General features: G+C 46.0%; 2 protein-coding genes across 2 annotated transcripts; one reads left to right on the forward strand and one right to left on the reverse strand.

The window, feature by feature from the left end:
• Positions 1-186,409: 186,409 nt before the first annotated feature.
• On the reverse strand, positions 186,410-448,845 carry CCDC66 (coiled-coil domain containing 66). Its single transcript, XM_086939128.1, has 19 exons — positions 448,704-448,845; positions 406,772-406,836; positions 393,091-393,116; positions 385,427-385,952; positions 377,438-377,597; positions 364,999-365,102; positions 356,406-356,533; positions 338,051-338,203; positions 331,248-331,379; positions 315,950-316,152; positions 313,448-313,532; positions 275,193-275,354; positions 274,404-274,548; positions 251,126-251,272; positions 243,546-244,027; positions 234,895-234,932; positions 223,498-223,778; positions 202,363-202,490; positions 186,410-186,890 (listed from the first exon to the last, which is right to left on the reverse strand). The coding sequence occupies exons 1-19, from the start codon at positions 448,712-448,714 to the stop codon at positions 186,834-186,836; spliced, it is 3,033 nt and encodes a 1,010-aa protein (XP_086795254.1). The 5' UTR covers positions 448,715-448,845; the 3' UTR covers positions 186,410-186,833.
• A 9,577-nt stretch (positions 448,846-458,422) lies between these two features.
• Positions 458,423-461,390, forward strand: LOC147692886 (uncharacterized). Its single transcript, XM_086939129.1, has 2 exons — positions 458,423-458,578; positions 459,083-461,390. Exon 2 carries the CDS (start codon positions 459,096-459,098, stop codon positions 460,908-460,910), a length of 1,815 nt encoding a protein of 604 aa, XP_086795255.1. The 5' UTR covers positions 458,423-458,578; positions 459,083-459,095; the 3' UTR covers positions 460,911-461,390.
• Positions 461,391-576,716: the final 115,326 nt, after the last annotated feature.

Below are 576,716 nucleotides of genomic sequence, written 5' to 3' on the forward strand. Positions count from 1 at the left end.
CCGCAGGCAGACTGTCCAGCAGACGAGCATGGAAGGGGATTATGCCTCAGAGACGCGGCGTAGCTCACCTTCGAGGGGCCTGGCGGGCCGTTAAGTGCCCCGCAGACGAGTCGGGGCCCAAGCGCAATGCGCGCGAAACTGTAACCGAGTCCGCTTGCCTGCGGGCCTGCAGGATCTCCAATACGGGGCCACTCAGTGCACTCCCCCCTCTAAGAAGGGGGGCGCGGGATGTCACAGGAAGCCTCACCGCACTGCTAGCCAGGCGCTTCTCTCTGCCGGATCTTTGCGGGGGTCACCGGGTCTCAGCTCCCCCCGTGGCAGCACGTACAGGCACGCACGGCGGCCAGGTATTTAGGCAAGTCCGCCGCCTCAGGCCTGGTCAGCAGACGTTGTCGCACTGCCGGAGCTCCGTGGGTCTTCCTCCGATTTCGCCGGCGGCTTCGCCGGTCGCTGCAGCAGTGACCCCAGAACAGGTCCCCACCCCGTAAGTCCGGCGGTGGCCGTTGTTTATAGGATATTTTATCAGGATATGTCGGGTGTTGGCACGGAGCTCAGCACACACGCGTCTTACATCGACGCTGGCAAGCTCTGCCCCCCGATTCTACACCCTGTTACGGATATGTTCCTCACACCAGCAGCTATCAAGGCCATACCAGCCAAGGATCTTGAAAAAATACTGGCCTCCAGAATAGGATCCACTATTCCTTAGAGACAATCCACCTCCAGACTCGGGGATCATCGTGGCGGCTAAAAACACACAAGCAGTAGCTTGCTCCTCAACCTTGTCTCTCGATAAGGAAAACAGAGCACAGGACTCCTGGGGAAGAAAGGTTTGTGGTACTTCGGTCTCCATGCTGAATGTTTCCAGCGCTTCAGCCCTATTGGGGTGCTATGATAGAGCTTTGTGGGATTCAATAGAAAAATTTAAGGACAAACTTCCCAAGTGGGATCGGATAGATTCGAGGAGGTGTTGCAAGAAGGAGGTTTGGTAGCTAATCAAATCATCTGAAAGAAACATTTTAGTTATAGATTCTTCACCATAGAATTACCCCCAGGCGTCAGACTGGATCCGGAAAGTTTTTTACTAGCAGTACCTCTGCGTGCCGGAAGGTGGCATTGGTCGGCTCGGCGGCGTCGGGGTGACTTCGCGGTAGCTACTTAGACACCGCCCTAGCCCACTGACGTCAGTTTTTTCTTTTTCCGTGCCAGCCAGCGCAGATCCAGGAAGAGCGGTACCTCCAGTCAGTATTTGACTGAACTTTTTTGTCGAAGTCTTTCTGAGTCTACGACTCCTGGTACACGTAGGGATGCCCGACTACAAGGCTTACCGATCCTGTTCCTGTCTGATGGCGGTTACGGATCCGTACAGTGCGTGCCTCTATTGCATGGAGCGCGACCACGACCCCAAGTCGTGCTCCGATTGCCGTTCTGTGGCGCCGAAGGCTTTGCGGGAGTGGTCCCGAAAGCTTCTTGAGCGTTGGCAGTCAGCTCCGCGCCGTTCGAGTTCTCGGTCAAGCGGGAGGTCGAGGGACCGGTCCCGGAGCAATCACCATTTGTCCAAGTCATCGAAGTCTTTGCACTCGGGGTCAAGTAAGTCAAAGCACAAGAAGAAGTTGAAGAAGCATCATCGCTCTTCGACTTTTCCTCGTCGGTCGGCCTGACGAGAGATGCGGGTGGTGCCCCTCCCGCGGCTTCGCGTGCGGAGCCCAAAGAGCCAACTCAGTTTCCCTCCCTTTCCGGGACCCAAAGAGACACGCGCCCAGCTTTGCACTTTCTACGAGGCGATGCATACCATCTTTGGGCGGACCGAACCCGCCGGCGTGCCTTTGGGCACCACGGACTCGGTTGGGGGGGCCTAGGCCGTCTCCGCTGATGGCTCCGGCACCGCAGGCCCCCTTTAAATCCGGATCGGCGCTGGTTGACCTTATTACGCCTCCACCGGCATCACTACTGCATTCGACGCCGGTCGCCCTCCTGGCCGGCGTCGACCCCGGCCTCCATCCTGATGTGGACCCAAATCCGGACCAGCAATTGGCCGACTCCGGCGCTGAGAGGGGTTTTTGTGCCCCTGTTCACTCCTGGGGTTCCTTTTTGACTAGATTGGCACCCAGAGGAAGAGGAGGAGGACTGGGAGGGGTCAGGTAACCCTCTGACTTACCGGCCGGATAGTGAAAAGGACTGGAAAGAGGAACTGGGGGATACCAGTGGTCTGGACACCTCCCCTGACCTTGGCATGTTGTCTCCTCCTACCGTGGCTAAGGAGGCACAAGCGTCATACGCAGTGGTGTTGCGTAGGGCTGCTGAGGTTCTCAACCTCTAACTCCCTGGCAGTCAGGACTAACTGCCTGTTAGATTTGGGGGTCTCTAGTTGGCAGGTACCTTTGACCAAATGGGGGGACCCTTGCGTCTAGTCAGGGTAAGAGACTACACTCCCAAAATAACCCCTGCTCATCCCCTTGGTAGCTTGGCACGAGCAGGCAGGCTTATCTCAGAGGCAGTATGTAATGCATTTGTGAACACATACAGTAATACAGTGACAACACTACAGATGGACACCACAGGTTGTATTGTAAAAATTATAAAAATAAGGATTTTTATATAGACATAAAACAAGACCAAACGACAAAAATCCACAATACTGTCCTCAAAAATAGACTTTAAATGTCAGCATTTAGGTCAGTTCTCTCAAGTTGTAAATTCAACACTTTACTCTCAATGTACCTTGAATGCGTAACGCAAAGAAAACAAAAAGGGTCGCAGGGAAGGTGATGCGTCGGTTTCTTACACTCAGGGGAGTGGATGCGTTGGTTCCTTACGGCTGCGCGGGGGAGTTGATGCTCGCTTCCTTACTGTGTGGGGAGGTGATGCTTCGGTTTCTTTCTGCTCTCCGGTGCGATGCAACAAGATGGCACTTCGATGCAGTACTCTACTCCTGTGCGATGTGACAAAATTATGTCTTGGTTATTATGCGACAATGTTGATGCGATGCCTGCCCGACCGCCGTGCGGCGTCTGAATGGTCTTTGGAGCCGCTAGCTCTTCGGAGCCCCTGCTTCCGTTTAATGAGGCCCTTACCGACGTCCTTTTGGCCAACTGGTTCAGGCCCAACACGGGGGCTGCTGTGGATAGGATGATTGCCGACTCCACCGCCCAGCTCTGGGCGACCCCACTTTACTCTCATAACACCCCACCCCTGAGAGCTTGGTGGTGCAAGCCTCTACTTCCAAGATCTCATTCCGTACCGCTCCACCGGATACATGTGCCAAATAAGACTGCCTCACTTCTTGGTTATGCAGTAATGGATACTTTACCCGAGCTATGTTGCATGACTTCCTTGGTCAATTCGCACTACGCAATACCACCTCCCTGGGAGGTGTTTTACTGGGGCTCATTCATAAAGTGAGGAATCTGAAGGAGGATGTATCCATCAGAAGAAAATGTTACTTCCCTTCAGTAACGATATTTCTCTCGTATAGGATTTCCATTTAGTCACAAGCGCTGAATAGTCCCGCTCATCTGCGGGGACCCCAGAGCAGTTCTTCAATATATCTTCTTAAGTGTAGAGTTTTGTCTTTCTTCCGGAAGGCCTTAAAGAGATTATGTAGCCTATGCACCTAGGCTTCAATGGCCACATTCTTCATCATGTATTTGAGGATAATTTGAGATGATTTGCCCACAGCATAAATTTATCTCACAAACCCTTTTTATGATAGAAATGAAGGAGAGCAGGACAGAGTAGCCTCATAGACTGTCATATGCCTAAAAAAGAGATGGTGCCTTTAAGTACCCAGATACCATCAGTATCCCATCAGGCACAGCAGGTAGCAGTTGCTTCAGTTCAGCCAATGTTTGGCTTTTATCTTCAATATGTTTTACGTGAAGCTTTTGCTCTTTCCCTGGCTTTTTCTGACAGAAAGGAGAGGCTTTTTCACTGAAAAATGCAGTCTCTTTTTGACAAATGCCCAGTCTATGGGAGGAAAAAGGCCAAGACAGACCCTCATGAGGTGTGTATACTCTGCCTCCCAGAAGTTCATGTTTCTTGCCATCACTGCAGAAACATTTCAAGTCGCACCCTGAGAAACGGAGAGAAGATTGTTCTTCATGGTACCAAGGAGTGAAGAAAACGAAAGACCCAGTCAGGGCAAGGAGAGCGTCCGAGCTCTACCAGGGCTCCGTCATATGTCTCTGGTGAGCGTGCCCGGAAGAAAACGGCACAAAAATGCCATCAGTCCCGGTCTGGACCTCGAGGAGAGGTGCAGCACCGACCTGTTTGCCGTCCATCCATGGTTCGACCTCGCGCAAGCGCTGCAGATCAATGTCGGGCCATGAGTTTCAATGTTGAGAACTACTCCGTCGACCCGCAGGCCTTGCTCGACGTCGAGGATTCCATCATCTACGAGGCAATCAACACAGTTGATGTTGAGATCCAAGATGACTTTGAGGCACTGTTGGCGATCTCTGTCTATAAGCAGCTCAACGTCAATGTCAATTGACGTTGAACTATTTCGATGTCATCTAGGCCACGGGGGGCAAGAAAAAAGAGACTACACATCTACGCCTCTCCTTAATCAGAGTACTCTAGAGGAAATTCCCTTCTTCAGGGATCCAACCATCAAAACAACCACCAGCTCCATCTTGTCCTACTCCGCCACCTCCATCGCCTCCTCCACCACGGCCTCCTAATCCACCTTCTCCACCAGCGACCGGTCACTCCAAGACCTAGATCTCAAATCAGGTCGCACCATCATTCTAGACGCCATTGTTACAGCCCAAGGCGCTTCTACATCTTCTAGGCAGCACTGCCGCCATCATCATCATTCACTATCTTGGTCAAGACATCATACCAACATATTCTCCACTTCTACCGGAAGATACTCCCCAACACTTTCAGACTCGCCACTGCCACGTATATCATAGATGGATGATGTCACCACATTTCAAGAGGTCCTTGTAAGGGGAGCAATGAAACTTAACATCCCTATGTTGACACACCAACGACATCAGCCGTTTTTGAGACTCTAAACACAGGTCAGCATCAAGACCTTTGTTGCCTTTAGTACCAGGTCTTCTTGAACCTGCTATGGACCTCTTCCTAACACCAGCCTCTGTTAAGCTAGCACCATCCAGGCTTCAAAAGAAATACCGCCTTCTAGAGCATGATCCTCCTTTCCTCTGAACAGATCCTACACCAGACTCAGTGATTGTGGCGAGGCAAAGAAACATGCCACTGCTCCCACTTCTACAGTACCTCCTGATAAGGCGAGTCTGAAGTTAGACTCTGTGGTTCAAAAAGTGTGCGGTACAGCAGCATCCACCATTAAAGCAGCCAGCACTATTGCTGTTCTAGGCAGATACGACGGCACTGTGGGAATCCATGAACCAGTTTTAAGAAAATCTCCCTAGGCATAAGAAGGAAGACTTCATGGAAATCCCGAATGAAGGATTACTCTTCTCAAATCAGGTGATTAGTGCTGCTGCTGACTTCCCTTTTAGCAGCTCTTGAGTACTGCCACTGTGTCGCGCTTCGTGGGCACTTTTTGCTCCACCTTACATCCCTCAAGCCAGAACTGCAGCAAAGAGTTTTAAACCTGCGTTTCTTTGGTTACATTCTATTTATAAGCCATGCCAATGATGAGATGGCATGGATGAAGTCGGGAGTGGAAACTCCAAAGGCATCCGGCTTAGAGAGACCCAGGAAAGAGAAAATCTTTCCAACCTACCAATGCCTCCTCTATTCCCTGAGGGTTCCAAACTCTCACAGTAACAAGGCAGACAGCAAAGTGGTGCACAACAGCAGCACCAAGGTCCTTATTAATCCTAGCAATGAAAGCAATCTAGAGGGATATCTCCCCAGCAGCTTGCTCAAGGGGTCAAGCAACCATCCAGGTAAAAACCCTGAAGCATTATTACCACCCCCCCCCCCCCTCTTCTGTTACCCACTCCAGTAGGGGGAAGCATCCAACATTACCTGATAGAGTGGCAAAACATAACACAAGATGCCTGGGTACTGAATATTGTTTGCAATGGATATTGTCTGAAGTTCATCAGCCCTCCACCGTGCATACCTCAAAAACTATCCAGTTTCTAAATCCCACTGTTACAAGCGGAGGTCAACATCCTCTTACAAAAGCTAGCGGTGGAAGTTGTTCCTCACCAACAACGAGGTACAGGCATTTATTCCAGGTACTTTCTCGACATGAAGAAAGACAAAAACGAATTCAGACCAATTCTTGACCTCAAAACAGCCAACAAGTGAATTCAGCGGAAAAAAAATGTGGATGCTGGCATTACACCAAATGTATCCCAATTACACCAAGGGGACTGGCTGTGTTCCATCAAGACGCATACGTTCATATAGCAATCACCAGAAAGTATTGAATCCTTTTGAGGTTTGTAGGGGGACAGGACCATTATCAGTACCAAGTACTTCCATTTGAAGTCCGCACCCAGGACACTCTACAAGAGTATGGCAGTAATAGCTGCCCATCTCCAGAGACAAAAATATTTGTCTACCCACACCTAGACCTTTGGCTAATCAAGGTGTCCAAGTCTCAGGAAGCTAAGCTTCATTACGATTGGACTTGCGATATCCTACAAAGGTTAGGGTTAAGGTCAACAACGAGTCGACCTCTGTTCCAGTTCAAACCTTACACTATTTGGGAGCCTCCATCGACAGACTGGCAAAAGTGTGCTCACCTGAGGAGAACCGCTTATCGGTCCTTCAGAAGTGTCAGGCTCTCACAAAAGCCTGTCATCCAACGGTGATAACAGTAGCCTCCCACCTCAGCTTGATGGCCTCCTGCATCTTTCTCACACCGAATGCCCGTCTCCAGAGGTTACCTCTACAGGAATGTCTCGAGGACCAGTGGGGACAACTATCCTTCATGCGATACTGTCCCTCAAATGATGGTGTTTTCCAACCAAAATCCTTCAGGGTACCCCATTTCATCAGGAGATTCCTCCTCAAACCATAGTCACAGATGCCTAACTACTGGGTTGGGGAGCCCACATAGAACACCTCCACATCCAGGGCAATTGGTTGCAGAGAGACTCAACATACCACTTCAATTTCCTGGAACTGTGCGCAGTCCACCTGGCGCTGAAGGCGTTTCATTTGTCGTTTAGATCCCACTCCCTGCTTGTTCAGACTGACAATATGACAGCCACAAGTAGGGAGGAAACTGGTCTGCGCCCTTGTCACATGAGGCCCAGACAATCTCAAAATGGCTTTTGGCCAGTGACCTTACAATCACGGCAACTCACCTTCCAGGTTTCCAAAATGCTGAAGCGGATTCCCTCACCAGACTCCTGCAAGAAAACCACGAGTGGGACTTAAATGACGTCGTCGTCCAAGACATCTTCCAATGGTATGGAACTCCGGCCATCAACTTGTTTGCCACTGCAGAAAACAGCAAATGCCTAAGCTTCACATTGAGGTTCTTTCAGCCAGGGACTCTAGGGAATGCTCTATGGATCAACTGGTAAAGAACATTTCTCTACATTTTTCTGCCGAGTCCCCTTATCCCGACTGTCCTCATCAAGTGCCCCAATCCACAATCAAGATGATCCCCATAGCTCCAGAGTGGCCACCAAATGGTGGTTCACGGACCTCCTTCATCGGTATGTCCACATGTAAAGCAGCCATGCAGACCAGACCTATTGATGAAATTTGGAGGTCAGACGGTACACCCCAATCTATCCTCTTTGAATTTGGCAGCATGGCTCCTGAGCTAGTGCAGTACAAACATTTGAATCTGCCACAAGACTGCATGGAGATACTCAAAGAGGCTAGGTGGCTTTTCGCATGTTCCACATATGCCTTTAAAAGGAAGATATTTTGCATATGGTGTTCATTTAAGAATGAGGATCCTACCACTTGCCAAGATGTCATTCTTCCATACTTGCTCTATTTGGAAAAATCTGGCTTGCAATTCCCTTTTATAAAGGTCACCTGGTAGCTCTTACTGCCTACAGAAAATGGCCTTCACAAACCTATTATTTCAGAATCCCCGTCATCAAGGATTTCCTGAAAAGTTTGAGGAAAGTTTTTCCTCCCATCAGGTGTCCTTCCCCTCCATGGGAGCTTAATGTAGTTGTTTCACCCCTTATACAGGACCCCTTCGAGCCCATACACAAGGCATCTCTACAACACTTGTCTTGGAAAACTGCTTGCCTTGTGGCGGTAACGTCTGCTCGCATGGTTAGCGAGATCCAAGCACGCTGCTCTCATTACCCATACATTGTATTTCATTCTAGCAAAGTGGTTATGAGAACTCACCCCAAGTTTCTTCCTAAGGTTGTTTCAGACTTCCATGTCAAATAGACAATCTCATTACCAACATTCTTTCATAATCCCTCTATTCCAACGGAAAGAACTCTCCATTCCCTGGATGTGAGAATTCTATCTAGACAAGACACTACACTTCCGCATCTTGGACCAATTATTTACCAACTGCAGTCTGGTCCGTACAGGCTTAACCACTTCACGATGGATAGTGTCTTGTAATTTATTGTGTTATCAAAAGGCTAACAAAACTCTTCTAAACCTAAAGCACACACAACTGTGGGGAAGTGGCTACTGCTGCTTTACGTCGCCATATGCCTTTTCCAGAAATCTGTAAAGCAGCTACCTGGACCTTTGTCAGACATGACCCGGTTCGGTGCAGCCATTATATAGTTAGACATCTCGTAATGACTGAACTCCACTATATTCCTTAAAATGTCTGACTGCATTTACAAAGCCTGGAGAATCAACTCCAGGGTGTGTAAGGGTGTCCTGTTCATGTAGGGGACACCTTTACGCTTATACCCAAGCACCCTGCCTTCTTGACTGAAGAGCCTAACATAGGGGTGACTTATAGCTTTTAAGTGCAGTGACCTCAGATATAAGGAAACTTGTATCTGTTGTGAGTGGTGCAAGAACCTTCTCACTGAGGCTGCAATGGCAGGTCTGTAGTCAGAGTTTAACTGGACCCCCATTACTGGTACAATACATGCTGCAGCACATGGGAGACCCCTGGTGTACCTGTGCCCTGGGTACTTCAGTACCATATACTAGGAACCTATAAGGGTATACCAGTAGCCAATTGTGGAGGTACCAAAGTACTTTCCAGAGCCAATCTATGGGAGAGAGCACAAATGCTGGGGTCCTGATTAGCAGGAACCCAGAAAACTACGTAAAAAACATACTGGCACTAGGCAAAAAGTGGGGGTAACCATGAAAGCAGATTCTACTTTCCTACAGTAGGGCAGTAGGGGTCCCTAGATGGCTGACAATCCCGGGAACAAAAACCCAGTTGCCGCCATCTGTCACCAAACAACCAGTTTTTGCAAAGGGGGCTCCTGCGTTTTGGTCCTCGGCCCAGTGGCCATCTTGGAAACCTACTAAACCCAGGCATTTCTGAAAAATAGACAGCCAGGCGGGGGGTCATGGTGGGTGTAGATTGCGTGGATCCCCCAACATTTGTATTACCCAGAATACTCTGCAAACCTCAAATTTAGCTTAAAAAATCTAATTTTCCTTCCATTTCGGTGTTGGAGCACAGCACTGGGTCAAATTTCCTACCACCCAGCATTCCCCCCAGTCTCCAAAGTAAAATGGTACCTTCTCTTGTGTGGGTGGGACAAGTACCTGTGACATAGAAGGGCCAAAAATGTGTACGGTGTGTTAAGTGCAACTTTTTCTTTCTACATTTTTATGCTAACTCTTCATTGGGCACCCACACTACTGAGGTATCATTTTTATCGGGAGAAGGAGAGGAACTCTTGATTGTGGGAAATTTGGGCCGGTGCGGTGATCCAGTGTGTTTTTTTAAGCTAAATGTGAGGTTTGCAGGGGATCTGGGTTAAAAAACAGAGGGGGTGTAGATTGCGTGGATCCCCCAACATTTGTATTACCCAGAATACTCTGCAAACCTCAAATTTAGCTTAAAAAATCTAATTTTCCTTCCATTTCGGTGTTGGAGCACAGCACTGGGTCAAATTTCCTACCACCCAGCATTCCCCCCAGTCTCCAAAGTAAAATGGTACCTTCTCTTGTGTGGGTGGGACAAGTACCTGTGACATAGAAGGGCCAAAAATGTGTACGGTGTGTTAAGTGCAACTTTTTCTTTCTACATTTTTATGCTAACTCTTCATTGGGCACCCACACTACTGAGGTATCATTTTTATCGGGAGAAGGAGAGGAACTCTTGATTGTGGGAAATTTGGGCCGGTGCGGTGATCCAGTGTGTTTTTTTAAGCTAAATGTGAGGTTTGCAGGGGATCTGGGTTAAAAAACAGAGGGGGCTCCACGCAAGCCACACATCTTTGGACTCCCCCTGGTGTCTAGTTTTCAGTAATGTCTGGGTTTGGTAGGTATCCCTAGTTGGCTGCCGAGCCTGGAACCAAAAATGCAGTTGACTGCCTTGCAAAACCAGGTTGTTTTGTGATAGATAATTGTGATGTCTCGACAATATGTTTTGGGCCCTTCCTGTCACGGTCACTTGGCCCAACCAGACAAGTGAGGTACCATTTTTATTGGGAGACGTGGGAGAACACTGGGTGGTAGGAAATACGTGTTGGCCTGGTGATCCCACAACTTTCCCACACATAAATGTGAGGAAAATGTGTTGTTGTTTTTAGCTCAATTTAAGGTTTGCAGTGATCTCTGGTTAAGAGAACGTTGGGGTATTCACGCAACCCACACCTCCCTGGACTCCCCTGGGTGTCTAGTTTTCCAAAATGTCTTGGTTTGGTAGACTTCCCTAGATGGCCACCAAGCCTGAGACGAAAATCACAGGTTCCCCCCATGCAAAATCAGGTTGTTTTGCAAGATAATGTTGATGTCTCCACCGTACATTTTGGGCCATTTCCTGTCATGAGCACTAGGCCTACCCACACAAGTGAGGTACTATGTTCATGGGAGACTTGGGGTTATGCTTGGTGGGGGAAGCTTGTGGTTCACCACAGATTCCAGAACTTCTCATCAAGGAAATATGAGGAAATATTTTTTGGTTTTTTTTTTTACAATGTTTGAGGTTTGCAAGAGATTCTGGGTAGCAGAACCTGGTTAGAGCTACAAAGTCACCCCATCCTTGATTCCCCTGGGTGTCTATTTTTCAAAATTGTATAGGTTTGCTAGGTTTCCCTAGGTGCTGGCTGAGCTAGGGCCCAGAACCCTCACCTAGGCATATTGCAAAAAAAAAAAAAAGGCCAGGTGTCAGTGGAAAAAATGTGATGTGTCCACATTGCATTTTGGGCAGGTTCCTGTCACGAGCACTAGGCCTCCCCCCACATGTGAGATACCATTTTTATTGGGAGACTTAGGGGAACACTTAATAGTAGAACAATTGTTATTACAAATTGTCTTTCTATGCATTTCTGCCTCCAAATGTAAGTAGGGTGACCAACTGTCCGAAATTTCACGGACAGTCCGTAATTTCAGTCATCTATTTGTTAATGTTTCTTTAACGGATGCCATTCGTCCGTAATTTCACCAGCTGTTGTGTGACAGCCAATCAAGTGCCTTTCTTCGCCAACCGTTGCTCCAATGTTTGCTGAGTAGAAAAAATAAAGCGATCTAGGATTGGCTTGAAAACCACCAGCCAATCCTAGAGCTCGCTGGTACACTGCAGGAGTGCAGGGCCAATGAGAACCTCTTTTGGATACCCAGCCATGGGAGCCTTTCCCTTTTAAAAAATGTTGGGACCTGTATTCGACCCCTGACCTGTAGGCTCCTGTGTGCTGCTACTGCCAGTTTGCCAGGAAGAAGACCCGGACCGAAATCACCAGTCTACCGCGGACCGCCATTACACAGGAAACATCACTGCATTCCGATTTGGTGATCGGTAAGTTCAAACACTTGTTTGAATTAATACATGTTCTATAAACTCAGAATACAAAGCGCAAAAACGGATACAAACTGTGTGTTGACTTTTATCGTGATCATATTTTGATTTGCCTTCAGTGGTACTGTTTATGCAAACATTTTTTTAAATGTGGTATTGGCGTATGTACATTTTTCCCCCAGAAAAAGCATCCACACATTTTCTCAATTTTTTACCAGTAAAATGATAATGGAGTTTAAAAGCACACCCTGCTCTCGATTAATTTAATGTGCTTAGTGTTAACGCTGGGGTCTGAATAAACCCTTTCAGTGGTGACACTTGCGCATGGAAAGTTCCGCCATGAAAGTGTTGGTATCTTGCTGCACCTGTTTGCTGGCATAGATAAAGCAAACTGATAAGGTAGGGCTGATTAGGTGGGTAGGTTCATTTTATACGCTATTATGTTTTGCTGTTGACTTGGCTAGAAGGCATTTAATGTGATGCAATAGTCTAGTCTGTAAATCAGTGTGTCAAGCATTAGAGCAATTTGTTGCAGGTGCAAAAAGAGCAGAATTCCTCAAAGGACACTTGGGTAATACTAAGCATTTTTTTTCACACTTTTGGAGTCAATGGTAGCACCTGGGTCATGGACATCTTGCAAAGGCACTTGTTAGCCTGTGGATTGAGACTAGTTGAATAACAGAGTGAAACGGTTATCTAAAAGAGACACGTTAGTGATAGATTCCTTACTTTAGAATATCCCCAGGCGTCAGACTGGATCTGGAATTTTTTTGCGTAGCAGTACCCTTGCGTGTCGGTAGGCGTCGTCTGCGGCTCCTTGTCCGTCGTAGGCGCCGTGATGACGTCGTCGGAGTACTTAGACGCCGCCTCCACGTGCTGACGTCAGTTCTTCTTTTTTCCGCGCCAGCAGCGCAGATCCGGAAAAAGGGGTACCTAAGTCACTTTTTGACTAACTCTTTTTGATCTTTTGATCACCCTTTTCGAGTCTTCGACTCCGATCGGTGCCGATAGGGAAATGCCTGGGTTCAAACCCTGTGAAGATTGCGATCGACTGATGTCGGTCACGGATCCACACCGTCAGTGTCTCCACTGTCTCGGTATCGACCACGACGACAAGGCCTGCCTCGACTGCCGGGCCCTTACTTCAAAAGCTAGACGGGAGCGGTCATGTAAGCAACTCAAACTCCGGCAGTCGGCCCGTGCCGAGAGAGGTCCCGGTTCGGACGGAGGTCGAGGGACCGGTCGCGGGAGCGGAGCCGTCATAGCTCCAGGAGTCGACATCACTCCTCTGGGTCGAAGTCGTCAGGTAAGCACAAGAAGTCGAAGAGACGTCATCGCTCTTCGACTCCCCCCGACGCTCACGCGATGCGGCCGGGGGTTCAGGTGGCACCGCCCACGCGGCTCCGTTGGAGTCGCAGGCGTCGCGTCCGGCTTCATACCCTCCGGTCCCTGGGCTTAACTCGACGCCGGGGGGGGATTGAGCGGTTCCTCATGGCCATGAGGTCCCTTTCTCCCCCGACGGGTTCTGCGGCCCCTTCCGGCCCAGCGGTCCCGTCTGGGGGTCCTAGCGCGTCGGGGGCTTCGGCCCCGACACCGTCGGGTGCTTCGGCTCCGACGCCGCCTTCGGGCCCGGCGCAGCAGGGCCCCGCTGGATCCGGTTCCGGATCCTGGTCGTCGCCGGCGCCATCCTTTACTGAACCTGAGTACCAGATGATGGGTGATGAGGATTGGGAGGGGTCTGAGGACCCTCTGACATGTGAGTGCCAGTCTTATGAGGACTGGGCAGGTGAACTTGGGGAAGCCAGTGGGTTAGACACTTCACCTGACACTGGCTTTGTCTCCCCTCCTAGCATGGCTACGGAGGAGGGGGCAACCTATAGCGTGGTGTTGATGAGGGCAGCCAAGGCCTTGGGCCTTGTGCTCCCCGTAGCGCCCGTGAGGACTAACCTCCTCACTGAGATCCTTAAGCCGCAGTCATGCTCAGCCAAGCCTCTGCTGACGTTTAACAAAGCCTTAACTGACGTTCTTTTAGGCACTTGGTCCAAGCCCGCTACGGGTTCGCCCGTAGATAGGAACATGGCCAGACGCCACCGCCCGGCCCCGGGTGACCCATGTTTCCTGTCCACCCACCCCACCCCTGAGAGCCTGGTCATCCAGGCCTCCAATTCCCAAACCGCATTCCCGTCGGCTCCGCCAGACAGGGAATCCAAGAGGTATGAGCAGGATGGCAAAAAGATCTTCTCATCCCTTAGTCTGGGACTACGGTCTTCCAACACTGCATGCCTCTTGGGCCGCTACACCCACTCTCTGTGGGATACGGTTGCGGAAGTGCTGCCAGAGTGTCCGTTGGAGGTACGGGCCAAACTCGGCCAAGCCCTTGTGGAAGGTCAGGATGCAGCCAGATAGTCTATCCGGTGTGGACTGGACACCACCGACTCACTGGGTAAAGCGATGGCAACGACGGTGGCGGTAAGACGCCAAGCCTGGTTGAGGTCCGCCAACTTCTCGGCTAATGTCCAGAACACACTTATGGACATGCCGTTCGATGGCCGTCACCTCTTTGGCGACACGGCAGACCATGCGCTGGAGCGTTTTAAGGACTGCCTTTCACTCCTTTCGTGGCCACGGAAGGGGTGCGCCCACACGTGCTGCCAGCCACGCTCCGCAGGGTAATACCCAACGCGGTGGCGGCCGTGGACACCGCCGTGGCGGCGGTAGGGGACAACAGCGAGGTCAGTCCACACCTTCCCCCGCAGCATCCGCCTCAAAACCCTCCTAGTCCGTGCTTTCAGGCCCATGTGACGCCAGTGGGTGGCAGGGTTTGCCATCACCACTCCCACTGGCGCAGTCACGTCGGACAGGTGGGTGCTGCAGATCGTCCGAAGGGGCTACTCCCTCCCCTTCGAGGCGACTCCTCCAGCCATGCCACCGCAGAACCACCGTGTATCGGGGGATCATTTGCGACTTCTGCAGGTGGAAGTTACGGCCCTCTTGGCCAAGGGGGCCATCGAGCGCGTTCCTGGGCCAGAAGTAGGGTGTGGTTTCTACTCCCACTACTTTCTGGTACCCAAGAAGGGCAAAGGGGGCCTACGCCCTATCTTGGACCTAAGGAACGTCAACGGCTTCCTCCGGAAGGAGAAGTTCAAAAGACTGACGCTGGCTCAGGTCCTACCTGTCCTGGACCCAGGAGACTAGATGGTAGCGTTGGACTTGCAGGACGCTTATTTCCACATCCCCGTCCTGCCGGCCCACCGGCGCTAGCTGCGGTTCACGGTTGGCCAAGAGCACTTTCAGTATACCGTGCTCCCCTTCGGCCTTACCAGCGCCCCACGGGTGTTCACGAAGGTGATGGCGGTGGTCGCAGCTCATCTGCGCAGGCTAGGGGTTTCAGTCTTCCCCTACCTCGACGACTGGTTGTTGAAGGCGGGCTCGGCCCAGACAGTCATCAGCCACCTCCAGACTACGGCAGATCTCCTCACCAGCTGGGGTTCTCCATCAATGTGCCAAAGTCACACCTGTGCCCCTCTCAGAAGCTCCTCTTCATCGGAGCTGTTCTAGACTCAGCGCAGTTTCGGGTTTATCCGCCCGAACAGCGGGTCCGGGATATTCAGGCTCTCATTCCACTCTTTCGGCCTTTATACCGGATCTCGGTCAGGTTGACGCTGCGGCTTCTGGGGCTGATGGCCTCCTGCATCCTTCTGGTGCATCACGCCAGGTGGCGGATGCGGGCTCTGCAGTGGGACCTGAAGTTTCAGTGGGCCCGGCATCAGGGTAACCTGTCCGACCATGTCCTGATCTCAGAGGGCACTGCGAGACAGCTGCAGTGGTGGCTCACGGACCTCGATTGGGTCAGCGGCAGATCCTTCTCCCTTCCCCAACCGGAGCACATAGTCGTGACGGACGCGTCCCTCCAGGGCTGGGGAGGCCACATGGGAGAGGCGGAGATCAGAGGCCTCTGGTCTCCGGCGGAGTCCCGACTCCATATCAACCTTTTGGAGCTGCGAGCGATTCGTCTAGCACTGAAGGCATTCCTCCCCTCTGTCCGAGGGAGTGTAGTGCAGGTGTTCACTGACAACACCACCGCCATGTGGTACTGCAACAAAGAGGGCGGGTGGGGTTGTGGACCCTCTGCCAGGAGGCTCTGCGCCTCTGGCAATGGCTGGAACATCAGGGCATGACCCTGGTGGTTCAACACCTGGCAGGTTCTCTGAACGCCAGGGCGGACAAACTCAGCCGCCGGTGCATGATGGATCACGAATGGCGTCTGAACTCGGACGTGGCGCAAGGTCTCTTTCTGCAGTGGGGAGAGCCTTGGTTAGATCTATTCGCCACCGAAAAGAACGCGTAATGTCATCAGTTCTGCGCGTTGGAATTTCCAAGGCGGCACTCGCTCGGAGACGCTTTTCGTCGCGAGTGGCGTTGCGGTCTGTTGTATGCCTTTCCGCCTATACCACTTCTGCCCAGATTGCTGAAGAAGATCAAGCGCGACCGGCCCAAGTCATCCTTGTGGCTCCGGACAGGGCACGAAGATACTGGTATCCCGAGCTACTCAGCATGTCTGTCGTTCCCCCGATTTGTCTGCCTCTTCAGGAGGAGCTTATGTCGCAGCAGCAGGGGACGGTCCTCCACCCGCACCTGTCCAGTCTCCACTTACATGCGTGGAGATTGAGCGGCGGCAGTTGACGCCATTTGACTTTCCTTCTGAAGTTTGTAATGAGATTCTGGCAGCCAGGCGTCCCTCCACAAAATCGGTATACGCCTGCAGGTGGAACACATTTGTGGCATGGTGCACAGCAAAGGCTGTGGATCCCCTTTCTGCCCCTCTTTCAGAGGTTTTCTTCTATCTTCTCTCTCTTGCCCAGCAGGGCTCTGCTCTGGGCACTATCAAGGGCTACCTCTCTGCCATTTCCGCCTTCTTAAGGCTACCTGATAAACCATCTTTGTTCAAGTCCCCTATTGTAAATCGATTCTTAAAAGGCATCACACACACATTTCCACCTGTTCCGTTTGTGATGCCTCTTCAGGAGGACCTTCTGTCGCAGCAGCAGGGGACGGTCCTCCATCCGAACCTGTCCAGTCTCCACCTCCATGCTTGGAGATTGAGCGGCGACAGTTGAGGCTATTTGACTTGCCTCCTGAAGTCTGTAACATCATTCTGGCAGCCAGGCGTCCCTCCACAAAGTAGGTATACGCCTGTAGGTGGAACAGATTTGTGGCATGGTGCACAGCAAAGGCTGTGGATCCTCTCTCTGCCCCTCTTTCTGAGGTTCTTCTCTTCCTTTTTTCTCTTGCCCAGCAGGGCTCTGCTCTGGGCACTATCAAGGGTTATCTTTCTGCCCGTTTCAGCCTTCTTGAGGCTGCCTGATCAACCATCTTTGTTCAAGTCCCCTATTGTAAATCGATTCCTAAAAGGCATCACACACACATTTCCACCTGTTCCGTTTGTGATGCCTCAGTGGGACTTGAACCTTGTACTTACATTTCTGATGTGCGCTCCCTTTGAGCCACTTCACAACTGTCCTCTCCGCCTTCTTACACTGAAGACTGTTTTGCTGGTTGCCATCACCTCTGCCAGGAGAGTGAGTGAGCTCCAGGCCCTCTCTTGTACTCCTCCTTTCCTTTTTGTCCATCCGGACAAGGTTGTGTTGCGCACTAAGCCATCTTTCCTGCCCAAGGCTGTCACAGCCTTTCACATCGGGCAGTCCATCACTTTGCCAACCTTCTTCCCGCCACCGCACCCCTCTAAAGAGGAAGAGCGGCTCCACCGTCTGGACCCAAAACGTGCGCTCTCATTCTACTTGGATCGCACACGCCAGTTCCGGGTGGATGACCAACTCTTTGTTGGTTACGTGGGCGCGAATAAGGGAAAGGCGGTACACAAGAGGATCATCTCCCGATGGATCATCTTGTGTATCCAAGCATGCTATTCCTTGGCTAGAAAGGAGCCCCCTGTTGGATTGCGGGCTCACTCCGCCCGAGCCACTGCGACAACTACTGCCCTGGGCCGGGGAGTGCCCTTGCAGGACATTTGCCAGGCAGCTACGTGGGCCTCGCTGCACACGTTTGCAAGACACTATTGCCTGGACAGTGAAGTCCGGAGGGATGGCTTCTTTGGCCGTACCGTCCTCCAGGACTTTCTGGTGCGATTACTGGTTCGCAGACCCACCACCGGGGTTGGTATTGCTGGGGTATCTATTCTAAGGTAAGGAATCTAGCACTAACGTGTCTCTTTCAGATGCATAAGTTACTACATGTGTAACGATATATCTGTAAGAGACATTAGTTGGTGATAGAGTCCTTACCGACCCACCCATCCTCCCCGTTCTGCGAACCTATATCTAGGGTTAAGGTCATCCCCTTTCAGGGCCCTAGTTTCAATGGCACCAGTGTTGGTTTTTAACACTGCTCAGCGCATCTGAAAGAGACACGTTAGTGATAGATTCCTTACCTTAGAATATCCCCAGGCGTCAGACTGGATCCGGAAATTTTTGCGTAGCAATACCCCTGCGCGCTGGTAGGCGTCGTCTGCGGTTCCGCGTCCGTCGTCGGCGTCGTGAGCGCCGGGATGACGTCATCGGAGTATATAGACGGCGCCCATGCGCGCTGACGTCAGTTCTTCTTTTTTCCGCGCCAGCTAGCGCAGATCCGGAAGAAGCTCTACCCCCAGTCACTTTTTGACTGAAAACTTTTTTGATCTTTTTGATCCTCTATCTAGTCGATTCTCGACTATCGGTGCCAGGGATGCCCGGGTTCAAGCCTTGCTCGAAGTGCGGCCGACTCATGTCGGTCACGGACCCCCATCGCCGGTGCCTGAAGTGCTTAGGCCTCGACCACGACGATCGAACCTGCTCCGACTGCCGGGCCCTGACGTCGAAGGCTAGGCGGGAGCGGTCCCGCAAGCGTCTCGAGCTGAGGCAGTCGGCCCCGCGCCGCTCCAGGTCCCGGTCCCGGTCCCACGGGAGGTCGAGGGACAGGTCGCGAGGTCGGAGTCATCGACGTTCCGGGAGTGGACAACGATCGTCTGGTTCCAAGTCCTCAGGTAAGAGGCATGAGAGGTCGGAGCGACACCATCGGTCCTCCGACCCGCCCCGTCGCTCGCTCGATGCGACCGGGGATTCGGGCGACACCGCCCACGCGGCTCCGCGGGAGTCGCAAGCGTCGCCGCCTGCCCCACACCTTCGGGTCCCTGGGCACGGCGCGTCGCAGGAGGAGGTCGAGAGGTACCTCATGGCCATGAGGGCCCTCCCTCCTCAGTCGGTTCCCGTGGCGCCTTCGGGCCGATCGGCTCCGTCTGGAGGTCCTTCCGGGTCGGGCGCTTCGGCCCCGACGACGTCGGGTGCTTCGGCCCCGGCGCCGCTGGCGACTTCGGTCCCGGCGCCGCGCGACCTCACTGGATCCGGCTCCGGATCCGGGACCTCGCCGGTCGACCCTACGACCTCGCCGGCGACGTCCCTTCAGGTGTCGTCCCCGGCAGCCGACGTGGTTGCCGACCCCAATGCTTCCTACGGTCCTGCTCAGGTGTCGGAGGGGCGCCGCTGGGCGCCGATTCCGTCGGCCTTCGGAGAATTCTATCTCCACGAGGAGGCCCTGGCTGTTAATCCTGGTCTCCAGGAGCCGGGTGACGAGGAGCAATGGGAGGGGTCCGAGGACCCTCTGGCACGTGATTGCCAGTCTCATCAGGACTGGACATATGAGCTTGGGGAGGCCAGTGGTATTGACACCTCGCCAGACACTGGATTTACGTCGCCCCCGACTGTGGCTTCGGAGGCGGGTTCTGCTTACAGTGTAGTGTTGACGAAGGCAGCTAAGGCCCTACACCTTGAGCTCCCCGTCGCGGCCGTGAGGACTAATCTCCTCACTGAGGTACTCAAACAGCAGTCCGGCTCCGCGGAGCCCCTTCTGCCGTTTAATGAGGCCTTGTGTGACGTTCTGCTGGGCACTTGGTCCAAGCCCGCCACAGGTCCCCCTGTGGATAGGAACGTGGCCAGACGCTACCGCCCGGCACCGGGCGACCCTTGCTTTTTGTCCACCCACCCCACCCCCGAGAGCCTGGTCATCCAGGCCTCCAACTCCCAGACCGCATTCCCGTCGGCCCCGCCCGACAGGGAATCCAAGAGATATGAGCAGTTCGGGAAGAAGGTCTTCTCGTCTGTGAGCCTCGGGCTCCGGTCAGTGAACACCAACTGTCTCTTGGGCCGCTACACCCACACTCTGTGGGACACGGTTGCGGAGGTGCTGCCACAATGCCCTGAGGAGGTCAGGGCTAAACTCAGCCAAACCCTTGCGGACGGCCGAGATGCGGCACGCTTTTCCATCCGGTGTGGGCTGGATACCACGGACTCACTGGGCAGGGCGATGGCAACGACGGTGGCGGTTCGACGCCACGCCTGGTTGAGGTCCGCCAATTTCTCGGCCGATGTCCAGGCCACTCTCCTGGACATGCCGTTTGATGGCCGTCGCCTCTTCGGCGACAAGGCAGACCATGCGCTGGAACGTTTTAAGGACTCCAGGGCCACGGCCAAGTCCTTGGGCCTTACGGCCCCGCGCCAGCAATCGGGTGCCTTTCGCTCCTTTCGTGGCCACGGAAGGGGCGCCCCACCACGGACCGTCAGCCACGCGCCGCAGAATGTTCAGCAACGCGGTGGCGGACGTGGGAACCGCCGTGGCGGTGGTCGGGGCCAGCGGCGAGGCCAGTCCACACCTCCCTCAGCAGCCCCCGCCTCAAAACCTTCCTAGTCCGAGCTTTCAGGCCCATGTGACGCCTGTGGGAGGCAGGGTTCGCCATCACCTCTCCCACTGGCATACAGTCACTTCGGACAGGTGGGTGCTGCAAATTGTCCGAAGGGGTTTCTCCCTCCCCTTCGAGTCTTCCCCTCCATCCATGCCACCTCAATACCACCGTGTGTCGGGGGATCACTTGCAACTTCTGCAAGAGGAGGTTTCGGCCCTCTTGGCCAAGAGGGCCATCGAGCGCGTTCCTGGGCCAGAAGTAGGACATGGCTGTTATTCCCACTACTTTCTGGTACCCAAGAAGGGCAAAGGGGGCCTACGCCCTATCTTGGATCTACGGAACGTCAACGGCTTCCTCCGGACGGAGAAGTTCAAGATGCTCACTTTGGCTCAGGTCCTGGCTGCCCTGGACCCGGGAGACTGGATGGTAGCGTTGGACTTGCAGGACGCCTATTTCCACATCCCCGTCCTGCCGGCCCACCGGCGTTACCTACGGTTCACGGTAGGCCAAGAGCACTTTCAGTTTACCGTGCTCCCCTTCGGCCTTACCAGCGCCCCACGGGTGTTCACGAAGGTGATGGCGGTGGTCGCAGCCCATCTGCGCAGGCAAGGGGTATCAGTCTTCCCCTACCTCGACGACTGGTTGTTGAAGGCGGGCTCGCCCCAGACAGTCGTCAGCCACCTCCAGACTACGGCCGACCTCCTGCACTTGCTGGGGTTCTCCATCAATGTGCCGAAGTCACACCTGTGTCCCTCTCAGAAGCTCCTCTTCATCGGAGCGATTCTCGACTCGGCGCAGTTTCGGGTTTACCCACCCGAGCAGCGGGTTCGGGATATTCAGGCTCTGATTCCTATCTTCGGGCCGTTATCCCGGGTCTCGGTCAGGTTGACGCTGCGGCTTCTGGGACTGATGGCCTCCTGCATCCTTCTGGTGCGTCACGCCAGGTGGCGGATGCGGGCTCTGCAGTGGGACCTGAAGTTTCAGTGGGCCCAGCATCAGGGCAACCTGTCCGATCATGTCCTGATCTCGGAGGGCACTGCGAAGCAACTGCAGTGGTGGCTCACGGACCGCGACTGGGTCAGTGGCAGACCCCTCTCTCTACCCCAGCCGGAGCACGTAGTTGTGACGGACGCGTCCCTCCAGGGCTGGGGAGGCCACATGGGAGAGGCGGAGATCAGAGGCCTCTGGTCTCCGGCGGAGTCCCGGCTCCACATCAACCTTCTGGAGCTGCGGGCGATTCGTCTTGCACTGAAGGCATTCCTCCCCTCTGTCAGGGGCAGCGTGGTGCAAGTGTTCACCGACAACTCCACCGCCATGTGGTACTGCAACAAACAGGGCGGTGTGGGGTCGTGGACCCTTTGCCAGGAGGCTCTGCGCCTCTGGCAGTGGCTGGAACATCAGGGCGTGACTCTGGTGGTTCAACACCTGGCAGGTTCTCTGAATGCCAGGGCGGACGAACTCAGCCGCAGGTGCATGATGGATCACGAATGGCGTCTGAACTCGGACGTGGCGCAAGGTCTCTTTCGACAGTGGGGAGAGCCTTGGTTAGATCTATTCGCCACAGAAGAGAACGCGCAATGTCAGCAGTTCTGCGCGTTGGAGTTTCCAAGGCGGCACTCGCTCGGAGACGCTTTTCGTCGCGAGTGGAGCTGCGGCCTGTTGTACGCCTTTCCGCCTATACCACTTCTGCCCAGAGTGCTGAAGAAGATCAGGCGCGACCGGGCCCAAGTTATCCTTGTGGCTCCGGACTGGGCTCGAAGATACTGGTATCCCGAGCTACTCAGCATGTCAGTCGATCCCCCGATTCGTCTGCCTCTTCGGGAGGACCTTCTGTCGCAGCAGCAGGGGACGGTCCTGCACCCGAACCTGTCCAGTCTCCACCTACAAGCTTGGAGATTGAGCGGCGGCAGTTGAGGCCATTTGACTTGCCTCCCGAAGTCTGTGACATCATTCTGGCAGCCAGGCGTCCCTCCACAAAGTCGGTATACGCCTGCCGGTGGAATAGATTTGTGGCATGGTGCGCAGCAAAGGCTGTGGATCCCCTCTCTGCACCCCTTTCGGAAGTGCTGCTCTTTCTTCTTTCCCTTGCCCAGCAGGGCTCTGCTCTGGGCACTCTTAAAGGGTACCTTTCTGCTCTTTCAGCCTTCTTGAGGCTACCAGATCAGCCTTCTTTGTTCAAGTCCCCTATAGTGAGTAGATTTCTGAAGGGCATCACGCACATGTTCCCTCCTGTTCCCTTCGTGATGCCCCAGTGGGACTTGAATCTTGTTCTCACCTATCTGATGTGTGCTCCCTTTGAGCCACTTCATAACTGTCCTCTTCGTCTCCTTACGCTGAAGACGGCCTTCCTGGTTGCCATCACCTCTGCCAGGAGGGTGAGTGAGCTCCAGGCTCTTTCTTCTTCTCCGCCTTTCCTGTCTGTTCATCCTGATAAGGTGGTGTTGCGTACCCGACCTTCCTTTCTGCCCAAGGTTGTCACGGCCTTCCACATCGGGCAGTCCATCACCTTGCCCACCTTCTTTCCGCCTCCGCATCCCTCGAAAGAGGAGGAGAGGCTCCACCGTCTGGATCCAAAACGTGCGCTCTCTTACTACCTAGACCGCACTCGCCAATTCCGAATGGATGACCAACTCTTCGTTGGTTACGTGGGCGCGAGGAAGGGAAAGGCTGTACACAAGAGGACCATCTCCAGGTGGATCATCTTGTGCATCCAAGCATGCTACTCCATGGCGAGGAAGGAGCCCCCGGCTGGATTGCGGGCTCACTCCACACGGGCCACGGCAACGACAACTGCCCTGGGCCGCGGTGTCCCCCTGCAGGACATCTGTCAGGCAGCCACGTGGGCCTCGCTGCACACGTTCGCAAGACACTACTGCCTGGACAGTCAAGTCCGGAGGGATGGCTTCTTTGGCCGTTCCGTCCTCCAGGACTTTCTGGTGTGATATTGGTTCGCAGACCCACCACCGGGGTTGGTATTGCTGGGGTATCTATTCTAAGGTAAGGAATCTATCACTAACGTGTCTCTTTCAGATGCACAAGTTACTACTTGTGTAACGATATATCTGTAAGAGACATTAGTTAGTGATAGATTCCTTACCGCCCTCCCATCCTCCCCGTTCTGCGAACCGATATTTAGGGTTAAGGTCATCCCCTTTCAGGGCCCTAGTTTCAATGGCACCAGTGTTAGTTCTATCATGGCTCTGCGTATCTGGCGCGGAAAAGCTGTGTTATCAGAACTGACGTCAGCGCGCATGGGCGCCGTCTATATACTCCGATGACGTCATCCCGGCGCTCACGATGCCGACGACGGACGCGGAACCGCAGACGACGCCTACCAGCGCGCAGGGGTATTGCTACGCAAAAATTTCCGGATCCAGTCTGACGCCTGGGGATATTCTAAGGTAAGGAATCTATCACTAACTAATGTCTCTTACAGATATATCGTTACACAAGTAGTAACTTGTGCTTCTGGCGCGGAAAAGCTGTGGCTAAGAACTGACGTCAGCACGCGGAGGCGGCGTCTAAGTACTCCGACGACGTCATCACGGCGCCGACGACGGATGCGGAGCCGCAGACGACGCCTACCGACGCGCATGGGTACTGCTACGCAAAAGATTTCCGGATCAAGTCTGACGCCTGGGGATATTCTAAGGTAAGGAATCTATCACTAACTAATGTCTCTTACAGATATATCGTTACACAAGTAGTAACTTGTGCATCAGGTCTTAGTTGCGATATCTGTCCTAGGGGCATTGCAGTCTTAATGGCTGAGCAGAAAATCCCAGTTGTAGTTATCTGTGTATTGGAAGCTTTAACATGAAGTCAGTTTTGGTGCATCCAGATTTACATTCTCCGGCGACAATCCAGAACTTACCAAAGATCACCTAGGCTTTGACATGAGTGTCATAGGCATAAATGTGTTAACCCATGTTGAATCGTTCAAGTGTGTTTTCAAACAGTGTCATGTCGCTATCACAGATGATGGGGAACAAATGATCACTTTGGGACACCATAGGTCAACTAATTGAATATGGATTTGTATGAGGTGAGTTAAAGCTATAATGGTAGCTCACACCCAGTTTAATAAAGTTCCAGTAGTGCGCAGATCAGACAGTTAGGAAGTGTACATGTTTATTTGTGAACACTGCTAAATAAAAATTATGTAGTCGTAGTGTTGTAATGAGAGGCTCTTGACATTGTTGATAATAGTCTGACAGTATATCAGCCATTCTTATCTATGGTAAATATGTGCATTAGTAGTGCATATAGCAGTGTCCAATGGGAACGTTCAGATAATTTTTAGTAGTGCAGCAACCAGCCAAAATGTGTTTCGTCCCCTTAGGATTTGTTTCAAGGGACAGGTATTGAAGATGGTATGAGCTGAAGCGAATTGATCCTCAAGTCTAAAATAGGTTTGAGACAGGAGATCAGTCTCTCCTACCTACTATAGGCCCATGTGAGCTTCACACGAGTGAAATGTTTAGCTTTGGCGATGCCCACTTAGTCTATAACATTGCTTTTGTATAGTTTCTGCCATTTCTTACTCCCTCAATGCAAGTTCGAGCAGAATTGAGAGATTGTAAATGGTGTCACTTACAGGGTGAGCGTCTTTAAAATGTTTACGAGTTGGGTTATGTGTCTATGTACATAATTTGACAAGTATGACTTTCAAAAGGTAGAGGAGGATAAAGAAGTTGCTCGGTTTTATGAATGGAATGTGTACTGTACACACTTCTTCCTCTGTGCTCATTTCCATAGATATTTGTGCACATCTTTCAAATGTTAAAACTGGAAAATCTGTTGCATGATACAGTTGTATGGCGTCAAATTAATAATGTGTCCTCCCACCATTAGGAAATGAGGTCCCTGGTGTACCTGTATCCGCACTAAGTCACAAAAACAAAAAGAAATTGCACATGCCCAGGATTAGACAATGTATGCAGTACTCTGGCAGGTTTCATAAATAGAGGAGGCAGGGTTCAAGAAAGAATATTTTAAGATACTGGCACAATTAAGGTGAAAACATAAAATGTCCCTGTAGGCAAGTCTGCCTCTGACTTCTTATCCCTCATTTGTTTAAGTTTGTTTAAACATATCAGTTTTACAAATGCTGTGAGTCTCCTATGCCTCCGTCTTCGGTGACCAGATCAGCCTAAAAACGTCTGACTCTCCGGTCACAGAATTATGTTTAGGTCTAATCAAGTTACGTGATAGTAGCATGCACAAGTTGTCACCTCAACTAAAAACAACTCCACATACGGAGTGCCTAAAGTAAGGCAACTCAGCACTCTAGTCAGCGCAATGTAATGAGTTCAATATAGCATAGCGGTATCAAACTCATTACATTGTGCTCACTAGAGTGCTAAGTTGCATTACTTTAGGCACTCAATATGTGGAGTTATTTTTGGTTGAGGTGACACGTTGAACGTTGTTGGTGATGTTTAATTTTATTTTGTATTTACTTAGGTTGAGTTACAATACGATAGGTTGAGATCATTTTTATTTTCATATGCTGTCTTACTATATCCTTCCTTGTACAATTCCAGGTCACATCTTAAGGATTTTGGGGGGCCACTCTTCACAACACTTTTGAATTTATTATCAATTTCAGCTCTTTGATGCCCTACTTGCTGAGGTCACTGAAACGGGCAGGCTGGTACAAATTGTAAATGAGTTTACAGCTACTGTTCAGGCCAGGATAGTGATGTGTGTTTTCAATATTATTATTCATCAGCCGGTCAATAATGTTACATCTGAACATGCCAGTTGCAACCCAGCTTTACACTGTGTCCTGAATGCCTTAATGTATTTGCCGTAAACCCAACATACATACTCCTGTGGTGAGGTACACTACAACTGGATGTTATTTTTGGATTGCTAAGCTTTCAGAAAGTTGCATTTTTGGATCTCAAAGATGTATTGTGAGAAAGCATGCTCTTCCTATGCATAGTACGGAGTCTTGCCCTGAACTTTTCTTACTTATATCTAAGGATGTTTTTTCTTCCTGATGCTTGTCGATCTCACCTTAACTGCTGTGATTCCCTTCAAACTTTAGTGCATAGCATCACACAATATTTTTTATTGTGTGTGAGAAGTTGGCCTGATATATAATGTTCACTATTCTAGTGAGCACTTTGTATCAGTCCAAACAACCCTTATTGATGATTGGTTGTAAGTCAACCTTATAGACCAGCTATCCTAGTAGCATGGATACGAGCAGTCTTCGGGCTAAACTCTAGAGGGCGTGTTAAGCCAGCTGTTATACCATCACATATACCCCTTGAACACCAAGTGAAAGGACACCACACAAGTGTTATGAAAATAAACAGTGTATTTATTTAGATCACAACAGCCCTGTACTCTTTCTGAGGACAGGGTACTAAGCACACAACAAAACTCTTACGAAACAAATGCCCGAGGGGCACGAAAAACCATATACTCTAAAAGTGGAATGCGAAATTACTAGCAGGTAAGTACTAATCTCATAGGGTTTGGAATCGCTAGGACTGGACTACTGAACCTTCAGATTACTAGCAGGAGGCCTAGGGGACTCGGGTGCAGAGTGTGCACTCTCACGCGGGATGCGGGACAAAGTCTATGGAGGCTAGAAAATGCAAAGTTAAGGATATCGGACAAATCCGACTAGTTAGGCTGAAAACGAAAAAGGATCTGGACCCTTGGATAGTGAGGCTATGCTGGGGCACCGAAATGCCGAAGTTACCTAGCCCAGGGGCTGCGGCTGCATAGGTCTGAAAAGACGTCGGGAATCCTCGTTGCAGTCTATGGAGCCTGAAAGAAGTTGTTGCTGGCAGGCGACCAGTGAAGATTGTTCGGTGGATCCAAGCCTGGATCGAAGATGGAAGACACCTGTAAGCAGAGGGGACCAAGTTCTGAATCACTAGCCAGTGATTAGATGGGCACCAGGATGGCACCGGATGGAGTCACCTCGACCAGGTGAGTGGGCGACGCTGGGCTCTGCAGTCTCACGGACCAGGAGGCGTTGTCGGCGACCAGGATGGAGGTGCGAGCTGTCCCACGATGGTTGCTGCTGTCGACGTCGCTGGACCCAGGATTGGGGCAACAAGTCTTGGCAAATTCAAACGCACGCGGTGTACCTAAAATGGCGTCTGGAGTGGACCAGGAGGGTCCGGGGTGCTCCTCTTTTAGAAGGGAGCAAGGGCCAATCTGGAGCAACCAGACCAGCGGTGGTGTTGTCGTCGGTCGTCGTCGGGAAGGCCACAAGCCAGCGGGCTAGTAGCCAGACAACGCGGTGAGCAGCAAAAAGCAGAAGGGCCCCACACAGATCTCGTGGATGCTGGGGGGCTGGGCTTCGGTGCTGGAGCTGCTCAGGGTCGGGGCTTCTCGGACCCCAAAGCACTCACCAGAGGATCCCTCGGCAGTCGTGCTGGATAGAAGTCGTGCAGTTCTGATGATGGCCGGTCCCTCGAGATCTCGTCGCAACTACGGTTCTCAGCTTAGCTGTAGAGGTAGGTAGAGGTCAGAGGTGCCAGGGAAGCCGGGTCTCGTCGTGCTGGTCGGTCGGATTCCGGAGGAAGGACGTGCAGCAAACCGCAGTGTTCTTAGATGGTGCCTGCGGATGCAGGGTGACTACTCCTTAGTCACAAGGGAGAAATCTTGAGAAGAAGTCGAGAGTTCCTTTCGTAGAAAGTAGTTTCAGGATTCAAAGATGATCTAATTTGGAAGGGTACGCGACTAGGTCCTGCCCTAGGGGTGGGACCAGGAAGGGGGGTGGTTACACCCCTCTCCCATGCCGGACTTTCCCCAGCTCAGGGGCTGGTGTGCCCCTGGAACTGGTTCTAGCCGGCAGATGCATAGTGAGCACCGGGGTGCCACTTGCAGTCACCTTCCTCTAAAGCCCTGCCTACCCAGGATACACAAAACCCTGTCTGGGATGGTGCTAGCACCGCCCCTGCCAGGAAACCCTTTGTCCAAGCTCCCCTCGCTGGAAGGACTCCCAGCTGCAGGGGGTCAGACTTGTGTCTGTGGTGGCAGCATCCATTTTGTGATGCTGAGGCTCGAGTTAACTTTAACCGGGGTTCACAGTTACATACATGTCGTGTCCCTCTAGAAGGGTGGAATGCTAACCCTGTTTCCAGAATTGGCGAGGGGTTAGTATTCCAATTCGTATGACACCTTACTCGGCATGTTTTGATAAAGCGATACCAAAGATAGCATTTAACCGGGAGGATTATAATGCATTTAAGAGTATATGGTATGCGTTATCATGGAACAGCTATTAGGACTTGGTTCCGCAAGCTGCAAACGGGCTCAGCTCGTGCCAGAGCACCATCTCACACGATTCCAAGCACTCTGCCTTCAGGATTGTCAAGGCCTGCCATAGGAGTGACTGATAGGAATCTGTGTGTCCATTTTAGGGTTAGATATAGGTATACTATATCTAAAGCAAAGGGTGATTACACCACCTTGCCCCAGCTGTCGTGCAGCCAGTTGTGTCAGATTTAGATGGCCAGCCAGGGGTGGCATAATACATGCTGCAGCCCCTGGTAGGCCCTGGGTACACCTATGCCCTGAGTTACAGGGTCTGATAAGGTGGCCCAGTACCAATTGGATAATGCACCTAAGGTACACGTGTCAATTTAGTGAGAGAACAGCAAGGCTGTGGGTCCGATTGGCAGGCCCACAGCCAGAGAAGTCGTAAACCAGTGAAGCAAAAAGCAAAAATCTGGGGTGATCATAGGATTGCAGACCCTACTCTCCTACATTGTGGACTTGATGTACACATGGGGCTGCAGTCTGTTTTTCCATTCGCTCAATCTATTTCATGCCATTTACTAAATCTGGTCCACAAAAGGTGTTGCAATGAGCAGGAGATGGGAGATAAATGGAGCCTGCAAGGTGGAAGTTTGTGGGGTGTTTTGGGAGGAGGGGGGTTGGCAAGTAATGAAAAGTGCAGTAGTACTTTGGCCTCAGGCACTCAGCAGTGCACACAAGCAAGTGCAGAAAGGGCTGCTGGCCTCAAAACAGTGAGGACCTATTTTATACTAGGGACTTATGGGTAGGTTTATTACCCCTACCCTATAATCTACTAGGGATTTATAGGGTAGGTCATGCCAAATGTAAGTGCACCCTTTTATATAGTTTATTCTAATGCAGGCCTTATTATATGCTGGGGACTTAGATTTAGGTTTAATACCCCAACCCTATAATTTACTAGGGATATAATTTCAAACACTAGCACCAAAACTAATATTACCAGTCTCAAAACTCTGTTATTTCTGTGGTCAAATTTCGCTTGGTGTGCTGTACTACTTTTTAACTTAATATAAACTTATTTTGACTTGTACTTATGTTTGTTGTCTATTTTCTTACATACAGCCTAAGTTGTAGTGTTGATAAAACTTGCCCATTGTTCCGAATTTTTGTCCTGAATTTTGACCCTCCGTCCTGAATTTTTATTTTTTTTGTAAAATTTTTATTTTGCATAGTACAAAGGAACAGTAAACATAATGTACCACAGCGGGCGCACAGATGGTCCCACACAGTGGGAAAAACAGTAGATCAGGACGAGGCAATAATATAGGGCGAGAAAAGAAGCAAACTCTAGGCTCAAACATTCGCAGGGTAGAGGCAGTCTTATACGTAGCTCCATAGCTGGAAGTCTCTGCTAATCAAGCTGGGAATAGGCCAAGAGTCACAAAAAAGGGCCTCGTCCATGAAGCATAGGCGCCCCGACTGCAGACCAAAGGAAACACAAACATAACTTCCCACGTCCCACCCTCTCCCCCCCGTGACGGTGCCACACTCATTCCCCATTCATCCGTCACGCATACTTAAAGCTGAAAAAGGTGTAAAGTCCTCAACGATGCTGGGCATACTGCCGAGGGCAAACCAATAGAAAGAAAGGACACCAAGGGACCCCATATGTGTTTAAAGTTTTTGTAATTGCCGAGGAAGATGTCCGCCATTCTCTCAAGACTCAGGAGCCTCCACAGTCTCGCGTGCCAGAGTGAAATCGCCGGTGCCTCCTTCCGCTTCCAAGCTTAAGCCAGCGTGAGCTTGGCAGCGCCTAAACAAAGCCATAGAATCTTCTTGTCCGCGCGTGTCTGGTGCTCAAGGCCGGGGTCCCTCAGGCCCAGGAGTATGAATGCCAAAGAGTTGTCAATAGGATACCGCAAAATATCTTTAATATGTGAGAGAATCTCATCCCAGAAGGGTTTGATGATTGGGCAGTCCCACCAAATGTGGCGGAAATCCCCCAGAAGGCCACAGCCCCTCCAACACTTATCCGAGACAGCCGGGTAGATACGATGAAGCCGGGCCGGGACCATATACCACTGTGTGAGAGTTTTTAAATGCGCCTCCCTCAGGAGGATCGAATGATTAAATTGAATCAGGTCCCTCCATAGAGCCGACCATTCACCATCGGTGATGTCCCTCCCCACCATCTCCTCCCATTGTTCCATGTAACGCGGTCTAGGAGAAAGGGCGGATTGGAGCAGCAGTTGGTATAGGAAGGAGATGGCTCCCTTCATAGTGGATGTTTTCAGCAGGAAGGCCTCAAATTTAGAGGGAGGCCTCGTGGCTGCCTCCCGCACTCCCGGCGACGTGGCCCAATGAAGCAGTTGCAAATGCCTGTATTTATCAGTTTGCGGCACCTGATAGTCCCGCAGGCAATTCTCGAAGGTCAAGGGGTCAGAGCCGTGAAACAGATGGAGCAGCGCACGGCATCCTCCCTCCCTCCAAGCATCAAAGGGGCTCTCAGTGAGAGCCGGCGGGAACGCCGGTTTGAAATGCAATGGGGTGAACGGAGATGGAAAGGTCGTCCACCGCTCATCACCTACCAAAGTGTCCCACACTTTCAGTGTAGTCCCCGTGGGTGTACTGATGTACGCATTCACCGGGCGATCTCGCTTCGGCTTCCAGGCCAGATCCCAAATGGACCGACCAGCCACGCTTCGGTCCATATGTAGCCAGTGTTTCTCGGAGAGTTGTTGCGACCACTCCACCATGACTCTGAGTTGGGCAGCCTTATAATAGAGGTGTAGATCCGGGAGGCCGCCCCCCCCCATCAGACCGTAGCCGTCGTAGGAGTGCAAACGAGAGACGCGCCCGACCACCCTGCCAGACAAAGTTCAGGATCAACGTTTTGAGTTGGCCAAAGAAGGAAGTACCCAGTGGAATCGGTAGGGCCTGAAATAGATACAAGTATTTGGGGAGAAGGACCATCTTAATGGCATGCACCCTACCGAGCCAGGACAGGAATTTGGGCTTCCACTTCTCCAATTCGGCCAGCAGGGGTGGAAAGTTGGCCGCGAACAACCCACCCACCGTGGGGGTCAGATGGACTCCTAAGTATAGAATCGAGCCCGAAGCCCAAGCTAGTGGTGTTGATGCCCTCGCCTGAGCGACTTCGGCCTGTGATAAGGTTAAGTTCAGAACATAAGACTTGCCATAATTAACCTTGAAGCCAGCCACCCTTTCAAAGTCTAGCAGAATATCTCGAACGCAGGGAAGAGAGCTAGCGGGATCAGCCACCGAAAGCAGGACGTCGTCCGCAAAGAGAGAGATTTTGTGTTGCTCCCCTGTGAACGGTATACCCTTCACCCCTTCATGTTCCCTCACTGCCATTGCCAATGGCTCAATGCTGAGCGCGAATAGCAAGGGGGAGAGGGGGCACCCTTGTCTGGTGCCTCGCGAGTGTTGAAAAAAGGCCGACAGGTGGCCGTTCACCGCCACTCTCGAGCGCGGGCTACAGAAGTTCGCCTTCACCATGGTGATGAACCTATCGGAGAACCCAAATGCTTGCAATGTGTGGAATAGAAAGCCCCAGTCCACACGGTCGAAGGCCTTCTCCGCATCTAGGCCCACCAGCACCGCTGGAATGCGGAACCTGTCTGCCTTCTCAATAAGGTGAACCACCCAACGGGTATTGTCGTGCGTCAGGCGGCCTTTGATAAAACCGGACTGGTCCGGGTGTACAATCGCCGGAAGCAGGTCCTGGAGACGGCTTGCCAGAATCGCCGAATACAGCTTCGCATCAATATTAAGTAAGGCTATGGGACGGAACGAAGCACATTGCTCCGGGTCCTTCCCCGGTTTCGGCAGGACCGTAATCACTGCCTCTGCCAGGGTCCCTGCGTTCGCACCGGATGTAGCCATGTCATTAAAGAGGGCAACCAGAAAGTCTCACACCTCAGTCGCATAGGTCTTGTAAAAGACCGCAGTGTACCCGTCCGGGCTGGGGGCTTTATGTAATTTTAGATTTTTGATGGCGGAGAGAACTTCCTCCCGTGAGATCGGCGCTTCCAACAGGTCGTTCCACGCGCTAGAGACCTGCGGGAGCGGCAAGCGCCGCAGGAACGCCCGCTGTGACGCAGCATCCAGCGCGTCGCCCGCGTACAAATCGGCGTAGAAGCGGCCAAAGATGTCCGCCTTCGCCCCGTCGCGATGGTGGAGCACTCCCGCGGAATCCCTGATCCCTCCTATGTATTCTCGTTCCCTTTTATCCCGTAACTGTCGGGCTAAATGTCTGCCAATCTTATTGCCACTAGAGTATGAGTGCCTCCCTAGTCGAAGAAGAGTAAGCTCGGCTCTGTTGGCATAGTGTGCCTTCAGCTTACGCCTAACCGCCGTCAACGGGCGGAGGGTCACTCTCGAGGGGTTAAGTTTGTGAGCCCTCTCGAGCTCGAGCACCTCAGCTTCCAGTGCTTCACGTTCCTTCCTACGCAGGGTGTTTAGCTGCGAATTGAGGCCCAGGCACGTCCCTCTTATCGTCGCATTAAAGGCATCCCACGTATTCGTCAAAGAAGTATCCGACGGGGGATTGAGATCGAAAAATTCACGGATGGCCAGACGCAAGGCTTGGTTGGACACCTCGTCCCTAACCACCGACGCCGGAAAGTACCACTTTCGATTCGCGGTGTCAGGCGGCGACCAGCGAAGAGTAAGCACCAAGAGACTGTGGTCCGACACCGAGATCGGAAGAATGGCGGCATCCAGAATGTTCCCTCTGAGGGATTGACTAAGGAAGATGTGATCCAAGCGAGAATAGGAGTGATGCACGTGTGAGAAGAATGTGTAGTCTTTCGTGGTAGGGTGAAAAAATCGCCATCCATCTACTAGACCCAACTCCCCCACCCCTTGCTGTGTGGAATCAGAAAAGACCCCTGTATCCGCTCTGCGCCCCCCCGAGCTGTCCAAATCCCTGTCCCACACCAAATTGAAATCCCCCAGCAGGAACAGGAGCCCCTCCGCAAAGTCCCCCACCTTTACCAACAGGTCCTGCAGATACTTGTTCTGGCCCGCATTGGGCAAATACACCACTACAAACGTGCACAATCGACCCTGTATGTGCCCTTTAACCATCAGCCAACGGCCTTCCCTGTCGTGGCGAACCTCCACTGGCTGAAAGTGCAACGCCGCCCTGAAGAGGAGCGCCACCCCCCTGTGTTTCGTGACAGCAGAGGACCTGTAAATAATGGGGTACGCCCTATGGCAGAGCCTCAACTCATCCTTCCGCGCCAAGTGTGTTTCTTGCAATCCAACTACATCAAGGTGGTGGTCCGTTACATACTTCAGAACCCTCTGCCACTTCTGTGGCGAATTCATGCCCTTAACATTCCACGTTCCTATGCTAAGCGGCATAGCGAATATAAATCCCAGAAACTGCTCTCAGCAAGCCAAGCGCCCCCAACCCCGCATCCAGCCCAGCCCACAAGCAACAGATGAGCAGTAGCCTCCAGAACAGCCGCAGCATGACATCTCCAACAGTGAAGTACACACTCAGCAGCAGACACACAACAAACATCCCCTTTGGCCCACCGTCACGGGTCCCCCCCCCAACATCCCAAACACCACAACTCCCAACCCCGCCCCAAATGATATGCAATCAAAAAACGGGTCAAAAACAAGAACAAAAGTGCAGAAACAATACTCATCATGTCTAGAAGGCCGAAGTCCGTAGGAAGCCTCTCGTACAAGAAGCAGGCCGGGGGGACTAACACACTATCCTCCAAGGCCATAGTCGAGGGTGTCTCCTCCAAGAGTACTTTCATACCCCCCAACCAGAAGGCCCGGGCCCCTCCGGCGCCGATCCACCAATTCCATGAGGTCACGCCGCTCCAGAGCTGTGCTGCGTGTCGGCCAACGTGGCCGACGCCACTGATGCAACTGCTTCCCCCCGTTCCTGCTGGCTGGCAGAGAGATCCGGCCGCTGTCGGGTAGGCGATTCGCCAACCCTTTGCCAGGAAGATGAACGGCGGCGCCTCCGGGACGGAGAAGCAGTCGCGGCCTGCGAAGGCGGCACATCCTCCAGGCCTAGGAGCTCTTTTGCGGCTTGAAGCGTGCGGATTTGAGCAAGACGATTCTGCCACCTGAAAATGATCCTAAAAGGGTGCCCCCAAGAGTAGGCGATGCCTCTCTCCCTCAGGAATGCAGTCACCGGGCGAAACTCCCGCCGCTTTTGCAAAGTAGAGGCCGCCAAGTCCTGGTATAGCTGAGGTCGATGATCCCGGAACTGCAGCGATGTGAGAGATCTGGCCTTGCGTAGAATCCGTTCCTTAAGCTGGAAATCATGGACGCACACTAGGGTGTCGGGGGGGGGGGGACCCCCCCCCGCGCCGGGGCAGACCAACCCTGTGCACTCTGTCCATCTGGATCTCCTTCGTGTCTTCTTCATCCAATATGTGAAGGAACAGGTCTTGAACATATCCCCGCAGGTCCCCAGCCTCACCGTCCCATGGCACCGCCCGTATTCGGATGTTGTTTCTACGGGAGCGGTTTTCCAGGTCCTTTGTGTGCAACTGCAAATCTAGGTTTTGCTCAGTGAGGCGAATGATGTCCTGCTGTAGCAGGTGGACGTCGGTGGCCACACTCAGATCTCGATCTTCCAAGGTTGCCACCCTCTCGCCTAGGCCATCCACGTCTCTCCGCACCTCCCGCAAGTCGGAGGCCAGCTGCGCTCTAAGTTCGGAGATGTCCTCCTTAATGGAGGCAAAGAGTTCGGTCATGAAGGCTTTCGTCGCCGGAGCCTCATCATCCGACTGCTTCGCCGACCCACTAGCTCCAGGGGAAGCCGGCTGCTGGGATGATTTCAGGGCATTATCCTTCCCCTGGCCCCGTTTGCGTTGCACAGTAGACATGGCGGCTCACCGTGCTCCGGCCCAGCGCCACGTGGCGGGTCGAGTCGTTCAGTCCAAACGCACTTCAGTTCACGCTCCGTAGTCTCCAGCTGCGCCCAGCCTCACGTGCACAGCAGTACGATCCGTGGGCCCCACCGGTGATCAGGCAGGACAAAGTCCAGGTGCAGACGTCTGCCCCCAAGCACCCTCCAGGCCTCCGTGCGATACAAGCTGCGCCGGAATCCGTTGGCCAGCTCTGCACCCCTACTCCACAGCAGACACGGCGGCTCACAGTGCTCCGGCCCAGCGCCACGCGGTCAAGTAGAATGGCGGGCCGAGTCGTTCAGTCCAAACGCACTCCAGCTCACGCTCCGTAGTCTCCAGCTGCGCCCAGCCCCACGTGCACAGCAGTACGATCCGTGGGCCCCACCGGTGTTCAGGCAGGACAAAGTCCAGGTGCAGGCGTCTGCCCCCAAGCACCCTCCAGGCCTCCGTGTGCTACAAGCTGCGCCGGGATCCGTTGGCTAGCACTGCACCCCTACTCCACAGTAGACATGGCGGCTCACAGTGCTACGGCCCAGCGCCACGTGGCCAGGTATAATGGCGGGCCGCGCCGTTCAGGTCAAACGCGCACCAGTTCTCGCTCGCTCTGTAGTCTCCAGCTGCACCCAGCCCCACACGTACAGCAGTACGATCCGTGGGCCCCACCGGAGGTCAGGCAGGACAAAGTCCAGGTGCGGATCACAGCGACCCTCCACCTTCCACCAGCTCCGACCTCTTCAGACGAGCTTCAGGGCCCCGCCCACTACTCGTGCCGGGCGCCGATGTCAGGAGAGCCCGGGGTCTCGTAAGCCGCGGAGTGCGCTCGATCTCAGGAGCAATCTCGGGGCTGCACCGCTCCAGCGACCACACCAGGGCCGACCGCTCTGTCAGACGGACTTCCCCACCGCTTTTGAGGTGGGTGCGCTCCCTCAGATTCATGCTATTAGAAGCTTTGTCGGATCACCGCCGGAGCGGCACGAAAAGGCGTCCTACTCTGCCGTCATCTTGGCCACGCCTCCGTCCTGAATTTTTGTCCTGAATTTTGATCCTTGGTCCTGAATTTTTACACTCTCCGACCTGAATTCACACCCATGCCAGTTGGTCACACTAAAATGTAAGACTGTGTGTAAAAAAGAAGTCATTTCGAAAAATGCCCTCTAATTCACATACAGGCTATCCTTCGATACGCTAATTTCACCTTACTTGGTGACTTTAATCTCCATGTGGAAGACATACTTGATCCAATAAGCACTAATTTTCTGAACACACTGTCTCCTGGTGGATTAAAGCCTTTGATTTCTTGGCCTACGCATAAAGCGGGTCATACCCTTGACCTTATATGCTCCAATCATGTTGGTCTTACAACAGATGTTCCTTATCCTGTGATCTGGTCCGATCATTATTTTGTCCCTTTCTCGATTTTGCTACCCCATCAAGTAAGACCTCAAGTTTTAGCTAAAACTATGGGATGTAACTGGAGCAAGATTAGTCCAGAAAGCTTAAGAGTGCAATTGGCTTCGCAGATCCCCAGCGAGGCGACCGATTTAGACTCCAGGCTGATTAATTTTAATGGCTGGATCACTTCGGCTATAGATTCAATTGCTCCAATCAGGCCGATTAAAACATATCGTTCTGTCCCTTCCTCGCCATGGTATTCAGACGAACTTCGAAAATGTAAGTCTGCTTGTAAATCTCTGGAGCGACAGTGGAGACTTTCATATTCCATGGAAATTAAACTGGAATATAAATCTGCCTTGAAAAATTACAGGAAAAGGATTTTAGAACACAAAAGAGCTTAACCACATCGATGCTAGTGTTATTTTCCCCCTGTGCTGACCTCTTGGTTTTCCCATTGTTCATGACGAGCTCAGCTCGTCATGAGTGTATGGAGGTGTACACCATGACGAGCTGAGCTCGTCATGAGCGTCCAAGGAGTTATTTAGAGGAGAAAATCAATAATGCCCATGGCTCTGCCAGGGAAATTTTTAATACCGTCAGATCCTTTACAAATCCCTCTGCCCTCACACGTCAGTCACAGGTATCTCAATCACTTTGTAATCGTCTGTCAGACATTTTTGAGGAGAAAATAGCCACTATCTACGATTCTTTCCCCCATAAAAATCTTAACCAATACAGCGGATAACCCCATAGCCCTTTCACAACCCCGTCCTGTTCCTTCTCAGAGTTCGATAAGATTTCCCTTGATCGATCTCTTGCTGAACTCTCTAGTTGTAGATCTGGCTCGCCAATAGACCCCTGGCCGGCCAAACAGTACAAAGCCCTTGCTTGCCCCAATACTCAATCCAGCTCTGAATAGTATTTGGAATGATTCCTTGAGTACCGGCGTCTTTCCGGACTCGTGGAAACACGCGCGCATTATTTCTATTCTGAAAAAGGCTGACGCTGATTCTAATGAGCCAGCCAATTACAGGCCCATTTCTCTGCTACCAGCACCTGCGAAGGTACTAGAAAAACTGGTACAACAGCAGTTAGCAAATTTTCTGGAAACTCAAGGTTTACGCCATAATTCACAGCATGGATTTAGACAGGGCCACAGTACAGAATCAGCATTGATTGAGATGGCGGACACGGTTCGATGGAAATTAGATACAGGGGCGAGGGCGGTGTTGGTGCTGCTGGATTTATCAGCAGCATTCGACACCGTCTCTCACCCTGTTCTCCTCAGCCGTCTCCACTCGATAGGTATCCAAGGCCATGCCTTGAAATGGGTGTCATCTTTCTTGTCCAATCGCACCCAGGCAGTGTTTACCCCCCTTTCACCTCAGATAGTCGCCCGCTCAAATGGGGAGTCCCTCAGGGCTCTTCCCTGAGTCCCCTTCTTTTTAATGTTTATTTTACCCCTTTGGCCGAGCTGATCGCCCAGTTGGGAATCAAAGCGACATCATACGCGGATGACAGCCAACTGCTCTTTTCATATGAAGACATCTCAGACACCACATTTGATCCATTAAAGATTGTCTGCGTAAAGTTGCATGTTGGATGGATAACAACTGTCTACGATTGAACGCGGGAAAGACGGAGGTTCTTTTTTTCCACCAATCATCCCCGCTGGACTCCAACTTGTGGTGGCCACATGATTTAAGCTCACCCCCCACCCCCAAAGAATCTGTAAAGAATCTCGGAGTCAGATGGGACTCTGCTCTCTCTTTTCACAATGAAGTTCAAACAGTTTCTGACGCCTGTTTCTCCAAAATAAGGATGGTAAAAAAACTCATTAACTTCCTACCCAGCAATACAAGGAGAACAATAGTCCAAACATTAATCACATCGCACTTGGATTATGCCAATGGCCCGTATGTTGGACTTGCCGTAGGCCTCTGCCATCGGCTTCAAATTGTACAAAATGCTGCAGTCCGATTAGTATGCGGGATTTCTCTCATAGAACATATTTCCCCCCATCGCCGCTCTCTCCATTGGCTACCTACACAGAAACGGGCTGAATTCAAGGCACTTTTACTGGCCCATAGGGCAATTAAAGGGAAGGGCTCGGCATATCTTTCCTCCTGCCTTCGCCCATACAAAAATATCAGATCTCTGCGATCAGGCTCCAAAAATCTCCTCACTATCCCGAGATATAAAAAGACGCGATCAAGAGGTAAAACCTTCCAAATCTGTGCCGCATCCCATTGGAATGAACTCCCGCAGTCAATTCAATCAATTCAGGAGTAACTCCCCTTCCGTAAGGCCTTGAAAACCCACCTCTTTTGCTAAATCCTTATGGAGTAAGAATCATCTTGTCTGCTGGAGCGCCGGTACACCCCGTTGGGGTAGCTGCGCGCTATAAAAGTGACACAAATAAACAAATAAATAAATAAATGACCCACAAATTCTGAGATATGCAAATAACCACTGCTTCTAAACTCCATATTGTGTTCCCTTTTAAAAAAAATATGTTTTATGCATGGAACAGAAGTGATACATAACTAATAAACAGCCAGCAACAGAAATACAATGTAAGCAACAAAAATATACCAAAAGGAGGTTTACACCATACAAAGCGGCATGAAAAAGAAGGAAAGCGAAACAAAAAAAAGATGTATAAAGGAATACAATTAATGTTGAGCCAGAATCGGCAAAAAAAAACAAGAAAATGGATAACAGCTGAGCCCTCCATGAGGAGAATAACAGAGGATCTGAAGGGATCCAATCCTTACTAATACAGGCACACAGGACAGCCAGACAAATAAAAAGAAAGGCAGCAATTGCCTCCGGACTGGTTTGCACATTAGAATCAGTACCTACCAACACCAACTCTCCCAAAATACATATCGGCAAACCCAGTATTTACACCAAAAACTGTTGAATAGACGTTAAAAGAACAATCAGCTTGGGGCAGAAGAACATATGCTGCGCATCAACAGCGATGCAGCCACATCTGCTACAGCTGGCTCCAACTCCTGTACACCATTTAGAAATTTTCCTGGGAGAGTAATATAAATCATACAAAACCATATAATGTTGTGCCCGCATCCTGCCTGAAATCAAAACCTCATTAGCCAGAATGATAGAGGGATTAATGTCGATTGTCACTACATATAAATTTATTCTCCATTTATCTTGGCATTGCTCTAAATCATCTGACAAGATCTGTATCAGATTCAAATTAAAAAAAACAATCGGCATTCCTTTTCCAATCCCATCTATTAACAGAAATATCCTAAACCGGGAATTATTTTGCCCCAGCGTATCATAATAACTACGAATTTTTAAAATCCTTCTTTTGCTCACCAAATGTAACTTGTATCTCTGTAAAAGACAGAGGTTGAAGATCTTGAAACAAATCCCCTAAACGGCAAATACCTAACTGGCGCCATTTCCTGGTTGTTGAATCTTGGAAAATGATAGGCAGAATACCGGCTGCTTCAAACGGAGTATATCCATTTATATGCGGTAACCCTAGATGCCGCTTAATTTGTCTCCAAATTGAATAAGCAGCCATTAGAACATTAAACGTAGTTTTTTTAAATAGCTTGGTTCCACAACTTTCAGGAAACAGCTGTTAGCTTCTTCTCCAATCCCGAATTTGTATATTGAGGGGTTGTGGCATGGTAATAATTTTGCTTTTTCACCTACCACCAGAGGGGAAATACATTGCAGGACAGCTGCCCAATAATAGAATAAAAAATAAGGTATACCCCAACCCCCCTAGCTCTAGGGAGAACCATTTTTTAAAGGCCCTTCTATGTCTTTTATACCCCCAGAGAAATCTAGAGACAATATTTTCCAGCCTTTTAAAGCAAGTTAGGGGGAATTCTAATGGGACGGATCTAAATAAATAAAGAAATTTGGGGAGAACCAGCATTTTTAATACATTAGTTCTTCCATATAATAAGTGGAGATGGTTAAGACGCTCTAAAGTAGAGTTGACTATCTAAAACTGGATTGATGTTGATTTCAGGAATTTTATTAACTGGTGAGGTGATTTTAATCCCAAGATATATTGCCTCGGATACAACTGTTATGCCCCTCGGGGGATCACCCACACATAAAGAATCTGTGTCTTATTTATGTTTAGCTTGTACCCAGAGAATTGACCGAACTGTCCAGCCAAATCTTCAGTAGTTGATAGAGCTAGCGAAGGTCAGTGGTTATTACGACAATATCGTCTGCGTAGGCAAGAGCTCTAAACTCGACATCGCATATGCTTACTGGTTTAATAAATATGGATTCATTTAATTTTGCCCATAAAAAATCGATGTATAACGCAAATAATAAAGGTGAAGTAGGGTGGCCTTGCCTAGTTCCATGTAGAATCCGAAAGGATTCAGACTCTCTTTCTGCTAAACGAATTGATGCCATGGGGCATTGATATAGCGTTCTAATTGCCTGGAGAATTTCAGGCCCGACCCCCTTCAAGCATAACACCTCCCATGGGTAGGGCCAGGCAACCCTGTCGAATACCTTCTCGGCATCCAACAGGGTAACGCCTATAGGAGTTTTTGTTGCCTCGGCCCAATCCATCAAAGCAATGACTCGCCTCACATGGTCAGTTGTATCACGGCCAGGGATAAATCTGTGTTGTAAATGTGATACCAGGGAGGAAATCATCGAAGAGAGTCGAGTAGCTAAGATTTTAGAGTAAACTTTGCTATCAGCATTATTTAATGAAATCGGCCTGTACGAGGATGGTGAAAGGGAAGATTTATCCTTTTTAGGAACATAGTTATTATTGATCTCTGCCAGGAGATCAGTGGTGAACCTCTTTGTGTGGTCACACAAAGTTTCAACAGTTGTTCCTTCAAGATTGAAAAGAATGTTTGAAAGAATTCCAACGGGATCCCATCAGGACCGACCGCATTACCTGGCGCTAGAGATAATATTGCAGACTCAAGTTCCTCTGCTGTAAAGTCAGCCTCTAAAACTTCGCTCTGGGTAATAGTGAGCTTAGGGAACTCATGATCCCCCAGGAACTCGTCAAGTTTATCTACCGTATCAGGGGAATCTTCATTTAAATATAGATGGCTATAAAACTCTTTAAATGTTCCCAAAATTTTTACCGGATCAGTATGTATTAGACAATGTGCATCTTGTATGGCTTCTACTTTTCTAGCCACTTCCTTCTGCCTTAACCGTTTGGCTAGTAATCGGCCCGAGTTTTCTCCCACCTCATACATATCAGCATGATGAATTGCTATTTGAGCAGCTAGAAACGGAGCCGAGCCGGCGCTGCGTCCCAATTCAGATCCCAGGCGGGGACAAAACCATCCGGGAACCCGGGGCAGTGGCGGAACCAGTGATATCCACTGCGGCGCCACCAAGGCCGGCGCCTGGTCCAGAGCCGGCAGCACAGGACCTCTTGGCGCCATAGCCGGAGCCAACGGCGCAGGATCCTGCTGCTCCGGAGCTGGATCCGCAGGAGGAGTCGATGGACCAGCAGGATCCTGACACTGGACCGCGGGCCCGAAGGCACACCGGCGGGAGTCCGAGGCCTAAACAGGTGGTCCATGGCAGCAAGGAATTCTTGCATTTGTGAAGGAGTCGCCGACGGACCCGGGTAGGCCGCGGGACTCTCAGGCCCTTAAGGAGCAGCAGCAGCGGAGCCCCTATCCTCCTCAACCGCATCCAAGGACCGACGGGAGGATGTCGGAGAGCGAAAACGCTTCTTCAACTTCTTTTTGTGTCGTCTCTTGACCGAATCCGAGGGTGAAGACTTGGATCCCAAGGAGCGGTGATGAAGGCTCCGCGAGCAGTCACGGGAACGACCCCTGGACCTCGAACGGCGCGGGGACGAGTGCCGAACTTCAAGCAACTCCGCTCCCTCGAGGCCTTCGGGCCATTGCCCTACAGTCCAGACAGGACCGGGAGTCATGGTCGCGCTCCAGGCAGTAGAGACAGACGTCATGAGGGTCTGCCATCGACATTTTGTGACGGCTGGTCCCACAGGACTTAAAACCAGGAATCCCTACTCGCACCAGAGAAACAAACACGAGACAAACGCCTCAAAAAAGATAGCCAAAAAAGGACTGAGGTACGCGCTCTATTGGGATCTGCGCTTACAGGCACCGAAAAGGAAAGAACTGACAACGCGCATGGGTGGGGCCTAAGAAGTCTCCGTGATGTCATCTCGGCGCATACGATGCCAACGACAGGCGCGGAGTGGCACGATGCAACATACTGACGCGCAGGGGTACTGCTAGCAAACTGTCTGGATCCAGTCTGAAGCATGGGGATATTTTAAGGTAAGGAATCTATCACTAACGTGTCACTTTCAGATTTGGCAAGTGTGGAAGCCCTGTTTTGTGCCATATGTTTACAAATTTGGACTAATAAGTAATGTAGTTGATTAATTAAAAGCAAGTTAGACAAATAATGACATACTTGTTATTTTTCCTCCATAAGGGGGAAGAGTAATATAAATATTTAATATGAAAAATTAGTCTTGACAGGTACAAATAAAGTTTGAACACTTTCTACACTGAGCTATATGCATTTTTGATGTATTAAAGAAGTGAGTGACATAGGTTCTGCAATCGTACAAGCCTGGTCGTATTCACCTTTGTTTTTCAAAATATTAATTACATAAGATAATTTTAGTGCTCAGAAAGAGCAGAAATATATGTTGAGCCTAAAGGAAACAGGTTTGAAGAAAGTAGGCCACTTTTTCAACATGGACCAAACACTCCAGCTGATGCACATCTTTAAAGGAGAGGAGGGAGACAGAGGCATCTATGGCCTCGCTCTCCTGTTAAACACAACTTCTTTCAAACAGTTGTGCTGGAATACTTTTCAGAGTGGTAGTGCTGCCATCAATGTTACATCACTAAACTCATGTAAAATGTGAAACATTTGAGTGTCACACAAAGACCAAGTGTAGAAAATGAGCCACGTTTATTCAGCTATAGTGGTATGGGTCTGGTATATAGCTGGCGGTGTGGTTAGGATCAAACTGTCACACATAAATTATAGAAGCATGGTGCGGTAGCACAGGGATATTTATAGACGGCACCTTATCCATTGAAATGGTCACTTATTTGTACAGGCATTTCACTAATAAAGCTATATAGCGCACAAATTAGAATGTGTGGAATTGATCTGCAGCAAATATTTGTTATTTGCGCAACACCAATGATTTGATTACTTCTTATTCTATTAAAATAAGTGTTTCTATCACAGTTGGAATTAAATAAAAAACTGACTGTTGTGTTCATTCATGACTGCTAATACATTTTAAACATTTGTACAGTGCATTTGTATGTATTTACATTTTGTTGTGTGTTCGAAAAAAAATTACAGCCTTTCCTTTACACCAGCAAGATTGTCAAGTGTTTCACTTTTCAAAATCCTTTCTGCAGTCGAAAAATAAATGCCAAGCTACAAGTTCAAAGAATAAACATCAGTTTGTCAGTACAAGCCTAAAATTTTACTTCTGTCTTTAAACGTACAGAAAACTTGACAGGATAAAACTAAGATTTACCGACTTGGTCATTGCTCATTCACCTTCAGAACGCAAGCATGGTTGTTGCAGTGTGCTACTGAATCGTCTTACTGTCCAGCGCCTATGGTATGCTAGTAAAGAACGCAAGACTTCGGAGATGCAAGCAGAGACTATGTTGGCTCTCTTGGAATTTGTCTTGTGGTTTCTCCTGGGGGTTGAGCCAGTACTTAGAGGCCCTCTAGGGGTTGTAGTTGTACATAAGCAAGCCTCAAACGATAGGAATTGGCCTGCGGACTACGACCCACATAAACCTCATGTACGGCCATGAGCAAACCGCCACGGCCTCTGACCAAATAAGGCTCGTAACATAATCGTGAAGATAGTCTTTCTCTGGGGAGGTGCTATTAACGAGACAATAAGAAATACTTTGCCAAAAAAGATCACCGCAAGTTAAATAATTTGAATACTTTATTAGACTCTGCATTGGATATTACACACAGTAACTCTGGAAGAATATTATAAAGAAACTCATTACGCAAGGCTTTTGAATCCCGCTGAAACCACCTCATTAAAGCTACGACCAGAGCAGCCAACTCCGGAGCCCGGGGTTACGAGTTCGATCCCCGACGGTAGCTCCGTTCAGCACCATGTGACAGGGCAATAGCTCACTTAGGGGCCGATTCCGATTAGGGAGAAACCGCTCCGAATAGCCGTTTGGAGCGTTTTTCGTGTACGAAACGTACCCTGCAACGTCCCCCCGTATGTACGACGAAGTAAGATTCGTACCAGGAGCTGTACTCCGTACGAGTTGTACAGAGACCTTACGACTCTAATCTCTGTATGATTGTCCCTCGGAACCCACTGTACGTGACATCTGTATGGTTCGAGGCTGGTTTTTACGACCCAGCAAGTACGATACGTGTCGGGTACGCACCGTACGACCCTTTTACTACGGGAGCTGAAAACAGCCGTAAAAGCAGAGTTCACCCCGAAACAGGTACGGAAAGGCCCCCCCGGGTACAGTGCGTACACCATGATCGCGGGGGTACGGTGCGTGCCCCTGTGATCATGGGGTGTACGAGCTGTACCCCATGTACGATAGGTGTACCCATGGGTGTACGGCTCGTACACCCATCGTACATGGGGTACGGCTCGTATACCCCATGATCGCAGGGGTACGCACCGTACCCCTGCGAGCATGGGGTGTACGCACCATACGGTGTGTATGTGTTTGTGTGCTTTTCCGTACGACTCGCCCTTACCTGACATGGACCGTATGACTCACATCCTCATACCCCGGTCCGGATCGTACTCGTCTGGTCGTACAGCATGTGTACGAGTCGCACGGCATATGTACGAGTCGTACGGTTCACGGTTTCAGCCTTGCAATACGTACGGATCACGATGATTCAGACGGAATACGGATCGTACTACGCGACTCTGACGGGCGGGTACGATTCGTACGGAGAAGGCTCCGGATACAAATCGTACGGACTTTATTTTTCCCAAATCGGAATTGACCCCTTAATCTCCCTGACGGCCCCCAGTGCTTGTGTACCCTTGGGGGGGGGGGGGGGGGGGGGGGATCAATAACTACTGGTAATAAGTATTACATAACAGTCATGCATTAAAATCTAACAAACTGTACTTAATATATAATATAAAGCAATTAATAGTATAATTCTATACAATTATCATTGGTTTCCAAAACAAATGGCAATTAGATGTATTATGAATAACACCCAACAAAGTCGAATCAGCTCCCTTTTTGGTAAATGTTATCCATGACCACCATGCAGGTACTGATAATAAAGAAACATCTTTCCAATCTGTAATAATGGATTTGAAAGAAGCAAATATTAAGAAGTTAAAGAGCTTATCTAAATCTGACACTTTTGTTGAGAGTAATATCGATTTACAAATTAACAAATTATATGAGGTTTATCTGATCAATGAAATATTTTTATAATAACATCCCAAACCTCATTCCAAAACTTAAAGACAATATTACGTTCAAAAAGCATATGTTTAAATGAACCTGGAGCCAAATTCCAGTGCCAACAAGTGGGAGAGTTTAGTAGTTTTGCCTTTAACATTTTTAATGGAATCCATAAACTATTAAATAATATGAAAGAATTATTTTAATATAAGGACACTGGTAACCATCCAGGAGATACTGTTCATCCAAATTTTCTTCCACAAGTCTTGAGAAAAAGAGAGATTGAGTTCATTATTCCAAAAAGAGGAGATACAATGAATGTTATCAGAATTATTCAATTTTTTATAATACATTAACACAGCACAAGATGAAGAAGCAGTTGCCTGAATATGTTTCTAAATCAGATACATTTTCCTTCGGAAAATTGCTAGGAAATTAATCAAGGACAGAATTACATAAAAAATCATATTTAGGAATATCTGGGAAACTTCTGTTGTATTTCTTCAAAAGATAAAAAAAAATTATTATGATATATATCTTTTAAGTAAAAGATACCCCCCATTTATCCAAGACTGCGGAAATTGTAAGCTTCGATTAAGCTTTACAATAGGACTATACCATAAGGATATATTTAAGGTGTAAAAAATAGGTGTTTGAAAGAGAGAATCTACATCCTGTAATATTAATTTTATAGAGTTCAGTACTGCAGATCTTCGTAATACAGAATTAGAAGCAGACATAGAAAGTAAAGTAAGTAATAGAAATGGTGACATCAAACTTTTTTCAATGTTAAGCCATGAGGGAGCATTATTAAAATCTGTGTTGGTGAACCAAAAAGCAAACCAAAATCACCATTACATTTCGCAATTTTCACTTTTTTGTAACTTATACAAGGTGCTTTATTATTCTTAATAAATTTGGAGATTAGCATGTCTAAAGATTCATAAAACTTGAGTGGAAGTTCAGTAGGTATCATGGGTAATAGAGAAAATATTTTTGGACCGATAATCATCTTAAAAGAAGCAACTTTCCCCCAACAAGATAAATGTAAAACAGACGACCACTTATGAATTTTGTCTTTAATATATTACGAATATTACTCATAGTTCAAAGTAACCAATTGTTTAATGGTATGAGACAATAGCATCCCAAGATATTTGAGTTTTTCTTTTGCCATATTATTTCATTGTTTGGAAGCATATCAGCGGTACAATGCATATTTAAGGGGGAAAAAGTCTGTTTAAAGTGTAACCTGAAATTTGAGAATATCGCTGAACCCTCTTTAATAGGGGTGGAATAGAAGACTCAGGATTATTAATATATAATAATACATCGTAAGCTGAAGTCTTTATAGTAACCTCATTAATATTAACACCGTTTATTTCTGTGATGTCTGATGGAAAGGGGTAAAGGTTCAATAGAGAGGAGAAAAAGTAAGGGTGATAAGGGACAACCTTGGTGGGCGCCTCTGAAAAAAAGAATGGAAAGGGAAGACCACTCGGTCCCCCCGAACGTATGGATGGGTGCCCCGATCCCCCCGGGAAAGATTTTGGGCAGGGGGCGTGGTTCGGCTGGTATGCCTAAAGCGGCGTAGCCGGAGCACGCCCTTCCCGCCCAGAAGGGGTTGTCCTAGACACCCGCCCGGAAGACCGCGCCCAGTGGGCGTACCTGAGGAGGGTCCCCGCCCTCCCGCAGACGGATAAATAGAGCGGGAATCCAAAGAAGCGTCCTCTTGTTCCAGTGCTCTGAAGGCTGCACCACTCGTTGCTCGTGAGCCCTCGACGGAACAAGCAGCAATTTTGAGAACTTGTAATCTTGTTGTTTCTCTTTCAGTACCAGGAGTGTGAAGGATCTGGGACCTCGTCGATCGACTAGAGCGGAGTAAACGAAGCTATGGCCGGCAAAAAAGCGGGAAAGAGCTCCGAGCTGGAGAAGGTACTGCGCACCTTGTCGAACCGAATGGCGATCATGGACCGAAAACTGGGTAAAGTAGATTCGATCGGTCGAGGTTTGGCCGAGGTTAAAAAGCAGTTAGCGGCCCAGAGCAACCCCTCGGGCCGTCCTAAGAAGGTGATATGCCCGGCCTTGCCGGGAGTCGGCCCTGAGGGTAGGGGGAAGCGTATTAAGAAGAGGGCGGTTTCCGGGGAGGACCCGGTTCCTGAGGTGCCCCCATCACACCGGCGGGCAGCCCGGTACCGAGTCCAGATATAGGTTTACCAATCCCTGTTGTAATTACCCCGGTTAATGATGATCAGATGCCCCCAGAACTGTCTCTTCAGTTAGCGGCAGTGTTGCCCTGGCTTAAAAAGAAAGCAAGGGGGGCAGTGGCTGCGGGGGATCCGGCCGAGGAAGCTAGATTAATAATCGAGCAGTTGCGGCAGTTGAGAGAAGCCGGGACGGCGAATGTTCCTTCTATTTCCCCACAGGTGGCGCCAGGAGTAGCTACGGTTGGCCGTGAAAAGACAGCAGACACGGCGGTTGAACCCGGTAAGAACCCATTGCCAATGGTGGGGGAAAGTTCAGTGCCTTCAAGGCGCGAGAGGGTGGCACAACACATCCCAGCGGCCACGAAGGAAATGATATGGGGGGACAAGTATGTTAATATGTTTTCATTATTGACCGACCATCGTGAGATGGAATACGCAAAGACCCAGAAAGATTTATGGCACCCCAGCGTATGGCGGGCCAAGATGGCGGAATTTAGGGTCGACGAGACCGTAGCGAACTGGGTGAAGGCCTTCTCTATATTTACAGCAGTAATGGGGGAACGTAAGCCTGAAGTGTTGCCCGAGCTATCCTGTTACCAGAATAGGATCATGGATTTTTATAACATGTACGGGGGGAATGAGTGGAAAGGATATGACATGCAATTCCGAAAGTCTAAAGAGTTTGATGTAACTTTGACATGGGATTGCCTCGACACGGTATCGTGGCACAGGCAGCTCTTGCCTGGATCAGCAGGTACGTCCTCGCCGGGCGGGAGCGGGCCTGGGACAGTTCAGCAAAGGCCAGCGCAGCCCTTTCAAGCAAACGCCGGTGGGGAATCACAGCCCAAGACCGGCGGAAATGGGGGCAAGCGCGGGGTTTGTTGGGGTTTCAACAGAGGTAACTCTAACAGACCCCAGTGTAGGTTCCGGCATGCTTGTGCGGGCTGTGGGAACTCCTCACACTCGGAGAGTAGCTGTAGATCCAAGAACTGAGGTTCGGGAGGAAAGGGGGGGTCCAAGCAAGAGTGAGGTGATGCTTGGAAAACAATCGTCTTCACCCGTCGACATCATGGCTTTGACTCCCTGGTTGAACAAATACCCTGATCATGTATCCGCCGGGATTTTGAGGAATGGTTTCCTATATGGCTTCAACATCCCGGCGGGAAATTTTCGGGGGACCCCCTTTTGTAAAAATCAGCAATCCGTCCAACACAACCCAGCAGTGGCAGCCAGGAAAATTACCAAAGAAGTCAGCTTGGGGCGGGTGGCAGGACCTTTCCCATGCCCGCCGGTGGCGGACTTTGTGTGTTCACCTCTAGGAGTGGTCCCGAAGAAAGACCCAGGGGAGTATAGGCTCATTCACAATCTGTCGGCCCCGAGGGGCGCTTCGGTGAATGAAGCCATTGATCCGGATGTCTGTTCAGTTCGGTACGCATCGTTCGACGATGCCGTTGCCCTACTGAATCACCTGGGCCCCGGTGCTCTGATGGCGAAATCGGACATCGAATCGCCATTCAGGTTGCTCCCGGTACACCCGCGGGACCAGTGCTTGCTAGGATTTACGTTCCAAGGAAAGTATTACATGCATGCCCATGGTTTGCTCAATTTCTTGTGCTTATTTTGAGATGTTCAGCAGCTTTTTAGAATGGGCATTCACCAAGGCCACAGGGCATAGACAAGTGATGCACTATTTAGATGACTTCCTGTTCTTGGGGCCGGCCGGCAATGCGAAATGTGCACAGGCACTGCAGGACTTCTGCATTCTCATGCAGGAGTTTGGAGTCCCATTGGCACCAGGTAAGACGGTGGGGCCATCTACTTCACTGGAGTTTCTGGGAATTGAGCTCGATTCAGTGGAGGGATGCTTCCGTTTGCCAATGGAGAAGGTGGCCAAGTTCAGGGCTTCCTTAACACAATGCCTGGGCAAAGAAAAAGTGACCCTGCACCAGTTACAACAAACAGTGGGTCAGCTTAACTTTTCCTTGAGAGAAATACAGATGGCTCGCCCATTCTCACGCTCCATTGCACAAGCTATGGTCGGCCTCAAGGAGGAACACCACCGCACGAGACTGTCGGCAGAGGTTCGCCAGGATATGCGCATTTGGTTGGCATTTCTGGCGGACTTCAACGGTCGAGTAGTGTGGAACAAACCCCCAGCATCGTCGGACGAACTGGGTTTGTGGACCGATTCAGCCGGGAGCGTGGGATTTGGCGCCATCTTTGGTAACCGATGGTCGGCGCAAGTATGCCGACGTGGTGGCACTCCAGTGGCCTAACGGGTAACATTGGGTTCTTGGAGCTATTTCCCATTTGGGTGGCTCTGTTGGCATGGCCAGACGATTTTAGGGACCGCTCAGTAGTGTTTTGGTCGGACAAAATGACTGTGGTTGAGTGCATTAATCAGCAAGCAGCCCGCTGCAAGTGGATCTTGAGACTGTTGAAAGAGATTGTGTTACGTTGCATGAGATTGAATGTACAGTTCAGGGCAAAACATGTGCCGGGTGTACTGAATAATGCAGCTGATGCACTCTCTCGTTCATACATGCAGGCTTTCAGGGGCTATCTACCCACAGCGGACCTAGTAGCGGCACCGTTCCCCGAAGCACTATGGCTGAACGGTGCCCCGGATTACAAGACTTCGTGGCAGCCAGCTTAGCGCCCAGGACGAGGAAGGCTTATGAGGGAGCGTTTTGTTCTTACTGCGCCTTTTTAGGCCCGGCAGGGAGACATAGCTGGGGGCAGGAGGAATCCTTCCTGGGGTTCTTAGTAGCGCTGCACAGAGAAGGCCGATCAGCCGCAACTGCCAACAGACATAGGGCGGCCATATCATTCATGGCACAGCTCCACGGCATAAGGGACCCAACGGGTTCCTTTTTAGTCAGAAAGGCGCTTTGCGGCTGGCAACGCCTGGAGGGTCGCAGACAGGATACGAGGCGCCCGATTGGTTTAGAGAGATTGTCTCGGCTTTTAGCAAAGCTGGATGAGACATGCTCCTCCCCTTCCGAAGCAGTTCTGTTCCGGGCAGCTTTCGCCTTGGCATTTCATGGGGCCATGCGGATAAGCGAACTCATGGCGAGGAACAAGAAAGATATGGAGGGAGGCCTATGCAGGGATCACGTGCAAATACGGGGTGATTCGATGCTAATCTCGATAGCCAGGTCCAAGACAGACCAGGAAGCTATGGGGGATAGTGTGGTTGTGCAGCGCGCTCGAGGGTGCCCCACTTGTCCGATAAAGTGTTAAGAGGAATACTTGGCACAGAGGCCGGCGACATGGGGAGGGAGCCTGCTTAGGCACAAGGATGGCACCCCTCTGACGAGATTTCAGTTTCAGAGGGTGCTAGCACTTACAATCGCTGCGGCGGGCATGGACCCGTGCGATTTTGGGACCCACTCCTTCAGAATAGGGGCCGCTACTGAGGCTACGGCCCGGGGTCTGGGTGCGGAAGAAGTGAAACAGCTAGGCCGTTGGTCCTCGAATACTTCAAGAGGTATGTGCGATTGCACATGTTGTAAAAGACTGATGAAATGCACTCACGCTTGTTGTCTTTTGTTTGGATTACAGTTTCGCAAGCCTGTGACGCGGGGCGGAATTTGGAGTCAACCCATCACCAGGAGACCAGCGGTCGAGGATCACCGACTGGAGAGCAAGTGGTATGGGTCGTGGGCCACTCATACGTGAGGCGCGCCGGGGACGTATTCATGGCAGGTGACGCGACTCACGCATCTGGGAATACAGGTTTAGAGTGACCTTCCATGGGAAGGGAGGCCTCTGTTTTGACCACTTTCAATCGTTTGTGGAAGGTCTCTTAGGGCGGCAAAGGTCACCGCCATCTATAGTCATAGTATACTTGGGGGCAATGACTTGGTAAGACTGGGAAGACGAGTGTTAGTGGAACACCTTTTGTCGGCAGTCAGCTGGTTGGCTAAGAGGCTCCCGGGGTGTACAATCGCCTGGTCCCACATGATCCCCAGGAAAGTTTGGCGGGGGGTTTCTCTGTGTCAGCGTTGAACCACTCGGTAAAGAGGGTCAACAATAAAATCGGGAAACTGTTTCGCTCTGCGCATCTGCATAGCATTCCCCATGGGTGTATTCGGGGTGATCACTTTTATTTGAATGATGGGGTTCACCTGTCCAGGGCGGGGAATGATTTACTCATAGGAGACTTCATAGCATGGCTAAGGGGTTTGAGGAGGCATGACCTTTAGGAGGTGTGGGGGGCCGGATAGTCGGTCAACTATCCGGCCTGTGGCGGTAAGGTCATGATCGGTGAGCAGTAATTTCAAGGTCCCTAGGGGGGGCGCCACCTAGAATGGATGGGAGCGCCCGGGGGGAGGCGGCCATTGGCCCCTCCCACGGGTAGGCGGCACCCACTACGGATGGGTCGCCTAGGGGGAGACGGCTATAGGCCCCTCCCAGGGGGGAGACGGCTAGATGCCCCTCCTACGAATTTCCCAGGCGCCGGATATCCGCTCCGGCGGAAGAGTGTGTGGGAAGGGGGGGAGTCCACGCTGTCCTTCTTACAGATACCTCACACGGGGACTCGGACTACCTTTAAGATGGCGTCGAGTGAGAGGGGGCCCCCACGACAAGGGAAGTTACAGTTGGCAACGAGGGTAAAGTCCTCTGCGCATGCGCCACTCACACCGTGAGGGCGGGAGTTTGGTAGTAGGGATCTGACACCGGTTAAGACCTTGCCGTTGGCCCTTAATGCTAGGATGTATAATTTTAATTTAGAATGTATGCATTTTCAGGATGCTAGACTCGGCTAGGAAACCTTTGTATTAGAGATCTGTTAAGGTTAGCCAAAGAACATGTCTTCATCAAAATGTAACGAAAGTAAAACTGTACATAATTCATGAAACGTTTTAATTTAATGTTTTACATTTTGTTTCATATTTTAATAAATACGGCCGGGGGGGTAACTCCCCCCCGCCTTCCAAAAGCTCAAACCAGTGTCTGTCTCCTCCCCTTGGGGAATTGGTGTTGGGAGGGGGTGGCAAGCATCCTGGACATATGGAAAGGGAAGACCACTCGGTCCCCCCGAACGTATGGATGGGTGCCCCGATCCCCCCGGGAAACCATTTTGGGCGGGGGGCGTGGTTCGGCTGGTATACCCAAAGCGGCGTAGCCGGAGCACGCCCTTCCCGCCCAGAAGGGGTTGTCCTAGACACCCGCCCGGAAGACCGCGCCCAGTGGGCGTACCTGAGGTGGGTCCCCGCCCTCCCGCAGACTGATAAATAGAGCGGGAATCCAAAGAAGCGTCCTCTTGTTCCAGTGCTCTGAAGGCTGCACCACTCGTTGCTCGTGAGCCCTCGACGGAACAAGCGGCAATTTTGACCCACCCACCAGCCCCTCTTGCAATGTTTGTTTGAATAAAGTAATTGTTGATGATGTCCGATTGTATTAAAGAGATGCAGTCACGTTGTTTCAGCATTTATGCATGCCTTGGATTGAATAAATGTGTATAGGCCTTTTTTCCTTTGTAGAAAAGTAAAGGAATGTATCAAGTAATAAAATTGTCTTGTGCTTTAGGACTTTTTTCCCTTGGAAGAAATGAAAAGTTGATGAATCATCAAGCTGTTTCAGATTAGGCGAATTTTTCTTCCCTTAGTAGGTAAAACAACTGTCGTATTTATTTTTTGGTCGGGCGGTAAGGTCATGATCGGTGAGCAGTAATTTCAAGGTCCCTAGGGGGGGCGCCACCCAGAATGGATGGGAGCGCCCGGGGGGAGGCGGCCATTGGCCCCTCCCACGGGTAGGCGGCACCCACTACGGATGGGTCGCCTAGGGGGAGACGGCCATAGGCCCCTCCCAGGGGGGAGATGGCTAGATGCCCCTCCTACGAATTTCCCGGGGGGCGGATATCCGCTCCGGCGGAAGAGAGTGTGGGGTAGGGGGGGAGTCCACGCTGTCCTTCTTACAGATACCTCACACGGGGACTCGGACGACCTTTAAGATGGCGTTGAGTGAGAGGGGGCCCCCACGACAAGGGAAGTTACAGTTGGCAACGAGGGTAAAGTCCTCTGCGCATGCGCCACTCACACCGTGAGGGCGGGAGTTTGGTAATAGGGATCTGACACCGGTTAAGACCTTGCCGTTGGCCCTTAATGCTAGGATGTACAATTTTAATTTAGAATGTATGCATTTTCAGGATGACGGCTAGGAAACCTTTGTATTAGAGATCTGTTAAGGTTAGCCAAAGAACATGTCTTCATCAAAATGTAACGGAAGTAAAATTGTACATAATTCATGAAACGTTTTAATTTAATGTTTTAAATTTTGTTTCATATTTTCATAAATACGGCCGGGGGGGGGTAACTCCCCCCCGCCTTCCAAAAGCTCAAACCAGTGTCTGTCTCCTCCCCTTGGGGAATTGGTGTTGGGAGGGGGTGGCGGGCATCCCGGCCATATTATTAGTTGACCAATAATAAAGTCCAGCAGATCCACCAGAACAAAGGGGTTCAATCATACGTTTAAAGAGTTTGCCAAAATTAAAAGCAGATAAAATACTAAATACATACAGCCAATGTTCTTTGTCAAACGCTTTTTCAGCATCTAAAGCCAGGAAAGCAGCAGGAAGGGGTAAAGATGACACAGCTTCAATTGCATTAAATAATAACCTAGTATTGTTCACGGAATGTCTATTTTTGATGAAACCAGTTGGATCAATGTGAACAATTGTGTCAAGCACAGCAGTCAATCTGGTCACAAGAATTTTCACAAATTTTACAGTCTTGTTTAATTAAGGAAATAGGGCAGCAGTTCGATACAATAGTGGGATCTTTATTAGGTTTTGGAAGAACTATAATCAAAGCTTCATTAAAGTATCCTGCGGTAGAACCTGATTAACTAAAGGGAGTAAATAATTTAAGTAAATGAGGCATGAGATAAGGAGAAGGTTCTTTATAAAATTCAGCAGGTAAACCATCTGGCCCTGGTGATTTACCGGAAACAAGCATCCTGGGACCGGTTTTGGATTCATAATCCTCATCAGCCAGGCTATCCTGAATCCAGTGGCCAAGTGAGTAAGGGACTCACGTCTGAGCATACCCTGCCAACTTAGGGGGAACAAAGCGAAACAAAAGGGGATGATGGACGGAGCGTTTGAGCAAAAATCAAACACTCACCCTCAGTCAACTGATCTGGGTTTAATCCATCACCATTCTTTAGCTCACTCAGCCACCCCAGTTCAGACATGGCCATATGCAAATCAGTCTGACCCTGTGCCTCATGGGAACAGTCCAGCCCGAACTGCCAATGCCATGTCTACCCTGGACCAGAAACAAGCATCCTTATGGCTCCGTCCATAATCCCCTTTTGTTTCGCTTTGTTCGCCCTAAGTTGGCAGGGTATGCTCAGACGTGAGTCCCTTGCTCACTTGGCCACTGGATTCAAGATAGCCTGGCTGATGAGGATTATGAATCCGAAACCGGTCCCAGGATGCTTGTTTCCGGTCCAGGGAAGATATGGCTTGGCAGTTCGGGCTGGACTGTTCCCATGAGGCACAGGGTCAGACTGATTTGCATATGGCCACGTCTGAACTGGGGTGGCTGAGTGAGCTAAAGAATTGTTTTTATTCCGCTGTGCCTGTACTTGTTTTCTTGCCTAAACTTGTTTTTCCTTCCGGTACCCAGTTCTCACGCGGCCCCCGCCCGTTTTTCCCGCTGCTGCGGCCCTGCTGCCCCGTCCACCTGCAATCCCATTCGCCACCCTGCTCCCGCCTCCCAGCTGCTCCTCCCTCCCACATCCCCTCATATGGAAGCCACCCAGCGGTGAAAGGATGGACCTAGGACCCTGCTCACAGGCAGGCCGCTCCCCACGCTGCTGCACGGCTCTGCCTGCATTGTTTTTGCCTAATCTTGTATTTTTCCCCTGTGCTTAACTTGCTTTCTTGCCCAGACTTGTTTTTTTCCCCTGTGCCTGTACTTGCTTTCTTGCCCAGACTTGTTTTTATTCCCCTGTGCCTGTACTTGGTTTCTTGCCCAGACTTGTTTTTATTCCCCTGTGCCTGTACTTGGTTTCTTGCCCAGACTTGTTTTTATTCCCCTGTGCCTGTACTTGGTTTCTTGCCCAGACTTTCCTTCCTGTGCACAGTTCTCCCGCGGCCCCCACCCGTTTTTCCCGCCACTGCGTCCCTGCAGCCCCACCCACCTGCAATCCCATTCGCCTCCCGCCTCCCAACTGCTCCTCCCTCCCACATCCCCTCATATGGAAGCCGCTCAGCGGGGGCGCAGCTGGCACGTCACTGGCGCACCTAAGGCAAGCCCGTCCGCGCACGTCCGTGCCGGGACCACACCGGGACCACGCCCAGCACCAGAACCCCTGTTCCCCGCGCCCCCCACCGCACCCGACCCAGACTCAGCTACGACGCCGACTCCCTCCACGCTCTCAACACCGGCCGAGACCAACGCTGCAACCAGGCCACCCCGAAACACGCCCACTGACCCTTCTCCTGCCGCAGCTGCAGATTCACCTGCGACAGAACCATCAAATCACTAAGAACCAGACCCAACCACCTCCGCTGCATACTCCTCAACACCCGCTCCGCACGCAAACACGCCATCGAGCTCTGGAACCTGCTCGACACCACCGGCCCGAACGTAGCCTTCCTGACCGAGACGTGGTGAAACGACTCCTCTGCACCAGACATCGACGTAGACATCCCAGATGGATACAAGATCACCCGCAGGGACCGCGCCAACGGCATCGGAGGAGGAATAGCCATCGTCCACAAGTCCACCCTCAAGGTCACCACCCACGCAGACGACTCCCTCAACAACGCCGAACACCTGCACTTCCGGATCCACACCGACCCCAACACCACCCTCCGAGGAACTCTCATCTACAGACCCCCCGGACCCCGGGCCCGCTTCAGCGACTCCATCGCCGACCTCGCCAGCACCCCCGCACTCGCCTCCACAGACTACATCCTCCTCGGGGACCTGAACTTCCACCTCGAGAACGACAACGACTCAAACTCCTCCACGCTGATCGACAACCTCGCCAACCTCGGCCTCAGACAACTCGTCACCGCGCCCACCCACACCGCCGGCCACATGCTGGACGCCATCTTCTCCACAAGCACCCACGTCACCTGCGACCACACAACCGAACTCCACTGGACCGACCACCGCTGCATTCACTTCACCTTCAAAAAAACAACCATGCACCATCGCACCCAACAGCTGTCTCGCCGCTGCTGGAGCAAAGTCACCGAAGATCAGCTGATCACCACCCTCTCTAAGAACCCACCCACCAACCCCACCAACCCAGACGCCGCACCCCGCAACCTCAGACAGTGGATCAACTACTGATCCAACACCCTCGCCCCACTGAAGAAACCCTCCAACAACCACGCCAGCAAGAGAGCCACCTGGTTCACCGACGAGCTCCTGGCCTCCAAGCCCACACGCCGGAAACTGGAGAAGAAATGGCTCCACGAACGCACACCAGACAACCACGCAGCCCTCAAGGACGCCACCCGCAGACACCACCACCTCATCAGATCAGCCAAGAGATCCTCCTTCAAAGACCGCCTGGATAACAACGCACACGACAGCAAAGACCTCTTCCGCATTGTAAAAGAACTCTCCAACCCCAGCGCCAACACCAACTACATCCCGCCCTCACAGGAACTGTGCGACTCACTGGCCGTCTTCTTCCTCCGCAAGATCGCCGACATCCACGAAAGCTTCAACACCACGACCGACCCGACCACGCCAGACTCCACCCCTCTCCCGAACACCAACAGCACCAACTGCCTGACCTCCTGGTCCAACGTCAGCGACGTCCCACACCACATATTTAACAAGGCAGACGCAGCCATCGCACCCCAACTACGGAAGATCATCAACATCTCCTTTGAAACAGCGACATTCCCGGAAAGCTGGAAGCACGCCGAAATCAACGCCCTCCTCAAAAAGCCCAAGGCGGACCTCATGAACTTCCGGTCCATCTCCCTGCTCCCGGCAAAGGTCATCAAGAAAATCGTCAACATGCAACTGACCCGCCACCTCGAAGACAAAAACATCCTGGACCCGTCCCAATCCGGTTTCAGACGAAACCACAGCACCGAGACAGCCCTCTTCACCGCCACAGACGACATCAGGCGCCGCTTAGACAACAGCAAAACATCTGTCCTCATCCTCCTGGACCTCTCGGCCGCCTTCGACACGGTCTGCCATCGCACTCTAAAAACACACCTCCAAGAAGCTGGTATCCAAGAGAAGGCCCTCGACTGGACCACATCCATCCTCTCCGACATATCCCAGAGTGTCCGCCTCCCACCTTTCTGATCCAAAGCCACCAACATCATCTGCGGTGTCCCCCAGGGCTCCTCCCTCAGCCCGAGGCTGTTCAACATCTACATGGCCCCCCTCACACAAGTGGCCCGCCACCACAACCTCGACATAATCTCCTACGCTGACGACACTCAGCTCATCCTTTCCCTCACCAAGGACCAACGCACCGCCAAAACCAACATTCACGACGGAATGAAGGCCATCGCCGATTGGATGAGAAGCAGCCGTCTGAAACTGAACTCGGATAAGACGGAGGTCCTCATCCTTTGCCCAACCCTTCAGCCTGGGACGATTCCTGCTGGCCAACCACTCTGGGGACAGCACCGACACCCACCGACCACGCACACAATCTTGGATTCATCCTCGACTCATCCCTCTCCATGTCCAAACAGGTCAACGCCGTCTCCTCCTCCTGCTACAACACCCTCCGCAGGATCTACAAGTGGATCCCGACAGAAACAAGAAGAACGGTGACACAGGCCCTCGTCAGCAGCCGGCTGGACTATGGCAACGCACTCTATGCCGGAATCCCAGCCAAACACCTACGAATACTACAGCGCATCCAAAATGCCTCCGCCCGACTGATCATCAACGTCCCCCGCCGCAGCCACATCACCCCCCACCTGAGAAACCTACACTAGCTCCCCGTCGACGAAAGGATCACCTTCAAACTCCTCACCCACGCACACAAAGCACTCCACAACGCCGAACCAGCCTACCTGAACAGCAGACTCCGCTTCCACACCCTTCGCCGCCAGCTCCGCTCCACCAGCCTCGCCCTCGCCGCCGTCTCCCGCATCCAACAAACAACCTCAGGCAGCAGATCCTTCTCCTACCTCGCTGCCAAGGCCTGGAACACCCTTCCTACCCACCTACAGCAGACCGAAGACCTACTTGCCTTCAAAAGACTCCTCAAGACCTTGCTCTTCGAACAGTAGCGAAGCTTCCACCCCACCCCCTCCTCCCCTCAGCACCTTGAGGCCCTCACGGGTAAATAGCGTGCTCTACAAATAGATTGATTGATTAAATGAGCAACATTTGTTATGACGGTGTAACACATGAATTGTTTCATTATTTGTATTGTAGATACCCCCGAAGAAGGGTTAATCCCGAAATGCATTGAGTGATTTTTAAATAAGACGTGACATTGGATTTGAATGGATAAAATGAATTTAAGTAATTAAACTAAAGGGTTGAAGAGTAAATTGGATAAAAAATGAATAAGTTGAAGATTAGAAAAGGATTCGATTGATTGGCCAAGGTGGAGGCCAGGCATCCTTAGCGTTGTGGCGGCCGTTGTGGAGATTAAGCAAGCTATTGACCAGAGTTGCAGAGTGGGACACCATGATTGGAATAGGCACCAAGGCGAAAATTATCAGGTCCCTAGAATTTTGAGCCCAAGACCCGCCGAGGCGGGGAGTTGAACCCTGGTCCCGGGCCAGACCTCTGCATCAGGGTCTGCCGCTCTAATCATTGAGCCACGCATCTCACTTCTCTTTGATGCTCTCAGCAAGAATTACCGTCCTCCGCTGAGATTACACACACCGATTAAGAAGAATAAAGCATGTTGCATTCAAAGGGAACTGAACAAATATGGATTTAATGACTACTTACACAGGAGGTGGTTTCTCCGGTCACAGAGGAGCTACGTTTACGCAGAGGAGAGCACAGAGGATATTATATTCATGGACATGAACTGATTAAATGAAGTAACATTTTTTGCATACTTTTAAGGGTTAATGTTCATGTTGCTTTAGTAAAATTCACGTTGATATTGTGGGTCGACTCTATTTGCAAAAAGAGGTTTTGAGGAGTTTGTAATATCACAAGAAGCGCAGCATGGGGCATTCTGGGATAGGTAGTATGTGTTTAAAATACGCTATGCAGAGTGGGTTTTTAACACTGAAAGTCCGTCGTCTAGTAGAATCTTTGCAATTAATACAAGTGACACACCACCTGGCTGCAGTAGGGAAGGAGTAACTCAAAGGTTAAATAGCTTACCAGAGGACTACCACATTCCTTTAAAGAAGAAAATTGTGGCCACTAACCCTTCTCCTTCTTATATTGCACCTTCTTCACCCATTCATGAAGAATTGCTTATTACACCTACGCATTCCTCTACACCAACATCGCCTGACCCACAGGATACAGGGGATGGGGATATAGATGACTATGCACCACAGGATGCACTACAGGATTCTGATCCATGGGATGATCATAATGGCCCTCAAGTTAATGACCCTGACTTATATCCATCCAGGCCTTCGACTCCAGATGATAACATTGGGTACATTGAGCTCCTTAATAGGGCTGCACAATATCATGGATTAGAGCTTCATAGGGAGAGTTTAGAGGAGGATTTTTTTGTTGGAAACACTGGGTTCATCTCAAAGGGCTACGCAAACTTTACCAATGTTTAAGGCGATGCTCAAACACACTGAGGATATCTTTAAAGACCCTGTAGGAGCTAGGATTATCACTCCCAGGGTAGAGATCAAATACAAAGCTGCACCTAATCACCCTGTGTAGATCAAAGGCCAGTTACCCTTAGAGACTCTAGTTGTTTCCAATGCTTGTAACAGAGCTAACTCTCAAACCACAGGGGATGACCCTCCTGATAAGGAATCCAAATTATTAGATGCTTCGGGGAAAAAGGATAGCCTTACAAGCGGCTAATAATTAGCGCATTGTCAATGCCCCAGCATTGTTGGCAAGGTAGTATAGAGCTCATGATGATGAAATCGAAAAGCTCATTTATTTATTTGAAGAATTTAATATAGCTCTGGCTGGACCCGGAGGTATCAGAGCGCTTTACATAAGGTTAGCATTGTTACATCGTTAGATCAGTTACAAGAACGAATCATTACATAGAGAAAAACTGTGTTACATAATTACATCAGTTATTAGAGCAATTTAATAACATAAAGCAAGTCCTATGGTGCGAAGAGAGAAGTGGGGGAATAGGAAGAGAGTAGGAATGCAGATCAGAACTGGTCAAATGGCCATGGAGGATAGTACTTCAGGGTAACACCAAAAAGTCAGAGTAAGCGAGTCGACAAACTGGTAAGGGTCCAAAAGATCAACCATATCCAGAGCCGTATTCCTTCACTGTGTTGGGTCGCATTAGAAAAGTGATGGGTCAGGAGGAGGGGGTGAATGGATGCAACACAGTGACCATACAAAGAAAGGGGGATCGATTTAAGGCGATGGTCAGACTGGAGAGTACAAGGTGCTGACCGGTGGCAGAAGCCGATCTTAGAATCTGTAGAGACCGCAAGATGGAAGATCCAGGCCATGTTCCGCAATAACTTTGCAACAAAATGGCAGGAAAGTGGGTAAACAAAAATCCGGTTGAAAAGCCAAAACAAGGAAACCTACCCCAGGAGCAGGGCTGAAAGGGGAAGGCAGCCACCAGAATTGGCGGGGGAAGGCTGTAGGTCGCCGATCATTCTCGGGTCATTGTAGTCAGGGGGAAGTCAGCGCGGGTGCCCAGACAGCGGCCCCGGAAGAAGGCAGCAGCTGCTGGGTCAGGAGGGTGCGCTAACTCAGTAGATAAAAGGGAAAACAAGCTTGGTGGTACAGGCAAACAACAATTGCTGCATTCTCGTTGCTGCTTTGTCGAGGGAAAAGAATCGTGTGTCCCTGCCGCAGTCCAAGAGAGGGGAAGCTGGACCCCAGGCAGCCCCGGCTCAGGTCTGGAGGGCCAGCGACGGCCAGAGAAGTGCTCCCCAGTCATCTCCCCAGAAGCCACCATGGCAGCTTTACCAGGCATCATCGGTGATGAATAGTGTGAGAAGTTGGCCTGATATGCAGTGCTCACTATTCTAGTGATCACTATGTATCAGTCAAAACAACCCTTATTGATGATTGGTTGTAAGTCAACCGATAGACCAGCTACCCTAGTAGCATGGACAAGAGCAGTCTTTAGGCTAGACTCTAGAGGGCGTGTTAAGCCAGCTGTTATACCATCACATATACCCCTTGAACACCAGTGAAAGGACACCACACAAGTTGTTATGAAAATAAAGTGTATTTATTGAGAACACAACAACCCTGGACTCTTTATGAGGACAGGGTGCTAAGCACAATACAAAGCTCTTAAGAAAATACGCAAAGTTGCACAATTTACACAAATGCCCGAGGGGCACGAAAAACCATATACTCTAAAAGTGGAATGCGAAATTACTAGCAGGTAAGTACTACGCTAATAGGCTTTGGGATCGCTAGGACTTGACTACTGAACCTTCAGATTACTAGCAGGAGGCCTAGGGAGATCGGGTGCAGAGTGTGCACTCTCACGCGGGATGCGGAACAAAGTCTATGGTTGCTAGGAATTACAAAGTTAGTGTTATCGGACGAAACCGACTAGTTAGGCTGAAAACGAAAAAGGATCTGGACCCTTGGATAGTGAGGCTATGCTGGGGCACTGAAATGCCGAAGTTACCTAGCCCAGGGGCTGCGGCTGCATAGGTCTGGAAAGACGTCGGGAATCCTCGTTGCAGTCTATGGAGCCTGAAAGAAGAAGTTGCTGGCAGGCGACCAGTGAAGAGATTCGGACGGATCCAAGCCTGGATCGAAGATGGAAGACACCTGTATGCAGAGGGGACCAAGTTCTGAATCACTAGCCAGTGATTAGATGGGCACCAGGATAGCACCGGATGGAGTCACCTCGACCAGGTGAGTGGGCGACGCTGGACTCTGCAGTCTCACGGACCAGGAGGCGTTGTCGGCAACCAAGATGGAGGTGCGAGCTGTCCCACGATGGTATCTGCTGTCGGCGTCGCTGGACCCAGGATTGGGGCAACAAGTCTTGGCAAATGCAAGCCTACGCGGTGGACTCAAAATGGCGTCTGGAGTGGACCAGGAGGGTCCGGGGTGCTCCTCTTTTGGAGGGGAGCTAGGGCCAGTCTGGAGCAACCAGACCAGCAGTGTTGATGTCGTCGTTCGTCGTCGGGAAGGCCACAAGCCAGCGGGCTAGTAGCCAGACAACGCGGTGAGCAGCAAACAGGCAGAAGGGCCCCACGCAGATCTCGTGGAGGCTGGGAGGCTGAACTTCGGTGCTGGAGCTGCTCAGGGTTGGGGCTTCTCGGACCCCAAAGCACTCACTCGAGGATCCCTCGGCGGTCGTGCTGGGCAAGCGTCGTGCAGTCCTGAAGATGGCCGGTCCCTCGAGGTCTCGTCACACCCACGAATCTCAGCTGGGCTGATGATGCAGGTTGAGGTCAGAGGTGCCAGGGAAGCCGGTTCTAGTCGAGCTGGGCAGTCTTGAGCCGGAGGAGAGACTTACAGCAGACCGCGATGCTTGGATGGTGCCTGCGGATGCAGGGTGACTACTCCTTAGTCACAAGGGAGAAATCTTGAGAAGAAGTCGAGAGTTCCTTTCGTAGAAAGTAGTTTCAGGATTCAAAGATGATCTAATTTGGAAGGGGGCCCGCTCCTATCTTTATACTAGGAAAAGGGGCTGGCACGCAACTAGGTCCTGCCCATGGGTGGGACCAGGAAGGGGGGTGGTTACACCCCTCTCCCATGCCGGACTTTCCCCAGCTCAGGGGCTGGTGTGCCCCTGGAACTGGTTCTAGCCGGCCTATGCATAGTGAGCACCGGGGTGCCACTTGCAGTCACCTTCCTCTAAAGCCCTGCCTACCCAGGATACACAAAACCCTGTCTGGGATGGTGCTAGCACCGCCCCTGACAGGAAACCCTTTGTCCAACCTCTCCTCGCTGGAAGGACTCCCAGCAGCAGGAGGTCAGACTTGTGTCTGTGGTGGCAGCATCCATTTTGTGATGCTGAGGCTTGAGTTAACTTTAACCGGGGTTCACAGTTACATGCATGTCGTGCCCCTCTAGAAGGGTGGAATGCTAACCCCGTCGCCAGAATTGGCGAGGGGTTAGTATTCCAATTCGTATGACACCTTACTCGACATGTTTTGATAAAGCGATACCAGAGTTAGCATATAACCGGGAGGATTATAATGCACTTAAGAGTATATGGTACGCGATATCATGGAACAGCTATTAGGACTTTGTTCCGCAAGCTGCAAACGGGCTCAGCTCATGCCAGAGCACCATCTCACATGATTCCAAGCACTCTGCCTTCAGGATTGTCAAGGCCTGCCATAGGAGAGCCTATGTGTCCATTTTAGGGTTAGATATAGGTATACTATATCTAAAGCAAAGGGTGATTACACCACTTTGCCCCAGCTGTCGTGCAGCCAGTTGTGTCAGATTTAGATGGCCAGCCAGGGGTGGCATAATACATGCTGCAGCCCCTGGTAGGCCCTGGGTACACCTATGCCCTGAGTTACAGGGTCTGATAAGGTGGCCCAGTATCAATTGGTTATGTACCTAAGGTACAGGGAATCCATTTTACAGAGAGAGCAGTAGGCCTGGGGCCCTGAATAGCAGGGTCCCAGGTCAACTAAGTCGGAAAACCAGCAAAACACCAGCCAAAAAAGTTGGGGGCAACCATAGTCAGGTATCCACCTTCCTACAAATAGGATCCACCATCGGTATACCCTCGGAGTTCTTCGGACGGCGAGGGGAAAAAGAAGACGAGGTGGGGAGACAAGTTAAACAGTGCCTAAGACCAGAGGGTAGGTGACGGCTGATGGGGGATCCTCCGCCAATCTCCTCTATAGCTACCTAGTCAGTTCCTCCGGGCATCGGCCATGTTGCTGGGGCTCCGCTGTCGGTAAGTTTTCATGATCCTCAAATGTTGATGAAGTCAGGGTCTGAATTATACAATTCCCTCAATAGACTTCTAGAGGGCAAAAGTCCATAGATCCCCGAGGGTCAAGAAGTTCAAGGGGGGATGATAGGAGGGGAAAGAGCCAAAAATGCAATCCCTGGCCTGGGAGCTCCCGCCTGGAGCTCCTCACCTGTCGGCCATCTTGTCTTCTTTTGAATTCCTTCCGGATGAGCATAAGACTAAATCCAGTGACCTTATTCAAGAAGGCAAATTAATAACTAATACCTCTATAAGGTGTGCTTTAGATCAGGCATATACAGCAGCTTGGGCATTAAACACTAGTGTATTACTCTGTATGCATGCTTGGCTAAGGATTTCCGGGTTCAAGCCTGAGGCACAAGCCTCTATTCTTTTTTTTGTTGTTTGTTTTTATGTTTGTTTTTTTTATTTTTCATCAACATCAGAGTTACAAATTCATAAGACATTGCCATAGAAACAAAAGTAACTTACAATTCAGAAAGCATTATCATCAGGTTCAAAACAAATAAAGCGTTTTTTAAAAACACAAAAAGCTATAAACTGGGAAAAGTGAATCATAAGAAAGGAAAAATTCATCTCAAGAACAATGGAAAACCATCATCAAGAAATATCATACAATCTTAATTTTAATTACATTAAACTTTTCCCCCATATCATCTTATATCTCACCCAGCCTCCGTTTCCATTCAGTTATTGGGGCCCATATCCTCCGTCCAGCTTCTTTTTTTTTTTCCCTCCCCCTTTTTTCATATAGGGCCATTCCTAAAATATATATGGCCAATACCCGAGAGATCCATTGCTGTAACGTTGGGGGGTGGGGATCTTTCCAGAGTGTGGCTATGCATAGTCTACTGAGGGTCATAGCTAAATACAGAAACTCATGGTGTAGAACTTCTACACCCTCCCTCACTACACCCAAAATCATAACTTCATCAGTCAGAATTAAATGAATCCCTAGAGAATCAGCAAAAAAAAATTCCAAAGATTTTTTATACACATCTAGAGAGGGGCATGATGCAAACATATGAATTGTGTCTGCTTGCGTGGATTGGCATCTTGGACAGATGCCGCCGCTTGTTCCCCCCATTGCGCTATTCTATGAGGAGTGTAGTAAAGTTCAAACATAGTCTTATATTGTTGAGATTGTAAATTTGCCACTCTTAGCACGGAATTTGACAGTTTTAATGACTTCTCTGCCTCGTTTCCAGTTAGACCTAATTTGCCTCTCCACTTCTCATACATTCTACCGCAATCATCCTCTTTATATTTACAAATGTCCCCATATAGTTGTGAGATAGAGGATGCCCCTTCATCCCTTACACATTCTAGCAGCTCAACTCTTTGAAAGTTCATGCCCCCCCCTGTTTCTTTAGCAAAACTGACCTTACTTGTAAATACTTTAAAAAGTCTCTACGCCCTAAATTATATAAATGTTGTGCCTGCTCAAGAGATCAGTCCGGCTGCCCCTACAAGATCCCCAATAGTCTTAACCCCTAGTGCATCCCAGCCCCTCATAACTGGGTCATGAAATACCCCCGGCAGCGAGGGATTCCCATACAGAGGGGTATAATAATTCATTCTCCCTAGTTTTAATTTTCTCCTTATCCCAGACCAGACTAACCTTGCGGCCACCAGAGTCTTTTACCTTACTTTTTTGTAATAGCTCCTCTCCTCATATGTGAGTAACCATTGATTGGAATCTTTCACTACAAGTTCGTATACGTCTGGGACACCATCTCTGCCTCTCCATTTATCTGTGACACTCCCCCCAGCAGACCTCTGATGTATTGCAAGACCGTTGCCCAATAATATGCCTTAAAGTCCGGTACCGCCAGCCCACCTCTCTCTCTTGGGAGCGACAAACATTTTTGACTGCGGCGTGTTTTGCACTTAGCCCAAATAAACCTATTTGTCACCTTCTCTTGATCCCTGAACCAGCTATTGTTAAAAATTAGCGGTATGGTCCTAAATAAATATAGCACCTTTGGCATAAACACCATTTTAATAACATTGCAACGACCAATTGTTGTTAGGTGTAGGTTGTTCAGCTTGTCAAAATCAGCTTTAGCCTTATCTATAATGGGGCTTAAGTTCTTTGACACCACTTTAGAAAGGTCTGAGGTTATACGAACCCCCAGATATACTGCTGTCTCTACTACTCTTGGATCGACTAAAGATATTTTCTGATTTATTACCACTTGGGTCTTATTTGCATTTAATTTATACCCAGACAATCTTCCAAATGCAGCCGCTTCCTGTTCTATTTCTCTTAGAGCTGACACTGGGTCGCTTGATGTTATAGCCAGGTCATCCGCATATCCTAGGATTTTAGTTTCATGCCTGTTCAATGCTATGGGCAAGATGCTTCTGTTCTGCTCTATCCTCCTAATGAACGAGTCTATATATAGAGCGAAGATTAGTGGGGAGCAGGGGCACCCCTGCCTAGTTCCTCGTCCAATATCTATTATATCACTCAGCTCCCCCATAATTCTAACCCTTATTCTTGGATTGTGGTAGAAGGCCTTCAGAGCCCCCACACAACCCTCCCCCAGATTCAGCTTCCCCAGCGCAGCCCAGAGAAATCCCCACGAGACCCTATCAAACGCCTTCTCAGCTTCTAAAAAAATCAGCGCCATAGGGTCTCGTGAGGATGCAGTGCCATCGAATAGCGTAAGCACTCTTCTAACATGCTCCGCTTTTCCTCTCCCAGGGATAAACCCGTGCTGCCATGGAGAGACGATCTTCCCGATTACAGCTCCTAGCCTATTTGCCAACATCTTTGAATAAATTTTCACATCACTGTTCATTAAACTTATCGGCCTATAGGACCCAGGATTGGTTGGGGGCTTATCCTTTTTCAGAAAGACTATCATAGTTGCCTCTCCCCATGACTCCGGGGGTATCGCACCCTCCTGTATATTTACAACCATCTCATATAGTTCTTCTTCTATCTCGGCTAAAAATGTTTTATAAAATTCTAAGGGTATAGAGTCTGGGCCTACCGCTTTACCTGACGGTAAGTCATAGATTGCCCTCTGCATTTCTGTTTTATTAAATGCTATCTCCAAGATCCCCCTATCCTCTGTCGTTAGCTTCTCTAGCCTGACACTCCCAAGATACCTCTCTATATCCTCGCTAGGCACCATATAGTCTGCTTCATACAACCTCTGATAGTAGTCCCGAAAACTAGCACATATACTCTCGGGTGTTGTTGCAGCGCTACTGTTCTCCACCCTAATCTCAGAAATATCCCCCTTAGTAGCAGCCTGCCTAGTTCGAACAGCTAGCATACGACCTATCTGCTCACTATACTCATATTGGTCCTTTCTCCACGCCAGATACTTCCCTGCTGCCTTAGACGCAAATAGCTCCCCAACCGCTGCTTTAGCCATAGCAAGTTCATATGTTATTCTGACAATATCCTGATTCGCCCCAATTGCGCTACTAAGTTCATGTTCTAATCTAGCGACTGCCCTTATCCTCGTTCCTACTTCCTCCCTCTCTGCCTTATTGCGCCTAATCGAATACCTAATTGTCTCCCCCTTTATACCTGCTTTCAGCGTATCCCACACTACTGCAGGGGGGGCTGAGCCTTTATTTATTTCAAAAAAAATTCTCATCCATTCTTTCATTAGGGCAATATACTCCGGATCCAGTAACAGGGCTCTCTCAAATGTCCAATTTGTCACCTTATTTTGTTGGGCAAAAATTGATATATTTAAGATAAGCGGGTTATGGTCGGACATTACCCGGGGGAGTATACTAATCTTTGCAATAGAAGCTACTGCTGATGATACCAGAAAATAATCTAGCCTAGCTAAAGCCTTATGAGGGGCAGGGTAATATGTGCTACCACTCCCTATGTTATTTTGCAGCTCCCACATATCTACTAAACCGTTATCACACATCAATTGAATCAATGCCCTGTGGCTTCTCTTCTTCCGACCGGAGAATTTCCCTGGATCGTTCTTCCACAAACTATTCAGGCCATTGATATTTAAGTCCCCACAAACTACTAATGGCAGAGGCCAGTTGGCTATTTGTACGTTAACAGATTCAATAACTTACGGGTCGTCTACAGTGGGAGCATACAATGAACATAGTGAGAAGTTAAAGCCCTGCACCTGACACTCCACTAAAACCCATCGGCCGTAGCAATCTGATTTTTGCTTGTTTACAACCACACATCCATGCCTTGCTAAGATCGCCACCTCTCGTGTTCTTGTTCCTTGCGTCGTATATGATACTAATTGATATCCCAGCTGTTCTAAAAACCCCTTTTGAGAAGCCTCTATATGTGTTAGCTCTTCGTTTTTTACTATCATTTAGTCCACAAACATTCAAGGAGACCAGCCGTATAGGCATTTGTGTTTCAATTTCGTTCTCCCCCATTCTACTTTTGTTACACTGACTTCTCTAGTTTCTTCTATATCCTGATGTGATGACATTTTTTCCCCCTTTTTCTTCCCGGCCCTCCCTTATCCCCCCCTGTCCCCCCCTGTCCCCCCCTCCCCGCCACCTGACCCCCTCCCTCCCCCCCGCCTACTGAGGCAAGCAGACCTAAAGTCTCTGTGATGGTGTTTGACTATCAGCCTCCCAATGCCTTACATCCTTTTACTTATGCTTTTACTTATGCTTCTGGTGTATTATACCATTGTGCTATCAAGTATTCATCTTTACCCCCACCGTGTCCACCATACCCCACAAATACACGCATGAGTAGCATGTCTATATGCAGCCATTATATTTTCAAACTTCCGACCCCGGAAAGAAACATATTGTGGTATTTGCTGGGCCACTTGCTCTTAGTGTATCGATGCACGCCTTTGCTTGTACTTCAGAGGTGAAGACTCTGACCGTAGATTTATATATAATCTTCAGCCTGGCTGGGTTCATAAGATATGCCTGCAATCCCATTTGATGGCATGGTTCCAAAAGTTCTCTCAGTCTCCATCGCCTTTCTACTGTCGTATGACAGTAGTCCGGAGTTGTAAAAAAGGATTGATTGTCAAATGATCGTTTTGCGTTAGGTCTAGCTTTGGCGTAGATTTCTTCCCTTAATAGAAAGTTCCCGAATAATACCAATATAGCTCGTGGCCTCTGTGGTTTCTGGGTTCCTCCCTGGGCTAGGGTTGCATTTTTTTTCATAGTCATTGGAAATCTATGCACTCGTTGGATTTCCTTATCCCACTCCCAGTGACTCAGCTCTGGGAATGCCCCCTTCAATAACTTCAGTACTTAAGCTCTCACATCGTCCCCTTCCTCTATGTCCAGGATCCTGAGATTATTTCGCCGCTGGCGATTCTCTAAATCTTCCAATTTCCATTGAATGTCAACCAGTTGCTGCTCATGACCCTTTACTTTTGTCCCATCCTTTACTTGTTGATCTTCCAGGGTGCTCGTACGGTCCTCTAAATGGGATACCCTTGATTTTGTGTCTGCACAGATCTTAGCAATTTTTTTGACTGAGCATTGCAGATTCTTAGTTGCAAGTCGGTTTTTCTTCCCCTCGATCTTTGTTGCTTCTTGCAGTTGCTTTATTGAATCTAGTATCTGCTGCCATGGGGGGGTTTCGACTTCTGGCCCCTCCGTGCCTCCTTGCAGCGTGTGTTCCGGATAGGTACCCCGGGTAGCCGAGTAATCCCACTTTAAGGTAGTTGCATTGTTACCTCCACTGATACGTCGTTGCCCGCTAGATGTTTTTTCCTGTGACTGTGTATCTCTTTGCCGTCAAGCCTCTATTCTTAATCAACCTTTTGATAAAGAATATCTTTTTGGCCCAGCTGTAGATGTATCACTAGAAAAGATGAAAAAAGACACTAAAGTTGCTAAATCCATGGGAGCCTTACAATCGCCTTCTAGCAGGGGTTCCTTTTATAGCTCATTCTATAGGGGCAGCTCCAAAACTGTATCTACAGAGAATCCCTCCTCCTCTTACAAGGGTAACAATCAATTGCCCTCTTCAAGAGGTTATTTTAGAGGAGGATATAGAGGAAACAATACCAAGGGAAGGGGCAGAGGTAATTCAGCACTCACCTCTGCTGCGAACAAGCAGTGACTGATTTCCCATACCACTGATCATTCCACATCTCACCCTTCTAAAGCAATAGGTTCTTTCTCTCTTGCAAAAGGGGGCAATAGAACCAGTCCCTTTACAATACCAAGGAACAGGAGTGTACTTCCTAATTCCCAAAAAGGACGGCTCTCTCAGGCCTCAGAGAACTAAATCTATACATTGTCAGACCACTTTCATATGGTAACACTCCAACAAGTGCTTCCTCTCCTTCAGCAAGGCGACTTTCTGTCCACACTGGATTTAAAGGACACGTACATTCATATTCCAATACACCCTGCGCACTGCAAATACCTCAGGTTTGTGGTAGCAGGCCAACATTATCAATTCAAAGTCCTTCCCTTCTGAGTGACAACCGCTCCCAGGATTTTCACAAAATGTTTGGCAGTAGTTGCAGCACACCTGAGAAAACAACCTGTTCATGTCTTCCCATACTTAGACGACTGGCTCATAAAGGCCAGTTCACACAACGGCGTTCTGCGCCACACACAGAAGACTGTGCAACTCCTTCACCAACTAGGATTTACAGTAAATCTGCCAAACCCATCTCCAACCATCCATGTCTCAAGACTATCTAGGAGAGCTACTATAGACACACATAGAGCTCTAACATACCCAACTGCAGCCAGAATCAGAAATATTCAAAACCTAATGTCTCAGTTCCAGCCACAACACTCCTTACCAGCTCGAGTGTTCATGCAATTACTGGGAATGACGGCGTCCTGCATTTTCATAGTTCCCTATGCAAGACTTCAGATGCGTCCCCTGCAGGAATGCTCAGCACGTCAGTGGAACGAGGCTCCAGGTCAGTTATCAGATCTAGTGTTAGTAGACGGCTGCACCCATCGCTCTCTGCAGTGGTGGAACACACAAAACCTTTTGAAAGGGCGGCCCATTCAGCGACGCGGTTCCACAGATAGTACTAACAGCAGACGCATAACCAACAGGTTGGGGAGCGCATCTCCAAACACACATAATTCAAGCCATGTGGAGTTCCCAATAAAAACAACTTCATATAAATCATTTAGAACTACTAGCGATTTTTCTGGCCTTGAAAGCATTTCAAGTTCAGCTAGTACGCAAGACTGTACTAATTCGTACAGACAACATAATAGCCATGAACTACATTCAAAAACAGGGGGGTGGTACACACTCCTTCCAACTGTCCCATCTAGCACAGGACATCTGGAGATGGGCCTTTCACCACAAAATCTATCTCCTAGCAGAACACCTCCCAGGAGTAGACAATCAGATGGCAGATCTCCTAAGTTGTCAGACACAGCAAATCCACAAATGGGAACTACATCCTCAAGTTCTCCCATTCTTTCAAATGTGGGGCTTCCCAGCCATAGACCTGTTCGCCACACACCTAAACCCAAAATGCCCAAAGTTTGCGTCCAGGTATCCAGACCCATTGTCCAAAGGCAATGCACTATGGATGAACTGGTCAGGGATATTTGCTTACGCTTTTCCGCCACTCCCACTCACTGAACAAGCATCCCTGACACTAACCCTAGTTGGTCCCACATGGACACATAAACCATGGTTCACATCCCTATTGGAACTCTCGGTAGTTCCTCATCAAAAACTACGTTTTACATCCAATCTCCTCACACAGTCATGGAGACATAAGACACCCAGACCCCAGTCAACTCAATCTGGCGATCTGGCACTCGAAGTCCTAGAGTTTTACTATCTTCATCTACCACCAGACTGTATGAATATTATCAAAGAAGCTAGACTTCCTTCCACGAGCCTGCTATGCAGCAAAGTGGAAGCGGTTTATGATGTACTGTAAGAACCACATCAACCAGCTTAATGCTTCTGTACAAAACATTATATGCTATTTGTTACATCGACATTGTTCCAATTTAGCATACATGTCCATACGTTTACATCTAGCTTCTATAGCCACATATCCCCAAAATAGAAAACATCTATCTCTTTTTAGAGCACCTGTCATTAAAGCTTTTATGGAGGGACTCAAAAGAGGCATTCCCCCGAGACGTCCACCTACTCCAGTGTGGAATCTCAACATTGTTCCCACCAGACTAATGGGTCCACCCTTTGAGCCATTGCAAAGATGAGAACTGCAATTCCTCACATAGAAAGTTGCTTTCCTAGTGGCTATTACATCACTCAGAAGAGTGGGTGAACTTCAGTTGTTAACTATAGAAGAACCTTTTTAGGTCGAGGCTACCGTCGCACTGTGTAAGCAGTGGGCGGAGCCGAAGATTTTATGTTGTGTAGTATGGGGGCTTGAACCCGCCCCTCTTCTCCATTGGCTGGCCGTGTAAATGCTGGCCAGCCATTGGAGGAGAGGGGCTTCACTCAGTTCAGGCCCCGTCTTGAGCAGATTCGGGGGCGTTTTTCTCTCTTTTTTTAAGCCCCGCCTCTTTTCTAGTGGTGGGCATTACACCCTCCCTCCAGTCTGACCTAAACACGCCCCTCAATCAAAAAATTATGGGCGTTTCTCCCAGCCATTTGTGAATGACCTCGGAGAAACATGGTGGTGTGGAGTGCTCCTCTCTTGCCTTCCGAGATCGTAAGGCAAGAGAGGAGTGCTCCACACCACCATTTTTCTCTGAGATCATTCACAAATGGCTCGGAGAAATGCCCGTCATTTTGGGGGGGGGGGGGTTAGATCTTAGTTTAGAGCTCTGTTTGCACAAGAGATTCGCGTATGATCGCAGAGAGAATTAAATTAAAGCTAAAAAAATAATATGAAATTCACGTTTTCGGGTGATGATAGAAAATGACTGCCCCTTGCTGGTCGAATCTAAGAATTGTCATTAATCAAACTTGACTCCCGCTACCTAGCAGACACGGCGGGCATCGGCTAACACCCCCCCCCCTTACTTTTCTAACTAGAGTAGTAGTAGTTCAAATATCAAGCGCTCGTTACATGCACGGTCATATTTTCGGTGACCAAATGTAGTAAGTCGTCTAGGAGACAAAGACAGCCCAGTAGAGGGGGCCATCTTTTGTTTCCCAACAGACCGCAGTGATCGTTCCTGATACCGCCTCGCCCTATGCCATGAGTATTCATTTACAAATAAATCAAACATTGCCACAAAATAGGTAAATATGTAAGGGGCATTTATTTGTTCATTGGAAAAAGGAAATGTGCTGCGGCGGACAGGGAAGCATTGCCCGAGATGAACACTGGCGCGTGTGAGTTGTGGCTACTCAGGAGCTGCTCGCCTCCCCCTTCCCTCTGCCCTCCTCCATCGTGCTCTACGGTCCCCCGGGTCCCCACCAGCAGCCATGCTGCCTCGCGGCATCATTGGGTCTGATTAGGACCGGGTTGGGGGGAGGGGCCATCCAGGAGAAGGAATGCTGAGAGATCAGGATAGGGGAGCTGGCGAGGGTGTGTATCTCCTCCTTGTGTGACTTTACATCTTGTACATTTGTAATTTTTTGTGTGTGTATCTTTTATGTAACGCATGTAATCCCAAGTCCTTATGCTTTTCAACTGGTTCTCAGGTGAAGCGCTCCGACACCTTCGGGTACAGTTCGCTCTATATAAAATCGCATTAAATACATTTTAAAAAGTATGCGCCCCGGAGCACCCCTCCAGTTCACAGTCCTCCTAGCCCAGTGCGCAGCAGCACCACCCCGCCGGGACCCATCTGCATTTACAAACAGCCCAGCCGCAGCCATTGTGTGCAGCCCTCTGGGGCAGGGCAGATTAACACAACATCTAGCACAGGGGAGGGGGTCCTTCCCTCACTGTCAAATAAACGCATTGTTGTCTGGGGCGAGTCCATACGACACCCACCTTGAGGGAGGGCCCAATTACAACTTTACATCACAAAATAACTTCCTATTAGCTGGTGCCGAGGCACCGCCGGCAAAAGACTGAATAACAGAGGCTTCGACTGCAGGAAAACACAGGAGGGGATGCACCCGACACCGCCCTACAAAGACATGCAAAGAGAAATACAGCAATATGCGCCCAAAGGAGCCTACGAGGGGCCTGGCTGGACACCACCCGGATTGCATCCACCCAAAGACTGATGGCCCATCTCGCATAGCGCACCGAGGACCTGCTGGTGGGCGCTTTAAGGCGTGGATCCAGCGCTCAGGAAAGTTTGATCAATATCACAAGAGCGATAGAATTCAACACCGAAGGAGAACGGTATCCAACATTCTTATCTGTGGTAGCGGTGTATGTTTTTCTAATGGATTGTGCGGGCCATCAGTTTAGCGTCTGCGTACGTACAACCACCTTCCTTCCGTGTGTAACAAGAAAATAAATTATGCAGCAAAAAGTGGCACATTTCTTCTTGGTACTTCATTATTTTGCAATTTTACACAACGTAATAGTGGGCAAATAATTCAAATCATTAGTTCCAGTTTAAGTACGAAATACAGAAATAAGCAACTGAAAGCTGACCATTTAACCTTTGTGAAGGTCCTTCCACTGTGAGCGAACACGTCATCACGTTTTTAGGAATTTAGTGAGTGCAGAGTGAGTGTGACTGCAGAGTGAGAGTGAGTGCGCAGAGTGTGTGCGCAGAGTGTGTGCGCAGAGTGTGTGCGCAGAGTGTGTGCGCAGAGTGTGAGCGCAGAGTGTGAGCGCAGTGTGTGCACAGAGTGTGAGTGCAGAGTGTGAGTGAGTGCAGAGTGTGAGTGACTGTAGAGTGAGTGCAGAGTGCCTGCAGAGTGACTGTAGAGTGTGAGTGACTGTAGAGTGTGAGTGACTGTAGAGTGAGTGCAGAGTGTGAGTGACTGTAGAGTGAGTGCAGAGTGAGTGCATATTGAGAGTGCGTGTAGACTGAGAGTTAGTGCAGAGTGCGTGCAGAGTGACTGCAGAGTGAGAGTGAGTGCAGAGTGAGAGTGAGTGCAGAGTGTGACTAGAGTCTGAGTGCAGAGTGTGAGTGCAGAGTGTGAGTGCTGGGTGTATGAGTATGCAGGGTAATCAGTGTATGAGTATGCAGTGTAATCAGTGTATGAGTATGCAGGGTAATCAGTTTATGAGTATGCAGGGTGAATGCAGGGTAATCAGTATGGGAGTATGCAGGGTGAATGCAGGGTAATCAGTGTGAGTATGAAGGGTGAATGCAGGGTAATCAGTATGTGAGTATGCAGGGTGAATGCAGGGTAATCAGTATGTGAGTATGCAGGGTGAATGCAGGGTAATCAGTATGTGAGTATGCAGGGTAATCAGTATGTGAGTATGCAGGGTGAATGCAGGGTAATCAGTATGTTAGTATGCAGGGTAATCAGCTTTTCACCAAGCTCACACACATACACCAGCCGTCACTGCATGCTTTCACCAGACACACACACACACCACGAACAATCAGTGCACACTTTCACCAGGCATACACACACCACCAGCTGTCAGTGCACGCTTTTACCAGGCACACACCACCACCCGTCAGTGCACACCAACAGCTATCACTACACACATCAATTGTTAACAAATCCACAATTAACTATTGTAGCAAAAGCAGTATTGCAAACTTTACTTTTAAATATAATTATCTAAAGTTAACCATGCTACTATTGCTACAATTCCAAACCAACCCACAAAATTCCATTACACACTACATACATACACTCCATACCAGTAGTGGGTCTTAGCGCTGGCTTCCATTCCTCCTCCTTTGACCCTCCTCCACCTGAATAACCCTGTCCAGCAACTAAAAACATCCATAATGTGTGTGTGTGTGTGAACCTTGCTTAGCATGCACACAACGTAAATCAGGGCGATCCCATCTTGGTGTTCTTTGCTAGCTTGATATCTTGGTATGTGTGGTAAAGGATTAGCTGGTATCTGAGTATTTGCAAACCATTTTTACTTGCTGATGCACAAGCATGGCAGATCCATTGTCAGTAGCTGTCCTTTGGAAGGTTGTTAGTGTATCCATAGTCCAACCTCCGATGGAAGGTGAGTGGTCCTGTGCTTTATTTGGGTAGTGACTGGTGGAAATTTCACCTAGGGAGGGGTGGAGGGTGAATATACTAGTGACACATCGGACTTCTGTGTGAGGGTGGCTCTGTGTAGGTGGCTCTATGTGAATGACTCTATGTGAATGACTCTGTGGGTGACTCTGTGTGGGTGGCTCTGTATGTGTGTGTGTGTGGGTGGCTTTGTGTGTGTGGCTCTGTGTGGGTGTAAATGCAATAGGTCATGCATTTGCGAGCGATTAAGCTATTGGCATTGTAAATGACAATGCCATTTCTTTAACGACGAAGCTATTGGCAATGTAAATACCAATGCCATTTATTTATGATTTTAAAAAAAAAATGTCTTCAGCAATGCCAATAGCTCTACCTTTAATAATGCCGAGACCATTGCATTGTAAATGCTTGTTTACAAATGCATTAAAACAAAGTAGTTCTGTGGACCAATCCCAAATTCCTTTCTAAAGTCATTTCTGCTTTTCATATCAATCTGTTTAGTTGCCTATGTTCTTCGATCATCCAAATTCAGTAGCAGAACGTGCACTACACACATTAGTTGTGAAAAGAGCATTGCTTTATTACATTGAAAGGACAAAACCTTTCTGCAACACAAATCCGCTTTTTGTCGCGTTTGCTGCACCACACACAGGCAATCCTATATCAAAATCAGGTATTGCAAGGTGGATAGTCAAGTGCATTCAAATATGCTATGCAAAGAATAAACGAACATTAACAGTTCCCTGGGGGCTTCTATAGCATTTCCTAGGAAATATACCCACAGATGATATATGCAAAGCTGCAACATGGTCTACACCTCACACATTCACAAAACATTATTCTGCGGATATATTGTCAGCACAGCAAGCAAGAGTAGGCCAAGCAGTTTTATGTACACTATTTCAGACTAATGCAAAAGCTACAGTTTAGCCAATGTTTTGGGAGACAACTGCTATGTATTCTATGCAAAAGCATATGATCTACAGCTCATATGTCTCGAACGGAAAATTCTACTTACACAGTATGCATCTGCTCTTGGCATATAGAGCTGTAGAGTCATATGCACCGCCTGCCTCCCCGGGTACCTATACCTGGTGCAGTAACATCTTACCTAGATACATGCATTAATGGACATCTCCTTCTTACTACTCTTACTAACTCCATTACCACCCTCTGCGGGAAAACAATCTAACAATGAAGTCAATGCCCATGTGCACCACCACTGAAAGGAAGAGTCACCTACCTCGTGACTGGAAAGACTCCGAAGAAAAACAAAGTGCAAACATACGGACCCAACACTAGATTGCGATCTATGCAAAAGCATATGACTCTACAGCTCTATATGCCAAGAACAGATGCATACTGGGTAAGTAGCATTTTCCTTCTCATTATGCCTGCCCTGCGGGGACGCAAAATTTTGTGAGGCATTCTCAGGTTTACAAGTCTTTGTATTGTATTGTAATTGCATTTATATAGCGCTTACTACCCCGACGAGGCGTCGAAGTGCTTTTTCGGGGAATATTGCGCTACTCCAGAACCCATAAAGGATTAGTGGTGAATTAGTATAGTGAAAATATGAAAGTCATTTGAGTGGTGGATAGGTTAGTCAGTTATTTGGATTGAGAAGGATAGTGGAGGGATAGAAGAGGAAAAAGATTTGCATTTATAAAGTGCTTTCTACCCTTGATGGGGTGTTGAATCTCTTTTTCGGCGAGTATCACGCTACCTCTTATGGTGAAATTGTTTTATTGTATAAATAAAATATTACATGTTATATGTACATATTAATGACAGCTTTTCTAGTAAAAGAAAGATATAAATGTTTCAAGAAAAATGATACCTAATGAAATCAAATGTCTTTAAGTAATTGGTGAGTCAGTGGTCATTGAAGATTAAATCTCCTTAAGAACTATACAGGCTAGCGGGAATATATTGTGATATTAGACCACTCAAAAAGCACCAGTAATTGACGCTCACTCCCCAACTAACATTTAAGAACAAGGTCCAGTTTTAAGCTGACTGGCTAACACTCTGTACACCAAGACACAAAAGTATCCCCTAAAACTGGGACCCAATACAAAGAACGTGCCAAGAGAGACCTAATCTGGATCATGCACACTCAATTATAAAGAGCACGTATGGTGCCATTGTATGCAAAGCCAGGGCATGCCCATTCACCTTATATTTGCACCAAGTGTAAATCTGTGAATGCATTAAAAAACCTATGTGAGAAGTATAGGAACACCCACCGCAAAGCCCAAGTAACGGCTCCCTTGAGCAGAGTAAGGTGAATGAGATTGCTTTTCCTGGCTGCTGTTTCCTGAATGAGATTGAGAATGAGATTGCTTTTCCTGGCTGCTGTTTCCTGGATGTGACACTCTGACGCTATTGAACCCGGTCTGCGTCTCCTGAATCATCTTGCCGCTCTCAGCACGCGGTGTCGTGCTGTTTGTGGGAGTTGGAGCAGAACCGAGGGTTTCTTAAGGACAGGGCTGCGAGCGCACAGGTAGCAGGACTACATCTCCCAAGAGTCCCTGCTAATCACCTGACTGCAAACACCTGGTGACGCTCTCCCTGTTGATCACGCCCACTTCCTCTTATCAAAAGCTCTTGGACACGGATCTATCGTGGATTGCTTTTCCTGGCTGCTGTTTCCTGGATGTGACACTCTGACGCTGTTGAACCCGGTCTGCGTCTCCTGAATCATCTTGCCTCTCTCAGCACTGTAAACCGCAGCTCCTTGCCGGACCCGCTTCGCGGGTCCCGCTTCGCGGTGTCGTGCTGTTTGTGGGAGTTGGAGCAGAACCGAGGGTTTCTTAAGGACAGGGCTGCGAGCGCACAGGTAGCAGGACTACATCTCCCAAGAGTCCCTGCTAATCACCTGAGTGCAAACACCTGGTGACGCTCTCCCTGTTGGACACGCCCACTTCCTCTTAGGCATATAATAACGACTGTACCCCCGCAGCGCGGGAGCGCGCCGGGAGAAGCCCGGGACAAGGGCGGGCCCTCTGAGGCCCTCAGAGGCACGAGAAGGCCAGGCTAGGCCAGTCCTCTAACATTTTACTCATCACATACTGTTTGGCCAGATTACCCGCTTGGTGACTCCCATGCTCTTTTCGAGAAAAGTATTAGAATGTTTGAGATTATTATATAGGTTGTGTGATACAGTTTGTTAGCTCTGGTTTCGTTTTTCAATTATATACTTTCGAGAAAAATTGTCAAGTATTTCAGTTTATGAATAGTACTTTCTATCATATACTTCACCACTCCTACTGATTGAGATGACGACAAAAAAATTAATGTCTGGGAGAATATTAGTAGGAAGATCTTGCTCAAAAACCAGATTGAACCCTCTACGCAATAAGATTAGCCAGGCTACTCATTTGAAAAGCACTTGTCAGCTTTTTAATCTTTGGGAAAGGGGTAAGAATAAAGTTACAGTAGTAGACAACAAGTCGGAGGATATTAAGGATTCTGGAGCTATTCATTTAGAATTGTTACCCAATAGATTGGGAGAGATGCCTGTAGATAGAAAGGTAATTGTGGATAACAATTCAGCCGCAACAAGTGTAGTACCTATACTATCTGAGTGCGGTTTCTCACCTCCTTTATTTTCCACAATGAAAAATAACATTGAATTAGCCCCAGAAGGGGAGGGGCGTGGCTAGCCGAGCAGCGAGATGGCCGCTCTCTGAGTGAGCTCCGCCGGCTACTCCAATTAATCCTCTAGTTATCCTGTTCCTGGAACCTGCAGACCCCCATTCCTCCCGGGTTCAGCTCATTACACCCGGGTGATCCTTCGGCCCGAGTTTGGAGCGCGGAGACGATTCTCCTTAGAAGCGGAGACGGACTGCTTTTTTGCCGGCCGGCGTGCTGGTCCTGACCCTCACCGGAAGTGCCTCTCGCTGGGAGCCGCGGAACACTGTGGGCCGCGCCTGCGGAGGCCCCTGCAGCTTGAGCGGACCTTGCGGAGGAACAACGCTTGCCGCGACACTGCCGAAGGTACCTTACTGTTGAACCCCCGCTGCAGCCGACAACGGTCTAAGCTGGCGAGAGGCTGTGGGGAGCTGGTGGAGACTGACGCGGCTTGGCGGGGACGGCCGCGCCGTGGCGGAGTGATCCTGCGTCCACCTGAGGCGGCGCTGACCTGTGGGGAGCCCGGTGAGGGACGGAGAGGTCGCGCCTGCACCACCTACATAACTGCGGAGGCCGGAGAGGAGGTGAGACGGTGCTGCGGAGGGACGGGGTTAACTTGGTGATCCTACCGCTTCGCAGCCGCGCCCGGACCTCCCGCAGATCTCAAACTCAGCGGAGCGTACCGCCGCACGCACGGTGGAGCGCCTTGCAGCCCTGATCCCCTGGAACCCCCGGACTGTGTTTTTCCTGCCTGGCGAGTGGATTCCCCATTGCGCTGCGGGAGCCCGCCATTTTGGGCCCTGAGGAGGCCCTCGCCGCGCGCGGCAGTTTGATGACCTCACTGGACACCTGCGGCTATCCTTAACGCGGCTGGCCCAACATACCGCGTTCGCATCATCACGCCTGGCGCGCCCTGGAACCACCTGGACAAACACGAGCAGGCTGAGCACTTGCTGGCAGTGACGCAGATAGGTGCTGCCCCATTGAGTGGCCGGTGGATTTCTTCGGACTGCGGAGATGGGGAAAAACGACGCCAAACAATCTAAACTAAGCTTTGACAATAGAAAGCCACCGAAAAACACGGCGATGGAGTCGGATATTGGCGCATCGTCATCGCAAGGTGCTACCCCGGACATAGATTTTGGGGCCCTCATCATGGAGGTGAGAACCAGCTTGAAGAGCATAGATGCCAAGCTTGATAATATGGCTACGCAACTCGAATCCGTGAAGGCAAAGGTGGACACCCACGAGAAGAGACTGGACTGTCTCGAGAATAGGCAGACTGAATGTTGTGAATTCCAGCAACAGGCCAAGCGACACATCACGACGCTGGAGCGGGAAATCAACAATTTGCGCGCCAAGTCGGACGATTTGGAAGCACGCTCCAGAAGATCCAACATCCGCATTACAGGCATTCCGGAGACTACCAACACAGGAAAGATGGAATCGTTTGTATCGAGCCTCCTACATGAACTGTTCGATCCGGATCTGTCCCCGGTTTTCGCGGTGGAGAGAGCGCACAGGTCCCTTGGGAAAAAACCCCCGGTGGGCGCCCCTCCGCGTCCAATTCTGGCTAAACTGCTCAACTACCAGGATAGGGACGTCATTCTACGCTTGGCGAGAGAGAAGGGTAAGATCACACACCAAGGCAATCACATATCCTTCTACCCGGATTTCACCCCCCTGGTGCAAGCGGCCCGTAAAGAATTCCTACCAGCAAAGAAAATTCTACTGCAAGCTGGCGTGCCCTACTCTCTCCTATACCCGGCAAAGTTGAAGGTTCAACACGAAAACACCTCTCACTTCTTCACTGACGCCAAGTCTGCCCTCAAGTTCGCCAAACACGTTTGTGCTGGAGCCAGGAGAAAATCGCCAAGACTTGAGGACGCTTCAGACCAACTCAGTGACAATGACTGAGGACTCTACAACGCTCACCCTGCACGGCTGCAAATTTACTCTTTGCCTCGAAGTTGTGAGACTGGGTCAGCCTTACACACAGGTCTGTTCCTCCCGAACTGACTCCTTGGGGGTAAGTCATTGAGACGCTTTTGTGCGCCAAATTTTGCTGCTGTCACCGCGCCTCCTTTGGGACATTGGTTGCTTGCGGACTTTGTGGACCAAGGGATGGGGGCACTGCTAGAACCCAGGAACCCTAAAGTTTGACTGTAGCCACCCCGCATATACGGGGGTGTTTGCCGAGCGCACCACGCCTCATGGGGTGCCTCCCTTTGTTGTTGATGTTGGGGTATTTCCACGCTATGCGTGCATGTTTCTGGGATATGTCACGACCTAATTGGGGGGTTGCTGAGGGAGGGGGGTGGTGGGGGGGATTTCACAAGTTGCGAGTTTTAGTTCATATCTGGTGCAATGTACTACTACACATGCCTATATATTTGCACGCTGTGTCTGCAGCTATGGTGTCTGGGTGCCCGTCTGACCTCCGGGGGCGGGGATATGTGGTGGGGTTTCGATGCTGTCATGCACTCTAATGGGGGGTATCAGACTTTGGACTTGGAACATTAGAGGCCTTGGGGACTTCAAGAAGGCCCGTTTGCTGCATGGCATGTTGTCCAGACACAATGTTGATATTTGCTTCCTACAAGAAACTCATCTGAACGTGACCCCCTCAGCTCGATTGAAAAATTCCAGATGGGCGCACGTCTATTCTTCCATCTACTCCAATTATGCAAGGGGCGTTGCCATACTCATTCGCAGGGGGTTGGATTGGCTGGAGTACTCCCAGGTGCGGGATGTGGAGGGAAGGTATGTCTTGCTCCATGGGTCTTTACAGGGGCGACCCATTGTCCTGGCTGCAATCTATGGCCCCAATGTGGACGATCCTGACTTTTTCAGAAGTGTTTGGGCGAGGATTGAGTTGCGGAACTGCCAGACGGTTGTGCTGGGGGGGGGATTTCAACATTGTATTGAATGACGACATGGATCGTAGGGGTGTGAGCAGACCGCAGCATACTAGAGCGCGTCAGGCGATCTTTGATGTCATGAATGAGGGACTGCTTTCAGATGTGTGGAGAGCTAGAAATCCGGGAGTCAAAGTGGGGACCTGCTACACCTGTCATAAAGCTGCCTGGTCAAGGCTAGACTTCTGGTTGGTGTCTCCTGAAGTTGCGACATGGGTGTCGAATGTTGATATCATGGCCAGGTCACTGTCAGACCATGCTCCGTGTATGTTGGAATTGCACCCCCCCCCGACACTATACACAAGGCGTTCCAATGGCGCCTTCCCCCACACGTGCTCACAGACCCAGTGTTCGTAGAGGAGATAAGAGAGGACATCGCTAAATATTTTGCTGAGAATGCTGGGTCTGCCACATCTGAGGCTATTGTGTGGGATGCCTTTAAAGCTGTAATCAGAGGTCAATGTATAGCACGAAAAGCAGGGGTCCTACGCACCATCAGGGACACGTTAACTAAACTTGAGGGGGAACTGAAAGACCTTGATGTTGCTTTTAGCTCTGACCCGTCGTTGGAGATTGCTGGCGCTCTAAAAATCAAATTGCTGGCCTTTAGTGAGGAAGCGGAGCGGGAGGTGCGATTTCTAGGGAAACAAGCTGAAGCGCGCAGGTATGGGGAGGGGGATAGGCCGAGCAGGACCCTTGCCAGGCTGATTACTCCTCGCACACAATCGAACTATATCCACACTATTTATGATAAATCCGGACGCTTAGTGATGGGCCAAGAGGCAGTGCTAGGCGCCTTCGCGGACTTCTATGCTACCCTGTACACCTCAAAACAACCCACGGCACCGACATCACTGCGAGAATTTCTTGACTCCATAGCACTCGTATGGTTCAACAACAACCACAGACAGTACATGGACCTCACCGACACAATACAAGATATCGCCCAGGTGATTAAAAGCATGCCGGCCAATAAAGCCCCTGGCCCAGATGGCCTGACCACCTCCTTCTATAAAACCTACGTAGCTGAACTGGCGCCGAGACTACACTCTGTATTTGTCGAGGCTCTCGAATTAAATTCCCTTCCAGACTCCATGCGTGAGGCTCTAATTATCACACTACTCAAGCTGGATAAAGATGAACAACAGCTAGACTCCTACAGGCCCCTATCTCTTATAAACGTGGATGCTAAAATATACGCGAAGGTCATTGCAGATAGATTACAACCGATTTTGCCTATGATAGCGCTTCCAGATCAATCGGGATTCATCCCTGGCCGCGCGACATCACATAATCTCAGAACGATCTTCTCTGTCCTTCACTATTTACACCCATCAGTACAGGCGGCGGTGGTGTTTCTTGATGCCACCAAGGCCTTCGACTCCTTAGAGTGGCCCTACCTCTTCAGTGTCCTAAGGCGGATGGGCTTCAGCCAGAACTTCATGACCCTGATCAAGCTCCTCTACACGGAACCCAGAGCCCGGGTGAGCGTTAATGGTCTCATCTCCAAGCCATTCAGTGTCTCAAGAGGTACTAGGCAGGGTTGTCCTCTGTCCCCGCTCCTCTTTGCGATTGCGATGGAGCCGCTTGCGGCTCGAGTAAGGCAACACCACACCGCCAGGGGCATTGGATTTAGTGCTAGAAGCTTATTGATTTCGCTATACGCGGATGATGTCACCTTGTACGTCCTGAATCCTAAAGATAACCTGAGTCCGCTACTCCGTGAATTTGTAAGATTTGAGGGACTGGCGGGGGTATCCATTAACTGGTCAAAGTCAGTAGCCTTCCCCCTGACGGAGAGCACTGATCGCCCTGCTCCTGACTACCCCCTCAGATGGGAGACGGAAGCTGTCAAGTATTTGGGCATCTGGATCAGCCGAGATGTGCAGGAGTTGTGGTCGCTGAATTTTGGAAGGGCGGTGGACTGGTTGGAAGGGAAGGTCGAGGTCTGGAACAAACTACCGCTGTCCCTGGTCGCGAGAATTGCACTGGCTAAAATGGTGGTTCTCCCCAAATTCTTGTATTTGTTCGTCAACGTACCACTGCCTATGACAGCGCACTTCCACGCTCGGGTCCGCTCACTACTGCTGAAACTGGTGTGGGCTGGCGGTCAAGCCAGGGTCTCCTGGGACCTACTCACGCTTCCGCTCCGACAAGGGGGCCTGGGTGCCCCGGACTTGAAGCTCTATTCCCTCTGTGCGCAAGCTCAGTTCCTGCATTTCTGGGCCTACCCCACCCCCTACCAGCCACATGCGGCGGTGGAACTAGCAGTGGTCGCCCCCTTGCCACTACGAGTGGCACTATACGGAAAAGTTACATGCCCGTCGCGTGAGGTAGACACAGTGGAAATGGTCCGCTGGTCCTGGCGCGAACTTCAGAAAAAAGCCGGTCTCTCCCTGCTTTATGCGCCGGCCGTCCCCCTGAGGGGCAACCCGATGCTGCCTTGTTTGACAGCAAGAGGTGACGTCCTCACTATCCGTGGAAATCGACTTCTCACCTTCGCTGACCTGTATCCAGACGGCACTTTTTTCGAGATGCCCGCTGGTGGGGACGACCAGCCCTACACGTTTGCTGACACGTTACTATATCATTCCCTTAGGGAATCTTGCAAGAAGATAGGACCGTGCTTCCCGGAGGAACCTTGCACACTAGCTGCCCTCCAAAACTTGCTTTCACGACCTTCCCCCAAAAAGCTGGTGTCCAGACTGTATAACTGCATGCAGGAACAGGCCCCGGTGACAGTGGCCACGGCCAAACACGCTTGGGCTGCGGACCTGGAGAACCAGCTGCCGGACGACACATGGGAGTATTGCTGCACGCAACTCACAGCCCTATCCCCAAATTATCGATTGCGGCTTATCCACTTCAAATTCCTACACCGATATTACCGCACTCCGACACTACTACACCGTATGGGTATCCGTGAGGACGCCTCTTGCTGGAAGTGTGGGGGTGAAGGTGCGTCCTTTATTCATGTGGCTTGAAGCTGCCCCAAGCTGAGTACATACTGGTCGGAGGTCTTCACTGCCATCAATCACATCATACATAGGAATGACTCACCGTCCCCACTACTGGGTCTGCTGGGGTATGTTAAAGACACTGAACCCTGCGACAGGAAACTACATGCACTACTCCTTTTATACGCCAAACGACAGGTCGCACTGCACTGGGGCAGACCGGCCCTCCCCTCTTTCGAGAGCTGGATTAGAGATGTGACTTACGGCCACACACAACTGACACACTACTGGGAGACCATGCCCACCGCCTCCAGACCCACTGACATATGGGGCCCGTTTATACAGTGGACTAAAGAACGCACAGGTTCAGACACCCCAGGTACCTCACGCGCTACGAGCGTTTCAGACGACATGGGCTGAAGGTGCGTGCTGCGTAGGTTAATGATTGTAATCCCGTGGACCCGCGCTGCCACGGACAGGCCCTGCCCCGACGCACGCTATGCGTTTGCTGCCCCCACTGACCCCGATTATGCCCCTGGCCCCCCACTCCCACTGGCCCTCCTGTGGCCTATTCATTGCCCCTCCCCCCCCCCCCACACGCCCTTTGGCCTATACGTGCACAGAACAGATGCCATTACTCGCCCGCCCTGACTATGGCTTGCCCTCTATCTGAATGATCTGTGGCAGGCCCACGAGACCCTTTTGTTGACTGAAGTGTTGTATGGCTGCTGTTTCTACGTACTTGCACCTATGTTTGACGTTTTTGGTTTAGCTTGTTGGGGGGTCCTGTTGGGAGAAAAATGGTGCTGATAGACACATCCTTTCCACAGGCCGCTGCAGCGGGTGGTTGACCGCTGCTTACTTAGGGGCGGCTTCATTGATCTTCGCTATCTTTCAATTGTCAGCAGCACTGTGAGAAAAGTAAGACCGTTTACTTGCTGAAGACGCACTGCACACGCTAAAGATTTTATTGTATTTCATGGTTACCTCTGAATGATTAACCCGGCCGGATGACGGCCTCTGATCTGTTTCTCTGAAATTTTTGTATGACCTACCTGATAGCGGCCTGCCTCCGGGTTGTTGGCGTGACGCAGTGTGAATCTTCTTTTTCATTTGTTTACAATAAATGTCTTACAAAAAAAAAAAAAAAAAAAAAGAATTAGCCCCAGAAGTAATTATAAAAACAAGGAAAGACACAGAACAAGATAATTTGTACAAAGGGAAAATTCCACATGATGATGTCGATCACACAGTAAATACATCACTAGTAAGAGATTCTTTCAACAACGGCTTGTCTCCCATGGTCCTAGATAAGGATCTATGTCAAAGATACATAGAGACTGACTTGGTCAAAGACGAAATAGATTTAAAAACACCTGTAACATCAACCCATGCTGGCTTACTGCTCTACAGTAGCACCCCTTCCAAGTCCTCACACACAAATTTCTCTATAAGCCCCAACCTAAATTTGACTGGGATAAATGCACTACAACACCACGGGATAGATAAACCTATCTCTGATTCTCTCCACATATTAGAACACTTACTGTCGTCCATTTTACAATTACTGGAAAAATTTGTGGGGGGCTCCGACTGTGTACTAGATACAGTGACCCAAATCTTGAAAGTTTTATTGGGCACTCGAAGCGAGAAGGATGCAGTCCTAAAGGAGCAGTCCTCCTTAGTACAAGGCGAGGTAGTAATAAAAGATCAGTTACCTATAGCCAATGATGATCCAAAAATAGTAAATGAGGAAGCAAATATAAGTGCTATTCAGCCACCCTCTATTTTAAATTGCCCAACAGGTAATGATTTAGAAATAAAATCCTGTGGGGAACTCCACCCTAAAACCGGGAATGATCTTTTCAAGAGGCAACAGGGAGAAGGAGATAGAGAGGTGGATGCTGCGCTGGAAGAGAATAGTAATAATGGGAAGTTAGAGAAACTAAAAAAGAATGGAAAGAATAAGAGGAAATTAATAAGACGGATAGAAAAAAATAGGCGGAGGAAAATCCTTTTTAGAAAACATCTTAACTCCCCTATATATAATGAGGTACATCAAACTCAGGTGGTAGCTGAAAATGATAATAACCCCGAAAATAAGAACATTGAGGAAAATATCGTTCCTCCACCTGCGGCTACCCCAGTACTAGTAATTTCGTCTCCCCCCCCCCACCTATAACAATTGATACAAATACCCTCTTCCAACCAGCTACTATTAATAGGGATATAATTGGGACAAAAAATTCTATACCTTTGGGACAGGAGCATAATCCTCCCGGCCATGTAGTTCCAATCCTTAATCCCCTAGCAACATCCTTTGCGGGAGTAGTTGCACAAGGTGTCCCGTCAATAGAGATTAAGGAGAAAAGCATTGACACCGTGTGGGTAGAATTTTCTCCCCTTTTTGATGTTGAATGCATTTCGAATAGATCCCTCTTGCTTAAATATTTTCAAGAATCGGCTAACTTGAAATTATTACAATCAGCTGATTTAGACAGGGTACAAATATTAAAATCAGATGTGGGGATGATAACTAGGGTGAAGTTTCACTCTAAGCTAGTAGCTAATCTAATCCTGCAGCGCTCAGAAGATTTACAGAGCAGAGGGATAGATGTAATCCCGGTGTTAGGGCATACTAGACAAAATAATGTCCTTAAATCCCAAATTTGTCAGACGTCTCCTTTTTCTCTGTTGCAAGCAGCAACAGGTAGTATAAATAATGTAGGTGAGCTTACAGAGTTAAAAATATGAAAGTCTAAGGACTTTCGTTTAGTGTCCTATGCTAATCCGCCTTTGTTATCTCGTCAACTAGATACCGGAGATGTTAATGTTCAATGGAATTGGCTTCCTAGAGTTCTTGCAGAAAAATCCCTAAATAAACAATCGCCTAATTCGCATCTTTAGCAAAAAGTTATCTATAATATCCTGGAATGCAGCTGGACTAAAAAACAGTCCGGAAAAAATGGCATTCCTTATGTCCCTGGAAGCAAATATAATATGCTTCCAGGAGACATGGTGCCCCGATAAAGTTCAAGCAGGGAAAGATTATTTTGTATTGGAAGGTAGTGCCACTTTTAATAAGAAAGGACATGCCAGTGGGGGGATAGCTTGCCTTTTATCGAATCGAATAAACTGGAATTATGTACATTATATGGACCCCAGTAACCTCTTTCAAGTAGTAACTTTATTTGGGTCTAGTAACACGAAAGCTGATAAACATTTGGTTCTGATTAATGCTTATATACCACCGGAAGCTGGCTATATTGTAATCTTGAAAAAGGTTTTTTCACATATCCAGAGTATCAGGGAGAAAGATCCAATGACGGCTATAATTTTAGTCGGGGACTTAAATTGCAAGATTTCCAATGCAAGCATTAATTTATTTTGCGATAAATTTAGAGAAGAAACTCTCCACATTCCTCGGGCAGTATTTCCCGAAAATACTAAAACAAATAAACGTGGAAAACAACTGTTAAATGAGTTGGCAGAAATGGATGGGATTATTGCAAATGGGAGACTCCCCTCGGATTCCCCTGCTAATTTTACGCATAAATCCTATCAGGGGGAATCGATTTTAGACTATGTCATAGTGGGGACTCACTCATTCGAGCTGTTGAAGGACCTGAATATTATCGACACACCGCTAAGTGATCATAGAATACTCTCTATTTTGGTGAATGTAAAGCCCTCCAAATGTGATCAGTGGTCTCTGAATAGCGATCAAATAAATTTCGGCACTAAATCAGGAAGGTGTTACTGGAATGCAAGAGCGCAACGAAATTTGGAAGGAATGCTCGACATAGCAATATCTGAGCTCCCTTCCTGGCATGGCTCGGAAATAGAAAATTTCTCTCTGTTCATGAAGGCAGTAATAGCGGGGGCAAAAAAGTCCAATAAGAAAAAGTCCATTAGAATATTCCCAAGCCCTCTGAGACTGCTTAACATAGAAATTAATAAATTAGTAAGGGCCCAATACTTAAATAGATCCGTTATTATAGCACAAAAAATAACTTTGCTAAAACGGAAAAGGAGAAGGCTATCAGTCACAATACGTAAAGAAAAAGAGGATACCATCTGTGTAAAAATGAGAGAAGCCGCAACTAACTGGGAAATGAGGCAGTTTTGGTCCCTTATAGGTGAGGGGTGCGGATTGAGAACAAGACCTTTACCCATCCCTATTGAGGAACAAATATGGAGGGACTTTGTTTCTACCCTTTATGCAAGCAACAACCCTGTGGCCCCACAAGTATGGTCAAAAGAGATGAGTCTGCCTCTAGAGCTATTCTCAGAAAAAGACATAGATTTAGCTATTGGTGAAATGAGGAATTCCGGGGCAATGGGCCCGGACGAATTGCCCATCACCGTATTAAAACAAAACAGGGCTAAATGGAGCAAATTACTTTGTCCAGTATTTAATATTTGTCTACTGAGAGGTAAGGTTTTACCCTCCTGGAAGGGAAGCATCCTGGTGCCATTGTTTAAAAAGGGAGACCGCTTATCCCCTCAGAACTATCGCCAGATTGCATTGTTGGATGCAATCGGCAAAGTTTTTACAAGATGTTTGCTGAAACGAATAAATGACTGGGTGGATTATTCAAACATACTTCCACTCGAGCAGACTGGTTTCAGAAAAAACCATGGCACGATGGACAATCTAACAGCCCTCCAGGTAATAACCGATAAATACATTGGAGCAAGAAAGGGGAGAGTCTATGTGGCATTCATAGATTTTTCCACGGCCTTTGATAAGGTCGATCAACAATTACTGTGGAAAAAGCTATCTGCTCTTGGAATGCCTCATAGACTTTTACTTCTGGTACAAGACTTGCATGACAACACATGGTGTAGAGTGCTATTGGGGGGAGAAAGGGGCTTATCTCAGCTTATTCCATCTGCGAATGGCCTCAAACAGGGCTATTTATTAGCTCCCCTTTTGTTTTCCCTCTATGTTAGTGATCTCCCCCACACTATATCCACATGTGAAGGAATTGCCCCACGCCTGGGAGATACATACATTTCTTGCTTAATGTATGCGGACGACATACTAATCCTAGACCTTACCCCGAAAGGTCTTAACAACCGTCTGCATTCATTATATGTATTCTCCGAAGATCATTTCCTGAAAATAAATATCTCTAAAAGCAAGGTAATGTGCATGGAGGGGCGAAAAAAACTGAAGTTGGAACACATTAGCTGGGAGCTGGGAGGTCAAAAATTAGAGAGAGTAAAATCATATGTATTCTTGGGTAAGGTTGTCAATAGCAACTTGAACAACAAATCCCACATAGATAGTAGTTCTCGTAAGGCAAAATCGCAGGGAAATCGGTTGAGAGCTTTATATAAAACAACCGGTAAAAGACACTTCGGGTATCTGCTGGAGGTCTTCCGGGCAAAAATCCCTTCAACTTTGCTTTACGGCATAGAACTTATTGATTTAGGTGAATGGGGTTTTTTGGACATTATTGAGAGTTCCCTCTTGAGAAACCTAACTTCGGTTAATAATAGTTGCAGTGCAGCAGCCCTTCGATTAGAATTCGGCTTAAGAAGTAGCTGGGCACAGGGTTTGGCAGGAGTTATTCGCTGGGTTACCTGCTTGATCAAAGGAAAGCCAGCCACATTAAGATCCCTTATCACAAAAGAGTTGATGGGCCCCCTAAAAGAGCACTCGTAACTCATAAAGAACTATAGGAAGGCCATTACTCTCTTGGATCTGGAGGAAGCTACTCTTTTAGACCTCTCTATGCAACAACTAAAATTTACATTAAAACAAGCTACATGGAAGTTAAGCTACGAAAGGGATCGCAACTCTATTGTACAGAAGAAGGGGGTTACTCAAGCTGTTAACTCTCTTCTGTTTAGACAAATACAACCTTATGCCTCTTGGAATATACCTCACGGTCTGCGCCGCTTTTGGCTGCTTCTTAGGCAGGATCTTCTTCCACTGAATAAGTTGTTGGCCAAATGGTATGGTATATCCAATATATGTAATTTCTGTAATAACTCAGTCCAAGACTCAATACATGTTCTGTTAGTTTGTCCAGCACTAATGGTTCACCGCCGCTTGTGGGTGAAACCTGTATGTATACAATTTGGTATTTTATCGGCAAGATCTCTTATTGATGCTATTTTCTGTCCCCCAAATGAAATTTTCTGTAATAGAATTTTTAATTTTTTTAAATGTTTTTTAGAATTGTATTAGATGAGTTGCATGATAATTTGTATAAGCCAGATCACACGTGGTTTCATTTTTATATTACTTGTCTGTTGCTTTGTTATATGTGGATCTCTGAGGAGTTCCAAATCATATTTAAATAAAATTGAAATTGAATTGGAATTGAGTAAGGTGACGTAGCGATTTGCGTTGCTTTACTCAAGATTTATGAGGCCACTCAAAGCCACGCAATGCAGCTCTGCGTGGCTTCATAAATCTGACTCCGAGACATGCGTTACGCATGTACCACTTTGTGTGGTGCAAACATGACACACGGCTCTCATAAATATTCCCCTAAGTGTTAAATGCAATAAGATGCCAGAAAACTATTGCACCGAATTTAGTAAGAGTTGCCAACACTTAATCTGGCTGTTCTGCGCAACACAGCTTCATATTGTTCTGCAAAGGAAAGTCAGCAGCGTCTAGTGAAGAATTTGGCCTGGAAGCACACTCTTCACTACAACTTTCCTTGGTGAAGACAGCAACCCAGGGGTCAGACATGTAAGATATGTACTTTTTTGGGGGTAATGCACACATGCCACAGGTAGGTATATCAGGTGCTAAACCAACTGTCCCCTTCCTTGTGCCTGCTTTCACGTGATGTTAGGATCTGGGGCATAGCCAGATCAATGATTTAGTAAATCTGACTGCGCCAAAATCTAAGGTGTATTGCTGGTCTCCCTGACACATTCTTCTTGCATACATTAACAGGCAATTGCGCAAAGGTTTTGCTTGCAACTGGAGGGTCAACTTCCAGCGTTGCACCAGTGCAAGCCTTTAGTAAATCTGGGTCTTAGTCTTCAATATTACGAGTACACCATCAAACAGGATGGCTATAAAAACACCGTAAAGGGCTTTTGTTTGTTAACACTTAACAGTTAAACATTTGAAACAAAGGTAGCCTTTGATGAATTATTCCACAAAATCCCCAGGAAGGGATTTTTTGAGTAAGGCCACCCACAAATGCAAATTGAGACAACCCATCCAATCTTTCATATGAAAGGTAGAACTAAGCAGTCAGTCCCTAAAAGCGAAACCTTAGTAGTCTATCAAACTGCACTCCTGATTGATTGGGGGAAAATGTCATTCAGGTTTAATATGCAGGTTATGGAGCAGGGTTTCGCAAAAATGAAACCTGCTCAAATGGATACACCGATAATAAGTACTACCAGTAAGTAGATGTAGTAAACTAACGAACATAAACATAAGGGAACTGCTTTGCCCATGTCTGAATTAACAAGTAATTACATAGTATTGTAATAACTTTTGTGTTTTGGAAGAAACTAAGAAGTTGCACGAATAGACTACGTGTGTGTCAGTATTTTGCATGTTGCATCCTGCTTCAAAGTAATACTTAACGCCACTTTTGCATTAAGCTTATGCTAGGTAACATTAATGGGGAATAGTGAAAGGTGGGTGGTAGACAGTGAAGGTTTCATTATCATATAATTAATAAATGTTCATTTTCATTTACTTTAGTGTACTGAACAAAGCCACCATCTTCTTATCTTGTCAAAGGTGGGAGGGAGGAAGTTTCAATGAGTGATTCTGTTCGGTTGCGAGGCAAGCAAGATGTGCTATGCACTGCTGATGACATGAAAGAGTGAAGGCCAGAGTGTCAGACAGCTGCCAACTACTGTACCCAGGCGTGGGACCGGAGATGTATTCTGCGAAGATGTTAAAATATGAAAGGAGAACGTTATAAAATTGTATCTTGTATGGGGAACATGAAAACAAACTGAGATTCAGACCATGGGAACTAATTTTCACAATGAAGTTGTTGAATAAAAGGTAAAATCATGGTGGTATGACAACGCCACCTCCCAAGCCCACCAATCTCTGTGCGAGTTTGATGGTAATTAGCAGCAATTGTGGGATGGACATATCAATTTTAGTGTATAACTGGGGTGCCTTTGTTGGTGGGTTTTAGAGCTTAGGCTGACAGGAGAGAAGTAGGGAGATGCGTCGCTGTCCATCGGTTTTCAGAGAGGCCTAGCTGTTCCTGACCTGTCCCTACCTATCCTTATACCGTTTGTTCCAAGATTCTTTTTCCGGGGAACCCCCATCATCTCCTGGGTTGAGGTGGTGGTTTTCCTACAGACTGATAGGTTTGTATTTAGCCTATATCATTGCAGAATGTAATATTAATGTATTTGTCTCTGAACCTTTTGTCTCTCCGCCTAATATATTTATATGCATTATTTAGATAAACCTATTGTCTCTTCATCTATCCCTCCGTTAGGTATATTATGTTTGGCATAAATATTTGCTGAAACTTTTGTCTCTTACCCGATCCACTCCTTCATTGCAGAATGTCATAGCTTAATGAGTCTGTACCATATATATGATTTCTCCTTTCATTTTATTCGATCTTTGTAATTGTGACCTAATGCAACTGAGCATTGACCTTTATATTTGAGATGAAATTCATTATTAACCTTATTGAGAGTCTGTGATTAATTGACTAAATGGTTGGTAAGCTAGTAATTATCATTGCCATCAACTATTCAACTAATTAGTCCATCAGCCATCGTAGAAGGAAAGTTAATATTAAGGATAAGTTATTTAAACGATGTCCTAATGGAAACCTATAAAAGGAAATAATTGATTGAACGAATAAATTGACCCCAGCGCATCAGGGATACTGGGTGAATGTGTATTGGCCATTGTAGTGTAATGTTATTGAGTATTGATCCCTGATCAATTATTGGTATCGGCGCTAGATCAGTTTCTTGGTAGCAGAGGACGGTTTAATTATTGATTAGTTTGGTAATGATTATTTACTATTGATTGTGTTCTTAACACGAAAAGTTACTGTCATGTTCTATGTTGTCTAGAAGTACAGGTACGGAGATACCTAAGGAATCCCGGGAAATGGAATGTAGCCTTGCAGTAGGCGGAAGAAGAGTGTGGTAGAGAAGCCATACTGCAGAAGTACTTTGTCTGTTGTAATAATACATAAAAGCTACGGAGGGCTGCAGGTGTTATATTACAGAATTTTCGTATGTGTGTGTAGAGTGCCTGAATAGTGAAGGGTCCACTTCTGAAATTCTAGCCTTATTTCCAAGAGAATAGCAAGACTCCTTTTCACACCAAAAAGTCCTCTTGTGAAATCTTGGCTTTATCCCTAGATGAGTAATAGGTCCACCTGGTGCTTGTCTGAAGGGTAAAATAACGCTGGTGTTATTAGAACTCATAGCGAGAAGAAAATCTTTTGAAGAGGGAATACAATCTCTTTATTTAGTGGAACAGACAAGGTAGCATTGCTTTATGTTATTACTAATAGAACTTTATTCAGAAAACCACAGAAAATATTGCCGGAAAATTTTGTAAAAGGAGAGTCAGTAGAAGAAGTAATACTGACGTCAGAAAAGGCAGTGCTGACATTGGTCAGGTAGCAGACGTGTGCTGAGTTGGGATTGGTTGGTTGGTGTGAGCCACGCTGGTATTGGTGAGACCCTGCTTACCTAGCAGTACTCTGATTGGTCAGTTGGTGTGAGTCGTGCTAGCATAGGACGAAAGTTAACCAATAGAAGAAGTGGAATTATGGAAAGGTTGTTTTTGTTGATTCATGATCAGACCCATTAGTGGAGGAAATCAGAAAATGAAGTTGATGAAGAAAATAAAGAATTTCCTCAAAAAGGACAAACCTATTGTGACTAGAGAGGGTATTCCCATTCCACCTCCAAAAACGCCTGCTTCCTTTATGATGTTGAAACGAGGATATCACACATGTATGTGGTTGGAAAATTGGAGAGAGTATACAAAAGGTGATGGTCTTTTAGCTTTTCCGCAACATGGTACATTCAATGTGAGGATATTGCAGAATTTGAGAAATCAAATGAATTCATTAGAAACCAATCCTAGATGAACACAGTACGAAGCATTGGAAGAAAGGGAAGTTGAGGCATTCGAAAGAGAGAAATATAGAGGAGGTTATGGAAGATACTGGAGTTGGAGACATGGTTATCCTTTTGCGAGTAGAGAAGCAAAGCTGGAAAGATGGAAGACAGCTGTGGTAACGGAAGGGTTGTACCCAGTCATAACAGTTGATGAGCAATTTGGAGGTAAATGTAAGGAGAAGAGGAACCATATAGAGAATCCAAGTGTAAGAGGTGATATGAATGATTCTGATGACAATGAATTGATAGAGTTTATCATGAACAAAAGACCCCCTCCCATATAAAGAGAATTTAAGGGTGGTGATACCAAGTGCCTCACAAATGGGAACTCCGTTGACACCACGAGTCTCTGATATAGCAAAAGTAGTGAAGGAAAATGAAGCAAAACTGTTGAATAAGGCCAGATTAGATCAGGTCCAGGAATTGAATCAGTTGAGTTTGAATGCAGAAGCTTTGACGGTACCGGTAACAATTGGTCCTGTAGTTCTGTTGTATGGAGATAGACAGAATTTGACTAAAGTGCATGCCTTAGCTGTACCGGGAAGCAGCATCAGGAGTAGTACAAATGAGGATGGACAGGCAAATACAAATAGCATGTTGTTAGATCTTTCAATTTGTGAGATGATAACCTAGACCCCACAAAGAAGTATACGATTAGACCCAAGGAGAATAGGGTCAAATGTCACTCCAATAGAGAATTCAACAGGTCCTTCACCAGAAGAATTAAATAAAAGAAATATTTGAAAGAAACAGGTTAGTATTAGATTCCTTACCTTAGTATATCCCCAGGCGTCAGACTGGATCCGGAAAATTTTGTGTAGCAGTACCCTTGCGCGTCGGTAGGCGTCGTCTGCGGCTCCGCGTCCGTCATCAGCTGACGTCAGTTCTTTTTTCCGCGACAGCAAGCGCAGGTCCGGAGAAGGTGGTACCCTTTAGTCAATTTTTGACTAACTTTTTGGATCTTTTTGATTTGGTTTCGAGTCGACCGACTCCGACGGTGCCGATAGGGATGCCCAATTTCCAACCCTGCGTCGACTGCAACCGACTCATGTCGGTTACCGACCCTCATCGCCGGTGCCTTCATTGCCTGGGGCCCGACCACGATGATGAGTCGTGCCCCGACTGCCGGGCCTTGACGTCGAAGGCTAGGCGGGAGATGTCCCGCAAGCGCCTCGAGTTCCGGCAGTCGGCCCAAGCCGTTCGTCGAGGTCCCGGTCCGGAAGGAGGTCGAGGGACCAGTCGCGGGGCCAGAGTCGTCATAGCTCCGGAAGTCGACATCATTCCTCGGGCTCCAAGTCCTCAAGTAAGAGATACAAGAAGTCAAAGAGGCGTCATCGCTCTTCTGACTCCCCCCGACGCTCGTGCGACGCTGGCTGGAGGTTCGGGCGACACCGCCCACGCGGCTACGCATTGACCTTTATATTTGAGATGAAATTCATTATTGACCTTATTGAGAGTCTGTGATTAATTGACTAAATGGTTGGTAAGCTAGTAATTATCATTGCCATCAACTATTCAACTAATTAGTCCATCAGCCATCGTAGAAGGAAAGTTAATATTAAGGATAAGTTATTTAAACGATGTCCTAATGGAAACCTATAAAAGGAAATAATTGATTGAACGAATAAATTGACCCCAGCGCATCAGGGATACTGGGTGAATGTGTATTGGCCATTGTAGTGTAATGTTATTGAGTATTGATCCCTGATCAATTATTGGTATCGGCGCTAGATCAGTTTCTTGGTAGCAGAGGACGGTTTAATTATTGATTAGTTTGGTAATGATTATTTACTATTGATTGTGTTCTTAACACGAAAAGTTACTGTCATGTTCTATGTTGTCTAGAAGTACAGGTACGGAGATACCTAAGGAATCCCGGGAAATGGAATGTAGCCTTGCAGTAGGCGGAAGAAGAGTGTGGTAGAGAAGCCATACTGCAGAAGTACTTTGTCTGTTGTAATAATACATAAAAGCTACGGAGGGCTGCAGGTGTTATATTAGAGAATTTTCGTATGTGTGTGTAGAGTGCCTGAATAGTGAAGGGTCCACTTCTGAAATTCTAGCCTTATTTCCAAGAGAATAGCAAGACTCCTTTTCACACCAAAAAGTCCTCTTGTGAAATCTTGGCTTTATCCCTAGATGAGTAATAGGTCCACCTGGTGCTTGTCTGAAGGGTAAAATAACGCTGGTGTTATTAGAACTCATAGCGAGAAGAAAATCTTTTGAAGAGGGAATACAATCTCTTTATTTAGTGGAACAGACAAGGTAGCATTGCTTTATGTTATTACTAATAGAACTTTATTCAGAAAACCACAGAAAATATTGCCGGAAAATTTTGTAAAAGGAGAGTCAGTAGAAGAAGTAATACTGACGTCCGAAAAGGCAGTGCTGACATTGGTCAGGTAGCGGACGTGTGCTGAGTTGGGATTGGTTGGTTGGTGTGAGCCACGCTGGTATTGGTGAGACCCTGCTTACCTAGCAGTACTCTGATTGGTCAGTTGGTGTGAGTCGTGCTAGCATAGGACGAAAGTTAACCGATAGAAGAAGTGGAATTACGGAAAGGTTGTTTTTGTTGATTCATGATCAGACCCATTAGTGGAGGAAATCAGAAAATGAAGTTGATGAAGAAAATAAAGAATTTCCTCAAAAAGGACAAACCTATTGTGACTAGAGAGGGTATTCTCATTCCGCCTCCAAAAACGCCTGCTTCCTTTATGATGTTGAAACGAGGATATCACACATGTATGTGGTTGGACAATTGGAGAGAGTATACAACAGGTGATGGTCTTTTAGCTTTTCCGCAACATGGTACATTCAATGTGAGGATATTGCAGAATTTGAGAAATCAAATGAATTCATTAGAAACCAATCCTAGATTAACACAGTACGAAGCATTGGAAGAAAGGGAAGTTGAGGCATTCGAAAGAGAGAAATATAGAGGAGGTTATGGAAGATACTGGAGTTGGAGACATGGTTATCCTTTTGCGAGTAGAGAAGCAAAGCTGGAAAGATGGAAGACAGCTGTGGTAACGGAAGGGTTGTACCCAGTCATAACAGTTGATGAGCAATTTGGAGGTAAATGTAAGGAGAAGAGGAACCATATAGAGAATCCAAGTGTAAGAGGTGATATGAATGATTCTGATGACAATGAATTGATAGAGTTTATCATGAACAAAAGACCCCCTCCCATATAAAGAGAATTTAAGGGTGGTGATACCAAGTGCCTCACAAATGGGAACTCCGTTGACACCACGAGTCTCTGATATAGCAAAAGTAGTGAAGGAAAATGAAGCAAAACTGTTGAATAAGGCCAGATTAGATCAGGTCCAGGAACTGAATCAGTTGAGTTTGAATGCAGAAGCTTTGACGGTACCGGTAACAATTGGTCCTGTAGTTCTGTTGTATGGAGATAGACAGAATTTGACTAAAGTGCATGCCTTAGCTGTACCGGGAAGCAGCATCAGGAGTAGTACAAATGAGGATGGACAGGCAAATACAAATAGCATGTTGTTAGATCTTTCAATTTGTGAGATGATAACCTAGACCCCACAAAGAAGTATACGATTAGACCCAAGGAGAATAGGGTCAAATGTCACTCCAATAGAGAATTCAACAGGTCCTTCACCAGAAGAATTAAATAAAAGAAATATTTGAAAGAAACCGGTTAGTATTAGATTCCTTACCTTAGTATATCCCCAGGCGTCAGACTGGATCCGGAAAATTTTGTGTAGCAGTACCCTTGCACGTCGGTAGGCGTCGTCTGCGGCTCCGCGTCCGTCATCAGCTGACGTCAGTTCTTTTTTCCGCGACAGCAAGCGCAGGTCCGGAGAAGGTGGTACCCTTTAGTCAATTTTTGACTAACTTTTTGGATCTTTTTGATCTGGTTTCGAGTCGACCGACTCCGACGGTGCCGATAGGGATGCCCAATTTCCAACCCTGCGTCGACTGCAACCGACTCATGTCGGTTACCGACCCTCATCGCCGGTGCCTTCATTGCCTGGGGCCCGACCACGATGATAAGTCGTGCCCCGACTGCCGGGCCTTGACGTCGAAGGCTAGGCGGGAGATGTCCCGCAAGCGCCTCGAGTTCCGGCAGTCGGCCCAAGCCGTTCGTCGAGGTCCCGGTCCGGAAGGAGGTCGAGGGACCAGTCGCGGGGCCAGAGTCGTCATAGCTCCGGAAGTCGACATCATTCCTCGGGCTCCAAGTCCTCAAGTAAGAGATACAAGAAGTCAAAGAGGCGTCATCGCTCTTCTGACTCCCCCCGACGCTCGTGCGACGCTGGCTGGAGGTTCGGGCGACACCGCCCACGCGGCTACGACGGAGCCACGGGTGTCGCAGCCTGCTCTATACCCGCCCGTCCCTAGGCACAACGCGACTCTGGAGGAGATCGAGGCCTTCCTCATGGCCATGAGGTCGCTCGCTCCTCCGTCGGGTTCCGCGGCGCCTTCGGGCCCAGCGGTCCTGGCTGGGTCCCAAGGTTATTCGTGTGGAAAACGGAAGCGTTAGAAGGTGTATGCAGACACGTCGCACCTTTGTGCATTTACCGATGTACCGCGTGTATGGGCTGGAATCCCTGAAACAATAAAAACAGTATTCGCCCGTTTTGAATCATCGTACTGACGTGCCACTATAGATATATCTTGTCCACGCCTCTTGAGAAAGGCCGAAAAAGTAAAACAACCTTTCCCGATGCGTTTAGTTTGAATTGGAACCATCACGGCAAAACGCTCTACATTTTAGAAAAAACTCAGAAATAAATTGTAAACTTGAAGATATCGCTGTTCCGTTTCCCGTGGTATTAGTATCCACTCGAAAAATAATGATGTTCGACAAATTAACTTTGGAATTTTGAAATTTGTCCATCAAATTTTATACCAGTCTAACAACAACTTTACTATTTTTAAAAGACATATGATGGTTAAAGTCCTGATGAAGGCATAGTGTGTATGTCGAAACGCGTCGACAGGAAACCATCTGTTCTTCTTATAATACTTTTTATTGTGACAACATATGTATTAGTACAATGTTATTTTATCAATTTGGATCAATGTATTGATTTTTATTATATGTTTCTATGATATTAAAAATGTATTTTTTCATATTGAATTAGTTGTGTGTTTGCCTTAATCTAGTGTGCCATTTTCCTAATTGTATGCCTGGGATTGTTATCTCACATATATTGTTTGCCCTGTGCCAGGATATTTATCCATAACAGGGGGTCCTTGTTTTGTCAAAAATGGGTCCCCCAGTGGGCCGGGTGCTTCGGCCCGGGCGCCGTCGGGTGCTTCGGCCCGGGCGCCCTCGGCGACTTCAGTCCCGGCACCACAGGGCCCCGCCGGATCCGGGTCATCGCCGGTCGACCTCACGACCTCGCCGGCGCCGACCCCAGGGTGTCTCCCCCGGCGCCATCCCAGGACGACGCTGTCCCTGGTCCTACCCTCGATTCGGGTCCAGCGCGGAGCTGCGCCATATTCTACGCCGCTAGGAGATTTTTACTTCTATGACCCAGCCCCATCCTTTGACCCTGAGTATCAGGAGATGGGTGGCAAGGCGGATTGGGAGGGGTGTGAGGACCCTCTGGCGCGTGAGAGCCAGCCTTATCAGGACTGGGCCGGTGAGCTTGGGGATGCAGTGGTCTGTACACTTCGCCAGACACTGGTTTTGTCTCCCTCCCTACCGTGGCTACAGAGGAGGGGACTGCCTATAGTGTGGTGTTGACGCGGGCGGCCAAGGCCTTATCCCCTGAACTCCTAGTCACGCCGTGAGGACTAATCTCCTCACTGAGGTCCTTAAACCGCAGGTAAGCTTCTCAGAGCCTCTGCTGCCGTTTACTGAGGCCTTATCTGACGTTCTTCTTTGCACTGGGTCCAGGCCCACTACAGGTCTGCCTGTAGATAGGAACGGTGCCAGACGCCACTGTAGGAGAGTAGGGTCTGCAATCCTATGGTCCCCCCAGATTTTTGCTTTTTGCTTCACTGGTTTACGACTTTCCCTGGCTGTGGGCCTGCTAATCGGACCCACAGCCTAGCTGTTCTCTCTCTAAATTGACAACCATGTCCTTTCGGTGCATTTACCAATTGGTATTGGGTCACTCTTGTAAGTCCTTGTACAGTGTACCATAGGTACCCAGGGGGGAATAGTGCACCCAAGGCCTACCAGGGGCTGCAGCATGTATTGTGCCACCCCTGGCTGGCCATCTAAACAGACACAACTGGCTGGTAACACAGCTGGGGCAAGGTGGTGTAATCACCCTTTGCTTTAGATATAGTATACCTATGTCTAACCCTAAAATGGACACATATACTCCTGTAAGTCACTCCTATGGCAGGCCTTATCAATCCTGAAGGCAGAGTGCTTGGAATTATGTGAGATGGTGCTCTAGCATGAGCTGAGCCTATCTGCAGTTTCGGAACCATGTCCTTATAGATGTTCCATGATAACGCTATACCATATACTCAAGTGCATTATAATCCTCACAGTTATTGCTAACTTTGGCATAGCATTAACAAAATATGTCGAGTAAGGTGTCATATGAATTGGAATACTACCCCCTCGCCAGTTCTGGTGATGGGGGTAGCATTCCACCCTTTTAGAGTAACTAGAACCCCGGTTAAAGTTAGCCCGAGCCTCAGCATCACAAAATGGGTGCTGCTGCCACAGACATAAGTCTGACCTCCTGCTGCTGGGAGTCCTTCCAGCAAGGGAGGCCTGGACAAAGGATTTCCTGCCTGGGGAAGTGCTAGCACCACCCCAAGGACTTTAAGTATCCAGATAGGCAGGGCTGAAAGGAATAAGACATGCCTGGGGCACACAAGGTGTCCCTGTGCATACCCTGGTTCAAACCAGTTGCTGGGGCACTCTAGCCCCAGCTCTGGTGCGAAACCGGACAACGGATAGGGGATGTAACCACCCCCCTTCCTGGTCCCACCCATAGGAGGGACCTAGTCACAGTACAGCCCCCTTTAGGAAAATAAAGGTAGGAGCTGGTCCCATTCCAGATTAGATTATCCTGAAGTGAAACTACAAGGAAGAAACTCTGGACTTCGACGTTCTGCTCCACAGAAGACTGAAGAAAATCTCCCTGGTGGCCAACGAGTGACCACCCTGCATCTGCAGGCACCTTCAAGCGTCCTAGCGGTTCACTTTGTCGTCCTTCCTGGTGGAACCAGACTTCAGAGCCCGACGAGACCCGGACTTCCAGACCTCTCCGACCTCAACTCACATCTGCAGCACAGCTGAGATCCGTGGGTGAAACGAGACCCGTGAGACCGGCCATCTTGGAGAAACTGCACTTCGCTTCCAGCACGACTTCAGAGGCATCCTCGAGAAAGTGCTTTGAGGATTGAGAAGCCCCAGCCCCAAGCAGCTCCTGCACAGAAGACCAGCTCTCCAGCATCCAAGAGATCTGCGTGGGGCCCTTTTGCTTGATTGCTGCTTGATGCGTTGTCTGGTCACTTGCCGGCTGGCTAGTGGCCTCCTAGACGACGATCCTTGAAATCCACACTGCTGGTCTGGTTGCTCCAGACTGGCCCTTGCTTCCCTGCAAAGGAGAAGCACCCCGGACCCTCCTGGTCCGCACCAGACGTCATCTCCACTCACTGCGTGGGTTGCCTTTGCCAAGGCCTGTTGACTCCGAATCCGGATCAGACACCGCCGACAGCGAGAGTCAAGCGTCCACTCTTCACCTGATTACGATGCCAGCATCTGGTTCCTTCCTGGTTCCACTCCGGTCACTGGCTAGTGACTTTGAACATTCAGGTAGATTCATCAAAGACCCGTTTTGCGAGTCTTTAATAGCGATTCATAAGGAATCGCTATTACAGACTCGCAAAACGGGATTCATGTAGGAATCGCAAAATAAATTGCGAATCCTACACATTCCTTATTTGCGATTAGCAAATTACTAATCGCAAATAAGGAATAACTCCCCTATCATAGGACTGAATGGGGAGTATTCCTTATTTGCGATTAGCAATTAGCTAATCGCAAATAAGATAGCGATTTCAAGGGTGCCAGGGGTGTCCAAAGGACACCCTGTAGCACCCCTGAAATGCAAATTTACACAGGTGTTGCGCACACACATGTCCAAAGGACATGTGTGTGTGTAATATGCAACAGAAAAATGCACTAAAGTGCTTTTTTCTATTTTTTCGCAATTTACCACGAACTCAGACGTCGTGGTAAATTGCGACCAAATATTGTGAATTTGCAATTTCAAATTGGTTGATGAATTGCATTTAAGTAATCTCTAATAGAGATTCCTTAAATCCAATTCCTCGCAAATATGCGATTTCGTAAATAGCGATTTTCGCTTTTGGGATGATGAATCCCAAATGCAAAAATTGCACTCGCAAAGGGCCGGATTCTCAGAATCTGGCCCTTTGCGAGCGCAATTTAGCTTGATGAATCTACCTGATTGTCCCCTCTGCTTTCAGGTCTCAATCTTCCTTGATCCACCGTTGGATCACTCCGGACATCTCCCTCCTGGTCGCCTGCAGCATCTTTCTTCAAGGCTCCATAGACCTCGACGCGGAAACCCGACACACTTTCACACCTATGCACCCGCAGCCCGTGGGTGAGGTAACGAGAGCATTTCGGTGCTCAAAGGTAGATTTACTCTCCTAGTGTCCAGGTATCCTGTAGTTTTAGTCTCAACCAGTCGGAACTGGCTTTACTCACCTTTTTCGTAACTTGTTGTGCCCATTGACTTTGTTCCGCATCTCGCGTGTGAGTTCACACTCTACACACGCGTCCCGTGGGCCTCCTGCTCCTTACCTACGGTTAGGGTAGTGTAGTCCCAGCGATCCCACAGCCTCTGGGCATCTTCATTTCCTCTATCGATCTCCTTATACCATTTACTTAGTATATGGTTTGTCGTGCCCCTAGGGCACCATTGTAATTTGTGCGACTTAATGTATTTTCTTAAGAGTCTTGTCATGTGCTTAGCACTCTGATGTCATAAAGAGTTCAGAGGTGTTTATTAGTAATAAATATATTGTTTATTTTCATAACAACCTGTGTGGTGTCCTTTCATCTGGTATTCAAGAGGTTATATGTGGTAAAACAGCTGGCTTCACATGCCAAAAGAGTTTAGCCTAAGACTGATTTGTCCATGCTACCATTAGGATAGCTGGTCTATAAGGTTGACTTACAACCAATCACCATAAGGGTTGCTTGGACTGATACAAGGTGATCACTAGAACTAGTGAGCATCATATATCAGGCCAACTTCTCACAGCCACCGCCTGGCTCCGGGCGACCCTTGCTTCCTATCCTCCCACCTCACCCCCGAGAGCCTGGTCATCCAGGCCTCTAATTTCCAGGCCGCAATCCAGACGGCTACCCCCAATCGGGAATCCAAGAGGTACGAACAGTATGGTAAAAAGATGTTCTCCTCAATTAGTTTGGGGTTGCGGTCAGTCAACACCGCGTGCCTCTTGGGCCGTTAAACCCACTCTCTGTGGGACACGGTTGCGGACGTGCTGCCACAATGTCCGGAGGGGGTCCGGACTAAACTCACCCAAGCCCTTGCGGAGGTTCGAGATGCGGCACAGTATTCCATCTGGTGTGGGCTGGATACCACGGACACGCTGGGAAGAGCAATGGCAATGACGGTGGCGATTCGTCGCCACGCCTGGCTGAGGTCCGCCAACTTTTCGGCTAATGTCCAAAACACCCTTATGGACATGCCGTTTGATGGCCGTCGCCTCTTTGGCGACAAGGCAGACAGTGCGCTTGAGCGCTTTAAGGACTCCAGGGCTACGGCCAAGTCCTTGGGCCTCTCGGCCCCGCGCCAGCAAACTGTTGCCTTTCGCTCCTTTCGTGGCCAAGGAAGGGGCGCCGCCACATGTCCTGCCAGCCACGGGTTGCAGAATAACATCCAGCGCGGTGGCGGACGTGGTAACCGCCGTGGCGGCGGTTGGGGACAATGGCGAGGTCAGTCCACACCTACCCCTGCAGCATCCACCTCAAAACCCTCCTACTCCGAGCTTTCAGGCCCATGTGATGCCAGTGGGGGGCAGGTTCGCCATCACCTCCTCCACTGGCGCACTGTCACATCGGACAGGTGGGTGCTGCTAATCGTCCGAAGGGGCTACTCCTTCCCCTTCGAGGCGTCCCCTCCAGCCATGCCACTGCAGTACCACTGCGTGTCGGGGGGATCACTTGATTCTTCTGCAAGAGGAAGTGGCGGCCCTCTTGGCCAAGGGGGCCATTGAGCGCGTTCCTGGGCCAGAAGTAGGGTGTGGTTGCTACTCCCACTACTTTCTGTTTCCCAAGAAGGGCAAAGGGGGCCTACGCCCTATCTTGGACCTACGGAACGTCAACAGCTTCCTCCGGAAGGAGAAGTTCAAGATGCTGACTTTAGCCCAGGTCTTAGCTGCCCTGGACCCGGGAGTATGGATGATAGCGTTGGACTTGTAGGATGCTTATTTTCACATCCCCCTCCTGCCGGCCCACCGGCGTTACCTGCAGTTCCTTGTAGGCCCTGCGCACTTTCAGTTTACCGTGCTCCCCTTCGGACTTACCTGCGCCCCACGGGTGTTCACGAAAGTGATGGCGGTGGTCGCAGCTCATCTGCGCATGTTAGGGGTTTCAGTCTTCCCCTACCTCGACGACTGGTTGCTGAAGGCGGGCTCGCCCCAGACAGTAGTCGGCCACCTCCAGACTACGGCTGACCTCCTACATCTGCTGGGGTTCTCCATCAATGTGCCGAAGTCACACTTGTGTCCCTCTCAGACGCTCCTCTTCATCGGAGCAGTTCTAGACTTGGCTGGTTCGGGATATTAAGGCTCTGATTCCGATCTTTCAGCCGTTATCCCGGGTCTTGGTCAGGTTGACGCTGCGGCTTCTGGGGCTTATGGCCTCCTGCATCCTTCTGGTGCATCACGCCCGATGGCGGATGCGTGCTCTGCAGTGGGACCTGAAGTTTCAGTGGGCCCAGCATCAGGACAACTTGTCCGACCATGTCTTGATCGCGGAGGGCACTGCAGTGGTGGCTCATGGACCACGATTGGGTCAGTGGCAGATCCCTCTTCCTACCCCAACCGGAGCACGTAATTGTGACGGACGTGTCCCTCCAGGGCTGGGGGGGCCACATGGGAGAGGCGGAGATCAGAGGCTTCTGGTCTCTGGCGGAGTTCCAGCTCCACATCAACCTTCTGGAGCTGCAGGCGATCCGGCTTGCACTGAAGGCATTCCTCCCCTCTGTCCGGGGGAGTGTAGTGCAGGTGTTCACGGCCATGTGGTACTGCAACAAACAGGGCGGGGTGGGGTAGTGGACCCTATGCCAGGAGGCTCTGCGCCTCTGGCAGTGGCTGGAACATCAGGGTGTGACCCTGGTGGTTCAACACCTGGCAGGTTCCCTGAACGCCAAGGCGGACAAACTCAGCCGTTGGTGCATCACGAATGGCGTCTGAACTCGGACGTGGCACAAGGCCTATTTCAGCAGTGGGGAGAGCCTTGGTTAGGTCTATAAGGCACAGAAGAGAATGCTGAATGTCATGAGTTCTGCTTGTTGGAATTTCTAAGGCGGCACTCGCTCGGAGGCGCTTTTCATCGTGAGTGGAGCTGCGGTCTGTTGTACGCCTTTCCGCCTATACCACTTCTGCCCAGAGTGCTGAAGAAGATTAAGCGCAACCGGGCCAAAGTCATCCTTGTGGCTCTGGACTGGGCACGAAGATTCTGGTATCCGGAGCTGCTCAGCATGTCTGTTGATCCCCCGATTTGTCTGCCTCTTCAGGAGGACCTTATGTCGCAGCAGCAGGGGACGGTCCTCCACCCGAACCTGTCCAGTCTCCACTTACATGCGTGGAGATTGAGCGGCGGCAGTTGAGGCCATTTGACTTTCACCCTGAAGATTGTAATGTGATTCTGGCAGCCAGGCGTCCCTCCACAAAATCGGTATACGCCTGCAGGTGGAACACATTTGTGGCATGGTGCACAACAAAGGCTGTGGATCCCCTTTCTGCCCCTCTTTCAGAGGTTTTCCTCTATCTTCTCTCTCTTTCCCAGCAGGGCTCTGCTCTGGGCACTATCAACGGATACCTCTCTGCCATTTCCGCCTTCTTAAGGCTACCTCAGCCCACTTTGTTCAAGTACCCAGATGTAAGTAGGTTTTTGAAGGGCATCACTCATATGTTTCCTCCTGTTCCTTTCGTGATGCCTCAGTGGGACTTGAACCTTGTTCTGACCTATCTGATGTGCGCTCCTTTTGAGCCACTTCATAAGTGTCCTCTTCATCTCCTTACTCTTATGACTGCTTTTCTGGTTGCCATCACCTCTGCCTAGAGAGTGAGTGAGCTCCAGGCTCTTTCTTCTAAACCTCCTTTCCTTTCTGTCCATCCGGACAAAGTTGTGTTGCGGACGAGACTCACTTTCCTGCCCAAGGTAGTCACAGCCTTCCACTTCGGGCAGTCAATCACCTTGCCCACCTTCTTTCTGCCTCTGCATCCCTCGAAAGAGGAAGAGAGGCTCCACCGTCTGGACCCAAAATGTGCGCTCTACTTCTATTTGGATCGCACACGCCAGTTCCGGGTGGATGACCAACTCTTTGTTGGTTACGCAGGCGCTAAGAAAGGTCGGGCGGTGCACAAACGGACCATCTCTCGTGGGTCGTGTTGTGCATCAAGGTATGCTACTCTTTGGCTAAAAAGGAGCCTCCAGTTGGGCTGAGGGCCCATTCCACTCGGGCCACGGCGGCTACAACTGCCCTGGTTCGGGGAGTCCCCTTGCAGGACATCTGTCAGGCAGCTACGTGGGCCTCGCTGCACATGTTTGCAAGACACTACTGCCTGGACAGCCAAGTCCGGAGAGATGGCTTATTTGGCTGTTCCATTCTCCAGAACTTTCTCGTGTGATCATTGGTTCGCAGACCCACCACAGGGTTGGTATTGCTGGGGTATCTATTCTAAGATAAGGAATCTAATACTGACTTGTTTCTTTCAGATGCACAAGTTACTTACCTTCGGTAACGATATATCTGTAAGAACCGATATCTAGGGTTAAGGTCATCCTCTTTCAGGGCCCTAGTTTCATGGCACCAGTGTTGGTTTTTATCATGGCTCTGCGTTTCTGGCACTGAAAAGCTATGTATAAGAACTGACGTCAGCGCGCGAGGACGGTGTCTAAGTACTCCGGCGACGTCATACCGGCGCCAATGATGCCGACGACTAACGCGGAGCCGCAGACGACGCCTACCGACGCGCAAGGGTACTGCTACGCAAAATTCTCCGGATCCAGTCTGACGCCTGGGGATATTCTAAGGGAAGGAATCTAATACTAACTACTGTTTCTTATAGATATATCGTTACCGAAGGTAAGTAACTTGTGCGATGAAGCCGAAACCTCAACCACAGAGTATAAAGGTGAGTCAGTTGAAGGTTGATTTAGAAGATATGATTATTGGTACAATAAGTCCAGACAGATTAGGGACCTACCGTGATGAAGAATTGTTGTTTTTGTGTAAAAGTATTACCTGTAGGGCAAAGAATTTACATGAGAAAATATCTGAAGCCACTAGTGAGTATGGAGAAGACATAGAAAAGTCAAAGGCATTACAGAAATCATACAGGTTGGCTTTCACTGACAGGGATTTAGAAAGTTTGAATGTATCTGGAAAAAGGTTGCAGATAAAGGAAATAATGAATATTTTGAAGAATTTGGGAGATGTAGATAACTGGAAAGTTAGGTGAACGAAAAAGAAGCAAGAAGCAGCTAATAAAGGAGCATCTATGTTTCCCATGAAAGAAACAGAACAGGTTGAAAGGGCGTGTCCGATGAGAGAAGTACTAGGTGGTGGATACGTTCATGTTCCGTGGTCAAGACAGGATATATTATTTTTTACGAATGATTTTCCCAGACTGAGAGAGAAACCAGTTGAATGGTACAAACAAGTAGAAGATTTGTGAAGGTCTTGAAGGTTCTACTAAAAGATTTAGATGGCTTGTTTGAGATTGTTGTTCCAGGTGATTTATTGACAGAGTGTAAGATCACTGTTGATTGGCGCAAGGATGAATATCCTAGAGATGCTAAAACAGGTGCTCCATCTGAAGAGGTGATGAAAAAGTACAATCAGGTGATCACGTTTCTGAAAGGGAAAATTTCCCCAAAGGAAACAGATTGTGTTAAGATTGAACGTACTACCCATGAACAAAAGGGTACATGCCTACTATGAATGGTGGTTACAGGTATTTAAACAGTATAGTGGATTTGAAAACATTGGAGATAAAGACATGGGACATTTCTTGTATCGTTTTGTGTTTGGATTAAGACCAGAAATTAGTAATATTATTCAACAGCATTTGATTTGTTGGCAAAGCAAAATGATTGATGAAATTCTGACATACACAAAATATTGTAGTGATGACATAGAATCAAGAGATAAAAAGTTAAGAGAAAATGATGTGGGCTCAGGTGAAAGTGACAGAACAGCAAGAAGCTAATAATAACCCCTTAAATTAATAATCAGGCAAGTGGCCAGTGTCAAAATGGACAGAATTATACTGGAGGTAAAGGAAAGGGAAAAATGAGTAATGAAGAAGCTATGAAGAAATTTCTTTGGAATGCCTACGGAAAGCTTGGACATTGGAGGAATGAATGTAGATCTGCTAAAAGGATTAATGGGTGAAATCAAAATGTTATCCCACAGATACAGAATGAGGTGGGTGTAAATCAGCAGCAGCAGATAGTTACTCAACAGTTCCAGGTGCCACAAGCTCCGATGGCAAATAATGTAAATGCTCAAGTGCAGAGGTACAATGTGAACACTGGATATCACGGAGTAGACCAGCTTGGTAAGAGTCAAGGTGTGATTCCGCAGTATTGGATGCAATGCAATGGAAGTGATTCAGACTCATCTCAATGACGGTGCCTGAGTGGGGGGGAGGGTGCGTACTTGGCTCATCCTTGGCGGTAGATCAGTCAGGTCCATTTGTTTCCAGAAAGGTGGAAGGTAATGATATTACATTCTTAGTGGACACTGGTGCTACCTGTTCTACTGTAAGAGCAGCAGAAATTCCGAACCTACCCCTTTCAGGAGAAACTATCCAAGTTATAGGAGTCTCGAATAAGCATACTAGAACGCCAGTCACAAACCCAATAGAAGTTCATATTGGAAACTTCAAAGACATGCAACGATTTGTGGTCTGTGACTCAAGCCCAGTAAATCTCTTTGGACGGGATTTGCTATGTAAGATGAACTTCACCATCTATTGTACCCCAGATGGTTTTGCATTTCAGACACCAGATGAGGATGTTGAATTCAAGATGATGCTAGCAAAGCAAGGAACAGAAGTGGATGAGCTATTTTCACTTCTCACAGAAGAGAATCGCCTGAAGAATTAAAAAGCGCAGTGAATCCATTTCCATTTTCCATTTTATTTCATTTGTATCGCGCATAAATCACCCGAAGGTCTCAGAGCGCTGGCAGGCAGAGAGGATCCATAGGACCGACTAATCCGGAAAGTAGGAAGACTCAGCTGGCTAGAAGAGCCAGGTTTTTAGTTGTTTTCGGAATTTCATGTGATCATCCAGATGTGTGGGATTTTACAGGGAAAGAAATTGCCCTTATGACAAAAGTAGATCAGATTCAGGTAATAGTGAAGGATGGTGCTGTATATCCGAACACACCTCAGTACAAAATGAGCCCAGAAGTGATTGTAGGAGTTGCTCCAGTAATTGACCAAATGATTGAACAAGGACATTTTTTTTTAACTTTATTTTCATTTTTTCCACAATAAGAAAACAGTACAAAAGAAAAAAAAGACAGCGTCATTAGCACGGTTACATCTCAGTACTATATCTTTGAACCAATTCACTATGTGAGCAGAGGTGTGTTTACATGAATACAATAATAGTATCTCCATCCCAGCAGCAGTCTGGGCTACATCTTTGAATCAGTCATAAATACATGCAATGGAATACCTTACGTAGGTAATTTTTCCAGCAACCGCCCTCAGCAGAGCCTCACAGGTTACAATCATGCAACGGTACGCTGTTTGATATGTAGGGAGGGCTATGTACGTATATCAAGGTGTTAATCGTTAATCGTCCCGTCATTCCCGGCCCTCATCTTCTGTATCCGATGTGACTGTGTAAGTAGATATGTCTGTAGGGGCCCCCATATGTCTTTCAGCCTAGATGATAGTGGTTGTGTCTCAGCGTATATACCAACCTTCTCTTGACAGTACACCATGTAACTTAACCATTCCTTAAATTTGGGAGCCCTTCCCCTCCCCCATCTGCATGCAATTCGTCGTTTAGCCAATAATAACGCAGTGTCAAGGAACTCCTGGTACTCTTAGGTATATCTGACGTGTAACCTAGAAACAGAATGAGTGGATCCCTCTCGACACTCATACCCATCATAGCCTCCAAAGCGGTGTGCGCCTGTTCCCAATATTTCATTATCTGTGGGCACTCCCACGCCAGATGATAAAACCCTGCCCCCGGACATTTGCAGCGATCACAGCAGTCTGTGTCAGATAGCTTAAATCTAAATTTCCTAGCAGGTGTGTAGTATGTTCTATTTAGGAATTAGTAATGTATGATCTTAAATCTACAGCTGGATGTAATGCACCCAGTTATCCCACAACAGTATTCTCACTGATCATCCGTTAGTACCTGTCCTAGATCCTCACTCCATTTCCGTCTGGCCGATCCCAGTACAACTGGGGCGTGATTACGGAGGCTGGTGTACATTCCTGACACCAGGTGTTTGCCATCAGCGCTACTTAATAAGACTGTTATGGTGGCAGGCTTTGAGGTTCTCGGGGATAGTCCGATATAATGGCCTTTATGCCTTCACGCAAACGTATATAATAAAACATGTCCAAGGGACTTGGTGTGGCATTACCGAAGAACTGTTCCTTCGTGCGAAATTCTCCGCTGACGAACAGATCCCCCCAATTAGCCAGCCGTAGTCTTCTGCATAGTCTCTGAAAGCCAACTTCCTGTATCACCGACACCAAGGGGTGATATGTCAGGGGTAGCCGAGGCGCATATAACATAGGGAGTAGTAGTTTGCGTCGTATCCTCTGCCAAGCATCAACTGTGCAGGACACCGTGGTAGGCGGTGTCTATAGAGCCGCAGCAGGTCCATGGACAATCCCGTTCAGGGGTAGGGGCTGAACAATCCAATCATCAACCGCTATTTGCGGCATATACTTTGTCGGACAAACCCAATGGTAGAGGTAGTGCGCCTCTGCCACTATATAATATGCTTTCAGATCAGGGATATCAAAGCCCCCTTTACTATACGGTTTTGCCATAACCGCCCAACTCAGCCTGGGTTGCTTCCCTCCCCAGACCAGTCTTATCAGTTCCGATTTGAGCATTTTGAAAAAAAAAGCTCCAGGATAATGGGGTATAATAAGGAAGAAATATAAGAATCTAGGTAGCACAACCATTTTTATCAATGAAACCCTGCCTGCCATAGAAAGCGACAAAGCAAGCCATCGGGTAACTGTGTCCTTGAGTTTCATCACAGCTGTCCCATAATTATTACGTAAGATTGTGAGAAGTTGGCCTGATATATGATGCTCACTAGTTCTAGTGATCACCTTGTATCAGTCCAAACAACCCTTATGGTTATTGGTTGTAAGTCAACCTTATAGACCAGCTATCCTAATGGTAGCTTGGACAACGCAGTCTTAGGCTAAACTCTTTTGGCATGTGAGGTCATCTGTTTTACCACACATAACCCCTTGAATACCAAATGAAAGGACACCACACAGGTTGTTATGAAAATAAACAATATATATATTACTAACAAACACCTCTGAACTCTTTATGACATCAGAGGGCTAAGCACATAACAATACTCTTCAGAAAAATACAATAAGTCGCACAAATTACAATGGTGCCCTAGGGGCACGGCAAACCATATACTAAGTAAATGGTATAAGTAGAACGATAGAAGAAATGAGGATGCCCAGAGGCTGTAGAATCGCTGGGGCTACACTACCCTAACTTTAGGTAAGGAGCAGGAGGCCCAAGGGACGCGTGTGCAGTGTTAGAACACACACGCGGGTTCCAATGCAAAGTCAATGGGCACAAACAAATTGCGAAATAGGTAAGTAAAGACAGTTCCGACTGGTTGAGACTGAAACTACAGGATACCTGGGCACTAGGAGAGTCAATCTACCTATGAGCACCAAAATGCTCTTGTTACCTTACCCACGGGCTGCGGGTGCATAGGTGTGAAAGTGTGTCGGGTTTCCTCGTTGAAGTCAATGGAGCCTTGGAGAAAAATGCTGCAGGCGACCAGGAGGAAAATGTCCGGAGTGATCCAAGGGCGGATCGAGGAAGATGGAGACCTGAAAGCAGAGGAGACAATGTTCAAAGTCACCAGCCAGTGACTGGAGTGGAACCAGGAAGGAACCAGATGATGTTGTCGCAATCAGGTGAAGAGGTGACGCTTGACTCTGCAGCCACGTGAACCAGGAGGTGTCTTCGATGACCAGGATGGAGGCACGAGCTGTCCCACGCAGGCTCTCGCTGTCGGCGGTGTCTGTTCCAGGATCGGAGTCAACAGGCCTTGGCAAAGGCAACCCACGGGGCAAGTGAAGATGGCGTCTGGTGTGGACCAGGAGGGTCCGGGGTACTTCTCCTTTGGAAGGAAGCGAGGGCCAGTCTGGAGCAACCAGAGCAGCTTTGTAGATTTCAAGGTTCATTGTCTAGGAGGCCACTAACCAGCCGGCCCCACGCAGATCTCGTGGATGCTGGAGGGCTGGTGTTCGGTGCAGGAGCTGCTCGGGCCTCGGGCTCCTCAATCCCCAAAGCACTCACTCGAGGGTGCCTTTAGAGGTCGTGCTTGAAGCGAAGTGCAGTTTGCTTCAAGATGGCCGGTCCCACGTGTCTCGTGGCACCCACGGATCTCAGCTGTGCTGCAGATGTGAGTTGAGGTCGGAGAGGTCTGGAAGTCCCGGTCTCGTCGGGCTCTGAAGTCTGGTTCCACCAGGAAGGACGACAAAGTGAACCGCTAGGACGCTTGATGGTGCCTGCAGATGCAGGGTGGTCACTCCTTGGCCACAAGGGAGATTTTTTCAGTCTTCTGTGAAGCTGAACGTCAAAGTTCAGAGTTTCTTCTTTGTAGAGTTGTTCAGGATAATCCAATTTGGAATGGGACCAGCTCCTACCTTTATTCTGCTAAATGGGGCTGTATTAGTGACTAGGTCCCTCCCATGGGTGGGACCAGGAAGGGGGGTGGTTACACCCCCTATCCTTTGTCCAATTTCGCGCCAGAGCTGGGGCTGGTGTGCCCCAGCAACTGGTTTGAACCGGGGTATGCACAGGGACACCTTGTGTGCCCCAGGCATGTCTCATTCCTTTCAGCCCTGCCTATCTGGATACACAAAGTCCTGTCTGGGGTGGTGCTAGCACCTCCCCAGGCTGGAAATCCTTTGTCCAGGCCTCCGTTGCTGGAAGGACTCCCAGCAGCAGGAGGTCAGACTTGTGTCTGTGGCAGCAGTATCCATTTTGTGATGCTGAGGCTCGGGTTAACTTTAACCGGGGTTACAGTTACATACATGTCTTAATCCTCTATAAGGGAGGAATGCTACCCCTGTCGCCAGAACTGGCGAGGGGGTAGGATTCCAAAGCGTATGACACCTTACACAACATGTTTTGATAATGCTATGCCAAAGTTAGCAATAACCGCAAGGATTATAATGCACTTAAGAGTATATGGTATAGCGTTATCATGGAACAGCTATAAGGACTTGGTTCCGAAAGCTGCAGACAGGCTCAGCTCATGCTAGAGCACCATCTCACATAATTCCAAGCACTCTGCCTTCAGGATTGATAAGGCCTGCCATAGGAGTGACTTATAGGAGTATATGTGACCATTTTGGGGTTAGATATAGGTATACTATACCTAAAGCAAAGGGTGATTACACCACCTTGCCCCAGCTGAGTGATCAGCCAGTTGTGTCAAATAGTAAGGCCAGGCCAGGGGTGGCACAATACGTGCTGCAGCCCCTGGTAGGTCTTGGATGCACCTATGCCCTGGGTACCTAGGGTACACTGTACAGGGGCTCACAAGGTGATCCATGTTCCAATTGGTATGTACCTAGAGTACATGGAGTCCATTTTAACAGAGAGCAGAGGGCTTGGGGTCCTGAATAGCAGGGCCCCAGGTCATCTAAGTCGAAAACCAGCTAAACACTAGGCAAAAAGTTGGGGGTAACCATAGTCAGATATCCACCTTACTGCAAAGATCTCATCCTTATCTCTTGATATCTGAATCCCCAGGTATTTAAGATCGGAGTGACACCATTCAATAGGGTAATCTAGTGGGAATTCAGCCACAGCAGGCGTGAGTAGGAATATGTGTGACTTGCACCAATTTACTGTGACTCCCGACAATCCTCCAAATGCTACAAATTCCCTCAAAAGAGCATTTAGTTTATTCTGTGGGTCTGTGAAGTTTAACGTCACGTCGTCCGCGTATAGCGAGATCGATATCTGTCTTTGTAGACATTTGAATGCACTATCTCTATGCAATTGCCGTATCCTGCAAGCTAAAGGTTCTATTGCAATATCAAAAAGTAGGGGGGAGAGTGGGCACCCCTGACGTGTGCCTCTGGTTATGGATATTGCTCTCGAATGTCTGCCATTCACAAGGATTCTCGCAGTGGGTTCAGTATATAACAACTGGACCCATGCAATATGTACTAGTGGAAATCCCATTTTGTGCTGCACAGTAAAGAGATAACGCCACTCCACAGAGTCGAATGCCTTAGAAGCATCGAGAAAAACCGCAGCTAGTGGGAACTCCTGGGATACGGTCTGTAGAAGAGAGAAAAGAGTGCGAAGATTATGACTAGTTGCTCTGGATGGGACGAATCCCGACTGATCCGGTAACACTATTTGAGTCATCAACAACGACAACCTTGTAGCCAATACCTTGGCAAGAATTTTTAGCGTCGCAGTTGATCAGGGATAGGGGGCAGTAAGAATCACTGTCCCTGGAGTCTTTACCCGGTTTTAGAAAAGAAGTAATCACCACTTCCCTCATGGAGCGCAGTAAGATGCCCACTTCAAAGGATTCTGTAATCACTTCGCGCAGCACCTGAGCCATAATATCTACGTAACATTTGTAGAATTCAGCCGGTAGGACGTCGAGTCCCGGTGCCTTCCCATTGCTTAAGGACATTATCGCTTCCCTAATCTCATCCACCTCCAGTGGAGCACTTAGAAACTGCCTGTGAACGTCGATTAACCATCACAGGGCCAATTCACCTAAGAATCTTTCGAGATCCGTGCTACCATTGCCCCGCGTAGTGTACAAGCTCTTATAGTGCTCAGTTAGTACGTCCATGATGTGTGCAGTGTCTCGACAGGTTTCCCCAGTAGTGTCAGACAGTTCAATTATAGTGTTTGCGCCACGTATAGTCCTTATAATACCAGATAATGTTTTTCCCGGTCGCTCACCTTCCCCGTATTTACAAGCATTCCAATATTTACTACGGAATTTCGATTCACTGCATGCTTCCTCCTCATATTCTGACAGTTTAGTCCTGAACTCGGCTTGCACCTCCGGTCCTCTCCTCTCCGCATTCTATGCTCCAGGTCTTTTAGGTCTGTCTTCAATTTTGGAATAGTACGCTGAATATCACGCAGCACTCCAAACCCTTTTGCTATACACCAGCCACGCACCGTGACCTTAAATGCCTCCCACACTATTTCTACGCTATGAACCGAGTCTTTGTTGCGTGGGAAGAAATCCTGTATATCCGTACGTAGCTCTTCTCTAAATGCTGTGTCAAGCAGAGCAGTAGGCTGCAGCCGCCAGGGCAGTCTAGGGCGGTCAAATCCAGGCACCGTCAATGTAACCAATACAGGGCAGTGATCAGAGTAGGTGTTTTGTCACCGTCACCCCGGCCACCAGCTCCCTTGTTAAAAGGCAATAATCCAACCGTGCCCACGTGCCTGTATAGGATGTGAAGTGTGTGCCCTCCAGTTTTGTCGGATGTTGATGCCTCCAGCTATCGACCAGGGAGCCCTCCTCTATTATGCCCTGTAGGGCTTCCCTAGCTTTTGGGTGATAATGTGCCTGCCCGTCCGCCCTGTCCCGTGCAGGTGTTAGCCCCACATTAAAGTCTCCACCCCAAATTACGTGGGTGGAGCCTATCTCGATGATCTTTCCCCATGGTAGTGTAAAGAATTCCGGAGTGTCCGTGTTGGGAGCATAGCAGTTAACAACGGTAACCATACCATCACCCAGCCTCCCCCACACCATCACATAACGTCTGGCTGCATCGGGCAGGTGTCCCACGGGCGTGAATGGAATTGCTTTTTTGATCAATATTGCAACACTTCTAGTGTATTAGGAGTAGGAGGAGAAATATCTACTACCAGCCCATCTACTGGCAAAGGAGGTGGTCGTCTGCTGAGATATGTGTGTTTCTTGCAATAACACCAAGTGCGCTCTATGCCGATCCAAATACGCCAATACTTGCCTACATTTATGAGCGTCATTAAGCCCCCTGACATTCCAGGATAAAATCGCAAGAGATCTATCAGGCGGCTCGCCCGCGTCCAATAAGTACCATCACCAGGATATAATTCCACCCAGACTGCGGATCATCTGTCTCTGCCCATCCCGCAACATCTTGTACAACGTCCGCTCGGGCATCTTTGCTGTCTTGAACTAACCCAACTAGTCCCCGCTTACCCCAAAACCCTCTCTCAAACCAGCCCTCCACCCACAGCGTCTCCTTCCTGAACCCTGTTAACAAACTAGATGTTTGATTACACAACTGTCTCAACCTTGCCCTCCCTTCCTGTCCCACCCCCCTCCCACTGAAGCAACCCAACTTTGCCAGCACCCGGTCCCCTCCCACCTCCCTCCACCTAGACAATAACCCCCCAACAGTTCTTAGAATCATTGCAGCTAAAACGCTGCCAGTAACGCTTTGGGGGTACTCCCTCCGGGGGCTAACACTAGAGGGTTGCACAGTCACTCCCTCCCTGGACGGGCCCACCACAGTGACGATCTCGCAGGGCGCCTTCCCAGGGAGAGCGAGTTCGGACCATCTTGTACCTTTTCTTCTAATGTCCGTCGCACGTGTCTAGCCAGGTGCAGTTACCTCTTGCGAGAGTCATGTAGTATGTCCAAAACCTCGGTTGTATGTCCAGCTGTACCTTCAGAGTCGAGCGTCTTCATCTCTGGCAGGGGAGGATCTTTGGGAGGTATGCCGCCCTCCTCTTTCACGATTCTCTCTTTTCAGCCCACGGAGATAGTCTTCCACCTGGCCAGGATTGTTGAAAAATGTTTGCTTGCCCTGGTGCGTTACCCGCAGTCTTGCCGGATAGAGCAACGCATAATCTATTTGTGCATCCTTGAGTTTTTTCTTTACCCCAATGAATTTTCTTCGCTCTTCCTGCACCATGGGCGTAAAGTCTGGATAGATCGGAAAAGCATTCCCTTCGTATGTCAGATGTTGCTTGTTCCTTGCTGCTCGCAGCGTCACGATAATTTAACAGCCGGCTATGATGGGCCTGGGGGTTGCGCCTGGCACAGGCCTCGGACCGTGGGACCTGTGCGCCTGTTCGACGATAAATTGGGGGGAAAACGCATCCTCTCCCACCGCCGATTTGAGCATGTTCTCGACATAGGTCTCCATATTACCGGTGTTGGAGGATTCCGGAATACCTAGCACACTTATGTTATTGGGCCTGCTGCGCGCTTCCAAGTCCTCATTGTTGGCCGCTATGGTTCAAAGAATGTTGTCCATTCTTGCCAGCTGAGTTGAATGTCCAGCCGTGACCTCATCATTGTCCGATATTCTCGTTTTGGCTTCATTGAGGCGCTCCTCATGCGCATCCAGTTTGTGCGCTATCGCTCGAGGACATGCGGTCCACCTTGTCCACCACCGTGGCTAATCCTTGTCTCATTTCCTGCAGCAGGTTCCCCATGTCCATAGCCTTCGAGCCAGCCCCTCTGTCCCCTGCCTCCTCACTTGATTTCCCTAAGGTCACTGCCTTAGCATTATCAAAGTTGAGCTTAGGTTGTCTAGTGTCCGGCTTACCTATCTCTCTGTCTGAAGAACTGCGTTATGTTCGATGGATCTATATACTCTTTCTTCCAGGGCAATGTGAAGTGCCAGGATGCACTTCCTGTGAAGTAATGGCAGTCACTCGTGTATCTTCTCCGGCTGTTACACACAACCCTGAAGTGCCTACCGTTATCCGATACTATTCTTGCTGTGCCAGGACTGCGTGATCCTCTATTGCGCGGTTATGCACCCCGTGGCATGGGGAACGTCTCTACTGTCTGTTTGCGCTGATCGTTCCTCTGGATAGTGGATTGACGTCCCTAATGTATCACAGCCCGGCCTCCCCGATACCACTCCGATATTACCCCTGTTGGGGGGGGGGGGGAGTGGTGGAGCAACACCACGTGAATATCTTGTGCACGTCGCTAGGTCAGTCTACAAGCGTGCCTGCCCAGTACCACTAATACCTTTGTTTGCTCCTCTTGTCGGTACTCAGCACTATCAGAACATGTCCCACGTAATTAATTGCTCTTGGTGTGTCTCTCTGTCAGCCATTCGCATCCCACCTCCGCCGTAGGATGTCGTATTGCACTAACGGCCGCTCCAGCAACTCCACATTCCCCAGTCTGTGCAGCCTTTGCGGTATCTAAAATGGCGTCACGCAGTCATGCCGTACTATCGCCTCATGGGCCCGTGTCTCCCAAGCAATCTCTGTTACACACCTTGCTCAGTTATAAGTCATCCGTGCGATGTTGTATGTAGATCTCCGGGTTCTCTCACCACTGTTGCGCCTTCGGAATGCCGCGCTGCGGCGTGGGGCCGCTTCGGTGCCTGTCCGGTCTCAGCAGTGTGGCACCATCTTTAAAATGGAGCCTCCCTACACTGCCCTCTCTTTGTACACCGTCCTCCGCTTTGCTAGTGGTCCTGGCCAGGCACTATATCTGTGGTCCCTGATGCATGCTCCCCTTCCTCTTTGCCAAAGGTTGCACCTTCCTCTCGCCTCCTCCGTGTATTGGGCCACCTGTGAGTTTTCACAAATGTCTGCTCCCCACGCCAAACCGGAGCGGTGCACCAGGTCAGCAATCGCAGTGATTCCCTCGTGGGAGCTCCCCCGCCATTATATCGTGCCCTGGGGTAGTTCAGCTCAGTGAGAGCCCTTCACTGTCACCAATTCGTCAGGGGCTGCGCTGTTCCATTTCGAGCTTCCCGCCCGTGCTGTGTCTTTTAGGCCTGCTCTCGTCGTCACAGCCTCTGTCACAGACCCTAGTGATGCCAGGAAATTCGGTTTTGGTTCAATATACTGATGACCTACTGATGGCATCAAAAACACAAGAGGCATGTGTGACAGACACTATCGCCCCATTTAACCATTCGACAGAGGGAGGACACAAAGTGTCCCCTGCAAAATTGCAATTTTGTAAACAGGAAGTACAGTATCTTGGACACAAAATAGAAAATGGAGTCTGAAAAGTAACTCCAGAAAGAATCTGTGTGATCAAACAGATGAGTCCACCCAAAACTCAAAAATAAGTACTTATATTCTTGGGAATGGTTGGACACTGTTGTCAGTGGATATGTGGTTTCTCACTGATTGCAAAACCTCTGCAGAGGTTGACATGAAAGGATGTGAAAAACCTGTTTAGTTTGGATGATGAAGGTATGGAGGCTTTTATAAAATTGAGAAGCAGTCTTTGTCAAGTACCTGCATTAGGAATGCCAGATTATACAAAGGAATTTGCGTTGTACTGTTGTGAGAGAGATGGATGTGCACTCTTAGTCCTAACTCAGAAACATGGAATGGCACTAAGTTCATTGGCATATTTTTCTGCTACTCTGGATTCAGTGGCTGCAGCGTTGCCAGGATGCTTGAAAGCAGTAGCAGCTACTTGCATGAGTCTGGAACAGAGTGAACCGATTCTGATGGGTTACCCTGTCAAAGTGTACATGCCCCATTCTGTTGAGATTCTTTTCACTTGCACTAGGAACAATACCTCACTTCTAGTCGGGTGACTAAGTACGAAACAGTGATTCTGGGTGCTGAAAATATGAGTGTGGTCAGGTGCACTACGTGAATCCAGCAACTTTACTGCCAAATTCTCGCTGTGAGGAAGTAGGAGAGGAAGCGGACCATGATTGTTTGGATGTGACAGAGTGATGCACCAAACCTAGGCCAGACATAGAGGATAGCCCATTAGAAGAATCAGATTGTGAGATGTTTGTTGATGGATCATGTTTTAGAAATGAAAGAGGTGAATTATGCACTGCCTATGCTGTTTGCACCATAGAAGGAGTTCTTGAAGCATCCTGTCTGAAAGAAGTAAACCCCGCCCAAATAGCTGAGCTGATAGCTTTGATCAGAGCGTGCGAAATTGCCAAAAGTTTGAAAGTAGCAATAGTCACAGACTGCCAATACGGATTTGTAATTGTACATGATTTTGGCTAGCTATGGATGCAAATCGGATTTCCGACTTCCTCAGGTTCTCCTATTAGAAATGGTTTAACTGTAAGAGTACTATTGGATGCTTTACACTTCCCCAAAAGAATTGCAGTAGTCAAATGTGCTGCACATCAATCAGGAGATGATTATGTGACGAAAGGCAACAGATATACAGACAAATTACATATTGTGCATGAAATACAATGGCTTTAACCCTTTCGCTGCTGATGACGAGCTCAGCTCGTCATCACCCACGGGTGTCGTGTGCTGATGACGAGCTGAGCTCGTCATATCTGCACCAAAATAGCAATTTGCAGCACAGCGCAAAAATCCCCGCAGCAGCCATGTGGTTAAAAAGGTCAATTGAAAGAGGAAATACCGAATGCCATCTTATGTACACAACAACATTTGAAGCTTGGGATGAAGTTAGCAGATGCAAGAAGAGGCAAGTGATGAGGAAAATACATTTGGAAAATTACAGGATGTAGAAAGATAGCAGATGCTGAATTATGGGTTCATCAGGAAGAAATACCAGTTTTACCAGATTCTTTACATATCCACATGTCCAGAGTTTACCATGGAAAAACACATATTGGAAGAGATGCAATGATCAGACTCTTCAAGCAGACATGGTATAATCCAAAGTTCAGTGTCATTGCAGAGAGCCTTTGCCAGAGGTGCATTATGTGTCAGCAGCAGAATCCAGGCAGAAAGACAGTTGTCAGTTGGGAACAAATTGTGAGAGCAGGAGGGCCATTTACCTGACTCCAGCTTGATTTTATCGAGCGTTCCCCTTGCAACGGGCCTAAATATGTGCTAGTCATTGTTTCCTTATTCTCTCGCTGGGTGGAAGCCTACCCCACGAGAAGGAATGACAGCCTTGCACTAGCAAAACTACTTTTGGGAGAGCTGATCCCTAGATTTGTAATTCCAGTCACTTTGGAAATAGATAGAGGAACACGTTTTAAGAATGAGATAATTCGGCTGATTTATGCAGCATTTAAGATTGAACAGAAGCTGCATTGTGCCTATCGACCTGAAGCATCTGGAGTGGTTGAGCAAATCAATGGCACTATAAAATCTAGGTTATGGAAAGTGTGTGCATCCACATCACTGAAATGGCCTGATGCTATACCCCTCAAGCTAATGAGTCAGAGAAGCATTCCTGACAAAAAGACTGGATTAAGTCCCCATGAAATTCTCATGGGAAGTGCAATGAGACAGAAATATATACCAGCGAACAAACTGATGAGTATATCTGATGATCTGGCGCTTGACTTTTGCAGAGGATTGGCTGAACTGGTACGTTCTGTGTCTCACCGGGTTGGAGATGATGCCACAACAATAATTCGGACTCAAGCTCATGATCTGAGTCCTGGTGAATGGGTTTACATCAAGAAGCACGCAAGAAAATTGAGTTTAGAACCCATGTGGCACGGACCTTACCAAACCATACTGGTGACAACAACTGCAGTGAAGTGCGCCCGCTTGCCAAATTGGATCCACGCGAGCCACACCAAACAAACCCTAGGTCCACCTGTAAGACTGAAGGAGCCACAATTGGTGAATCAAAATCAGAGACCAATGGCTGAAGTGTTTGAAGCTGATGAATCTAGAGTGACAGATTCAGGCAAACAAACAGATGGTGAACAGCCGAGCACAAGTCTAGTAGAGTGGGTGCAAGATTCTAGGATTCAGGAGACTGCCATTGAGCCAGAAAGAAGTGAGTTCACTGAAGATCCAGGAGAAAGTGAACTTCCAGCTGAATCTGGAACAGGCAAAACTGTATTTGAACCAAAAGGAAGTGAGTTCACAGCTGAAAGAGAAGTTCTTGTTGAAACAGAAGAACCCGGAGAAACTGAAAAAATCAAGAAAAACAGTCAGAAGAAAGGGCAAGCAAAAGAACCTGTGAATCAGATGTAGAAGGTGAAAAGTGGTCAAAGCAAAGAAACCAAGAAAATGTAATAGTTGGCCAAGTGGAGTGAAAAGACTTAAGTGCACTCTTGTGAAGAGAAGGTTAAGAAAAAGACCAGAACAAAGTAATGAGGTTTCAAGTCAAACAGATCAAAAAGAGTCAGGAAAAGAATTAGTACAAAAGACAAGAAGAGTAAGAATTCTGAGTTGAAAATAAAGAGCACCTGAATGGACTTACGTAATTTTGGAAGAAATTGAAAGCTCAGATCCAAGTAAAGAAAAAGACAATTATGACACTGAACAAGTTGATGAAAGCAAACTAAGACCCCCTTGAAATAACTGTAACAAAATAGGGTGCAACCTTGTTGATTGAAAGAAAATGAAATAAAGATTCAAAGCAGACTGAGGAAAAAGAATAAAGGAAGGGGGTAAAGAAGAAAGCCTTGAAGTGTAGGATTACACTACTATTTTTTTTTTTATATTTCTTTTTATTGAAAAAGAAAAACAAAGCAAGGCATCAACAAAGTACAAAAGTGCATAGACTGTACGAGGGCAGTGCGACCTTCAGCAGATATTACAATAAACAACGCATTGATGGGGGAAGGGGGGAGGAGAAGAGAGTGCAGCAGTAACATGAATGCAATCAAGAACAATAAGGGGTCAGGGGGAAAGCGGGACATCAAAGACTGCAGTCGCTGGTGGTACACATATGTCCCCTCTATATCGATTCCAGGGATCCCAAACCTTATGCCATTTTCGGGGGCAACCCCGAGCCAAATATACAGTTTTTTCCCTGAACATGCACCAATCCATGTTTTCCATCCACACCTCAAGAGTAGGAGGCCTCTGGGACCCCCACAACTGTGCAATGTTCCGTTTGGCAATCATGGCCCCTAGAGTCACCCACTGGGTCTGTGCAACATTATGATCTGTGGGCTCCCAAACATTCAACAGGCAGCGCCTGGCCTCTGGCAAGAGAGCCACACCTGTAACCTCCTGTATCACCTTGTGTATCCTACTCCAATAGTCAGTGACTTCCTGACACTCCCAGATGATGTGGAGGAACATCCCCAGCTGTCCACAACCCCGTTGACACAGACCCTCCTCGGAAAAACCCATCCGGACCAAACGGGGACCCGTGACATAGACCCTATGCAATATCTTGAGCTGAACTAATCTGAGTCGTCCCGGAACTGCGACCTCCTTCGGGGAGGAGATCACCAGTCTTCATCATCAAGCTCAAGGCCGTCACGGTTCCACTGATCTCGTAATTGCGACAGAAGGTCCGCCCTGTGGTTAATCAGTTTTTTTATACACCAGGGAGATGGTACTATCTGGCATATGGCCATCCAACACACGGTCCTCCAACGGGGTAGATTCCGGTATTTCCTCCCCTTACGGGAAAACTGGCATAACGGAAGTACTCCATCCCTCCCAGTTCAAACTCAGTCTGCAAGGCCTCGAGCGATTTCACTTGTCCCTTAACCCAGAGGTCTCCCACCCTGGAGATGCCAATGAGATCCCACTTGTCGAACCCCTTAGTGTTCCACAATTTACCAAACCTATCAGAGCTGAAAAGCGGGGTGGCCAAGGTCAAACGATCCTTCCACCCTAACGAACTAGTAGTATCTTGCCAGATCCGTACGGCCGTTCTCGTCGGCCCCGTCAGAGTCTTTACCACAGATTTAGAATATAACGCTCTGTAATAATTGCCGCCGGGAAGTAGCCACCTACCCATGGCGAAACCAGGATTTAACTCAGGGCCATACATACCGTGGTTGATCGCACCCAACTGCGATGCCCAATAATATCTTTTAATGTCGGGGAGAGCAATGCCCCCATCATACCACAGGAGCGTTAACTTGGCAAGCGCAATACGAGGTCTGCCATCCCACAGCAATTTCCTTTGCAGACCCTCAACTACACGAAAATAACTAGCTGGAACAATATCAAGTGTGTTCTGAAGGGCATATGGAAAATGAGGGAGAGACATCATCTTGAAAAGAGCCGCTTGCCCGGGCAGTGACAGCGGGAGCTTCCCCCAGCCCGCAACATCTCACTTCAACCGACTCAAAGGAGGGAGAAGGAACTTTTCATATCGAACCACGGGGTCCATCGAGACATAAATCCCGAGATATTTGAACCCCTCTTGTACTATCTGGAAAGGGGCAGTTACGCGGTAGGATCGGAACATCACCAATAAGAACATAAAGGTAGGATTTCGCCCCGTTGATAACCAAGCCAGAATTTGTACCGAAGGAAGCCAAAATATCACATAGTACTATCAAAGATTTCCTGGGAGAAGTTAAGTAAAGCTAGATGTCGTCTGCATATAATGAGATGCGATCTTCGTACTGCGGAGATCAACGAATACCCCTCATTGAGGGCTCCCAACGGATCCAAGCTGCGAGAGGCTCTAGGGCCAATGTGAACAAACGAGGATTCGGCGGACAACCCTGGCGAGTACCCCGCCCGAGACAAAATGGTGCCGAGACGTGTCCATTAACCACTATCTGGGCGAGAGGGTCCGCATAGAGAAGCCGCACCCAGCTAATGAAATCTGACCTGAAGCCAAATTTAGCCAACACCGCCCATAAATACGGCCATTCCACCGCGTCGAATGCCATAGTGGCATCTAACGACGCCAAAATGGCCGGCTCACGCAGCGTCGCGGCTCTCGCGAGAGCCCCGTGCAGACGCCTAAGGTTCAACGCCGTATTCCTGTGCGGGATAAAACCAGACTGATCCGGATGGATCAGTTCACTAATGACCTTGATCAGTCTATTAGTCAGCAGCTTGGCCAGAATTTTAGGTTCGGCATTTAACAGTGAAATCGGTCGATACAAAGCACACTTATTCCTCGGTTTCCCTTCCTTATGTATTACCACTATCAATGCCAACCGCTGATCGCGGGAGAGGATACTACGATCTCGGGACTCCAGGAACATGTCTCTTAGATACAGAGCAATCTTGTCCGGACGAAGCTTGTAAAGCTCAATCGGGAGACCGTTGGGACCCATCGCTTTGCCTGAGTGTAGGGAACTCATAGCTAACGCTACCTCATCCGTAGTGATTTTACAGTCCATGAGGTCTCGGTCCGGCTCAGAAAGGCTCGGGAGTGCATTATCTCGCCACAGCAAGCAAGAGTCCTCCTCCGGCCTATCCGACACGGAAGAGTGCACAGTGTGGAAATGATCGGCGAAACATGTCACTATCCCTTGCGGGTCAGTGATCAGCACCCCACTCTCCATTTCGATTTTAGGCACCACACGACTAGCTCTATCTTTCCTATTCAACCATGGAATTAATTTGCCCACCTTATCCCCAACATCATAGAGACGCCCCTGCTGTTCCCGACTAAGGGCCTTCGCCCCATCCGTTACCAACTTTCTATATTCTAGCTGCTTCAATGGCAGGACATGCAGTTTAGAGCGGGTCACCTCTTGTTCTAGTCCCAGTTCCAAATCAGCTATCTCCGTCTCTACCCTTACCACATCCTTCTCCTTCTGCTTCTTAACTCCAGTAATTAACGAGAGAGCTTGACCCCTAAGGACAGTCTTGAAAGCCTCCCACAGCGATATCGAGGAAGAAACCGAACCCTCATTCTCCCGGAAATAATGATCCAAAGCCTTTACAAGCTCACTGCGAGTCTTAGGATTTCGAAGATACCAAGGGTTAATAGGGGCTATCCTTCCCCCGGAGCCCGGTGCCAATTCAAACCGAAGCCACAGCGGGGAGTGATCAGAGATACCCCGAGCCATATGCTTGACCTCCGCAACATAGGACCCTTGTGCAGCCGGCACCAAAATATAATCAATTCTGGAGAGACTACCATGTGCGCCCGAATGAAACGTATACTGCAGCTGAGTAGAGTGAAGCAGTCTCCAGCAGTCCACCAGGCCTATTGTGTCAATGAAGTCAGGCAGCCAGCCATGAGCCCCCATGAGATCCCTAGGTGGATGTCTATCCAGCAGGCCGGAAACAACCGCATTAAAATCACCACCCAGAATCAAAAAGCCCCCAGGGAGATCGAGTAGAACCCGTCCTAGGTCAGGGAAGGTTGTAGACTGCAGGCCAGGAAGAACATAACTATACACCAGGGAAAGCGTGCAGCCCTCCCACCATCCCGACACAGCCACATAGCCCCTCTTTCATCAAGGACCGTAGAGTCTACCTCAAGCGAGAGAGAGTTCTTAATAAGGATTCCAACCCCCCGGGACCCGGAAGAGAACCCAGCATGTGCCACAAGACGATATCCCTTCCTGTTCATGGCATGACATGTATTTCCTACCAAGTGGGTCTCCTGAAGTAGAACAACATCAGGGGAATGTAGTTTTAAAAGTTGCAAAACCACCCCATGTTTAATCTTGTCCCCCAACCCGTTAACATTCCAGCTCATCAACCTCAACCCTATACCCCCCATCATAAAAGAGAAAGAAGACCCAACCCCCGCCTGAGTCCAGCACGTCAATGAAAATGTCTTACACTATAGCGCCTTGCGAAAACAGTAACCTGAAGACCAACACCCCCCACCCCTCCAAACAACCCGTTGCAATACCCCCCACCCTGCACCCCTGCTTACGACTATAGAGCCACCCCAACTTGCAGTGTGCCTGTCGCCCCCACTACTGAGCTACAAGAAGGAAAGCTGAGGAGGAGAGAGACCCCCCTCCGATAGCCTTGCAACCCCCCATTCCATCTGCAATTAACCATACATCAAAACTCGAACCACCACAATAGTAAACCCCCTAGTGTCCCCAGAAGCCAGACAGTTGGTGCTCATTCCTGCTCCATAGTTCCTCCCTCCGCTCCGCCAGATTGTCTCTCTGGTTCTTGTTGGGCCGGCAGAGTGTCCCACCAGTCGGCAACCACCTCAGGCCTATCAAAGAAGTGGACCGTTCGTCATACTCGATCCTCAACTTGGCCGGGAAAAGCATGGCGTATTTGAGACCCATATCACAAAGTCTCCTCTTCACCCTCAGAAAACATAGCCTCTGTTTTTGGACCGTCTGTGTGAAATCCAAATAGAAGCTGATTGATGAGTTCTCGAATTTCAAGGGCCCACCCGCTCGAGAGGCCTGGAGGATAGCGTCCCTGTCCCGAAAATTGAATATCCGCGCTATCATAGGCCTCGACGGGGCACCCACTTTCGGTCTGCCGCCTGGGACCCTGTACGCTCGCTCCACAGTAAAGAACTTGCTCAGTCCCTTGGGCGCTACCTGGTTGACGATAAGGTCCTCAACAAAGAGGTCAGCTGCTTGACCTTCCGCCTTTTCCGGAACTCCAATTATACGGACAATATTCCGCGGGGCCCTCTTTTCAAAATCCTCCAGGCGACGGACAACAATGTCATTCGAGGCCTTCAGGTTACGGACCTCGGTCTGCAGGTCGATGACGTCATCTGTTAAACTCGATGTCTTTATATCCAACGATTTGACCTTTTCATTAGTCTTTGTAAGGTTTGTGCGAATCAAATTCACATCGATCGCCACTGTATCCAATTTATGGGCAAGGGTCTCCATTTGCTTCCCGAGGGAAGACTTGATACCATCGATGGCGGCCATCCCGTCCTGTAAAGTTGGTTCAGTTACCAGAGCCGATGAGTCCCTCGCCTCCTCCAGTGACCTACCCGGTCCACTGGGCGACCCCTTAACCTGGGCATATCGGTCCATGACATTGGTTTGAGTATATCAACCCCGTCTGGTGGTTTTGGACTTCTGCTTGTCCCCCTCCGGTTTGCTCGCCATTTCAAGAAAATCCCCGATTGCTGTCCAAATCAAGAGCGGGGGGGAAACAAGTGTCCAGCAAACAGTAGACAAGACCTAACTGATAGGGAAGTCGACCAATGTGACTTATCCACTCAGAGTCCAAAAAGCGAAAGTACAAAATAGCCCTCGGGCAAAGCACGGGAATTAGCCACAAAAAGGATGACTCTCACTCTAGGCCAAAGTCCGATACCTCGTGTGTTGTTCAGTACAGTCAAGCACCAACAGGGGTACGAGCTTTCGCTTCAATGCGGCATCCCCAGCCCGGGATCCGAACCAAGTGCCAAAAACAAAAGTGAAAGTGAAGCCGGACCGGCCGCCTCCGGGATCTTAGGCCGGTGTTGTTCAATTACACCCCGTCCTTGATCCAGCCCAGTGGTCTTGGTTCGCAAAGCTGCTGTGCCTAGTGCCACACTAGAACTACACTTTATCTTATTTAAGGAGTGACATCAAATTAATGACACTTTTAAGAATAACTCAAATTAATTTCAACAAAATTAGAAAATAAATTAAGTATACCCGGGTGTATCAAAAAAGAGAAAATTGGATTTATAGTTCAAAGAACATAGAAATAGGGGTACAGAAACCACAGCAAAGGATTCAAACATACATTGACAACAAAAAACATATACACTGACAATCAAGATATTTTTATATGTCTAATTTATATCAGCCCATCTTCATTGAACAGTGTAGTAGGTCTGTCCTCAACATAGGATTCAGAACTCAAGATATGTCAATTAACAATGACCAAAGAAGAAGAATGGTATAGACGTCTAGGCACTTTGACCCTTCTAACTTCATTACTCAAGCACACAAGGGTGGATTGGGTTGCCCATTATTCTTTGTTATACTTTTAGAAAGTGGGCATTTTATTGCTTTACCATTCTGTACCTCTGCCTGTCTGTAGAATCCACGTCTGGGTGACAGTTGGGCCTTTGTGCATTCACTCTAGACAGCCACACAAAGGGAGCTGAGGTGTGTCTTTCATATCCTGATGGACTATCACCAGGCTGATGGCCTTTCCTAAGCCAGAGTAGTGGGAGTAGTTGTCACTGACACCTGAATATGGCTGTGCCTGTCCTTATACAAAGCTGTCTCCACCACCCTGTAGTGTTTTTGGAGCCAGGTCAGGGAAAGGCAAGGTATTGTGCACTACAAAGACTTTGTTTTAATGTTTGCCTACTTAAAAGGCAGAAAGGGGTATAAGTATTGGACCTCTGACCCTCTCAAATCAGAATACTTCTGAATAAAAGAACATTCTGCTAGGAACAAGAGATAGATGCTGTAGGAGGGACATATACTCTGCATCAGGGGCGGCTGGTGACATTTGAAAGTGGTGAGGCGTAAACTAATTTGCATATTGCACCGCAGCGAGCGAGCCCGAACCACCTTGCATCCATCCATACATCATTCATGACCTGGCTGTTCGAGCAGTAGCGGCCCCCTTCCCCCAAGCGCCTTGAGACCCTTCCGGGTGAGTAGCGCGCTATACAAGTGTCTTGATTGATTGATTGATTGATACATCATTCATGCATCCATCCACCCATCCACCCACCCACCCATCCTGCGTCCATACATCATTCATTCATCCACCCATCCATCCATCATGCATACACCCCTCATGCATGCATCCATGCATCCATCCATACATCATTCATGCATCCACCCATCCATCCACCCATCCTGCATCCATACATCATTCATTCATGCATCCACCCATCATGCATCCACCCATCATCCATGCATCCATCCATACATCATTCATGCATCCACCCATCCATCCATCCACCCACCCATCCTGCATCCATACATCATTCATGCATCCACCCATCCATCCATCATGCATCCACCCATCATCCATGCATCCATCCATACATCATTCATGCATCCACCCATCCATCCACCCACCCACCCACCCACTCAGCATCCATACATCATTCATTCATGCATCCGCCCATCCATCCATCATGCATCCATACATCATTCATGCATCCACCCATCCATCCACCCACCCTGCATCCATACATCATTCATGCATCCACCCATCCATCATGCATCCACCCATCATGCATGCATCCATGCATCATTCATGCATTCACCCATCCATCCATCCTGCATCCATACATCATTCATTCATGCATCCACCCATCATGCATGCATCCATCCATACATCATTCATGCATTCACCCATCATGCATGCATCCATCCATCCATACATCATTCATGAATCCACCCATCCATCCATCCACCCACCCATCCATCCTGCATCCATACATCATTCATGCATGCATCCACCCATCATGCATGCATCCATCCATACATCATTCATGCATCCACCCATCCATCCACCCACCCATCCACCCACCCATCCTGCATCCATACATCATTCATTCAGGCATCCACCCATCCATCCACCCACCCATCTAACCTGCATCCATCATTCATGCATCCATCCATGCACCCATCCACCCACCCATCCAAAGTTCATTCACACTCAGCTGGTATATTATGGTCTCTGGCAGGTTTCCCTTAGACACAGATAAAGCACAAGAGTTGCTACACAAAACAGACACACATAGTCATACATGTGCACACAGTACACACATAACACACAGCACAGGCAGCAGCAATGCACAAACTAGAATATGTATAGTATAGGCAACTGCACTACAAGCTTTCCTCATACAGACACAATAATGTCAAACCCCTGGTTAGTCTTAAACTAACAGCTAACCTGGTTTTGCAAGGAGGACCCCCCCCCCTCCCCCTCCCCCCCCTCCCAGCTCAATTAAACCGACTTGGAAGTACACCGGACAAAGATTTCACCCGTGCCTTTCAGTTTGCACATGGCTTGCGGCAGCAGGCTCACTGACCTACTACAGTATGTGTCTAATACTCTGGTGTGCATAGATACCCCAACGGAGGAATGCAAGGAGCTAATTAAGTATGTGGTGAATCAATGCAAGAATGGAACGAGCATGATAACCCACACTAGGAGTAATTTGAAGCAGAAAGTAAGTGCATTAAATGTAGTCGCTGAATTGCGGTATAATGACCTACATTTTAGTAGAGAAAATAGAAAAAAGTTGAGGAATATCAGCTGTTTAGGGAAAAATCACCAATTTCTCTACTAAAGAGACATCTGACATTTATAACTAAAAGTGAAGAAATGGGCGGAAGGCACAAAGTGAAAGTAAGTAGGCATGTCGTGAGAGAAGTGATGGATGCAGACAGTGACAGCATGGTGTTGTCAGTGAGACGTGCATCTCGTGAGGAGAAGGCACAAAGTGAGGAGGGAAAGATTTGGAGGTAGTACCTGAGAGCAGTGCTTGTAGTAAGAGACTCAAATGTGCTGACAGACTGTTGTTACCCTGAGAAATGGCAGGCTGCAGGCAGACAGTTCCCTCCGGAGAGACGGTGCTCGGGTGCTCACATTAGATGCAGACTGCCGTCGGTGACTCTGGCTACCTAAGGGGGTACGGGGTGAGTAGGGTAGGGTTGCGCTGAGGCTGGGGGGACTCGGGTGGGGGCCGACAGGAGTTTAAAAATAAATAAAAAACTTACCGGTTCCGCGCTGCCTCTGACTGCTCCGGGGTCCGGACTCCCGTTGGCGCCTACAGGAACAGCTGTGTCTCCGTCACTACTACTGGCAACACCTCAGACTTAGCCAATCCGATTGATTTAGGGCAGGGTTACGCTCTGCCCATTAGGAGACCGAGGTGCTCAACCCTCGCTCTCCTAATGGGCATGCGCCAGCAGAACAGACACTAGTGCTCATGCGTGGGCACGGAGGAAAATTCGACCTCCGTCCCCACTCATGCGCACTTGTGCTCAGTGATGTTGTGCTCCTTCCTGCTGCCCCTGGTGACAATCATGTCATTCAACATGATGTCGGACCGCCCACCCCTTCAGACTCTGAAGGGGTGGGCAGTCCGACGTCATGTTGACTGACATGATTGTCAGTTCAACCTCGGTGTCTTTGAACTTGAGTAACCTGAGAGTTACTTAAGTTCAAAGACGCCGAGGGAGCTGCGTGTGCAGGCGGCTTGTGGGGCAACGCCCCAGCGCCCTTAATGGACGCACCGCCACTGCTCTGCATGTTGCTTTGTTGTGCTGGCCTGCTACTTGCTGCTTCTGTCCTGGGAGTGAAAGGACTTGGCTATCTAAATCCTACCTCCAAGGTTCTCCAAGGTCCTGTGTGTGCTTGCCTCCTGTTAAGAAGTCAGGGCCATCAAAGACTTCACCTAGCAGTGCCTGGGGTCTACTGCTGATAATCATCACTTGCCAAGTGGTACCAAATCCAGTTTCTGGGGCCTTGGAAGTGAATCTTGTGAGAAAATCTAAGTATCGACTTGCAGCGCCTGTTTTAGCTGTGTGGCAAAAGAATCTATGCAGCACCTGTAGTGCTGCTGAAGAATCAAAGCATCGCCTGCTTTGTGGCTAAAAGATCGCTGCATCATGAGTCCTGAGCACTGTGTCACTGATGTCCGTGTCACCCTGCTCCGACTCAGACACAGTACTTGCACCATGGCTGTAAAAACAGCCCAGCACCACCATTGATGCAGCGCATCTGGATTTTTGGACGTATCATCCCTCGGTGCCATCACTTCATCGACTTTGGATCGTAGTAAGGAACCAAAGCTATGTGTCCAAAAATCGAGCCATCATATCCCCTCGCAGTAAGGAATCCACGAAACACTTCCCCTGCCTAGCAGTAAGGAACGGTCACTGCATCTCCGCTGGGATTAAGGAATTTAGGCTTTGCTTTTGTTTTCCGGCGCCTCACCCCCTTTGTGACTGTTTTGTCTTCTTTGATTTTGATGCATCTAATGTACTTTGTGCTAAAACAACCGCATCCATAGTTTTTTATGGACTGAATTTACTTAACTTTTTAAAAGTGATACCTTTGCTTGTGTATGTTGTATGTTTGTTCTTTTGGTCTTGTTTTATTAAGATAAATATCGGTTATTTTACAAAACTGGTGTGGACTCATTTTTAGTGTTTTCACTGTGTTACTGTGTTTGTTTGGACAAATGCTTTACACATTACCTCTGGGATAAGCTTGTGCCAAGCTACCAAGGTGTGAGCTGGGTGTTACCTTAGCTGTGTGACTCCCTTACCTTGACTAGAGTCAGGGACCCTACTTGGACAGGGTACAAACCATTGCCAACTAGAGACCCCATTTCTAACAAAATGCTTAATTGTAACCCAATTGGCAAAGACTGTAGCACCCTTGTAAGCCCCTGGTAAATGGTACTCCTAGTGCCTAGGGCATGGGTACTAAAGATGGTCCGTAAGGACTGCAGCATGTTTTATGCCACCCAAAGGGACCCACTCACAAACTGCATGCAGACTGCCATTGCAGGATGCTTGAAATGGTGCAAGCATTTCCGAAAACATGACATTGCCCACTCCCTGTGTGCAATGACCAAGTACACTGCATGTACTATATGTATGTCACCCCTACAGCAGGCCTTAGAGCTCTAAGGCAGGGTGCATTATATTACATATGAGGGCATATCTACATGAGCAGATCTACCCCTGTGCTGTATGGTTCAATTACTAGATGTACAAGTCACCATAAAGCCATTTTAAAGGTATGTATAGGGCACTGGTCATTACAAGTTACCCATCTACATAATGGCTTCACTGAAAATACTGATGCTTGGTATCAAACATTTTGTCTAATTCATACTGATGCTAGAATCAGGTTTATGAAGACATGCACCCAGAGGGCACCTTAGAGGTGTCCCGTGTATCCATACTAGTCACTACGGGGCATATTTGCAAGAACCTCATTAAAATTATCGCTGTTTTAGTGGCAGGAAACTGCCGCTAAAACAGCTATAATGGGCTTGAGAATATGCATTATAGAATGCCAATAGAAGCCAAGATTAGATGTGCAGGCCATCTAACCTGGGCTTCCATTGGAATTCTATAACGCATATTAGCAAGCCAATTATCGCCGTAACTGCGATAATTTTAACAAGGTTCTTACTATTATGCCCCTAGGTTCGTTGGCTGACGGGTATCATCTGGCCTGCCACCACAGACACGTTTCTGATCCTCCTGCAGAGGAGAGCCCGCGTTCTTTGAGGTCAGAAAGAATGCCTGCTCCAGAAGAAGGAGTTCACACCTCCTCCAGCAGGATGGCTAGTGATTAATGGGCTTCAAAGCCTCTGCCACTTTTGATATGCGACCCCGGCAGGTTGGCTACCAGATCTGCTTCAGGAAAGAAGGGTTCCACCATCTTGTTTCTGGTGGTATTAGGAACTCTTGGACAGAGTTAAGCCCACTCCCCACAGAAAGTGGTCATATAGAGGGTGTAGTGACCCAAGGGTTAGTAGCCCATTGGCTACTACTCTTCACTCCCCTTAACATGCCTAAATTGAGTATTTAGGCAGCTCCAGGAACTCAGATTTGTCTATCTGAAAGAAGAAGAAAGACTTAGAAAAGCCAAAGATGTGAGAACTGTGGACCAGCCTCTACCTTGGCGCAAAACCCAGCCTGACTGATTCTCTCTCAGCAGTCACCAACTCTTCCAGAAGCTGAGCACCCTCCTCAAACCCTTGTCAATCTGCCCAGCACTTCCTCAATCCAGCTACATCTTCCTTGAAGTGGAGGAGCCACTTCTCTGCACCAGCAACCACTGACTGCAGCTGCCTGTTGCAGCGTTCTGTCCACCCCTAGGTGCCCCCGAGGGAGCCGTACCCCAGCAAAAGATATTCGTGCTCCTGGAGGTCATCTCCATCTCCCTGCCAAGTATGGAGACGCCAGGACCTCCAGGAGCTGGTCTGCACCAATAACTGAGGTACCGGAGCCAGTTGTAAGCAAAGCATCAAGACAGGCTTGTGTTCAGTAGAAACACCCTTGCCGCCAAAACTTACCTGCAAGTCAAGGTACTCTGAGAGAGGCCAACTCCATACTGAGAGTTGCCCTGCTATGTTTCTTTTACCTCTACTGTAGGTGTACCAAGTCCGTGAGAGCCTCAAACTCACTGATCAGCCAGGCAAAACACCTTTGCACCTAAGCTCCCCAGCCTGGGCTCACGTAAACCCATGTTGACTGTGGGGTCCTGCAACCCTCAAGAGCCAAACTCTCCCCCTTGGGTTCTGCCGGACTGGTCCCCTTGTGGACCCCTTTTCAGCCTTTTCTTACAAGTACTTTTCCCCATTTACTTTAGTGTGAAGCGTGCAAGGCTACCACCAAATTTTGCACTTTTGCACCCAGACACCCCAGGACAGGTACACTTTAGCTGTTGGTGTTGTCTTTGACCTTGGCCCCTACTTACTTTAAGTCCAGAAGAACAGTCCTGTAAGTCATCTGTATTCTCTAAGGCTTCAATTAAGTATACCTTAGCCTCTTTTAGAGGCGTGGGAGCCCCCGGCCCGAACTGCATCCCTACAATGTTTTTAAAAATGCTGCAGGAGACTGGGACGACTTTCTACACCCCCTTTTTATAAACTGTTTAATGGAAAACACAGTGCCGGACAGTTGGAGAGGCACTATAGTGCCCACACCGTCACCCGCTCCCCCCCTGCAACAAAAAACCCTTTACCCATGAATGACACCTCAGACACTTGGTTTATGGGTAAAGAACTGCTGCAGGTTTATTTATCATACAACATAGTACGACATTAGTAGGTCATCTTATGGGTGATCCAGGGCAGACAGCCCCTCACTGCCCCACCCGCCTGTCGAGCCAGTAAGCACGGTGGGTCGTCCCGGAAAGTGCAGCACCTTGTAGATCCGTCTCTTGTACTCCTGCCCCTTTCAGGGCGGAGCGGACTGGCACACCCCTGGTTGGTTCAGGCCACCCAACCGCCCGAAGGACTAACGGGGCGCCGGCGTGGTTTTCAGAACCCCCTACGGTTCACGGTCTTCGGCTCGAGCACCCTTACTGTGCCAGGCAGAGGTACCCTTACTGTATCGGTCTGCCGCAGAGGTACCCTTACTGTACCCATCTGCCTCCAGATCACCCTGTGACTCCGCCTGCAACACAGAAAAACATTAAAACGTTCCAGCCATACGCGCCGCCTGACTAGCTGCTGGGTCAGAGGAAGGGAGGGCTGCAGCACACGCGGGGAGACGACGCGACCCAGGAAGGTGGCCGAGCACCAAGGAGAACAGGAAGCAGAGGACGCGGCAAGGGCGGGCCAGGCCTATTATACCTGGCCTGCCTCCCAGGAAGACCCTCTCCACGCAAGCCGGCATGCAGGTAAGGGGCGTGGCGAGGGGAAGGGGTTCCCTGAGTCCTATCTGCATACGCGCACTAGTGACCGACAAAGGGGGAGGGGCTGGACAAATGGCCACTAAGGGGGCTGCCCTGCTAATGTCCCCCTGCGCGGGACGCGGGCAGCGACATAGTGCCCACACTGTCACCCGCTACCCCCCCTGCAACTAAAAACCCTTAACCCATGAATGACACCGCAGACACTTGGTTTATGGGTAAAGAACTGCTGCAGGTTTATTTATCATACAACATAGTACGACATTAGTGGGTCATCTTACGGGTGATCCAGGGCAGGCAGCCCCTCGCTGCCCCACCCCCCTGTCGAGCCAGTAAGCAAGGTGGGTCGTCCCGGACAGTGCAGCACCTTGCAGATCCGTCTCTTGTACGCCCGCCCCTTTCAGGGCGGAGCGGACTGGCACACCCCCGGTTGGTTCAGGCCCCCCACCTGCTCGAAGGACTAACGGGGCGCCAGCGTGGTTTTCAGAACCCCCTGCGGTTCACGGTCTTCTGCTCGAGCACCCTTACTGTGCTAGGCAGAGGTAGCCTTACTGGGCGCTTTTCCTGACCGCCATTTTGCCAGCCGGACCTTTCGCATTTAATGTTCATCATAGCCCTCGGATAGGCCTCCGGGCGCTATGAGAGCGAAGTATCCCCATGCATTCTACTCGCCTCGCCTGTGCTAGCGCCCAGGAAGGCGTTGAGGCGCTTTTCCTGACCGCCATTTTGCCAGCCGGACCCTCCGCATTTAACGTTCATCATAGCCCTCGGATAGGCCTCCGGGCGCTATGAGAGCGAAGGATCCCCATGTTATTCCTAGGCTCAATGTCCTGTCAGCAGTTCCGCGTAACTTACGTCGCCATGGCCGCACCGTGAGCTCGGTGCTTTACCCTCGTGGACCTACCTAAGGGAACAATGTTGTACCCGCGGCTGACTGCGGAGAGGTAAGACACTTCAAATTGCTCCTGTACAACTCTAATTCCCGACCTCCTGGGCCACTACTCGTCACATAACTACCCTCCTAACATGCTGCACCATATGCAAAACGGTACGCGACCGCCGTCCACCTCTTCCTCCCCCGTGGTCTCCTGCCACAGGGCCCCGTGCGACCTGGATCATGACCAAGGACGGGGCCGGGGGGAGGTTAGAGAAAGGCACATACCTGCTAACGCCGAGATGAGACGACGAGCGACCCGGAGGGATGCAGTACACGCGGGGAGACGACGCGACCCAGGAAGGTGGCCGAGCACCAAGGAGCACAGGAAGCAGAGGACGCGGCAAGGGCGGGCCAGGCCTATTATACCTGGCCTGCCCCCCCAGGAAGACCCTCCCCACGCAAGCCGGCATGCAGGTAAGGGGCGTGGCGAGGGGAAGGGGGTTCCCTGAGTCCTAGCTGCATACGCGCACTAGTGACCGACAAAGGGGGAGGGGCTGGACATATAGCCACTAAGGGGGCTGCCCTGCTAATGTCCCTCTGCGCGGGACAGCGACATTCTTACTCCAATTCACAAAAGGGGACCCTGTGATAACCCAGCTAACTTCCAACTTATTGCCTTACTGGATGTGGAAGGAAAATGCTTCACTAACATTTTAATCCAGGAGCTAGAAGAGTGGTCCCGCACATATTCCCATCACCCAAACAGGCTTTCGGTGAAGACAAGGAAATGGAAGACAACTTGATGATGCTCTCCTCGCTGATTAAAACTGCAAATACCAATAAGTCTCCACCGTTGTACGTGTCCTCGATAGACTTTAAAACTGCTTTTGACAGAGGGAGATTATGTAAGAAGTTGTCAAATTGGGGCATCGTGGAAGGCCTCTTGAGCGCCATTAGAAGTTTATACTTCGAAACATGGGTAAAAGTGAGAGTAACATCTAATAGTCACTACCCATAGAATTAAGACCACCACTGTAGTAAAGCAAGGTTACATTCTTGCACCATTGCTGTTCAATATTTATCTGGCCAACATTAACAAATCATTGGGAGCCGCACATGCAGTATCCCCCCAAGTTTGCAGGCCACCACATACAATGCCTTCGGTATGCAGATGACACTTCATTATGTGATCATACGGCAGTGGGGCTGCAGCGATCACTGGTAACCCTAGCTTGTTACTGTGCAGAGAATAAACTTGAAATTAACTACAGTAAATCGAAAATCATGCCCTGCGGATTGAAAAACAAATGGCCAGCCAAATTACATTTTTGCATAAATAACGTGGTTCTGGAACAAGTGACCAGCTTAAAATATTTGGGCATCAATTGTAACACTTGTGGCTCACATGTTATACATTTAGAGCACCTTAAAGTTTCTGCTCTCTCATTGACAATGAGCTTTAAAAAGCTAGCTTTGACGATGAATGGGCCGGATCTTACTGCCATCTGCAATGTAATCAATGCCAAATACATGCCCACTCTTAGACATAGCACTTTGATCTTTAAGGAACATATTTCATGCTGGCAGGACAAAGCCCAACTGAGGTGTCACAGACGACTTTTTTTTATCTTCCTGATGCCACTTCATCTTGTCGGGTTCATCTGAAATTTGGGCTTTTTAAACAATCAATAATATCTAAGGCTTGATTTCTGCGATATTATGAGAAGCTCAGCACAGCGGCTCCAAGGTCACTCAAGGAAATGGTTTGCCTTGGCATCCATCGCAAAACTCTACCATGTGAACTTTACCTGAGGGATGCAATGGAAGCCCTGGTGACGACTAACATTCCACGCCATAATTTATCCCCCAAACTTTCAGCAACATTACTGTTAAAAACGGCAAGGATAAAATCGAGGGCCACAGATATTCAAGATCTGTCCTGGGAAGCGCACGCTAACCTATATGACTCATAGTATCAAGAACCATGCAAAGCTGCGTATTTAGCTTCCCACATGAAGCTGTCAGTTAAGAAAGAACTATTGAGACTGAGATGTGGTCTAATTAATTTAAAAGCCTATATATTCGAAAGACTAACAGGGTCTCTTGAACAGCAGTGCTATTTATGTAATTTTAATAAAGTAAGCTTAGCCCATCTAAGATGTGTTTGCCCAATTTTGAAAAATCTTAGATATTTTTGACTGATTGTTGTTTCGTAATCTCGGCATAAGGCACTTCAAAACCGCTATCTTTGCATGTTTGAGCTGTATGAGCCCACAGCTAACTGCCCGTTTTGTGAAATTCCTTAAAGAAACAAAAAACTCCTAAGCATTAGTGCCATTAAGATTTTTAAACAGGGGTCACCCTAAACCCTTTTTAGGTCTCGGCTAGTGTAGGCTGCGCACATGCGCAGTCTAGCTGGCGAGATTTAATGACTCTGAGTAGCGAGGTTAAGCCCCGCCCCTCTTCTCCATTGGCTCGCCACCTAAACGGCGGCCAGTCATTGTAGAAGAGGTCTCAGTGACGTTCTCTTTTCGATCTAAGCCCCGTCTTTTTTGGATTGGGGGCGTGCTTTTGACTTTCTTACTACCTAGTGACGTTCTCAGTCAAGATATGAGCTGGAAACCCACATCCCACAACTGCAGTGTGAGAGACATCAGGGTGTGAGAGACCGCATTCTGTGTAAAAAACAGCGGTGAGTGTGAGACAGCATATGTGTGTTCTAGGGAGAGGCAGCAGTGGGAGAGAGACAGCAGTGTGAGAGACATTTTATTTATGTTTTGGTTTTTGAAACAGAAATAAAATGCGTTGTTATTTGCAATGTCAATAGCTCAAACTCGTGTAAATACGCGACATGCAATAGGTCTCGCATTTGCGAGAGATTAAGCTATTGCCATTGTAAATGACAATGCCATTTATTTATCTGTTTTCAAAATCAACACATAAATAAAAATGTTGTCATTTACAATGCCAATAGCTCTAACTTTTGCAAAGGCGAGACTGTTGCATTGTAAATGCTTGTTAGGATTGGTTTGGTCCAGTTAAATCCGTTTTTTAGACGATAATATTGCACTTTGCACTTAAGGGAAGCTGGTCTTTATCAGAAAAACGCAACAGGGCCTTCACATTATTATTCTTTTTTTTCTTCTTTTACTCTGAAGGATTCTGATGTATTACTTTTTTACTGTGTATTTGTATATTATGCTGGTTTTTAATAACTTGAAACAATAAAATGTATCGATCTGTAAGTCCTCCTATGCAGTGAATGTTGCTGCCGCAGGATAACATCACTGCGTTAGAGGTTCATGCCTCAAATCGGACTGCTGTCATTTGTAACTGTCTTTACTGTAAAAATTGATAATGTCTAAATTACTCACCTGATTCTGACAATCTTAGTGTCTAAAGTGATATAAAAAATGTTTTTTTCTAAATTGGTCTGGAGTTTTTTCTAGAGTGTTTGTCTCATTTTTTGACTCTGTGTGTACAACAAATGCTTAACACAACTCTCTGATAAACCTAAACTGCTCGCCCTCACTACCACAAAGAGAGCATTTGGAATTATTAATTTAAGCCTTGTAAACCAGTAAGAGTCATCTGGACTTTCTGCATAGTGTACCTCATTTTGGGGCACTACATAAATAGCCAGCTTCCTACAGATATTACCCTGCACATCACAAAATTCAGATCCTAATCAGTCTGACCCAGGTTTTCATTCATGTTAGCACTGGATTACAGCAATTTTTGAAGTGTTTTGACAATAAGTATAGGCAGGCAAATGAGGAGACACTTTGCCTCTATGCATGCCCCGTATTGTAGACATTCATTGTACCTCCTGCAAACGGATCTCTGCCCTCTTTGAAGTGCAAGTTGGTTGCTGCCTACACAGTGAAAGGCAGACCAGGAGTTTCAAACAGCCGGTGGGCCTTTCAGTAATGTGCTGTGCCCGGTGACCACTGCAAGTTTACTGCTGCACTGGGGGTACCAAATTAACTGTAATAGGGTGCGTTGACAAGTCTACACCTAGAATGCCCAATTAAAAGTACGCCCCCTTTTAGACTGGGAAGTGCATCATTTATATAATACAGACCCAGATGTCTTCTGGAACACGAGAGATGTGACGGCAGGAGTTAAGTTAGGTGGGGTGTTGTCGTTGGTTTTTAAAAGTCATGCAGACAATCTTTAATGATTCTTACTTCCTGAGGCAGCCATTGAGGCCCATATTTATCAATTCTTTGTGTCCCCCTTGCACCATGCAAAACGTAAGTGATATTTACTAAGCCAAACAAGGCCACCTTGCATGACCCTGCGTGGCTTGACAAATCTAGAGTAACGCTAGGCAGCCCAAATCATTGCCTTGCATTACTCTGCGGCAGGGAGGCGTGCCATGGGTGTGTATTCCCACGAATCCACCCATGCAGTCTGACACATTCCAAGATTTAGCAACACTGATAGAGCTGGGAATGCGTCAGGATTGTACGCCTCCCCACTGGGGGTGCGATGAGTAGAAATATCTTTATTTCACTTTGTTGTTTCCTCTTTCTAAGTGTGCTGCATTTCTGCAGCACACTTAGAAAGAGGAAAGTGCCGCTGAGGATTGTTTTTGTGCAGGAAGATGCTCCTTCCTGCACAAAAGCAATCCTGCCGACGACAAGGCACCCTTGCACAATGGTGCCTGCATTGGCGCAAAAATGATTCAGAAAAGGGGGTGGTGATGAACAGAGTGTCTGAATTAAGCAGACCACTCTTACCCAGTCCAAAGATCAGGGCTTGATCCATCACCGTTTTTTAGCTCACTGCACCATCCCAGCTCAGAACCTGGCTACATGCAAATTAGTCTGACCCTGGCCCAGTGCATCATGGGAACAGGGCAGACCAAACTACCAAGCCAATTCTTATACTGGGAAGGAAACAAGCTTCCGGGGACCGGTTTCTGGCATTTCAGCCGTCTTCGGCCCGGCTTGCTTGAATCCTGATGGTGCAATGAGCAAGGGACTCACATCTGAGTATACCCTTCCACGCTCTGTTCATCACCACCCCCTTTTCTGAATCGTTTTTGGCCACTATAGGTGTGGCAGGGTATACTCAGACATGAGTCCCTTTCTCACTGCACCATCAGGATTCAAGCAAGCCGGGCCGAAGAAGGCTGAAATGCCAGAAACCGGTCCCCGGTAGCTTGTCTCCTTTCTGGTGAAGAATTGGCTTGGTAGTTTAGTCTGCCCTATTCCCATGATGCACTGGGCCAGGGACAGACTGATTTGCATATAGCCAGGTTCTGAGCTGGGATGGTGCAGTGAGATAAATAACGGTGATGGATCAAGTCCTGATCTTTGGACTGGGTAAGAGTGGTCTGCTTAATTCAGACACTCTGTTCATCACCACCCCCTTTTCTGAATCGTTTTTGGCCACTATAGGTGTGGCAGGGTATACTCAGACATGAGTCCCTTTCTCACTGCACCATCAGGATTCAAGCAAGCCGGGCCGAAGAAGGCTGAAATGCCAGAAACCGGTCCCCGGTAGCTTGTCTCCTTTCTGGTGAAGAATTGGCTTGGTAGTTTAGTCTGCCCTATTCCCATGATGCACTGGGCCAGGGACAGACTGATTTGCATATAGCCAGGTTCTGAGCTGGGATGGTGCAGTGAGATAAATAACGGTGATGGATCAAGTCCTGATCTTTGGACTGGGTAAGAGTGGTCTGCTTAATTCAGACACTCTGTTCATCACCACCCCCTTTTCTGAATCGTTTTTGGCCACTATAGGTGTGGCAGGGTATACTCAGACATGAGTCCCTTTCTCACTGCACCATCAGGATTCAAGCAAGCCGGGCCGAAGAAGGCTGAAATGCCAGAAACCGGTCCCCGGTAGCTTGTCTCCTTTCTGGTGAAGAATTGGCTTGGTAGTTTAGTCTGCCCTGTTCCCATGAAGCACTGGGCCAGGGACAGACTGATTTGCATATAGCCAGGTTCTGAGCTGGGATGGTGCAGTGAGATAAATAACGGTGATGGATCAAGTCCTGATCTTTGGACTGGGTAAGAGTGGTCTGCTTAATTCAGACACTCTGTTCATCACCACCCTCTTTTCTGAATGCATTGGCGCAAGGCAGCAGCTATGCCGCAGCACAGGCAGAGCAGAAATGTGTCATATAATTTTAAATACGGTGCATTCCTCCCTCTCCTTCCACGTAGTGCAGCAAGGTTGCGTGTTGCGGTGCATGAACTATTGATACATGTGGGCCTGGATGTTCATCAGTATGGGTGTTCAGCAATCAAATTTATTGGTAACTGCTTTTAGGTCTGTAGCAAAAAAAATGGCTTTCAGAGATACCAACGATTTTTAATACCTATTTTGATTAATGTAGTTGTTTCAGAGATGTCCATTGCTTGAATTACAAAATGAATGTCAGTCTGCTTCAACAATTTTTAGACATTTCAAAATGTAGAGTACTGCGCAAGCCAATTTGACAGTGCGATCAATGTAAGTTTTCATGGTGAAGTTGGTATCAATCCAAACACTTAACCCTCATAATAGTAGAGGGCTACTGCCCTTACTAGGAGTTAATTGACACAAGTACAGTGGTGGCAGCATACCCATTTTGAGTTTAGTAGTGTGAACAGGCCTTTATTTCATTGTGTCGGGAGTGGTGCTTGCGGGACCACTCATGCAAAGTTCCTCTGCTGTGTAATTAACTCACTCTAGGCCTTTTAAAAAAACACACACACATACACCTCTGGGGGGTAGTGAGGGGCAGAGAGATAATCAGGTGTGATACTCAGTAACTCCCTTGATCTCTCTTTTGGGTAACTCAAAATTGAAGTCACTCCTGCTGTGGCACTGTCCTTTTGACAAAGAACAGAGGAGAGAGCACTTCAAAGAAGTTGACACCCACCAAAAGTATATCAAAGGACCAGGCACTAAATCACATTTGTTTCTGGATCTGAACTATAAAGGTGAGAGCACGATCTCACAAGATGTTCAACAGCGCAGTGCTACAGCCGGGTTCAAATGGAGAGGGGATCACAAAGACTTCTAATTGCTAGAACCAGTACTAGGGAACCAAAGTCTGCTCCTCTCCTTGCTGGCTGAAGGATCATCAACCCAGAAGTAAAAAGTCAAGACCACTTGTGCTGATCCTAGAACATCAGCCTTTGCCTGCATTTTAAGACCGTGGATCCTTTGAAGAAGAGGCGAGCATCTGGAGGGAGCGAGGACGAGTCGGGATCCTGCCAAGTGGATCCTGGTGAGCAAGGTGTGAGACATGAGGTCCACTTGGGACCACTGCAAGGTGCGGCCATCAGCCCGCTCTTACATAGGCTATGGTTGGCATCTTTGTGAGAGAAGAGATCAACACACCCTCTAGTGGAAGGGGCCACCATGAAGGTAGGGCAGATGGCTATGGGAGAGCAGAGATCGGCAACCCCCCATGAGTCAGGCGGGGGACACTGTGAAGCCTGTGTCTTCGCCCTTGTCTTGGTGAAGTAGGCGACCCCATGTGAGTGGGAGGGCCACTGTGAAGAGAAGACCCTCACCAGTGTGTGAGCCAAAGTCGGCAACTCCAGTGTGCCAGGAGGAAGCCACCATGAAGTCAGGGCTGTCTCCCTAGATCATCATGTGAAGATGGTAATGAAGAACACTTTCTGATTGCTACACAAGTAGAAAGGAGATATCTTCACTGACACAGGCCATCTGAAGACTAAGGAGACCTGACACATCATTGGGGAACAACCACAAGAGGTTGAGAGTCCTCTGCATCGGGAGACCGAAGCCACGAAGAAGTACGCCAATTCTCCTGTATTTGCTGGTTGCCATCAGGTCAGGTAAGACTTTTCTAGGCTGTTGTGCCTGCTGGGGACTTGCACAAACTTAGCACTTAATGCTGCTAACACTGACTTTTAAGACCAAACTTAGACTTTGTTGAATGGGGACTAGTGTGGGCCACATCTGGAAGTCACCTCATTTATCAAATGGGGCATAACCAACCGCACTAAAAGGGAAAGTGTGACGCTGGGATTTTGCCCAGGATGACGCTAGCACACTGACCTTTAGGGGCAGGGGATTATCTAGTGTGTTGTTTCTATGCTTTGAGTATTTTTATTAAAAAAATCCTTGTTTCATAAAAGCAAGCATTTGCCTGGACAATCAGCTTACTGTGGTTACAGTTTGTACTTTGAGTCTTGTGCCTGTGTTTGCTTAAAGCCTAGCTCCCTCTCGAGGAGTAAAATGCCATAACCCCCATGGTCTGATCCAGTAACCCCTGTGTGATAATGTGCATTTTATGTTTTCCCGTGGAGCATCCATTGTTTATTTCATGATGATGTACTATTTTGCCCTGTCCGTTTCCACCATCTTTTCTGCTGTCGCAGAGAGTTCCAAGTGGAATGTATATAGTTGAATTGGAGTGGTGAGCAACAGTTGGCTGAGGTGATCCTCTCTGGCTGGTGTTTCCTTGGATTTAATAAATCTCATTGTATGCACCCACATTGTCTCCTGGATTATTTGGGACTTCAAACTCCACACATTGCTTGCCCCGTGGGCCTCTGAAAGGAGATCTGAAAAATTATTCTTTGCTCTAAATTACTTCATTAAAATCACATTTATTTGGTGGTCATACAAAAATATAATCAAAAAGATATTCAGCATTTTTCATCCTTTTTGGTACATATACAGTCCAATTTAGTTGTCAGCCATTCATTAAAACTTTCTTCCTATTCACACAGCATGTTTCAGGACACAACTGTGTCCCTTCATCAGGATATTACAAAAGTTTGTGGGTCAAACAGAGCTTGCGTGTCATTAGTCCTTTAATTTCATAATACTGTTAGCCATCACGGCTCAGATTAAAACACTCTGCTTAAGGTTCGGGTTAGAAAAGTAACCCAATGTAAAGTGTTCAGGCGGGATTTACTGTCCAACGCAAATCGGGAGTTGTGTTGAATAGGAACGCAGAGTAACACAAAGTTGTGTAATGTGCTGCATTGTATCAAGGGGGCTGTCCCATGCAATCACCCATAGCTTTTAACACAAATCCCCGTCTACAAGAGTTGTAGACGGGGATTTGCACTAAAATCCTACGCCTCCTCGAAGCACGTGCAACGGGGACAAAGGTCTTCATTTCTCTTCATATATTTACAACTTTGCTTGTGTGTTACACCTTAGGAGATATGGTGCTGTTCGGCTGTCTTCCTTTCACACAACATAGCAGCTTTATTTGCTGTCCTGGGTTGCAGGACTACTTGCTAAATCTTGGCCCACGTTTCTTTTGACACTCCTGCTCAGTTATGTAGCGATCTAGTTGCTGCATAACCCTAAAACCTTAGCCCGGAAGTGCCAGCACACATTGTATCACTCTCTGGCCAGGCGTGGCCAAAGAGCTCAAATAAACGGGCAGAGGTCGCTGCGGACTTCCGCCCATCACTGCACCCTTGCATGTCAGTGTGCCTTCTTGCCCCCAACTCTCTATGTGCAGTGGCCTGTGACCACATTACACTGGCGACGAGGTGGGTGAATCCTGTGGTGTGCCCCCGCCCAACAGTGACTTCTTACCATCACCCAAGGTTCCGGTGCCCAACGGAGCAACGGCGACAGAGGTACCATCATAGCAGGCTGGACTGCTGAGTGCCCCTGCGGCCCCCAGGAATCGTGCTGCAGTGCCGGTACGGCGCGTGTACCAGGTGCGTCCCTCCATGCAACAGAGAGGAGGCATTGTTACCCGCCAACGGCCTGCTTGTCCCCTGCAGGAATTGGTCCGCTGCAGGCCACAAGGTCGTCTCAGAGCCAGGGGTGAGTCAAGCCTTGTGTGCGCTCCAGGAAACGCGCACAGGCATACACCTGCCAGTGTAGGCCGCGACTCGCACCAGTACTCACCGCCACCCAAAGAATTGTTGGCACGCACGTGGTGGTGCGTGCCTTGCTCCTGCTTCAAAGCACCTGCCTGCTAAGTAGGAAAGGAGAGGTTACTCCATGAGGCTGTGCAGCGTGTGTCCTTGTGAATAGTGGGATGAACCCTCTGGCACACTAGAGACTGGCATCTGGAGAGACATATCAAGCAGGCACTTGATCTGCCAATCAGAAGGAAAAAAAAAAAAGACGAGAGAGGCACTAAATGGCAAAGGACATTAAGCAAATAACATTCAGAGAATACAGGTCCATTATCACCCCTCTTGGTTCGCGCCCTGTCAGACCCTGCAGCACAGGCGGCCAAACAAAACGTGCCACCAGTGCAACAAGCGGTGCAGCCTGCGTCACAGCACTCACAAATCACTGTGCTGCCCCCGTTCAGTGAGCTGATAGACTCAGCCACCGCATCCCCCAGATGGACTGTCTGGATTGGAAGGCTCAACAACTACTTTACAGCCACACGGGAAACAGACGGCGCAGTCAAGGGGTCGCTGCTGCTACACTTTGCGGGGGAAGAAATATACAAGTTGTTTGATCACCTCCCAATCACTGGGACACCCACCGATTACGAGGCAGCAGTCAGGACGCTGAACGTGCATTTAGATCTTCAACTAAACCCCGTTTACTAACGTTTCAAGCTCTGACAAGCACGTCAGAGAGGGGGAGTTGATGGATGCATTTCACACGCGTCTAAGAGAACTGGCCAGTACATGCACGGACGATGACCAAAACAAGGAAGTAAGAGCCCAAGTCATCCAAGGTTGCCGCAATAAAACCTGCGGACCCTCATTCTGCGACAGCGAGGGATCACTTTGGAAGACATCGTCATCTTGGCACGGTCGCATGACTTATCAGATGCCAGGGCAACTGCGAGGGACGTCGCACCCGCCCAACAAGCGGATAAACCAGTAGAGATCAAGACTGAAAGAGCAGACTCAGTAAGAACACAGAACAGAGGTGGCCGTGGGCGGTGGCCAAACAGAAGTTCACAAGGGTCGTGTTGTGGATACTGCGGAAATGAAAAACATCCACAGGAGGAATGCCCTGCGCAAGGCTGGACGTGCTCTAAGTGTGGCACCCCCAACCACTTTGCGAGTGTGTGTAGAGGAGGACCTCGGAGTCGAGGGCCTCATGAAAAAAGACCACCGTCCAAGGCAGTGAGGCACTTATCGCTGGAGGAGTCGGACAGTTTGAAATTGCCCAAAGCATCAATGTAGCGCAGACAATACCTAGAAGATTCCTCCACGGAAGATGATGGAGAGTGCTACCTCATCTCATTTGCCAGTGATCTGAAACGAAGGAGGCGCCCACAACCCATGTGCGCCATTGAGATTGTAGGATCACCAGTCAGGCCCTGATCGACACAGGGGCATCCGTGAACGTGATGGGGTGTCAGCAGTACAAACGGTTGAATCCAAGACCCATACTGACCCGGTTGCATGTGAAAATGCTGACGTATGGCAGCCAGACGCTGTTACCCCTCAAGGGCAAGGTGACGGTACAGGTCAAATCAGAAGATCACAAGATCACCACAACATTCCACATGGTAGACAGAGAGGAAGTCATATTGGTGGAAAGTCACACGGCTGAAGACCTTGGTCTGGTCACATTCGCCAATGCGGTGAAGATGCTGCAGACCGAAGATATACTAGAGTTGTTCCCACAGCTGTTCAAAAGCCTCAGGTCCATGAGAGGCCACCGGTGAAACTACACATTGATAAGGCAGTAAAGCACAAGTTACTACTTGTGTAACGATATATCTGTAAGAGACATTAGTTAGTGATAGATTCCTTACCTTAGAATATCCCCAGGCGTCAGACTGGATCCGGAAACTTTTGCGTAGCAATACCCCTGCGCGCTGGTAGGCGTCGTCTGCGGCTCCGCGTCCGTCGTCGGCGTCGTGAGCGCCGGGATGACGTCGTCGGAGTACTTAGACGGCGCCCATGCGCGCTGACGTCAGTTCTGATAACACAGCTTTTCCGCGCCAGATACGCAGAGCCATGATAGAACTAACACTGGTGCCATGAAACTAGGGCCCTGAAAGGGGATGACCTTAACCCTAGATATCGGTTCGCAGAATGGGGAGGATGGGTGGGCAGTAAGGAATCTATCACTAACTAATGTCTCTTACAGATATATCGTTACACAAGTAGTAACTTGTGCATCTGAAAGAGACACGTTAGTGATAGATTCCTTACCTTAGAATAGATACCCCAGCAATACCAACCCCGGTGGTGGGTCTGCGAACCAATATCACACCAGAAAGTCCTGGAGGACGGAACGGCCAAAGAAGCCATCCCTCCGGACTTGACTGTCCAGGCAGTAGTGTCTTGCGAACGTGTGCAGCGAGGCCCACGTGGCTGCCTGACAGATGTCCTGCAGGGGGACACCGCGGCCCAGGGCAGTTGTCGTTGCCGTGGCCCGAGTGGAGTGAGCCCGCAATCCAGCCGGGGGCTCCTTCCTCGCCATGGAGTAACATGCTTGAATACACAAGATGATCCACCTAGAGATGGTCCTCTTGTGCACAGCCTTTCCCTTCTTCGCGCCCACGTAACCAACGAAGAGTTGGTCATCCACCCGGAATTGGCGTGTGCGATCTAGGTAGTAGGAGAGCGCACGTTTTGGATCCAGACGGTGGAGCCTCTCCTCCTCTTTCGAGGGGTGCGGAGGCGGAAAGAAGGTGGGCAAAGTGATGGACTGCCCGATGTGGAAGGCCGTGACAACCTTGGGCAGAAAGGAAGGTCGTGTACGTAACACCACCTTATCAGGATGAACAGACAGGAAAGGTGGAGAAGAAGAAAGAGCCTGGAGCTCACTCACCCTCCTGGCAGAGGTGATGGCAACCAGGAAGGCCGTCTTTAGAGTAAGGAGACGAAGAGGGCAGTTATGAAGCGGCTCAAAGGGAGCACACATCAGATAGGTGAGAACCAGATTCAAGTCCCACTGGGGCATCACGAAGGGAACAGGAGGGAACATGTGCGTGATGCCCTTCAGAAATCTACTCACAATAGGGGACTTGAATAAAGAAGGCTGATCTGGTAGCCTCAAGAAGGCTGATAGAGCAGAAAGGTACCCTTTAAGAGTGCCCAGAGCAGAGCCCTGCTGGGCAAGGGAAAGAAGAAAGAGCAGCACTTCCGAAAGGGGTGCAGAGAGAGGATCCACAGCCTTTGCTGTGCACCATGCCACAAATCTGTTCCACCGGCAGGCGTATACCGACTTTGTGGAGGGACGCCTGGCTGCCAGAATGATATCACAGACTTCGGGAGGCAAGTCAAATGGCCTCAACTGCCGCCGCTCAATCTCCAAGCTTGTAGGTGGAGACTGGACAGGTTCGGGTGCAGGACCGTCCCCTGCTGCTGCGACAGAAGGTCCTCCCGAAGAGGCAGACGAATCGGGGGATCGACTGACATGCTGAGTAGCTCGGGATACCAGTATCTTCGTGCCCAGTCCGGAGCCACAAGGACGACTTGGGCCCGGTCGCGCCTGATCTTCTTCAGCACTCTGGGCAGAAGTGGTATAGGCGGAAAGGCGTACAACAGACCTCAGCTCCACTCGCGACGAAAAGCGTCTCCGAGCGAGTGCCGCTTTGGAAACTCCAACGCGCAGAACTGCTGACATTGCGCGTTCTCTTCTGTGGCGAATAGATCTAACCAAGGCTCTCCCCACTGTCGAAAGAGACCTTGCGCCACGTCCGAGTTCAGACGCCATTCGTGATCCATCATGCACCGGCGGCTGAGTTCGTCCGCCCTGGCATTCAGAGAGCCTGCCAGGTGTTGAACCATCAGGGTCACGCCCTGATGTTCCAGCCACTGCCAGAGGCGCAGAGCCTCCTGGCAGAGGGTCCACGACCCCACACCGCCCTGTTTGTTGCAGTACCACATGGCGGTGGTGTTGTCGGTGAACACTTGCACTACGCTCCCCTTGACAGAGGGGAGGAATGCCTTCAGTGCAAGACGAATCGCCCGCAGCTCCAGAAGGTTGATGTGGAGCCGGGACTCCGCCGGAGACCAGAGGCCTCTGATCTCCGCCTCTCCCATGTGGCCTCCCCAGCCCTGGAGGGACGCGTCCGTCACAACTACGTGCTCCGGCTGGGGTAGGGAGAGGGGTCTGCCACTGACCCAGTCGCGGTCCGTGAGCCACCACTGCAGTTGCTTCGCAGTGCCCTCCGAGATCAGGACATGATCGGACAGGTTGCCCTGATGCTGGGCCCACTGAAACTTCAGGTCCCACTGCAGAGCCCGCATCCGCCACCTGGCGTGACGCACCAGAAGGATGCAGGAGGCCATCAGCCCCAGAAGCCGCAGCGTCAACCTGACCGAGACCCGGGATAACTGCCTGAAGACAGGAATCAGAGCCTGAATATCCCGAACCCGCTGTTCGGGTGGGTAAACCCGAAACTGCGCCGAGTCGAGAACCGCTCCGATGAAGAGGAGCTTCTGAGAGGGACACAGGTGTGACTTCGGCACATTGATGGAGAACCCCAGCAAGTGCAGGAGGTCGGCCGTAATCTGGAGGTGGCTGACGACTGACTGGGGCGAGCCCGCCTTCAACAACCAGTCGTCGAGGTAGGGGAAGACTGATATCCCCTGCCTGCGCAGATGGGCTGCGACCACCGCCATCACCTTCGTGAACACCCGTGGGGCGCTGGCAAGGCCGAAGGGGAGCACGGTAAACTGAAAGTGCTCTTGGCCTACCATGAACCGTAGGTAACGCCGGTGGGCCGGCAGGACGGGGATGTGGAAATAGGCGTCCTGCAAGTCCAACGCTACCATCCAGTCTCCTGGGTCCAGGGCAGCCAGGACCTGAGCCAAAGTGAGCATCTTGAACTTCTCCGTCCGGAGGAAGCCGTTGACGTTCCGCAGATCCAAGATAGGGCGTAGGCCCCCTTTGCCCTTCTTGGGTACCAGAAAGTAGTGGGAGTAACAACCACGTCCTACTTCTGGCCCAGGAACGCGCTCGATGGCCCTCTTGGCCAAGAGGGCCGAAACCTCCTCTTGCAGAAGTTGCAAGTGATCCCCCGACACACGGTGGTATTGAGGTGGCATGGATGGAGGGGAAGACTCGAAGGGGAGGGAGAAACCCCTTCGGACAATTTGCAGCACCCACCTGTCCGAAGTGACTGTATGCCAGTGGGAGAGGTGATGGCGAACCCTGCCTCCCACAGGCGTCACATGGGCCTGAAAACTCGGACTAGGAAGGTTTTGAGGCGGCGGCTGCTGAGGGAGGTGTGGACTGGCCTCGCCGCTGGCCCCGACCACCGCCACGGCGGTTCCCACGGCCGCCACCACGTTGCTGAACATTCTGCGGCGCGTGGCTGACGGTCCGTGGTGGGGCGCCCCTTCCGTGGCCACGAAAGGAGCGAAAGGCACCCGATTGCTGGCGTGGGGCCGTAAGGCCCAAGGACTTGGCCGTGGCCCTGGAGTCCTTGAAACGTTCCAGCGCATGGTCTGCCTTGTCGCCGAAGAGGCGACGGCCATCAAACGGCATGTCCAGGAGGGTGGCCTGGACATCGGCCGATAAGTTGGCGGACCTCAACCAGGCGTGGCGTCGAACCGCCACCGTCGTTGCCATCGCCCTGCCCAGTGAGTCCGTGGTATCCAGCCCACACCGGATAGAAAAGCGTGCCGCATCTCGGCCGTCCGCAAGGGTTTGGCTGAGTTTAGCCCTGACCTCCTCAGGGCATTGTGGCAGCACCTCCGCAACCGAGTCCCACAGAGTGTGGGTGTAGCGGCCCAAGAGACAGTTGGTGTTCACAGACCGTAGCCCTAGGCTCACAGACGAGAAGACCTTCTTCCCGAACTGCTCATATCTCTTGGATTCCCTGTCGGGCGGGGCCGACGGGAATGCGGTTTGGGAGTTAGAGGCCTGGATGACCAGGCTCTCGGGGGTGGGATGGGTGGACAAAAAGCATGGGTCGCCCGGTGCCGGGCGGTAGCGTCTGGCCACGTTCCTGTCCACAGGGGGGCCTGTGGCGGGCTTGGACCAAGTGCCCAGCAGAACGTCACACAAGGCAGGAGGGGCTCCGCAGAGCCGGACTGCTGTTTGAGGACCTCAGTGAGGAGATTAGTCCTCACGGCCGCGACGGGGAGCTGAAGGTTTAAGGCCTTAGCTGCCTTCGTCAACACTACGCTGTAAGCAGAACCCGCCTCCGAAGCCACAGTCGGGGGCGACGTAAATCCAGTGTCTGGCGAGGTGTCAATACCACTGGCCTCCCCAAGCTCATATGTCCAGTCCTGATGCGACTGGCAATCACGTGCCAGAGGGTCCTCGGACCCCTCCCATTGCTCCTCGTCACCTGGCTCCTGGAGACCAGGATTAACAGCCAGGGCCTCCTCGTGGAGATAGAAGTCTCCAAAGGCCGACGGAATCGGCGCCCAGCGGCGCCCCTCCGACTCCTGAGTAGGACCGTAGGAAACATTGGGGTCGGCAACCACATCGGCTGCCGGGGACGACACCTGAAGGGACGGCGCCGGCGAGGTCGTAAGGTCGACCGGCGAGGTCCCGGATCCGGAGCCGGATCCAGCGAGGTCGCGCGGCGCCGGGACCGAAGTCGCCAGCGGCGCCGGGCCCGAAGCACCCGACGTCGTCGGGGCCGAAGCGCCCGACCCGGAAGGACCTCCAGACGGAGCCGATCGGCCCGAAGGCGCCACGGGAACCGACTGAGGAGGGAGGGCCCTCATGGCCATGAGGTACCTCTCGACCTCCTCCTGCGACGCGCCGTGCCCAGGGACCCGAAGGTGTGGGGCAGGCGGCGACGCTTGCGACTCCCGCGGAGCCGCGTGGGCGGTGTCGCCCGAGTCCCCGGCCGCATCGAGCGAGCGTCGGGGCGGGTCGGAGGACCGATGGTGTCGTTCCGACCTCTCATGCCTCTTACCTGAGGACTTGGAACCAGACGATCGGTGTCCACTTCCGGAACGTCGATGACTCCGACCTCGCGACCTGTCCCTCGACCTCCCGTGGGACCGGGACCGGGACCTGGAGCGGCGCGGGGCCGAGTGCCTCAGCTCGAGACGCTTGCGGGACCGCTCCCGCCTAGCCTTCGACGTCAGGGCCCGGCAGTCGACGCAGGTTCGATCGTCGTGGTCGAGGCCTAAGCACTTCAGGCACCGGCGATGGGGGTCCGTGACCGACATGAGACGGCCGCACTTCGAACAAGGCTTGAACCCGGGCATCCCTGGCACCGATAGTCGAGACAGTCGACTAAGAGAAGATCAAAAAGGATCAAAAAACTTTTCAGTCAAAAAGTGACTGGGGGTAGAGCTTCTTCCGGATCTGCGCTAGCTGGCGCGGAAAAAAGAAGAACTGACGTCAGCGCGCATGGGCGCCGTCTAAGTACTCCGACGACGTCATCCCGGCGCTCACGACGCCGACGACGGACGCGGAGCCGCAGACAACGCCTACCAGCGCGCAGGGGTATTGCTACGCAAAAGTTTCCGGATCCAGTCTGACGCCTGGGGATATTCTAAGGTAAGGAATCTATCACTAACGTGTCTCTTTCAGATACCAGTTTCATCTTCGAGTGCTCATGGAGCAAGAGTTGCAGAATCTTGAACAGCAAGGAGTCATCGAGAAAGTCACAGGGCCAATGCCATGGGTGTCGCCCATGGTGACAGCTGAAAAACCGAGAAAATTACAAAAAACAATTTGATGGACAGAATGTAGATCAATGTCTTACATTCACCCCAGTACAAGGATCTGGGCCTAAATCCATCGTTTTTTGCACTCCACACCACCCTGGGTCAGATAATGGCTTTATGCAAATCAGCTCTGACCCTGTGCCCCATGGGAACAGTCCAGTCCGAACTACAACAGCCATATCTTTCCCAGACCGGAATCAAGCATCCGAGGACCGGACCGGGTCCCAGGCACTCCACACCACTGGAGTCAAGCTAGCCGGGCTGATGAGAGGTGTTACCTCGAAACCGGTCCGGTCCTCGGATACTTGATTCCGTTCTGGGAAGGACATGGCTTTTGTAGTTCGGACTGGACTGTTCCCATGGGGCACAGGGTCAGAGCTGATTTGCATATCGCCATTGTCTAACCCAGGGTGGTGTGGAGTGCAAAAAGACGATGGATTAGGACCCAGATCTTTTGACTGGGTTGAATGTGTGACATTGATCCTCATTCGGTCCATCACCTGTTGTTTTTGCAATTCCGCTATAAGTGTACTGGGGATGCCCAGACGTGGGTCCCAGGCACTCCACACCACTGGAGTCAAGCTAGCCGGGCTGATGAGAGGTGTTACCTCGAAACCGGTCCGGTCCTCGGATGCTTGATTCCGTTCTGGGAAGGACATGGCTTTTGTAGTTCGGACTGGACTGTTCCCATGGGGCACAGGGTCAGAGCTGATTTGCATATCGCCATTGTCTAACCCAGGGTGGTGTGGAGTGCAAAAAAACGATGGATTAGGACCCAGATCTTTTGACTGGGTTGAATGTGTGACATTGATCCTCATTCGGTCCATCACCTGTTGTTTTTGCAATTCCGCTATAAGTGTACTGGGGATGCCCAGACGTGGGTCCCAGGCACTCCACACCACTGGAGTCAAGCTAGCCGGGCTGATGAGAGGTGTTACCTCGAAACCGGTCCGGTCCTCGGATGCTTGATTCCGTTCTGGGAAGGACATGGCTTTTGTAGTTCGGACTGGACTGTTCTCATGGGGCACAGGGTCAGAGCTGATTTGCATATCGCCATTGTCTAACCCAAGGTGGTGTGGAGTGCAAAAAAACGATGGATTAGGACCCAGATCTTTTGACTGGGTTGAATGTGTGACATTGATCCTCATTCGGTCCATCACCTGTTGTTTTTGCAATTCCGCTATAAGTGTACTGGGGATGCCCAGACGTGGGTCCCAGGCACTCCACACCACTGGAGTCAAGCTAGCCGGGCTGATGAGAGGTGTTACCTCGAAACCGGTCCGGTCCTCGGATGCTTGATTCCGTTCTGGGAAGGACATGGCTTTTGTAGTTCGGACTGGACTGTTCCCATGGGGCACAGGGTCAGAGCTGATTTGCATATCGCCATTGTCTAACCCAGGGTGGTGTGGAGTGCAAAAAAAACGATGGATTAGGACCCAGATCTTTTGACTGGGTTGAATGTGTGACATTGATCCTCATTCGGTCCATCACCTGTTGTTTTTGCAATTCCGCTATAAGTGTACTGGGGATGCCCAGACGTGGGTCCCAGGCACTCCACACCACTGGAGTCAAGCTAGCCGGGCTGATGAGAGGTGTTACCTCGAAACCGGTCCGGTCCTCGGATGCTTGATTCCGTTCTGGGAAGGACATGGCTTTTGTAGTTCGGACTGGACTGTTCCCATGGGGCACAGGGTCAGAGCTGATTTGCATATCGCCATTGTCTAACCCAGGGTGGTGTGGAGTGCAAAAAAACGATGGATTAGGACCCAGATCTTTTGACTGGGTTGAATGTGTGACATTGATCCTCATTCGGTCCATCACCTGTTGTTTTTGCAATTCCGCTATAAGTGTACTGGGGATGCCCAGACGTGGGTCCCAAGCACTCCACACCACTGGAGTCAAGCTAGCCGGGCTGATGAGAGGTGTTACCTCGAAACCGGTCCGGTCCTCGGATGCTTGATTCCGTTCTGGGAAGGACATGGCTTTTGTAGTTCGGACTGGACTGTTCCCATGGGGCACAGGGTCAGAGCTGATTTGCATATCGCCATTGTCTAACCCAGGGTGGTGTGGAGTGCAAAAAAACGATGGATTAGGACCCAGATCTTTTGACTGGGTTGAATGTGTGACATTGATCCTCATTCGGTCCATCAGCTGTTGTTTTTGCAATTCCGCTATAAGTGTACTGGGGATGCCCAGACGTGGGTCCCAGGCACTCCACACCACTGGAGTCAAGCTAGCCGGGCTGACGAGAGGTGTTACCTCGAAACCGGTCCGGTCCTCGGATGCTTGATTCCGTTCTGGGAAGGACATGGCTTTTGTAGTTCGGACTGGACTGTTCCCATGGGGCACAGGGTCAGAGCTGATTTGCATATCGCCATTGTCTAACCCAGGGTGGTGTGGAGTGCAAAAAAACGATGGATTAGGACCCAGATCTTTTGACTGGGTTGAATGTGTGACATTGATCCTCATTCGGTCCATCACCTGTTGTTTTTGCAATTCCGCTATAAGTGTACTGGGGATGCCCAGACGTGGGTCCCAGGCACTCCACACCACTGGAGTCAAGCTAGCCAGGCTGATGAGAGGTGTTACCTCGAAACCGGTCCGGTCCTCGGATGCTTGATTCCGTTCTGGGAAGGACATGGCTTTTGTAGTTCGGACTGGACTGTTCCCATGGGGCACAGGGTCAGAGCTGATTTGCATATCGCCATTGTCTAACCCAGGGTGGTGTGGAGTGCAAAAAAACGATGGATTAGGGCCCAGATCTTTTGACTGGGTTGAATGTGTGACATTGATCCTCATTCGGTCCATCACCTGTTGTTTTTGCAATTCCGCTATAAGTGTACTGGGGATGCCCAGACGTGGGTCCCAGGCACTCCACACCACTGGAGTCAAGCTAGCCAGGCTGATGAGAGGTGTTACCTCGAAACCGGTCCGGTCCTCGGATGCTTGATTCCGTTCTGGGAAGGACATGGCTTTTGTAGTTCGGACTGGACTGTTCCCATGGGGCACAGGGTCAGAGCTGATTTGCATATCGCCATTGTCTAACCCAGGGTGGTGTGGAGTGCAAAAAAACGATGGATTAGGACCCAGATCTTTTGACTGGGTTGAATGTGTGACATTGATCCTCATTCGGTCCATCACCTGTTGTTTTTGCAATTCAGCTGAAAAACCGAAGCAGCCAGGAAAGATCAGACTCTGCATTGACATGCGCATGCCCAACTAGGTGATAAAGTGGGAGAGACACCTACCAACGGTCGATGACATCCTGGCTGGTCTCAACGGGTCCCGATGGTTCTCCAAGCTAGACCTCAACTCCCGATACCACTAGCGGAGGAGAGCTGGTATGTTACGATGTTCTCAACTCACCTGGGATTACGCCGCTACAAAAGGATGAATTTTGGTACCTCATAGGCGGCGGCGATCTTCCAGAACGCAGTCAGATAAATGCTGCCAGGGCTTCAAGGAGTGCTGAACATCAGTGACGATATACTGATACACTGTGCAACCAGAGAGGAACACCATTGTGCCACCCTCCAACGCCTTGCCGATCACGGAGTAACCCTTCACCGGGACAAGTGTCAGTTCTTCCAAAAATCCATCAAGTTCTTTGGCTATGTGTTCAGCCAAGAAGGAGTGAAGGTGGATCCCAGGAAGTCGAAGGCCATACAGCGAGCCCCTGCATCAACCACAGCATCTGAAACCCGGAGCTTCCTGGGCATGGCCACATACTGTGGGCGGTTCATACCGAACTTAGCTACCATAGCTGAACCCCTGCGGGCTCTGACCAAGAAAGATACCATGGGGAAAAGAGGAGGAAGAAGCCTTTCACAAAGTGCAGTCGGCACTCTTAGGGAAGACCACCATGGCCTATTTCGACACCACCCGGCCGACAGAATTAGTAGTGGATGCTAGCCACGTTGGGCTGGGAGCGCTCTTTGCCCAAGAGACTGATCCAGGAAAATGGGCTCCCTGGCGTTCGCAAGTAAGGCCCTCACCCTGACAGAAGCCAGTTACTCCCAAATTGAGCGGGAAGCATTGGCAATTAAGTGGGCCTGCAACCACTTCCACCTGTATGCCAGCGGACATCCCTTCAGGGTCCTGTCAGACCACCAGCTGCTGCTTCCATTGTTCAGGGGCACCGTACCACTCCCTCCACCAAGGATCGAGCGGTGGGCGATAAAATTGCAACATTACCAGATGGAGCTCGTGTTCAGACCCGGAGCCAGGAAACCTGCAAACTTTTTGTCACGACACCCCCCGGACGTAACAGAGGAAATTTCCGAACAAGAACAGCGGACGGAAGAGTATGTTAACATGTTATCCCAATGGGCTTGTCCACGAGCCTTTACCATGGAGGAGATCAAGGCAGAGACCAACACCGATGTGGTGCTCCAGACGGTGATGGAAGCCCTGCAGAAGGGGTCATGGGAAGACTTCCTTCACGGCGTCAACGGATGGAATGAACCGGACTGGGCCCGGCTAGGAAAAGTCTGGAGAGTTCGAGATGAGCTGTGTGCTGCTACAAGTGATGTAGTGCTGAGAGGAGCACGGATTGTCATCCCAGCGAGCCTCCAGGAGCGAGCAACCATCCTAGCACACAAAGGCCATCAGGGAAAAGTGAGGATGAAGTTGAGATTGAGAGAGAAGGTGTGGTTCCCCGGCCTGGAAACAACCGTGGACACGGTAGTCAGAAACTGCCAAGCCTGCCAGCTCACCAGCAGTCCGGAGGCCCCGGCGCCCATGGCAACAGAGGATCCCGCACCATCTCCATGGTCGTGGGTGAGCCTGGATTTTAGGAGCTTCCCAGATGGGTTAGTGACTGATGTCCCGGTCGACAGTTACACAAAGTATCCGATAGTTGAAGTCTTACCGTACACGTCTTTCAGCCATTTGTAGCCAGTGCTGGAGAAGACATTCACTCTTTTTGGACTACCACACGTCATCAAGATGAACAATGGGCCCCCGTTCCAAGGAGGAGAGTTTAAAGACCTGTTAACTCGGCTGAGAGTGAAACACCTTTGCATCACTCCACAATGGCTGCAGGCCAATGGCGAAGCTGAACACTTCATGCAAACTCTAAACAAAGTTCTTCGAATAGTGGTGGCAGATCAGTCCGATCCAGAGGTGGTACTCCAAAGATTCCTACGGGAGTACTGCAGCACCCCACACTGCACGACCCAGAGGTTGCCTTGGTCGCTGATGCTGGTTAGGCCCCGGCGGGATACCATCCTGGCAGCCGACAAATGGATACCCGAACCGTATGACCCGGCGCCCACACAAGCTCGGCGGATGGTGACCAATGAAAAGGCTAGCAGCCGTAGAAGAGCGAAGAACCGCGTCATAGCGCCAGGGTGCACTGTCCTAGTACGAAATCGCCGCAGCAGGGGGAAGTTCAACACAGCTCATGAGCCTGGGCTGTAGACTGTGCTGAAGCTCAATGGAACTGCACTCACGGCAAGGAAAGGAGCAGAGACCATTACCAGGAATATATCATGGTTCAAAAGAGTCCAAGCATCAGACGATGAGGTATCGGATCCCGGAAGGATGGAGGATGGAGAAACCCTGAGCAGGCGTCTCGCCCCGTACCAAGAAGAAGAAGGTCAAGCCGGAATCCACATGGCTCCAACCCAACCTATGGAGGCTGACCAGCAGGCTATCTCAAAGACCCAGGTGTCTGTCAGTCCAATGAGACGTCAAGGCGATCACCATCACAGATACAATTTGAGCCCAAATCCCAGACCGAGCCAAAGACTTACATACTTTGGGGCAGATTTACAAGCCCCTTGAGCCGCTGGTGCGTCACGTTGCATGACACACCGGTGACACAGCCTGCTAAGTGATATTTACAAGAACAGGTAAAGTCACCCTGCGTGACTTAACCTGTGCTTGTAAATATCGCCCCTGTTCACGCAACACTTTGCGTGTTAGGGGCTTGACATGGGTGTTGCTGTGGGTGTTACATGCAACACCCATGTCCACCGATGCATTTCCAGATTTACGAGAAATCGTTAATCTGGAAAAGCGTCAGAATTCTACGCGTGAAACTAGGAGAAATGTTTTAATTTCTCCACGTTTGTTTTCTCTTTCAATGTGGGCAGCATTCTACAGCACACACTGGAAGAGAAAATCACCTCAATTGATTGTTTTTGTGCAGGAAAGTGCACAAAAGCAATCTCCCCACGACGCAGGCACCCTTGCACCATGGTGCAAGGGTGCCTGCCCGGTGCATGGCAGCAGTTGTGCGCCAGCACAGGGGAAGCACAGAGATGTGCAGCAAAATGACGTGTGGTACTGAGCTGCGTCAGTTTCTTGTAGATCTGCCCCTTTGTGTGTTAATTTGCTGCTAAGTTTTTTTTAACACTGACTTGGGATGGGATGTAGCGGTCTAGTTGCTGCATAATCCATAACCTTAAACCCTTGACCCGAAGGGCCCGCACACTTTGTATCACTCTCTGGCCAGGCGTGGCCAGAGAGCTTATATAAACGGGTGGAGGTCGCTCGGGACTTCCGGCCCATCACTGCAACCTTGCGTGTCTGTGTGCCTTCTTGCCCCCAACTCTATGTGCAGTGGCCTGTGTCCACATTACAAGTTACACATTACTCAATATGCAGCTTGTTCATATAACCTTTAACACTCACTGACGTGTTCAGGCCCCAACTGTGATGCTACAGCTCCACCCAGTGGATAAAGTACAAATAGTCCACTGGTATAAACTAGATTACGACGAATTTGTCAATTTATGACTCGAGAGATGTAATAATCTTAGCTTGTTTATTTATTCCTCCCACGCGTAAACGGACTGATTTTAATATTCAGACAGCTTCTTTTCTCCTCAAGATATTTTCTCTATCTCCTCTCGTTATATTCGATTTAACATAACGAACAGTATACCATATTTAATCATTTACATTACAATGTGCATAGTTCCACATACGCTGTGGTGGAAGTATTCTTCATCATTATTTTTAAACGTCCTTAAGTGTTCTGCTCTTCTCATTTTTAACAGGCGGGTTGGGGTTCCTATATTCTCAGATTACATAATACTTAAATTAATATCCACTGTAGAGAACTGGGCTTTTGTTGCAGTTACCCCCTCCCCCTCTCACTTTTTGCCCCCATTTTAGTTACAAGATGCTGATTTTCGACTCTTGCAGTGCACTGAGGCCTGCTAACCCGACCTCAGTGCCAGCGCTCCTGCCCCACAACAAGGTAAAGTACTCCCTAAGGACTGCAGCATATTTTATGCCACCTAAGGAACCCCCATATAAATTCCGCAAAGACTGCAATTGCAGCCTGCGTGACATCGTGCCAACTCTGAGTGAAACATGACATAACACATCCCTGTGTGTCATGCTAAGTCTCTGCATCTAATATATGTAAGTCACCCCTACAGCAGGCCTTTGAGTGTTATATTTTATGTGAGGACAGATTTTCATGAGCAGATATGCCCCTGTGATGTCTAGTTCTATTGCTAGTTATTGCAAGTGAGCAAGGAAGTCATCTTAATTTATGCACTGGGAACTGGTAAAAATGTGTTCCCCAGCTACATAATGGCTTCACTGAAAAATGGTGCCTGGTATCAAACATCTTATATAAATAAGCCCACACTGGGGTGTGGCTTGGCATGTGGCAAAAATGGCTGCTCAATTCTGAGCTCAGCAACACCTGCAGTACAGAGACACGGACAAGAACAACTACCATGTGAATCAAGCTCACGTACAGTCAAAGGAATATTGCGGGACTATGAAGAAGTTAATGAATGTCCCTGAACTTCTTTGGATGGAACGTTTTTCCTGACCTGCTCTTTCCACCTTGGTTGCATCAAAATGGCGGCGTTAGACTGCAATATTGACCATGGGGCTTTTTTGGGGGGGGGATAATCAAGTTTATTGGTATTTTAGAGCACAAATCACCAGCAGTGTAAAAAATTTGCCATGTTGCATCATATTTAAAAAGGGACGCATCTAGGTAGATGCGTCACTTTGTAAACCCATGTGCCACATTATACCTGCGCCAGGTATAATGTATGCAGAGGGGGCATTTTGACGCAAGTAAGCCTCGTAGAAGTGACGCCGTGAAATCTATGAGATTTCACTGCGTCACTTCTAGGGCGCAAATGCGTCAATATCTTACGCCTGCTTCACAGCAGGCATAACACTGACGCAGGCTCATTGAAATGGGACTTGCCCATGTGTAATGACCCATTGCTGGAGTTGCATCACTTTTGTGACCCACTCCAGCAGTGCGTCATTTTTGCGTTCACAGATCCGTCAGAAATACAGACGTATCTGTAACTCCTTGCAACATGATGCGTCATATTGTAAATATGATGCATCCAGCATGTCGCAAGGAAAAGTGACGAATCTCTGTTTTCAAGCAGCTATGCATCACTTTTCATAAATGAGGCCCCCAGTGAGCAGCACTTAGAAGGTGTGACGTCCTTCGTTCCAGTTACGGTCACGCACAAGTTCCCGTAACTACAAGCATTTATTTACTGTGGCACTCTGTACACTGGAGCTCTATTGGTCCTTTCGTACAGCTCCCTAGCTTATCAAAATGGCAGCCCCATTAGCTTTTCCTCAAGAACAACTCTGGTCCTTGCCACCCTGATGTTGTGGCTCCTGCTAATAGACGTGGCCTCGTGCTGGACGCTTTGACGTGTTGGGACCTGTGGCTCCCGGGCACAGCTCGCCACGCACAGCACTGCTGATGTTGGTTCCCTCATATGAGTCTCTGCTCACAGCTTGTGGCGATCAGATATTGGCTAGTCACACTGAGAAATTCCCATCCAGTGGACATGCTCTTGGGGGGCCGACATCTCAAAACCACCGATTCAGCCAGCATTCCCAAATTGGAGTAACCACATACAGTAGCTAAAAGGGCATACTGTGATTGAAGCTGCACAAGTGCATGCAGTGAGACAGGTGAAGTTGCACTCAGTGCATTCTGTGCTTGTAGTGAGTCCAGCTTGCCACTGGAGGCTAGCAACATAACTGCTAGCTCAGTAACTAATCTCACATTAGTGAAGCTGCACACAGTGCATACAGGGTGTGAAGTGGCACATAGTGAGTGAAATTGCATGCATTGAATCGGGGGCCTCATTTATGAAAAGTGACGCATCGCTGCGTGAAAACAGCGATGCGTCACTTTTCACTGCGCACTCCTTACGACATTCCTGATGCATCATATTTAATGTATGACGCATCATGTCGCAAGGAGTTACAGATACGTCAGTATTTCTGACGTATCTGTAAGCGCAAAAGTGACGCATTGCTGGAGTGTGTCAAAAAAGTGACGCAACTCCAGCAATGCGTCCTTTCACATGGGGAAAGCCCCATGTGAATGGGCTTGCGTCAGTCTTACGCCTGCTGTGAGGCAGGAGCAAGATTTGGATGCAACAGCGTCCTAAAAGTGACGCAGTGAAATCTCCTAGATTTCACTGCGTCACTATTACGAGGCTTTTTGCGGGGGAACGCCCCCTCTGCATACATTATACCTGACGCAGGTATAATGTGGCGCAGGGGTTTAAAAAGTGATGCACCTACCTAGATGCAACACTTTTTAAATATGGCGCAACGAGGCGCATTTTTTACACCGCTGGTGCGTCACAAAAAGTGACGCACCGGCGGCGCAAAACTGACGCAAGGCCTTCATAAATAAGGCCCCAGGTCTATATTCAGCCCGAGTTACTGGTGGGAAGCCAGTGTTGGTAATAATAGTTTTTTGAGTCCTCGCTTGAGCGCTCTAGGGGTGTGATGATCAGAGTACAGTTTCACCCACTGTATTGAAGAGATTCTACTATTTTGCAAAATACCACCTGGAGTACTGTGGAGCCACATCTACTTTGCAGGCCTTTTGCAAGCCCTTACTTACTGTCTCCATAGGTCCCAGTTGCGCAAGTGTACAATCTTTGGCGGTCAAACAACTTGATCTTGGTCTGCTCTTGACAAACCAGCTATCCACCCTGCTAGTCTCTATCTCTTAATAAATCAGGTCAGTTTTAGTGGATCAAATGGCGGAAGGCATGAGTAGTAACATGAAAGACAGAGACTCGAAAGCAAATCTGAAGCACTCAAAACAATCTACACCTATCCCAGAATCACCGGTTAAAGGCAGCCCAGACTCTGCCTCTATCTTAGAGGCTATCCTGCCTAAACACAATACCGTACACGATCTAGCTCCGAGCTCCAAAACCAGCACTGACCTCCTTCAAGTTGAGGTGGCAGGGATTTGTAATGATTTCAAAGGGCTGTCAATTCGTATGTCAAATGCCGAAACAAGAATAAGTAAGGTGGAAGACTACACAAATGTCCAAACTAAACACATTCAGAACCTAGAGCGCTCTATTTCATCATTAAGGAGAGACCTTACAGAGCAGAAAGACTGAAATCGGAGAAGTAATTGCCGCATCTTCGGGGTGCCGGAAAGGATTAAAAACTCTGCCCAGTCAGTTGTCGATTTTTTTGATATCCTGGGTCCCAGAAGTCTTCCAATTGTCCTTTAAAAAGGATTTTCAGATCTAAAAGGCCCTCAGGGTCCCAACCTTTAAACCCAAAAACATGGCATATCCAAGAGCCTTGATCTTTAAGCCTCTGTGTCACCAACACACAGATCAACTCTTAGCCCACATGAGGAAGGTTAGGGTGATACAGTGGGGAGACCACAACATTTCTATATCTCAGGAGTATGCCAGAAAAACTGTAATACACCCAAAAGGTGGTCCTTAACCTAAGAAAAAGACTTATGGACAGGGGAATTCCGTATTCTTTCTCAGGTCCCTTGAGATTCCGAAGAACCTTCAGAGGTCATCCAAAAATGTTTAATGAGCCATTATACCTCTCAGCATTCCTGGATAATCATCGGATGGAATCAGACTCTCTACCTGGCACCTCATCTCCTTAACATTGCTCTTGAATAGTGGCATCCTGTCAAATCTCCGATGTTCTAAACTGGAATATATCCTTGAACTGACCACTCTCTCTCTCTGTGTTCTCTTACTCCTCCAAGCTATATAACTACCATAGGTTTAATTCATGTTAAGGGTTTATCTTCCATTCCATGTGGTTATAGCTACATATTGTATCTTACATGTTTTTTTTATTTTTGTAAATGACCGGTTTCTTCAGAGGATTTATCTACCTATCTGGTCCTAGTGTTTGCTCTCAGTTTCTGACTCCATCTCAAAGTGTTTGGTACAATGGTACCCATCCCACATACAATCATGTTCCCACCTTCTTACTCATCACCTAACTTTGTTGATGCCGGAAGGATTGCAGCTGTCTCTCCACAAGTACCTATTCTTCCTTTTTAACAGCGATCACTTAGGCAACCTCTGGTATCCCCAATTCTTGCCTTTAATGCCTCCACCGAGGCAGTTTCCTCTGGCTATAATGGCTGCTTACTGATCGGAATATATGCGCACTGACCAAGTCTCTGCCTACTGTCTATATCACATACGTTGCATGGTTCCTTACTGTATTTTGCAAAATGGCTATGCTGTCTCGCATGGCTGTTTGCCATGACTATTTATCTGTTGCAATCCTCTTGACCTCAACATGCTCTTTAACATGTGGTGTATGGATGTGTAATTCCTCACTTTGAATGACTGTTGGGGGGCATGCTACTGTTTGCTACATACTTGTTTGGTGCTGGAATATCAAACGACGGTACTGCATATGTTGTTTAGACCAGAGTGTGTGGCCTGCCTGAATTAACAGTGCGTGGGGTTGCTCCCTCCACATTAAGTGTAATTATAGCATTTATGTCCATCTCACTCACTGTTTTAATTTACAGGTTTCGTTTGAGGTAATATCTACCTACCTTGGCCTGCTGCTAACTCTGGGCCCGATTCACAGAACTAACTTAAGACAAAATCCTAAACTTACTACTTTTGGTATTCACAGAAGTTAGGATTGTGTCTTAAGACAGACTTAAGATAAAATCCTAACTTCTGTGAATACCAAAAGTAGTACGTTTAGAATTTTGTCTAAAGTTAGTTCTGTGAATCGCGCCCTACGTCACTAACACCATCTCCAAGGAATAAGAACTCTCACACTCATGTTCCTACCTCTATATTCTCCATTCACCCAAATGAGACGATGATACCAAGTGTGCTGTTGTCATTCTAAGAATCTACTCTCTCTGCCCCAAGGAGGACTTAGTTAGGTACTTCCTGTTATGCCCAATGATAGTCTACTATGCCTCAAATAAGATAATTACTACGCTCACAGAGGCTGTTGACACATTTGGTATATGTATCCAGGCCAAGGTCCTGCGATTGGTTTCACCTTATATGCAGTCGATGCTCCGAATTCTATGCTGCATGATGGTCCAGCTGTTATTTCACGTTGTACACCCACTGCAATTCTCTCTGTCTAAACTTGCTCTTTAGTACCTGGGATATTGATGTTAAAAACACCATTTTAGAGGCCTTTGTTGGGGTCATGCTAGCGTTTGGAACATGTCTGAAGTGTTGATGGTATATGTAATGATGTTAAGCATATGCTGTTTAGATCCAGAACATATGGTCTCTCAGTGTTGCCTTTAGGTGGTTGTACCTTTTTACAATCGTGAAATTATAGTGCTATAAATTTGGATATATTGCTCTCAATGTCCTTCTTTTTCCCCGCTGCCTACTTGTTATTCCCCAGCAGAATCCTCTGTACTAGTTGTGGCAGCCCCTGCTGTTGCCCGACCACATTTTTTCCAAAACAATATGGGGCAGATTTACAAGCCCCTTGCGCCACTTTTGCGTCATTTTTAACATGGGGAAAATGACGGAAAAGTGGCGCAAGGGGCTTGTAAATCTGCCCCTATGTCTCTTACAGACACCCCCTGGTGGGAAGGGACCCTACCGTTTGTAAAGGTAAGCCCGGAAAATACGAGAGTCCCCGTGGTTGTCTTCTCTGCCCTGATCCTTCCTTCCCTTCATCCTCCTCCATTTGGCTATCCGACTTGCTCAAGTGCCTGGGTTGAAAGTCGTTTCCCTGAATGCTAAGAGTTTGAATCATCCTGTTAAAAAAGTAAAAATCATAAACTACTATAGAGGGTTTGTCGGGAGACTTAATTCTCCTTCAAGAAACCAAGGGGCATATTAACAAGGGAATTATCTTTGCTTTAAAAGCCAAAAAAGCAGAGATAATCTTTTCGATCTATTTACAAGTGGGTGCTAACATGCCTCCCTATGCATCTCTAATGAGATGCAAAGTGGGTGTCCCTGGGCAGTACAACCTTGCAAATATCGCTGATGTGCACATCGTGATATTTGCACAGCTGCCCCAGCATTTAAGCAGATGTTAGTTTTTGGGAAAAAAAACACTGTTTTCGCCAAAAACTAACGTCTGCTAAAATGCAGACTTACCCATCCCTAACATTGGGGGTGGATTATGCTGATACGACCACAGGGTCGTATCAGCAAGGTTATCGCCGTTTTGCAGGTAACATCGCTGGAAAACCAGTGATGGTCCCTGCAAAACAGCGATTTCCCCGCTATCGCTCGAATGTTTATCGACCTGGAGAAACGCGTTGTTAATAACGCGCTACCTGGGCGATAAATAAAAAAGCACTAAGCTCGCTTTGTGTTATTTATCGGGGTCCCTTGATGATATGCCCCCAAGATAGGCTTCAAAGAGGCTCTGCTAGTGAGTAAATATTAGGTTTTGGACGTGATGTGCTCCAAATCAATCATGAGGAAAAAATATGTGGTTCTCACCCTTATTTCTAGGAGTTTAGGTGTATCCAGAATTACAGCGGAGCATGACACACATGTGAGATGGCTATTTACAAGACTAACCCAAGGTGTTAATGAGCTATATGTTATTAATATATACGCCCCCAATGCAGATGAAATTAACCCCCAAAAAACTAACAGATATCCTGCGTGTGAGGCTCCAAAACAATTGTAGGAAGGGGGGGATCTTAACCTTCCTTTAGACCTTATTCTGGATAGACACTCAGCGTTCAAATTCAGACTTCCCAGGACACACAAACAACCATACCCAGTATCCATACAAGACTTTTGGTAAAATTAAGGTATGATACATTGCCTTACATTACCATTATACATACAGTACTTCAGTTATATATCAGATAACATCTGCTTATTGTTTTGTGATACCAAAGGGGCTGTATTGTATTGTCTTGCGGACAACTTTTAGAGCAGGCTACTGATTCAACGTTCATCTGAACTGTACGAACAGGATAGAGTGATATCATCAAGATCAGAATTCTTAAAATACATTGAGAACGAGGTGAGCTTGGAAAGCGTTGTTGTCAACAGACTAACAATCACACCTTAACAGGAAATTGCATCCACATTTTTGGAGTGTGGCACCCAATACTTTATATGTATGATTTCCCCCTGTGCACTCACTAAATTGTGCACCCTTTACTATCGTCCCTACATCACTTATGATTAACACTACATTTAGGTCGCACTCTCTATGACCGGTCATAACACACATCAGGGGTCCCTATGGTAATGGTCCTTTGGGTTTGAGGCTATAACTACTCAGAGTTTCCTCTCTATAATACGAACATTATTTACATTATAGCCCAGAGGAAGACTGCTGTTACACTTGCAGCAATACACGCGTTGGCAAGAAGAAGCCCTATTATAAGGGCTGAAAGTGGACAAGGTTAATAAAAGAACAGTTGACACAACAACTTCACTATCGGATTATTTGAGTGCTCGGAGATCCCTCTTCAAAAGAAAAAGTAGACAAAGCAGAAGATTGCCGAACTGAGGAGCTTGACTTGCTTGTCTGCTGCACCTGACCTTCGTGGAGCAACTAATTTGTCCTACCGCTGTGCAGACCTCAAGAAACCCAGAGGGTTGCCAGTGCTTCGCAAATTGCAGAAGGAAGTCGCAACACCAATGAAGCAAGTCCTGGTGTACTGACCTGCTGTCAACGGAGTCTACCACACAGTAGCCACCCAAGATGAGGTAGCAGTGCTCCTACAGGTCAGATCCGTCCTCCCACCAAGTATGGGGATGCCAGGACTGACCGAGCCACACAGTACCAATCCCTGGGGTACTGGACTCCTTGCAGAAGCCAAGGCTTGTTGTGCCCAGACCCAACAGCAATGCCAAGGAATGAGGACAACCTGCATGTCGAGGGACTTCAGGGACAGTGAGACCCACATCATGAATGGCCCAGCTGTCTGGTTTGCCCCTCTGCATCAGAAACCAGACAAAGAGTGAGTCTGTGACCGCTGCCACCAGACACCTCTATGCACCTGTGCTCGAAATACCAAGTCCAAGAGAGGTGACGGTGCCAACGGGGTCCCGAGACCACAAAAGTTAAGCCTAGTTCCAGTCACTGCGTGCAGCCTCTTTCTGCAGGCCCCCTCCAACCGCGAGTGACTGCAGCACAGAATCCAGATGCAAAAGACATCACTGCACCCGAGCCCTGTAGCCAAAGGATAAGTGGACTAACGGTGCCCCCAGTGCCTGAGGATCTCAAGGGTCAAGCCTCCCTGTGGGTTCCCCCAGTCCCTGCTTGCAGGCTCTTTGTAACTGGACTTTCCTTCCATTGAAGTGAATGGGACACCCGACGCCGTGAGACACCTCTGCACCCAGACTTCCAGGAGTCTCTAGAGGTGACCTGTTAGCGTGACCTTGGACCCTGCCCAATACCAGCAATAAGACCAGAAGAATAGTCCCGTAAGTAGTTGACAAATACCAAAATGCAATACGTTTTTCATCCATAGGATAACATTGTTGGTCCTGAAAATGCATAAAGATTCATTACTTGAAAAGTACTTACCCGCTTCCAATCAGCTTGGTATCTAAATTTATATAAAAGTATGTATTCTTTTTATAAATTGGTGTCGGATATCTGAGTCTGTGCCTCACTTACTGCCTTTGTGTATGCAATACATACATTTACACTACCCTCTGATATGCCTAACTGCTACTATGCCTAACTGCTCGCCCCTACTACCACAATAAAGAGTATTTGAGGTGTCATTTGTGCCTCTGTAATTCCTTTGGCGTTTGCCTGGACTCTTTACACAGAGTACCTCTTTTTGGTCTGCTACATAAAGAGCCAGCTTACTACATCCACAGTGCAAAACACTCATCCTTGGATTTTATTTTTTCTCAGACATCCAGCAGAAAATCAAGTTATATCACGTTATATTATATTATGTAGATTTGTAGAGGGCACCATCACCTGGGAGGGTAGCCTGACACTGAGAAGGTTTGAGTCTAGTCACATCTAGAACCTAGTGGAACTAATCGAAAAGCCAGGACTTCAGCTTTTTTGCAGTACTCAAGAAGTGAGGAGGAGACTCATATATACTGGCAGGTTGTTCCACACATTAGGAACGAAGTATGAGAAGACTCAACCGCCATCTGTTTTTCAATAAGCTTGGGATTTGTATAAGGAGTCCCGATGAGTTGCGGTGTCTCGAAGGTTTGTTAAAGCAGATGCAGTTGTTGAGGTATACTGGGCCAGTGGTATGTAGTGCCTTGAAAGTGTAAGGAATTTAAATTGTGCTCATTTGTGAACGAGGAACCACTAGAGTTCCTTCAGGTGTGGTATGATGGGAGTGTGGCGTGGAGGTTTGAAAGTGATTCTAGCCACCAAGTTCTGAATGGTCAGCAGCCTTCTGGTGAGTTTTTTTGTTGATCCTGGCATTGAGGGTGTTCCCGCAGTGCAGCCTGCTTGTGACCGAGGCGTGCATTATGGTTTTCCAGGTTCCGATTTGAGGCCACTGGAAAATCTTCCTCAGCATCTTCATGGTTTGGAACCATGAAGCGGTGAAAACATTGACTTGACAGCATTGGCTTGGGCAGCGGTCATGTAGAGTTTACAGTCTATGATAATCTCAAGGTTCTTAGAGTGAGTGGCGAGTGTGGATTTCGATCCTAGCTTTGTTGGCCACCAGGTGGAGTCAAACGGTTTTGTCAGTGTTCAGCTTTAGACAGTTGGTCTTCATCCAGCAGGTGGTTCCAGTCACGCAGGCATCCAATTTGATCCAGGTACTTGTCTGTGAGGGAGAAAATGACTTCTGTGTTGTCGGCATAGGAGAGGATGCGGATATCATGAGAGCAGATGATGCTGACTAGAGGATCATGTACACATTGAAAAGGGTCAGGCTCAGGGAAAATCCTTGCTGAACTCTGCAGAAAAGATTGGAAGAGTCAGAGGTGTACAGCGGCAGGCTGTCCAGTAAGGAAGGAGTAGACCCATAGGAGTGCATGTCCTTGGATTCAGCGGTCATGTATGCGTTGGATGACGAGGGTGGGGCAGGAACCTGCATCAAATACTGCAGAGAGGCCATGCGGGTGACAATCCATGGCAGCGATGAGGGCTGTTCCTGTGCTGTGGTTTCGTATCAAACTGACTGAGTCCCGTAGACGAGTTGGTGATCATTGAGCTAGTCAGTGAGGTGTCTATTGATGATTTTCTGTAGGACCTTGGCCAGGAATGGTGGGAGGTAGGTTGGTCTGTAATTGACAAGCGCTGAAGGATCCGCAGATGTTTGATTTTTCCAACAACGGGATGACAGTTGCATGTTTCCAAACATCTGGGAAGGTCAAGGAAGAGGTGGAGGCAATCAGAATGGGTGTGAGCATAGCGCTGATGGGTTGCAGTCCTCTTGTTAGAAGCCTAGACACACACACCTTGGACTAACCTGGTGAACCGTCCCAGAACGAGTGATGATTGAAGACATTCCATCCACTCTCCTTGGTGTTCTAAAGTGGAAACAGACATACTGCCCGCCAAGAAGCGCACCCAAGGGAATTAATAAAATAATAAACAGCCTGCTGCTGTCCTGCAGTGTATACGGTTTGCTCTGGAGTGCCATCTGGATAAACCTGAGTATCTGAAAGAGACACGTTAGTGATAGATTCCTTACCTTAGAATATCCCCAGCTTTCAGACTGGATCCGGAAACATTTGCGTAGCAATACCCCTGCCCGTCGGTAGGCGTCGTCCGCGGCTCCGTGTCAGTCGTTGGCGTCGTTAGCGCCGGAATGACGTCGGAGTACTTAGACGCCACCCTTGCGCGCTGATGTCAGTTCTTCTTTTTTCCGCGACAGCTAGCGCAGACCCGGAGAAGCTCTACCCCGCAGTCACTTTTTGACTAAACTTTTTTGATCTTTTGATCTGGTTTTTCTAGAGTCGTTCGACTCCTACGGTGCCGGTAGGGATGCCCAGGTTCAAACCCTGCTCCAAGTGTAGCCGAATGATGTCGGTTACCGACCCCATCGCCGGTGCCTTCAGGGTCTAGGCCTCGACCACGACGACTAAACCTGCTCCGACTGCCGGGCCCTGACGTCTAAGGCTAGGCGGGAGCGGTCCCGCAAGCGACTTGAGATCTGGCAGTCGGCCCACGCCGTTCAAGGTCCCGGTCCCACAGGAGGTCGCGGGACCGGTCGCGGGGTCGGAGCCCTCGTAGCACCGAGAGTCGGCATCGGTCTTCGGGATCAAGATCCTCAGGTAAGAGGCATGATGGGTCAGAAAGGCGTCATCGCTCTTCCGACCCACCCGCGACGCAGCAGGTGATTCGGGTGACACCACCCACGCGGCTCCGACTGAGTTGCGAGTGCCATAGCCTGCCCCACACCTTCCGGTCCCTGGGCACAATGCGACACCTGAGGAGGTCGAGCGGTACCTCATGGCCATGAGGTCTCTCCCTCCTCCGCCGGGTTCCGTGGCGCCTTCGGGCCCAGCCCGCTGGGGAGCCTAGCGGGTCGGGAGCTTCTGCTCCGACACCGCCGGGTGCTTCGCCCGACGCCGCCGGCGACATCGGTCCCGGCACCGCAGGCCCCCACTGGATCTGCTTCCGGATCGTCGCCGGTCGACCTCACGACTTCGCCGACGCCGTCCCCTAGAGTGTCACCCCCGGCGCCGCCCATGGGCGACGCCACCCCCGATCCTGCCCTCGATTCAGTTCCGGCGCCGGATCAGCACCGCTGGGCGCCACTCTCTACGTCGTATGGAGATTTTTATTTCCACGAACCGGTCCCATCCTTTGAACCTGAATTTCAGGTGATGGGTGAGGAGGGAGATTGGGAGGGATCTGTGGACCCTCTGGCACAGGAGTGCCAGTCTCAGCAGGACTGGACATGTGAGCTTGGGGATGCCAGTGGACTGGACACTTCTCCAGACACTGGTTTTGTCTTCCCTCCAACCGTGGCTACGGAGGAGGGGGCTGCCTACAGTGTAGTGTTGACGCGGGCGGCCAAGGCCTTGGGCCTGGAGCTCCCCGTCGCGGCAGTGAGGACTAACCTCCTCACTGAGGTCCTTAAACCGCAGGCAAGCTTGGCTGAGCCGCTACTGCCGTTTAATGAGGCCTTCCTTGTGCGACGTTCTTTTGGGCACTTGGTCCAAGCCCGCTAAAGGTCAGCCTGTAGATAGGAACGTGGCCAGACGCTACCGCCCGGCTCCGGGCGACCCTTGCTTATTGTCCACCCACCCCACCCCGAGAGCCTGGTTATCCAGGCCTCTACTTCCCAGACCGCATTCCCGACGGCTCCGCCCGATCGGGAATCCAAGAAGTACGAACAATTCGGTAAGAAGGTGTTCTTGTCCCTGAGTTTGGGACTGCGGTCAGTCAATACCGCATGCCTCTTGGGCTGATACACCCACACTCTGTGGGACACGGTCGCGGACGTGCTTCCACAATGTCCGGAGGAGGCCCGAACTAAACTCGCCCAAGCCCTTGCGGAGGGTCGAGATGCGGCACGCTATTCCATCCGGTGTGGGCTGGATACCACAGACTCACTGGGCAGAGCGATGGCAACGACGGTGGCAGTTCGACGCCACGCCTGGTTGAGGACCGCCAACTTTTTGGATGATGTCCTGGCCACCCTTCTGGACATGCCGTTTGATGGCTGTCGCCTCTTGGCGACAAGGCAGACAATGCCCTTGAGCGTTTTAAGGACTCCAGGGCTTCTGCCAAGTCCTTGGGCCTCTCAGCCACGCGCCAGCAAACGGGTGCCTTTCGCTCTTTTCGTGGCCAAGGAAGGGGCGCTCCCACACGTGCTGCCAGCCACACACCGCAGACTAATACACAGCGCGGTGGCGGCCGTGGAGACCGCCGTGGCGGAGGTCGGGGAAAACGGCGAGGCCATTCCACACCTTCACCTGCAGCATCCGCCTTAAAACCGTCCTAGTCAGTACTTTCATGCCCATGTGACGCCAGTGTGGGGCAGGGTTCGCCATCACCTCTTCCACTGGCGCACTGTCACGTCGGACATGTGGGTGCTGCAAATTGTCCGAAGGGGCTACTCCCTCCCCTTCGAGACGACCCCTCCAGCCATGCCAGCGCAATACCACCGCGTGTCGGGGGATTATTTGCAATTTCTGCAAGAGGAAGTTAAAACCCTCTTGGCCAAGAGGGCCATCGAGCGCGTTCCTGGGCCAGAGGTAGGGTGTGGTTGTTACTCCCACTACCTTCTGGTACCCAAGAAGGGCAAAGGAGGCCTGCGCCCTATCTTGGGCCTACGGAACGCCAACGGCTTCCTCTGGAAGGAGAAGTTCAAAATTCTGACATTGGCTCAGGTCTTAGCTGCCCTGGACCCAGGAGACTGGATGGTATCGTTGGACTTGCAGGATGCATATTTCCACATCCCCGTCCTGCCGGCCCACCGGCGCTACCTGCGGTTCACGGTAGGCCACAAGCACTTTCAGTTTACCGTGATCCCCTTCGGCCCTACCAGCGCCCCACGGGTGTTCACCAAAGTGATGGCGGTGGCCGCAGCTCATCTGTGCAGGTTAGGGGTTTCAGTCTTCCCCTACCTCGACGACTGGTTGTTGAAGGCGGGCTAGGGCCCCAAACAGTTGTCAGCCACCTCCAGACAACGGCGGATCTCCTGCACCAGCTGGGGTTTTCCATCAATGTGCCGAAGTCACAGCTGTGCCCCTCTCAGAAGCTCCTCTTCATCAGAGCAGTCCTCGATATTCAGGCTCTGATTCCAATCATTCAGCCTTTATCCCGGGTCTCGGTCAGGTTGACGCTGCGGCTTCTGGGGCTGATGGCCTCTTGCATCCTTCTGGTGCATCACGCCAGGTGGCGGATGCAGGCTCTGCAGTGGGACCTGAAGTTTCAGTGGGCCCAGCATCAGGGCAACCTGTCTGACCATGTCATGATCTCAGAGGGCACTGCGAGACAGCTGCAGTGGTGGCTCACGGACCGCGATTGGGTCAACAGCAGATCCCTCTCCCTTCCCCAACCGGAGCACGTAGTTGTGACGGACACGTCCCTCCAGGGCTGGGGAGGCCACATGGGAGAGGCGGAGATTAGAGGCCAATGGTCTCCGGCGGAGTCCCGGCTCCATATCAACCTTCTGGAGCAGCGGGCGATTCGTCCCCTCTGTCCGGGGGCGTGTAGTGCAGGTGTTCACGGACAACACCATCGCCATGGGGTACTGCAACAAACAGGGCGGGGTGGGTTCGTGGACCCTATGCCAGGAGGCTCTGCGCCTCTGGCAGTGGCTGGTACATCAGGGCGTGACCCTGGTGGCTCAACACCTGGCAGGTTCTCTGAACGCCAGGGCGGACGAGCTCAGCCGAAGGTGCATGATGGATCTCGAATGGCGTCTGTACTCGGACGTGGCGCAAGGCCTCCTTCTGCAGTGGGGAGAGCCTTGGTTAGATCTATTCACCAACCGAAGAGAATGCGCAATGTCATCAGTTCTGCGCGTTGGAATTTCCAAGGCGGCACTCGCTCAGGGACGCTTTTCGTCATGAGTGGAGTTGCAATCTGTTGTACGCCTATACCACTTCTGCCCAGAGTGTTGAAGAAAATCAAGCGCGACCGAGCCCAAGTCATCCTTGTGGCTCCGGACTGGGCGCGAAGGTACTGGTATCCCGAGCTACTCAGTATGTCAGTCGATCCCCCGGTTCGTCTGCCTCTTCAGGAGGACCTTCTGTCGCAGCAGCAGGGGACGGTCCTCCACCCGAACCTGTCCAGTCTCCACCTCCATGCTTGGAGATTGAGCGGCGACAGTGGAGGCCATTTCACTTGCCTCCTGAAATCTGTAAAGTCATTCTGGCAGCCAGGCGTCCCTCCACAAAGTCCGTATACGCCTGCAGGTGGAACAGATTTGTGGCATGGTGCACAGCAAAGGCTGTGGATCCTCTCAATGCCCCTCTTTCTGAGGTTCTCCTCTTCCTTCTTTCTCATGCCCAGCAGGGCTCTGGTCTGGGCACTATCAAGGGGCTACCTTTCAGCCTTCTTAAGGCTTCCTGATCAGCCTTCTTTGTTCAAGTCCCCCATTGTAAACAGGCATCACTCATATGTTCCCTCCTGTGCCTTTCGTGATGCCCCAGTGGGACTTGAACCTGGTTCTAACTTACTTGATGTGCGCTCCCTTTGAGCCGCTTCATAACTGTCCTCTCCGTTTTCTTACACTTAAGAATGCTTTCCTGGTTGCCATCACTTTTGCCAGGAAAGTGAGTGAGCTCCAGGCTCTTTCCTCTAAACCTCCTTTCCTTTCTGTCCATCCAGACAAGGTCGTGTTGCGGACAAAACCGTTTTTCCTGCCCAAGGTAGTCACAGTCTTTCACATCGGGCAGTCCATCACCTTGCCCACCTTCTTTCCGCCTCTGCATCCCTCGAAAGAGGAAGAGAGCCTCCACCGTCTGGACCCAAAACGTGCGCTCTCTTACTATCTGGATCACACACGCCAGTTCCGGGTGGATGACCAACTCTTTGTTGGTTACGTGGGCGCTAAGAAAGGACGGGTGGTGCACAAACGGACCATCTCTCGGTGGATCGTGTTGTGCATCCAAGCGTGTTACTCCTTGGCTAAGAAGGAACCTCCTGCTGGACCGAGGAGTCCCCTTGCAGGACATTTGTCAGGCAGCTACGTGGGCCTCGCTGCACACGTTCGCAAGACACTACTGCCTGGACAGCCAAGTCCGGAGGGAAGGCTTCTTTGGCCGTTCCGTCCTCCAGGACTTTCTGGTGTGATTATTGGTTCGCAGACCCACCACCGGGGTTGGTATTGCTGGGGTATCTATCCTAAGGTAAGGAATCTATCACTAACGTGTCTCTTTCAAAAGCACAAGTTACTACTTGTGTAACAATATATCTGTAAGAGACATTAGTTAGTGATAGATTCCTTACCGACGCACCCATCCTCCCTGTTCTGCGAACCGATATCTAGGGTTAAGGTCATCCCCTTTTATGGCCCTAGTTTCATGGCACCAGTGTTGGTTCTATCATGGCTCTGCGTATCTGGCGCAGAAAAGCTGTGTATAAGAACTGACGCCAGCGCCCAAGTACTCCTGCGACGTCATTCCAGCGCTAACGACGCCGGACGCGGAGCCGCGGACGACGCCTACCGACGCGGAGGGGTATTGCTAGGCTCTTAGAGGAGACTTTATTGTCAGCCTCAAATAAAGCCCAGGCCTTGTTTAAAATTGTTAAAGATCGGTCACGCCCAGCCTGTGTTACAACAGCTATTCCAGCCTCTCAATTACTATGCGACTCGTTGGCTAAGGCCTTCGAGGATAAGATCGTGACTATTTTGAGTAAATTGAGCCCCCCGGCACCCGTGGTTGCATCACCATCTTTATTAGAGATGGAGGCCGGGAAAGCCCGGTTGTATAGTTTTCCTCTTCCTTCTTTCGTGGAATTCTGTGCTCTAGCGGATGGAGTATCTTCAGGCTCTCCCCTTGATGCGCTTCCGCACAAATTTTGGAAGCTGTTCAGGGATGAGCTCTTTCCTCCCCTCCACGCAATCGCTTGCCAGTCACTTGGCTCTGCCCAGGTCCCGGATAGCTGGAAGCTTGCGGTAGTTTCTCCGCTGCTGAAGAAGGAATCGCTGGACCCCTTGTGTCCAGCAAATTACAGACCTATCTCATCGCTCCCTTTTCCGATCAAAATCTTGGAAAAACTGGTTACAAAACATCTGTCCAGTTTTTTGGAGACTAATGATTGTCTGGATGCGGCGCAGTTTGGTTTTAGACCAGCCCATGGAACTGAATCAGCTCTGGTGACTGTCTTGAATGACCTCCGTTCGCGTGCCGACCAAGGTCGAGCAGCATTTTTAGTGCTGCTCGACATGTCGGCAGCGTTCGACACGGTCAGCCATGCCATCTTGATCAGGAGATTGGAGGAGGCCGGAGTGTCGGGCTTGGCCCTGGACTGGCTGGTCTCATACCTTGCCAACAGACATCAGGTGGTTGCCCTGGCTACCATCAAAAGGGTTGGGCAGGGCGTACCTCAGGGTTCGGCCGTCAGTCCCATTCTTTTTAACTTCTACCTCCGCCCCCTGGTCAAGCTAATTAAATCTTTTGGCATTGCAGTCACCAATTACGCTGATGACACACAACTTATCTTCTCTTTTGAGGGTAAGAATGCAGTGTCACAGGAGACCTTTCATCATTGTATGGTCACAACGGCGGAATGGCTGGGCAACAACTCTTTACAGTTCAACAGCTCTAAAACTGAGGTGCTGCACTGCTCGGCAGACCATATCCTTTGACCTTTACCACAATATTTTTGGCCCACTTCCTTTCAGGGCACGGTAGCGGCGGCAGACTCCGTTCGAAACCTGGGAGTGACGATGGAACCCAATTTACAACTGAATGGTTTCGTAAACACAACAGTGTCCACCTGTATGGTGCTGCTGCGCACCCTGCGGAAGATCCTTCCCCTGCTCCCGGCCCATGCCAGACCAGAAGTAGTGCGTAGTACCATCTTAAGCAGGCTTGATTACTGCAACGCACTGCTTCTGGGGGCACCCGTCACCTTGTTGAGCAAACTGCAGCGGGTGCAGAATTTTGCCGCTAAGTTGGCACTCTCCCGCCAGCGCCTCGACTCTTCTTCAGCAGCTCTCAAGGATCTTCATTGGCTGCCTATTTTCCAACGTATTGAATTTAAAGCTGTGTGTTTGGTGTTTCAGGCTCTTCAAGGTCTGGGACCGATTTCTTTGCAGGAGTTGTTCTCCTGGTACACCCCTACTAGATCTCTTTGCTCCGCCTCAGCCTATCTAGTGGTAGTTCCCAAGATCCGGAGGATACGGATGGGTGGCCGTTATTTTGGCTACACAGCATCCAGGCTATGGAATGCATTGCCATTGTCTCTTAGAAGCTTGGGAGATCTTTCCTCTTTTAAAAAGGGACTAAAAACTCACCTCTTCCCAAGGATACTGTAGTTGGTTGTTAAAGTAATGTTTGTGTTCAGGCATTGAAAGATCACAGCGCCAGGATACCCGTTGAGTGACAGTTGCGCTTTACAAATGTGCCATACATACATACATGCATTGCTACGCAAAGGTTTCAGATCCAGTCTGACGCCTGGGGATATTCTAAGGTAAGGAATCTATCACTAACTAATGTCTCTTACAGATATATCGTTACACAAGTAGTAACTTGTGCGATGAGTCAGTACACGCAGGCCTTGAAAGTTCAATTACTTAACAATGTCTACAAGGTGTAACTTCCAGCTTTCAAGTGAAGTACCAGCTCACTCTGATGTGTAAGACATCTATTAGGCTTCTCTCATACAAGAGCATGCATTGCCTATTTGTAGTCTTCTCACGGTGCTGCTCGGATGCAGTGGCAAACTTGAGTTGCGGCACTGGTGTCCAGGATGCCACTGGAACTGGAGAAGCTCCCCTGGTGAAGTCTGACAAATCAGGATGTGGATCCTTTGTAAGCCGCTGATTGGGAGCTGCACAGAAGGCACAATGGACCGTATTCCAGAGGCATTGATTGCCTAGCAAGGACGCTGTGGACTGGGCGCGGGTTTTATGCCCTTCAGCACCCAAAGTGGCTGCCAAAATCTCAGAGTCTCATGAAGCCACATCAGAAACCCCTCACAACAGGGTACAAGCGCAATGGAATGCTATTCATAGAGCGCTTGCAGAGTGCATGCTGTACATGCACATGGGAGTGCTCATTCACATCATAAACAGATATATAGGGCAGAATGACACCATGGATTGCTCAATTATACCATTCAAATACACTTAAGGCAGTTACTCTAGTGTATTCTGCCTTGTAATTAGTATATACTCAACAGTTTCTTCTAGTCGATTGGTCCCTCCTGGGGGCTCCATCTTGTGTGTGACTGTCGCCACTGGCAACCTCGACCTGTCCAGGCACTGCTCGTGGTGGACTTACTCTGGGACTTAGACACATGCCTGTGAGGGATGAAGGTTGTCATGACACCTCGGGGTAGGTGTGGTGAGGTGGAGGAGTCCGATGAGGGTCCTGAGTAGATATACTTCATGGTGGCAGTGGTTTATTCTGGGGTAATGACAGACCATGTGGTTAGCATTGGTTCTTTGGTTAAGATCTGGAGGCGTTTGGCAAGGTCGGTGAGGTTGCATGCTGAAGTTGCTGTAAATGGTGATGTTTTTGTTGCTAAAGAATTGGAGAGATTGTTGCAGAGGTCCTTTGAGAGAGTGATCGAGCTGGAAGTGGGAAATTGTGAGGGGATATCTTCCCTAAAGGCAAGGATTTCTTTGCTTCGGTTAGTGCAGGCATCGTTGCTGTTCGGCAAAGCAGTGAGATTGGTGGTCCGGATTATTTTGTTGTAGCGCCTTAGGGTGGATTTGAACATGTTCCAGTCTGCATGGTCCTGGCTCATTCTCCATTTGTGTTCCAGTTGTTTGCCGTGGCGTTTCACCGGTCTGAATTCCTCCATGTACCAAAAGGCCTGGGGTGTGGATCCAGTTGTGTCTGCATGGGGGGTAGAGGAGCAGGGAGACTGCACAGGAGGTGATCTAATTGTTGAAGAGTGAGTGAGTGTGAGAGTGAGTGAGTGTGAGAGAGTGTGTGTGTGTGTGTGTGTGTGTGTTTTTGCACAGGGATGGGGATGTTGAACTTGACAGACGTGGTTTGTCAAGGGAACTGGTGTGCGCTCATCGACTCAGATGTTGCTGAAGTTGAGAAAAATAGGGTCCAGGTGGTGTCTGGAAATGTGGGTAGGTCCCTTTACTCTTTGGGGAGGCCCAGTCTTCCAAGATCTTCAACGAGTGCTCTTGAGTTGGGTTGGTGTTCTTCTCCAGGTGGACGTTCAAGTCTCTCCTTAGGGTGTAGCGAGAGAGGGATAGAAAATGCGAAGTCCATATTGGTGAAGTTGATGCGCGGTCCTGGTGGTCTGTAGATGAGGGTGAAGTTGGCTGTGATTTGGAGCTCGACGTGTATGTGGGTGTGGTGCAGCTGATAGTGTTCTTGTGGATGATGGAGATTCCGCCTCCGGGCTTGAGAAGTCTGTCTTGCCAGTCAATCTCGTAGGCAGGGGGGATGACGGTAGCAATGTCAGGTGAAGATTAAGGGTTCAGCCAGGTTTCTGTGGGGAAAAAGTAGGCCAGGGGCATGGGCATGCAGAAGTCCCAGATCTCTCTGATGGGTTTGGTGATTGAGTAGCATATGCATGTGAGTAGGGAGTGTTTTGTGGATGATTTCCGAATTGTGTGACTGTCCAGAGTGGGGTGTTTGGTGCTGTCAGTGCAGTGAGTGTTTGAATGTAAGTGCATGAAAAAGGAGAATGCTCCTCTGTGTTGTGCGTGAGCAGAAGCGTGTGGAGCTGTGGCCTGGGTTGAGGGGTGGAAGGTCACAGCAGGGTAGCAGTGCGAGGATCAGCGTTCTGGTGCTGGGTGCCATCCATGTGAATTGAAAATGACATACTGTTCCTAAAGTAAGCATTGCCAAAGTAAATGGCAAAACCTGGATTTTATCCAAGTGTTCGCTAATAACCGTTTCCTATTTGTATAAAATGTATTTCCGTCTTCACGTAAATCGAAACATAAACACAGTCTATCATTATAAGATTCTGTCTACACTGGCAATGAGGTACAAGTACCATCTTTGTAAAATCAGAAACTTACCTTAGAAACGAATTCATTGTTCTCTGTGGCTGGTTAATATTTGCAGAGAAACCAATTGTTTCGCGTTGAGCTAAACTTGATTTTTCATAGGTCATATTGCTTAATTAACATAACAGATGCCTTTTATTTAAATAAATTAAACCCGCAGTCCTCTATGTTTAACAGCATAAATATTTGTATGAACTCGAAATCCAATCTCAAATGATCCACTTTAACACTTTAGTTGGGCATGTCTCTGGGTTACTCCTCTTAGATTTGCTGTTACAACATTCAAACCAATACAAATGTTTCAATGTAAGGTCAATACATGTTTTCCATAATCACACACTAAAACATAGACAAAGGATATCGACCTAATCCACACTTCAATTTGTTATAGCAAACAATTTCTCACCCTTTTATTAACTCCTTAGAAATAACCATTGGCAAATTACTGACCAAGTGCAAATTGGAGCAACCACACTTCAAAACACAATACCATTTTATTTTTTTACTAAAATGAAATGCATATTAAATACTGTTAAATTAGTTCAGGTAAAAAAAAATCTACAAAACATTGTCACAATAATAAAAATGTAACACAGGTTTATGACACGGTTTCGTTTTCAACATAGCAGCATCCATACAACAAACACGAAACAAATATATAAAAGTATTAAAGCACAATATACACTTTACTTCTCCAAAATGTACTTTTCCAATTCAGAAATAATTGCATACACCACAAGTCGGTATAAATTATGCAGCAGGGTTTCTCTGTAAGCATTTAAATAGAGTTCTTCATCAAGGCTTTCCTTTAAAGTGCTGTATTTGAAATACGATTCATTTGAAGAGCTTGAGTTTTTCCACCACTCGCTAAGGAACCAGTAGCTTTTTGAAATGGACGGATCTCAGTTCACGTCGGGAATCAGGCACGTCTCCAGCTCCTTCTGCTTCTGTAGGAGACCCTAAACAATAAGACTTGTATTAAGTAAATAATCAAGTAAAGAAACGGTAGACATGTCGTTGAATGCCTCAACTGCGACTAGTAACTATAAATGCATTTTGCTGCAACACAAACAATATTTGTAACTCGCTTATTCTGAAGATAAGCTTCTTCTGACAATCAGTAAAATTACACCAAAATAATCCAAGCTAAGTCAAACTGCACATGCACTGAATTTCGGAGGAGGAGTAGGAAGGGAAGCAATGAGTTGTTTTTGTGAAGAGTTTACAAAACCTAAGCAAAGACATGATGATGTAAGTAAAAATGAAAAAAACAATTAAGCTAGAATATAACTAGAACCGACTGCCACTCATTGCGCTGGTAAATGATTAAAATAAGAAAAATAAACAATCATTCTAGAATTCCATGTCCTGAAAGAAAGATTTACCAAGGACTCTAACCAAAAATGTTGAAAATAGTGATTTAAGAGATCTTAATCCTTCCTCTTGCACTTTTCCAACGGAAGGGGGGACCCTCCGTTTCAAGCAGGCCTGGATGGTAACTGCACTTGGCATGAGATGCTGTATTTCTACATGTGAGCAGGGAACGTACAAGCTTGCTCCAGTACAGTGCCCTACACCACTTGTCTCAACTTGGTTATACCTAATTACACGCTGGCATGAAACTGGATTTTGCTCTGTTCTCTCACTTTAACAACGTCCACAAACATTAATGTGGTCTTAATTACCATAGCAAAGTATGGAGTAATCAATTAATTGACTCAACTGTCCAGAACGAATGTATGACAGTATTCCGCCTGCGTTTAGGATGCATTTGTTATGAACGCTGGCTTTAGTACGAACATGTCTTTAAGACGCATTTTTTCAGCACACAAGTCGTTTTAACAACTAGCCTTGGGAGGGGGTGGGGGGTGGTGGATGTTGAATAGTTTAATTTACTATTCCATCTCCAGTCTACACAACAGTAGGGACGGTGTTGGAATTTAAATCCAACACCTTTCCACCAATGTGCCCCCATAAATGCAAGTCGTTATGACTTGCATGCTGAACGAATGCGTGCTTCGTCCAAAAGGACGTTTCCAGTCCTGAACGATGCTGGGAACGATCGAGCGGCTAACATCTAAGGATGTGGCTACAGCATAATTTATACAGACTTTCCTAGCCAATCACTGGAAAAATGATCCAATGACAAGTGGTTGCAAAAAGATGTGCACACTTTACTGCCCAATGTATTTCCAAGAAAACCACAGATGCTGGCTCTCCACAAAAGCATGAAGTCTTTTAGGAGGAGGTAACAAATAAATTACTAGCTGAGAGATACACGCAAAATGAATGAAATATTTTCAACCACTATGGCTGTGGATTTTGTTTATCATGAGCAGGTTCGCCATATGTTTTGGCCACTCACATGTTATGGTCATTGACTCATCAAAAAGCAAGGGGTGTGAGAAATTCTGTTACAGGACTTTCGATCCACTGTCACCCTCCCCGGTCTGCTTTTTTCATTAACTCTTTCACCCATCTTTTTATCTCAATTGAGTCTTTCTCACTGATCTCCTAATATTCCACGTCTTTCACTTACTTGATCTCTCTTCTGTTTCTTTTACACTGGTGCCACCTGTCTCCCACCTCTTACTCTATCGCCCTCACTTGTCTCCACCAGCTGTCTTTTTCTAACCGGTATATCTCCTACTGGTGGATACTCGAAGTTTAGATTTCTCACCTTAGAATATTCCCAGATTTTTGTAGCTCCCGCACATCACTAGGTGGCGTACTGTGCTCTCCGTTGGCTTCACACTATTCCAGAAGTGACAGAGTAGAGTGACGTTAAAGTGCCACTCCTGCGTGCAATCATTTTCCTGTCTTTCCCCTTTCCTCTCTCTCAGACGGAAAGAGCGAACAATTATTAGTAACAGTTTGTTGATCCATAACTTGGGACCTTTTTTAGATTCAAAAAGCCACTCCACAGAATGAGGAGGCAGCATTGAAGTGAGGAATCTGCAGTTAGATAGAGCACACACCAGTAAGAGCATAATTGAATGCAAGTAATTTGTTCTTCTGATGGATATTTCTAATAGCAGATTCTGCATCTTGAGAAATAAACCTTAGCAGTACTCCCCAAAGATGGGCAGTGGGCTCAGATCAAAAAGTCCTGCACAACAGAGCAGGCCAAGTGACATTCTAGCTAGACCTAACGGACTAGGTAATTGTATTTATTGAACATGTTCACAGACACCAAAGTCGCAGCCTGGCAGATGTCTAGAATAGGTACCAGTCTTGCCAGTGCCACTGTAGTGGCCTTGGCGGAATGGCCAGTGCCTTAAGGAACAGCTGAATAAAGTCTTAAAGGGCGTGCACGTGAGAAATGTCTAGACGCACTTCGGATCCCTTGGAGGCATAACAAATGGTCTGGGGGGAAACATGCAAGTCAAAGCCAAATACCTCATCACAAACGGAGACTTAAACAAAAACGGTTAGTCAGGTAAACACAGAAAGGGCGAAACAGAGAAAATAAATAACTTCTCAATGTGCTCATTGCAAGTCTTTACTGGGTTAATGAAAGTACCAACAAAATAAAATAAGAAAATTTGCATTGTACGAGATCAGTGTTACAGTCTTCTCAGAGATCTACGTAGATTGGCTTCGTTGAAGGGCATCCAATCGCAAGGATGACATCAACCACAGTCAGCAAGTCAAATGCATTTAGATGACACTGCTCAAACTCCATGGATGGGGTTGTAGGTTGTGGAGACACGGATGAAGGACCATGACCTGTTGCAGAGACATGAGGTCCTCCTGAAGTGTGAGTGTAACTGAAGAACGAATGCTTAGGCTCAGGGGCATTGGGTATCACACTCTCCTAGTCCATTCCATCCAAGGGCATCTCTTAAAAAGTGCCATTGCAGAAATTCAGCACACAGAACTATTGACGCTGTACGTTCAATGATCTAGCCAGATCACAGACGTCCAGCACCATCTTGAGATGAAGACACCACCTATAGCCTGCAAGACATCGCCTTCTTAGCTCTGGTATTCAGAGACCCACATCAGGTGATTGGCGACCAGATGTTCAGCTGATCCAGCTACCTACAGAGGCACAGTGTCTTCTGGCACAACAGCCAGGATTTCTACTCTGCCATCCTTGTTGCAGTATCACCTGGTGGTTGTGCTGTTTGAGGACTGGCACCAATCCCCCTCTGACGAATGGCAGGAAGGTTTTCACAGACCAGAGACCTGTGCTCTACCTCTCCCAAATGGCTCCCCCCAAACGAGCAAGGATACATCTTTCACCTCAATACATTCAAAGTGGTGGAGGGAGAGTGGCATGTCACAGGTCAGGTTGGTGTCCATCTGCCACCACAGTAAATTCTGCACCATGTCTCTCAAGCTCTGAAAAGAGTTGGAGATGCATTCTAGACACAGGGGGATCAGAGGTTCCACTGCAAGTTCTGCATAGGCCACCTGGCATTCTGGATGAGAAGGATGCACAGGGCTGGGAGACCAAGAGGCCTAACAACCATTCTCACCAAAACCCAGGAGTGATGCTGAAACATCATGACCACATCTTGAATGTATCCAAGTTACTGCGGCGGATGAAAGGCTTGAATGTATCCAAGTTACTGCGGCGGATGAAAGGCACGAACACCATCATGTTAGAAATTGCCACAATGAACGGGAGTCTTTGAGCAGGGATCAGGCTGGAGTTTGGCTTGGTAAAGTAAAACCCTATGATATCAAGACTTCGGTAGAGGTGGGCTATGACTGACAAGGCAAGTCCGTCTTTTGCTGCCAGTCATCAATTTGATGGTATAGGTACTTCCACCTTCAAAGATGGGCAGTAACCAAGGACATCTCTCTTTTGAAGGCTGAAGAGGAGCACAGTAAATTAAAAGTGTTCCTGGCCTGTCTTGAAAACAGGTAACACCTGTGGGACTGCAGGAAAGGTATATGGAAACACACGCCCTGCATGTCCAAAGACGCTATTCAATCTCCTGGTTCTATAGCTGACAAAGTTTGAAACAGAGTAAGCATTCTGAAGCTGTTTTTCTTCAGAAAGATATTCAGCGGGCAAAGGTCCTCAGAAAGAGGTAGTATAGCGAATAGCATCTCTATTACTTCTCCATGTTTGGTGCCCACAAGATGGCACCCTTCGGCAACAGAAGGTTGTGTTCCTGGGTCAGGAGTGCAGAGAGAGATCCTCCAAAAGTCCCCCCGTTGCAGAAAAAGATGAAGGGTTAGGATGTAGCCCCTTTGAACAAGCTGTAAGACCCGCTGTCAGATATGATGGATCCCAGCCAGGTAGGAAATGTCGTATTCTACTTTCTACGGTCAGGCATACGCCTGAGGGAGCAAATTAAAGTAACTTGGTAAACACTGCAGCAGAGGAGGAGGAACAGTTGGAAGATTGTGGTCCCTGCTGATTTGAATGGTTTGTGCCACTGTTCCATCCGCTGCCTCATAACTGTTAGCAATACATGCCAACATTTTAGACGCGGAAAGTGGGAGATTTAAAAAAATAAAAGAATTGGGAGAATGTATTTCGCCCGTTGACTTCTATTGAGGATTATAATGCAGCGCACCATGGTGCAAAAACGGCACAGATGCGTGACGCATCTGTGCCGGAAATGTGGCGCATTGCTGGAGTTGCGTCGCAGAGAAAATGGAAGATGCCCACACCTCATAGAATGAACAATGATTCAAAGAAGCAAGCACGTGTAACTCAATGACACATGTGAAGGTACATTTATTTATACCTACTACTCGTAGTTTTTATATTTTTCAGCAAATTGTTTTTTAAAAAAAGCAGAAAAAAGGTAAACCCACACAATCAACACAGTGATTATACAAATACATACAGTTATAAACAACAACAATTCATGAAAAACGTAAGTACACAGAACGAAAATATTGACACATTTAGTAATTCATGTTTAAACATCAATGCCTGTTTTAAGACCACCAAAGCGAAGTGAAAGGGCAAGAGCTTGCACAATGTTCATTAGCATAGGCACATTTAATGTATTACTGCGCTCTTGCAAAGTGCCGACGCGTTTCAGGTTCGAGCAAAACGTGTTTGAACCCTCATCAGGGCTTTGCGAGTTGTCTGTGTAAAAAAGAAAAATAAAACGATATTGAAAGCCAAGACTCACATGAATCGATTTAATTCATGAGGTTGTGAAAAAGGGGTACCTGTGGTTATCAGGCTCCTATGAACTGATCGATGGACAGGGGGCGGCACCTCAAAGGTTTAATTCTAAAATGAATAGAGCATGTGTTGTTTTAAGCGTTTCATAAAAATACATTCTCATTTTACAACAAAAACGGGGGGGAATTTTGGATGAAAGCCTACCTCTATGTGCACCGTCCGGCGCCTCTTAGAGGGTGGAGATCGAGGTTATATGTCTTTGGGTCCTGTCAGATGAAAACAGAGGCTAGTATTGTCAAATCAACCTCACTGGGACAAGTTTTACATTGTTTTGCAAGCACGACGCAGCTCCAGCAAGGCTAGGGGGTGCCCCATCTAAACAATGCTGCATCAAGACCTACGCCTGCTTCAAGCAGGCGCAGGGTTTTGACGCAGCATTGGCCAGAAAGTGACTGAGTGAAATCTCATAGATTTCACTCAACCACTTTCAGGAGGCGTTCCTGCGCAGGAACGCCTCCCCCCTGCGCAGGAACGCCTCCTTATGGCGCAGGGCTTTACAACGTGACGCATCTCCTAGATGCGTCACGTTGTAAATAGGGCGCATTGTTTGCGCCACAGTTGCGTCAAATAAAGTGACGCAATTGCGGCGCAAGGGCATCATAAATCTGCCCCTGGCAGTTTTGGTCAGCCTGCATTCTTTTTTGAGCAGCCGGATGTGAAGATATTTACGTTATACAGGTTTCAATATAATGAACCACTTCTTGGACAGACATCGGCCTGTACATTACAGATCTCAGACCATTCAGAAGTAAGCTGATGTGGTATGTCAAGATGAACTTGAAGTATTACCTAATCGCTATATACTGAATATATTAAATGTATTTCAGATCCTACATTAAATAACTTGTTGGTAGAGATTATATAGTCTTTTACTTGAGAAGACTTTATTACCTCTTCTAGTCGAGTAGGTTGGTAAATCTGGATTCACTCTAGCATTAATTAACTTCTCCAGGAGAAGCATGCCACATCAACTTTTCGTATTTGAAGCAGAGCTTATAGGTATTACAAGCCTCTTCTAGTTTTATATATTTGCACAGTATTATTAGACAGCTTTGCATTGAAATCTCCCACTATTACTAACCCTGGGCTTTTTTCCCTTTCAGTTATGCGGTATATAAAATAATAACTATGGGTTAGTATGAAATTACTTATTTATTAATGTATTTTAGAGTCTTATGCTATATAAGACTCTACAAAAGCTAGACCCGAAGGCATCAGAGTGTCCTGCCTCGCATTGGATGCCCATGATGGTCGGAGGACAAATTTAAGAGGCTATGGCTGGTGGGGGGATTGGCAGGTGGTCTGGCTCGACCTGTGAATACCTGACCCACGAGGTTTTTGGGGTACTAGGTCCCCAGCCACGCAATAGTTGGGAAGCCTGTGGGCTGTGGTGTTCTGTGACAATCTCCTCCAGGTTAAATTGAGCCCCAGGAACACGATAGTGGACAATTGTTCTCCAAGTACCCCTGGCCTCCTGCCACACTCCTACTCAGACAAACTCGTCAGACTCGGTCAGCAGAGCTGCTTATGGGGAAGAGGCTAACAGTACAGTAGAACATAATCTTGTAAATGAAACTTAGGCGTATTTTACGACACATGAGGAAAAAAAAAAAAAAGAAGACTGCCCCTCGACTATCAACCCTTCATTAAAAGATTGGGTAGTGAACAAAGCTCCACTTTCAGCCCATGCTGAGCAAGCATGTACTTTCTCAAGTGACATATACACTTCGTCCCAACTGATTAGACCAACACCGAGCAGCTGAACCTCAACCAGTCTGGTGATAACGTGGAGAAAAACTAGAAATTGTCAGGGTGGCTGATGCAATGCTCTAAACAAAAAATCTGTGTTTTATATACACTATATATGAGATACTTTCATATAAACTTGTGTGTAATCTCTTTTTGTAGTCACACCAACGTCCTACTTATTAACTAATCCCTTATATCCTGATTTACAACCAATGTTACTGCCATTTGTGTGTGATTTTGGTTTACCATGGTCTTGACTGTAAACTATACACATGGAAACCTCAATCTTTAAAATGAATTTCCTATGGCCACCACATTCAGTTCGCGATTCAGTTTATCATATTGTGCTTCCTTTTGTTTCATTCACCTATTGACAACCCAATTTGGCAAAATGCCAGAGCGATGAGTGGGTTGCTGGAAGGTGCCCTTGCTTTGGGCTGGTTATTTTACTCTCCAGCAACCTCACTCTTCCATTGTTCCCTGTAAGGAAATGTCTCTTTTGATATGGTCATACCCAATGTTTTTGGACGGATGCTGCGTTTTTTTTTACCCCAAGAGTGCACAGATATCCAGGCCTCGTGCCTGTGTCCTTATCTTTAAACAGGTATGTCGAATTGACTCATACTCAATAGGCTAAGCTAACTTACCTGTGGGTTCCTAGTAAACGGTATCCAGGGCATGAAAGTTAGAGAGAGGGTCACCGCCAGGAATTGTAGCACTGGTTGTGCCACCATGGGTGTGACACGGGTAAAACGAGACTCCCAGCCCACCATTACAGGCTGGAAGACCAGTTTGAACTGCTGGACTGACTTTAGTCAGAAATCCCCCCAGTATATGTCCAAGTCACCCCTGTGGCAAGCCTATGTTAGGCCTATTGAGTCATAAGGCAGGGTGCAACACATGCACCTTACATGATCCGATAGTAAAAATGTGAAACTGTCCTTTTTTACTGTGGAAAAGCTTGGTCACCCAATTGGCGAGTACATAGTTACATGCTGACCCCTCAGCTGTGCTAACTCTGAAAGACTGCAACTAAAGTGGGTCAGCACCAGGCATCAAACAAATTGTTACATTACCTCAGACTTGATTCTTGAATTGAAATGTATGTAACAAGTTGTGTCACCGCGGCAAAGTTACCATTTTGTTCGCTTTCGGCCTCCGGGAAGGGTGGGGGGGGATAAAATAGGGGTCTGCTATGGCAGAAAGTCACCTCCTTCCAGCAGGGAGCCACACAGATGTTGTCTCAAAAGGTGAGCTTCAAAGAAGAAGCTAGCTTTGAAGGGCAAATGTGTAACACTTGGGAGAGGGGTGGCACTATTGTGCAGGCAGACAGGATGGCACTTGGGACAGGAGAGGGGCAACCAGTTGCCAAACCAGCTTTCCAGGGGGGTGTAGTCCTCTTGGTAGCCACACCTCTGGGATGAGCTAGGAAGCTCCAGAGCGGGGGTTCTTCCATATTGGAAGCTGGCAGAATGGTGCATACTGGGATGCCTTGATGCCACACTGTAAACGAAAAAACAAGGGAACCCTTCTCACGACGGAACCAGGGTGATTAAGTATTTTAAGGAAAAAACAATGGCTCCTGTGGGGAAGATAATTAATAGTAGAATGAAGGTTCAACCTCCGAGAACCGACGAAAGTGGTTCGCCTGCTGGTGCTTCAAATAAATATAGAAAGAAATTCTACACAGTCAGTGGTAAATGCGAATCACTCGCCTGCGCAGACTACAACAAATGCATCCTCACACTCCAAGCACTGCAACCTAGAGGACAGCCATTGTGCTTCCCTGAATTGCTGAAACTCACAAGCTTCATAGGGAACCCGGCCAGGTTTCCTAGTGAGTATATATTTTTAAAATTCAGCTGCACAAGGTTCTTCACACACAGCACTAATATTCTAGCAATTCGCAAATCAGATGTCCCCAACATTGTAGGTCCTGAAGAGACCCTACATCCATATTAGGGTTGAAACGCCATCGACAATTAAGAAAAGCGAACTACTGTAACTGGCATTCTATCACTATATAGATGTTATGCATTGTAAAAAATGAGAGTGGTCGTTTTTTGGGAACAACAAAAGTTTACTTGAAACCTTTCACATATTGCTTCACAAATTCTAATTCTATGTTTTTGGTTCATAATTTCACTTGGGACACATTACACAACTGTAAATAGTTTCTGTTATTTCATGTAAAATCGCTTTCACTGTGTATCCAAATCTCAATACAGTTATTGAAAATTGAAAAACGTAATCAGTGTTTCTGGCTTGATTTCTATCTGACATCTCACCAAATCCTTGCGTATATATGCAAATTTTTGCTTCCTTCTTCATTCTACTATTAAGTATCTTCCCCACAGGAGCCATTGTTGATGCCACACTGTGCAGGAACTGGTCATCAGGTGGGCGGTAACCTGGTAACCCATTGGCTAGCAACCGCATTCTGCCTGAGGGCATTTTCTGAGCATAAGTAGGGCACCCATGGCACACCAAACTCCGATCTAGACTGGACTAGAAGAAGTACCAAAGAACGAGTGCCTTGCTGCACTGTGGAACTGGCATAGAGAAGCTACACCGCAGTGGATTGCACCTGCTGAACCTGGCAGCTAGCATGGAAGAGGGACTGTGCCTGCTGTGTCCTACTCGAGGAAAGGTTCTTTCCACAGCCCAGCCAAAGCCAAGAGACTCCAAGGGTTTATAAACTGGACTCCTGTTCACAGCACAGGGACACAACAACAAAGAAGCCTGCTGGGGCAAGTTAGATACCCAGAATCTCCAACCCGCCACCAGCCACCTCTGTGCTGCACCACGGAACAGGACCCAACGCACAATGTTGCACCCGAGATCTCTGAACCCGGGACTGTTGTCAGAGTGCAGCTGCAACCTCCAGGGATGAGTTATAGACTCAAGAAGGATTGGCCTGTGACTGAGATACTGAGCGACTAGTAGACTTCTGCCAGCATTGAGTGGACTTCGAGGAGCGTTGACCCTGTGACCAGGACCACCACACCCCCTTTGAGAACCGAGAAGTCGCAGGAAGATCCCCGCAGACAACAATGCATCCACTGCATCCTGTAAGAATCTTCAGCATTCCTCATCCATTGCATCCTTACTGCGTCTATAGAAAAGCCCAGCAAAAGATAAAAGTGCCTGGAACGGACTGGAGACCGCTTCATCTGCTGAGGTAGCTGTTTGAGGACCTTGCTGGACCCCTAAATGGCTCCCCGTTGGAGTTGTGAAACAATATCTATGTATGTATGGGTTGCACTCCTGTTTATGATAGTTCATTGCTTCGGTTTTTTCTTCAAACTTGGTGTCGCGTGCACACAGGTAACGTGCCCAGCCCACTTTGCACGTGTTTAACTGAACAACATTATACTGGGACTACTTTTCGCCCCAAAACCGAAGGCACAGCTTGCTTTGACGATGCCTTTACAGCGTTAGTTTATCCAATTACTTTCTTTTTCTATCCGTTTTAACTCCTTTATGTTGCTTAAATCATACACTGTCACTCTTAAGGGTATTCCACTCCGCCAGCAAGGAAAAGCTATTTCCTAGGTTTCTGATGTTCAAGCTGGGCCCTCCGAACCTCTTAGCAAGAACACGACAAATGCCAATTTCATCAAAGCAGTTTATTTATGCCCAATGCATTTCGGACCCATAATGGCCCTTCGTCAGGGATAACTGAAATTAACAAATATATATGTATTAAAATTCAATCATTAAGTAAACAGTCATATTTTTACATGCCATAACATTGCATTTATGTCTAATCCAGTGATCGAATCTGTACACTGCCGGATCAATAACTTTGTGATAAAAAAGGGTATATTGGGTTTTCTACCAGCACGTTATACACTCTGAATACTGCACTCCATTATTCATTCAGCAGTGCTCTCCTTTACTACCCACAGGTTCAATCCCTCCTTCTTCCCATTCACGTGTGCACAACTTTCTCTGCTAACAGTTCTTTCTCTGCGCCGCGCTTATGAACTTTGTTTGTTTGGCAGGTACGTGATGGACAAAATTAATGCGAACAGAAGGAGCAGTGTGCAATGAAGGAGGATAGATCGGTTACACTCAGCGGGGGTGATTAAGATGACTCAGTAAAGGGAATAAACAGAAAGGTTGGGTTTGAAGGTCGCGTGATTGCCGTGGGGTGGTGAGAGAGGCTAGCAGCAGGCATTGGAATAATGAAGATTTATATGCTGCATGCAAAAGCTTGTCAAAGAAAGGAAAGTTCATAAGCGCGGCGCAGAGAAAGAACTGTTAGCAGAGAAAGTTGTGCACACGTGAATGGGAAGAAGGAGGGATTGAACCTGTGGGTAGTAAAGGAGAGCACTGCTGAATGAATAATGGAGTGCAGTATTCAGAGTGTATAACGTGCTGGTAGAAAACCCAATATACCCTTTTTTATCACAAAGTTATTGATCCGGCAGTGTACAGATTCGATCACTGGATTAGACATAAATGCAATGTTATGGCATGTAAAAATATGACTGTTTACTTAATGATTGAATTTTAATACATATATATTTGTTAATTTCAGTTATCCCTGACGAAGGGCCATTATGGGTCCGAAATGCATTGGGCATAAATAAACTGCTTTGATGAAATTGGCATTTGTCGTGTTCTTGCTAAGAGGTTCGGAGGGCCCAGCTTGAACATCAGAAACCTAGGAAATAGCTTTTCCTTGCTGGCGGAGTGGAATACCCTTAAGAGTGACAGTGTATGATTTAAGCAACATAAAGGAGTTAAAACGGATAGAAAAAGAAAGTAATTGGATAAACTAACGCTGTAAAGGCATCGTCAAAGCAAGCTGTGCCATCGGTTTTGGGGCGAAAAGTAGTCCCAGTATAATGTTGTTCCCCGTTGGAGTTGGGCACTTAAAGTGACTCCAAGTGACCACATCATACCTAGTCCAAACTTTTTATTGAAAAAGTTCCTAAGTGTCCAATTTGTTGAATTTGGCAATAACAATACATAAAAATACAGTCCATTTCTATAAATTGGAGTTGGATTTCTTTAGCGCCTTGTAGATTTATTCTACAATTGTTTTGGTGCTTTTTAAATGCGTTTCACTTGTTTCTTTGTGTAAGATTTGAGTCTCAGAGCCACAGCTACCCAGGGTTAAGCTGAAGATTTGATAAATGAAACCGAAGGGTAATGTAATGTAAAGGGCATTTCTAAAGTGCTTTGTTACTCCTAGGAGTGTCCTGGTGCTCTTCAGCTCCAGTTATAAGTGACTGAGAGAAAATAACACATCCTGCTTAAAAAGCCATATTTTCAGTTTCTTCTGAAACGGGGGGTAGCTGAACTGCACCACAGCTCCAAAGGGAGTTTGTTACATAATGAAGGACCTGCCCCCGTTCTGGACTGCCAAATCCTTGGGATTTTGGTCAGGAAGAGGTTGGCTGAATGCAAATGTCTGGAAGGAGCATAAAAGCAAATCTTTGCTCTAAGGTACCCAGTGCCAGACTGATGAAGAGCCCTGTGAACCAAAAGCAAGATGTTAAAAAGGATCCTCTTGCTAATGGGAAGCCAGTGCCGCTCCCTAAGGTAGGGGGAACACACGAGTTCGGAGTGGCAGGGCGAGAAGAACACAGGCTGCTGCATTTTTGACCACCTGTAACGTACTAATCAAGTAATCAGGCAGGCCCAAATACAGTGCATTGCCATAGTCAAGCCTAGATGTTGAGGCCTGTACTTCCAGTTTCTGAGCAGAAAAAGACAGAAAATGGAGGGACCTACTGCATTAATCGGAGACAAAAAAAGAGAGCTCACTATCAAAGTTAATGCCTAGATTTCTGACAGAGCTAATAATAATAATAATAATAAGCAAGTTTATAAAGCGCATGGTTACACTCACGTGTGTGTCCCCGGCCTGCGGCTAATAAAGACTTGTCTGAAGCAGTACTGTAACCCAGCTTAGAATGTTGTATGTTAGAGGTGCTTTAGAGAGCTGATACATTACCACCACAAACCGGTCTAAAATGAACCTGCCACTATCTGCTCTCGCCTAGTGTGGCTTAGTGGAGGAGGAGCACCCACTGGCCAAAATGACTGGCAGGGCTCATCAGTTCTTACACCCCCCAAAAAAGTAGCTCCTTCTTTCCAGCATTACATTTAAGCTGGTGATTAGTCAGCCATTGAAACACTGCTGACAAACAGGTTCTGATTTATTTCTCCAGGGATCACTTCATCCCTACCCCAGGAAAAGAGTAACTATGTGTCATCCGCATAAGAGATTATTTTTGCTCCCAAAGTCTCTGCCAAGAATGCAAGAGAAGTGAGATATATATTAAATAGTGTAGGGCTCACAGCTGAACCCTTTAGCACTTCCACTTGGAGATTACAGGACCCAGACGAAAACGGTGGACACTAGACATCTTGACCGCTTCCCTCGGGGAACAAAGCCATCCAATCCTATGCATGCCCCGATTCCAATGGAATGGAGACGGGCCAGGAGATTGGAGTGGGGTACAGTGTTAAAAGCTGCTGACAGATAAAGCATAATAAGCACAACCCTGCCCCCAACATCTAAGATACACCTGATGTAATCAACCACCTCCACTAGCGCCGTCTCCGTACTGCAACTTGGGCGGAAACCAGATTGGCTTGGATACAACAGATTATCACTTTCCAAGTAATGGGTCCGCTGATGGTTGAAGTGCTTCTCCGGAACTTTCAAGAGGGCAGAAAGCAGAGAAATATGCCTGTATTTGGATGGATCAACATAGCCTGCATGTGGTTTCATCAGCAGAGGCAAGATTTCAGCATGCTTCCAGGTATGGGGTACTATAGCAGATGGCAGCAAGGCATTCAGGAGATTGCTCGCCAGTGGATTAATGACACATGCCCCTAAAGCCAAAAGGCCTGGTGGGGCATGGATATGAGGGAGAGACAGACTTAAGGCAACAGATTGCTAACAGTGATCCTTCCAAGGAGATCGGACCGAACCTATCCATTGAAAGGGTCAAATAATATATTTTGCAAGATTGCTGGGGATTGGTAAGTGTATTACACAGTAAGGACGCACAGCAACATCATATAATACACCCCATTACCTTACACTCCCTCATTCCATTTATGCTGCTCTACGCATACAATCTTTAGCTGTGTAGATACTTGTCACAGCACTGCTGCACACTGTCACACAGCTTTCCTTTCTCATACCAGCCCACGCAGCACAACAGCAGCTTGATATTGGCAACTCCCTGCTGCAAGGCTAGCTACTACTTGCTTGTACCAACAATCGCTCCTATTTACTGCTTATCACATGTAGTCTCCCTCTCGAGTATAGTACAAACTGATGTCAAGCAGGTAATCGGACGGCTTATTTGCTTTTTTTCCAGTGTATTAAAATGTAAGCACCGGTCATAGAATCAGAACACACATGGTGCAGTTACACTGAACCAACCAGACCAATATTGCCCTCACTACTAGTACTCACAGCAATATTACTCTTTATATGATGAAATTAGACACCCGTATAACAGTCTTGCATGTGAGCATGTGGTATGGGGTTTCAGACATTCTTGTCTACAATGAAAAGATGTCCGCAAGCTTCTTAATGGATTTATTTTTTAATCAGCTTAGGAACCTTCTAACTAGCAGGACCACGGCCGTGATTAGCAGATAATTGCATCTTCCACAGTCGAACAAATGTTGCCCAGATGTAACAGGTTATGTATAAACATGTACATATCATATGAATTAATTTTGAATTACATGAGTAAAAGGAAGCCCCAGAATGAAAGGTTTCTGCATTCATCAGTGTGGAAGGAGGACCAGGCCAGGCTAAACCACGAGCATACTTCAATACATGTGTGGAGATCACAAGCACATTAGTCCCTAAAGCAAACTTAAAACAATCTGTTCCAGTATAATGAAGCTAAATGACACTTCAGCACTAAGACTGGCATATCTATGCAGTGGTGGCACATTAGTACAGGGATCAGTGACATATCAGAGGCCACTGTGGCTCCATCTGCTTACTAGCTACAAACTTCAAGATGTTACAGGAACCACTAATTCCAAACATGGAATGACCTAATTGAAATAGATTCAAAAGCACCCAATAAAAGATGGTGTTGGCCAGATGTGCTTGGTATTCTGGTATTGCAAGCACAACATGTATGCTTAAGCAACAGAGATGGCTATGTTGGCACAGATGCCAAAACTTAAAGGTGGTTGCCATGGCACCTGTTCCAAAGCAGGGCTGAAGAAAAATGCTCGAGGAAGAACAACAAGCTGTTACATGACATGTGATCACGTTAAGCATAACAAAATAAATAAGGAGTGGAAGCCAGTGGAAACATCAGAAATGCACATATTCAGACCTCAACAAACTTGCTGTACATGCTTTGTCCTGTTGCGCCATCTTGCAAATCAGGGATTTCTCAGGACTGTGGAGGAAGAGCTAGGGGTGGTGGGCTACTAGCATTGCTATTTTCGTTACCAGCAGCCCAGGCAGCAAAAGACGAAAAACATTTAAACATGTAAAAAGAATATCACCATACCTGTCTCAGCTCTGACAACCCTTTCAGGATTGCTTGTTGTCTGTCCTTATTTTTCACAACATTGGGATTAAGCAAAGGGTCTCTCACGTGATCAGAGCTAAAAATCTGTCGAGGTTCATGGTCCCCACCTACAATATATGAATCAGACTGCTAAAATGTCCACAATAAAACACTACTTAAATATGTTACAGTTAATATAAAAGGGAAACAGCAATTACAAAACGGTCTGAACCATGCTTGCCATTACAACGAAAGCTTAACAATGAATGCGTTATTACCACACATGCCTTTACCTAGACCTGCCTTTACATATATATGTGTGTGTGTGTGTGTGTGTGTGTGTGTGTGTGTGTGTGTGTGTGTGTGTGTGTGTGTGTGTGTGTGTGTGTGTGTGTGTGTGTGTGTATGTATATATATATATATATATATATATATATATATATATATATATATATATATATATATATATATATATACAGCAACAGCAGTATTTCAGGGCTCCGCATTCCATCGACCCAGAAAGACCACACGAATCCAAACGTAAATAAAGGCACAGGGTTTATTAAAGTTTAGTCCAACAAAATCTGACGCGTTTCGGGCATCCGCCCTTGCTCACAGACAGTCAGTTAGTGCGGCATTCACATTTAAATACCCAGTGCTTCACAGTTTTTTTTTTTTTTGGTGTTTCAATTAGCATTTTTTTCATTAGCATTTTTTTATTTTTTCAAACACTACACCATGTGATCATGGAAAGGAAGGACAAACTCCATTGTGAGCACTACAAAGTCTGTTTTCCAAACATAAATGTTAACAGTTAATCTCTACTACACATTAGATGGTTAAAATCCACAATATGTAAAAAAGAGTTTGTTAAAATCCGTTATTTATAACAATGTATTCAATGGCCAATGAATGCAACAAACCAAATACAATCAGACGCAAATAAAATGATTGCTTATAATGCAAGCAGACTCAAGCAAAGAGAACCTTGTTATCATACATTCAAAAAGAAACTAAGTAGTCTTTTTAAATGAAACCCATACATTGTGCAAACTACGCAATCATGTGCAAATTTGCAAGTAAATATCCTCATAAAGTGCAAATGCAATGTGCAATTTATATTGTCTATATCAACATTATAAAGTGTCAAAGTGCCATTCTGTGCAAAAATTGCATAAATGTAAACAATTGGATAAAATCCAATATGAATGGGTTCTATGTCTCTTTTTGTGTAACAAGGCAATCAAAAACCAAAATGCTCGAAATGCAAAAGAGGCCAACAATGTAATTAAACCGAAAAAGATGGATCAGTAGTAGAAAAACCACTGTAGATAAATTCTGACGTGGTTATAAGTAAGGAAAACAGAAATTGACAAATAGTCCCGTGTGGCTATGTCCTAATAAAGTAAAAAAGTGTACCCCAAAAAATAACAGGTGGAAAAAAGCTTATATGGTAACAACCATGAAGCAATGTGTGATAGGGAAAATGAGAAAGTAAAAAAGTGTGTATATGAAATTCTGTGTAAAAAGATATACCAAAAACAATGATATTACTGACAGATGTTATTATGCATTAAGCAGAAAAATACGCAACAAAGGTTTACAGGAAAACGTGCAAATCTTCTGTATTGTTGAGCCCATTTGGAAATCTGCTGTCTAATTCCAAAATGAACTGGGACTCAAGTCTCCTAAGCATCCTGTCTCTGTCCCCACTCCTCGCAGGTTTGTCTACAGAGGCGATGACAAAGTATGATAGGCATTGTAAATCATTTTTATGATTGCTTTTAAAATGCCTAGCCACCGGATATGATGGGTCGTTGTTTACGATGGCACGGAGATGTTGTAGGATCCTGACATGCACAGGCTGTCGCGTACTGCCGACATATCTAAGTCCACATGTGCATGTTAGGACGTATATGGCAAACTCAGTTTTACAAGTGAACTGGCCCCTGATGTTAATTGGGTCAGCACTAAACGGTGTGTAATACTGAGTAGTGGATTTGCCAAATTTGCACGCCCTGCAGGAAGTGCAACGTTTGAAACCAAAACGAGATTTCATCCACTCTTGTTTCTTCCTAAGTTCAGGAAAATCATGACAGATATGTGATCTTAAGGAAGGGCCCTTCCGAAAGGTCACAGTTGGACCATCAGGCAGTCTAGGTTTTAACACCTGATCTGTTAGCAAGACCGGCCACCTTTGTGACATAATAGATTTTATTAGTCTTGCCTGCCTGCTATTGGCAGTTATGAGTCTTGGTGCTTCAGTACTATCATCAGGGACACTTCCAGATCTAGTGTTGTGCGTTTGGTCTAGCAAAGATTCGCGAGTTCTATAGTTAGCTTTCTGCAAAGCCACTTTAAGAGTAGATTCACGGTAGCCCCTTTGTCTGAATCTCTCCAAGGCTTCTTTAGTGCAGACCTCAAGATCAAATTCTGTGCTACATATTCTTTTGATCCTGAGTAACTCGCCTAGGGGGATATTTTCCACTACATGTCTAGGGTGGGCACTGCTGGCATGAAGAATACTGTTGCCAGCAGTGCTTTTTCTATGCAGTTTAGTTGCTAGGTGTCCGTTATGTACAAAGATTTTAACATCCAAAAACTCAGCCTCACAGTCACTGATAGATTTAGTGAATCTTAGATTCTCCTGGTTGGTATTGAGGCTAGTCACAAAGTCATCAGCACTAGCAATATATATATATATATATATATATATATATATATATATATATATATATATATATATATATATATATATATATATATATTAGAAAACAAAGGAGGCGGCACAATCAGGATATCTTTTTTCAAGCCTTAAGTAAGGCCGTGTAAGGCTGAAACGCGTTGGTGGGGTGAAAGTCTTGAAATAAATAAGGCTTGAAAAAAGATATCCTGATTGTGCCGCCTCCTTTGTTTTCTAAAATTGCTTGGGTCAGGATCCGACCCCTAGGCAGAGCACACACTGCTGAGCGCGTCCAGAGGGCTGAGGGATCACTTTGTATGCATATATATATATATATATATATATATATATATATATATATGGCGAAACTTGTCACTCGGAACACAGGATGCCCGGATATTTAGTAACAAAGAGCCGACCCAAAAGTGCTGGTGAACGGTGATTTATTTCATAAAAGCCAGCGCTGCCGCCATGATGCGTTTCGCCTCCAGGGAGGCTTGATCACATGACTATATATATCTATACAAAGTGCCTTTAGCATTCGAGAGGCACACAACAGTTCACTGCCCTCCGGGCTTCTCACTCAGCATGCCTTTCCACATCACATTGTTTCAGGATGCCCACAAGTCCCAGCAAACCTGTGATTGACATTGCACTGAGCACACGCCTTCTGGGGACTTGATCAAATAAAAGGCCAGTAAAGAAATTGGTGCAATTACGAGTGTTTTTTTCTGCAGCCCATGAGGAAGGGGTGGTTCCCTGAAAAGCGTTGGGCATCCTGAAACTATGTGATGTGGAAAGGCATGCTGAGTGAGAAGCCCGGAGGGCAGAGAACTGTCGTGTGCCTCTCGAAAGCTAAAGGCACTTTGTTTATTTATATCGCTACACGGCGGCCTGGGCGTGGAGAAAGCACCATTGTGTGCTGTGAAAAGGAAGGCTTTCAGCATCACGAGGCTGGTTTCCAAACAATTTGGGATGATTTCAAGCACAGGACTCATTGTGAATAACAGCGTGCCTAACTGCAAACACAGCCTACTGAAGGTATTTGAAGATTAAGCAAAATATATGTGAAAACTCTCGACCTTACTAAAAGAGGATATTAAAATGTGCACCAAATGAAAGGACCACAAGTCCCAGCAAACCTGTGATTGACGTTGCACTGAGCACACGCCTTCTGGGGGACTTGATCAAATAAAAGGCCAGTAAAGAAATTGGTGCAATTACCAGTGTTTTTTCCTGCAGCCCATGAGGAAGGGGGTGGTTCCCTGAAACGCGTTGGGCATCCTGAAACAATGTGATGTAGAAAGGCATGCTGAGTGAGAAGCCTGTAGGGCAGCGAACTGTTGTGTACCTCTCGGCTTCAGGGGCGTTATAGATAGTTGGACATTTCACTTGTACAAAACCATAGAAATTCACCCATTATAGTTAGTTCAGCTAACTGTAACTCCCCCCCCAGCCCCCCCCCACCCCAGCCCCCCCCCGCAATGCACTGCTGATGATGTCACATATTACATCACTCATGACATGGTCAGTGACACCAATCATGACATCACTGATGACATCTCAAATTACATCACTGATGACATCATCCAGTGAATGTGTTTTTGTGAAATTTAAATATGTTTTATATATGTATATGCTGAGGTCGATGGAAGAATAAGTGGGTATACAAGTGTCTAAATGGATGATTTTGTTTGTGTGAAACTGATTGCATAACTGACTGATTAAGTGTATTTTAGTGAATACATGGGCTAGTGAGTAATCTTTAAATGTGTAAATATCTGGATCAGTCTCATTTTGTGTACAAGTGGCAGCATCTGTTGGTGAGTAGCTACATGAGTGTCTATATTTTCGTTATTAGTTGGTTTTTTGAGTTTCAGTATGAGTGTCTGAGTGGTTCGCTGGGGGGTCTTACTTTGTGCATAGATGCATGAATGAGTGAGTCCCTGTTTGTATGTGTTGAAGACAGCATGTGTGCAGGACTGTATGGGTGGATGAGTGTGTATGGGTGTGTTGGTGAGTGAATGACCATCTCAATAGTGTCTTTATGAGTAACTACATATGTTTCAAACTAGTATATGTGAGTATTGGTGTATGTAACTTTGTATATGTGAGAGCGAGAGATTGGAAAAGTACCTATATAAATGAGTATGCGTTTCTATAAGTGATTGTTTAAGAGAGTAAGTATGTGCTAGTTTCTGTAGAAGTAAGTGCAGTGGTGTGTGTATAACTGTATACGCAAGTAAATGGATGTTTGATAATTTCTTTGCATGTGTGACTATGTGTGTGAGTAACTATGTATGAGTGGCGGTGTGTAAGTGTATGTATAGGTGTATGATGAGTGAGTGCATGTCTGAGTGACTGTATAGGGCTTTTGGTGAATGAGTGGATGTGTGTGTAGATCTTGGAATTAGTGACTGGGTATGTTGTAACTGGTATTGGTGTGTCCATTGATTTGAAAATGGTATTTTGTATTTTAGAGTGTGTGTATCAAAGGTTATATTAGGGTGAGAGGAGGTCTGCAACTGCATCACAAGGATGAGGTCATCAGTGATGTCATTTGAGATATCATCAGTGATGTCACGGACCATGTCATGAGTGATGTAATATGTGACGTCATCAGCAGTGCATTGCGGGGGCGTGAGTTATAGTTAGCTGAACTAACAATAACGGGGGAATTTCTAGGGTTTTGTACGAGTGAAATGCCCAACCAACTATAACGCCCTGAAACCTATGTTTTTTTCAGTGAATTTCTAAGGTTCTTTAAATGCTAATTTCTAACTATAACGTACCTGAAACCTATGCTTTTTTCAGTGAATTTCAAAGGTTTTTCAAATGCTTGTTTCTAACTATGCCTACAGAGGTAGGACATGTGAAGGAAGAAGATAAAACACACAGAAAGAAGCAACAGAAATACAGAAAGAAGCAACAGAAGTCCACAAAGACGAAGAAAAGTACAGGAAGAAGCAAGACATGTGCAGAAAGAACCAACAGAGGAGCAGAAAGAGGCATTGTTGCAAAATCATCCTGTGCCCACAACTTTTTCAGTCAGGTACTGGTGGTAACTGACTCTGACTAACCAGGCCTAGAGCCAGTGCTATGCTAAAAGACACTTAGAATACAGTGAAAACACCTACATACACTAGGGAACACTAGGGAACACTATGCCTTGGGGTACCCCTATGATTAGCATGACCTCCTCTGTAAGGCCCTAGTACATAATAGGGCAGGGGATTTAAAACTACCTCTTAGTGGAGTGTTCGCACAGTGGTAAAGGGAGGGGGGGGCCTGAGGTGACGTGTGCAAACAGGCCCTGTGGCCGTTTTAAATTGGAAGATTAAGTTCCCTTGAATCCTGACGGCCCTTAGTGTCCAACTAGCCAACCAGGTACCTCCAGTAAGTGCCACAGAGCTACGTTGCAGAGTGGTGCAAAAAGGGGCGTGGCCTGAATTACCTCTCGGCAACGCAGTGCACTGTTGCTTACTGGAGGTACCTGGTGGGGTTGTTGGCCCCCGGGGAACCTCAGGATTGAAAGGGAATTAATTCCCCAACTTTAAACGCACCACAGGGCTTGTTTGCACACATGGCACCTCAGGCCCCACCCCCTCCCTTCACCACTGTGCAAACGCGTCCTGTGGCGCATATTAAGTTGAGGGATTAAGTCCCCTTCAATCCTGAGGGCCCCTCGGGGCCAAGTAGCCTACCGGGTACCTCCAGTAAGTGCCACAGAGCTACGTTGCAGAGAGGTGTAAATAGGGGCGTGGCCTCTGAACACCTCTCTGCAACGCAGCTCCCTGGCGCATACTGGAGGTACCTGGTGGGCTAGTTGGCCCCCAGGGACCCTCAGTATTCAAGGGGAATTAATTCCCCAACTTACAACGCGCTAGGGTGCGCGTTTGCACAGTGGTGAAGGGAGGTGGCGGGGCATGAGGTGACATGTGCAAACACGCCCTGTGGCGCGTTTTAAGTTGGGGAATTAATTCCTCTTCAATCCTGAGGGTCCCTGGGGGCCAACTAGCCCACCAGGTACCTCCAGTAAGCACCACTGTGCTGCGTTACAGAGAGGTGGGCCAGGCCACGACCCTTTTTACACCACTCTGCAAAGCAGCTCTGTGGTGCTTACTGGAGGTACGTGGTGGGCTAGTTGGACCCCAGGCTCAGGATTGAAGAGGAATTCATTCCCCAACTTAGAAAGCGGCACAGGGCGCGTTTGCAAACAGGTCACCTCAGGCCCCGCCCCCTCCCTTCACCACTATGCAAACGCGCCCCATGGCGCGTTTTAAGTTGGGGGATGAAGTCCCCTTGAATCCTGAGGGTCCCTGGGGTCCAACTAGCCTACCAGGTACCTCCAGTAAGCACCACAAAACTGCATTGTAGAGAGGTGTAAAAAAGGGCGTGGCCTGGACACCTATGACTGCAACGCAGCCCTGTGGCGCTTACTGGAGGTACCTGGTGGGCTAGTTGGCCCCAAGGGACCCCCAGTATTGAAGGGGAATTAATTCCCCAACTTAAAACGAGCCACAGGGTGCGTTTGCAGAGTGTTGCTGGGAGGGGGCGGGGCCTCAGGCACAATTGCTTCTTTTTTTTCTTTTTCTTTTTAAGAAGGGGGCTGTGTGGCCCCCTTCCTTTTCTTTTTATGGGCCCTGGGGACCCTATCCCCCACGGCCTGACCCCTATTTTTTTATTTTTATTTTTGGAGGGGGGCTACGTGGCCCCCCTCCTCTGGCCATTCATGGCCCTGGGGACCCCATCCCCTGGGCCGGCCTTTGCTTGCTTTCTTTTCTAAAAAATAAAAAATGTATTATGGGGAGGGGGCCGCGTGGCCCCCCTCCAGGGCTACTTCTGGCCCGGGAACCCATCCCCCGGGGCCTGGCCACTTCGCTGCGAACAGCGGGGGGAGCCCCAATGCCCCCACGGTCTCTGCCGGTTCCCTGCCTCTTTCAGCAGCCGGCATTGCTTTTCCACATGGGGAGCTGCTGACATGCAGCTCCCCGTGTTGAAAAACAATCTGGTTTCAATTTTGGAAGAGAGAGCAGGCTTCCAGGCTACCCACTGTCAAGCAGGCAGGGAAATCAAATCAAATCAAATCAGGTGTTTGTTAAGCGGGACTACTCACCGGTAAGGGTCTCAAGGCACTGAGGGTGTGGGGTTAGCAGGTTCGGGTCTTTTTGGTGTGGGGGACCACGACGTAGGAGAGCTGGGCTCATCGCAGGGTCCTTTGGGATGCGTGGCAAATGAGTTGGCTGTTCAGGTATGCTGGTCCGGTGTCGTGGAGGGCTTTGTGAGTGTGGGTTAGCATCTTGAAGGGGACTCTAGCTTCGATAGGGATCCAGTGGAGTGTGCGCAGGTGCTGAGAGATGTGGCAGTGGGGCTTGGCAGGTTGAGGACCAGTCTTTCGGCGGCGTTTTGGATGTTCTGTAGCTTGCAGGTGGGGTTTTTGTTTATTCCGCCGTAGTTGAGCCTACTGGTGACCAGGGGGTGAGTGACGGTCTTTCTGTGTTCTAGGGGGATCCATTTGAAGGTCTTACATAGGAGGCGGAGGGTGTGGAAGCAGGATGACGAGTTGATCTGGAGGTCCATTTTGAGCTCGGAGTCCAGGATGATTCCCAGGTTGCGCACGTGGTCCGTGGGGGCGGGTGGGCTTCCGAGAGCGGGTGGCCACCAGGTGTCGTTCCAGGCGTCTGGGTTTGGGCCCATGATGAGTACTTCCGTTTAGTTGTAGGCAGCTGTTTTTCATCCATTTGGCGACAGCTTCCATGCCTTCTCGAAAGTTGTGCCTGGCGGTGTTGGGTTAGATGGATAGGAAGAGGATGAGTTGGGTGTCGTCTGCGTATGACACAATGTTGAGTCCCTAGGTTCCGACGATGGGGGCGAGCGGAGCCATGTAGACGTTGAAGAGCGTAGGGCTGAGGGAGGACCCCTGGGGGACTCCGCAGGTGGTAGGTATAGGGTCTGAGAGAAAAGGGGGAGTCTGACCTGCTGCGTTCTGCCAGAGAGGAAGGAGCGGATCTAGTAGAGGGCCTTGTCTTGGATCCCTGCGTGGTGGAGTCTGCGTATTAGGGTGCGGTGAGAGACTGTGTCGAATGCCGCTGAGAGGTCGAGGAGGATGAGGGCTGCCGTTTCTACTTTGTCTAGTAAGGTACGGATTTCGTCTGTTGCGGCAAGGAGGGCGGTTTCCGTACTGTGTTTTTTTCTGAAGCCGGATTGGGAGGAGTCGAGGATGTTGTGCTCTTCGATGAAGGTGGCGAGTTGGCTGCTGATGGCTATCTCGATGACTTTTGCTGGGAACGGGAGCAGGAAGATGGGTCTGTAGTTTTTGAGGTCAGTGGGGTCCGCCGAGGGTTTCTTCAGGAGGGGGTTGATCTCAGCGTGTTTCCAGTCGTCAGGGAACGAGGCGGTTGCTAGGAAGCGGTTGATGGTGTGGCAGAGCATGGGTGCGATGGTGTCGGCGGCTCTGTTGAAAATGTGGTGGGGGCAGGGGTCCGTTGGGGCCCCGGAGTGGATTGACTTCATCGTCTTCAGTGTGTCTTTGGTGGTGAGGGCCAGCTGTCCATCGCTGGCTTCAGGGTGTCGGGGGTGGTTGGTGAGGGTTCAGCGTGTTGGTTGTCATCGTCGAAGTTGTTGTAGATGCTCTTGATTTTGTGGTGGAAGAAGGTGCGGAGTTTGTCGCAGAGATCTTGCGAGGGAGGGATGTCGGTGGACTCGCTGGTTGGTTGGGCGAACTCTTTGATGATGTTGAAGAGTTCTTTGCTGTTGTGTGCATGAGTGGAGATTCTGTCTTCAATCGCTTTTTTTCTGATGAGTTGGTGGTGGGCGTGCGAGGCGGCTCTGAAGTTGTTGTGGGCTTCTGTGGATTTGGTGTTCCTCCAGGGCTTTTCGAGGCGGCAGCAAGTGCGTCTAGACTCTCTAAGTTCGGTCGTGAACCATCTAGCTTTCTTGGCGTGGGTGTTGTTTTTCTTGAGGGGGGCAATGGTGTTGGCGCTGTCGGAGATCCATCTTTGCCGGGTTCGGGCTGCGGTGTTGGCGTCGTCGTTTTCCGCGATGGTTGGGGTGGAGTTGCTGAGTGATGAGGTTAGCTGGTCGTCGGTGATTCTGGTCCAGTTTCTTCGTGGGAGCAAATGCTGGTGTCTGTGGACGGTGGGTGTTCGTTCTGAAGGTGAAGTGGACGCATCGATGGTCAATCCATGGGAGTTCGGTCGTGTGGCTGAAGGAGATGGAGTTTCCTGTTGTGAAGAGGCGGTCGAGGGTGTGTCCTGATGAGCGCGTGGATTCTGTCACGATCTGGCGGAGTCCAATGTTGTGGAGGTTGTCCAGGAGCGATGTGGTTCTGGGGTCCAGTTGGTTGCCGAGGTGGAAAGGACAAAAGGATTGGTCCTATACAGAGGGAGCTGCCTTTCAGTAGGTCACTCCATGCAGCAGCAATGCTGGCTTCTGCAGGAGATGGGGACCCAGCTGGGACCGTGGGGGCCTTGAGGATCTCCCGCGGACCCTTGCACACTGGAAGCCCAGGGAAATGGAGTTCCCAGGGCCAAAATCGGCCCAGGGAGGGGGGACCATGTGCACCCCCTTCCCGTTTGTATATATTTAGATAAAAGCTGGACCACATGCAATGGGGTCACACGGGGCCAAAATCAGCCAAAAGAGGGGAGCCAAACAGTCCGCTCTCTTTTAAATATATTTAAATTAAGACCGGGTCCAGCGGGATGGAGTTCCCAGGGCCAAAATCGCCCATCCTCTATTGAGTTATGGCTGAGCCCCTGAGGAGGAGGATAAAAATCAGCCCAGGAAGGGGGGCCGTGTGGCCCCCTCCCCCATCAAATTATTGCAGGCCCTGGGGGCTAGGGTCCCAGGGACCAAAATCATCCTGGGAGGGGGGGGGGCTATGTCAGCCTCCCACCCAAATGTGGCCTGGCCATTCACGCACCCACTTACCCACACACAGATACACACAGAAACACACACACACACACTCACTCACAGACCCACTTATACTCAGCCACCCTATCACAGACCAACTCAAACTCAAGACTCACTCACTCACTCACAGACCCACTCAGACACACACACCCACCCACTCCCACTGAGACACTCTTGCGCTCGGTCACACACTCATTTTCAAAGGCTACAATTAGGAAATAAAATTTGAAAAACATTAGAAATTCACTGAAAAAAACCAAAGGTTACAGGTATGTAATAGCTAGGTTCACATTTCACTCATACAAAACCAGAGAAATTCTGCAGTTGCAGTTACCGTAGCTAACTAACTTTTGACCCTGCAATGCACTGCTTTCAACCTCACATATTACATCACTCATGATCTGGTCAGTGACATCACTGATAACATCTCAAATGACAGATTTAGGGTATAGGTTTTTTGGGTGGGAAGGAATTTGTTTAGGGTGGGTATGGGACTATAGTTTGAGAGCTGTTACTGGTAATAAAATACGTATTTTTTTAAATTATATTGCATATAAATACATGTATACATAACAATAAGCATGCATTTTACACACACACACACACACACACACACACACACACACGTAAAAATACACACATACATACTTATATTTGTATGTATATTTATACAAATACATATATTTTTTAAAGCACATACGCTTTTACCAAGCATACCTTTTCAAAGAAAATGTAAATATTTAGCAGATAACTAGAAGGGCATCACACACATACACACACATATATACATTATATATATGAAAAGGCTTTATAGTTACTTTTGTGTTGTAAAGGCAAGCATGGTAAAGGCATGTGCGCTATACAAGTATCAATTTACAAGTATCAATTTACATTTACATGCATGGTTCCATCATTCAACCAATCTAGAAACGTATGCTAACAACAGCATAACATTTAGCAAGGCTCTTGCTCAAATTTCTGGAAAACATGTGACCCCTACCATTAGCAGGCAGTATAGTATGTGGTACACACATGGGATGATATCAGCAAATATTGTTATAATCCCACTTGAAAGGCAGTCCGTTAAAACAGCAGGAAATGTGATGCCACTTAAATCATAAAACAATGCATGCATCTTCTAAGCAATCACATTTTGTGCTAAAGAGGGATCCTTGGTGGTGGGAAAATAGAATAAAAAATGAGCTGGATAAAATATTAAGGTGAAATGCGGAGAAAAAACAATTTCTTGTAAGGAAATACTTTTTTTGTATGGTTGTCTCCTTTTTTGACTTATGCTGTTGATTTTTCCTCTAGAGCGTACGGAAGCCTGCCAACCAGACCTTAGTACCCTGACTCAAAAGTGTAGGTCGACTTGGGTGTACCCAATTGCAATGAGCCAACTTACCTGCAAGTCCCTAGTAAATGGTACACTGGTGCACAGGGTATTTAAGTTAGAGAGGTACACCCCCAAAGCTTGCAGCACTGATTGTGCTACACCTGTGGTTCTCCCAACGAAAACAAGTCCAGCACTGCAGACTGGTAGAGCAGTTGTGCACTGCTAGCCGGACTTTGCCATTGAAAGTAATGGTAAAGCCACCACACCCCCTGGACTTGTGTGTAAGAGGGAAAGAGGGGGGGGGATAAAAAGAAAGATAGGCTTAAAGACACACCTAAAGTAGCCCAGAGGGGGAGGAGTCACGAGCCACATCCCAGTCAAAAGGGAAGGAGTATCAGGGGAAGATGTCGAACCCCCTTAAAGGCAGGGGGATGCTTTGACTAACCAGCCAGGGCACAAAAAAAAGAGGCGATGCAATGAGCACCAAAAAGGCACCAGCTGGTGACAAGTCCAAAGGGTTGGCGAGTGTATGGATTAGATGGGAGATTGCCACCTTAGTGTCCCTGGGTGGAGAGAACAATGAACCTTTGGCCCACTGGCCTGCTATCATGGACAAGTATAGGTAGTGACAACAGTTAATGGAGTGGAGGTGAGGACTATGAGGGATACATGTGCCAGTATAGCCATGGTAAAGGCTTAACAGTTTTCCCCAGACCAGATCCTACCCAAGGAGGTGCACTAGGATGTCAACGCTGACAATGTCACAACGTCACAACCAACGTCTATGGAAGGAGTTACTGGCCCAAAGAAGGTAGCTGTTCCCCCTATGAGCAAATATATCAAGATTCCCCCATGGTCTAGTCTTAATTTCTCATGTGGCGTAGCTCACAAAATGCAACAATTAGCCTTCAAATTAGTACAGGGACAACAATATCTTTTCTTTCGTTAGATATATTTTATTTCTTTTTTTTGTTAGTTTATCAAAATTATTTAAAATATTTTTTTCTTTTTTGGATCTTTTCTTGAGTGTACATCAATTCATGAACATAGGTAATAATCCAATCAATTTTAAAAATACAAAAGTGAGTGACATAATTTTTGCAATCTATCCAAAATGTACTATATATTTTACAAAATAAGTGAAGAAACAACTAATACCCTGTCTAACACACACTGACTCACATACACACCACTCATTCATACATGCCTACAGTCATATAAGCTCCAAAACAATTTCTAAGGTTGAGGTAACACAGATAGTCAATGTGCTTTTTCCACGCCAGGTCTACCCGCGTTTCGGTGGGTTCATACCACCTTCCTCAGGACCAGCTCAGAAATAGTTTTACTCTTCCCTCATCTTGTGTGTGCAGGGTACCTTAAACTAAGTGATGACCAGACGTTATGTGGTCTTTTTCAAGTATGGATAGTGTCTTTTCTTTTAGAGATACATCAGCGACACCGCAAATCTTTCATAGATGCATCAGTTTGGAACTGCTTCTTATCTTTGTTTGCGTGACAGATTCCAACGGTTGCACTGGTAGGGTTCTTCTTTCGATTGTTCCCAATTTCTTAATGAATGCGCCACTTGAGGGCCAATTCTTTTGTCTCAATGCGAGGGAGATGCAGGATGGGACGATTCTGTTCTTGTGGCTCTCTTTCTAATTATCCTTTATAGATCTTGTGGGAGATATAGACTTGGATTTTCTTGTACCTCATCTATAGTCCAGAATGACCATCTTTTCAATACTTCACTTTCAGGATTATCACTGATTGCAATGGTATGCACGACGTACACGGTCCTCCTGCCTGGTCTCAGCTGTTCCCCCTGCCATCACAGTGGAGTGTTTACTGGGCATTGATTCGGAGACTTCTACTTGGGCAGAAGTCGAGAGGAGGACCAATCCATCCATTATGTGCCTCCATGAATGGGTGTGGGTCACCAATAGAGCACATAAGGCCCTAAGAGAGAGTTAAATGATCCTGGAGCCTGAACCCATGGACTAGATCAAGCCAAGAGGAACTTCATAAAGGCTGGCAGCCAATCCTCCAAATGTCCACAGGCCCAAAAAGAACCAAACCCTCAGGGAAAAGGCCTGGTGCCTGAATAAGCGCTGACCCTTGGAAACTTGTAAGATCCTGAAGAACTCCAATGGGCAGGGGGTCCCTCCAGGGAGGCCCTAAGCAATGAACAAAGGACCTGTTCCACTCTGGAAGACCTGAAGCAGTTAGCTGCTAAACAGGTATAAGGAGATACCTTGGTACTCTTAAGGTATACTGAGACAAGGGGCTCCTGTACAGAGACCCAAGTGAACCCAAGCCAGGGGCATTCAGCAGACTAATGACTGCTCAACAGTACAGGGAGTTTCTCCTGGCACACAATATTCCTTTGGCTGGGCACATGTGGCAGACCTACACATGAAGAAATCTGGTCCCAGATGTCTGAGAAGGTCAAGGAGTCTAGTCACACCTGTGTGACCTGCGAAGCCAGTGGCAAAGAAGAAGGCAAGCCAAAGGCTTACCTTCTACCACAACAAGTGGTGAGGACACCCTTCAAGAGGGTGGGAATAGATACTGTTGGTCCCTTAGACTCACCCACAGCGTCAGGTAACAGGTTCATCCTAGTGGTAGAGGCCCATGCCACTAGGTATCCTGATGCCACCCCACTTAGGACAGTCACGGTCCCTGCAGTGACTAGAGTCTCCCTTTGAATCTTCACAAGAGTTGGGCTCTCTAAGGAGGTTAATTCAGATATGGGCATTAATTTCATGTCCCCATATCTGACAGCAATGTGGGAAAAATGTGGTGTGACTTACAAGTTCACCACCCCATATCATCCCCAAGGAACTCGTTTAGTTGAGAGATTTAACAAAACCACAAAAGGCATGATCATGGTTTTGCCTAAAAACCTCAGGAGGACATGGGGCATTTTCCTCCCATGTCTATTGTCTGCACACAGGGTGGTCCCTCAAAAAGAAGTTGGCTTTAGTCCCTTTGAGCTGTCCTGCGAGAGAGGTCCACTCAGCTTGGTTAAGAAAAGAGACCTTCTGAAAGAACTTAAGCAGGACACATTGGCCTATATGCTTGGCCTTCGCTCTAGAATGGCTAAGTACATGAAGGCAAACAACAATCTGGTATGACCAAATGGCATCCATGGTGAAATGAAATACGAAAGAATCCGGGGGTCTAGAGTCACAACAAATCTATGCTCTCTGAGGACTGTATTAATCAATTCTGTCTATATAGTACTAGAATGGATAGTGTAACAGTCCATTTTAAATGTATACATACCAACGCAAAAGACCACTAGCAACGGTAGGTGAGACCCAAGATCCAGATAATGGATTACCATCAAAGTTCTTGTTAGTGATCTAATTTTATCATCTGGCCATCCACAGTACAGGGCTGGAACGTCTCTAGATCATTTGAGACTAATTCCAGTGCCGTCTGGTAGGACTGGGGTCAGACCCACAATCACATGTCGACCATGCGTGGGATCACTAAATGGAAAAAAGTGCAGTGCAGAATGTGAGAGTGTAAGGATGTGATATTAAAAAGAATAGAGGAATTACAATAAGAAAACTTAAATGTCTGTAAGCCTCTTTCTATTAAAAACCAGAACAGTGCAACATCACAGTATAAACAAATGACTGTTAAGGGGCCAACATGTTTGTGCCTGAACGGGGATTCACTCCCTAGGCTTTCATCAGGGCCTCTGTTCTTATATATGATTGCTACTGCAAGTGAAAGTGTGCTCTTAGTTATACACAACAAAACAGTGACACTACAAAGGATATAAATTCTTTTAGTCCTCCATGTCAGCTGGTGTATCAATCACCCTTCTTGATAGGGGAAGACCCCTCACCTCACCTGGACCAAGCTCAGAGTAAGGGAGGCCACGCTCTCTCCGTCGTTGCCCCGAACTGAATCTGAGGTTGGGGGAGGCCTGTGATGTTGCACTGTTCTGGTTCCAGTCCTACCAGACGGCACTGGAATTAGTCTCAAATGATCTAGAGACGTTCCAGCCCTGTACTGTGGATGGCCAGATGATAAAATTAGATCACTAACAAGAACTTTGATGGTAATCCATTATCTGGATCTTGGGTCTCACCTACCGTTGCTAGTGGTCTTTTGCGTTGGTATGTATACATTTAAAATGGACTGTTACACTATCCATTCTAGTACTATATAGACAGAATTGATTAATACAGTCCTCAGAGAGCATAGATTTGTTGCGACTCTAGACCCCCGGGTTCTTTCGTATTTCATTAATGTGCAAGGGGACTTTAACCTGGGCAGGTCTTTAAACTCCCTTAGACCCTCCAATCCCTGTTTTTGTTTTCATCCATGGTGAAATACCAACTAGAACAACTGGTGTGGGTCTTTGAGCCAGGGTCTTACATGGCAAGTTGAAACAGCCCTACCTCATTTTAGAGAAGGGAGAAGTAACCTACTTCGTGGATTTAGGTATTCCCAGGAACTCTCACTAGGTGATCCATGTAAATAGCTCAAGCAGTACCAAGAAAGGACAGTCGTCACCTTGTTAATGGCAATAGATGGGGGCGAGGAAGTGAGTTACTCTCTCCCAGACCTCCTATCTACAAATGAACAAGATGGAACTGTGGAAGGAGAAGTAGTTCTCTCCCCCACATTGACAGACCAGCAACAAAGGGACTGCTATCACTTACTGAAGTAGTTTGCTGGACTGTTTCTCTGACCCCCGGTCGGACAACATAGTGTACCCATGATGTGGATACCGGTGACAGCTTGCCGGTCAAGAGTAAATGTATACATAGACTTACCAGGTCAAAGAGCATCAAGGCTGAGGTTGCCAAGATGTTGGAGCCCGGGGTGATTGAGCTCACCAGTAGTCCATGGACCAACCCACTGGTACTGGTGCCCACAACCAACCCCAAATTGAGAAAACCTGAGGTGAGATTCTCTGTGGACTGCAAGGGCCTCAATGAAGTCACCGAGACAAATGCCCACCCAGTTCTAAGAGCTGATGAGCTCATTGATAAGTTAGGCCAGCTAAGTATCGGAGCCCCTTTGACCGGACATCAGGTTATTGTCAGAATGCCCTCATTCCAGAAGCCACAGAGAGGCCTGCTTTCTCCACACCTGAAGGCCACTTTCAATTCAAAGTGATGCCCTTTGGTTAAAGAATACCCATGCCACCTTCTAGAGGTTAGTTAAGTGTGTCTGTAAGGATTTAAGAGTTTCAGTACAGCCTATCTTGATGATATAGCTCCACCTGGGAAGATCACCTCGTCCACCTCAAGGACATGCTTTAGGCATAGCAGCAGGCAGGCCCGGCAATAAATGCAAGTAAGTGCCAGTCAGGGAAGGGCTCTGCTATGTAACTAGGCTACCAATTCGGTGGAGGCCACATACAACCTCTGCAGCCCAGGATCTTGGCCTGTGAGCCTCCTAAGACCCAGGCGTGAGCCTTCTTAGGCCTGTACTATAGAAGATTTGCGAAGGGTTATGGTACCATAGTGTACCATTGACTGACTTGACCTCCTAGAAGCAGCTCATAAAGGTTATCTGGACTGAGCAGTGTCAGAAGGCTTTTGACACTTCTTAAGGAAGCACTGTGCATAGCACCTGTCTTAGAGGTCCCTGCGAGTTTTTCGGCCAGACAGATGCCTCTGAAGATGGGACAGGTCAGTCTTTGCTATGGTTAGGACCTTGAAGAAGCTAAGACCTTACCAGTTTGGGATTCACTTCAAAGTTCAACCCGATCACAGACCCCCTCAAATGAATAATGCAGATGGGAGGAGAGAACCCCAAGTTGTTAAGTTAGTTCAGTTCACCACAGGGGATGCACTTTTCAGGGAACACAGACCTGGGACTGACCATGCCAATGCGGATGTCCTTTCCACGCTCTTCCACTTAGATGATGTGAATCAACAGAATGAAAGTTAGTTGCTCATCACCTTTCAACTGGGAAGGGGCCATGAAAGGAAATGCCTATTTTTGCATGGTAACCCCTTTCTTTTTCGACTGATGCTTCTCGTTTTGCGACTCAGAGTGCAATGAAGTCTGCTAACCAGATCTCCGTGCCAGTGCCCTGACCCTAAGGTGTGTCAAATTGGTTGTCCCTAATTGAAAGAAGCTAAAAACTTACCTGTAGGTCCCTGGTCGATGATACCCTGTATACACAGGGCATGTATGTTACATGAATCAATGATGGTGCCACCTTGGATGTTCCCCAAGTAAAACAAGTCCCGTATTCTGCCAGTGCAGACTTGTACAGCAGTTCTGCACTGCTTATCAGACTTTGCGATTCAAAGCAATAGCAACGCCTCCACTTCCTCTGAAAATGTGTGTAAGTCATCCCTCTGGCACGCCTTCTGAGTCCTAATGGCAGGGTGCAACATATGACACAGACAGGACATGTACTTTGCATGCCATGACAGTAAAACACACACATTTGCAGTTTTTACTGTGGAAAGACTTGGTTGCCTAATTAGAGAGTACAGGGTTGCAAGTTGACCTTTAAGATGTGCTAATTCCTGAACGGTGCGACCAAAGTTGGCACTCCAAGGTATCCAACAACTCCTTACATTAAGCTCGACTTGCATCTCAAGTTGAAATTATTGCAAGTTGTTGCACTGTGCAGCTTTAGCAAAACTGCCACTTTGTTACCATAAAATTACTGTGCCTTCCTGGGCACCCATGGAGCTTGCTCCAGGACACTGCTTTCTGCCATTTGTGGAGAGACATGCCAATGATTCTCAGGAAGGCGAACAATGAGGGATTGCAGATCAGGAAGTTGTCACCTCCCTTATGTAGAAAGGCACTTGGATGTTACGCCCAAAATGGAGAGGTGTGGTGCAGCGGCCAGAACGGCTGACTCCGGAGCGCGGGACTCGCGGTTCAATCCCCGGCGGCAGCTCAGCTCAGCACCCTGCGACTCTGGGCAATAGCTCACTTAATCTCCTCGGCTGCCCCCAGCACTGCGAGACCGGTAGGGGTAGGGGAGATTAGTTTATGCTTTGCAAATACCGGATACATACATACATAGGCAGGATTCAAAGGTGAAACCGCCATAGAAGAGCCGACGTGTAACATCAGGGGGGGGGGGGCTGCCACATATTTTAGGTAGACTACCTGGCATGGGATGCAGAGAGGAGACACCCGTTGCCAATCCACTTTCCCCTGGTGCCTGTAGGCCTGAAGTAGCCACACTCTGGTGATGGGTTAGGGAGGTCTGAACACCTATAGAGGGGAATCGGCATCTTGGGAGTGGGCAGAATTGTGCATCTTGGGATAGCTAGATGCCACACTCTACAGGAAGTGCTCACCAGGTGGGCGGAAACCTGGTAGCCCATTGCCTACCAATCACATCCTGCCCTGAGGACACTTTCCAAGCATAAAGGGACACCCTGACCTCAGATCCTGACTGGCTTAACCGGCTTAGAAGAATGACTGAGGAAGAACTGCCCTGCTACTCTGAGGGATCAGTAAAGAGAGGCACTGACAAAGACTGCATCTACAGCACTTGGTGGCTAGCGAAGAGAGGGACTGTGCCAGCCATCTCTTCCTCAATGAGACGTGGTCTCCAGAGCCCAATCAAGCCAAGAGAACTCCAAGGGCCAGATGAGTGGCATCCTGTTCGCAGCACAGGGACACAACAGTTAAAGAAGCCTGCTGGGGCAAGTTGGTAGCCCAATGTCCTCAAGTAGCTGCCACTGCGCAGCTCTGGGGCTCAAGACCCAAAGCACAGAGTTGCAAAACAGAGTGCTGTTGGGGATTTGTGGAGACACTGTGACCGCAACAAAGGGCAACTGATAGTCCAGTGGTGACTGGACTTTGGCCAAACTGGAGAAGACTTCAACTATGCAACCAGGACCTCCTAAACATGTTCTTGAATTGAGAAATTCCTGCTGGAAGACCCCAGTTGACCACAACGTACTTACAGTATCCTAGGAGTATCTTCAACATCCTTCATCTCGTGAATCAGGATCAGGACTCATGTACACCATCCTTGGAGCATCTTCAACATCCTCCATCCTGTGCATCAGGACTCCCCCATAGGGATCCATTGTAATGTGGATAAAGTGCCTGGAACTGCTGGAGGGCTGCTTCTTGACTGACTAGCTCCCTGCTGGAGTTGGTCACCCCAAGAACTTCTAACAGAATGCAGTGACACTTACCTACATTTTCCTTGAAAAATGTTTTAATAGTCCAATTCATTGACTTTGCCAAAGCTTGTTTACCGTTGTGTGAAATAGCTTTTTATTTGCTTGTTGAATCTGTATCTCTGGAACCCCCCGTGAATCTTATTCTTTCTAGTATCTAAATTCTAATAAAACGCCCTCTATTTTTATAAATTGATGTCAGAGTTCTTGAGCATCGTGTCCATTACTTCAATTATTTTGGTGCTGTTTAAATGCTTAACACTTGTTCCTGTGTGTAAGCCTTGATGGCTAGTGCCAAAACTACCCAGAGTTGAGCTGAGGGATTTACAGACGAAACCTACTGGACCTAGAGGGGTTGGTAAGTGTATTAAATGGTGAAGTAGCACAACCACACCATATAAAAACACCCCATTTACTCACAGTAATCAAGCATAGCACGGACATCAATCAGGGGATGTGAAGCTATGAAAAGGTACACAATGGTGCAGAAATAAAGGTATGAAATAAGAGCAGAGTGTGCATAAGTGACAGGTGAAGTAGTTGTGTCTGCATTTAGTCTTTGTGGGAGAGCAGTGAAGGACATCCACCGGAGATGTAGAATAGGTGTAGAAATACATAAGAGAAATGAAGAGTGTGCTTTCCAGACTCGGAGAGTAACACATTAGTTTCTAACATTACTGAATGTAAAAAACACTAAATATTCAACACAAAGGCAGTGCAGAGTGTATTTAATCCTCGGTGACTGAATTTATTTCAAAAGAATTTGGTTACAGAGAAATTACTGTACAGCGCACTTTGAAAAAGTATGACCACACATCTACTATTGTCTAAATAGTATATGGAATCCTCAACCACATGCATCGAGTTTACTAAATATTTTATTTTAATGTGGAGGATTTACTACAAACAATACAAGATGTACACTAGACTAAATGGCGATTGAGGTCACTTCTTGACTCTGTTGTGGGACTAAAGATCACATTATTAAACTAAAATAGGACCTGTAAATTCTAGAACAAATTCTACCTTAAAATGTAGTCAAAATATTACCATACCATTCAGTCGTCTGTATTGTGGATCGTGTGTTGAAGGTCTTGACATTGGTGCTTCGGGATCAAGGTAGTATACTTCTTTTGTTCGTACATAGGGTATAAAGTGAGATGAGGGTGGCCTTTCACATTCAGATTCACTGTTTGCTGGAGACAATTCACTGTGTTTCCAATTCCTTCCTTTTCCACCACGGTCCTTGAGCACTGAAGTATTTGATTCATGTAAATGCCTTTGCTGGTGGTGGTACAGTTTGTTTTTGACTGCAGGAACTGGTGGCGATTCAGGTCTGTGTAAAATAAACAATTTCACTACAAATTTATCCAGGGCTAAATTGAACAAAAATGACTGGTATATAAATTAGAGTGCCAAACTTGGAGAGCCATACTGCAGAATCTGCCTTTCTGAATATCCCAAACAAAGGGTGGGGCCACAGAAATGTTTCTTTACATGTTGTCACAGCACAGCAGTTTAAGAGACTTCCGGTTTAGGAGTCACAAAGCTTTGTGTAATGTTATACAGTACACAAATGACCCATAAGCTACCTGAAGGTTTGAGGACTGAGAAGGTAGGGGGACAGGCAATAAACGCTTTGCAGAGGAAACACAAAACCCCTCAGGACCAACACCACCAAAGGTACCTTTCTCTTTTAATGGCTCATACTTCCTTTGAAGATTCCTTACCCGATACTGTACATTGTGAAAGAAAGCTGGCAATTCAATTGCCTGGTTAAGATAGAATTCAGACAACTTTACTTTCAACTTTGTCTTTAGAAAAAAACGGTCTACGAGGAAAATACAGACAAGAACGGCAAAAAAGCAAAAGCTAATCCTACCGAGAACAGTTTTAAGGGCAACATGCTTGGAACTATAAATACATAAAGGCTAGGAAGGTGAAGCCATTATCAATTCCAAGAAATCGAGGTACCACTGAGCACTGTTTTAAATCAGAGTTTGAGAAATGCATATCAAACATAAATACTGAAACACCCTGGGATATAAAAAAAGCTGTACGAAATTAAGATGTTACAGATAACACCAGCTGTAGAATATCTGCTTCCTCAACATAGATATGTATGATGCTTTTCAAACTGATGTCTACTGGCAAGTGTGCCTATCAGAGAGAAGCAAAGACAGAAAGTTGTTGTCATTCTACTACTGTGGTTGTCAGGGACAGCGTGTCCTGTTCTTTGATGCCCTCACACACCCCGAACGATGTCATGCTTCATCATAGGGCTATTGCTCCTCGTCCGTCCGGCGCTGCAATGCCCTACGGGTGCCCTGAAGGGTCACTTTTTTGGAGATCTTTTAGATAAAGCCGTAATGGTGCGTGGGGGTGAGTGGCAGTGGTGTCCTAACGTGGAGTTAAAAAAGTACTGGATGGGGGCTTGGAGAATTTATTTTAAAAAAGGGTCCCTCTGTCATTAGAAAAAAACCAAGAAGGTGGTGCTGCTGTGAGGGATGTAAGGGTGGTCTGTGTAGCTGGGCTTGTAACACACCCCTAGTGGTTATGTTTCTTAGGTCGACATGTTTTGCGCAATTTAACGGTCTCAGAAGGAGATCCCATGCGCTTTTTCAGGACCACAAAAGTCAATAGTGATAGATAGATCAGATACGTGGCCTATAGTGAGTAATCTAGTGCCACTTAGGCAGTAAGGAAGTAGTATTCCAAATTAAGCGGGGAGAAAACCCCATGAGAATCAGCTGTGGGTCCCTCGAGACAGTTTCTCGTAGGAAAGGGAGCCCATACACATACCCAACCTCACGCAGTCTCCGCCGGTCCCTTTTTGGGAGCACGAGTCACTGGACCTTTATGTAGCTCCCTGTGTCCCCCCCTCTTTTTGATTTTGTGTACTGTCAAGTGTGCACAGACTTTTCAGGCCAATATCGAACAACAAGTATCATTTAGAAAATTCCAATAGGTTCCACCAGTTTAACTGGAAAAGCTGGGAAGTACAGATTGTAGTTTATGGTGACCTCTTTTCAAACATTCATTACCAATCGAGCTGACCCTGAATGTTGCAGCAATAGAGTCGCCAATAACTACTCAAAGAAGCTCAAACCCACCTTTGTCAGAAGTATCAGCAAAATACAAGGCTCCATTGTGCGGATTAACCTCAGAAATTGAAATGATGAATTAGTCACATCCAGTACCATGATTCTGGAATGTTCAGAGGAAGCCCTAGCCTGTGCATTTAAGCTGGAGTCAACTGCAGTGCAATAACAATACTTTGTGGAGACAAACTGCAGGTGTCAGGCACCCAGACACACCAACGGGTGCTTCCTGCAATCACAGCTTTTCTGCCACTGCTTCCTGCATTCCCATCAACTTCAGCCTGTCATCTTCTTTTAACATCACCAAAATCTGCACTAGAGAAACTGCCTGAACTTTAATTCATTTACTTGTCGAGAGGCCATAGATATATAATGGTCTCCAACATTACTTGCTCTCCTTTTGGAATAATAAAACATATGGAGTAAAGCCCTATGCTCCATTCCTCTCATAACACTTCTAGGGCTCACTTTATGAGCCTTTCTGAAACCTTCGGTAAAAGCTTCTCAGTGGGACCTTAAACGTGGTCCATACAACATTTTTTTTTAGTATTCTACCAACTGCACTCATTGTCCTCTTTCGCTTAGACGGAGCACTCTCTTTGCTGGTTTTGTCCCAGTCTTTGTATATTTTCCATGCACTACTATATACTGTGTTCTTACAGCACCAGTGACAAGACTTTATACAGGTCCCTTACTATTTCGCAGGATCCCTGTATTAGCTTTTCTGACTTCTGCAAAAAGACTTTTTAGGAATCCTGCAGATAGGCTTCCAACTGTTTATCCTTTACACTTACTGTAATAACTCTTGGCGTCACTCTGAGGAGCTAAAAGTACTTTTCTTTACCTAACATCACATGCTGTAGCCTTATGTTCATCATGTCATTTCCCCCACAGCACAAAAGCAGGGAGATCCGAAATACTCTTGCTAAATATTTTATCTTGCGAAGAACAAAAAGGACAAGGCGCCGCAGCAGCTTCCCCAAGGTAGTGCCTCCCTTTGAATAAGTAGACCGAGCTAACCCTCAATACATTGGTAAAAAAAATGAGCTCTCTGTACGACTATATCAGAATGGTCCATGCCCCCACAACAATCTTCTAGTTTTGGCACTTCACCCGATGACCTTAGACAAAGCAACATTCCCTGACTGACAAAGTTGCAGAGAAAGGATTCCTGCATCTCTGGCTTGATATTGGACCACTCCCTTTTAGGCTAACATTCAATGATGGTATGTGAACCAGTAAAACAGATATTCTTGTTACCCAAAGAGATGGGCATGGGTCAGATACTCAATTATCATGCAGCAGCTTTTTTCATGGGGAAAGAAAAACATTTGGGGTGGTGTCACGCTCAAAGGCTCTGAACGCTACACTTAAAATCAAATTTTAATATGTTCAAGGTGAAGGAATTTAGTGCTGTGAAGATGGAAAAGGGTTCAAGGAGTTTGCAGGACAAGTGACTACTGTGAATGCAAAGTTGTCACAGTTTCACTTCATGATTGTCTGCCAAGAATGGGAAAGCGTAGGCTCTAGCCCATTTCAACTTTCTGGGGAATACCAATTCAGAATTCCTGGCTCCTGAGACGGATACTGCATGTATGAGTATTCTCAGGGTGCAGGGCCTAAGGTGGTTGCTTCAGCAAAACCCACGCATCATCTGTCGAACCAGTGAATCGCCCCTGTCGCGGGATCAGTACCGACGCATCGCTCCTGTTACATGGACCAGAACAGGAGTATCGCCTCTACTGCATGGATCGGCTAAGACGCATCGCCTTCGGAACCACCACTGCACAAGGTCTCAGTAACTTTATCAACGACATCCTCAACAATGAAACTCTGCTTCACAGCTCTTTGCTCACTGGAGCGGACGCATCGCCGCTGCTGCACGGATTAGGACCGGCGCATCACCACCACTGCATGGATCGACACAGATCTATCGCTTTGGCTGCACCCCACATCTTCGACATTGAAGCAGCCAGGATGAAAATACTTTCATTCACTGGGTCTCTAAATTCGGCCAATGCTCCGTCGTGGTCAGACTGAACTTTTGACTTGTTTTCCCAGCCAGATATACCAAGTAAGTATTTATTGCTTCTAAGCACTACTTTACAGTTCCTTCTTTAAAAATTCATATCTCAAGGTCTACTTATTGGAGTTTGGTCATTTTGTCATCGATTTATTTATTAAATTAAGTTCTATTTTTTTAACCTGGTGTGGAATCGTTTTGTGTGGCGTTTTCACAGTTTTACGGTTTGAAGTCTTGCACAAGTCTTGCACAAATACTTTCCACATTGGCTCTAAGGAAAGTCTGACTGCTCTGTGCTAAGCTACCAGAAGGTGAGTGCAGGTTAATTTAGGATTTGCCTGCTAGTTACCGCAATTAGGATTGTTTTTGCTGCTTGACTAGGGCTCATACCCCAGTCAACCTAGTACCCAATTTCTAACAGATACCCATGCACAAAGTTTGCCTTTTTCTTGGGCCTCAAGCCACACTTGGTGAAATAGGTAGGCACCTTTTTTTAACGTAATCTTATTTATTTTCGTGTTTTATAGAGTGCAAACTTAACCCGTTAGGGTATCAGAGCGCTTTACAGAGTCATAGAGTTGTACAAGAGGCATGGAATCACAAGTGTATACCATAAATTGGAAGGGGGCGGGTGCTGGGTACAAAAGGGATACAATGTACAGTTTACATTACAGTTACCGAAGACAAGGCCCCAGGTTTCTTGGTGGGTGAAAGGTCATCAGAGGGAGGCAATAGCCGTGAATTGATCAGGGTCTCTGTGGCGGTTGAAGGAAAAAGTTTAGACGAGGAATTTACCAATAAGGAAGGATTTGGCATCCTTTTTGAAGCGTGCAAGAGAGACAATTCTTTTGATGGCGGGTGGGAGAGAGTTACATATTCTTGGCGCAGTTCCAGCGAAAGCCTGACTGTAAAAAAAAATAAAAAATCCAAAAGCGTGCAGGCTGGAGTAGGAGGTCTCTGGCGGATCGTGAGTTTCGGATTCCTCCGGCTACCACAAGTTTCTGTGGAAGATATGCAGAGGAGTGCCAATTCTGAAGAAACCCAATGCAGACCCTACAATACTCAGCAATTACAGACCCATTTCCCTCCTCCCCTACTTAGGCAAGATTCTGGAAACTTACGTGACCCGCTGTTTGAGCTCTTTCATAGAGCAATCATCGTTTTTAGATCCTCAACAAGCTGGATTTAGACCCCTCCATTCCACCGAGGCGGTCATAGTGGCAGTCATGGACACCCTCAGGAAAGGAGCTGACAAAAACATCGCTCAAGCCCTTGTCCTATTGGATCTCTCTGCGGCATTCGACACGGTCGATCACACCATCTTGATCGACCGTGTCTCCAATGCCGGCATCCAAGGAGTGGCCCTTGACTGGCTCAAATCCTTCCTCCACCAGCGCTCACAGTCCGTCCACCTCTCCACTTTTTCCGCACCCTACACTCCCCTTCACTGTGGTGTCCCACAAGGCTCGGCACTATCCCCTCTTCTTTTTAATTTATATCTCCAACCACTGTTAGCCACCCTCCGCAACTTCCCGGTCACAATTTATAATTATGCCGATGATCTGCAGCTAATTTTCCCTGTCGATTCCCTCCCCTCTTCCCGCACCAACTTCCAGTCCACCATGCTAACCATAGCAGAGTGGATGTATCACAGCCACTTAAAGTTAAACCCCACCAAGACCGAGCTCGTCTTGGTGGGTGGCCCCAATCACCCATGGAATGCCTCCTTCTGGCCTACATCTCTGGGGACGGCACCCACTCCTGTGAGCTCCGTCAAAAGCCTGGGGGTGATCATCTCCCAAGATCTATCAATGAGACCCCACATCAACGCGGTAACTTCTGCCTGCTTCTTCCACCTCAGGCGAATTCGCAAGATCAGCAGGTTTCTTAACAAAGAAGCCCTGACCCAGGTTGTCATTGCGCTCATCACCTCCAGGCTTGACTACGCCAACATCTTGTACGCAGGAATTCCTGCATGTCACCTCCATCGACTTCAGTTGGTGCAGAATCAAGCTGCCCGCCTGATTTTCTGCCAGCCCAAACACCAGCACGTCACCCCCCTACTCCGTAGTCTGCATTGGCTCCCTGTCTCAAAACGCTGCATCTTCAAACTGGCATGTACCACCTTTAGGGCCCTCGAGGACGCAGCTCCTAGGTTCATCTCATCAGCCTTGTCCCGTCATATTCCTGCCAGAGCTCTTCGCTCAGCATCTTTGAATCTCCTTGAGGTCCCCAGATTTAAAAGAAAAAGGCACGGTGGCCTGAGCTTCTCTGTCCTGGCTCCCGCCACCTGGAACTCCCTACCCCTCTCTCTTCGTCTCTGTCCAAAGTACGATAGCTTTCGTACTCTCCTAAAAACTCTGCTCTTTCAAGCGGCATATGACTAATCCCCTTCCTGGATCACCGCAATCTTTATCAAGAGCGCCAAGAAACCGATGGTGATAGTGCGCTGTATAAATAATTTTAATAGAATAATAGTGGGAGTATAAAGCCTTGTGTGTGATGCATGCCAGCTTAAGCTGTATTCTGGCTTCGAGAGGAAGCCAGTTCAGCGCTTTCAGGTGTGGAGAAATGTGATCAAATTTCCTTGTGCCAGTAAGAAGCCTGGCGGCCGCATTGAGGCAGGCTTTTAAAGGTGCCAGGGAGAGCTTGGGTAAACCAGAGAGGGTAGAAAAGCCATATTCCAGTCTAGAGATGACTAGTGCTTGGACTGCCATTTTTAGGTCAGGAGTGTCCACCTGAGCTTCCATAGGTAGCTCAGGTGGAATCTGGCTGATTTGGCCATCGAGTTGATGTGGTCCCGCATGTTCAGGCTGCAATCCAGGGTTATTTCCAGTGATTTAGCCGAGTCCACAATGGTCGGTGGGCAATTTAAGGCTGTGATGGCCTTAATCCATATCTGAATCTCATGGTCTGTTTTAGGAGGGGAAATTAGAAGAAATTCTGTATTCTTTGCATTGAGTTTGAGTTGATTGGAGGAGAGCCATTGGACGGTCAGTTTCAGGGCCTCAACCAGGGAGAGAATCTCCTTGAGAGATGAGAATTTGATGTAGATCGGAGTGTCGTCAGCGTACATATGGCAGGAGATATTTGCAGTGTGTAGGACTTCAGCAAGTGGTTCTAAGTAAAGGATGAAGAGTGTGGGGGACAGCGTTGATCCTTGAGGGACTCCAACCGTGACCAGAGAGGGAGCAGACAGGTTGTCGTTAATTAGGAATCTCTGAGATCGGTTTTGGAGGAAGGATCTAAACCATTCTAGGACAGAGCCATCTAATCCCATCCTGATTTTCAGGCGTTCGAGTAACTTTCCATGGTTGACTGTCGAAGGACGAGGAAAGATCTAGGAGGATTAGGAGACAAGTTTTGCTTTGGTCAAGGGCTTGGAGGGCATCATCAACATTGTGGAGCATGGTGGTTTCAGTGCTGTGTCCCAGTCTGAAACAGGATTGGAAGTCATCGAGTAGGTGGAAGTTGTTGATGTGATGGCTTAGCTGCAGTTGCACACACTTCTCCAGCACTTTAGCTATGAGAGGGATGTTTGAAATAGGTCTGAAGTTGTCAGGGGAGGCAGGATCCTGCGACGGCTTTTTCAGAATGGGGAGGACTTGGCCGACTTTCAGAGAGTCAGGAAACTATCCCAGCCGAAGAGAAGCGTTAATTATTGCAGTCCAGCTAGGAATAATGGATTGGGCGGTGGCAGCTAAGCAGTTAGAGGGGAGCGGGTCATTGAAATGGTTGTTTGGGTTTAAGGTAGATAGGATTTTGGAGACAGAGTCTTCGTCGTAGAGTGTGAAGTCGGTCCAGTGTACTTGATTCTTAGGTGAAGTCTGTTGGGGCGGGGTCGAAGGTGGAGGCAGGTCGGGGGGGAAGGGGGGGGGGGGTAGAGATATGAGGAGGTACTAAGTTAGTTACCTAAGGCTTTGATTTTGTCCGCAAAAAACGAGGAGAATCCTCGGATGATATTAGAGACTTGGGGTTTTCGTTTGATGTTTTGGCCATTTTGTAGGATTGGTGTTTGACCAGTTCAAAGAGTTTGCGGGGTCTGTTCTAGGTGTTCCCCAGTTCCGATCTGAAGAATTCTTTTTTGGAGTGGAGGATGTTCCTGTTGTATGTATTTCAGGCCTGGCGGAGAAGTTTTAGGTTAGCAGCAGAGGCGTGCTGTCTCCAGATTCTTTCGGATTGCCGGAGGGATCTCCTCTCATTGTTGAGGGATCCAGTGAACCAGGGGTTTCTATCTTTGAGTTGGGTTATTTTTAGTTTTAGTGGGGCTAGGTCATCTAGAATGTTCGACATAGTTGCAGAATAGTGATCGTTGAGGTCACTGACCAGTGTGATATGCGAGGGGGATGCGGGGGAGGTCAGATTTGCACCGAGCCTCCAGTTCTTTTTGGTCCAGGTTCTTGGTGTCTCTGACCCAGCATTTGGGAATCACCGGCTGCGGTGCCCTTGTCTTGTGGGTGCCAGGTAGTAGGAAGGCAATGGCGTGATGGTCTGACCAGTCACAGGGGTCTAAAGAGATGAGCTTGACGGTTGCTTCCTTAGAGATTATCCAGTAAAGAGTGGCCCCTTTCGAGTGAGTTGGGAGTGAACAAGATTAGGTCAGGGCTTGATGGGCCAGAAGGTCTTTAACGGCATTGACATGAGGACCCTTCGGATCGTTCCAGTGCTGATTGAAATCACCAAGGAAAATGTCTTTAGCGTTGGAGGAACTCTTTGCTGCGAGAATTTCCATGAGGTGGTCAGTGAAGTAATCATTCATGCCTGGGGGGGGGGGGGTGTAAAGGATGTGCAGGTTGTACAGTTGGGTGGAGTTACTGCAAGTAGAGAGAGCGAGGTATTCACAGGAGTCAGTGGTATCCGCCAGACTTTCCGTGCTAAGAAGATTAGAGCGATAGATGCAGGTGATGCCACCTCCTTTCTTGCTATGTTGTCTGTCCAGCCTTGCAATGTTATAGCTGGGAGGGACTAAGAGGTCTATACATGGGGATGAGGAATCGTTTAGCCATGATTCTGCTAGAATTGCTAAGTCGAAATTCTTGTTCAGGATGAGAGCAGCAACATCGGCGGCGTGTTTTACTACAGATCGGCAGTTAATTAAGAGACCAGTCCGAGAGGTGTCGGAGGGAGTGTCGGGAGCCTGGGCAGACAGGTTTACAGGCGCTAGATTGCTTTTAATCACACTTCTGTTAGGGTAGCTGATCTGCAGAAGTTGATAGCGACATTGCAGATGGGATGTTCGGCAATCACACCTGGTAGGCAAGGGGTAACTGGGGCTGCGTTATAGTCCTGAAGAATGGCAAGGATTTCCTTTCAGTGAGGTCTAGCGGATTTGGTGTGGCAAAGGATGGGTTGTAGGAGAGGACGAGAGCTAGGGTTTCCTCCTCCGGTAGGTGGCAAGGATGCTTACGAGGGCGAAGGTGCCTCAATGATAGAGGTAGTGGCTGTTTGGGGATGATGATGTAAGAAGAAACACCAATAAGGCAAACAGTTTAAGCCCATAATTGGGTGGAAGTCTCATTACCTCCGAGTTTATATATTTTAGAATAGAACTGTACATGCTTTAGATTCTGATTTTGTACTGACTAAACAGAAGTACATATATTTGTTTCTATTGTGTATTCAAAAAAAATTCTCTCCCTTCTTTTGTGTACTCAGATTACATATTATATATATAAAAAATAAATTATGTAAAAAAAGAATTTTATTTTCTTAAAAACCACTCCAGTAACAGCCAGGACATATAATGATCGCTCACTATGTCTCAGGGGGTTAACCATCTCAATGGATCACCATTCCACCACATTTGTAGCAAATAATTTGCAACTGAGTGCAAGTGAAATGACAGACAGCCAAACAGTATGAGAAACTCAAACACCATCATTTTCTAATTTGGACTGGATTATAAAATACTCTTGTAAAATATTTGGCAATGTTGTTCCGTGCAGGGAGGCTCAAGCTTGTGGTTTCCTGAGGAGTGCAACTAAAAGGAAGCGGATTAGCCTGTGTTCTATATTGGGGGTTCGGCTGTCTGAGTCATTTGAAGCCCACCCACTGGTACATTCACCCCTACTCTCGGGCAGGGATACTAGTTTGAACACAGGTGTTTTTTCTGCATTCCATGCTCCTGTGTGGCTTTCCTAGTTGCCCTTCTCATATGCCGCCAACTCTTGAGCTGAAAATGAAGCATCTTGTCGATGAGGATGCATTAGGCCCTCTGGGCTTTTTGCTCTTATTGAGATACTGCTATTAAGATACCTCACCTTTACGTTGCTTTGTTATAAATAGTGGCATCGTACCAACAGAAACAAGTCAACTATTCCTCCTGCAAGCTTGAAAGGAAAAAAAAGGTGACTGTTGTATCCAGCCATTGAAACCTAATTAAAAAGCATAGATCTGGTCTGGTAGCCCTTGTGGAGACATGGCTGTTGTAAAAGTTTACTACTGTGGTCAATATGTACATAATTGAGACCCACAACTAATCTACCTTAAGAAACAAGGTTAAGAGAGATGTGGTTATAATGATACATCACAACACCAGCCTCTCAGCCATTACACATAAACTGAACATGTATCAAGCTGATGGAGTCAAATAAGCGTGAGCAACTATCTCTCATGTGCACTCCCTCTCTATCATTACCATTTACAAGACGTGGATTTATGAGGATGCTTTCTAAATGAGTTCTTCAATCGGACCACCACCCTGCAAACATCGGCACACAAAAGGTTATCAGGATAGACATCTACCTCTAAATTGAAGCAAAGGTGAGAAACAGACCTTTCCTAGAACACAAAGCTCTTAAAGTTGTTAAAAGTTCAAGCAGCATGTGAAGGCACCCCTCACATACAAAGCATGTTTATTTTCTCAAAACCTCAACATATACAGCCTTTAATTCAGTACCCACTTTTGCAGCATCATCGCCAAATCACTGCCATGAATATGGGCAGGAAACATACCATCAATGTCACAAAAAAACCAAAACAGATGTAAGCAAAAGAACGATCTTGCCTGCTTTACTAATCAGTGTTGCAGTTTTAAGGCAAATGCCAGTACAGATAAACTGTGGGTCACCTTGTACAGACGAAAGGTAGATTTCATTGCACTCATGCTCGTTAAAAAAAATAAAAATAAAAAATAAACGAGCAACAAGTTGAAGGAAATCAACAAATTATTGGCTATAGTGTTGGCCACTGTAGAAACACACGTAAACTAGAGCAGCACATTTCATGGTCTTTCCACTGAAGATGGTATACTGAGAAAAATGCATTCTTCAGAATGATTATTGCATATACATAACATATATGAGAATCCATCAAAGATGCATACCTACCTTTTGGCATTGTACTCTCTTTTTGGATTATGTTCATCCTGAAATAAAATGAGTTAAAATTGACTATTTTGGGGTTAAAAGCAGCCTTGCCACATAAAAAACAGATACAGGCAGTAATACTATTTGCTAGTTGCCCTTGCACGTTTATTTTTCACGCTACTGTCCCAATAGCAATGCCATGTTTTAGAGTTTTCTGTTCACAAATTAATTACTTGCACACATAAAGACACTCTTAAATATGCAACCAATATACTTCCATTTTGTCAAAAGTATGTAGCAAACAATATTTTGGTGCTTATGCCTTCCTAAATGCAGTGCATTAGAAATTCCTTCTGCTGTAAAGATTTCAGCGCACAACTTCACATAGTTATCGGTCTGATATGGTAGGCATCACTAAAGGAAAAGGTACCCCTACTATTGAAATTTTAGGTCTGGGGTAAGGGGGAAGCAAAAACCAAAAGAAATATACCCAAGGCCACTCGACCTGTCGCTCAGTCCTCTGTGGGCTGACCGGGAATAATTTAAGACCATAAATGCATGTTGCCGTGGCATATATATATATTTTTTACCATTAACACAAGCAAATGCATACTGCCATACATTGTCGCTGACAAATCAGTTTAAAACATATATATTTACGCTTTCTTGAATATCAAAAGACATTTTCACAAACAAGAAAACACAGTTTGTTTTGTACATTTTCTATAAAAACTTTACACATTTGAACTGCATTACACAAGGTACCTGTATTCACTCCCATATCACAAAGCCACTCCCACATTCATACGCTTAAAGCACACATCCTCTCGCTTATGGCATTCATACCCGTGCTAGCCGCTCCTCACATACACTGTAAGTTACACTGGGAAAGAATCTCCAATTTCTGCAGTCTTAAATTGTTTCCGGTCAGCCCACAAAGCACTTTGAGCGGCCATTGAAGAGATACAGGTCGAATGTGATTGTGTGTATTTGTATAGGGAAACGTCTGCATTCAACAACAGGTTAATAATTTGTTATTTACATAGTGCTTTATGCTGTATGTTTGCAATTTCTGTGCACCTTAAATTACTATTGAAATTTAATAGGGATTCATCAAAATAGGAAGGGTGAAAGGCAAGGTTGGCAAAAGATAGAAATATAAAATAAACCCCCCCCCCCCCCCTATATTATATACACACACACCCACAAATACACACACAAACACTACATATATACAATATATATATATATATATATATATATATATATATATATATATATATATATACATATATATACATATACATATATATACATATACATATACATATATACATATACATACATACATATACATATATATACATATACATATACATATATACATATACATATATACATACATATACATATACATACATATATACATACATATACATATACATACATATATACATACATATACATATACATACATTATATATATATATATACACACACACACACACACACACACATATCTATACTACTATTATAAAGAGAGAACTGTGTCCTGTGAGGCGGGTAAACTCCAGAAGTACACCACCAATCACAACACCCAATACAGAGTTGGAAAGGGGAGGTCCAGGAGATGGACATAGGCTATACATCACAACACCATATACATTAGGGGGGGAAGAACGTTAGGGGTAAAGTAGTCCGGGCGTATGCATACAGTGATAGAACTCGGCTATGTAAACGTGGCGTCATGGGCGTCTGTATACAACGCGGCCAGGAGCGCGGAACCGACACCCGACGGAGGAGTGTGGCTGATGGCGTCAGGACATGTGACCTGCCCAGAGGTATGAGCGGCCAGGAGCGCTGGGAGGAGAAGGTTCTGAGAGGGACCACGGCCAGGGGCACTAAGGCACTTAGGAGCAAGCCGCGGCCCGAAAGTTACAGTTATGCCCGCTAAAGTAAAGTTATGCCGTATTCATGGAGAGTAAAACACGTCAGCCCGCTGTAGGAGAAACCCCTTTAAACAAGACTGTGGGTATTTGTGCACTAGATGCAAAAGGCACCCTCTTCTAGGCGAAAACCAGGCACAGCCACTCTAACCATTATGATACGGGGGAGTGATTCTGATCTCCGGGCTGGAGGGAGGGCCCGAGCGGGGAGACGCAGAGTGCTGGTATCACTACCCACACACGGCTCAAGGCAATAACAGGATTTCAAATAATCCTTTTGCAGCAAAATGGCAGCCGTGGTCAATCCTGATGACACTTAGCTTTGTGCCTTTTAAGGGAAGCCGTCAGTATCTGAGCTTCACAGGCAGACCGTGTCCGGGGTGCGCGATGCTGGTGAATACCTTTCACCTCGCAAAGCCTACCCGGACAACGTCGGGACGGGCTGCTAGTATATATATATATATATATATATATATATATATATATATATATATATATATATATATATATATACACACACACACACACACACACACGCACACACACACACATGCATACACATATATATACATACTCATACATATTCACTGAAAAAACGATAGGTTTCAGGGACGTTATAGTTAGTTGGACATTCCACTCGTACAAAACCATAGAAATTCGTCTGTTATAGTTAGTTCAGCTAACTATTGAAGAATGAGTGGGTGTATAACTGTCTGAGAGGATGATTTAGTAGGTGCATGACTGACTGCATAAGTGAGTGATTAGATGTGTCTTACTGAATGCATGGCTTAGTGACTGATACAGACATTCACACAGTTTAGTTTGTCAGTTGGAGTGCTGTTGCATGGGTTGGTGAGTAGCTAAATGAGTGTCTGTATGGGTTATTGATTGGTTGTCTGAGTATCTGTATGGGTGCCTGAGTGTTTGTGTGGGTGGGTGGGGTATTCGACTTTGTGCATAGATGTGTGTGAGGGTGATTCATTTGGTGTATGGGTTCAATAGTACATCTGTGAAGAGCTGTATGGGTGGATGAGTATGTTTGGGGGTGTTGGTGAGTGTTTAGATCTCTCAGTGGTACATGTGTGAGTAACTACATATGTGAAAGGCAGTATATGTGGGTGTTGGAGTATATAAATGACTATATGTGTGAGTGGCTGTATGGATGAGTGTGTGATTGTATTAGTTATTGTATAAGAGTGTTAGTATATGTTGGAATAAGTGAGGTGGTGTGTGTATAACTATATAGGTGAGTAAATGAGAATGTGATTGATTCTTTGCATGACTGACTAGGTGTGTGAGTAAGTCTATGGATGAGTGGCGGTGTGTGAGTTTCTATATAGGTATGTGAGTGCATATGATAGTGCCATATTGATGGTTGACTGCATGTATGAGTGACTATGTGGGTGAATGAATGGATGTGTGTGTAGACCTAGTAATCAGTGAGTGGGTATGTAGTAACTGGTATTGGTGTGTCTATGGTTTCGAAAATGGTATTCTGTATTTTAGAGTGGGTGTATCAAAGGTTATATTAGGGTATTAGGAGGTGCATCAGATTATCATGTGGATGATGTCATCACAATGTCATTTGAGATGTCAACAGAAATGTCACTGACATAGTCATGAATGATGTAATAATGTGACGTCATCCGCAGTGCATTGTGGGTTCGCAAGTTATAGTTAGCTGAACTAACTATAACGGCCGAATTTCTCTGGTTTTGTACGAGTGAAATCTCCAACTAACTATAACGTCCCTGAAACCTGTGTTTTTTTCAGTAAATTTCCAAGGTATTTTTAAATGCTACTTTCCAAAATAACCTTCCTGAAACCTATGTTTTTTTTTCAGTGAATTTCAAAGGTTTTTTAATTGTTACTTTCTAACTATGCCTACAGAGGTAGGACAAGTGCAGAAAGAGGAAGAAAGGCGCAGAGTAGGTAGCTGCGTTGATGGGGATTAAATCATCGGGATTCGCAGACCCAACACAACTCCTGCCTAAAATGTAACAGATTTACAAGATTTACAGATTTACAGATTTATTGTTTACAAGTCACTCAATAATCAAGGTCCCCACTTTCTCAAACAGAATCTTCTCCATCATGTCCCAACCCGATCTCTTTGTTCCTCTATTCAGAACTTTTTGGCTGTGCCTTGCACTAGAACAGTCACCTGGGGCGACAGGCGTTTCCTGGTTGCCGCCCCTAGACTCTGGAACACCCTTCCTGCACATATCCGAGCAAGTCCCTCCCTGTTCACATTCCGCAAACAGCTAAAGACGTGGTTATTTGACCAATAGCCTTGTATATCTTCTTTACCCCAGTTGCTGATCCATCCCTTAACTAGCGCCGAGACGCCCACGGGTATTCGCCGCGCTCTACAAATGTCAATAAATAAATAAATAAATAAATAAATTTACACCATTCAACAAAAAAAGTGCTTTCTGGACCAAGAGCTACCTTTTTGCCAAATTTGGTGTAATTCCGTTCGGCAGTTCGGGCTGTAGCAATGTCTAAAGTTCCCTATGGAAATGGACATGGAGAAAACTCGTTTTGGAACCCCCCTTTTTTCTCGGCCCACGTTTGATGAAACACCCTGAAACTTTCAACACAGGAGCTTACCTGCCATCCCATTAGTTTTGAAAAATTTGCGAAGATTCGTCAAAAGCGCCAAAGATATTGGCAAAAGAAAAACGTTTTTTTAATAGAAACAAGATACTAACTAGAACTACCTACTGGCGACCGCCAGTGGGTTATCTATATATCTATCTAGCAAGCTGTCTATCTATTTATCTTAAAACTTGTGCTTACCTGTAAAACCTTTACCACGCATATCCCTTTACCATTCATGCCTTTACAAAATTAAAAAAAGAATACTTACAGCAAAAAGCCTACATACAATCTGGAAAAAACATTTTATTTGAAATACATAGTGTGATTAGTATACAATTAAAGAAGAAATGTTTATTTAGTTCTAATTATAAAGCAAAGTACATGAAGCCCCATATGTATGTAACTTCCAAAGGGTGATTTCCTGAAGGGGACAATGGGGCAATAAAGGTATGCATCAAGTATATACAGGTGACACGTTGTTGCCTCACAAAGCCACAGAGTTAAGCATTATAGCCTGAAGACGCAAGCAAAAACTGCTGGTCCTTCTTGAAATATAGAGGAAATTTACAACCATTAATGCCCAATAAAGCATTTACCACTTGTTAACAGCCCGTGGTTCCCTTATATCACATGATACATCCTCATGGTGTAGAGAAAGTACGGGTGAACTACTTCAGTCCACCTGCTCTAGCTTGTTGCTTAGTTTCTACTGCCTGGCAGTGGAATCTGTGCCTAGGTTTCTACTGCCTGGCAGCGGAATCGCTGCCTACGTATATCCCAGATGACCGCTGCACACATTTTTAAGGTCGGTGTTCAGATATTTCCCACTCAACAATCAATGATTCAGCATGGACAAATAAATCACAGAATAGCTCTCTCCCTGTGCAGCCTTTTAACCTACACCCTTACTTCCCGGCTCACTGACCATAATCTGATATAAATATGTACTTTCTGTTTGGCACCGTAGAGGAGCAAAAAAACACACAAAAACAAGTGCTATAATGCCTTAACCGCGGCAGCAATTTCGCCGCGGTGCGGGCGTTCCATTGAGTGCGCGGGGCCACGTCGGCCAAAGGACATGCGCAGCACTACCGAGGTAGTGTTTGTGACGGCCGTTGGCCGACGGGCGCACTTAAAGGGTTAATTGTGTCCCGAACCTGACCTGCCTCTCCCCAAGCGGTACAAAAGGGGGTGGTGATGGACGGAGCATATGAATCAATCAAACACTCACACCCAGTCAAAAGATCTGGGTTTAATCCATCACCGTTCTTTAGCCCAATCTGCCACCCTGGTTCACACATGGCTATATGCAAATCAGTCTGACCCTGTGCCTCATGGGAACAGTCCAGCCCGAACTGCCAAGCCATGTCTTCCCTGGACCGGAAACAAGCTTCCGAGGACCGGTTTCTGGCATTACAGCCGTCTTCAGCCCGGCTTGCTTGAATCCAGTGGCAAAGTGAGCAAGGGACTCACGTCTGAGCATACCCTGCCACACTTATGGCGGCCAAAAGCGGTACAAAAGGGGGTGGTGATGGACGGAGCATCTGAGTCAATCAAACACTCGCACCCAGTCAAAAGATCTGGGTTTAATCCATCACTGTTCTTTAGCCCACTCTGCCACCCCAGTTCAGACATGGCTATATGCAAATCAGTCTGACCCTGTGCCTCATGGGAACAGTCCAGCCCGAACTGCCAAGCCATGTCTTCCCTGGACTGGAAACAAGCTTCAGAGGACCGGTTTCTGGCATTCCAGCCGTCTTCAGCCCGGCTTGCTTGAATCCAGGGGCAAAGTGAGTAAGGGACTCACGTCTGAGCATACCCTGCCACACTTATGGCGGCCAAAAGCGGTAAAAAAGGGGGTGGTGATGGACGGAGCATCTGAATCAATCAAACACTCGCACCCAGTCAAATGATCTGGGTTTAATCCATGCCTCTCCCCAAAGCAGGCATTGTGATGTCATAGCTCCACTGTAATAAACTATTACAGTTGAATTCTGATGTCATTTCTTCATAATCTGTGATAGAGTGTCAGGAGTCGCTGATTAAAAAGAAATTAGAGACATTTTTATTACAGAGTTTGGGGAATACAAACACAAGGAGATGATGGACGGAGGGCTGAAACTTCTCAGACACTCACCCCCAGTCACGGATCTGGGTTGAATCCATCATCGTTCTTTAGCTCACTTCGCCACCCCAGTTCAGACACAGCTATATGCAAATCAGTCTTGACCCTGTGCCTCATGGGAACAGTCCAGCCTGAACTGACAAGCCAGGTCTTCCCTGGACCGGTAACAAGCATCCTGTGACCGGTTTCTGGCGAACAGCCCTCATTAGCCAGGCTAGCTTGAATCCAGTGGCAAAGTGAGCAAGAGACCCATGTCTGGGCATACCCTGCCAAATTAGGCCGAACAAAGCAAACACAAGGCGATGGTGGACGGAGCGTTGAAACTTTTCAGACACTCACCCCTAGTCACAGATCTGGGTTGAATCCATCATCATTCTTTAGCTTACTTTGCCACCTCAGTTCAGACCCAGCTATTTGCAAATGAGTCTTGACCCTGTGCCTCATGGGAACAGCCCAGCCCGTACTGCCAAGCCAGGTCTTCCTTGAACCGGAAACAAGCATCCTGGAACCGGTTTCTGGGTAACTGAACAGCAGTGGCAAAGTGCCCAAAGCATCTAGACCAGCAAAAACGAAGTCCAACCCTCAGTAAAACACAGGAGGCAAAGGCAAACATTACAGGGGAAACCCACGCCAAGGGTATATATATGTAATGAACCCCTTACATAAATGCACTCATCATTGAATCCAAGTCTCTTTTTATTTCCACACTACGTCACAATTCACTATCATCTTTACGCAGATGACATCCAACTGTACTTGAAAATCTCATCCACTCAAGACATCCGATCTCTCAATCCTATTCTCATAATACCCAAAATTGGCTGTCTGGCAACCACCAAACTTAACACTAAAAAAAGGGAATTCCTCCTAATCGCCCCACCCAATCAGATTCACTCTAACAATTGGATGAAGTAATTAACAGCCTTCAATTGCACGCCACAAATCATTGAGTCAGCATGAACACTAGGAATCATCCTGGACAAACCTTAATATGCAGGAGTATATTAGTGCCACCGCTAAAGGAGTAAACCTTCAAATGAGCATACTACGTAAACTTAAAACTTTCTTCCCTCAAAATGACTTCAAGTCATCCTCAGATCATGAGCACCACTCTCTCAGGGCCACCCAGAGCCACAACAGCCCCCTTAAGGGCCTCCCCCTAATCAGCGGCAAGACTCATCATGGGGTCAAAAAGGTTCAATCACATCTCCCCTGATTTGAAATCCCTCAACTGGCTCCCTTATGAAGCAAGAATTCAACTAAAAATTACATGTATGACACACAAAGCTCTCCATTTTAACACCCCAAGTTATCTTGCCAACAAGCTAGAGCTGTGTGGAAGCTCTAGATCCACAAGAAGGGGCAGCACCTTACTGCGAAAGGCACAACATTTTAACAGGAAGAAAACCTAAAACAGAGCTTTCTCTGGCATCGCCACCGGAATCTGGAACACTTTCCCCCCTGAAATAAGACGGACTCCCCCCACTATCTCCTTCAAGAAAAAAAGTCAAACTCCTATTTATTTATTTCTGGTATAGATCATCAGAATTCTGCCTCTTGAGCTTATTGTTCTCCTATCCCGTATGTATTTTTCTATGCTTAAAGATTTTTACGTTATTACCTCATTTACTTGTAAAGCGCTCTGATACCCGCAAGAGTCACGTTCAAGCTATATAAAACTTTTCAAATAAATAAAAATAGTATCAAGTAAAACTATAATTAAAAGACACATGTAAACGGGTTTACTTGGGAGCTTGTGTGTGGTGCGAACATACCTCCAAAGAGATTACTTTATGGTAATCTTTCTCTAAGTTTTACAGTTAACGCCCCATCACTGAATTAACCACTCATTAGATGCAAAGGCAGGAAAGTACAATACATTGTGTCAACTGTTGAGAAGACTGAGCTCAACAATTGTTCAAGTACTTTTGGTCAGACTTTTAGACAATGAACATTATCTGCTTAAGAAATTCTAAGATTTTTTATCAAGATTTTACCTTCGTAACTGGATTATTTTCCTTCTTCTCCTCACGAGGCGAAGGGGAGAACTGTGTTGGAGCAACGTTTTTAGAATTAGAGTTCCTTGAGGTATTTTTTTCAACTAAATTCAGTAGCTCCATTTGTCTCCGTGCTTTATTTTCTTCCCTTTGTTTTTGGTGTCCTCTTGAGTATCTTTCAGAGGCTGGAATATATTGTCTGTCTGCTTTATTCGTGTTCCATTCAGGTTTCTTAGCAAATTTGTGCACCACTTTCTGCTCACTTTCTCTTCTTGCAAACTTCTCATTTGATTCATTGGAAAGGTTTTTATTCTCTTTGCTTGATGTTTTTTTCCTACTCGCATGCAACATGTCCGTTTTCTGTTTTTTGATGCTCCCTTTGGTCTTATTAAATTCTATAGGAATATCTGGGGAGTTTTCTCTGTGTACAACTTCCGGAATGTAACCTTCAGAATGGTCACCAACACCAAATTTGAAATCATCTAAACAGAAAACGAAAACATTTTAACGTATGCAGTTTCACTACAATCATCTAATCCAGAATGCATATCTGCATGGTACTTTTCAGCTGCATACCTTCTCATTATTAGAGGTAGGGCTGAATAAAGTATACAGCTGAAGCTATACCAGCTGGGATAATACAATGGGAGTTACAAAAAAGAGTGGAATTCAAAAAGAGCTATAACAATACTGTATTGAGAGACAGCTAAAATAACACAGTAGCAAAGATGCACCAGCTAATAGGAGCAAATGAAAACTGTTCTGAAAAAGTCAGGCATGCATGCTCAAGGCATCTTCCAGACCAGCAGCCACAGATCCCCAAAATAGTCATACTACATTGTCATGCAAGTTAAAAACCTGCTCTGCAAAACTAACCCCTTAAACAGCAAGGTATTCTGACATTGTTTTTACTTTCTGCCTTCTAGAGGGAATTTGATTTTCATACTTAGGACTGTTTCATATCAACTCAATGCTTTATTTGTATACTTTTTTATAGTGACCCACTTCGGTTGTCTTGCAGTAAAATTAAGTCACATGAAACCTTCCATTGACCTTTGACTGCTTTAAAAATGTTTACATGGGTCAATGCAATCTAGTTTAACTCGAGTTTAAAGTAACGGTTATTTGAGGTAAATTCACCTTGTGCTGTAAATAGTGGGATAGCAGGATGACGGAGGTGTACGGTTTACTGGTGAGTAAACATAGGACAAGGTGAGACTTTATAAATAGTAAAAGAAGTAGGGAGGGGGTCAGCGTTTGACTTGAGAAGTTCACAATCTAGCAGAGCAGGGAAACAAGTTGCATGACACAAAAAAATGTGGCTGGTATACTGTTTAAGGAGAAGATGAGCTCGTGTATAGTTTATTTAAGAAGGACATTTTCTTACATTTTTGATTTTGAGGAAGGAAGTGATGAGTACAATATGTAAGTTAAATTAACTCTTTTGAGAGCATGGCTAGAGAAGCCTCTTAATGAATTGTCCTCATTTTGCAGTTGAGGACATCACATCTTGTGGATTTTTATCTTAGATTGTTCAAGATCTGCTATTGATTGCCGGCTTACAAGTGCCAAATAGAAACATTTTGATCAGTGTTAGTTATGCTATACAGTATGATGTGACAAATATACAAGATAACAGGGGTAGTTAGTGGAGTAGAATCAGTGATCAAGCTTAATGAGTTAACTCAATTAGAGAAGTTGCAGGGCATACAAATGCTGTTGGATGCAATTGTGATTGCGGAAGTCATTTCAAGGCCATTTCCACCAACAAGCTTAGAGAGTGCAATCTCCTTAGTCGCTCCATAAAGGTTATTTAGGAAAAAACATGGTTTAACCTTCCAAAGTTAAAATTTACACCTGGTTGACAGCTTTTATTTTTATTTATTGCTACATACTGGGAGACTAGCAGGATATACCCTGTTCAATGGCCCTCTCAACCAAAGCCACTACTTGCCAGCAGAGCTTCGAGGACTGGGTGCTCCCTTACTTCCCAACAGAGGAGTTCTCTGGTGTCATAAATGTGAATCTTAACGACAGTTGACATCACCTCTGGAAGGAATTCTATAAAGATTGCCTATAGCTCCTATACAAATATATGCATTGACGAACCATGAATTATTGACGCGCTCTCCTCCAGACTCTACTTCGTCGTTAGACATCACTCCTATAAGACCATGATCTTGATAGGGACAGAAGTGGACCCCCTACCGTTCTAGTAGTGTCCTGGACTGGTAGTGCTGGTTTTCCACTACAAAACTAGGGTACTTTCTAATTTCTTCTAAATCAGGCATCCAGATGATTCACCTATCCCACCCAGCTGTTTTAGTCAGCTATCAGAACTAAAATTAAAAGTAGCATCTTCAACTATGGTTCTGCCTTTTTTCCCTTAACAAGAAATGGATGAAGTCTTCTTTTTCCACACCTAAAGAGATGTACAGCCTAGCCACTCTTCACTAGAGAGAAGATTAGTTGTTATCTGGTACCCATAATGAATGCAAGTATCAGCATAAAAGGAAGGATATTAGATGCTCAAAGAGCCAAGCTGCGGGAGGCATAATCCTTGCACCCGCGGCATCAACCTTCATGGAGTTACTGTCTGGGAGAGTTGTAGAAAAAGTGTTGCAGGTTCTGTATTGAAGAGGATGTTTAAAGCAACAGACTCTTATGAGGGAAGGGAGGACAAAAAATGTGGGTCATCTAGACCAGGCTTACTGGGAATATACTTGTAGACTCCTTGGCCCGGAAAGTGCATTTCACATGCAACTATTATGCAGTTGGAGAGAATCATTAAACAAATGAAAGATTTTGGTCAGAATTGTAAACTTCACTTTCGCAAAAGTCACAGTAAACTCCAAGATCTCCAACGCTATCCTAACAACTAAAAGATTAAACCTCCTCCAAAGCAATGCCAAATGGGTAAGTAATTTCCCCATGTGGTAATCTATTTAGGCCTCAGACATACAAGAAGTACAGGTAAATTGTGATATCAGTATAATATGGTGGCAGGGGGTAATCAGCCACTGCATTATCCTACATCAGACCATAGTCCTCATCTTCCATAGTGAAGCCATACAAATATTAAATGAAAATGAAAATGTCTACCAGGCACACAAGCCTTTTGTCCCAGTGGAAGCACTCACAATTGGGTTCATCATCAAAAATTACAATTGATCTTTTACTTTGCCACATGGATGATACTTTCCACTACCGACTCCTGGACCAGTTCCTGAGATGGGTGTTATCGCCATCTGCTTCAAAGTTAGTGTAAAGAAGGGCCCAAGCAAACGGGGGCATCACCATAGCCAGTTTTGTCTTCCCTATGGGCACCGGGCTATGATTATTTCTCCTTCCCACCGCACTGTGTTTTTTGTAGGCACATCTGTATGAAGAGCGTTTTCTGTAAGGTGGAGGAAGAAGTCTCTCGGCAGGGCTTAGGTCAAAATAAACTGGTCACTTGATTGGCCTTCACGTTCATGGAGTCACAAGCTGCAGCATCAAGTTCAGGCACCAGACATCACATATAATTGTTGATGGGATCCAAAATGTACATCTTTTAGCAGTGCAGTCTGCAAGGCTTATAACTAGATGCCCATTTTGGAGACAACAGACTTAGTATGTGTCAAAAGCAGAGTAATGTATCAGTAACCCATCCAGAAATATTTTGGATTGAGTTACACAAATTCACAACAATATGTTAGTTAGTACCAAATATACTACAATAATGTCACATCAGGAGGTGGAATAGCGGCTCGGGTTACTGAGGAAAAAGTATTCGACAACGGATGACTGGAAAGAGCATTTAAAAGGTAAGGAATCAGCTGGGAGATGTATCCATCAGAAGGTGTTATCTCCAGTACCCGATGGCAGAAACACAATACTAACCTCTTCCTTCCACCAATAATATTCTACATTTGCTCAGGGATTGGTGGCCCTTACCCTGCACCCAAGACAAGAAGTTCCAAAAGAACTTTACATCGAGAGTAGCACACAAAGTGCAGACAGGCACTGAATGATGGTTCCCCAAATATGAGACACTGGGATTATGCCAATCAATCAATCAATCAATCAATCAATCAATCAATCAAGGCATTTATAGAGCGCGCTACTTACCCAGAGGGTCTCAAGGCGCTTGGGGGAGGGGGTGGGGTGCCGCTACTGCTCGAACAGCCAGGTCTTGAGCTTCTTCCTGAAGGAGAGGTGGTCTTGGGTCAGGCGGAGGTCGGTAGGGAGGGTGTTCCAGGTCTGGGCGGCCAGGTAGGAGAAGGACCTTCCTCCTGTTGTTGCTCTTCGGATGCGGGGGACGGCGGCGAGGGCGTGGTTGGTCGATCGGAGGTGGCGTTTGGGAGCGTAGAAGTTGAGGCGGTTGTTGAGGTAGCTCGGGCCTTGGTCGTGTAGGGCTTTGTGTGCGTGGGTGAGGAGACGGAAAGTGATTCTCTTGTTGATGGGGAGCCAGTGCAGGTCTCTCAGGTGTCCGGAGATGTGGCTGCGTCGGGGGATGTCGAGGATGAGTCTGGCTGAGGCGTTCTGGATCCACTGGAGTCTCTTCTGGAGCTTGGCGGTGGTTCCGGCGTAGAGGGCGTTGCCGTAGTCTAGTCGGCTGGTGACGAGGGCCTGGGTGACCGTCTTCCTGGTCTCGGTGGGGATCCACCGGAAGATCTTTCGTAGCATGCGCAGGATGTTGAAACAGGACGCCGAGATGGCGTTGACTTGTCTGGTCATGGAGAGGGAGGAGTCCAGGATGAAGCCCAGGTTGCGTGCGTGGTCTGTCTGTTTGGGTGCGGTGCCCAGGGCGGGGGGCCACCAGGAGTCGTCCCAGGCGGAGGGCGAGGAGCCAAGGATGAGGACTTCCGTCTTGTCTGAGTTCAGTTTCAGGCGGCTGGTCGTCATCCACTTGGCTACGTCTTTCATCCCTTTGTGGAGGTTGGTTCTGGCGGCGGCGGGGTCGTTGGTCAGGGAGAGGATCAGCTGGGTGTTGTCGGCGTAGGAGATGATGTTGAGGTTGTGCTGGCGTGCGATGGCCGCAAGGCGGCTAATGTAGACGTTGAAGAGGGTGGGGCTGAGCGAGGAGCCCTGAGGAACGCCGCAGATGACTTCCGTGGCTGCAGATCTGAACGGTGGTAGGCGGACTCTCTGTGTCCTTCCAGCGAGGAAGGAGATGATCCACTCCAGTGCCTTCTCCTGGATTCCGATGTTGCTGAGGCGCTGCACTAGGGTGCGATGGCCGCGGAGAGGTCTAGGAGGATGAGGGCCGCTGTTTCACCGTTGTCCAGCAGGGCTCGGATGTCGTCGGTGGCAGCGATGAGGGCGGTCTCGGTGCTGTGGTTGGCTCGGAAGCCCGACTGTGAGGGGTCGAGGGATCCATTTGTCTCGAGGAAGGCGGCCAGTTGCTTGTTGACGGTCTTCTCGATGACTTTGGCTGGGAACGGGAGGAGCGAGATGGGGCGGTAATTCTTGAGTTCGGTGGGGTCCGCTGTTGGTTTCTTTAGTAGAGCGTTGAGTTCGACGTGCTTCCAGCTCTCAGGGAAGGTGGCGGTGTCGAAGGAGGTGTTGATGATGTCCCGCAGGTGGGGTGCGATGACAGCGTCGGACTTGTTGAAGACGTGGTGGGGGCAGGGGTCGGTCGGAGATCCGGAGTGGATAGAGTTCATTGTGCAGATGGTGTCTTCTATGTTGATCTGGGTCCAGGCGCTGAGGGTGGTGGTGGTGGGGAGCGTTGGTGCGGTCGTGGGGAGCGTTGTTTGTGGGCTGAAGCTGTTGTGTATGTCAACGATCTTGTTGTGGAAGTAGGAGGCGAGGGAGTTGCAGAGGTCTTGCGACAGGGTGATGTCGTTGTTTCCGGCGTTGGGGTTGGAGAGCTCTTTCACGATGTTGAAGAGTTCCTTGCAGTTGTGTGCGTTGTTGTCCAGCCGGTCCTTGAATGCTGTTTTCTTGGTGGCGCGGATCAGTTGATGGTGCTTCCGGGTGGCGAGCTTGAGGGTGGTCATGTTGTCCGGTGTTTGCTCCCTTCTCCAGGCTTTCTCGAGGGCTCGGCAGTTCTTCTTGGAGCTCTTGAGTTCGTCGGTGAACCATGGGGCCTTCTTGCTGCCGGGTCTGCTAGGCGGGGTCCTCAGTGGGGCGAGGTCGTCTGCGCAGTTGCTGATCCACTTCGTGAGGTTGTCGGCGGCCTGGCTGGGGTTCGCTGAGCTGGCGGGGGGTGCTGGCTCAGGGAAGCGGCAAGCTGGTCTGCTGTGATCTTGTTCCAGTTTCTTCGAGCAACCTGTTGCTGGTGGATCGTGGATCTTCTGAAGGTGAAGTGGACGCAGCTGTGGTCCGTCCAGTGGAGTCTGGTGGCGTGGCTGAAGATGATGTCCTTGCTGGATGAGAAGACAGCGTCGAGTGTGTGTCCGGCAAGGTGGGTGGGGGTGGTCACTAGCTGCTTGAGTCCGAGATTGGCGAGGTTGTCAAGCAGGGTGGTGGTGTTGCGGTCGTTGTTGTTCTCCAGGTGGAAGTTGATGTCCCCCAAGAGGATGTAGTCAGCGGAGGGGAGGGCGTGCGGGCAGATGAAGTCGGCGATGTCTTCGCTGAATTGTGTGCGTGGTCCCGGGGGTCGGTAGATGAGGGTGCCTCTGAGGGTGGTTTTGGGGTCCGTGTGGATCTGGAAGTGCAGGTGTTCGGCGGTTTTCAGGGTGTCGTCGGTGTTGGTCGTGATGCGGATGGTGTCCCTGTAGATGATGGCGATGCCTCCTCCAGTCTGGTTGCCGCGGTCTCGTCGGGTGATCTTGTAACCCTCTGGGATGGCGATGGCGATGTCGGGCGCTGAGGAGTCGTTCATCCAGGTTTCCGTGAGGAAGGCGACGTCAGGAGCCTTGGTGTCGAGGAGGTTCCAGAGTTCGATGGTGTGTCTGTGGACGGAGCGGGTGTTGAGTAGGATGCACTTGAGGTGGTTGCTGCTGGTGTTCGGCTTGGCGGGTGCTGGTGCGGGGCAGGTCCGGTTGCAGGAGAACTTGCAGGCGTGACAGCTGAAGGGTCCGTGGGTTCGTCTCGGGGTGGCTCGGTAGCATCCCGGGATTCGGCCGGTGTGGAGTGCGTTGAGGGTGGCGGCGTCGTACGTCCGGCGGGCGGCTGGGGTCTGCGGGGGCCAGGGGTCCTGGCACTGGGTGCGGTCCAGGCGCAGACAGGCGTAGACGGGCTTACCTTTGGCGCGCCTTCGGCGCACCCGCTGCGCGTTACCGCTGGGAGGTACAGAGTAGACAAGATGTAAAATGGACATTGAAGCAATACTTACTTATATTAGCAATTAAATGAGTGCAAGAGTGCCGGGATCCAACGGCCACTGCTCATCGGGGGGGGGGGGGTTGGTGGAAGAGGACTGGAGGGTGCTGCACATGCACATATTTGGAACGCACTCGGTTTTATGCACGTGTGTGAGTTAATGCCCAGAAAGCTCTTTTTTAACAGATCTAGAAGCAGCTTTCTTTCCTTCCATTAGGCGAAAAGGTACACACACAAGGGTAGGAATGGTGAAAGAGCCAAAAGTAAAGAGTTTAAAAGGAAACACGCTAGAACAGTTAAAAATGCAGGCATTCCTTTAAAATTCATACCTGTTTGCACAGCAGTGTCCATCCGCGGTGAAATAACCATTTCCAAATCTTGACTTATTTTACCATATCTTGAGCTGGAACACACTTCAGGATATAAACTCGAGAGACTGCTCTGTGCTCGGGCAGAATTCAGATGAACAGTGTTACCTGAAAAAGAAGGCTGAGTGAGCAACTTACTTGGGAATCAAGGTTTTAAGAAAAGGTTAGCATACATGCCAAAATCAAATAAATATGCAAACCAATCCAAGAAAGTACAGCAGGGAAAGTTAGCACCTGCAATCCATCTGCAAGATGGACAGTTTACTTTATTTTCAGTCATTCTATTTTTATTCGTAAATGGTTTTGGCTGTTCAGGCCATTGCAGAATCCGCCTTTTGTCTTTTAGGAAAGCAGGAGATCACTCAAATCGGAAGAAGAAAGTAAGTGTCCTTTGTAGGTGACAGAGGAGAGGAGAATAGAGGGGCTGTAATGTACTGAGGCATGGAAATAAATGTGCCAATCAGTCATAAATCTGATAATAGTCAACATGGCTTCAGGAAACCTTTAGCAAATATCGGTCGTTGTTTCTTTGCATCAACATTGATCAAAGCAATATCTCAGGCTATGGAAACATTTTTGTAACATCCCAGCAATAAAAGTTACCAGCTTTATATTGCTTGCCATTTGTTCATGCTAAAATGATATAAAAGGTCTTTGTACAGTTATAGACAATACGTTTGCAGTTAATGTTCAAGGTGAACTTTACGGTTGTGGACGTTTAATGTGGATAATGTGCAAATGCCATGTTTACAAGAGCCATTCCAAACTGAAGTGTCTAAATAGTTTACAACAACTAACTCGAGAAATTTGTGGATGAACTTCAAACAGTAGGATTCTGAAAAAGAAAACGGAGGCAACCATTGATCTACTCATGTGCTGTATCGAGTCACGATCTGCACAGCATACAGCACTTTTTTATTTTTAATTTAAAGGTAGCGTGGCTATCTTTTGTGCATGAGCCTGGGAGCAAAATGGATCATGATATGACACAATGTCTTCACAGCACCATTAAAATAAACTGCTGAAGCAGACATCAGGACTGAAAACATCTATATTATTGCTCAAAGACAAGGATGAGAGGATAAAAACTAGATGGAATATTTTCATTTCAAATTTAGAGGGTCAGACTACTAGACTGTAGTCAAACAGTATAATCAGTTAAACAATACTTACAAAGGTATAATATTAAAAAGTGAGAAGCGCCGGAGATGGTGAAGTTGGTATACAAATGTAAAAGAAGACTAGTACAACTATATGTGAGTGTTCCATATTCACTTTCTAGATGAAGGTTGAGAATGTGGTGTAAACAAGATACAGTGTTACTTCTCCGCTTCACTATTGATGCTACTGCCATGATACATACTCATTGTTAACAGTGCAATTAGCCTTCGTTAAAGAGTTTATGGCTCCTGGAAAAGAGATTGGTTTAAAACACTGCACATTTAGATGTGATCCTATCCCTCCATGGTCATTTTCTGCCAACATAAGTTCACATCGGAGTTTTTTGGTAGCATTTTGGTGATATAACTCAAGTTTTCTCTTGGAAATGAAGCAATATCACACAGCCCATCTCAGACGTCTACAATTTGGAGATATTCAAAAAGTATACTTAAAAATCGACATACTTGTAGGCTTGTATGAAAACAAGTCCAAGCAATTTTAGAAAACGTGGATGAGAAAAAAACCTTTGGTTACGGAAAAAGAGTTGTCATCTTTACATTTTTGTTTAAATGGATGACTGGTTGGAAGGGCACAAAAGTGGAAATTTGCTGCATCGCCGATTGTCAAGCACCACAGTGAAAACAGTTTGATCCATGTTTCTTCATTGTGCTTAGCTATGAAAAAGAATATATGGATTATTACAGCACCTGGTGTTACAGTGTTGTTTTTTCCCAGAAACTTGTTAAGACTGAATTCTTGCTTTATGTATCTCAACAACTTAGTACACAGCACCTGGCTGTGTAAGCATGGGGGTGTCTGCTACTATTCAATACTGTTTATATATTATAGTGCCCCTACTCTTTAGGCCTGTAACTGCCTCGGTACAGGCTCAATCAAGAACTTTACTCCTCTCTATCCTAATATAAAACCACTTAGGGTCACTTATTTTAACACCAGATCTATGGTCAAAGACCAGATTTAAATCTTCCAGCAATTTGACTCTGAATCCCAGGGAATTCCATTCTTAATGTAAACTTGGTTAACCCAATTAATCCTCTCCTGATATCTTAGCTTCTCTCCCAGAAGGCTACTATTTACTCCAAACTAATAGACACCCAGGCAAAATAGGGGGGTGGAGGAGAAGCTGTAATTAAGAAACATCTCCGGTTCAATATCTTGCATCATTTACTGTCCCTATGGTCGACACGCCAACATCCCCCCCCCCCCCACATGTGCCTTGGTGTATAGACCCTCGGGCCATATGGGGCACTTTCTTCAATTCCTCGAAGAATCTATGTCTCCCTCAATCATTAACCATGCCAAAATTCGGTTAATAGGGAATATCAACTACTGGGCAAATGAGGAAGCCGGCGGGCAATCTGCACTAGAGATAACATACCTGCCGAGCGGTCGAAACCTTGAAATACATGTGTCCCTGCTTAACCACGACAAAGGTCACTTGTTAGACCAGGTATAGTCCACTAACCTAACTGTGGAAATCACACAGTCACTCCATGTGTATGGTCCGAACACCACTTAATTAAATTCACACTTACTAGCGTGACCCCCCTTGAAACCTCCCCCTTATCCTGGAACCCATTCTAGAAACTTGTCCCGAGTAGATCTCAGCTCCTTTTGTGAATAACTAACCATAACCTCACCTAACTCATATGACAGCACACATTGACAAGAGGAAAAAATTAACAAATGGCTAACAGCAGCCAGCAACATACATGCCAGCTCCGAAAAGCCAAACAAACCAGGCGCCATGATGTGTCTAGATGGTTCACTGAAGATCTAAAAACAGCCAGAACCAAACTCCACCACACATAAATGGCAGAATACCTACTCATCCGACAAGAAGCCTATTCAATACATCTTAAAAAATATTAAAACATTAATAAGTCAAGAAAAATCAACCTTTTTCTCAAACTAAATTTTAAATTCTTTAAATAAGTCAAATGATATTTTCAGCATAGTTTCTGAAACATCCAACCCTGACTATGTAATTATCACTTTCATATCCACTCAGAATTTATGTGACACACATAACTCCGTATTCATCGAGAAGATTAAGATGATAAAGGTAGCATACCTGCCAGCCCCCCTCTAAGGTGACACACACCGAAGACAGAAATCCGATCACATTAGCTGAATTGCCTGCTCTCAGCAAGGATTGCCTCACGCATCTGCTCTCAATAGTCAAGTCGGGATCCCCTATTCAAATCTTCTTCCCTCTAAGTCCTAACAATGGTTTTTACACAGTTCCCTGACTTAGCCATCTCCCTCCTAAACCAGTCCCTTAGTCAAGACACCATCCCTGAAAACTTGTGTGTGTATTGCTTTGATGTTCAAATCGTGGTGGCTAGAGGTGGGCAGGACCTGAGTGAAATTGTGATGTTGAAGGGATAAGTGTCAAGTGGGCCAAAGGCACGCATGCCAACTTCAGTCAGTCCAGTCTTTTATCCCTAGAGCACTTTAAATCCTGGGAAATGTGTGTTCATGCACACATTAAAGTGCACGCTCTTGAGCATGGTTGGCTAACAAGTCATTATGGCTGAAGGCGTCACATATGAAGCCACTAGGCAGCTACAGATATGACTTAAAAAAAAAACACCCATTGAACTCATGATGGAAACACCTCAAAAAAGCTCCACAAAGTTCATGTGTTTTTTCATCCTCGAAGAATCTATGTCTCCCTCAATCATTAACCATGCCAAAATTCGGTTAATAGGGAATATCAACTACTGGGCAAATGAGGAAGCCGGCGGGCAATCTGCACTAGAGATAACATACCTGCCGAGCAGTCGAAACCTTGAAATACATGTGTCCCTGCTTAACCACGACAAAGGTCACTTGTTCGACCAGGTATAGTCCACTAACCTAACTGTGGAAATCACACAGTCACTCCATGTGTATGGTCCGAACACCACTTAATTAAATTCACAATTACTAGCGTGACCCCCCTTGAAACCTCCCCCTTATCCTGGAACCCATTCCAGAAACTTGTCCCGAGTAGATCTCAGCTCTTTTTGTGAATAACTAACCATAACCTCACCTAACTCATATGACAGCACACATTGACAAGAGGAAGAAATTAACAAAGGGTTAACACCAGCCAGCAATATACATGCCAGCTCCGAAAAGCCAAACAAACCAGGCGCCATGATGTGTCTAAATGGTTCACTGAAGATCTAAAAACAGCCAGAACCAAACTCCACCACACATAAATGGCAGAATACCTACTCATCCGACAAGAAGCCTATTCAATACATCTTAAAAAATATTAAAACATTAATAAGTCAAGAAAAATCAACCTTTTTCTCAAACTAAATTTTAAATTCTTTAAATAAGTCAAATGATATTTTCAGCATAGTTTCTGAAACATCCAACCCTGACTGGGTAATTATCACTTTCATATCCACTCAGAATTTATGTGACACATATAACTCCGTATTCATCGAGAAGATTAAGATGATAAAGGTAGCATACCTGCCAGCCCCCCTCTAAGGTGACACACACCGAAGACAGAAATCCGATCACATTAGCTGAATTGCCTGCTCTCACCAAGGATTGCCTCACGCATCTGCTCTCAATAGTCAAGTCAGGATCCCCTATTCAAATTTTTTTCCCTCTAAGTCCTAACAATGGTTTTTACACAGTTCCCTGACTTAGCCATCTCCCTCCTAAACCAGTCCCTTAGTCAAGACACCATCCCTGAAAACTTGTGTGTGTATTGCTTTGATGTTCAAATCGTGGTGGCTAGAGGTGGGCAGGACCTGAGTGAAATTGTGATGTTGAAGGGATAAGTGTCAAGTGGGCCAAAGGCACGCATGCCAATTTCAGTCAGTCCAGTCTTTTATCCCTAGAGCACTTTAAATGCTGGGAAATGTGTGTTCATGCACACATTAAAGTGCACGCTCGAGCATGGTTGGCTAACAAGTCATTATGGCTGAAGGCGTCACATATGAAGACACTTGGCAGCTACAGATATGACTTAAAAAAAAAAACACCCATTGAACTCATGACGGAAACACCTCAAAAAAGCTCCATAAAGTTCATGTGTTTTTTCATCATGTTACTTATGCCATTTTATTGAGACTTAAGCAACATAATACAAACAAACGTCAATATGGGTAACAGAGTGTCCAGCTTAAAATGCAAATGTCAGCACGTGCAGGAGCTAGGCGTTAACACCAGTTGACAATGCCTGTGCTCATTTCACAGAAAACTGGCAATTTCATGAATTTAATCTCCTTTTCATTGCACGGCATCAATGCGAGTGTTGAGATCTAAGAAACATTTGATTTAGGGGAGAAAAATGCTAAAATTCTGATATATATATGAATGTCATACCCTGTTTGGGGGGGGGGGGGGGGGGGGGAGGGGGAGGGGGTGTGAACTTTCCTCTCTATTTTCCCTGACAACTGACCAACGGAGGCTGAAGAACGGAATCTTACCGTTTTATGGGCTGAGTACTTCGGGAGCAACAGGCGGACCGGGACTGCGAGGACCAGCGGGCCTCGCGTGACATCATTGGCCACAGCTGGGGCCTCTTCCCGCAACCTCCTCCCTCTTCTACATAACGCTTCGCGGGAGCCGCTCTAAAGCGTGGACACTTGGTGAACTCTCCTCTCTATTTTCCCTGCAACTGACCAACGGAGGCTGAAGAATGGAATCTTACCGTTTTAGGGGCTGAGTACTTCGAGAGCAACAGGCAGACCGGGACTGCGAGGACCAGCGGGCCTCGCGTGACATCATTGACAGACTGACGGGGATTGACAGACCGGAGCCTGACTAAGCCACGAATTACATCGGACAAAAGGTGCATTCCAGATCTACCCCTTCAAAATTCATGTCTGAAAATAAAAACAGCGAATAGAGTAGAGTGTGAGGAATCGCAGTACGAGACCAGTGGTCTTGCGCTGCGGTTTGTGGTGATTAAAGGAAATTGATTTGATTCACTACTAGAAAGTACATGGTCCTGATGAGAACTCCGCACTAAAGAGAGTTCGAAACGCGTAGACCTTGTTATTTACAGCCATAAGAACATCAAATGATACTCGTATTATGCTACATTCAATGGCTTTGTAAAATTTGTATAAAATTTGTACATGATTTTTTTGTATAAAAGGGTTTTATAAAAGAGTGTTGTGAGTGTGAGTGTGTTTGGAGTATGCCAGACAACGATCCTTAGTGATAGTGTGTATGAATGATATGAAGGGGATGTGGTATAATAGGGAATAACAATTTGTTTGTTCATGTTCTGTTTTTTGAAATGTTTAAAGTTTGAAAAAAATGAATGACAAAAAGATAATTTGGAATGAAGTAAAATAAAAGAAGGATTTATTAAAAAAACAGGTACTGCTCACAAAGTGTTCTATTCGTGTGTGAGAGAGATAAATAGATAGTTTATCAAGAAAGGCAGCATTGGCATTTTTCTTTGTAGTATACATAAGGCAGGGTTTGGCCTTGCTGCTTGGGAACCCATACCCAGTGGTGTTAAGAAGTCTTTAATAGTACAATATAAAAAGATCTGATTCTCATTTAAGTTATATTGGTCTTTTAGATCACCAAAGGACCGTACCCCCACTGGAGTTACCAGGTCCCCTAACTTAGCTATTCCGGCTCTATGCCATTTCTGCAGGTATGAATTTCCAAAGATTAGTGGCAAGTTCGGGATATTTATAATGGGGGTATAATGGTTTAGTCTACCCAATCTAAAAATTCTTTGTATATCAGTGAAGACCCGGTATGCGTTCATTAGAGTTTTAAACCGGACCCGCTTGTAGTAGCCAAAATCAAGCTTTCTCCATAGACATCCCCTGATACTTTCCCTCAGTAGTAATGTGTAGGGATGATTGCGAAAGGTACCGACGGACAGAGCGGGGCCTCAACTTCCCGAGTAGGTTGCCGGGCGAGGTGAGGCCGTCTCCCACACAAAGCTGGGAAAAGAAAAGAAAAATTAGCTCTCCAGGATACATTGGGGCTCCAAGGTCCAGGGAGACTACTACTTTGTAAAGTATCAAATTCCTTCTTTTTTTATCACACTTTATATATCTGCAGTAGCTATTACATCTATTGGTCCTGACGAAAGCCGGAAAGTTGTTCCAAACTGGCTGAAACATGTTGCGCCGCTCTATAGTTATAATTTTTCTATGGGGCGTGGTTTTAATTTTGACACTTAGACAATTTCCATTAAACATATTTTTTGTTTAAGTAGTCAATTTTAGTTTCACTTTGCACTGCACTTTATCATCTTTCCATTCTTTGAACATTATCTTGGCTAGAGTTTCTTCATAGATCTAGATCCGCACCGTCTTTTTGATGGTTGGAGGAGGTATCAGGATCATGTACTAACTCCCACATGATGATACTCCGCCAATAAGGGTGGTCGGATGGGAATTTCTCAGCGAGATACGATTCATTTTGTATAGTTGTTAGTCTCTTTCTCATTAGCCTCTGTATTAACACACACTTTAGACCTAGTTTCCCTCTTTTGTAGTCTGGGAGATGGGAGTCCCATGGGATTCTGGTCTGGAAGTTCATGCAGTAAATCAGTGCAGTATTGTAAGACTGTTGCCCAATAATATAATTTTAAATTTGGTAGTGCCCAGCCCCCTCTGTCTTTTGGTAAAGCGAGTAGTTTAAACGCTCTCCTTGGCTATGAATAGGCCCATATGAATTGAGAGAAAATGTGTTCAAATAAGTGAAGAATGCTATTTTTAAATTCTAAGGGAATGGTTCTAAAAAATAAAGTAGTTTAGGGAAAAAGGTCATTTTTATAACATTACATCGGATTATGCAGATTATCAATTTTCCTAAGGGATTTTTTAATGTCAGTAGCTAACGGAATCATATTTTCTTCTACTATTGAGTCGATGTCAGCAACTATATTAACACCCAGGTATTTAGCTTTTGGAACAACTTGGTTATCTACCCAGTTAATTTTCTCGTTTAAAATGATCTGTGTCTTTGTGCTATTAGGTAAAGTTTACAGGAGTGTGACCCATATACCAAATGGGGACTGGGTAAGGAAGATGCACAAAAAGAACAATGTCCCAACAGGTAATAGTGTATAGTCAATTAATTATGCATGCACACAGCATTGCTGACAAGGAAAGAAGGAGAACACTCTGAATTGACTAAAGATAATTAATCATCTTATATTGTAATACAAGTTCATGGTCGGGTATATACAGTTTCAAGCAGCACTGCATAAAACAAATTTGTTACAACCATAATGTACTTGGTGCTCACAAACGTGTCTGACCCGGCACGCTGATCCTGTAAGGTATGTCTAACACTAGCCCTCCTCCAGGACATACAGCATGACTCCGATTCTTTTAATACCTTCCGTGGCCAAATTTGATCGCCTCGTGCCTGTCTCCCTTTCTACAGAACCCATGCCCGGCTATCGGCGGATCACAGACGGCAGCCCAGCGCATCCTTACCTGTTAGTACTTTCCAACGTTTGTCTGTGGCCAATTAATTCTGGTTTCTCGACCAGTAATGTTACTCATTGTCCCCCTTTTTAATTACAGTGCCCCCATGCAGGCTCCAGACATATCCCCAGATGATCCTCTCTCTGAGCTTACGAACTAAACTCCAGGTGAATGACCACCTGCCCTGTCTACGCCCCCCCCTTCCTCCCACTGCCCCCCTTCCCCCACCCCCCTGAAATCTTTCCTTTACCTTGCAGCACGCCCCTACTCAGACAACCAAGTCCTGATGACGATCCGAACTAATGTGGATCGAAACGCAGTCGACTTAACAGCTTATTAACAGGCAAACTTTTCGAATGTGGCTCAACACCAATTGAAAGAATTTTGTAATCTGTGATATCACCTTGTCACACCACTTGAGCCACTCACTGTACATAACTTGCACCTTGTTCTCAGTGCGCCGTTCATGCTGTTCACTCCTTCACTTGCGTCGCCACTTTCACCTCAGACACGTTTATGAGCACCAAGTACATTATGGTTGTCACAAATTTGTTTTATGCAGTGCTGCTTGATCTGTATATACCAGACCATGAACTTGTATTACAATATAAGATGATTAACTATCTTTATTCAATTCAAAGAGTGTTCTCCTTCTTTCCTTGTCAGCAATGCTGTGTGTATGCGTAATTAATTGACTATACACTATTACCTGTTGGGACATTGTTCTTTTTGTGCATCTTTGTGCTATTAGGGCATACCCAGATAGTTTCCTGAACTCCAGAGCCTCTCGTTCTAAGGTCTTAATGGCAGCTTTGGGGTTGGGGTGACTACAGCAAGATAATCAGCATAGGCCATGATCTTCGTGTCTATGCCGTGTTTGCTTACCGCTGCTATTTCCAGATTAAGTTCAATTTTATTAATAAATGGATTAATAAAAAGGGCAAAGAGGAGTGGAGAACAAGGGCACCCCTGCCTTGACCCAAGTGAGATCTCAACCTGTTCTGTTAGTTGTCTATTGATCACAATTCTGGCTGCGGGGATTTTATATAGAGCTTGGATAGCCTGTATCATCTTAGGTCCAAAGCCAGTCCGCCTCAAAACATCCCAGAGAAATTGCCAGGAGACCCGATGGAAAGTTTTTTCAGCGTTGAGTAGAATTAATGCGATTGGGTCTCCTGTCACCCTGGCTGCATCTAACAAAGTAACTGATAATTGTCTGATGAACATGTTCTGTGATTCCCTTTTTAGGGATAAACCTGTGTTGCCGTCTAGATACCACACCCTCTATGTTTTTGAGTCTGTATTTATAAGAGTTATTGGTCTATAGGAGGCTATTTCAAGCGGCAGTCATCAGCTTTATAATGATTGAGACACTTCTAGCCTTCACTGATTAGAGATTTCGTCTTTTCCGAATATAGACAAGACCATATATCCGAATCCGATACTTCTCTCAAATTTATTTTACGTATGAGAAAATCTCTAATTTGTATGTATTTAAACTGCATATGTTCGGGCAGCTTATGAAGAAGCTTAAGTGTCTCAAAATCTAAAAAACCCGCCGCGCCATAGAAATCCCCTAACGTATGTATGCCAAAATTGGCCCAGGCACTCCCTACTCCATCGCTAAAAATTCCTGGTAGTCCCGGATAATCCCACAACTACAACTTGGAATGAAAGAAAGAAGTCCTACCAATGGTCAAGACTGAATTCCATATTCTAACCACCTCCCTAGCCGTCTTGAACTTGACCCTTTTAAAGTAATTTGTGTCATTTACTCCTGCCAAGAATTGATTAGAGTCCATACCTAACATAAATTGATGAAAATAAAATTGATTATTAGAATGAAAGAGACTACGGAGGCGATCCAAAAAGGTAGCAAAAAAATATAATCTGAAATCTGGAAAATTAAGCCCACCTTTGTTAAGTGGGAGCTTTAAGTAGCAAAATCGATCTTCAAGTTTTTTTATACCCCCAAATGAAACTGCTAAAAATCCGCCCAATAAGATTGAGAGGGATCTTGTGCCATTTTTTTTAAAAGGGCTGACACTTCCTTCAATAGGACATTGTAGTTAAGTGTATTTATTTCCCCTAATTTAGATGAGATTTTCACACCTAAATAAGTAGCAGTCCGACAGATACCATGAACAGGGACCTGAGGTTTGTAATTCATTATAACTTGAGTTTTGTTTAAATTTAATTTATAGCCAGAGATGGCTCCAAAATGATTTGCTTCCTCCATAATCCCTGATATAGCTTCTACCACATCTGTTGAATATACAGCTAAATCATCAGCACATGCTGTGATTTTAAGGATGTTTGGGCCAAATTTAAAAGGAACAATGCGAGATTGCGACTGGAGAGCGTTTATAAAGGGCTCCATGGAAAGCGCAAACGATAAAGGTGACAGGGGACACCCTTGTCGTGTACCTCTTAAAATTAAAAAGTTGGGAGATAACATACCAGCATAGCCAATTTTCGCATTAGGGTGGTCATACAAAGCCTGTATCCACCTCAAGTATTGACCCTTGAAGCCATTTTTAGTCATTACAGCCCAAAGACAATCCCACCCAACTCGGTCAAAAGCTTTTTCAGCATCTACTAATACCATACAGAGTGAAGTGGGATTAGTTGCCGCTACGTCGAATGCTGTTATCGCCATATTTACGTGGGCTGTTGTGTCCCTACCTATCACAAAGCCATGTTGTTGTGAATTAACTAAATTTGGCATAAGAGGAGAAAGCCATATAGCGAGAACTTTAGCATATGCTTTTGCATCTGCATTAATCAGTGAGATAGGTCTATAAGACCCACATTCCATTGCAGGTTTATTCTTTTTTTTAAAAAACATGATCTTAGCGGTCTTCCATGAATTAGGAGCCTTCCCTGTTTCACCAATCAGATTAATAACTGAACAAAGAAGAGGAAGTAGTTCGTCAATGCAGATTTTGTACACTTCTATAGGGAGCATGTCCTCCCCTGCCGCCTTACCTGAGGGAAGAGAAGTGATCACAAGTCTAAGCTCTGTAAATGTGATCTTCTCCTCCAGCTTTTCCATACCTTCTGTATCTATATCTCTATTAATTACCATATTATTACGGATGTACGTTTGTATGCTATCCTCAGTAGGACGATTTTCAGGAGTATACAATTTACTATAATAATTAACAAATTGCTCCAATATTTGTGCAGGTTGAATATATATGACATTATTGGGTCCCCCTGATAGACTTAATTAATGTGCTGACCCTATCATCAGCGACTTTATATGCAAGAATTTTCCCTATTCGGTCTCCACTTTCGTATTGCGACAGTTTATACTTAAAGTTTAATGCTGCTTCTCTCTCTAAAAGAGTTTTTAATAGCAGATCGAAGACCTACTAGTTTAAGTTCTAATTGAGCAGCATTTTGCAAGCTTTGCGCCCCATGTCGGAGGGTTTCCACCAAGTGCTTTTCACGTGACAGAATGTTCGATGTCATAGCTTTGATCTCCTTCCTTCGTTCTGCATTCTGTCACAAAATAAACTGCTGGGCGAATCCCCTTATACTAGCCTTACAGGCATCCTAAACATAAGTGAGTGAGGCAAAATTGATGTTAATTTCTATAAATTCTTTGATGTGTTCCTTAAGTTGAAAAATGAATACTAAATCCACTAATAAGTATCTAGGAAATGAAAATAACCTTGGTTCCTGTACCCTTAAAGTAATATTAAACAGAAGAAGAATCGGGTTGTGGTCTGAAGTGACCCTTGGGCAAATCTCCATAATGCTGGAATCTAAGATCTTATCAGATGCCCATGCCATGTCAATACGTGAGCACAGTTTATGAGGTGCGGAGTAATAAGTATACCCTGCTAGGTTGGGGTATAAGTTTCGCCAAACATCTTTTATATTGTGTAAACGGGCAAGCTCTAGTATAGCGGCTCGTATCTTGCGCATTCGTTGGAAAGCTCCCTGCCTCGTGGTATCCTGCTCATAATTCATTATGCAATTAAAATCACCCATAAGTATCAGTTCACCTTCGCAGTCCAATAATTCAATATTCAGCCAATCAAAAATAAATGGATGGTCAATATTAGGTCCATATACAGCACAAAATACATATTTACAATTTTCCAAATCAATTTGTACGATTGCCCATCTACCCCCTTTATCGGAAGCAGTTTTGATTACTTCTAATCTTAGTTGCCTTTTCTTAAGGATAGCCACCCCTCTAATAGAGGCATTTAGTGTTGAGCAGATCATTACCTCGTAACCCAATTGCCCTAATAGTTTCCTGTCTTTATAACAAATGTGGGTCTCTATTAGTAGCACCACATGGGGGTTATACATTTTAAGTTCCTCATATACTAATCATCTCTTACTCTTACTATTAAGGCCTGTAACATTCCAGGCTAAACATCTGATTTTATACATTTCATAAATCTAAGAATACTGTCATTTTTCTGAATTAACATATGTATTGGCACTCCTCTATATTTATCTTCCACAACTCTTATTCTCATGTTGTCATTTTCAGCGTTTTTATCGTCCTCCCTAACCCTACCACCCATCCCTCCCCTAGCCTACCCCCCACCCATTTGTACCTTAGGGGAAAACCCCCCTCTATTCTCCTGCTGCCGCTGTTGGGGCAGCCTAGCAGAGAGGTAGCCTCAAAATCTCCCACCTCCGTCTATTGAAAACCTGCGAGTGCAAACCAATGAGAAAAATACCTAAATAAGAAATCGGAAGGAGAAACAAGAGAAGAAAAAAAAAGGTGTCTGTAGACTTCCATCAATCAAGAAATGTATTCTGCTCGTAAAGAAAGAGAAAAAACAAAAAACAAGAAAAAAAGAGAAAAAAAAAAAGAAAGCAATAAACCAATGTAAGCAACCTTGTACCGGAAAAGGTCCCTAACAACTTTACAGACAGGTTATTATCCTATCTCATGTCATCTATCCAGAAAACCACATCGCTTAGAGTGATAACACACAAATGCTTTAGCTAAATTTAGAAAGTACTACCTCGGCTTCCTTAACATCAGTAAAATAATATGTATGACCAGCTTTAATTACTTTGAGACGTGCTGGTTCCTGAAGGTACACCTGCTCACCCACAGATCTGAAAGGGTCAATAAGTTGACGCAACTTCCATCGCTTTTACATAGTAGCCTTACTCAGGTCGGATCTAACAAAGAATGTTACATTTTCTGTTGTCACAGTAGAATTAGGTCTTGTTTTTAATAGATACTGCCTGCCTGAGTAAGACATTTCCAAAAAAAATCAAAAAAGGGCGAGGGAATTTACTCTCTTTGTTTCTATTGATCATTGGTAATCTGTGTACTCTTTGAAGTTGTGAATCCCAGACCCAATCTGCTAAGTCTGGAAAAGCCCGCTGGAATAATTTTACTACATATGCACGAGGATCCGATCCCTTGGACCCTTCTGGTATGCCAAAAAGTCTGAGGTTTTGCCTCCTTTGTCTGTTCTCCGTATTGCTTTAAAGGGTCTTAATCTCTACTTCATGCTGGTGAGTTGAGGCCTCGGTACGAGCTGATAATTCCTCAACGCCTACCACCCTTATTGAAGCTCTTCAATTTCTTGTGCAACTCCTCCAAGCTTACTGGTCACCTTTAGTAGACACTTCTGCATTTTATTATTATCCTCCCTAAACTGCAGGAAGTGCTGCTGTACTTCCTGCCGATGTTCTGTTAAAGTTTTCAAGATTAGAGCGAGTGAGGAGGACTCTAAAACAGCTCGAGGCATCGTGTATGCTGTACTAGCCGTGTCTTCTACTACTGGAGTTAAAGATATGGGTAAAGTCGGTGAGCATATTTCAGTTGTTGCTACTGTTGTTGTTGTCTTTGTTATAGTGCTATTAATTTCAAGTTGAGGCTTAGTCACAGCTATAGAGATTGCTTCAGACCTGGCTTGTACGAGAGGGGCTGCAGGCAGAACCGGAGAAGGTGTATTACAGACAGCAGTCTTGTGAGAAACTTTCAGATATTCCCCAGAGACAGAGATACTGGTGGCCGCACATGAGGAAACAAACGAGAAACTATGTTTTGGAATGTGAAATCTGCCAAAAGATGAGTCTCTACTGCGCAGACGCCCCTGTTAATTTCAGATAAACCACTAGCTTGCGTTTACCTGGACCACCGCGGTCCCTTACAGAAGGATGGTAACTATAAATATATAATGGTCACAGTGGATTCATGTTCAAGATTCATTTGGATGTGGCCTCAGCGCTCGGCTGACGCTCAAACTCTTATAAAAGATTTGCGAGTCTTTATCGGCACATACGCAGTCGGCACGCTACATTCTGACCAGGGTCCTGCGTTTAGCTCACAAGCTTACAAAGAGGCCATGGCCAAATTGGGTGTTGCATTGCGGTAATCTAGTCCATTCCATCCTGAGGGAAATTCGATAGTGGAGAGAAAAAACTGGGACATAAAGCAATCCATAACAGCTAGGGTATTAGGTTCGGGTGACGGGTGGGTCAAACATCTCATAAGTGTCCAACGTAGTCTTAACAATATGCCAAGAAGTTCTCTAGGGGGTATCACTCCATATGAAGTCCTTTTTGGAACTAGAATGATAATTTCAAATCTCGATTGGCAGACTTCAGTGGTGGAACAAAAACCCTTTGATATCAAAGACCGATTGGCTGTTTTGCAGGAGTTAAATGAAATAAGAAAGAAACAAAGTAACGTGTTCCTGAAGCCAACAGCCACTGAAGAGAAACCGACCGTCCCAGCAAGACCCGCCTGGACTCCTAAGCTTGGGGATCTAGTCAGAGAGAAGATCGTGGACAAGAAGGAATTTGGGCATTCTTACAGACAACCAGTACCTGTCCTAGCAATCCACGGCTCAAGAACAGTATCACTGCCGCCCTTGCTGGTAAAAAGGAGAACAGGTTTGTGTCCATCGACCTGTTCAAACCACATCATGTGGCCGATCATAAGCAGTAGGCCAAGTGGACCCCAAAGATATAGCAGAAGCCCGAATATGGCTACAATCTAAGAGGTTCAAACTGAAACACTCATCACTTTTGAAGAATCTGCAGTGCGAAATGAAGGACGAAGCAACAAAGCTATGGAACTTGTACCTCTTGAAACCCTAATAACAGTTCTTAAAGAAACACCTGTCTACAATGAAATAGCATGTGACTATACAAATGTAACAAGTGATCAAGTGGTTCCAGCTATTTCAATGAATCTTGATGCAATCCATACAATTGACAGAACTGCCTCTGGCTATTTCATTAACTTTGATACGTTTTCCGAGGATCCCAGCGAACCTGAAACGACGCCAGCGAAAATAACTTTTAAAGAACAAGCAACAGAACTTTTTCATCACCTGGAAAACACTTATCTGGTTTCACCATGGATTGAACTTTGGATTGTGTTGGGTGTACTTTTTCTTCTACTTTGGTTGACTCTGGTAATAACTTTGGGAATGCTGATAAATGGAAGATATGTAAAAAAGGACACAGCAAGTAGGAACATCAACTTACTCCTCAAGCCACACAAATCATCTCATCGTGAACAAAGAGACTTGTCATCAGTGAACATCACAGCCGTTCCTATACCTGGTGGTATAGCTTGGGACAGAACTGAATATGACATTTTTGGTCCGGAGGAGCTGTTGAAGATTCCACACCAGTTCAAGATTTCCTTAAATGACTTTGTTTCATCTAGTACCTTTTCTGATGATTGGGACTTCGAGACTGTTAATAATATGATATCATACATAGAAATGTCCGCAAAGTTTACAAGTCATGAATATTTAGAAGGTTCATCAGATTATGAACAAATGTATTGTTATAATCACTATGGTCATCATTTCTTGTACAAATCTGTACTGATGTATAACCAATGGGAACATTGTCCGACGCCACCAAAGGGTAGCTCAAAAACATTTTATGGCGAATTTCCATACTTTTCAGGTTTTAATGTATCTAATCCAAAATCATTTTACTTTAAAAATGTTAATAGGACAGGAATCAAAAGTATGTTGACAAATACCAAACAAATTTATTCTGCGGCCTTTTATGCTCAGCTGTCTTCGTTAGGTTTCGACTTTTGGAAAGACAACATTGAGACAAAAACTGTCTGGGGCTCAAAGGACTGACTAGTGCAGGGATTGGAAGCCTTATTTAGAGCCTGCACCATCCCAGAGCAAATAATTTTTTTGAATGACACTGTCCAACAGACATCTTGTCTTGGGCTAGCCAAGATCAAAGAATTAAACAAATCATCCATAACTACACCTACACCTTATAGCAGTAACACTTCAGAGGGGGAGGTCGACGTACATACTAATTTGCTTCACAACAGAACAGATCCAGATTGGAAAAAATTGTTAATCTGGCCCACAGACACAAACAACTGTCAAGATAGATTCCTGAATAAAACACAAAAGTTCACATTCACTAGGCCAGATCCAAGATATGTAAAGAGACAGCATCCAGGAATAGTAACAACATACAGTGTAGGAAAACTGTGCCTTGAATAGTTACATAGATCTACACTCAAGGATGTTAAACAACACTTATCTTTACTTAAAGATGGAGCTGATCTAAGGGACCTCTTGCAAGGACCTACTAAACCGCGTCATAAAACGTTTTATATACGCTGGTATCTATGCATTGTATAATGAAGCATGGAAGATTACGCTAGCAGAGACTGCAGAACGAATACCAGAAATTGATCGTATTCATTTAGAGAAAACTCTAGTTGACAATGGGTTAACGACTCTCTCGTCCAGGATATATTTTTGGACAGCATAGTATCCTCTGCCATAGACTTAATGGAACAGGACTTGGTCATGTTGCAACATGGTCAGTCGCAATTACGTTCCATCATGCTATTAGGCGGGACGTTACAAAACTTTCGTTCAGGCTATGTGCCTTGATGTTTAATCAATACTACGTCACTGTTTTCAGAATTCGATCTCACTGAAAAACAGATCAAACTGGCACAGAGGGGAGCAGACTATATGATGCAGAGCATTGAAAAACTGGGAAGATTGCCATTTACAGTCGCTGAAAAGCTCTCAATTGAATGGATAATACACAGAACAATCACTCTGCCTGTTACAATTTTCTATTTTCAGTATTGCTTGAAACATATACCAGCAGGCATATATGAAAGGTTGGGTAAAGAATACATTAAGACATCCTGGGAATTACCATACACACACAGATGTTGGAGTGGGGGAAAGAAGTGTTTCTTAGTGGTAAAAATGGTGAAACCGCACTAAGCAGTTCTCTCCTTTGTCAGGGTATTAATTTACATGGGGCCTGCGATGGTTCCTCTAACAACTTATCCTGCCACCTGCAAGGTTCACCAGCTGCAGTGATTGATCCATTTTTTGGACAACTTTCTAATGGAAGTTACCTCATGTTGAACGATCACAGCTGCTGTGGCATGATGCCAGGATTACCCTATCTCGTAACTGTGTCAGCCAGGGTCACTTGCTGTATGCAAGTATTGTTTCCTAAAACCAAGACAGACCGGGAGTCGCCGTTATGGCCTTCACTGAACATCTCTTCTATAAGAATTGATACTTTAAGCAGAATGAAAGCCATTCTTTTGCAAAAAACTGTGCCACTGACCTCAGCCAAAGAGACCTATGATCTGCAAGTTGCAAGGACTTCTGCAGAGATGCATGCTCTCTTATCTACAAACTGCCCCATACATTTCTCAGAAATGTTAAGTCGTATCTTAAACATTTCTGATACGAGTGGCATTGTACATGTATTTAAGACAGTTTTTCTCGGGACTGTTAGCACCCTTTGAAGCAGTCCTAGGAATATTTCCAAACTTCATGCACTCTGTGTTTAGCGGATTGCCTCTCATTTTGGGACTCGCTGCAGGGATACTATTTTTGCTCCTACTGCTTCGATATTGCAAGCCAATCCAAAAGAGACACCCAGATCACCGTGGAGACAACTCTACTGTCATGAGCTCATCGTCCAAATTTTGGGATTAACTTGTTTAAGAGAATTGAATACCACATGGTTTCTATCATTCAGATCAATTTGGCAAGATTGCATCTTACCTGTTCTACGATGCCTGCTATGCGGAGAAGAATGTGTGTTAGACATCTGTCTATCACTCCCATCAGTCATGCCAACGGATGTTGATACTTTACTTGAACCAGTAACGGCCATGCATTGTGTTGTCCCCAGCGGCTACCAATTCTGATGCCGGTATTCACAGAGATCTCACATATGCAAAATGCTGATGGTGAGGTACGAGAGGAAACAGGCACACAGGTACCTTCCAATTCGAACATTGCTAATGTGACCAACGCTGACAGCGATGCTTCACATCTATGTGCGGTTGATCTTCTTAACGAGGCAATCCAACTTTCACCTACAATGGTAGACTAATTCTTTACAGACTTAGAAGATTTGATGTTTTCTTCAAACAATAACACTGACTTTTTGATTTGGCACACAGTGTTCTGAGAGACAAAGTTCTAATTTTGGGACTCTTTTTTTTTCTAAGATTAACTTTTTCTTTTTCCAAATTTGTATTTTTCATTTTTTGGCACAAAGTAATCTGCTTAAAGTAGAACTATTCATAGAGAACAAGAATTCTTTGAAAACTTCCAGAGACAATATTTGACCTTGTCCACATTCAAACAGTTTATATAATCTGCCATGAAATGGTCTAGACTTTTTTTCTTCTGTATTTAAGAGCTATTTCATAAATGTATTTTTTCATGATTCATTCGGTTAGCATTTTCAAATGTCCAACTATATGCTTTGAATGAAACATTGCTTTAAATGCGTATAGTACAAATGCTCTTTTCGTGTACAACCAGTACCAATGCATTTTTATATATTTTGGGTGGGCTTTTAACACATCATGTTTAGATATGTTTAACGTGTTCAGAACTTAGTAATGTCATACATAAGAAAGTGGAGTGGGTGTTGTGTGGCGTTTTAGGCTTTGATTACATTTTCCAGATACATGCCCTTATATAGGTACAATTCACATTGCCCTTATATAGGCATAGAAATGAAGCCCTTATTTAGGCATAGCCCATGCTACCTAAATACAAGCAATGCTACTTCCATCCGTTCACCAAACGTCACAACGATTTGTTGGAAAACCAGCTTACGCCGTTAGGGAACTTCCCCTTGCTTGAATATTGATTTCTCCAAGAACTCAGTTACTTTACAATAAACAACTATTCCCCAGGTGTTCATTTATGACATTCATATGCCAGACTTTACGTCAAACTATGGCATTCCTAAACACCTTCAAGGTATAAATATACCTTCACTTGCTATAGCAAGATACGGTGGTTCGGAGCAGTTCGAAGACCTACTTGCCCAACGCAGCTCGCTACAGCAAGTGCCGAAGGAAGCCGACTCTCCAGCTGACGCACTGATCAGGAAGCAGCCTTTCTCCTGACGAGAATCCAGCTCCAGTGTTTCCTTCTCCCCTTGCGGGGTGTTGGGAAATCGTGTCCCGAGACAGAGATACCAGACCTCCTTCATTCTAAGGTATGAAGCCGATTAGAAGCTAGAGAAACCTTTGGTAGCTTCTCGGCCAAACTAAACCTATGCAAAAGAGCATACTTACTTCTTCCCTCGTACTAGACCTAGGTTAGGCACATTGGGGTAGGCGTATTTTAGAAGAACCAGTTGAGTATTTTTAGTCTATGTTATTTATGTATGTATGTATTTATTTTTATATGGCTTAGAAACCATACAATGATCTTACAGTATTATTTCATATTACTGTTTACGCTGTATGCATTATACTTTGCAGTCTGCCTAACGATTGTAGCAGTTCACTTCTCTTGCATGAGAAATAAGACTGTTCAATAAACCTTTTTATTGAAAACGCCTGTCTCACTATTTCTCTGCAACTCTGTAGAAACGAAGCATGCACGATTGACTGAGTGAACTAGTTATCTATTGTTTCCGTGACTCTGAGCGATATATTCTTATTCCTGGGAAACAAAGTGGTCATGTTATGCGGTTGTCAGAAACGAATCCCTTCTTGTGTATTCGAGAAAGTTTCTAGTGACCTCTGAGGTAGCTGGCACACACACAATTACGTTTCGTATATTAGATAGAGACCTATTGACATAAGTCCTACGTCAAATCTATAGGCTATATTATTCCAATGCACAAAGCCTATTGGGAATATAGGAACTACACTACACTAGTGAGTGCGAGCAGTCCGAAACCTCTCAGGGAGCTACTGTGGGGGTCTGTAATTCAGAACTCAAACTGTTAAATGGCCACAATAACTTACTGTCCAGCCCGGTCCTAATACAAATACTTTAATATCACAGCACAAGGAAATACTGCATACATTAATAGAGATTCAGATACAGGGATCTACAATCACATCTATGGGGCAGTAGCCCAGTACTACATTCTTTACACCATCTAGAGTAATGCCAAAGACTAGATACAAAAATAAAACAAACAAAAACAAAGCACTTAAGGAGGGTTGAGATTCTCAAACATAGCCATGGGTGTCCCAGGGGTGGGGATGTGGACTGGAGAGGAGTCACTGATTTGGTAGTAAGAATGGTATAGGCCAGTTCCACTTCAGCATTTGCCTAGTAGTTCACTGAACCATGTTGCTTACACCTCCTCTTGATTCTGGCAGGTAGATGAGGTGAGCAATTAGGCTGTGCTCCATGGAAAGGAAATAAAACAGGTCTTCGAACATTGACATTGAAAATACGTATTGTCTACAGTGTAGGGTAGATATGTTGGGAGGAAGGATGCAAAACCTCTCATACTGGAACATCATACTCACTACATTTTTAGTGCTACACAGACTCCCAGTCTGATACCTACTGCGTTGTGGTGTTGGTGCCTCTTTAATTTAAACTGATTTCCATAAGCTGATAAGCTCTAGGAGCACAGGGTATAGAGCAGTAAAAATCAAGGGTACCGGCTTCAACCTGCATCGCCACTGAGCGAGAGGGGATTGTGCTCTAGAAGCATGGGATCATTTGCATGGAGTTTACGGAAAATAGGAGAAAAATAGACAATCAATCGAACTAGATAATAGCACACCACACCGCTGTATTACAAACACACCAGGGCCAAGCTCATCAAATTCTATCTACGTCACAAAGCGTTTACAACTCCAGAGAAAAGTAACTCATTTTTTCAGGGAGCTGATGTTTCCTGTCCAAGAGGCCGCTTACTAAAAGCAGACGTGCAACATATGTTCTGGAACTGCCCTGGTTAAATTGCTTAAGGGCCGCAATAAAAGACCAGCTGAACAAGCTGTCTGGACATAAAAGCTTGCATAGTTTGAAAAAGTGTGTTCTAGTCCTAATCAAACGCTCACAAAATCTCAAAGCCATTGCACACATTAACAATGAGCTTCATAACCGACCAATGGCAAACCGGTCTCCCTCTCCCACAGTGATTTAGCACGCTGCTCAGACACGAGGAAGCCAGATGGCTTAGAAAGCTACCACAGTCAGTGGAATGGGATGAACTACTTATCAGCGTTTAAGCCCAACTCATATAATACACGTTACCCTCGTAGAAGGGTTACAACATGCCCAACATAATTATTGCCTTACTACCACTAGCTGACTACCGTCACAACTTCCAATAATGCAGAGTTGGACTTACCTCTAAAGCATAGGCAAAACTCTGCTTTTACTGCCTGACCACTGGCGAAATCTCTCACAAGCGTAGACTACCTGCCTAACAGGTGACATATAACCTTTCCTTTCAAACAAGCGAAACGTGGTAGTACACTTACCTCCTATGTTGCACATTTAGTACACTTTCTCTGCTGCGCAACTCAAACCTATCTGCAACACACAGACAATCTCTGCCTCCCCATGAGTTAGACAAGGTTTTATTGTTTCATGAGGTTTCATATTGTGAAAGTGACAAAAGGACTACTTGCTGACTGGTCAAAGATATAATTATCATGTAAGTCACAAGACTAATATGCAAGAAAGATCAATAAAAGAAGTGAGAAAAGCATGGGATTTATTGCTCTAGGCACTATCATAGTGGACAGCCTCAAGACTTCCAGTCCATCTATAGCCCAAGGACACAATGGAACAGGGCAACAATAGGTCTCAAGATATTATCAGACATGCCATGAATGAGATTTCAGGCATGTGCACAGTGATGAACTTTGAGCAGCTCAGACCTCCAAACTCAAGTTAGGACTTCCTGCATCTCCATTCACCTTTTCATCTTCTCCTCTATGACAGATGTAAGATGCACTCATCGGCTGGCTTCAATGAGTATTGAACTGCAGACTCCCAGATACTGAACTGCAGGAGAAAAGTAAAACAGGCTGGTAGAGCATGCAACTGGTGGAATAGATGATGCTGCCACTGCACAGAGCCATATGAACAGTGGCACTGTCATGCCACAGGCTCCTCACTAATGTCGCAACAGGCTGAGAGATTCATGGGCGCTGGGCAGAATATCACATCCACAGAAACAATATCCTACAGCCACCGGACATTTAGACGGAGAAGAGGAACATGCCAATACCACGGTGAGTAGCCACTTCTGCATCTCCTCCACCAACTTAACTCTTCTAGATCACAACTACTTTTCAGCGAACATATTTTAGAAAGACAGTGAATAAAATTACACAAATTAAATGATTGATTTGTGCTACATACCACTTAGACTCATCTGCAGGTTTGAAATGTTGTGTCCTTTTTGAGCCAATGTTCTAATTCGCTGCTCCTGTTTTAGCTTTTGTGCTTCCTCCTGAGCACGTTGCATACTCTGATACAACTCCTGTGTCTTAAGAGTCAGAACTTCCTATGAAGAAATTAAAATATCAGAAATATGTTATAGAGTATAACCAAATAGTATTCTACATGTATAAACCAGTAATCCAAAGCCAACAATATACAGAACAGATAAGCAAGTACGAATATGAAAGATTGTGATGCCATTCTAATGGACTCGGCAGAGTAGCACAGTTACATTCTCTAAGGGACACCAGTTTGTAGGAAGATTTTATTTTAATTATTTTTTAAAAAGTCAATTCATAAACATTAGGACCCATAGTATAACCTTGAAAATCTGGAGAGTAAATAATTCTGGCTAAGTAATGCAATAATCCACTACTTTTTAAGTGCCACTAAAAATATGTTTTTATTAATTTTTACGAAATGCCCAAGATTGGCTGGAAGCACAATTCTGTATGTAGACTTATACACTGTACAGGAAGCAAGAAGGAAACAGCCTGTATGTATCACTTTCTGTTACTTTTGTGCAGGCAACTAGCATTATAATAGAACAATGCACTGTAATTCATGCAATAAACTAGTAAGTACCACTGCTGGAGGCTAAGCCGTGTATCATTCTCATAAAGATATCATTCTTGACAAAGACTTTACTATGCATCCCTCAATATAGGACACATCATCAAGTAAGAAGACTATACTAAAAATACATACTTCCTTTTGTTTTTGCTTCAACACATCTTCGTCAAATTGCTTTTGGATCCGTTGTCGCTCCAAAGCCAGTCTCTGTTCCTCCTCTTGTTCTTCGCGAAGTCTCAACTCTTCTTCCATCTGCTTTCTCCTACGTTTCTCCTCGACCTGAGCCGCTATAGCTTTCTGGTTGCAAATATTATCATAACAGAATTAATAAATGCTTAGATTCATGTACAACATGGAGACAAAAATGAAAATAACAGTAGCCCATGGGCCATTAATAACACTCATTGGGAAAGCTAAAATGTCTAGCACTGGCTGCCAACCTTTTGGCTTTACCAATATTTGATTTTACTGCTTTTTGTACAACTTTCTTAGTACCTTGATTTTACGGAGTTTGCAGTGTTACAAGAATATTAACATGTTCATTGAAAAAACAGCTGCCCATAACACATGTCCACAGCACTACCCACAGCATTGCATATAGTACAATCAATGCATACATTGCAGAGAGCTTGGAGTAACAACATTAAGAATCAGGGTCACAGCTTGAGTAAGCAATATAGAACTGGAAACATACGTAGCAGGTGGGCACCTGCCAACAGCAGCAGTCAAGGCTGTTTCAAATCCCTTGTCTGTACCTTAATTCAAATCCCATTCCGCATCTTTGCCTTCATATGATTGAAACGGCCACAGCAGCAATGCCCACGTTGAAATAGCTTCCTAGGCTTTATCAACATATATAGCCAGCTTAATGTGTTGCTCTTCAGCCACAGTCTACTCCAGGACATCTCTGATCCACATTTCCAACCGAGGAGCCCATGTACCATCCAACAAATGGCCACCTTTTTGCTAGGTGGGCAAGTTGCAAAATTTAGGAGGCATTTTCCAGCCTTTACACTTAGCCAACATAACTCAACAAGCATGACTGTTACGTAACTGGGAGCCTAAGACCAGTAATTGCTTCGAGCTGTGGCATCAACCCCCCCCCAATATGGCATGACTTTTCGGCACGTCCAGGCCAATAGTAAGGAGGCCATGTCCTCCCCACATCTGGGACATTTGACCACCCTGGATTTGTAAATATTACTGATGGCATGTGTAGTAACGTACATTCAGTGAAGGTAGCAGAAGAGTACAAGTTTGAATCTACTATTGCATGATACCTGGTGGACCAACGCACAGGCTCTAATCCAATCTTCGTGCGAGAAATGTTTAACTAATTCCATCTCCCATGAATGTTGAGCCATTAGTGATGCCTTTGAGAGTCCCCCCCCAACTGATGACCCCATACTAGAGCAATATCATGCGGCGTCCCTCACCACAAGGAAGGAAGCCTACCCAATACCCGTAATGGCACTTGAGCTGATAGAAAGGTACACCACACCTCTTTCGCACTATTCTCTAGTTTTGCATAGCGCAGGAACTGACCAGCTTGACCTGAAAGGTATCCTGGACTTCTTGGTAATTAATAAAGACCACCCTGGGGTAGAGATCACCAGCCAGTAGGCATCCCATCCACCACTCTATGGACATGTCTGCGTCTATTGTATGAAATGGAGCCATGTCTCAAAGCTGTAGTTCCCGCTCAAAGGGTGCTCTATGGAGGACTTTGGGGACTATCCTCTCCCAGACCGTTGCGGTGTCTCATACCAATTAGGAAAAAGGTTGATCTACCCTCCCCCCACTTTTGAGAAGCTGAGACTGTGGAATTCCTACGGTTGTGCCTCATAGAAGGCGCTTCTCCCAATTGTCTGCATCTGCCAGCCATTTAGCCGCATATTGTAAGTGGGCTACATAGTAATAGTGATGAATGTCAGTTCATGCTAGTTCTACATCTTACATATCTCGCTTTAATATTGGCATAGCCGCTCTTCTGCAGCGACCTGCCCACACCTAAAAAATTAGCAAGCTGTTCAAGCGTTTAAAAACTCCTTGATCTAGGGGGCACAAAGATTTTTGTACTGCAAGAAGCAATGCAGAAGGAAGAACTTCTTGGCTATCGCCACCCTACCCATAATAGAGAAAGGAAGCGTGTTTATTCCAGAACCTGACTGCCCCCGAAGGCCCTCCAGTACCCTCTATTTATTACATTGCGTCTGTCGTGCCAAGGTGTGGGCCACCATAACTCCCAAGTATTGGAAACGGTCTCCCATCGGAAACCAAGCAGCGGCAGATGCTTTCTAGGAACATTCGCCAATCCCCCTCAGGGGAAATAAAAGTGTCCTACTGTGATTGTCATGCAGGCCAAAGACCTCTTCAAAAACCGCCATATGTTGCATCAGAGTCCTTGGGAGACATACACGAGAGACTCATCCATATATAGCAATATGACGTTCACAGTGTCTCCCACTGGAATCTCTCAATCTCTCATTTCTTGCTGTAATAGGACCGATAGGGGCTCCTACGTCAAAGCAAAGAGAAGCGGTGATGGGGAAACCCGATTTTTACAAGATCAGTATGGTCCAGTCCTTCTTCATCCGGGGGGTGCACCTCGTCTTCAGTGTGGGTGACCTCATCCCTGATCTCTTCTCGTAACTCCTTACAACGTCTGACCGCTACATTAGGCAAATATCTCTGGGTTGCTTTTGTGATTTTCACCCCTCCCCCTCCCCAAATTTCGGTACCCCAACACCTCTCCAAACCAGCCTCCTACCCACCCTCCCCCGTGGTCGCTCTGCGCTGGGTTAACAGTGTAAAAGTGTCCGGTGTGTTGCAGGAGGAAGTAGTCATTCGCTAAGGTGTGTTCTCCTGTGTAGTGATAGGGTCTGCCCGGTCCAGTTCGCTCTCGCCTTCCTGCCCCTCATCATCCATATCACGGAGCGCCTGCACCATCACTTCCCATGCAGTCGCCCTTTCCAGAGCCTTCTCGTCATTCAACCTCCAGGCCATCTGGTACCGTAGAGTACTTTCACATGCGGCCCATCTCAGGCATTCCCCATACCATCTTTTATACGTGGGTCCCACTCTGGACTTCCAGTTTCGCGTGATCTCCCGCTTGGCCAGTATAAGCCCCAAATCTATAAATTTACTAGTCGTCTTGTTCCTAGGCGTGTGAGGGAACCAATGAAGGACGCCAACCGCTTTAGTGAACTGGATATCCCTATCTGTCGCGCCATTAAGGGCCCGCCCAACTTCCTGCCAATAATCTCCCAGTGAGGGGCAATCCCACAGCATATGGCCCAAATCCGCCCCAATTGTGTTACATCTGGGGCAAGCAGCGTCGGCCACCCCAAAATACTGTTGGATTTTCCCGGGGGTGAGGTATGCCCTGTGGATGACATAGAAGTGAATTAATTGAAATCTGGCATTTCTCGAGCTCTTCCGTGCCCGCCTTAGCAACTGGCCCCAGGTCGCGTCAGGTATCTCCACTTGAAGGTCCAGCTCCCACTTAGCCTTCAGGGCCGCCAAAGGCTGCAAGGCCTCCCGCTGCATCCTGGAGTACAAGCATGTGACAGCCTTAAAAGTTCCTGCCGCCATCATAGTGTACTGGCAGGCCATCGAGGCGCCCGGTTCCTGCAGCCCTTCCCCCCAGTGGGCTTGCATAGCGCCCGTGACTGCTGCGTGCAGCAAGTAGTCGCCCCTCGGAAGGTCAAATCGCTCCTGCAGGTCCTGGAACGGCAGCAACACCCCATCTTCGTAGAGATCACCCAGCATGTGTATCCCCGCCTCCTCCCATCCTAGCAAGCGCGACCAGTCGCCTCCATGTGGGAGGGCGGTGACCATCCCCAGCGGAATTTCGGGGGCATACATAAGGCGGACACCCGCCCGCTTACGGGCCCGGTCCCAGCATAGCCGGAACGTCTGCTCCTCGACCGTCAGGTCTCCCACCCGGAGCTTCTGGTGTAGCGTAATGTACGCCAGAACGTGCCGCGGGGTGCCTTCCATCCTCGCGTCCTCGGGGCCTCTATATACTCTCGCCACCTCCTGAGTAAAAATCTGCAGCTGCGCGGCTAGGTAATACCCTTCAAAATCCGGCACCGCCATACCTCCTTCATCCTTGGGGCGCAACAGAGTGTCGAGCGCTATGCGCCTCCTTCCCGTGCCCCACAAGAAAGCTATGACCAACGACCTCAGGCGTTTGAAAACAGAGCTCGGGATCCATACCGGGAGTGTCCTAAAATAGTACAAAAGCCTGGGCAGGGCTATCATTTTAAGCAGGGAGATTCTACCAGCCAGGGATAGCGGCAGAGTCGCCCAGAAGTCCATGGACCCCCGCAGGGCATTAATACAGCGAGTGATGTTGCCGTCCAGTAAGTCGGTCGGGGTATGATAAACATAGACCCCCAAATAATGTAGACAACGCGGCTCCCACCGGAGTTCCTGAGCAGTGAGTGGGCACGGTTCTCCCGGCCTCAGGGGGAACAGGCAGGATTTAGGCCAGTTGACCCTCAGGCCCGACAACCGGCCGAACCGTTCCAGTAGCTGCCGCGCCCCCTGGAGCTCGGGGCCCGCATCGGCCAGAAACATCAGCAGGTCATCTGCATACAGGGAGATGAAGTGCGGCCTTCCCCTAAATGATAAACCTGCGTAGTGGCGGCCCAGTCTGGCCTCCGCAGCGAAGGGTTCCATCGCCAATGCGAAGAGGAGCGGGGATAAGGAACAACCCTGCCTAGTGCCACGCCTGATCGGGTATTGTCTCGAGATCAGTGTGCCCACCCGAACCCTCGCTACCGCCTCGGAGTACAGGACCTTGGTCCATTTTATGTATCCGTCCCCCAGCCCGAAGCGGCGCATCACCTCATACAAGTATCCCCATTCAAGGCTGTCATATGCCTTCTCAATATCAATGGAGAGGACAAATGGGGAGACGGCACCCGGCCAGTCCGAACCCATCAGTCTCGTAAGTCTACGAATGTTATGAGTGGTGTTGCGTGTCGGTATGAAACCACACTGGTCACCGTGAACCAGGCTTGTCATGTGTACCAGCAGTCTGTTGGCCAGAATTGTAGTGAGGATCTTGTAGTCCGTCGTAAACATAGACAACGGACGGTACGAGGATAGAGCCGCACCCTCTCTGCCCGGTTTCAAGAGCGGGATCATGAGGGCCTCGCACATGGAGCCCGGGAGTCGACCCCTCGCCTGTGCCTCATTGTACACCTCGCGCAGCCGTGGGGCAAGGAATTCTAGGTATTTACTATAAAATTCGATCGGCAGCCCGTCAAGTCCCGGTGTCTTATTTCTGGCCATCTGTTTTACTGCACAGCCTATTTCTCCAAGAGAGATGGGCCGACCCAGCTCTTCCGCCTCCGAGTCCTCCACCCGTGGTATCTGTAACCCGTCCAAGAACTCTTCAAGCTCCTCCGCCCCTCCCGTTCCACCACTCTCATAGAGCCCCTCATAATAAGCACGAAACTTATTCAGGATCCCGGGTTGAGTGTGGCAGGGCTCCTCCCCTGTCTCCTGGATCCCCATGATCGGCCCTCCCCTCCGAACTGGGTTAGCGAGCCAAGCCAGCATCGACCCCGCCTTATCACCTTCCGCATGCGCCCTCGTCATGTACGCCTTGTGATCGAAACTACGCAGCCGCTCCATCTCTACCGCCAGCCCCTCCCGTGCCCCGCTAAGCTCCTCCTGCAACTCAGGGTGATTCGGGCGCCTCTGCTCTAAGTCCCTCAGCCGTGCCTCAGCCTTATCTAAGTCATCCAACAGAGTTTTCCGAGCCCCAGCCGTGTGCCCAATACAGTGTCCCCGCACCACCACCTTAAACGCATCCCATTCTACCGCCCTCGTGGAGGCCGAGCCACTGTTCTCCTCAAAGTACCTCTCAATGCGCTCACCCAGGGCCTCCCTGAACAACAAGTCATCTAGGGTGTCAGGTTGCAGGCGCCATGTTGGCACGCAGTTAACAGTCACCATCCAGTCCAGAGACATCAACAAAGGGTTGTGGTCCGATAGCGTCCTGGCCAAGTATTCCGCCCCTCCCACCGCGGGGAGCACACACGCCGAACAAAGAAACGCATCCAGCCTCACATGCAGGTCATGTAGGTGCGAGTGAAAGGAGTAGTCCCTAGTGGTGGGGTGCAACGCCCTCCATGCATCCGTGAGGGCCCAGCTCTCCTGCCATTCCAACCTACGCTTGGCGACCCTATGCACTGGGGACGCGCGCAGCGGGGGATGGGACCTATCTAGTAACACATCCTCAACCGAGTTGAAGTCCCCCCCCAAGAGGACCGGCCCTGCCAAATAACCCGCCAATTTGCCCGAGATGGTAGACAAGAAGGCGGGCAGGTCTACATTAGGAGCATACACATTACAGAGAGATATCACCCTGCCTCTCAGCCTCCCCTCCACCGCCACATATCTGCCCTCCGGGTCCACCAATGACTTTGTGACCAGGAAGGGGACCCCCGCCCGTATCCAAATCAGTGTCCCCCTTGCAAAAGCTGAGAATGTCGTGTAAAATAGCTGCCCCCTCCAGCGCCTTTGCAGAGCAGCCCCTTCCTGCTTATTTAGATGGGTCTCCTGCAGGAACGCTATGTGAACCCCCCTACGCTTGAGGTACGCCTGGACTTTATGTCTGCGCGTCATAGACTGCATACCCCGCACATTCCAGGTCACACATTTCAACGCCCCGGTACTAGCCATCCCCCCCTACACAACCGGACCAGACAACAAAGAACAATGTCCTTACAAGTCCCGCGACCACGGGCCCACCCACCCACCCTCTCCAAGCAGGAAGCCGAACCCCCCCAACAACAACTACCCCCCGAGCAACCCCAACTGCTCGCAACTCCCACCCCCCCAGGACAGGCCCCCCTGCAACTGGAAGTACCCCCATCCAAACCAACACTCCCGACCACCCCTCAAGGAAAGGTGGTAATGGTCGCAGTCCCCACTGCGGTGACCTTAGGGGCCAGTAAGGCGTGGCTCGATGCGATAGAACCTCAAAGCAAATCAGCCCCGCGCACTCCACCCCGCAATCCCCACATTACAGCTCCCCAAAACCTCAAGTAATAGCGTTCCACTGCCACGGGCCCAGTGCCCCGGTGTCCAACCAACGAGTTCACTCCACCAGTTCAGTTTAACACGCCTCTAGTATCACCTCCGAAGTCTGCGGTGTCACAATAGGGCCCCGGGCTCCACCAAATTCCGATTGTCCCGTCTCCGAGCCCGTGCCCGGGTCCTCTGATTCCGTGCCCTTCCCGGATTGACTCCTGGCGGCCTTGGATAAGTCCACTACCGCCTGTAGCGCCGCCTGCCTCTCCGCCTCCGTCTGCGACACCGATGGTTTCCCGGTCCTCCTGCGGTTCCTCCTGATCCGTTGGGATTGCCTGACCGGTTGCGCCATCTTAGCCTCCTCCTCCCTGGCCTTAGCACCGTCCGTTCCTGCTTTATAAGTGTCCCACCAGTCCCAAGCGTCCGCGGAGGTCGTGAAGAATAGTGATTGCTCGTCCACCACCACCCTCAGCTTGGCGGGGAACAACAGGGAGTACTTGATGCCTTCCTTGCGGAGCTCCCGCTTGAGGGACAGAAAGTTTGCCCGGAGCCGCTGCGTCTCAAATGTATAGTCCGGGAACATGGTGACTCTGTTGTTGTCCACTTGGAAGGGCCCTGCCTCTCTCGCCCTCTGTAAAAGCCAGTCTCTGTCCCGGTAATGGAGCAACTTGAACACCACTGGGCGAGGAGGAAGGCCCAAGGCGGGCGGGCGCGCTGGAACTCTATGTGCCCGTTCCAGGGAGAAGAAGGGGGACAATCCTTCCGGTGCCACCTCCGTCCGCAGCCAGTTATCAAGGTAGCCCACCATGTCGTCGCCTTCGATTTTTTCCGGCAGGCCCACTAGGCGTACGTTATTGCGCCTGTTCCGGTTTTCCGCATCTTCGGCCCTCCGTTCCAGCACCTTCAAGCGGTCCATCACATCCGTCATCTGGGCCTTCATCGTTGCTTGGCCCGGGGCTAATTCCTTAACCGTGATCTCCACGGACTTCACCCTGTCCTTAAGTTTATCATGGTCGGCCTTCAGGAGGCCCAAGCCCGTCGCCACCTGAGCTATATCTTGTTGTAGGGCGTCCTTTGTGGTGGCGATGGCCTCTAGGATACGATCTTGCATCCGCTGTAATGCCGCTTGGTCTCGCTCCGCTCCCTCCGCAGCCTCAGTATCGGTCGCGCCATCTCCCTTCCCCTTCGTCTTCCCCATCTGGGCCGGCCTGAGCGGTGGCCTCCGAGTATGTTCCTGGTCGTTCTCCGAGCGTCGCCGGGTTTCGCCCTCCGGCAGGGTCCCCGGATCCAAGGTTGTCTCCAAGAAGCAGGAACTCTGAACGACCGTCAGCCCAGCTGGCGCCAGTCGTGCCAGGGGCCCGAAGCTTCCGTCACTGGGTCCCTGCTGCACTATCGTCGCCACTACCAGGGGGCGGTCCCCAGCCACCGCCCTAGGGTGCGCCCAAGGTCCACTCCGGCACCTAGGGAGAGGCGCGATACAATCGCCAGCGCCTCTGATTTGTCAGGGAGCAGTCCTCAGTGGGTCTCCGGGCAGATGTCTCCGTCGTCTCCGAGTCTCATGCCACCGCCGCCATTTTAGGGTCTGCGACTTCTCGCCTGGGTTCAACTTTCAAAGTCGAAATACTGCTGTGGAATGGCTCGGCGTCATCCACCGTGGGCACCGGACCCTCCGCAGTACCTTCCAGTACCGAATGATGTCGATCACCTCGGGGTCCGATCAGATTTTCAGGATATTTACCGGGATCGGGCACGGAGCTCCGAGCTCACGCTGCCTACCTCCTCGGCATCCAAGCCACGCCCCCATGGGGAAACCCGATGGGCGTCTCTCCCCCAACGACCAGTTTTCCATCACCAAAGCACCCACCCGAACCCTGGCCAGCGGTGCCGTGTATAGTAACCTCACCCAGTCACAAAAGGAGGGTCCAAAATTAATTACCTTCAGCACAGCCAGTAAACATACTTATCATAGGCATTTTCTAGGTTGATGGGCACAAGTGCCATTTCCTGCTCATAGTCAGCGACTTCATGCCACACGTGTCAATCTATGTGTATTGAGAGCTGTACTCCGACCCTTGATCTACCTTGATCATGTCCTACATTGCATATCACCCTTCGGAGCCTGGTCGCTAACAACTTGCGGAGCACCTTAATGTCAGAATTGACCATGGTGAGTGGCCTGTACGCTGATGGGTACGCCGCACACCCTCCAGGTTTAAGCAATAGGCATATCTTTCTCTCTTGAATGGAGGGGAGGATGGGGTTAATCTTCCTTCTCACCACCTGGAATGCTTCTAATAACCGCTCCAAGAGGAGTACAGAGTGGGTTTGGTAGAAGTCACTCCCAGTGCCTTTGACCTATTGAGTTCCTTTATGGCCCACCCCGCAGCTCCTTCAGAAGGAGGTCTGTGTCCAGGTATTGCACGCCCTCCACCGCAAGTCTGCTTGCAAAGAAATACATCCACTGCATCCCATTTACTGGGTTCTCTAGCCCTGTACACCACCCTGAGATGTGCCTAATAGGTCTGCAGAATATCCTGTCGTGCCGTAACCATCTGCCCCACCAACCCTCCCCCACCCTGGTCCCGGAGGTGTAAAATAGGCGATGCTTCCTGCTCCTGTGGAAGTGATCAGGCTAGGAGTGTCCTTGGTTTGTCAACCTCCGGGTGTAGGAGTTGCCTATATTGTGTGAGCATGTATTTATCCAATTCTTCTCAAGGAGTGCGACATTTCCGCTGTGTACCTGCCTATCCTCCACCGTGAGCATCTCTCTTAGCGATGCCAGTTGTTCCTCATTTCCAGCTCCAACTGTTTGTGTATGCCACACGTTACCCTTATGCTAGCAGCTTACAATACCGCCTTCATGGCCTCCCGTTTGCTCTGCTAGTTGTGGTATCCCAGTTGTCTTCCATGTAGTCTGTCAGAGCATCTGCCAAAGAGGCACAGAGGCCACCAGGCTTCATATGCATCGTATACATATCTTGTGGCGCTAACAAGGAGCTCCCCCCCAAGAGGGAGCCGCTTTATGCAGTAAGACAGTCTCAGCTGGTGCCCATCCTACGCGGTGGGGCATTGCTGGGGGCAGTGTTGGGAAAAATACATAATTTGTTTTATATACATTTACCTTTTGCTCCCAAAGCACACTGCCCCTCTGCTCCTGGCTCTGCAGTTCCCATGAGCACAGGCCCCCAGTTCACCACGCAATCCGAGTGCTTCTATCATGCTATTACTCCCAGCATGAGAGAAGTGCTGGGAATGGGCGGAGCAGGCCGGTTTCACACTTGAGCACAGACTGGGAGCCCGTGCTTCTGAGCCCTGCAGATATTTCCAAAGAACAGATTGGAGATATTCAAGTGTGCATGTCATAGACAGCCAGCCTAACAGAAATGCGCACATTCAGGGCCCACTACTCCTTCTCCCCCTGCCGTTTTCGGAGACCGTGACCTCAATCCTCAATTGGCCGACCTCCTGGCATGGCAGCGTCACCTTCAGGGAAATGGGAGGTGGCAGCCGGCTGGCGTCCACACACCAGCAGAGGCACTGGCAGACCACCCCCGATCCTCTCACACTGCCATCAGCAACGGGCCCAGAAAGTGGCCCAGGAACTGCGGGCACGCTCCTTCACCTATCCCGGCATCCTTCAGGATTCTGCACGAGGGTCAGGGCTCCAGTATAGTTCCGCACGGCGGATGTCAGACGAGGAAGGCCCCAAATTGCGATTTACCTGGATATGCCGCTCCTGGCATCTGCACACACAGCGTTCTGCCTCTGCTGCCCAGATGTTTCAGCACTACAGGAGGGCAGATTGGGTCCCCCAACAGTGTTTCCATCTGGATCCACTAATATTGCAGCTTATGCAACAGGATTAAGCAGGATATTGACAGGTTCGTGAGGAGCTCCTTAAGGAAGCGCCCTGTCAGCCATCTTGCGTGTTCAAGCCCTGCTTTTTGTACAACTTTATTGTTGGGGGAGCTGCAGAGCCTGCACCAATATAACACTAAATGGCTGAAATCAAAAATATTTGTTGGGTTTCTAAAAGAACACATTGCCATAACAGGCCATGGCTCGGGAGTAACTACTTTCTGTGCTGATATGCCCTTTGCAAAAGACGCTGCAGTAGGGAAAACAAAAATAAGTGAATGACACAACAGACCAGTGAATGACAAGGGGTCGCTCAAAGGTTATATAAGTACGTATATTGTGTACATTCATTATAATCACAAGGTCTTAGCAACTTCAAAACCACAATATAATTGCAGTATCGACCATACTATTCCTCAGGCACTTCTTTAATTAGTGGTGGCTCGAACTGTGTGAGCTTTCTAATGGCTGTGTGTCTGCGAACATGCAAAGAAGCAAAAGTCTACCATATTACATACACTAAAATGTTACATCTTTGCCTTTTTTTTTAGTCTCAGCATTTGAAAGAACGCAAGAAAAAATATTTTTTACACCTCTTTGCCTCACTGAAAGCCAATCGGGTACTGTGAGCACAGATAAAAGGTCATAGGTAAGCCTTTTATCTCTATTGAGCTGATCACTGAAACCGTAAATAAATAACAAAGAAACGTGAACTTTTTGCAACCTAAGAAGAAGGTCTGGAGGGTTTTTTCCCCCATTTCCCTATTACATTAAGAGCTATTTATTTTACGCATTACAAATTGGTTGGACACCAAAGAATTTCTCAGAATCAAATGCTCATTATCGGAGCCAGGAGAGAACAGTGCAAATACAGTTGCCTGGGCATGGCGAGATCTGGTATTTTCTCACAAAGCGACCCAGTGGTTGGAGACCCAGACCACTTGGTTTTCCTGCAGTTCCGATTTCTTTGCATAATAATGCCAGAAATAATATTTTGCATTCTATAAAATGGTACTCAACAGATTGAACAAACAACAAAAAAGCCACTAAGTCTGGCATTGTAAGTGCTTATTTTATTTTTCCTTTATTTAGGTTTTCTTTTTTGCAAAACGTTATTGTTGGGTAAAGTGGCTGGGCCCTCATTAATTGCCACTGTAGTCCCTGGCACTTGAGAAATACTTTGAGTGTAGATATGGTCCTTGTCAAAGGGCAGCATGTCGTCACTTTCAATGAAATTAGCCAATTGTTAAAGTGGGGTGATCCACTGTCCCATGCTTCAATGTTGCAGTGAGAGGAGGATGTGTAAATAATTAAAACCATTATTTTAGTAAAGTCAAACAATTGATGATTTGGTTTTGCATTAGACGAGCAAAGCAAATCTAGTTTGAAATCCTTGCTCTGGCTAGAACTGCACCGACCAATAAAAAAAAAAAAACATCAAAAGCCTCCGCGCATTGTCTTTAAAAAATGCACTTAAGATACTTATAATGCCTAGGATTCGAATTAGAAAAGCTTTTTGTTTCTTTTAAATTAGTCTTAATGAGCAATTAAAGTCAAAATCGTTATAAGGTGATATGAATAAGAGCTGATATGAAAAACAACAACTATGGACTGGGCTTTTAAAATGACTGCAAATGTTTTGTGAGGTGTACAAGTGGCCATGATGTAATACCGAGTATATACATAAATATTCATCCCACTAGCAGGATAGGTTGCACACCCAAACAGCTAATGACTTGCAGGCACAATTTGTGTTTCTCTTGGCCCTTGTCAATATGAGCCTTATAAAAAATTGCATTTTTGGTAACAGTGCAAAAATACATTCATGCTTAGGATATCGAAGGAATGTAGCAATACAGCGAGGTTTGTTTGAATTTTACTGCAACTGCCTGAAGTCCTTAAATTAATGCCCCCAATTTCTTGGCGCTTCCTGCATTCCACCTCAGGGGTCCTGGGTATTAATGGTCCGGCCAAAACCTTCATTAGAGCCTTGATCAGGCCGCTTGATGCCGCCTCCTCTCTCCCCTCCCGCAGATACACACCAATTGGGGAATGTCTCTGCTTGGGGGGCGCTGCAATGTACTCCTCATACTCCACCATTTGTTTGCTGATCTCGCGGAGCTCCAGACCAAGAGGGCGTGTCCCTTGCCGGTATCAGCGAAAAGCCGGCTACACACAAACCACCAATGCGGACCTCAAGAAGATATCAGCGGGACACATGCTCTGGGCTAAAATGAAGGATTTATTTGGCTTAATGTACACGCACTCCTGTAGTCTGTGAAACGCTGTGGTAGACGCGTTTCTGGCCGGAATGGCCGTCATCAGTGCCGGTCCCACAGGCAAGTGAAAATTCGTGGGCTCCAGAGACCACTCCCTTTACAGCAGTCTCTCAACTCCTCCTCCCACAGGTGAGTGTCTTAATTGCGCTGCGCTGCGCTGCGCTGCGCTGCCCAGGAGCACTGCATTGTGGATGTTGCAGTTCACGAGGTCCCGCATACAGGTGTATGGGACACAGACTCAAATTAATGCCCCCAATTTATTGGCGCTTCCTGCATTCCACCTCAGGGGTCCTGGGCATTAATGGTCCGGCCAAAACCTTCATTAGAGCCCTTATCAGGCCGCTTGATGCCGCCTCCTCTCTCCCCTCCCGCAGATACACACCAATTGGGGAATACCTCTGCTTGGAGGGGGCGCCGCGATGTACTCCTCGTACTCCACCATTTCTTTGCTGATCTCGCGGAGCTCCAGACCGAGAGGGCATGCCCCTTGTCGGTATCAGCGAAAAGCCAGCTACGCACAAACCACCAATGCTGACCTCAAGAAGAAATCACCGGGACACATGCTCCGGGCTAAAATGAAGGATTTATTTGGCTTAATGTACACGCACTCCTGTAGTCTGTGAAACGCTGTGGCAGGCGCGTTTCTGGCCGGAATGGCCGTCATCAGTGCCGGTCCCACAGACAAGTGAAAATTCGTGGGCTCCAGAGACCACTCCCTTTACAGCAGTCTCTCGACTCCTCCTCCCACAGGTGAGTGTCTTAATTGTGCTGCGCTGCACTGCCCAGGAGCACTGCATTGTGGATGTTGCAGTTCACAAGGTCCCGCATACAGGTGTATGGGACACAGACTCAAATTACTGCCCCCAATTGCTTGGCGCTTCCTGCATTCCACCTCAGGGGTCCTGGGTATTAATGGTCCGGCCAAAACCTTCATTAGAGCACTCATCAGGCAGCTTGATGCCTCCTCCTCTCTCCCCTCGTGCAGATACACACCAATTGGGGAATACCTCTGCTTGGGGGGGGGCGCAATGTACTCCTCGTACTCCATTTGTTTGCTGATCTCGCGGAGCTCTAGACCGGGAGGGCGTGCCCCTTGCCGGTATCAGCGAAAAGCCGGCTACACACAAACCACCAATGCTGACCTCAAGAAGAAATCACCGGAACACATGCTCCGGGCTACAATGAAGGATTTATTTGGCTTAATGTACACGCACTCCTGTAGTCTGTGAAACACTGTGGCAGACGCGTTTCTGGCCGGAATGGCCGTCATCAGTGCCGGTCCCACAGGCAAGTGAAAATTTGTGGGCTCCAGAGACCACTCCCTTTACAACAGTCTCTCGACTCCTCCTCCCACAGATGAGTGCCTTAATTGCGCTGCACCGCCCAGGAAGCACTGCATTGTGGATGTTGCTGTTCACGAGGTCCCGTATACAGGTGTATGGGACACAGACTCAAATTAATGCCCCCAATTTCTTGGCACTTCCTGCAATCCACCTCAGGGGTCCTGGGTCCTGGGAAATCCACAACATTCTATTTGGAATAACTTTGGCGCCGGTGGAGGAATCTTCACGAATTTCTCCAAGAAAATGGCCTGCTCCGCTCCTTCCCTGAAAGTTTGGGGGTGATTCGTCAAGCGGGGGCCAAGAAAAAAAGGGGGGTCCCAAAAGGTGTTTTCCCCATGCAATTTTCCATAGGGACCTTTAGCCAGGCTACAGCCCGAACGGCTGAACAGAATTACACCAAATTTGGCAGAGAGGTAGAGTTCGGTTTGCAGATTGTGCTTTTTGTTAAATGGTGTAAATCCGTTCAGTAGTTCCTGAGAAAATCAAAAGTAAAATCATAGCGATATCTAGAGACGAAGTACAGCACAGCAATTTATAAATATGACCAGCAGAGTTTTTTACTTCACTTACAGACTGCAATTTAGTGAATTCCGTTCAGGTTTTTTTTTCTCATTTGAGATACAACTTTAACTTGGACACTAGAGAGGTCTAAGTTTGGAGATTGCGGTAGTGTTTCACGTCTTGTCACTGGGTGACACAATGGCAATTGTTGCAAATATAACTATACAACTATATTTCATCACATAATCTCACGATGTCATGGCAGCGTGTGCTATGTTGTAATGACTGACACATTTGTCAACCTTTTTCATTTTGTATTATATCTAATTCTAAAAGTCACTAAACAACTACATGCATGCACAAGCACTGATTTAGAATGTGCGAATACACAATTTGAACTCAGTCACTTGCAGATTCCCTGGGAGCACATTTGTTTGGAGAAAACAAATGGATGTGGATAATGAGTAATGTGAGATTTCATATTATCTTTTACCTAGCCGTGAACAAGTCGCATGTACAAACTTACTGAGGCGTCGAAACATGTGTTGGCTTGGGAACAGTTCACTCACTAAAAGCTTGAAGAGAAATTAAAAGAAGAAGAAAGAATCAACTGATTGATTTGTTGTGTTATATGTGAATAACATCGAAAACTGTCATTTATTGAATTTACGTGTGCTGGGGTATGCGGAGTACTTTCATACAAACCGTTCTGTATTGTTTCATTTCTGTGGGATGCTGCAAAAGAGCATTGTATTACATTTATTTTGATAAAAAATGACCGAAAATGCACAAACGTGCACCTGCACGATAGAGCCGGATTGTTGCAGGGCGTGCTCCATCCTGGTGTGTGAATATATGTTATGCTTCCTACGGTGGGTGTTCGGCACGAAGGATGAACGGATTCCTCACAGAGATACTTATCAGTTTGAGATTGATCAGCACCTAGACAATGTCTAGAGATGCCAGCCAAACCAGGAAACACCATAAAACGGATTACTATCTATCTCACTGACAGACAATGCCTGGTAAGAATGCAGCCATTCACTACAGATCCTCATGCCCTGCACTGCAGTGTCCCACTAGGCTCAACCATTTCACCACAACTCGATCAACTTCTACAGCACCCCCTTTACTAGACCTGATCAAATCTGTCAACCTCACATGGTACAGCTACACAGATGAAAAGCAAATTACCACAAAACTAGAAAACCGTAAATACAAAACCACTTTTAGACTTGATGAGTGCCTCTGTGCATTCGATAAATGGATGATGGGTAGCCATCTTTAAGTCCATGCTGCAAAAAAACATATCATGGCCAGTGGACAACGGAACCACTATCAACTTCCACTAAACATGGCTCAAAGAACTGGAAGCTCCACCAGCGACAGAGTAAAAAAACTTGGAGTGACAATCGACTCAAACCTATCCTTGACCCCACTTCAGTTAGATCGCTAAGATCGCCTTCTACACAATGTAAACAGTACGATGCATTTTCCTGGACCGAGGTTATCGCCAGAAACTACAGACCCTTCTCAGCCTCTTGATAACACGGGTAGATTGCGCAAACTACTTATTCCTTGGTGCGTGCTCCTTCATACTACAAACGCTACAAATGATTAAAAACCACTGCAGCAAGACTACTACTATAACTCCATTCGGGGGAACTTATAAAACCAGTGCTTTAAGCACTGCACTGGCAGCCAATAGCCACACTTTCTGCCTTTAATACACTCTCCATTGTACACAAAGCCACCCAAGGGAACAGTGAAACAGCACGCTCAGTACAGATGACAAAACTTTGAAACTCCTTGACAGCCTAGATATGAAATGTACAGGAATCTAAAATTCAGGAAGGAAGATGAACAAGCATTGAAAATGCAATAGGTCTCGCCTTTGATTAAGTTAAAGCCATTTGCTTTGCTAATGGTATTGTATTCTAGTTTTGCATTATTTAGTGTATATTTGTGATATGTTGTAGTTGTATGTAGTTAGAATTGTTTTGTTAGCTGTGTAGTAGTTTAAAGCATAGCATTTAGTAGGAAAAGAGCAGTGTTTCAGATTTGGGAGGTGAATGAACAGATGAATAGTATGTATGTTCGTATAGTGAGTGGTTACGATAGCATGAAGCATACAAAAGGGGCTAGGGGAGGGCAAATATATGCACATATCACAAATATACACTAAATAATGCAAAGCTAGAATACAATACCATTAGCAAAGCTAATGGCTTTAACTTAATCAAAGGCGAGACCTATTGCATTTTCAATGCTTGTTAATTTTCCTGGCTAACTATTTTGTAACCCGCCCTCCCCCTCCGCTTGGTTCCTCTCCCCCCCAGGAGAGAACAAAGATGCGTGTCAGAAAGTACAGACCATTTTTGCTATACACTATAGTGGAGGGTGGATATTTTCTATACACCAGCTACGAGCATAGTAACGGTTTGTGGCGGCTGATTCGTTAGTGCAGAGGGACAGACATATGCATATGCACCGCCGGGAGAGGAGCAAGCAACCATCTTATGAAAAAACCCACACGCTCACCATTACTACTCCCATACATTACTGTGAAGATGGTCCTGCCTTGGATCCACAAGTGCCAGGAGCAAAATTGTCGAAAAGGAGCAAAGGATGAGTGTGATTTCAAAGGGTTAGGGCAGCTATTCCCAAACTCTTTCAACCTGCGGCTCCCTTAACCTATTGACCAGTGGTTGTGGCTCCCCATTATGCTACTTCTTTGGTGGGCAGGGGGGATGCACGCCCTGCCTCGGGAGTGATTTCATTTTTCTCCCTGAAAATAATTGGGATGAAGTAGATTAAGGTATTGTAATCATAGATGTAATCCAATCCTATTCACAGCGGACCTCCACGCAGTGTCAATGACAATTGACATGACTGATTGGAGGGACACCCTCATGCCCTACCTGTGTGTTCTAGTCTACTTCCCGTGTATCCTTGCCTCTTTTCTGTGTGTTCCTGCCTACTGTATGTGTGTTCCTGCCGACTGTCTGTGTCCTTCTCTCTTTTCTGTGCCCTCATGCCTCCCGACAATATCTTCATGCCTCCTGCCTGTGTCCTCCTGCCACCTGACTGTGTCCTCATGCCTCCTGTCTGTGCCCTCATGCCTTGTGACTATGTCCTCATGCCTCCTGTCTTTGCCCTCATGCCTCCTGACTGTGCGCCCATGCCTGTGTCCTCATGCCTCCAGTATGTGCCCTCATAAATCCTGTCTGTGTCCTCATGCCTCTTGTCTGTGTCCTCATGACTACTAACTGTGTACCCATGCCTCCTGTCGGTGTCCTCACGACTCTGGACTGTGTCCTCATGCCTCCTCTCTGTGCCCTCATACCTCCTGTCTGTGCCCTCATGTCTCCTGACTGTCTCCATGCCTCTGTATTTGCCCTCATGCCTCCTGTCTGTGCACTCACGCCTCCTCTATTTGCCCTCATGCCTCCTGTCTGTGCCCTCATGCTTCCTGACTGTCTCCATGCCTCCTGTATTTGCCCTCATGCCTCCTGTCTGTGCCCTCATGCCTCCTGGCTGTGCCCTCATGCCTCCTGGCTGTGTCCCTATATCTCGTCTGTGCCCTCACGCCTCCTGTATTTGCCCTCATGCCTCCTGTCTTTGCACTCATGCCTCCTGACTGTGTCTCCATGCCTCCTGTATTTGCCCTCATGCCTCCTGTATGTGCCCTCATAAATCCTGTCTGTGTCCTCATGCCTCTTGCCTGTGCCCTCATGGCTACTGTGTACCCATGCCTCCTGTCTTTGTCCTCCTGACTGTGTCCTCATGCCTCATCTCTGTGCCTCATACCTCCTGTCTGTGCCCTCATGTCTCCTGACTGTCTCCTTGCCTCCTGTGTTTGCCCTCATGCCTCCTGTCTGTGCACTCATGCCTCCTGTCTGTGTCTCCATGCCTCCTGTATTTTCCCCTCATGCCTCCTGTCTGTGCCCTCATGCCTCCTGATGGTGTCCTTATATCTCGTTTGTGCCCTCATGCCTCCTGTATTTGCCCTCATGCCTCCTGTATGTGCACTCATGCCTCCTGACGGTGTCCCCATATCTCTTGTCTGTGCCCTCATTCCTCCTGTATTTGCCCTCATGCCTCCTGACGGTGTCCCTATATCTCTTGCCTGTGTCTCCATGCCTCCTGTCTTTGCACTCGTGCCTCCTGTCTGTGCACTCATGCCTCCTGTCTGTACACTCATGCCTCCTGTCTTTGCCCTCATGCCTCCTGTCTGTGCACTCATGCCTCCTGTCTGTGCCCTCATGTCTCCTGTCTTTGTCGTCATGACTCCTGACTGTGTCCTCATACCTCCTCTCTGTGCCCTCATACCTCCTGTATGTGCCCTCATGCCTTCTGACTGTCTCCATGCCTCCTGTATTTGCACTCATGCCTCCTGTGTCACTATGCCTCCTGTCTTTGCCCTCATGCCTCCTGGCTGTGCCTCCTGTATTTGCCCTCATGCCTCCTGTCTGTGCCCTCATGCCTCCTGTCTGTGCACTCGTGCCTCCTGACGGTGTCCCTATATCTCTTGCCTGTGTCTCCATGCCTCCTGTCTTTGTACTCATGCCTCATGTCTGTACACTCATGCCTCCTGTGTCTCCATGCCTCCTGTCTTTGCCCTCATGCCTCCTGTCTGTGCACTCATACCTCCTGACTGTGCCCTCATGCCTCCTGACTGTCTCCATGCCTCCTGCCCGCGCCTTCATGCCTCCTGTCTGTGCCCTCATGCCTCCTCCATTCCACTCTCCTGAGGAGGCTGCGAAGCGCTTTGTATGGAAGGATGGGACGGTACTCTCTCGTAATGCAGAAATGCGAAAGCAGCATTCCAAAAACTGTAAAAAAAAAAAAAAAAAAAGCATATTGCACTGATTAACGATTGGAGAGGTGCACATTTTAAGCTTCATTTAAGTTCGATGGAGACGAAAAGAAGATACCTAAAACAACTGCAGGATATGATGGAGAGCCGGGCATTTAGTATTCAAATTAGGAAACAAAGTGCAACTTCAACCGAGGTAATGAAAAATTAGCTTCCAGACGTCATTCTGATACAGACTCTACATATGATAGTCAAGCCTCTAGTCACTAGAGGCTTGACTACCATATGCAGAGTCTGTATCAGAATGTGTGCAGCATCCTGACCTTCACCCCCGGTATTACCCTTCTTGTCAGTCAGCGGTTCCTAAACTGTGTGCTTGGTGAACATCTTTTCGCGGCGCCCCTGACAAGTTTTGATGGCGCACTGGGGTGCCGCGGCGCACAGTTTGGGAACCACTGGTAGGGACTTAATGCACATGTGAAAATTGTGTGCTTTATTCTCCATGGCCCTCCGTGTACTACTCCGACCTTGTGTGAGCCTAGATCACCACTTTCTCCTCTATAAAGTGACATATGCATTTTCCCTGCTACCCTAGTTTCTGCAGGAGGCTGCTTACCCCCAAATCTGGAACGGTTTCATCCATCGGCAAAAGCCCAGAGTTTCGGAGATAAGGCTGTTCGAAGGCACAGGTGCACCTGTCCGTATTTGCCAGCGATAATCAGGGTATGGTGGTCACATGTCCCCTAAGGGTTCCGGTTACCAGAAGCAGAAACGTTTTAAGGCATGGGTAAAGTAGGACATTTACCAGGCCCCCACATTCCAAGGGGCCCCCTGGGAAAGAACATTTGCACCGTAGCTCAGTTTTGTGTATTTTTGATGCTTAGCTATTAAAGTATATTTCAATATTGTTAGCCAACATTGCTTGAATTATCAAAAAATGGGTAATAAAATTGAAAGTTGTACCATAGAGGCCCCCCTAAAATATTTCTTGCCCAGGGCCCCCCAAATTCTTAAGCTGGCACTGCTTGACTAGCCATTTAAGAGATACTGCCTGATAACATCCGGCATCACCAATGGATCTACAGTATGTACTAAAGCTCACTTACCAGTCTGGACTACTGTAACTATCTCAGACTTCCTGCTCCTTCTGATGCTGGTCTTTCCTGCATCTGTAGCTCGGGTCAACTTACACTTTACACACCATACTCATGTCAATCCCACTCTTGTTCATTTTCGTTGCCTACCTGTCCCACGCCATATAGAAAACCAAGGGGCATATTATCGAGAACGGCGCTAAAATTATCGACACTTTAGAAACAGGAAACTGCCGCTAAAGCGGTGATAATGTGCTTGATAATATGACCTTGAGATTCCAATAGAAGCCCATGTTCTTGTGTGAACCTGGGCTTCTATTGGAATTCTCAAGGGCATTTTATCAAGCCCATTATCGCTGCGCCACTAAAGATGCGATCATTTTAACCCCTTTCTTGATAATATGCCCCTAAATGCCTCTGTCGGGTGCAATGTGATTTTCACTCTACTTGATTACGCTTGTTTTCCCTCTCTCTCTGCTCGTCTTCTCTGTGGTTCCTTCCATTTCTAGATTCTACACATCTGTTCTGGTGGCTGCCTCTTTTCTTACTCTACACCAAAGACACGGATTAGTACATTACAATGCCTTTCAGTGCGCATAATAGTATATTCGGCCCTTCTTGTGCTAAATTACAAAGGTGTGTTACACATGCGGATGCAAAAAAAGCAGGGCCATAGTTTGAAAACCTAACAAGCATTGGAAATGCAATAGGTCTCGCATTAGGAAAGTTTGAGCAATTGGTATTGTAAATGACACTTTTTTTTATTTATGTGTTGGTTTTGAAACTAGCAAAAGTAATAGCTTTGTCAGTTACAATGTCAATAGTTTTAACTTTCGCAAATGTGACACCTATAGCATTTGTAATGCAATGTGTGTTGTCTTTACGTGACTTAGATGTATTGATATTGCAAATAACAATGGCTTTTAATTTTGTAAATAATTAATACTTAAATAAAATTTATTGTAATTTATAAATGGCAATAGCTTAAACGTTTGTAATTAAATTTTGTGAAGATTATGTTCAGTGTATTTTATTGTGACGAAAATCCAAGAACATTGCATTTGCACCTGGTGGTGGATGTGGTGGTGGATGTGGTGGTGGTGGTGGATGTGGTGGTGGATGCGGTGGAAGTGGTGGTGGATGTGGTGGTGGTGGTGGATGTGGTGGTGGTGGTGGATGTGGATGTGGTGGTGGTGGTGGTGGATGTGGATGTGGTGGTGGATGTGGTGGTGGTGGTGGTGGATGTGGCGGTGGTGGATGTGGTGGTGGTGGATTTCATGGTGGATGTGGAGGTGATGGTGGAGGTGATGGTGGATGTGGTGGTGGATGTGATGGTGGATGTGATGGTGGATGTGATGGTGGATGTGATGGTGGATGTGATGGTGGATGCGGTGGTGGATGCGGTGGTGGATGCGGTGGTGGATGCGGTGGTGGATGCGGTGGTGGATGCGGTGGTGGATGCGGTGGTGGATGCGGTGGTGGATGCGGTGGTGGATGCGGTGGATGGGGTGGTGGTTGTAGTGGATGTGGTGGTGGATGAAGTGGTGGTGGGTGTGGTGGTGGTGGTGCATGCGGTGGTGGTGAATGCGGTGGTGGTGGATGTGGTGGTGGTGGATGTGGTGGATGTGGTGGTGGTGGATGTGGCGGTGGTGGTGGTGGTGCATGCGGTGGTGGTGGATGCGGTGGTGGTGGATGTGGTGGTGGTGGATGTGGTGGATGTGGTGGTGGTGGATGTGGCGGTGGATGTCACGGTGGATGTGGAGGTGGATGTCGTGGTGGATGTGGAGGTTATGGTGGAGATTATGATGGATGTGGTGGACAGTGCACACAGTCAGGGCAGCGTGCACCAAAAACAAACACAGCCCATACAAAACCGAAACAGCATGTATCAAATGCAGAGACGGTTCACACAGAACATGAGCACCGTGCACCTAAAGAACACACAGCCTATGCACAACTGAAGCAGCATGAGAGGAGAGGGCATTGGAAGTCGTGGGAGTGGGACATCTGTACGCATATGCCCTCTGCACAGCAACCCCACACAGGACAACGAGACAGTAAAACCGAGGGACTCTGCAGTGGCACCTACGCCTCTTAATCACTTCACGAGTGCTTACCTGAAACTGATTTGGAGGCAGGTTTGGGAGTTTGTTCAACCGCTGTGTAAGAGATGGGTCTGCACTGTAAGAATGTCAGCTGTATCTGACCGTATACGTAATTACACTAATGATTTGGAAAGTAACTTACCAATTTATTTTTGTATTTATTTAATAGCGCAGCGCTAGTACTAGTCCCACTGGAGTGTGTTGGAGCGGTAGCGCTATGCATCAAACACACAGACATAGAGAATGAATCATGCAACCAAACGTGGTTGCCGTGATAAAAAATAAAGCGCCGTCCGTTTTTTTTTTTTTTTAAATACTTTGTCAGGAGGGCAGAAAAGTTATTCACAGTAACATTTGTGATCAGTGGGTTCATATCAGTACATGGTCGTAGCAAAGCCACGTATAAAAAATACCACAGTCTAACGTTTGTGAATAACTCCACATTACGGATATGCAAGAAATAAGAGCAGCTCTTTTGCATAAAGTCTCATTCAACAGTACATCATATCCTATTCCTATGTGCAATCTGCCCAGTTACGATACAGCAATCTGTTCTTACCAATTTTAACTAACAGAAAGAAGAAAAGTTCTGTAATTAGAAAACTAAACTAATGTCATCGTTTCAGTAGAGTGTCGCACCCTTTCACAGTTACTTGTTGTACATTGCACAATGTCAGTACATTTTTAAAGGCATTAGCAATTTCTCACTCCACCCCAACATCAAACCCGGGTTCAATATACAAGTTTGCCCCTTTTAGTCTTCATCTTCCTCCGACTCTAAGTCGTCACTCTCCGGCAAGGGTGTGCATGGTTCCCCCCTGTATTTATTCCACGGCATCCACACTTTATTCAATTTTCGTGGGCAGGCCCGCAGTACGTACACCGCCCTCTCCTTCACCATTAGAAGGTCCATATTCCTAATCCACCCAGACACCGTAGGTAATTCCGGAGCACCCCATTTTTGTGCGATGTCTCTCTTGGCCACTGTTACAGCCAATGTGACCCATAATTGTTCGTATCTGTTCAGGTCAGTAGGGTCCCAAACGTTCAGCAGACATTTACGGGGCTCAGGTATGAGTGATACCTCGAGGGCTTGGGAGACTGTGCGCATAATTTGTCTCCAAACATTTTGGATTAGTGGGCAATCCCACAGTGTGTGGAGTAAAGTTCCCTCCTCCCCGCATCCTCTCAGGCAGAAGGGGTGTGGTGCCCGCTGTATCTTGTGTAGGAGTGTCCTGGTGTAATACGTGCGGTGTAGAATTTTAAGCTGCACCAGCCTGAACCTAGCCGATATACCCACTTCTCTTGGTGATGCAAGCGCCTCGTTCCATTCTGTGTCGTCCATGTCACCCAGTTCCCCAACCCATCTCTCCCTAAGTTTCTGCGTGGGGTCTGGCAGGTTGTTGACCAGTTTTTTGTATGTGAGAGAGGTTGCCTTCTGTTCCATAAAATCCGTCAGTAACCTGTCTTCTAGTGGGGACGATTCCGGGAGTGTGGTGTCAGGTGGAATTGTGTGTAGCAGTGCGTGCCGGATTTGCACATACCTGTACGTCTCAGTGGGCCCTAGACCATACTGCTGTTGTAATTGTGGGAACTCTACCACCGAGCCCTTGTCCCAAAGGTCTCCCACCACAGAAATCCCGATTTGGTCCCATCGCGAGAAACCCCTACTGGACCTCAAGTTCCCTAGTGATTTTGTGTCCCATAACGGCGCCATCATTGTGATCTTTCCCTTCCAACCCAGTCGAACCTGTGCCGTGTGCCAGAGGGTCGCTGTATGTAATGTCGGGCCAATCAATTTCCGAACCTCGGAGTGAGTATACAACACCGAGAGCATGCCGTCCGTTCCTAACTGTGACCAGTCCGCCTTGTAAGCGGGGTCCTCCCGCGGGACGTGGATCCAATGATTGATTATTTTAAGTTGGGACGCCCAGTAATACAATTGAAGATTGGGTAGCGCAATTCCCTCTTCATACCAGCTTTTTACTAATTTGTCCTGTGCTATACGGGCTGGGCCATTATTCCATAGCAGAGCAGACACCAGTGCAGCGACTTGTTGGAAGTAGCGTGGAGCTACCACATAATGGGTGTTCTCCAGCACGTAAAGAAATCTAGGGAGCGCCATCATTTTATATAACGCTGCCCGTCCCAGGGGGGTGAGCGGCAGGGTAGCCCAGTACTTAATGTCAGCACGTAGACGTGCCAGAGGCGGCACCAAGTTTTCGGTGTAGAAGTCCGCCGCATTAGTGGTGACGAAAATACCCAGGTATTTAAATGAGCCGGTCGTTAATTGCAGGGGGCAGTCGTCCCGCAATAATGGCTCCGGGCCTTTGAGGACGAAGATTATAGATTTGGACCAGTTTAAAGTGTAGCCTGATGCCTTCCCGTGCTCGTCGCACAAGGTCAGTAGTGCAGGAATACCCTCATTGGGATTAGTCATGTAGATCAGCATATCGTCTGCATACAGGGAGACTTTGTCCTCCCACCCCTCCTCCCAGACGATGCCTCGAAATAGTGGTGTTGCTCTAAGCAGGATAGCCAGTGGCTCCAGTACTAGCGCGAAGAGTAGGGGCGACAGCGGGCACCCTTGTCTTGTCCCGCGGCCCAGGGGGAAGGTCGGTGAAATGCGACCGTTTGCCACCACCTGCGCCATCGGCGATTTGTATAGTAGCCGTACCCACGCGATGTATTTCGGGCCGAAACCCATATGCGCAAGGACAGCAAACAGGTATTCCCACTCCACCAGATCGAAGGCCATTTTGGCGTCTAGGGATAAGATGACCGCCTGTTCGGAAAGGAGATGTGCACGTGCCATGACTCCATGGACCCTCCGTAGATTAAGTGCTGTGCTTCTATGTGGCATGAATCCCGATTGGTCAGGGTGTATTAGGGTGTGTAGGTGTTTGGTCAGGCGACTCGCCAGGAGTTTCGCCAGGATCTTCGCTTCCACGTTGAGCTATAGTGGCCTATAGTGGCCGTGCGCTGGTCCAAAGGGAGCTCCGCCCTGCTCATACTCTCAACATACATATCCAGCAGGGGTTTGCTCAACAAGGGAGCCGATGCTTTGTACCATTCCACGGGTATCCCATTAGGTCCTAACGCCTTGCCAGACTGCAACGACTGTATTGCCAACTGGATTTCGGTTTCTGTCAAGTCTGTGTCTAGTTCTTGTTGCGCTTCTTGTGAGAGTGTGGGGACTGCAATGTTGTCGAGTGATGCCGATGCCTCCCGTTCAGTAACTCCGAGCCGGTGTGTATATTTCCTGATAATGGCGCGCCAGGGTGCGCACTATTTGCTCAGGGTGTGTCAGCAGCTGGCCCTCCTGTGTATAGAGTCTCTGAATACCTCTGTTGCTACCACCCCGCTTGTCCAACCAAGCCAGCATCTTCCCAGCCTTGTCTCCCACATCGTATATCCTGTGTGCTGTGCTTGCCAAGTGACCCTTCGTGACCGATGTGAGATGGGCCAGGTGTTGCTGTTGTCTGAGATGCAACGTATGTGTAGTGTCAGGGGTAGGGTTTGACATGTGGGCGGTATTTGCAGTGTTAAGTGCCAGTTCTAACTGAGCCAGTTCCTGTCTTGAGTCTCGTTTGTGCCCTGTAATAGCCGCTATGGCTGCGCAGGACTGTTTTGTACGCCTCCCAGAGTATTGAAGGTGAGGAAACCGTCCCTGCATTTTCTACAAAGTAGTGCGATGTGGCCGTTTTAAGCTTCTTCCTGATAGCAGGGACCGTTAAGTAGTTGGGATAAATTGGATAGAGCCTGGCGCGTTTCCTGTCTTTAGACGTAATATGGAGGGACACAGGGGAGTGGTCAGATATACCTCTGGGCAGGATGTCTAGTTTGTCTACTGATCCCAGTCCCACCCCCAAAAAGAAAAAGTAGTCAATGCGCGAGAGACTGTCGTGTGTAGATGAGTAGTGTGTGTATTGAGTCGCTGTGGGGTTCAGGTGTCGCCAGACATCTGTGAGGCCTAGCGCGGACAAGAAACCAGGAAGCGCGGAAGTCCCCCTCTGTCGGTCCCGTATGGGAAAGGTGTCTTGCAAGGGGTCCGTAATGGCATTAAAGTCCCCTCCAATGATCATGTCGCCCTCAGGGAGGTCAAGAAGGAATTGGCCCAGCGCCGTAGAGTGTAGTGCCGGAGGGATGTATACAGACACCACGTTGAGGGGTTTTCCTTCCCACTGGCCAGACAGTGCCGCAAATCGACCCTGATCGTCCGTTTTACGACTTCGAACCATGAAGGAGGAGTTCTTTTTGAGGAGTATCCCAGTGCCCCTGGATCCTGTAGTGAATTCTTCATGTACCGCCATGGCATACCCACGTCTGTCGAGCGCTTTGCACGTTGACCCAGCCAGGTGTGTTTCTTGCAACATCACCAAATCAGGCCCGTGGCGTTTGATGGTTTGGATGACCAGGCCCCTTTTAATTTTATCCCCCAGGCCTCTAACGTTCCACGTGAGCAGTCTTATAGGGGGCACCCCTGTTACTGGCTGGCCGCCCTCAGCGGGTGCATCTCGATCCTGTCGGGCCATTCAGGTATATATCTAGTGGTACTGATGTGTGGAAGTGGATTGTGACATATGTGCAATGACTTGTGCTGGGGCACCATGAGTGTACGGCCTGGAGTAGTACCGTTGCCCACATTGAAGTGACGATGACTGAGAACATTAACCATAACATTACAACTCCCCCCCCCCCCCCGGCCCCCTCCCTGCTCCCCTGCACCACGGACGAACTCCCGCCCGCTTCCCCAACTTTGCAGAGTGCTTTATCCCATCCCTGTTCATCTTACTTGCTCGTGGGGTTGGTGAGACCCCTACAGGCACCGGCCAATGCCCGCCCTACTCAGCTCCATCGGCATCAAGTCCCCAAGGGCTATAAACATGCTGTCCCACCTGCAGTCCATTCAAATCAGCCCTGAACAGGTTGTCCAGAGTCAAGTGGGTCCCTTTCGAGATCTGATTCCAGTTCCGTTGCATCTCCCCCGTTCGCGGGGCTGCCGGACGGATGATCTGTCGGCCCTCTGTTGCGCTGGTGTTGCCTTTCCCTGTGCTGGCGTTGGGGTTGCCCCACTTGCCTCCATCCATCAAGCCATTCTCTAGCTACCTCTGGTGTGTCAAAGAACCACGTTTTTCCTTCAGCCACTATGCGCAATTTGGCGGGGAATAGCATTGAGTATGGTAGGCCCTTGTCTCGCAGTGCCTTCTTCACATCCGTGAACGATTTCCTTCGCCTAGCCACCTCTGCCGTGTAGTCCGGGAAAAAGGCCAAAGTTGAGTTTTGAATCTTTAAAGGTGGAGAGACCCTTGCCGCCTGCAGAATTGCGTCCCTGTCCCTAAAGTTGAACAGTCTGGCCAGTACTGGTCGCGGGGTAGCGCCCGGCTTAGCCGCTCCACCCGGAACTCGGTGTGCCCGTTCTACAGAAAAGAAGTGTGATAGGCCTTTAGGTTTCAGCTGGGTTTTGATTAGGTCCTCAATGTACAGATCCATTGCGGCTTTACCTTCCGACTCCGGCAGGCCCAGGATGCGGACGTTGTTTCTCCGGGAACGCCCTTCCTGATCGTCAAGCTTCTCTTGCAACTGTTTAGTGACTCTCTCCATGCGTTCCATGGCTACTTGCAAGTCTGAGGTGTACTCAATGAGCGACTTCGTAACTACCTCCACTTGGGACACTCTTTCCGCCATTTTCTTGAAGTCTGCTCGGAGCAGAGTCACCTCGGAGGAAATGGAGCCCACTGTCGTCCGGACCTCGGTAAGGGTTTTCATGACGTCCTCTAAGGTCACCTTCGGGGTCCCGCCCGTTTCTGGGGCTGTTCCAGCAGAGTGGCGGCCGCCACTCTGGGAGTGTCCAGACTGGCTGTACGCAAATTTATCCAGCTTCGCTTGGGTCGACGCACTCCTTGTACCCTTGCCCGCCATGTTGTTGCGCTGGTGGGGGGAGTAGAATCACTCGGCCGCCGGGTCAGTCTTGTCTTATGAGGTGCGCGGTATCTCCGGTCGCCAGGCGGGCAATTGTGTGTCCCACTGGAATCAAGGGGTACCGTATATTAGCTACAGGGCCCAGGCGAGTTGCTGCTGGCGTCCGTGACGATCGGCACGCCGGCCTGTAAGGCGGTCTTGTGCGGTTCAGTGCTCTGCCACTCCCTGCCTTCGCGCTCCCTGTAGCGCTGCTAGGCGCTGCGTTGCTGTTGTTTTATACAGGAGGCACCCTGCGGAGTGTGCCTAAGTCCCCCCGCGTAGTGGTGTAGCCTCGTTAGGGTGGGATTGCCTATGCATCAGAACGCCACGTGAGTTGGGCACCACTGTAAAAGTCCTCACACGATGCCTCCCTTTCTATATTGGGATTCAAACTGGCCCCCCGCTGATTCAGGGCGTAATTCGGGTCGGTTGCAGCGTGGGGGGGGGGGGGGGGGGTGGGGGGGGGGGGGGGACGGCAACGCCCCCGGGTCAGAGTGTTCTGCACCGCAGCATGTACGGCGCGTCCGGTCGCCTGACCTTCTCAAGATGGCGCCTCCCGGGGCTTCGAGAGACCTTCGCCGTCACTGGTGATCGTGCTGCCTCCGGACGACACCCGCAGTTAATCTAGGTCCCCACAGTCCTTTCGGGTCATACAGAGGCGGGCGCTGGACAGGCGGCGTGCGCCGGTACCTCTTGTGATAGGGTTCGGTTGTGGTCGGCTGGTCTCACAGCGCCCCGGCCGAGGAGGGCGAGCTTCCGCCCGGGTTCGCTGGCTACTTCAGGCCGGTGCGTCCAAGCAGGCGCAGGCCGTCGCTCGTTGCTGCAGGATGAAGCAGTTCCCGGCGGCTGATCACCACCGGGGTCGGATCTAGCTGTGCCGCTCGGGTCCCCGAGCCGATGTCGCTCCTTCGAGCGGGTGCAGGATCGGATCAGTGTGCGGATTTATGATGCGGGCCGGTTAGCCTGGAGGAGCTCCCGCTTCAAGCTGACGCCATGCTCGGCAGTTGGCCACGCCCCCGCGCCGTCCGTTTTTTAAATATGAATGCGTGCGGCAATATCAACCCTCTGAAGCATATGGCAGGCTGGAAGTGCTTGGCAGCCTATAATAATGAGCATGACTGGAAAAGAAGAAAGTTTACCGACTAGAATGCTCTGAATTTCCAGCGGCTCACAAAGGCAGGTGATTGTCATCACAGCACAGTCCTGCAAAGCTGGCAACTGATCCCTTGTTGTCTTCTGCGGAAAATACGGGCAAGCCTTTTTAAGGTGTGCATGCATGCAATGGCAGGGTGTAATGGAAATAAGCGGCGCCATGCTCAAATACAGCACGGATCCCGTGTTTAACAAGTATGAAAACAAGAATATTGAGAAAAGGAGAGGGGAGGACGGAGAGATGGGAAAAGAACGGAGAGAGAGGGATAGAGAGGAGGCGGCGAGGTAGCGAGACTTGGAAGTGTAGTTAGGACACTAATGGGGGTGGGGCAGTGGGGAGATTAAGTGACAGCAGCCTGGCGGCAGTGAAAGAAGTGTAATTAGGGGGAGGAGAAGTGAGGCCGGGTGTGCTGGAGAAGCAAGACGGAGGGAAGAGAGAGAAGGGGAGGGGGGAGGAGAAATGCGACACGGCGGGCAGGGGAGGGGGCGGAGCGGGGAGAGGGAACAGACTGAGGGAAGGCAGATAAGGGGAGGGGGGAGGAGAAATGCGACACGGCGGGCAGGGGAGGGGGCGGAGCGGGGAGAGGGTGTGAAAGCAGCAGGGGCCTGGAGTGCGGCTGAGGGAACTGATGTGCACGCGCTTTTAAGCTCAATGCGCATGCGCATTGAGCTTAAAAGTCACGGGCACTGCAAGGAATCGCCACGATTCCTTGCAAATTAGTTAAAGAGTGGTTAAGCCCCCATAGTCTCGCAAGCTCGATGCGCATGCGCATCGACAGGCGAGACCTAAAAAGTCTTTCAAATTGCCATTTTATACTTGAAGACCACTGTTTTTCTGTGAATTTCTTAAAACAGTCGAATTTTGACATTCAGATGATAATTCTCAAACCAAGGCATGACTTAAGAATGTGCAAGTACGTAAAATAGCCTGAAGCTTTTTAGCACAGGCGCATTTTGTACAAAGTTATAATCAAGCACGAACAGAATAGGATAGGGATGATTAGAGACTCACATTGTAATCCAGCCCGTCGTGATCAGTAGCACTGTTTGCAATTTGCACCAGGGCACCCCTATGTATACAAAGGCATTGATGATTGGATGAAGAATAACTGGGGTTGCCCTGTTTTGATGGGATGTTTCTATATATTAAAAAGAGTTTGAAGTATTGGCATTGTAAATGACAATGCCTTTTTATTTATCGGCTTTAAAAACTTGCAAAAGGTGCGTAAACACACACTTTGTACTTAGTCGTTGCTTACGAATAGGAAAGCTGGCAGTACTACGACTCTTTTACTGCCATCCTTGCTTCTCGTAACAAAGGACTATAAGTACAAAGTGCGTGTTTATGCACCGCTTGCAGGGTTTCAAAACACATAAATAAAAGGCATTGTTATTTACAAAGCCAATAGTTGAAACTCACGCAAATGCGTGACCTTTTCCATTGCAAATGCTTCTTTTCTGTGCTGGCAAATATTTTTTCCCATGGAGAAAGCACTGCTACAGCATTTTGTTACACTCTGTATATAAAGGCGCTATCAGTGTTCACATGGACAGGCTGAGCGGTATGCTTAATCCAACTTTAGGAGACAAGGTCGTTGGCACCAAGTGTTATTTTCTTTAATGTGTCCGGCGCTTCCATTATTATGAATGTTATGGAGCCAGGGAAGGGTTGTAATGTAGCCCGCATCCCCAATTTTGTGGTATTTCAACTCGAGAGCACTTTATTGATTTAGGGCTCAGACCGGATGCAGGTTAGGGACAAAGATAAGGTTGGCGAACCAGAGCTAAAGCAATCATTGACAAAGCCTATTGGTCTGCCTTTGTCAAGCCTACGGTAAAGACTGGGGGGGGGGGGGGGGGGGGGGGGTCAGTACGGCGCCTGCTCTCTGATCTCCCAGGATGCTAAAGGCAGGAGACTGTGGCCCATCCTCGTAGGGGGAGGGGGTGATTGGGGGTACAGCCTCCTCCCCTGCGGGACAGGCGGTGCGGACTCAGTGCCCTTGACTATCTCTGCCCAGCTCCGGTGCAGTCTTCTGTGCGCTCCTCGCCCCAGGCAGGTGCCTCGCAGCACAAAAGAATAATATTGCATAACACGCCTTGAAGGCGCTCATTTGGACTCTGTGCGCATGGCTGCTTTTACACAATCTCAGAACTGTACTGAAACCTGGTGCACAGGAGCAGTCTGCGCATGCCGTTCATAATAACAACGACAATTTATACAGTGCGCTTTACAACTCAAAGCAGCTCTCAGAGCGTAAATAACTCTTGGGATTACCCAGCTTGTTGCAAACTTCAGAAGGATTAAGCTCGGAGTCGGCCCCGCAGGAGCCCATGTACATTATTGCAGCAGGCCCTATGCTTAAGGCCTGCACTGAGCTGCTGACAAGTGGACACGGGTGACACTAATCACCATGGAGGGTGGTGGAGGGGAGGCTGGGGGTGTCACTAGTAGTTATCCTCAGCCCGGAGAAAACCCCACCTCTCGTCCTTCCTTAAGGGGCCGACATGCCAGCGGCACGGGTCAGCCTGCGCCTAGGGCACGGCCAGAGACTGCTGGCACATCGAGGGAAAGGGCTTCAGCGGGTGTCTCCGTGTGACCTGTCACACACTTCAAAGCTCAGCAAGCAATGTGTGAAGTCACACGCAATGCTAGAACAAGGGAAGACATGAACGGGGCTGTGTTAATGACCGGCAACTGGCCGTGTGTCTCGGGGGGGGGGGGGCGCGCTCTCAAGCCCTTCCACCTAATGACGAGGGAGGTCCGGCACAAGTGAGGGGGCAGCCAGGACTGACCAGGGGTGCCTCACAGGGGCAGTGATAAGGGCTCAGAGGTGGGAGGCGCTCATTGCACCCAAACAATGAGTTTCTTTTCATATCAAACTGGAGGGCAGGGTTGAGATGTTCTCTGTCTGTTGGGCGCCCTGGTCAGTCTTGCTAAAACACTGCAGCCTGGGCAGAAATATAGAAATAAACAGGACGGTGGAGGAGGGAGAAAAACAGAAAGAACAAATTTGAGGGATGTAGGGAGGTTGGAGGTGAGGTGAAGGAAGGGACACGAAGGCGACAAGGGAAAGTAAGGGATGAGCAGAAGAGAAGGATGCAACGAGGAGGAGCGTTAACAACTGAAGAGGCTGAAGGTGGGAGGGAGATACTCTCCCCTGCTACAGTGGCTGCCGGCCGGGGTGGGTGGGGGGAGAGCTGCACTCCCCGTGCCCCCCTACGCTCTCAATGTCTGCTTCACGGCTGTACTGAAGAATGTTCTTATCTGCTTGTTAAATAAACAAGCAGAGAAGAAAACTATACGACAAGCCACAAATCAGGCCACGGTGTCTGGAGGGGCTGTCCGAAAAACGGACAGGGTGGCACCCAGAAACACTCCTTTCCATTGGGAAGCCAGCGTTTATCATAAACACTGACTCTACCCACTCTCTACTCTACCTCAGCATTCAATCTGGCTCGCCTTGCGATGTCTGCCCGCCGGCTCGCTATAAAGGAGTCATGGAGAATATGATAATCGACCAGATCAGTCTCATTGTATCGCTTTCCTTCCAAGAATGTCTAGTACTGGATGCATGGAAAACGGCCCAGGTCATTCCCCTTAAAAAGAAATCCAACATCCACATTTCCCAATTCCAAAATCTTCGCCCCATTCCCCTTCTTCCCTTCTGTGCAAAGATCGTGGCAAAGGTGGTGAATAGACAGCTCATGAGATATCTGGAGGAACAATCTCTCCTGCACCCCACACAATCGTGTTTCAGAGCTGGCTACTCCACGGAGTCAGCCTTACTCTTTTCCACTGAGTGCCTTAGGCAAATTGTGGATGAAGGAGAGACAGCAGCGTTGGTCCTATTAGATCTTAGTGCAGCCTTTGACACCGTGCTGCACTCAACGCTGCTGTCTCGGCTGTCTGATATGGGAGTGGAGGGACGGGCATTAGCCTGGATTAAGTCCTTCTTGGCTGACAGGAGCTTCCAGTTGCATTGCCCCCTTTTCAAATCCTCTCTTAGGAACGCAAGCCACGGGGTTCCACAGGGCTCGAGTTTGAGCCCTACTTTATTTAATATCTATATGGAACCCCTGGCTCGCATAGTTGAAGCATTTGGGGTGGGCATTGTCAGCTATGCTGATGACACCCAACTGATGTTCAAGCTCACCCCTGACCACAGAGAAGATGCCACTAACTTCTCCAACTGTCTATCATCAGTGGCAGCATGGAAGAACAGCAATTGCCTGCGCCTAAATGGCGACAAAACCGAGCTGCTGGTGGTAGGGAAATCCGCTTCAGCATGGTCACACTTGTGGTGGCCTGCGGAACTAGGTATCCCACCTCGTCCTGTGGATTCAGTGTGCAATCTAGGCATTACACTTGACTCAGATCTCTCCTATAAGTCTCAGGTCAGCAAAGTGACAGCCAGGTGCTTCAGCACACTGAAAGTTCTCCGCAAGGTTTTAGACCTCCTCCCCATCGAATCCAGAAAGACCATAGTCCACGCCTTGGTGACCCCCCCCCATCTTGATTATGGGAATGCTCTGCTTCTGGGTTTGAGCAAAAAAGGCCTTCACCAACTCCAGTGTGCTCAAAATGCTGCCGCTCGCCTTGTGCTCAGACTCCCTCGCAGAGCATCTGGGAAAAACGCTCTGGCTAAACTCCACTGGCTCCCTATTAAGGAGCGAATTATATTCAAGTCCCTTTGCTTTGTGCATCGCATTGCCTATGGCAAAGGTCCGAACTACTTGAAAAATCTTTTCACCATACATCGCCCCATCAGGAACCGGAGATCATCCGGAGCGATGATGTTTAAACTCCCCAAAGTCACCAGAGCCAGGATGGGTGGGTGTTCGTTCAGATACCTGGCCTCCAAATGTTGGAACGAACTCCCGCTCGATCTTAGGATGGAACCATCGGAAACTAGGTTCCAGGGGAAACTTAAAACATTCCTTTTTCCCCCGGTATAATCCATTGTCATCCCTCTGCACCTTTTTGGCTCACTCTCGCTCGTTCCTCGGGCAATTTAGCAGTATTTAGCGCGGGGACACACTGTTTTGTGTAGCCAGGCGCTTTAAAAATGGTTTTATTATTATTATTATTACCCAATGGAAAAGGGGGCGGGGCTTACAGTACACTTTTTAGAACAATATCCCTCGCAGAGGCATGGCAGCAGCCTCGCTGCTCCGCCCACGCCTCTGCGAGACCTAAAAATCAGAACAATTCAGACTAGTGACACGAAAACCGAAAAAATCATCGCCGGAACACATTGCTAAAGCGTGATTGAAAGTTGAAGGAACACACAGTTAAATAAATTATGGACAATTGCAACTAATGCAGTTTAGATGATCAAACATTACAGGCATTCCAACAGTTGGACTCGAATGTGGAATGCTGTAAATTGGTTCAGGCTGAATTACAGTTGTACAGATTGGTGACGGCTGGATTACGGTAGACAGACATGGTCTGTCCTTATAAATCATTTCTAGCTTATCTGGCTATTACCTGAAAAGAATAGAACTTATATCGTCATAAAACCACCACTAGTATAATTAAGCCAAACCACACATTACCAAAGTGAACATGTGTAAAGAGATCTTACACATTTGGCCACTATTCTGGTTGATTTTAAGGTAGTTCATACATGCAGGTCCTGGAATTATCCAGAACCATATTCAAAAGTGGACATCCTAAAGTATTTTCCAAATGGAGGATGACTATGATGTAGGTGGATTAGTTTAATCTTTGCTATTTTCTCTTTCTTCAAACTATACCCACAGGACTCACTGTCTGCCGGGAATAACTCCTATATAAAGAACAATAAGAGCTTTTGTGATCTACATAAATGTAACATGGTACCTGCACTGCCAGCCAAAAAGAACGTGCGAGTATATTTTCTTGCACATCACTATGGTCAATCATGAAAACCGCTAGAACACTTCCCACATAAGCCCACAACAAGTACACACCCTTCGATTATAGCACTCCCCTATACTGTAACATGCTGCATGTATGATAATGCAAAAAACACAGTTGATGGACAGAATGCAGAACAATGTCTTACATTCACTCCAGTACATAGATCTGGGCCTAAATCCATCGTTTTTTGCACTCCACACCACCCTAGGTCAGACACTGGCTATAGGCAAATCAGCCTTGACCCTGTTCCTCATGGGAACAGTCCAGCCAGAACTACCAAGCCATGTCTTGCCTAGACCGGAATCAAGCATCAAAGGACCGGTTTCTGACTATCAGCCTTCTTCAGCCTGGATAGCTTGACTCCAGTGATGTGGAGAGCCTGGGACTCACGTCTGAGCATACCCAGCCCACTCGGGGTGAAAATTGCAAAAAACACAGTTGATGGACAGAATGCAGAACAATGTCTTACATTCACCCCAGTACAAAGATCTGGGCCTAAATCCATCGTTTTTTTGCACTCCACACGCCAACATTGCCTTTCCCTCATATCTACTTTGAGTAACATTCTCTGCACTATTGCACTTGCCAACATTATTACACTTGTTCTGGTGTTGTATTGGCTGCGCCTGAACAGAAATCATAATTGAAAGTCCTACTTGGAGGCGCTAGTTGCAATGTTGCACCCACAAAACGTTCTATTAACACATTGGCACTTTATGTTAAACAAATTTTGAATGAATTGAATTGAGGTGTAACTGCTTTTTGACTAACCCGGTCACTGTAACCTCCGATGTTATGGTTAAAGTTAAGGCCGCCTTTTATGAGCACAAGATGAAAACATACATTGCTCATGCTGATCATTCGTGTAAGACTGCCAGCTATTTGCTGATGAAATGCATAGGGGACTGGAAATAATATTGTTTTTCCTGAGGAATGTTGCACTTTACATTTTAAATGTCATCTTGGGGGGTCTTCCTTAGAAGAGTATATGTGTCTAAATTCTCATCAAATGCACTTCTAAGTGAACTGTGTGACTGAGAGTTTGGGGGTGTTAAACTTTGTAATTTAAAAAAAATAATTGTACTAAAACTAGAAACTTGCGCCGTAAGTGGTTGTTGCCCCTTTGTAAACTATTTTTGATTTTGACTTGCAATTGCAGTCGCAATTTGTCTTGGAATAGTTGTTCCAATAATCTAGGAGACGGTAGCCTACCTTTTATGAGCGGTTTAGATTCTGACATGAAGGCTAAAATAGATCTGGGTTTTTGATGAGCCTGATCATGCCAGGCGCCTGTTAATAGTTTTTTACTGGATTTTGTTGCTAAGAACTATGAATGCATGTAATTGTACTTGTGTGATTTTCTTTTTTAGGCGCTCCTCTGCAGTAGGCCCATTTAGCATTGTACTTACATGTTTTTTTTAATGTTTTTAATTAGTCTGTTATACTGTATGTAAGTTTATGTTATGACTATCGATGAAAACAAAGTGATTGATTAAACTTTCTCTTTTGTAGTTCCCAATGTGTGGTTTCCACTTAGAAATCTATTAGCTTTCTCTGGTTCACTATCAGTCTCCCTGATTTTATACAGTCTTACTGAATTTCTATCAGGCTCACTTATACAATCAGTCTACTTTACTTATTCCCAACATCAGGTAAGTAATTACGTCTCTGGGAGACAGATAGGTTTTCCTGATTTTTTTTAACATTGCTTTGTCAACAATATATTTCTTACTGATGTTCTGTTGCAGCACAGACTTCTAGTCAAGTTTCCTTCACAAGTAAAACCACTCAAGATTCTCAACTCTTCACCTAGCTGCCTCAATATCAGCCTGTATCTATGATAGCACAAACTATTTGTTGTATGATGCGCATAATGTTTTCATGAATGTTTTTATACTAGAGGGAGATTGATACAGCATTTCAACCAAGACCTATGCACCATATTGTGAACCCTTTGCTTTTGGTAAATCAGTCTGTCCGAAATACAATAAGAGAATGCATGACGAAATCTCTGCGAAGGATGGTTTGCAGTTTTTATTTCCATGTTCCAATCACATACCCAATGTTGCAATCTTCAGGAAGGAAAACAGTAACTTACATTTAATATGGGAGTTTGAATTACAATAAAAATGGAACATTCGAAACAATGCAATGCCGATGATAAAGGAACAAATGGGTAGGTTTCAGACTAAGGTTCATCAACGATGTTATCATTTATCTAAGGTGAGTGAACATCAATAAGATTAATAAAAAAATAAAATATGCAAACAACATGAATTGTATTTACTCCTATGGTTTAAGTAGATTTCACAAACACTACCTGATGTTCCAATTGTTTTAGTCTTTTTCGGTCTCTTTCCTCAATTTGAACCGGATCCAAGAGAGCAGTCATTGAACGGAGAAAGCTATGGAAAGAAAATAAACTTGTAAACATAGACAAAACTATTTACATAACATGAACAGTAAAAGGGTTGTACACCTCAAAATATTAACACTCAATCTATTGAAGAATCCTTTTTTTACTTTTGTATTTATTTCCTCAACCCAGAGGTCCTTGGCAAAATAAATATCCCATTTAAATCTGTTCAACAGGGCCACCCAGGAGCAGTGATTGTCTCAAAGCATGAACAATGTCATTCTGTCTCACAGGGCACGAGGATTCAGAGTGAAACAGTACTCTACTGGTACATTTCCACAGAGCACGGAATACCTTGGAATAGGTTAGGCTGGTTACCAGAGCCAAGCATGCATAAAGGTGGCTGCTTATTCTGTTCCATAAAAGTAACAGCTTTTAATTTCACACTAACAAGCATACCCACTAATTAGTGCCAATAACCATGCCTTGAAAAGGGAAGCAAAATACACACAATTGATGGACGGAATGCAGAACAAATCAAAACATTCACCCCCAGTCAAGAGATCTGGGCTAAATCCATAATTCTTTTGCTCACCATGCCACCCCAGTTTAGACCTGGCCATATGCAAATCAGCCTTGACCCTGTACCTCATGGGAACAGTCCAGCCCGAACTGCTAAGCCAGGTACTCCCTGGACCGGAAACAAGCATCTTAGGACCGGTTTCGGGGTTTCACCCCTCTTCAGCTAGGATAGCTTGAATCCAGTGGCACAGTGAGCCCAGGACCCACATCTGAGGGTATACAACCTTTACAACGAAACTTTTACCACGCACTACCATTACAACGCAGTCATCACAACGCAAACCATTACAACACATTGCGCTGGGGGGCGCTCTAGGATAGGGAATACGTTTAATTTACTATCCAACACCTTCCCTAGTGTCCACGGGGACTGGAGTTGGAATAGTAAATTAAACTATTCACTATCCAGCACCCCAAAGCGCTATGCGTTGTAAAGGCATGCGTTGTAAAAACCGCGTTGTAAAGGTATGCGTGGTAAAAGTATGCGTTGTAACGTCATACATCCCATCTGAGCATACCTAGCGCGTGTAGAGCGAGGAAGCAAAATACACACACTTGATGGACGGAATGCAGAACAAATCAAACATTTCACCCCCAGTCAAGAGATCTGGCTTAAATCCACAATTATTTTGCTCACCAAAAACGATGGATGTAGGCCGAGATCTCTGTACTGGGGTGAATGTATGACATTGTTCTGCATTCTGTCCATCAACTGTTGTTTTTTGCATTTGTCACCCCGAGTGGGACGGGTGTGCCCAGATGTGGGTCCTGTGCTCTTCATGCCATCCTGCTGAAGAGGGGTGAAACCCCGAAACCGGTCCTAGGATGCTTGTTTCCAGTCCAGGGAGAACCTGGCTTGGCAGTTCGGGCTGGACTGTTCCCATGAGGCACAGGGTCAAGACTGATTTGCATATGGCTGGGTCCAAACTGGAATGGCATGGTGAGCAAAAAAACGATGGATTTAGTCCCAGATCTCTGTACTGGGGTGAATGTATGACACTGTTCTGCATTCTGTCCATCAACTGTTTTTTTTGCATTTGAAAATGGAAGATCAGACTAAATAATAATTTCTAAAGTAAATCGAATTTAAGTAACATTTTAACATGGAAAGGCTAACAGATACTGCAGTTACACAGGTGTCAAGAACATACAATTCTAATGAAAATGCACCTTTCACTTTACATTCTACAGTTCATACTTGAGTTTATTTATGTGAATTTGTTTTCGGTTTGTTTCCGCAGAAATAAAAATCTGCAGAACTTCCTTATTCAAACCAGTTAGGTCGTCACAGAAAACTCTGCTTTTTGCATATCTTAGTCTATTTCTGGTCTTTGCAGTATTGGCATAAAACTAACAAACCAAGCCAGATGCAATCCACAATGCTAATTTAGTAAAGAAACTGAACCTTGCTTAGAATGCTCAGAAGAGGGTGTGGATGTTGTTTTACTCTGTTAGTTCACAGAACTCCTCCTCCAAGTGTTCTGATGAAGACGCTTCTGGAGGATGGACTGATCCCCTAGACTATAGCAAAACTGAACTTATACAAAGAAAATTAAAGACTACATTCTACTCAGCCAGACAAGAACCATTCAATGATTATTAGGTCGCCAGTCATCTACGTAATTTCACTTCAAGTGCAAAGCACAACATAAACAATATATTGGTTCATGTAAGCTAACCTAGAAGTCATACGTTTTAACATCTTTTTACTCCCCTTTTTATGGTTTCTCTGCATTTAGAACCTCTTCCTCATTCAGAAGCTCAACACTATTTTAGCTGAGAATGTAAAACAAATGTAACCACAGAGGTTCCATTGCTGACAGTTATCCCCAGAGGAGGAGATTAGTTATATGTAAGCGCATCGATATAGTGGCATGTACACACCTAGATTTCTGAGTGCCACTTTCAGCAGAATTCTCAAAAGCTTTCTCTTCCTCGGAGTTGAGAAGAGGAATCGGCACTTGTGGCACAGGAATCACAGGCTCATATGCAGGTTCTTGAATTACTGGAATATTTAAAGGTAGTTGCTGATATTTGTCTTTCTTTAAGGAGTCAAAATGCAATGCCCATAGGTCATGTTCCTCAACCTGGGTTATAAAAAAAAATAAAAACAAAAATAAAAATAAAAAAAACAAGGATTAGTAATATAACACGAAACAAGCAATTTGATACATTGGTTCCACAGCAATAACATTTACATAAATCTAACTCTTGGCTCTTCTCATCTTTTTAAAACTGCATTAGGATAGACTTCAGGTTTGAAGCCGTGAAAGATGGACATGCCTTAGTGAAGCTTCCCAGGTTCAGTTGCCTCCATGGAATTTGTGGCTTTCCAAAGAGCCTATCCCAAGGAAAGTTTGTAGAGAAGGTGATTAGCCTCACATTGCTGTTTTTTTGTCGGGTGGCAGAGAGGAGGGGGCCATAAACGACTAATTATAATAATGCTCCCTCCAGACTGATGATGGTTATGCTTGAAGCAAAGCGGTCACACATTTTGTGGTGCTCAGAGGAATCCCAATCTGGCTGGCAAAAATTGCGTAAATGGGTGAAGGACTCCAATGTGACTGGCATGGGAAGCGCAATCAATTGAACAGGGTGTCATGGGCAATGAACAGAAGTCCCTCATGCATGCGAGCATGCCGTAACCTCATGCAAGGTTAATGATGATGGTGAGACGTTCACTAAATTGGGAACGGAAGCTGCTAGCATCTACTGACTAATATATCTGGCAGGGCCCACTCATGTCTTGAGATGAATTATCACCTGCTGTATAAATGTCACTTTCAACAAACAGTTTTTAGGTCTCGCCTCTCAATGCTCTTGCGCATTGAGCGGAGCGAGACAATAGGGGCTTAAACAGAGTTTACCTAGCTGGCGATTTGATGCTGTGCCCGTGCGCTTTTAGGTCAATGCGCAAGCGCATTGACCTAAAATGCACGTGCACAGCATCAAATCGCCAGCCATCTGTTCCCCAGCAGCTCTTCCCGCTCCGCCCCACAAGCTTCCCCCAGCGTGCGCTCTGCCTGAGCCGCACTCCTCCCACACCTTTGAAGTGAAGCTTAGCTTCACTTCAAAGGCCCATGCTGCATAACACTATCTCCCCGCTCCGCCCCCTGCTGCGGCCGTGTCTCATTTCTCCTCCCCATCTTCCCCACAGCAATGCCCTCCGTCTTTCAAACAAACGAGAGAGAGAGCAATGCGTCGAGCTTGCAAATAAATGCTCCTAGCTGCCTTATTTTGCAGACAGGCACTTCATTGCACAATGCACACACTTCTAATTGCGAAGCACACCGAGCTTGGTAGATGCTGGTTGTGTCTGTTTGTATTTCACTGCATTGCGCTTTTGCACACCTGTCTAGAGGACGGTCATGTTTATTTTACATATTTAACGTGCCCTGCATTACTTTGAGTATATAAAACAAGAGCTTTTCAAAATCACTAACATGATTCATGCCGTACATACTATCACTGAAACGGCCACACGAGGGAGTCCTTTGTTTAATTAAGTTGGGGAGGGTATATTTACCAAGTGCAGTAATGTGGCATCGAGCTTGCAAATAAATGCTCCTAGCTGCCTTATTTTGCCGACAGGCACTTCATTGCACAATGCACACACTTCTAATTGCGAAGCACACCGAGCTTGGTAGATGCTGGTCGTGCCTGTTTGTATTTCACTGTATTGCTGGTGATGTGCTCTCTCATCCAAGCAGCAGCACACAATGCTCCAATGCCTGTATACACATTATAAAGTAAATATCCCCCAAGTGTTTATTTATGAATTCCCAAATATTGAATGCATGCATTTTTTTGATTTTGATCACTGCAATAGGTATGATCATAGAGGCCGTGGCTGCCTCCTTTTCGAAGCCCCTCCGCCCTATCCAACAGGGCAGCGCATGCAGTGCTGTTTTTTTCCTCCCTCTTTTGGGGGAATGTTCTGGTAGCGGAAGGCAATGCTCAAATCTGCCGGCAACGCTGCTCTGCTGTTCTTTGTTCGTAGACCTCATTAAACATGCAGTGACACTGGCGGGCTTTTGTACTATTAACAATGCTGTTATTTGTTCTTTCAGTACACCGAAATCCTAGTAGACCTGTATAGTACCATAAGTGGTTATTGCCAATGAACGCAACGTTGTGATATTTTCTTTGATTTTGGAAGTGGCGCTACATTACCCACAGCAAAAAAACGGGATGAACAGGGATGTTTTTTTAGCATCGCCGAAGCTAATGTTTGAGGGGAAGTGTAACTGAGGGCATCCGTACTCTAAATATCTTAAGCTGGTAATATGCATAAAACGCACCTGCCCCCAAGGCAAACAATATCGACAATTTTGAAGGATTATTATTTTTTTGCACGAATGGCATGTTTTGCGTGCTTTTGTTTCACGGAGTCCAGTATGATGCCACTCTATGCATGTGCATGGTTTTTAAAGGATTTTGAGGGTTATTTTTTGTACAGAAAATGTTTAACTTATTCAAATATCAGAAGGCCATTTCTTACAAATTGGAAGTGCGTAGTAAAATGTATGCACGGTTGCCATGATGCAAGCATTTCTCACACATAGCATTGCGCTTTTGCACACCAGTCTAGAGGACTGTCATGTTTATTTTACATATTTAACGTGCCCTGCATTACTTGGAGTATATAAAACAAGAGTTTTTCAAAATCACTAACATGATTCATGCCGTACATACTATCACTGAAACGGCCACACAACAGAGTTCTTTGTTTAATTAAGTTGGGGAGGGTATATTTACCAAGTGCAGTAATGTGGCCTAACGACCAGAGCTGCCATCCAAGTCACGTAAATACAAAACATGTTGCATTCCAAATGCTATAGGTGTCACATTCGCGAAAGTTATAACTATTGGCATTGTAAATGACAAAGCTATCAATTTAGCTATTTTAAAAAACAAAAAAGAAATAAAATATTTTTCATTTACAAGACCAATAGCTCCAACTTTTCTAACGCGAGACCTATTGCATTTCCAATGCTTGTTTCCTTTGCTGATCTACCCGAGTTCTCAAGGGAGGGGAAGACAGTATACAATGGTCACCAATTAGGATTCTGCTGTAGTGTTGTGGTCCGTTGCAAGGACTTTTGGTAGATGTGAACATAATCGTACTTCACATGCATGCATGGACTGAGAGGTTCAATTCTGCCAGAAGTTTTTGTTCTTGGAAAGGGGTGGTTTCTGAGGCTCTAGTGCCTTGGAGGAAGGAACGTCAAATGAGCCAGTTGCTCAGTATTTTCAGCAGTGGGGTAGCTTACCCCTCAATGGAGTTAAAGATTTTGACGTCTAGTACAACATCTAATCCAACCACAAAGGCAGGCATGATAAGGTTTCTCAAATACTTAAGTCTGGACATTAAGCAAAAAATCTATGAAAAATATGCTTTCACAAAGAAAATGGAGGCAATACATGAAATACAATTTGAGACATTAGTAGAGGTAAATTAAGCTGCTCTTCAGGAAGTTTATTAAATACATGCCTCAGCAAGTGACCACAGTGGAACGGGCAGGCTGGTGCTTTAGAAAGGCAAAGGCATGGAAAAATCCTCATAAGGGCACAGACATTTTTGATTTTTTAAGATTTATCTTCCACCTAGCCCAACTGGGCTGGACCTACATGCTCTAGGCATTTTTATTATTGACTGGACCTAGTGGGCCTTTCCGAGAAAGGGGGGGGGGGGGGGGGTCTGGCCCAAAGATATAATTCTACTTCACTCTTATAAAGGTAAAGTGTAGATCTTGAAAAATTGCCATGGAAGCAATATTGGCTATACTTGGTACTATCAGAAAATGACAGAGTTATTGTGACACCAAGATACACATGTGGTTTCCATGGTTTATTTCCTATTTTTGCTCTGTGCAATCAAAAGCATTAATTTGGGAGCTCTGACTGCAGTTAACAATGAGTCTACTACCATTTTCCAGCTAAGGTAATGATCACATTTTGGCAGGATGAGACGCAGGGAGGTTGGGGAATGGACACGTTCACGGACATAATTTTGTGGGTCCTTCAGCGTGCCACTGGGAATGAGGCATGGAGCACGGATAAGGGTTAACGACCTATAAAAAAAAATCAACTCTAATCAAAAACGGTTAAGACATTTTTTTCAACAAAACACACCATAACTCACTGAACAGAAGATTAGCACTGTTTAAACGCCTGTGAGAACTGGTTACTGATATTGAATAAACTAAAGAAACAACCTCATCAGGCATGTATACTCAAACCCGGATGTCTAAGGCGTTCCCACATTAAAAGAAGTGAGCTGGAGGGATCTTGTTAGGAGAGAAATGTCTGATCCTAGGCAAGGTAGGCACTACGAGGGCAATGGGGTTTTGGCGATCAAGCAAAGTCCCACAGTGGCCTGCAGGCCACAGCGTGATATGTGGTTGGAGATACAGGGCTGTTTCCCATTCCAAATAAAGGCATGGATGTTTTTCTGGAGTCGGGGAAAGTCTTCAGCTGGAATAGAAGTCAGGAGGGCTTAAAAACAGATAGATTCTACAAGGCAAAAAATTCATTTTGAGCACATTGATCTGTGCCAACCTCGAGATATGTAATTGATTAAATCTGCGCAGGTCTGCCGCAATAGCCTTACGGAAATGGGGCCAGTTAGCACGAGTCCAGGTCTGGAGGGAATTTGTGACATTAGGCCCCAAGTAGCGAATATAAAGCTTAGCATATTGAAAAGGAAAAATGTCCTGCAAAGCTGGAAAGAGCTGCGATGGTATAGTTAAGTTCGGGCTTGTGATTTGGACATACTGATTTTATAATCTGATGCAAGTTCAAATTCTTGCAGCTGCTTGACGACGGCGGGGAGGGTTGACATAGGGTCAGAGTCAATAAAAGATCATCAGCATAGAGGAGAACTTTATGATTCTGTCCTCCGAAGGGTATGCCCTGTGTCCGGAGACTGGCGCAGGCAGATAGTCAGGGGTTCTACATCCAGAGCAAATAGAAGAGGGGACAAGGGGCAACCCTGGTGAGTACCCCACTGTATCAGGATGGGGGCAGTGGAAGGGCCGTTTATTCGGACAATAGCAATTGGGGCGGTGTAGGAGCCATGATTTTGCTAATCATGACAGGGCACAATACATTTTTTATGAGAACAGCGCGTAAGAAGTCACAGCTGACCCTGTCAAATGCAATACCCACATCCATGGACAGGAGCAGGGCAGGAATGTAATGCATATGGGTCTTTTCTATCAGGCGGGCAAGGCGCCTGGTATTATCAGGGCCTTGTTGATGTTGTATAAAGCCCACCTGATCATGGTTGATCAAACCTGGCAGTAGGGACTCTAGACTGTAGGCCAGCATTTTGGTATATATCTTAGGCAAAATAGTTAATAGGGCTATGGGCCTGTAGGAGAACATTGAGCGGCGCCTTTGCCCAGTTTAAGAATGAATGATATTTCTGCCACTGGCATCGTGGACGTAAGGCCAGTAGAGTGAGTAGAGTGGGTGAAAGAATTAAAAACGCAAGCAGGTGTTCCTTCAAAGATGGAAAGAAAATCTTAAAGAAGGAAATTGGTAGGCTGTCCAGGCCCAGGGTTTTCCCCACCGATTGCCCCCCCAACCGCTTTTTAAAGTTTGGACATCATGAAGGGCGTCTCCAGATTGCGGGCAAGGAAGGCATCTAAAGGCAGCCATCAGCACTCTCGCAGGTAAACCGGTACAGCTAATAGTCTTCATCACCGCTGGCATAGAGTGCACTATAATAGTCATGAAAAGCATCCTGCTTGTCAGCTTTGCTAATTGCGTAACCTGAGTGCGTTGTGAGAAGTTTAGCAATGTTAGAGCGAGTATATTGATGTCGGAGATGACGGACTAGGACGGTGCCAGCCTTGTCCCCTCCACCATAATACCGTTGCTAAAGAGCCAAAAGCAAACGTTCTGCCTAATTAACTCTGTTTGCTTGTAGCTGCCCTCGTAGTACAGCAAGCTGGCGCCCAGTATGCTGCGAAGGTGTCTGCTTATCCATACCCTCTAGGGCACTAATTTCATCTGTTAGCTTAGTCTCAAAGAGGCATGCCTCACGAGAGTGTGCTATTGCTATAGGGTAATAATGCCCCAAATTGCCTTTATTTATTTTGAAAGTTTTATAGAGCGCGAACCAGACCCTTGCGGGTATCAGAGCGCTTTACAGGCAATGAAGAAAAATTATATATCAAAATACAGAACGAGTCGAAACCAATATAAGTGTAAATACTGTGCAAACATACAAAAAACAAATGAGGTAGATCAAATATGAATAACACATTGTGCAAAATAAAACAGAGAGAGGGGTGCGGGCCAAGAGAGCATCTGTGCAAGAGGGTTGTCTGTTTGCATCCATAATAGTCATGGTATCTATAGGTGATGATCATGTGAATTTTTCATGAGAATCCTCTTTACTTCCTTTTTGAACAATGAAGTAGATGTGATAAGTCTGGTTTCAGGGGGTAGTGCGTTCCAGATCCTAGGAGCCATCCCATAGAAGGAGCTTTTATAAGTTTTCGACTTATTAAATCTGTGTGGCTTCAGTAATAAGTTTTCTGCACTCTTTGTGGATCTCTTGCCCCCAGAGATAGTCAATTTCTGAGAGAGATAACTGGGTGTCTTATGGTGAATGGCTTTGTGAGTCATGCAGGCTATTTTTAGGTGAATTCTGGCTTCCCATGGTAGCCAATTCAAAGCTTTTAAGTCCGGGGAAATGTGGGACCTTTTTTTTTTGAGCCCGTGAAGAGTCTAGCTACAGCGTTGATGGTGGCTCTTAGTGGTGCTGTTGTAGCTTTGGGGAGTCCGCAAAGAGAGACACTACCGTATTCGATCCTGGGAATAACTAGAGCTTGCACTGCCGTCTTGAAGTCGTTTTTTGGTAGGAAGGGTTTAAGCTTCCTTAGAATATTAATCTGGAAATGTGCTCCCTTTATTGCGTTGCCAATATGTTTATGCATGTTGAGGTTGCAATCAAGGGTTATACCCAGTGATTTTGCTGAGTCAATGATTGTTGGTTGAACGTTGAATACTGTGAGGTGTTTGAACCAATCCTGGAGCAGGGGTATTTTGGAGGTTGGAGCAATAAGTCGGAATTCTGTTTTGAATGCGTAAAGCTTGAGATGGTTCTCAGCTAGCCATGATTTGGTGTTCAGCAGCGTTTTGTTAAGTATTTTGATGTCTTCTGGAGCATGAATCTTCAGGTAAAGTTGTGTATCGTCTGCGTACATGTGAAATTGGACGTTGGATGCTCCCAACAAGACAGTAAGAGGTTCCATAAATAGATTGAAAAGTGTAGGGGATAGTGCAGACCCATGTGGGACTCCCAGAGTTACTGGTAAGGGTTTGGATAAGGAGTTATTGACGTTGAATTTTTGGGTCCAGTTTTGAAGAAAGGAGGTAAACCAATTGAGTACTGAGCCTGAGAGGCCCATTCTGAGATTCAGGAGGTCAATCAGGTTTTCGTGTTTGACCGTATCGAAGGCTGAGGAGAGGTCTAATAAGATGAGTAGGCATGATCCATTCGGATCGAGTATTTGTAAGGCGTCGTCGATAATGTGAGTCATGGCTGATTCGGTGCTATGTCCTGCTCTAAAGCCAGATTGGTGATTGTCCAGGAGGTCGAAGTGGTCAATGTTTTAGTCAGTTGTTGGAGTACACATATTTCCAAGAGTTTGGCTAGGGTAGGGCTGTTAGAAATAGGGCGATAGTTGTTAAGGTCCATCGGGTCAGCTGTGTTTTTTTTAGGATGGGTGACACTTGACCAATTTTGAGGATGTCAGGGATGCAGCCTTGATGCAGAGAACTATTGATGATCCTAGTCCAGAGCGGTAGGATCAGAGGGGTTAGATCTTTAACTGCGTTAGCGGGGAGAGGATCGGTGGTATGATTGGCCGGCTTGAGGGTGCTAAGAATCTTGCCTAATGCTTCTTCACTGTAGGTAATTAAGGAGGACCAGGCTGCCACCTTTTATAGTTCAATTTTTGGGGATGCTTGTTGTGGCGGAGTTGGAAGAGAGGGAAGGATTTTGGTGTGAGGGCAAGACTAAGCCTGTAAGGTCATTGAGAAGATCTCCCTTGATCTTTTCGGTTTTTAGATGAAAGAAATCACAGAATTTGTCGTACGTGGGTTGGGTGGTAGGTATCTTGTAGTTGTTTAGGTTCATCCTTAGATTGGGATTTGATTAAGTCAAAGAGTTTTTGGGGGCGATTTCTCGCTCGATCTCATTAGTGAGAGAAAAATTCGGCTTTGGTGCGCTTGATCTTTCTTTAATAGTCCTTTCTCTTATTCCTTAGAATTTTAAGGTGCTTAGAAGATGGGACTGATCTCCAAATGCGTTCCATAGTTTTAAGCGCGCGGCTGTCATTGTTCAGCAGGTCGTTGAACCAGGGTTTAGAGTTTTTTGATGAAACTCTTTAGTTGTAAAGGAGCAACCTCGTTGATAACCATAGACATTGAGTTAAGGTAGTGGTTGGTGAGGTCCTGTAAAGAGAAGAGGCCCTCCGGAGGGTGGAGTAATTTATGAGAGTGGATGGGCAAAGTGTTGGGCTTGAGTTTTTTCAATTCTCTTTTCCAAATCTTTGGTTTAGTGGATTGGGCTGCATTGAGTTTCACAGTTTCCTTGATGAAGAAAGTAATGATGTGGTGGTCTGACCAATCACAGGGAAGGATTGAGTCAAGCTGTATGGAGTTGCTTTTGGAAATTATTAAGTCCAAGATTGCACCTTTGTTGTGTGTGGGGCTGTTGCAGATTTGGGTGAGGTCAAGCGCGCCGATGAAGTTTTTGAGACTGTTGACCCATGAATCATTGATGTCGTTCCAATGGAGATTCAAGTCGCCTAGGAAAATTTGAGTGTTTGGACGTCCGGTGGTCGTTGGGACCATGTCCATGAAGTGTTCAGTGAAGCTTGGGTTATCACGAGGTGGATGATATATGATATGTAGGGAGCATACTGGCGTACCATTACTGGTGATGTCAATGCACATGTATTCACAAGAGGAGAATGTGGGGGTTAAGGCTCTATTTACTGATATAGTGCTCCTGTGTATGCATGCTATTCCTCCCCCAGTTTTTTCACTTCTATCAAGTCTGATGATGTCCTAGTTTGGAGGTACCAGAATGTCCAAGAGGGGTGAGGAGGATTCAGTTAGCCACGTCTCTGTTATCACAAGCAAGTCAAGCTCCTGAGAGATGATGAGGTCGGCGACATCTACTGCGTGTCTGGCGGCTGATCTACAGTTCAGGAGGGTGCATTTAAGACGGGGTGTAATGAGGGAAGGGGTGGGATCAAGTGTGAGTGTGATTCTTCTAAGATTATTGTCAATGATTCCTCTATTGTTGTGAGGTGGATCTGTGTGGGTTGGGGGGTAATAGCCCGGATGGCCGTGTGAGTTGCAGCGATGGGGGTGATGAGAGGGGGATTGTAGGAGAGTAGGCAGGAGCGGATATCATTCTCCGAGAATGGGTTGGTGCTACGGATTGGGTGGGAAGGGAGATTAGGGGAAGGAATGGAGTTCCAGGAGTGGCGATTATGCTTGGTGGTGTGTGGAAGGCGAATTGGGGGGTAGCTTGATCTAGACGTGGTGCATTGGTTGTCTAGCAATCATCTTTTTGACAGTGTGGAGATCATCTTTGATTTGAAGGAGTGCAGACATGATCATATCGAAACTGGTATCTGTAGCTATTGTGAGTGGGATAGATGTGTGTGATGGGTCATCCATCGTGGTATCAGGGGCGGATGTGAGTGGAGGGTGTGATTGAGATATGCATGAGTGGGGTTGTGCGGTAACCTGGATGGGCATGTGTAGAGTAATGGGTGGTGGTGTATATGTGGTTGGAGGGACTGTTAATAAGGATAACGTATGTGATAGGGTAGGTTGTTGGTGAATAGAAGTAGTGGGTATAGCTGGGAGCGGAATGAGGGCTGGAGGGGGAGCATGTTCGTGATAGGATTGGGGGGAAGCAGACGCGTGTGCGCGCATTAGATCTGTATGATGGAGGTGGGCTGCATTTGTATGTGCTGGTGCATGAGGCTTAGTGGGTTGGGTGGGATGTGAGGGTGGGGATGTGCGTTGGTTGATAGCGATGGGATGGGGTGTGTTGGAGGAAAGGGTAGTCTGGGAGGTAGGGGCATATGGATCCGAAGCCTGAGTAGGGTGGGGATGAGGGGGGAGGGGGTGATGGAGGGGGATGTTGAGGAGGCGACAGATGTGTTGGCAGAAGGGCTTGGTTGGATAGAGGGGGAGGGTTGGGTTGAAGTAAGGGGATTGGATACATGATTTTTAATGATGGGGAAGATCTTCTTTAGTAAATTTAGATTATGATTCGTGGATTGCATGAGGATAGAGCCATTATTGTAGATTGTAATTGTTGCTGTAGCTTGGAAGAGCTGTGATGGTGCAAAAGTGATTGTTAGACCATGTGGAGATTTTCTAGTGGAGGAGATCGAGAGTAGTGCTAGGAATGCTTTGCGCCATTGGGCTCTGCGTTTGGTTTGGAGGATGATGTCAGTGGTAATGTGACCGTTGTGTAGAGAAAAATAGGGGTCAGCGAAGAGGGTTTCAGGGTGTAGTTTTAAGAAGTTGTGCTTGAAGCGTTTGGAGGCTTTTTGTGAGAGGTGTGGGGGATAAATGATATTGAATGTATGTGTGCCAATGAGTTCAATTTTGCGTGTTAACAAAGTGAGCAGTGTGGGTCGCCAGAGGCTAAGATCAGACTGGGCAGAGGTATGAATGAGTGTGAATCTGTGTCTTTAGAAGTATGTTGTGAGGTGGTGGGGGAGGTGAGGTGGGAGGTCAGGTGACCTGGGAGATTATATTGAGGGTGCTAGGTGAGGATGGTGGTTTAGGTTAGGCAGTGATGGCATGTGATGTAAAGGGGCGAGAGACCGGCCTGAGCTGGGTAGATATGTGAAAAATCAGTCTAAAGCAATGATGGTCGAATCCTTAGTATGACTGTTGCCCGGATATATAGTCCCTTGTTAGTGTCCAGCATTGGTGAGTCCTATTACCCTATTTAGTGTATGTAGAGACTATGGTCCTCTTTCAGTTGCCATAGGGTAGTGGGAACACACCAGCAAGCGGCCATTTTACACTATACAACGGTATACAACTGTTACAACAAAGTTTTTACAACGCACTACCATTACAACGCAGGCATTACCACGCATACCATTACAACGCATTGCGCTGGGGGGCGCTCTAGGATAGGGAATAAGTATAATTTTATATCCAACACCTTCCCTAGTGTCCACGGGGACTGGAGTTGGAATATAAAATTATACTTACCACTATCCAGCACCTCTAAGCGCTATGAGTTGTAACGGTATTCGTTGTAAATACCGCGTTGTAATGGTATGCGTTGTAACGTCATACATCCCTATACAACTATGTTAAGGAGCCAATAACATTTAGATACATGCAGGGCCATTTTGTTCGGAGAAGCCATATGCTTTTTAGGAACAGTACAAGCCGGCCAAAGTCTTGATGACACAGGAAAAGATATAAAAGTAAAATAAAAAGAAAATTAAAAAAGAAAATAAGAAGTCACAAACTGAAGTTCGGGTTTTAAAACGAGAGGCAGCCGAGGAGGAAAAAAAAAAAAAGACACTCGCCTCTGTTATTATAAGTGCCTCCTATGTTGTGGGAGCAGGGCGGTAATGATGATGTGGTTCGTCTCTGGGAGCTACGTGTGAGCGTGAAGCCCATGAAGTCGGCATGGGTGGTGGTGCGAGCGTGCTGACGAAGGTCCAGGGTGGTAGGTAAAGTATTGTATTCAAAATATTCTTTGATCGATTTATTGAAAGTAGCTTTCTCTGCAGGTTCGCACAGTATATTGGGTGGAAGTTTCCATCGGGGCAGGCATCTGAGGCAACTGTTCGGGACGGCCAGATCACCTCAATGTGGGCATGATCAGAAATAGAGATATCAGATATCTGTACTGTTTCCAAATGGCGCAGGAAGAAATGTGTGACAAATATATAGTCAATAAGAAAGTATGATTGATGTACATGCGAGTACAAGCTGTTGTATTAGGCATTAGGGTGGAAGTAGAGGCAAGCATTTACTATACCAGAGTCAGACAGTTCCCTCTTGAGTGGAGCCGACATGGCCCCTACACCCTGAAATTGGGCAGAGGTCTCGTCAAGCGCTGGGTCCCATACCAAGTTAATGTCCCTTCCCAGTATGATGTCACCCCAGGCTAGGCTTAATCGATCCTTAAGATTCCTGCAAAGAAAAGAGGCCTGCGCTTGGTTTGGGGGGCATAGATTAAGGAAAGACAGGGTAGTGAGTCCCTTGTCTATCATCAGCAGCAAAAAACGCCACACCCTGGATCCCTGACCACCCATGTCAATGTTGTTAGAAAACCTTGCCAAAACAGAATGCCCGCTCCCAATGTTTTAGTGTCAATGTATGCTCAATATTGGGATGGGTATTTGGGGTGAGACATGGGATGATAGTCTTCTTTAATGAGATGGGTCTCCTACAGGAAAATTAAGTGCTGGGTTGTTGAAGAAGATAACGCCATACCTACTTGCTCTTATTAGGGAAATTAAGCCCCTTCACATTTAAGGAAATTAGTTTTGTTTTAGGCAGGGTTCCCATGAACTAGGCAATAAGGAAAAGTGAAAGCATTAGAGTCAGGATAAGAAGGGTCTCACAGCGATTACCAGGTTGGGTCAAATAAAACAGTACTCTTCCAATAGAGTTCCCTCCCCTAGGTACCCCAGGGGCACAGCAAGGAAAGCGGATTGATAACCAAGGTAGAACAAACGGGCCAACAATGTGAGGTCCTCCATCCTCGGACCAAGGAGAGTATCCGAAAGTCCGCAGATGTGTCGCCTCAGGGAGAGAAGTGCCTCAATAAAGTGGGTGAGGCCAGACAGATGAGCAATTGACAGAACAAGACACTTCTATCAAAATATTTCAACTACCTATAGAGTACAAATTACTGTAGCCATTAATACATAATCATCCGGCTCAGAGGCCGCGGGCACTGTAAAGGAAAAAAAAGAGCAAATAGAAGAGAACAACATGTGACAGTGCTTCAGTTATTAGGTACAGGTCTGGTAGAACCCAGTTAGGCAGTAATCAATTGTCCGGGCCAGTCTGTTGTGAAGATTCCTGCTTCATATTCTGTAGGTGGGAGAGGATGTCTTCCCTTGCTTCTCTTAGTGCCTTTGCTTAAACCCAAACAACACAACCCCGTCTGCCCGCCGCGTGCAAAGTCGGACACCATCGATCACCATTCCCAGAGGGTGCAGGGTGGGATCCCTGAACCGGGGGACCCTCTGGCCGGTCTAGTAGGAACTTGGCTTCCGTCAATGATCGAACAAGACACTGTTCACAGTTAAGCTGAAGAGCAGGCCAAAAGGGTGGGCTCACTGGTATTTGATGGTTATCTCTAGAAGTTTCTCTGTTATCGGCCTGAATTCCCTGCATTTTTAGGGGTCGCTGGTGAGAAGTCCTGAAAGATCTGCAGTGTGTGGCCACTGAAAAGCAGGTCTTCCTCACTTCCCCAAATAGTGTTCAACAGGTACCCCTTGAAGGTCAGAATGTCTTTCTCCTTTGCACCCCGGGGGAAACCCCAGAATCGGATATTATTTTTGCGGCTGCAATTCTCTAAATCTTCTTGTTTAGCTTGTAGTTCAATCTGCAGGTCTTTCAGAGCAAGAATGTGGTGCATGAGTATTTCTTGGTCTTCCGTGCGGGAGTACAATGTGCGTTCTGAATCATCAAAACGTGTGCCTACATCTGTAAACTGTCTGCGCTGGTCCTGTATACAGCTTTTAAAATCTGCCTTTAAAGAGATAATTTTTTGTTTAATGTCATTAAGGAATTGAGCCATATAATCCGCAGTAATCGGTGGCGTCACGGAGGGCTCTGTAGTCCGAGCGGAAGAGTCCCCTTTGTTGGACATGTTGGTTGGGGAAGACTTGGACCATAAAAGACCACAGAGTGGTCTCTAGGGGGCAGATGTATCAAAATACCTATTAATGATTCTCAAATAGCGATTTTTTGAGAATCGCAAAATTATATGTATGTAAAAATTCGCTATTTTTTAGCGTTTTCTTAGAATTCCTTAATTGCGATTAGCAAATTGCTAATCGCAATTAAGGAATAATTTCCAATTCATTTCTATGGGCCAGGAGGCCCATAGGAAGGAATGGGAAGCTAATCGCAAATTGAGAATAATTTCAAGGGTGCAAGGGTGTCTTAAGGACACCCTGCTGCACCCCTGAAATTTACATGTGTGCGCATATGGCGCACATACATGCCCTAAGGACATGTATGAGCGCCACATGGCACTCTGAAAGCACTCCCAGATTACAGCAGCCCACGGAGCATGGCAGTGTTGAGGTCACTGTGTGGCCATCTGTAGTTGCAATCTGAACACCCCCTTACAGGCCTGTTGGAAACAACTTCACTGATCTAGACAGTCTTCACATATGTAGGTTGTTGCCTTAGAGGCAGTTCGCAGTGTGAGATGGCACAAGGCCCCAGGAGCTCATAAGGCCATGCCGGACTCATACAGGGGATCCCTCAGTTCAGCAGGAGGGAAGAGCGCGAGTGCAAAGGGTCAAAGTAGTGGTAAGCTGAGGCTGAGGAAGTCTATGGAAAACTGTGGCATGAGACCCAATTCCAAATATAAGGGAGCCCAGCAGCAGATATGCTCACTCACGTGCAGATGGGTCAGCGATGATCTCTGAAGTCTAGCAGTGAAGGCAGCCACAGTCTCATGCTCCACTGCCTGCAATCAGGATGCCAGGTGGGGATGGATGGTAGTGGGTGCAGCAGGGGCACAGAGGCCACACACCCAGGCCGTGCCCAGGTACAAAGGTGTGCACGCAGTTGGGGCAGCTGAGAGGCAAAAAGGTGGCATAAGGGCTGGAACGTGGACTTAGGATCGGGTCGGGTGCTTCCTCACCAGTTACTCTGCTCCCTCAGCCCATGTACCACTGGAGATCCCATCTGCCGGCAGGAGCCAGGCTCCAACCCCAGAGCTCGCTATCGCGCAAGGGTCCAGCACCGCAGCAGCTCCCAGGAGAAAATGGTGGGCGCACCCCATCCCCAAAACACATCCAAGTCCAACTGACAAAGTGTGTGTGGTGATGTATGCATGGTTCTTAATATTTTTCCAAATTGTTTTTCTTCATCTGTCCTCAACATGTTCATAATCATTATCACTTACCTCTAAACGTTTCATTTTTTCTTGTATTTTTCTTTTGTTATCTTCTTCTCTCTGTTTATTCAATTCTTCAACCCATTTTTTCTGCTGCTCACGTTTCACAGCACTGAAAGGCTGGTCCAATGGAGCAGCTTCCTAAAATGGCAAGATTTAAATATTTAAACAGTCCAAGCATTAAGAAAAACAGCACCTGTAAAGAGACTGCCAATTATGTTTTTGCTGCATGTACTGATGAATTTTCAATCATGCCTTACAATGCTCAACTGGCTTCTTCTGCACAGCACCCCAATATTTAGTATTTCTTGACAAACCATAAAGTCCACATTTTGCATTTGATATTTTATATTTTTGCACTCTGTATCAAATACAGAAAGTCTGCGAACCATGATCAAATACATTCTGCCTTTTGAGAAGAACATCTTTGAGAAACTAGATATGTGTACTTGGTTTTCACATTCATCCTATAACCGTTCAGGGTATTAATGTTTTTGTGCCTCATTGCAAAAATTTCAAAACAGAAGTACTTTATCTTAGGACATTAAATGTCATCTCGCATTGTCTACACATGTAACGTTACACTCTGCAGGACTTGGGCCTTCCAGTATTTCCCCAATGGCTCTTAGCTCACATGTTTAAGCTTAAAGGACAACTATGTCAACTTTAGTTATGGTATAAGTATTTTTTGGGGATTTAGGTTTTATTTTAGGTTTCATACATTTTTATTAAAGTTGGAAAAAGTAAACATCCAATTCAGAAAACAAACTCACTATCCCATCCAATACACAGAATTATAAGCACAGAAACCTCCGTCCTTTGTGAATTATAGGACATGCAGTATTGCATTTTCCATTGTCCATCACAACCATGATGGGTCGATACCCCGAACCCAGGACACTCAGGAAAAATGTTAGGGTTGATTTTGGGGAGCGGGAGGAAGAGGGTAGGCACCACTTTAGGGAACTAGTTGTGCATCTCATCAACATGATGACATACTCATGCATAGCCCATCCGATTCACAACTAGCCTCATTAAGAAGAACCAGTACCATTGTCAACTGCCTCTGTAAGAATTAAGAAAGCATCTACACAGAATCAGAAACAGGAAAATTTCACCATCATCTTGTTCTTTCTATTTTTTATCATATAGACTATTCGGCAGAGTCAGCAGCATCTACTTGAGAGAATATGTGCCTTTTACCCTCCAAGACCGCCTTCAGTCTTGTACGGAATCTAAGAAGGCTTCGGACCCTAAAGCAATTAATTCCTTCTTTGTATGTTGAAGAGGCTGGTGTGTTGTCATGGTGGACATACTATAATCTGGAAAGCTCAAGATTTATTCACCATCCAACTGGGGTTTCCACTCTAGGACTGCTTCTTTCTCCCTAGGACTTCTCAGCTCCATGATTCTTATCACCACTACTCAATATCTTTGTTGGCAGCCTATACATCCTTCACACTGTCACTCCATGCAAGTCCCTCAGCAAGGGGACCTTATTGTCCAATAGCCTCTGAATAGTCAATGTGATGGACTTATCATCCAGAGATGGTGGTACTCCCAGTAGATGGATATTTGCTGCAGGCGCCGGACCCTCAAGGTGTTCCAGCTGGATGCTGCTTTTCTAGACATATCACAAGCAATAGCAACATTCTTCAAGTTTCTGAAATCCTTCCCTTCAGAGTTTAGACCAACTACAAAAGATTCCAGATCAGCAACCCTGACACACATTCTTCATTGAGACCTCAATGAGGGACAAAAATTAATATTTGGTTTTCAATTGAGGCATAAGAAGCTCTTATGCCTCAGAGGTTGGGTGACCTAAGAGTTTTGGCTACATGGAAAGTGGATGCGGTACAACATTCAGGGAAAGGAAAAAAAAAAGATTTTTTTTGAACAGTAAATTATGGTTTGTGCTGTACAAAACCTTAACATATGTTTTGAGAAATGTGAACTTCACATTAAGAAACGGTTAAAAAGTAGCCACTACAGAAAGCATACTAATGCCCCTTCTAAGCATTTATGGAGGTTTTCAGTTTTAATTCATAACTCTACTTTACCTGTGGTTTTATATGTATAGAGATGTTTCTTTGATGGGCAAATCAAAATCTGGCATCAATTGGCCAAGTATCATATAGGCATTTAAAGTCACATAATGAAACCTGATGCTGGTTAAAACGCCAAAACTCCAGGTTCTTCACTTTATATTTTTAGGAAAAATTAGAAATACACTAAATTGTTCCTGCTGCACATAAAACGTTCCTGGGAATTGAATATTTAAATAACAACATTAAGCTTTATGATTTTAAAGCAGTTACCGCAATCTGACTTCTGTCAAATATATCAGTGGTTTTTCTTTTGCAGTTTAGTGCTAGTTTTTCTTTTCCTATTATAGATACAGGACTACAAGTATGACAAATAAATGGATATGCATGAACTGTATCAACTTTTCACACATGAAATGAAACCATGCAAGATTTCAGAGTAAAGGTCCTTTTCCTCTATTGTTTCGATTATGTAGGTTTGTCTTTTCATACTCGCAGTTCCAAAAGATTGAATATACCACAGCACTATTATTGGGCAGTCAGTGATGCCAAAGCTAGGAAGGGTTTAAGAGCCTGAAAGGGGGTGAATAAACGATATTTCTCAAGGCAAGCAATGCTGGTAGCAGGCGGCCATCAGGTGGCTAGTGCTAGGAGAGTACCGATATTGTGAGAGTCCACAGTGTAGTACATTATTGCTGCTAAGAGCTAGTCCAGTCACTGCTAGATTAAAATAGCTACGAAAGGTCCTTGATTGAGCAAAGCATAAATTCAGACCTTACAAATCTCATAAGGCGTTTCAATCTGCAATTTCCTATAGACCATTGTTTGATGTCAGGAAAACTTGTAATTCTGATAAATCAGATTTGGTTTTCTTTTTTTTCTCAAATGTGTAGAACAGGCTTTTCAGGATTGATTATATCTGGATTACCAAATCACTATTTCCAAGCTTACAATCTGCTGAGATTGGCTTTATTTTTCTACCTAACCATGCCCCTTATTTTGGCTTCTTTAGATATTTCCACAGTTGATCAAAAAACTGGGAGATGGAGATTTAATAAATATCTTTTGTCTGACCCTACCTTCATACCTCAAGTAACTATTTGTATTACCCAATTTTTTTAGTTTAATAATTATTCAGATACGTCCACTAACAATGGTGATGCTTTTAAAACCTTTTTTAGAGCTTTAACTATTAACTTATTTGCTAAAAGGAAAAAGAATTTAAATAATCAATATGTTATCCTTTTGCAAAAAGTAAAAAAAATCAACACAAATACTCCACTTGAAAGCTTCCTCTATATTGCATGATTTAATTTAAGCCAAGTCCGACCTCAACAAAATTGCTATTATTGACACTTGTAATAACCTGCTCAAAGTGAAATCCAAATTTCATGGGGGTCAGAAAAAAGCTGGCAAAATACTTGCCAACTATTCAGAGATTAAAACAGAGTGTAAAGCTATTGGTTCTATTAATCTGATAATACTGAATCGACCTCCAATGCTGATAGGTCTAGGTCCTTTAAAAAATGTTACAAGTCATTATACACTGAAGAAGCCCAACCTTGCAAAGCTGATGTGGGGATTTTGTTTATGGTATTTCCAGAGCACCCTCTTCATCTGATACATTTGTGGATCCAGAGTCTGACATTATGCTTCAGGTGATTATCTGCTGTTAATTCTCTATAGAAACAAAGGCTAAAGGAACTGATGGTTTTTCCATTTAACGTGTTTCTTCAATGTCCTGCTTTTTGCTTCCAAATTATTCAAGTTTTTTGTAATACTTTATTTCAAATTGCAAAGCCAGTGGTTCTTTTTTGGAGGCTTTAATAACTATTAATCCCAAACAAGATAAAGTTCCTAAAATTTGCACAAACTATAGACTCTTTTCATTATTAACTACGATTTTAAGATATACCCAAATCTTGACCTCTGGTTTAGAATCTCTTCCCCTTCATGTTAAATCTGATTTTGTTAAAGGTATATTCCTTCTGAAAATGCAAGAATACTCTTGAATATTATTTGTTTAGAAGGACAATTAAAAACCCCTCTTACAGCATTTACATTAGATGCTGAGATGGCTTTTGACCATTTAAATTGGCAATACAAGTACAAAACTCTTCATTGGTTTGGTTTCAATCCTAAATTAATCTCCTTTCTAAAACGGTTAACTCCCAACCCTGAGCCAGTGTATTTGTTAATTGTTATTTTTCCCCTTACTTTGATTTACATTACAGCACTAGTTAGGGCTATCCATTGTCTCTATTGCTTTTTATTTTATGCTTCGAACCCGTCCTCAAAATAATTTGCTGAAACCAGATGATATCTGGTTTTAAATATAGTTCACAAGAAACTAAGCATTCTGCTTATGCTGATATTTTGATTTACATGTCTAATCCCCTGGTTTCTTTGCACCCCTTTCCACATTTCCACAGGAGGTTTCCTTATATACCAACATTTCAGGTTATAAACATAACTTTACTAAAACTAAAATACGGACATTGAACACTTCATGCTATCAGTATAGGGTTTCTGATACTAACTTTACATGGCGCCCCTCGAAAATCAAATACATGGTTTCTTTAATTTTGGCATTTTTAAATCTAAAATACAAATTTACTTTCCGATTGGTCTCTTCATTTATATTAGTGAGGCAGACTAGATACTATGAAAATAACAATTGTATTTGATTTATATTTTATACACTATTTTTATGCTGCCTTTTAATGTTCTTAAAAACTATTTTAAGCAGATTGATTCTATTTATTTGAATTTGATATGGAATAATAAAACTTCCCATATTGCTTTTTCCAAGGTAATAAGACCTAAAACTGAAAGAGGTGTAAGGTTCCCTGACTTTAAATTATACTACTCATCTTTTAATTAGACAATTGTGTGCATTAACATGATTTTAATGATGCTGTGTTTGAATGATTGTTACTTAATTACTTTCCTTTCAAGGACATTATCTTTATGTACAATTGCTCTTACTTTTGTAATAGATCCTTTTATTTTAAATACTGGAGAGAAAAATGTATTACTCAAACTTATCAATTTTGAAATGACAATAACATTGATATTTTTGACTTCCTGCAGAAAAATGTCAGCAACTAACTCCTTTTTAGCGGACTGTAATCAAATGTATCAATCTTGCCAACATTTAATTTACAAATCCCCTATAAATTAGGATTCCTGCTTACCTTTACCATTTAAATTTGGATTATCTCTTGAATGGATTGCTTCCCACAACCCAGATATACAAAACTATGTTATTCCCTAACTCATCTAGATCAAAGATTATAATGGTACTATTGTGGGGGAGATTTACGTATTTCATTTTCCATTCAGTAATGGGGCAAGATATGGCTAAATTATTCCAAACTTCTCGGGCAGCATATATTACCCAATCACTTTTTTCAAATATACAAGAGCTGTTATTACACCTGTTCATATTTCTAAATTTGACATCTCTTTCTCCCCTTTTTGTTGATCCTGAACTAATCAAGTTCATGACCTCAGCTCAGTGTTCATGGGAACCTGATCACTGTGAAGAATTCACAGAACAGTTTTAAAATAGAATAAATACATTGATGGGGGAAGGAGAGGTCCTGCTCTTGCTTTTTTCCAAGGTAACCTCTCTAAGTGATTCTCAGAGACGGACATGTGTGGTCTCCAGATCATGATGGAGTTCTATAATGCTAAATTACAAGGGGGATAGAGAATAAAAGAAATTAAACCTTGTAAAAGCAGGCAAATTACATCATGCACTGCTGTACATATTTTTCTCTCCTTTCCTCTTCCACATCTTAGTTACTTTCTGCCTTTTCTGGTTCACCAGTGCTGGTGAGTTTACAATTTCTCAAAGAGCAGATTATGTTCAGCTAGTAAAGATCTATAATCAGCAGGCAGGCCTTAGCAGGGCATGAAAGACCCAGAGGAGCAAAGAATTCAAAGCAGGGGCCAAAAGGACAGACATGACGGCAGGGACAGCACACAAAGAGGAGAGAAACCAAATGGATAGATATCAGACAACAAGACTCCGGTGAAGCAAAAAGAGCAACAGGAGGGGCCAAAAGAGCAGACACCAGGAGCCCAAGAGGGCTTAAGAACTACCCCTAGGAACTCCCCACATTTTACTACAGGCAGATTTTGCAAGGTCAAAGATGCAAGGCAGAAAATATGCTGGTTACATTCAGATATATGCTGAATGTGGTGCGAAAATTAAAAAACCTTCAGGTCATGCCTTACTTTCAGACAGCAAATTTCAAATTAGGAGGTAATTACCACAACCTGCAAATTTAAAACCCCATGGCATAAGATTTCACCTGAAGCAAAAATTACCTAAACCATATTCTGGCCACTCATAATGAGGGTATAAGTGGGAAGGTAGCATAGCAGGAAGACAACTAAAGCAACCACAGTTAAGTCCTTTTTGCCTAAACAATGCCAGACTCCGGAACAATCTACACTTTTCTGCACAATCTGGCTAATGGTCAGACATGCAATCTTTGAAACATATACTGAAGGCAAAATCAAATAAGTTAGTTTTTTTCATATGACCAAGGATAAATAAACAAAAAACCTGTAATAAAGAGAAACCAGTTTGTATTCGATTCAACATTACTTAAAATAATTTACATTTGTTCTCTTCACAGAAATCTGGAGACTAGACATGGTAAAATTCATAAAACTAATGGAGATTCTTAAACAATAATCAGAGCATAAATCAGATAAAACACATTTCAAAGGAGAGTTTGCATCTCATCTCACCCCCATGACAAAGGCAGTGCGGATAGCAGCTGGCAAATCAGGAGAGCTGAAACTTGATGGCTTTCCTACTGGACCATTTGAAACCTTGTACATGGTGTCATTACAGCTTAACAAGTTGTTGGTTTCTGCATTTTTAGTAGCTGTAATTTTGATCTGTAAAATAAATTCTTTGCTTATTAACTGGGAAAATCAAGTTATGTTAGGGCTGTTCTGAAAATGCAACTTGGATTAACCTAACTGAGCTGGCATATAAATGGACAGTGCAAGTGGCCATGGAACAAGGATGAAAAATGGGTTATTGAAATACATCACTTCAAAGAAGAATAGGAAAGCTATACAGCCATCAGGATAAATATGGAAATCGGTGTACACATCAGAAATTCTTGTTGTAATGACACTTAACGTTTTGTACTTACTATTGTCAAATATACCCAGTGGAATTGTTCTAAAGCAATTAAAACATGAAAACAGGATTTTGAAATGTTGGACTGCTATACATGTTTTAAAGCTATCTTTCAAAGATTTTAGTTCGTGTGATATAGAATGATAAAGAGAATATTGCAGAAGGTCAATCACTAGGTTAGTAGAAGATCATGTGAAATGAGAAAATAATACTATTTCAAACAGGCTTGTAGGGATGGGAAGCAGAACTGTCTAACCATTAAGAATATATTTATCAATTACACAAAAGATGGGCAAGGAAAATATTCATCACTGTTTTCATCACTGTAGAGGACAAAAGAAAATTAGAACATTTAGTAGTCTGTCAGTGAGGCGGCACCAACTAATCAATATAGAGAAGGAAAACCTCAAGAGTTCTGGACCAAAAGGGAATAAATGAATGTCAACATGTAGGACATCTGCATTTTCTGCGTAGCTTTTGCTGGGCCCTATATTTTTGCTGGCTTTAGAACTCAGTTCAATTCGCCCCTGCTAACCAGTGGCAAAAGGGCCTATGTCATCCCTTTAAATATGGTTCAAGTGGTATATCCTAATTGGTATATTTAACTTGCCTATAAGTCTCTAGAATATGCTACAAGTTGTATCCAGGCCTATACGTTAAATGGTAATAGTAGACTTCAACCCCAATTGTGCCATCCACTACAGTGTAGTCTTTCTGAAGCAGTGAAAAAACAGTGATTCCACCTGTCCTAATAAGCTCTTTTGACAGGATGAAACCAATCTTTTAAATATTAATAAGTTGCCACTATGTAGGCCTTGTAGTCCACAAGGCAGAGTGCGTAGTATTTAAAAGTAAGACATGTAGAAATGTAATGTGAACATGTCCTTACATTGCGGGCGTGGCCAAGGTGGTAAAAAGGGCGGATGCTTGGTACTCAGCTCCGCGCCAGGCCTATTAAGTATTCTGTAAATCACCCCTGAACCTGCCTGACTTTGTGCTCCAGTGACAACCCGAACACAGCACTGCGGGGACGTCCGTTGCATCACCTCCTCAATATGAGATACTGGATTGGGTTCCTGTGACCTGGGTGCCACGACTCTGAAGGTCGTACTCAGCTAGAGGCCGTGGACGCTGGGGGTCACGCGCTCGGAGACTGAAGTGTGCTTTGCGGCCTGCATGGAGAAGCGGGGACAAGGGCGAGTGTGGACCCTGTGTGCTGCTGAGTTCCGTGACGGGACCACCGGGACCGGCTGACAAGAGATGCGGGACGTGGCCTACTCCGTGTGAGGTGCTTCCCGTGCTTGATCTTTCCGACGGACTGCATTTGCCGGATGGCATTTGTCCCGGTGCCGCGGTGAGTTACGCCGAGTGGTCCAGTGTTGCAAGGGTTGCCTGTTCCGGGCTGCGTGGCTCCCCATGAGAACTGGTTGATCCTCCCCTGCTTTCTTGTGATATGCTCCCCGTGGCATTTGTCCAGCAGGAGGATCCTGGATTTCAGATTGTGCCCTCCTCCAATACTGGGGATTGGATACACAAAAAAGTGCTCCTGCTGTGACTGGGCCAGGACCACGCTGCGGTCTGAGGTGCTTCTTCCACAGATGCCAGCCTGCTGTCAGTGGACCCTGGGGCAGTATTACCTGTTTGTGAATCCTCTGTTTGGGAATGGTGGGACGAAGTGGGCCTGAACTTTGAGAGGCACCCAGTTTGGAACTTAACAGAAGGAGGTCCTCTAGAGTGACTTGTACCAAATATAACAGCCCCTTGTCATTTGGAAAGTGATATAATTATTGCCATATAATTGTAACATCACAAATTTCAAATTTATTTATTATGTTTTGGCTCTCAAAGAGGGCCACATAAATATGTACATACAAAGCAACACAATCAATAATAAAAATTCCAAACTTAAACACAAAGTATTCAAGCAAAAATAGGTACACTGCAAACCATCAGTCCCACTAGGCCAGGCCGGCACCGTCTTCCAGAAAATTTAATAAATAGCTAAAAATCCTTTAAAAAAGTTAAAAACATAGGCGCAAAACATTTCGTTAGGTGGGCAATAAAGTGCATGAAGAAAATCTTGTAAAGTGACAATGCTGAGACGTAGACAAATTACTTTAAGCCATCGATTACGCAAGCTACGTAGCATAGGACAAATCAACAGTACATGCATACAGTCCTGGATATTCAAATTACATAAGTTGCACAGCGGTGAAGTGCCATGCCATTTGGACAGCAGCACGTTAAGAGGGATTAAGTCGTAACGTAATAGAAACCAGAACCTACGTATCCCATGTGGTAAGTTCCACAGGGCATACGGTTGGGGCTGTTTCAACCTATAGGATGAGATGAGCAGCTCCACATTCCTTTTACCACTAACTGTTTTTTTTATCAGATAGAAAACAATACTCCCACGAAGCCTCCTTGAGGACCTGCTTTAACTGCGTGGGAGAGTAGGAGAAAAGAGCGCTTTCATCCAGTCTAAGGGTTTTCACAGCCCCTCTAAAATTGCTAACAAGTTTGGAGAACTCCCTAAAATTGCCCAAAAGCTCATTTTTGAGTAAGACTCGCAGGGTTCCCTCTCTTGCTCTGGCCAAACTGGCTACCCACCTTATTAAGGCACATAGCCCCTGAACCCAGGCACTCCTGAGTCCAAAATCCAGCCTACAGGCGGCCAGTGGGCAGGCATTATTAAGAGTCGAGAGGGATCTCAGGAGTTTTCCCTCGACCTTGTGGCAAAAGTCCCAATACTTAATCTCTATTATTTCTATACCATACAAAATGGTAGCGGGGATTTTAGCTCTGAATACTTCCAGAAGGCTAAAAAAATGTCTTTTCCCCGTTGCCAAGTATAGGGACTTTAACCCATTGCCATGGGCAAGAGCTTTGCGGGAGCAATGCTCTATATGAAGATTCTCGCTCATATTGGCCGAGAATATTTTCCCCAAAAAAGTATAACAGGTTACGACCTCCAATCTATGCCCTCCAATGGCCCAACTAAAGTTTGTCGAGCGGCATTTCTTCCTACCAGCAATACACATCACTTTACTTTTATTAGTATTGATTTTCATGGAATGCTCCCCAGCAAAGTCCTGAAGAGCCTGAAGCCGATTTGCCAGACCCACAGGAGTTAAGTCAAGCAATAACACATCATCGGCATACATCAGACAGGCTATTGGCACTCCTCCTAGCATCGGTGCGATCCCCTCACTGTGGGACACAGCATCAGGGAGGTCAGATGTATAAAGGGAGAACAGCAGGGGCGCCAATAGGCAACCCTGTTTCAGGCCATTCTGAGCTGGTATTTTGGCTGAGAGCCCCCTTTCGCCCCCCATTAAGACCCTGCACCAGGTCTCAGTGTGCAGAGCCCGCACTAATTCCAGCAGGGGAGTAGGGACCCCCAGCATCGCCAATTTTCTCCACAGCGTTCTCCGATCTACTTTATCGAACGCTGTGGAGAAATCAATAAAGGCGGCGTAAACAACACCCCCCCTCACCTGGACATATTTATCCGTAATAATCTGAAGGGCGGTCAAGTTGTCCAGAGTGCCATGTTCCCTACGGAAACCAGTCTGTTCCCGTGGCAAGATATTGCGCTCCTCGACCCAATCAGAGAGAGAACTCAAAAGGCATTTTGCAAATACCTTTCCGATGGAGTCGAGGAGCGCAATCATGCGATAATTACTGGGGCTATCCCTTGCCCCCTTTTTAAAGATGGGGACCAGAATGCTTCCTCTCCACGATGCAGGGACACATTTGGACTGATGGCATGCCCTGAACAGGGGGTATAGGATTTTGCTCCAGATTAAAGGGTCTTGTTTAAGGACCGTCATCGGGATCTCATCCGGACCCATGGCCCCAGAGGGTCGCATATTTTTTATAGCTAACTCGATTTCCTTCTCAGAGGGAAAGAAAACCGAGTCATCAGGGTCAGCATACGTGAAATGATCCGCACCTGTGGGCTCATTCCCTGCATATAATTCTCTAATATGGGAGGACCATAGGTCTTCTGGTATAGCTACGGGAGTAGGGGAGTGTCGCGTACCACATCCTTTCCCGATTATTGCCCAGAAATCTTTAATATTGCCATGCGCTGCGGATTCCCTTAGTTTAATCCATACTTCATCCTCCCTATCCCTTTTAATTTTTAGTTTGAGTCTGCTTCTCTTTCTTCTTAACCTAGCGATTTCCTTCCCACGTTCCGGTACCCTTTCAATGTACTGTGCACGGATTAGTTTGTTTACATCCCTATTCAAATTGCGGAGGGTCAAAGGAACTGCCTCTCCTTTTTTTCTAGGGGGGACAGTTTTTTTGACATTCCATATAATCTTTTGCGTGAGTTCCTCAAAACAAGCTATTTCTTTTCCGTGCCACTCTTCTATTTCCCTGAGGGTATCCGTCAATAACTCCTGCACCCCATTAATGGCGGCATTATTCCAGAAGCATCTTCCAGATGTTGGGTGGAGGGTAACCTCCTTGCCGTTAAGCGACCAGGATGCCGTAGTCAAAGGCTTTAACGAAATAGATATTAATAATATGCTATGGTCGCTCAGAGATGTGGGTATGATCTTTAGGTCAAGAATCTGGGGAAACAGACTATAGCTAGCGATAGCATAGTCCAAAATTGATGATCCAAAGGGGGATTTATGGGTGTAATTTGCGGGGACGTCAGATTGAAATCTTCCGTTTAAGATAATGCCATCCCCGATCGCAAGTTCTTTTAACAGGATCTTCCCCCTTTTATTTGTTCTTAAATTTTCAGGAAAAAGCGTCTGGGGGATGCAATATGCTTCCTCCTTAGCCTTATCCCTGAAAAGTTTTAGACTAGCGTTTGAAACTTTACTATTCAAATCCCCAATAAGCAGAATTAGAGGGAAAGGAGGTGAATTTTTTACCTTATCCATATACTGGAGAACCCGCTGCAGTTTATCGTTAAAACATTCCTCAGGCGGAATATACACATTAAAAATTACCATAGAATATTTTACATTGTCATAAAACATATTTTCCAATGTTATTGTGTGAAAAAGTCTACTGGGATCGATGTAATGGGAAAATCTCCATTGAAACTTATTTGATAGTAAACAGGCAAGCCCCCCCCTGGCATGCCCTTTCTTAGAGGGCGCAGCCGGAACTTCCAAAACAAAGAAATCATTTAAAGGCGTCAACCTATCTATGCACCATGTTTCCTGGATACACAGTATATCTGCCTCCAGAGTGGATAAAAAGGTCATTTTCTCCGGGCTGCAATGAAATCCGGCCGCGTTCCAGGAAATTATGTTTAAAGCTGGGTTAAAGGTGTTGAAACAATTTGGGGTTATCCTTATTTTTTTTGGATAATGCGCTATGAAGCCAATTCCACCGGTCGTCATTAAGTGTGGAATTCTCAACAAGTGGGAGAGGCTTCACGTGTGATACTGAGCGTTTTCCCCTGGAAACCCAAATTTTCAGGTCTCTCAGAGGCGAGGTTACCCCATTTTGCTCACCATCCCTCAACCCCAGATTATCAAAAGAATTTGGCTTGCCTGGGGGAGCGATAGGCAGAATATCAATGCCTAAGCGTTGAAAATTTTCAGCCTGTTCGAGTATCAAATTTGTTATAATAGGGGAGAAGAATTTCACCCGAATGCTCAAAACCCGACTACCTCCCAACAGAGTCACCAGATCTATGTCTCTAGACTGAATATGATAGAGACATTCAACCTCGCTAAAACGCTTAAGAAGCCAGGCTCTATTTAGTAAGAGGTCAGTATCAAATAATGGAACAAAATCTAATATACGCACATCCGCAGGTGCCTTAGATATACTTGCTTTAGGCCAGGCCGGAGGGCGCGCATTTACAGAGTCAACTGTTGCCACAAAGGGAGGGGCAAAAGGGTTTAAGGTCCCGGATGGATGAGAGAGTAGTCCTCCTAGTGCACTCCGAGAAGGAGAGCCGGGTAAAGAGTCCTCAATTTGTGGAAAATCCTCTTGGGGAGGCAAGCTGCCTTGCTCATTTTCCTCCTCCCCAGATGTTGATGTGGTTAGGTTCGCATCCATATCCACTTTTAATGAGGTAGATGAGGGTTCCCCATTCCTTGTTTCATTCCCCCTTTCCTCTATACATTTTTGAAAAATGATCCTCCGTTGCTTCTTCTTTCTATATTTTCGAACTGGTTTCCTCTTGCTGGCTTTGGTAGTTATTTGTTTACCGTATTTTCTCTTTTCTCCAGTGACCTCGGAGTTGTCGGCCAGGAGATCTTTTCCGCCATCCGGGGCAAAGATAGGGAATAACTCCTGAGCCGGTTTGAGGCTGGGCAAGACTTTATCCTCCTCCTCTATCTCCAGGACTATATTCTTGACACAGTTAGATGCTGCAGTATGAAGCACCTCCTCATGAGAACCCATAAGGGGCATTTCATTTTTCCTAACTGAATTGCTTCTAGTGGCTTTAAATTTCCCCTCCGGTGCGGATTGTTCAGGCTTGGGGGAGGAGGCCTTAGTTAGGTCCGGCACTTTCTGCAGCAGTAATTTTAAAATTTGGGTAACTGATTCAAGGATACAGTCCGAGCTGCCTACAAATTTCCCTAGAAGCAGCAGAATTGAAGCAAGCAGTTGTTCCAGCGCGATCATAGACTCTGAGATCGGCTTTTCTCGTGCTTCTGCCGTACAAATATTATCCAGGAGATTCAAGTCGGGGCTCTTAGAGGAGTTAAGCAAGTCAGATATTTCATGTCTATTTAGCGACGGAGTGCTACTATACAACATTAACCCTGAAGGGGTGGCACCCCCCTGAGCTTTAAATTGCTCCAGAGATTCCACTTTAGCCGGGCTTACGTAGCGTCCCCATAGTTCCAGATCAATGGATAGTGCAGACAGGTCGTCCCTTGGCCTGTCATTCGTAGATAATTGAGGGAACGATGAAGTATGCATAGGTTCGTTTACAGTCATCAGCTTCCCATCTGTGTGGTCCCGAGTGGGTGACCCCCCTACTATGGTTTGGGAGGCCCCCTGCTGGACTTGAGGAGATCGGGGCTCAGAGGTAGTTGATAAGTGAACTTCCTGTACTTCTATAACTTTAGAATCTGAGTTATGTGAAGTCGCACAATTAAGTTTTTTTGTAACAGGTAGATCCCAAAGTTCGGATAACTGACATTGACCTTTCAAAGGTGGATTGTTTACTGACTTGGTTCTTGTGCGGATTAGAGTGAATTTCCGGCCAGGTTTTTCTCCCACTACCCTTCCAGATCGTAGAGTTTTTGACATTTTCCACAACAGCAAATAGGAATGTAACAACTTAAAACGGATAAAAAAACTGGAGTCAAGTCGGTCCCTGGCAAAACAGGTAGGACCGAGGTGCAGTGTAACTATCACAAGACTTGTGTCAAAAAAAGCCCTCCAACAGAGATGGGCACAGATGCAAATAGAAGCACAAAGCAGTGAAAAAAATGTAAGGGACTGGGCCCAGCCCGGCCTACCTCGGTCACTGAGGGCCCGCCCTTTGCCCGGGCTTAGCCCGGCGTCGCCCGCGCGCGTCCCGCGATGCGAGGACCCCCGCTGCTTAAGAGCGCCTCCGGGCGCGTGCAGGGCGTCGGCGGCTTCCTGCCGCAAGCACTGCTGGGACCTGTAGTCCCCCTCACTCGGCGGCCGTGCCAGATGTCAGGAGGCCAACGGCGGCGGAGAGGGACCGGTCGGAGTGCAGGGAGCCAAGTGCGAAGTGGAGCAGCCCCCGTAAACAGTCTGCAGGGCGAGGCAAGGTTCCAATTAGCAGCGTTCCACCGCTAGTAAATTACGGCGTTTGTCAATATCACCCGCTCTGTCGAGGACCCCCGCTGCTTAAGAGCGCCTCCGGGCGCGTGCAGGGCGTCGGCGGCTTCCTGCCGCAAGCACTGCTGGGACCTGTAGTCCCCCTCACTCGGCGGCCGTGCCAGATGTCAGGAGGCCAACGGCGGCGGAGAGGGACCGGTCGGAGTGCAGGGAGCCAAGTGCGAAGTGGAGCAGCCCCCGTAAACAGTCTGCAGGGCGAGGCAAGGTTCCAATTAGCAGCGTTCCACCGCTAGTAAATTACGGCGTTTGTCAATATCACCCGCTCTGTCGAGGACCCCCGCTGCTTAAGAGCGCCTCCGGGCGCGTGCAGGGCGTCGGCGGCTTCCTGCCGCAAGCACTGCTGGGACCTGTAGTCCCCCTCACTCGGCGGCCGTGCCAGATGTCAGGAGGCCAACGGCGGCGGAGAGGGACCGGTCGGAGTGCAGGGAGCCAAGTGCGAAGTGGAGCAGCCCCCGTAAACAGTCTGCAGGGCGAGGCAAGGTTCCAATTAGCAGCGTTCCACCGCTAGTAAATTACGGCGTTTGTCAATATCATAGCCATATAATTGTAGTAGAGGTCTTCAATAGGAGTGTCACTGCTTCGGAACTCGCCTATCCATATCATAATTTTGTGGACAGGTGCACGCCCGTTATTGATTCGCCTATGGTGATACAGTCCTGGATGGCACCCAGACTGTGACAACCTGGGCCCCCTTGGTGGTAGGTGGTTTTTTACAACAAAATAACATTGTGCTTTTTGGGTCTCATTGCTCTCTGCCCTTCACGGAGTGTTACTAAATTGGGCACTCTACCACTTCTGGAGCTACCTGACTTACTGAGGTAAGAAGAAACCTGTCCTCATACCGTTCATAAGATGGTGAAGACGAGAGCCCCTGTGGCAGCCAGTGGTGCTCAGGAGAGAGAGGAATGTATTAACACTACTACACCTGTGGATATGATGCTGGCAGCCACTTTATCCAACCATTCCCATCGGTTTGATGAATTAGTAACTGCTGTCGTAGATATTAAATCTACTATTGAACCTAAGCAGGACTCCCTATGTATTGACATGGGCCTTCAGCGGGAGGATCACAAAAAACTGAAGGACAGATTTGAGAGCACAGAATCCACGCTGGCTGCCCCGCGTCCTACGTTGACAGACTCAGATAGGCGCCTCAGGGCCATGCAGGAGGAAATAGAGTATCCACGAGTGAGAGTAGAGGACCAACAGGGTAGATCAAGAAAGAATAATGTGTGAATCAAGGGTCTCCCAGAACAGTCAGAGGGCCCAAATAGGGAGCTATATCTGGAGGATTGGTTTGTGAATACAATCCTTCAAGGTTAACAATCCACTTTTTCTGTTGAGAAGGCCCACATGGTGCACGGGAGACCTTCACGACCGGGTGCACCTCCGAGGCTGGTGGTCGCCCACCTCCTTAATTATAGGGACTGGGACCACATACTACAGTTGGAGCGAACCTGGACCGTCAAAAGCGCCCAACTCCACTTTTACCCAGATTACACCCTGGAAATTCAGCTATACAGCTCCTCATTCAGGGAAGTAAAGAGGTGCCTCAGTGAACATATCGTTAAATATGCCTTACAGTTCCCTGCTACTCTTCAGCTAGTGCATGAAGTCACAACTTATTTTTGTGCAACACCATAAGATGCCTTGTCCAGGCTGGAGCATAGAGGTCTTGCATCTTCATCCGGAGGTACAACGGACCCTCCTTCTGTCTCGAAAACACAAAGACAATGAAAGCCACATAATAGACGTCGTCCACAGGGCCCCACTAAAAAACAGGTCACTAAGGAGAGGGCCTGGATGGTAGAAGACGTGTAAAGGCATGTGGCAGTCCCCTCGCCCCCAACCCCAACCTCAGGCTCAGAGACAGAGAACTGGCAAATCGATTCACTGCGTCACAGGTTGCTGCACTGCGAGGTGACAGCCCGACTGTAACCCATCAGATGGCCAAAGACTTACTATTAACTATACCTCTCAGGTTTGACAGGGTTGTACATGAATGAGTGTTACTACGGTAGCTGTGGGATTTGAATATAATAATTACGTTGACTAGAGGGATGTGGGTTGAGGTCATTTTGATACAGTCCTGCAGCAGTTGTAGTTTGCTCCCCCAAGTTTATACAGTACCACTGGTAAAGACAGTCATTTAGGATTATTAGTGTTGCATTACAGTGCCAAAGGCTGCCAAAGGCTGGCCATCCGTTGGTGTACCAGCCTGGGAGTGAGCGCTGAGAATTGTTAGTTATTTTTATGTTATTCACAGTGTGGACTTTTTTTGTTATTATCGTGGAAGTGGTGACGTAATGCATGAGCAGGGGGCTGGGGGGGAGAAACGTGTGGTGGGCTGTGATGATGGATGCCCTCACACACATGCTATTAATACAGTGGGTTCCTCGCTTTGACTATTGACTTGAAATGTACATGGCTTGCCAGGTTACATCAAGTGTTATTGTGTCGACTAGTATCTCTGGAGAAGCAAGATTAAGATTGCACTCCTTCAGGAAACACACCCAACATCAGCAATACTGGAATCTATGTGTAGGCGTTGGAGGGTGGGTGCTAATAGGGACCACATATTCCAGATATGCCAGGGGAGCATTAATCTGGGTGACGCCAGGGGCACGTCTAGACGTTTTACACACTCAAATTTACCCAGATGGCTGTTACGCCGTTCTTGAAGGGTTATTGGATGGTCTCCCACTTTCAATACTATCGCTCTATGCACCCAATGCAAATCAAGCACCCTTTTTGCAATCCTTGACCCGACACTGCTGCGTAATGGATTAGTACCAATTTATTGGGGAGGGGATTTTAACTGCATGCCGGACCTAAAAGATGACCGCTTCTGCCCCCAATACCAGGAGCACTGTTGATATCACTCTCACAACACTTGCAGAGATGGGCCTATAATATCCAGGTACAGGATGCTCGACGCAGACTGAACCCGGAGGCTACGGAATTCTCATATTACTCTGGGCTACATGATCTGCACAGCAGGATTAATCTTATTTATTGCTCATGGGACACCCTTGCCAGAGTGCTGCGGACTGAATATCTCAGAAACTCTCTCTCGGATCACTGCCTTCTACAATTGCAACTAAATTGGGAGAGAAGCAAACCCAAGATACCAACATGGTAACTACTTTTAGAGGCGTTCCTTGACACCCCACTCCGATCTACTCTCTCAGACATTACTTCTTATTTTCAGGAAAACAAGGGCTCTTCTTCAGGAGCCTGGATAAAGTGGGATGCGTTAAAGGCTGTGATTCATGGTTATATGATTAAATCAGTTTATGGCACCAAACAAACCCTTCGCGGGGAACTTGGTACACTGTAGACAGACATACGCCGCTATGAACAGTCACCCCCACAGATCAGTCTGTTGCGGCCCACTAGCACAGGATAGACTAGAATACAAAACTGCTCTGGAGAGATTTGGAGCCCTAGATTATAGGGAATACTTGGATAGGAGACATGCAGAGGGTGAAGAGGCAGCTGGCGTGGTTACTCTGCTCACATTCGACTAGGAACCCGATCTCGGCTATTAGAGTTGGTACAGGGCATATCCTTAATATGCAAGATGCCAATAACACCACTTTTTATCTATATTTGGCCTCCTTATACAAAGCTACACAAGGGGAGGTCTCAGCTGTAGTGCACTCTTTCCTAGATGGAATGACTCTCCCCTGCATTCAACTCTCGCAGCGGGTAAAACTGGAAGCCCCAATCACTGAAATTGAGAAATAAAGCGGATGGCACGGGGAAAGACCGCTGGAGCAGACCGTTGGCCTCTGGAATTTTACTCCACCTACAAAGTGTAACTTGTCCCACACTTGCTCAAAACTTAAACAGAGGTCGATGCAAAAGGAGAGTTGCCTTCTTACCCAAACCTGATAGGGACCTGGTACTCCTAGGATCATATCGCCCCCCCTATCTCTTTTGAACTCAGACTATAAGATTCTCTGGAAGGTATTAGCCAACGGACTGAATTCCGTAGCAGTTTGAATTGAATTCTGGCTTTGTATGGTAGCCAGTTTGATGCTTTCAGGTGAGGGGAGATATGGTCGTATTTTCTGGTTCCAGTAATGAGTCTTGCTGCCGCATTTAGACATGCTTTTAGTGGAGCTGTGGACATTTTTTATAGACCTGCTAGAGTTGTACATCCATATTTGATCCTTGAAATAACTAATGACTGAACTGCCAGTTTGAGGTCCACCGTAGAGATGAGTGGTTTCATTTTTCTAATACAGTTCAGGTGAAACCGGGCACTTTTTGTCATTGACTTGATGTGGGCTTTCATGTCAAGGTTCTTATCAAGCGGGATTCCCAGTGATTTTGCAGATTTGTCTAGTGTAGGGGCGCAGTTTAGTGCTGTGATCAATTTGGTCAATTCCTTAACTTCTGTGGGTTTCTTAGGTGGTGAAATTAACAGGAATTGCGTTTTTTGTGCGTTTAGTTTAAGATGATTGCTAGTTAACCAGTGTAATGACATTCTCAAGGCCTCATTCATTTTCTTTATGTCTTTCAGTGACATTATCTTGATGTAGATCTGAGTGCCAAGATATGCAAGCGTCTCAGAGAATTTCTGTGAGGGGTTCAACATAGAGTTTGAATAGTGAAGGGGATAGTGTAGATAGATTCTTGAGGAATTCCAATCGAATTCGGCCAAGATGGGGAAATCGTCTGGTTGACTAAGAATCTTTGAGTTCTGTTCTGGAGAAAGGATTCAAACCATTTCAGAACAATTCCAGATAGTCCCATCCTGTCTTGAAGCCTGGCTAGCAATTTTTCATGGTTTACCGTGTCAAAGTCAGAGGACGGGTCAAGAAGGACTAGTAGGCATGGTTGATTGTGATCTAGGGCCTTCAGCGCATCATCCACTATGTGTAAGATTGCCGGTTCTGTACTGTGGCCTGATCTGAAACCGGATTGGCAGTCGTCTAGCAGCTTGATATTGGCGATGTGGTTGCTCAGTTGATTTTGTACACATTTCTCGATTCGTTTGGCAAGTATTGGAATATTGGTTACTGGGCGAAAGTTATTCGGCTCTGCTGGGTCCGCTGTAGGTTTTTTGATGATGGGGAGGACTTGACCAGTCTTTAGATATTCAGGAAGGATCCCTTGTGATAGTGACGCATTTATTATCTTTGTCCATACTGGTACGACGATATGATTGATTATTTTCAGGCATTTAGAGGGGAGGGAGTCATTGTAGTGGTTATTAGGTTTGATATCCGATATAGTTTTGTCAATGGTATTCTGGTCATAAAGCTCGAAGGTTGCCCATTGCGCGTTGTTTTTCAATCAATCGTGATCGTTCGTCGTGGTATCAATGTTTTGTGTTGGTGGTGGTCTAGGAAGGTTGTCGGCTGGCAACCTGAGCTCTCTTTCTAGCGTGTTGGCCTTTTCAATGAAGAATGTTGAGAATTCTTCGCAGCTCAATTGAATTTTAGTAGTTTCTTGTGCAGATTTAGCCAATTTGTTTGATTGTTGTTTTAACACCTCAAATAGTTTCCGCGGTCTGCTTTTGGCGCGGTCTAGTTCCGATCTAAAGAATTCCTTCTTGGAATTGAGTACTTTTTTGTTGTACTCGTTTCTGATCTTTCGGAGTGTTTTAAGTTGGGGGGATGATGGGTGCTGTCTCCATTTTCTTTCTGCCAGTCTCAGTTTACGCCTACCTTCATTCAAAGACTCATTAAACCATGGATTTTTATCCTTCTCAGATATTCTTTTTAGTTTTAGTGTCAGGGTGGAGTTGACTAAATTAGTCATTGACTTAATGTATGGCTCAGGGAGTTTGTTAGCGTTCAGTAAGCTGTTAGGTGGATTTAGTTCCTTCTCACATCTTGCTATTAGTAGCTCAATATTAGGGACATTGGTGTTCCGGGTCCATTTTTTCATTTTGACAGGCTGCGTGGTTCTGCTCTTTTTTATTGTGGGTATCAGTAAGGTTATGGCATGGTGATCTGACCAATCACAAGGAACAATTGATTGGACTGTAATGTCTTTACTCCTTGAAATTATCCAAACTAAGGTTGCCCCTTTCGAGCGGGTTGGCTGTTTGCAGGCTTGAGTAAGGTTTAGATCTGTTAGAAAGTCTTTTAGTACCATGATCTGTTTGTCATTATTGTCATCCCAGTGTAAATTGAATTCGCCTAGGAATATGTTATTAGTGTGACCGTTAGAGTTAGCCGTGATGATCTCCTAGGTATTCACAAGATTCGAGAGGGTCGGATTGTATTTGGTTGATTTCCATATCCGATCAGTGAATGCAGGCTATAAGTATTAAAGATGTAAAACCAGAAGTTCCATGAACGGGGAAGAGGATTCTATGAGCCATGTTTCTGTTAGGATTGCTACGTCTATTTTCTGACTAACATCTCATCTCGAGATAGATGCGTTGATTCTTCTCACTGAGGAGTCATCAGATCCCGGGACAGAGGTGTTGATTCTTCTCGCTAAGATAGATGCGTTGATTCTTCTTGCTGAGGTGGTGTCATATCCCTAGATCGAGGCGTTGATTCTTCTCGCTGAGGTGGCGTCGGGGCGGTATTGGCATATGGTGTAGAATTTTCACCTGTCTCAGTATCACTTCCGTCTAATGAGCCTCCTGTTAATGTTGTCCCGTTGACTTTCCTATGTGCAGGAGAATTCCAATCTCGAGATGGATGCGTTGATTCTTCTCGTTGAGGTGGCTTCAAATCCCGAGATAGAGGCGTTGATTCTTCTTGCTGAGGTGATGTCGGGCGGTATCTCGCTGAGGCGGCGTCGGGCGGTATTGGCATATGGTGTAGAATTTTCACCAGTCTCTGTATCATTTCCGTCAAATGAGTCTCCTGCTAATGTTGTGCCTCCTGGTATCATTTTAGAGTGTGGATCTATAGGGTCTCTGATTGTTGCGACGTCTCTGGAGGTATTGTTGGAGGTGAGTAGTGTGGTCCGTTGTTGATTAGAGAGTTTTGAGTTATCTACACACCTTTTTAGCGTTAAAAATAGGTTGTCGAACTTTTCTAGCTTGTTGTTAGATGCTTTTTTAAGTTCAACGCCGTTCTTGTAGATAGTTATGTATAGATCCGCTCTTAGTCTTGGTGATGGGATGATCTTACATTTTGTGCCATGTGGATTGTTGTTAGTGACTTTTACGTTAAGCATCTTCGTAATGATAGTGCGCCATTTAGCGTTTTTCTGGTGAAAAATATCTTTTTTTTTTTTTGTCCTCATAGTGCCACCTTGGTTTTGTTTTTATGATGATATCCAATGGTGTACAAGCAGAGTGCTGTCTCAGATTGTTAATATCTGGCAGGGCTTAACTTGACCAACGATGCTCTACCCTCAGCTCTTCCAACTTCAACCAATTGTAAACATCAAACAAAAAACCAGTGAAAGGTGGAGAATCTTGCCACAATCGTGTCACGCCCCAGATTGAATTTTAGTGGCGTAATCATAGTACCCGGGAAAAAAAAAATGGATACTCAGTGTGCCCAGACCAATAATTGTCAGAACGTTCTTTTATTCAAATTGCCAGCCCTACCCAGATCTAGCTTGGAGACTGCCAATGTAGAAGTAAACCAATCTTCAATTGTGGGGGGCAAATAGTCTTTCAATCTCCTTCATATCTTCCGACTGGCCAACAAGATAGAATAGAAAACTAGCTTCTTCTCCAGACTCTGAACACCATCCAAGATACCAAAGATGACAAGTGGAAGATCAATGACGATGTTCAGGTTCAGGGACGATGACAGAGTTTTACTTACAGCTTCCCAAAATGTGGTCAGAGCGGGACACTCAAAAAACATATGGCAGTCAGAGGCAGCCGCCAAGCCACACTTAGGGCATCCCACCATGCTCCCTGGAGAAGACTTTGAAAGCCTTAGAGGGGAATAGTAGGCTCTATGCATGGAAAAAATTTGATTTCTTCGGAGCCAAGATGGTTTCACAACATCCCACAACATTCCACAAGATGAGGTCCAAAGCTCTTGCAAGTTACTATCCACCATAGAGGAAGACCAAAGCTCATCAGGGAGTGGAAAAACACCATCTCTTACCTCTATGATCAGTTTGTACCATGTTGAGATTTCTTTTTTGGCAGAAGATTTATCGACCAAAAGGGATATTAACTGGCTTTGCCCACCTGAGGGGGAGTTTGTTTCCACGGGTTGGCCTGGAGGTGTATGCATGGGACCAACTAGATATTTGAATGTACTTAAATCTAGCGAAGTTAGGGCCAATGATGTTTCTCAGGTATTCCCATGAAAACAATTCACCCTCCAAAAATAGATCACCCCATACAGCCAACCCAGCATCCTTGATCGGGGCCGCAAGACAGTCATTCAACCAATCTGGGCTTTCTGGGAGATCCCAAAGCGGGGTCCGACTGCCGTAATAGCCTATTTTAATGGCTTTTGTTAACTGGGCCCATATTTTAGCCACCCCCTGCAGAGTCATCAGCTTAATTTTTTCTTTTAAACTTTGGGTCTCCAAATTTGAACAAGAACCCTGATTGGCTGAGACCTTCTCCTGTAAGAAGGGCGGAGTACAGAGGCCCCACCCCATACTAAGATGGGTTTTTTAAGAGCATTGTGGCATGGGACAGTTGAAAAGCCCATGCATAGGTCTGAAAATCTGGGGCTGCAATTCCCCCCTTATCTCTACGCCTCCTAAGCTTCTTCCAAGATATCCTCGCAAGACGCTTACTCCAAATGAAAGAATTAATGCCAGACTGCAGTTTATTGATTAATGTAGGATCAAAGTATAACAGAATTGTGTTAAAAAGAAAAGAAACCTTAGGTAGAACGGACATCTTAATTAAATTAGACATACCCAAAAAAGATAAAGGAAGATGTGCCCATGACTGTAACAATTTACGGCACTCCTTAGCGACAGCGTCAAAATTAATCTGGTTAATATCCTTGACGATGTTAACCCCTAAATACCTCATCTTATTACTGGGGGATATTAAAATATTTGTTGGAATCTGAAGAAAATATCAAGTCATTAATAATTATGCCTTTGTTTAGGTTGAAGTAGGGGTCAGAGATCAGCGTGTCTGCGTGATTTCTAATAAGGTTGTGTTTGAATTTTTTGGTTGCATTCTTGGATAGGTTAGTTGGGTATTTTATGACAAAAGAGTTTGTGCCTGCTGGTTCTAAATTGGTTCCTGCCATAATAAAAAAAAGAAATTAAAAAAAAACTATGTACCTACAGTGGTGATCTCACTTGTATGCCATTCCTGGTCTCTCGCAGCTTGCAGGTCTATTAGTTGTGGTGGTATCCTCTTTACCCCCTAGGTCTTATATTTCCCTTTAAGTGAGTTATACTGAGCCCTTCCAAAATGGCCGCCGTCATAGTAGTTTAGGCTCATCTCATGGCTGTGAGAGCCTTTTCTCTTTCTGTGTCCAGTCCTCTTTCTGTTGCCCTTTCAGTGTAGTTCTCATTTATGGAGGTTGATTTGGGATGTAAAAATGGAGTGATCCCTTTTTTTCTCAAACTGGCTGTGGCATTGGGGAAAGTGAGAAAAGCAGCTGAAGATGGCTGCACTACTTTGATTGTGCCCCCTCATATTACATCTATGTCTGCGGCGGCCGACATTTTAGAGTCAGGCAGCCAGCAACGCGGTGCGATGCCACTTTCCAGGGGAGAGAATTTGTTAAACCCTTGAAAAGTGCATTATTCACTTATTACCGGCAGCGTGATTTCGTCTCATTAGGGCCCAGCTGAGCGTCGATATGCCAGACTCCTGGGGGCATCCCAGCATCGATGTGGAAGGAAAGCGAAATTATCCGAGGAGGTTTACACATCGGCTGATGGACGGCTTGTCCAGCGTTGCCCCACCAACTCACGAACTCCCTGGGGGATACCTGGGGAATATCTGAAATACAGTGTTCTCCACTACTAGGAAAACTCATCACACTAACAGTGTTAAGTGGTGTAAGTGCATCTAATATCATAAGTAAACATTCTAGATGGAAAAAGTGACAGTCTTTGACATAGCCACTGTTTTCACAGTATTATGTATTAATGCAGGCAAGGAAAGAAATGGCTTAGATAATCCTGGCAGTCATTGGGTGTAGTTAACAGTGAAGATGAAAAGTATTCGGCCAACAGCATATGAAAATTATTTATGCATCAATTTATTATTCTTACCTCTAGCTGGGGAGTTGGCTGCACTTTTAAAGAACTCACTTTTTCAGGCCCACTATTAATCCAAAGACCATATTTTGTTTGTTCCAGAGGGTTTTCGTTTAGCTTTTTTTTCAAAGCTAGCTGCTCATCTGTAGGACAAGAAGTAAACAAAGCAATATGAATTTCAAAAATCTAATGACAATTTCAATCAATTTATTCTTTGCAGTTTACAATTACAACATTCAAACAATCACTCTAGCGAGCACTCCTCCAGGACACTTAGATTTAATGGAGCCATCCAATACAGAGGAAATACAGAGGAAAATTCAGTTCTCTTTGCAATCACCACAATAGGCATTTTAAAATGTTGGTTTGTTTAACGAGGTCAGCTGGGGGTTTCAGCTCTGTTGTGACATCATTCCCCAGGTGCCCCCTTTAATACTGTGCAACTCATTTAAGGATGGTTTTGTATCATATATTACCACTTACAGTAGACCCATAAGAACAGGCCGTCCCAAAACATTTATTGGCCTCCTGGGTGTCATCCTTCGTATGACCATGAGGTGGTCACAGATCCCTATTGCAAGACTTACATATACCTGCTGCAAGGAAATAAAGAGAAGGTGACTAGAATGCTGCTATGTTTCCTGCCACGTCCCATAGTCAGAGCAATAGTGGATCTCTGTGCGTAAGGGAACTGGGCATCCTTTCAGTAATCTGGAGTGCCCTGTTGTTGCTAGACCCCACCATTGGTTGACTCAGAGCTCAAAGACAACAATGTCAATTCCCTTAACCCCTTCCATGCGGCCGCGATTCCCCTGGTGTGCTGTAAACAACACGAACAGGGGCGGGCCGTGACGAACCCCAGCCGTCATCAGCACACGAGCACCGTAGTGCATGACGGCTGGGGTTCGTCATCAGCATGGAAGGGGTTAACACACAGAGGCGCGCCCAAGCTCCGGTAGAATTGGCAGGTTTGGTGACGTACACATGTCGTAAAAGTACTTACTTTCTCATTAACTGCAATATTTACGGACAAGGCTCTGTGGGAATGCAGACCCAGCCGAAGTAAGGACAGAGGGTTGGGGCTTCTGCACTAGAAAGTGAAGCCTGGGTTTAAAGTGGACAGGGCCAAGAATCATTATTCTGCCTAATCTGCACCTTTAATAGTTAACATGTAAAGGCTATAAGGAGGGATACGATCTGTTTTGAAGGAGTAAAGACATGAGTGAACCTAGGCATAGACATAGGTGGAAAGAAAAATTAGCCTGTCAAGGCGTCTCCTAATTAGAAATCTTCTATTTGAAGGGAAACTGGCTCCTTCAGAAAATCATCAACAGAAAGACAATGGGCTCGGGTACCCAAGGTGATCCCAGCTATGAGTGGACTCCATCACTCACTAGCAACTATCAAATGACTGAACTTCTATTCAATGGAGTATAAATATCTGACGTTATGTTTTTACATGTACATAAAACATGTAGCACAATCCTTTCAGGGAAATATCTTGAATAAGAGAGCCCCACAGTGCAAACAGCTGTTATTTTCTCACTTGCCTGTCATTCTGGGGCCTACTCCAGGTCTCAAGCAAATGGAAAGTGTGGCCTTTCAAGCACATCTGGTTCAGTGTGCCATCCGTTCTGCAGCAATCTACCACTGTTTGTTATGTAAATGGGTTTTTGTTTCAGCGCAAAACTCTGAGAATCAAATCAAGTGAAGCAGTAGCAAGGTGGATGTGGTAACAGAGAATGAGGAGAGGCTGTGTGCAGGAGGAAAGTGGGGACAGAGGTGTGGGGCATAAAGATTTTACAAACGATATCCCAAGAAAAGAAACGTCACAGACTACAAATGATTAGTAAATGGGCAATCAGATGGATGTAACTTTGGTAGTCGAAGATGCAGTAGTATTCTGCATCTTCACACTATCCAGATCAACAGCAGGCAAATTCTACAGAACTCCCATATGTGTCTATAAGCAGTCTACCTTAAACCAACCAACAAAGGGTTGATGTAGTAAGACGGCTATAGAGGTGAAGAGTGGGTAACAGGCAGTACGTCATGTTGTGTCGGAGGATGAAAAGTATGTTGTTTTCAACTCCTTCAATATGATGGTACAGCTACTACAGAGGACAATAAGCACACTTACATCACAAACATGGTTATAGGAAAAGACTAACACTAAGAATTCTGGTTGCAAGTCAACTATGGCACTTAAATTTCTACTCAAAAACGTTTTCACCATGGTTAGACTAAAGCAGTCATCAAAATTGGAATGAATATTCAAGATAACGCTTACAGAAACCTTGTGGCTGCTAACTGGCTAGGGACCGTAATTGTAAATGCAGAACAGCTGCATTAGATGCACCAATAATACAAGACAAGCCATTGAGCTATAGATGCCTCGAAGTAACTACGGAAGATAGAGAGCTATGTCTAAACATTTAACCGGTTCAGGATCAGACCTAAGTCCTGTTAAAATAGAATCAGTGTCCTCCTTGGATCCAGACAGTGAGTTCTTCCCACCTTTATTGAGAATGTATGACATGTCAGGGTGCACATGTCCTAATTACCGTAAAACATTTTGCAATCTGGTGGGGGGAAATGGTAAACTTCGTTATCCTTGTAAAAAAATTATATACTGTTCTTTGGCTGAGTTTGTAGCTCTTCAACTCTAAAAGGAAATCGGATCGCCACTGGCAAAGTGACAATCATTATCAACCTTATATTGCTAGATTCACTTTATATGAAAAGACACAGGTCCAAGACATACAAAGTTATGTTCAAATTTCATAGGTAGAAACGACTAATAGGATTAGAGCTTTTATTTTGCCAAACAAAACTCATTGGTCTAGAACTGTATACTTAATAAATTTGAAATCAAGGGAAACTTAAAACAGATAAAATTACATAACATTTGACCGGTGTCCTACATGGAGGGAAGGCGAATAAAAAATTAAAGGCAATACAAACAATGATTTAGCACCATTAAAATGACCATTTAAGACCGTCCCAAAAGTCTTTGGAGAGGTATACTCGTCCTGTGCTATTGTGGCCTAGGTAACCTGAAATTTTGCACAACTCAAATCTTTAGTCTGGAAGTGCATTCTCCTCGGACAAAGCGGCGTTTCCTTTACTTTAGCTGACACACTTTTTAGCCTGATTTGCTGGTCTCCACAACCTATTTTTCACACAATGGCCAGCAGAGCTCTCAACTGCCCCAAAAATCCAGACTTTTCTTTGAATTTAGAGACAAGCATTTAGAGCCTGATTTTCCAATGAGATCAACAGGACGACAAATTCCAGAATGAAGAAATAAACCCCCCTGCATGAATAAGCCAACTTACAAATGGAACTGAAAAACATGACTGCTCTGGGCCACGTATTACCAGACCATCTCAGTCACTCACAGTTCAATATCGCTCAGCAAAATGAACACAATTGTGTTGTCATGTCTCAATGAAGGTAAAATGCACTGTTTCCAAAGAGAAATCCATGGAATATACTGGCTGTTTTTTGGTGACTGAGGATACCACGGTTAATCTCATCCCTTTGGCCATCTCCAAGAAGAAGTGGCTTTTACTTTCATCTTGTAGCTGGTTTCTAATTGAATACGTTAAGAATCTCTCCTGCTTTGCTATTGCAGATTGATGGGGTTGATAAAATACAATTCCTTAAACACCATATGTACACTCTGCTTACAGCTTGCAGATTTCTGGTCAGCTATGAATCCTGCCCATGCAAAATCTGTTTTTAGGGCAGCAGTTGTATAACTATTTCATGCCATCATTAATTCCATGACAATGCACAGTTGTAGGCTCCTATTCTGAATGTGACTTGTCCAGAACCAACAATTTTGCACCGTATGCCAGAAAGCTACCTTATTTTGGTTGCAGGACTTTGTCCTCTCAAGGGGACAGGATACAGTCATGATTACCTGGGAAATGGTTTTTGTCTGCAGTCCATTACTGGCTGAATGTCTAATTTTCTGCTTAGGGCGTTATCTATTTTCAACACGATAAGGGAAATCAGTGGATCATGTTTTTAGGATTTGCATTGGTGGAGCTACAAATTACTGTAGGTTTCCAATCTGCCTCCACTGTGAGTCCACCCTGTGTAGTAGCTTCAGTCGATTACGTGCTGGGTGTGGTTTTCAAATTAGGGTGGTATCATAAATTGGATTGTTTGTTGAGGGGGTGAGCTCCTCTCAAGCAATAGCTACAATCCTAGTCAGGGCAAACCACAAAGACACTAAATTAACCTGTTCTTCAACCCCAGGAAGCGTTCCAGTAAAGCAGTCAGGCATACCTTAGAGGAAATGTTTGAAGTGTTTATGCAACACTAATATAGTAATAAAGTGAAAACAACATAAGAAAAATCCCACACTAATTTCAGAAAAAAGTAAAATTCAATACATTATTTGTCATCAAAACGACAAAAATTCAAACAGTAGAAATTGAGTTTTTAATTTTTAAAGTGAAAAACAGCACCTAAAAGATCAAAGAGAAAACCGTGGACATCTAATCACGCAAGACCGGGGCCAAAGTCAAAAGATAAGGCCGAATGCGATGCGATGGAAAGCCGTTTGAAAACACAAAGTGGATTGAGCCCAGTCTCACTTACCTTCAGACTTCGAAGAAAGATATGTCTAAGAAGGTGAAGTTCAGAGGGGCAAGGTAGCCAGTGGTGTCCGAGGAGGAGGCGTTGTCATCAGGGAGTTACTGGACAAAGTCACGGTTAAGATTTCTACGTTCAGACTTATGATCAGATTTAATTATTGGCAGTAAGGATACTCTGTTGTATTGATAACAGAGTATCCTTATAGCCAAGAATGCGGTCCAACCACCAAATGTATATGCCGGTAGATTTTAGGATTAATCACCGCAGAGACTAATCTGTCTCCACCATGATTATTCTCCTCTGATGGACTTGCAGAGTAAAGGTTGTCGGAGGCAGACTTTGGGCTATCTGGGCACCTTTATCAACATTTGCAAGGGTCCACAAGTGGATGGGCACAACTAGGAGGGTCTGGATTCATGGAGGCTAGGTAAAGGTGCTGGTTCAAGATGGTTGCAGCCTTTTCTGTCCCAGAGGTTCTGATTAGGAGGCTAGCCAAGTAGCCCTTAGAGTCACTCTGGTAGACCTGGGGTCAAGCTGACAAGTAGGCCACAAGCAGCAGGGCAGTTCTCAGAGGGCACCTTGCAGGCTGTAGGAAGCAGGGCAGTCCACTGAAGTACAGAGCGGCAACTGGTGCTAGCTTTGAAGGTCGAGACATTTCTTGGGTTCCTCGCCCCACACAAGTGTATAAGAGGTCTGCCTCCCTGCCCTGATCCCGGGTTGTCTGGAGTCACAAAAGGTTAGTGTGAAAATCTTTGTGTGTGAGCTGATCACACATCAAGTGGCTGCCAGTGTCAGATTAGCTCAAGGGGAATTGGTGCATGCAGTGCCATAAGGGAGAATTATACCCACAGTCACTCTCCTGTATACCAAGTCAGATTATGTAGTATTTAGTACTGCGGTGGGGTTAAAAAGTCATGCTTATTGATTTATTTTTATCTCATTAAGCTTTCATCATTTTTTGCAAAAATGCTAAACAAAAAGTTAATGACCGATATTTTCAATAAATTGAATGACTCCAGGTCTGCGAGGGGCTTCTGTATTAGTCGGGGCTACCAAAGAAAATTAGCTGCATACAATAAATGTAAAAGAAGAAACACTGAGGTGTGAGCAATCTCATACTTTCAAACACTATGGTTTATAAGCAAGCTAATTATTTATTAAATGCACACAAAGAGAGAAAACAATACTTTTTATCATCGAGAAGAGACTACGGTCTCATTCGTGTAAAAAGGAAAGCGATGAGTTAAACAAAGATGTAAAGAAGGTAAGGAGGGGTAATGATTCCAAACCGGTCCTATTATCTATGAATGTAAGGGTGTAGGTCAAAAAAGAAGCTACAAAACGTATGATTGTGTCATTCATCCTCAGAAGTTGTATCATTATTGGAATAGTTGGTGTGTTCTCCAGGTAATTTATCTAATGGCAATTCATAGTGGGTTGACTTTTTCCAATTGGAATCAAGTTTCCCCCATATAGGGCTTCGAGGATAGCTATGGCTATACTTGTAGAATGGTTCCTTTGGAACCTCTAGTGTAACTTTCCCATTTCTACCAGATGTGTACTGAGACACTGCCAAGAAACCAAAAGATGATAGGGTTTTTTGGCACAACACTGAGCAGACAGCCTACTTAATGTGCCTGCAGGGCTTAAACTGAATTCATTTAACCCAATATTTCTCTGAGTTACTACTTTTATTTTCAGATGGCACAGCTCACAAAAAAAGAGAGGTAAAGCATGCCTAGTGTTTCCAAGCTGTGGTATCTGATAATAAAAGCATTGACACAAAGAAAGAGCGGATAACATTAATTCACTCTTAGTCTCGTAGTTGTAAATTGGGTTTATTCATCTTATGTAAAAAGGTCAATGGTGCGGTCCCCAGAACTGTGGAGGTAAAATTCCAGGGAAGTTGAAAACCAAATATTTCTTTTATAGGTTCTTGAACCTTATCTCAGCAGTCTTTCAGTGAAAACAACCCAAGATCACTTGTGTTAGATCATCATTTTTCTTGATGGTCCAACAAGGGTTATTGTCTTTAATCCGTGATATACATTAGGTAGCATATGTCCAGAAGACTCTTTGGAGCATCACAAATTTTACTTTGTGACTGACGACTTGGGGAATAATGATTTCCGGATGTTTGTGTAGGCTCTGGACAGTAAGAGATTGAGATGGTGGTGTATCATTCAGCAACCATTTATTTTGTATTATAGAGAGAAGGAAGAATGATTGTTTTGGTCTTGTGAATGAATCGAATCTAGAGACCACATGTCTGCTCTTTCGAACTTATTGATCAGCGTAAAGAATTATCTGTCTCGACTATGAAATATTTTATGCTTGGAAATAGCTACTCAATTTTAGTAATTGGTAGAGCATTGAGTGGCTCAACAGAAAAATGTTGTGTAAGTTGTAAGTTGGAAAATTAACATGGGTTATCCAAAGTACAGGCCTTATGAAAAACAACACCTTAGAAAGTTCATTCTTCTCAAAGAAATCGGGCCTATCAATTTAAAAGGGTCATTTGACCGGTGATATGCCATTTTAGAATTATTTAGTTTCATAATTGTTTTTCTGTAAACCTTTAATATTGCTTCAATTGTGTCATAGAACTGCCGCCCCAAAACAATATTCCATCCTTTGATTGGTGGGAAGGCATACTAGACAAAGCGTTTTGATCACAGACAGAGGAAATCAGCGTCTTTTGAGAACCATTGCATCTCTTGACTAATCAGGAAGGATTAGTAGGTTTATGGTAAACTTAGTTAGTTCCTCTGAATTGCACTGGTAGTCAAGTGTTTGGAAAAAAACGGAGGTGCAGGGATTTTTGTCTTTCCGTGGGAAATTATTGATTCATTTGTCTAGGTCCTTAAAGAACCTGTTTGACGGTTCTGTGGGAGCTATGCTAAACAAGTAGTTTGCAGTGAGTGTGCATTATCTGAATTTAATCTACCAACCCTTGTAACATAATAACATTTAAAGTGAACATGTCTCTAGGTTCTTAGAAAACCTTTTTGGGTCAATTGTACATGGTGTCCAATTGATTCGGCTAGTAAACATTTTGGTTGCCAGGTTAAACTACTTTTGCCAGCCATCTCCTTGGAACATAATACTTTAAGTGGTCCAACCTTGGACTGGTCTTTATTGAGTGAGTATCCGCAGTCTGACATTCTACTCAACTGAGCTCTTCAGAGCAGGAATAGATGACTAAATGTCTTCAGTAAATACAAGGATTTCCTCTCCATATGTAATTGTTTAAACAGTTCAGTTGTTAAATGGAAGGCCAGCAATTTCCTGATGAGTTGATTGGGACTAGTAGTGGTTCGATCTGTGTTTATTTCCTTATCAAAAAGTGTGCCTCTGACGCTGGCTTCTCAAGTGTCCCATCTTAGCTGTGGATTAAGTTCAGGTTTGGTGCTCCTTTTGAGCAATTAATGTGGTTTTCCTTCAGTACAAGCAAGCCACACATGTAGAGATGGACAAGCCACACAAACTGTTACAGAAATGCACTCTTGCATTTGGCCCAGAGCAGAGACTATAAGAGAGAGTGTTAAAGAAACAAAGACATCTACCATAGCCCATAGTCTGACACATTGTTGTCCCCATTGTTTCTTATGGTACAGTTTGCCTTTCCAATAACGCTGGATCCCTACAATGTATTATCTTCAACTTTTAATACTTTTACTCATTAAATCTTTTTACCTAAACTGCTTTCAGGTAATGAATTAACTTAACTGTAATGCTAGTTTGGGAATGTTGAACATGGAATACATACACTTGTTCCTAAATAATGCCTTGCCACGTGTGCCATGCTAACAAGGACAAGCAAGGCATTGTCACAGAACCCAGTTTACCTTATAGTAATGAGACTGTTTTGGCTTTGTGTGTGCTCACTTACAGCTCATATTACGACTATGGCCCCTCTCCCCATAACTTGGCAATCAGGTTTTCTACATTCAGGATACACAAGAGGAAAAAAAACAAATAGTACTAAAACATTTACCGAGTTCCTTTTTCCACTGGGATTTCTTTGCTTCCAATAATGATTTATCGCGCTCTCTTTCACCCAGAGTATTAAATAAATCTCCACCTTGCCATGGGTTCTTGCTAAAAAAAAAACCAAAATGGTTACTCTGTAACTACAGATCATCTAATATAACAAAGCATCTTTATATGTAAAACTGTGCAATACCATGAACAATAATTAAACAGTAAACATTGCATTCTTGGGAATCACTATAAATACTCTGTAGACATTTTCAGCCTTCTCACAGTTCATTCACCAATGCAGTAGTACAGCCTGAGAGCAACATCTGCGATTTAAAAGCTTTTCTAATGAAATCGACTTTGCTTCAATAGTGGGTGAACAATGATATCCCTGAACATCCTCTTGGCTTATATGTCCAGTGCCTATTTTATTATCATTAAACATGCCTCAGCAATACAAATCCAGCAACATTTTCCCAACCTGGGTCATGTACCAGACATGATTAAGCTCTTAGGGACTGATTTAGAGTTTGGCAGGCGAGTTACAAGGTCAGATACATAACCGATATACTGTCAGAGTTACTACAAGGGTATTGTTTGCAATGGCACTTGTAGTAAGGGGGGCAGGTTGTGTGATATAAGCAACATTTGAACAGGACAACCGAATCACCAACCTCAAAATCATGTGTTTAGTCTTTGCTAAAAAAAATCTAGATTTACAGAACACTAAACTATCCCAAATCTAACAAAATGTTTACGCAAAGCCTGCAAAGACATCACTCCAATCTGTGGGCCGAATAAATGTCTGATAAAGCTTCTCTAGCATTTTCCACATGTTCATTGTGAAGCAACCAATTCAAAAGGATCATCTCCCACTCTTAATGAATTGTACAAGTTATTTACAAATCCGCTGCATAGACTAGTCAACATAAAAAAGAGAATGTGATTGCACTTTGTAGGAAAGTGCCCCTTTTTAAATTTTTGCCTCGTATTCGATGGAACTTTGACAGAAGTGGACTGGGTTCCCTGTTAACCAGGTCCCCAGTGCCAGATATCATTATCAAAAATGTTCAATTTATCCCCTAATTGGCAATACCTTTAGCACTTCCTGCAAGTCCCTAGTAAATGGTACTCCTAGTAACCGTGGCAAGGAGGCTAAAGAGGGGCCCTAGGGACTGCAGCACGAATTGTGCCACCCTAAAAGGACCCTTCACCAAGCACATGCAAACTGCCACTGCAGACTGTGTGTCTTGGTGCAGACAAAAGTGAAAGCATGACATGGCATACAGCCTGTGCGCCACGCCAGCAGACAATGCATGCAGTATAGGTAAGTCACCCCTAAAGCAGGCCTAACATCTCTAAGGTTCGGTGAACTACACAAACTGGGTGGACATATCTGCATGTGCTGGTCAGTTCAATTTCTGCCAGTGCAAGTGATCAGGGAATTCAACGTGGGTGAATGGGTTTGAATAGGTGTAAGGAAGTCCTGGCGCTCAGCGTGTTCCTTAGATTAAGATTGTAGCTACAAACGTAAAAGTTCGGTGCATTCAGGTCAGGGGAACAAACCCAACGAAAAACCAGCCCCTGCAAAGGTAGGGAGAGGTATCTGCTGCTCCAAAGTATACAAAAGGAGTCCTGTGCATAGGATAAAACTGGGTGGTACCCTGGTGGGGACCTTAATTAAGCAAGGGTGTCAAATAAGATTAAAAAAAAGATTTGTCGGGCTTGATATCAAGGATTTTAATTATCCGGATGAAGACTTACAACTCCCGCACAGACTCGTGCTTCTACTTACATATACAGAGCATTCAGGTGTATATGAGACATACCAGTCTCCTTACCTACGGATCACACCCACGAACGCCGCCATCCACGATTAACGCTTTTACTGCGTTTCAGCCCTGATGAGTCACAGCCGCTACACGCTGTGACGAAACACGTGTCGGCTTTATTATTTATCACAAACAAATTTCACTTGGATGTACTGACCATTCATTACGCCATTAAAATCCTTGATATCAAATCATACGAATCTTTTTTTGGATCTTATTTGACACCATTGCTTAATTAAGGTCCCCACCAGGGTACCACACAGTTTTATCATGTGCACAGGACTCCTTTTGTATACAACTGATCAGGGAAGCCATTTTAAAATACATGTGCTGGGCACTGGTCAAAAACGAGTTCCACAACTACATGATGGCTTCATGATTTATTATTTCATGCATTTGCATAGGCTACTAACCAACTCTCCCCTAATGCCACTAAATCTAGTAGTTAGGGGAGTTCAGGGCACCAGGTAATCAGATCCGCCCACAGGCTCCTGTTCACAGATTGGAAACTGCTCACCAAGCAGGCCACCACAACCATCATAAACTCAATCGACTTGTGAGCACCGACAAACCCCTACTCCTACCAGGTCTGTAACCTGGGTAGCAAGCAAATTAGCAGTGCCCTTACTAGCATCCTTAACGCATTCATCTACCCGGCCACTGTGCCAGGTGGATGAAAGCACACATTGGTCAAACCGTTCCTGGAAAAACCCTCCACTGACCCCAATGGACTTATTAATTAACAATCTATTTTTCTGCTCCCTTTCCGCGCCAAGGTCCTGGAGAAAGCCATAAACTGCCAGCTCACCAAACACCTGGAAGAAAACCACCTGCTTGACGCCTCCCAATCCAGCTTCCACCCCAACCCCAGCACTGAGACAGCCCTGATCGCTGCAACTTATGACATCAGATGCCTCCTCGACCCAGGGGGAAGACTACAGCCCTGATCCTCCTCGACCTCTCAGCAGCCTTCGACATCTTCTCCCACCACACACTAATCACCGGACTTCACCACATTGGCATCCTTGGATAACACCCTCAAGTGGATCATCTCCTTTCTCGCAAAACGCACACAGAGGATTCACCTATCACCCTTCATCTCCAAGGCAAAGAGTATAATTTGTGGCGACCCCCAAGGTTCCTCCCTCAAACCCACCCTCTTCAACAGCCACATGATGCCACTACCGACATCATCTGTACCCATGGACTCAACATCATCTCATACATGAATGGCACCCAACTCATTCTCTCCCTCACGGAGGACCCCACCACCACTAGATCCAACTTGACCAGTGTCGCCGACTGGATGAGGTCCAACTGCCTAAAACTGAATACAGACAAGACGGAAGTGCTAATTTTTGGAAACACTTCACTCTGGGACGACACCCGGTGGCCCACGGCATTCGGACCGTTGCCGACCCATGAGGACCATGCCCACAACCTTGTCATCCTGGACATCCAACTCACTGTGAAGCGTCAGGTCAGTGCACTGTCCTCTTCCTGCTTCCACATACTCCGAAAGATCTTCAGTTGGATCCTGTTCAACACGAGGAAGGCAGGTCACCCAAGCCCTCGTCTCCAGCCAGTTTGACCTTGGAAATACATTCTATTACAGAACCACCAACCAGCTCTTCAAACGACTCCAGACCATAAAGAACACCACAGCCAGACACATCCTCAACCTTCCTAAATGATCCAGCATCACCCCCCCCCAACTTCAGAAGTCTCCATTGGCCCACGCCCAGAATCTCCCCTGTCTCCCTGTCCAGAAGAGATGCAAGTTCAAGCTGCTGACCCATGCCCCAACATCGGAACCACCTACATCAAACACCGCCTGACCTTCCACCAACCCACCAGACATCTCCCATCTGCTCCCTTCGCCCATGTCCCATGCATTAGTTGCAGTCACAGCGGAGGTCGTTCCTTCGCCTACTTCGACGCCAAGTCCTGGAACGAGATCCCCTTTCGAACATCCTCCTCACTCGCAAACTTCAGGAGGGGGCTACAGAGCTGGCTCGGACTACGCCCCATGTACTTCAGCACCTGGATACCCCAATGGGTGAGAAGCAGCGCTTTACAAATACTGTTTGCTTGATGGGTAGGTGGTGTAAAAGATGATTTTATTTTAATAAAAATGTGTGCTTAACATTATGACAATTTCTGCACTAAAACGAAAACATTGCACTAAACAGAACAGAATTTACCTGTTGTTTGACTCAACTAGGTGTGACTTAGGCGCAGAATTAAATCTTAGAATTTAATGCAGCCACAATGTGTTTTTCAATTATCGGTTCACAGCAAGTAAACAAAACGTGCACTATTTATTGCTTTGCATTATTCATGTTATTATATAAGTTTTATAAAGCGCTAGCTAGACCTGGGGGTATCAGAGCGCTTAACATACACAGCTGCATTACATAGCATGACATAGGGATATATAAAGATATAAGCCAAACATAATTAGGTTTACATTACATAGCAGGACATAAGGCTGCATGGGAATATAAGCAACACTTTAAAATTAGGCATTTAGTGAAGGGTGGGGGGGGGGGGGGAGCTGAAGAGGTTTGAGCTAGTCCAATATTCGCCTATCCATGATGGACAAGTGAGCAGGGGGTCTGCTAGGTTATTAGAATCTAGGTTTGTTGAGTTGGACAGTAAAGTTTTTCTTGAGGAGAATGAGTTTCAGGTCCCTTTTAAAGCATGGGAAGGCAGGGATTGCATCTGAGGTCTGTCAGGAGTGAGTTCCATATCTTGGGTACTTTACCAGAAAAGGATCGGGATGGAGTGGTTTTCTTTTTCAATTTCGGCGGAAAGAGAAGAAGTGAGTTTAAGCTTCTCAGGGATCTAGAAATTCCAGCTTTAACCAGTTTGCTATTTAGGTAGTTGGGGGAATCTGAGTGAAGGGTTTTGTATGTGATGCAGGCCAATTTGTAGATACATCTACCTTCAGCCAGTTGAGGGAGTGGAGGGATGGTGTGATGTGATCAAACCTTTTTACCCCAGTTATGAGTCTAGTTGCCATGTTAAGGACTGACCTTAGTGGGGCAAGGTGAGCTTTTGGCGTCCCTGTAAGGATGACTTTCCCGTAGTCCAGTTTGTATAGGACTAGGGACTGAACAACAGTCTTGAAATCGTCCTGGGGAATAAAAGGTTTAATTTTCTTCAGGTGTTTTCATGCATAAAGCGCACTTTTTGATGTGGTCTATCAATAGGTTCTTGTCCAGGGTAATGGCTAGTGACTTAACAGAGTTGGTTAGGGCTAGGGAGCAGTTTAGGTTATCCATGTTCTTGAGCCAATCTTGGATAGGAAGGTGGTTACTTTTTGTAGCAAACAATATTAATTCTGTTTTGTCCGGGTTCAGCTTTAAGTGGTATGCGTTAGACCAGGATTGGATCTTGGTTAGTGTGACATTGAGGTGTCGTATGTCGCTGGGTGATTTGATTTTGTAGTAGAGTTGAGTGTTGTCTGCATATAGGTGATATTTGACTCCTGCTTGTTTCGGAATGATTATAAGGGGTTCCATGAAGAGATTGAAAAGAGCGGGGGAGAGGATCGAGACTTGAGGGACCCAAAGGGTGACTCGTGTTGGTTTAGAGAGACAGGAGTTGATTTTAATTTGTTGCAAACTGTGCTGGAGGTAGGAAGTTAACCATTTTAGTACAATGTCATTTATGGGAGAGCGGCTCTTCAATGTCTCAAGTAAAGCTGGGTGATTAATTGTGTCGAAAGCCGCAGATAGGTCAATAAGGATGAGGAGACAGGCTTCACCTTCATCTAAGGCTCTGTGGAGATCACCTAAGATATTGAGCAAGGCTCTTTCGGTGCTACACCCTTTACTAAATCCCGATTGAAAGGTGTCAAGGAGGTTGAAATGCCCAATTTGCTTGTTAAGTTGATGGAGAACGTACTTCTCCAAGGTTTTGGCTAGAATGGGAGGATGGAAATAGGTCTGAGGTTGTTGAGGTAGTTAGGGTCGGCCCCTGGTTTTTTGAGTATGGGTGTGATTTGTCCTAGTTGAAGAGAGTCTGGGACACAGCCTGATGTGAGAGAGGAGTTTTTGATTTTAGTCCGGAAAGGGTTAATGATGTGGATGAGTTTTTGTACTATAGTGACTGGGAGAGGTCCATAGTGTGGGAGGTAGGCTTTAAGTTTGCAATTATAATGAAAACCTCATTTTCCGACACAAATTCGAAGTCCGACCAATTTTCATCATTTTTCAGTTGGCAGCGGACCTGGTTCTCCTTGGTATGATTAAGATCTGCTTGTTCACGGGTGAGTATTGTTGGGCAGGTTAAGTTTGAAGGTGTATTGGAGGTTTGGTTGAAGGATTGCTCAATTTTAGTGACTTTGTCTGTGAAGAAGCTGGCAATTTCTTCGCATCGATCCTTGGTCGCTTTAATTTATTGAGGCGTAGCACGGTTCGTTTGCCAATTGACAATATTGAAGAGTTCTCTTGGTCTATTCTTAGCATGTTCAAGTTGGCTGCGGGAGAATGAGGACTTTTCTCTAAAGATGTGCTTTTTATATTCCGACCGAGCCGACCGAAGTAGCGCTAGGTGCCTTGTTGGTGGGTTTTGCCTCCAAGTCCTTTCAGCGAGTCGGAGTTGTCTTTCGGTATTGAGATCCACATTGAACCATGTATTAGATTTGATAGCTCTCAATTGTTTAAGTTCGAGTGGCGCTGCTTGATCTAACACCTCAGTCGTAATTGAGCTAAAGTGAGCTGTGAGGTCATCAGCCGACGTTGTGGTGGACTGGAACTGTAGATGGGCATCGATCTTTGATTCAAGTTCGGAGATAGGGACTTCATTGATGTTCCTGATCCAGTGCTTTGGTTTGTCGGGTCATTTTTAGTTGGTATCTGACTTGGTGAGTCGATATTAAACAAAATGAGGTGGTGGTCAGACCAGTCAATAGGCGAGATTGATCTCAGAGAGATCAGTTTGTTTTTGGTGATGATCGCATCCAGAATTGCTCCTTTGATGCGTGTTGGTTCATTGCAGAGATGTTGGAGGCTTGTTATTTCAAGCAGGTTGGAGAGGTTCTGGACAGTGGTGCCTTCTGTGTTGTTCCAGTGGATATTGAAGTTACCCAAGAACACATCTTTCGTGTCTGTTAGGGAAAAACGAGTTATTAGGTCACTTAGTTCTTCGGCGAAGAGGGCACGCTCCCCAGGATGATGGTAGATGGTGTGTAATTTGATGGGTGTGGTGCCTCTGACTGCAAGTTCGACACCAAGGTACTCCAGAGTCCGGTATACCGCAGATTTTAATGTGGTAATCTGAATACCTTCTTTGTGGCCGATCGCTAGCCCTCCACCTGTTTTGAGCGGTCTGCCCTGCATAATGACATTGTAACCTGGCGGGGAAAGTAGGTCTAGAATGAGGTTAGAATGGTCGTTGAGCCAGGATTCTGTGAGAAATGGGATGTCTATTTCTTCCCGGAGTATAACTTCGGCAATGTCTGTGGCGTGTTGTATTGCTGACCTACAATTGAGGTTTATAGGATTATACCCAGATCAGTTGACTGGGAGTGAGTGTTTGATTTGCTAAAGAGCTCCGTCCATCACCCTTTGGGATCGCTTTGTTCGCCCTAAGTTAGCAGGGTATGCCCAGACGTGGGTCCCTTGCTCACTTTGCCACTGGATTCAAGCTAGCCTGGCCGATGACTGCTGACTAGCCAGAAACCGGTCCCAGGATGCTTGTTTCTGGTCCAGGGAAGACATGGTTTGGCAGTTCGGGCCGGACTGTTCCCATGAGGCACAGGTTCAGACTGATTTGCATATGGCCATGTCTGAACTGGGGTGGTGGAGTGAGCAAAAGAATGATGGTGGATTAAACCCAGATCAGTTGACTGGGGGTGAGTGATTTCCTCAAGCGTTCCGTCCATCATCCCCTTTGGTATCGCTACAATTGAGGAGCATGCAAGATAGAGTGTAGGAAGGTTTAATGTCAGGGTGTGTTGTAAGCATAGAAGTGTATTGTGCCGGGAGTCTGGGCGAGTGGACTATTCTAGGGGTTTTATTTGTGCCCACTATGACTGGGATTGCGGCTGGAGCTGTAATCTGGTTTGTTGCGAGGTGAGAGTCGTTGCTCTCCTCTGTTTCCATTATTGGAAGGGGGCAGAGAGCCCGGTTAGGTCGATGAGCCTGCTCCCCAAAGGATTGGAGGGCCATGGGGGTCAGGTGGGGCCATGGAAGAGGCGAAGGCGAGTAGCTACCCAGAGAGCATGAGCAAGGTGGCTTATACAGGTTGTGCCGATTTAGTTGAAGATGTAGGATGTCGGCCGCTAGAGCATCGATTTTTTTGCTCCATTCTGGTCAGTTGTTGGGTAAGTGAGTTGCAGGAGTTACTAGTCTTCAGAGGGGGCAGTGTATGACTAGGGTCTGTAGAAGGGGAGAGTACTGGGTTCTGGAATTGAACAGTATCATTGGGAGTAGGCGTAGGGATAGGTAGAGCGTGAGGAGTTGGGTCAATGATGTTTCGAGTCTTGCTGCAAGTAGGATGCAAGGGAAGAGAGTGAGCAAAGCTCAGGAGGGGGTCGGAGTCCAGGGGATTGGCAAGGAGATTGGTGGTCGGGATGGATTGGGCCTGTGGTCTTGGGTCAGAAGAAGGAGAGTGAGTAGTGATTTGAGGGAGGTCAGTGTCTGAGGGATTGTCGGTGACGTTGGACCTGTGAATGTTTATGGCAGATGGAGTAGGGTCAGTGTTGGAGTTGGGGATAGGTCGCAAGGGTAGAGTCGGGTTTACTGAGGTCAAGAGGGGAGTGGCTATAGCTAGTTCAGTAGCTGGGAGAATGCCGTTTGTGTCCAATCTGTCTGGTTCTAGATCAGCCTTGCAGTGTTTGTTAGGTATGCGTTTGCTGGTCCTAGTGGGATTAGTGGATGTCATGATGGTGGGTGTTGGTCAGCGGAGTCTGGTAGAGGGGATAGTGAGATTGTAATAGGTGATGGTTGATGTCCATGAGCTGTAGAGTGTGTCAGCAGGGAGGTTGACTGTGTTCTGGGGCATTTGTCAGGTTGGAGGTCCGTGAGTTGGAGAGTGGATCGGCCGGGCATGGTAATGGTCTCGGTCCTGGGATATTAGTCAGGGTGAGAGGTGATAGGGGAGGATGAGCATTGTCATGCTATTCTTGAAGAACTACGGAGGACGCCTTTTGCAACTTCCTGCCAGTAATACTGTAGGCCATTCAGTTATGAGACTTTCATTGTTCTGTATAACTAGATTTGTACTGCCACATCCAATGGCATTTCATCAAAATAGGGGACAATAATATTCATTTAAGGGATAGTGCTAGAATAGAAGCAATAGGTAACGTTGTATAATTCTGTATTCATTTAGCTTTGCACACTTTATGCTGACTGCACATTCCATTGACTTATAATGTGAATATTCCTATAGAAGATAATACATTTTGGAGATGTGCTCCGACTCTAGAGACTGATACCTTGTCAGTTTCTACAATACTTTGAACTTGACTTCCTTTAATTTATTTGCTGAATTTGATTGAACCATATGCTAATCCCTTAGATTTAGTTGCTAAACTTTTGCACTAATTAATTTTGACTTCAGTATTGCACTTTGAAATATTCGAATAAATCTTAATGGTTTTACATTTTACTACTGGCTCCAGAGGATTTATTTCCTTAAAATGCAAATTATTTCAATTGTATTCGAGTGCCATTATGGGTGCGTTCCCTCATATATGCTTGAAGTTCAACACCATCCCCAATCCTGCGAAGGCGCTTTACCTTGACTATCTAATACAATAGCGTCAACTGTGTTTATACGCGGGTCGGTCTGGCCACATTACAGAGGACATGGCAGGCTGATGGGCTGGAGGTTCCCTACCTGGAGTTTTATTATATGCCATCGCAGCTGCAGCATACTGTGCACTGGCTTGACAAGGCCGGGAACTCGAAGAAGAGCTTGATGGAGGGAACCTTTGGAGACCGATCGTTACTGGAACTATTGTTGATGGGGAGGAGGGTACCCCAGACATGCCCCTACATCATAAGTCACGTCACAGAAATTTGTGAGCTGATGGTTAGAAGGGTGTTGCAGCGAGCGCCGTATTCCCCGGACATGCCCCTATGGGTGGTAAAACCATTTGCTAAAATCTCGGCCTCTATGTCCATACATAAATGGCCAGGAAGTGGAAGGGGGGAGGGGGGATGTCTAATGATGGGAGACTTATACGATAATAAACAATGCATTTCACGTGAGCAGGCGGTAGATACCTTCAATATAGGTAGGGGGCAATTTTTACAATACGTGAAAATAGCTCGGGTGGCAAGGGAGCTATGGCCCTATTTTCGGGAGGAGCCCCTGTGGCGAAGGTGCTTCAAGTCATGCTCTATATGTCTCGAGGACGGAGAATCATATCACACCTTTATAGGGCAATACGGGAAGACAAGATGGTCCCAACGCTCCCTGTGCAGGAAAGATGGACGGCAGTAGTAGAGGAACCCATAACGGCCAAAGACTGGATCAAAATACATGAGGGGGTAAAGCAGGTTAGCTCGAACACACGGTTTAAATTGACACAATAGAATTTCGTCCATCAAATATCTCTCACATCCAAAAGACTGAATAGGATATATCCAGACCGTTCGGGGCAATGTCCCAGGTGTGGGGCTGAGGAAGCAGATCTCAAAACACATGTCTTGGGCATGCCCAAATATTGATCCTTACTGGACCGAGGTTCTGACCAGGCTGAGGGAGGCTACGATGTGGGAAATACCCGGGGAGATACATACGGTCCTGTTGGGTCTACTGCCTAGACCTAAAAACAAGAAGCTCAGCAGGAGGTTTGTGCTCCTGGGGCTCATGTTGGCAAAGCGAAGGTAGCCATCTTGTGGCTCAGCCGTGACCTACCAAAGGTGCTGGGGTGGGAGCAGCATATAAATGAATAGGCCACTGCAAAGTTGTTCTGAATGCAGCGGACAAGACAAGAGAAAAAAGTTGAAGATGATTTACAGGCTTGGAGGGCAATGTTGGGAGATCTGCAGAGGGATTGGGTGTCTAGCGGCTCACAATCCCATGCTGCAGAGATTGGCAGGGCAACAGGGCCACACCTACATAGGGGAGGAAGATGCATGATTCTCGACAGGAAAGACGACATACCAAGAGGGGGAACTACGGAGAGCTGCACACAGACATGGAGGGGGGCAGTTTTTTGTTCAATTAAGGTTATTGTTACACCGATGACATCAGCGACAACAGGGTGGTATAGGGAGGGGAGGAACAACGGGTAGCCACTGAATGCTAAAGTTTGTTCAAATGAAACAGTCAATATTGTATGTATATACAATCCGTGCTATATGGTTTGTTATCTTGGCACCTACTTTTCTACCGATTTACTGGTCCTCCTTGGATGGACAGCCTCATAACACACCGATACGATTGTAATGTATATGTTTGATTCAAATGTCAATAAAGATATTTATTTTTTTTAAAGAAAAGAAAAACATCACATGCGTTCCTGAAACCCTTCATCTTTCCACTTAACACACTTTTTCTATGCCCATCTTCAATAAATTGTAGAAAAGGTGTATCCATTCAGGTTTCCAAACGCGACTGTCATTCCTCAGTTAGGGCCTGATTCTGAGTTTGGCAGACATGGTAATCCGTCACAAACATGACAAATTACCCTGTCTGCCAAACCCACAGCGAGTCCACCCATTGTATTTTGAGCTTGGAATACTGTCAGTTCCCCGATGGTGGTACTCCACTGGCACTGCCGTTAGAAAACATACACCACATGACCAGTGGAGTAAGGGACCCCAATGTAAAGACACACCACCTGCCCTATTTAAAGCAGTCAGTTAGATATCTTTTTTTCTGTCAACCATGACAAGAAACAATAAATAGACCCCACACGCTAGGAAATTTCTCCCAGGGTCTGAGAAGCATTAGGTTTTTTCTTGGTTTTTGTTTTTTGGAAACAAAGTCCTGCTTTTGAAGTCTGTTTCTATGGGGGGGAAATGGGTTTGGTTCTCAACCCTCTAAAAGTTGGCGGTCTTCTATTGGTGAAGTTGGAAGGCATAATGTCGGGCACCGGCCTGACAGAGTAAAGACCACCAAATCTAAATCTGTCCATTATTGACTGCAGAAGAAAACAACTCAAAGCTATGATGATCCATTATAATGTGACTCTTCTATGAGTAAAACACTGCACCACTGATTAAATGAATGTGGATAACTATAAATGATAACTTCTTACAAGAGGCATCCTATCCCCCCCCCCCACCCGACAAGGGAGACATCAATCAAGGTGACATGATGGTCCTTAAACCCAGAGGTTCCACAAAATGGAATATTAACAATCCTCAACATTGGTTTCCAACTCTGAAAAGATGCACTAATTAAGTTTAGAAAATGCTCAATATGGGAGTACATCCATTCCATTAACCCAAATCTAAATTGCAACGTTTAACCAGAGAGATCCACACAATACTCTAGTCATAGGGTAGTTACCAAAAACGTCAGCTTAGTGTGTAAAACCAGAGTGACAGCTTCATAAGTATGCAGCTTAAATATAAATTGTTCCAATAAGAAATCAAATGTTAAGATGAACGTGGACAGGAAAAAAAAATCTATTTGGCCAATAAAACTTACAGGTGTCCCCTCTGATTATTCGTATTTGCTGTTTTTTGTTGTTCACATAGCAAGTTCTGGTCCTCCTGTACAGGTGAAGCATTGGAAGCTTTAGTGAGCAATCCATGAACGCTCTCTTCTTTTGACTGGTTAACTGCATTATCATCTAAGCATTCCTGTGCTGGAAATAAAACAGAATACTGGTTGAAACAACATAAACATTCTTAGCATGGTGCTATTCTACATACATTCATAAAATGATTACTATTAATTGTTTTGCATGACTACATAGAACTTTTTAAAATGATAGAGCACCATCAGTCTTCAGGGGAAATCACATCTGAAGTGGAGAATGGGGCGAAGTGTTCTCAACCATTCATATTGTTGGAACAATATTTTTCAAAGGGTGCCAACAGACCGACACAAGTACACATTAGATGGAAAATACTGAACCACTGAACATTATTGTAGGCACGGGTTTGCAATATAGTATATTAATGTTTAGGACTTCAAATTAAGAGACTTCCAATTTAGAGAAGAATGTTATAACATTCAAGGCAAGGATGTGCATATTCCAGGGCAATTCTCCTTTAACTGCAACTCTCAGCAGCAAGAGAATCACAAATCATTGGCGTCCTCCACCCCTACTGCACCACACACCCCTCTAAAAGCACCCAGACATGAAGCGAACACCACAAAACTACAGTACCTATTCTTCAACGCAAGAACAAAAATTCCTTTAGCATCTTTGACCTATCCTCAGAAACAACACTAGACTTTACATTCAATGCGGATGGCTCAGCGAAGATTCTACACCCAGACGCCACAAAGTCAGCTCATCCTAAACAAAAATCATATTGGCAAAATTGGAGGAGGCCTGGCTGTCATTCATCAAAAACAACACTATAAATAAATGAAAACCTCACCAAGGATGGCTGTGAATCCTTGATGTTCAGCTGTCACCCCCACTCCAACTATATTCCTACCTCTTAATATGTAGATCATTGCAGAGCAATGCCCACTTTAAAGATGACTTACTTGACACAGTAATCCACAACCATTTGTCCACCCAAACCTATACATTCTAGGAGATCTCAACCTATGGTTTGACAAGAAGAATCTAACCAAAACCATATCACAACCAACCTTGAAGCCTTCAACCTCCAACAAGTCAATTTCTGGCCCAACTCACTGCGCAGGACACACAAGGTGTCATATGTGCACCCTTAGGATACGCCACAGCTACAGACAACTTTCCCGAACACTGCAGTATTTCTCAGGAGCCCATCATATCCCCATTATTATTCAACACCAAACAAACCCCCTTACCAAATTAGATTAAATCCTACAACCTCGTCTGTTACAACTATTCAGATGACACCCAAATGGTAACAAAATAGATAGCCCAGAGGGCCTGCACAGTTTACAACTGGAGGACTGCCCATGCGCCATAAACACATGGGTGAAGAGAATAACAATATAAAACTCAATACCTCAAAAACAGATTATGACTATGACTTGTGGACACTGGCAAAAGTATTAGCATGCCGCCATAGGGAACTTAAAGCCTCTCCAACAATATCAATAGAAATTAGAAACCTGCCATGGATTTAGACCTATCCTGGGTACTGCATGTTCACAATGTTACAAAGAGGGCCTGCTATAGAACGAAAACACTATGTTGGGTATTCCCATATCTCGCATACCAGTGTAATCTTTAAACTATTCTCAGACTCGTAATCTCCAAGCTTGACTATGGCAACTGCCTACACCTTGGCACATCTGCATTCATCATATGAAAAATACAACACATTCAAAATGCTGCTGAAAGAAGGTTAAATGTTTCAAGGTGCTCTGCATTGTCCACAGAGCCTCCAAAGGGAAAGGACCGCCATACCTACAAGTTACATTAACCCAATACAAACAAAACAGAAGACAGTGTTCCAGGCTTGCACCACTTATCATACCACCATACCGTAAGAAATATGTAGGAGGCACTCCTACAATCCACTAACCTCTGGAACTCACTACCTGTCAACATTAGAAGCATCCAGGAGCATATACACTTTGGAAGACAGTCGAAAACATGGCTATTTCCTAGATAACTGCACCACATACCCAAGAAAACAGTTGAACCATCAAATGTAATCCTTAACTTGCAACTCACGAAGTGAAAACAACTCAACAAGCAAACTGCTTTCAATATGGAGGTAAGCCAGACCTTGAACAAATATCATAAAAATGTTACTAGACCAGCAGGTCTAGTGACTTAAATAATCTACTCAATGATATTTTAATGCTCAACCAATAAATTGGTTTCAAATTTTGTGATCCTAGGCAAATATTTTAATTCACTGAGCCACCCTTATCACATATGCGAGCACCTTCACATAAGCAACTTCAGTATGTCTGCTGTACAAAAACCACTTTTGTTTGATTTATTGGACTAAACTTTAACTCCACGTAGAATACAAATCTAGCCACATATATGATACACGCAACTACTGAATTGCCTCTTCGTTCATGAACCACGTTGTCATTAGATCAGGGCAGGAATGATTCTCAAGTCCTGTTAAAAAATGATCACTTTTTTACAAAATACATGCATGAAGTGGTAGCACACTCGTTTGGAACCAGCAGATTTTCCATTGAAATGGCCACAACATTTCTCACGGACTTGGTTTTACTGATAAAACTATATCCATTTACATGCGTCGGATGGCACCCGGCCGTCCAACGTTACGGTGGGCGTGTGCGGAGGACGGCCAGGAGCCGTTCGATCTGCGTACGTATCAGATTCACTCGCTCTGCGGCGAAATGTCCGTCACGGCGAAGAGGTTAAAGTGTGTAATGTTTGGAAATAGAGTTTCTGCAAATATTTGTCATTTGCATATCACCAAGTAAAGTGTTCTGATTTGTTTTGATCCAATTTAAATCTTTGTTTGCATCACACTTCAGAATTACAATTTTTTCTTTTTTAACTCCGGATATATTTTGAAATACTTGTACAATTCATTTAGAAGCGGTTTAAATGTTGTCGGTTAGAAAAAATAACAGGCAACTCACAACCTTTTGTTTCACAATAATTGTCAGACAGCTCACTTGGCAAAAACATCTAACTGTAATAAGAGGAAGAAAAGTAAACACCATTTTCCAGGATGCAGCAACCATTTGTTAAAATACAAACAGACATTTGACCTCGGTCTTTGAGCCGAAAGCAAATGTGTCAAGTTAAAAACAAGATTTAAAGGTCTCTTTATTGCTCATTCACTTTCTGAATGGACAGAACACCCGTTCCTTATAGCTTAATTCACTTGCCAGACTAGTAGAGTAGGTGCTAAAAATAGCTCGACCTGATAAAATCTGATTGGCGACAGCGAGTGGGCAAGTAGATTTTTCGAGGCCTGATTTTGCTGGTCCCTCTTTTCTCCCTGCTCTTCGCGAAACTAGGTTCACGCACAGCGTTATGTAAATACATTGGCTTCCTTGATTTCAGTTCTCATGGCTGATACCGCTTTCGTTACAGAGGCGGGGCACACTTGGCAGATGTAGCAGCTCTTGCAACATCCCTCACTGCCTTGAAAGAGGCACACAGGAGAGTTACTGTAGGTAGCTGGACATGCGCCTGTTTTTGAAAGACAGGGAGTGCAGCAGCTAAAAGTAATTGGGAGGTAAAAATTTAACATTTGGTCCTCCGAACATCACCATTTTGGGGAATTGCTAAACTTACCCAATAGGACTGTTTTGGGGAATAGCATGCATTTGGATCGATGATGCGTTTCTCCAAAACTTGATAGGAAAACAGCTCCAGGCCTGTGAAATTCGCCACAGCAATCCTGCCAACATCTTGGAAAGGCTCGGTCCTATTTCCTATACATAAGAAGGGTGACCACTCGAACCCGGCTAATTACAGGCTCGTAGCCCTTCTTGATATAGAAGCCAAGGTATATGCCCGCCTACAACTAAGGGACTTGGAAGCCTGGGTGGATAAGAACGGCATTCTCCCGCCCATACAGACTGGCTTCAGGGCCAATAGTTCCACCTTGGATAATATTACAGCGCTCTCCTATCTCTCGAAGCAAGCCAACAAGAGGAACAAGTTGCCCCTGTTTTGTTGTTTTATAGACATTTCCACCGCTTTCGACCGAGTAAATAGAAGTCGGTTATGGGCAAAACTGGAAACTTGAGAGCTCCCTCAAGCCTTGCTTAAAGCCATAAAAGCACTCTACGAGGGGACATGGGTCCAGGTGAAACTAAGTCCAACAATCCCAACAGCAAGAATTGATACCAACTCTGGACTAAAGCAGGGGTGTGTACTGGCCCCCCTACTGTTCAACTTGTATACAGCGGACATGGGGCAAGCCTTGAAAGATGCAAATTTAGTACCTCCAAGACTGGGGAAGCTGGTCCTGGGAACCCTGAAGTATGCAGACGACACAGTGGTAATGGACCACACCAGGGTGGGGCGTCAAAGAGCTTTGATCAGTCTTACAACATACAACAAGGAAAATAGCCTTCAGATCAACGAGAGCAAGACAAAGATTGTAATCTTCGGTAAATACCACCATAAAAAAGGTGCAACATGGTCCTTGGGGGTGCACCGAATTAGAACAGCTTCATCATATAATTACCTGGGGGTTTGGGTGTCAGAGAGAGCCACCGCAGTCAAACATTTAAAGGAGCTAAAACCAAGAATTAACAAAATAATTCTGTCCCTTAGATGTCTAAGCCATCACCTAGCTAGTCCCTCAGTAGAACCGATGTTGACTGTACTTAGGGCAAAACTGATTCCCTCCATAACGTATGGTCACTTAGCCTACCCAGGTGCATTTGAGAAAGTGATCAAAGCGGCCCAGGTGAAAGCGTATAAGCTTGTGCTACAGGCCCCAAAACAGGCAAGGAACAACAGGCTAAGGCTAGAAATAGGCTTGAAACGCCCGGAGCTGGTACTACAGGGGGACCTATTAAAACACTACATCAGAGTACTGAAAGCACCTGAAAACAATCTTAAACATTTTCTAAAAATTATTTTTGGTGAAGTGGGCACCCCATGGCACACCAAGGTGGCACAAGGCATTGACCTATTGAAAATCTAGAGAAACAGCTTGCCCATTCAAGAAATTTCACATTCTGCATGGGCATTAGCCATCAAGCGCCAAGTCCAGACCATCTCGTACGAGCTGGATTGCTCATCACTCCGATATAATCCACTAACTCTGGCCCTGGACAAGTCTTATATTCCTGACTCACTATCAACCCAAGCGAGAAAGAAAATTCTGTATCTGCGCCTCTTGGCCCTTGGGATTGTAGATTTTAACCCAAAATGGGCACGAACGGATTGTGCCATTGCCTGCCGGCTATGCAACTACCGCAGAGAATCTTGGTTACACCTTTTGTGCTGCTGTACAAAGTTGGTCAGCGACCGCCATCGTCTGCTGCGCCGGCCCTACGGGACCTAGGCTATAGAACCTGCAGAGAGACCTCGGACTGGTGCTTTTCGGAAACAACGACCTGTCTACTAGCTAGGGTTGGCAAGTTCATCCATCAAGTCAGAACTGCACTTGACACCTACCAAAAGGCCACCGACCCGAAGGTTCCTGTCATTGAGCCATGAGCTCCATCTAATGCCCTAACCATGCAAGCTGTCAGTCAATTTAGGAGCTATTGCTAAGTAATTGGGATTACTAGACCCAGAAACCAAACCAGGGGCGGATAAGTGGCTAGTGAAGAACTTTCTCATTGACATATGGCATTGAGTTGAGATTAACCTTGCTGAACTTTGATTTAACTTTCTAGACTCCCGAAGGCGTAAAGACAAGGAACAAACAAACCAGTTTTAACGGACATAATGTAGTAAAAACAGCCATTATGTAATCTTAATGTTGTATATAGGGTTTTACAGTGGGAAGGGTATTCTGGGGGGGACGTTTATGCGTTTTTATACTGTAAAGATTTTAAGTAATCGCACAGTCAATAAAGTTTCTATATTAGGCTTACCAAATAGGACTGTTGGGAATAGCATGCATTTGGATCGATGCGTTTCTCCAAAACTTAACAGGAAAACAGCTCCAGGCCTGTGAAATTAGGATTCTACCCGAGCCCTATTCACATTCTTAAAGTACAGGGGACTTGCTTCCATTTTCCATTCCGGTGCACCATTGTCGAGTACTGATCTGTACTAAATTTGCCTCCCTGAATTGCACTAATCACTCACGGTAGGCTGGTTCAGCTCCCCTTGAAATTCATTAGGCTCTATAAACGATCTGCTCCCTCTCATGTCCATGCCAGTACTTTCACTGCATCGACTAACTCATTATTCACCAACCACATAACCGATTAAACATGTAGGAACTTGGGATTGTCACCCCCTTGCTCTGTACACCTAACTTCGAAGTTGTACCCCTACATTTCCAAAGTTCTTTTAAGATTTCTTTTTCCAGATTTATGTCCATCTGGCCAAGAACGGTTCTTTCTTTGGCAAATCACATGTGGGTACTGTACCTTTGTTGCCTCCATTCAATATGCACACGTTACATATTACATGAGTAAGTTGGGTTTGGCTATGAGTTTACTGGAATAAGATATAAAAGTAATTGCTATCCCCCTTCATTCTTTTCAAAATTATCACATTTAACTACCATAACCACCAGGGACGACCATAGCGATATCAGGTGCAGAATGCTCATTTAACCAAGTTTCCGTTAGGAAAAGAGCATCAGGTTTAAGATCAACTATATAAAGTTAAAAACATTAACATTTTCTTTTACAAGAGAGTGACAATTTACGCTAACAAAAGATAAAACTTTGCCTTAGTATGAGTCGAGCATTGCTTTGATGATCATGATGATCAACTTTAGATGAAAGTTTGACCTTGCATTGGTGACAGAGTAGCACACTTTGTAGCGGGTGAAAACTATGCTGGCAATCTTTGGAGGACACAGCATGCCAGCAGCTGAAATGCAGACAACGTATACAAAGTTGTAAAGTTAGAACCAGGATTCTTGGACCAGTTCAAGGGCAGATGGGTATGCCTTTCAAGTGCCCATGGCCACTCATCGCCTCCAATATTAAAGGGCGTGGACCTTGTGTGAGGAGGCACAGAAGGGACACTAGAGCGTAGCCCAAGATGGAGTTCCTAAAATGACACTGACAAAATGGCTGTTAACTGTCCCCTCTGCAAAAGAAGGCGGATCTGGATGCCAGACGTAGCCAACAATGCAAGAAACACCAAAGAAAAACAGGAACCACAAGTAAAATTTTAAAAACAGCCCTAAATGTCCTCAGGTAAAAACACCGATTTTTCTTGGGGAAAAAAATGGAACTTAGTGCAAACGTTTTAAAGTGCAGTGTGTGCCGTTAGCAATAAAATGTCACTATAACTTGGTTTATATCCACAATCTAAAGCCTCCTTCCAGTGGCAAACAAAAAGCTAAATTCTACTGCCATTTTATTGGGAAGACTTGAGTAATATGAGAGCAGCTGCACATTAAATATGCCTAACAAAGCAAAAAGGTTTGACATTTGTATGCCATGCGTATCAGGCCTGAGCACAACACACACATACCATTAAACCTACCGGTTTTACCAATGCTTGCTTTGCCGGCAGTAGTGGGGAGCAAGTGCAGACAAAAGCAACAAAACAAATGGATGCTACGGAAAAAAGGGTTTCTTTTTACAGTATCTATATTTCAGATGTTTGTCAGTGCTTGTTTCCCTGTGCTACTGAGATGGTCAGCAGCTGATTTCAGATGTAAAATAGTACCTCATGCACACCAATGGAGGCAAAAGGATACACCGACAGAGAACAGAACTAAGACTGAATACATTTCTCATGTGGGCTGATCCACGGTGCGGCTGACAATGTCACATGCAGTGGCACAAATTCTGAAGCAAAAAAAGCCAATGTCAGAGGGAGGCTCACTCAATGCTTCTTTCTACAAGGCAAGAACTGAACATAATATGTGGACTATGAGTTGCCAAAGCACCATGTATATCGAACATACTACTTACCTGATGACTGTTCTGTACCATTGTTGGCTTGTTGAGTATCTTTAGTTGCTTGATTAATGGTCTTCAAAATTTGCTGGAATTGCTCCTGAGTCAAACATACTAAACTTTCCCTTAGATCTTCAGCAGATATGTTGGATTTCTTAGCAGCCTTTTGTTTAGAAAACGCTGTTGACTGGGAGGTCTTTTTAACAGAAGAGAGTGACTTTTGCTCACTAGGATTTCTTGTTGGATTATCTTGTTGTATTATTATATCATGGCCACTGTGTATTCGCTGAAGTGGATCACTGTATGGTTTCTTTGAAGCTAAAGATCCAGTGTTTCTTTCACTCTTGGTTTCTGAAAGTCCAGACACAGTTCGCTTTTTTGAAAAAAGCTTTTCATTTGCGACAGACGTGTTCCGTGTTGGGTTAATCAAGTGTCCATTTGGTGTTGCTTTAAGAACTTGTTGATTCTGTGTTGCTTTAAGAATTTGTCCAGTCGGTTTTAGCACAGGGGGTTGCACTTGTAGTCTCTTTTTAAACCCACTCTGTCAAGCAAAAATGTAGAATTATTTATTTATATAAAAGTTGTACATACGGTGAGTCAGGCCTGGGGGGCATCAAATCGCAGAGAGAATAGTTATAAAGTAACAACATATTTATTTAAACATCACATCACGGCATTACTTCAAAGATTATTAAAAAATGAACATTTCTTGACAAACTTTTCAGATGTTTGGAATTAAATGGTCACACATAATCTGGTTAAAATAGATACTCTATACAGAAGCACTTTGATTACCGAAAAATGCCTAGAGAAGCAAGTCACATATGTGAAAATGATGTAGAGCAGGAAGACTTTACTGAATATATGTTAGTTTGCAGGCAGAGAGAACATTCTTAATTTTAGGAGTGCTAACAGAGAACGATTGGTCTAAACTGGACGGTCTTTTTAAGGCAGATTGTTTCAAAAGGATTTTAGAACTTCCAATATAACCCAAATTTCCTAAAATAATCAATTTCTGGACTGGACGGTTAGGGGTTGCTAATGTGAATAGCTGCTTTAGATACACATTGTCTAATAACGTTCCCATTATCTGTGCCCCTCATTGATCCCATTCTATTTATTTTTCATTTGGCTGATTATTGTTGGGGCACAACCTTTTCAATGGTAAATTTATTGCTGGAAAGGGCCTCTTGACTGTTTTTACCACAGGCCCACATGTAATTTTTAAAATCGGTAGGTGGAGCCTAGTGTCTGCATAATTGGCTCAGTAAACTGTATACATTGATCTTGAGTTTCTTATGACACTTAAAATCACAGAACAAGTATGTTTAAGAAACGTTGTGCCCAAGGCATTCACAAGTGCCCTACTCACATTTAACATTACTTTGCCAGGGAACATCCTTTACTTGTAATGATTCACTCAATCTCTGCCTTACTCACATCAGACATTTGAGAATGAAATTGTAGCCTTCGATTCCATTCCCTGTACATTTCTTGTCCGTGCCTCCTCACAGGTATCTTCACAAGACTGAATTAATAATCTATGTGTGCATTATATCAATAGGGATGTCATACCGGATAACTCTGGGACCATGTTTGCAATATATAATTAGGCCTGGTGTGATCAAATACTCTTCCTGCTTCCTTTCTTGCGGACATTCCCTCGGGAGAGTTTCAATCAAAGGTGCTGGGACTGCTTCCTAATGTGCATCAAATCACACTGCTGTTTTTGTGTCTAAAGTATGGTGAAAACTAATCCTCAAAAAGGACATTTTCTTCACGATTTTCGCCATGCCCCAGACACAATGGTGCCACCTGCCACCGTAAATGTCATTACCACAGCAAAAGAATCACAGAATCACAATGGAAGCAAAACGCTATAAAAGGGACTCAAGCACTCATCGATGCGTTCCCATCACTTGTCACTCTCCTAACCCAATGGAGGGTCAAGCAACCAACTACTTTTCATCAACACAAATAACACGATATTTCACAATATGAACCATGGCTCTCTTAAGTTTCTTACCTGGCAATCCTTCAGTCCCTGACAACCAATAATTATACATATTTCTATCTCCCAAAGATATATTATGCAACACATTCCACTCTCATAACTTCTCCTTAAACTCCAGCACCTTTCCATCCTTTTTGGTAACAGCTAACTCCTCTCATTCCTCATCAAGGAAAAGAGAGCTCCAATATTGAAACCTCAGCAAAAATCAGATCTTCGCAATCTCCTGAGACATACTGGTCAGGTTTACATCCGGATTTCAGAATTTACAACTCAACATTGTAGGCCATTGCCACTGTTTAACAGTAAGACCACTGGGCACCCTCTCAATCCACATGAACAGCTCAAGAACTGCCTTCAATTGTTTCTCTTCATGCTATATGCAAACGGCAATACATGAACAGGGATTATAAATCACCACCCTCCCAGTCATACATGGAGCCCCCTTAAACTCTGTTTTTGTTCCAGCAATATTTAGTCTCTTCATGGAACCCCTAGTAGTCCTACAAGCTGAACATCTATTACTCTACACCAGTATTTGGCTGACCCATTACATTTTTGATAAAAAGCACTTAAACACTACCTTGAAAACATTAATTCTTGGTTGTTGATAATCTGTCACACGTCAAATTTTTTTTAGAACAGAGTTTAATCTCACCAGAATACAGTGAAAAACCAACATGCAACAATCAGCTTAACAGATTCTCCTTCAAACTCACAAGATCAAAGTTGTTTATCTTCTGTATCAACATATCACAGTCATTCAAGGGGCACATGGTGTGGTCCCTAATCAGTCTCCTGCACAGGACCTAGCCCTTCATCCCAAAACATAAATTCCAAACAAATGCATAAGCTCTTGTCTCATTGCACAACAATGGGCCAATGTGAACCAATAAAAGCCCTCTCTTCATTTCCTTATGGCCTTCCAAAAAAGGACCCTTCTTATCATACACAAAACCTCAACCATTTTTCTCTCCAGCTCAGGATCTCAGTTGGCACTTCTTTGTTGGATTCATTAACTGAAAGTCTGAATGCATTATCTACAAGTGACACACGCAAACACGTCTAAATACTGGACTGAAAAAGTTACCTTTTGTGTCTGTACTTACTCTATCTGCAGCTTATCTTTGCTTATACTGGAGATCATCAAGGCAATAAAAAAGGCGAAACAAACTTTGCTTGACATTCAAAATAGAAATCAAAATTCCCCTTTTGTCGGTCTTTCTCCTACAACCCTGAATTGTTTGCAAAGGCATTTTGGGTGGTCTTCAGAGGCCTTTGTCCATAAACGAATCCTTCCCTAGCTCTATGAATCTATTACTATTTTCCTAGTAAACAAACTATGTATATTGCTGCCAAGTGTTTGCAACTGGCATGTGGTAAAATGCAATAATGTGTTATCTGTAGATCACTATACTAGGATTGTGGCCATACCAGTGTGCTTAACAAACATAGTAAAATAAGGCATAAGGAGCCAAGAGGAAGCGGGATAAACTCCAACAAAAGGTGTCAAAGTATAAATGTTATTTATACACATGTAAGATTCAGACATTGCCAAATCCAAGCCTTATAAGTTACTAAGGAGTAAAATAGAATGTTGGTGAAGTTACTTGAAAAACTAACAACTCTTGAGGGAATGATAAAGGCCCCATTGGAAAGCGAGGCCTGAAAAGTGAAATTTAACAGTATACATGGCAGAGCAGAACCAGAACAGATTATTTTTTACAAATCATGATCCATAAACAGGAAAGCTATTTTTGTGCTGTAGCGAATTTTATCTGTTATTGAAAACACTCATATTAATAATGTGCACAAGTTTACGTTTAAAATAATACATGCTAAAATTAAAGACATTGTAGTAGGTATCCATACTTAAGTTTATAGGCCTGCATGTAAATAAAGTGCTGAACTAAGTTAGACTAACAGCTGTTGCCATGTTAACTGGAAAATAATGAATTAACACAGAAAGGCCTGTTTAGCACATTGATTCGTTTTTTACGCAAGATGTTTTTCTTCACTTTGCTGCAGATGTTGCAACTCCCAAAGCCTACTGTTAACTAGTGAATTGACACTTGTTTTGTATTAGAGACCTGGTAGTGATGTTCTCATAAGGAGGAGACGATAACGACAATAAGAATGCTTAATGGGAAGAAGTATTGGAACAGAAGAAAACAACTGTCTAGCCTTCCTAGGACAAATGTCTGAAAGTCTATTATACTCTGGTGAGAGTATGGGGAGTGAACTTGTTCCCAAGAGTTTGCTGATATTGTATTGGAGAATGAAGAAGACCTCAGAAAATACATTTGTGCTACAAATACAGCATCTATTATCAGCTCAGATGTATTAATCTCTCATATGTGTTGTCTTATTAATTGGTCTTAGTAAGCACATCTTTTACAAAGGTCTACATGTATATTTCAATGTTTCCTTTCATGTACTGTGACAGGATCCTGTTTTTTACAATGAAGAAATAACGGTTATATTTTACAAAAAGTTAAAATAGCCCCCAACATCTCACTCCACTCATTCATGTTATTTTGAGCTGAGAATACTTTCCAGCTTATAATGCAAAGGCATTGATCTTTTCCTTATCAGAACTCTTTATGAGCTTCTGAATCAACACCTTTCTTCTCTTAATCCAAATTCTATTTAGAATAGGGAGTTTTCTTTATGGAACACGCTTGTTGTTTTAATATTATTTTGACTGATTTTGCCGACCATTCTGTTGTATTTTATAATCGATTTATAGATTATATTAAACTTTTAATGCTGAAATCTAAAGATTAATGTGTAATAAATAAATAGATTAAAACTCAAAAGATTAAAAAAAACATTTAACACACTAACTCTCTTTATTTACTTCACATAAATCTATAACAATAGATGATGATTGCTCCTCATTTCTCTTCGTCAACCATCAAAGGTCCATACGGCCAGTGGCAGTGGTTATTTAATGATTACACTGAAGATTGAGATACAGGAAACTCCGCTCTAACAATTGCATTTCTGAAGTGGGCTACAGTCACAATATCACGTAGGTGGACTCCCATGAAAAAAGTGTATGGGCTGCCCATCTACAGACCGAATGACAAGTACTCTGACAAAATAATATGAAATCCTAGTGCTATTAATACAGGTAGATCCGGACCTACACTTGACCAATCAACCTTGGCCCTCCTACACATCCCCAAAGTGAGTTTGTGAAACCACACTAGCCAAAAGGAGGAGAAAGGGCAACTGGAATTTACGTCAGTCACAACAGACTATGCTATTTTCAAAGCAGGGCCTTAAAAAAGGAATGTCAGTATTACAGGACAGTTTTACAAACACTCTACATCCCACACTTCCAGCCACAGAATCCAAAATAAGAGGATAGCTATGTCTGGTGGACCTTGAAGAAGAGGCTACTGTGCATTAGTCAGTCAGCTCAGGATACGTACTTGCTAATGGACTTCAGATGTAATGATTACTTTTTTCCACAAGTAACAAAAATAGTGAAGATAAAACTGAGAACCAATTACAATACTAGGGGGCATTTGTATCAAATATCGTTATTGCGATTCTCAAAAAGCGATCTTTAGAGAATCACTATTTGAAAATCGCAGAACGGGATGTAATAAAAAAAAAAAAAAAAAAAAAAAAAAAAATCGCAAATATTTTGCGATCCCTTGGCATTCCTTAACTGCGATTCGCAAATTGCAAATTGCAATTAGAGAATACCTTCCCATTCATTCCTATGGGCTAGGAGGCCCATAGGAATGAATGGGAAGACATTTCTCATTTTGTGATTCGCAATTAGAGAATTGCAAATTGAGAATGCAATTTCAAGGGTGCCAGGGTGTCAAAAGGACACCCTGTTGCACCCCTGAAATATGTATGTGTGCACATGTGGTTCACATACATGCCCTAAGGCAATGTATGTGCACCACATAGCACTTTGAAAACTACAAAAAAGTGCATTTTTCAAAGAAATTGCAAAGTCCCACCAACTTGAAGTTGGTGGTAATTTGCGATTCCTTAAGGCCAAATTGCACTTTTTCTGTGCTTCATACATTGCATTTAAGGAATCGCAATTAGCGATTTCTTAAATGCAATCACAAAATAGAGAATCGCAAATTTTGCGATTCTCTAATTTGCGATGCCCTTTTGGGATGATACATCCCAAAAGGCCTTTACACGTTCGCAAACGGGCAGATTCTGAGAATCGGCCCGCTTGCGAATGGGAAAAGGGCTTGATACATATGCCCCTAGAACATTCAAACAGCGAATTAGATTAATATGGTATCTAAAAGTTGTGCCTTTTTTATGTGATTAAAATTAGACTGTTGATTCTTCTCAAACCGCTGTAAATGGAGGACGACTTACTGTGCCTAGTGTATCATGAGAGCTCTACTATCATAAACACAATCTAGGTACGTGGTGCACTTGGATGTTAAGGTCAACTGTTAAAGAGAAGATCAAATCCAATCATACCTCTACTCCTTTCTAGGGTAATCAGAGGGCCCTTTCCTCCCTCAGATTCAGCATTGTCCAATAAGTAGAGAAAATTTCAGTCCTGTAACCAGTTTTCTATATGTAGCATTTATAAAACACTTTGTGGGAAATAAGGGGCAATGCTTTGATCTTCCAATATATCATGCTCCACCAGTTGTCTGTAACCCATCTGGAGATTCTAGGTCAGGAGTTAAGGTATTCTTATAACGTATTTACTACCTACAGTAACATTAGAGACAACAAAAATACCATATTTTCAGATCCTAGGGAAAAGGTCTAAAAGGTAAAATCCACAACACAGGACATTGTTGCACCATTGCACTTACTGCACTCTCTATACTATATTCTAACCACCACATGCCCTCCTCTTCAGGTACTGCTGATAGTGGAGACAAGTACACTTTCATTAACTAGAAGATTCTATGGGAATAGGTGCAATCTGTGACTGCCACCAAGTATCCGTAGGAGGAACAGTAGACTACCCTTCAAGAGTTAGGTATACATGAACATACGCTCACAACAGTGGGTGAAACACTACCCTGTATGCCTGTGCATGTGCACTCTTCGAATAGAAGCACATAATGGAGGAAAATGGGACTCGCAGCCACCATCTGCATTGGGCTCATACAAGGAGATGTGCTTAGGTGAAAATCAGGGATATACTTGCCTTTAAGAATAAGGAAACTTAATTCTCTTTCTGAATAGGCTATTAATGTAGATTTATCGGTGGCTCCACACATGGCCTCTGAAGCCTGAATATCACTAAGGAATACAGGCTCTAATCTAAAGGATGAACAATGAACGACAGCTGATAAACAACCCAACTATCAGCTTAAAACGCAGCTGGAAAGAGGAAAACAAATACATACCAGATATATGGTCCCATAACAGCCTAAAGACTAATTTTCTATTGTAAGGAAACAATAAAGTCAAACTCTTAGCTCAAAATCTTTCTGATGCTTACTCCTCGAGGACCATGGGAGAAAAAACATGTTTGCACTTTAGTAAGGAAAACAATTATCAATGGCTGTATAGTGAACAAATATGTTCACACTCAATGGGTTAAAGAGACATGGCCCAATCATATGAAAAGCTTTGCATGTTTTATGGGTTAAGAACAAAAGATCTACTAGAGCAAAAGTGAAGTTAAAACCCAAACATGGGTAGGACTTACCAACTTCTGGTTCTTTGATTCTTTTGCTAGAAGGATATAAAAGCACTTAGTAAAAATACTGAAAAGTACAACTTTCCTAATAGCAAAACATTCTTAAAGTATCAACTTAAAACATACAACAGAATTCACTCAGATTTTAACAATATTGTAACAAACAATATTTTAACGACTGTTTCAAGAAAAAAAACTATTAAACGGGTAAAGTTTAAATAGCCATTGGACATTTGAACAGCAATACAACCCAGGGCCATTAAAAGAAGGCAGAAAGAACACCCTCATGATACATTACCTTCACACAACCCATTAAAAACTCACCACCCAAACGCAGAAAGCCTTACCGTTTTCAGTAAATATTAACATATAAAAAAAAAACAGAGGAAAAGGATACAAATAAATCCAGCCCTTTCACATAGCACAAGGTGGCCTGCTATGTTCCAACCATTTAAGTCAATGAACTCCTGAGAGAAAATCTTTTAACCTATGGAATCATCCTTCCACTTCAACATCCTAACCTATTTAAACAAGACAACTTTGTCCGCCACCCAATCCGTCAATATAGCTTAAATTTCGGGAACTTTAGTACGGGTTTTCAGGACACTATTAAATACATTTGCAGTGGCACTACCTTGCCCAGCAGGAGTTCACTAATGTTCTAAATGTTATTACCCAAAAATGAGGTGCAGTGTTCCCCCCACCCCAAGTTAATCCCTTACCAAATTTAGCGAGTCAAATAAACTATCCCAGTGTGCCAACTGCTTGGAGTTAGAAAATATGACTTGCAATACCAATACTACTGCCACAATCCCAGCTTGTGAATCACTTTTATAGTCCAATATTTTTCTGTGTGTGTCGAAGGTGTAACTGCATCTTATTCAGGAAATACGGTTACAAATGATATAAAATGAAAAAAATCATAACCGAGTTGTTCATACCATTCAGACAGTATTGTCAGCAAATCCTCTATATTTGATAACCATTTATTAATAGTTGCTGCTTATAAAAAGATATTCCTTATCCACTTGCACAAATTGTGACAGTTTGGAAACCGCTTCACGGACACTATTGGTCTTTTCAAATCAAATTTAAAATCAGTAACAATTTGAAGGAAACCAAAGTGTGCCACAACAAACCTCTCTAATTCTTCATATATCGTCTCTCCTTCTCCACCATTACAATTTACAATTATGAATCTGTACTTTGAACTCCACGTTTACAATATTATAATTTTTCCAGAAATCTATTTGCATAATGTTCTAGGTTCTCTTTTCACGAAGGCTCATGATAAAAGGGTGCTTATCTGCTCAAGAAAACTAAGTGGCAAACCTTTGATTATGCCTTGGAGATTTAAAAAAACAAAATGAAAAAAAGGGATAATCTACTCCAGTAATTTTTCACTAGTGAAAGAGTGATCTATAATGCACAGGCAACTTTAGTAAAGCGACATTTTATAGAAACAGTTTAGTGGTTTTGCTGGACATTATTGATTCCATTTTTTTTAATTCAGAAGTCAGCTAAGCTTTCATCAATACCATTCTTTTGATAAAAATATTATTACTATAACTTCAGAGCTAAGATACTTGGGGCAAAGTGCCAATCACAGATCACATAACACTCTACATCACACTGAAATGTTTGATTAAATATTAAGTTTATTTCCTTAATGATGGTGCTATTTTTAATATAGTACAGCTCGATGAACTACAATTCTAACTAAGGCCATACAACATGTAGGTCAAGGTGCTTGACAAGGATCCTATAACATTATAGTTTTCACTATACCATATTGAAAAATATTTATTACGCCTGGTTCTTAATCCTGTGAGTATTTTAGGAGTTTCACATAAAACCTCAGTTTAAACTATCCCAATATTATGCTTTAGATTTCTATTTCAACAGGTAATTTTCCACCAATATGTTTCTACCCAAGGCAGTGCTACTAATGCATTCTACAAAGGTCAAAACTGAGGTGGCTGCTTAACATAATATTCCAGTAGAATACTGTCAAGAAGCCACCTATTTACATTTAGGAGCCGTGAAAGTGTATCAAATATGGATTATAACATGCCAGTAGATGAAAAACTGCCACAGATAATGCTATCATCTGCCACTCACAGCACCAGAGTCACGGGACACCAAACACTACAAACTAGAGGCATTATGGAAGTTTGTTAAGATGGATGAAATGGCAGACTTGAAAAATTTAGGAGTTCGGTTTTTTAGCCACAGCTGGCAGGTGTAAGTAATCTTTATTGCTTGATTATTAAAACTGTTGCAATACAGTACACAGTAAATACATTAAACATATCTAAAAAGAATTACATAAAACAGACATATAGTGCCATCATTGTTGTCATTTAAAAAAAATCAAGACCCATCTGGAGGAACGTTTTGAAGGGACTCACTTCCTACCCTGTAGATTGAGGTGAGTCGCCCCCAAGACTATTAACGCCTGTTATCTCAACTGGCGGGAGTGTATATAATGAAAGCGTGCCAGTAGAATGCTGCCAATTTTCTAGACAGGCTACCCTCTTCCAATACAATACTGATTCGCGTAAAACCAATTTTTGCAATCAATAAAACTATGAAATGTGGGGGTGCAGCGGATAGCGTACAATATGCCCAAAATAAGATTAAAACTGCATCCGAGCTCAGGGTAATTAAGGGGCATAGGCTGTGATCGATAGAAAGTGCGTGTGCGCAAGAGTCTAGGCATCTAAAAAAACACTTTCCCCGACTGGTGGACCTCCGTGCACTTTATGAGTCATTTAGGGTGGAGGTATTGTTGTTGTACCAAGTGGTAAAGGGTAAAAGAAGACGAAGGCTAAAAAACATGGACCATGATGCCAGGTCGGTAGGGTGCTAGGGGTGTTATTATGAGAGGTTCGAGTGCAACTGGCTTGGTATTTAAATACTTTACCTGGTTTATAAAGCCTACGTACACAGATAGTCAAGGGCTGGAGTTTGGTCTGAAACTAGAGCTGTAAATTATCTAGTCACACCCCTTCCCTTCATCTGCTGGAGCTGTGGCCTCAACCTTTTCCGTGAATTGCTTAAGAAATTATACCAGTGCACAGGTTAACCTAATGTCAGATGGTTCAAAGCAGGCCAACACAGCCTCCCTGCAGGACCTTATGCCTTGGTCTTTCCACATTCTTCATAGCAGTCCCTGCCTGTCCTCCAGAAGGATGAGGCACAAGCAAAGTATGTGAATAATGTCTTCTTGACCCTGGCCGCATAGCCGATAATCCACCTGCGCCTCTCGTCTTTTCCATCCGGTATAATAAATTGGGGTCGGTAAAATCCCCATCCTGGGTTTCATGAACTGTACCTTGGTCTAATCATTATAGAGTTCGCTTAGGTAGCTCTGTGGTTTCAGCCACGCATAGGTATTGAGGGTCATGCAGCTGTGTTTGCGTTAAGACAGGCAGGCCTTATCTTCTAGTAGTGAGAGCAGATGTGTGCTTGCTTTTGCTAGCCTTTTGAACTACTGATGGCTAGTGGTTAGGTCCCAAGCACTCGTTAGACCAAGGGTGCTCAAGGCCTGCAAGAAGTAGAACCTTGCAGGGAAGCTATTATTTGTTTCCAGTCAGACCAAAGGTAATGGTCCAGTGACTCTTCTTTTGCTGACCTGAGTTTTATGACAACACATTCTGAAGGTTGCTTTTCGTGTCAGTGTCTGCTTAAAGCAAAATTCCAGCCTTATCTGGGCTGGAGATCAGTGGGAGAGTAGCTGAAAAATAGATCTGTAGTTCTCAAGTAGCATTTTGTCCAGTATTGCTCTATCCCACCCCTTAAGAACCTCACTTCCATAAACTAAGGTTCCAACCTTTGCTTTGGCCACCTGGAGGATCGGCACAAGTGTAGGAACTTTCATTTTTGTGTAGAGACACCCAAGGATGAAGGTCAATGCACTGCCCTTCTTTATTTTCTTTTAAATTGATCGCTGTATCTCCCATTCTTATAGAAGTAGACTCTGAGGTACTTAGAACTTTTAGTTGACCCTAAATTTTCTTGGTCCAGAAACCACGTTGGTTTTTGTGATGTAGTGCCTTGAAAGACCAGGATCTTAATTTTCTTGTTATAGTTTTTCAAGCCATTCCTAGTCGAGTAGGCTGATGTTCCGACTATAATCTGTGTGTCTTTTGCTTTTCGTCCTAAGTGCGCCGGGTATGCCCAGACGTGGGTCCCGAGCTCACTGTTCCACTGGATGCAAGCTAGCCTGGCTGATAAGGGGTGATGCCCCAAAACCAGTCGCAGGATGCTTGTTTCCGGTCAAGGGAGGACCTGGCTTGGCTGTTAGGTCTGGACTGTTCCCATGAGGTACAGGGTCAAGACTGATTTGCATATGGTTGGATCTAAACTGGGGTGTCATGGTGAGCAAAAAAACAATGGATTTAACCCAGATCTCTTGACTGGGGGTGAATGTTTGATTTGCTCTGCATTCCTTCTATCATCTGTGTGTGTCTTGATTTCTAGTTGAGTAGGCTGAGATTCCACCAAGAAGGCGCTGCAGACTAACTTTGGTTCTCTTAATCAGGACTAGATCATCTGCAAACAGCAGATTTGAGAGCTGAAAGCCCCCCCCCCCCCCCCCCCCGCCCAAGTTTGGGCAGATTCCAATTGACTGCGTTTAATTTGAAAGTCAGATCTGATCAATCAATCAAGTTGTACTTGTGATCCAAGAGGGTATCCAGGCACTTGCTGCAGGTCTCAGTCAAAGAGCCAAATATTTAGCTCTTTCCGGCAGTCAGCGAGTGTGCGATATGAAGGGGAAGGGTGTTTCAGGCTTTGGCGGCAAGATGGAAGCAGTAAAACCCTTCGGTGTGGGAGTGGCGTATGCGAGTGAGGCAAGGTGTGCAGGGCTGAAGTTCCTGGGGGGAGGTGGGGGGGTGGAAGGGCAGGCGGTGGTTCATGCAGACGGAACCTTGGTCGTGGAGGGTTTTGTAGGCATGGGCTAGGAGCTTGAAATGGCATCTCTTCTGGACAGGGAGCCAGTGGAGGTCTTTCAGGTGCTGGGTGATGAGGGTTCTCTTGGGCAGATTGAGAATGAGTCTGGCGGCTGCGTTCTGGATCATCTAGAGTCTTTGCAAGAGTTTGGTGGTGATGCCTGCATAGAGTGCCCTGCCGCAGTCCAGTAGGCTGGTGATGAGGGGCCGAGTTACAGTATTCCCGGTGATTAAGGGGAGCCACTAGAAAAATTTGAGGAGCATGTGGCAATAGTTCCCAGGGACCCCTTTGTTTCCGCCCTTGAACATTGTTGCGAGAATCGGACCACGTCATGAAAGAGGAATGTGATACAGCTGCAAGATGGTGGAGAAAAGCAGTGTTAGTTGTGCAGCCCAGAATGATGGGCCTTCCTTATAAACAGCTTCTGGGATTCCGCAAGGGCTGGCGCCTCTTTTCTGCGGCCCTTTACAATTTATTTCTGGACTAGACTTGCAGTGATAGAGCACCAATATGTTTTGTGATCACTGCTCCAAGGCTGAGTGGACAGGAATTTCCATATACTTAAGACTGGTCCGGCTGTGCAGAATAGTTTAAGTGGTCAAGCAGAAGTGGTATCAGATTGGCTCTGAGGGGAAACATCCTTTAGGATGAAGCCGGATTCTCGCTGAATGAGTCTTTAGCATGCAATCGTTCTACACTCAAGTTGATACAATGACTTGCTTTAGGAGGGGCACAATGGTGGAGTGGTGTTGGAATAAAAGTCCAACACCTTCTCAACTGTTGCGTAGACAGGAGTTGAAATAGTAAATTAAACTATTCCAATATCTAGCATCCTCCTAAGGCAAGTTGTTTAAATGACTTGCGTGCAGAACAAATTAGTGCAAAAGACGCATTCGTGTTAATGACAGAGTTCCTAAGGCACGCGTGAAAACGCAGGCTAAATTCGGTTATACATTCGTCTCTAAGATGTTGGTGGAAGCCACATTTGGAACATTTCTGCCCACTCCATTTACAGTCTACCAAGTGTTTACGCGGTGTCATCCAGTGTCCGTCTTGCGAGCCCCTGATCTCATTCACAGGTAGTGCCCTAAATAGCCACATATTGAAGACACCTGAAATCATGGTATAATTTCTGGGACTCTCAGACCTTCAGCCTGTGGTGATGTCAACCAGCTTGCCAGAGACCCCTGTCCTTAATCTAGCATTTGGGTGGATGTAAACATTTACCAAGATGGTTTTCTTGGTTTGGCCGACGGAAGTTTTGAGTGATAGTCCTACTACTTGTAGCCCTGCAAAATCGCTGTCTTGTTCCTATTACTCAATCGCATTGCTGATGGGTAGGTAAATGGCAATACCATCCTCGCTGCGCCCGTTCTGGTGTTGTTTAATTGCAGGGATGAAGTGATTTGTGTAACCCTCCAAATGGAGAGCCTTCAGTGACCAACTATATAGTAGGAGGACAATTTGAAAATAGTGGGGGTACTGCTGGGTTTCACGGTCTCCCAGCTTGTTTGGCAATCTATTGATGTTCCAGGAGCATACCTTAAGCCCCTGATCTGACTAATCAGTTAAGTTGGTGTTTTGTCAACTTAGATGTTTGATTGAATTTAAAGCTCCTGACAACCAACCACAATTATCTTGCCGCTTCAGGGCCAGAAGCAGGATTATCATAGGGCCTGCTGGTTTTCTGAGTTACAAGGACTGGCGATTTACTTTGGCCATTTCTTAAGACAGAGTAGGATGGTCTAGGTTGAATCGGTGTGGTGACCTCTTTCTTCAAGCTCTCCAGAAATTGTGGATATCCAGGTTTTCTTGATGGAATGATTATAATCCCCCACTGCTTGAAAGTCTCTGAGATTCCGAGGACCTTCTGGGTCAGCTCAGTGGATCTCCAGGTTACTTTGTTTCATTACTCTGGCCAGGATCGATAAGTTAAAAAAGAGGAGATGCCTTGCGATGTGACTCTCAGAGCATGATCGAACGAGCTGGAGGATACTGTCCCGGTTTAAAATGTTAAAGAGCCCCTGAACATGTATTCTGTGTAGAAGAATGTGTAGGTTCTTGCAGATGAAGCTTGCAAATTGTCCTGGGGCCAACAAGTGACTCAGAAGGTGGTAGGTCACACCAGTACAGGGAGGGGAGTACTGCAAGACCTATTGTGGCGAGGGGTGGTGGAGCATGCCAGTTGTGGGATTTCCCCTCGAGTCCAAGGAAAGTGACTGTCGCTCCCTTCCTATTGCAGTGCCTGTTATTTAGAGAAACAAAAAGTCCCCCGACGTGGATGTTTGAGCCTGAAATCGACCTACTAAAGTTAACTCAGTGTGAGGGTTATTTGGGGCTCCAATTTGCCTGTCATGGCTAATCCTGTGGCGTTTTGTGAGGCACTTGCTTGGGGGAGGTTTCGGCGATAATGGTCATTTGAGACAAATATACGAACTCCGGGGTCAAGCTCGGATCAGAGGGAGCCTCTATCAGGGCACTAGTGGGATTTTGCTCTTGGATCAGAGCGGTAAGGGCTGGTCTTTTCCTAGTGTGGAAGATTGGGTAGGCCACCAAGTTATGATTCTGAATTATATTTTTGTAGCAGCCATTTTTAGGTCTCGCCTGTCGATGCGCATGCGCATCGAGCAAGCGAGACTATTGAGAGTTATCCACTCTTTATCCACACTGCAAGGAATCGTGGCGATTCCTTGCAGTGCACGATAAATTTAAGCTCAATGCGCATGCGCATTGAGCTTAAATGCGCGTGCACATGCCCCCAGCCGCCTACTCTCTCTCTCAGCCTTCCCACAACTCCGCCCCCTCACTACTTGATTGCACGGCCGCTAGGCCGTGCCTCCCCTACTCTCCTCCCCCTCCTCCTCTCCTCCCATGCCTGCCTGCCTGCCTCAACTCTCCGCCTCCTGATCTTTTCCTAGCTCCTGATCTTCTCCTGCCGGGGTTCCGATTTCCCTTGTTTAACAAGGAGAGTAACACGCTTCGATTTGCCAATCGTTATAATCCTATGATTTATAAATAACTAACATTTTTGTTTTTGTTTGCAAAAGCGCCATTTAAATTAAAAATAACCTTTCGCATCTCTATTACTCTACATCTACTAGCTATTAAATCAGTATCACGGAAAGGTTGCATAGTCTGGCTTCTGTTTCTATTACCATTGAAGATCACCTCGTTTGTGTCGATGATCCTCGACTACGGATTATACGCAAAGCTCTCTTCTGACCAACTGATGTGAAAACCGTGATCGCATGATCCAAAAGTTGTTATATTTCGGGAAGCAGAACTCAACGTGCTACAAAATCATGTTAAAGAGCAACTACTAAGGTCCATAAAGCCTGGCAACAACAGGACTTGTGACATGTTAGGCTGTAGCATTTTGCATTTATTTATGATATAGCGCGAACTTTACTCTGTGTCAGAGCGCTTCACAATAGGACCCGTTACATTACAAAAGGACGTGCTTAGTTCCAAACGAAAAATTAAATAGGCTGGTAGAAGGCTGTGTTATAACGTAAAGCGCATCATCTTCGGGAGTCTTGGTGTTAAATTGAAAAACAGACGTTACCCAACTCAATGCACTATTGTTTGTCCGACCTCTGAAGGATAAGTGGACCCACTAGGATTCAAGCCTGTCCCCATGAAGCCAAACACATCGCTCTTTGCAAATTTAGAACACATTAGGTCTCTAAAGTATCGTGTGTTTTAGTGTTTAGACGCACTGAAAGGTCTAACTTGCCCTCACTTACATGTGCCTTCGCAACAACAACAGCCACACTCATGCTTATGCGCAGCAGCTCCAGAGAATCCTTTGTTAAAACACTGGTCTCAAAGGCACATGTCTAATGAAGACCTGGAGAGATAAATGGACTCTGCGAGTGGACAGTTTCCGGCCTCACCGTAATGTCTTTACTGTGTCAGTCTCATCGCGCCAGCCATCTGTTCCCCAGCTTGGATCTCCTGGCTACTCCTCCCCTAATTATCCGCACATCAAAGGCTGCTCCCGCCCCCTGCTTCACACAAATGCTACCGAGAGCATTTCCCGCCCGGCCGCTTTTAATTTCATTTCGCAAGCAGTTCCCCCTCCTCCCTCTCCTGACTTTCTCCTGCCTGCCACACCAATCCAAACTGAGGCGCTGCTGCTCCAGTCCCTGTATTACTCCCACTCATCTATGATTAGGAATAAAAGACTGTCGGTTAAAAACAGTTTCAAGATAAAAATGGTTTCCCATTACTTTTGATGAATGTTCTGCATTTCCTTAACCGCCTCCAACTCTCCGACTTTCACATGCACATACCACTGCTTTATAAGCAGGAAATAGAATTCTACAGGAAACAATACTACCGAAGACCATTCGAGGGTGTGAGCTCAATGCCACCGAAGAGTACGTACAATTATTATACTTAAAGTTCAGTCAACTACCCTTGATGCACGGACAACCTTTGAAGAAAGTGAAAAGCATGTACCCTCACCCTCACCCTCACTCACCCTCAACCCCTCACCCTCACTCACCCTCAACCCCTCACCCTCACTCACCCTCACCCTCACTCACCCTCAACCCCTCACCCTCAACCCCTCACCCTCACTCACCCTCACCCTCACTCACCCTCACCCTCACTCACCCTCAACCCCTCACCCTCACTCACCCTCACTCACCCTCACTCACCCTCAACCCCTCACTCACCCTCAACCCCTCACCCTCACTCACTCACCCTCAACCCCTCACCCTCAACCCCTCACCCTCACTCACCCTCACCCTCCCTCACTCACCCTCACCCTCACTCACCCTCACCCTCACTCACCCTCACCCCCTCACCCCCTCACCCTCACTCACCCTCAACCCCTCACCCTCACTCACCCTCACCCACCCTCACCCTCAACCCCTCACCCTCACTCACCCTCAACCCCTAACCCTCAACCCCTCACTCACCCTCACTCTCACTCACCCTCACTCTCACTCACCCTCACTCACCCTCACTCACCCTCACCCTCACTCACCCTCAACCCCTCACCCTCACTCACCCTCAACCCCTCACCCTCACCCCCTCACCCTCAACCCCTCACCCTCACTCACCCTCACTCACCCTCAACCCCTCACTCACCCTCACCCACCCTCACCCTCAACCCCTCACCCTCACTCACCCTCACCCCCTCACCCTCACTCACCCTCAACCCCTCACCCTCACTCACCCTCACCCTCACCTTCACTCACCCTCAACCCCTCACCCTCACTCACCCTCAACGCCTCACCCTCAATCACCCTCAACCCCTCACCCTCACCCACCTTCACTCACCCTCACTCACCCTCACTCACCCTCACTCACCCTCACCCTCAACCCCTCATCCTCACTCACCCTCAACCCCTCACTCACCCTCAACCCCTCACCCTCACTCACCCTCAACCCCTCACTCACCCTCAACCCCTCACCCTCACTCACCCTCACCCTCACTCACTCTCAACCCCTCACCCACCCTCAACCCCTCACCCTCAACCCCTCACCCTCAACCCCTCACCCTCAATCCCTCACCCACACTCACCCACACTCACCCTCACACTCACCCACCCTCACCCTCACTCACACTCACCCACCCTCACACACCCTCACTCACCTTCACCCTCACTCACCCTCAACCCCTCACCCTCACTCACCCCCACTCACCCTCAACCTCAACCCCTCACCCTCCCTCACCCTCACTCACCCTCAACCCCTCACTCACCCTCAACCCCTCACCCTCAATCCCTCACCCTCAATCCCTCACCCTCAATCCCTCACCCTCACCCACACTCACCCACACTCACCCCCACTCACCCCCACTCACCCCCACTCACCCTCACTCACCCTCACTCACACTCACCCACCCTCACTCACCCTCACCCTCACCCACCCTCACTCACCCTCACCCTCACTCACCCTCACCCTCAACCCCTCACCCTCAACCCCTCACCCACCCTCAACCCCTCACCCTCACTCACCCTCAACCCCTCACCCTCAACCCCTCACTCACCCTCACCCTCAACCCCTCAGCCTCACCCTCACTCACCCTCAACCCCTCACCCTCACTCACCCTCAACCTCATGCTAAAGATTTACAAAAAAACCCATAAACAATTCTAAAAGCACTAACTCTAATGCTGCGAGACCTATTGCATTTCTAATGCTTGTTTTCTTTTTTGATCGCTTACGTTTTGGCTACCAGTCTGCTGTTAGATGTTGCTAGCCAGAATCCTGTGGTCCAGTTGAGGAGGCAGGTATGTTCCGGGGTAAGTAACTTTGGTTGACACACTGGTAGTTGCCTTCAGTGGAGCTATATCTGGGAGTCTCATGCTGTGGTTCCACAGCCTTATCTGACATAGTCACATTTAAGTCGTCTCCTTGACCAGCTTGATTTCCATGATCGACTATTGCTTCTTCTTCTTGCGTTTCGTTCTTTGCTCTTTGGTGAATTTCACATGGACCACTTACTTCAGGTCACCCACCAGCGTTGACATCATCTCTAAAAGTGTAGATAGCTTGATGAGAACCAGGGAGTAATTGCATCCCTGGCCAGGTACCTGTGTTGTCACCTGTGCCCTTTTTATCAAGTTGTTTAAGTTTGAGTTTTTTGTCGATTCTTGCTACATACATTGCTAGGATGTTCAAGAGGCTGTCCATTTTGTTGGCTTGGAAGTTCATTGACTTCACTAAGCTCTTCAAGATTTCGAGCGCGGTTGCCCAGAGCAGCTTTTGGGGCCTCTTGGGATTCCTCATTGCCAGTTGTGATGGGGCTGGAATTTTTCAGTGCTTCGTTGACGAACAAGGCCAACATGTTCTCCCATTCTTTTGAGTGGAGATATGATCGATCTTTTACAAGAATTCATAATTCATCCTCGGTGTAGACCGATTGGTTTGAGCCATTTCCTTGTCGTTTTTTTGGACCCTGTGTGTCCCATTTCCTCGGAGAGTGTTGATGCTCCCTTAGGTTGCCTAAGTATAGACGGACTGGTGCCACCGGGTCCTGATTTTTATGCTGAGAGAGTCTCAGTCCCGGGAAGAACCCACCTTTTTTTCCATTTCCTCATTTTTTTTAATTAGATGAGACAGGTCTTCTCCTTCCAGCTACAAGCTGAACAAAGGCTGTGTAGAGTCTCCCACAGTCATAGGTTTGAAGTTGCTCTTCCTGGTAGCTGTCTATGGCCCGTTTGATTTCTCTTGAATCAAGGGGCTGAAGAGAATACTCAAGCTAAGATTAACAGGCTGGTCCTCTCCCCTGCCCCAAGCAACAAGGGCACGCTCGTTGAAGCCGAGGTAGGGGCAGAGCCGTTGTGTGAACTATCACGGTGGGGCTTAGTGGGACTGGCAGCCCCTTGACGTTTGTGTTGTTGGAGAAAATAACTGCCCCTGCATCCTTTAAAAAGTTGTATTTGGTGGGGATTTTTGTCTGGAAGTGGTTTGTGTCCGCCCCTCCTGAAGTGCTAGTTGCAATCACATGCATTATTTAAGCAGGCTGGTGTGCTGTTATTGGTGTTGCTCAAATTATTGGTGAAATCTAGTCTGGTGGAGGTGAATGATCTGTCCTTTTTCTTCTCCTCTTTTGGGTCATAAATGGCACCCGTGATTTGCTGGATCGCATAGCGTAAGCTGTGTCAAGATAGCTAGGCTCCTGGCTGTAGTTGTCTTGCCCCTGTCCACAAATGGAGACCTGTACCACTATAAATACATTTTTAGATGGGCAAATGGATGGGATTGCATGAGGTAACAGGTTACAGGGAAGATGCAAGCTGCACCGGGCTAAATCCGGCCACTTCCGCGCCTGCCCCTAGCAGGCAGTAACCACCTAGGGTCTTTCACATGCCTCCACTATAGGCCGCTTGCTTTCTATGAAGCTCCGATACCAGGTTATGGGTAGGCTGATGGGCTGTTAGACTGGTGCCACTGGATTGTGTCCTTAAGTCATGCTGCCTTTGTCTCCCCCGTTGGATGATAGTTTGGCTTTACGCTTTCTTTCTACTTTCTAAGTGCACTGCCTAACCCCTCCCTTAAGATGTTAGCTTGCAGCATAGGGAGGAGAACACAAGCACAAACAGGCTCTTTTATGATGAGCTATAAGGTGTAAAATACTCACTCAGAACTGCACGGCTCCGGGGGCTTCTTGGAGGTTCTTAGAGCTTTTTCTAGGTTCTTAAGGGCTTGGCGAGACAACTCAGACCCCTACCCCACGTCACGGGTGCCTCATCACACCACAGCACCAGGCTCTAATTACCTCCACCACACACTGCTGGAAGAGCAGAGCCCAAGGACTCCTCGGAGCTCATAGAAGAGCACGGGGCAGGCGGTATGCTAAGGGCCAGGCTCACCTAAAAGGGGCCTCAACACACAGCCCCTAAGAGAGGGAGACAAGCCAGCCCCGCTCCGCAGACTGCTGCCCCAGTGCACACTGTCGGCCAATCGCGGGGGGGTCTCTGTATCCCATTGCGCCTTCTGTGCCTCAGGGAGCCATCCCCACTTCCCCCGTTCCACCCTCCCGAGTCATGGGGTTACGGGGTTTGGGACCACACCCTCGCCTGTAACGAGCCTGCTCCAGCGGCAACTCGCGTTGCACTGCCTCAGGACTTCCAATCAAAAACAAATGCGAATTATACTATTTGGAAATACCTTGCAAAATTGGTATTCTATCTTTTAAACATTTTTCATCAGGATGAATTACTAGTAGTCATGAGATTTAAAATGAAAATCAGAAAAATATGGCTTTGCCTTACCACATGGTGCTACAATTAGCTGGGCTTTGCCATTCAATATTTGAGTTTCAAGCTTTAAACCATCACTGTAAAAGAAAAGAAGAGAGTGCATTCAGTGAGCAAAAGTAAAATATAAACTTTGTTTGGGGAGGTTATTATGAACAATTTTGACAGACAGTTTCTCAGCAGAGTACAGTTCATCTGGAGAAAGAAAATCAGTTTTATTACATGATTGAGTTATGTTATGGTGAGGAAATATAGCAACACATACTGCAACTAAAAGTGGTAATGCATATTGCTGCAAAGATATAAAGTAGAATGGTTATCAAGAGGACAACTAGGAGTAGAAAGAGAGACCAGATAGTCTAAGTTACAAGTGCAATGTCCTAATTTTTGGAAAATAAATTACTGATGTGTTTATATCAAGCAAATCATTTTTAAGAGTGGAAGAAAGCTAATTGCATAACATTTTATTGTAGGTCTTTTGGAAAAAGAAAATATTGAGGAGTTAAAAAACGGAGTCCTTTCTAAATGTCCCAACGTGTACCTTTGAGAAATGTGCACCATTTCTGAGTTTGTCTGCAAACTGTGAGTGCCCCACAGTTTGCAGACACATTTTAATTGGTCCTTCTCATGCATGGGTATGGCATGATCTTAAACATCCGCACATTCCCGGTAAGCACCCTTCTTATAGAACGATGCGATATTATATGCAGGCACGCTTAGTAGTCAGAGCATGAGTTTTCCTAAACGCCAGCGCGATACACGTGTTTTAAACAACGCGATTTAAACTACACGCAACTTCACGATTTTATTTCCTTTTTTTGCAAGCCCACTTTCAAGCACATTGCACGCCCGAACCGAGTATTACCAGTACACCTTCCCGTCACTTTTTTCTATGATTTCGTGCACGTTTTTGGTCCAGTTAAACTCCCTTTCTTTTACAGCTCACCATTGAATTATTGAACAGTTTATACTCTATGTAAAATACAATCACGTTTTCTTCGTTCACAGAATATATCCCCAGATGAAGGCATGATTGGAATGCCGAAATGCATTGGGATCATTTGAGTGTAAAAATGGAATTTGAATGATGGAATACACTTGTGAATATAACAAGGAGTGAAATATATGAATAAATATTCAAACAACTTTCTTGATTAAAGTCTCCTACTTTCTACGAAACCTTTTTGCAAGGACTTTTATGGAACCCGGTGGACATCTCTCAGTATTGAGAGTGCTACCCTCTTCATGATCTTAAACATCTCATCTTTTGGTACCGGAAGAAGCTAACCCAGGTTTGACTTTTTCTTTTTTTTTTTTTATTTGTTGATCACTGGAAACACAGGTAGCATAAGATTCTTTGCTATGAGCTATTTTATTATGGTTCAACCAATGAAAATTGCTGCAGTGGGAGTGTCACTGTTCCTCCTCGTGCATTAGTAGGTAACTAGGTACCATATGTAGGGGGCACCCATGCCACACCAACAAATTCCCGCCAGTATGCAGATGAAACTTTTGCTGTTATGGTTTTCGACGTACTTAGGAGCAGGAAAATTTTAAACAAGAATACTTTACATAGCATTGATGACAAATACATAAAACAAGAAGGATAGGGTGGTATATCTTGTTTAGGCAAAAGAACAGTATTTGTATGGGTTAATCGTGTCAGTGGATTGGTAGAGATTTGCAAAGACACACATTTAAAGGATATGACATAATAGGTACTGAATGATACAGGCATGAAACTTGTAGTTAGTCGTAATTCCTTGTGGCACAACATGTTGATGGGTACTGCCTTACCAAGCAAAATCCTAATTTTACCATGGGTTTTAAGTTAAATGCTTCATAATGGTTTTACCATACAATCTCTCACACCACCTTCTACCCAGCAACCTGCACTGTTTTCACCAATTGAAACAGAATTAGGTAGACAGTAAAGATATCCTCAATCCTTTAGGTGGAAGGACAGTACAGTGGGATTTAGGATTTATTACATGAGGCCACTGAAGATCTGCTGCCCGACAACTGCACCACAGCGCCTTGGGAAGGAGACATAGCACAGACGTAAACAGTGGTCGGTATGTTTCTATTAGAATCAGACAGGATACAGTGAAGCAAAGCATTAGTATTTTTGTCACTAGATTTCTTGTCACATGGGCAGTTATCAATGGTAGCTGAGGAATATTGACCTACCGGAAAACATATTAACAAGCGACTGGAGCCTAACCCAAATATGGCCAGTAGACACATTTATCACATATAATAAATAAGGAGCCATCGTTGGCACTGTCTGGATAATGCAATAATCCCCAACCAGGGGTTTGGCCACTTCCATTACTTCCCTGGTGGCCTGTCTATGCTTAACAAAGCTATTCTAAACCCAGTATTCGTCCTTTTTCATGATAGTCTCCGGGTGCTCAAACAGATGTGCGCAACCAAGAGCTAGGAAGCAACCTTTGGTATATTTTAGCCAAGGGATTGGCAACCCACTGTCACAAAACAGTCAATACCTAATGACTGCCCGATTAAGGTCAGCTTCCTTATTAGCCGATATCGACTACCAGAGGACCAAAGGGGCAGATTAATAGTATCCTGCACATACTACATGCCTAGCTCCTGGTGCAGGGAAAAATGCAGGGTCAAAGGGGGGGGGGGGGGAGGGTGAGATGCCAGAATCTGTCCTCCTCCGTCTGCATAACACCACATCCCTGCATCCCCAAATTCCCATTCCATAAGTTAAAATTGGCAAACATTTTCGAATGTATATCTCCAGAATTGGTGCAATAGGTTGTTTGACAATAGTCATGGTGAGCGAAGAAGTAGTGCCTACTGCTCAGGTATAGTGAGTGATCATATTATTGATACAAGTAGATCAGGTACATCCATCATCATACTCCATGCCCAAGTAAGAAAACGAGCTTACCCAGTCTAATTCTTTTACCATCAATATTTAACATACAAGTTTTTGTATTTCTAGGGCCACATACCTTTGTAAATGTTTTCGTACGGTTAGTCTCCAAGTCCAGGTCTGTCATAGAAGTAACATAGCAACAAATTAGGCTCTAAAGACCATTGTCTGTCCTTGCCAGGAGAACTGCATCATCTGCGGATAGGAGCACAGGCACAGCCTTTTGCTCAACACAAGGAACATCAGCCCTGACCAATACCAATGTTCTTTCCAGGTCATTTGTACAAAGAAGAAAGAGGATTGGGGCAAAGGAACATCCCCGATGCACCAGACACTCAACTCTGAAGGATTCTGTGCTTTCACTAGCATTGCCAAATCTTACAGATGCCGCGAGATCATAGTGTAGGAATCTTAAGAATGAAACCAAACCCCCATCAACACCCATACTCTCTAAAATAGACCACAGCTTGGATCTACACACATAGTCGAAGGCGCTTGACAAATCCATAAACACCAGATGAGTAGAGGCACCCTTGGCATATTTGTATTCTGCCACAATAAGGTGGAGGTTGAGGTACTGTTCAATAGTCCCAAAACCATTTCTGAACCCATACTGAGTTTGGGATAGATTATTTTTATTTATCCAGACAAGACGGCGGTTCAAAATGACAGCCAAAATCATTGGGAGAGTAGAGTCGAGGAGAGATATCGGGTGATAACACTTTACATCGTGCACATTTCCTTTTTCGGTCGAAGCCTATCGCAAGACTGCGCACATGCGCATTCTCACTAGTGAGATTTAGTGTTATTGGGAGATTTCACTAGCGGGCTTTAAGCCCCGCCCCTCTTTCCATTGGCCAGCATCACCGTTCATGCTAAACGGTGGCCAGCCATTGGGAAAAGCATCCTCCGACATACACTTTTCTCTTTTTTGTCCGTCCCATTTGGACGGACTGCCCGACTTACTGTTGGCGTAAAAGGTTTGTTATCTTTTTTATGGGTTCAAACAGATGGCCCTATAAAGAAGATAATAAACCTTTTACGCCAGCAGGAAGTCCGGCCGAGCACGTCCAAGTGGGATGACAAAAAAAGAGAAAAGTCCTGGAGAGGTAGGGGCCGGGCCGGGCCGCCTGCCACTATTGCATCTCTGCAGAAGTAATCGGTAGGTGGTTTTAATCTGGTGATTTGTGAAATTCCTCTCATCCCATGTATCTAATCCCCGACAATGCTGTGCTCTTTTCCTCTCCTCCCCCGTAGCTAATCCCCAGAGATGCTGTGCTCTTGTTGACTCCAGACCTAGATGGTGGGGGTGTGGTCCGGTCTGCTGCGGGAATGGGGAGGGGGGCGTGCAGCCGGTGCCTCCGCTGGGAGAGCCAGTCTCACTTCTCAACATGCCATCATGTCCACTGGTGCCTCCACCACACACAGACCCCACCCACGGAATACATCAGCTCTGGGGTTTGGGGTGGATCGATTCAGAGTCAGAGACAAGTGCTGCTGCCGTGTGGAGGTCACTTAGAGAGGGAGAGTGAATGCTGGCTGTCTGCAGCATCCCTTGTCTGCGATACAAACGCGCCTCGCGATCCACCCGGCGCTCTTCTCAAGTGCGCGCAGCGCATTGCAGTAAACACAACCGGTGTGACGAGAAAGCACACCGGCCTCTCAGTGTTTGCGAATGCCATTTTTTAAACCCTACTTATCAAAAGTGTGTCAACACAAATGGCCGCCAGATCGGTTGTCGCCTGACAGATGGGACTGTGACCCAAAATGTGATGCTTGGATGAGAGGTTATGAACCAAAAATATAAAGTTGGCGACACTTACAATAAATACCCTCTTTATCCTCATTTTAGACTTTTCTAGGCACTCTCATTTTGACTTGGGGGAAAACTTAATACTATTGATTCAATAGCTTCATTAGAAGCTATTGCATCGATCCAGCTGGGCATGCCAGATGTGGGTTGATCATACGTGGCAGCGCACCTCAACCTTATTAAGTCGGAGTACTGTGTAGTATTAGGTTACGGAACCCTTTCTGTGTAGTATACCAACATTTGCGAACTAGATGTGCGTGAATCATACGTGATACTGCAATTCGATATTAACTCAATACTCTCAGTAGTACGTCATTGAACTCTCTTGTGTAATATACGTCTGCCTGTTCCCACAAGATGTGTGTGGGTCATACATTTTAGGTGTGCGTGTGTGTGTGACATACATTAATATCGAGGTATGCTATCATGTAATACTTGTGGTTCTATATATTATTGAACACATTTTTTGTATTGTGCATCTGCATGTGTAGGATAGGTGTGTGTGTGTGTGTGTGCGTTTGAAATACATTCTAATGTAACGCGATATTGTAATGTAATGTAATGTAATGTAATGTAAGAGACATTTCTACAGCAAACTTTCACTCCAAGGAGTATCTTGGCGCTCACACAACTCAGATGGAAGAGTTGGAGGGAAAAGGTGTGTTGCATTATACATCACAGTTACACCAGAGTTCTACATGTAGCATCGGGCAGAGAGAAGATCCAAGTTTTTAATGCTTTCCTAAAAGGGGCTTCTAGGGAGAATGTACGTAGAGACAGGGGAAGTTTGTTCCATGCCTTTGCACCTAATACAAAAAGGGATTTGCCTCCTTTTGTAGCCAGCCTGAACCGGGGGGGGGTGGGGGGGGGGGGGGGGGAGGAGTAAGTTCTGGCTGGCGGACCTCAGGCAGCGCGTCGGATGGTATCTTTTGAACCCATAGAGTAGATATTTTGGCCCACGCTGGTGGAATGCCCTAAAGGTAATTAAAAGAATGTTAAACAGAATTCTTTTGCTTACCGGCAGCCAGTGGAGAATACTAAGTGCTGCTGAAGCTGACTACCTCCGTGGCCAACGTAGCACGAGGCGGGCTGCCGCATTTTGGACCATTTGTAACCTATGGAGAACGCTTTTGTTGGCTCCAGCATATACTCCGTTACAATAGTCTAGCCTAGAACTAATTAAGGTCACAGCTACTGTTTTCCTCGGTGACAGAGGAAGCAGATCGAAAAACTTCCTCAGTGCTTTGATGATTTGAAAGCACATACCTGCCACTGCTATAGCCTGGGGCTTAAAAGATAGCTGGTTATCAAATTTAATGCCTAGGTTACGGGCAGATGCAATTGTGTTGGGGGGAGCTTCTGCCTCCGTTGGCCAGCACATTTTTGGTGAGAACAAGTTATGGCTCCCAACAGGAAGGATTTCAGTTTTGCCGGTGTTGCATTTTAGATGGTTGTTGGTCATCCATCTAAATGTGGCTGTCAAACACTCCTTAAGATTTTCCTCTGCACCTGGTCGTTCCCTGTCCAAAACCAGTATGAGCTGAGTGACGTCAGCATATGAGATGGAACTAATCTGGAATGAAGCGATCAGATTAACAAGGGGTACCATGTACAAGTTGAAAAGAACAGGGCTCAAACTTGAGCCCTGCGGGACCCCTGAGCTGACGACTTTGGCTTCAGACTGGTATTGGCCTAACACTGTCACTTGGCGTCTATTGCTGAGGAAGTTCCTGAGCCATGCCAAGACCTGACCTCCTACTCCTGCGGCAGCCAACCGGTCACTAAGATGTTATGTGAGACCGTATCAAAGGCTGCCGACAGGTCGAGTATGATAAGGACGGCCTTTTTTCCTTGGTCCATTGCTGCCCGTAAGGTTTCTGCGGTGAAAAGCAGGGCCGTCTCAGTGGAATGTTCTGACCGAAATCCTGATTGATGAGGATGGAGAATGTTATTCTTCTCCAAAAAATTGGTCAGTTGGTTATTGACAAATTTTTCGGTCAGTTTAAACAGGACAGGTAGCAAGAAAATAGGTCGCAGGTTAGACAGGGTAGTAGGGTCGGCCAGTGCTTTTTTTTGGAGTGGTTTGACAGCTGCCAGCTTCCGATCATTGGGGATGTTTGCCGTGGCTAGAGAGGAATTGATAATCCTGTTGATTATAGGATTGACCAGCTCAACCAGAGTATGCAACACCGGGGGGGACAAGGGTCAAAAGGGGAACCCGATTTACAAGCCAGAATAGCTTTAGAGGTATCCTCAAGGGACACTGGGGCAAACTCCTCAAAGCAGGGGGAAATCGTCACTTCGCTACATTGCTCAGTTTCCGCAGTTGTTATTTCTCTTGGTGGAAAGGTATTTACAATGGTAAGAATCTTATTGTCGAAATAGTTGGATATCGCATTACAGAGATCCTGAGAAGGTGGAATCTCCTGCGATAAAGCTGAAGGATTCATAAAATCCTTAACAATCTTAAAGATTGCTTTTTGTTCCTGACCTGCTATGGACAAGGCTTGTAAATAATAGATTTTTTTTGCGGATTTTATTTCTGCGTGATATTTTCGTCTTGCTACTATGTAGATATTACGTGCGGTGGTGTCATAATTTCGGCGCCATCTTCGTTCTAATACTCTGACCGTACCTAGTTCAAGTTTCAGAGTCATTGAGAACCAAGGGGCACTCTTTTTAATCCTGCTAGTTTTAGAATTGTTATTTCCGAGCGGGCTTAGCAAAGATCCTGCTCTGACAATCCAATCGCAGAAACTCTGATTATCTACTAAGGTGGAGTCAGTTAGAACTGGTAAATCGTCTTTAAGTTTGTTCATTACATCAGGTCTCTTGGTTAAAGATTTCCAATCAGGGGTATATTTAATTTGGACTTTATTTATCCGAGTTGTAGAGTTAGTGATGGATTTCGAATTCCATCCGATATTAAAAGGAATAAAATAATGATCCGTCCATATCGGAGGACTGGGGGATTTAACTCTCAGATTAGGAGATTTGGAACATATGCAGTCCAGTAGGTGTCCTGCCTGATGGATGGGCTCATGATTCAGAAGTGGGAGTCCTAGTACTTCCATAATTTCCATAAAACAGCCTACTCCAGGGTAGTTAGGGGATTCCAAGTGTAGGTTTAAATCGCCCAATAGTGCAAAGTGGGAGAATCTGAGTGCTAATTCACTCAGAGCATCACCTACTGTTGCTAAAAACTTCAAGGATGGACCCGGAGGGCGGTAGATGAGGGCCCCAGAGAAGACAAAGGTGTCATGAATCTCCAATGAGAATGCCAGGGCTTCTGCTTCTGTAATCTCCGGCAGTTCTTGGGATGAGCACTTTATGGTGTTCTGGTGGATGATTGCCAAACCCCCTCCACGTTGTTCAGATCTGTCCAAACGTTGGATAAAGAAAATTATGTGGGAGGGCTATGGCTAAATCCGGATTGCACCAAGGCTTAAGCCATGTCTCTGTGACCAAAAGCCAGTCCAGATGGAAATCGACAATAAGATCATGGATATTCTGGGCATTTTTAGATAAGGATCGTGCATCGATTAGTCCGCCCCGGATAGTACTGGGATCCAAAGGGCTTTCCATAGGGGGCTCAGGAATAAAAGTCATGCGACAGTAGGTGCAGGATACAGGGCCATGCCTGCTATGGGGGAGTAGAACATCATTACATTGGGCTTGAGGGCCAGTATGTGATAGCAGAAATTCTCTAGACATGTCAGAACGAGAATGGGAGGAAACCGCAAAGGTCGCACAGTCTCCCGCCTTTCCCGCCTCCTTAGTGCTGACGGGCGCAGACGGGCAGACTCTGGCTTGACTCAGGCGCGAGTCATTAATTATTATTAATTTAATACTTGCAGATCTATGTATTAATGAAGTCTTTTTTGTATTGTATATCTACATGAGTGACGTCAGCATATGAGATGGAACTAATCTGGAATCGTATGTGTGCCTGTGTGTGTGTATGTCTGTGTGAAATACATGATAGTGTACCTAGATATTATTAATTTGATACTTGTAGTTCTACCTGTTATTGAACACTTTTTTATACTGTACATCTTCATGTGTCGGATAGGTGTGTGTGTAGGGAGTGTGTGTGTGTGAAAGAGCGAGAGTTCGAGATACAGGATAGTGTAACTCGATATTATTATGTTAATTCCTGTGGTTCTATGTCTTATTGAACACTTTTTGTATTGTTCTTCTTCATGTGTAGGATAGATGTGTGTGTGTGTGTGTGTGTGTGTGTGTGTGTGTGTTTGTGAGTGAAATACATGACAGTGTAGCGCGATCTTACGTATTTAATACTTTTAGTCCTACTTGTTATTGAACTCATTTCATTAAAAATGTGTCGGTGTATGGTGTACGTGCTTGGATCACACCTGGTGCTGCTAATCAATACCATTACTTTACATACTCCGTTGTGGATAATATTGAATTTGATTTTATGGGATACATATACCTGTATGTTCTGGATATGCACCGGGTTCTACATGTTAGTGCTTCACACGCCAAACAAGTCTCTCATTTCCATGGTTCTCGGTAGCCTAACTGCAGACTTTAATTGCCTTTGTCGCCTTGCATCCGCTGGAACATTGGTTTCCCATTTTTAAAATAAAAGTAGGATTAAAATGCACACAGGGAGTCGTTCCGTGACAATACTATTATTGCATGTTTACTAGCAAACATGCACACTGAAAGGGCCTCTTGGCGCTGTCAAGGTTGGTTTTTGTTCACAGGCCTGGACACCAGGGCGAGTCAGCTCCAGCCAGCTTTGTGTACCTTTGTGCCTGTGGTATTTTGTTCCTGCTGTGCTCGTGATGAAGTTCGGGAGGGGATGTCCTGAGAGTAACATTTCTGTTTAGGTCACATGCACTCCTCTCTCGTTGCTGAAAGCCACCTGGTTTGTCTCCCCTCTTTGTTAACCCCTTCGCTGCGGCGGCTATTCCGCCGCAGCGCTAAGGGGGTGGGGCGGCCGCGGCGGTTCCGTGCTTGTGACAGAATCGCTCCGTCACGGCTCGCGGGTGAGCTGTGCTTGTGACGGAACGGTTCCGTCACGAACCCGCCCGCCCATTAATTCGTCAGCGCAGGCGCGGAATTCGCGGCGAGCGGGCCGTGAAGGAACCGTTCCGTCACAAGCATAGCTCACCCGTGGCTTGTGACGGAACGGTTCCGTCACAAGCATGCAAGGGGTTAATTCATTGTATTGTATTTTGTGACATCGGATGAGCGAATTTTATGCTCATCTTCACAAATATGTGTAATAGAACGCAAGCCTGGAATGCGCACATGTATGCGGATCGAAAATCAACATACAGAGTCACACAGCATAACTCCTCCTTCGTGAGATGCAATTATGCACCAACATTTGCACCTACTAGCACATGAAAACAAGCATTTCATTAAGTTAAAGCCACTTGCTTTGCTATACAATACCATTAGCAAAGCAAATGACTAATTTAATTAAAGGAGAGACGTATCGCATTTTCAATGTTTGTTTTAAAATAGGGCCAATAGTTGAGGTGTGCCAATATGTAGGCACATCCAAACAAGAAACAGAATTGAATACACAGGTGAGCACAGGGGTCCAAAACCCTGGTTCCTTCCTGAATATGTCAAGAGGGACACCATCCGGTCCCGGCGCCTTCTTGCACGGCTGTCAACAGTCTCCTTAAGAACCTCTTCCTCTCTGAAATCAAGTTTTAAACAAGAGGGATCAACTGTCAGCGCTTCTTAGACGTTCCTGTTGTCAGAAGCATACATCCCAGAAAAATGCAACAGCCAAGCCTCTGCCGTAATGTGGACCATTACTTTATCTTGAGATGTTGGAGGAGAGAAGACGGAGGAGATGTTGGAGGAGAGAAGACTGCCTTCCAAAAAGCTTGAGAATCTTTAAGTTGGCAAGCTCTAACTATAGACTCACATTTCTCCTACGTCACAGCCAGTTTCCTTTTCTTCAGTGCCAGCTGGTAAGACTTTCTACTGGTTACAATAACTTACTGGTCTCTAGAGGATTGCTTTAGAGCCCTACGCAGAGATTCATTAGCCGCTCTACACTCTTTGTCAAACCAAGATTTAACAAAGGAATATGGCCGGGTAAAGGGTCTAGATAGCATCCCTTTAATCCACGTTAAAAGATCAATAAAGTGACATAATGTAAGAGCCGGATCATATGTTTCCAGTTTGCATCAATTTACCAGTGCTGTGCTGTTACAGACAACCTGGGACAAGATATGCTTCAAGTTTGCAGTTCGCCAAGCCACTCTACGCCCTACATCCTTCAAATTTAGTACTTGGGGAGGCATAATATTAAGCTTATGTTTCACAGCAATGGGATTATGATCACTAAAGATCTGTGCGAGCACCATGTTGCTAATAATGGTTAATGACATATACCAGGAGGTAAAGACGTAATCTATAGTGCGCCCAGCGCCCCTTCCTATAAAAGTTGGGAATTCTGAACCAGCAGAATTAGAGGCCTTGTTGGCTAGATCACGCTCGGCTAGCAGAGAGAACAGGATGCGTCCCCCAGCGTCCATAACGTTATGATCAGCTTCTCGGGCAAGTGGATCAAAACAATTGGTGATAGAAGGTGTAGATGCCCTAATTTAGCGTTAAAATCACCTGCCACCAGCAGGTTAAAGGGACATTCTGCCCGAGCCTCCTTTTCTACTAACAAATCCATTACAGAGAACAAACCCTGGGAGTTACAATCACCCTTTCTGGAAACATTATTATTATAGAAATTCATCATATAGACCCTATAATTACCATTCCAGCAAAGGCAAAAACCCTGCACCTCCCGCTGAACTAAAGAAGAGGAGAAATAGTGCAACCAATATTTACTTTAAACCAGGCTGACACTCTCCCTTTAGCTCGTCCAGCTGGCGACGATACCGCTGACAGGTTAAAACATGTGTATCCATTATAGGCTACCTCTTTCCATTCACAGGTTTCCTGCAAGTATATCATAATCAAGAATAAGGGATTGCCAACCTTCAATTAAGACTTTTGAAAGTAGGCTTGCAACATCCACCTAAAAAGTGAACACAGCGGGGATATTCACCACTTTCTACTACAGGTATTTCCACTCCAGACCCTTCCTGTAAAAAAAAATGGAAGACTGACATGGACTTGCTCCCTATCCAGGTTACCGGGACTTGACAATTGAGCGGAAATAAACAAGTAAGCTCTGGGTATCGCACTGCTAAACACCCTCCCATTGTCAGATGCACCGGTGAAGTCATGCTCCTTGCTATGCAGTCAGGGCTCGAAAAATCATTACAAATGTTACTAGACCTGCAGGTCTAATAACTTTAATAATCGACTCGACCTAACTATAATGTACTTGACCCGTGAAGTGGTCTCAAATTGTGTGATCCTAGGAAAATATTTTGTCTTATTGAGCCGCCTTTTTCTTTATCAAATAAGAGAACAACTTCAAAATACGCAAATTTACTATTTCTGCTGTACAAACAAAATCTTTATTTACTAGACTAAATGTTTGCTCTTTGAATAACAAGAATCAAGCCCATATATAGGGTACACATGATCCCTGGCTTGCCTCTCAGTTCATCTGGGCAGGAGCAGTAATAATTCCCACTTCATGTTTAAAAACTCCCTTTTCATAAATATATTACCAAAGCATGATGTGATAGTGCATTGACATTTACAGATAGCATATTTACCATTTAAAAGGTCACAAAACTTTATCATTAACATTTAGATTTACTGATAATAGCGCATAAACAATTTTTGGAAATTGGAGATCAGCAAAAATATTTAAAATGTGCACATCACCGAGTAAAGTGTTCTAATTTGTTTTGATCCAATAAAAATATTTATTCAGTTTTCATCACAGAATTAATAAACGGGTCTTCATAACTAGTAAAATATATTTGAAATGTTTAAACAGTTCTCTTAGCTATTTCAGTGGTGTGTTAAATGAAAGGCTGTAAGATGTCAGGTTTTATCTAACATGCTTTGCACAGCTAAATTGTCACGCAGTTCACTTTACAAAATCCTCTAACTTAAGTCATGGAAAGAAAAATAAAAGTAATAAAATAAGCTGGCTTTTGACCTCGGTCTCTAAAAGCCAGCAAATGCAGCAAGATAAGATTTAACAGCATTTTTATTGCTCGTTCACTTTGTGAGCAATAAAGATGCCTTTAAATCTTGTTGTCTTGTCACACTTGCTCTGCTTTCAGAGACACAAATCAATAGTTTTCCCTGAATTTTGAGGATTTTCAACTCTCCAGAAAGGGTGAGTAGTCCCTAAAAATAGCTTGTCCTGAATAAATCTTGATCAACAATGTGAGTGGATTTTTCGAGCCCTGGCCGTCATTCATTATCCTCCAACCTTGCCAACGCCGTAAATCTGCTTTTCAGGGGTACTGGCGAGTATAACGAAGATCTAAGGAATTGTCTCTTTGGTGCAATTGGCCCATCTGAGCTAACAAGCATTGGCATAGCCAATAGGTCTTGCTTTTGGGACCTTATAAGTATTTAGTTACGCAGCACAATATCCTTGGTGCAACAACATCATGGCTAATTACTTATAAGGTCCCAAAGGCGAGACCTATTGGCTATGCCAATGCTTCCTTTACTTTCAACCATGCTGCGCTGCTGTACAATATAGCTAAAACACATTGACAAAGGCAATAGCTCCAGCGGAGTATGCGAGACCTATTGGCTTTGCCAATGCTTGCTCGCACATGCAAGGAGCTCGAGTGTAAAAAAGAACAGGGTAGTCGCTTAGCACTGTCAATTGGCCATTCGCGGGTAGTTCCAAGGATGCAGTCGCAAATAAAAGTAAAGAGAAAATAGAAACGTATCAGCAACTCTGTGTATGTTATGATATTTCTTGGGTAATCAACCTCTAAACGTGGTCTTAAACATCCGATCTATCACTTCTGCTTCTCTTCAGACTTTCAGAAAACTATAGCTTAAGAAGGCGTGGGACGGTAACCAGAAAGATGTTTTGGACCTGATTGTCAACCTAAGAGGCGGAATTAGGAAGAGCGCAGCTGATCGCCTTGCAATTGTGTTAAAAAGGAGACAGTGGCAGTGTCCCTGACCCGCTTTGTGACCTGACCGAGTGTAAGCTTACGCGCTGATTTGAAAAAACGATCTTTTAAAATTGTTCTGAATGTATTTACTCCTGGACTAGTGCTTTTTTAAAACTCACTTACCCCTGCACCACACGCCACTTTACTGATTGTAGGAGCCGTTTCCCTGCATCGGTTCGCTGGGACACTTCCGGTCGGCCAGCGTGCAGAGCGGTTAGCGCTCTAGTGCACAACTTCCTGTGGCTATTTAGGCAGAACAGGGCTGCAGCGCTTCGCGGAAAGGAGACAGTGGCAGTGTCCCTGACCCGCTTTGTGACCTGACCGAGTGTAAGCTTACGCGCTGATTTGAAAAAACGATCTTTTAAAATTGTTCTGAATGTATTTACTCCTTGACTAGTGCTTTTTTAAAACTCACTTACCCCTGCACCACACGCCACTTTACTGATTGTAGGAGCCGTTTCCCTGCATCGGTTCGCTGGGACACTTCCGGTCGGCCAGCGTGCAGAGCGGTTAGCGTTCTAGTGCACAACTTCCTGTGGCTATTTAGCCCTCACATATTTTCGAGCGCGCAGCGGTCGCGCGCAGCCCCGCCGAAGACCCGCCAAAGAGCTGCCCGTCTGCGCCCGTCCGCGCCAAGGCAGCGCCGGGCGCCGGGCACTCTGCTCTTCATCCTGGCATTAAGGCGGCAGGATGTGTTTCTCCAAATCCGAGCTGCTGAGTCTTCAGCATTCCTCCTGTTATTGCACCAGATGCAATCCTGCTCATATACACCATCCGCTCGTTACTCCCTCCCAACTGTGTTCCACTTCCAAACGTATATCCAAACCCCTCCCTGTCCACACCTTCAGACTAGGACACCTCAATGTAAGATCCATGTATAAACATCATTCAGAAATACATGACCTTTTAACTGACCATTCTCTAGATGCCCTGTTCATAACTGAAACTTGGCTCCTTGATGAGATGGACTCGGTCTGCAACCCGGCAACACCTACAGGTTACTCTATCTATACGGTGAACAGGGGCACGAGAGGGGGCGGGCTAGCGCTCATACTCAAATCCCATTTTCAGTGTCAACTTGACAAAGTAGACATCAAAGGTAGTGAAAGTGCTCGCTTCTCGATTAAAGTCAACCCCCAGTTCTGTGCTACTGGCCTTCTGGTCTATAGACCTCCTGGCGCTGACGTTCCCTTCACTAACTCCCTTCTACAATATCTAAATACCAATGTTATTAACTCCGCCAACTTCACGATTATTGGCGACCTTAATCTGCATCTTGACAAGAACACCGAGTCTAAAGCGGCAACTTTTTTAGCGGATCTTGCGGCTTTCGAACTCGAGCAACTTGTCCACGGCCCTACCCACAGAGCAGGACACCTTCTTGACCCCATTTTCACCAACATCACCGGCGGGTCCTCTGGCATACCTATTCCCATGACCTGGACTGACCACTACTTAGTGATGTTAACCATCCCCTGCAACTCAAGTCCTGTTGTAGCATCCTCCCCTTCAGTTCAGAAACGGCCATGGAGAAAACTCCATCTTGAAGAACTCCATGACATCCTGGCATTACATCCCCTACCCCCGAGTGAAGACCTGGATGCAGGATACGATCAGTTCTGCCTTTGGATTACCCAGGCTCTCGACACTCTTATCCCTGCTAGATGGACCAAGGCCCGCACTCACACGGCGAGTCCTTGGTACAACTCAGAACTTGCCACCTTGAAAAAGGAATGTAAGAAGGCAGAGAGACGTTGGAGGAAAAGTTATGATGCCAGCCTTAAACAAGAATATGTCCTGCTCCAAAAATCCTACCACCGTAAAGTCTGCAGAATAAGAGCGGCATACTATGCCAGTGAAATCAACAACAGCTCTAATACCTCAAAATCGTTTTTTAAAATTCTGAAAGACCTCACGGCAAAAAAAACTGTCAACGCCATTACTACCTCGCCCGACCTCTGTAACAACATGGCTAATTTCTTCACAGACAAAATCAAGAAGATATACGACACCTTCCCCAAAGACCCACAGTCACCGGTCACCTTTGATCCTACCAGGCCTTCCCTCACTTCCCTTCCCACACTTGACCGTGAGACTTTCTCTAAAATCTGTAGAAAGATTAAATCGGGGTCTCCGGCAGATCCCTTGAAGCCTGACCTTTTCTGTGACGCTCATGTATTCATCACAGATCACGTTCGTGACATCATCAATCGGTCACTCTCCACTGCCAGTGTCCCTATCAAATGGAAGCAGGCATGGGTGTCCCCCATTCTAAAAAAACCCACTTTGGATCCCTCACTTCCGGAGAACTTTAGGCCGATCTCCTTGCTCCCTTGGCCTGCTAAAGTGGCCGAGGCACACGTCAATAACATCTTGTCCAACTTCCTCCTCACCAATAACATCCTGGACGACTCCCAACACGGGTTTAGAGCTGGTCATAGCACCGAGACAGCCTTGCTCAGTGTTTCTGAGGACCTCCATTCCATTCTTGACGCCGGCGGTACTGCAGCACTGGTCCTATTGGACCTCAGTGCTGCCTTCGATACGGTGTCACATGAGGTCCTCTTGATGAGACTGGAGGAAATTGGAGTCACAGGGGCAGCCCTGGGGTGGTTTAGAGACTTCCTGTCTAACAGGTCTTTTAGAGTCTCCACCCCCCCTTACATCTCGAAGGAGCATAGCATTGGGCAGGGAGTGCCGCAGGGCTCGTCCCTTAGCCCTACCCTGTTCAATGTCTATGTCCGCCCATTAGCGGAGGTGGCTAGAAGGAATGGTATGGCTTTGGTATCATATGCAGATGATACCCAGTTGGTGGTGGCGCTGAATAACAACAGTGGTCTGGAAGCCCTTCACTTTAAACAGACACTCATCGACATCACCAACTGGATGACGGCGAACTTTCTCCAACTAAACGCCGGTAAAACCGATATTCTCCTCTTGGGAAAAAATACAGCTTCCTGGGGAGATAATTGGTGGCCTGACATTCTGGGCCCACCCCCCAAGCCAAAAGACTGTGTAAAAAATCTAGGTGTTTGGGTCGATTCGGCTCTAAAATACACCATCCACACCAAGAAAGTGGCCGCCACGTGCTTCGGCATTTTACGCAACATCAGGCCCATCCTGAAGTTCTTTGACTGCCGCACTCGCCAGCTTATCGTCCAGGCGACGATCCTTTCTAGACTGGACTATGCCAGCTCTCTCCTTTTGGGAGCGAACCTGGCTGAAACCACCAGACTGCAGAGAGTCCAGAATGCGGCTGCCAGGGCTCTGGTCGGCCTCCCTCGCCACTCTTCTGTCTCAGGAACTTTAAGAAAACTGCATTGGCTCCCGGTGGGAAGAAGGATCCAGTTTAAGGCTCTATGTCTAGCCTTCAAGATCCTCAAAACCGCCTCTCCCCCACTGCTGAGTCCCCTCCTGTCTGAGTATACACCCAGCAGATCCCTCCGCTCAGAGGGACAACATCTAGTGACCATCCCCCGCACTAGACTTGCTAGAGTTGGGGGACGCTCTTTCAGCCTCCTTGCTGCCAAGCTATGGAACAGCCTGCCTGTAACCATACGGGGGATGCATGATCTTTTAGCCTTTAGAAAAGCTATCAAAACCCATCTTTTCCAATAATCCGTTTTCTTTGTGCACCTTCATTCTGCACTCTGGTCAGCTTGCAGCGCCGGGACGCCCCTTGGCTGGGGCAGCCGCGCGCTATACAAATTCTCATAACATAACATAACATAACAAACACCATGTCCCGCACCAAAAAAGACCAGACATCCACCCACTTCTGTCCCGGAAGAGGTTTAATGCTCCGGAAGTCATAGCTCATCCGCTGGAGAACCGGCCTGAGTTACTATGTTATGAATTGCAAATGTAACCGCTGCTTGCCGTGGCTCGTAGTATTGCGGATAGAGGCCGGTGAAGACCACGATTGCGCACGAAACTGCAGCTGTGGAACAAAGACAAGACCTGAGCAGCGGGGTCTACAGCGTCTCTAACCTGGTCAGTGTTCAGGCGCAACCCACAGTGGGAGGCCGGACTAAAAGATGTTGCATCAGTGGGCGACAATAAAACAAAACGAGCGTGATGCGATGTTCTAAAAAGATAATTGGCACCACAAAAGGCACAAAGAAGACATTAGCTCAAAACGAGATAACCTACAGACAGACAGCCCTACAGTCTTGTAAAACTCTTACAGCTCCATTAAAAGGGTTAACATGTGGTTAATAATTGCTTTTCATAAACAATTTATGAGGGAGAAATGAATTACATTAATGATGTGTGACTGTAAGAGGCAAGGCGAGATTAATAATTCAAGAGATTAGATTTCAGGGGCTGAAGTCAAGAAAAGAGGTAATTGAGAAGATGAATGAAGATCGCAGCGAGCAATAAATCACGGCTGGAAAAGAGTAAATAACAGCAGCCAGGAAGGTGTGGGGAGTCGCATCCCCCACTGCTCGTCAATTAAAGATGGGGGGAGGGCGGGGCTAATTAAGAACCAGCCACACGCGACTTTCTGGAAATGTTTTGTACTTTGCTTTAAAAAAAATAAGCAAAAAAAGCTAAAGCAGATTGATAGGAAAAAATATATTGTTTCCATTTCTTAATGTTGCCTGAGTTGGCTATTTCTGGAAACATGTCCATTTCGCATTATTTAAAATTCACGCAGGTTGAAAAACAAGAATGCACAACTTGGTCTTTGACTGGACCAGGGATTTTGTAATGAATGCTTGAGATGTGCTGTTTGGACCTTTCCATTTCCCCTCACCTAAAGCAAAAAGAAAAAATCAAACGCGCGGCTGCCAAAGTGATCGCGATCAAGCGGGCGGCGAGCGATGCGCTTTAATGAGCAAGAGGAATGCCATATGGCACCTCTGCTCAAGCGCGTGCTCACGCACATGCACTGCAAGCTGTAGCCGGCGCATTTTTTGGGTAGCATTTTTTGAAGCCCTTCTTACTTAAGGTCTTGCCAGACTAGCGCAAGTGCTGGGTCAGGCTCGACCTAAAAACAGAGTTCGCCTAAAGCTTGTAAAAAGAAAAAAAAAGTGTCAAGATCTTAACAGGACTAGTTTTGACAATTCCAGCCCTCGCTAGACCCAATATTTCAATTACAACAGAGGGGTTCCCGAAGTTAATTGCTATGTCATCGCCATTATACCGTTTGACCATACCACCAATCCCCCCATGCCTTGCCAGCAGAATCTCCCAATAGACACATACGTTAATGTTTAACCAGCGTATGATTTTGTTCATAAGGCCCATTGTAGATTCTGAGCTGTCAGCAGGAAGACTGGCAGCATTCGCTAAAATAATTACATAAGGAGAAGACGCAGGAGGGAGGTCGATCACAGAAAGGGTGACCAGACTGGGGTGACGTATTTCAGCCTGCTTGCAACCTGCTTGACTGTTGAATATTGCTCTTCATTATGCCGTGGAGCTCCATTCAGTTCCAGACCATTATCAGGAGCAGTTTTGGTTGTTAACAACCCTTCCGCCTCTATTTTCGTGGGCCCGAGATGATGGGGTCACTGGAGAGTACTGGGTTTCCTGGAAATAAGTAGCTACCCGGGCAGCAGATGACTGCCAGTTTAGCCTCACTCTGGGTCAAGCGATGGATGATGGGACACAATTTAGTATCCAACAGGTTGCCTAAATGGCTACTCAAGAGCTTCCAGGATTCTTCTGAGACGGCAGATGGTAGCACAGGCACATCCTCATTACAAGAATTTTAAGGAGCGTAGGTTTGCCTTTGATCGCTGGTGGTTTATTTATCAGAGATCTCGCAACTTTCTTCTTATGCTTTGATTTAGGCCCATTTTCTAGTTCAGATCCTTAGTCTGGGCCCAATGTACAAGTGGGATTTTACTCATCTACTTGCCATTTTGCTGGTGCATATGAATCACCACCCGGACCAACTGGCGTTACATTATTAACTAGGCCTTTAACCCCAGGATAAACGTCAGCAGTTGGAGCAACTGAGGGGCTTGATGCAGGAGCGCTAGGTAACCTCAAAAAGGAAAGCTCTGGGTAGCCACCAGAAGATAGTCGTCTTGGGTAGAGGATCGAACTGGGAGCAAAATCCTTAAAAGTAAGGAAAAGACGTCGCTCCACCACTCTAATTTCATTGGAGACCATATCCACGGCCCGTGTCAGATAGTTATCAATCGTGGAGGTGGGGCGCTAAGTGCCCCAGAAGTGCCCTTCCTTTTGAGGCAGGAGGAGTCCCAGAATACCAAAACGATCAAATTGTATGAAGTTGCACCGCTATATATAGATACTCTTCCCTGCTGTCCCGGATACAAGACTTCAAAGGGATTGCGCAGCCCGGCCCTAGCACCTAGACAAAACATACCACTGCAACTGCTGCTGGAGACTCATACGTTGTTATTATGGGGATACATGTTTAGGTCAGACACACTTGGAGAGGGACTTTTCCAGGGAGAAGAGCAACACACAGTTTCGATGTAGACATCCCATCTATGCTCCAAGGTATGGGGTCTGATGACAAAATACAGAAATCTTCTTTCATATAATAAAACTCATTCTTAACAATGGGAGGTTAGGCTCTATAGTCCTTTCTCTATTGTCTTTATATGATGATACCTCCCTTCATAATGCATGGACTGGCTGCTAACTATATTACTGTTATGCATTTTTCTGCTTGCTGTGGCTCATTTACTGCATATTAGAGCATGTTATTTAAAATAAACATTTTAAACTTGATTTGTGTCTCGGTCAGATCTTATTGTGGAGAGGAGCGAGAGTGTAAGCGAAAAGGTGTGTCTGGTTACCACGATTCCTGAGAGAAACGGCAGTGTTGTGTTCTGTGTGGTGTAATCATTTGCTACTCCATGTTTGTGTAGGACAGCGAGGGAGACACTATAGCTAGTCGGTCCTGAACTCGTGGGTACTATGGCGGTAGGAAGGCACAGCCCCTATCCCCCATGGTCCTATAATCCTGCGCTTAGTTCTGTATCCCTGTAAAGTGGAGGGCAACGTTTGGTCTGGTACTTAGTCACGGGACCCCCGAGTAGCACTTGCGCTTGTCCACGATACCCCCGCACCAGTTACGGAGACGTCGGTGGTGTGGGGGAGTTTACCTCCTATATTGAAAATGTTATATGTTCCTCAAGCTTGAATTCTAAAAGGTCATTTTTCTTCTAAGACCATTGTTACGCTCCATGCTATTATAGCACAACCAAAAGTCATAGCTGTGCCTAAGTGTGCTGTGGTTACTGCGCTCTTGACCGCAAATGGAGTCCCAGTTGTGGGAGCGAATTTTATATTTGTCGTAGAGGAAAATGCAGCTTACTGCTTCGAGGTTTTTTACTCCTGGGTTAAGTTTTATGCGGTTGGTGGAAACGATAATTTCTTTCATGAATATGTACTTGGTGCGGTGCCACATTTACCATCCGTACCGTTTACTTGAAGTTCCGTTGTCAGCTTAGGAGCACACCATATGGTTTAATGGCACCCTAACTCACCCTTTTTCAGTGGTCCGTCTAGGACCCTTGTCAGTCGATGGGGCCACTTGGCCCGCTTTGGCAGGCTTTACTCCACATCGCAATTATTTGAATGTTTCACAAGCAGAGCTAAGATTATTACACATATCTTTAATTCACATACATAGATGTGCCATTCAATATCTTTCTCTTAATGTTCCAGCGGTTTCTGCAGGGGCCGCTCAACCACCTGGGCAAGGTGGCATGGTGATAAGTCCCATCATGATTAATTCGGTGATGGGGGCGAACAACCTCAAAATAGGGATGTATTCTCTTTTTGGTTAGTCGAGAAGTTTGAGCAACTCTAAGTGGTTTTTCCTCACACGTCTCCTGTGGATAAACACCAAATTCTTACCATGAATTTACCAAAAAGCCTAATTCCCAATTTAGCAGACTGCATCACTTGGGGGAAGGTGTTTACAGCGGTTTACTCCCTATGCTTTGGCACCCCCTCTATGACAGTGCTTCCGACGGTTCTTAAGAAAGTTCAAGATGAACATGGGGCATAGGCTGCTCTAGAAATGGGGAGAAGACTAGTTGGGGCATTCCCTATAGTCTCCGACACAATTCTTGCTAACGTCAAGGGGGAAGCTGTTGGCTGGCAGGTGAGTCAGCGCCTTGAGGCAGTGGCTGACGTGGATAAACAACGTGAATTGGCAAAGATTATAGCTAAAGTTTATAAATCAATGGGACGCAATAATTTGGGAATTAAACCTTTCATTCAGACACAAAATAAACCCCTGCCAGAAAAGGAGGGGACGCCCGGTCTTTCCAAAGAAGAACTGGAATAAAAATAAGCTGCAGCAACAACAGAAGCAAGGTTTGCATGCAGGTTTGCCGACACCTGATACTTCTGAACGTAGATATGATTTGGGTGACCACACAAAACTTAACACACCCGTAAGATTTCAGGCTCCTGATCCACGCTCTCCTCGTTCCTTTCAGGAATCATTGGACTCCCAGTTCGGTGGAAGAGAGCGGCAGGATCGCAGACAAGGCGAGACCACTCAACAAAGACGTGATCAGCCACAACAGTTTGAAGTAAAGGCAAAACAGGAGGGACAGCTTCCGTACTGCGCCCCGTTTCAGAAGAAGAAAGGTGCAGCTTTAACAATGAAATATGAGTCAGACAGTGAAAACCCTACTCCTGGATTGGAGATGGGCTGTGACACCTCAACAGCGCGTCGGAAATTACCATAGTGTGAGAGGCACTCCGTCCTTGTCTGGAGGCAAGAGCAACTGATACCTTTATAACAGTGGAAATGGCTGATACACGAGTTGCAAATCCGGATAGGCTTTAGGTGATAATCCTCCAAAGTTGATTGGCCTCCCCCATTCGTCTTGGCTTCTTCACGGGGAGAAGGGGGGGGGGGGGGGGCGAAGAGACGTAATACTTCCTAGTTTTTCCTGTTATGTCTCGGAGGAGGCTAAGCAAGCTTCAGTTTCGGAATAGGCTTTGGCCCTAGCGTCGGCTATATATCGTAATCAAGTCGGCTGGGATAAACTATCAACCGGCCCATGAGATACCTTTACGTTCTATGCCACATATCCAATCAAGGGAGATGCCAAAGTCTCCATGAGTGAAATCTTAACCCAATTGGAATATCAGGGTGTAATTGAACCCTGTGTTTCATCAATGAATAATCCTCTTTTTCCGATAGTGAAACCTGACGGTTCCCATCGTATAGTGTTGGATTACAGGAATGTGAAAAGTCATGTTTGTACATTTGCAGTACAAAACACACAAAACACACACAGCTCTGAGTTGATAAATAACAGTCCGAAAAAAGTATAAAACAACACTAGATGATGTATCTAATGGATTTTACAGTCACAATCTGGCTCCTGACAGCCGTGACTTGACCGCATTTACCTGCGTCGGCAATCAGTGACGATTTACACGTTTGCCTATGGGCTACAAGAACAGTCCTGGGGCTTTTGCTGCATGTGTTGTGTCCCTTTTGCATACCATACACCCTGATGCTTTCTCATATGTTGACATTTACTTGACAGATGACTAGTTGATACCGAATCTAGTCCGCGTTGATCGCGTCATTAGGTCTTTTGCCGACCTGGGATAGAAATTTAACTTTGCTAAATCTTACATCGCCTTTTTGGTGGTGCTCTTTTTGGGTTACGAACTCAACAACGAGGGTAGGGGCTTAGCCCCTTATTTCGTGGAGAAATGTGCTCAGTTGCAGCCCCCTTCTGCTTTAAAAAGGTTACAATCTTTGCTGGGATTTTTTAATTTAGGTCAAACATACCGTATTTTCTGGCGTATAAGACAACTTTTTAACCCTTGAAAATCTTTTCAAAAGTTGGGGGTCGTCTTATACGCCGCGGTCATTTTATAAGCAAGCGAATATAGCCCAAACCCTATATTTTAAAAGGAAAAGTAGGGGGTAGTCTTATACGCCAGAAAATACGGTACATTCCCGAATATGCCCAGCGTATGAAGCCGCTTTATGCGTTGATACAACCTACTTTTTTGACTTCCAGCTGGCTTCCAGAACACACTGCAATTCTTCAGTCCTTGCAGACAGATATGCTTGCCACAAACTTTCTCCTAACAGGAGAAAATTCAACAAACTTAGTCATACGGATTGTACTGGGTACGGTAGGTTTCACGTACTTGACGTTTAATGAGGGTGATACAGTCCCAATTGCATACAAATCTCACTTGTACACGTCGGCGGAGAGGTGTTTCTCTTCGATTGAAAAATTCTTATAGCAGTCCAGATGGCGAATATTAAAGAACACTCTCTGGCTCAAGGTAAGCGCATTCTTATGGTCTCGCCTGTACCTGCCCTAGTTCCGAATTCTAAAGCTTTACATCCATGTTGGATTCCGGGGGGGGGGGTGTTCATGGACATTGGCTGTCACTTTTTTCTTTGACCCATCATTACAGATGCAGATCTTTTCACAATACAAAAAAGGTTTATCCACTGCCACCATCTCCCCTGCCTCTGGATCGGTATAAATGTATCATTTATACCGATGGATCTGCTCAACCAGCCATGGCCTCTAAACATGCTTATTCGGCTGCCTGCGCTATAGTGGCAGGCTCCATGGGTGACGGTGAGTTTAAGTCTTCGTTGGTGCACACTTGCTCTAGGAGACTGTGCAGCTCAATTGGCTGAGCTGCGTGCTTTTTTGTAGGCTCTAGAATTTGCTGATCCCGCAGTGCCCACTCTTATTGTGTGCAATTCCTTTTACTGTGTGCAATCCTTTAATGACAATTTGTTCTTTTGGTCACAGAATGGATTATAGAGATTCAACAGGGCAGCGCAATAAAGCATCAAATCTGCAGTAGCCACATGTTCAGTAGCAGCCGCAACGAGGTCCACGACTAAGATGGACAATGACATACTTGCTGCTATAGCGGCAACGAAGGATGGGATGTCGTTCCCACAAGGTTTTCCTTTGAAATATTCTTATAATTTATCACCTGAGCAAGTCCCATTTGCAACAATATCAGCCTTGGGGGGGGGGGGATCGGCTGATTTTCAACAAGTACCGCAGGCTTCCTTTGATCATAGCAGCTCATGAGGGCATGGTGTCTGCACATGCTGGGGTTTCAGTGACGGTGTCTCTCTTGCAACAGCGTTAATAGTGGCATGGCCTGTATAAAATTAAACCATCTACAGTTTCACATCCACCTCATACGCAACTTTACATTTCAAAACAACTATTTGGTTGTATTTACCTTGATCACTGAAGTCCTTTGTCATCAACACTGCATTTAAATATATTTTGGTTGCAGTAGATTGATGCACAAGATTCCTTTGGGTTAGGCTGCAACATAGTGCTGATGCTCGAAATGTCATTAGAGACTTGCGAGTCTTTGTCAGAACATTTGCCTGCGGCACCTTCCATTCTGACCAAGTTCTGGTGTTTGCCTCTATGGCTTACAAAGACGCAATGAGCCTGTTGGAGGTGCTGCTGCAATTTTCATCTCCATACAATTCCATAGTGAAGCGAATGAACCGTGACTTAAAGCAGTCTTTGACAGCTAGGGTTGTAGGTACTGGTAGGAGTTGTCCGACTCATTTGTATGGTGTCCAATGTGCATTAAGTTATCTTCCTAGAAGATCTCTGGGTGGGCAGACCCCATACAAAATGCTCTTTGGCATTAAAATATTTGTGCCAGACCTTGATGGTCTAGACGTTGTGGCAGCTGCCGTAACAATTGACGTAGATAACTGTTGTGCTATATTACAGGATCTACAAAACACTCAAGATGCCCTTACAACGGATCATATTCCCTGGTCCACAGATGCAGCACTGAAGATTCAGGTATCCGGCTGGCTTCCTAAGGTGGGTGACCTGGTCCAGGAGAAGTTGGAGAACAAAAAGGAATTTGGTCCATCCTATCTCGCTCCAGTGCCAGTTATTGGATTAATAGGTACTCGTACAGTGATTTTGCTTCCACTACCTGGTCAGAAGGAGGAAAGCTACATTTCCATTGAACATGTCAAGTTACACCGTATTGACGATACTAAATAGTATGCCAAATAGCTTTCCTCTGCAGGATGTTTCTCTGCAACAGATGTCTTCACCAATGGATACTACATCCCATGAGTATGCTACTCCACCGCTGGAACAAACTATTGCTATTCCCGCTACTGCTATACAATCATCTTTTAATGCTGATCAAGCTCTGTTGTTTCGCCTGGGAGTTAGTGGTTAGTACATGGACAGGGATAACTTTTCTACAAGTTCTTCATCTTCTTCCTCAGCATTCTCTGAAATGGCACCACCAATGAAAATTTCGTATTTTCTTTTCATGGTTCCGAAAGACTTATCTGGTCCCCCCATGGACATATATGTGGATGGTGCTTACGATGATATTCCTCTTCATGTCAATAGGATTTGTGACAATCTTTTTCCTTTTGATCAATGGTCATTATTTGCCTCAACGCTCTTCTGTCCATTTAGCTGATGGGGTGTTGGCATCACACACATCCTCTCATAAGATAAAAAGAAACCAACTCTACGTTAACATCTATGCAGTTCCAGTCAGAGATGGCATTGTTTGAGATAAAGTGCCATACGAAATCTACGGCCCTACTGAGACGATTCGAATGCCATATGTCTTTCGTGTGCCATTAGGTGATGTCATTACGCCAGGACTGTATTCTGATGACTAGGATATTAATGCAGTTAATTCACTGTTTTCAGATTTAACATACTACACAGCTTTTGAAACTGAGGATTTGTATTTAAATTATGCTAATTATGCAGATTTATTCTGTTTTCAACATTATGGTCATCATTTTTTGCATAAGTCCAACACAGTCCGAACTCCAGTTAATTATACTCAATGGGAACATTGTCCTACACCATTTCAGGGTAGTTCGCGGACACAGAAAAATAGGGCTATAATCTCTCCGACCCCAACTCTTACTATTATAGGTTGAATGCTACGACACACGAAATTCATGTTAACCCATACTAAATTGATATGTTCTTCGTCTTTCATTGCCAATTTATCGTTGAAAGGTTAGGATTATTTGAAGGACATGATCGATTTAAAATAGATATGGGGTACCAAAGATTGGCAGGTGCAGGGAACTGAATCATTGCATTACGCATGTCTGATACCATCACAGCTGATATTCCTGAATCAGACTGTACAACAGACATGTTTTGGTTAAGCTACAGCTAAAAAATGTAATTCTCCCTCTTTCCCATCTTTAGACGCATATGACGATTGGAAGCAGTATATGAATTGTACTTTAGGTGAATTGAATGATATGGCCGATTATGGTACCCTTAATTCGCCCACTAATAATCCCCTTGGGCTGGTTAATATGGCCCCTCAATACAAACACTTGCCAGCTACGTTTCTCAAATACTTCCAATGGATTTACTCTCAGTAGACCATATCCTCGTTTCCAACACACTCTCATTTGGTTACTACCTATTCTGAGGGTAAATTATGTCAACAATGGTTGGGACAGTCTACTTTGTCGTCTGTGAAACAACATCTATCATGTTTAGCTGAAGACATTGATCTGGCTGATTTCCTTTTAGGTCCAAAATCCCCTCACCCGAAATGTTTTGCATATGCAACTTATAATGAAATCTGGAAACTGTTCCAAACGGAGGAAGCTTTCAGATTACAACAACTTGATCAAGACAACTTGTATAAGGTTTTAATTGTGGTCAACAATAGCATTAATACTTTGTCTTCTCATATTTACACTTTGGACAATATTGCTTCATCTGTGACTGACATTGTGCAGAATGATGTGTCTGTATTGTATCTTGGTCAAAATCTATTGCACTTTGTAATGCAATTCGGCTGGACTTTGCAAACATTGTAAAATGGGAAAGTGCCTTGGGATTATTTGAACGCTACTGACCTGTTTTTGCCCTTTAATTTAAAGGATAAACAAAAGCTTGTGTCTATGAAAGATTCAACATACACACTATTACATATTGAGAAACTAGATCAACTACCGTTCTTAATAGCGGAGATGGATTCCTCAGTATGGTTAATACATGGGATTATTTCTTTACCCATTTCCCTCTTTCACTTTATGGCATGTATGAATCATTATCCAATAGGTAGGTTTGTACCCCTTAGTACTTTCTGTACGAATTTTGGTCGATACTGTGTACGTCGTTGGTTACATCTTCCAGACCATCCTTAAACACAATTTTTATTTTCCTTCTCCTTGCTCAATATTTGTTTGATTGAATTCAAATGTATATTTTTTTACTCCGATTTGGCCTTTTTCACCGGCGTCTTTGTTACTGCTTATAATTGCATTCTGTTTGGCTATACGCTACGACCTTTGCAAGGGGAAGGTGCCACGTGGCAGATAGGGACATTGTCGACATCACTAAGTTAGCATGGCTCGTGCAACCATGATGCTGCTTTTGCGCACGTCACTACAAGACTTTATTTTTGCAAGACTAGGTTTGTGCTTTTCACATGAGAACTGTCCGCTGGGTTCGTTCTCTGCCTGTTCCTGGAGTTTAGTCTGAACATTGTGGGCAAGGTTGATAAACAATGCCCCTTGTTGTTCTGTTCTAGTCAGGTCCTAATACCTAGACAAAACATACCACTGCAGCTGCTGTTGGACACTCATACGTTGTTATTATGGGGATACATGTTTGGGTCATACACACTTGGAGAAGGACTTTTCCAGGGAGAAGAGCAACACACAGCTTCAATGTAGAAATCCAATCTATGCTGTAAGGTATGGGGTCTGCTGACAAAACCCAGAGATCTTCTATTATATAATAATACTCATTCCCAACAAAGGGAGGGAGGTTAGGCTCTATAGTCCTTTCTCCATTGTCTTTATATGACGACAACTCCCTTCATAACGTATGGACTGGCTGCGATATTAACTGTATTACTGTTATGCATTTTTCTGCTTGTTGTGGCTCTTATACTATAATCTATATTCATGTCTCAGTCAGACCTTATTGTGGAGAGGAGTGATGGTATAAGCAAAAAGGTGTGTCTTGTTACCACGATTCCTGAGAGAACCGGTAGTGTTGTGTTTTGGGTTGTCTAATCAAGTTTCAAGTTTATTTGTTTATGGTAACGAAACTCAATTGAGGTCCACATAATAATTCAGTAAAAAACAACAAGATGTTTTAAAAAATTACATGATATTAAACTATCAATATAACGGTAAAAAACTTTTAAAGAAATGAAACAATTTAAAGCAAAACATTTCATTCGGAGGATTAAGCATTGCTTCAATAAAATCAGAGGCAGTAAGGATACCCATTTGAAGACACATAGGTCTTAACCATTTACGTCTAAATCCCATAAGTACCGGACAGACAAAAATGACATGATACATATCCTGGGAATTGGAATTACAAAAATCACAAATGTCGGAACAACCGTACCATTTGGACAAGAGACAGTTCAAAGGGAGTAAATTATGCCTTAACAAAAGGGTAAATCGCCTAACTCCATGAGGGAGATTCCAGAATATGTATGGCTGAGGTTTTTTTATTTGACAAAAGTTACCGGTAGAGAACATTCCTCTCTTCACTTTGCTTGCCCCTCTATCTACTCTATAACCCAACTCCCAGGAAGCAGACTTTAAAACTAACTTTAATTGGGCCGCAGATAATGAAAAAAGATCTTGTTCATCTAACTGCAATAGTGTAACAACCTGTCGGAAATTCCTTACAATTGAAGAATAAGCTTTGAAGGTACCCAACAGCTCATTTTTTATGAGATGCCTCAGCGTACCCGGCATTCCTCCAGCAATGTTAAAAACCCAACGCACCACACTCGCAACTGCCTGAGCCCAGGAACTACGCAAACCGAATTCCTGTCTCAGAGAAGACGTAGAATTTGCAGTATTTACAGAGGTAAGGTTGCGTAATATTTTTCCTTCAGTGGAATCCAAAAAATTCCAACATGTCATATCTACTATTTCTAGTCCATAAATAAGGGATGCGGGGATTAATACCTCGAGCAATATGGAGAAATGCCTTCTACCTGTCGCCTTGTAAAGAGAAATAAGACTCTTCCCTTGAGCAAGAGCTTTCCTGCTATTATTCTCAGTATGAGCTTTGTCACTTAGACTAGTCGTGACAATCTTTCCAAGGAAAGGAAAGGATTTGACTACTTCTAGTCTTTCGCCCCCAACAGACCAGTGGTAATTGTCATATTTGGATTTTTTCCTTCCCCGGAATACATTATTTTGCTTTTTAAAATATTTATTTTTAAAAAATGGGCCTCAGCGTAGGAGTTCAGTGCGTGTAGGCGGCCATTCAAACCTTTTGGGGTAAGGTCCAAAATTAAAATATCATCCGCGTACATTAGGCACACTATTGGGGTTCCCCCTAGAACTGGAGCAATACCATTACTAGATGATAATAAAGCCTGAGGGAGGTCAGCTATTTATAAAGAGAACAACAGAGGAGCCAATAAGCAGCCCTGTTTAAGTCCATTAATCGTGGGTATAACCCTAGATAGTCCTCTCTCGCCACCCATTAATACTCTGCACCAAGTGTCTGTGTGCAGTGCAATAACTAACCTTAATAAACTAGAGGGCATCCCTAGATTAGCTAACTTACTCCACAACAAAGATCTGTCCACCTTATCGAAAGCCGTAGAGAAGTCAATAAAAGCACCATATACACCTCCTCTACGAACTATGACATATTTTTCTGTCAAAACTTGAAGAGCAGTAAGATTGTCTAGGGTACCATGTTGTTTCCTAAAGCCAGTCTGCTCTAACGGTAATATTGCTGTTGCAGATACCCAGTCATTAAAAAAATTAAGTAAACATTTACCAAAAACCTTACCAATGGCATCTAAGAGGGCAATTTGTCTGTAATTTTGAGGTAAATCTCTAGCCCCCTTTTTAAAGAGAGGAATCAATAAACTCCTTTTCCAGGAACGCGGAACGATGCCTCTGGTAAAGCAAGTTTTAAAGACTGGATATAACATTTTTCCCCATAAAATACTATGTGATTTTAACACAGAAATAGGAATTTCATCTGGGCCCAATGCACCAGATGTACGCAGAGCTTTAATTGCAGCAACAATTTCCAATTCAGACGGAGGACCATAGGGTAACAAATCCTCCTGTAGCTTACCGGAATCAAACATCACATCATTACCGCTATATCGATGCTGGATAAAATCAACCCATGACTGCTCATTAATAGATATCAGAAAGGGTCTGGATCTTACCCCGCATCCTTCTCCAATTAGTGACCAAAAGGTCTTTGCCTGCCCACTCCTAGTTGCTTCACGGAGTTTAACCCATAGGGCATCATCTTTCTCCCGTTTTAATCTAGCCTTTATCCTATTTCTCCTTCTTCTCAAAAGAGTTATCCTTTGTTTACGTTCGGGAATAAAGGTGAGATACTGATCCCTAACAATTGATTTATTTCTGTATTTAGGTGACGGAGGTCAGTGGGGATTTTTGGAATTATCTTTCCAGAGGGAGGCTTTTTTACTTTAGATTTTAAGGTATGTAAAAGGGACATAAAACATAGTAGCTCTCTCCCTTCCCATAAGAGTAGGTTCTCTGTTGTATATTCTAATATATTGGCCAAGCTTTTAATATTCTAATATATTGGCCAAGGGTTGTCTAATCATTTGCTACTCCATGTTTGTGTAGAAGAGCAAGTGAGACACTATAGCTAGTCGGTCCTGGTCTCGTGGGTACTAAGGGGTTAGGAAGGCAGAGCCCCTATACATCAAGGTCCAATAATCCTGCACATGTGCAGAACCCCTGAAACACGATAAAATGACATTCAGATAGTTAAGGAAATCTAGTACTGAGACATGGTTGATTTGATAACTTAAAAAGGAATATCAATGTTAAGAACAGAATACATAATGCAAAAAGTGTAGCTTCGGGGTTACAATATATGTTTTAGGACACAGGAGAAAGGGCTAGACAAACAATTAAACGTGTATTCAGAACAACATCCATGATCCCGTTATGGGTGAGCTTTCCCCAATAACATGCAAATTTGGATGGTGTTCTACAGTGTTTGCTTCACATTCACTAAAGAGCTCCTGCTCAAGCAATAAGCAGAAGAGTGAGCCTTATGGGATAACAGATAAGGCATATGGTCATGGAATTAGGCAATGGTGAGCTCTGCGTAAAGCAGAGTAAGATGTGCTGAGGGGTCTGCCATCCAATAAAATGATAAATCCTGCCTACTCAGAATAATATTTTATGGAGAATTTGTACAGTGTTTAATGCTTTCGTATTAAGAAAAATTACTTTCAAACAAATATAGTTATCTTTATAGATTTTTACTCAGAGTATGACTTATGTGAGGATTAAGAATGCAATTAGTTATGAACTCTGCCCTTATTAATGGAAATAAAGAAAGTGAACTTCACATTTATAGGGACGTTGGCAAAGATGTGTATGAATTTTAACACAGACCTTTATCCCATCAGAGCCACTGAGGGAAAAGCACGAATGGTGTTCGTACTCAATCTGTAAATTGAAATAAGGTTTTCTGTTTGCACTGGGTTAATAACTCCTAGACACTTAATATTGTGTCCGATGTTTTAGGACCAGATGTGAAGACTGGGAGAAGTATTACACTTTTTCTTGGTTAAATCACGTACTACTAATACGTTATAACTTGTATAAACAAATATTGGCAAAGCCAATAGGTCTGGCCTCGGCTGAACATTGGCAAGTTGGATGGTAGGAGGAACAGAATATGGGACTCCGAATGGCAGAGAGCATGACATGGGGAAACTCATCATATGGAGAAAATTGTATTGCATAGGTGACCATTCAGCAGTTGGGACCACTGACCAGAAGTCGGTCAGACCTGCATCCCCAATAGTGTCAGGCCTACGAAAGTTTGCCCTACATCGAAATAAAGCCCTTTGTCACAATTTCTGGTTTCTACCGCATTGTTTTTGGAATTACATTGTTTTGGAAAATGCTACCAATGTCTTTTCCAACTTTTTGTTCATTTCACGCACACTCGTGATATTTTCTGATTTCACACATATACACTCAAAATGTCTGATATGCACTCAGAATTTTGATTTTACTGCACATGGTGCGGTAGCAAGCACCCTTTTCTGTATGGAAACCTGTGCTGCAGTCAGAAACGAGCCACAGCACAAGCTACTATATAGAAAAGGGAGTTTATGTTCATCCCTGCACCGTGAGGTCCCTCGGCCCTCAACCAGAGGCCGCTGGCTGAAGGGGGCCCTGCTTGGGGCCCCCAAAGTAGCCTTCCAACAGACTTTCCATGTCAGAAAGCCCGGCATGGAAACCGTGCCGGAAACTGACGGTTGTATGACACTACAACGCAGGCTATTACCACGCGTGCCATTACAACGCTGTTTTTACAACGCTATTCGTTACAACGACTTGCGCTGTAAGCTCTGGATAGTGGAATAGTTTAATTTTCTATTCCAACTCCAGCCCACGTTATAGTAGGGAAGGTGTTGGAATAGAAAATTAAACTATTCCCTATCCAACAGCGCCCTCCAGCGCAAGTCGTTGTAACAACTTGCGTTGTAAAAGCAGCGCAGTAATGGCAGCGCGTGGTAATGCCCGCGTTTTAAAGGCTGCTCACCGAAACTGACATCATAATCCGGACGATGCAAGACAGCATCCATAGGGATTATGTTCCAGTTTTTATTGGCAGATGGCCTCCTTGACCCCCATTAGAAGCCAGCCGGAATTTCCTGCCGTTTTTAAAACTGACAGCCCCCACTGTAATGAGGCTGTCAGATTTGAAATTGCGATGAGGCTCGGAAAACCTCCGAACGCAGGCCCTTAATGTGATCCATAACAGCTGTTTTCCTCATTTTAGTTCATAAAATGTGTACTGCGGATCTGTGTTCAGGGATGGGGTCTTTTTAAACCCTGCGTTTTGTAAGGATATAAGCAATGGGCATTCACACGGGTCCCTGTTGGGGGCCTGTAGTCATGACCTTAAGCTTTCAGGCAAAAACGCTCACTAATTTCTAAATAATGAGTGTAAAAGCATGAAGGTAACCATGTTGTTCCTGCTTACATTTCACATGCTTTACTTAATCCTGCATCCCCTATGAGTGTTTGCTTTTTCCAGGAGGTTATTACTTTTTTTTTTCCAGACAGCATATTACTCTTGTCTATTGCATAGTTTGAAATGAGTCGCATATGGGTTTTTATTGCAGGGCACCATTGGGTTGAGGCTAAAGGCAGTGCGAGTTTCTCTCAGTGGGGCAGTACAGTGTTCAGTGGGGGAGAGGATGTGGCACTATAGCCAGAGCTGCTGATTTTGGAACTGGGGAAACAGGATCAGCCTTTATGACCAGTCCACCAGACCACACTCTTTCTCTTTCTTTATTCTTTATTTCGGCTAATTTTAGCCATAAAAGTACAGATAAAATACATTCGAACAGTAACAAGTAATCCAATAGATCAGGTACAGTGGACTAGAAACAGAAATGTATATACAATTTTGTGGTCGGGTTCTAACTATGCCATATAACCTACCATCTTATATCATAAATACATTAAAAATCAATTAAAAGCTAGACTGTCTATATCATGTTAAAAAAAATGGAATTATAACGTTCTAAAAATTTGGACAGTAGCTATTCAGTATTGTAGTATTACAAATACAAAATTTCGTAATCTTAGGATTCAGTAATAATATAAGCTTGTTGCACTAAAGTTTTAGACCAGCCTTCTTCCTAATCAGATAAACATTATATAAAAATCTGCTTACACAGAAAGCCACCATTTGTGAGGTGTTTGACTTCAATATACGTTCAGCTTCACTACAAACCCTTACGCCTATATTCCTGCACAGAGATCTAATCCAGCTTTCCCTGGCTATTTTGTATGCTGGGCAAAAGAACAGTATATGAACGTCATTTTCTTTAACCTTCTGTGTGCAAAGGGTGCATAGATCATTTTCCTTGATTCTCCCCGATCCTAATGTATTTACTTTTGTTTGCAAAACACCATAGCTAAATTGTAAAATTAGGGATTTTGCTAGCGGGGGGTCTATCATCAAGAAAAGGTTCAAATGAGACAGCATCTTTGAAAGATAGGAACTTCAGGGTCAATGACCCCGCAGATGAGCTATGTAGCATGTTATTATTCATGTAAGACCAGAAAGTGGACTTTAAAAGCTTCTTACACAGAGGTGTCAATCTTGCGGGCTCTTCCCAATAATAGGATAAGCCTAGCTTGTTTACCCAAGATGACACACGTTTTCGCCAAGGGATATTCTTGTGTCCATCAATCTGCATGATCTCTACCAGGCCAACTCTATAATTGATCAACTCCGAGGTAGTCCATATCCTAACCCAGTATAATAAGGGTCTTAAGATAGCCTGATGGTCGGAACGTTTGAGATTAATATCCAAGAGTACCGGTATTAGGGGTGTCCTGATCGGGATTTTTAGCAATTTCCGGATAAATTATTTTCTTCCAGTTCAAAGTTCTTTTTACAATGTGGCCCCCAGATCTTAGCCCCATAGAGTACCGCTGATTGGGCCTTTGCTTTAAAAACTTCAATGGCGGGCGAGATAGCCTTGGACTGACTATCTCCATGTTTTTTCAATATTGGGAACAGATATTGTCGGAATGTTAACTTGCTCTTCTCTAAGTGTCCCTTCCAGGATAATTTACTGTCCAAAGTGATTCCTAAGTAATTAAAACTGTCCACATATTCCAATTTTTGATTGTTTAAAACTAAGTTCTTCCTAAATGATTTTTGTGGATTTACGGACATGTATTTGGTCTTAATTGAATTAATCGCAAGCCCCTTCTACGTACAATACTTATAAAAAGAATTCACTAAACACTGTAGTCCCTTGGGGGTCTGGGAGATAAAAATAGTATTGTCAGCGAATAATAACGCTGTGATCGGTTCGCCCAAAAGTTTTGGGGAGTCACGATTGCAGTTTTCTACATATTTGGGGATGTCATTTACATACAGCGAGAAAAGAGTGGGTGCCAACACGCATCTTTGTCGTACACCCGGTCTCACTGGTATCGCCTTGGCTAATTCCCCCCTTGGTCCCCATCTCACTTTAGCGTAGTTCCCTACGTGAAGCCTAATCAATTGTACCAGTAATTCTCCTGGAACCCCTGTGTCTTTTAGTGAATCCCAAAGTAAGGTTCAGGGGACTAGATCGAAGGCAGCCCTCAGATCTATAAAAGCAATATACAGGCTGCACTTCCTTATAGTAATGTATTTCCAATAAATACATGTAAATCTGAACACTTGGTCCGTAGTACTAGTTTTTATTCTGAAACCAGTTTGGTACTTAGATAATGCATGGGTCTCTTCCATCCATTTCAGAAGTCTATTTAAAATATGTCTAGCAAAAACTTTTGTAAAAGATCGATTAAACTAATTGGCCGATAGTTTGCCGGATCATATCGGTTACCTTTTTTTAAAATTGTCACAATCTCTGCCCCTTTCCATGTATCAGGGATCGGTGTACCTGCTACTATTGAATTACATAAAAAGTTTATATATGGTCCCCAGACTTCAATATCATACTTTAGTAGATCACCTGGGATCTTGTCGGGTCCTAGAGCTTTCCCTACTTTAATGGCCTGTATTGCCGTGACAGTCTCTTCTAGGCTAAAATGTAAGTCAGGCAACTTTGTAAAAACCTCTATTTCCTTTTCCACTGTAGGAGATCCTCCAATATTGTGCGAGTACAGCTTGGAGAAATGATCAACCAAGGTTTTTTCATCTAAGAAAAGGTCTTTAGGAGGTCCTTCCCGTCTTATTCCCCTTGACTATTAGACTCCAAAAGGAAGCCTGGTCTTTTGATTTTGCTGCAGTGATTAGATCAGACCATGTTTCCTCATCCCAGGCTTTTTTTGTTTATACAAGAATTTTATTATATATGCGCCTTTTATCTCTTATTTCTTGTATATTCTTATTCCTTACTGCCTGGATTAAGGTGGTTTTAGCTAATCGGCACTCTTTGTTGTACCAGGGATTTCCTATATTAAGATAGTGGTCTTTAGTTTCCTTTTCCTTCTTATATATTTTACTCAGAAGAGGTGTCAGTGGATCCACCAGGCTACAATGCATGTCTAGTACAGAGCATTCCCCTAAGGGGAGATCCTGGAAAGATGCCACAATGTCAGCAAATGTATTATAAATGCTTGTCATTGTCGCATCTTTAGCTAGGATACATGGCCATTTGAAAGCTTGTCTATTATTAGTTATTTGGAGTTCTCCAGTACTCAGATTATTCCCTTCATCCCCAGATGAACTAGTTCTGAAAGATTGGGGTTCTAAAATTAGATGTAACAGCAAGTGGTCACTCTCCGTCCTGGGGTAATTTTAAAATCTACAATTAGATGCCACAAACTAATTGAAACTAGTATAAAGTCTATGTGGCTCTTAGAGGTCCCTCTGCTAAATGTGGGTGCCGTTGGTCGGTCTGACTGTAACCGGCCATTGCATGCCCTTAAATCATGTCCTACGGTTAATTGTAAAATGCGTGCTGCCGCAGCCGTACATTTTACCTCCCCATTGCTATCCAGGGCCAGAATATTATTTGCCATGTCTTGCTCCATGAATATGTTATCAAAGCCCGATATTGGTTCGTACTTACAATTAAAGTCACCACCAACAATTATTTGTGAGCTGGGATCTATTGTGTCAAGATAAGAATAGAGTTGTTCTATAATCTGGGATTCCTTGTAAAGTGGATTTGGCCTATTGTATACATTAATTAAATAAAGGTTTTTTTAATCTCTTGTAACTATTTTTACGCCCAGCAGGTTCTGGGACTGGATAAGGAGAGGAGTAGTTTTGATTTCCAGGGTGATCCTTATCCACATCACCAAGCCTCCAGACGGTCTCCCTCTTACAGAGGGAGTAGCATTCATGCAAAATGTTTTATAGCCAAGTCTATGGGGAATTTCCAGTGACCAAGTCTCTTGTAAGAGTATTATATCAAATTGGTCTATATAATTACACCAAATCGTATCTTGAAGATTCTTATTAATCCCTGCTATGTTCCAAGACATGAGATTTACTTCCAGATTTACACTTATTTGTAGTGGTTAGTGGGTGGGAGTGGGTTCATTATGTTGTTAATGTCGTGCCTGGGTCCCACTTCCGGATCACGGCTGTATGTTTGTGTAGGCGCTACAGCCCCTACTCCCCCTCCCTCTATAGAATCCTTTTAATGCTTGGTTAGTGGGAAGGATATGTGCTATTTCGCCGAGATGAATATCCTTACAGTATTTACCAGTGGTTTTATGGAAATACTTGGACTATTTAGTCAGTCTAACTCGTCCAATGTCGATAGACCTTCAAATCTATTTGTCAGAGGGACATGGAAGGTCTGCTACCTGGGATTGCCACCATACTCTGGCTTGTAAAAATAGCCCAGCGGAAGGACACTGATGCATGTACTTAGATCATGGGGTTCTTCCCTAAGTTCTAATATCCTCCTAGCTTGTTGTGGTCGCCTAAAGTTAATCACTACGCAGTCTCCTCTGATGTTCTTGGATGATTCACCCAACCACCCAACTCTTCTAACCATCAATATGTCACCAGTGTTTGCTGGATGAAATCGTTTAAATTTTACCAGCCAATCCAATGCTTTATTGCATAGATTTTACAAGGATTCTTTTTGTTCCCTTTTTAGGGTTGGGACTCCAGTTAGTACTATCACCTACGGTGAGGATGCAGGCGGTAACTGCAGGACATCGGTGTTTGGGGTTAAGTCAGTTCCTTTCGGGCTGTACACTGTTGTCTTGTCCGAATTTATATTCGGACTTCCCTGGGCCAATTGTATGTGTGTGCTCCCAGTACTATCCCCCTCATTATCGTGCATGTCCTGTTTATTTCCTTCTCTAGATCTATCATTCTTCTGTGTGGAATTCCTAAGTTTTGCAGGTCTTTCTACTCTCTGTCCTTTTGGCACAATTTGTGGTGGGTCATTACCCTCGCACATGGGGACAGTGGCTGAAGTTAAAGTTAAAGTGCTATTCCTTCCAGCATTTCCCAGCTCTTTGCATAAATGCTATATCCTTAAAACAAGCTGGGATAAGCATACTGACAGGCAATGTTCTAATTTGTCCACTTTTTCATTTAACACAATCTCTAGAGAGTGTTTTAATTTTATTTCAAGCTTCCCAATAGTTTCCTCGAGCCATGGGGTGTGTAATAAATTCTCACTCTCTGTTTGAGTGCCTATGGTTTTACTTAACACTATATTCCCCCCGTTTCATAATTAAATGTATTCTTCTGCCGTGTCCCCCCAGTTTTCTTGGTGTTGTTATTTCTCACTGGGGGATTTACTGTTTTTTTCTTAGGGAAATAACCTTGGGCCTTAGGCCCTGCCGCTGTTCTATAGTTGCGGAGCCTTGAAGACAAGGCTGGGCTAGTTTTAGAATTGTCCTCCTCAAGGGTAGAAGCCAGGGGGGTACTTGGAGTTTTAGATAAACGTGAGGCATTCAGTGTGGTTGCTATTGGGCTTGGTGGGGCTATTTAGGTCGTATCTAAGGGAGGTGCTGTCAGGGTAAGGGTTTGGACACTACGAGCATCTAAGTTTGTTTCATCCACAATATGGATTATATCATCTACACTACCTAACCCTCGTTCCTGTCCCTCTGCAGTAGTATAAACTAGGGGGTATAAGTTAACTACTGGGGATTTGGCTTTGCTAATCGCTCCCAACGAAGACCTCTTATGCTCCTCGGATAAATGATATCATCTACACTACCTAACCCTCGTTCCTTTCCCTCTGCAGTAGTATAAACTAGGGGGTATAAGTTTACTACTGGGGATTTGGCTTTGCTAAATCGCTCCCAACGAAGACCTCTTATGCTCCTCGGATATGCCGAACGATAATCTTTTCTCCGTCAGAATTATCTCATGCTGTAAGACTGAGTCAGCTCTATTCAGAAAAGCATCCAGAGTTCCGACCACTCCCCCCCCACTCTCTGTACGGTTTTCCGTTTGGTTGCCATAAGGACCACACAAAAATATAAAGGGAATTAAAGTCACTAGCCAATGTCTTATTTCCTCAAAGTATCCTAGATGACAGTAGGGTGGCCCAGCCCGGCCTCCTCCGGCCCCGGACGGCCACAGACGGCCCGCCCTTAGCCCGCCCTTAGCCCGCCCTTAGCCCGCCCTTAGCCCGCCCTTAGCCCGCCCTTAGCCCGGTCTTAGCCCGGTCTTAGCCCGGTCTTAGCCCGGTCTTAGCCCGGTCTTAGCCCGGTCTTAGCCCGGCGTCGCCCTTGCGCGTCCCACTACGCGGGTGCTCGCCTTGGTTTTTAAGCGCCTCCAGGCGCAGAAATCAGCTGGAGCGGCTTCCTGCCGCAAGTCACCCTGGGGATTGTAGTCTCCCCCTCTCAGCGGCCGCGCCGGGATGGAAAAGGCGGCGGGGGAGACAGGAGACAGGAGCCAGGAGCTGGAAGCATGACCGGCAATAGGCAGGTGAGTCAGGGAAACCACAGGGCTGCAGGCAAAAATGTCCGGGTATTCTGTTAAGCGAACCCGCTCCCCCGGGGCTGGCCTTGGTTTTTAAGCGCCTCCAGGCGCGGAAATCAGCTGGAGCGTCTTCCTGCCGCAAGTCACCCTGGGAATTGTAGTCTCCCCCTCTCAGCGGCCGCGCCGGGATGGAAAAGGCTGCGGGGGCGGGGGAGACAGGAGCTGGAAGCGTGACCGGCAATAGGCAGGTGAGTCAGGGAAACCACAGGGCTGCAGGCAAAAATGTCCCGGTATTCTGTTAAGCGACCACACTCCTGAGGGAGCACATTTCCAAGCCAGAACTTAGAAGGCCCCACTGTACCTTAGAAGCCCTTGTGTCTTAGCACCAGCAGGTGGACCCTTGTGGTGGCAAGTATGGGTTAACCTTGAAGGTCTGTCCACCACAAATCAATGCCTCCAGTCTTGCGGGCAGCCCTACGAAGCAGCACACCCTAGAATGACAGGGACTGTCACTGATGTTACATAACGCTTGAGGACAGTCCACCTCACCCATTAGTACCTCCATTAGCCTTGTTTCAACAATAGTAAAACTCACCAGGGATCGGCAATGCAGGATTTGAATGTACGATAAACTTTGCAACCTTCAAGGTCTCTCTGTTTCATGCACTAACACTTTTAACATGTGCTGCCTGCTTTGTGGCCACTGGAATGATGGATCAATGGAGGACAACATTATTTTGCAGTGTTGACTAAATTATGCAGCAAAAAAAAGGCTGCAGCGTAATGTAGTACATTTTCTGATCCTTGATTATTTTGACAATTTTACACATACTAACAGTCTCTGCAAAGATTTTGCCTCATTAGTACCAGTGTAACATACAAATGCAGCAGTGAGAACGGTGATCAGTCAACCTTAGATCCGTTTGAACTACAAATAAGTGTTTTTCTTAACATCGTCAGATTATGCAGCAGATTATGTATTGCGTGGCAAATATGGCAGAGCCATAATTATGTGGAAAACATTTGCAAACTAGGGTAATTTACAATTCATGTTTGAACTGCTCTTGTGGAAAAATGGAGAAGTGCTGATGACAAAAACTGCATGGCTCGGAGAAAAATGGCTTGTTATTACACTTTTAATCGTATTTGGGACATTCTGTGATTGGAAACATATTCCACTTTGCGAATATATTTTAATGTCAATAAATCATATTGAACCTTGAATAAATATGTGTATCCACTGGTTGAATTAAATAACATAATAAGCTGTAACTGGCCAGTGAAATGCCAAATAAATACAAAACATTGGGATGTTTTGCTCTTTCTGGCCACACCCCTTACCCCGCCCACTGATCCAATCTTCAGGTTATTCCCACCCTCCCATTCTCCACTCACAGTCCCCCACAGTTTGTTTCCCCCACTGATAGCAACACACTGTTCGTGTACAGTATATCTCAATCATTCATGTTGTCTCAAACGCGTTACAGCTTCGGCAACATACTGTAGGTGGGCCTTTCTAGAATATTGTACATGGCCATTACCGTTTACAAGCCAGGAGCTCTGGTTCCATTTTACGGCGCAAACACTCGCACTTTTGTGATGATAAAACAACCAAGGAAAAGGCTAGTAGGGAACAGCTGCAATTGTTCTTTAAACGGAACTATAAACTACAAATCACTGCACGGGTACAACACACTAAATCGCCTTAGAACCTATTGTGAATACTTTGTAAAGGCAAAATCTCCTAGCCAGAGGAGTGCTCGCTTACCCTAGATTCATCGCTGCTGCTCCGTACAAGGATCCCCAGTAGTTAACGAAGGGAGATCTTTTCCCATGACACCCAGACCAAGCTCAGCTTATCCCAGTTTCAACAAGCACTTCCTGGAGTCACACTGTATACCTTGGTTGCTGCCATCAGTTAATGAGCCATTGCCCCACAGGCGCTCCTCTGGACCAATCAGCGAGCTCCTTGCTTCGAGGCTGCGTTCATATTCACTAGAATAGAAGAGACGACCGAAATGTGTCAGTTTGCTAAACCGCGATGACAGGCTCTTTGGGCAGGTTTTATTATGTGGCCATTTTGCAGTGCTCATTTGACCAATAAATGAATTAGCAACTCAAACTGAGCTCGAAAAAAGTGAAAGATTCTCAGATAAATTGATACTTCTAGCAAGAGCTACCGTATTTTCAAGAGGGTCAAATACAAAATTAGAATTCCTAAAATAGTTTAATTTTAGTTGAAATAGTTTTTTTTTAAATAGTTTTTTTTCCAGTCTTACGTAGAAATGTTTTTTACTGCTTTTTAAAATAATTAACATTCTTTGTTCGCCGTACAATATGCCTTTATTTCAGATTCGGCATTCCTATCGTTAAAACGTACACATTCACAGATGGCTGAAACATTTGTCTATGCTACATCACTCTCATCCATTAGGGGTTGCTTGCAGTTTAAACTATCCTTAGGTGGCAGACCCAATGCTATCTAGACCTTGGCTTTAATTACGGTACGGTTTTATCTACTCTGTTGGCGTTTTAATTTACATTTTATTTTTCGAAATGGTTGCTTTTGTTATTCGTGCAAATCTGCATTATTGTAGTGCAGCAGCGCATCCTGTAATCGTATTTAGAATCATGATGATTTTCCAAAAACGGGTCATAATACTTTATTACACGCTTGGTTTTTGATGATGTTTGTTTAGGTTACGACCTGCTTCCTAAAGTTGGTTATTTTTTACACCTGGCATAAGCCATTTTGCGATGGTAAAGACCTTTTGATTTTACTAAAATTATATGTATTGCATTTTTACTTTCAGGAGCTTTCAGTCTGAATGTCATTTATAGTTGTCAAGTTTCCAGATCCATGCGTGATGCGCTACTCCAGTCCAGGCTTTTATGTCTTGCCTACAGGACAGCGTAAGCTGCCTAGGTTGTGAAAAAACCTCTTGTCAGATTACAGTGATTAGAACCCAGCCGTTGCTTACCATCGGTTAGCTTTATTGTCACTCTTATTTGCTTCCTTCTTATTTGTTACCATGTGTAGGATTTATTTTTTCTTCAGTTTGACCCCCGCCCAACCCTCCTCCCTCCCCCCAAGCTAGGCCTTATAACTTGTGCCCTTCCACTGCTCACTGTTCAGGCACTGCCTTATTTGTACTGAAGCACCCCATGAGAGTGCATACGCTTTGTAGTTGGCTCTCTCCTGTGCTACTACTAGAGCACACTCCGTGTTGTTCTCTGTCATCCATGTGCTCCCCTCAACCCTGCTCGCCCTGCTTTTCTCCCTCGCTCCCTTCTGTCTCCTTAAGCTCTATCTCTCTTGTGTACTTATCCCTGGGGATCCATGTTATTGTCCCTCGGGTGCTGCTCTCACCCTTCCATCCCTGCTCATCCACCTGCATCATTGCTCCCCATCTCTGCCATCACGGGTGGGTTGCTTACATCTTAAAAATAGCAGAAGGAATTTTTGATGCTTTTGTTATTTCATGGAGCTTGGAGTTCATTGGTCTGTGCGTTTTTGCATTCTTTAAGTAGTGTAGAGTTGTAGAGTGCAGTGGCATAGAGTTCAGTGGCACAGAGTACAGGGGTGTAGAGTAGAGTTGCATAGAGTGCAGTGGCACAAAGTGGTGCAGAGTAGAGTATAGTGCCAAAGAGTTTGGTGAGGTAGAGTGCAGTAGTGTAGAGTTGAGTGCTGCAGAGTGCACTGGCATAGAATGCAGTGTTGCAGAGTAGTGTGTCATAGAGTGCAGTGTCCGAGTGTCATAGAGTGCAGTGGTGTAGATTGTTGTGGCATGGATTAGAGTGGTGCATATTAGAGTGCAATGATGCAGAGTAGAGCAGCGTAGGGTGCATCGGCAGAGTGCAGAGGCATATAGAGAAGAGTGTAATGGCTAAGAGTGAAGTGGTGTTGAGTGCAGTGGCATAGAATGCTGTAGCACAGAGTAAAGAGTCATAGACTGAAGTGGCGTAGAGTGGGATATGCATGGTATGGAAGCACACCACCATTATAGACAACACATTTTCAATTGAAATGACCATTACTTGTGCACAGACATACAGTTTTACCAAAAAAAAACTATACAGTGCACAAACAATAATGTGTGGCAATGGCATCACCTAGTGTATTGATTTGTTTTTATCATATTAAAGTATTTGTTTCCAACACACTTCAAAATTAACAAAAAATGTGTTTCATGTGTGCTTTCCTAATTCTAACATATTTTGAAACACATGCACAGTTCATTTAAATATTGTTGTGTAGTAGAAAAAAAACACTTTCCTACCCCTAGGAGCCAGTAAGACTGTTTCATAAATCCTCTCACTTTGAAGTCAGAGAAAGAAAAGACTATGCTCTCTATAATGACAGAGCCTAGCATTTGACCTCCGTCTTTGAATGCACAGCATATGTGACAAAACAAGAACAAAGTTTACAGGTCTGTTTGCAGAAAGGAGCACTGGCGGAAGAATACAAGGAGAAGTAGTGTGAAAAGGCTTTGCTCCTTGGGAGGGCCACACTGAAGATGGACAGCCTAAAACAAAGAAAGCCAGCTACAAAAAGCCTGAAAATGCGAGTTACAAAGCCAGTGGCAAGCAAGGGGCGGAATGCAAAAGCTTTCTGAATGTCCCATTGTTTCTTTAGCAAACCAGACAGCTGTGCTATCTATTAGGCTTCGACGTAAACGGTAAGGTAGCGCAATTGAAAAGGTGCAACCTATTGACTTTGCTAATGCTTGTTTTCCTGTGAATTCTGGGAATGGTAGTCTCGTTTTATAATGGAATAAACAAGACTACAAGCCCCAGAATTAAAAGAAAGAAACCTGCACATCACGCAAGGACCTAGGAAACTTGACATTTTTCGTCCACTCGCTGGCTACAGCATACACCACAGGAAGTCCCCTTCAGCAATTGACATTCTTCCATTTCACATGGGGCACATCCACACACAAAGTAGTTCCCTCCAGTGCTATGTGCGATGGCAATGTGTGCTTTTTGAGAACAAAAATATTTTAGCTTTTAGTCAGTGTTTTATTTTAATATTTTCAAATCCTGGCAGCTTCCTTAACAATCGGGGTTACAAAAAACATGACAAAACAAGCATTCAGCAAAAGGCTGGCAATGGGTTTTAAACCTCTCTTAGAAAAAAAAAGTGCCAAGCATTTTTTTACATTTTGCTTTTCAGGAACAACCAAGACTTGTGAAGTGAAAAATAATTAGTGGAAAATTGCCACAATACTTTTGTAACATGGACATTTTGTTTGCTCTAATGATCATTCTGAAACGATATAGGCAGCTTTCAAATACATTTTTAACTCATTATGTGATTACTGTTTTAACTTTAGGGTTCAGAAGGGAGAAAACAGGATTTTACTGCTTTCCTCAGTATGTTTAGCAGCCTAGAGTTAAAATTACAGACCAAGTCAAAGAAAAAATACAGCCAGGCGCAACCCTGCCTGACGGCTACAGCCAGATTTACTGGTTTCACCAATTGTTGTTGCTTATGTTTACAGGAACAACAATAACTCACTCATTGACTCATTCCGAGTTTTTGCATGTGTTTTAGCATTACAGTTTAAGCATGTATACCCTTGCTCAAAATTGTGTGCAAATATCAAGCTGACCCCCGGTGGAGCGGGGGCTCTACCGCTTCATTTCCCACAGGATTTGAATCGCTCCAGCAAGTGACTTACCGGCACTCGGCGTTCCACGGCCCCGGTTGCTGTTGTTTCCTCACCCCTCCTGTTGGTTTCCCCCTGCCGCCGCAGCCTTTGCAACACCTGGCGCAGCCGCAGTAGGGGGGAACTACACTGCCCAGAGTTCTTTGCGGCAGACAGCTGGTCACTCCTCTTCTGCGCCCGGAGGCGCATAAATATCAAGCTGAACCCCCGCGTCGCGGGAAGCGCGCGGGCAGCTCCGGGCTAAGCCCGCAACAAGGGCGGGACCGCTTGTGACCGTTCGTGACTGTACAGGACTGGACTGGGCCACATTATTAACGTCTTTTGGTGCGTATGTATAATCTGCGACACCTATCATATTTAATACTATTGTGTCTATGATAGAGGCTATGACAACACGGAATGATATCGTGCGAAAGGGAGGAGTTGGGGGTAGTGTCATGGGAACACTAGACAATTTTATAATTAGAGCTGCTAGTGTTCTTGAAAAAGAAATTGCTCTAACAGAGAGACGTTTGTCATTGGAACCATTATACAACAGACGCTCATCTATGGGGGCCAGAACAAATTCTAGTACACCACATCAAGTTAGACCACAAGCGGGGGAAAACAACTTGGTCATTGATAACGAGGGTTCTCCTATCCCCACACCAAATACACCACTAGTACAGAGTAGTGGCTCTGTTGAAGAACTGGCTGAGTCCAGTGATTCAAATGATGTTAGCAGAATTAGCAACAACACTTCATTCCCCAGGACTAGGTCCAAAACCAAAAATAGCGCTAATCGTGGAGGGAAAACTAAAACACCCAAAGAAATCCCTATTAACAAGCCCAAAGTACATAGGAAACGAAGGGCGGACATGGCGAAAACCATAACTGAAAAAGGAGGAAGCAAGATTCAAGCACCCAGGAGTGCAAGCATAGCAGTACAGACCATAACAACTACAGATCATACCCCGCCAATACCTACCCAGGAAACCAAAATACATGACATTATCTTGGTAGAACATGTAAGTCAGGCATTGGAAAACACTAAATGTGCAGAGGGTTTCTTGTTAAAAATGGAACAACTGGTCAAGTCGCTTATGCTACCTTTCCTTGAAAGGGTAAAGGGAATAGGGGAGAAATTGGTAAAAATAGAAGAAGTCTTGAGGTTAAATAACGAAATGCTGATAAAGTATGTAGAACCGATACAGACTCTAAATACCATGACATCTGTAACCCCCCCTAAAAATACGAACAGCTCAACAGCTGTATCTGGCATAAGTAAGTCTGTTAAACGCACGCAACCACCCGCAACATCCGTCACTGGGCATATGGATTTAATAAATAGGCCTCTATCAACACCCGGGGAAGAGAGAATGGAGATTAGCTAATGATGTCCAAACTAGGGAATTAGAAACTGGTAATGCCCATGGGAAGATCGGGGATAAAGGGGTAGACGAGGGTCTGGGCAAGAATCAATCTGATAGAGTAAGACCAACGAACAAATATATACGTATCGACCTGCCGCCTGTTTCATTCCCTTACACTGTGGTCCTAACAGGGGTACCAGAATTAGAAGGTGGTAAGCCAGAAAGCTACTTTGAACTAAAGAATAAAGTTAGCCATTGGCTAAATAGGTACAGGCCGATTCTCCATCCTTACACGGTAAAATTCTTCATGTCCGCAGACTAAGTTGGGTGGGGCAGAGACAAAAAGATCAAGAAGGGGACTGCATCATAGTGAATTTCAGAGATAGGTGGGTGGTAAAACATATTTGTGGTTGGAGGGCGGAAAACACTGAGAGTAGGATGCAAACAGTAGATCTGAGGCATTTTTATCCACCACCGCCCATGGCCCAACGTAATATGTATTCAGAAAGCGTACAGGGAAAGTGGTATAGGGATTTCTATAACAATCATTTTAAAGTCCCTATCCATAACCACTTTGATATCCTCCATGTACAAGAAGGTCTTGAGGGAGTAGACTGACGGTGCAAGGAAAAATACATTCCTATCACCCAGAATTTTCCGGATCCCTGCAGGGGTGTAGTGATCATGGAAAATGGCGGAGATGAATTGCCCCCAGCAATAGTAACAATTGTTCTAAAAGATAAATTAGAATTTTCTGCACCAAATATTGTAAGGGACAGGCAGGAGGCTAAGAAACCCCTAGGGCAATCTGAGGTAGATAATGGAATATATAATCAGAGTGGTTTAGTTGAAGAACCGAACACACTAACCCTTGCGCCAAAAAGAGTCACCCCAAATCAGCACAACAGTGACTGCGATCTTAAAATACTTAGCTGGAACATTGCCGGTCTTGAAGCCAGATTAGCGGACAAAGACTGGTTACACTTTATTTCTATGTATGGCATAGTAATGTTCCAAGAAACATGGGCGCCGCATGACCTGCATATAGATTGGTTCCACTGCTTTAGCATAGTGGCCTCCAAGTCACACTTTGGTCGGGCAGTAGGAGGTCTGTTTGTCGGGTTTAGTATAATGGCTGGGGGGAGTTTTAAGAATATAAATACCAATAACCCCAACATACAAGTCATAGAATATAAGCGTCAAGTCCCTTTTTTCTTAATACATTTTTACAATAATGATTTTTATTTTTTATTCCAAATAAGAATTTTGTAGCACTTTTTAAATTTATTTCCAAATTAGAGGATAGTTGGGACAAAGGAGAGGGTCTGGGGATTGTATTGGGTGGGGACTTTAATGCCAAACTTCCAAAGGATAGCTGGGACAAAGGAATAAGACAGGGGGATCCAGGTAGGGGGAGGGGATTCAAATTGAGAGCCCTGCTCAATGAACACATTATGAGTAATGCAATGGACTATGGCCGACAATCTACCACTCAGCAGGCTCCTACACATAGAGGTAGAGTCAGCACTTCAACTATGGACTTTATTTTTGTCTCCTCCGGTCTGGCGGACCGCATATTGGTAACTGAGGTTGTGGCGTCAGATTTTGGGGACCACAACCCAGTGACAGTCGTCTTACGATTAGCTCAACGGCCTGTCTACGGTACCATGCAGGGGGCGAGGGATATAAGTGTATCCACGGATAAACTGAGGCTGAAATGGAGAGGCATAGACAAAGATGAGATCACGAAGTCCTTATTAATGGAGGAGCAGATGTTAATTAATTTATGCTCAATTACAACAGCTAGAGGCCATGAAGTCATTGCTTACTTTACTAAAATATGTTCCACGGTTAGAACCCTATTATCAGTGCCAGTACCTCAAGGTCCAAAAGATCCAAAACGGTTTGACCATAATTGCTCTGAGGCAAATAGGAAATTGCGGAAGGCCCTTATAGAGACTCCTAGAATTAGTGCAAATGTCAGTGCGGCAAGGAAAGCCTATAAATTAGCACTAGATAAACGGAGAGGCACAATTTTGGGAGAACGTTCGGAAACCCTGCCAGAAACTGCAGTAGGGAAACACGGTAATCTATTTTGGCCCGCAGTAAAAGATCTTCATAATATGGGCCAACAACTAACATCGGTAAGTTGCACTATTGCCAGCAGTGCATGGGAAACACTTTTTTCCAAAATGTATGCCCCACCATCAAATAGTTCGAACCATCATGCACCAGAACAGACTGGCAATCTACAGTTAACCCTGGGGGAAGTGGAAGAGGCAATCGCCCAGAGTCTTGGTACTAAGGCACCCGGACCTGACGGGTTGCCCATAGACCTTATTAAATGGAAACCTAATCTATGGGCCCCAATCCTTGTGAATGTTTTTAATAGCTTACCTCAAGCACCGATGCCCGAAACTTGGGGAGCTAGTATAATTGTCCCTATATATAAGAAGGAAGATAGGTCTGATCCTGTGAATTGACCAATCTCGTTATTAGATAACACTTTAAAGATTTTGGGCCATGTTATTTATAATAGGATAATTGTTTGGACAGAGGAAAGTGGCATTTTATCCCCTTGTCAATTAGGATTTAGAAGCAGGGTCAGTACAGTCGAACAATGTTTAAATCTTAAATTAATTATTGATAAATATAACATTGCTCGTTCTGCCCCAATTTATTTAGCGTTTATGGACCTGTCATCCGCTTTTGATTTAGTTAACAGGTCCAAGCTTTGGTCTATTTTATTGGGTTATGGACTGGACCACACATTGGTCCACTTTTTAGCTTTTTTACATACTGACCTAAAATCAAGAGTCAGGATAGGAATGGGAGGAGAATTATCCGGGCCAATTAAAATAGGAAGGGGAGTCAGGCAGGGGTGCGTTTTAGCACCCCTGCTTTTCATCATTTACATTAATGGCCTGAGCGATTATCTTGAAAATTCCACCCCAGATGTTCCTATAATAAATTGTAAATTGTTACCCGCCCTTCTTTACGCAGACGATGCGGTCCTAATGGGCCGCACCCCTAACTCTTTGCGTTTTTTAGTAAAAAGTTTTACAAAATATATGGATGAATTAGATCTGCGGGTTAATTTTAAAAAGTCTTTTATAATGTCATGTGGCCCAGGGAAAAGACAACTGAATTCCATACAGGTAGGGGATGAAAGACTTATCGCCACACATATTTTTCCATATTTGGGGGTGGCCTTTGCTGCGAATGGCTCGTGGACTGATTTTTGATACTGATACTGTGTGCAGTTCCATCAAGTTCCAGCACTGATTTAATGTGTATAGATGTAGACCTTCTACAGAGCTCCCAAATTTCCCAGGCATATGCGTAAATAGCTCTTCAGTCAAAGGTTTTGCTTTACATTATGGGACTTGTAGTGCTAGTTCATGTGTGAATAAATCCATTAAAGATGTTAGCTTTGTATTCAGGGACTTGTAGTCCTGATTGTGTAATGACAGCAACAGGAATACAACTCCTAGAATGGAAAGCAAAAAGCTGGACTTGATGTGCTACTCACATCTGAGTCTGAGAGCTGTACCTTTAGAAGAGCTATTTGGGGAGTTCCCTGCTCAGAGATAGAATGTTTTGTTCCCTTTACAGGGCTGTTGTCCACCAGATCCTGCCTGGCAGACAGTTGTGTGGATAAAACTATGTGGTAGCAGTCCAGTATGGACTTTTCAGTTGTCATTTACAATTCAGAGGTTGTTCCTCTGAATTCTGCGATTTGTAGACCTGAGTTCATTATACTTGCTGCAAGACCAAAAAACCCACAAATGCAAAGGGAACACCTGGACTGGATGAGCTCCTGACGTACAGACTTTGGAAATTTGAGATCTCTGTAGTTGAATGGTAAATCAGAGCTCTCAAATTGTTCTTGTACTTTTGATTTTACCATGATAAATGCAGGATACCCCCAAATACAAAGAACAGAACATTGAATAATGTGTGACATGGAACAACTTGAAGTCATGTATCTCTTCCTTTACCTACTCAGAGCTTCAGAGGTCTAAAGAACAGTCCTGTGTCTGGCATGAGAACCTCATTCAATAATGATTTTGCTTTGAATATTAATACTGATGGCTAAAATACCAGAAAACAAGAATTCGATATCCTACTTACGCTTAACTTTGGACTTTATGAAAGCTTGAACTTTCAATAAGACAGCTGAATTGAGGAACAGATATGGGAGACCGTAGGTAGAATCTAGCACTTTTATCCTGTTTTCTGTGTCCATCTTGCTCCACCTACTGAAAATAGAAAATCTGCATAAGAGTGGTGGATGATTGATATTTCCCCATCTCTCCTCTACCTTTTTCTGTCATGCTCTTTGGGGCTCCAAGTACAGTAAAATAAACAAGTGAAAACATCTGTGTAAATCATCTGATGTTAGAAATATTTATGTTACAAAATGGTATCTGTTAATGCTGTCTGCTGTTCCTCAGGGCTAGTTTTCGGCTATCTGTATTATTATCGGGCTTGTGCCAATCACTGTTCCTATCCGCCCCCAGCAGTAGACAGAGCAAGCCCCAGTAGAGGATCTCAGCCTGCAGAAGAGATTTGCCAGATCTGAACAAACCAACTAATGACGCGGGGATTCCCTGGAGGTAAGTTTCTACTTTTTTAAAATAAATTTATATTTAGAAATATTTTCCGTATTTTTCAGCCACAGATGGGGATGGTCTAGTATATGTGATCGTGGGATTGAATGACGGGGAAGAAGGTGGAACCACTAGGGCTATTTGTTCACCATGCAGATTTGTAAACACAGACTGTCAGTGCTGGAAAAAACTGAAAGCTCTTACAAGCACAATGTACTTTAATTTGACACTCATCTGTTCCTTTTGTGCATGTCTCTAGTGTTTGTTATGGCACTCACGTTTCCTGGTCTCCGGCAACAACTGTTTTGAAGTGAGATTCTTAAAATACCCAATGTCCATTTCTGTGTATGCCCTGCTATGTCAATTAAAATTCACTAACTCTCTTTATGCATTCCTAACCATACTAATAAATATTTGGCTAACCAATAACAATGTGAATGTTCCTAATGTTCCAATAAACTTCAAACTCATCCAGTTTCTAAAAAATATATATTTTTGTGGTCCTGATAGGTAACAGTGCACAATGCCCCGCAGAACCAAAAATGCAGATGACTATTCAAGAGAACACAGAGATTTTATTGTGGAAGAGACAAATGGAAGAAAATTGCTTGTGTGCAAGTTTTGTAAAGTGACTGTGCCTGTAATATCTGGAAAGACATCAAGTCGAATTGCAGAGCATGTGTCATCAAAGACCCACTTAAAGATTAAACACCAAAGTATGTCTGATGATTGCTTGGACCAGATGCTCCTCCCAGAGGCCACGGCAAGTGTTAAAGTGGAACATAACCAAGAAAAAGATGTTGCTCATGAATTTGCTCGTGCTTTAGTGCAGTCTGGTACCTGTTTGAACCAAGCAGATGGGCCCATTGGGGATCTCTTCCGCAAACGTGCTCCAGAAGGCAACTGGCTACCAAACTCCACTCTGATGTATTCAAAATATCTACCTGATGTATTCCAAGCCGATCTAGACCACATCTCAGATTTACTCCATGGTGAAGTAAAGATTTCTGTCACAGTTGATGAAACACTTGAGATGCATGAGAATCCAGCAGTGGCAGTGCTTTTCACATTTTGTGATACAGGAAATGGATGGGTCCGTCGTACTGTTATGGCTGATCTTCATGTCATAGAAACCTGCAATGCAGTGTCAATTGCAGTATTACTCCAGAATGTTCTGGAAAAGTTTGGCAAGAATTGGTGTGATGTTGTGTGCATTTGCAGTGATTCTGCTGGATACATGAAACGGATGCTTAATGATCTGTCAAAAGAAATGCCCGAGTTCAAGGCTTTCCACATAAGAGATCCTTGCCACTTACTAGACGACATGTTAAAAGCAGCTTTAAACTCTTCTGAACTAATGAAGGGGGCTGTAGATTTTGTTATACACTGTGGTGATCTATTTAAGTTTTCCCATGAATTAAAACAAAAGTACATCACTTTTTGTCATTTTTATGGCAAAACACAGAAAGTGATCCCAACCATTTTAGTCATTCAGTGGACTTCCATGATGGAGGCAGTGAATGCCATACTGTCAATGTGGCAACCTTTCATTGAATTTCTCCTGAGTGATGGGGCCATAGGCAAGAAATGTGAGGACCTTAAGACACATATTAATAGCGAGGTGAAAAAAAATGCAATGTACTGCACTCTTAGATTTCTACAGGAGAACATGACTCCAATAGTTGATGTAATAAAAAAGTTACAATCCAAAAACATGTACATCTACCAAGTGTACAATATAATTGGAGTGGAAGTCAAACATTTGCTCGAGTTGAAGCTTGGGGACACTTTCAAAGATTTCGGTCCTGTGACCTGCTCCCTGCTGGAGTGTTTGCCTCTTGGGAACCAAAGAACTGTAGAAGAAAAGTTTAGGACATTTTATTCAACAATGCATGGGAAATGGCTAGCAATGATGTGTCACAATATCCCCACAACAACAACATTTGAAGTGAATGAAGCATCTTTATGGTACTCTGTACAAGTTCTTGATCCATTTTATAAAAGAGAGTTTTCTTCAGATTTTGAAAAATATCGGTTTATATTTGATCGTTTTAATAATAGTGATAGCATATGTACCCAGTTTTGTGCATATATTGCAGAACCTGTTTCTGAGAATCGCCATCTCCAGGTATTCGAGTATTGGTTGGGAAAGCGACACCAGTGGCCCGAGTTGGCAGTTTGTGTTTTGAGTATACTTGCTCTTCCAGTATCCAGCGCTGATGTTGAGACGTCCTTTTCCCAGATCAAAGTTTTCATGGGGAGAATAGAAAAGGCATGGATGAGCCCAGAGTCACTAAAAAAGTATTGCATGGTATATTATAACAAGTTTGAACTGTAGCAATGTACATATTAGGTTTCCACAACAAAGATATATGTATAGGATCAACCAGTCGAACTGGCAATTCAAATTCTGTAATTGTATTTTTACTCAAAATAAGTGTATACTGCAATGTCTTTTAATATGAAACTGTACATATATCATAAAATTCATGCGTCAAAGGAAATATGCATGCTATGCATGCGCTACAGTAAAGGAAATGTGTTTTATTAACACTCGAAAACAGATTCTCTGTCAAATGTTTCTGGCAGGAAAATGTTTAAATACTTATAACCACTGTTTTTAGAAGTTAGGAAACCACTGGAAAAAGTTAACTGGAATTGACAAAAAATGTAAACGGAAAACTCGAAACCTAACTGTAGGCCTGCAGATTACTTGGCAAGTGTAAATTTGATCGGATGTGGCTTCCTGTTCCCAATGGATCAATTAAATAAGGTATGCACAAGTGTGTAAAATGTAATAAAATATCTACCTGTCCAAGAGACATGATACTTCAGAAATCTAATTGTCCTGTGAAAAATTCACTTGCCCCTTTTGGTGCTATGGAATTAGATGACTCATTATGGCAATATTCTCATTATATAAGTGCTTTGTTAATAGTTTCCATTATTAATTGTATATCTAAATAGTGGCATTCATCAAACACTAAATGATACCTCAAATAAATGGCACTTAAAGTTGCACAATAGTTTAGCAAGGCATTTTTTTTTCAAGTTGCAATTGTGTGTACATATTTCTTTAAGCAAACACACTTTAATCTTGCTTTCACGCTTCTGGATGTATTTGCATATAATTAGGGAACACTCTTGGAAAATTAGAAGTAGCCTAAAACTGTTAAATCTTACAAACACCTGTATGTCTGTTTATATTCGAACCACGGTCAGTAATGCAAGCTTAGCTCCAAGCTAACTGTTTTTCCTCAGAGCACCCACCCCAGTAGTAATAGCTTTATTATCAAGGATGTGTATATATATATATATATATATATATATATATATATATATATATATATATATATATATATATATATATATATATATATATATATATATATATATATATATATATATATATATATACACATATTTAAGCAACTTATACATATGCATTCAAATCTTAACTTTAGTGACTGACAATCCTCATTTAAACAGCAGAGGGTTTGCTTTGCAGGAGGTTGGGCTTACTTGATAAAACAAATAGGAAAACCTGTTATTCTTGACCCCAAAAATATGTCCTGGGCTTCGGACTGGGAAGAAAATTTGCACAACCCTTTGTGCACGTCTGTATTATTGATAGATAGATAGTGCGCGCTGCACACAGATATGGGTTATATCATGAATTTCTGCTGTGTGTTTATTTATTTGTGTTTTTTTGTCATTTGAAACTGGCCAGAGGTTTCAAATTCTATCTTCAAAAGTTTGAGTTGATGTTGGACTTCTTTTTTCGTATACTTGATATGAATTTTAATGTTTAGGTAATTCTCAACCAGTTCTCTAAAATGGTTGGAGATATACTGGTGGATGCAATCAATGACCATCCATTGTAAAGAGAGTGACAATCAGAATACTTTTTTTTGTGGCAAGATGGAGTTCTGTCATCCAGTTTTGGAATTTTTTGAGGCAGTCGTATAGCTGAAAACACTGTCAGATTACATGATTTGTAGGTCAAAGCCGGTTGCGAAAAGACTTCTTGTGGGCATTCTGAAAGTTTCTGTCGTAATACATTCTACCCATTGCTTACCATTGGCTTTGTAACTCACATTTGCTGGCTTTCTGTTTGCTGTTTTAGGCTGTCCAGCATGTCTCCGCCCCCCCGTGGAGCAACGTTGGGTCACCATCGATCCATGTATTCTCCCACGAGTCCTTGCTTTCTGTAAACAGGTCTTAAAATGTTGTTCTTATCGTGTCACATTTGCTGTGGTTCAAAGAAAGAGGTCAAATGTCAGGCTCTGTCTTCCCAGCCACACTGGTGTACAACATGGCTAAAACACATTTGCAAAGCCAATAGCTCTTGCATTGGCGAGATCCGTTGGCTTTGCCAATGCTTATTATATTAAGCTGAGTATCCTAAGCAAATTGATAGAAGACAATACCTAATCATCTAGCAGAGTGCCTGATGACTCTATGTAGACTGTAAGGAGTAGACAGCCAGGATAGAGCCATGGGCTACTCCATGGTTATTTAGTGAGTTTGAATAGAAGATTATTCATCTATGGATGAGTCAAGGTGCAAAGAAATACATGTTGAGAGAGGAAATGGAATTGTCTACTGTTCAATTCTGGATTTTGTATCATAAACTTGATATACTTTATAGGCAGTAATGGAGAGGTTTCTCTAGCGAAATGTACATTAAACTGCACATTTGGTTTGATTTTATTTGGAAGGTCATGTAGCTAATAAGTGAAGAGATCAAACGAGAAGTTGCTATTTAGACAGAAGGCGCAAATCAGTCTGTCCTCATAGTGTAGTTTACCATGACACTAAAAACTGTCACCCTTTTAGATTGTGGCAGTTCTGTGATGCAATCAAACCCAATATGGGCCGAAGGTTTCAGTTTTAGAGCTTGTAGGGGCCTAAGCAGGTCAGGGCTTTGCTGTCATTAACTTGGTGACACACACATAGCAGGTATTTTGAATTATGTCTTCTTAACGAGGAGGTCATCAAGAGTGTCTTCTAGCCTAGTCAAGGGTTTTATGTCACACAAAATGCCCAGCACTATTAATGGCATTAAGTTATTGCTTCACCTTTTCTTTTATTTATTTATTTTATTTATTTATTTTATAAAGCGCCTGATCATCCCATTAGGGTATCACCGCGCTTGGACTGCTATAGGTCTCCAAGGGGATACAAATTATAATAAAGTCACTTTTAACATCTTTCTAAACCTGAGGTAGTCAGAGCATTGTTGTAAGTGGATGGGGAGTTGATTACAGTATGGGACCAGTTGGTAGAAGGCTTTGCCACCCATTTGCGCTTTTCTGAAGCACGGGACTTGGAGCAGAGCTTTCGATTCGGAACGGATGGGTCTGGAGGGCTGGTACCTGGCGAATTTGCCTTTTAGGTAACTGGGGCCTAAGTTGTTTAAGGATTTGTAAGCCATACAACCGATCTTAAATTCGATCCTCTTTCGCACTGGGAGCCAGTGCAGTTTATGGAGATGGGGGAGAAACTCGGTTCTGGAGGGGGCATTGGCCACCAAGCGGGCCGCCGTGTTTGGGACTCCCTGCAATTTGTTCAAAGAGCTTTCATTAGCTGCAATCAGTAGAGCATTGCAGTGGTCCAGACAGCTCAATACCAGTGCCTGTACCAAGTCTTCAGAGTGGAGAGTGATAGAAAGGGGAAGACTCTCCTAAGAAGACTGAGACTATGAAAGCAGGCTCCCGCTGTTGTGGAGATATGTTCCTCCAGTGTACGTTTCTGGTCTATTCTGACACCCAGGTCTTTTACCACCTGCTTTGGATTTGGGGCAGAGCCTAGAACCTCCGGCCACCAAATAGCATTATTTTTGATTTTCCTGCATTTAGTTGGAGGAAATTATCCTGCAACCAGTCTGTGATAGCTTTCATGCCCTCCGCAAACGTGGTCTGAATGTTGGAATTGGTTTTGTCGAAGTAAAAGAGGAGTTGGGTGTCGTCAGCGTAAGATATAGGACAGAATCCCAACTTTCTCAGTAGTCTTGCCAGAGGGGTAACATAAACAATAAAGAGAGTAGGGCTCTTTGACTACACGACGAAGAATTACCAAAAGCCCTTTGTGAATAGAGGTCTGTCTGTTCCACAGAAGTTATTGTCTTTAAAATGCATTTGTAAGAAATTGGGTTATATATTGAAGGAGTGAGAATCTGCTTCAAAGAGTAATCGCTATCCTTGTCAGGGTGAACCACAAGAGTCACCAAATAAACCTGTGCTTAACCGTCTGATAGCTGGCATGCAAAAAGTCAGGTTTAATTTAGAGACAATGAATAAAGTATTTATGCAGCACTCAAACGGTTATAAAGTGAACACATGAATATTAGAGAATATTTAACAAATAGAATTAAAGCAAAATGCCAAAAACCCAATCAGGTATGTCTTTTTTAAGTTTTAGGTAACAATAGTGGTAGTGCTGGACCAGTACAAAGTCACAAGTTTAGGCCGACCATAATGTTGTGCAGACCAGGTACAGGACCTCGTTTGACCTGCTGGGAGTTGTACCTTCTGTCCTTGTGCAAGATCTGCACAACCTTGCTTTTTGGAGCTCTGGGTCAGATCCGGTGAAGCTTTTTAGCTGCTTGGTTAAGCTTTGTGTGTGCAGTCCTCAGTAAGTTCCAGCACTTTTATCGCTTTGGTACAGATTCCTATGGAATTGGTCCTGATGCAAGGGATACAGGATGCTGAAGATGCTCAAGGATGCTGTGGATGTGATGCAGTCAATGGGGGTCTTTCTGCAGGCACTCTTCAGTCCACGGTTGGTTTGAGGCGGCTTTAGCCACGGGGCGCCATCATTCAAAGTACTCTCTGACCTGGTAGAGGTCCAGTTGCCACTGGACTGCCATTCACCCAGTATAGCCACGTCTGTTAGGCTACAAAAATGCACTCTGACTACTCTCCTAGGTCCAGCAGACTGGGATGCAACTTGAAGCATTAGGTCCTGGTCTCTACTGCTGCAAGACAGCGTGTGGCGGCAATTGGAAAATCTGGTCTAGTAACTTGCCCTAGCAGGCTTCTTCAGCTGTTTTTGCCCTGTACAGGGAACATGAGGACAGCAAACTGACCCGTGGAGGCTCTTGCTTTGGCTAGACTCCAGAGATGACTTCTGCATGAGCATGACACAATAAGCAAAGTCCCTTTCCTTTGCCAGCCACCAGATTCAGCAGGTGCAGTCCAGGCCAGTGCAGTTTCTTTTTGCCGGGTCTTCAGTGCTGCAGAGCAGTCTATTTTTTGTTCCTCTTCTCCAATCTTTTGAGATCTGAGTTCTGGGTGCCAGGTGTGCCCTGTTTATGCTCAGAAAATGACCTCAAGGTTGGATGCATTTGGAGGCCCATGGGTACCATGTTCCCACCCTCCTGGTGAACACTTCTTGTGAAGTGTGCCATCTCACTATCCTAGTATGCACCATTCTACCCACATCTAATGTGGCAGAACCCATCCCTTGGTACACAGAGCTCCCTACCCGAACCCACAGGAGTGGGTACCAATGGGCTACATTCCCCTGGAAACCCGTTTGGCAACAGGTTTCCTCTCTCCTGCCCAAGTGCCAGCTTGTCTGCCTAAACAATAGGGCAGTCCTCTTCTTAGTGTTTCCCATTTGCTCTTCAAACGCCATTTCTCCTTTGAAGCTTGCCTTTTGGGACCAACACCTGTGTGTGTTTCTGCCAATGAGAGGTAACATCTCTCTCCTGCACAGGTTACTATTGTCTTCTTTCCTGGGTGACATTTGATCGCATCCTCAGGAGGGCAGAAAGCTGTCTCAGGGACAAACCCCTATCTGCAACCGTTAAGGGCTCAGGAGACTAAGATCAACAAAGTGGCTACTTTGTAAAAGTTGCACACTACAACAAGTTAATTTCAACTTGAATATTGAGTCGGGTTAATGTGTCAAGTTATTTGATTCCTCGAAGTATCAACTCTGGTTGCACCATTCAGAAGTTACCACAACTGAGGGGGTCTTTGTGCAAGCTGTTTTGGGTGACCAAGTCTTTCTACAGTAAAAACGTCAGTTTAGCATTTTTACTCTCAGAACACATAAAATATATGTTCTGCTCTTGCAATATGATGCATCTTGCCTTAGGGCTCATTAGGCCTACACTAGGGGTGGCTTACACTTATTGCAGAGGTAGATTTGGGTTTGTCATGGCTTTAATGGCAAAGTCGGGTTAGCAGTTTAAAACATCTCATCCTGTCTGCAGTGCCGGACTGGGAGACATGTTTCACCTGTGTCATAACCAGGGTTGCACACCCAGTGTTGCTATCCCTTGGGTGACCCGCTAACTTACATACCCTAGGTACCATATACTAGGGTCTTAGGGATCTAAGCCAATTGAACATGCACATTTCAAGGTCAGGGCACTGGTTAGCAGGTCTCAGTGCACTCTCAGAATCGAAAAACAAGCAGCTTCAGTCCAAAAATCTGGGGCTGACCATACACGGGCTGGGAGTACCTGCAAATGCCCCAACTCTGTCTGGCCTTCAGAGGCGGTTTTCAGCAGAAGAAGCCAGCAGGATCTCCGCTGATGGAAAACCAAAAGTCCGTCCCTCTCTAAATGGGGCAGGTGGATTTGGGGCTTGGTAGGCTGGTTACCATGTCTGCCAGACTCTGAATCAGACCCTTAGACCTGTTAACGGTAAGAGCAAATATGTTTTCAAGTAGGAATGGGGAATTTCATCCTCTGCTCGCTGTATTTAATGAATGCTTAAGGGGAGGGGTTTCTCCATAAGGAAAAGGATTTCCCTCGGGGTGAAATGTAAAAATGGTATACATGCAGGTGCGCATTTGTGGCAAATATATGCATGCAGATTTTTCGATATGTAAAGTCCGCATAAGCAAATTCTACTCTTTAAAGTTCTTGACGGATCAGGCTTGCGGTATCTTAATCTTTGAGAATAATCATTAAATAACTCTCCCACTGGTCATTTGGGCCTTTGATCATCGACAAGGAGAAGTAAAAAGGAGCAAACATTTACATCAACCCAGTAACATGATAAATTATTAACTACTTTAGAACAGTCAATAAAGTCAATATTTTGTGAGTTAAAGAGTTTTATTTTCAATTCTTTTTCTACATTATTTATTCATATATTTATTAGTCTTTTAAGCATCGTTATTATAAATTAATATAATCCAATAGTCGCTATTTCAATATAAGAAAGAATACAATATTGTTAAAATTACAGGTACTATTGTAATAATACATCAAACATGCTCCACAAAGAAACTTCCCTAATCTAAACAAGATTAGAATAAAAACACAATAAGGTGTCAGTTCAGTTACCCAATAAATAGTTCTGATGATAGAAAATAAATGCATAAGCAGAAAGCCTTTGTACATCAAATAAAAGAAAGATCAAGCTGGAAAGTATTATCTGCTAGCAAACAACAGGCAACAGAAAATAGGCTTAGCAATCTCCCATAAAGACAGACACTTAGAGAAGGATCTCAACGAATACTAGTGAGTGTAGCTCCCTAAGAGTAAAAGCCTCTAAGAGAAAAAGCCCACCTGCTCTAGGAACATGCTCTAATACAAACACACAGTATGCTAACTAGATGGTTATGTGCTTCTTTTCTTCTTGTACAACAACCCATAGTGTTTTTGTAAACACCTGGGAATAGTTAGATCCCCCAACTTCTCACATCTGCACAATAGACTATAGACACATGTAGGAAGCGGGGTTTCTTTTGCAGTAACCCAACCCCCACTTTTTGCCTGACTACTGATGCACTTTGACTTGATGTGCCCTGGGTCCCTGCCAATCAGGTTCCCAGGGCCTGTGTTCTTTCCAAATCTGTACCTTGTACCCCCAATTAGCATCTCTCTGGCCACATATCTATATGAGTAAATATCTCCCATAATTTCAACAGACTCGCTATCGTTTACGGTCCTGTCATGATCATATACTTGCTACCTCTCATCGAACATTAACCTTTTGTGTGCTTGTATTTATGTATATTAAGCTTAATGTTTAGTTCTAATCATTGTACAATAACGGATGACTTGGTAACATAACTGGTTTTGGAAATGCAAATGTAAAGTGCTCTGAAACCCTATGCAGGGTCATTTTCGCGCTATAAAAAACACCAAATAAATAAATAAATGTCAGTCCCTTGTAAAAGGTACCAAGGGTACCAAGGGCACTGTGGGCAGGGAAGGCCTCGAAGGGCTGTAGCACTTATTGTGCCACCCTTAGAGGCCCTGTACCTTTTCACACACACACTGCTATTGCAGGCTGTGCGTTTTGGTGAAGAACAAAGTTAAGAGTCGACATGGCACACTTCCCTGTGTGCCATGCCTACAACCCACTGCCCTCGCATAGGTCAGCCACCCCTCTAGCTGGGTGCACTATACCAGTGGTGAGGGTACAGGTGCATGAGCCCTGTACCCCTACAGTGTCTATACCAATTCTTAGACATTGTAAGTGCAGTTTTGCCATTAAGAGTATACGGTGCTAGGAGTTTGTCATTACCAACTCCCCAGCACCATAATGGTTTTACTAAAAACTGGCAGGTTTGGTATCAAACTTCTCAGCACATTAAACCCACACTGGTGCCAGTGTGGGTTTTAATTTAATAAAATGCACCCAGAGGGCATCTTAGGGATGCCCCCTGAAAAACAACCAGCCTCTGGTGGGTTCCCTAACTGGTACACACCAGCCTGCCACCACGAGACATGTTTCGGGACACCTGGGGTGGGAGCCTTTGCTCCCTGAGACCAGAAACAACGCCTTTCCTGGTCAGAGGTGGTCACACCTCCCCCAGGCCAGGAAGAGCCATCTGTGGCAGACAGGGGAGCTTCAAAGGTCTTGCTGCCTTTGTAATGTGACCCCCTGCCTCTCCTGCTATCAGAAACACATCCCCTTCCTGTCTCCCCTTCTTTTTGGTGGGAAGACGGGTGGGAAAACTTAGCACAGCCCAGAAGGTGTGACCACCTCTGCCAACCCCAACCCTCAGGAGGCGGAGGCGAGGTGAAGCCCACTCTTCAGTGCCCGCCATCTTGCCGCTGGCTGGCACGCTCCAATCAGGATTAGGGATAGTGCCCACTCCCCCACGTGGGGTGAGCACACCAAGGGTTTAGTCACTCTAAGGTCTGTAGCCCATTGGCTACTGATCTCGATTCCTTAACACGCCCCCTAATTACAGTATTTAGGGGGCAGCCCTGAACCAAGAAGACAGATTACCGCAACCTACAAAGAAGAAGGACAAAAGAAGACACCCAGCAGAGGAGACTGCAGAGAAGAACTGACTTGGCTCCAGCCTTACCGGCCTGTCTGCAGTATCCAGAGATCCTGCACCGAAAGTCACCTTGTCCTGCAGACAGCGCCTCCAGAACCCCTGGGGGAACTGACTGCCTTCAACAAAGACCTGATCTCCTGTGAACAGCAGCTCTGTTCAAAAGAAACAGCCAAGAAAGACTCTGAGCCTGTTGAGTACAAAGAAACTCTACGCTTAGAACCACCACTGCACCTGACGGCTATGTCCTGAGTCAGAGTGGCCCACTGGTCCCAGCGAGGAACCCCAGCGCTCCAGAGTCTGAGTCCACCGTGGGTTGACCTCTCCAGGACTCCCCACCGTCACCTGCAGCCTCTGCACAGAGACCCCCCAACCGCGAGTAGCCCTGTAAGGTGAAATCCTGCCTTAAAAGAAACCCCTGCATCCAGCCGCCCTACGCCCTGGAGAAGAGAACCAGAAGTGCACCTATGTCCCCAAGCCCTCCAGCTTACCTGCCCAGGTGTTGGTCACTCCTGGAAGACTTCCTGGAGCGAGCCTGCAGCTAAAAACCAAAACCGGCAATCCCCATCGAAAACAACTGGGCACCCGATGCCAAAACAACACCCTGAACTTGGCCGCCCCTTCGCCGCTGTGGGTGCACTTTGTGTGCTAAACCGGATCCCCCTTTGCCCTGAGCCTAACACCAGGAGCTTTGATCCACAACCCTGTGGCCTGCTTGTGAGCAGCCACCAACCGGAAGCCCCTATCCCCCATTGGATAATATTGGGCCTCAGCACTCTGAGGGTGTTTCAAGAGTGCATGCTTGACCCTGGAGGAATCCTGGTTCTAACCCCAGAATTCCAATTCCCACAAACCTGTACTTACCTGCAAACTGTTAGCTTAATTTCTCTCCATAGAAATACATTTACTGTTTTTCCTTGAAAATTGTTCTAAGTGTGGAGTTGGTTTGTATTAAACATTGAAAAACTTCAAATGTACCAAAACTGATTTACTTACCTTTTCTATAGGAAATGTCCCAGTGTGGTATCTAGGCTTATCACACTGTCTAGAAAAAGTAACTTGGAAAGTAATCTAAAAAGTAACACATAAAGTAACCTGAAAAGTAACTGAAAAGTAATTTCGAAACAGTGACTTACCTGTAATTAAATCAACTGTATTGAAACCTGCATTCAATTGTAAAACATTGCATAAGAATTTTGCAAAGTATTTATTTCACTTACCTGCGCCAGGCTTGGCTTGGTTCTAGGAATCAAATCATGAAATAATATTTTTGAAATAAATAAATTGGTCTGAGTTCAGTCTTTGAGTGTGTGACATAATTTTCTGCCTGAGTGTGTACAACAAATACTTAGCACTACCCTCTGATAAAGCCTTACTGCTCACCCATACTACCGCAAATAGAGAGTAAGATACTATCTACTTTTGCCTCTGTCTACATTTGGGGTTCCACTGGACTCTGTGCACACTATACCTCATTGTGGTATAGTATTTTCAAGAGCCAGCTCCCTACAACACATATCCTTGAAAGTGTACTTTGTCTGCATTTTGCGGTTCATAGAGTTCTTCCCATGAATCATCCATCCTGTTGACTCCTCTCCTCCCGGCGAGAACCTCACTATCAGTTGTCTAGTACAAAATAAATGCCTATTCATTTGCTAACAGAAGGCTTCTGGAAAGTTAAAACATCTGCAGCAAAAGAAAAAAAATCTTGCTCAAAACAGCAGCACAATGTGTGAAACTGACCTTTCAATAACAATTTATTATTTTCAATTAATATGGCATTGACAGTTAAGCTAACATAAGTCAGTACACTATTATTTGTTTATGCTCATATTGTCTAAGTGTCGTTGCTTCCTGCAAATTTGCATTCAAGTGTACATTTTATTTTCACATAGTTTTGCACTTTTCAGTTAAGTATGCTGTTATTTGTAAAATATACATTTGCGTCAGCATTCTCAAGGAAAACTAAGAGTGCCATATACTGCCTTGAGTACTCCTGGGATCCTTTGTGTATTCCATAAAAGTCAGAGGTATGCTTAAAACCAGACTATTCTTACTGAAGCTGATGTACGATGTCTAAAGGCTTCATTGTCTGACACACAACTTTACCCACCTTCCTATCCTCCACGATTTCAGGTGGTTGCAGTTGCGACTGCCCCACGAATTACTAGTGGGGTGGGGAGGGGGGAAGGGGGTAAAGGGGAGAGAAACAAGTTTTAAATAATCACCTTCTGGCCGGCCGCTGGCCGCCGCCTCTCTTCCGTCCTCCTCCTGGTTTCTGTTAAAACAGGAATCAGGGTAGGCGCTGTGATTGGTAAGCACTCAGGCTCCCTTGAGCCAATTTTGTGATTGGCCTGAGCACCGTGGTTCAGTGCTCAGATGCAAAATGGAAGCCTGCACATGTCCTCCACCCAGGCTGTAATGCAGCATGGGTGGAGCATGCAAAGTGTTCATGAATGTTTGGCGGGCCCTACTTAGGAGGGTGCCACCACTCCTCCCCCTGTGCAGCCTACCCCCGCCCCACAAAACTGCCCCTACACAGAAAAATAAAATGATAATAACATCTCATTATTATAATAAAATGTTTCCCTTTTTCCCATGCTGAAAGGAATTGGGGCGATGCTCCTCCGCCTTAGCAGAGAAGCTGCCCCTGGGTGGTTAGTAATAGGCTAGGGTTCATATTGGTGGGTTCGAAGAGAATCAAACTGAGTGGAGGATGAAAGGGCTGAACTAGGTGACGGGATAGCCTGTTACATTAGACCCATTGATTTGCTGCACTACAGGGATTTACTGGTACATGAAACGCGTGCACTTTGTGGTTACTTAGCAGCTGTAGAACCTTAAAATGCAAGGGCGTAGCTTACAATAGTGCAGCATGTGTAGTGGCAGCTGTGATGGTTCCACTTCATCCAATTCATGGACAATCTTTATTACCATTTTAGGGAGTGGGAGGCGCCATGTCCTTGCTTTCATTAGGGCTCATGGCAGCCTTGCTAAGCCACTGGTAAAACGTAGGATAAAATCTTGCATTTAGTGTGGTTTAGTTTTTTTCGATAAAAAATTTCCCCCGCAAATTACACTGTTTTCACACTTTATTGTGTATTTAATATACATTTGGTGCTTCCTTTCAATAGTCTAGTTGTTGTGTTATTTTCAAAGCGAGTTACAGTTCATATTTCTCAGTGGAATTTATATTGACAGGCCATTAATCATTTAAACTGTAAAAAGCAGAAATGCAATTTCCTCAATTGACCCTCTAATGTTTTTATAAGAATGTGTAGGTTATCGTTTTCTGTTGTAGAAACCACATTCCCAAAACATGATAATATAAAAAGCTGTCATTGATTAGGCCGGCTTATTTCCTGATTATGATGGAAGAGGTACTGTCTCAGTAGAACTGAAAACAAGTATTATAGATTAGTTACAACGGTAACTAGGAGCATGTTTAATGGCTTCTGGATATTTAAACTAGGAAGCTGTCTATAATCTAATCTTTTGGTTTAATTTCAACATCATGCATAACCTTTGCTGAAAAGAAAATGCAATCTATTAGTAGAGCTCTAAACACAAATCTGCCTGTATGTGGCATGCCTGAACGGCAGGGCCGGACTGGCCGTAGCAGGCACCGGGCAATCCCCCGGAGCGCCGCACAGGTTGGGGTCCGGTTTGGGGTCCCTGGGGACCGTTTTTGTTACAGGGCTGTTTTAGCAGCATAGCTGCAAAATCGACCCTGTAACAAAATCGGCCGAAAACCGGCCCTGGCAAAGAGCTCGTCGACACCCACAAACCCCCCCTCCCCCCTCCCCACCCAGGGGGAGAGGAGGGCCGGCCGAGCACTTTGGTTCCCAGTCCATCCCTGCTGAACGGGTCTGCCCTTACCAAAAACAACGGTTATTAAACGAAACAGTTCTTCTGTGGGCCTCAGTGCATGTTCTTTTTTTGGTGAACTGTTTGAAATGAAGGCAGTTAAACCTTATTGTATGGTTAAAAAACTGACCTCTGCCAGGTGCCATAAAAACAAGCATTTGCAATGCAATAGGTCTCGCATTTACTAGATTTTGAGTTATTGGTATTGTACATTACAATGCCTTCTATTAATGTGTTGGTTTTTTAAACAAATAAATAAAAGCATTGTCATTTACAATGCCAAAAGCATAAACTCTCGCAAATGTGAGACCTATTGCATTGTAAATGCTTGTTAATCATGTTAACACTGTGCAATTGTCGGTGTCTCATCTCAACAGTTCCATAACACACAAACATGGCAATAAGCAACACAAAAGAGACTAGTGAACCTTTATGAACAGCCTTCCACCGAGTGGCCACTTGTGTTGCTGAATTTTTAGTAACTTTTAATCTGTTTCAGTTTCCAAAAAATAATCTGCAGATTATGCAGCAGATGGATTATAGGGAAAATAAGGCAAATACATAAATATGATAAAATAAAATAAACAAGCATCCAGGGATTGGTAAAAAGGTATCACCTCCTCGTCACCCAGGCTAGCTTGAATCCTGTGGCACAGCAAGCATGGTGCACACTGACACATTCCCCTCAATGTACAACACAATGTGCACTCTTCTGCACATCATTCTGTCCCCACAACACACCCATGCCCCCACAACGCACACCTATGGCCTAAAACTGTGCATATGCTATTCTCCTGCTCTCCTCCTGATGCACAACCACCATAAGGGACATCATACAGCAATCTCATGAGACATCCAGAAGTGTTCTACTAAGATGTTACTCAGAGGTCCCCGGCTGCACTTCACTCTGTGAACCTTGCTATACATCAACCTGAGCCTGTCTTGCTTAACATAACGCTTTACATTTGCTTTGGTGCTTGTTTCTGTTGGAGTTTGAAAATCTGTATACTTATACTTATACTTATAGAACGCTAGGCTGGTGGCAGCTGCCTTGCTCTCTTTGGAACCCTGTGTCATCTTCCTCTAAAAACGCGCAGTAAAGGACAGCAATTGGTGGTGCTCTGGCGTGATTGTGGCGCCAGCGCTCTTTGAAAATTTTAAAATTGATTTTATAGTGACATTTACTGTGTATTATTTACTTACCTAAACGCGCTGATTTATTTACTGCAGCCCGCCCTGTTCCATCGTGGCTGGTGCCGTTTGCGTGGAGGGTGAGACGAGCCGCCATCTTGGGTAGGGCTGGACCGGATCTAGCGGTCTAGCTCCCCCGAGACAGAGGCTACAAAACAATTTCCGGCACAGAGCTCGCCGAGAACGCTAGGCTGGTGGCAGCTGCCTTGCTCTCTTTGGAACCCTGTGTCATCTTCCTCTAAAAACGCGCAGTAAAGGACAGCAATTGGTGGTGCTCTGGCGCGATTGTGGCGCCAGCGCTCTTTGAAAATTTTAAAATTGATTTTATAGTGACATTTACTGTGTATTATTTACTTACCTAAACGCGCTGATTTATTTACTGCAGCCCGCCCTGTTCCATCGCGGCTGGTGCCGTTTGCGTGGAGGGTGAGGCGAGCCGCCATCTTGGGTAGGGCTGGACCGGATCTAGCGGTCTAGCTCCCCCGAGACAGAGGCTACAAAACAATTCCCGGCACAGAGCTCGCCGAGAACGCTAGGCTGGTGGCAGCTGCCTTGCTCTCTTTGGAACCCTGTGTCATCTTCCTCTAAAAACGCGCAGTAAAGGACAGCAATTGGTGGTGCTCTGGCGCGATTGTGGCGCCAGCGCTCTTTGAAAATTTTAAAATTGATTTTATAGTGACATTTACTGTGTATTATTTACTTACCTAAACGCGCTGATTTATTTACTGCAGCCCGCCCTGTTCCATCGCGGCTGGTGCCGTTTGCGTGGAGGGTGAGGCGAGCCGCCATCTTGGGTAGGGCTGGCCGGATCTAGCGGTCTAGCTCCCCCGAGACAGAGGCTACAAAACCAATGTGCATACCGGAGCGCAGCGGACGAGCGCAGCGGGCGCGACGAATGCGCGCCGAAGTCGCGCATAAGTCAAGCCCGTCTGCGCCCGTCCGCGGCAGACCGGGGCCTGGGGCCATAACCCCTGGCCAAATTTACACATATTCCTCCTCTTTATTGCTGTCACTTAGGCCCTCTGATAGCGCCGGACTCGCCCCACCCGCTTTTGTCTTAAAGCGCGCCGCCACTCACAGCATTTTGAAGCCTGAATTCTCCCTCGGCAAAGCTCCCAAGCCTAGGTCCTTTGTACCTCATTTGACTCCCAATGACTCTGAGGCCATTCTCAAATGTCTATATTTAAACACCAGATCCATGGTTAAACACCACTTGGATATCTTTCTCCTGCTCCAGGCCGAACAACCTGATTTTTTGTTTCTCTCAGAGACTTGGCTTAATGAGGGTTCCCTACCCGATATTTTAGCGGCAGTTCCCTCGAACTACTACATTTTAATGTCGACAGACCAGCCGGCAAAGAGGCGGGGGGGTCGCTGCGATTATTCGCAGCACCCATAAAGTTTCTTCTTTACCATCCTTCGACATATTAGGAACAGACAACCTGATCTTCAAACTGGACACTAACACTGGATCACTACTTCTCATCCTCATATATCGTCCCCCTCAAAATATGCCCTCTTTTACGGCATCCCTAGCTGAACAACTTGCCCCCCTGATAATCTCCCATAGTAAAATCGTGTTGCTGGGAGACTTCAACCTTTGGTTGGACTCTGTTGAGTCTGACTCTCAGGCAGCTATGCTGAAAGAAATCCTCCTGGACATGAACCTCACCCAACATATTCACCTTCCAACTCATGACAAAGGGCATAGCCTAGATCAAATTTGGTCTCAAAACATCTCCCTGGCTATTAAGTCTATCACGCCCTGTATTTGGTCGGATCATTATCTGATCAACTTCACTATGACCACTGAGAGAAGTAGAAATCCCCTGCCCAAGCTAGGAGGAAAAACTAGAATGTGGAAGAACGTTGATATTCCTGCTTTTATTGGTTCTTTAACCTCCTCCCTTCCCTCACTTGATCAGGACATCGAAAAAATGGAAGAAGCTTTTTCACAGTGGCTACTCCAGGCAGCGGATGCACATGCCCCCTGTACCAACTTTCCCCGCTCTCGCCCCAATGACGCTCATAGGTGGTTTACACCCCTTCTGAAAACCCTTAAACTCGAAGTCCGTCAATTGGAGCGAAAGTGGCGAATAGCCTATTTAGAACAAGACAGGGCTAACTACTGCAAGGCTCGTAAAGACTACCAAAAGCTTATTTTAAAACACAAAACCGACTATTTTTCGGAAAAAATTCTCAAGGCCCATAATAAATCCAGAGAACTGTTCAACATCGTGGAAGATCTTAGCACCAGTGACAGAACCTCTCTCCCGACAGTCCCCACTCAGGAACTTTGTAATTCACTAAACTCCTTTTTCTTCGATAAAATCTGTACCATTAAACAAAATATTCCTACCACACAGCCCCCCCTTTTATTTGCAGACGCCTTTTATAACCCTGCTACCCTGGACTCCTATCCCCCTATCGAAAATGCCAACCTATCCAAACTCCTTTCTAAGGTTAAATCCGGTTCCCCTGACGACATCTGCCCCCCTCACATTTTGAAAGAAGTGGGTACCAGCATCCCCGGGGGCCTACTTTCCATGCTGAACGGATCATTTACCCAGGGTAAAGTCCCAAATAACTTTAAAAAAGCCCTCCTTATTCCCCTTATAAAAAAGGCAGGAGCCAACCCACTAGATCCGCTCAATTACAGGCCTATATCCCTGTTGCCATACTGTGCCAAACTCCTGGAGTCTCATGTTTGTGACAGCATCTCCACATTTCTGGAGAAATCAGAGTATCTTGCACCTAATCAGGCTGGTTTCCGCCCTTGCCATTCTACTGAGGCGGTCATTCTCTCGGTGCAGAATACTCTGAGGCGGAACGCGGATGAAGGGATCCATCAGGCTCTGGTGCTACTGGACCTCTCTGCTGCACTCGACACGGTCGACTATACCATCTTGGTCGACCGTGTCGAGCAGGCAGGCCTCAGGGGCCCTGCGCTGAGCTGGATCCGCTCATTCATCACTGACCGAACTCAATCGGTCAGACTGGGCTCCTTCACGGCTCCCACCATATCTACCCTCTGTGGAGTACCTCAAGGCTCCTCGTTATCCCCCCTGCTTTTTAATTTGTACCTACGCCCTCTTTTGTACTCCCTCAGGAATGCTAAGGTTACCATTTTTAATTACGCCGATGATTTGCAGCTCATCTTTCCTTTGAACACCAAGGACTCTGTGGTAGAATTTCAAAACACCATGTCCCACATTCTGAGCTGGATGAGCTGCAATCATCTGAAACTTAACCCAGGCAAGACCGAATTGGTCTTGCCTGGACAGAGCACACTCAGTTGGAATCCCAGTTTTTGGCCCTCCTGCATGGGCGCCCCCCCATCCAAGTCATCCTCGGTTAAGAGCCTTGGCATCTTCATCAGCGAGGATCTTTCCCTGAAAAAACAGGTTGGAGCAGTTGTTTCCTCCAGCTTTTTTCAGTTGAAGAAAATAAAAAAAATTGCTTGCTTCTTCTCCTCAGCTGCCCTCACCCAGATTGTCATCTCCCTGGTTTTGTCCAGATTGGACTTTTCCAACAGTCTATACCTTGGGCTCCAAACTGGAGAGCTCATACGCCTCCAGCTGGTTCAAAACCAGGCAGCCAGACTTCTTTTGAACATCCCCAGGAGGCAATCAGTCAGACCTGGCCTGAAACAGCTCCACTGGCTACCGGTTGAGCAACGCGTGGCCTTCAAAGCTGGGTGTATCCTTTTCAAGTCTTTACATGACACTGGCCCCCTATTCATTAGAGACTTATTTAAAAGATACAGCCCCTCCCGCAACCTCCGGTCCACCCACAAATCCCTCCTGACCGTCCCTCCGTTTAAGAAGAAGCGTCTCGGAGGCAGCTGCTTTGACCACCTGGCAGCTGCCTTCTGGAACTCTCTCCCCCTTCATCTGAAACTTTGTGATAACATCCTCAGCTTTAGACACTCCCTGAAGACCTGGCTCTTCTCTCAGGCGCATCACTAAGCTGCTTCATTTCCACCAATTGACGGTCGCGCCTTGTTCCTCCCTACAGCGCCATGAAGCCCCCGGGCGTACGAGCGCTTAATAAATGCCAAATAACATTAACATTAACATTAACATTCCTGTCAATGCCCATATTTTAAGAACAGCAGTATGGTGTGTACCCAAGTGCGCGCAAGGTACAAAAAAACAAACCTGTTATGCTTTTTCAATACTTGAACAAATGTTCATTGTTAAAGCAGTTTTGCAGGAAATGTACCAATCACAAGGGTGATTCGGTAAGAAAAAAGATGCAGGAAGGTAATGGTCATGTATTTCTAATAATCAACCACCTCCATCAGCTTTGAGCAAGTGGGCGTCCAAGGACAAGCAAGTATTTCATCGAGCTGCAGGCAGCTGTAATTGCCATTACCCCTTAAACTACCACCAAAAGGCTGCCTATATGCTCAGGAGCATGAACAGGCTGATGTAAGACATGTGTGTAGTCATGCCGTTCATCTGACCGGGTTCTTAAAGGGCAGCCGATTAACTCAGATTACAAAAGTAACAGGGAAACTGTCCAACAATCCCAGAAATCACTCGAGCAGCAGACTCTCAAAAATCAAATCAGTTTGTCCCCTACCTCCTTCTGCTTGAGACTAAGCTAAGGAGATTTACAAGTGGATCAAGTCCAGTGGCTGGAATATCATACGAAAAGTGGGGTAGGGGCAGTGGCCATGCACTTGGAACAGCGCTTTATTCTTAAACGATCACTGATCTGTTTAGACAGGCGGCAGAAACCAAACAATCGCCCCACGTGACTCCTTTCAGGGGAGACCATCACTGCTACAATTGAGAGCACATCCTGTGCCTTCTTCTCCTTACCTGGATTTTGCAGTGTGAGGGTTGTCTTGCAGACTGAGGTTTCACTGCGTGTTAGGAAGTTTTGTGTTTCAGTAAACGTTTGATACTTGGAGAGGAAGGCAATGTCAGGTCTGTTACGCCCCGGAAAGGGGTGTGACCTTAGATTCCCTGCGTGAATGAATACAATGGATGAGTTCGAGCGAAAAATTAAAAGGACCCGGGAAGTGAGGGGCAGAGTTTGACGCACACAAATACATTCCTTTATATACGAAATACTGAGTTTTAAATTGTGCCTTCTTATAAAAATGTACCTTACGCAGGTAATGTACTAGATCTTGTTCACAGCTCCTGTTTTCGTGTTTGTTAAAAGCAGCAGAACCCTCAGTCACAATCTATCCTAAACATATATTTAAATGTGCGCAAACAAACTTCATAGAATAATCCATTACAGTCTGACACAGCCATCACCAAATACTGAAGGCATTCTCCAATCCCCCAACTGCACACCTTACAATGACTTGAGAGCAGTCCCGGTTTCTGTTATACTAGGGATCATAATGCCTTAAAAGAGGCAATTTGACGATACGCCAAAAACGAAATTTAAAAAATGGTAATTGGTGATGTGACGTCAACTTTCAAAGAGGCCGTTCCAAACTGGGATGACAGGTCAAAGGAAAGAGGTACTGACTGCAGCATAACACGAACCAATAGTCTCATTATACGAATCCACTTAAAACAAGCGCCACTGAAAGCGATCGCTTTCGCGATCGCTATTGTAAAAAAACAACAAAAAAACACGCCCGCGATTTGTTCACGCACGCGCGCCACTGCGAGGCGTATGTTTTCAATTATCGCGCCTATGTCTGGGCATGATAATTGAAAACATATGGGCTTTGGTGCGCGTAACAGACACCAATAGGTCGTGGGCAGAGCAATGCGCCCGCCTTTGGCCTATTGCGTGATCTGTTGAAACAAAACACGCACTCAAAGCCAAATTACAGACCCCAAAATAGAAAACACACGCACGAGCGTGTGCAATTCCAGGGTCCATTTCTGAACCCCGGTCAAAAGGACTCTTGCCTGCGCGACACTGCTGCACAGTGCAACGCAGTTCGTGAGACTTAAAAGTGGGAAAGTCTCCCCATAGGAGACTTGTCACTTTAAGGATCATGTGCATATAGAGTGTGTGAGAGTGCAAAGAAGCCCTTTGCAATGTGGACACATTTGTACAGTAGTAAAGCCCATAAGTCTATGAACATGAAATTGAATTTCTCCCATGCTACAAGAGTTGCCATAGCTACCGCTGAAGCAAGGATTGCCTAGAGGCTCTGCCGCCAGGCGCACAGGGCAGTCAATTTACAAGTACTTCCTATCTTTCTGCCCTTCTTACCGGAGGAAGCTGCATAAACCTTCATAGGATGCACTGAGGATTGGAGTCCTTAAATTGAAAACAAAATTTGCATACAACTGATCTTTTTCCTGTGCGGCAACTTCAGCATGAAGCTCTCTACTCCTCACCTTCCGAAACTGAAAGCATATCTGTTGGTTTCTTCCTCAATAAGTGCTGTTTCTTCTCAAACCCTATTCCTTCCCTCAGCCCTTCCCTTCTTATTGCCTTAACTCTCTTCCTTCTCGATGTTTTATGGTTTGCTTGCTTGTGCTGTCTCTACTTTTTTTTAAAACTGTTATGTGTATGTTTTTTTTGTTACATTGTAAAGTGCGTATTTGCCTTTAGATGCTAGTGTGCTATATAAAAAAGGTAAATATGTTAAAAAGCAAGTAAATAAAGATAATGGTAGGTTTATATGGGCTTGTTTCTTTTTGCAATCTGTACTGTTTGTATGGCTAAACTCAGTACTTCAGCATATGCACAAATCAGTTTTAGGATGTACAATGCATTCTGTAGCTCTCAAAGAAAGAGGAATTTGCCTTCCTGTGTGCAATCCTGCTTGCACACAGGCACACTTGCACCATGGACACGCTAAGCACATGAGCACACTTGCAATGCATGGGTCTTTTGCAGAAATGAAAACAGTTCTTGTTAGCGTCTGCTCAAGGACGCATTCGTTTTTGATGTAAAGCCAGTCTGGCTCTGTTTGCAGGTCTAGGCTTGTTTGAGGTCATCCGTCAAAGTAACACCTCAATAAGACTCCCTGACACAAAGCATTTCAAGTTATTGGCACAGAAAAAAGACTATCTTTGGAGCCCAAATACGCTGGAAACCAAAAACCAATGCTTCGCTTTGCAACAATTTGTAAATCTGGGTGATTGTGTATTTACTGGAATGAGTTTGCTTATTATTGTGTAGTAAGACCCATGCTTTAGTTCTTGTAGTGCACATTTTACTACTGTGTAGATGATGTGAACGAAAACCCACAACAATGTGTTTCTTTTTTAGCTATGGATATTTTTAGTTAGCCATCTTTTTACATTCAGCCTATCATGAATACAGCAATTCTTTGTTTTGCAATGGCAAAATGAGGTTTAAATTCATTGCCAATATAAAGCAAGGGGAGAGCGAGGAAGTTATGGGGATCGCCCCTATCCCCAGTTCAAATACATCTGAAACAAAGTATGTATGTATGTATGTATGTATAGGCATTTATATAGCGCACTACTTACCCGGAGGGTCCCAAGGCGCTTCGACCGCTGGGAAACCCTTCCTGACTTCCCTGAGAGATGGTCCCTTAATGGGTATCTCCAGGGTGAGACCAGGCATCCCGGCGGTCTGGTGGGGCCGTTAGTGAAGATGAGGCAAGCTAATGCCCAGAGTTGCCGAGTGTGATCGCTGATCAGAGTGGGCACCGAGGCGAGAGAATTATCGAGTCCGCTGACCCTGGTCCAGAAACCTGCCGCGCCGGGAATCGAACCCTGGTCCCGGGCCGTCCTCTGCTCTCGGGTCTGCCGCCTCTAACCAGTGAGCCACACTAAAAGTGGACAAACCCACTGAGGAAAACAATTGTGACTCACTGTTATAATGAACAGTGCCAGGGAACCATTAGGCTTTATTAAAAGACCCCTCACACACCAACCTAGTTGGTGTCATGCTTCATCATTGGGGTCCCAAACGAGTGGTCGAATGCCCCACGGTTGTGATACGACGCCTGCTTACACCGGAGCTGGTGTGGTGAATTTGTGTGAAGTGATGTAGTGAAAATTGTAAAGTATCTCTGGGAATCCTTGCCTGATGTATTTAATGGTGGCAGCCCAGGATACAGCTAAAAACAGATAGCGCAACTACTGGAGGGAATTGTACTCTTAGTTGTCTAAAATGTCATCTACATGTTTCAGCATTAGATAGAAAATGTGAGGGCTTTCGTCAGGACCAAGTGAAAAGTGGGTGAGTGGCAAAAATCGTGCCACTTGACAAGTGAATATGTAACACACGCACTAAGGTGTGTTGTGGTGCTCAGTGGTGTCAATATACTTACTGACACCACTGGAAAAAGAAAAGCGGTGTATTTATTGCCTGTCCAGCCATCTGACGGGCCTTAATGACAACATCCCGTGGAATTCCCTTAGTAAACCATTCTGAGACCCCCACCATATGGTTTCACTTCCCAGCTGCACTTTATCCAGTGGCTATCTCACTCTGGCTATCTTTATCATACCTAAACACCTTTTGCCACATCTGGCAATCTAGATACCTCTAATTGGATAACTGTTACAGGCAAGCATATCACTTAGTGAATTCTTCATTTTCGTGCCCATGTAACAATGCCCTTCTTTTTCTACAATATATAATATTGTTCATGGGACATAACACACGCTGCCCATAGCGGGCGCTTTTGCTATTAATTGCGGGCTTTTTCTGTACCGCTTTCAATCATACATTCCCTTTTGCATGCTAATCTCATTTGCCATCCACTCTAAATGGCACCACGCATGGGTGTACGCCTTAACATGCCAGGTGGCCAGGCTCCGTTTCAGACGAGGCACCTCCATACCCAACATGTTTTGTGTATGGTTGATTGGCTTAGGTTCCCCTGAGACCTCGCCTGGCAAGCCCGAGAGGATGAAAAGGACTCCTTGACCATTCTATTTTGTGGACAAACCATCCTGACATTATTTCATTATCAATAAACCTGCATAAACTCACTGACACTAGTCTCCCTGTTTGTTCTCCACCGCACCACACTACTGCACTGTCTTTTGCTGTTAGAAAGCTGTGAGATACGTTGTTATGTCCGAGCCATGATCATTTATTAACCCCTTCGCTGCGGCGGCTATTCCGCCGCAGCGCTAAGGGGGCGGGGCGGCCGCATGCTGGTGACGGAACGGCTCCGTCACCAGCCTCGGTTGAGCTGTGCTGATGACGGAGCGGTTCCGTCATGGCCCGCCCCGCTCAATAGAACGTTCAGCGCAGGCGCTGAATTCGCGCCGCGCATGAGCGGCGAGCGGGCCATGACGGAACCGCTCCGTCATCAGCACAGCGCACCCGCAGCTGATGACGGAGCGGTTCCGTCATCAGCGTGCAAGGGGTTAAGGTAATGAAGTCAAAGCTGATTCGCTCTCTGGCCTACGGATCAGTAATTTTTCGAGGTAAAGACTCCAAAATCCTTGACAATCTCCAAATAAAAGTTTTTAAACAACTTTTAAGGTACCAAGAAATGTCAGACACACTAACGTCCGATTGGAATTTGCCTTGAAAAGACAATCTTTAGTGAGACAATCTGCATATCTAACATGCTTATATTCGCTTTTTCTGTCTGATCCCGGCACGCTCGTCAACCATTGCTGGCAGGAAGTAATGAAGCAAGAGTTTGCAAGTGGTTGGAGATCCTATCTAACGGAGAGCTAAATTCTTTTAACTCCCAGCCCTTTGAACATATGGTCAGAAATAAAGCGTTGTTTAGACCAATACTAAATCAATCAGCAAACTTCTTATTGACCATATTGGATAAGGAGAAGTTTGCAAAAAAAGGCATGCCTTGTTGTTAATTCATTCATTTAATAAAATAGAACCACAACCTTATCTTATCTAAAACCGTTTTTAAAGGATAACCTTCTTTTGCTAAGATTCGGTTGATATCTTACAAAGGATGGAACCTCAATATGGGTACAAAATTGGTCAACAAATAGCTGTAGCCTATGTGGCTTTTATAATGAATCATTATTGCATATTATATGCATTTGTCCTCGCTTGCAGCAGGAGAGGATAGCACTGTTAAAATCTATCCTCAATGAAAACGGAGTGAGAACCTGTCGCCAAGTAATTATTAAATGCCTTTCAGGGAAATCAGCCAGTTTAGCAACTCAGTTTGGAAGGTTCATCCTTATGCGGAAAAAAAGATTAACCTTGAGTTCCCCCTAGATAAATAAGGCAGCCTGTAATAACCAGTAATCTGTTTTTACTGCTATTTTACCTCTAAAGGTGCTGTGAGACCTGAGCATGGTTAGGCTGTTAATCCTAATTCCTTAAATATTGAAGTTGAAGATGTTATTTTGGCGCGGTAATGGAAAACTTTGTATGGTTTTGGGGAAGCTGGGATTCTCATCTAGATTTTCCTACCAATCTCTATTATCCCAGGTCTGGTCGACTGAACCTTTTTCCTTGTCTTAGAAGCGTAAAGGGAGATTTTCTGAATCATAGCTCAAACAACTTTACGATCGGAGGCGCTACAGGGCGCACTGCAGGATGGCTGCCGATTGGGACAGCTTCGCCAGTCAGGCGCAGGAATCGCCTATTAAAGCCTTGCAGCAGTCTCTACAAATCGATACTTTGGCAGCATTATGCATCGGAAGTTGGTGTGATGCCTTGGAGCGGTATTAAACTCTGCATCAGGGTGTAAAAAGTGTGAAAATCACCCTCCGGCTCCGACGGCCCAGGGAACACGGAGCTCATCAAGATGGCGGCCGCCAGTGCACCCTGTAGCTGTGAGACGTGGTGAGTGGTACAGCTGAGCGGGGGCTACAATGCGCTGATTCGGGACTGTGAAATTACACATATAGCGCGTTGCCACATTGCGGAGTGCATCTGGAGCAGAACAATTTCGTAATCATCGGCGGCAGCGTACATTGAAGTAACGGGGAGCGGGGCCGCAATGACATGGCGGCGCCATGACCAATAACGTGAACTGGCCTCTGCACCGTATGGTGAGCGAACGCACATAAAGCTGGCACCCCTGAGCATCCCACCTGGCAAGGGGAGACAACTGCTAGGTGCAATATGCCCCCCCTAGATCTCCCAGTATTTTGTGTGCACCAGAGCGGGGCAAGGATAACGGCTGCGGTCTCCAGCAAATAGGCACGAAAACCCCAGCACAAAATGGCGGCGCCCAAGCACTTAAACTTCGGATTCAGGAACTTAAACATCTAACCGGCTGCTGATAACGCTGCAATACGGCGGGCCGAAAGCTTTTGTGTTGTGTAAAAACAGTCAGCCGAAGATCTGTCAGTGGGCCAGCACTATGGAACTACTGTGCATTGTACTGCCAGAGGCAGGCAGTACTGAAATGGCGGCCAAACAGTCAGCGTGCTAGGGAGGGAGGACTGCAGTGCTTTGCCTGGACTAAATATAGAGGTGCATCGCCCATAAATACGACGTACTGCACCACTGGGATCGGAGGGCTGATCTCCTTGACGGGAGTGGGCCTGTCTCGGGAATGCGGATGTAAACGTCGGTCGGATAATGCCTGCAGGCCCTGGTCCCAGTGCTGATTCAGGCAAGGCGCTGCACTGCTTCTGCCCCGGAATCTAACGATTGGTGCTTGTCTCTACTACTGGTGCAGCGCTCGAAGAAGTCTTTTATTATGACAGGCGCCATTATCACGACGACATTCACTGAGGCCGACACCAAATTTCCCTAGCGTGTTGCTGCGTAGTAGTGCTGGTGTGTGGGAACCTGTACCCAAGTACTACTTCCAGACATATAAATACGAGCGGCCCTGATTATTCCCCCATGCGTGGGTATATGCGCTCCTCGCTGGATGACATCTGTGCTGGAAGGAAGCGCTACTTCGAAGTGGCATAGATTATAAGCTTGGAAGGTCCGCATTGTCGTGGTCAGGTAGCGTACAAGACTCCTGCTGGGTTAACTTAGACTGTGACTTTTAGTATCATTCATTGGAGGTGCTACCACTTCTCATCAGGGGCAAACCAGACAAGCAGCAGCCGAAGCTCACATTCGAATCACGGAGGCAGACGAAGGGTGCAACTGCACACTCTGACACTGAAGCAGAAACTGAGGCCACTACAAGCAGCGGCATGGAATCCGTTCTAAAAGCAAATCAATCCAGTCTACAAGATATCAGCGGGAAACTGGACCACCTCACTCAGTGCGTAGACAACATGGCGGTTAAGCTGGGCAAACAGGGGAATGCCTGGATGATGCCAAAACCCGAATTGCAGTAGGGGAGGACGAGGCGCATGCCACGACAAGTAAATGTGTAGGGAAGGAAAAGATACTAGAAGTGATCAAAAGCAAAGCTGAACACTTAGAAGCGAGATCACGCCGAAACAATGTTCGGATCGCAGGTGTGCCAGAATCCACCAACACCGGTCGTATGGACTCTTACGTGGAGGGGATGTTTTCGTGCTGTCTTTGGGGCTGAACACTTTTCTTCGGTCTTCATAGTAGAGCGTGCACATAGGTCGAAGGCACCACGTCCGCCACCAGGCACTTCCCCCAGGCCCATAGTGGCTCGTAACCTGAATGACAAGGATAGAGACAATATCTTGAGGATGGCGGGTGAAAAGCAACAGGTGACATATCAGGGCAACAAACTGGAGTTTTATCAAGATTACACGATGGCTGTACAACAAGCTTGCAGAGAATTTGCACAAGCTAAGGTGAAATTGCGCAAGATGAATGTGGCATAAGCCATGCTCTACTCAGCGTGCTTGAAAGTGACGTGGGATGATCGGCCAATGATCCTCCAGACACCAAAAGCTGCTCAGGATTTCATCAAGAAAATTGTCACCAAACGCAAGGAGCAGAAACGCAATGACCAACATCAGGATTCAGACTGAGATATCGCCATACAGAAATGTCTCACGGGTCAGTACTGGCAGCTTGGGAGTTATTTCCAGTATGCCCTACTGCCGGATATATGTTGTTAGCACGCATACTTTTACCACCATACCATTAGCACGCAATTTTTACAACGCAGGATCCCTTACAACGCATACCTTTACAACGCATGATATTACATCGCAGATACTATTACAACGCATACCATTACAACGTAAGTATAAATAAGTATATCATTTTTTAAAATAATGTAATTAATATTTTTTTAAATAATTTAATTATTTAAATTAAATTTTATTAAAGAATTTGTTAATATATATGTAAAAAATACCCCTGTACCCCATAACCCAAACCCAGCCCTGAACCCTAAAAATACCCCTGTACCCCATAACCCAAACCCAACCCTGAACCCTAAAAATACCCCTGTATCCCATAACCCAAACCTAGCCCTGAACCTTAAAAATACCCCTGTACCCCAAAACCCAAACCTACCCCTGAACCCTAAAAATACCCCTGTACCCCAAAACCCAAACCTAGCCCTGAACCCTAAAAATACCCCTGTACCCCAAAACCCAAACCCAGCCCTGAACCCTAAAAATACCCCTGTACCCCAAAACCCAAACCTAGCCCTGAACCCTAAAAATACCCCTGTACCCCGAAACCCAAACCTAGCCCTGAACCCTAAAAATACCCCTGTACCCTAAAACCCAAACCTAGCCCTGAACCCTAAAAATACCCCAGTACCCCAAAACCCAAACCTAGCCCTGAACCCTAAAGTACCCCTGTACCCCATAACCCAATACCCTTAATAAATGTATTAAAAAAAAGATAAACTTACCTATACTTATGTTGTAATGGTATGCGTTGTAATAGTAGCTGCGTTGTAGTGTAATGCGTTGTAAGTACATGCGTTGTAAATACCCTTGCGTTGTAATGTTTTCGTTGTAACAGTACTTCGTGGTAAAAGATGCGTGGTAACGGTTGTATACCCCTACGGATATTAGGCCCTGATGGTCCGAATACTGCAGACTTCCTATGAACTGATATGCTTCCGTGCGGTAAGTGCAATGTATGAACGATGGATATGTCGTAAATTATACTGCATCGTTGTGTGCTGCAATTGAAGGATGAAGACCAGTGGTGGGGTCTGGTCATCATGTTGATGGAGGAAGCACTATTAATTGGCTTCTGTGAACAATATAGAGTCCCAAGACGCACCTAGACACTCTCTGGGGGATTTGACTGTGATTGCCACACGCGGGAAGGAGGTGCCCGCCAATAGGTCCATGTATAGACTTTGACGGGGCGGTAGGCACTGAATTATTTGCGAGCATTTTGTTTCTTTCTCTTTGTTGTTCTGCTAACCCCACTAAGTGGCAAGTGAGCATTGTATGTCACTCACTGATGAGACTACACCTCTGGTATATACCCTGTATCATGCAGGCGGAACAAACTGGATGGAGGTACATTGAGTTGTGATGAATGAACAATATTTGACTACTTGACTTTTAAACGACTTGCACAATATGCTCCTGATGTATACCAGGGCACCTGAAGGACCCTTCTTTGATTTCAGGGAGTGAGCTCCTTACGCTTAGTAATAACAGATCGGAGGTGGGGGTGGGGGTTTTATTGAAATTGGCATATATCCATTGACAAACCGCTTACTGTATGACGCTGGTATTGCGCATTTTACAAGTATGTTGGTCATGGGATTATACAACACTACCAAATCCAACCTTTGGTCGTAAATGGGCCGAATCGATCCACAATTCTACATGTTCCTTGTATTCTAGAGGGGTCATAGTCTTGGTAAAAAAAGGAACGAATTTCGCAGTTGAACACACAGTAGCTGACACTCAAGGTCGTTATGTCATTGTGGCGGGCAAACTTAGAGGGAAACAGATCGCGATTATCAATACATACGGTCCAAATACAGATGAGCCTGATTTTTATCACAAGATCTGGCAGAAACTGCATGGGGAGTTGGGTAAGATCTTGCTTTGGGGAGGGGATTTCAATCTTGTCTTAAACGAACACCTCGACAGATCAGGCATCACTACAGAACCACACTGTAGGGCGATGGCTAAGGTAATAGATATCATGACAGAAATGCAGTTACATGATATATGGAGAATTCAGAACACGGGGAGTATGGAAGCAACACACACATTGGCAGCCCACGGCAGTAGATCGTGTATAGATTACTGGATTGGGTCGAAAGATACACTGCTTTGGACCAGGCATATAAAGCACCTACCCAAGACATTATCCGATCATAATCCCATATTATTTTCCATGAATGTACCTTTTTACGTGCCACCCCCTTACAGCTGGCGATTCAATGTGAAAGCACTGTCGGATTCGGTATACAAAGACACTATCACCGCAGCCGTTAGACTACTTTCGGTTAAACATACCTTCGACTGATGCCCCAAGCCTATTGTGGGAGGCTTTCAAGGCCACATTGAGAGGTGTGTGTATCAGCACGAATGCGGGAATTCTGAAAGACATACGTAGGCAGCTTTCTAGGTGTGAAAACCAACTGAAATCGCTTGAGCACGAATATGAGCTTACACAATGTCCTCAGTTATTAGGGAAAATTAGAACGGTAATGACAGAATATCAGTCATATGCCGAGGATGAGCTTAAATACATAGCGAAGCATCCTACTGCTAGGGCTTTTGGCGAAGGAGGACGACCAGGTAGAGTCTTAGCATCGAAAATTTGTTAAGGCTGTAGCCCCCAGACAGCACTGCAAATTAGGGAGGAGGATGGCTGTATGAGAACGGATGTGAGGGGTATATTGCAGGGCTTTGTTAAAATATACGACGCGCTGTATGAGTCACAGCCCACGGCTTCGTTGGCAGAGATTATGGATTATCTGGCAGACGTGGCCATAGCCTGGCTCTCGGATACACAACGTGAATATCTGCCATTGCCAATTACTGTTGAGGAAGTCGCAGAAATGATTACGTCGTGACCGGGATCCAGGCCCAGATGGGTTCACATGTGAATTCTATAAGACCTTTGTGGACCTGATAACCCCACACCTAGTCACGAAGTATGGTGATGCGTTTGATAAGATGGTACTCCCTCCTTCCCTAAGAGAAGCTGTACTAATTGCCCTTCTTAAGCCTGCTAAGGACCCCCAATGCTGCGATTCCTACAGGCCACTCTCACTCCTTAACGTTGACTCTAAAATATAGGCTAACTACTGGCTACGAGATTGCAGGCCCTCATGACTAACTTGGTCCTCCCGATCAGTCCGGTTTTATACCTACTAGGATGACTACGCACAACACAAGGACATTGTTCGCTCTCTCCCACTACTTGATTCCTAGCACGAAGGCAGCTGCGGTTATGCTAGATGCTGCCAAGGCATTTGATTCTATAGAATGGTTGTACCTGCTGACGGTGCTGCGGAGGATGGGCTTTCCCCCTATATTTATTCAATGGGTCCAATTATTGTACACAAAACCAATGGCTCCTGTTCGAGTCAATGGTTATATAACTGACACAATACACATAGCGCGGGGGACAAGGCACGGATGCCCTCTGTCCCCATTACTTTTTGCACTGGCACTTGAACCCTTGGTGTGTAAAGTTAGACAGGGGCTTCACTATTCGGCTCTACAGTTTCCACAGCGACCCCTACATATCTCCTTATATGCGGACGACATGTTGCTTTATGTACGTTACCCGGAGCAACACTTGGCCCCCTTATTACATGAGTATATTAAATTTGGGAGGCAGTCAGATCTCCAAATTAATTGGGCAAAATCTTTAATTATCCTGCTAACTGATACCACACACCCGTGCCCCACGTAATTTCCTTTGGAATGGCAAACGGAACCGGTAAGGTATCTGGGGGTTTGGTACCATCGTGCCCCAGAGATCGTCATAAGGACTAACTATGGTAGAGTGATAACCTTACTAGAAGAAAAAAATGGTCACTGGATCCAACTGCCTTCATCTTTGGCAGATAGAATGGCCATAGTGAAAAGGGTAATCTTACCAAAGTTCCTCTACCTTTTTAATAATATTCCAATCCCCCCCGGCAGAAGTTTTTCACCAGCTGTCATCATTAGTGATTAAATTGATCTGGGCGGGTAAGCAAGCGCGCATAGAATTACGAGCTTTAACACTGCCATATTCCAGAGGTGGCTTCCGGGTGCCCGATTTTTTGCTGTGTTATCTGTGCGCACAAGCGCAATACGCTAACTACTGGTACCATCAGATCCCCTATTTAACACATGCTGCTATAGAAGAGGGGGACGCCTTGCCAATCCCATTGACGGCGATCATGACTCACCGAAGGCGCCACTACACTCCAAAGACATTAACACTATTGACGCTACAAATGCGGCCTGGAACAAGTTAGGTAAACTGCCTTTATATGCACCTGCACTACCACTACATCACCACCCTGCTCTGTCTGTCACTGGTGAGGAGGTAGGCATGGGACTGTTACAACAGGTGGGGATTGACACTATGGGAGATCTTTACTAAAATCGGGTATTTAAAACACTGCAGGATCTGGCATATGTTAGCAACCAAACACTACTGTTCTGCTTCACATATCACAGACTACAAGGGGCGATCAAGAAATTATATCCCACTTATCCGGCGGAGCCCCCGCAATTGAACACGCTGCAACTGGTAATATCCTCCCCAATAGCAAACACTTAGTATCGAGGTTGTACAATACAGCACAAGAGGAAAATGCCAACACTACAAGTAGAGCGCTTGCGAGATGGAATGAAGTGTTGGATAGTTCGCTCACGGATGAGGAATGGCAGATAACCTATTCCCTTACTGTAATGTTGACGCCCAATGGCAATTTGAGGATACTGCATTTCAAATACCTACATCAAACTTATTATACCCCAGCTAGGCTTTATAAATATGGTTTACGTTGGGATGCGGGTTGTAAACGTTGTGGAATTGGCACGGCTGATTTTATACATCTGGCATGGTACTGTCCACATGTGCATAAATATTGGAAAAAAGTTACTAAACTGTTGGGTGAGATGGTTGGTATCGAAATTGCATGTACGGTGCACACCTGCTTACTAGGGCTTCTGAGAACTGTGCGTGCAACTAAACGTAAGTTCTGTATGGTTGCTTTGCTCCTTGCCAAGCGCAGAGTTTCGCTGTGTTGGGACAGTAAAGATACTCCTCAACTTAAACAATGGCTTTGTGACATGGCATACTGTCAAGACACATTGAAAACTTATGAAGAAGAACTCCCCGCTGGATCACGGCCAGGAGACTACTGGAAATACTTAACTCCATATTTACATCCAAAGCTGATAACTTAAATGTGTTCACTGAATGTGTCCATCAAATTTGTTGCAATATGTGGTAATCTATATGCTCTCTGTTATTGTATACTTATTGTACCTGGATGACGGATGCTGTAGTGTAATGGTCCGTAACTTTGGTTACTGTTGACATGTTACGTCTTTGAATATGACAATAAAAAGAATTTAAAAAAAAAACACTTTACGATCCAAATGAAAATTAGACTCAAAGGACCACTGACTACGAACTGAAGTTTTGAAGATTTATTACAAAGCCAAAAATAGTTGAATATACAGACGTCTCATCAAAAGATTCAAGAAATAGACTGGCACTAATACAAAAGTAATTCTTCGCAAGAGTCTCAACCGACTCAGAATAAAAACCAAAGTTAGTTCAAGCAACATTAGACATACCATTACCGACAATGTCGAAAGTTTGGACTGCATTTACAAAAGTGAAAGAATTTGATTAGGCTGTCCCTACACTAACTCTAAGATGACATCCCTACTTAACATACCTCCCAGGCGACAGCAAAAGGTGTAAGCTGTGAAGACTTCCTAAGAAGTACACTCACTTTCTAATAAGTAGTCTCAACTAGTGAGCTTGTTCTAAGATGCTCCTTTCTACACCTTATTCTGCCTTTAAGCTCACAACTATCTACATCTTGCCTTTCCCAGGCCAACTTTGTAACACCTAGGCTGCTCTTGTCTCTCCGTTCTCCACTCAGGACTGACTCTTCACCCTCGGGTGCTGACCCTAATACAAAACCCCAAAAACAGTCGACACGCCCAGAGGTACGCCCCTCTGGCAAGTGTGGATCTGTGGATTTTTCCAGTATGGCACCTCTCCATCGATCGTCCGTTGGTGTGTCCTTGGGTCCTAGGCACCTTCTCCGCTGAATGTTGCACTCCCGAATTCCTTGCCAGCGATTCTTCACTCGCGCCTACCATCCTAACTTCTAAACAATGGACCCTTCTACCTAACGAGCCTTGTGGCCTTACACCTGCAAGCTAGAACACTTGATAGCATCCTTGCAGCCATTCGAAGTTACAATTTAATATTCGCCGAGGACCGCCTTTCCCAAAAAAGAGAAATTATTCTTTTCGACTAAAGCTAACTAAAGAAATTATTTATTTATTTATTTATTTGAACTTATATTGCGCAACAGCTACCCGCAGTGGGTTTCCCGGCGCCAGGGATAGACACAGGAAGAAAAGAAGACACAGCGCAGTGCAATGAGCAAACTAGAGCAGAGGGACAGATTTACTGAAAGAGAAGGGTCTTAAGTTTTTTTCGAAAACAGAATTAATCAGTCTCTGATTTTAGGGCAAGAGGTAGTGCGTTCCAAGATTTGGGGCCTAGATGGGAGAAGGACCGGCCCCCCATCTTTACAAGTTTAAATCTTGGAACCACGAAGTCACCATTTGCAGAAGATCTCAAAGTGCGACTGGGTTTATATGCTTGGACAAGGTTCTGTAGATATTTTAGGGCCGAGCCCTGCTTAATTTTAAAGAGATGACACAGGGCTTTGAATTTGATACGGCTAGGGACCCTAAGCCAATGTAAGTCACGAAGAGCCTGAGAGGCCGAAGATCTCCTCGGAACATTACAGAGAAGTCGGGCCGACGAATTTTGCACCACCTGAAGTTTGTTGATGGTTGAAGTGTCGGCACCGAGATATAGGACATTTCCGTAGTCCAGGCGGTAGATTACTAGCGCCTGGACAACGGTTCTCTGGGTGGCACGGGGCAGCATCCATAAGATTTTCTGGAGCCATCGCAAGGTGGCAAAACACATGGAAGCCACCTTAGTGGCCTGCTGCCTCATAGAGAGCTTGTCGTCTATAAGAAATCCGAGGTTGCGAACCACGGAGACCGGCTGGGGAAGGGGTCCCATGTCACTGGGCCAGTGCTGAGGGCCCCAAAGATCTTTATTCTTCCCCAAGATAACAATCTCGGTCTTGTAACCGTTTAACTTGAGGAGATGCTTCTGCATCCACTCGGCGACACGCGGCAGTCTAACCTTCAAGACCGATATGTTGCTACACTCACTGCTGGAAAGGGAGAAAACAATCTGAGTGTCATCGGCGTATGAAAATATGGCAGCCCAGCGTCCCCACGATGGTAGCCAGGGGTCTAACATAGATGTTAAATAATAAGGGGCTGAGTAAAGACCCCTAGGGAACGCCATACGCCGATGAGCAAATGCCAGATTGGGCCTTCGTTGAAAAAACCTGGAAAGTGCGCTCATTTAAAAAAGAGGCAATCCAGGCTAACGCAGGACCATCTACTCCCAGGGACCGGAGAGAGTTCAAGAGGATGGAATGGGACACGGTATCGAATGCCACACTCAAATCCAAATGGATGAGTGCAGATGTCTCCCCGCGGTCGATACCGTGTCGTAACCTCTCGGTCACCCCGAGGAGTGTGGTCTCGGTGGAATAGTGCGCTCGAAAGCCGGACTGGGAGGGATGAAGACAGCCCGAGCTTTCCACAAGATGGTTTAACTGATTGTTAACGTGCCTTTCCAACACTTTTGAGAAAACAGGCAACAACGATATGGGTCTGAAATTAGCGAGATTGGACATGTCTGCTCCAGACTTCTTTAAAAGGGGGACAACCATCGCATGCCTCCATTTCTGTAGCATATAAGACTCGGTTAGAGATGCATTAAGCAAGCTCATGAAAACCTGTCGGGTTCAAGGCCCAATAACTTTAGGACTTTCGCAGGTATTGGATCACGAGGTGATCCAGATCTAACACTGTTCAAACAGGAAAGGAACGAGGTATCATCAAACAGTTGCCAGTTTGTGACTCTCACCATTGGAGGGGGTCGTTCGATCACCACAGTCTGTCCTGGTCGGGGTTCAATTTCTGTTAAAGGAGTACTCATGGAGTCATAAATGCGCTCAACCTTGGCAATAAAGAACTCAGCAATAGAATTGCATTGAGCTTCCTCCAACGCTGGAGGAGTCGGGACCGTATCCGCTCCTGTTAACTTCATTCAAATTACAGTTAGGCCTCTACTGTCTTTCACAATTGTAGGCCCTTGCACGTTTAAATGCATTTCTAACATAGCAGGACATTACATTTCACCACTTTAAAGCATTAATTCTATTTCCCTTGTAAGCAATATTTCTTTTCACATTAAAACCCAAGTTAATCCACTCATTTATAAGCACCTGTATTGATTCATTAAGGCATTTCATTAGTAATGCGACATTTCGCCTATGATTATGTTTCTAAGTTATGCAGCATTACATTTTTCATTAAGGCACTACATTAGTCATTGATTAATAAACACATCGCTACATATTGCTTTGATTCTCGATCAGGGGTTACATTTCTAACTACATTAGTAAAACCACTCTAAATATGTGGGTGCTGTCTACTCAGGATTATAATGCACCCCTACAATTTTTCAAAATAACATGGCGCTCTCTCAGTCTCATTACATTGTAATAACCTGTACTATTAATTATTTGATCTATTGGGTGTATCTTGACTTATGATAAATAATTATAATTCCTTTATAATTTTATACAATAATATAGAAGATGATTCAAGTAAAAACTGAACTTTTTGAATGAAATGCACGATGGCGCTTTAAATGTAGAAAATTACAAAGTAATGTAGTAAAGATAGTTTTATGGAAGATTTTTACTAGCAGAAAAGCAGTGTTGTTTTAATAAAGAAAGAAGTATGAAATGAAATATAAATTATAGAACGAAATGCCATTTTAGTGATGGACTGTTGTGGCATCAATGAGTTGGTATGTTACGTTATCCCCAACTCCCTACACTACTAGAAATATATTGCCCTGCACTTGATGATTGATGAAAACAGAATTTCTCCATTATGTATTAATAAATCTATTCTCTTAACCAGTCCAATGTATTTTATATATTTTTTTATTGTAATGATTTTTATTAATTATTAATTTTTATCAGTGGAGATTGTGGCCGGTGTGGAGAGGTGTGGTTATTTTGCAGGATGTCCAGGATGAGTCTGGCGGCTGCATTCTGGCTGGTTTTGAGTCATTGTAGGACAAGGACTGGGATTCTGATGTAGAGGGTGTTTCTGTAATCATGTCGGGTGACCGTTTGTGTGGTGTTCAGGGGGATCCACTTGAAAATCTTGTGGTATGCTCTGCAAAGGAATCCCCTCTTTAAGCTATCATTACCAGTTAGGATTTGTAATGAAATGTACCTACAGAAATCACGAGGACACTGGCACACCTACTATAGAGCTCCAGGGATATGCCAGATGCCGACAAGGCTTTCAACCATGTCAAATGGGGAAGTATGTTGAGAATAGAGGATACATTTGGCTTAGGGTAAAACGTTATTTTGAAGATCAAATGGCTATACAATCAACTGATGACACACGTGAATTGTGGTGGCTGTCGGTGACATCCCTTTTTTAAAAAACATGGCATGACACAGGGAATCTCTGCCTATTGCTATAAGATTTATGAAACAGACATAGGGTGTACTCACCTCTGTGGGTCCTATTAAAAACTTTCTTTATGGGCATTACATCCTTAAGACCATTAGAGCAACTGATAAGTTATTACCAGTCCTGATGTCTTTGATGTTCTCCTTCTTGCAGTTCTCAGGCAACAGAGTGAACTGGGGAAAGTGAGAAGGAATGGCCTTGTCATGTATCACAGGCTTTGACGTAAGATTGGTTCAGAATGTCCTGAGATACCTAGGTATCTTGGTGTACAGCGGTCTTAAAAAGTGGTAGTGAACAGTGTTCACCCTGATGGCTAAGTTCTGTAAAGATTTCGTGAGATATACCCAATTACAGTTCTCACTCTGGGGGAGAGTGCAAGGTATTATAATGGTGGTTGCCCAGAGTTTTGCTATGCTATTATTACTAATATGTACATTGGCACACTTTGGCATTAATTCTGAATTTACATCCTTTGACTGCTGCAGTAGAGCAAAAACAAAATTGAAATCTGGCAACCTTTATGTCTTCACTGAATTTTGGGGCATTACACCACCCACACATGAATTCTTATTAGAACATTGGAATGTTGGGAGCTCCATTGAAAACAACGGAGTGCTCTGGGCGTATAATGGCTGGTATAAGCCTGGAGCTCCAACATTCCAATGTTTCTTTGTTCACAGCTCTGGCTGTGAACAAATTCTTCTGGGAGCCTGAGGGGATTCCAATCCCCTCACGCTTCCAAAAGGCTTTGTTTTTTTTGTTAGAACATTCTGTCCTCTAGTGACAGAATGTTCTAATAGCCTTATAGCCCTTCGTAGATGGGCTATACCGCTATTAAAGTCCCTCTCCCTTGTTAAAGGCCCTCGCCTTCGGCTCGGGGCCTTTAACGCTGGAGAGGGCCTTTAATAGCCGGTATAGCCCTCTATGGCGGCCTATAAGGCTATATTAAATGTGCACCAACTCTCACAACTAATGTACCTACTACCACAATACCTTTAAGTGTGGAGACAATTCAAGGTGTGATGTTGGATTTATATGGAGCACTGATTGAAAATGTATCCTGTACCCCTCTGAAGCCAGACACAAAACATTTTTTTTTTGAAAACCTTTATTTTGTAAAGAAAGAGACAATTACAGACCTACAACCCCGGAGGCTGGTCAGTCGCACATAACAGTATCAACATCAAAGTACACAGCTCTTCAGCCGACAACCCGGGTGTCCGGCAGCGATATCTCGTGGTCTCGTAAAAGCATGTGGTATAAATAGGATTAGTGAAAGGTTTCACAAAGATTGAGGCATTACTATGTGGTAGATGGGCTGTCCCTTATGGCAGTGGGAGACGGGTGGAAGACATGCTAGAGTATAAAAGAGGAGAAACCCTGGGGAGGGTAGGGGGGGACCCAGGGGCAAAACAATACAGTGTAGTCAACGAAAGCTAAGTATTGGGAACGCACAGTCAAGGGAGAAGAAGCGGATCTGGAATGTCGGTGAATGGGGGGGTGCAAATCTCTCCACGGTACGCATTCCATTGACCCCAGACCCTACCTCATTTCTTAGGTCTGCCACGGGAGACATATACAGTTTTTTCCCTGAAAATGGACCAGTCCATGTGTTCTTTCCACGCTAGGAGAGATGGCGGCCTCTGAGAACCCCACAACTGGGCTATATCTCGTTTAGCAACCATATTACCCAATGTGACCCATTGAGTTTGAGCAACAGTACAGTCATTCGGCTCCCAAACATTCAACAGACAGCGTCTAGCCTCAGGCAATAACACAACACCCGTCACCTCACCCATAACCGCATGCACTCGGCGCCAAAACGTTGCCACCTCCGGACATTCCCAGAGGATATGCAAAAATTTAACCAACATACCACATCCACGCCTACACAACCCATCCACAGAGAAACCCATATGTACCAGTCGTGGGCCCGTGACATACACCCGATGCAATATTTTAAGTTGCACCAGCCTAAGACGTGCCAGAATCGCGACCTCTTTGGGGGAAGATATCGCCGCCTGCCAGTCTTCATCGTCCAGTTCTAGCCCGTCACTGATCCAAGCATTCCGCAATTGTAGTAGGAGATCCGAGCGATCGTTGATCAGTTTCTTGTAGATAAGAGATATAGTGCTGACGGGGACGTATCCGTCAAGCACTCTATCCTCAAGAGGAGAGGACTCCGGAATCATAAAACCAGCCGGGAAAACCGAATTAAGCGCATGGCTGACTTGAAGGTACCGGTAATATTCCCTGTCACTCAGTTTATATTCCCGCAGGAGTTCCTCGTAGGTCTTAACTTTGCCTTTGGCCCAAAGGTCGCCCACCCTGCTGATACCGATAAGATCCCATCTGTCAAAACCCTTCGACGTCCACAGGCCACCTAGCGCTTCCGCGGCGTACAATGGGGTCGATTTCGTCAGCTTATCTGTCCATCCCGTGGCGGCGGTCGCACTTCCCCAGACTCGCACCGCAACTGCAGTAGGGCCTGTGAGATGCTTCCGGTCGGCTCTAGAATAGAGCGCTCGATTGTAATCCCCCCCGGGCAGTTGCCATCTGTCCATCTCAAACGCGGGGTTCGGGACAGGGCCGTACATAGCGTGGTTCACAGCACTCAACTGGGAGGCCCAGTAATAGCGCTTGATGTCGGGCAACGCGATACCTCCATCATACCATGGCAAAGTCAATTTCGCCAATGCGATACGCGGCCGCCCGCCCCACATCAACTTCCTCTGCAAGCCCTCGATCTCTCGAAAATAGCTAGCAGGTACCAAATCAAGTGTGTTTTGAATGGCGTACAGGAAGCGGGGGAGAGACATCATTTTGAACAGGGCCGCCCTTCCCAAAGGGGATAGTGGCAAGCCACACCACGCTGCAACATCCGACCGAAGCCGGGAGAGCGGGGGCAACAAATTCCGCTCGTAGCGGGCCTTGGGGTCCAGTGAAATGTAGATCCCCAAGTATTTAAAGCCAACTCTAGAAACCGGTAACGGACAAGTGCGTGGAAGAAGAGGCACACCGTCCGTGAGTGGATAAATACAGGACTTGGCCCAATTAATGACCAAACCGGAATTCCTCCCAAAACAGCGTAACATATCAAACAGGACACCCAACGACTTACGAGGAGAGGTAAGATACAACAATATATCATCAGCATAAAGCGATATCCGGTCCTCGAAGTCAGGCGACCATCAGATGCCCTTAAGCGACGGTTCCCAGCATAGCCATGCAGCCAGGGGCTCAAGGGCAAGCGCAAAGAGGAGCGGTGACAAGGGGCACCCTTGTCTCGTTCCGCGTCCGTGGGTGAAGGGCTCCGAAGCCCTGCCATTAACCACCACCTGTGCCAGCGGCTGTTCATACAAAAGCATAATCCACCCGATGAATTTAGGGCCGAACCCAAACTTAGCAAGGGCATCCCACAAATACGGCCACTCCACCGTGTCGAAGGCCATCGAGGCATCAAGGGAAACCAAGATGGCCGGCTCACCAAGAGACCCCGCCCTTGCTAAGACGCCATAGAGGCGATGTAGATTGAGCGCGGTATTACGGTGGGTATAAATCCAGATTGGTCCGGATGGATCAAATCAGCAATCACTGTAATCAGCCGATTTGCCAAAAGTTTGGCGAGAATTTTGGGCTCAACATTCAAGAGTGAAATCGGCCGATACGATGAGCAATGATCACGGGGCTTGCCATCTTTATGGATGACCAGAATGGATGCCAATCTCTGATCTCGGGGAAGAGATCCGAGATCTCACGAGGACAAGAACATCCGACGAAGATACGGCGCCATTTTGTCGGGGCATAGTTTGTATAATTCCACCGGTATCCCATTCGGGCCCGAGGCCTTCCCGGAACGAAGTGAACGGATAGCGAGCGCTACTTCATCGGTGGAAAAATCCGCCTCCATAAGCTCCTTGTCCGAATCCGACAGGCTAGGCAGGGCGATATCCTGAAGCAATAAATGCGAGTCCACTTCCGGCCTATCAGAGACCGGCGCATACACCGCCTGGAAGTGCTGGGCAAAAACTCGGACTATATAAATCGGGTCCACGATACGCGCACCATCCATCCGTTCAACAACAGGCACCACCCGGTTCAATCTATCTTTTTTGTCCAACCATGCAATCAACTTTCCCGCCTTATCACCCACATCATACAAACGCCCCTGCTGCTCACGGTGCATCGCCTTGGCCGCATCAGTGACCAGCGCCTTGTAGTCAGATTGTTTCAGGGCCAGAGAATGCACCGCCTCCGGAGTGACCCCGGACTCCATCTGCCTTTCTAAGTCAGTGATATCATTTTCCAGATCCACCACCGCAGCATTCTTACGCCTCCTTTCGCTGGCAATGAGGGACAAGACTTGACCACGGATCACTGGTTTATAAGCCTCCCACAATGTAACAGGGGAGGATACCGATCCCTCATTCTCAGCGAAGTAGTAGTCCATACACTTCACACCTCCGACCTGATCTTAGGATTACGAAGGTGCCAGGGGTTGATCGGAGCGATCCGGCCCTCGGCACCCAACTGTATGTCGACTGTAAGCCAAAGCGGAGAGTGGTCAGAGATCCCCCTGGCCAAATGCCTAAATTCCCGTACTGAGACCATCTGTGCTGCTGGTACAAGAATATAATCCAATCTCAATAAACTCCCATGGGCTCCCGAATAGAACGTATATTGGAGCTGTCCAGGGTGCAGTTGCCTCCAACAATCGACTAGACCAAGCGTGTCCAGGAGCTTTCCGAGCCAAAGCTGTGCTGCAGGCAGGGCTCTCTGGGGTCTACGATCTTCATCCCCACTAACTACAGAATTAAAATCGCCACCCACTACCAGTATGCTGTCAGGAAACCCCAGGATCACATCACCCAAATCAGCAAATGTGGTGGCCTGCAGGCCAGGGGGGACATACACAGACAAAATGGAAATCGTTTTCCCTTCCCACCGACCCGTAATAGCCGCATAGCGGCCCCTGTCGTCCAACACTACGTCATCTATCTCCAGGGGGAGGGAAGCTCTTACCAGGACCCCCACCCCTCTCGACCCGGAGGTAAACCTTGAGTGGGCCACCAGGCGGTAGCCCCGTCTGTTCAGTGCGTGGCAAGTATTTCCAACCAAGTGCGTCTCCTGGAGTAAAATCACATCTGGGGCACAGCGTTTCAAGTATTGCAACACAATTCCCCGCTTTATCCTATCACCAAGACCGTTAACGTTCCGACTCAGCACCCTAAGCTCCCCCCCCCCATCCCCACACTGGGCACCCAGCCCCCCCCGCCCGGGAACAAGCACATAGGATAAAAGACAGAACATAGCGCAGCCTCGAACATAACAAAAAGGAAAAGACCCCCCCACCACCCCCAAGGAACCCTGAAAAACACCCCCCCACCCTGCACCCCTGCGTTAGACCAAAAAGCCACCCCAACTTGCAGTGTGCCTGTCGCCCCATTAAACTAACCTACAAGAAGTGAGAGAAAGTCCCCAGAGGAGGAAGAAGAGGCCCGATTCCCCCCACCCCCGGGTATCCACATTATAAAGCAAGTCTATTATAAAGCCACTGCTATAAGTCCACAGTAACCGGTTCGCCGATGCAGACTCACTACTCCTGTTCAGCCAGGCCACCCTCGGCACCTCTCGAGCTCTCGCTGCTGGTGCGGTTTGATGGCAATGTGTCCAACCAGTCACTGACCTCTTCGGGGCGATCAAAGAAAAACGCCCGCTCCTCATACTCGATCCTCAGTCGGGCTGGAAAAAGCACGGCATACTTCAATCCCATATCTCTAAGCCGTCTCTTCACCCCGGTGAAACCCAAGCGTTGTTTCTGCACCGCCTGGGTGAAGTCTGGATAGAAACTGACTGAGGCATTGTCATATTTAGTGGGACCCGTAGTACGTGAGGCTTGCAGGATAGCGTCCCGGTCACGAAAATTAAAGATCCAGGCAATGATAGGCCTTGGTCCGGCCCCCAGCTTGGGCTTCCCACCGGGAACTCTATGTGCTCGCTCCATGGTAAAAAAGTTGCTGAGGCCCTTGGGCACAAGATGTTTCAGGACCAGATCTTCCACCAGAAGGTCCGTGGTCACATCCGCAGAGTTCTCCGGAACCCCCACGATGCGGACGTTATTGCGCCTGGCCCGGCTCTCAAAATCCTCCAGCCGGCGGGCAAACTGGTCGTTGGAGGTACGGAGAGTGCGAACGTCAGCCTGGAGGTCCGAGACATCAGTGGTCAAGCTTGCAGTTTTAATGTCCAGGGACTTGACCCGTTCATTCGTCTCACCCAGGTCCGCCATAATGAGGTTAACCTCGATCGCCAACGTGTCGATCTTTGCAGCGAGAGTTTCATATTGTTGGCCCATAGCCGTCCGAACACTGGTGATGGCGCCCATGATGTCCTTCAATGTCGGCTCCTCCGTTGAAGGAGTACCATCTCCTGTCCCCTCGAGAGCCTTACTCGCTCCACCTGGGGACCCTTTTGGGCGAGTGTAGCGCTCTATGGTCTGGGTTTGAATAACACCACCACGATGCGTGCCCTTGATGTTCTGCTTCTCGGCATCTGCTTTGCCCGCCATAGTGGGTGACGAACTCCCACGGAGCCGATGGGATCTGGTCAAAATGATCCCGCTCTCGATGGTCCTCAAGGGCAAAAGGGCTAAGAACCAGAGCAAGCGTAGGATCTGTCGCAGGAACGAGAAGTCGAATGGGGCAGCCATAGAGCTCCGTCAACAATGACCCAAAGCGAAACAGAAAGTACCATAGGGGCTGTGGGCGTGTCACACTGGCCGTTGTTGTTGAGTTGCCACCTGGGTACCTCGGGGACTCAAGCCCGGGGATGGTCTACGATGTAGGCCGCAAACTTCAGGATGCAGCAAGCCGGTTCTCGGCGTCCGATTTGATTTCGGAAAAAAGTTCTCAGGATCAGCAGGGCATAAGCAATAAGTACCCGTCGTTCAAATCAGGATTTGTGGCAGGATAGATGCGGGAGGCGAAGAGGGTCTCAGGAGCCCTTTGCTCACGCGGCCATCTTGGAACCACGCGAAGCTCCTCCCCCAGACACAAAACGTTTTGCAAAGTACTACTAAAACATGATTACACTGTAGAGGACTAGACAATCGTATTTGCCTCTCATGATAAGTGAGGCCAGACGAAAATGTTCCTATTTCAAAATGTTCGATAACTTGTGGAGATATAAGCAATCGGATGTGACCTCATCCGCATCCACTAACATTACACTGCAATGTTGGAGCTATAGTGGGTGGGCCCTAATATGGACCACACCATTGTTTGTAGATGAACTAGCATTTGTCCCATCAGCAAGAAAAGCCTATACCTCATGACATGTTGGACATTATGGGACCGTGTAAGAGATAGTGATGGCGAACGACCTCATTGGCAGTTGCTAAGTCTTACATTTTACAACACTGGAAGAGGCCAGGAAGATTCCTGCAGTCCTGAAATTGGAGGAGTGGTTGACAGAATTAGTGACAGTGGCTGCATACATGTGTATTCGCGACAAGATGAACGACCAGCTAGCTATGTTTGCCCTGATCTGGGATCCCTTCTTGCACACAGGTGGAAAACCAAGACAAAGTAGACTTGAGGTAGATGGTTTCTATTATTTTGCACATGCAAAGATGTTTTAGATTACTGACTATTGACTATACTAGACATATGTTACAGATACTGCACTCTTTTGAGAGTAGAATACTTCGGACACCCCAAGGCATTAATTAGAGATGTCGCTGCTGACTGGCACCAGTGGTTCTTTGTCTCTTCTTAGATAATCGACCTGACAGGGAGTGGATTGGTATTTATGCCATGGTCAGATGTGACCCTAAGGCCGATAGTATACTAGTATACCTAAATATCTACTTCTACAATCTTTGTTTGGGATTAAGTGCATGTGTGTACTGCCAACTGAGGTACCTGAGAAAAGATACACACTGTTGCCATTGTTTAAATTGCGTTATTCACCCTTCACACATGGATCTACATTGAGAATTGAGAAGTTGAGAAGGACCTTTGGGAGGCAATTATCCCAGTCGCTGCGTGTTGGTGGTATAATAAAAACATGCTCCCATTGCTTTCATTTAGAATTGTATATTTGCATATTCCAATTAAAATTATTGAGAAAAAAAAATGGATACACACGTCACGCCTGGTAGGGGGCCTCTGTGATGAAAATGCATCTGCCACATTGACTTTCATTTCCGCTCAGTTCTGAATGGGCTTTTATGCTCAATGGCCGGATCAACATTTTATTTTCCTTTTCATAAACAAACCAGCAATTTGGGGTTCTTTTTGTTGAACGTTTTCATGAAGAACCGGCCAAACCATGCATGTCCTATCTAGGACAAGAGTTCTACTACTACTGTGGCCCAGGGATCCTGTACCTGATGGACCATTTTATCAAGGGTTTATGACACTGGAGTTAGCTAAGACTCTTTGTTCAGAAACATGGTAATTCCCCTCCCTCTGAAAGAGACAGAAGAACTGTGAGATCAGTGGGGCACGGATCCTCCCAACTTATGGCTGGATTCCGCTCTGCTGAACTCTAAAGGACTCAGTTAGCCACTTGGGTGTGCTATTTGTCCAGACTACTGCACGTCCACTAACTACTGCTAGGAGCTTCAATGGAAAAAGGCCACCATCCAACTGAACTCATCAACTGATCCACACCAACCTCAAATAACCAAGCATTCTCTTTTACATGCAACTTCCCTACACAGCCAGTCACCCCAATCCATCTGCAGGTGATCTACTGGGTGATTCCTGTGATTGCTATACAGAAGCTATCCTTTCCCCAGATATGTGCCTCACTGGCTCAGCAGCAATACAGGAATGGTTATTTTTCTGGCACCCAGGCATCTATCTAGTTGTTAGACTTTCCACACCTTGGTGAATTGATGTACCTTATTGTAGATCTTGTAATTCCACTGGCAGATGACTCTCCAGCACAGCAGTACTCCATAGGCAGGGGAAGGACTGGTCCTTTCCAAAAGATCCGGCATGGGGCCTTGGGTGTCGCATTCATATTTGAGTCAGGAACAGATTTCCTGTGGAGCTTCTGCCAGGATTCCATCTCGCCTTCGTCACAGTCATCACAAAGTGATGTGATGTCACCTCGCGACAGGAGCAAAGAACAGGAGGATACTCAAATGTTAGCCTCATCCAACCAACCTGAATGCCCTCAAAGGATCTGCCACACCTGGTTCCTCCTGTACATATCCAAGCCTTCGTCAAAGGACTGACAGGAGGGAGGGTAAGCGGGATGTAATGACTGTGACCAGGATGAGATAGACTAAGGGTAATGAAGATTACCAGCAAGTAAATAGGACATTACTCCACGTCCCTCATCCCAGTAATCGCAAGGTGAGGTATACCAAAGCCAAAAAGTCTTTTGACGAACTGTAAGGAAAGAACTAAATGAATCAAGATATTAACACAGCACTTCGGGTTTAATAATTGAAAATACGTGAAACCAAACGCAATGATAATGGAGCAATTTACAATTTATAAAGCAGATTTCAAAAACACCTGTACCTAAAGTCAAATGTGAGCTGGAAACATTATTAAGGTGATAATGGTTGTCAAATGTATCCTCTGAGGACCAAGAAGCTGCCCTACAGATTTCCTGGATTGATACTTCCTGGAACTCTGCCCAGAAGGTGGCCATTCCTCTCATAGATCTTCCCTGGACTGGAAAATCTCTTGAAATGCCCTCCAAAACGAGTGAAATTGTAGAATTAATCCATCGACTTAGAGTCACAGAAGTCGCTTTCTTGCCTTTTCCAGACTGCCCAAAAGTCACAAACAAGGAGTCAGTTTTCCTGATCTGCTGAGACCTGGTAAATTAAATCAAAGGAGCTCTTTTAACATCAAGTGCATTTAACAAATGTTACTTCGGAGAGGAGGGAGATGGATAGAAAGAAGGAAGAATTATTTCCTTCGATCTATGAAAAACAGAGTTAACCGTTGACACAATAGTAGGGTCAGGGCTTAAAATGACCCCATCTTCCAAAAGCCGAATGAAAGAAGGGCAGCATTTTAAGGCTCCCAGCCCTCCAATTCCTTTTGCCGAGGTGACAGCAACTAGGAAAAGAACCTTATAGGAACTGAGGGCCAGATGTAGGAGCCAAATACCGGTCGGTAACGGACGATTTCGGCCGTTACCAACCGGTATTTAGTATTTGGCATGTAGGGGGCATAATTTACCAAATCAGTAAAATACCGAATGGGTATTTTTACCGATTCGGTAATTCTGAGATGTAGGTGGGACTCTTCAGAGTCCCACAGGCCTTACCGAATCGGTATTTTACTACCCAATCCAATTGGGTGGAAAAATACCGATTCCAGGTGTTCATGCACACCTAGGGCATGTCTGTGTACCACATGTTACACATGCCTGAATTCGGGGTGCTAGAGGGTGTCAAAGGGACACCCCCTGCACCCTTGCAACATTCGGTATTTACCAAATCGGTAAATACCGATTCAGTAATGACCATTGATTCCCATGGGCTTCAATGCCCATAGGAATCAATGGGCATTACTGAATCGGTATTTACCGAATCGGTAAATACTGATTCTTACAGAATCGGTAATTCAATTACCGATTCTACCTAAATCTCCCCCTTCTATTTTACCGATTCTTAAATACCGAATCGGTAAAATTCTGTATTTATGAATCGGTAAAATATACTTACCTACATCTGGCCCTAAGGGCCAGATGTAGGTGTGAGATTTTGGCCATTTACCGGCCGGTAACGGCCGAAATCGGCCGTTACCGACCGGTAAATGGCCATGGAGATGTAGGGGGATAAAAAACATGCATTTTCGGTAATTTTAACGAATCGGTAATTTTACCGATTCGGTAAAATTACAGAATCGGATTACTGGGCATCCCAACTTAAGGTACTCAACCAATGGATCCATGCATCACACACTGACCCGGCATACATGGCGGACAGGGCCCAACTGGGCACACAGAGTCTCCTGGCCCCCCTCTATAACCCAAGTCTCCTTAAAGACCTGATTGGCCCCACCAAACACACAGTTACCTTATGGTACAGGGCACTCACCAAGCTGCAGTGGAAGGGAATCATCACGAAGCTCACCCCGCTTTGGGACACCAAAAAACTGGGCTGCCTGAGGACCAGTAAGGGGTTCACCCAGTGGGACAATATAGGCATCTCTACGGTGGGGGATCTCTGGACGTCCACAGGGGTGGTTCCATTCGAGCAACTTCAACAACAATATGCCCTGGGCCCCACAGAAACGTATAGATATATCCAAATCAGACACGCTCTCCTGGCGGTGTTGGAACCGGGAACTACAGTCCCGGAATCCTCACCCCTAGAAGACCGGCTCCTCACGGACTTCATGCAAACAAGAGCCACCTCGCTCACGTATCGTAAATTGCTTAACAATCTCCCAGACCCCCTACAGAAACTACGAGAAAAGTGGGAGGATGAGTTGGGTGAAATGGATGAGACGGATTGGAATGCTGCAATGGCGTCCCCGAGAGAGGCTGGGGTTTCGGCCAGGTTCAGGCTCATACAGTTGAAAATACTACACAGAACGTACTATATGAGGACCACCCTACACAAAATGCACAGGGCTGACTCCCCTCATTGTCTTAGGGGATGTGGGGAGGATGGCACACTATTGCACACGTTGTGGGGCTGCCCTCTCATTGCCAGGTACTGGCAACAGGTCATGCGTACGATTTCACAGGCCCTTGATACTTCCCTCACGCCCGAACCGCGCCTTTGTCTCCTGAATGTATGGGAGGGCACTGATCTTAACCTCAGACAACAGCAATGGGTTACAATTGGAACAATGGTGGCAAAGCGTGATGTGGCACAGAGATGGGGGGCGGCGGAGCTACCTACTTTGGCGCTATGGTGTAAAAACATGGACAAATTGATGATAACTGAACGTACTGTCTACAAACTCAGAGCGAACCCAAAGAAATGGAACAGGGTGTGGGAGGCATGGAATAGATACAGAGGGGACCTGTGTGACCCGCTACAGGAGGATGAAGACGAAGACTCAGAAGAAGAGGAGGGAATGAATGATTAACCTATGGGTTACTGCGGGGTAGGACTAGAAATGTACTCTTATAGTTAGAATTTCTGCTCACGTTACGCGGGGGGGTGGAGGGGGTAGGCCTGGGGTTGGGGGTCGGTGTGTTCTACTAGCATCTTCTGTTCTATACTGCTTCGTGTCTATGCACTACTATTGAGCCACTATGTTTGGTTTGGTTTTGATTTTTTTATAAATGGAACAAAAACAAAAATGCACTTTAAAAGTAAAACTTCATGACTCCGGTATTTACATCCTGATGGTCTGCCATATCATCCTCATCCTGTGCTGCCGGACCGGAGGGTTGTCGGCTGAATAGCTGTGTGAAAGTACGTGACATTCCGTTCTTCTCTCCTGTCATGAATACTGTGTAATTGTACTGTTGTAACATGGATGATGAATATCAATAAAAGTTTTACACCAAAAAAAAAAAAAAAAAAAAAAAAAATTACAGAATCGGTAAAATTACCGATTCTGTATATTTTACCGAATTGGTAAATATACCGGTCGGTAAAATTACCGAAAATGCATGTTTGGTATGTAGGTGCCAATTTTAACATTGACACAGGGCTTTGAAAATCGGTATTTTATCATGCAATACAATTGCATGACAAAATACCGAATCAGGTGTACATGCACATCTGTGCATGTACACCTGTGCCATGTGGCACACATACATGCCCTTAGGGCATGTATGTGTGCCACATGCCACACAAGCCTAAAACAGGGGTGCCAGAGGGTGTCAAAGTGACACCCCCTGCACCCTTGCAAAATTCGGTATTTACCGATTCGGTATTTGATATTGAATCCTATGGGCTTTATGGCCCATAGGATTCAATAGGAAATACCGATTTGGTATTTACCGAATCGGTAAATACCGATTTTTACCGATTCGGTAAAATTTACCGAATTGGTACCTACATTAGAAATACCTACTCTTAATTACCGAATCGGTAAAATTCGGTAATTAAGAGTCGATATTTCTGATTTTGCTACATCTGGCCCTAAATTTCAAGTCAACCGTATCCAGATGCTCGAAATGATAGAATTACAAAGCCTGTAAAAGAGGAAGAAGATCCCAAGGGATTATTTACAGGTTTTACCACTGAAAAGCTTCTGAACAGCCTAGACACCACAAAAGAAGGTTCAGAAAAGTCTCTAAAAGCCTTTATCAAAAAACATTGAGCTTTCAGAGTGAAAAGAGACAGCTGTAAGTGAAACTCATCTAGAGGAAGGTTCTAAACAAACTACCGGTAGGTGCAGAATGACCCTGAGCAGAATTCCATGAGTTAAAAGATGTCCAATGCTATGAATAAGACTTCAAAGTTGAAAGCCTGCTGGAGTGCTGAATTACTTCCAACAAGGAAGGGGAAGACCCAATGCTAGCAGTCCAGACTTCTCAACCTCCAAACCGATAGAGCGAGTTGGAGTTGGAAGATAGTGGCTGAAGTTCAGAGAGACGATAGAGGCCGGAAGTACCCAAGGAAGTAGAAGTTCCAGGGTCTTTAGAAGCGGAATCCATAACCAAAAAGGGACTACAAGAATCAAGTCCCTTCCCTATTGCTGGAACTTGGAGAGTACCTTCTGGATCAATGGAAAAGGAGGGAAGGCATAGAGGAGACGTTTCGGCCAAAGCATACACCCCCGAAGTTCCCTGATATGGAAACCTGGAGCAGAATCTGGGAAGATGAGCATTGCCCCTGGTTGCAAAGAGATCCAGAAAGAACCGTTTTTAAAACAGAATCCACTTTTTTATCTATAGAGTTCTCTAAGATGTTTTCCTCTGCCATGGAAGAGCGACCCACAAGGCTGGACACCACAGAGTCGACATGAACATCTCTTCTTTGGTAGAAAAACTCTCTCTGGATCCATCCTGAAGCGGGCTCCTATAAAGATTAGATCCCTTGAGGGAGACAGCCGGCATTAAGGAGAAGTCCTAAACGGAGACAACTCCATTTGTCTTTTCCCAAAATAGATTAATCCACTCTAAACTTGACGCAGGGGACGCCTTCCAGGCCAAAGACCATAAGAGAGGCCTACACTCTCCTACCCTCTGCTGCTCCCAGTGGCGTAGGAATGGGGGGGCAGGGCCGGACTGGCCGTAGCGGGCACTGGGCGTTTCCCCGGTGGGCCGCCATGGTAGAGGCCAGTTTTGGGCCCCCTGGGGGCCTTTTTTGTTACCAGGGGCTGGCAGTTTCGCCCCCTGTAACAAAATCGGCCAAAACTGGCCCTAACAAACAGCTCAGCTGCACTCCCCTCCTCCCCTCCAGTGGGGCCAACCGAGCAGTTTGCCAGGGCCGGTTTTGGTTCCCAGTCCGGCCCTGAAGGGGGTGTGGTGGGTGCGGGATACCCCGGGTATCATCTCTGAGGGGGTGAAACAATTTAAAAAATATGTGTATTAAACACATATTTTTGCCATTTTGTCAAGCGGGGGGTGACAAGAAATGTTCTGCACCGGATAAAACCTGACCTTGCTACGCCAGTGCTGCTCCCCTGACCTGCCACCTTCCGAGCCTAGCAGGAAAGGTGAGTCAGGCTCCAAGTATAGAAGCCCACCCCAGCAGGGGCCTCTCTGAACTCGTCCGTCACAGGAAACAAAAAAACAGGAGAGCCAGCCCCTTTTACGGCACCAAGATTGGGTAGGTGGGGCTAGCATTCAACAATCCTCCTGTTCTTTGTTCTTGTCACGAGCTGACATCCCCTCACTTTGTGATGACTGGGACGAGGACAAGGGACGTAGGGGTAATGTATTCTTATAGAATTGTTGCTCTTAAAACTTTCACATTTACAGGTAAAGGGTATTTCTCTTCCCAAATGCTGATTTATTTATTTACGGTACAAAAGGGGGTGGTGATGGACGGTCCTCGGAAGCTTGTTTCCGGTCCAGGGAAGACATGGCTTGGCAGTTCGGGCTGGACTGTTCCCATGAGGCACAGGGTCAGACTGATTTGCATATAGCCATGTCTGGATTAAACCCATATCTTTTGACTGGGTGTGAGTGTTTGATTGATTCAGATGCTCCGTCCATCACCACCCCCTTTTGTACTGCTTTTGGCCGCCACAAGTGTGGCAGGGTATGCTCAGACATGAGTCCCTTGCTCACTTCGCCACTGGATTCAAGCAAGCCGGGCTGAAGACGGCTGGAATGCCAGAAACCGGTCCTCGGAAGCTTGTTTCCGGTCCAGGGAAGACATGGCTTGGCAGTTCGGGCTGGACTGTTCCCATGAGGCACAGGGTCAGACTGATTTGCATATAGCCATGTCTGAACTGGGGTGGCAGAGTGGGCTAAAGAACGGTGATGAATTAAACCCAGATCTTTTGACTGGGTGTGAGTGTTTGATTGATTCAGATGCTCTGTCCATCACCAACCCCTTTTGTACTGATTTATTTATTTAAGCATTGAAGAATAGGGAGAATTCCTCTCTCGCTTTCCTGTCATGACCTGCTCAAGGCCTCCCTCGAAGTGCGACAATGGTTGGGTTTTGAGTCCCACAGGATGGAAGGTGGACCGGATACATCATCTACCTTTTGGAACCGGCTACGTGGTGGAGGTGACGATTCGCTAAACAAGGTGATTATATGAGCCACTGAGATTGGACGTGAAACTTGGTACCATCTAAAGACATTTTTGGTCTCAAAAGACAATAGGAAGAAATCTTGAAAAACTGACCTACAAGATAATAGAAAGGTGGCTGTCTCGGCTCACTTTGGGACTCTTTTGATATACAAAACCAAGAAATACATTTACTTCTCATCGATTTGACTACTTTTACAGTCTCATCACTTCTTGCCCTGAAGAAGTCCTCTGGACGAAACGCGTTGGCTACGTTTTTGTTTGAAGAAAAAAGAATAAAAGAAAATTTTAAAGCCCTACTGAACGGATTCTTTAAATTCTTACTTGATTATTATTGTTTAAAGTGGGGAGTGCTGAACCATTGTGCTGTTTTGGACCGGATACATCAGCCCTGCAGTGAAGACTTGATAATTAAAGGTCTCGGCCGTTGAAGAGACGTAAATAGACAATTTGCACCACACGATGCTCACTAAATGAGGTAATTTTAGGTATGATGAATTTCATTATCATCCTAAAATGTGACGTGGTAAGCAAAGGAATCACACAGACTGGTACAGGAGTCAAGGGTGTAGCTTCAGAAGGGGTGTTTGGAGTGCTACCTCCCCCTCCCAATAAATTTCTTTTCTGATAAGAAGTTGGGCACATGTGCTCGAGGTGTCTGTCAGATTTCACTAGGAATTTTTACATGCATAGGGTATTTCCCCTTCCTTGTTGCAAGTAATTCAGCACTCTAGCAGGCCTTCAACTTTGAAGTCTTATTCATAGCATTGAGCATCTTTTAACTCATGGCATTCTGCTCATGGTCTTTCTGCATGTTTACAAAATATTGTGTTTTCTTTCACTTTGTACTCCTACCAATCCGTAAACCTCTCCCATTCCACTGCCACTTAAGCACCTCTCATTTATTTATTTTTGCAGTTTCATATAGACCGGAAGGTATCAGAGCGCTCTACATGAGCACCAGTTGAATTACAGACGCATACATTCATTTTTAGGCACGGAGAGATTATGTGATTTGCTATGAATCACAGGATGTTTGAGCCTCCTGCCATACTCGAACCTGGCTCCCAGTTTCAAAGTCGGCCGCTCTAGCCATTAAGCCACATCCTCTGCTTGTCAGCTTGATTGTTGGAAAATCTGAGGCCTACCCCTCTTCCAATCTTACTGTCCAAGCTACGATTTAGACAGGGGTCGCGAGGGTTGTCTATCCCTGAAATGTCAGATGTCTATACATCACGCTGACAGCACCCACCGTTCCAGGGCAGTGATCTGGGCATCTGGTGCGAAATTGTCAATTATTTATGTGTTCTACACAATCAATCGTCGTGTTCTAGGCAACCACACGCACAAACCCCCCATCCTACATATGACAAAATATCTGCTCTGTTTCATTTATTCCTCCGAATGCAGCCAGCAGAGAGCAGCAAAGCGACAACAATGCCCACATATCAAAAGGAAAAGTAATGAAGCATACCGAAATGTCCACTTGGCTTTGTTCTTTGGAGTCCCCATGTCAGAGGTGGGCCACCACCCGTCTGCGTTGCACATTGCAGAGTAATGTACTGTTGAAAGGTAACGACCAGATGATGTAACAAACTCCTAGTCTATTTAATGGCGGAATGTTCGCAATTTTTTTTAGCAATTTAGGCGCGGATCGAATATGCCTTTGGTTTGACAAAAACAGACCTATTTTGTAAAGCACATCACATAGGGGCACACATTTACACACACATTCCACTACACGGACCATCATTCTACAGCATGATCAGAATTGTAATTACATTCATGTAGTGCTTACTGCTCTTGGCGAGACATTACAACAGTTTACGCCAGGCAGGACGCTGCGCCGAACCCAAGGTTAGTGGTTAATACAGTAGTTATTGGGATTACTTTTGGAGGCCATTATATGCATTTGCTCTGTATTTTTTTGTGGTAGATTAAATTGATGGGGTTAATATGTGTTCAATAGTGGGGGCTGTGAGTTTTCAAACAAGTGACTGGTGGTATTAACAGATAGACTAGAGGGGATTAAGTATAGTTAGACTGCAGGTGTATGGTTTCAGAGAAGGAGAGGTTGTGATCTATGAAGTGATGTGTTGGCACTTGGAATAAATACAATAATAGAGATTATGGTAGTAGGTATGCATTTAGAGAAGGTTGTAGTGGAGGCAAACAGAGGATAGAGAGGAAGGAGGGTTGTAGTGGAGGCATACAGAGGATGGAGAGGAAGAAGGGTTGTAGTGGAGGCATAGAGAGGATGGAGAGGAAGGAGGGTTGTAGTGGAGGCATACAGAGGATGGAGAGGAAGGAGGGTTGTAGTGGAGGCATACAGTCAGAGGATGGAGAGGAAGGAGGATTGTAGTGGAGGCATATAGAGTGAGAGAGCGCAAATTTGAATAAAAATTATGTATAGGGCATATTTACAAGCACATTGTATAACGTAGGAATGAAATGTATATCGTAGTGTGAAGTTGACACTTATAGCATATAGATAACTGATATAATCCAAAGTAATATAGGAAATGTAACTATATTCACTTTAGAACATGTATTAGATTTAGAAGGCCCGTATATGTAGTGGGCTGATGTAGAGATGGTGTAGAAATGCTTAAGAAATGTAGAACGTGCAAAGTAGAATTAATGTACGTGTGTAACTTTAAACCGGAGAAGCGGCGAGAAATGAAACGTGAAGAAATGCGTAGAACATGTATAAAACGATATAGCGAATGAGAATATGAAGTTATACTTTACGTAGTTTATATTCTATGTATAATATATTCACACATATGTAACAGACTTTTGCTAAATACGAAAATGTGTGTTAAAGGTTATACTGTGTAGAAGGTTTTGTAAGAATGTTAGAAAGGTTTAGGTCATTTGTGATTTTAACCTGACTGACCAAGGGTTAGCAGGAGCACAGGCCAATGTGTGTAATTTAGTGGACTCACAGGAGTCGTGAATAGCTTGATGTGGACGTGAGAGCCAAGAAGTCTAGCACTTGTTAGATTTAAGGTGACAACGCTGGACGAGGTTTATTGCCTGAACGTGATAAGAAGCGCTTAGAATTTGAAACTTGTTTTTGAATGACCATTCACAGGACCTAGAAGGGTCAAGAATAGCAGTTGTAAGTTAAAGTCTTGTTTAAGTTCATATGACTTTTGATCTGAAAGTGTCAGTAGAAGTCGCCAACAAGAAGATGAAGATGACATCTAAGGAAGAAAGGTCAACTTAACGGACGGCGAAAGAGATGAAGCAATGGAAGAAGCTAGAAGCTGACATCATCGGGGAAAGTCCGTGGTGGGCGTCAAGGGGCGTTCCACCTACACTGTGATTGGGTTTTTTAGGGACAGCACCCCGGGGAGGAGGTAGCAATTGGAGATTAGGAACAGCTCAGAGAGAGAAGGGCGAAGCGTAGATGACTTGAGCAGATGCGCTGAGAGAGATCAGAGCGCAAGAGAGCAGTAGGCCGAGGACCCTTAAGAAGAGCGGATGGGTAGGCAGAGAGGGTACTGCTTCATAAACTTAGGTTACCTTTAGAGGCTAAGAGAGTTTGAACTTCTTTAGGAGTCAAACTGCTGACACCTTTTTAGGTTAGGAACTTGCGAAGTAGGGATGTCACTTAGCATAGAGTAGGGACAGATTTAACTTGATACTTTTCTCTTTCTGTAGATGACGCCAAGGAACCACTTCACATCGAAGCTTTAAATTGCTGATATTGGAATTGATTTTGTATTCTTTTGTATACTTTGATCCCGAGAGGATTGTAATTGCATCCAACTTTGACTTTTATATAAAACTTTTAAACTTTATCAGTTGTAAGTGGTTCTTCAGAGTGGCGTCAGTTAATGGGGTTTGTCTAAACCTATGCGGGGGTTGTCTTTTACTCAATGACAGATACAAACGGTCCAAAATAGATGAATGAGATAAGTTATTAAAATGATCATAAATTGATATCAAAATCTCATTCCCCGCAGTTGGTAGCAGAGTAATGATGGTTATCTTCTTGAGGAAGACGACCTAGGCCAGGTTTAGTTTACCCCAAGGTCCCTAGTCATCGACGACCAGAAGAAGAATTGCAGCCGAAGACGGTGCTGACGGTGCGACGAGAGAAAAGCAGCAGAGTCGGTCGAGAGTGAGTATAAGGGTCATGCGTTGTAAGATTGCGGTGTTTTATGTTGTTCCTGTGTTGTAATGTCAAGCGGAGTTGAATGCCTGTAGTGTGATTGGGGGAAGGTTGTGAGCGCGCGCAACCGGATGAAATCTTAAGCTCCAGGGAAGGACTTAAGTGGTTCGGGTGTATCGAACACCCAGAGTAATTTGTCTACCATTGAAAGGGAGTCATGAGGTACCATTGATTTCCCGACAGACCGATGATAGGGGGAGCGTAAGAGTGAGTGAATGAGTAACGGACGCTGGTCGTACGTTTACTGTGTGTAAGTAACCTATCAGTTGAGGCGATCGTCTGACCGTAAGAGGGAAGACGTTTCGTCAGTTGAGGTGACAATTACAGTTAGACTGTGGCCGTACAGTCAGAGAAAAGTGATCGCTTGGACGGAAGTAGTCATTTTTCGGTGTATGAATGAAAACGCATGTGAAATCGTGAGACAAATTGAGAAAGAAGGAGAACTGCTGCAAGAGGGAACGAGTGACGTCAGCATAGAACCACGTTGGGATTGGTTAGTTTGTCAGACGTCAGCGAAGAGTCGCGCTGGGATTGGTCGGTCAGCGTAGAGTCGCGCTGAGATAGGCCGATTAGCGAGAGCCGCGTAGGGATTGGTTGGTTGTCATCGGGACATAAACAAGGAAGAGTAAAAGGAAAATTGTAGATTATCAAAAATGAAGTGTTTTAAGAGTTTAAGAGCACTCTTTAGGAGAAATAGAAGAAACTTATATGTCGGAGAGGAAGCTCCACCAGAAGGCACACCAGCTTATTATATGGCAGTGAATGTAGGCTTGCACTCGATATTATGGATTTCCGAGTGGAATAAGCTAACTGAAGGGAATAAGGAACTGACGTTTCCGAGATGCGGAACGTTTAAGCTAGATGTGTTGAACGAACTAAAAGCGGTAATACTTGCAACAAGACCTCTACCGAGGCCAACACAGTTCGAAGCACTTAGTGTATGGTTTAGAACAGCACACGAAAAAAGTGTAAAGAGGCGCCAAGAAAGAGTGAGACGATCAGTAAAGGCAGTACAGGATGCCAAATGGGATGAGGAAGCTAAGAAATGGAGGGTGCAGAAGATAGAAGCAGATAAACTGTACCCGATGCTAGAAGTTACGGGAGAAAAGAAACCTCTAGAGGAAGAAGAGGAAAGCGAGACAGAAGAGGAACTGATAGAGAGGCTATTGACAGATAGACCACCTCCGTACAGCGGAGGGGCCGCAAGTCCTATATTACCACAAGAGGACAGAGCTAGATGGGGGGAATATAAATCGATCCCAGTAACAGATTGGGATGCTAAGAAAGAGGAGGAGGTACCTCAATCTAGTTCCGAACAGAGAGTAGTGGGAAGATTTGTGGTCCAGAAAATGCCAGAAACGCAACATGCAAGGTCTTATCAAATGCCAGACGCTTTACAGGTACCTGTTACCATAGGCCCTATTGTGTCAATCTACAACCCAGAAGGGGTCCAGCAGGAGGAACAGGCACGATGGGATAGGGAAAGGGCAGAGATGGAGAATAGGGATACCATGATGAATCCTCAGAGACAGATATTAGCACCGATGAGTCGGAGTACTCCATTAGATGCCGCAACAGGTCCCTGGGTAGAACAAGGGCGTCAAAGAGGGCCAATGGACTTAAGGGGACCAAAACCGAAAACCCATAAGGAATTAAGGGAATACCTGAAAGAATGGGATACTGCCGAAGAGGCTCGGAATAAAAGTTTAGAAACAGGAGCAGAGTGGAGAGATCAGGATAACCGGATCCTCTCTCATTGTGGAGCTGGCGAAAGCAGTCCGGAGTGGGAGAGAGGGAGTCAGGAAAGCAGAGGAATTAATTGTCCTACTATCAGCGGCAATAGGCAAATGTGCGACGACAGGAGTACTGGGTGTGGCGAAGTGCCTCGCGTCACCTTTAGTGAAGGAGAACGAAGGACGCAGGAGTACCGTAATACTTTCAGATGCACTCACCATACCCCGGGTGAAACAGTGCAACATTGGACTCACGGGAACATGGAGAGTCGTGAAGGGTCTCGCCATGCATCCGGTGATCATGGGCGAAGTCATGAGAATATAGGGAGTCGCGAAACGTCCCGCCATACTTCTGGTGATCAAGAACGAGATCGCGGGAGCATGGAGGGCCATGAAGGACCTTATCGGTTATTGAGCGACACCAGACAGCAAGCGAGTTACAGTGATTTAGAACAGAAGGGTGGATCCTATCTCGAATCTGGAGAAACCGAGCCAAAAAGGCGCAGTGTAGGGATGGGGGATGGAGTAATGTTCCACCACACCCCACGGGAAGATGGAAAGGCTTGGGATCTAGAGAGGTGGGAACAAAGAGATGGAAGGAAAACTCCTCATAACTCACCTGTGTTTAGGCGTAGGGCGCATAGTGGAGGTGAGAGGGGTATGAGCGAACCACCTAGGACTGACATACTGAGAGCTGAAATAAAAGCAAAACGGCTCGATGTAATGAGTTTGAAGTCCGACTTAGATGAAATAATTGATGGCACAGTGACAATAGAGAGATTAGAATTGTACGCACCAGATGAAATATTGTTCTTATCCAAGGACATTACTCGGAGAGCGAGGTCAGCTCATGAAAATTTATCGAATTTGGCAAATAGATATATGATAGACCTGTCACGAACCAAAGCTTTACAGGGTAACCATAGGCTAACTTGCTCGGATCAGGATCTGGATGAGCGTAGAACGATCGCGCTGAAGGTACACATAAGGGAACTGATTCAGAGTATTAGATTATGGAGGAATTTGGATAAATGGGAGGAAAGATGGTCTAAGAAGGGATCCGTAAGAAGGAGTCCACTTACAAGGTCCCCGGATACAGACCTAATGCGAATGGAAGCTTTCCCTTTGCGAGAAATCGCGAACGGAAATTACGTTCATGTGCCCTGGAGTAGGGGGGATTTAGCGGCATTCACTAATTCCTTCCCAAAGCTTAGAGAGAATCCCGTTGAGTGGTACAAGCAGGTAGAGAGGTTCGTGAAGATCTCTAAGGTGCTGTGGATCGATTTGAACACATTGTTCGATATCGTAGTACCCGGAGATTTGTGGACGGCATGCAAACTTAATGTTGAATGGCCTACTTGCGAGCCTCCGAGAGATATTCGGACAAATGGTCCATCAGACAGAGTCATGGAGAAATATGAAAGAGTAATAACATGGCTAAAGGAGAAAGTGCCAGTACAAGACATAGACTGGGTTAAGATAGATCGAACAACTCAGGAGCCTAAAGAGACAGTTCACGAGTTCTATGAGAGGCTACTGAAAGCATTTAAACAATACAGTGGGTTAGACGTAATGGATCCTAAGGACATAGGACAGTTTGTGTCGAAGTTTGTTTTAGGATTGAGACCAGACATAAGCCTGATGATACAACAGCATTTGATTTGTTGGCAGAACAAACCTTTAGACGAAATTCTGAGGTATGCAAGGTATTGTAGCGATGAGATAGATTTGAAAGCGAAGAAACTCAAGGAAAAGTTAATGCTGGTACAAATGCAAGCAGCTGGGAAGGGTGGACAGCGGCAACAGGGAACAGGAACGCAAGCAAAGAAACAGAATAATCAGAGCAGAGATGAGGAAGAAAGACCGAGACCGAGAATGGATATCGCGACACTGAAAAAGACAACGAGGTGTCATCAGTGTAACGAAGTGGGACATTGGAGACGCGAGTGTCCTTACAATGTTGAGACAGGGGAATTAGAACAAGAGGAGGAAGAGGTACAGAATAACGTGGTTAAGGGAGCCGCAGCCCCGAAGGGAAAGTTTATCAAAGGGGGGACTCAGACTCCTCGAGCCCCGTTTCCTCAACCGCCTCGCATTACAAATGGAGGGAAAACCTATAGACAAATGCCATTGTTTGTAGGAGGAGAAGAATGCTATTACGTTGATCCTCTTACAGGGCAACGAGTAAATAGGGAGGAAGATTGTACTCTAGGAGCAGCCCTGGAAGTAGATCAGAGAGGACCATACGTAGAGGCTGAAGTAGCTGGATGTCCTACAACCTTTTTGGTAGATACGGGTGCTACTCGATCCACGTTGAGATCAGCGGTAGTCCCAGGTTTGCCAATATCGGGAGAGACGATTCAGGTGGTAGGAGTCGCAAACAAGAGGATGACTAATCCTCTGACCGAACCAGTGTCAGTAAAGATAGGGAATTACAGTGACGAACATCAGTTTGTGATCTGTGATTCTAGCCCTGTGTGTTTGCTAGGAAGAGATCTATTGTGTAAACTGAATTGCACAATACATTGTACACCTGAAGGAGTAGAAGTGCAGACCAATGATGAGGATGCCGATTTTAAAGTTGTAAACTCGCAAGAGTGCGTGGAACTATATCCTACCTTAACAGTGGAGGAACTTCCACAGGATTTGAGGGAGAAAGTGTCAGCTGAGGTGTGGGATTTTACTGGAGAAGAAATAGGACTGATCAAAGGAGTAGAACCAGTAAAAATCTTGGTAAGACCCAATGCTGAGTATCCAAGAACCCCGCAATACAAGTTGACTCCAGAGACGATTGCAGGAATAAAGCCTGTGATCGAATACATGATTAAACAGGGAATACTGAAGGAGATCGTGGGAAGTCCATGTAACTCCCCGATTATGGGTTTGCAGAAGCCTAGTGGAAAATACAGAATAGTGCAGGATCTTCGGAAGATTAATAACATTGTTGTCTCATGTTGTCCAGTGGTACCGAATCCATCAGTGATATTATTTCAGATACCGTTCCAAGCTGAATGGTTTACAGTGATAGATTTGTGCCAGGCTTTCTTTTCGATACCTTTAGATGAAGAGAGCCAGTATCTTTTCGCTTTTAAGCTGGAAGATCGCGTCTTAACATGGTGTCGTATCCCTCAGGGGTATACAGAAAGCCCATCGATCTTTAACCAGCTACTGAAAAGAAATCTTGAAAGTCTAGTACTGCCCAAGAATTCGGTTCTAGTCCAGTACATAGACGACCTCCTAGTTGCGTCAGAAACTGAGGAAGCTTGCAGAGAGGACACCATAACCTTGTTAAATCACTTGGCCGAGAACGGACACAAGGTGTCTCCAAGTAAATTGCAATATTGTATGACTGAGGTGCAATACTTGGGCCATAGGATTGAAAAGGGAAAGCGGAAGGTGTCTCCAGACAGAATAGAGGCGATCATGAAAATGAACGCGCCTACAACACAAAGAGAAGTCAGGATGTTTCTAGGTATGGTCGGTTATTGTCGGCAGTGGATAGCCAACTTCTCACTGAAGGCAAAACCGTTATTACAACTGACGCACAAAGGAGTAAGTGATCCGGTACCATGGGACAAAGATTGTTTGATGGCGTTTTTGCAGCTGAGGGAGGACTTATGTCGTGCCCCGGCCTTAGGAATGCCTGATTACACAAAACCATTTTTGCTTTACTGCTGCGAAAGAGAGGGATGCGCTTTAGCAGTTTTAGCTCAGATCCACGGAGATGCGCGCAGGCCAGTGGCGTATTTCTCGGCTACATTAGATCCAGTAGCCGCAGCGTTGCCCGGATGTCTCAAATCCGTAGCTGCAACGGGTGTCAGCATTGAACGTTCTGAAAGCGTAGTAATGGGTCATCAGTTAGTTGTGTATGTACCTCATTCTGTAGAATTGTTAATGACCAGGACCAAGACTCAGCATCTGACGAATAGCAGGCTCACACGCTATGAGCAAGTCATACTGGCTGCCGAGAATGTGACCCTAAAAAGATGCTCCGTCTTGAATCCTGCAACTTTGATGCCACTTCCAAACGAGATTGACGACGAAGTTTGTACAGATCATGACTGCCTTGATGTGACTGAACTATGCACCAAACCGAGACCCGATATTGTGGATGAACCATTGACGGACCCAGATGAAATTTTCTTTGTTGATGGTTCATGTGTAAGAGACAATGTCGGTCAGCTGAGAGCAGCTTATGCAGTTTGCACAATTACGAGAGTAATAGAAGCCGCTTGCCTGGAAGGAGTACACTCCGCTCAGGTAGCTGAAATTGTTGCTTTGACTCGTGCTTGCTTAGCAGGCGACAAACTTCGAGTCACCATATACACCGATAGCCAGTATGGTTTCGGGGTAGTTCACGATTACGGGCAGTTATGGTCTCAAAGAGGTTACATGACCTCCTCGGGTTCTCCCATTAGGAATGGAGAATTCGTGAGACTTTTGTTAGAGGCATTGCAAGGCCCAACAGCTATTGCAGTGGTCAAATGCGCAGCGCATACGAAGAACGTCGACTTTGTATCACTAGGAAACCGCTATGCGGATGAAGTAGCGCGTTACTGCGCAGAACAGGGATATTCTCACACTGATGTAAAAGTGGGGGGAATCCAAGAAAGAACTGAATTGACAATGTTGTTGGATACTGTAGATACGTGGGATGAATTAAGAAGTGTTCAGGAAAATGCACCAGATGATGAGAAAAAGAGTTGGGAAACAGCGGGTTGTTCCAGAAGCGAGATGAATTTCTGGATCTCCGCCGATGGGAGAGCAGTTTTACCAAATGAACTTGTTAGTCCAATGGCAAGGAAATTGCATGGATCAGCGCACATAGGTAGAGATGCTATGGTGAGAGTATTCAGACAAACGTGGTTTAATCCCAAATTTAGAGTAGCGGCAGAAGGAGTGTGTCAGCGATGTGCGATCTGTCAGCAACTAAATGTGGGTAAGAGAACACCAGTTACCCTGAGTCATATTGGGAGGTCTGGGGGGCCTTTCAATAGAATGCAGCTTGATTTTATAGAAATGCCTCCGTGCAACAGACTCAGATACGTTTTAGTGATTGTTTGCATATTTTCTAGATGGGTTGAGGCTTACCCTACACGTAGGTGCGATACACTTACAGTAGCAAAATTGTTACTTAGAGAGTTGATACCGAGGTTTGGGGTGCCATCCTCTTTGGAATCGGACAGAGGAACTCATTTTAACAGCGAAATAGTGAAAATGCTATGTTCAGCTTTAAATATCGATCAGAAACTTCATTGCAGCTATCGACCAGAAGCTTCAGGGATTGTAGAGCAAATTAACAGCACGATAAAGTCCAGACTTGCCAAAGTTTGTTCAGCAACATCCCTGAGTTGGCCAGACGCACTTCCAGTGGTTCTTATGAGCATACGTAGTACACCGGATAGAAAAACGGGCCTCTCTCCACATGAAGTGCTAATGGGGAGAGCTATGAGATTGCCATCGGTTCCGACTGCAGCTCTAGTGAACATCACAGACGATTTGATCTTGGACTACTGTAAGGGACTATCTGATGCCGTTAATTCTGTGTCCCTCCAGGTCCAGGCTGCAGAGGTTCCATCAGCACAAGATTTGTGCCATGACCTGAGTCCGGGGGACTGGGTCCTGGTGAAGAAGCATGTCAGAAAGAACTGCTTAGACGTGCGCTGGAGAGGACCGTTTCAAGTCATACTTGTGACGAATACTGCAGTAAAGTGTGGAGGTCTGCCAAACTGGATACATGCCTCACACACCCGAAGAGTGCCAACACCTCTAGAAGAAACAGCTCCTCTCTCGGATGAGAATCCAGCGGAAAGCGGAGAAGCCATAGAGGGGGAAAGCCAAGCTGTGGAGGTGATCGAGGGAACTGAGACTGTGTTGGAACAGGACGACGAAGGTCAGGACACTAGCGAGACCGAAGTCGCTTCAGGAGAAGAAAGTAATTGGGAGTCCGACACAGATATCGAACAAATTGAGAGTGACCAAGAGACTGGTCCAAGAACAAGGAGCAGAAGGACAAAGAGTGACAAAGCCAGTTGGCCGGAGAGAAGGAAAAGGCCAAGCTCGGAAGAAAAGCAAGAAAGAACTCTTGTTCCGATTGCAGAAGAATCGGACCAGGAGGAGGAAACTACAGACTCAGGAACTGAAAGTCCAAGAAGATCGAGAAGGGTACGTGTGCCCTGCAGAAGGTACGCCACCCCAGAGTGGACTTATCTAGCAGATGTCTTGGGGACAGAAATCTGGGAGAGTGAAGAAAGTGAAAGTAATCGATCACGATCCATTTGTGGCAGTGGAGATATGGATGTTGACGCCTGGACTCGAGACTGAGGGATTACTGACTTTCACACTTCCCATACCCCCATATTTGAGTCAAATTCAAGATCTAGTGCTAAATAGATTACAATTTCCAACTTTTGGCCAGCAAATGCCAGAAGAAGAAGAAAAAGTTATTCGTTTTGAATTATTAGAAATTGTTGTGAAAGCTGCAGGTCCGAGAATAATTGTTGATGCATAAAAGACTTTTGTGTATAAGCTATAAAGAAGAAGATAACCTAGCGCCGAGTGGAAAGAAGAATAAAATTAGGGATTACATTTAGAGGACGGAGAAGGGTTAGGGTTGTCTGTTGTTAAAAGAGAAAAGACATTGTTGCGAAAAAGAGACTTTGTTGATAAAAAGCACTTTACAGACTGAGAAAGGAAATAAAGCAAACAAAGACTGCCGAAGGACAAACTTTTTCGCAAAAGAAGGAGGGAATTTGTTTTGATAACATGGAGAACGGCAACCCAAACCGAAAAGCTAGATGTATAGTAGGTACACTAATAGCAGTAGTAATTTTTCTCATAATTACGGTAGTGACAATATCATACATAATAGGACATGAAAGCGATAAAGAAACAGCAAATGTACAGCCTGTAACGACTTTGAGACCTGCTCTTATGGGGAAGAACGAGGAGAGCAATGTCATAGGTGAAAAGGCGTTATTGGCAGATGAAGCTCGTAGATTACATGTAGACGAGTCACAGGGAAACTTTAGGTCAAACGCATATGCTAAACTGTTATATGAATATATCGATGCCATGGAGGCCAAAGATTGCTATGTTTGTATGCAATTGCCGGCTTCTGTAGACGAAGGCATTAGATATCATCATCTCCCACTGACTTATGGGATAACATGTAGTTTACTGCTCAGTATATTTTATGGTAGGGAAGGATTTGAGTACTACTTTTCAAATTATGATTCGGTACTGCCTGAAGTTCCGAATTATAAGCAAATGAATAAGTGGGACTATTACAAAAAGGAGGATAGACTAGCAAAATTCTTTCTTCCTTGGGATACATTAGATACATCATATGCACGCAGAAATAACCTAACTTGCAAAGTGTCAGAGGTTGAGAAAAAGTTTATAGGACAAGTAGATGATAGATACAGAAGACAGAAGATTCTGAAAATGTCAGGACAATGGAAAACGGATTGGACCGAAGAAGAGAAGGCACATAAAAAGAAAGGTAGCAATGGTCCAATAGCTTTGGATAGGACGCAGAAAGGAAAGTTATGTTTAACTCGAAGCAAGACGTATTATGAGAGTGTATTTGTAGGTGAAGTAAATTGCGAACATGCTTTTAGATTAGAGTACTATACGAAAGATTTTATGAAAGGAATGCAAGTTATTCCGAATGTGTATTTTGTATGTGGAAGAAATGCCTATGCAAAACTACCTGACAATTGGTATGGTTCGTGTTACTTGGCAATTGTCTTCCCCAAAATATATCATGCAAAGGATGTAGCGATAATAGAAGGAAAGGCTTCGAGGAGAGCGAAAAGGGAAGTAGGAGATGCAGAAGTAGTAGGAGATGTATTTGGAGCGATGTTTCCTATGTTAGGTTTAATACTTAACGATGTTAAGATCAGGAGACTGGCTACAGTTGTAGATAGATTATCTGCAAGTACTGCAAGGTCATTAATGTTGGTAGAAGGCGAGATGCAGTTGATTAGAGCAATGGTTCTTCAGAACCGACTTGCTTTAGATGTACTGCTAGCAAAAGAAGGCGGAGTTTGTAAGGCTTTGAAGGTCCAGGAATGTTGTACTTATATTCCTGATAATTCAAAACCACTTGAGAAAGTCATACGGAACATTACACAGATTCATCAAGAGATCGAAGATTTATCAAAAATAAATGTTTGGGAAAAAGTTGGTCATGGAGTAGGAAAGGTTGGGAGTTGGTTTGCCAACCTTGGGAAAAGCATAGTGTGGTACATAATAAAGCCTGTATTGATAGTATTAATTTGTATAATCACATTGTTAGGTTTAGTAAAATTGTATAAATGGTATAGGTCGAACCGGTTACAACGAACAATGAGAGAGCAAGAAAGGAGATTAGCTGCTTTACAAGATCAACAGTACAAAAGCTTAAGAGCTCTCGAAACGATGAAAAGAGGGAATATTGTGACTAGTCCTGTTTAGAGATATTATTCAAATTACATTTAGTGATGACTCCTAAAAGTCATCAAAGGGGGGACTGAGAGAGCGCAAATTTGAATAAAAATTATGTATAGGGCATATTTACAAGCACATTGTATAACGTAGGAATGAAATGTATATCGTAGTGTGAAGTTGACACTTATAGCATATAGATAACTGATATAATCCAAAGTAATATAGGAAATGTAACTATATTCACTTTAGAACATGTATTAGATTTAGAAGGCCCGTATATGTAGTGGGCTGATGTAGAGATGGTGTAGAAATGCTTAAGAAATGTAGAACGTGCAAAGTAGAATTAATGTACGTGTGTAACTTTAAACCGGAGAAGCGGCGAGAAATGAAACGTGAAGAAATGCGTAGAACATGTATGAAACGATATAGCGAATGAGAATATGAAGTTATACTTTACGTAGTTTATATTCTATGTATAATATATTCACACATATGTAACAGACTTTTGCTAAATACGAAAATGTGTGTTAAAGGTTATACTGTGTAGAAGGTTTTGTAAGAATGTTAGAAAGGTTTAGGTCATTTGTGATTTTAACCTGACTGACCAAGGGTTAGCAGGAGCACAGGCCAATGTGTGTAATTTAGTGGACTCACAGGAGTCGTGAATAGCTTGATGTGGACGTGAGAGCCAAGAAGTCTAGCACTTGTTAGATTTAAGGTGACAACGCTGGACGAGGTTTATTGCCTGAACGTGATAAGAAGCGCTTAGAATTTGAAACTTGTTTTTGAATGACCATTCACAGGACCTAGAAGGGTCAAGAATAGCAGTTGTAAGTTAAAGTCTTGTTTAAGTTCATATGACTTTTGATCTGAAAGTGTCAGTAGAAGTCGCCAACAAGAAGATGAAGATGACATCTAAGGAAGAAAGGTCAACTTAACGGACGGCGAAAGAGATGAAGCAATGGAAGAAGCTAGAAGCTGACATCATCGGGGAAAGTCCGTGGTGGGCGTCAAGGGGCGTTCCACCTACACTGTGATTGTGTATTTTAGGGACAGCACCCCGGGGAGGAGGTAGCAATTGGAGATTAGGAACAGCTCAGAGAGAGAAGGGCGAAGCGTAGATGACTTGAGCAGATGCGCTGAGAGAGATCAGAGCGCAAGAGAGCAGTAGGCCGAGGACCCTTAAGAAGAGCGGATGGGTAGGCAGAGAGGGTACTGCTTCTTAAACTTAGGTTACCTTTAGAGGCTAAGAGAGTTTGAACTTCTTTAGGAGTCAAACTGCTGACACCTTTTTAGGTTAGGAACTTGCGAAGTAGGGATGTCACTTAGCATAGAGTAGGGACAGATTTAACTTGATACTTTTCTCTTTCTGTAGATGACGCCAAGGAACCACTTCACATCGAAGCTTTAAATTGCTGATATTGGAATTGATTTTGTATTCTTTTGTATACTTTGATCCCGAGAGGATTGTAATTGCATCCAACTTTGACTTTTATATAAAACTTTTAAACTTTATCAGTTGTAAGTGGTTCTTCAGAGTGGCGTCAGTTAATGGGGTTTGTCTAAACCTATGCGGGGGTTGTCTTTTACTCAATGACAGATACAAACGGTCCAAAATAGATGAATGAGATAAGTTATTAAATTGATCATAAATTGATATCAAAATCTCATTCCCCGCAAGAGGATGGAGAGGAAGGAGGGTTGTAGAAGAGGCATGCAGAGGATGGAGAGGAAGGAGGGTTGTAGTGGAGGCATACAGAGGATGGAGAGGGAGGAGGGTTGTAGTGGAGGCATACAGAGGATGGAGAGGAAGGAGGCTTGTAGTGGAGGCATACAGTCTGAGGATGGAGAGAAAGGAGGGTTGTAGTGGGGGCATACAGAGGATGGAGAGGAAGGAGGGTTGTAGTGGAGGCATACAGAGGATGGAGAGGAAGGTGGGTTGTAGTGGAGGCATACAGTCAGAGGATGGAGAGGAAGGAGGGTTGTAGTAGAGGCATACAGAGGATGGAGAGGAAGGAGGGTTGTAGTGGAGGCATACAGTCAGAGGATGGAGAGGAAGGAGGGTTGTAGTGGAGGCATACAGTCAGAGGATGGAGAGGAAGGAGGGTTGTAGTGGAGGCATACAATCAGAGGATGGAAAGGAAGGAGGGTTGTAGTGGAGGCATACAAAGGATGGAGAGGAAGGAGGGTTGTAGTGGAGGCATACAGAGGATGGAGAGGAAGGAGGGTTGTAGTGGAGGCATACAGAGGAAGGAGAGGAAGGAGGGTTGTAGTGGAGGCATACAGTCAGAGGATGGAGAGGAAGGAGGGTTGTAGTGGAGGCATACAGTCAGAGGATGGAGAGGAAGGAGGGTTGTAGTGGAGGCATACAGAGGATGGAGAGGAAGGAGGGTTGTAGTGGAGGCATACAGAGGAAGGAGAGGAAGGTGGGTTGTAGTGGAGGCATACAATCAGAGGATGGAGAGGAAGGAGGGTTGTAGTGGAGGCATACAGAGGATGGAGAGGAAGGAGGGTTGTAGTGGAGGCATACAGTCAGAGGATGGAGAGGAAGGAGGGTTGTAGTGGAGGCATACAGAGGACGGAGAGGAAGGAGTGTTGTAGTGGAGGCATACAGTCAGAGGATGGAGAGGAAGGTGGGTTGTAGTGGAGGCATACAGAGGATGGAGAGGAAGGAGGGTTGTAGTGGAGGCATACAGTCAGAGGATGGAGAGGAAGGAGGGTTGTAGTGGAGGCATACAGAGGATGGAGAGGAAGGAGGCTTGTAGTGGAGGCATACAGTCAGAGGATGGAGAGGAAGGAGGGTTGTAGTGGAGGCATACAGAGGATGGAGAGGAAGGAGGGTTGTAGTGGAGGCATACAGAGGATGGAGGGGAAATTCATGCAGAGCTTTAGAGATGCAGAAGATGCTTGTTGCGATAGCACTTAATTTAAAGATGCAAAACTAAAGAAAAAAACATTATTTGCATGTGAGATAGTACTACTAGGTAACTTTTATAGGCACTAGAAATTTGAAAATGGTCTGTTCGCTGCAGAGCTATCTCTGGACCATCACATTAGATAACAGAAGAAGACGAGATAGGAGAGGAGAGAGAGAGGTGGATAGAGAGAGAGAGAGAATTTAAACCAGAGGGATCTGTTTTGGATGCACAATGGAGGGTGAGGAGAGCCTCCCAAGACAATAAAAGTGTATTGCCTGCATCTTGAGGCTGGAGGGTGAAGACAGACACTGAAGTGAGGGTTAGATTTAGAAATGTCATGAATTTGTTAGCAGTGAGCTGATTAGGTTTATTGAGCACTGCCATGTGGTGGATAGTAGAGGGGGAAAGCATGACAGAAGTCAGTCAGTCAGTCAGTCAATTCACTTTATTCGGTTTAAAAACAAACCATAAAAGTATACTATAAAACAATCTAGCACAGTATACAAGAGACCATGATTAAAAACAATTAATTCACTACCATGTGCATGTTAAAATTACAGATAAAATCATTTGTAATTATATTTCATCTTAAAACTATATCACTACAACATACATAATTTCATGTTATCAATTGAGTCTCTTTAGGGTTCTAACAGCAGCAGCAAGAAAGTTAGCAATATTGAAGATTTCCCAAACATTTGTCAGCATTTGGAGATAGATTAAAGCTGGCCTAGCTTGCATAAAGCCTTTGTTGACTAAAATTGGGATAATAAAACACTTCCTAATATCACTGAGGTGGTCGCAAAAAACATGAAGTGCAAGGTGTCCTGCTCAGAAAAGTTATCACAGGAGCAGACCCCGAGATCTTCAACCCTTTTTCAAGCTAGCTTTTCACCAATCAGGTAAAGAAGCTGATTCAATCTGAATCTTGTCAATATGAAACGATGATTGGGATTTGTGACGATGCCCAAGTATGGTTCCATGTCTAATGTGGTTTTCCCCAACTGGTGGGCTCTTACTGTTGCCTTTCCCAGCTCTCTCACTTCTCTATCTGCATAAACAACACAATAGTATGTTACCTTGGTCCATTTTATATCTGCCTTAGATAATTTTTCTGAGTGATAATAAAGTTCTGGTCTACCCAGCTTGTGCGACAGCTTATGGACATAATTGAGCCAGGGAATGCAGTGCCCGTGATCAAGTGCCATGCAGTCTTTCAAAATTTGATGATTTAATGGTAAATCTGGGTTTAACCAGGTCATTATCCATTTCAGGAGCGGGGCTACTGCAATAGCATCTTCAACATAGCCAATTCCACACTCCTGATGGACGATGTAATTGGCTGTTGACTGCGGGACAGATAAGATATTTTTTAAGAACCTGTCCTCCACTATCTGGATTGCCTTGGCATTTTTAATGCCCCACAGGTCTGCCCCGTACATTGCAAGTGAAAGACACTTTGCTCTATATATTTGAAAAAGTGCCTTCATTGGCTTAGCTCCTAGTTTCCTGGTAAATCCTAGCACGGCCGCCGTGGCCCTAATCAGGAATTTTTTTTTAGCAAAAATTTGAGTGCCCCACGTGCCACGGCCATCAAATAAGACTCCTAAGTATGGGAAAGTTGACACCATTGGTTAATATATTCCCTTCACAATACATGGTTCTCACCTTTGAATTTCTCTGCCCAATAGCCATTACATGAGATTTGGCAAAATTTATGCCCAGGTCCAGCGATCTCATGAAGGCTACAAAGGAATTCAAGAGTAGCTGGAGTCCTACCGCCGTTCTAGCTAGAAGTGCGGCGTCATCCGCATATAACAAAGCGGGAATCATGCGTTTCCCTACACGCGGGATATCCTTATTGGATGCAATTAAAGTGTGGTCTAGGCTTAATGTATAGTGTAAATAGCAGTGGTGCCAAAATACAGCCTTGTCTAACACCTGAGGCAATCGGTATTCCTTCAGTGCAGCTACCCTGTTGGTCATATCTCACAGTGGCAAATAAGTCCCTGTGTAAATCAGCTAAAAAGTGGACGATATTTCTGTCAACTCCCAGGGTTAGAAGGATGGACCATAGCTTTGACCTGTTCACTCGGTCAAAGGCCGAGGACAGGTCCATGAAGCACAAAAAGAGTGTTCCCTTCTTTGCCACTGTGTATTTCCCTATTAGTAACTGCAAGTTTAGGCATTGATCTATGGTGCCCGTCCCTGTTCTGAAGCCATATTGTGCTTCAGATAGTGAGCCCGTCTCCTCCAACCATCCAGTTAATTGACTGAGCACCACCCTTCCTAGTACCTTTACAGAGGAGTCTATAAGTGATATCGGGCGATAACAACTAGGGTCTCCTCTGTTACCTTTCTTAAATATTTGTACTATTACTGATTGTGCCCATGTGTTTGGCAGACCCAATTGACCAGCATTTACAAACACGTTATACAGTATTTTTGCCCATGTTTTAATATCTGATTTAAAAAGATCTGCCGGGACCCCATCAGGGCCCGGGGCCTTATTGCTTGTCATTTGGGTTATTGCTTTTAATACATCTGACTCTGTGAAGGACAGGGTATATTTTTCAATATTAAAAACAGAATCTGCAGGATTTCTATCTCCATCATATACCTGTTTAAAATGTCTGAGCCATCCTTCTTCCTGTATCCCACAGTCAAGCTCGCTATTATTTGTGTCTTGAAAAAAGGGCCGATTCACCACCGCCCAGAATTTGGCGCTGTTGTTGACCATGTCTACAGAAAGGAGCTCATTCCAGGCATCCTCCCTGATTTCTTTTTTCCGCTTCCCTAGTGTCTCTTTATATAGTTTCCTAAGGGTAGCTATCTCTCGTTTATCAGGGGGTACTGCTTTCAATGCTGCCAGCAGCTTACGATGGGCTGCAGAGCAGTTGTGGTCAAACCACTTCTCCCCTGTCCTTTTTCTGGCCCTTGCCCAGGATTTTTAGATCACTGCTAATCGGGGAACAGATTTTAGTATAGGCCTCCAGGACCTCATTGTCTAATTTGCCGTCTGTTAGGCAGAGGGAGATTTCGTGCCCAACCTTTGCCCGTAGACTTTCATGAAACTCCTCAGGCACCACCCGGCACCATTTTAATCGCCGGGCCTGGTCAGTGGGTCTGATGTCTAACTTGCCAACTGTTGTGCAGGTTTTGCCCTCTTTCTTTAGGTCATCTTCCAATGTCAACGTTACCGGCAGGGGCGGATTGGCAAGGCGGGCATTCGGGAATGGGCGGAAGGGCCGGTGCCTCAGTGCCCTCTGTGGGCCGTTTTTTTCTCCCCTGTCCCAGTCCACAGAGAGTGGACTAGGAAAGGGGAGAAAAAAAAAACGGCCCACAGAGTGCACGGAGACAGACAGAGAAAATTAAAGCAGCCTCGCTGTGCGGCCGGACAGCGATTGTCAGCTGTGGCTTCTCCTTCACCCCTGCCCTGCCAAGCAATCAAGCTGAGGCTGGGCTGGCGAGGGGTGATTGTTTGCAATAATCGGCCTCCCTGGGGGCCAGGTGTTTCCCAGGCCTTTGAGCCATTTTCACCTCGCCCCCCCTGGGGCCCATGCAGCCCAGAAACGGTGTTAGTCTTAGCACCTCGCCCACAGCCCTTCACATTCAGGGCATAGTGGACGAGGAAGAATGGGTCTTGCTGTGGGGGCCAGGTAATGTTTGGATTTTTTTTATTTTATTTATTTATTTATGCAATTTTATATAGCGCAGACTTTACCCGTAGGTGTCAGAGCGCTTCACACAAGGAACAGCAATAATACATGAGGAGAAAAATTACAAGTGGACAAATTACAAAAGCAAACGTTAAGTTACATGAATCAAAAGTGACAATAGTGAGCAACCATAATACATGAGGTAGCAATCGGTACATTACAGGAGGAAAAAGTGATATGTGTGCAGGTTACAAAAGCGTACAAAGTACAAGTAGAGGTATAATACTGCAATAAATGGCAGACACTCCAGCACAAGAACAAATGTTACGTAGGCAATGGTGGCACTTGTGCAAGTATCTAAAGCAAACAAAAGTGAGAGGTAGCATACAGTGTGATACCAGAGAAAAGTGACGTGTGCAAGTTACAAAAGGGTACCATACACAGGTACAAGGGTAATACAACAGTAAATGGTAAACACTCAAACTGCCAGAACACACTGGGAAGGCACTTCCCATGCACCAGCTTCACCTCAGCCTCCCCCCTGGCTACCTGGCTACCTTGGATGACCCAGAAAGATGTGTTTTGTGCTCCAATGCCAGGACATTTTCCCGAGGCCTGGAGGGCTGATTAATTTACTAATTGCAGGGGCCTTACCTCTTGTCATGTGCTCCTGAGCTGAATGTCTGGGGAGGGCTGAGTAGGTTAGTAATAGCAGGGACTTTGCTGCTTTTCAGGTGCTCCTGTGCTGGAGGGCTGGAATAATTTTGTGACAGAAAGGGGCCTTGCTATTTTTTTTAGTTGCTCAGCATGTAGGCCATTGGCACCTTTGCCCTGTGTCCTGTGCAAGAACAGTATCCTCCCACTTTCATTCCTTGTCTGTGCAAATAGTGTTTCATGAAAGGGCACGCCCCTTGAATGTGGGCCACGCCCCTTAAATATGGGCCACCCCTCTTGAATAAGGGCCACTTTTTTCGTCAGTGCCAGGGCCGAATTGTGATCCCAATCCGACCCTGGTTACCGGGTTATGGTCACTATAAGTTGACCAGGAGACACTGTATTGCTTTACCCTTCTTGCCACGGCGGAGCTTACGAAAATGTAATCGATGGTTGAGCCCCGACCATTTCCTCTAAAGGTTGGGATTTCCCCCCTTGATTGTCTTGGGGAAGTCAGGTCATTTCCCACCACCAATTCCTCCAAATAGGCCCCGCTGGAGTATGCTCAAAGTGTATATTTTCTTGCTCAGCCGGGCCCAAACAGTCCCAGACATAACAGTTTTTTGTACAGGAATGAACATTAAAGTCACCCATTACTATGACCGAATTACAGCTTGCAATGTTTTTGCTGTATGAATCTAAAAAATCGAGAAGACTGACTAAATGCTCATTAAAATAAGCCTTATCAAAGGAGTTATAGAAATTGACCACAAGCCAAGTGCCGACGGCTTTACTTGAGATTTGGACGGCCAGGCAGTAAGGTGATCCTGTTTCTACCAAGGTGTAGGTTCCCTGGATTTTCAGAGAGATTAGGGTTAAGAGCCCTCCCTTCGCCCTTCCCATATGGGTTGCAAATGCCGGTGAGCAAAATGCTGCATATCCATCCAGGAGAAAGGTGTTTTTGGTATCCCACGTTTCCTGGAGCCCAATAATGTCACACTCTGTGAGAAATTACTCCACTTTGGATCATTTGCTTTGGAGTTTAATCCCGGGATGTTTCAGCTAAGAAACCTGGTCCCTACTTGGGTAGCCCTGACTGGCGTATTCAATAAAGAGGACAGCTCAGTGGCTGCTACCCCTCTGGATTGCATAGGCTCATCTACTGCTGGGTGATCCAGTCAGTCATTTTCCTCAAGGTTGCTGAGAGGCCCATATCTATTTTGCATAGGAATTAGGAATTCATTTATAGCCAGTGCGTTGAACTCGCTTCTAGGCAACCTGCAATATGGATCCAAGCTATTTAAAGTTTGAATTCTATTTTGCAGTGGGGTAGCAAAACCAGGCCTAGGTAAAGATGAAAATGTCTTGGGCTGGTTAATATATGTGTGTTGTATATTACTAAGGTGGCTGTAAAAGAAGCCAAGAGGACGTGCACATACAGTGTTATCGGCAATTGGTAAGGAAGCTGCTCTAAGCAGAACTGTGGCGACATGCTGCGGGTGCTTAAAATTAACAATGATACAGTCCCCCCTACTGTTCTTTCTGGAGTTACCTATCCAACTAACTCTTCGGGTAGATAATATGTCATTTGAATAGGCAACTGGGAACCCACAATTTTTGTTCAACCATGATACTGATTTATTTTTCAGGGAGTCGTGGGTTTCTTGTCGAGACTCAGTAAGATGGGAGTCCACCCCAGGTACATTAGTTAGAACAACCACGTATGGAGTGCAATATGGGGGAAAATTAGCAGGACGTCTTCTCCTTACTTCATTCCACCCCTCGTTGTTCTCCACTACTGTGGATGGTTGATTGGCTGGTACTGTTTGGATAGCCCTGATCCCGCCGTTGGGAGGTACAACTACATCCTTATTTACGTTAGTGCCCACTTTTGTAACCTTATTTGTTTTAGCCAGGGCAATATGAGAGTTCAAAAGGCCACCCAATCTAGTTACTTCTTTAGAGACCTGGTCTAATTTGGCCACTAGTGGTTTAAACATCAATTCCAATTTAGTTTCAATAATACTGGCCAACAGATTAAATTGATCCGGGTTCAAATTGATCATCTCGACCTTATTCGGGGTCGCATTAACTCCCTCATTACCTCCCTCTGAACTTTTTGATGGTGTGCCAGCTCTTTTAGTTTTCCTGTTACCCCCCCCCCGCTTAGTCGGTAACTTCCTACAGGCCCTTACTACTCTACATATTGGGGAGGGTGCCGGGGAAGATTGTTGTGAAATATCCAAAGGGTCATCCAACACTACCTGGCTTTGTACTGGAGAACCAGATATTTCATTATTAATTATTGTTTGAAAGCCTTCATAAAAACTGTGGTCTAAAACAGGAGCTTCTGGGGTGGCAGGCAGGCTTGTGGTTGAGACCGGAGGACTTACCCTGGTTAATGAGAGGCACCGGTCTTTATTAATTTTATGTACAACTTTAACCAAGTAGTTATCCAGCGTGGCAGTCACTAAGGGGGTTTTAGCAGGTCTAAGTTTGGACATTGTTATATATCAAAATAAAACTTACAAAACAATATTTAAAAACACAGTAGCTATTGTGGATAACTTGCACTGATGTAATCTGCGATAACTAAGGATCTACATATAATAAAACAGGATACATTAATGCATAACGTAGATAGTCTCACAGTTCTGGGGTGGGTCTGGACCGCAAAAACCAATGTCCGTGGCCCAGCCCAGCCTCGTTCAGCCCCGGACTGCCACAGACTGTCCCGCCCTTGTCCCGGGCTTCTCCCGGCGCCGCCCGCGCGCGTCCCGCGACGCGGAGGGAGCCTCTCGCTTTTCTGCGCCTCCGGGCGTGATTCTGGGCGGAAGTGAGGTGGTGCTGCTAAGCTGCCTGGGAGCTGTAGTCTCCCCATACTGCGGCCGGTGATCTTTGAATGGCGGCAGGGGAGACACACAGCGTTGGGGACCCAGGAGCGGCCAGTTCAGCCCATACAAGTCCACTTAGGTCCACCGCCAGGTAGGGAATCGCCAGAAGTATTTTGTTAACTTCTTACTGTTAACATGCTGCAATAATACTGCTAAGAAAGCATGCTTGAGTGATGTCCACGGATGGAAACCACAGCCGGCAGGTTAATAGTTCGGATTCTGCTTTGAGATTTTCTTTTCAGAGGTTTCATTCTAATTAATGTGTTAAAACATGAGCAAGCATGGATTTATAGCCTTCAAATTCACAAAATGGTCGCATCACCTTTGAAAGTCTCAAACAGCCTATATATTAAGGTTATTTCCTCCTATAATGTATTTACAGGGTGGGGATAAAGGGTGTGCCTCCTCCATTTAAATCCCGACTGCTGTCCATACGAAAATGCAGCGGATCACACTTATGTTCATAACGTGACATGTCAAAGTGCAACATGTACCCAGCACATATACGTTATGTGGACTAGCCATGCTGACTCATGGTGTATGATGTCAGCAGGCAGTGACTGTCCAATCATGCACTCATAGTCACCACTCATTATTTCTCACAGACCCATAAACTGTACAGGTTATTGCTGCTTAGGACAAGTATTGCAACGATCAGTCCTCTGCCTCGTGACAAATGAAATTAAGGGTGTGTATAAGCAAGGCATGACCTACAAGTTAACTTTGGAGCTGTGAGTTGGGGCATTTACAGACAAACTATGCAGGGCACGACATTGCTGGATATTTGAGTCCCACACCTCAGGTTGGGGAATCTTCTGTCTTGCCCATTGTCCACAGCTTTTGTGCCATAAAGAAGTGTTTGCAGCATTACTTCATCATTTTACTTGCTTATGTTTGCTGGTCCCACTTTAGAAATCTTGTGCCTATTTTAGAGTGTGGCAGATGGGTAACTTCATCAAAAACGTGAAGGATGTCCTGTCCACCTTATTACAGGAGCATTATATCCCCCAGCACTTGTAATCAGACGGATAGTATATCTATCATGTTTATGATGGAGTAACCGTACGCAGAACTCTGAACAGGCCCTTTGTCTTACTGATGTGTCCCCTTTGAGGAAAAAACACTTTTCAGCCTTCTTTATGGCTCTTACAGCTGAGGCCCCAGCTCCCCTCTTCCAAGTCAAATCTCTTCATAGGCTTTCACCTGGGGTTATACCACTGGCCTGCACCATGTATAATCATCCTCTGTTTCAGGGCATGCCCCTGAAACATTTCATTTATCAGCAGAGAAGTCATCCTGAAAAAGCTGCTGGACCCTGAAGATCCCATCAATTTGTGTCTGAAGACACCTCTTGCTGCATCCACAAAACGTTTAGAACCAATGCGGCGTCCAGCTTTGAACAACTATTGCAATCCCAGAACCCACACTGCTTATTCCATGAAAAAGACAGCATTTAAGAAGAATGCCACTTTCCTGGGCTCGCTGCTGTTCTATGGAGCTCCACACCCGCTTGTAAGCTCAGCCCGAGACCACCTGCTCTTCAGAAAGACTCTGAAAACTTGGCTGTTGGAAGGTGGCTGGAAACTCTCTTTGCCACTCTTTCAAAAGAAGCACATGTCTCACACAAAAGAAAAACCAATCATCTTACCTCCCAATAACTCTCTAACTGCTGAGCAATACACATCTCTCTCTCTCTCACACACACACTCCCACAATCCCTCTCCACTGTCATGCGACATACTAAAACGCAAAAACATGTATGCATACCAACAGTGTAACATTCTCTCACCCTTCTTTTCTCTTCATGCCCCTCCCTATCCCATTCTTTAACTCCAAACCACCATCCCTGAAAAACAAATTCACACACATCTGACATGTTTCTGACCTCTGTAACATATCCTCCTTTCCACTTCCCTCCGAAGTTTCGATACACCTTCCCAGTCCCATCCTCCTCTTTATACCTATACACCCCATACTCATCCCCAAACACACCATTATACATCACACAACAATCTAATCTACAGCGCACTGCATACCTTATCGCACAGACACCATGGAACTCCAGCACATCCCCACGTACCCCAACCCCAGAAACCTAAACTTATCTAATGCAAACGCAAACTACCAACCCGCTCTCTTCTCCCATATTTCCCACTACTCAACTAACCATAACACCATACTACACTTGATACCACTCCTCACCTTCCTCTTTACCACAAATCAATCAATAATGACACCTATCCCCCCAATAGGGAATCTTCTACACTGATTGAAACAGCACAATATGAAACCTTTAATATCTCTCTGTGCCATACCTTGGATTGTCTCCTGTCGACCTACCACCCTAACATCCAATTGTTAATCACCTTATAAATTGTCCCTTAAAATTCTAGAACTTTCAGTGCACAATATGTATAGGTCCCAGTAGGATGTACACCTCGCTCTAGGCCATTAAGGACAATGTTTCCAGTCCTGGCCTTTTGTTTGATAGCATAATGCAATCTGGGTTTCACTTCCATTGAACATAATAAACACACCTGAAAAATGGTTTGCAAGTGAAATTTTCAGGAGTGGAGATAGTGTCTGCAATGACCTGTAGTGAAGTGGTCCCCCTCGGTCCAAAATAACAAAAACATTTAACCAGCATTTAGGGGTCTTTTAGGGAAATTCAGTATTCTGATATATGATAAACAAGGAAAACCAGGAACCGGCGAAAAGGAATAGGACCTAACCAGAGAAGAATAATACCTGACAGTGAGGACATCACTGGAATAGCCAAACACTAGCACAATTTGCAAAAGGTATCAAAACTAGATACTAATCCTTCACCAGGATACTTTCTTTCAAGGCTGCTACAGACAGCTATTAGAAAACTGCAACACTCAGTAGCCACAAGAAGTTAGTCTAACTACAATTGCGACAGACGATCACCTGCTGAAATAGATCAGGCGGAGCCGAGCCCCCACTGTGAGCCACCATGTAGAGATGACCCACCACACACTCACACGGACTTGGCAGGAATGTCACAGGGCTAAACTTACCCTACTTATGGAACACAGCCTTAAGGATAACCTTCGCACCACACATCCACACCAAAGGGGACTCAGAAACAATCTTCTGCTAGTAGGAAACATCTGCTTTGGGAATCACAAATCCAGACCATAGTCTCGATAAGTACCAAGAAGCCAAGTAATTGGTGAATACTGCAATACATAAATATCCAGTACCATAACATTACTGACGTCCAGTGGCGACCAATGGCTGGCTTGATGTTTTCCAGGAGTGGTTCAGACCCACAAAGGGATTATTCCATTCTCATGGGGTCCACTGAACTCTTTGGGTGTAAGAACACTTTGTAAAAGGAAGGCTTCAGATGCACCTCCGCATAATGGTGCAGTTCTACATTCCAAGGGATTTCTTGTAATAAGAAGAAATATACAACACAGAAGACATCCCTAAGCCGCTTTCAGCTAATTCATCCAGTACATATGAGTGACACCAAAGGTCCTATTTTCACCACCTGCCTAAAAGCAGCTATGAAGGTAGGCTGCCAATCATTAGAGTTTCTTTTGATACCCGTAAAGTGTTGTGCAAGCTGTAGGAAAATAGGATCTGCTTCTTATGGTTACCCCCACTTTTTGCTTGATGTCTCACTGTTTTTGACTAGTCTGGCTGGGATCCTGCTTATCAGGACCCCAACCTATCTCCTTTCTCCCTTAAAATGTCATACGTGTACTTTGGTACACTCCAGATTGGATACTGGGGTACACTTATCAGTCCCTAGTATATGGTACACCAGGTACCCAGTGCATAGGTACCCCAGAGGCCTCCCTTGTGACGCCTGGTCTTTCGCCTGTGGGTCCTGGCGAGGGTCACCTTGCTTGTTCTTGGGCTTTCGTGGTTGCTACAGACGTGCCCTGACTCCCCATTGCTTGGTGAGTCCCCTGGACCTTGCTGGTCCACACCGTAACCTGTTTGACCTTCTTGAATGGGTTTCTGTTAACAAGGCTTGTTGTTGCTCCAGGCAGACACTGACCCCTCAGCACTCGACACCTTTTTTGGGGCAGCTCACCTCCGGCTCCTGGTCATACTTGACATCTTCAGGTCCTCGTGGCTGCAGAGTCAAGCATCCCTTCTTCGCATCTGAAGCACCCAACATCGGTGGAGATTCATCTACTGAGCACCCGGTCACTCTGAAGTAACCCGGACTATGTCCCCTCTGCTTTCAGGTTCCTTCCATCTAGAATTCAGGCTTGGATTCCACCTGAAACTTTTCACCTCCATGGCAGCAGTACTTCTTCCCAGCTCTCCATTGAAAACGACGGAGATTCCCAACACCATTCCAGACCTATGCATCCGGCTCCTCTGAGATAGGTAACTTGGGCATTACAGTATCCAAGGGTGGTGTGGCTCTACAAACTCTTATGTTCCAAAGGGTTTGCTTGAAGTACTACTAGAAGTGTCCTTAAACTTTAAATTTGCAACCGCGACTTTCCCATAGAATTGTACGGAGCCCGAGCCCGTGTTCTCATACTGCACCTGTCCTCCAGGGGGTCCCGATCTACTCACCTTGGGTGGTTCCTTGGGGTCCCAGTGATTCTCCGTGTTCTAGACCCTGTCTTGATCCCTGTCGTGATTGTTATACCACTATTTTATTATATGGTTTGGTCTCCCCCTGGAGCCCACTTTGTATGGTGCTACTTACAACTGTTCTATTGATCTCGTATTGTGTACTTTGTGTTCTATCCTCATGTAGAGTATAGTAGAGAGTGTTATATTAATAAATATATATTTTGTATATAACTACTGTGTGGTTCTCCTTCATTTAGTCATTCAGGAAGTGATACTCTGGTAAAACAAGCTGCTTGACATTCCTTCAAGATTAAGCCTGAAGCCTGCTCTCCACAGCTACCACTAGAATAGCTTTCTAAAGGTTATCTTTGACTTCATACATCATAAGGGTTATGTGGACTGGTACAGGTTGACCACTTTAATTAGTGGACAGCATATACCATGAAAAAGCTTATCAATATTGAATGTCTCTACATGACTTATGAAGTAACATTCAAATCATCACATGCCCTCTTGCACAAACGACATACCCACAGCAATATGTGTTTTTTTTAAATAATATTTTTATTTATCAACAAGACGGCAAAAAACAGCAAACAAAAAGTAAAACTACACATACCAAATATAAAACAAAGATAAAATGATTTTCATTGATTGTACAAAACAGGAAAATTAAAACACAAATACATAAGGGAAGCAATCATTCAAGTTTTTGATCCCTGTTACAAATAAATCCTTGTACATATGTAATATATGCTAAAATATGAGTCCCCATATAGAATTCAATTTAATCATAGATTGAGCACCCCTTACATTTGCCAATGCATATTCCATCTCGTATATTTCCCTAACAGGCAACCACCAATCACTTATAATTGGAGGATTTGGACTGATCCAAGCTCGAGCGATTAATAGCCTAGTTATTACCAACAAAATCGATAGTAGACGGGCCTGTCTATGACTCAAGTCATAGACAGGCCCGTCCCCAACATAATATAATTAATCGTAATAGAAAGATCTACCCCCATCTTCTGAGAGCATATTTGACCCACCTGCTGCCAGTAGCTATCTAGTTTAGGACATGTTACAAACATGTGTATAATATCTGCAGTGAATAGTTCACATCTAGGACATTTTACTTAAGTATTACCAGAACCCAAACGGGCCCACTTAGCAATTCTCTCTGGTGTATAATGGAGAAGGCAGACAGTACGGAGTTGTTGTAATCTTATATTTGTGGAGTGTACAGCATTCTTGATGATGTTGAAACTATTTTTTATATTGTTAACCGTGACCCCCACTCCCAACAGTTTACTCCAACGTTCAGCTAGTTTATTGCCATCTCCTTTTCTATAGCCAATAAGGCATTTATACATATGACTGATAGAAGATTTGACTTTCTCCTGATATAAAGTATCCCAGATCTCTGAATTGGTTGTTTTTGCAAGTTTTAGCTGTTTAAAAAAATCGTCCTTAATTTGTAAGTATTTGAAAAACATGTGCCTGGGTAGTTGAAACAGGAGTTGTAAATTTTCAAAGGAAGTAAACCCATTATAATTATACAAATCGCCAAGTGATCTAATACCATAAGTAGCCCAACTTTTGCTAATAGTGTCTTCATAGATTTCCGGGAGCATTGGATTATCCCACAATGGGAGTCTGTCATGATAGTATGTTAGATCACATCTAGATAGTATGGCCCTCTAAATAAATGTGGTATCCCGCGAAGTCTTAAATTTAACACGCTTAAAATAATTCGGATCATTACTTCTATATAAGTACATAGTACGGTTCTCTACCAACATAAGTGATGAAAGAAGGTAGTACTTGTAGGATTTAGTAAACTCTGAAAATGACTAGCAAATGCAGACCAAAAGTACATTTTAAAGTCTGGAAAATCAATTCCCCCTGCTCTTAAGGTAGTTTAAGCAAATCGATTGCTCTCCGTGTTTTTTTATAACCCCAAATAAAACTACCAAAAAGACCATCTAATATTTTGAAAAAGGTATTGGGGACCCGTAAAGGAATAGAGCTGAAGAGATACAAAAACTTTGGTAGTATTTTCCTTTTGATAATATTGGAACGACCAATAATACCAATTGGTAGTTTGTGCCATTTTTTCAACAGAATAGCAGTTTCTTTAATCGAAAGTTCATAATTCAAAGCAAATATCAAGTTAATCTGCGAGATATTTTGACCCCTAAGTAAGTGGCCGCACAACCTACACCAGACTCCCTAGGTTTAAAGTTAAGAATTACTTAAGTTTTATTAGTGTTAAGTTTGTACCCTGATATGGCACTAAACCCAGCTGCTTCATCTTCGATTAGCTTAATTGCTTGTACTGGTTCGGTCGTAAAGACCGCTATATCGTCTGCATAGACGATAACTTTAAGCGAGACTGCACCATAACACAATGGTGTAATTTGCAGATTCTATTGTATTGAATAGATAAACGATTCGATATAAATAGATTTCGATATAAATAGATACATTAGTTTGGCTTGTGCTTTGTCGTATAGGGCCTGTATCCAACATTTAAAAGTACTTTTTATCCCTATCTTTATTAATATGGCTCATAGAAACTCCTAATTTACCTGGTCGAACGCCTTTTCTGAGTTTAAAAGCAGCATACCAAGGGGAATATTGTTTTTTTCCGCAAGATCAAAAGCGCAAATGGCGGGATTAATATGAGCAGTGGTATCTCTACCCTGAATAAAACGATGTTGATGAACAGATACCAGATCCGCCATAGCTGGAGCCAAACGGGTTGCAAGTATTTTTGCAAAAATGTTAGCGTTCGTGTTAATGAGTAAAATTGGCCTATAAGTGACGCACTCCTCAGGGGTACAAAAGGGGGTGGTGATGGACGGAGAATCTTAACCAATCAAACACTCAAACCCAGTCAACAGATCTGGGTTTAATCCATCACCGTTCTTTAGCCCACTCTGCCACCCCAGTTCAGACATGGCCATATGCAAATCAGTCTGACCCTGTGCCTCAAGGGAACAGTCCAGCCGAACTGCCAAGCCATGCTTTCCCTGGACCGGAAACAAGCTTCCTAGGGGGCTTATTTTTTATTTTAAAGAACACTATTCGTGTTAGATTCCAAGAGTCAGGCACCGTACCAGAAGTTCCAATATGTTGCGTAACCGATCTAAATGGTTCTTTCAACTGATCCTTAAATAGTTTATAAAATTCCAAAGGTAGAGAATCCTCCCCGGTCGCCTTACCTGATGGAAGTGCAGATATTGCCAAAAGTATCTCTTCTCTGCTGAAATCCCTTCCTATTTTGTTTATATTCTCCTCATCTAGTTTTGGTGTATGTGCATGCTGTAAGTATTGCTGTATATCTTCCTCTCTTGCTTGAATATCAGAAGTGTATAGTTCCTGGTAGTAGATAGAGAATTGCTTTAAAATCTTTCAGTTTTGTGCACAGTATGCCATGTGTTGCTTTTATGCCCTTTATATAGGTTGTAGCCCGATCGTCAGCTACCTTATAGACAAGAATTCTCCCTATTTGCTCTCCAAATTCGTAATGTGAAGACCAAAACTTATTGTAGCTCGCTGCAATTCTTTCCCTAAATATTTTAGCAGCCACTCTTAGATCAAGTCAGATCGAATAATAATTTATCCTGATTACATGCTCCCGAGCGGACTGCCTCCATATGTTCAAGCTCAACCTGTCTAATAGCAGAAATACCTTCTTGAATTGTAAACTGCTTTTTTTTTGTTTTGCTGCAATATGTATTATTGCGTGGTTCCTCTTATAATTGCTTCCCAGGTATCCCAAACGATCAGCAGAGAAGCTGAACCTATGTTTTCTTGAAAGAATGTTTCGAATTTCTTAATGTTTCTTAACAGTCTCTAAATATGTTTTATCTGAGAGCTGATATCTTGGGGAAGTAAAAGATCTATGTACTTTGTCACCTGCTGTGATTTGGAATGTTAACATGAGGGGGTTGTGATCTGATGTAATACGTGGGCATATTTCTATGTCTGTTGTTGAAAGGATTCTGTCTGAGGCCCATGCCATATCAATTCTCGAGTACGAACAATGTGGAAAGGAATAATACGTATATCCTGGAGTGTTTGGATATACGCATCTCCATACATCTTTAATTGATTGCAAACGACCAAGCTCCATTATAGCAGCCCTTGTTTTACACATTCTATGGGTGGCCCCTTTTCTACTTGTGTCAATGTTGTAATCCATAATACAATTAAAATCACCCATTATCACCCTTTCACCCTCCCAGTTTAATAATTCCATATTTAAACCATCAAAAATAGATGGGTCATCCACATTAGAACCGTAAATGGCAGATAGGGTATATTTTTTACCCTGCATTTCAATCTGTACAATTACCCATCTACCAGCCTGATCAGTCAGAGTTCTCCGTATCACGCACGAAAAACCCTTCTGTTTTCTATATTGCCACTCCTCCAATAGAGCAAGACAGAGAATTACAAACAATTGTTTCATAGCCCAGATGTGACAAAAGGTTGTGATCTTTGTAAGAAAGATGTGTTTCCATTAGCAGAGCGAGCTGGGGGCTATACATTTTTAACTCTTAAAGTACCAACTACCTTTTGCGTTTACTGTTCAGCTCTGAGACATTCCATGCAATACACTTGATCTTATCCATTACCTAGTTGTCTTTTTCCCCTTGTGTAAACTATTGCCATTATTAAAAATAAATGTATCTTCTCAATGTTTATTCTCTTTTTATTAATAACAAAAAGATATCCATGTTCTCTATTCACTGTCTTGTTGATTTTATTTTCTAGTTGCTCTCCACCCTTCCACCCACCCCAACTACCCCGTTTTCTGAAGGAGAAATTACCCCCTTAAAGAGCCGCTACTAAAGCAGCTAAAGGAAAACAGGTCATCCGAAAAAGCCCATCGCAAAAAAAACCTACACCTACCAACAGTGAAGGCAGGGAAACTCAAACAGTACTTAATGAACTAAACAAAATGTATCTCAATCAATCAATCAATCATAGCATTTGTATAGCGCACTACTCACCTGGAGGGTCTCAAGGCGCTTGGGGGAAGGGGGGGGGGGGGGTCTGCTATTGCTCGAACAGCCAGGTCTTGAGTTGTCTCCTGAAGGAGAGATGGTCCTGGGTCAGCCGAAGGTGGGTGGGGAGGGAGTTCCATGTCTTGGCGCCAGGTAGGAGAAGGATCTTCCTCCGGCGTTGGCTCTTCGGATGCGTGGTACGGTGGCGAGGGCGAGGCTTGTCGAACGTAGCTGGCGGGTGGGCGTGTAGAAGGTCAAGCGGTTGTTGAGGTACTTGGGGCCCCGGTCGTGGAGGGACTTGTGTGCGTGGGTGAGGAGTCTGAACGTGATTCTCTTGCTGACGGGGAGCCAGTGCAGGTCCCTCAGGTGTCCGGAGATGTGGCTGCGTCGGGGGATGTCCAGGATGAGTCGGGCGGAGGCGTTCTGGATGCGTTGGAGTCTTTTCTGTAGCTTGGCTGTGGTTCCGGCGTAGAGGGTGTTTCCGTAGTCCAGTCGGCTTGTGACGAGTGCCTGGGTGACCGTCTTCCTGGTTTTGGTCGGGATCCATCGGAAGATCTTACAGAGCGTGCGTAGGGTGTTGAAGCATGATGAGGAGACGGCATTGACTTGTCTGGTCATCGAGAGGGAGGAGTCCAGGATGAAGCCCAGGTTGCGTGCGTGGTCTGTCGGCTTGGGTGCGCTGCCTAGGGCCGGGGGCCACCAGGTGTCGTCCCAGGCGGAGGGCGATGGTCCCAGGATGAGGACTTCCGTCTTGTCTGAGTTCAGTTTCAGGCGGCTGTTCTTCATCCACTCGGCGACGTCTTTCATCCCTTCGTGTAGGCTAGTTCTGGCGTTGGCGGGGTCACTGTTGAGGGAGAGGATCAGTTGGGTATCGTCAGCGTAGGAGATGATGTTGAGGTTGTGTTGGCGTACGATGGCTGCAAGGGGTCTCATGTAGACGTTGAAGAGGGTGGGGCTGTGTGATGATCCTTGCGGTACTCCGCAGATGACTTCGGTGGCCTCGGATCGAAACGGGGGGGAACGAGATGATCCATTCCAGAGCCTTCTCTTGGACACCTGTGTTGCTCAGGCGTTGGACTAGGATGCGGTGGCAGACCGTGTCAAACGCTGCGGAGAGATCCAGGAGGATGAGGACTGCTGTTTCGCCGTTGTCGAGCAGGGTTCTGATGTCGTCGGTGGCAGCAATGAGGGCGGTCTCGGTGCTGTGGTTGGCTCGGAAACCTGACTGCAAGGGGTCAAGGGATCCGTTCGTCTCGAGGAAGGCGGCAAGATGTCTGTTGACTGTCTTCTCGATGACTTTGGCAGGAAAAGGGAGGAGCGAGATGGGGCAGAAGTTTTTGAGGTCGGTGGGGTCCGCTGTTGGTTTATTCAGTAGGGCGCTGAGCTCGGTGTGCTTCCAGCTCTCTGGGAAGGTGGCAGTGTCGAAGGAGATGTTGATGATGTCCCGTAGTTGGGGTGCGATGATGGAGTCGGCCTTGTTGAAGACGTGGTGGGGGCAGGGGTCGGTCGGAGATCCGGAGTGGATGGTGTTCATCGTGCGTGCTGTGTCTTCGGTTGTCACCGTGGTCCAGGTGCGGAGGGTGGCGGTGGGGGGCGTTGGTTCGACGGTAGGGTGCGTGGATGGTGCGCCAAAGCTGTTGTGGATGTCGGCGATCTTGCGGTGGAAGAACGAGGCGAGAGAGTCGCAGAGGTCTTGAGAAGGAGTGATGTCGTTGTTGCTGGCGCTGGGGTTGGAGAACTCCTTGACGATGCTGAAGAGTACCTTGCTGTCGTGGGCGTTGTTGTCTAGTCGTTCCTTCAGTGTTTTCTTCTTGGTAGTGCGGATGAGCTGGTGGTGCTTGCGGGTGGCTTGTTTGAGGGTGGTCATGTTGTCTGTGGTCTGGTTAAGGAGCCAGGCTTTCGCGAGGGGGCGGCAGTTTTTCTTGGAGTCCTTGAGTTCGTCGGTGAACCAGGTGGCTTTCTTGCTTCTGGGTCTGCCGGGAGGGTTCTTCAGTGGCGCGAGGTCGTCTGCACAGTCGGTCAGCCACTGTGTGAAGTTGCGGGCTGCTTCGTTGGGGTCCGTTGTGCTTGCGGGCGGGTTCTGGCTGAGTGAGGTGGTGAGCTGCTCGGCGGTGATCTTGCTCCAGCTCCTGTGAGGAACCTGTTGCGGGTGGTGGTGGGTCGTTGTTCTTCGGAAGCTGAAGTGGACGCAGCTGTGGTCGGTCCAGTGAAGTCCGGTAGACTGGCTGAAGGTGATGTGCTTGCTGGATGAGAAGACGGGATCAAGTGTGTGGCCTGCGTAGGGAGTGGGGATGTTGACCAGTTGCTTGAGTCCGAGGTTTGCGAGGTTGTCCAGCAGGGCGGTGGTGTTGCGGTCCTTGTTGTTCTCCAGGTGGCAGTTGAGGTCCCCTAGGAGGATGTAGTCCGCGGAGGGGAGGGCGTGCGGGCTGATGAAGTCCGTGATGTCTTCGCTGAATTGTGTGTGTGGTCCCGGGGGACTGTAGACGAGGGTGCCTCTGAGGGTTGTCTTTGGGTCGGTGTGTATCTAGAAGTGGAGATGCTCGGCGGCGGGGAAAGTGTCGCTGGAGTCGGTCGTGATGCGAATGGTGTTCTTGTGTATGATGGCGATGCCTCCTCCAGTCTGATTCACGCGGTCCCTCCGGATGATCTTGTATCTTTCCGGGATGGCGATGGCGATGTCAGGCGCAGAGGTGGCGTTCATCCAGGTTTCCGTGAGGAAGGCGACGTCTGGTGATGTTGTGTCGAGCAAGTTCCAGAGTTCGATGGCGTGTCTGTGGACGGAGCGGGTGTTGATCTCAGTTTTTCCCACCCATCTCACCTTGCCATCTACTGCTAGCCTCTTTCGCGTCACTAACAATTGAAAAAAATATGTTTGACCACCCCTCAAAACTTTCAGTTGTGCTGGTTCCTGTAAAAACATCTGTGCGTTAAGAGATTTCATAGGTTCAATTAGTTGTCGCATTTGCCATTGCATATCCATTGATGACTTACAAAGATCTGATCGCACAAAAAAAACTGAGAGAATCTAGTGTTACAGGGGAACTCGGGTGGGATTTCAATTATACAGCCTGACCCAACAAAAAGTTAACACAATATATTAACAATGGCCTTGGAAAGCAAGACCCTGCCTTTGCTACCACAGAGGGAGTCTGTGCGCTCTCTGGATCTGGCAGTCCCAGTCCCAGTCACCCAGGTCCGGGAAGGCCTTCTGGAATACCAATACCACATAGGCACGAGGGTCTACTCCTTCTTTTCCCTCTGGTCATGTGGCAGACCCATAGACCAACAATGTGTATGTCCAAAGCCCAAACTGACTAGTGTGGCTCAATGATTAGAGCAGCAGACCCTGATGCAAAGGTCTAGCCCGGGACCAGGGTTCAATTCCCCGCCTCGGCGGGTCTTGGGCTCAAAATTCCACGGACCTGGTAATTCTCGCCTCGGTGCCTATTCCAATCATGGAGTGCCACTCTGCAACTCTGGGCAATAGCTTGCTTAATCTCCACAATGGGCCCCACAACGCTAAGGATGCCTGGCCTCCACCTTGGGGGTGCCCAGGAGTGGACGCCTCACAGGGAAAGCCAGAATGGGTTCCACAGCGGTATTCGTACAAGCGCCTTGAGACCCTTGCGGGTGAGTAGTGCGCTATACAAGTATCAATTTACATTTTTTACATTTTTACTATCACATTTAGTCCCAAAATCTTTGGGTCTCATGTTGGTAAACAATGTGGCCCCAGATTTATTAAGGATTTGTGTTGTCTTTGCATCATGCAAGGTGACACAAGGCATCACAATGCCTTTATTCAGACTTACAAATTCACGCAAAGGATTATTTGTGGTGCCTTGCATGGCTTTGTAAAGAAATGTAACACAGCGCAGCTGCTTGCGCTATATTGCATTTTGAGCTAGGAGGCATTCCGTGGTAGGAGCATGGGCATTTCTGGGCGTCCACCCATTATTTGACATAAAAAGTTTGTAAACCTTGGATTGTGTCAAATTGGTACGCCTCCCATAGGATGGTGCAACAAGGACGAAAATCTTTTTTTTTCCTTGTTATTTCCTACTTATATGTATACTGCAGTATGCATCACACATAGAAAGAGGAAAATGCCCCTTTGGATTGTTGGCTGGAACGTATCACATCTTGCAGAAAAACAATCCTGTCTATAATGCAGACACCCTAAGTACAAGGGTGCCTGTGTTGGCACTAGGCTACCAGGATATGCATCTGAATTGCTGCATATCTTCGTAAAAATGGAGCATTCCCATTCTTTCCCTTTCATCCATCTCAGCGCAGCCAGCTCCCTTGCTGCATCACAATATGTGAAGTAATAGCAATTGTGTCTAATAATGTTCATCAGCAAATCAATTCTATAGTTAGAAGTGCACAGTTCCATTAGCTTTTACTGTGGGGGATTTGAGAACAAACCCTCAAGACTTTAGTCTAATCCTTAGTGTTATCTAGAACTGAACATTACAACCAGGCTACCTAAGACTTACCTCGCCTCTCTAAGGGCATTTCTGCTTGCAACTGATCATTGGAAGCTTACAACTTGATTACATGTCACCTTACCTTGCAGTGCTTTAGTGGCTCTCCATTGTAGCTAGATCCCTATACAAGTCAGCCTTTTATCACTCACAAGTTTATTCATTCAGCCACTTATTTCTGCCTAACTTACTAGCTGAGTGTGTCAAGAAGCCTACGGTCTCTACATAGTTCAGCAGTGCGTCTGGAACATTCAACTAAGAAAAATATAGTACACGATGATCCACTCTTTCTCAGACAGCACGACTGGGATCGGGAAATCCCTCCTGCCAGCTCTACATCCTACTAGGTCCCTGCCAACCGACCTCCAATAACTCTTTCCTTTTGATCTTTGACACTCATGTCCCTGCCAATTGCTCCCTTCTCACTTATGTTTCCCTTGTCAATGGTGACGGGCCGAGTTCCTCCCTACTAAATAGCTGTGGAACTTTGGGACGATGGGCCTTTGTTGCCTGCTGAGAAGTGTAGAGGGGAGAAATACCTTGTTTAAACAGAACCACAATTTATAAGGATCATGACTCTGAATTCCAAGTTAGTGGGTTTATTACAAAGCCAAGAATAACTGGATGTATAAGCACCTCTTTACGAGGTTGTACAAATACATGGGAACTAAAATAAATCCAAACCTACAGGCTATCTTTATGCGATGGATCATAAACAGAATAGCAATTTCCAGAAACACAGGCAATGATTGCCCCCACGTCCAGTTTGGTTTTCATTTGAGATGAATACATGAAAAGCATTAGCCTGTCCCTACACTACCACTACAGTGACATCCCTCCTTAGCATTTCCCAGGCAAGATCAGGAAAAAGGTGTCAGCGCGTGAAGTCTTCCTAAGAAGTACACTCACGTTGTATGGGTCAAGTATCCAAAGCTGTGGTGAATAGTCTTAAGACTTTCCTCAACGCGCTTGACCTCACCCAAATCTGCAACCGTCCAACACATGTAAAAGGCTCTATCCTTGACCTTATCATCGCCAAAGAAGACTCTACCCAGCTGGAGGCAATCGAACCCTGTGATTGGTCAGACCACCACATCATCACCTTCTTCATCAACGAAAAGGTCAAACTTAACCCGGCTCAACCTGCCAAAACCAAGATATGGAAGAGGGACATGAAGAATCTTAACCCAAACTCCTTGCCTGCCCACACAGGCAATCTCCTTCTTCCCCCGACGGGCGTCTCTGATGTGCATTCACTGACCGACCACTATCTAAACACTATGTCTACAATAATCAATGAAGCCGCACCCCTGCAAATGAAGAGAGTCGCCACCAAGAACTCGAACCCATGGTATGATGGTAGACTCAATGAGGACAGACGTGCTATGCGCATGGCAGAGCGCACGTGGAGATCTGACCCCTCAGCACTGCACCTTAGAGCGCTTAAGAGTAAGAGAAACGCTTACTTCAGAAAAATCAAACGATCGAAATCAGGCTTCTTTAGCCAACAGCTGGACCAAGCAAAAAACCGACCAAGAAAACTGTTCGAGCTAGTCAAAACCCAAACCAAGACGCAGCCTCCACAACCTAACAGCTCAGCAAAGGATATTCCAAGTTGCGAAGACTTCTCTGCTTTCTTCAAGCAAAAGACCGACAACATAAGAAGTGATCTCATCAACGACGTAAGTCGATACTCCTGCTCCATAGGCATAACTAACACTCAACCTAAAAACAACGCTTCATGGACGTCCTTTGACACCTACACTGAAGAATCAATTCACAAGCTGCTCGGCAACCTGAAACCCGCCATCACCTCACAGACCCCCTACCTGCCAACGCTGTTAAAGCCCTCACCCCCATGCTCCTCCCACTCTGGACTAAAATCATCAACTGTTCCTTGCAACAAGGAGTCATCCCAGACTCCCTCAAAATAGGGCAGGTCACGCCTATACTCAAGAAACCCACAGCTGACCCGGCCGACCTAAACAATTACCGACCTATCACCAATATCCCCACTCTGGCCAAATTGCTAGAAAAATGCGTACAACTCCAACTGACAAAACACATTGAGCAGTTTGACCTCCTCAACCCTCACCAATCAGGATTCAGAGCAAAACATAGCACGGAAACGGCTATGACACACATAATTGATGACGCCCTCCAAATCCTTGATCACAACGAGTCCTGCCTCCTCATCCTCCTTGACCTCTCCTCCGCATTTGATACGGTCAAACACGAGAATCTACTGGAGCTGTTAAGCAACAGAATGGGCATATCTGGGACGGTTCTCAAATGGTTCACTTCCTTTCTGCACAACCGGTCTCAGAAGTTCAAGATCAACAACGCATTGTCCTCGCCTGTGCCCGTAACACTAGGCGTCCCACAAGGCTCCTCCCTATCCCCCACACTGTTCAACCTCGTCATGGAACCACTCACCACCTTGCTTCAAGCATCAAATGTACACTTCCATATGTACGCAGATGACACTCAGCTCTACCTCAAACTTCAATCCCCTGAAGACATCAAACTTTTGAATGCCACACTAAGAAACACTCAAGCATGGCTGGCCGACAATCACCTTAAGCTAAATGCTCTGAAAACTGAGTTCCTTCTGATCTCACCTCCTGCGAAAAAGGCCATCACCCAAACCTGGCTCAATCATCTAACCGCACTAAATGTCCACCCCACCATCGTGGACTCGGCGAAATCCCTTGGCATCACACTTGACTCCAATCTCGACATGCAGCAGCATATTAGCAAAGCAACCATGGGTGTCAACTTCCAAATCAACACGCTGAGAAAACTCAAACCCTTCCTACCACCCAAGGACTTCCGAACTGTTGTACAAGCCCTAGTCATTCCTCGCATAGACTACGGAATTGTGGCTCTCAGCGGGCTCCCCCTTACAACAACTGCGCCCCTACGAGCCTCCTTGAACGCGGCCGCAAGGCTCATCACTGGTTCAAGAAAACACTCGCACATATCCCCTGACCTAAAAGCCCTGAACTGGCTGCCGTTTGAAGCCAGAGTACAGCTGAAAATTGCCTGTATGACACATTCGGCCGTACACCACAAGGCACCCAACTACCTCACTCACAAACTGACTATATCAGGAGGCTCAAGATCCAACAGAAGCACAAAGAATCTCCTCCTGAAACCTCGCAGATTCCGGAAGGAAAAAACATACAAACGCTCCTTCTCAGGAATGGCACCCAGGATCTGGAATGCACTCCCGCCAGAAACTAGGCTTATCCCCTCCTCTGTACTTTTCAAGAAAGAGGTAAAAGCCATCCTTATGGCTAAGTTCACCTGAACCCTATTGCTACTGGATCAATGACAGTACAGGGCTCCTAGTCTACCGGCTACCTGATTGCTTATCTATATTAGACTCTTATACGACTGCTACTGGACTAAAATCATAGCACGGATGCCTTAATATTTGTTTCCAGATTGTTTACTAGGGCTGTACACTGTGACCTGAGTGCCTTACTAACTTGCAATCCATTCACTACTGCCTATTATTCTGTTCTCAACAGTGTGTTTACTCACCCTCTGGGGTGCTATAATCTTACTCGAATCGTCATTGCACGGCTTCAATATTATTGCTTCTAGATTGTTATTAGTGTGCATACTCTTGTGCGAGTACTACCCTACTTTGCAACTCACTCCCTATCGTATATTACACTGTTTTCAAAAGTTTGTTTTCCTACCTTCTGTTTCTGTAAAGCGCTCTGATATCTGCAAAGATCTTGTTCGCGCTATATAAAACTCTAAAAATAAATAAATAAATCATTCTAAGATGCTCTTTCTCTCTCCTTCGATCTCCTCACCTCCTCTCCTAACTCCACCCTGGCACTGTCCCTAATACAAAACACAAGAACATAGAACACGCCAACTGATCACCTCATCCTGCTGGACCCTTCCCATAGGTGATTTTCCATGCAGTGTTGGTGCTCCCAGCTTCTGGCTTGATGACCTTCATTCCCAGGCCTCCCTCAGTGAGAAAGAAGACCAACTCCCAATTATCAGTGGTTCGTGCACATTTGTATCGCATCCTTCCGAACCTAACTCTCCTAAACAAAATACGTTATTCTAACTTACAAACACAACTTTATCCACCTGCAACAGAAATGTGAGAACAAAAACAAATTCATCATGCACATGAAATTTATAGCAGCCCTGATCCTGAGCCCCAAGGGAAAATACATTTCAGGCCTATAGAAATCGGCAAACATAAGAGTGAAATGCATAGGCCTCTCAAATACACACAAGCGAACATTTCATTAAAGCCCTTTTTACATCCTCACATTACAAAAATACATTAATGCATTTCTATAGCAATCAGCTTATGATATCCTACATGCTAAACGCAATTAGTCGTTTCTATGTGCAACTTTAATATGGCGCGACGTTTAAATCATAAGCATCACATATAATCAATTTTGTTAGGCAAATGACATCAAATACTATGGATTACAACATTATACCATAAATGCTACGTTGTCTCTTTACATGGCACAACACTTTTCCTACCATTTACACTTTCATGTGTTATTACTGCATACTTCTAATGATCATATGTTAACACAACAAAGGAATATATGCGAGTGCAGACTATCCTTGATTATGATGCACCCCTACAAATAACAGAGCACTATCGCACTCCATCAATGGCTTTCCCTCATCTCGTCCCTTTCTCTTATATTCTAAGCTGATATCCCCACACATCCTTGCTCTTCTATTTAGACGAGTCTCTAACAATGTAATATCTGGACCTAATGGTACATTTTTTGTGATTTCCTTTGCAGTCTGATGCTTTGCATACCTCATGTACAGAAAGGTATATGGTCAATTCTTCAATTTTCTCCCCCATTTTTCAAATGTAACATATAAATTACATGCTTAAATTGGTAACTGGAAACCCAAAAAAAGCATATATGTCACTTTGTAGGTATGTGCATGCGTGGCGTGCATGCCTACAAAATGATGTGTGCAGCTGCTTAAAAGTTTTTTTCTGTTTTACTTTAGCCATGCTGCACAGCATCGAGGATGCTGTACAACGCAGCTAAACACCACAGCCACGAGACCTACTGGCTTTGCCCAGGGCTTTAAGTGGAATGAAAAAACTGGGGGGGGGGGTCTCTCAAGGGGGCATGGCCAAATGTAATTAAGGGCGTGTCTTAAAAACACAAAAGCTAAAAATCTGTGCTTAGCATGCTGTGCCGCCCGACTTGTATTTTGCCTCACTCGCTGCTGGCCCCACCTGGACAGCTCGTGAGACCTTCAGCAGGAACCAAATGGGTAAGCGCATCCGTGATTTTGTGATAGTGTGTTGTCTCTCACGTGCACACGGCAAGCATGGCACGTTACTTGTGATCTCCCGGTTGATCACGATTATCACACTGGCACCGACCTCCAACCTAATTTAAAGACAGAGTGTCAAATCATTAATGAACAATCTTGCTGTGCGGTTTTCGTTATTGTTTCTAAAATCTTTAGTCTATTTCGATTTTAGACACAGGCTCCTCACGCCATCTGACTGTTGTTAGGGATCAACACTGTCTTCAACTGGTTAGAGTACACCCTATTCAGCATGTCTCACCACCGTGAGTCCAGCCTTTTCACCATGACGCATGCTACAAATGTACAGCATGCCAGCCTATTACAGAACGTAGTCTTTTCCCGCTCTGTATCTGTCATCTCTTTTCTCTCACAGTACCTCCAAACACTGCCATGAATGATGCAGTTTTTATCCGCTTAGCACACATCACTGTCACTGTTAATACAGGCACCATATGATGTACTCTGGGCACAACAAACTTCAATATTAGTAACTCTTGCTTATTTTCTCCCTAGTTCCCAGGAGGCTTCTCGCAAGGAACTGCTTTCTGTGCGACACGGTACAGGTCGTATACCGGAGTCCTCTAAATTGAGAGGACCCCAGCAATCATATGAGCACCAAGGTCCTGACGAATTGCCCTTATGGCAAGAAACATGTCGACCGCATTCACATTAAGGGTTGAATAAGGATTGGTCCCATTGCCCATCATTCCTTAATACCCCTTTATTTTTAATAAAGCAGTGAGCCTGACCATTAAAGTATTCCTCAATGGACTCTACTGACTTTTTTTAACACACACTCCTCACGCTCACTATTGCACTTTTTTAGGCCCCTCACACGCATACACCCGCTGGCTCGGAATAAAAGATCTCCGCCAAAGTGCAGCTCCCCGCGCTGCCCGACGGGCATTGCACCGCCAGCCTGCCGTAGGAGCAGGATACCAATGATGACGCTGGACGGTCATCGGTTGGGATGACAGTTGCTATCCTGCCGGTAACCTGTGTGAGGTATCCTTATATTCTGAAAAGGGTCTACTCCATGCACTCACCCCCCCATAATCAGTGAGAGAAAGATCAACCTGAGCTAAACCACTGGCTCCCACTGGGGAACTCTGTACAATACTCTTTGTTTATTGTATTTTGCTGTTTCTGTTTTCTGTCATTGCATTCAGATATGTGATACAACAAGTAACATCATATCTACAACAGGCAGGACGTTTGGCTTTGTCAATGGTCGTTAGTTGCATAAGATAAATAAGCAGCAACTATGGCTTGTTGTATATAATATTGAAAAAGCTTCCACTTAAAGCCCTGGAGACAGCACGACAATGTAGCTGCTCCTCAGTTTAAAAAAGAGAAGGGAAATCCAGAGAGAAAATGACTCCCTTTAAAGGATTTCCCTTCTCTTACAACGCTCACCTGGCATGACGTAACTTCTCCACTAGTGAGATGAGCAGTGTGAGCACGAGCACTGGAGTCAGGGAAAAAAACGGACCGCCAGTGCCAGGGCACAAAACAGAGCCCAATAGAGACCCGTTTCGATGCCCTCTTAAAAAAACTGCTGGTTCTCGGACCCGGTGAGACCCGGCCCACTTAAAGTCCTGGCTTTGCCAATGTTGTTATTGTAAAGTGTTCTAATGGCATTTGGGGATATTCCACATAGATTAAAAAACACTGAACCAATGGTTCTGTGAGGTATGGTTTGCGAGGTGTGCTGCTGGGGATTAACACTCAGTTGTGTGGTCCGCATGAGGATGTTTTTTGGACTTAACACAAATTATTTTATAGTGCCGTGGTGAAATTCAACACAAAATGAAATATCAAAGTGAATTCAATACATTTTATTATATGGTCAAAAAATATCGAACACGATGTGTAAACCTTCCTTACTGTATTTGGATGTCTGATGTTTTGCTACCCACTCTCGTATTTTCATGCCCCTCTTAAATGATCTCACTCTATTTTCAGATGTGTTAATCCAATGGTTTACAGCGCTTGGATGCCCTCCCAGCTCCTTGCGTGCTTTAAAAGCAGATCAATGGAAACGCTAGGATTTGCATACATATTGAATCGGATTACTGATAGGGATCTAAATGTACCTCAAAGGAGCTTTCCTTTCACAAAGATACCTTCTTCATTTTCTAAAGCATTATAAGACTCTGGGATACTGGTAAGTTTTTGACTTAAGTGAAATTATTACATACCATGGGCATGAAAAAGCAAAAACTGTTATTCATAGCTGTGCATCAAACCATTATATTTATATTAAGGTAATAGTGCGACCAACTAATTACAATGTTTATTTACAAAGTTAAAACCCTGTAAATTATATTTTTTTGACACAAACAATGATGAAACGAAAATTAATTTATGTTCCACATTTCTTTCATTTCTTTTCGTATTCCTGTCCTGATTAGGGGAGAGGCTGCAAAGGAAAGAACCTGCTGCCCAAAGGAAACTTGCATGCCGAATCCGCTTACTTTCACACTCGTCCTTTCTGGACCATGAATAATTGTAAATCATAAGAAAAAGAGTTCCTTCCTAAGGCACGATATTGTGTGCACGTTTCTAATCGTTGGCACTTTATGGGCCCTAGCACTGTGCTCGAATAATCCTTATTTGTAAAGCCCGAACATATCACCCTTTAAGGTTTCAAGGCGCTCTGGGGAGATTAGGTGAGCAGTTGTCCAGACTCACAGGATGCTGAGCTGGTCTGCCACCAGCGACAGGATCGAACCATGATCTTGGCGTTCATTGTCAGCCACTCTGGCCGCTACGCTACACCTTTCGCTAGAAGGAACCGGGATCCAATATGAAGAAACTGCACTGCACAAAATCAGGATTTGCAAATCTATTCTTAGCTGCAGAAATGATCAATAAGAGAAGCAGCCATAGCCTCTCGGAGAATCCTAAAACTGAACGCAGAAAGAGCTCGCAGGCCTCTTCCTGATGGTTGCTGACGACGCGAGCGCCTCAAGTGCATTTGCTCATAAGCACGGCCCTCCCCGCCTTCTGTCGGTAAATCCTTGGTGTCTCTCAAACACCTTGAAATCCTCTTTTCGCCCCAGCTGGCTGAAGATTCATTACATTTAGCTTCGAATCTCATATGGCGAGTCGAGGAAATCCAGACCCTCGGCCTTCAGCAAGATAATTCATAACAGTGTGGAAGCGGGAGCTGAACGCAGCCCTGGAAAAAAGTTTTTATTATGACACCATATTACACTGAAAAAATAGAGCGGAAAAACCTTGCGGCCAGTTTCAGGGGTTTTAATGTTTTATTTTTTAACAATAACTGCGTTTTTCTTAAACCTATATATGGGTACTATGCGCAGACGAAATCATAAATTCCCTTATCTAATTTTTCCAGTGAATTACTGTTTTTGTTATCTATATATATATCCTCCTTAGATGAAAGCCACTGCTCCGACGCGAAGGCTTCTAACCGTGTACCCAACACTCTGCAACCCGCCAACGTGTACTGAGCACAGCAGTGGTTAATTTGTAAAAAAATAAGTGCAGGGGCTCTCCTTACGAGGCAGCTTGCACCAGCCCCTTTCTCCTGCTAACACCGCCTGAAACAGAAACAACAACTAACCATGAAAGTGGGGAGAGGATGTGGCATAATGGCCAGAGGTGAAGACTTGGAGCGGGGTGTCAGGTTTGAGTCTTGGGATTGGCTCAACATCCTGCGATTCCGGGCAAAGCACTTAATCTCCCCATAAATTAATGTGTCCTTAACTGGTGCTCATGAAATGAGCTGTTGCTGAGCACTGGAAACCACAGGCTCAAATTAAGCACTGGTGCACAGCCTTCAGCAGTGAATAGCGGAAGCTGGCTTCAGACAATGTGCCGACTTTTCCATGGATAGCCACCCACCTCCCAAACCCCACCGCCTCACACAGTCTCCGGCCATGGACAATAGGGATAGGCTGCAGGGCCTAGCTTTGGGTGGTGTGCCCAACCAAAGGCATGGTCCTGAACTAACCCCACTGCCGATGGTCTTTTCCATGCATATTTTACACTGTCAAGTCCGGATTTTCCATTAGGAAAGTTTGGAAAGGGGCGACCACTCGGTCCCCCCTCGACAAACGGCGCCGGGAACTTCAAGAGGGGGAACTAACGGCAACAGGTGCACCCGCCTGTTTGCCCTCTTACTTCGAGCGTTACAGCTCTAATAATTTTTTCTCCTCCCGGTTTCAGTCATCCAGTTGAGCCCGATAAGGAGCCAACTTACCACGCGTGTACAGCGCGTCCCTCATACACTCGCTTCTCTGGGTGTTGGTCCCAATTCCAACCCCGGCTTTTTGTTATTTAAAAGGCCCTGAAGATTCGCAGTCTGGTTTCCCTGCGATGAAACACGTGTTGGCCATAACAAGAGAAACAATAAACTGCTTTCCACAACAAAGAATTCTACTCATTTTCGAACTTTCTTCTGATATACCGCCATCTACTGACTCTGATATATGTTGATGTGCTTATCTTACTACTGTTTCCACAACCAGAAACTACTGTGACTTTACTGCAATTTTCTAGAGCAGGGGTATTTGTTGTTTTTTGTGCCCCCCGAACGTATGGTTGGGGGCCCGGATCCTCCCGGGAAACCATGTTGGGCGGGGGACGTGTCACGGCTGGTATGCCCGAAGCGGCGTAGCCGGGGCGCGCCTTTTTCCCGCCCAAGAGGGGTTGTCCTAGACACCTACACCGATGACCACGCCCAGTAGGCGTATCAGCGGAGGGTTCACGCCCTCCCGAAGAGGAATAAAGAGAGCGGGAATCCGAAGAAGCATCCTCTTGTTCCTGTGCTTGGAAGCTGCACCCACTCGTTGCACGTGAGCCCTCGACGGAACAAGGAGCAATTTTGAGAGCTTGTAATTCTTGTGTTTCTCTTTCAGAGACTCTACAGCGAAGGATCCAGGACCGTGTTGCTCAACTTGGATCGAATATTCGATAACTATGCCTGGCGAGAAGGCAGGAAAGAAGTCCGGTACTGACCAGATGCTTCGCATGCTGGTAAGAGATATGGCGAACATGAAGAAGCAGATGGCTGCGATGAACAATCCGGGTAGACCAAAGAAGGTAATAGGCCCGGCATTGCCGGGTGTTGTCCCCGAGGGTAGAGGGAAACGGGTCAGGAATAGGGCGGCAGGGGGGGTGATTCCGATCCCCGAGGTACCCCCGGTGAGCCCTACCGTTCCGGTCGAGGCCCCGGTACCGATCCCCGACGCGGGTCAGCCGATTCCGGTTGTTGTTACGCCCGCCAACGAGGAGGACATGCCTCCTGAATTGGCCGCCCAGTTGGCTGCATGGCTCGGCAGAAAAACAGGGGGTGCTACGGCACCTGGAGACATGGCCGAAGAGGCCAGGTTACTAATGCAGCAGTTGCGGCAGTCGCAAGATGCCGCAAAGGCGAATCTCCCTCTTGTCCCCCCACAGGTGACCCCGGAAGGACCGGCAGCTGGCGTCGAGAAAACAGCAGGAGCGACAATCGAGCCGGGTAAGCAGGCTTTGCCAATTGCGGGGGAGGGCTCTTTGCCCTCAAGACGGGAGCGAGTGGTTCAACATATCCAGTTGGCCACAAAAGAATTGATATGGGCTGATAAGTATGTGAATATGTTTTCTCTGCTGACTGACCATCGCGAGATGGAATATGATAAGACACAGAAAGATTTGTGGCATCCGAGTGTCTGGCGAGCCAAGATGGCGGGATTCAGGGTGGATGAGACAATCACGAATTGGGCCAAGGCCTTTGCAATGTTTACTGCAATTATTGGGGAACGTAAGCCCGAGGTTTTGCCTGAATTGTCTTGCTATCAGGCACGAATAATGGATTTCTATGAAACGTATGAGGGGAATGCATGGATGGGTTACGATATGAAATTCCGTAAGGCCAAAGAGTACGATTCATCTCTGACGTGGGATTGTCTCGACTCGATTTCTTGGCAGAAGCAGCTCCTGCCGGGCACGACGAAGACGTCCTCGCCAGGTGGGGATGGTCAGGGTTTTCCCGCCAACAGCCCGCGGTGCCCTTTCGAGCGGGCGCCGGTGGCGAGCACCAAGCAAAGACTGGTGGGAATGGGGGGAAGAAAGGGGTCTGCTGGAGCTTTAACAGGGGCAATTGCAGCAGGCCACAAGGGACATGTAAGTTCAGACATGCGTGTGCAGGTTGCGGGAATTCCTCGCACCCCGAGAGTTCATGCAGATCCAAGAATAGTGGGTCGGGTAGAGGAGGGTCCAAACAAGACTGAGGTGGACCACTGTGTACCGTTACCTACCCCCGTCGATATCATGGCAATGATCCCCTGGCTAAACGTATACCCTGATCATGTCTCCGCTGGGGTGTTGAGGGATGGATTCTTATATGGTTTCCACATCCCGGCGGGGGATTTTCGTGGGGAACCACTTTGTAGAAACCAACGATCGGTTCAGCATTATTCAGCGGTGGTAGGGAGGAAGATTGCAAAAGAGGTTACCCTGGGCCGGGTTGCGGGCCCATATCGGCACCCGCCAGTAGCAAATTTCATCTGTTCCCCGTTAGGAGTGGTCCCCAAAAAAGACCCGGGGGAATTTAGGCTGATCCATAACCTGTCAGCTCCGAAGGGCCTCTCAGTGAACGATGCGATTGACCCGGGAGTTTGTTCGGTGCGGTACGCATCCTTCGATGATGCCGTCACCATGTTGAATCGCCTGGGGCCCGGAGCGCTGATGGCAAAGTCAGATATCGAGTCAGCGTTCCGGTTGCTCCTGGTACACCCACGGGATCAGCGTCTGTTAGGCTTTGTGTTCCAGGGACGTTACTACATGGATAAATGTATGCCAATGGGTTGCTCCATCTCTTGTGCTTATTTTGAGAAATTCAGCTGTTTTTTGGAATGGGCATTCACCAAAGCCACTGGCCATAGCCATGTTATGCATTACTTGGATGATTTTCTGTTCTTGGGGGCAGCCGGCGACACAAAATGTGCGCAGGCTCTACAGGAATTTTGCACCCTCATGAAGGGATTCGGAGTGCCATTGGCACCAGGTAAGACGGTTGGACCATCTACTTCACTCGAGTTTCTGGGAATTGAGCTCGACTCTGTGAAGGGATGTTTCCGTTTGCCAGTAGGGAAAGTAGCGAAATTCAGGACTTCCCTGGAACTGTGCCTCAGAAAAGAGAAAGTTACCCTCCATCAGTTACAACAAGCAGTGGGTCAGCTCAATTTCGCCCTAAGAGTGATACCAATGGCCCGCCCCTTTTCCCGCTCTATCGCGCAAGCTATGGTTGGTCTCAAGGAAGGACACCACCGCACGAGACTGTCTGCAGAGGTTCGCCAGGACATGCGCATATGGTTGGCATTTCTGGCGGATTTCAACGGTCGAGTGGTGTGGAACAAGCCGCCAGCGTCTTCGGACGAGCTGGGTTTGTGGACCGACTCGGCGGGGAGCGTAGGATTTGGCGCCATCTTTGGTAATCGATGGTCGGCGCAAACATGGCCGACGTGGTGGCACACCAACGGTCTCACAGGTAACATTGGGTTCCTTGAGTTATTCCCCATTTTGGTGGCTCTGACGGCATGGCCGGATGAGTTCAGAGATCGCTCTGTGGTGTTTTGGTCCGACAATATGACTGTTGTTGAATGTATAAATAATCAGGCAGCACGCTGCAGGTGGATATTGAGATTATTGAAGGAAATTGTACTACTTTGCATGAGACTGAACGTGCAATTCAGGGCGAAACATGTGCCGGGTGTACTGAATCAGGCTGCTGATGCACTCTCTCGTTCACACATACAGGCTTTCAGGGGTTATCTACCTTCTGCGGACTTAGCGCCGGCACCATTTCCCGAAGCACTCTGGCTACTCGGTGCCCCGGATTACAAGACCTCGTGGCAGCAAGCTTAGCCCCCAGGACAAGGAAGGCATACGAAGGAGCGTTTCGTTCCTATTGTGCATTTTTGGGTCCGGCAGGGGAGGACAAATGGGGTCAGGAGGACTGCTTCCTAAAGTTTTTGGTAGCATTACACAGGGAAGGCCGATCAGTAGCGAGGGCAAATAGGCATCAAGGACCCGACATCGTCCTTTTTGGTAAAGAAAGCCCTTCGTGGTTGGCAATGCCTGGAAGGTCGTACAGTAGACGAGAGGCGCCCGATCGGGTTAGAAAGGTTGTCCCTGCTTATGTCGATACTTCCCACTACATGTTCCTCCCATTTCGAAGCAGTTCTGTTCCGGGCCGCTTTCGCATTAGCGTTCCATGGGGCTATGCGGGTGAGCGAACTGGTTGCACAGAATAAGAAAGATGCAGAGGGAGGTCTGTGTCGGGATCGCATTCTGATTAGGGGTGATTCAATGGTAGTCACAATAGCCAAGTCCAAGACTGACCAGAGAGCTATGGGGGACAGTATTGTTGTCCAGCGCATGCGAGGGTCCCCCATGTGCCCAGTAAAGTGCGTTGAGGAATATTTGGCGCTAAGGGCAGATACATGGGGAGGGAGCCTGCTGAGACACATTGATGCCACCCCACTGACGAGGTTTCAGTTCCAGAGGGTGCTAACGATGGCAGTCGCAGCGGCGGGCTTGGACCCGTGCGATTTTGGGACCCACTCCTTCAGGATAGGGGCTGCTACTGAGGCTACAGCCAGGGGTCAGAGTGTTGAAGAGGTGAAACAACTGGGACGATGGTCCTCGAATTGTTTTAAAAGGTATGTGCGTTTGCACATGTTGTGAAGTCAAGCTACATGCACTCACGCTTCTTGTCTTTTGTTTGATTTACAGTTTCGCGAGCATGTTATGCGGGGCGGAATTTGCAGTCAACCCGGCACCAGGGGACCAGCGGTCAGGGATCACCGGCTGAGGAGAGAGTGGTGTGGGTCGTGGGCCACTCATACGTGAGGCGGGCCGGGGACGTATTCAAAGCAGGTGACATGACTCACGCAGCTGGGGAATACGGGTACAGAGTGACCTTCCACGGAAGGGGCGGGCTCTGTATTGACCAGTTTGAATCTTTTGTCGAGGAACTTGTAGGGCGGCAGAGGTCACCGCCATCTGTAATCATAGTACACCTGGGGGGCAATGATATGGTGACACTCGGAAGGCGAGTACTACTCGAGCGAGTTTTGTCTACCGTTAGCTGGCTGGCGAGAAGAATCCCGGGGTGCACGATAGCATGGTCCCACATGATTCCCAGGAAGGTGTGGCGGGGGGGCCTCTCGGTGTCAGCACTGAACCATTCAGTGAAAAAGGTCAACAACAAAATTGGTAGGTTGTTTCGCTCAGCGCAATTGCACAGTATTCCGCATGGGTGTATTCGGGGGGATCACATGTATCTCGATGATGGGGTCCACTTGTCCCGGGAGGGGAATGTCTTACTCATAGGAGACTTCATAGCATGGCTAAGGGGTTTAAGCAAGCATGACCTTTAGGAGGAGTTTGTGGGGGGGCCGGATAGCCGGTCAACTATCCGGCCTGTGGCGGTAAGGTCATGATCGGTGAGCAGTAATTTCAAGGTCCCTAGAGGGGGGCGCCACCCACTATGGATGGGAGCGCCCGGGGGGAGGCGGCCATTGGCCCCTCCCACGGGGAGGCGGCACCCACTAAGTATGGGTCGCCTAGGGGAAGACGGCCATAGGCCCCTTCCAGGGGAGGAGGCGGCTATATGCCCCTCCTACGAATTTCCCGGGGCCCGGATATCCGCGACGGCGGATGTGATAGACAGTGTGGGGTGGGAGGGGGAGTCCACGCTGCCTTCTTACAGACACCTCACACGGGTCCTCGGACGACCTTTAAGATGGCGTCGAGTTAAAATGGGGGGCCCCCAACAAGACAAGGGAAATTAGAGTTGGCACAGAGGGTACAGTTCTCTGCGCGGCCGCCACTCACACCGTGAGGGCGAGAGTTTTGGTAGTAGGGATCTGACACCGGTTGCGACCTTGCCGTTGGCCCGTAATGCTAGGATGTACAATTTTAATTTAGAAAGTATGCATTTGCAGGATGTTAGACTCGGCTAGGAAAACCTTTGTACTAGAGATTTGTTAAGGTTAGCCAATGAACATGTCTTCATCGAAATGTAATAAATGAAAATTGTACATGATATGAAACTGTTATTTTAATGTTTTAATTTTGTTTCATATTTTAATAAATACGGCCGGGAGGGTGACTCCCTCCCGCCTTCCAAAAGTTCAGAACAGCCTCCGTCTTCCCATCCTTGGGGATTGTGTTGGGAGGGGGTGACAGGCATCCCGGCCATATGGAAAGGGGCGACCACTCGGTCCCCCCGAACGTATGGTTGGGGGCCCGGATCCTCCCGGGAAACCATGTTGGGCGGGGGGCGTGTCACGGCTGGTATGCCCGAAGCGGCGTAGCCGGGGCGCGCCTTTTTCCCGCCCAAGAGGGGTTGTCCTAGACACCTACACCGATGACCACGCCCAGTAGGCGTATCAGCGGAGCGTTCACGCCCTCCCGAAGAGGAATAAAGAGAGCGGGAATCCGAAGAAGCATCCTCTTGTTCCTGTGCTTGGAAGCTGCACCCACTCGTTGCACGTGAGCCCTCGACGGAACAAGGAGCAATTTTGACCCACCCACCAGCCCCTTATGGCAATGTTAGCTCTGCAATAAAGTAATTTTCTTTGATAACATCTTCTTCCCTTTGTTTAGCGATATGCGAAGGTCTAGTTTAATGATCTGATTAATGTCTGAAGGTACTGTTTTCTTGTAGTATAGACAAATATTGCAAATAAACAGGATGATTTTTTCTCCCTTAGTAGGTAATCGAATGTCGTATTTATTTTTTTGGTTGGGCGGTAAGGTCATGATCGGTGAGCAGTAATTTCAAGGTCCCTAGAGGGGGGCGCCACCCACTATGGATGGGAGCGCCCGGGGGGAGGCGGCCATTGGCCCCTCCCACGGGGAGGCGGCGCCCACTAAGTATTGGTCGCCTAGGGGAAGACGGCCATAGGCCCCTTCCAGGGGAGGAGGCGGCTATATGCCCCTCCTACGAATTTCCCGGGGCCCGGATATCCGCGACGGCGGATGTGATAGACAGTGTGGGGTGGGAGGGGGAGTCCACGCTGCCTTCTTACAGACACCTCACACGGGTCCTCGGACGACCTTTAAGATGGTGTCGAGTTAAAATGGGGGGCCCCCAACAAGACAAGGGAAATTGGAGTTGGCACAGAGGGTACAGTCCTCTGCGCGGCCGCCACTCACACCGTGAGGGCGAGAGTTTTGGTAGTAGGGATCTGACACCGGTTGCGACCTTGCCGTTGGCCCGTAATGCTAGGATGTACAATTTTAATTTAGAAAGTATGCATTTGCAGGATGTTAGACTCGGCTAGGAAAACCTTTGTACTAGAAATTTGTTAAGGTTAGCCAATGAACATGTCTTCATCGAAATGTAATAAATGAAAATTGTACATGATATGAAACTGTTATTTTAATGTTTTAATTTTGTTTCATATTTTAATGAATACGGCCGGGAGGGTGACTCCCTCCCGCCTTCCAAAAGTTCAGAACTGCGTCCGTCTTCCCATCCTTGGGGATTGTGTTGGGAGGGGGTGACAGGCATCCCGGCCATATGAGGATACAGCACAGTTACCTCAGTACCACACCACCTGTACTGCAGTAGCACAGGAGTAAGTGTGAAGACACTAGGCCTGGTAGGAGTACATTTAGCACGCGTGAACGGCTGCTCATGCTGCTGTTTATGTACTGTTGTATTTAGCACTATTTTCTTAGCGCAGTATGCAGCCTCGAGTCCATTTTGGACACAAGTGGATGTCTGGGCTAAGAAATTAGCGCTAAATGATTTGCGAGAAAATCCTACCCCAAGTGCACAATTGGCAAGCAAGAGCAAGCACTAGTGGCTGCTCGCACTTGCCATTCATATTCCATTGCATTCAGCGCCTTTTTGTTAGTGCTAAATTCATCCTTGCATTCATGTTTGACGCAAGGGGGCATTTTTAGAAAAGAAAATAGCACTAAATGCAGGATTTCTCTTCCCGCCCAATTCTGCGTAATCAAGCAGAACATTTGGGTAATTCCGCATGATTACTCTACACAGAATTATGCTAGTGACATCCACCCCTAGAAGACACTAGGAGGATGTGGTTTGGGTTAGAGAGAGACAACTAGTCTGGATTTGCATATCTGGAACACGGTCACTTATGTCTTCCACAAGTCCAGAGTTGTACTGAAAAGTTGGGTCTGTGGGTCCAGTATTTATCCCTGGTGCTCGCTTTGAAGTTGGAGAAGTTTCTAGAGGCTTCCACCCCATGAGATGTTAGGCATCTCCTTCTTCTCTGCCCTTGCCCCAGTTTGTCTCAGGACACAAAAGACTAGGGACAAAGGCTCTGTGAGTGTGCAGGGCCTTTGTGATATGCAAGGGTGGTAGATGACAGCTCCGCTCCCTCATTAAATCAGAGTGGCCATTTCTGCCAACACCTCTCTTCCATTTGTCTTACTGTCTGGGAGCAATACACAAAGAGCAACTGGGAAGGACACCTAGTCATGTGACACAGGAACAGGATGCAGGCACCAAATGGTTAGGACAATAAAATGGCAACGTTAAAAAAGTTTTCAGAATTGCGACTTAAAATCCGGTTTTACAATTAAAGATGGCTTTAAATACAATTCCATAAACACCAACCTCGATATTTCTACCTGCTCCCAATTGAATGGTATCACCTAATAAATGTAACATTAACCCAATGATATCCTATCCTCTCACATTAGTGAAAAATGAATATAAGAGTTTTCCATTTTCAGAACATGTAAGCCTTAAAAGTACATGTCCAACTTTTTAAATACATTACACCCAGCCCCCTGGTCTGTGTAGGGCCTACGTTTGCTTATTGTTGCAGTAAACACTAGGTAGATATACCATTTCATACTGACACTTGAGTCTCGGACTGCAAATGTTGCTTAATGGATAGAAACAACTTCCCATTGGGAGAAATTGGGTTGTTGTTTGATGGGTGTGTTAACCCTGCTCAAGTAGCAGTCACGATCCCCATTAGGGTGAACCACAAAAGGAATTAAATGTACTTGTGCCAATTATACTTGTATGTATTAACCCCTTCGATGCTCATGACGAGCTCAGCTCGTCATGCAGTACACTGCTCGTGTGCTCATGACGAGCTCAGCTCGTCATGAACAATGGGAATAAATCAGAAGTTGCACAGAGGGGGAATTGCTGCAGCACTGATGGTGTTAAAAGGGAGGTTTCTGCCTGGCAAGAGGTAAGGTATGCTTCTTGTTTGTTTGTGCTTTGTGCTACTTATTCCAAGACATGATAGCAGCAGGTTTTTCTTAATTGGCACTGGAGTACCTCCATGTTAAGCATGACACTCCTTGTTTCCTGCCCGATAACATCCCTTTTTGAATAATGATTTTCATTTAGGTCACATTCATAGGATACTCCTAATTGATGGGTGATACATTTCCAAGCACATAATAATACATGTTCGGGACCCATTATGCATGAATAGGTATGCATTTTACCATACTTGCACCTATGAACTACTTTTGTAAATTTAAAACATGTGTTGAGCATGTGTCCTGAGCTTATGTCCTGCGCATCCACCATTGTTATTAATATGTATGGATTGGACCCGACCCTAACAATTTTTTGTGCAAGATATTGGAAGTTGTTTTATATAAAGCTTTAGAAAAACAAATAGAAGTCTGTTTCTGAATACCCAAATATTCTGGCTCTTGCATATGCCACAGAGAGATGGGCCATATGGCTGATGCACCCACCACATTATGTAAATGGTGTAACATCAACCCCTGGTGTGCCTCATGCCTAACAACTGCATTGAAATGATGGTAAGACACCTTATATGATATTGGCTCGCACCACTGACCCACATGGACACCCCCACTGTGGATGGAGTTGTGGCTTGGACAGGTACACTTGCTGTAAGGCTTGAAGAAGGAGATGATATAGAGGTGTCTAAAATGGGGCATGTGATGATTGGTACTGATTTATGTTCCTTTGGGGGTCCTCAGGAAAATTACAACATGCACAAGAAACAGAGTCAATTCTTTAGGCATTTGCAGGCTCTGCTTCTTCATGGGTTTACGAATGTACTCAGGTTTAATCCACTGGACTGACAAGTATTAGTGGGAGACAAAGGCAGACACAAGAACATATCCCCATACAAGTCCCTAGCGATCCATATCCCAGAAACTTTTGAGTCGCTATGAGAGATATGGAAGGAAAATGTGGGTTCGGAGTAGGGTGAGAAGTGGAAAGAAGCCAAGATGGCTCCAATGGAGTTTGTGATTGCTACCCAATACAGAATTATCCAATTTTGATATTTACACTGAAGATATATGACCTAACACAAGTTTAGGCTATTTGGAAGGACACCTACTGCCGCATGTCCAAAAGAATAGCTCTTTCATAGTATTTGGACATGCCTATGTCTTCAATGATATTGGGAGTTGTAGTCCATTGGTGGGGGTGGTAGGCCTGACATTGCTGATGACCTGAAGCTTGTGCTACTGCTTATAACCACTGACACAAACACTCATAGATATAAACTGCCATTATGATACATATGCCTGGGGCTGGCCTAACATGACATTGCTGTGCACTTGTGAATAAGCGAACTGCCCAGTATTGAAAAATGGACTTTCAAGAATGGATCCTTCCATTACGTTAGACCCCCCCATTTATGTAGTCAGGCGTTGGCTAAATAGACAGTACAAAATCTGGGGCAAATGGATGAAATTTGAAAGAATCAGCAGAACTGGGAGTCTATCTACTGTGAGCCTTAATGATGCAGAGACGAAATAGTGAGGACTTTATTTATTAACATTCTGTTTGTTGGGTGAGAATGTCAAAACAGAAGTTAATTTGATTCACTGCGATTGTGACTGTGAGATGTGAATTATATGTAAGTGCTGCTCGAGTTTAAAAAGCAATTGCATTGTTTCAAAAAGAATTTGGTGGAAAAACTAATTAACATAAATACAGACTGGTTGAAAATAATAGAACAAACCCCCAATCAAATAACGCAAACATTTTTACATAAATGTACAAAAAAATTATAATTCATAAAAAAATCTCAAAAGAAAAAGTGTGGACCCTATAGCAAATCCCACTTAGGGAACATAATTTTACAATCATAGTATAAAAAAGGGAAGTAGACAAAGGGGAGGCAAAGTGGGCAAAGGCTTACGAACAGGAAGTGAAGGAGGCCCTGCAAAATAGGTAAAAAGTGAGCAGTGCGAGGCACATGGAAAAAGTAATTTAAAAACAAGCATTTACAATGCAATGGTTTTGCCTTTGTTAAAGTTAGAGCTATTGGCATTGCTTTTGACACTCTGCACTCTGAAGCTCCACTCTGAAGCTCCACTCTGCTATAGAACATAGAATGAGTGCATTTGTTGTACTTTGTTAAATTATATTTGCATAGTAACATTTATGTTGTTTTAAATAATAATGCAAAGACAAGATAAGGTTTAACTTTTTTATTTAAGTAAACATATTTATTATTGTATGTAAGCAAATTAAACTGTACTGAAAATACTTTTACATTTTGTATGAAACGTAATTTAGTTATGTTTTTTTAGTTCCATTTACAGTAAAGTTTTGTGTACTTTTTTCAACTTATGGAAATATATCTTGTACAAGCCACTTTTAGATGGATGCAGGCAGCTGCTTTGAAACTTCTTTAAACAACATATACAATGATGTGAAGGTCTTAGAATGCGATTGCATGTATTGTTGGATAACATCAATAAGGCACTTGAGGATGTCACACCGAACCATGCATAAGTACAATATTGCACAGTGACGTTACTAGTTTGTAAAAACCATAACTTCTGAAGAATCCGAAGATTGATGTATAAAATGTTGCATGGATGAATAATGGATGTGTGAAAAGGTGTGTGGATGTGTAAAGGATGGATGGATGTATGGAAGGATGAAAGTGTGGATGGATGCAGGATGGATTGTTGAAAGTGTGAATGGATGAAATGTTGGACGGAAGGACGTATAAAAGAGAATGTAGTTGTATGGATGCATAAAATGTTGCATGGATGAATGATGTATGGATGTGTGAAAAGGTGGTGTGATGAATGATGGGTGGATGGATGAAAGTGTGGGTGAATTGATGTATAGATGAAATGATGGATGTATGAAGGATGGGTGGAAGAATGAAAGGATGGATAGTTAAAGTTGCATGGATGTATGATGCATGCGTGAAAAGCTAGGTGGATAAATAATGTGTGGCTGGATGGATGTGTTGATGTGTGTATAGATTGTGGAATGAAATTTTAAGATGAATGTTGAAAATGTTGCATGGATGAATGATTGATTGATAGTTAAGAAAGTTGTTGGACAAATGATGAGTGAATGGATAGAAGGGTGGATGTGTAAATGATGTATGGATGGAAAGCTGAAAGTGTGGATGGATGTATTGTTAGTAGAATGAAATGGTAGATGAATGTGATGGATGGATGTGTTGAAATTTATGTGGCTGTATGATGGGTGTATGGATTGAAGGGTGGTTGAGTAAAGGATGGATGTATGGAAATGTGAAAGTGTGGCTGGATGAAGGATGGATGAATAAAAGTGTGTATAAAAGGATGCATGGAAGGATAAAAGGGTTGTTGGAAGGACGGATGTAAGAAAAGGTGGATGTATGGATGTATAAAATGTTGCATGGATGAATGATGTATTGATGTATGAAAATGTGTTGTGATGAATGATGGGTGGGTGGATGAAAGTGTGGGTGGATGGATGTATAGATGAAACGTAGGATGGATGGTAGAGTGAAACTATGAATAGTTAAAATGTTGCATGTATGTATGATGTATGTGTGAAAATGTAGGATGCTAAATGATGTGTTGCTGGCTGGATGCGTTGATGTGTATATACATTGGAGACTGAAATTTCCAGATGGATGTTGAATCTGTTGCATGGATGAATGATGTATTGTTGAAAAGGTGGGTGGCCGAATGATGAGTGGATGGATGGGAGGGTGGATGTTTCAAGGATGGATGTATGGATGTAAAGCTGAAAGGGTGTGAATCTATTGTTATTAGAATGAAATGTTAGATAGATGTATTAATAAAAATGTTGCATGAATGATGAATGTATGTGTGAAATTGTAGGTGGCTGTATGATTGTTGGATGTATTGAAGTGTGGCTGAGAAAGTATGGATGGAAAGATGCAAGTGTGGATGGATGAATGAAAGTGTGGATGAAAGGATGTCTTGTAGCATAATAGGGTGGATGAATGGAATAAAACGTGGCTGGATGTATGGTTGGATAAAATATTGCATGGATGAATGATGTATGAAAAGGTGGTGGGATGAATGATGGGTGGCTGGATGTAAGTGTGGGCGTATGAGCATTATCATGTTAGTAGCAGTTCTAATGAATGTTGGATATGTTTTTATTTTCCCATTCTTTAAAAAGGAATAAGACAGATGAATTTGCTACAGAACATAGAATGATTGCATGTTCCAGCTTATTTAAAAAAAAGAATATTGTGCACAGTAACATTTTGTGCATTTTCCTTAATTTGCTATAGAACATAGAATGAGTGCATTTGTTATCGTTTCTTTCAACTAAATTTGCACAGTAACATATTTTATGAAATTTGTAACTAATAATGCACAGAGAAGATACTGTTTGAAAATGTTATTTAAGTAAATATATTGACTATTATTGTATGAAAGCAAAATAAAATTTAATAAATACTGTTTCTTTTTTTATGAACCCTAATTTGAATATTTTTTTTTTTACTTCCATTTACAGTAAAGTATTGTGTCCTTTTTTTCAACTTATGAAAATATATTTTGGACAAGGCACTGTTAGATGGATGCAGGCAGTTGCTTAGAAACTTCTTTAAACAACATATACAATGAAGTCAAGGTCTTAGAAAGTGATTTCACGTTTTGTTGTAAAACATCAATAAGGCATTTTAGGATGCCACAGAACTATGCATAGGAACTATATTGCATAGTGACTTTACTAGTTTGAACAATCCCATAACTTTCGAATAATTTGAAGATTGATGTATAAAATGTCGCATGGATGAATGATGGATGTGTGAAAAGGTGTGTGGATGTGTAAAGGATGGATGTATGGATGGAAGGATGAAAGTGTTGTTGGATGCAGGATGTATTGTTGAAAGTGTGAATGGATGAAAGGATGTGTGGAATGATGAAAGGGTGGACGGAAGAAGGACGGATGTAATAAAAGGTGGATGTATGGATGTATAAAATGTTGAATGGATGAATGATGTATAGAGGTGTGAAAAGGTGGTGTGATGAATGATGGGTGGATGGATGAAAGTGTGTGTGTATTGATGTATAGATGAAACATTGAATGGATGAAGCATGTAGGATGGATGGATGGAAGGATGGATAGTTAAAATGTTGCATGGATGTATGATGTATGAGCGAAAATGTAGGTGGATAAGTATTGTGTGGCTGGATGGATGCGTTGATGTGTGTATAGATTGGGGAATTAATTTTTAAGATAGATGTGAAAAATGTTGCATGGACGAATGATTGATGGATTGGTGAAAATGCTGTTGGACAAATGATGAGTGGATGGATAGAAGTGTGTATGTGTAAAGATGGATGTATGGATGGGAAACTGAAAGTGTGGATGGATGTATTGTTAGTATAATAAATGGTAGATGGATGTATTAATAAAAATGTTGCATGAATGATGGATGTGTGCAAATGTAGGTGGGTGTATGAATTGAAGGGTGGATGTGAAAAGGATGGATGTATGGATAGAAAGATGCAAGTGTGGATGGATGAATAAAAGTGTGGATGAAAGGATGCATGAAAGGATAAAAGGGTGGACGGATGAAGTATGGATGGAAGAAAAGATGGCTGGATGTATGTGTGAAAAGGTGCTGTGGTGAATGATGGGTGGATGCGATGAATGATGTGTGGATGGAGAAAGGGTGGGCGTATGGATGTATAGATGATAGCGTGGATGGATGAAGGATGTATGGATAGGAGGATGAAAGGCTAAATTAAAAGTTGCATGGATGGATGTGTGAAAAGGTAAGTGGATGAATGATGGATGATGAAAGGGTGTGTGGATGGATGTATATTTGGGAGAATGAAATGTTAGATGGATGTATGGATGGAGAAAATGTTGCATGTATGAATGATGTATGAAAAGGTGGTGGGATGAATGATGGGTGGATGGATGAAAATGTGGGCGTATGAGCATTATCATGGGAGTAGCATTTTCAATGAACGTTGTATATGTTTTTATGTTACCATTTTTTCACAATGTATAAGACAGATGAATTTGCTACATAACATCGAATGAGTGCACATGTGGTGTAGCTTCTGTAAAAAAAATTTACACATTAACATTTTTGCATGTCGCTCAATTTGCTATAGAATAATTGCATTTGTTGTAGTCTTTTTAAAGTAAAATTGTCCATTAACATATCTTATGTACTCTGTAAATAATAATGCAAATACAAGATAAAAAGCTTTAAAAAGTTTTATTTAAGTAAATATATATTTAGTATTATTGTTTGCAAGCAAATTAAACTTTAATTAAAATACTGTATTTTTAGCCTTTTTACATAAACATAATTTGAATATCTTCCATTTTGTACTTTTATTTACAGTAAAGTATTGTGTTGTTTTTTACAACTCATGTATTTTTCGTATGTATCCATTTTGTAATATTACATTTACATTTTTTGGCAAGATTGGCATTAGAGCTTCTTGAATGTCGTCAATGTCCGGTGGTATATTGAAGAAG

The sequence above is a fragment of the Lissotriton vulgaris genome, chromosome 9 (genome assembly GCF_964263255.1).
Source record: "Lissotriton vulgaris chromosome 9, aLisVul1.2, whole genome shotgun sequence".
NCBI lineage: Eukaryota > Metazoa > Chordata > Amphibia > Caudata > Salamandridae > Lissotriton > Lissotriton vulgaris.

What these genes read in the sequence shown, in the direction of transcription:
- CCDC66 (XM_086939128.1), bottom strand. An exon ending in GCACTGCCTTTGTCATGGGG is followed by an intron (nt 331,380 to 338,050) that starts GTGAGATGAGAT and finishes TTGCCATTTTAG; the next exon opens with GAAGCTGCTCCATTGGACCA. An exon ending in AGAGAGTACAATGCCAAAAG is followed by an intron (nt 223,779 to 234,894) that starts GTAGGTATGCAT and finishes TATTTTACACAG; the next exon opens with ACCTGAATCGCCACCAGTTC.
- LOC147692886 (XM_086939129.1), top strand. Translation starts at nt 459,096, where the DNA reads ATGCCCCGCAGAACCAAAAATGCAGATGACTATTCAAGAGAACACAGA.